The sequence below is a fragment of the Pleurodeles waltl genome, chromosome 10, assembly GCF_031143425.1.
Source record: "Pleurodeles waltl isolate 20211129_DDA chromosome 10, aPleWal1.hap1.20221129, whole genome shotgun sequence".
NCBI classification, from domain to species: domain Eukaryota; kingdom Metazoa; phylum Chordata; class Amphibia; order Caudata; family Salamandridae; genus Pleurodeles; species Pleurodeles waltl.
Genome location: NC_090449.1, coordinates 207,513,034 through 208,089,749, shown reverse-complemented (window position 1 = coordinate 208,089,749; position 576,716 = coordinate 207,513,034).

Here is a 576,716-nt window from a genome sequence, read left to right as displayed (position 1 = left end):
ATAGCAGCATCCCTTATGTGATGGAACAACTACAGAGACACCGTGTGTGGCTAATTGGCTCTGGAAGGAATTCCCTGGCACTGACAGTGCCTACCGCCATGGATCTCATGGCGGTTCCCAACCACCCGAGATCCATGGTGGTTTGCAAGGTCCTGATACCGTCTTCACCGCCACGGCAGTCGGAATGGTGAAGTGGCGGATGACCGCGGCGGTTCCAATTTTTTTTCCGCTGGCCTGTTTGTGGTCTCACCGCCGCTTTAACACTGACCGCCAGGGTCGTAATGAGGGCCATGGTGTGTATAAAATGCGGATATATTCTCCTGTCTGTCGTAAGTAGATGGGGGAGAAATGATGCACTGCACTACAGGGAAAGGAGTGGGCTATTTAGATTGTATTTGGCACGTTCGTCATAGAGTATTCCCTACGCCATACTTGAAATGAAATCGGGCACTTACTTGTCCCACTTTACTCACTGGTCTCACTCACCATCACAAATTCTTTCCAACAAATTGATTCGCTGGGCATCAAGGAAAGTAAAGAAACTTGACTTACTCTACTGCAGAGTAAGGCAGATGGATTAGGCAGGTGCGTAGAGCTTTCACTATAGAAGGATACAGGATCATCACAGATCTATCAACAAAATAAGAACTCCCTTCTTTATTCATCCAAGCAATTATTCAATCGTCCTTTCATTCTTCCCCTATATATATAGTATACACCCATAGCCACCATGATTTAAGCTTTACACTCTCTCATCCAGTCTACTATCATAATATCCACCCTTTCTTTCAATCATCCTTTCACTCATCCATCTATTTACCCAATATGAATACTCACCCACTCATCCTTTTTATCCACCCATGCATCCTTTACTTTCACTCTTTTCACCCATCCCTTTCTTTTAACCTTCTGTTCTTTCCTTTCGGTGCATTGCCCTTCTTCTTGCCCTTGGATGCTGATGTAAGATTAGAAAGAAGATGAACAAATACATTATTGGTACTGTTAATCTCTACTAAAGTATTATATAACAGGCAAATGCAATAACATTGTCTTAAATCAGATCGCCTGTGGTACTATACTAGTATGATAAACTATAGTTGAGTTGGCTATACTCCTAAAAATAAAATCCCTATTCCAAATTTCCTTAAGAAAATCTGCATGTAAAACTAATGCATTGCAATGAATGATCTTTTATTCTATTCTAATTTCTCAAGCCCCGTGATGGACCAACTCAGTGTCCCTTTTTGCAATGCTTGCATACTCGCATCCATGTAAAATTGTTTGGGACTGTACACGCTACATAAAGTCACAGAGAATGATAACTGACTGATATTACTAATTCACTATAAAGTTAGAAGGAGGACAGAGGAGTCTGCCTTGCAATGGCTTCTTAAATAATCAGCCAAAGTGAGTGCCTACCTACGAGTATAAAAATCAACGAAGTACCATCGAGCACCTGACTAGCTCTAAATGGATCACATAATAAATATTAATCTAACGTAAACAAACATAGCTTACCTCTAAATGGAAGCTGCATGCTATTCGGAAAGAAAATGTTAGCATTGTAGAACACAAACACAATAAAAATGTGATACTCACCAAACCCCGGGACCTGCACGCCTAGCAGGTCAAGAAGGTCCTGCTCACAGTCGATAATATCCGCCCAGCGTGGGTCAGCTGCTGGGTGGCACGCTAGAGTTGGATGGTGGCCTGGATCAACCAGCGCACCCTAGCCCAGCACTGTTGACGTTCCCAGAGGTTACCTGCTCCAGGCATGCAGCCTGTTGCCAGCATGGATGGGAGGCAGCACTACACATAAAAAGATGCTGTCACCTCCTCCTCGCTGAAGATAGAGTGCGGCTGCACCCCTTCATGGCGGCAGCACCTTCAGGGCAGGAGGATGCTGTTGCCCCCCCTGCTGCTCTGACATGGTGCTGGGTGAGTAGTGTAGGAGAAAATAAATGAAACAGGAGGAAAAGGAATGAAAAAGGGAAAAATAAACAAAAATACAAAAAGTCACAAAAAACACAAAAAAGTAAAACAATGTAAAAATAATGAAACACAAAAAGAAACTCTAATACAATAAATAAAAAAATAAGGAGAGATGAAATATGGGGTAGAGGACTGCAAAAATTGAGGGCAGTGAGAAGTAGAAGTCCCAGCACAATAAACAGAGTGAAAAACAAGATGGCCATGCCCTTGCGAACCGCATGGTGCCATTCACACGAGATTATGAATGCGAGTATGCACTTCGCATTGTGTGTGACATCAAGTGCACCGTGAGTGGGCGTAATGGAGAACCCCACCCGTGAGTGGAACTCCAAGTAGTGCAGCAGAGTTTTTTTGCCACTTCGTGGAGCTCTGCATTGTGCGACTCTGCACACTCCGCCCATCACAGAATTACTTCAACCATGTAATAAGAATGGTAACTATTGGTTGAACCTTGACCCTTTTTTTCTACTTTTTCCATACGATCTTGCAAGACTCTCATGGAATAGCAAATCTCCTTGTGACAGGACCACCAATTTTCTGTGCAGGTCTCGTGAGGTGTTTGTGGGATCATAAAACACATTTTGGCTAGCCCAGTAATTTTCCATGCAGGTCTTTCGAGCTTCTTGCATTATCAAACATACCCTGAAGCTTGCATAACTGCTTTTGCAGGATTGCAACACAATTCTAAGGAAATAGCAGTATATGGCAGCAACAAGCCTCTCTACTGAGAACCCTCTCTTGGATAATGGGTGTCCACACTAGGGTGTAAGAAGGGTATATGTCAGTGACTGCTCTCTCCTTTCAGACCTCTCTCTCAAATGATGAATGTGTGTAATAATATATGTGGAGTAACAGGCTTCTCATTTCAGTCCTCTCTCTCATCAGAGAGAAGTGCATGGTAGGATGTTTAGATGGACTGGCCTCTCCTTTGAGACCGCTCTCTGAGATGATGGGTGAGCGTAGTAGTGTGTGGGAGGGACAGCCCTCTCCTGTCAGACCTCTCTCTTAGATCATAGGTGTATATAGTAGTGTGTGAGGAATGACAGGCCTCTCCTTTCAGACCTTTTTCTTAGACGACTGGTATGCATAGCAGTGTGTGTGCATGGACTGGCCTCTACTTTCAGCCCTCTATGTCAGATGATGGGTGTGCATAGTAGGGTGTGTGGATGGACTGACCTCCCCGTTAGACCTCTCTCCCAGATGATGGGTGTGCTTAGTAGAGTGTGTGACTGAAGTTGCTTGTCATTTCCGACCTCTCAGGTGACAGGTGTGCATAGTGATATGTGTGGATGGACTGGCTTCTCTTTTGAGACCTTTCTCTCAGGTGATGGGTGGGAATATTAATGTATGGAGAGGGACTGCCCTATTCTTCCAGATCTCTCTTTCATATAACAAGTGTGCATAGTTGAGTGTCTCAAGGGACTGACCTTTTCTTTCAACTACTGCCTCAGGTGACAGGCTTGTGTAGTAGTGAGTGTGAAGGGACTGGTCACCCCTATCAGATCTCTCTCTGATGACAGGTGTGTGTAGTCGTTCGTGTGGAGTGACAGGCCTTCCCTTTTAGCCTCTCTCTCAGAGGACAGTTGTGCATAGTACATTGTGTGGATGAACTTGCTCTTCCTTTCAGACCTCTGTTTCAGATTGCAGATGTGCATTGTAGGGTGTGTGGATAGACTGGTCTCTCCTTTCAGACATGTCTCTCAGATGACAGGTGTGCATAGTAGGGTGAATGGATGGTCTGGCCTCTCCTTTAAAACCTCTCTCTCAGGTGACCGGTGTTCATCTTAGGGGGAGTGGATGGTCTGGCCTCTCTTTTGAGACCTCTCTTTCAGATGACAAGTGTGCACAGTAGTGAGTAGGGAGGCAATGGGCCTCTCCTTTGAGACCTCTTTCTCAGATGACGGGTGTGCATAGTAGGGCATATGCATGGACTAGCCTTTCCTTTTAGACATCTATCTCAGATGACTAATGTAGGTAACAGTGTATGGGGAAGGACCTTCCTCTCCTGTCAGACCTTTCTCTCAGATGAGGGGTGTGTGTAGTAGTTTGCTGGGAATGACAGTCCACTCAGGTGAAACATCTGTCTCAGATAACTGGTTGCATAGTACAGTGTATGAATGGGCTGGTCTTTCCTTTTAGACCTCTATCAGATGACAGTTGTGTGTTTCAGTGAGTGGGGAGGGACTGGCATTTCCTTATAGACCTCTCCCTCAGATAGCATGTGTGTATAGTAGAGTGTGGGGGGGTGACAGGCCTTTCCTTTCAGACCTTTTTCTCAGACAATATTCTACTCATCTCATCTCTTATCTCTTCCACACGTCCTCTTAATAACAAGAGGCATACTATGCATTCCTACTAAAAGATTGTCAACAATAGTCCTTGAACACACAAAATTATATAAAATTACTCAAAATCCTGAAATTTGGTTTATATCACATGTCCAATCTTTATTGCTTATCTGACAACATGTGTTTCGTCGCTCAGGCATCTTACCCCATGACATCCTCAAAAACAAGACCTTAATTTTCTATAAAACAATAAAAGCAAATACTGTTTCTAAGGAAACCATGAACTTGAGACACATTGACCAATTTCCTCATCAGATCTAGTCTGTAAGATTGTGGAAACCCCTGCACAAATTAATCAAATACATAATCAGTGTATAATTTCAGGGACTTAATTTCAAGTAAACAAATCATGTAAAATGTACATATACACCTCTATCACAAGTGCATCCAAATTAAACCAGTACCACAAGTGTACCAACATGTTGCATAATACTCCCACATCCGTACTCAATGAAAGTATAACAATCCACACTGTACTACCAATTCAAAAGTACACCAAGCATAAGTGGAGTATGTGTGCATCACAATCACCCGGAGAGATTACCTTGTGTAAACAGCATGCATAACTGGCACCATCTTGCCCCTTTACATAGTCAAGATAATTATAGAGGGGCAATAATCCTCTTTCGCCAATGGCCATCGTATTAGACCTATTTGTAAACATATCCCAGGTATGAGGTTTCCCACCTTAAAGTGCCTCAATATATAATAAATCTCATAATGTACAGGTGAGAAAACGGGGCTGATTGCAGAAGCACCCTAACTATTTGCCCCCATTTTATAGTTATACTGGTGTTTTTCTGACTCTGATGGTACCCTGGGCACTGCTAAACAGTCCCAGGGCTTGTGCTCTGAATAAAGTGGATATGCATATTAGGCTATTTATAATTAGCTGTATCAAACCTCCTATAAGTCCCTAGTATATAGTAGGGCATGTAGGTTTAGGGGTCCCAGCATAGGTAGTACACCCATAGGTGCGCTGCTGTGGTGCCCAGGGCCATTTTAAAGGCAGGCCTGCCTTGCGGACTGCTTTTCAGTTAAAGTTAACTCAAAAGTCGACTTTGGAATTAGAAGTACTTCCAAAGTCCTAATCTACCTTATATTTACATATAAATCACCCCTAAGATCTGCCCTAAGTGTCCACAAGGTTGGGTGCAGTGTAACTATAAGGCATGACCTTATAAAAGATGTTTTATAAGCCCTGGTGTGGGAAAAATAGCTACATTTGTTTTTCCTCATTGTACTGAATGGGCTCATTGGCTAACATGTAGAGTCTTTATTTTAAAATATTAAAGTCTTTTGTTCCATAGTAAGGAGCTAAAATGGCATGTTTAGTATCAAATACAAAGTTATAATAACTCCAACAACTTGGAATTGTTGAATTTAATATGAAATGTACCTAAAAAGAGTTTTAGAACTCTTCCTAAAAGCAACTACTGTGAGCTCTACATTGCCTTTCTCTGATTGGCCAGCCTCTGGCAGCCTGAGCCAAACTGTCTTGATGAGGTGTAAAGTACCCGGGGCTGAAACAAAGGAAGCAGCTGGTGGGAGGGGATTTGCCTCAGCAGATGGTAGAAAAGCATGGGGGAGAGCAGCAAACTGAATTTCAGAGGAGGTAAGGACATTTGGGACAGCAACTGTACCTCCCTCATTTCCTGCAGACCCAGACAACCAGATGACCCTGATTAGATTAAGGAAGGGCCATGTTAAGGGAAACTTAGCCACACCAGTGGGTTTGCCCAGCCAGATCTAAACTCTAGGATTTAATTTTTGCCATCTTGGATTTTGGAGGAATGTTGCTTCCCGGGATTGATCTTTGCCACACTTCACAGGAAGTGGTCACGTAAGATGGTGGTGGACTGCCCATGATTGGACATAGGTGACCCCACCCCACCTCACCTCAGATCACTACAGGTTAAAGACAAGAAGAAGAAGGACTGCCCTGCGGGACCCCTGGCCTGCGCCTGGACACTGCACTCAGAAGGACTGCTCCAGCTGCACACTTGTGTTTCACCAAGAAAAGGACTTTGCCTGTCTTCTACTGCTTCAAGCAGGGACTCTCTTTATGCTACTGGTAGAAAATAGCTGATCAAAGTCCCCTGCATAAAGCCCTGAAGAAATTGGCCAGCTTCCCAGTGAACAGTGGTCATTTTTGATTCGAACAAAGTTCATTCTGGGAGTCCTAATGCCGAGGGAGCAACTCAGAGTTTCAGGAACCTTTTGGTGAGTTGTGGACACCTAAAGAACCTTAAAAGAAATTCTGCAAGAAGATCAAGACGTTTGGAGACGTTTGGAGCAACTTTGGAAGAAAACTCCATAAGTGGACTGACCCGACTCCATGAGTCAAGCCAGCTTATGTCAACCACCACCCAACCTGACTTGCAGGTTCATCCCACTGAAAAGCTCCAGAGCCCCAGACATCCAGGATTTCACTGGGGGCTTGTGGAGAGGCAATCTGATGATGTTAAATCGAAATCAGCTTGCTGTGGAGAGTCGTCCAATGTCTCGAGAGAAAAAGCTCTGAAAAAGTTTTGAAGTCCGTACGTAAAAAGTTGACCGGCGATTTCCACATAGTAGATCTGAGGAGGGCTCCAGGGAGGTCGGCTTCAATTTCAACTTGGTCCTGGATGAAGATTGTTATCCCGAAAAATCGTCTAAGTCTGAACCTAGCATCTGTGACTGAGGCTTCCTGGGACTTGTATCCGAAGAGGGCTCCAGGGAGGTCGTCTTCAACTGATGATTTCGTCCCAGTCCAAAAAATCTTCAAGAAAAAGAATAAGTCAGAAGGTGAAACTTTAACCAAGGCCTCCCACTCACTGTAGCCTAGAAGGGCTCCATTGCGGTTGGCCTTGCATTTTGACTTTGCCCCAGTCAAGTGCAACCAGATTTCCAGATTGGCACTTTTGTTTTCAATGCGCTAGAAAATATTTGTTAAAAATTCATATCTCTGGTTCCCTTTATTGGTTTTTGTCAATTTAGTGTCATTTTAAAGATAAGAATATAACCTATTTTTATAAACTAGTGTTGGATTTGTATTGTGTTTTGTGTTTTACTTATTTCCTGTTCACTTAGGTTTTGGCTTTACATTGTTCCCCCATGCGTGGCACAAAGGCAATACAAAATCTTTATATATCTGGTCTATGTTTTTGTTATACAATCAGACATTTGTATGAGTAGGGATCAATGCTATGAGTTTTATCTGTGTGATTGCATAATGTGATTAAAGAGATTTGGGTCACCCTGCACTGACCTCCATCTTGTAAGACTGACATTTTGTAACAGGAAATTACATTGTAATGAAGGTATATTGAACATGTATCTAAATCAATGTTACATGTATGTACAGACTACCCCTTTTTCCTTCATGACAATGTAAGTTAAGTAAAGAAGAGATGTTCATACACAACTTTGCCTAATATGACATTTGTTTTCCCCCCTAGCTATTTTGTGTGCTGAAGTTGCTTTGAGAAGGGCAAAATATGGTCAGATCAAAAAATAGCCCATGAATTCTGTAAAATGGGGTGGTTTTACAAAAATGAAAGGGCAACAGGGACATGGGCTTCCTCTACAAGGTTCCAGGCAAAACCTACAACACCAGCACCTACCACTACTCAATAGATCAGTCAGGCACAGAGCAGCACACTGACCACCCCTGGACCATTAAGTACACAGCAGGACACACAAATGATGGGCAAGGAGAAAGAATATGCAGTTTATAACCTCATCCAGCCACTAGAGAAATCTATGGCTAGAATGGTTAGGTGACTGGCTTAATTGTCAAAAGAACACAAAAGCAAACAAAGATTTTGCTATAAGACCAGGAGGCATTGATGAACACTTCCATCCAAATATGGCCCTGTACTCTCTCTCAAGCCACCCCTTTCCCTGTATTTCCACCTGTTTGATTTGTTGTGGGTTCAGCTTTTAGCGAATAGGTTGAGCAACCATATTTTAGCCTTGAGACACATAGCCTGAACCTTTAAGGCACGCACAACATTTTATTTGCTTTTATGTATTTCATTATATTTTACCTCAGCTAGTTTTTCAGCTTGTTGCTTTTATTTTTTTGTCAGTTACAATTCTTATAAAGCACATATGGTTCATGTTCCACATTTAATTGCATTTTGTATCCATTTTGTTCTGTACTCTACTCAAGACTGTTCCATGATAGTGTACCTAGTATTGCTGTGACAAGAGTAAGAAGTCACGGACACCCTATCACATCAGACCTATTCTCAAACAAAATGTTTTGTTATAAAAACACCACACAGGCTAGAGGAGGTTAGAGAGGACATTCAAGCCAGAGAGACCATATTATGCTGTGTGCCACTTTCTTGCAGCTTTGCTTAACGTGGCCTTATCTTCCCAGTCAACCGGGAAGACTGTCAAGCCGAGCAACAGGTTAGACAGTGGCCTATCTTTCAGGTATGGGGTCGGGGCTCTTTCCATAAGACTAGGACTGGCAGAAAAGGCTAACACTGTTATGCTTTCATTTTAGAGAATAGAGTGTAGGAAGGAATTCTTAGATGCATGTTTATTTCAGGATGTTGGCATTGTTCCTCTGTTTTTCACTAATTCTTACAATCCTGAAAGTGCTATGTTTCATTTGTCTAATAATCAGAGCTCATGTCATTGTAGAATGCAATAATTTCAATAAATGCATTGAAACTTGTCCTGCATCTCTTTGTCTGCCTATGCATGTGTAAGACGTTGTGTAACTGAGAGATAAGGGTATGGTCTGTTGACCATAAGTTATCTGAGGACTGAGAGTGTCATGTGTTTAGGCTGCTACAAATCACCTTTACTTCTCAGGTTTTTGTGAGGTGCTGCTTGCTAGTTGGAAAGGTCAGGACAACAGCTCCAACCCGAGTGGGACTGACTCAGTCACCTACACATGGTGGTGTTGCAGTCTGAAATCATCAGTCTTACCTCCAAACGAAGAGTCCTATGACATGGCAACACCAACGATGGTCAGGCACTTCTTTAACAGATCTCCAGAGTAACTTTGTCTCTCACATGTTTTAAAGTACCCTAATTACTGTTAGACAGTGATGTCTGTGGTGTTAGGGAAATATCCTCTTCAGCTAAATAGGTAGCGCCTATCCTAGGCCGTAGGTTGTTAAAGCTTGAACCTTAGAAGGCTTTCCCCATTGTGTTCCCAACTCTGATCCCTATCTTTTGATATGGCAAGACCAGTAAAAATAATAGAAAACTGTAGACAACCAGTCACACAGTACCTCCTGGCTAATGATTTAACAGATGAGGGCGGGAATGCTAGGTTTGTGGTAGAGGCACACGATGCGTAAAGAACAGAAGTGTGCTACTCTTGGGTCACCTTTCCTACAAGAAACGTAGACTCACATATATTCGATACAGAGCATATCAATATTTAGAGATACCTCTAACTTATCACGAACACCAAAATTTGGTTTGAAGGCACCCTCCCACATGTAATACAACACATTAGACTGGGTCTGGTGGACGTACATAGTCATCATTGGCTACATACTCACCACATCCTAATGTATAAAATATGCAAGTAGCAGAAGTACTTACTTCATTCAACAATGTTGTTGAGATATATAGGCCCTCATTCTGACCTTGGCGGGCGGCGGAGGCCGCCCGCCAAAGTCCCGCCGTCAGGTTACCGTTCCGCGGTCGAAAGACCGCGGCGGTAATTCTGACTTTCCCGCTGGGCTGGCGGGCGGTCGCCTTCAGACCGCCAGCCAGCCCAGCGGGAAAGAGGCTTCCACGATGAAGCCGGCTCGGAATCGAGCCGGCGGAGTGGAAGCTGTGCGACGGGTGCAGTTGCACCCGTCGCGTATTTCACTGTCTGCGCAGCAGACAGTGAAATACATGTAGGGGCCCTCTTACGGGGGCCCCTGCAATGCCCATGCCAGTGGCATGGGCACTGCAGGGGCCCCCAGGGGCCCCGCGACCCCCCCTACCGCCATCCGGATCTCGGCGGTCCGACCGCCGGGATCTGGATGGCGGTAGGGGGGGTCGGAATCCCCGCGGCGGTGCAGCAAGCTGCGCCGCCGCGGAGGATTCAATGGGGCCGCGGTACACTGGCGGGACCCCGCCAGTGGTGCCGGTCCGACCGCGGCTTTACCGCCGCGGTCGGAATCCCCATTGGAGCACCGCCGGCCTGTCGGCGGTGCTCCCGCGGTCCTCCGCCCTGGCGGTCAAAGACCGCCAGGGTCAGAATGAGGGCCATAGATGCTTAATACAATTCATAATGCGGATATTAAACACTGAAACAGCAAGAGCTGCTCCAGATATAAGTAATTTGGCTGTAAAAGGGATACATTTGCAAACTGTCCATTCAATAGTGGGTAACATACACACTGAAATGGAGAAGATTCTGTTTTGGAGTGCCAAATAACAAACCAGCTGGGACCCCAAAATAAATAGAGACTTCTCACAATGTGCTTGCCTTTTAGCTGGTTCCCTCCTTAGAGGACTGCAACACTTAGGTCACTATACCACTAAGCATGGTACAATGACACCTGCAAATCTTCCAGAAGTGTTAAACAAATTCAAAATGAACACAGGGCAGCCCCTGCCCTGGACTTGGGGATGAAGTTGATGCACAACTTTTGAAGCAGTGTTTTCAATTATTTCAAGTAACATTAAAAGGGAAGCAGCAGCTTTGGCAATATACCAGCAGCTCTGGGATGTTACTCAACAGAACCAGGAATGCAAGCTGCAGAAATAGTGAAACTTTAAAAACTCTTGACAGATATCAGTATACTGTTGCTCACTCATCTCTTTTCTTCCAGGACTCACCCGACAAACAAAGTGAAAGAAGAGGGCGGTGAGAGCACTGAAACAAACGCATGAAACAGAGAAAGGAGTCATAACACTCATCAGAGTCTTCAGTGAAAAAAGGAAGAAAAACTTCCACAACCAAAACCCCTATTTTAAAAAAGAAAAAGTTTGCAGCAATTTTGGCTAAACTTTCACACATTTTGAAAACATTACTGAAGAATAGGATGTGGGCAGTGACTCTGCTAGACAGAGCAGCAGAGGTCTTGACAGTTCACCAGAATCTTTTAGATTTTCTGGATGTGACTGAAACTAGCAACTTCATTGATTTGAAACAGGAGACAGGTGCATCCCCTCACCCAACAGATTTTACAAACTAAAAACTCAGATTGAGGGAGACATTGAGCGTGCCCTTAAAGTAATCTTCAGGAGATTACTAACACTAAATTATGACAAACTGTTGGTAGAAAAAGATTGGCCACCTGATTTTGTCTGTACGTTCCCATATAGGAAGATGTCATTTTGCCTTGTTTCTCAGTCCTTGCTCCAGATACAGTAAAAGAAGCTTACACCACAGACTTGGGATTTTGACGCAGGGCCCAGCACTGTATCACAACCATGTAGGGTGGGGTAGGGATTCACCCTTCCACATTATTCCAATTGGATCCACGCCACACATATAATGTCAGTATCCTATTAAACATGAGTTCAAAGCACTGGTGAGGGAAATTCTCACACAACTTGAGTACCAGGGAGGAATTGAACACTGTGTCTTTGCAATGAATTACGCTTTGTTCCCCGTAGTGAAAGCAGATCATTCATATAAAATTTTCTTAGACTAAAGACACTTAAATAACCATACATGCACATTTGCAATACACAACTCACATAGCACAGCACTAATGAACAATATTGTGCACAACAAATGCAAAACAACCTTGGATATTTCAAATTTTTCCACCAAAACCTAGCACCTGAAAGCAAGGGACGTAAGCACCTTTATAGAGCTTGGATCTCAAGGAAAACTTTGGAGGCTTCTTCAAGTTCGATAAAAACACTCCAGGATTGTTCTCTGCCTGTGTGACCTCATTCCATGATATTGATTCTAAGGCATTGTCTATTGCTTTTCTTAGTGTCTTATTCCTAGGATATGAATTATCAGATGCTGGTAAGAACCCAACCCCACAATATCTAGAAAAATGCGGGCAACTATAACCTCCAAATACCATTAAAAAACTACAGTCACTGCTGTTTTTTTTCAATTTTGGCAGAACCTCCATTCCAGTATATGTGCAACGCATACAAACACTTTGGTGGTCATTACAACCCTGGTGGACGGTGTTAAAGGTGTGGCAATACCGCATACAGGCCGGCGGACAAAAATAGGGAATTATGACCGTGGCGGAAACCGCCAACAAAGACAGCCACTTTAACACACCGCCCGCCATGGCGGTACAGACAAGCAGCGTGGCGGTCACCGCCAACAGACAGGCGGAAGACAATGTACCGCCCACAGTATCAAAACAGGCCAATCTGCCACCTTTTCTGGGGCGGATTCACCGTGGATAAAAACACAGCGGAAACAGTTACTGCAATGGGAAAACGCTCAACCGTTACACATCCCACGAGGAACGAGGACTCCATGGAGACCGAATTACACATTCTACCGGCCCTTGTATCCCTACTCATCTACGAAGACCAACAGCGGCGCAGCTGGAGACAACGGTGAGTACTGCACCTACGACATGGGGGAGGCAAAAGTTAGGGGGACACCCACGAAACACCCCCACCCTCGCATATTACAACATACACACCAATGCATCCACAAAAATCACAGTAACAACCCACAATCCCCCCGGAAGAATGCAAAGACAAAGCGAAATCAGTTCAAACATTGTAATGTATCAATATACATGTCTGTCAAAAATATACAGATATATAAGAAAATCAGGCAGAAATATATACATTACGAGAAGTAGTGCAGATATGCACATATCAATGTCCGTGCACCACTAGTCCAAAAATACATGGGCGAGGCCCACAAAAGATACCTGCCCACAATCGGAGAGAACACTGCCGGGGCATCAGATAGAAATACTACAGGCACCTCAGGGGGAAGGGAAGGTGGGCATCTCAGCCGGATGACTGCAAAGCCAGATCCACGACGGGGCTCCATGCCCATTGATGTATCCTGGCGAGTGCAAAGCCACTGTCTCTCAAGTCTCTACAATGAGTGGCTTGCCCACTGTGCCATCCTGGGGAGTGCAAAGCCACAGTCTCTCAAGTCTCTACAGTGGGTGGCTTGCCCACTGTGCCATCCTGGGGAGTACAAAGCCACAGTCTCTCAAGTCTCTACAGTGGGTGGCTTGCCCACTGGACCATCCTGGGGAGTGCAAAGCCACAATTTCGCAAGTAGATAACATCCGCCAGTGGCTTTGGAGGGGGACTGGTGCCCAGACTGGATTAGTCTCCCTGTGAAAGTTCCTGTCCCATCACTGTCCCAGCTGCAAATAGGATAAGGATGCTTGATGTGGCGGTCTTTTCATTCTTACCCGGTGCATGCCCTGTTCAGCGGTGCTTTGCCATGGCAGTCTCTGGACAGATCAGCGGTGCTTTGCCATGGCGGTCTCTGGACTGTTCAGCGGTGCTTTGCCATGGCGGTCTCTTGACAGTTCAGCGGTGCTTTGCCATGGCGATTCTGGAATGTTCAGCGGTGCTTTGCCATGGCGGTCTCTGGACTGTTCGACAGTGCTTTGCCATGGCGGTGCTTGCCCTGTTCAGCGGTGCTTTGCCATGGCGGTTCCGGACTGTTCAGCGGTGCTTTGCCATGGCGGTCTCTGGACTTTTTAGCGGTGCTTTGCCATGGCGGTTCTGGACCGTTCAGCGGTGCTTTGCGATGGCGGTCTCTGGACTGTTCAGCGGTGCTTTGCCATGGCAGTCTCTGGACAGTTCAGCGGTGCTTTGCCATGGCGGTTCTGGACTGTTCAGAGGTGCTTTGCCATGGCGGTGCTTGCCCTGTTCAGCGGTGCTTTGCCATGACGGTTTCTGGACTGTTTAGCGGTGCTTTGCCATGGCGGTCTATGGACAGTTCAGCTGTGCTTTGCCATGGCGGTCTCTGGAGTGTTCAGCGGTGCTTTGCCATGGCGGTGCTTGCCCTGTTCAGCGGTGCTTTGCCATGGCAGTTCTGGACTGTTCAGCGGTGCTTTGCCATGGCGGTCTCTGGACTGTTCAGCTGTGATTTGCCATGGCGGTTCTGGACTGTTCAGCGGTGCTTTGTCAAGGCGGTCTCTGGACTGTTCAGCGGTGCTTTGCCATGGCGGTCTCTGGACAGGTCAGCGGTGCTTTGCCATGGCGGTTCTGGACTGTTCAGCGGTGCTTTGCCATGGCGGTCTCTGGACTGTTCAGCAGTGCTTTGCCATGGCGGTGCTTGCCCTGTTCAGCGGTTCTTTGCCATGGCGGTTCTGGACTGTTCAGCGGTGCTTTGTCATGGCGGTCTCTGGACTGTTAGCGGTGCTTTGCCATGGCGGTTCTGGACTGTTCAGCGGTGCTTTGCCATGGCGGTCTCTGGACTGTTCAGCGGTGGTTTGCCATGGCGGTCTCTGGATAGTTCACCAGTGCTTTGCCATGGCGGTTCTGGACTGTTCAGCGGTGCTTTGCCATGGCGGTCTCTGGACTGTTCAGCGGTGCTTTGCCATGGAGGTGCTTGCCCTGTTCAGCGGTGCTTTGCCCTGGCGGTTCTGGACTGTTCAGCGGTGCTTTGCCATGGCGGTCTCTGGACTGTTCAGCGGTACTTTGCCATGAGGGTTCTGGACTGTTCAGCGGTGCTTTGCCATGGCGGTCTCTGGACTGTTCAGCGGTGCTTTGCCATGGCGGTTCTAGAACGGGCATTGGTGTGTGGCATGACGTTCCCTGGACTGGGCATTGGTGTGTGGCATGACGTTCTCTGGACTGGGCATTGGTGTGTGGCATGACGATCCCTAGACTGGGCATTGGTGTGTGGCATGACGTTCCCTCATAGCCCACCGGGGCTGTGGCAGCCGGGGCCCTCCTGGGCACTGACTCCGGCGGTGGCTGTGGTCTCCTGAACAGTGACGATACTTGGGCCCTCCTGGGCTATGACTCCGGCGGTGGTCTCCTGACCAGTGACGATACTTGGGCCCTCCTGGGCACTGACTCCGGCGGTGGCATTGGTCTCCTGACCAGTGACGCTACTTGGGCCCTCCTGGGCACTGACTCCGGTGGTGGCGGTGGTCTCCTGACCAGTGACGATACTTGGGCCCTCCTGGGCACTGACTCCGGCGGTGGCGGTGGTCTCCTCACCAGTGACGATACTTGGGCCCTCCTGGGCACTGACTCCGGCGGTGGTCTCCTGACCAGTGACTATACTTGGGCCCTCCTGGGCACTGACTCCGGCGGTGGCGGTGGTCTCCTGACTAGTGACAATACTTGGGCCCTCCTGGGCACTGACTCCTGCGGTTGTTTCCTGACCAGTGACGATACTTGGGCCCTCCTGGGCTATGACTCTGGCGGTGGTCTCCTGACTAGTGACAATACTTGGGCCCTCCTGGGCACTGACTCCGGCGGTGGTCTCCTGACCAGTGACGATACTTGGGCCCTCCTGGGCTATGACTCTGGCAGTGGTCTCCGGACCAGTGACGACGATGCTGGCAGTGGCGTCTCGACCGCCGGGAATGATGCTGCCCTTCTCCGCCTTGATACTCACAACAGGCTGGGCAGACTTCCTCTGGCCCTTCCCCACCTTTGGTGGAGTCACAGCTGACTCTCCAATCCCCTTGGGACCCCTGTGAGTTGTTTTCCCACCAGGAGTCTTCACACGGTCCCGTCGTCCACTTTCCAATTTCAGAGCCTTTACAGGGGGGGGGCTGCCAGTGCCTTGGCTCCGGGTCATACTGCCTGCCCTGGTGGCCGGTGCACTCCACATACCTTAAACAGGCACCACTGGTATTGGAGCCTTTTTGGCTGAGGCGCTACGACGGTACTGATGAATTGGAGTGGGGGTGGGGGCAAAAAGGTCAACTTTACAGAGGGACAGTTTCTGACGAACACTGGGATGGGTAGTTGGATGGGGTCTGGGAGTGGAGGAAGAGGAGTTGGTTGTAGGAGGTGTCACTTTAGGTGTTTTGGGTGCAGGTACTGGAGGCTGTCGTGAGGTGGATGGATGTTGGGTGTGAGGTTGCTGGCGTTTGTGTACTTTGGCAGGGGGCGTCACAGACACACTGGGAGAGGACACAGGGGACGTGTAAATGGGAGTGGAGGTGGTGAGTGCAGGTGAGAGGCTTGTGGTGCTGGGTGTCCTGGTGCGATTCCTGGTGCCTGTAGATGTGGTGCATGCAGGTGTGTGTGTAGACGAGACTGGGAGGGAGGAGGGAGAAGAGGAGGAGGGGACACAGTGGAGGCAGTGGCTGTTGCTGTGTCTGTATGTGGGTGAGGCTTACGTGAGTGCCTGTGGGTTGTGTGGTGCCTATGTTTGCTTGAGCTACTTGTGTGTGCTGACTTGTGTGCATGCTGGTCTGTAGGTGTGCTTGGGGTGGGCTGGGGTACAGGGGATTGGGTCTGGGTGGAGGAGGTTGGAGGGGGGAGGCTTGACACAGGGACAATGGCTGCCATCAGTGCTGAGGCCAGAGATTGCAGGGTTCGCTGAAGGACAGCCTGACCAGAATGAATGCCCTCCAGGAATGCATTACAGTGTTGCAACTCTCGTTCTACACCCTGGATGGCATTCACAATGGTAGACTGCCCAACAGTGAGTGACCTAGGAGGTCAATGGCCTCCTCACTGAGGGCAGCAGAGGTGACTGGGGCAGGGCCTGAGGTTCCTGGGGCGAAGGTGATGCCCACCCTCCTGGGTGAGCGGGCACAGGGCGAATGCTGAGGGGCTGCTGGGAGGGCGGTGCTGGTAGGGGAGGTGGCGGCTGTACCTGTAGGAGTGGGGCGCACAGATGTTGCCGCCACCACAAGGGAGCCCCCATAGGTGAACGAGTCCGTGTCGCTGGTTGGTGATCCGGTGGCCGACGTGAAGCTCCCCTCGCCCTCCGTCCCACTGGTGCATTCAGAGTCCATGGTGTGGCCCTCCATGGCCATGTGGGATGCAGCTCCCTCGTGCTCCGGTGCCACTGTACCTCCGCCTGGTGATGCTGATGCACAAAAGAACAGGGAGAGCACAAAAAGGGGGGGGGGAGACAGAAGAAGAACAGGTTGAGTGCATGGCATACCGCTACCGTTGGCGGACAAGACAGACACAGCAGCCCCCTGCATTACGCCGTGCTCCTGGCCTCTGCATATGCAATTCCTGGGATCTGGCCTACATGACAATGGTGGACATCTGCACACATGGATGCCACAGGGGCAACTATACCTGTACTTGGCACTCTACTGAGGTGGGGTAGAGTGCCACATGGGCTGCATTACAGAGGGGCCTAGTCTACGTATTTCTGGCTGGCCTAGGTACACCCACAGGCCTCCTCCCGCAACCAGACCCCTCTACTTCGCGCAAAGTCCGCCGAATGAGGTTGTACTCACCACCTTGTGTCTGCTGTGATGCCCTCAAGCGCCCATCCAACTCCGGGTAGGCCACCGCCAGGATCCGGAACATCATGGGGGTCATGGTGCAACGGGCACCCCTCCCACATTGGGAGGCCATCCCCAGCTGAGCCTCCACCGTCTTCTTGCTGCAGCGGCGAATCTCCTCCCATCTTTTCCGGCAGTGGGTGCCCCGTGTCTGGTGGGCCCCCAGGGTCCGGACCTCCTTGGCGATGGCACGCCAAATGTCCCTCTTCTGGTGGGCGCTGACCTACATGACATGCACAAGGGAAGACGAAAAGTCATTACCAACTGCGCCGTCGATGTGAGTGGCCCCCTCCCTACTCTAGCCATGTGGCCTATTCATTCACATGCATTAATGTTCCCTGAACTCTGCACCCTTCCCTCTTCCAACCAGCCCTCTCCACCCAGGCCTAGCCCATACAACCTGCTCCCTGTGTACTAACCTGTTGGTCTGGAGGACGTAGAGTAGCGTGTACTGGGGGAGGACCCCGTCTACCAGTTTCTCCAACTCCTGAGCAGTGAAGGCAGGGGCCCTTTCCCCAGATGCAGCAGCCATAGTCGCTTCCAGACCGAGGTCACAGCAGCCATTGCAGTGTAGGTCCTCTCCTGTCGAAGGTCAGGTATCTAGTGATTGAACAGATAGAAAATGTCGGTGACATCCACGGCAGTGATGTCCGCGGCGGTGCGTATCATCACCGCCGGCGCACCTGTTCATTGGCTCCTGGGACCCATAGGGTCCTATGTTAACCCATGCAGCATTGTGCCGCGGTCTAGGACCGCCTACCGCGACGGTGTGCTACGCCAGCCCAGTTACCCCACAATCCCATTGTCCCAGTTTAGAGGTCAGGCAGCTGCCATTTCAGGGGCCGACATGGCTTCATTTACTTCTGCGTCACACATACCTAGGCCTACACTCAACACACATATAGGAAGGGTTTTGTGTTTGGTGTAGTCTTCTGTGTAACTGTGGGTACATACCTGGAGGAAAATTGACTTTATCGTCGCTGTTGTCCTTCGTAGGCGCCGTCAGCTGGGACATGTGAGAAGGTGGCGGAATCCTCCGGTGTACCGACCGCTGGTGGACCTGTTGACAATGGAAGAGCAACATGTAATTGTCACCTACAGATTTGACTGTGCCACAATCCAGGAACTATGTACCCAGTTGGAACCAGACCTGATGTCACCAATCCACCGTCCCACTGGAATCCCCCCTGACGTGCAGGTGCTGTCAGTGCTCCATTTCCTTGCAAGTGGCTCTTTTCAGACAACAGTGGCCATGGCATCAGGGATGTCCCAGCCTATGTTTTCCAATGTCTTGTCCAGAGTGTTGTCTGCCCTGCTGAAACACGTAAGGAGATACATCATTTTCCCTGAGGTGGAAGATTTGCCTACAGTTAAAGGTGACTTCTATGCCCTTGGAGATATCCCCAACGCACCTTCCCCCGTAGGTCGTTCCACCTTTTCCTGATGTCCTCCCTATTTCTTGGGTGCTGTCCCACAGCGTTGACCCTGTCCACTATTCTTCGCCATAGCTCCATCTTCCTGGCTATGGATGTGTGCTGTACCTGTGAGCCAAATAGCTGTGGCTCTACCCGGACAATTTCCTCAACCATGACCCGGAGCTCCTCCTCGGAAAAGCGGGGGTGTCTTTGGCGTGCCATGGGGTGGTGTGTGTGATGTGTGGGGCGGTGTGAGTGTTGATGTGTGTGGTGATGTGTAGTGGTGTGTGGTGTTTTGTGCGTGGATGTTGTGTGGGTGATGGTGTTTTGTGCCTCTGTATGGTGCGGTTGTCTTGGCTGTGCTGTCTCTCTGGCTTTCGTCTGTGAATTGTGGTCGTAGGGGTTTGTGGGTGATGTGGGTGTGTGTTTTATATTGTGTTGGGTGTGTGGGAGTGGTGTTTGTATGTGTATCAGGTGTGTGTATTCGGAATTGTTCAATGTGGCGGTGTTTTGGAGATGTGTGTGTATTTTGAGCGCAGCGGTGTGTACCGCCAATGGAATACCGCGGTTGAAAGACCGCCGCGTGGATTCGTGGGTCATAATAGCATGGGCGTGTTTCTGTTGGCGTGGAGGTGGAGGTTTTGTTTTCGCCAGTTTATCACTGACCTTTGGTGTGGCAGACTTGTGTGGGTGTCTGAATTTTGGTGGTGTCATAATAGCTGTGGTGGAATTCCGCCGCCGCCGTGGTGTATTGGTGGCTTCTGCACGGCGGTAAGCGCCTTTTACCGCCAATGTTGTAATGACCCCCTATATGACTTAATACGCCCTTATTCCTCAAGCAAACTTTGGACACGCAAACACACACATTCTTAGAGCACTACAGATTGAGATGCTTGAAGCAAAACGCTTACACACATGTGATAACAAAACAAACTTGGGAATCGGCGTAACTCATGTTGACATTAGGTTCACTTATGTCACACTTAATGAGGGTGACACAGTACCCATAGCATGGAAATCTCACTTGTACTCCAACGCAGAACAACATTTTGCACCAACAGAAAAAATATTGACTGCAGTTCAGATGGTAGTCTTCACTGAGAGGCCACTTGCCCAAGCGAAACACATTATTGTTGTAACCCCAAAACCAGCCCTAGAGGCTGTTACAAAAGCAAGTGTTCCTGATGCAAAAGCATGACATCCGCGTTGGAGCCAATGGGCAACCTTCCTGACTGCCACTGATGTTAATTATGTTTTTGATCCAAAACTTTAGACTAAAAAATTCATACAATTTGAACTAGAGTACCCCATGTCCATCTTGCCTGTTGATCAATACAGAATTGTCATTTACACTGATGGTTCAGCACAATTAGCTGGAGGTACTAAACACTAATACTCAGTAGCCTATGCAGCTGTCTGAAATGAGGTATGGTGAATTCCACCCTCAACCGACCTACACTCAGACCCTAGGGTCCTGTACTGAACAACTTGCTGAGCTTAAGGCTCTAATCTTGGCACTGTAACACATGGATCCTGAACTTTCAACTTTGATTGTGTGTCATTTGTATTATCGAGTCCAGTCTTTCAATGAAAACTTATACTACTTAATTTGTTCAGAGAATCCAAAGGAAAGACCATCCAACACAAATTCTTGTGGGGAAAGGTAGCTGAACTACAAGAGAAGCTGCCCCAGGCCCATGTAGTCCACACATTGGGTCACCAACGTGTAGAAATACATGTTGTAGGAAACACTTTGGCTGATGAAGTAACTAAATCTGCAATAGCTACAGCTTGTGTTGCTGAAATCACTTGTTTTCAGATGGGAATGGAAGATGAAATATTGGCTGCTTTTAAAGCTATGGCTGACAGCAAGCCTTTACCCAAAGCATACATTGCAAAATTTTCCTACCACTTAAGTGCCCAAAACATTGCATTTGCAACAATACCAGGGGTGGTGGATCACGTGATCCCCAATCAAGACCTGAAACTAGATCTCATCAAAGTAGCACATGAGGGTGTTGCTTCTGCCCATGCGGGTGTGGCAGTTACTATCTCACTGCTACAGAAATGCTATTGGTGGTCTGGTCTTTACAAACTTACCAAGCAGTATATCCTAAGTTGTGACATTTGCTAACAAATGAAAGGGTCCACCATCACACTTCCACCACAGACACCATTCTTGATTTCCAACAAACCACTACAGCATGTGTACCTTGACCACTGCGGTCCTGTACAACTAAATGGTGCATACAAATATATATTAGTTTCTATTGATTTATGCTCCAGATTTCTGTGGGTGTGGCCACAATGATCGGCCAGTCCTCCAATTGTTATTAAAGATTTGCAACTCTTCATCGGGACATTTGCAGTTGCAGCATTCCACTCGACCAGGGCCCTGCTACTGCCTCCAGGGCATTCAGGGGCACCATAGCAATGATGGGTGTTGGGGTCAGCCAGGTGGACGAAGGCTGAAATGCTGAAACGCGTTCCTGTTGTTTTTGTTGAATAAATTACATCAAACATTCGCCTTGGATTGCTGATCCTCTTTGCAAAGGAAAGGGGGGAAGTGGTAATATATAGCTAGATAGATAGATAGATAGATAGATAGATAGATAGATAGATAGATAGATAGATAGATAGATAGATAGATAGATAGAAAGATAGATAGATAGATCGATAGATAGATAGATAGATAGATAGATAGATAGATAGATAGATAGATAGATAGATAGATAGATAGATATTGGTGCCACCCCACTGCATTAACCTCTCCTCTCCTCAACATTCCAGAAAAGAGCATAGCACTCCAAAAGCAGGTACAGGTTCACAGTGAGTGCTGTGCTCTTTTCTGTAATGTTAGGAGAAGAGCGGCTTCATATATACATTTAAATTACTGAGTGGCAGTCACCCCTAGGTAGTTAAAGTTATGATGTAGTTTCTATAGAAACAGGACTTTTTGTTTGGCTAAAAACGTTTGCGCTGTTGGATGAATCTTCACAACATTTTCACCAAAAATGCGATGTTCACTTCAGCGTCTTTCTGGATAAGTTTCAGGATGATCCTTCAAGCGGGCACCAAGAAAAAGGGTGGTTCCAAAATGCTTTTGCCCCATGCATTTTTCCATGGGGATTTAGGGATAGTGCCCGAACAACTGGACGGCATTGCACCAAATTTGGCAGAAAAGCACCCTTTTTGTTATTTAATGTAGATCAATTCAGAAGTTTTTAAGAAATTAAAGAAAAAACAAATCTGTATATATAGGGATGCAAAGGTTATGCGAACCCTCCTGTTCTAGTGCTGAGATCTGATTGGCTACCAACACTACAACAAAGAGGTGTTGGCAGCCATGTTGGGACTGGACTTCAGATGAGTCCCAGAAAAAAAGATTAAACCTAAGGAAAGGTGCCAGGGGAGGGACTCCCTGACCCAATAGCTCTGGTGCTGGGATACCAGAGGGACCCCTCCATAGCTTTTATTTCATATGTCGGTGGGAGACACGTCTGATCTGCCAAAAAGTTTTTTTCAAAACCAAGTGCCGGCTCTCACGCTTGTTTAAATGCCGCCCCTGGGTGGGCCAGGTCCCGTGTGTATTGAAATTGTGAAGTTGGGGGGGCACCCAATGCCCCTGCGATTTCCACCTCCCTGTGGATAATCTTTCATCAAATGCAGGGGGCTTCCCAGCCCCCATGCAGTCCTGGGGATTGCCACTCCCCAGGGCCAAAGCATTCTGTGTGCTGGGGGCTGCCTGGCACCCCTGCAGCACTGGGGACCGCAACTCCCTGAGGCCATTGAAATTATGAGTGCGGGTAGCCACCCGGCCACCCCGCAGTGCCAGGGACCGCCACATCCCCAGGGCCACAATAACAAAAATGAAGGGGTGCGTTGTGGACCCCTGAGCCCCAGGGACCACCACCTCCCTGGAGCAAATAGAACATTAGAGCGGGCCGTGTTGTCCCTCCTGGTGGAACCATATATGGCCCTGGGGACCGTCCCCCACAGGGGCTAACTCCTGCTATGTCCCAGGGTGCCCATCCAAATTCAGCAGTTATAGTTATGTTATTTCAAGTAACTACAACTTGCGCTCTAAGGTAACTATACCTCACCCCCCGCCCCCGCCAAAAACAGTTTTCTCTTCAATAATTTTACTGCAAATGTTACAGTGATATCATTAATGATGTCATAGAAAATGTAATGAGTGATGTAATATCTGGGGTAATTAGCAGTGCATGGTGAGGGCGTGAGTTACAGTTACCTTAGGGCACAAGTTATAGTTAATTGAGATAACCATAACTATAACTGCTGAATTTCTCAGATTTTGTGTGAGTAAATTCAGAACCTAACTACAATATCCCTGTAACCTTAGGTTTTTAAGTGAATTTCCACGTTTTTCAAATTCTATATCCTGACTATCACATTCCTGTAACCTTTGGTTTTCCAGTGAATTTCTAGGGTTTTTTAACTTAATTTCAATTACTTCACATTAATCAAAATACTGTACGTGGAGGCTGGCCCTGCAGGCAACCCCCTATGACCACCTCGACTGTGCACAGCATGGAATGTCTGCAGGGCCTGGTCTGTGAATGAAGAAAGCATCTTCAAAATCTGTGATAAAGGCATTTGTAGGGGTCCTTTTAGTAGGCTTTCCATCATCCTGGCAAAATGGCGGGAAGATGTTGCATACAACTAATGTATGTGGTGTGGGGGCAAAAGAGTAGAGCTTCAAGGACAGTTTTCATACTTGTAGTTTTTAAAAGTGAGGACAGGATTTCTGGTCGCAGCAGCAGATGACAAGTAAGAATCCAGTTTTCATAGTCACTACATGCGATATTGTGCTAGAAAAAACAAGGATGCATGCACCTCCATCGAGGATAACAGATAACTTTTCATGGTGGAAATGGAGAGAAAACACACTTGCATTACCTTGACCATGAGCAAGAAATTAGGATGATTAGTACTTCTCAGAAGTGAAGCTTTAACCTAGGCACCTGCTTTGTTTAAATGTGTAAGTGCTCCCCATTGAGGTTTGATTTTTATGAAATAAGCATCATGCTAGAATGAAATCTGCCCTGCATATGTATCCTAGAACTGACTACCGTTTTGTGCAGTATGTCAACCGAACTGGAATACTTTCTACAGGCTAATTCATGATTGCTACCTCATTGGGAAATTGTATAGAAGATCTCTGACACTACAGCTGCCAAAGAATGCCATGGAAATGTCTCCAGTGACCTTGTGTCTGTAACATTGCTAATTTGAGTGTTCCTCAAACATCTTCGCTATTACCTTTTCGAGGTGTAAGCAAGTTTTCTCTCCAGTTGCACCTCAAAACGTTCTCTTTTCTTCCTTGTGGGAGACCGTGGGGGGAGCTTCAAGGCCACATGGTCCCAGCTGGCTCCCTGACTCCTGCGAGAGCTGGCACTGCTCCTGAGTTCATAAAGCTTCTGAAAATGCAGCTCCCTGCAGGTTGGAGCAATAGTTTCATCTCTGTCCCTGCCCGCGGGCAGGGAAAGAGGTGAAAAGTCCGCTTCCAGCAAGCAGGAGCATTTTCTCAGCTATTGTTTGCTGGAATTGGAGTGCTTGCTATTGTTTAGAGAGAGCTGTCACAGCACCTACCAAGCAAAAGTAAACAGCTATCTCCTGAAGGTGGGTACCTCAAGAGGCAGCAGATGCCGGCCATCGGGGGTGGTGGTCCCCAGGGCTATATATGGCTCCTGGAGGCCCCCTCCTTCTTTAAAAATATCTATTTGGCCCTAGGTAGGTGGGGGTCCCCAGGTCCGGGGATCTGTGCAGACCCCCTTGTTAAATGTTATCCTAGCCCTGGGGAGGTGGCGGTCCCCATTGCCCGGGGGAAAGTGGTAGTCCCTGGGGTCTGGGGGGTCCATGCAGTCCCCCCATACATCTATAAAAAATAGCCGTGGGAAGGTGGTGGTCCTCTGGGCTGGGGGGTCTTTGAGCCCCCCCTTTCATAGTTTTAAATGGTCCCTGGTGCCCCCTCCTTAATAATAAAAATAAGTAGGTTCCGGGACTTGGCCCACTTGGGGACAAAATTAAAAGCAGGTGCGGAAGACTGCACTTCCTTTTTGAAAAACAATTGTGGTGAAATTTACCAATATTCATGAATTTCACTGTTATTTTGTTTTGTAATTCTTTGTTGCCCTGAAGTGTTCCAGGGGGACCCCAGGACCAAGGCTAAGGGGTTAGGGTGTTCTCACCCTGCCCCCTTTTCATTTTGTTTTGTGTTTTTTTGTGAGACTTGGCTGAAGCCAAAAAAAGCTGCCAACACTTTCTGGTTGAAGTGTTGACAGCCAATCAGATCTCAGCAGGAGATTGGGACTATGTGTAAAGTATTTACACTTCTAGATGTACAAATCTGAATTCCCTTTAATATCTCAAAAATTACTGAACGGAGTCACGCCAAATACAAAATGTGTGATCCCTAGACCAAAAGCTATCTTTCTCCCAAATTTGTTATAATTCTGTCCAGCAGTTTGATCTGTAGTCGTGTTCAAAATCTATCTCTATTTGAATTAAAATGTGAAACACACTTTTTTCACATCCTCCTTTTTCTTAGCCCCTGCTTGACAGATAACCCCAAAACTTTCCATGCTCAACAAGACCCTTGGGCACACTTTTGGGAATATTTTGTGAAGATTCGTCAGACGGCACCAAAGATATAGCCAAGTCCAAAAAAAAATGTTCATGGAAAGTAGGTCCTAACTATATATATATATATATATATATATATATATATATATACACACACACACACACACACACACTAGGGGCTTTGAGTTAGCCCTCTTCATCCAATGGTCTTTTTAACTGTTATTCACATTTTTATAACACACACCAGCATACAGCATAGGGCAATGTGGTCACCCAACTTAAACATGTTTTTTTAAAATTGTGTGTGATGGCATTTTGCTTAATTACCTGTGCATAGCCACTCCAGTGTCAGGGCTAGTGAGCCAATAATTAACTTTGCCATTTTTTATTTTCCATTACCTTTTTCTTTTTTTGTGCTCATTCTTCTATGCTTAAACTATATACTCAGGTTACTGTGTCCAAGCAATCATAACCTCGAGACAAGGCCTGTGTAAATTACATTTTACTGCTGCAATTTACAGTTGTGGCAGATTTTGGGGTTATCTTGACAAATGGCAGTTTTGATGTGGTCCACCTCACAGGAAATTTATTTTATACCTTATAACTATGTGATGCTGAACATCAAGAGCAAGAGGGCCAGGCTCAATATTCAATACAAGCACTGTGACACAAAGAGTAGGGTTATGATGTTTAATGCATAGGGCAGCCAAGTATCATAGGCATAGGAGAGCCCCTCTTAACAACAATCCAGGCCCACTTAAGGGCAGCGACATTCATAACTGATGAGCGCTGGTCCCACGGCCTCCTGTGACCTAGCTGCACTCAGGCCACTTCGATCTGAGGAGGGCAGTTTCGGGGCTGTGTCACTTGCATGTAGACCGGCTGGTTGAGGGCACCTGAGTCAGCTGTGGGGCTCCAGGAGCTGTGTTGATGGCTCGCAAAATGTTCACCTAGCTGTAGAGACAATACCTCTGGTAACGTGTGTTGGCAGAGTACACAAGAGCTTTATTTGCTGCTTTTATTTGTTTTAGGTAATTTCCTTGTCATTAACATTTGACCTTTTCATATTAGCTATCAGTCAGCGTGTGGATTCGAGAGATTAAGAGCAGCCAGCGCTCCCTCCCTCAGAAGCTACTGTCCACTGAGCTCTCAAGCCATCACTTTTTAAACAGGAGTGAGCTATGCTGTAGACTTCACATTCCCGGCAAGTGAATGTAGGCAATGAATTGGGTGTGGGCTTTTCTCAATGCGCCTTGGTATAAGCGTTTCACACTCGATATAACAATGTGGGCAGAATTTTGCGGACTCTCATGGCATTTTTATGTTACTTCGCTAAATTCCATGGAGTACAACTGTGTAAGTTCCACCCACCCCTAGTGCACTCCTGCAGCTCTTTAGTTTATCTGTACATTCATATCCTAATCACCAGGGAGTATGTGGGTGTCATGATGTGCGACACCTGAGTGAAGTTAGATTGAATAAGATCAATCTCCTGCACCCTTTCAAGTTTCTCAGTTGAGAAATGAAAGCAGTGAGAACTCTTTTAGGAAAGTAATAAAAACTTGGCTATATCCACATTAACCAATAGTTATGCTCACCATTGTTTTTGGGTCCTAACCCATGCATATTCTTACCTAGCGTGGGGAATCCTTCGGGTAGCCAGGCACTTTATAAGCCACAATATGACGCAATACAATTTGTACAAAGCATTCTTGCAGATGGAAACAGCTTGATCTGGAAGTTTTCAATCACAAAAATGCTTTTCAATATGTACAAAACACAAATTGCAATTCTGTAACAGGTTACCAAATGTTTGTGATTTGGTATTTGGAAGGGAGGTGTTTAGGGTGTCCCTTCCGAATACCGATTCTGAATGGGATGTATGATTGTTTTGTGACAAAATTACACTTGAAAAACATTCATATTTTACTGACTCTTGAAGGAAGTGGTAACCCATTCCCAAATGGAAAGGGGTCCTCCAGGAACCCCTTCCCCTTTGAGAATGGGAAGCAAATGTTTATTAAGAGCAGGCAGTGGTCCCACCACTACATACTCACAAAAAATGAAACTTCACAGTTTCATTTTTTTCTTTTTGAATGCATCCCATTTTCCTTTAAGGAAAGCAGGCTTTGTTTAAAAAAAAAAAAAGATTGCTTTCTTTGAAAGCAATCACAAAGATGGTGGTCTTCTGACTCCAGCAGGCAGCCATCCCTGTGATGGCTGTGATTCCTAATGGGTCGCAAATTGCAACCTACCTCACTAATATTCATGAGGTAGGTCTATTTCCAACACACTAGGAATCGCAAATGAAACTCAAAAGAGTTTCATACATTTGAAATAGTGATTTCCTAATTGCGATTCACAGGAAATCACAATTAGAAAATAACTATTTCAAATCTTCATACATGTGGCCCCATATTTTCGGACCTGTATGATCTAGCCATTTTCTCTCATATCATCTCAAGTCCTATTGTCAGTTGTCAGTAGATTATGATTTGTCCTTGGTCACTGAGATTAAAGAGGTTCATACTCTGTGGATGCCTTTTAATTTCCTTCCTTTCCTCACAAAGTCTCAACAATTGCTGTATGTGTTTCCTCACGGCTGGGGTATTGTAACTGCATGTGCTTGGGCCTTTCCAAAGAATGCATAGAATTGTTTCTCAGTTCATCTGAGAAATGGGGACTCTAGTTGGCAATGGCTTGTACCACACCCAAGTAAGGACCCTCACTCTAGTCAGGGTAAGTGAACAACACAGCTAAGATAACCCCTGCTCACCCCCTTGGTAGGTTGGCGGGAGCAGTCAAGCTTATCTCAGAGGCAATGTGTAAAGTATTTGTTCACACACACAGTAACCCTGTGAAAACACCATGAATGTACCAGTTTAGAAAATAGCCAATATCTATCTGGGTAAAACAAGACCAAAAGAACAAATTACACAAGTAACAATATGAAGTTTTAAAGATTAAACCTCAGTAAAGCACTTAGAAACACAATAGCTCCAACTGGGGCTATCACAACATCTTGGCAGAGTTGTTCCCAACAGTCCAATACTACTCGCGAGGGAGAGCGAGCCAGTCATGGACCGAAGGTGCCGTACCTTTGGAAAATGAGGAAACAAAGACATTGCACTGAGTCAGGGAGGTGAAGCATTGCTGGAACCAGTGCAGTGTTGGTTACTTACTACTACCAGGGAGATGAGGTGTTGGTTACTTACTACTAGGCAGGGGAGGTGAGGTGTTGGTTCCTTATGGTTGCAGGGGAGGTGATGCGGTGTCAGTGGCAAGACGTTGGTTCCTTGTGATCCAGCAATGTCGATGAATCCAGCAGGTCAAGACATGTGGCATCGACTTTGCGGTGCCGTGATTACGCCACGGGAAGACAGGTGCTGCGACGAAGTCAGGGGCACCGCACTCAGGACTCCTGATTTGGCAGGACTTTGGAAGTGCTGTGGCGGCATCGGGTCTGTGACTTCCGTCATGGTTGTTGTGCTCAGCGGGGACCACGGCTCCATCTCAGTCAGCAACATGGAGTCGGGTAATGGCACCAGTTCCGAAGTGGCTCTGGAGTCAATGTACCTGGTTTCTACTTGGTTACACCAGAACTCACTCCCAAGGACCCAGGAACTGGATGATTCTAAAGTTGTGATCTCAGAGGTCCAGTACGTATACTCATTTCTGCCTTTGAAGTAGGCAAACTTCAAATGGACGTTTTTGTGGTGCACAAGACCCTGCCTTTCCTGCCCTAGCCCAGCCACACTCCGGGAAGTAGAAGACTACATTGTGTAAGGACAGGCACAGCCCTATTCAAGTGCAAGTTTCAGCTCCTCTCACCATTCTAGTCCAGGGAGATGCATCAGGATATGCAGGGCAGAACTCAGCTCCCTTTGTGTGACTGTCTAGGTTGAATTCACAAACAGCCCAACTGTCATCCTGACCGAGATGTGTATTCCACAGACCAGCAGAGGCACAGAATGTTTAAGCAAGAAAATGCCCACTTTCTAAAAGTGGCATTTTCAAACTTCACAATTTAAACACCAACTTCACCAAAAGATGTATATTGAAAATGTAAGTTGAGACCCCAAACTCCAGATCTCAATCTGCTCCCAAGGGGAAATTACACTTAAAAGATATTTCAAGGCAATCCCAATGTTAACCTATGGGAGAGATAGACCTTGCAATAGTGAACACCTAATTGAAACACACCAGTACATGTCATACCTTTCAAATACACTGCACCCTGTCCATGGTGCTGCCTTGGGCCTACAATAGGGGTGACTTAAATATAGTAAAAGGGAAGGTTGGGCCTGGAAAGTGGGTGTACTTGCCAGGTCGAACTGGCAGCTAAAACTTGGCATACAGACACTGAAGTGGCAGGTCTGAGACATGTATAGAGGGATTCTCTTGTGGGTAGCACAATCAGTGCTGCAGGCCCACTAGTAACATTTAATTTACAGGCCCTGCGCACCCAGAGTACATGCTACTAGGGACTTACTACTAAATCAAATATGCCAATCATGGATGAACCAATCACAAATACCATTTAGACAGAGAGCACTTTCACTTCAGCACTGGTCAGCCGTGGTAAAGTGCCCAGAGTCCTAAAGCCAGAAAAATGGAAATTCAGCACAGGATGAAAAAACAGGAGGTCAGAAACCAAAAAGACAGGGGAAACCCTCAGCAAGGGCCATTTCCAAGAGTCCATATGGTAATTTATTAAGTATGAGTTTTGCTGTTGACTGAAATGTTTCAACTATATCATCCTGGTTGCTCAACATGGCCTACGCTACTAGTAATTCATAGTACTAGGACTCTGAGTGGCAGAACAGCTTCTGGACTTCATTCGCCAATGATCTAAGAAAGCAGTACTCCCATAATAAATGCAGGACGGCATTGAATATCTGGTGGGACCTGAGTTAGCTGCTGGATCGTTAACATGCTTTTTCATATGTACAAAACACAAATTGCAATTCAGTAACATGTTACTGATTCACAATTTGTGTTTAGAGATTAGGTAATTGGAAGAGGCGTGTTTAGGGCATCCCTTTCAAATACCGAATTACAGTGCTATTTATTAATGTTTTGCAATCAAATTATGCTCACAAATGAGAACCAGCCCCATTGGACCAATTCCCCTTTGGGAAGGTAGAACAAATATTTGGGCCAAGAGACCACTGCCTACTCTTAAAAAATGAAACTTAAACATTTCATTTTATTGAAACACATCCCGTTTTCCTTCAAGGAAAACGGGCTGCATTAAGGAAAAAAATGCTGTTTTTTAAAGCAGTCACAGACATGGTGGATTTGCTGACTCCAGCTGGCCACCATCCCAGTGACTGCTGAGATTTCTAATAGGTCACAAATTGTGACTCACCTCATTAATATTTATGAGGTAGGTCTATATGCAACCCCAAATGCTATCTGAAACTTGTAAGTTTTCTTGCATTAGGAATTGTTTAAAGGTGGGGGTGTGTCCAAGATGGCAACGTGAGAGGACGCTCAGTAGAGAGCTCCGCTCACGGCCCAAAAATAATCCTGAAAATACCCGTTCCCTGGACACCCTGACTCAATTCACAGTGAGTCAGGAGCGGCACCATCGACGCGAACTGGTCTGGGCCTGAGCAGGCTGCGGGGTGGTGTCCGCGCCCGGGCCCCGCTGAAGGCCGGCGCATTCCGACTGCTGGACTCGGAGCTGATGGCAGTCGAGGACGGTGGGCACCCGAGGTGAGAGGACGATGAGGGTGTTGTACTGTCGGTGAGGGCTAACGTAGCCGCCGCCTGACATGGTGCCGAAACGGGCCATCGGACCTAGGGAGATCGTGGGGGTGCCGCAAGAGGGTGGAGGGCGAGGGCACTGGGACGGGACACAGCTCAACAGCGCTGAAATTAGCGGAAATATAGTGGAGGTCGGTTGGATTCGGTAGCGCCACAGACCCCCGAGCTATGTAGGTGTGACGGCGAGCACCCCCAGAAACAAACAGAACACAGAGCCAGGGTGCGGAAAACAATTACACTGGAGTCTGCTTGCTGCACGGACTGGTCCACGCGAGTTGGGAGATGCGGTGCGCCTTCCCACAATGCACTGGACAGAGGTACACACACCGCGGTGCGCGGACCCACGGGCGTGCACCCAGCCTGGGGGCCCTGAGGTGACCTTTTTGGATATCGTGTGGCAGAAGCCCGGGCAGAGTTCGCAGCCCGGACCGGGCTAACATCGCAATGCCGCTTGGGTGCTCTCCCCCCCATGACTGCCCGCTTCACAACACACAACTGATGATCCTGTGCGAGCCCCCCCCGGAGGACTCATCGTGGACACCCAGGCAAAGAAAAATACCCACATGATCCGGCGCACCCAGGGCTAATGCAAACTGAGACGCCTGTGTCACTCTGGACCGGTCACGCGACGATCCGTGACAAACTCACAGGGTGCACACAATACAAAGCAAGGCATATACTCAACTCCATAAGTAATGCACAACATGCCTAAAACGGACACAAAAATGGTGAAACCGAAACCCCCCCAGGGGCCAACTCGAAGTCAGACCCACAGTCCCATCACTAGAAACAGACACAGAACTCAACTCAAATGCACTACGCAAAGTGACAGAGACATTGGCCGCCCACTCCACACAAATTGAGAAAGTTCTGCAAGTGGTACTTGACACCAGAACTTCACTAGAGGGCAAAATAGACACACTGGTGGAAGAAGTCAACATCCTCCGTATGGAACATCGGAAACTAGCAGACAGGGTCACTACAGCTGAAACAACCCTTGAAAAGTCACAACCTGAAATCGAAGAAATGAAACTCGGTCTCCAACACCAGGAATCTGAAATACTAAGGCTGCACAAGCGTGCTGATGAATCAGAAGGACTTTCATGCCGCAATAATGTGAGATTCCTAGGGTTCCCTGAGAGGATTGAACTTCCAAACGCGGAGTCATTTCTAGAACGTTGGCTCAAAGAAACCATATTAACACCTCGCCATTCCTATCGGTGGAACGTGCACATCAAATACCGGGAGGCCCCCCCCCTCCCAGGAGCCCCCCCCCTCGCCCACTAATTGTGAGGTTCCTAAATTACCGGGACAGAGATCAGGTACTGAAGGGCTTCCGTACTTCTGGTCCAATAGACATTGAAAATGCAAAAATCACGGCTTATACAGACTATACAGCCGAAGAACAGCATAAACGTGCCACCTTCCACACAGCAAAACAAGTACTACTAGATAAAAACTATTCATACTCCCTAATGTACCCGGCCAGATCACGAATGGTGGATGGTGACAGATATCACATATTCCCAACATCGGAAGATGCAAGGACCTGGGTACACTTGAAGGGACTGGCAGACCCTACCACGGAAACTTTAGAACAAAAGGAATGGTTGACCCGACAGCACGCCGAAAGAAAAGATAAAAGCCCAGAACGGTGTCATGCCCAACTAAGTCACAAGAAGCGGACGAACAAGCTCAAGCCTTAAAAGTAGTTAACAGATTCTCGTGCATATGGCCACAACCCAATCAAGACACCAACAACTCGGACTCTGACTCAACGAGTAGTCAACATGGCCCATCCACATCACGACTAACCTCCGGCGCAACCTTCACCCCACAATCGGCAGATGAACTCTAAAATAACACGCGAATACTACAACCGTACAAATTCACGTGTCTACACAAATGCAAAAGCATAATAAGTGTTGCAGAAGACCAGTCTGCCCAAAGGATAATGGCGAATGAACAAACTCAATCACAGACCCCTAAGAAATACAAGCAGAGGACACATTAATATACAACCCACTACAATAAGAGAATAAAGACTCTAAAAGGCACAACATAGTGTCCAGATGGGAATTGGCCATATCCGTAGGGGCCGGAACGCAGGAGCTATCTTGGACTACACATCAACACTCCCCCTAATCCAGTTGGGTTACCGAATGGACCTCGATGAAACCAATGTACACAGTTGCACCAGTTGTGCCTGGCAGCTCACAGGTAGACTAATTAATGTAAGTTGTATCATATCTTCTTCTTTCCCCCTCTTCCCAACATGCTCTACATTCTTATACGCAGGAGAGGCGGGGGGCCCGGTGGGGGCGGCGGATGTCTGGGGCCCGACGAGATCACTCCTGGGGAGGGAAATACACTACACCACGAATCCCAAGCATAATGACGTCATATAACATAGTAACCTGGAACGTTAGGGGCTTTGCCAATACCACTAAAATGGGGCAGAATACACGCCTACCTTAAACGCCATAAGACACATATCGCTATTTTACAAGAGACACATCTAACCGCACAGGAATTGGGCAAAATTGGCAAAATCTGGTCTGGCATGGTATACGGTACTAAAACCTCATCATATGCGAAAGGGGTACTGATTTGGATCGCCCCTGGCGTTCCCTATGCAATCCAAGACGTTCACATAGATACTAACGGCAGGTATGTCTGCCTGGTCGGAGAACTATTTGGCAGACAACTAGTAATAATTGGGATATACGCGCTAAATACTGGACAAGTGGAGTTCTTTCGGGCCACAACCACACAAATACCGCATGATCCAACCATACCTACCATTTGGGGGGGAGATTTCAACAGTGTAGTAGAAGTGTCAATGGACAGATCCCATCCCCCATTGAAAGGCGCCCAGTGCAAGAACCTGTCTTGAATACTGGGTGCCTGGATACAAGTGAGGGAACTACAAGATGTTTGGAGATGCTTACACCCCATAGATAAAGAATACTCCTTCTATTCACCGGTACACCAGCTCCACAGGAGGATAGACCTACTGCTATGCTCAGCCAGGCTAACAGATATGATACACAACGCATCCTACATGGCAAAAACCCTATCGGACCATAGTCCCTTAATCGCAACACTAAAATGGGGCAAACAGCCAACACGTATACCCACGTGGCGCCTACAACCCACCCTAATACGAGATCCCCCCCTTCTGGAATAACCTAGCAGAAGAAATAAAGTCCTACTTCGCAATAAACACAAAGACGACTGCATCAGGCATGACGGAATGGGACAGACACAAAATAGTAATGAGGGGCATGTGTATGACAATGGCGGGGGGGTCCGATGGGTATTAATCACAGAGCTACACGATAACGAAGGGAAAATACGAAATAAGGAATGCGAACTGGCCTTGGGCAAAGTCAACAGCGACAAACTAAATAATCTCAAAAAACAATGGAGTGCAATTGATACCCGCCTGCGAAAATACGATTATCAACACTATACAGCACGCCTGCATGCTGAAGGCGACCGCTCCAGCAGAATGCTGGCATGGTTAGCAAAAGGGACACAACGGGTCACCCCCATAAACACGATTAAACAAGACACGGGAACGATAGTAAACACACAACTAGAGAATAATGAGGCCTTTAAACAATATTACAGCACGCTATACAAAGCTGAACCCCCCCCCCACACCCATCACAAATGACAGAGTTTTTTCAAAATGCCCTACTGATACGCCTACATGCAGAACAACTAGAGGACCTAGACAAGCCCATAGATAGAGTGGAGATGTTACAGGCATTAAAGCAGCTGGCCCACAATAAAACCCCAGGGACAGACGGACTATCCATTGAATATTACCAGACTTTCACATCACAGACAATTACGCCATTCCAAACAATGCTACAGGAGACATACGAAACAGGACAATTCACAGACTCACAACGCGAAGCGACAATCGTAGTCCTACATAAAAAAGGACGCGACCCTCTGGACGTCTGCTCCTACCGACCCTTATCGCTATTAAATTCAGACTACAAATTATTAGGGAAAGTACTAGCGAACCGCCTCCTACCATTGATGACCACCTTGATGGCATAATACTTTTGTCAATATCAGGAATTTACTACGCTTAATGGCTGAGAACCCTGAAGCAGATCATTCTCCTGTGGCGGTCTCACTAGACGTCGAGAAAGCCTTCGACACGTTGGGTTGGCCCTTCCTGATGGCAACCTTACAAAAAATGGGATTCTGCGCAGAGTTCATGCGCTGGATATCCATATTATACACTAGTCCCAAAGCATGGGTCAAAACTGGTGCCATCATCTCGGAGAAATTCGACATAGGTAGAGGCATGCACCAAGGTAGCCCACTGTCGCCAATATTGTTCGCATTAGCAATAGAACCCCTCACAGCAAGATTGCGTAATGAAGCAACAAGATGGAGTATTCCAGACGGAGAGGAATTCCGCATCGTCTCCTTATACGCAGACGATGCATTATTACACCTACGCAACAACACTGAATCCCTAACGAACATATTACATCTGCTTAATAATTATGGTGCCTTGTCTGGCTTATGTGTTAACTGGGCCAACTCATGTATATTCCCCAGGCAGCTACTCCCAGAACCATGCGACTATACTGCAGTCGATAATGACCTAAAATGGGAACACACAACTTTTAAATATCTAGGTGTCCACATTTACCACAGCGCCTCTGATTTAAAAGACGGTAACTTAGACAGAGCAATTAGATCAATAAAAGGATCCATACCCTTCTGGTGTTCTTTACCTCTTTCGCCCATGGGCAGAGTGGCCTTGACTAAAATGATAGTGCAGCAAAATAGTACAGTAATCGAGGGAGCACAACGACTTATACTGCCAAAAACCCTCTTCACACAATTAACTAATTTACTGACTGAACTGATATGGGCCAACGGACGCAGAAGAGTGGCCATGACCAAGATCTGTCTTCCAGTAGAGAAAGGGGGTATGGGTACACCACAATTAGAACTCTACTATGCAGCAGCACAACTACTCTGGATCATGGCCTGGCTACAGGATCCCTAAAGCTCAGAGGGTTGCAAAGTGAGATCGTACCTGGGGCGCTCAGACGTGCTAGGTTGGCTCATAGGATACGAGCCCCCCTCACCTCATAGCAATGTTCTGATAACAGTAGCTGACCGTATATGGAGCCGCTACGTATCAAGGAGTACCCACACGCTACTATATTCACCCAAGATTCCACTATTAGCTATACCAGGAATAGATAAACTACAAGGTAGACCGGGCCTTACTTCATGGACCACAAAAGGTATACAACTGGTCGCAGACGACCACTTAATCTCCTATGCAAAACTAGCAGATAGATACACCTTAGGACCGGGCAGGTTCATTATGCGCGGGGCGCTTAAGTGTCTAATATGCAAAACATGGGGCTGCGGCAACTCAGAACCACCAACATCATCCACTCTACACGAAATATTGACAGGCGCTGGTACACAAACAAGCATCTCCTGGATATACCACACACTACAGGCCTATCCAGAAGAACCTCAACCACAAGCCAAGACCAGATGGGATAGGTTTTTACAAACACCCCTCACAGCGCAAGAATGGTCCATGGCCCTCACAACTACATGAGAAATGTCGCGCAATGCCCGCTTTAGATACACCCAACTTAATTATCTACACCAGACATACTTAACTCCAATCCACATCAAACGCATGTTCCCACAAGCTACACCTGAATGCCCAAGGTGCGGAAATACAGAAGCAGTCTTTTACCACATGACCTGGAACTGCTCTCCGCTACACCGAGTGTGGCATGACGCCACACAACAGATCACCACGTGGTCCGGCTTGCCGCTGACTCCCACACCAGAATCCTGTGTATTAGGAATACGCCACAGGCGCAATAAAGATAAACAAAAACACAGATGCGCGGACTTAGCGTTTGTCACGCATAAGCAACTCATCGCAACACAATGGAAGTCACCCGGTGCCCCAGACATACACAGATGGACCAAAGACCTGACTCACTGGACTAACGCGGAGATACAAGTGCTATGAACACTCCGGGACATCGGGATTGAGGTCAAGAATGCAGACATATGGGACACTTTCCTAGACCAGCTACAGGAAAAAGACGATACATGTCCACCTTAGATCACCAACATAACATTTACACAAAAAAATAAGTGTACAAGATGCCACGTCCGAGAGACCCCTCCCTCCTCACCTGCCACCCACCTCCAAAGAGCAAAGACTAGATCATGCGACCCCTCCGCTGCGCCCCCGTGCCCCTGCACGTCCTCTTACTCCCCTGACCTCCAAAAGCGAGACTCCAAGAATTCCCACAGAGCATTCCCCCAGTTACATCAACCCCCCTTCTATTATCTTCTATTATCTCCTTATTCAACCTCCACCCTCATTCTCCCCCTCTCCGCTAAAATTTCCTTTCTCTCCTATACGGAATTATGATAAGTGATGTTAATTATGGTATACACAAAATGCATAAAATATTATACTGTAAAGCAAAAAGTAATGTAACTTTCAGGAGAAGTAACCTGTAACATAGACTGATAAAATATTGTGATCACTGTACAGAAATGGAAAACTTTAATAAACAGATTTTTTTTAAAAAAGGAATTGTTTAAAGGTAAAAACTCTGAATACTTAAAAATTACAATTAAGAAATAGCAATTCCTTTTTTGTACATGTGGCCTTTTGCCTGTTATTAGCTCAACAACACTAGAAGCATCTGGGCTTACATTTAACTATATGCAGACAATAAATATTCACCAATGATAAAAAACACATAAAACACTCAAGCTTTCTTTACCGTTCTATGTTGATACATAAGAAAAATTAGTTAATACATTAAAGGGATTCAGAGTTAAAAGTGCCATTTTTTTAAGACGATATGTACCTATTTTTCAGTTTGTTCATTACAGTCAGATACTTAAATGTCTCGCTCACTCTCACAGCTGTATATTAAATCTTTATAGGGTAGGAAAGTTCATTACTTTCCTAGTCCATGAATGTTTCATGTGTGTCAGAATCATTACTCATACTTCAAATCATGTTCGATTATCATTAAAACTGCTTTGTTAGAGCAGAGTAGAGCTGTGCCACCTATTTGTTGCTCGTGGCATCATAATCTATGTTCTAAGTAGACTTCAGCAGCAAGAAACCGAAAATGACCAGGAAGAGACTAGATGAATGACTTCAGAGAAATGCATCCCCAGTAGCATACTGAGCTGAGATGCCATAATGAACTCTATGGGGGTTATTACAACTTTGGAGGAGGTGTTAATCCATCCCAAAAGTGACGGTAAAGTGACGGATATACCACCAGCCGTATTACGAGTTCCATAGGATATAATGGACTCGTAATACGGCTGGTGGTATATCCGTCACTTTACCGTCACTTTTGGGACGGATTAACACCTCCTCCAAAGTTGTAATAACCCCCTATGTCTGCTTAGCTTCAGAATGATATTGACAGGAGAAATCAGTCATGTTTTCAATAGCATGATTATGACACCTTGCACGAAACAATGTTCACATGTTCTTTGGGGGGGGCATCCTATTCAATGTTTTACCTAGCTACAACCGAATTTACAAAGACCGGACAGCATCTGCGTTCCCCACCAGCTACAACTACCACAGTTTCTTTCATGCCTTTAAGTTCACTTCCCTGTTTGCCTTGTTGTGATGGGAGTGTTCACATCCTGATGTGAAGATTACCCGAGGGAACCTGAAACCTTCCTCTTCTCTCCCCATCATTTGGTGCCCTGAATTGTCTTCTCCTTGCCACCCTCCTAAGCTTGATGGGGTTTACCATTGGCGGTGCTACGTGCAATGAACCACATTTCAGCTGTAAGTTGGGGGCTCCCACCTCTCTGAAACGTGCTTTCCAGCCATTATATTTGACTGTCCCTATTTGGCACCTGGCATAATTGCAGTTGTTTCGATTTTTCCTGTTACCTAGTTTATCCTTGATACAGGGTCTTCCCGACGTGGCTTCTTGATACATTCTCTCTATCACCATTGTGAAACCTGGCGGCCTAGCCTCTGTCTCCCCCTTCAAACATATAGGCCCTCATTGCGAACTTGGCGGTTCGGCCCACCATGCTGGCAGCCAGCATGGCGGGCCAAACCGCCAAATAAACAACATGGTGATGGCCGGCAGCCGTCACCCACCGCCATGCTCCCGCCGCCACCCTGCGTATGTTTCCAATGCCACCAGCCATTTCCTGGTGGGATATCCCGCCAGGAAAAAACTGGTGGAGGGGGTGCCCCTGCACTGCCCATGCACTTTGCATGGGCAGTGCAGGGGCCCCGGTGCAGGGACCCATCGCGCATGTCACTGCCTGATTTATGGACAGTAACTTGTGTGAGAGGTGCTGCTGCACCCGCCGCACAACAACATTGGCGGCGGCTCCTCATGGAGCTGTCCTCAATGTTACGGCCGTGTTCCACACCAGGCCAGTGGACGGAGACACTCTCTCCGCCCGCCGGCCTGCCAGGGAGTTCATTCTACGGCTGGCGGGTTGCTGGTTCGGGTGCAGCACGCACTCTCTCTCTTTTTTCTATTCTCTCTAGCGGTATAAGGTTCTATATAGGATGGTAGGGTGTCCATCCTTTCGGATTCAATGTGTAATGAGATGCATCTCACCATCCAGAGAGAAAACCTAACTTCCAAGTTGCAGGTTATGCCACTACTCTTCAACATGGTACCAGTGCCCTGGTTTTTCTGGGGCAATTCAGCCACCGTTCACCCTTCATTCTTTGGTCCCACTTACAGCCAATCTCCAGGCAGCAACTGTGACCCTATTGAAGCAGTGCTTATTTCGATCCTCAAGGCTTGCCCTGTCGCTACGTCTTTGGGGCCCTAGTTTCACCAGAGACGATACACTACCCCAAACAGAGACCAACTTAGTTGGGTGTGACTCTGGGAGTCAGGGGCACCTTCCACGACTGTCATCAATGGACCTCTTTGCAGTGCCTTAACCAAGCCCTAACCTACTATTTCTTTCCCAACAAGTCATAGTATAATCCTTGTTCCTTCGGCTCCTCCCTTCAATCCTCCTACTCTTCTGCTAGAGAACCAGTTGTAACCAGCCTGGACATATCCATCTACTTTGACATTATTTGAACACAGGACTGAGTTTCTGTGCTAGTTGATCAGACCACTGAAAACCTAAAGCTTTGTGCACGCATTCTGCACACACACTCACAAAGAATTATTCCATTTTAAAAATTTTAATGTTAGGTACAGTCAAGCTATGATAAGAGACAAGTGTGTAACTTGTGGCTTGTCAAGGGAAAACATTGATGTTGAGACGTCCAGGAGTGGTACACAATATATTTGTTATGGATGGCTTCTATAGGACACCTCTATCGTTTACACCAGGTGCTAAATCTAACAACTAACTGCTATGATGTAGCAACAGTTGATAACAAAACTTCTTGCATACTGTTGCTAAATCATAACGGCCTTCCAGGCCTGGCTGACAGGGCTCTCTGAGAGCCTATTAGCGAAGCACTGCTTGTCTGCTTTGAATGAAAGATGAAAGAGCAGCTTCATGAGGGAGAAAGACAGCAAGAAAGGTGGCGGGTTGGTTAAGTATGCAGGTAAGGTATCATACTTCATATTTGTGTCATGGAAGAGAGGCCATGTTATGTATGGTGCCCCATTACTACTCTGTCTCTGCGTAGCAATTGAAAAAAGGGAAGGTGATTTTGTGGACCATACATAACACAAAAATACAGATGGGTGTTAGACCTGACAGCCTTAGAGTGGTCACCCCTAACTTTCTGCCTGCCTCTCTCCACTTTTTGACACTATTTTTGCTGGTTTTGGGACTCTGCGCACATTACCACTGCTAACCAGTGCTAAAGTGCATATGCTCCAACCCTTCAAACATGGTGCCTTTGGCTCATACCCAAATGGCTTATTTAATATGATTATACATCCCTAGTAAAGTGCATTACATGTGCCCGGGTCCTGTAGATTAAATGCTACTAGTGGGCCTGCAGCACCGACTGTGCCACCCACATAAGTAGCCCCTTAACCATGTCTCAGGCCTGTCATTGCAAGACCTGTGTGTGCAGTTTCACTGCCAATTCCACTTGGTATCTAAAAGTGCTTGCCAAGCCTTAAACCTCCCCTTTTTCTAAATTAGTCACCCCTAAGGTAGGCCCTAGGTAACCCATAGGGCAGGGTGCTATGTAAGTAAAAGTCAGGACATGAACATATGTATTCTATATGTCCTGGTAGTGTAAAACTCCTAAATTTGTTTTACACTGCTGTGGGGCCTGTTCCTTTCATAGGCTAACACTAAGGTTACCTGCATACATTGTTTGAGTGGTAGATTCTGATTAGAAATGGGTAATTAGGTTATATTTAGAATGGCCAGAATGGTAATACAAAATCCTAATGACTGGTGAAGTTGGATTTTATATTACCATTTTAGAAATGCCACTTTTATAAAGTGAGCATTTCTATGCACTCAAAACCTTCTGTGCCTTACAATCCACGTCTGGGCTGGGCTGGTTGACAGCTCCCCTGTGCATTTCACCCAGACAACCACAAAAACAGGATGCTCAGTCACACCTGCACACATCAGCATACTGAATGGGTTTTCCTGGGCTGGAAGGTTAAAGGGCCTGACACTTGCATTTCAAAGGGCAGTGGACTGCCCTCACACAATGGACTGCCAAATCCCCTACTGGGACCCTGGCAGACAAGATTGTACTGAAAGGGGACCCTGTGCACTTCTAAGTCACTCTTTGACGTCTCCCCCACGTCAAACCCTGCCAACTTAGACACTTCTTGACAAGATACCTCCTGGGAAAGAAACTCTGAACCAGAGCCTGCAACCTACCAAGAGAAGTTACCTGGCTGCCCAAATGACTCACCTGGACTGCTTTGCTGTAAAGGACTGCTGCCTTGCTGTTGCCCTGCTTCCTTGATGCCTTCTGGCTCTGCTGAGAAGGGCTCTCCAAGGGCTTCGATTGAGCTTGCCTCTTGTTTTCTGAAGTCTCAGGGCCAAAAAGACTTCATTTCTGCAAAGGACACGTGGTGCTGCAAAAATCGATGCACAGCCTGCCGGAATCAACGCACAGCCTGTCCTGGGAAAATCACTGCATCGCCGAACTGTAACGACGCAGTACGGCTCCTCGAGTGGAGAACAACGCAGCACCACCGTTGTGACCAGAACTTCGACGTGCGGCCCACCGGATCGACGCATCAACGAACAAGAATGACACAGCCTGACTTCCTGCAAGAGGAATCGACGCAGGACCTGCCGTGCAACAGAAATTTCCCTTCATCGCCCACCGGATCACGCAGCTCCTGTGACTTCATTCTGCACACCAAGGATTTCCCTGCATCCTCCCTGGGGCGTTGAAATACCCTGCAACCGGAAAAGGATCCAAGCCTGTGCGCCGGAAATCGACGCAAAGCCCTTGCTGCGTGGAAAAGCATTGACGCATCATCTGTGTGTGCCTGGCAAAACCGGCGCACACCTCCCTCTACGGTCCCGTGCGGATATCTTAGACGCAAACCAGATACTTTGTGCTTGCAAGAGACACTTATTGATTTTTTAGAACTAAAGACTCTATTTATCATTACAAAAGTGATATTTCAACTTGTATTTATCAAATCTTGATTGTTTTTTACCTCAGTCTACTCAGATAAATATTCTGTATTTTTCAAAACCTGTGTGGTATATTTTTGTGGTGTTATACTGTGTTATTGCATGATATATTACACAAATACCTTACACATTGCCTTCTAAGTTAAGCCTGACTGCTCAGTGCCAAGGTACTAGAGGGTGGGCAAAGGCTAATTTGGATTGTGTTTGACTTGCGCTGACTAGTGAGAGGGTCCTTGCTTGGATAGGGTGTAACCTGACTGCCAACCAAAGACCCCATTTCTAACAATGGGTAAAAAGTTAATTACAGGGACCTTTTTCTTCACACTTTGTCAGCTTTGGAGTTGTCAGGAGACTTAGGCCCATGTTTATACTTTTTGATGCAAAACAGCGCAAAAGCAGTTTTGCGTAAAAAAGTATAGCACCGGCTTGTGCCATTCTAGGACGCCAGCCGGGCGCAAAATTTATAGAATGACGCAATCCGGTGCAAATGGTGGGCTAATGTCATTGAAAATGGAAAATTTTGTTAGCCGGGTGGGGGTGGTGGTATGGCAGAAATGGGTTTTGCACCAAAAATGAAGATAGGCTGGTTAGAGAAAAACAATTACTTTAACCATCTTAGCATAATTTCTTGATGCAAAACCATCCACACCACATGACTCCTGTCTTATAAAAGTCAGGAGTCATGCCCACCACCCAATGGCCAGCACAGGGGACAAGGGTCCCCTGTGCATGGCCTTTGCACCCATGCCATATATGAGGGTCCATTCCAGGGCCCCCAATGGCACTTTAAAGATGGTGTTTGACCATGGAAATGGGTCCACAGGTCCCCTAACGCCTGCCCTGACCCAGGCGTTAAATAATGGTGCTGAGCAGGCTTTGCAACATTATTTAGACCCACCTCCCTCCCGTGCACAATTTATGCGTGGGAGGATAAATAAGGCGCTAGGGCCTTAGAGTCATTTTTTGGATGGGAACACCCACCCTGCATCTCATTGACGCAAGGTGGGTTTACGCATCCAAAAAACTTTAACTCCAATATTTTGACGTTAGACTAGTTTAGTGTAAAAATATAAATAAGGAGTTAAGTTTGCGCCGAGTTAGCGTAAAAAAAGGGTGATAATCCAGCACAGAGTATAAATCTGGGCCTATAAGCCTTCACTTCCACTTTCGTAAGGGTTGGTGCTCTGAACTGTACGTATGTATCCAGAGATGGTCAACCAGGGGGATTTACCATGCCTTTGACAGAGGATGGTGGGGGTTCTCTTACCGGCATTTGAAAGACTACCACTTCAGCTTTCCTGACCATCCCCACCAATCATTACAGGCTAGACTTTAAAAGCTGTGGGCCATTGCACTTTGGTAAGTCTGTGCTGCATTCTGTTCTTCATTACTGAGGCTCTTAATTTAGGTCTATACAAGATTCTTTAAAAATATGTGTTGGATAATTACCCATCCAAACTATGGTTATTTGATTGAGGCAATGGTATTGTTTGCGTGTTTCTATGAATGAAGCAATGACCAAGAAGAATAAGAAAAAAAGGGTAATGCCCACATCACTTACTGGTAACCATCATTACTCTGATTCTACTTTCCTCCATTGGTTACAACCAGCCATGCTTCTCCTCTGGTGCATGTCCAAAACAGTGGCTTTCATAAATATTTAGGAAGTGGGTTTAATGTATTCCTCCTACTTTTGGTCCCACCGGGATGAGGGATTTCCTGGTTAACGTTGTGTTTCTTTCCTTTAACAACAGTGGACGAACTAGTCTCAGAAGTTAACAAAAGAGTCACCTCCACATGTTTTAGGACTAGACAAAGGAAGGAAGGATAGGAGTAATGAGAAATATCAGAATTTAAACTAGGTCTTCCAAAGCACATGAGATATTGCAAGTGAATTCAGAAAGAAACTTAGAATCTGATTCCAAGTTCGACGAAATTCTGGGGGTCATTTACCTTAACCGCCAAATACTTATTCTTCGGATACAGCAAGTACCATGGATTATGAGGTTGACAGGAGAGAAGAATAAACTGTGTGCAAAAAGAGAAGCACCCACCTCTCCATTTTTGCAGTTGCTATGCACATTTTCCACTAGTACATTTCTGTAGCTTTGACATAGTGAAATTTGTCAGGGGAAAATTGTAGGGTTGCGCTGTTTCAACAAAACTCTGAATTCTAATCTCAAACAGAAGAGTGCACCAAATTCACCACCCCATTTGGATTCATAGCCTAAGGTCACACCTGCCCCAGAGGGATATTCCATATTTATTGGACTCGTAAAATCCAAATCCCTGGGGGTCAGAATGTATAGTGTGCAGTAAATTCTGATTTTATGGGTTTTGCCCTAAACATGCGGCACTACATGCAAACTTGTGCGTTCTACGCCAAAAGACATGTGTCCAAGTATTCATTAGGATTTTCCCCTGGTATATGTTAGCATTGTTGACCTGCTAAAATGGGTTTAGGGGGTGATTCTAACCCTGGCGGTCGGTGATAAAGCGGCGGCCAACCCGCCAACAGGCCGGCGGTCCAAAAAATGGAATTCTGACCCTGGCGGGAACCGCCAACACAGGCCGCCACATTAACACTCCGCCCGCCACGGCGGTACAAACAAACAGCGCGGCGGTCACCGCCAACAGACAGGCGGCAGACAATGTACCGCCCACACTATCACAACTCACCAATCCGCCACCTTTTCCGGGGCGGGAGCACCGCCGATAAAAACACGGCGGAAACAGACTACGAACGGGAAAACGCGCACCTCTACGCACTCCACGAGGAAGGAGGACAGCATGGAACCCGAATTAAATATCCTACCTGCTCTCGTCTACCTGCTCATCTACCACGAGTACGAACGCCGGCGCAGACGACAACGGTGAGTACTGCACCTACGACACAGGGGAGGGGGGAGGACGAAAGGTTACGGCACAAACATATGCGCCCCCCACCCCCCCCAAACTATGTACACACCAATGCAGAGCAACAAGTCACAGTGACACCCCCCAAAACCCCGTGAAAAAAGCAAGGACATAATTAAATTGTGAATCGAAATTTATGGAGAAAAAAAAAGCCACTGATAAGTCATGGTCAAATAGCAATAACAATGTAAAAAAATCAATTCAATATTTAGTGCATACGATAAACCGAGGCAATTAGTCCTGCACATCTAACGAATTTCCAAGTGTCCGTGGGCCAAAGTGTATCAACACAAGGGCAAAGCCCACACAGGAGACCTGAGTCCTTTGGAGAGAACACTGCAGGGGCATATGATGACAAAACTACAGGCACCTCAGGGGGAAGGGAAGGGGGGCGCACCACAGCCACATGAGTCCACGACGCCAGATCCACGAAGGGGCCACCATGCCCACTGTGCCATCCTGGGGAGTGCAAAGCCACAGTCTCTCAAGTCTCTACAGTGGGTGGCTTGCCCACTGTGCCATCCTGGGGAGTGCAAAGCCACAGTCTCTCAAGTCTCTACAGTGGGTGGCTTGCCCACTGTGCCATCCTGGGGAGTGCAAAGCCACAGTCTCTCAAGTCTCTACAGTGGGTGGCTTGCCCACTGTGCCATCCTGGGGAGTGCAAAGCCACAGTACATCAGGTGGATAACAGTCTCCACCGGTCAAGGAGGAGGCATGGTGGGCACAGTGAACCGTGAACAGTATCTCGAGACAGATCCGGCACTGTCATTGTGCCAGTGGTGCTTCAGACGGCGGGGCCCAGCGGAGCGGTGCTTGACAGGAAGGGCCCAGCGGAGCGGTGCTTGAGACGGCGGGCCCAGCGGAGCGGTGCTTGAGACGGCGGGGCACAGCGGAGCGGTGCTTGACAGGAAGGGCCCAGCGGAGCGGTGCTTGAGACGGCGGGGCCCAGCGGAGCGGTGCTTGAGACGGCGGGGCCCAGCGGAGCGGTGCTTGACAGGAAGGGCCCAGCGGAGCGGTGCTTGAGACGGCGGGGCCCAGCGGAGCGGTGCTTGACAGGAAGGGCCCAGCGGAGCGGTGCTTGAGACGGCGGGGCCCAGCGGAGCGGTGCTTGAGACGGTGGGGCCCCGCGGAGCAGTGCTTGAGACGGCGGGGCCCAGCGGAGCGGTGCTTGAGACGGCGGGGCCCAGCGGAGCGGTGCTTGACAGGAAGGGCCCAGCGGAGCGGTGCTTGAGAAGGCGGGGCCCAGCGGAGCGGTGATTGAGACGGCGGGGCCCAGCGGAGCGGTGCTTGACAGGAAGGGCCCAGCGGAGCGGTGCTTGAGACGGCGGGGCCCAGCGGAGCGGTGCTTGAGATGGCAGGGCCCAGCGGAGCGGTGCTTTAGACGGCGGGGCCCAGCGGAGCGGTGCTTGACAGGAAGGGCCCAGCGGAGCGGTGCTTGACAGGAAGGGCCCAGCGGAGCGGTGCTTGAGACAGCGGGCCCTGTTCAGCGGTGCTCTTCTGCACGGCGGGCCCTGTTCAGCGGTGCTCTTCTGCGCGGCGGGGCCCTGTTCAGCGGTGCTCCTCTGCGCGGCGGGGCCCTGTTCAGCGGTGCTCTTCTGCGCGGCGGGGCCCTGTTCAGCGGTGCTCTTCTGCGCGGCGGGGCCCTGTTCAGCGGTGCTCTTCTGCGCGGCGGGGCCCTGTTCAGCGGTACTTGTCCAGTAATTCAAGGGAGCCAGACCTGGCCTGGACTCCCTGCTCAGTCGCCCTCCGACCGTGCAGTCGCAGGACCCTTCGGTGACGGAGTCCTGGGCCCTTTGGTGTCCTTCCTTACAGCCGGGATGGGGCTTGTGGGGCCCTCCTGCTCCGCGCTCCTGCTGGCTGACTTCTCCGTCCTGCTGCCCTTTCGCTCCTTAGAAGAGGCCCTTGCCTCCCCTGGATGTTGTGGCATGTGAAGTGGCCGAACTCTGGTCCTTGGGGGCAGCCGTGTCAGTCCTCTCACGGCGGCCCTCGAGTTTCCGGGTCCTCTTGCCTGGGTGGGGGCTGGCTGTCCCCTTGCTGCTGATAGAAGTGTCACTGCTGCCAAAGGGTGGACTCCAGAACCCATGCACCACAGTGACACTCGATGCTGGGCTGGTGGTGGCTGAGGTGCTCTTGGGACTCTTAGCAGATGGAGGGGGTGGGTCAGGGGAGGGAAAGAGGTTAAGATTGGAGAGGTAAACTTTTTTAGGACCAAGGTAAAGGGTGGGAGTAGTGGTGATGGGAGTGGAGGAAGAGGATGTGGTTGTAGGAGAGTCAGGTGTGCTGTCTTTGGGTGCAGGTGTGTGACGTAGGCTGTCGTGAGGTGGATGGCTGTTGGGTGGGTGGCTGCCTGCGTTTGTGTGTCTTGGAAGAGGGGGTGACAGACACAGTGGGAGAGGACACAGGGGACGTGTAAATGGCAGTGGGGGTGGTGACTGCACGTGTGCGGACTGTACTGGAGGGTGTGCTGGTGATGGAAGCACTGGCTGATGGTGGTGTGCATGCAGGTGTGAGTGTAGACGTCAGAGGGAGGGAGGAGGGAGACGAGGAGGAGGGGGACACAGAGGTGGTAGTGACTGTTGGCATGTCTGCATCTGGATGTTGCTTGGGTGAGTGTTTGTGGGATCTGTGGTGCTTGTGTCTGGATGAGCTGACCTTGGGTGTTGAGGTGTGTGCAGGCTGGTCTGATGGTGTGGATGGGATAGGCAGAGGAACAGGAGACAGAGACAGGGTGGAGGCAGTTAGAAGAGGGAGGCTGGAAACAGGGACAATGGCTGCGTCAGTGCTGAGGCCAGAGCATTGAACGATCGTTGATGGGCAGCCTGACCCGAATGAATGCCCTCCAGGTAGGCATTGCTCCGATGCACCTCCCTTTCTACCCCCTGGATGGCATTCAAAAGGGTAGTCTGCCCAACAATGATGGTCTGAAGGAGGTCAATGACCTCCTCACTGAGGGCAGCAGGGGTGACAGGGGCAGGGCCTGAGGTGCCTGGGGCGAAGGAGATGCCCGCCTTCTTGGGCGAGCGGGCACGGAACGTAGGCTGAGGGGCTGCTGGGAGGGCGGGGCTGGTGCGCTGGGTGGCGGCTGTACCTGTAGAGGCGGGGGGCCCGGATGTTGCCGCCACCGCTAGGGAGCTCCCATCCGAGGACGTGTCGGTGTCGCTGGTGTCACCACCGGTCCCCGTTGTGGTGCTCCCCTCGCCCTCCGGATCACTGATGCCCTCGGTGTCTGTACCACGGCCCACCGGGGCCTTGTGACTTGCAGCTCCCTCGTGCTCCGATGCCAAATCTCCTCCGCCTGATGATGCTAATGCACACATGCACAAGATGATCAAGAAAAAGGGTGGGGGGAGAAATAATAAAACAGGTTGAGTGCATGCAATGTCAACACCGTTGGCGGAGAGGACAGACACAGGAGCCTCATGCACTACGCTGCGCAATCGGGGTATACTACTCAGTATTTGTGACCAGGCCTACAGGTCTATGCACAACAAATACACACATGGATGATGCAGGACCATGGATAGCTGTACTTGGCACCCTACAGAGGTGGGGGGCGGGGGCACAGGGCCATGCCTAAAGGAGAGGACTACACTACAGAAAACGCCCTGGCCTAATGTCACCCACAACTCTCCTCCCCCACCCAGACGCCTCCACTGCGCATTAAGATAGCAGAATGTGCTGATACTCACCCCCTTGTGTCTGCTGTGATGTCCTCAAGCGCCCATCCAAATCAGGGTAGGCCACCGCCAGGATCCGGGACATCAGGGGGGTCAGGGTACGACTGGCACCCCTCCTAGGTTGGGAGGCCATCCCCAGCAGTGACTCGGCGGTCTTCCTGGTCCCGCGGCGGATGTCCTCCCACCTCTTGCGGCAGTGGGTGCCCCGTCTGACGTGGACCCCCAGGGCCCGGACTTCCTTGGCGATGGCACGCCAAATGTCGACTTTCTCATGGGCGCTGACCTATTTGACATGTACAGGGTGGCAAAGGAAAATTCATCATTTATCTGCATGTTAGATGTGATTGCCCCCCCCCTCCCCAAATTTGCCATGTGGCACATGCTCTCATCTGTCGTGCGTTGCACTCCTCATTCGCTCCCCACCCCACCATCTTACATCCACCCCACTCAACACAGGCATAGCCCATTCCATGTGCACCCAGTGTACTTACCTGTTGGTCTGGAGGACCGTAGAGTAACGCATACTGGGGGAGGACCCCATCCACTAGTTTCTCCAACTCTTCAGACGTGAAGGCAGGGGCCCTTTCCCCAGTCGCAGCAGCCATTGTATCTTCCAGACCGAGGTCACAGCAGCACTTGCAGTATAGGTCCTCTCCTGTGGATGATCAGGTCTCGAGTGATTAAGCAGATAGAAAATGGCGGTCACGCCCGCGGCGGTGCGTACCGCGGCGGTGCGTACCGCGACCGCCGGCGCACCTCGTCATTGGCTCCAGAAACCCATAGGCTTCAATGTTAACCAATGCGGCTTCGTATAGCGGTCTTCGACCGCCTACCGCCACGGTGTGCCACGCCAGCGCATTGACCTCACATCCCATTGTCCCACTTCACAGGTCAGGCAGCCGCCATTTCAAGGGCCCACATAGCATAATTTGTACTGCGTCACACAGGCCTTGGCCTTGCATTGCCACACATACACGCCTTTCAATACATAGATAATCGTGTGCTATGCATGCTGTGGTGAACGTACCTGTGATTTGCTTGACTCTGTGCTCCATGTTATCCTTCCTAGGCACCGTCCGCTGGGACTTGCGAGGAGAAGGATGAATCCTCGCGTGTACCGACCGCTGGTGGACCTGTCGACAATGGAAGAACGCCATATCATACTACGATACCGCCTTGACCGAGCCACTATACATGAACTGTGTGCCCAGCTGGAGCCAGCCCTGATGTCCCCCATCCCCAACCCACAGGAATTCCCCCTCTAGTGCAGGTTCTGTCAGTCCTCCATTTTTTGGCAAGTGGCTCATTCCAGACAACAGTGGCCATGTCATCTGGAATGTCTCAGCCTATGTTTTCAAAAATTTTGTCTAGAGTGTTGTCTGCCCTGACGAAACACATGCGGAGCTACATTGTATTCCCTGAGGCGGTTGATTTGGCCACTGTGAAGGGTGATTTTTATGCCCTTGGACATATCCCCAACATCATTGGTGCCATTGATGGGACCCATGTGGCTTTAGTACCCCCAAAAGACGATGAGCAGGTGTACAGAAACAGGAAAAGTTACCATTCTATGAACGTCCAGGTGGTCTGTTTGGCTGACCAGTACATCTCCCATGTAAATGCCAAGTTCCCTGGGTCAGTGCATGACGCGTATGTGATGCGTAATAGCAGCATCCCTTATGTGATGGAACAGCTACAGAGACAATGTGTGTGGCTAATTGGTGACTCTGGTTACCCCAACCTGCCTTGGCTATTGACCCCACTGAGGAATCCCCGGACCAGGGCAGAGGAACGGTACAATGAGGCCCATGGGCGAACTAGGAGGATCATAGAAAGAACCTTTGGCCTCCTGAAGGCCAGGTTTAGGTGCCTGCATATGACAGGGGGATCCCTGATGTACTCACCAAAGAAGGTGTGCCAGATCATCGTGGCCTGCTGTATGCTTCACAATCTGGCATTGCGACGTCAGGTGCCTTTCCTGCAGGAGGATGGTCCAGATGGTGGTGTTGTGGCAGCTGTGGAGCCTGCGGAGAGTGAAGAGGAGGAAGACGAAGAGGACGACACAGACAACAGGGACAGAGTTATCCAACAGTATTTTCAGTAGCACACAGGAAAGAATCACCCACGCCATTTAACATTTACTGAAAGCCCCTTGCATCTTTACTTTGTGTATTTCCCCCCAGTTCTTTTAAACTGATGTTTGATTTTCCCTTCCCTTTTCAGTGCTGTGTGACCCACTGCGTGACTTCTGCTTGGTTAGCCCATGGACTAATGCTTATTGACATCGGTATGTTGTCATCACAAACTTAACTGAACATTATTGATCAGTAATGTGTTATACATTTGTAAATAATACAGGCTGACTCCTGAATGATTTCAGTGCAATGAGTGATTTATTTTTAGTGCTAGATATTGGTACATGATATTAAAACGGTGATGGGTGAGGGTGGAGTTATGTCCATGGCAGAGTCCAGTTCTCAGTCGCACAGGTGCATTGTCCATAAGCCTGTGGAAGGATGGAGCAGGGGCAGTTCAAGGTTGGACAGGGTGACAATGTGGGACAGTGGGATGACATCAGGGGGTATCTTATGCTTGGCATCCTACTCTGTCTTCCTGTGAGATCTCAGGTTCCTCTTGCGGGGTGGTTGTTCTTCAGCAGGAGGTGGGGTTCTGGTGGCCTGTCGTTGTGGTGGGGCCTCCTGTCCACTAGCGCCGGCGGAGGTGGTAGGCTGTTCCTGGTCCTGGCTAGTGACAGGGGCCCTTTGTGGTGCCACATGGTCCCGCAATGTGGTTTCTATCTGGTTGAGGGCCTGGACTATGGTCCCCATAGCGGTAGCGATGTTCCTGAGTTCATTGCTGAACCCCATGTAGCGTTCCTCCTGCTGTGCCTGGATCTCGGTGAACCTGGCCAGTACCGTCGCCATCGTCTCCTGGGAGTGATGGTATGCTCCCATGATGGTGGTGAGGGCCTCTTGGAGAGTCGGTTCCCTGGGCCTGTCCTCCCCCCCCTGTCGTACAGCAGCCCTCCCATTTGCCCTGTTTCCTCGGGCCTCTGTCCCCTGGACGGTGTGCCCACTACCACTGCCCCCAGGTCCCTGTTGTTGTTGGGGTGTTGGTTCAGCCTGGGTGCCCTGTAGTGACGGACACACCGCTGCTTGACGTGTCCTGGAGACAGAGGCATGGGCCCGCTGGGTGGGAGCTGTGCTGGTGTTCCCAGAGGGGGTTGGGTATGCTGTGGCCTGTGTCTGTGTGTGGGGAACCGACTGTCCAGAGGTCCCCGATGGTCCGGGCTGGTCATCAGGTTCGAGGTCGACAGAGCTGCTGTCCTCACTGGGGGCCTGTTCTGGGGGTGGGATGGACAAATCTGGACCCTCCGTGGCGGTGTGTTGGCGTTCGGGCCCTGCAGGGGTAAAAGAGTATGGTTATTGTTTCTGTGTGTGCCATGGCGTGCATTTTGAGTGCCCTTGTCCCCCAGTGCTGGCATTCCCTTGTGGGAGGTGTTGTGAGGGTGGTGGGGGGGGTGTATGGGTATGTGCAATGGTCATGCTTTGGTGGTGGCTGTCTATGGTTTGTGTTGGCATTCAGGGGTTGGTGTTGTTTAGGGTGGGTTGTGCTGGTGAGACATTGGCAGGGAGGTTGTGTGCTGGGGGGTTGAGATTGGGGGTGAGGGGGGGTGGGGGTTGGCATGCTGGTGGTTGGGGGGGGGTGAAGTAGTTGAGATTCGACTTACCAGAGTCCATTCCTCCGTGTACTCCAGCGAGGCCATCAGGATGCAGGCTGTTTACTACCTCTTGCTCCCATGCTGTGTATTGGGGTGGAGTGGGTGGGGGTCCGCCGCCAGTCTTCTGCACAGCGATGTTGTGTCGCGACACCATCGAGCGCACCTTCCCCCGTAGGTCGTTCCATCGCTTTCGGATATCTTCCCGATTTCTGGGATGCTGTCCCACAGCGTTGACCCTGTCTACGATCCTTTGCCATAGCTCAGCCTTCCTTGCTATTGTGGTGTGTTGCACCTGTGTGCCGAAGAGCTGGGGCTCAACCCTTATAATTTCCTCCACCATGACCCTGAGTTCTTGGTCCGAGAACCTGGGGTGACTTTGGGGTGCCATGGGGTGGTGTGGATGAGGTGTGGGGTGGTGTTTGTGGTGATGTGCGTGGTGATGTGTGGTGATGTGTGCGTAGATGTGGTGTGGGTGATGAAGTTGGGTTCCTGTGTGTGTTGGGGTTTTCGATTGCTGTGCTCGCTCTCTCTATCTCTATCTCTATCGCCTTCTCTCCGATTTCCAACTAGTGGGGGTTTGTGGGTGATGTGGGTGTGTGTTTTATAGTTGATTCGATGTGTGGGAGTGTTGTTGGTATGTGTGTCAGGTGTGTGTATTTCAAATTGTCGAATGTGGCTGTGTTTTGGAGCTGTGTGTGTATTTTGAGCGCGGCGGTGTGTACCGCCAATGGAATACCGCGGTTGAAAGACCGCCGCGTGGATTCGTGGGTCAGAATGGCATGGGCGTGTTTGTGTTGGCGTGACGGTGGAGGTTTGGTCATCTCCAGTTTTCCGCGGCCCGCTGATGAGGCGGCCTTCCTTGGATGTCGGGTTTTCGGCGGTTTCACAGTTGGTGGTCAGAATGACCGTGGCGGTTTACCGCGGCGGTAGAATGGCGGACTTCTGACCGGCGGTAAGGGCCTTTTACCGCCGAGGTCAGAATGACCCCCTTAGTGCGGTGTTTATTGCACCCAGTAGCTGCCAGGTGTGTTAAGCTCCAAGTTTCTTAGAATTCGAACTCGTAAGCAAACAACAGTTTGAAAAACGAACTAGTCGTAAGGAGCCTTTTACTGGGGTGAATAGTGAGAACGAGGGTCAGAAACTGTGATTGTTTCCCCGTCGTCCCACACAGCTCGCAAAATTCTTCAGTCGCTGAAAAGAGAAGCGTTCTCAATAAGCATTCTTAACCGGACATTCGCATTTCAGAATCTTACCTTGGAAGTTACAAAAGACCGTGCAGTGCCCTCATTACTATGTTTTTTGCTGTCTACTTAAAATGTTTTCACCAACACAGCGTTCTAAGGTCTCGAATAAAAATGTACTATGTGGGCAATATTCTCTAATGCGTGCTTCTTGTGTATAATAAACATCTGTCGGTGTATGAAAGTGACATTTATTGAAAAGATAACTGTAATCCTCTGTGATTCGATGCTGTTTATAGACTATACGCACGCCATTAAAACAGAAAAGGCATATTTTCCAGCCTTGTGTATGTTTCCCACAGGCCCTTTTACGGAAGTACAACTCAGTTAAGTTTTCATTTAGATGACAGCGTAGGTTATTAAAAACGAACAAAGTCAAACTGTTTGATGACGGTAGCAATGTTGTGATTATATGTGGCAAGTGTAATGTTCTGTTTAATGAGCGAGATACTAATATTGACCTTCCAAATAAAAATAACAACTATTGAGCGATTGATTATATATAAAAGGGATGTTATGCATAGGTTATAAAAGTTAATCTGAATTTTAAAAAACTCTCTGCATTCCGTGGTCCTATTCCGAATTTACTATCATGTTTGAAAAGCAGGTGTGTAAAAGAAGGCACAACCCAATGAGCTCACTAGATGTTGGCATAAAAGTAGAAAACTCCCTTTTCACCAAGTGTTAGCTGAAATATGAAATCTTCTGTAAAAAGCTTCCGTGTTTTCAGTGCTGTTTGAGCTGAGGGCTGAGTGCTTTTCATGGGTATTAGTAAGTGAGATGTTTGCAAATCTCTTTTAAGCTGTTTTGATAAAATAGGTTTGGGGGTCTGCTGAAGTGTGTGTACTTTTTCTGTCGGGCGAAGGTTTGAATTCTGTGAAGCTTTACATAGTATTTTGTCCTCCTGACAACAAGGCTTGGGGGAATGCAGTTTTATAATACTACGTCATGCACTTTTAGAGTAACCAATAGGCAGCCGCAGTACCCAGGAGACTTTCTTCCAGAGGAGTTATCTGCCAAAATAAGCATTGCAACCTCCAGGGGCAAGGCAGACACCCTCTTAACATTTGATAGAAAAGAAAAGAAAAGTATCATTCAAGATTCTAGGACACGATGGAATTTGCAACCATGTGGTATACTGAAAAAAAGCTTTTGGGAGACTTATGGCCATAGTAAAGGGATCTATTAGGTGACACTCAAATCAGACTTTCAGGAACCACACCCACACTTTTTAAGCAGAAGAAATATTGATTTAGGGCTACTCACAAAGGTAAACCACACTTTTGAGCAATATACACACGGAATGTATTTTTAAACATGCGATTTACAGTCATACCGACACTTTTGAGTAACTTTACTACTTTTCGTCATTCACAAATTCCAAATGTAAAGTTATTCAGAAATGTAGGCTTACATCTCTCCATCCCCGAAAAAGAGAGTGGAGCTAAATTAAATGTAAGTTACTAATAGAACAAACTGAAGTTAGCCTAGTACCATAGATTGAACTGTGACAGCTTCTCTCTTTCTGGGCAAATGATTCTCAAAGCCCTCACAAGGCACAGAAATTTTGCATAAAAATCTGCAATCTGCCCACATCAAGAATGTTAATGCATCAGGACTCAAAATGCCACTCCTTTTAAAATGTTGCAACCACTAGGATGAAGAGAGGGCATAGCTTAACTGGCCAAATGGCAGACACTCATCATTAGAGCTCTGTACCTTCGGCCTTCCGATCCACCACAATCCAACTACTGGGCCCAGTTACCAAAGTGGCCCGCTCTGCTACACCACCCTGGACAGTGGCACCTGGCTGCCATACAACTCTGGTACACTTCTGTAGGAGGTCCTGCATACCGATGGGGCTGGGCTTATGCCCTGCAGCCAGGACCAAACTGCTGGGCCCATGAGGCTGCCCAGGCCACAACACATTGAGGAGGGGGGAGGAGCCCCTCTGCAGGCCAAAGCTGCTGCACCTGGCAGTACTGGGTCAAAACTGCATCAGTGCTCAGATCGAAGTGTGGAAGCAGCTGCATAGAAGAGGCATTACAAATGGCTTCTGCAGGAGATGTGTGACAAAGCCCCCAGGAGCGGCATGATCCATAGTGGGAGCGGCTCAGTGCTGCTCATGAAGTGTGGAGGCCATCCACGGAAAAGCAAGGTGAGCTTCTGCCTGCCACTCCACCCAGGGCCCCACTTTCGTCCTTCTTCCTCCTGCCCTAGGAGTACACCCACAGTGGGCCCTGCTTCAGAGCTTCGTGATGAGGGACGGTGCATCGTGATGGGGACTTGTAGCACCCACCTGGAAAGAGCTGGATTGCAGCACTCAGAGGACGACCCTCTGGCCTGGAGGTGGATGCAATTTGGTCTGGGGAGGATGCAAAGGATCGCAAGGCCCATAAGCCTGCAGAGCACTGACGCTGCTGAGGGGGCTCATACTCCCCACATTCCCCCTGTTGTGACTATCCTCGACCCCCCTGTAGTGCACACATAGTAGCTCATGGAGGAAACACATGCAGCTGTCACACAGAGGCTGCATTGTACCAAGGTGGGGACCCAGCCTCACCCTGCCTGGCTCTTCCCCTCATCACTATTAGACAAGCCAACAATGCCTACCACCCTGTTCTTTGAGGGCCTATGGAGGTCAAAGGCTATTGCTGCCTCAGTCTAGCTGTGGTCACCAAACTATAAACTCTTGCGCCAGAGGCTGCCAAGGATCCTGCTCATATTTAGAGCCCCCCAGTACACAGCCATAGGAAGGTTGCGGTCAGCAGCACTGCCACAGCTACATACGGTGGACGAACCACTAACTGTGGTGCTCGAAAACCCAATGCCAGGGAATATGCAGCACATTTCTGTCCTTGCCACTGATAAACTGGACACAGTGCTAGTTGCTAGAGGGAGTTCCCGGATGTCTATGGAGACTAAACTTGGCTTCCTGGCATATGACTTGAGCTTCTTACATGAGGACCAACGAAAACTTGTAGATGGAATTCCTGATGGGAAAAACGTTAGCCTCACTCCATCAATCAGCCACAGACATTCAGCATGCTCTCTGGGACTCTCAGGGTTGTATGCGCCCCTTGAGGCGAGGGCGCAAGGTGCAGAAGGACACTCTCGCAGGAGCAACATACGAATCCTGGGTCAGCTGGAGAGAATCGAGGACTTGGGCCCACTGGCATTTTTGGAAACCTGATTCATTTCCTTTGTCCTAGCATCAGACTTCACCCCCTTCTTTTCTCTGGAGAGTGCCCACTGGGTGCTGGTGGTCTGCCCCCTCTCCCGTGGGCCTCTGCTACCCATGCTGGCAAAGCTCCTGAGCTTCAGGGACCGTGATGCCATCCTTAGAGCTGCCAGAATAGTTGGACCCTTAAAACCTGAGGACAAGACCATTATGCTGTTCCTTCATCACACTTAAGCAGTACAATGGCAATGCACCTCCTTTGTGGAGGTCAAAAGTCGCCTAAGGCAGATGGGAGTCCAATACTTTTTGCTGTTCCCAGCTCACCTCAAGATCCTTGTGGAAGACAAATAGCTCTTCTTCACTGACTCTAAAGAAGATGGGACTGGGACGACAAGCAACATGCTACCTCCCCTGCCACGCAAGTGGACCCTCTCAACCCTCCCAGATGAGGCAGAAATGACAGAACTGGCCATGACATGGAGCTTCTGCGAAGTCCCCACTATCACAGTTCCCACCCTGAAGCAAGTTCTTGAAGCTCGCCATTGAGCTCTGTGGGCAGCAGCAAACCTGGTGCCCTGAACTGGGATATCAGAGGGTGAAGATGGCCCTCACATCTTCTCCTCGGATGAAGACTCAACCTCATCAAATGACTCTGACAGGGGGTCCCAGACCCCACGACTAATGACCCCTCAAATGACAGACACAATGATTCAGTTTGGAGCCCCAATGTTAGAGCATAGGCAGACAGCACACCTGTTTCCATTTGCATACCATAGTTTTTACATCATCTGCCAGTTCCCCACTCAAAACTTGTGTAGCTACGACCTCATGGACCACCGGAGTGGAGACATTGCTGTCCTACTCCTCATTCTTTCACAGCTGGGCACGGTATGACACAGATGTCAACATACAGGGCAAAATCACTCTTGGATCTTGCCATTAACTGTTGGACCACTAACCCACATTGCTAAATGGTTGATCACTGCAATCAGTTTTGGCGTTCTGCATTTGCGTAGGCCCTGGGAGTAATTACATTTTTTTCTTGTTGACACCTCTCCCTACACGATTTAGCCAAATAGGCAGGCACCCTGCGTCACCAACAGGCAGACCGCTAGGACTACAACATGCAGGAGAGATACCCATAGGTTATACTCTCACTGGGAAAAGTTTCCACTACCTTACCCACAATGGCTCCGGCAAGATTCTTTACCCTGAATGTCAGTGGTATATGACCAGTGAGAAAATGCTATTCGGTATACTCCTATATATAGATACAACAGGCACACATAATATTCCGCCAGGAAACACATATTGCACCTGGGAAACTGCAACACTTTCCACAGTGGAGGGGGTCAATGTATGCCACAACCTACTCAGCATACGTGCAAGGGGCCATGGTCTGGATCTGGCCAGGGGTTATTTTACAGGTGCTTTAAACAGGCAGAGCAACACATGCTGATTGAGGGCAGACTCAACAGCTCGCCTATTCTCATAGGGAGTGTCTATGCCCCAAACTCTGACTAGGGAGCCTTCTGGACTGCACTCCCAGGAGCATTCCCCCACAGGACTCAAATACCATGGGTGTTGGGTGGGGACTATAATTGTGTACTCAACCTCCACCTAAATCACTCCTATCCACCACTCCCACATTCCCTGCCCACATACAATCAGATCGCTTTGTGGGATGGGTTTGACAATGGGCACTTGTAGATGAATGGAGGGCCATGCACCCCACCTCCTGACTCTACTCCTTTTACTCTCCACCTCTTAACCTATATGTGCACTTGGATCACATTCTATGCTCCCTTACCCAACTAGCCTTAGCTTAGAAATTCATCACACTGCACTTCTGGAGTGCCTCCTGTGCTTTAATCTCCGTTCATATGTGGCCAAATCACACAGACTGGGTGAAAAGTCGGATCGCCTCCTCACCTGGCTGATTCACAAGGGAATCCTTTTGAGTCCCATTCTGGAAATCACCTCACACACCAGTGCCACACTCTATGTGCAACACAATATTCTGCAGGCATTCCTTGGGTACTACTCTGCTATTTACAAAGCACCTCTCCCCCAGGGACAGCAGAAACAGGGGCAGCCTTCCTGTTGGACCTCGGCCAGATTTCTGTTGCTGACAGGGATAGCCTTGATGCAGTGATTTTGCCTGCATATCTCAAACAGGCATTTCGGAATCACACACAAAATAAAACCACAGCCCTTGACAGATTGCCAACAGAGTACTGTAGCACATTTGTCAACAGCCTGGCACCTTGATTAGCTGAGATGTTTAATGATGCCCTGAAATCTGGAGTACTACCTCCGTCACTCTGGGAGGTCCTCTTGGTGTCCATCCCAAAGCCTGACAGCAACCATGCCACCATGTTCTCTTACCAACCATTTGCCATTCTTGGAGCAGACAACACAACTCTGAGGAAAAATCCTGTCCAACAGATACACATGGGTTCTCCCCAAGCTTATCCATCCAGACAGTTTTGTCCCAGGGTGTCACACATCTCATAACATCAAGTGCCTATTTCATGTACAGGATCAAACAAAGATATGCTTCCCACACATCATCCTCCAGTCTAGCCTGAATCCAGTGGCCCAGTGAGCAAGAGACCCACGTTTGGGCATATCCTTGACACTTAGATTGCAAAAGGCAATATGACAAAACAAAATAAAATGATGGACGGAGTGTTGAACCTTTTCAAACACTCACCCAGCCACTGGATTCAAGCTAGCCTGGCTGATGAAGGGTGATACCCTGTAATCGGTCCCAGAATGCTTGTTACCAGTTCAGTGAGGACCTGGCCTGACAGTTCGGGCTGAACTGTTCCAATGGGGAAGAGGGTCAATACTGTTTTGCATATGGCTGGGTCCAAACTGAGGTGGCATGGTGAGCAAAAGAATGATGGATTAAACCCAGATCTGTGATGGGGGTAAGTGTTTGAAAAGTTTCAGCACTCCGACAATCATCTTTTTGTTGCTAAAGGTGTCTACTTTTAACACCTTCTCTGAGCAGGTGTAAACAGTGCTGAAAAAAAATGCAAAGAAATCTCTTAGATTTCTTTGCGCCATTTTTTTACCCCCTCTAAAGAGATAATCCCTTTGCATGCATTATGCCTGGCGCAGGCATAATGTAGCAAGAAGTGCATTCATTTTGCCACTTTGTAAATTTGCCACTGTGATTTTGGCCTTGTTGGGCCATATTAGCGTAAAAACAAATTACACTATTGTGGTGCAAGAAGCTGCTAAGGGCTTTGAAATCTGCCCCATAATCTTGTACACCAGTGAATGCTTTCCATTACAATGTATTGAAATGTCATTACTCACTTTCCAACCCATGTTATTGGGGAAACTACTGATGTACATACTTGCTTTGACAAGAACTAATAAACATAATTAAAAAATCAAGTTAAACAAAATGCTGAGATGGAGGCAAGAGGAGATGGCTGACCTCCACCCCTGCATTCACATCACACTCATAAGTCTCCTGCATTGTGACCACTGTCAAGCCACAACAATTTTCAAATTACAAATGTCACATCAGGAAATGTATGCAGAAGTCTGTGGGACCACTGTCCACACCTCAAAAAGTCTGCAGCAAGATCATAGTTTACTAAACAAATTAACAGATTTACAATGCCTAGAAATGGAATAAATACTCAATTATTGCATCAATAACTGAAGAGAATGTGCTAGATGTACCATTTGATTAAACCAAGAGGTTTACAAGGAGAATCTTCAGCTTCATATCAGTTATACTTTTAAAGATTATGCTGATGTGTTTCACTTACCTTGAGTTTTTTTAAGGCTATTAATAAAGAAGTAAAGTTGTGTAAAACCAAAACGCAATCTACTATTGTAGAAGTTTTGTGAATGCTGCAGTTGGGTTACACAGAAGTTGAACAAGGAAAAAAATATGCAAATTCATAAATCACTGGACAATCAAAATAGTGCTATTGTTGCAGTGTTGTGAGAACAAATCACACTTAGTCGTATATTGGCAATCGATCTACTTTTTACAAATTTCACTCTTCTTGGTAGTTTTTAGGTCAAGCCTAGACAGCCCCCATGCGCTGCCTACAAGACCTGTTGGAATGAGTAAAGGACTTTCCTCCCGCCTGCTGCTTACCAAAGGTTGAAGGCAATGTTTCTATTCTTTTCTGCCTCCTAACTGGTTTAGCAGATGATACGTCACTTCTTGTTCTTGGCTGAGGAGTACCGGCCAAGTACAGTTTAATTACGCCTAGATTGTTAAGCACAGCTTAATTATGGCTTGATTGTGTTAGACTGACTATTTTTTAAATTGTTTCCTGCCTCTTGTGTTTGTCAGTAAACACTCCTGTAACACACGCAATTTGTTTTCTGCGTTTGCCATTCACTTGTTCCTTACTTTACATAAACAATAAGTACATGTAGTTGTGTCTTGCGTGTGTGTGTTTAGTACATTGTTTTGTGGCTTTATATAGCATGAAATCGACCAAGGTATTGAATCCTCAACAGTGGCTCTCGCTGCAGAGCGGGAGAGCTGATACTGCAATATTCACCGCACTCGGGAAAACTTACCCCTTAATGCATTGCAGGCATTCCTTTTACATATTCACTGCACTCTGGGAAACTCACCCCATAAAGCTTTGCTGCCACTCCTTTTCCAGCACATTTATGCCCATAACTCAGCATGTGGTGTCCGTAGGACAATGGGAAGCACCACCAAAACATTCAGGTTCAAATTTAAGAGGGCCTACTATCTCCTTGCACCACATTAGCATCATTTTTATAACACTAATGTGGCTCAACAAGGCCAAATTTGCAGCACCAGATTTACAAAGTGGCACAATGCACGCATTGCTCCACTTTGTAACCACTTGCCAGGCCTAATGTACAGCAGAAATGGTGCAAGCTATGAGATTCCACTGTGCCAATTTTTTAAGCTATTTTTAACTCCTGCGCAGAGCAGGCGTTAAAAGTGGGCACACCATTATTCATAATTGGCCCATAAGTACCTTGTAGGATTAGCGTCAACATTTTTGGCGCTAATCCTGCAGTGTGCTACAATAGCATCAAACATTTTGACGCTATTGTCCCTAACCTGTGCCATGGTGCAACATATGTTTAGTACGGCGGACACATGGTGGCATCAGGAGGGTGCTGATGGGTGCAAGAACAGTGGTGCTGCATATCATGTAGTGCCACTTTTCTTAACTTTGGGCCTCAGAACAATGTACTCTTTCTGTCTAGGCCATATTCTGAGTCATACTGGGTTACAGGGGCCCCAAAATTATAACCTCTTCCGCCATTCAATGTATATTTAATCTTGCTTATGGCTGGAACTTTTATTTTTAGAGCTGAGAGGAGTTTGTGTTATAAGGGCCTTTGTTTGCAATAATATTTTGGCAGCCCTACTAGGCCTGCAAATGTGTAATGCACTATGCTCTCCAGGGACTGAAGAATGATAAGTGCCCAAAGGCACAACTAACTCATTCGAAAGCTAGCATGTGATGTCCTCAGAAGAGCTTCTAGGAGCATTCTGTGACACTGTGCTCCGAATGCTTTGGCCTCTACAGGGGCATCTAGCCATGACCAGTGGTACAGGGCCTTCTGCTGTTCACTCTACAGGGACATCTAGCCATGACCAGTGGTCCTGCACCTTCTTCTGTTGACTCTACAGGGACATCTGGCTACAACCAGTGGTATTGCACCATCTGCTGTTGACTTTACAGGGACATCTGGGGGCATATGTATACTCTGCTTGCGCCGGATTTGTGTCTTTTTTTTTAACGTAAATTCAGCGCAAACCTAACACCATATTTATTCTTTGACGCCTGACCCCCGTGAATGCCAAAATTCCGCCATGTGCGTCATTTTCTGGGTGCGTGAATCCACCTCGTATTAATGACATGCAAGGTAGGTGTTCCCGTCCAAAAAATTACTTAAACACCCATGCGCCATATTTATCCAACCGCACAAAAATGCCACATGGCTGGGAGGCAGAGTCGGAAAATGGCACACAGCCCGATTTGTGTAAAAAAATAATGCCTGGGTCAGGGCAGGCATTAAAACGAGGCAAGCACACCAGTACTTAAGGAAAACACCCAGAAGCAACATCAGAGCTCCAAAAGGAAGACATGGAGGTGCCATTCATCCAGCATGCACGAAGACGCAGAGCACAAGACCAACACCAGCAGCTTCCACTACACCAGCAGGGACCCCAAAGGCAACGCAGAAGGCAGGAGAGGATATTCAGGACCAGGACAACCCTTCTGGGCCTCAGGGAACATGACATCATCCAGAGGTACAGACTAAACTGGCAAGCCATACAGCAGCTGCTGAGCAACATTGAGCCACAGTTGCCACCCAGCTTGCAGACACCCTACACCATTCTACCGAAGACCAAGCTGCTAGCTGTCCTCCACATGTTGCCAAGTGGCTATTTTCAAACCACTGGTTCCCTGGTTGCCCGGATCTCATAGCCCTCATTCTCTGCCTTCCTACCCAAGGTACTGGATGCCATCATCTCCCTCACACCCCACCACATCAGCTTCCCCAACACAAAGCTGAAGCACCAGGAGACCAAACAGGGCTTATACCAAATTAACAGCTTCCCACATGTGCTTGGTGCCATTGACTGCACACATGTACGGATTGTGCCACCTGCTGCAACTGAGCATCTATACCGCAACAGGAAGCACACACCCTCCATCAATGTGCAGGCCATTGTGGATCACCGGGGCTTGATCACCAACATCGTGGCAAAGTATCCTGGGAGTGTACATGATTCATTCATCTTCCGCCACTGCACCATCAATCAACACTTACAGGATGGACGATATAGAAATGGCCTACTTGTTGGTAAGTACAGCAAGCTAGTTGTATACACACAGCATAGCAACCCTGTAGGACACAGAACACATACACCACTACATTGACACGTGGCCAGGAAGACACTGAGGTTCTGACACTGGTAGTCATGTTTGATATCCTGACCCAATGGGATACACACCTATGGACAAATGACAGGTGCAAATAACAACAGATACCACTCCAGAGACACACAGTGACAATGACATGGCCTTAACTGGCAGTACAACTTGGAAGATGAACCTTCCAACTTCACATCTATAACACTAAATCACACACCCTTCCAAGCAATACGTACTGTGCAAAGGGTGTGTAATGTGTTTCGCTGCAGGTCAAACACCATGAGATACAAACATGATGATGATGACTCTTATGAATGGGACCTTGAATCATTGAGGCTATACCAACATCTCGCATCACTCCTAGGCTGACATTGGCCGCTACCAATAAGGAAGTGGACTGTGCTAAGAACACATATTGATGTGACAATATTGCAAAGTGCACATTGCTACACACATGGATTAAGACAATTACACATACACACAACAGATGTACAGGCATATGGACCTTCTGACAATTAAACCTTCACCCCCAAAACCAAGTTAGCCACCTTACCTGGACCAGGTTCAGTAGTGAAGGTACATGTTTGAACATGAGCCAACTCAGTGAGGGCACAAAAATAGGTTTGCATAGAACTTGTCACACATGAGATATTTGTGCATTGTCAATTGTCAACACTTCAGTACTGCCAACTTATGGAGATGTGCTGTACATTGTCACCTAGCCAAATCAAAGGGCTCACTTTTGTTTTTCACATGCTATTACATATGTTGAAATGGATGGGATGTTCAGGCCATATAGTGCAACCGTGCTACCACCACTGTGGAATTGATTCTGTGTGTGGAAGTATCATGTGACCCCCAGAGAAGACACATGGACATCTCTTTCACATGAAATACTGCATGGGAGTACACAAAGTACTGCAAGTGTACAAAAATACTGCTGATATCCGGTCAATCAGCCAAACACCATTTTTGATAATGAAACAACCCAGTGCTGATGGTACATCCTAGAAGCCTAGGATTCCACACAATAACACAAACACAGATGAGTCGCAGACAACACAAGATAACAACTGCCATTCAAAGTGATAATCATGGTGCAAGTTCCATCATAACTTTTTCACTCATTTTTTCTTTCAGCTGACCAGGGGTATGGGATCCAGCCATGGATCATGAACCTATTTGCCAACCCAAGCACAGCATCAGAACGTGCCTATAATGAGGCACATCGGAGGACATGCACCACAGTAGAGAGGACTTTTGGTATCCTGAAGTCAAGATTCAGGTGCCTCGACATCGCTGGAGGCAGCCTCTTATATTCACCGGAAATGGTCTGCAAGATCATTTTCACCTGTGCCATCCTGACCAACATATGTGTAAGGAGGAACATTCCCCTCTATGAACCAGAGCCACAAATGCCTGAAGAGGAGGAAGAGGAGGATGTTGTCCATCAACATGAGGGGGACTCTCCAAACACTGCAGCAGGATTGCCTCGGAGACAACACATTGTACAAAACTTCTTTTAACTCTAGTAACCATCAACACTGTCTTACCATATGTCATTAAACACCTCATTTAATCACTAAATCATGGTCTGGTTAATTATTTATGCATCACATGATCCTTAGGAATCACAATCAGAGTTTACCCTCATGGAGCAGTACAGTAATACAGATTAGGATACTGAAAAAGCCACATCACATTTGATGGGTATGAATGTACACCCAACTTCATACACAGTGTAAATGACATATATCGTGGTAATTTCACATTTGAAGGGCAATATCAGAGTATCACAGCTATGACACACATCCATGTTGGCAACATGATTCATTGCAGCATATGGCACACAACTAAGACACCATCACTCATAAGTTAAAAAACTGCTTCATACATGAGGCAGTGGATGTGCTATTGCATTGGTAACAGGAATGTATGACCAGACCCTTGACAGCAGTAAGTGTGACATCAGCTATCTCTGCAAGGAGCATGTGTGACAAGAAGTCCATGTAAGCTACAAATGGATAGCACGAGTGTCCCAGGTATGACAAGCATTGCTGACAAGACATGCCCTGTGCATGCCATCCCAGGTTATAAGTCCTGCCACAGGCATGTATTCAGTCTCTCCCCACCCTTCTCTAGGTGGCCCTGTAACTGGACTATTTGTACCCTGATAATCCTTCAGCTACACACACCCGGACTCACATTCTGACTCCAGTGTGCTTCCCTCTTTAGTATGGCATGCCATAGTCCTAGTTCATCTGTCTGCATGGACTTTAGGTCCGAAAATGCAATGCCTGGTAGTCTGTAGGACATGTAATCACCTGTCCATTGCTTCCCATGTGGAAGGTACTGTTGGCCCTTTGAACTTGATTCTCACCTACAGGACGTGTGAGACTGAAGGTGCACACACCTGTGAGCACTTCCAACCAGACCAGCCATTGCTGCTGCCTTGAACTACTTAGAAGCTGTCATTTTATGTATATCCTTGTTGTGCATTGCCATATAAACCACTTGTGTAACACAGCCCTTTGGTTATTGTGTAACGTTGCAGCCCACAGCATAAATTCAGTTTTTATTTTCCACAGTATTGTTCCAGCTTTTCCCAGTCAGAGTCTGCTCACTGTGCATTTGCCTTGTTTATGTTAGTTCCTGACAGAGCGTGCATCCTGTTAGCCTGATTGGTTCCTATCTTTGTTTTACCATAGAGGTTCCCTGTGGCTGCATTTGTCTCATAGTTGCTTTCCATGCCCTCACTTTCCTACTGGGGTATTGTGTCTGGTAGGTCTACGATGAATCCACAAATACATTGTATAGTGTAATCAGTTTACTTATCATATCATGGTCTGGGACATGTATTCACATAACCTAATCCTGGCCCTATCCCTTGTCTGGGTTTCATGTATGCATGAGTGTCAAACAGTGACAGTGCACTATGGCTGTATGCATGGATTGGGTATGGTGCCTCCAGCACAACAAACAACATTTGTTAATGTGCATGAAAGGACAAAACATGTTTGTGCCCTGGTGGTCCACACACAGATTCACATTGGCTGCAACCCAATGATGGTGCTTGGGTGGTGACTAGCGGTAAGATTAATCAGCACAGAGGCACTGATGTTCCCTGTTGCAGTGGGAATTTTAGAGGCCACCCTGTGTACAAATGTTTGGATGAAACCTGCCGGATTCTATTTACTGATCCATTACTTTTTTGAGCACACCAAGGTTGCCCTGTTGTCAGCCTCACAAAACCTCTGCAGTGCCATAGCTGAACTATCCCCATGTGTGTTGTTGATTCCTCTTTAGCTTTCGGTCAATTCTGCTTTGAACGATACTCTATTAATTCAGGGAATGGCTCCTCAGACTCATGACTAGGCCTGCACATAACTGTGGCAACATGGAGGCCAATAATAACACAGGGTACACATGGCCACACACTTGAACTAGACACCTTTGTACAATTAACCACTGAAAATATGTGAACACATGCAGCTTGGTCTGCTGGTCCTCCACTGCCACACGAGAAACATAGGTCATATATATGACTCAAACTGTGGAGAGACATAACATTTTTGGATTGGTTTTGGGACTCTGTGTCACAAACACTGTACCTATAAAGCATTTTCAAATGCCTGACTCATGGGTGGTATACACACAAGTGACCAGGATGTGGTATCCAACATTCCTGTACATGTGATGGCTTACTCATTGCCATTATCAACCGTCCTCTATCTATCCTGTGCACAGTTTGTCATGGGAGATGTTTTGTCCCAAAAGTCAGGGAAGTTCACACAGCATTAGATGCTACGTGTATGACAAACACATATCCTGACTCATTTCCATACTGAATAGCATCTGATGGATATCCACATTTACAACACATGCATACAAGCACATTAATGAAAGCACTTCTTGTGACGTTCACATAGAGGCCCAACAACAATTGAAATTGTAAATTCACAGACATTAATGCACAGGCCATGAGTGAATGTATTAAGTTGCGAAGCCTTGCTATCATCTATTGACGCACAACCTGCTCAAACTGGGTAATACTAATTTTTATTCAAAATGCTGGGTAGCTGTTGCGTCAGGGAAGAGTGCTCATCTGGTACAACAACATGAGTATTATGGTCCACAGTAGTGTGGTCTGCCACATGTGCCCAAACACTGGAACACACAATGCAGGTGCAAACAGCCTATCTCTGTACAATTACAGCTTTCATGTACATTAAAAATGAGAGAAATTACATAAACACAGTAAAAGACAGATATTTTGACACAAAAGCATAAAAAAGACACATATGCATAAAAATTTGCCTCATATACATGGAAAAATGAAGCTCTCAGCCATTATACATCCATTGGGCCCGAGCGGTAATTCCTACACTGTACCCCATGAAATTGGTTATCAATTTATTTGGAACTATGAATGCGGGTGAATTTTGAAGCATTTGCATCAAAAAAATGTGACGCACAGCCCTTAAGCGTCATAAAATTTTCACGCATCATAAGAAAAACGCACAGCATTTGAGACAGGAAGTGATGTAATAGGATGTCCTGTTTACAGAAATGGTACAGTGGGTGTACTTTCACTTTGCAGTCTGTGATTTTTCTAGACTGTGTGGCTGTGCTGAGAGTTTTGCCTGTCCAAATTGTGTTTTTGTCTCCAGTGTGCCATCCTATTTGTCATCTGGTGTTTTAGTAATTGTCTCAGTTGTTCATTGTAAGTGTGTTTTTGCCATACTTGGTATCTAATTTTGTCTTTGTACTGTTGGGAGTGGGTAGTGGGTATTGTTAGTTTGGGGATTGTTGGGCAGTTTGTGGGTTACTTAACTTTCATTTTCCTCCCTCCTTTCCCTGTATTTTCCTCTGTACCCTTTCCTATAAATATTATTTTCATCATGTTGTGTAGGCCACGTCTGGGGAGAGTGGGTGAGGAGGAGCTGGGGGCATTCATTTGGCGGTGTGCCACTTTCTCCCCCAATGATTGAGGCTGGTGGAAGGGTGATGCAGGGGCATCACACCGAGGCGAGGAGGCTCAGGTGGTCCAAGGTGCAACGACCACCAACTCAAGCACTGCTGGGCTGACCTTGTTGCCAGAGAGCAAGACCTGCTGGAACACCTGGGTGTGGAGATTGGTGGCCCTGCTGGTGAGTACAATTCAAACTAATGTGCACATTTCAATGCTCTGTAGTGACAGTTTCAGATTTGTTGATATGCTGCATACATTGTTTTTGGACATGTGGAATGCAAGTTAAGTATACAGTGGCCCTGATTTGTATAATATTTGCTACACATTACCGTCATTTGTTCACGCAACAGCTGCATAAACTTACAAAACACAACTCGATCTTGTAAACTAGTGCTGCTTTGATGTCAATAGATGATGGGAATGTGGCTCAAACATATGTTTCATTCATGGTCTGTGAGTGTGCCAAGAAAGAGATGTATTTCACAAGTTAAAGCAAGGAATTAAGGTGATCCCCAATTATTTGGAATACATGTCTGAGCTGTATTCCTGGCCATATGTACAGAGTTCTTCCTAACCTCTGGTAATATCTTAGGCTGATACTTTGACTTGCTTTGTGACGCAATTAAATTAGAAATGGATGCCAAAGTAATGCACACGGGTTCATATCTACATGCTTGTTGCTACTTTCCATTGCTGTAGCATAAAACATGAAGCAAATGCTACAAATTGAGGAATTAAAAATATCTCTGGTCCTCTGTTCATTGTCCATGTGCATTTTAATTTGCCTTGGGCACCATAGCTGGAACAGAGCTGATGCATTTGCCATCTGTGTCACTTTATAGCCATGCAATTCTCATAAGTTATTGGGTCATCATGGGATACCTGAAGTTGGTGATTGCATGGTCACAACTTATTACTTGCATGATGTTGTGCAAGGGACCCGCTGACCGATTCTATCATACATATAAAGTGCCCAAATACTTTGCTACTTTACGTTTGGTACACCCCTGCTGATCTAGTGCAGCATATGTACAATAGCTAACTTCCCAGTATGAAGGCTATCACAGACATTGGTGTATGCTATGATCAGAATACCAGCATTCCCGTGACTGCTGCCATTTCCAAGATGCATACAAATTGAAACCTACATCATCAAGATTACCGCAGTAGGTCATTTGCTAAACCATGTTTCAATAATAAAACAGTGTCAGTTTGTTGTATACCTGCAGATCACACAACTTGGCTAATGTAAGATGATGAATGTTGCTAACTGTTAATTCCTCTACCCGATATGGGTACACAGGGCAATGAGTGACACATTTCAGGTGCAATGACTACACCTGTGCCCATGCATTCTGTCATAGATGACCAAAATAGACACTGTCAGCAAATATTTCTTTGTTGTATTAATTTAGATAAATTGACGATCCATGTTTAGCATCAGATTGTCATCAAGTAACACACAGGATCCCTGCCATTATGGCGTCATAGGGGGCATATCTGGCTCAGGGTACACTGTCAATGTAGCATATGTAACCTATAGACAACACAGGCCCACATGTAATGGACCATAGAAAGCATGATAATTCATGAGCTAAACTCAACCCAAATGAGCATCATGCAGTAACTGATTGTCCCTCGATGCACAAGGCACAATACCTGAGTGACTGGTATTGCAGTGCACCAGGAACTTGGCTTTGCATGTCTCTCATAACAACAGATGAATAAATGGAGTGCACTCTATAAATGAATCTGCAACCAATAGAGGAATCATGTTTGTCACCACGTGATTGCTAGGGCCACTGCATGTGTGCATATGTGTGTGTATCACTCACTGGAGTGACAGGGTCACCATGCTTGAGGGGCTGGACTATCAGATATAATATCACACACAGTAATGTTTTCTTCACAGTGCTGTACAGTGCACAGACATTGAGCACATTTCACCCTTCCATGTGTTACAGGTGGACCTGCCCCCAACACAATTGGAGAAGTGGCTTGATTTGCGGACCCAGACATATCCAGTAAGTGTTGATATTTCAGTTCTGTGTTGTGTTTGCAGCTATTGTGTGACTGACTCCTGTGTGTTGGACACATAGCAAGGTATGATGTGCTAGAACATGATCTGATATGTGAGTTGATTGGAGTTTGACTTTTTTTTGCCATATTTGAGTTGGACAATCATTGGCGTAGAGTCATCCTTTGGGATAGTACTGCAGCACTGTAGGAATTGCCATGTGAATAGGTTGACATTTGTCGTTACTTTTCTTGCAATGAAATATTTGGAGGTAGCCATTTTCATGCTTTAGTCAGCAAGTCATACCCTGAATCACACTGAGCAGGGATGCTGAAGTATTACCCACACACTTGAGCCTCCCTGTTAACTAATAAACATGTTAGACTGTATGTTTGACTTCCTCGCAGCATCTAGCTCCACATGTTGTGCTACGTTTATGTGGCACTTGAGTAGAATGTCATAACTGTGTATGGAGCCCAGATGGGTGCTTTCACCTATGTGCTTGTTGTAGGATAAGTATTGATGATATCAAATGGTGTTGACAATTGTCCGCAACTAGGAACATAAATATGGATATGATTGTACAATGTTTGTGTCTATCCTAGTTGGACACCCTCCTTACCTGTGGTGGACTGACTAAACCCATGGACAGCTGTCCAAAGCTTCCTGGCTGTCCTTGATGTTTGAAATTATGTGTTGCATGTCCATCCCCACCTGAGGCACAGGCTTAGGGTTATGAAATATGTATACCTAGGTGTGAGAATCCAAGTATAGTACACAGACATGTTATTTAGCAATTAATTTGTTCCAACCTAGGATACCCCCTCATGACTAGCAACTGCATACCATCCTGGCAATTCCATTTACAAATCACAGATCTTGTGGCCTTTGATTGTCATCCAGAAGATAGTCATTAGTTGGCCTGTCACATGTGGAGGTCTTGCAGCATTTGTTATGTGACTAATGGCAGAAAATTGATGCTTAGATCGTTTAAGTAGGTACACATCTTTTTGAGCATTGCTGTGCTGTTAGATAGGACATGTGTAAGCTGTGTTGGCATGTACTTCCTGAGGGACACTCTGTGATCTGTATTGTGATTTGGCCTGTTTAAGCTAATTTGGAGGAATTTTTTGAATATCACCAGTAGCTGTATCACACAATGATGTAACTAATGTTTGGCTTCATCTTTTTTAACAGCAGCCAATATGGATGCCAATCAGATCCGCGAATTCCAGAGGAGGGCGATGTGTTACTGCCACATTCTGGATGTTGAGTCTGGTTTCCGCCACATGTCACGGCGTTATCGCCATGAGAGAGCCACAGGGGTCTGGAGGGCATTTGCCCAAGGGTGCCCATTCCTGTCCACAACAGCCGCCACCACGAGCGCCACCACGAGCACCACCACTCCATCCCAAGTGGCACCAAGGATGACAGCCACCACTGCAGGTCCCTCTACATCCTCCGCTCCTGGACCACAGACAGCAGCCCCTGCATCTCCCTCTCCAAGCATGGCACCGGCAACAGCACAACCCTCCACAACTGACACACAGACCACCACTGCCACAGTCATTGACAATGTTGATTTTAGGAACATGCAACGTGACATGCAACTGATGTCGCGCAGAATGGACAGGCTGCAGCAGGAGGTGTCCCAGATTAACAGGAGAGTGCGTGGGATAAAAAAGATCCTGCGGAGGGCAAACTTGTGACTTTGAGACCCTCAGCCATGATTCCCTCCCCTCCCTCCTCTTTGCTGGTTCTTATATTTAGTGGGTTTAGGGGGCTTAGTGTTAGATTAGAATAGGTTTTAGTTTAGTTAGTTTAAGTGGGTTGGGGGATGGAGGGTATGATATTTTTACATGTTTTTTTTGTGGGTGGGTGGGTGGTGGATGATGTTGGTGTTTTTGTGTATTAAAAAATAAAACAATACAAAAAAATATATAATTGTTTACGATAAGATAGTATGTGTTTAGGTTGGTATATGTTGTCCTCCATGTGTCCCGTCATACAAGGGGGGTGGGGTAAGTTTAGCTTAGGGTAGTTAGGGCCAGTTGTGGGTAATGTGTAGTTAGGATGGGTTAGGTTAGTTAAGGTGTTATCCCTAGTTTTATTATCCTTTTTTACAGTTCAATAAATATTTAGGTACTCCTTTACAGTACGTGTCATATGCTTGGGGATCAGGGCCTCGGCATGGCTGAACAGTGTCAATTTGGTATTTGCATTTGTGTTCCATCCTGCATCCAAATCCCAATGAGCTGTCACATTGGCAGCTACACCAAAGAAACTTCTCTATGCATCTGCCATCCATTGCACCTACCACTCAAGGTTACTATGGTTCCCAATGTGTGTGGTTGAGTTTGGATGTATGTTTTCAATCTATCATACTCTGAGGCCAGATTTTGTCTCTGGGACACTGTGGTATGTCTGCCTGCAGCCTGATGTTCATGTGAACCCTAATAAGGTGAGTGATTGTAAAATCTTATGTAGTACAGTATACATAACTCACACCTATCATTGCTTACATTGTACTGCCAGGTTACTTATTTTTCTGTACACTCATACACATCCATTCCCACTGTATGGAGTGTATTGGATGAAATTTTAGAGTCAAATGTCACATTCCTAAATATTGTCTAGAAGACACATTTGAAGACATGGATCTTCTGCTTAGTCATCCCTTGAAGCAGACGTTTTCTGTCCAACACAGTATTATACTGTAAATTTTCTACATACTTCAGAAATAACCATCAGGAAGGGCAGATGATGGTACAATCCAGACCTCAGTGCATAGATATCAGCCCACAATCTTTCAAGGCAGTTGTATTGACATTCTATGGCCATGGACAAGAGGCAAACATCACTAATCTCCTACACGGTTGATGTGTCACATTACACAGAGACAAAGTGGTTGTGTAAGTGCTATTTATTTTAAAGTGCTGTAGTGCTATACTTACACAGTCCAGGATTGTGAGTCCATTAGTGTGACGCCTTCTATTGTGATACTACACAAGTGCAAAAGGTCATGTCATTGGACATGCTGGTTTGAAGTGTCATACAGTGCAGAGGAACATGAATTGCCAATGAGGTAGTAAGAGGCAGTCACTGAGCATAGTATTAAGGTAAACAGTTGGCTGGAGAACAGTGCATGTGAACTGCAGTTGCAAGACTGGCATGTTATGAAGCACAGGACCTAGGATATCAGTGCCCATGTGGCAAGGACTTGTGCTACCAGGTACTCTTACGGTGAAGGTGATCTGTTCCACGTCTTCATCTTCTGATGTGTGTGTTGTCTCCTCTGCCTTTGGTGGTGGTCGGTTTGAAGGGGCAACACACACTTCAGTGTTTGAAGACGTGGAGTCAGAAATCCCTTAGCTGCCAACTGTGGGGGTATAAAGGACATTACTGCAGCAAGGAGGAGCTGCTGGTTCTTAAGTATAGCAGCTACACCACTGTGGTAAGCAGCCAGGTCGGCCCTGTGGGGGTCAATATAGCATTCATGCATGCAGTGAAAGGTTTGGGGGGCGAGGTGTTGTGGAAACTCCCTTACTGCTGTGCTGATTTCCTTCACACTTTGTTGAAGTTCTTGCAAGATAGATGTTCGCCCTTGCATGGCTGCTGCCTGTTCTGGAGATGACATCATGCACGAACGCATCCCCTCAAGACTGGCTGCCATATTTTGCATCCCCACCCTCACCTCCTTGGTCAGCCCCAGCTGTACTACAACTACAGTCCTCTCAAAGCTGGGTTAGATCTGGCAGGTCGTACAATTGGCGTGGTGGGTGGGTGCTCTGTGATGGCTGCTGCTTCTGTGCTCCTTCTTGCAACTAAAGGTGGGGTCTGGAGGGTTCCAAGGACATCTTGGAGGGTCTGCTGGCTGATGATTGTGAGCTTGTCATCCATGTCATCAGGGAAGCCCAGGACAGGCATATCCCCAGGAGAGCCTTCGTCCTCTGCAATGAGATATTGTACAATTAGTGTGTCTGTGTTGTGGCATTTGTAATGTGAATTATTAGTTGCACATTGTGATCTTGGTTCCTGTTCATTGTTACTGTTATCAGTATTGGCATTCTCCCAGGCCTATGCCCCACCTGCATGTCACATGTAGTGTGGGCAGTTTGGGGAAATGTCTGCGTCACATCCTCTAGGTGTAGGTTCTGCCGAAATTGTGGGTGTTCTGATGGCACTTGCACCACACTTAACAGTCTGGAACTGACCCAGTCTCAGATATTTCACATCAAGCTATATGTTGCTGATACCTAGCATATACTATGTATAGCATTGGCATGGCACAATACGTGTGTCAGCATTGGTAGTCTGTACTGCTGATGTTGGGCAATGTGTGCTACAATGGATTGCACTGATGGTCTTAGCAGTGTTCCATTTCCTCTTATGACTGTGCGGGTGTGTTTCACTACCTAGAAACATATGTCCTCCCCCTTAATGCTGTTGTCTTAGCAGTATGACAGTTGGGATGTTGTATGGAGGAATTGCAGCTACTGTGACCCAGGCACAGGGTAGACCCTGACATGTGCAGCATGTATATGACATTACTGCTATACCTCATAATGTTTACGACAGTGCCTGATGTTTGTAGCGGCTATGGACATTAACATTTCTCAGGATTAGCACATTTGTATTAATTACAGGGGATTGATAACGTTGTCATCCTCTACCCTCCAATTTGAATGTGTTTGATCCATGGGCATGTAACTGCCATTAGCTACTTAACCTGCACACAGAGCAGAGGTGGCAGTGGCAACTGTTGTCAATGTTAAATTCCACTTGCGGATATGGCCTGAGACAAGAAATTGAAGCATAGTTCAAAAAAGCGAAAATACCAGCTGTCGTGTGACAGCACGCCAGTTTTACGTTGTACCCTACTCTCCTGGACTGGCTTTGCTTTTCCAACATCCTTTGCATGGCAGCATACCCCCATGCAAAGGTTGTTGGTGCAGTGTTGTGCTGTGCCCCAGGTTTGCCCAACACAGCCCATGCCGCCCTATGATGCCCCTTTGCCATTTCCACTACCTGATTATCATGGCTTACATGCATTGTGTAGTAGGTATGTCCCCACCCCCCTGGTTGCAGTTTACAATGAGGCATTTTAGTTCCCCATGCCACTTACCCTGCATCTGTGTTGTTTCCTGGTAGTCTTCGCTGTCCTTGAATCCCTCTGACGATCTCCTCAGGGATGACGGCTGAAGGCTGCCACCATCGCCTTCATGTGGTCCAGGTCCTCCTGCGGTGCTGGACTCCCACCCCCAGTCTGCAATGCCACCTTCCTGTTCCTTGCCATCTTTTCCTTGGTCCTGCGCTTGCAGTCATGCCACCGTTTCTTCCTCTCTCCTCCCAGTTGGCAATTTGGAGGTGACAAATAGTTGGTGCTGGTGTTCCGTCTAACCATTCACCAGTATTTCATGCTCCTCTGCACTGAACCGACACTTCCTTTTCTTATTTTCCCTCTCCTGGGTCTGTGTGGGTTCTCCTGGCTGGTTCCTGGTCGGTTGTCATCTTCCCGAGGTCTCTCATAGCTTCTGGAATCTATTTTGGGGCTCCTTTGCACATTTTGCAGTGTTTCCGGTTTGCGACGGGTCATTTTTCTTTATGACGTGGAGCATTGGTTTGAGTAAAAAAAAATGACACTCACCAGTGGTTTGCGCCGCTGTGCGTCAAAGTATAAATTTGATGCCCAGGTAGCGCAATGAAATGGCTATAGCCGACGTTAAAATTTTGGAGCACAACAGACGGCACAGTTTTGCTTCAAAAAGTATAAATATGGGCCCTAGTACCTAACTGCGGCACTGCACCATTGTGCCACTGACTCCACAATTAAATTATTTAAAAGGTCTGGTAGACCTGAAAATGTGTAATACACTATGCCCACAAGGGGCTGAATACAAGGTTCCACTGCAATATTCTTTGTCATTCTTTTTTCATGTGATTATGCCCTGTAGGTGATGTCTATATGGTTATATGGCCATCTTTCTTCCAAATGCTATTTTAATGCCATCCTCTGTAGGGGCTGTTCGGACCATTACAGTCTGATACGAAATGAATGAAGGAATGCACAAACACAGTTTATTAAGGATAAAGGTTTATTGTGCTGCATGACTAAATATTTCAGCCATTTCACTGAGGGCCTGGTACTTCTCCAGCCATTTCTGGGTTTGGGTGACATTCTAAGCTTCTGACTTCAGAAGAACTTCTGGCAGCATTCTGTGACACTGTAGTCTGAGTGTTTTTGGCTCCACAGGGACACCAAGCCACAACCAGTGGTGCTGCACCTTCTACTGTTGATTCTACAGGGACATCAAGCCGCGACCAGTTTTACGGCACCTTCTGCTGTTGACTCTGCAGGGACAACTTACAATGACCAGTGGTACTGCACCTTCTGCTGTTGACTCTACAGAGACATCTAGCCAAGACCATTGGTACTGAACCTTCTGCTGTCGACTCTACAGGGACATCTAGCCATGACCAATGGTACTGCACCTTCTGCTGTTGACTCTACAGTGACATCTAGTAACGACATGTGGCACTGCGTCGTCTGCTGTTGACTCTACAGGGACATTTAGCCACAACCAGTGGTACTGCACCTTCTGCTGTATACTCCACAGGAACATCTAGCCACGACCAGTGGTACTGCACCTTCTGCGGTTGACTGTACAGGGGCATCAAGTAATGACCTGCGGCACTGCACCCTTTCCCACTGACCCCACAGTTAAATGTTTTTTAAAAGGCCAGCTAGGCCTGAACATGTATAATACACTATGCCAACAAGCGGCTGATTATATGGCTCCCCTCCAGTGCTCTTTGTCATTCTTTTTTCATATGATTATGCCCTCTAGGGGCTGACTATATGGCTACATGACCATGTTTCTTCCAAAAGCTATTTTGAATGTGGTGCTTTGTAGGGGCTGTTCAGACCATCGCAACCCAATGTGAAGTGCATGAAGGAATGCACAAACACAGTTTATTTCTGATAAATGGTTAATGTAGTACATGGCTAAATACTTATAAGGTCCCAAAGGTGAGATTTTCATGATCATTTACAATGCCAACAGCTCTAACTCTAGCGAATGTGAGACCTAGTACATTGCAAATTCTTGTTTTTAATGTGATGGACACTCTTGTCCCCTAAGCTAATGAGGGTATCTTTCAATTACGTTGCCAACTTAAAGGACATTATTTGAGGTATGGATTGGGGAGGAAGATTGAAATAAATGTTATATTTTCAAATTTGACTTATTCCTGGTTGAAAAGTGTGGAAATCCCCTTATTAGGTCCATTTGTAGCCACAGTGCTGTGAATTGAACTTGCTATTCTCAGGTATGCCTCCTCTAGTTGTATGCACTTCATAGTAGTTTTGTTAGCCTGTATTGGTCCTAGCACCTGATAATAGAGACAGAAGCAAAAGAATAACAGAACTTAGGGCCAGATGTATCAAAAGATTTTACAATGTAAACGATGCAAATCACAATAAAAGGCTGTTTGCGAATGCAAAATCCCCTTCCACGACGTATGAAAGGCATTAGCAGGCCAATTTTAAGGAATTGCCCAAATAGTGATTCCCTAAAATTGCGACTCCATTTTGCGAAAAGCAAATTGCAATTTGCAAACAGGTAATCGCAAATCAATGTATTTCGCAAATTGTGAATGGTTGCAAAATGGGGACTTTGCATGTGCAATTTACTACTAACTCAAATCAGGCAGTAAACAGGTGCAACCTACATCAAAAGGCCCAGAGAGCATCACCTCTTTTCAACAATGGTTTCACTCTACATTATGCGGGGAGGATGAGGATCCTAGCAGGTTTGAGGGGATGGAGGAGGAGACAGGAGCACATTTTCAGAGTGCGCATAACATTGTTTGACCAAACAGAGGAGATTTAAGAGAAATATAAGTTGAATTCTGCCATGATACTAGACCCAATAGCAGATTTCCAACCACATTTGCACCGACACACACAGAACCAATGCAATACCCACTTATGTGCAGGTGTTATGTTCCCTTCACTTATTAGTCTAAGGAAGCTCTCAGGGGGTAATAGCAGCAGCTGGAGGTGTGCCCCAACGTGCACTCTCACACTTCTTTCATCTATTCCTGAATGCAATGTTGACTAAAATCAATGAGAACATCTAATTACCCAACACCCCCTCAGGACATGCAGCTCACAAAATTAAAATTCGATCAGGTAGCCCAATCCACACACGTCATTTACTGCATTGATGGGACACTTGCCACAATCTGTCCACCATCTGACAATGAAATAGGAAATGTAGCCATTCCATTAACATACAGGTAATCTGCAGTGCCTCACACATCATCACTGATTTAGTGGCCAGATTCCCTGGTAGCACACATGACTCCTATATATTCAGGCATAGTGGAATCTACACACAGCTACTTGGTGGGAAATTTGGAGAAGGATACCTACTTGGTCATTTAACACAAAACAATGTAGCATAGTGTACAGGTGAGGTTAGAGATGACAATGACTCAATATTCACTTCTGTCATTGCAGAGTGCATATGCAGTGTGGTCCTTCATCCTCACACCATATCTCAATCCAGCTACACCAAGTGAATGACTTTACAATGCTGCATGTAGGAGGACACGAAGTGTTATTGAGAGGACCTTAGGCCTGCTGAAGGGTCACTTTCAATGTCTGCACAAAAGTGTCAGGGCACTACAATACAGTCCTGAGTCCTGATGCAGGATTGTGGCTATATGTGCTATGTTGCACAACGCCGCAACATCAAGAGGCATACCCCTGCATCCCTAAGAGACGGAGTCTGATGAAGATGATGATCCATTACCACCACCTAAACGAGCAGATGAATCAAGAGCAGCAGAAGGCAGACAAAGACATGCAGACATTATGCAGAATTATTTTTAATGTAAGTAATGAAGAGGCCCCATATTGTTCCTCATTGCTAACAGTATCACATTTATTGCCTTAACTTCAGGTCAAATATGTGGGCATACGACATAGGCAGTCCAAAAGCACTATCTGTACTTCAATAAATGCTTCACCATAAACATCGGGTAAGTAGTGCAATGTCACAAAACAACAAGCCCCAGAATATGTACCCATTACTTTTTCCATCCACGCATTCCACTGGAACGGTCAGTGGGCTCACTAGCATCTCTTGTTGATGCTGAGAAAGCACTGTGTCTAGAACTTTGACTCCTATATTCCATCACAGGGGTAGTCACACTACTGAGGCTAGAGAGCTCCTCACTATCACCACCACCTAGGTCGCTGTTACCAGTGATCTGGGCTGTCTGCATGTTCTCCAGTGCATTGGTACCCTGCAAAAATCCCCATGCAGTGTCTCCACTGCACTGTGCCATCTCCACTTGCATGCCCACGGCACATCGTGATAGTAAAGCAGTTGCATTTGTGAGGTGATGGATAGATCTACCATCAACTGGTGATGGCACCTATGGTGGGTGACATGGTCCTGCTGTATTACTGTACAGAGTTCCTTTATGGCATTCTTCATCACCTTTAAATTGTCTGCTGTTGCTTTCTGTCCTTCCAACACTGTTGCATTCAGCTGGCAATTCTTGTGATTGAGAGACACCAGCTGCCTGAGCATTGTTTTCATGTGCTTACATTGTGGGTGCTTCACCTTCAACATTGAAGCCACAAGACCTCCAAATATAGATGGGCCTTCACCTTCCTCTGAGCTTTGCCTGACTTCTGCTCTACATCCCCTAAGGGGAGTGTATTGTACCTAGAAAAGGACCTGACATCTGTGGGTGCATCAATCGTCTGAAGGTGGTGTATAGACGTCTTCTGTAAAGTAATCAGACTCCAGATTACTCAGGGAGTGGTTACTGCGTCTGGGTTGTGAAGGTGTTATTGACACAACGTTTTCTACCACAGACCTTGGCTAGCTTTCCTCATTCCCTTCAGTTTCTGTTTGCATGTGGTGCAGGAGCATCTGCAACATCAATGAGCAGTATTTCAGTTACAAATTACTTTTGCATGTCATAGTTCTCAGTTCCATTTTGAAGTAAACAGTTTCCCTGACATAGGGCCTCATTCTGACCCTGGCGGTCTATGACCGCCATGGTGGAGGCCTGGGGTAGCACCGCCAACAGGCTGGCGGTGCTACATGGGCAATTCTGTCAGAAAAGGGCAACCGTCGGTTTCCCGCCGGTTTACCCCTGCCCAAAAGAATCCTCCATGGCGGCGCTGCAAGCAGCGCCGCCATGGGGATTCCGACCCCCTTCCCGCCAGCCTGGTTCTGGCGGTTTTAACCGCCAGAACCTGGCTGGCGGGAACGGGTGTCTTGGGGCCCCTGGGGGCCCCTGCAGTGCCCATGCCAATGGCATGGGCACTGCAGGGGCCCCCTAACAGGGCCCCACAAAGATTTTCAGTGTCTGCATAGCAGACACTGAAAATCGTGACGGGTGCAACTGCACCCGTCGCACCCCAGCAAATCCGCCGGCTCCATTCGGAGCCGGCTTCATCTTTGCTGGGGCTTTCCCGCTGGGCCGGCGGGCAATCTTTTGAAGATCGCCAGCTGGCCCAGCGGGAAAGTTAAAATGGTCCCCGCGGTCATTTGACCGCGGGGCGGTGTTTGGCCGGTTTCCGCCCGGCGGGCGGCGCCCGCCGCGGACGAAGTGACCCCCATAGTGTTTTTGTTTGTCATTTGTCTTGTCTATCTGTGTGGGGGATGCACAATGCTGCAATGTTTGATCTTGATTCACTGTTAGAGTATGGACTACCACTCCCGTAAGGCATTTGTTGGGTTGCATGGAATGTGCGAAAGGGATTATTTTATTCAGTGCCTGCTAACATTGAATTTCTTTAGGGGAAAATTTTGCCTACATCTATGGTAATTCAATTAAGTGTTTCCTTGTGCCTGGTGTGGCTGAGGTGTCTGTCAGTGACCCCTACGATGGCTTCAGGCTGCAGAGTTGCCTCCACCATATCCTCCAAGGGTGTGGATCGTGTCTGGGTGGATGATCCTCTGCCAATTCTCCTTGCCTTCTTAAGCCTGGTTGCTAACCCCTCCTTTGCACGTGTACGTAAATCGTACCAGTGCTTGCTTATTCCCTCAATGGAGCCCTGTGTCACATTCACCGTGGTGATCTTCACCTGGAAGTCACTCCCTAACTTGTGCATCTCACTCTCTGGGACATGGAGTGTGTTTTCCCAAAGAGCTTGTCATGGCTCTTTAACACCTCTTCAGTGAGCACCTCCAGTTATTGCTCACTGAACTTCAGCTTCCTCTTTCTGACTCCAGCATCCTTGACATTCCCTTCAGTGGACATGGTGTGTTTAGGTCCTGGCTGAAACTCCTAACTGCCTCCCTGGTGCTCAGCTCACTGAGTCCGACTCCTTCTTTGGCTCAGGCTTCTGGAAACAGCATGGACTGACCCACTTCCTGGTTGTGAGGTCATCAAGCTGCTCCAGAATGCAAAAATTGCAAATTGCGATTACCAAATTACGATTCGCTATTTTACCGAATCACTATGTGGTAATCACTATTTGCAATTGAAAATTTTAGGTAATTGCAAAATGTTTTGTGAACACATTGTTAAATTGCATTTTGCGAATTCCAAATAGCGATTCAGTGAAAATCACTATTTGGTAATCGTTAATGTGGTTACTTTATCCATATGGCCCTTAACTCTCATTCAAACAGAATACATGCAAATTACCACAAAAATAACATATGCTATTATTCTACTGTACTATTTAAGGGTTTTGTATAGAGAGTGGAGGGACACGAAATCCTAAACCTATTTGGAGGAAACTCTAAAATAGGAGTAGAATCCTCAGGTTGAATTTCTTCCACCAAAGGAATAGTTTTGTAATATTTAAACGTTTCCTCCAAAGTATAGAGGATTTTCAAATTCATCCAAACTCTACATGAGGACCTAAGTACTTTATTTTAGTTTTCCTATGAGTAAGTAATGATGTTTACAAGGAGACTCTGGAGGGTTAAATCTGTTTGACAGTTCTGTCTAGTGAAGAAAGCAGTGGGTTTATGAATATGTAGAGATTTAGCTGAGACCAGCCATGGCTCTTCTATTAGGGTTCAAGAGTGTCACCACCGTAATATAAATGCAGCAGAGTCAAAAAATAAAATGATAATAAAGTTAATTTAATACCATTTTATTATTTACGACTGCCAAGAATCAGGGCCGGGACTGGCCATTAATACAGAGTGACGGCAGCAAGGAGGACTGGTGGCCACTTAAGTTTAAAGTGTGCATGTCAGGTTGGCTGTCGCAAGTCAGCTGGCCAAAGTGAGATGCGCGCTTCAAACTAAGTTTAAAATGCAACCCGAGTTGTCTTAGACAGCTGGGTGGAGGAGGCACAGGCCCCCAGTGCCTGAGGGAGAGTGGAATCAGTACGGTCAAACCCATCCTGGTGCTTAACTCATGCTGCTTAACATTATAAGCAGCATGGAAACAGTATCTGGTGTGGTTAAGGGTGTGGACTCCAAAAGCACTTGGTCCCCGCAGGCCTGAGGAACACTGTGGAGAAGAGGACAGGGGGAGGTGAGCTAGTGAGTAAGTACTATTTTATTTTCAATGTTTTGACCAACTGTCAGGCACTTTGAGAAACTCTCACTGCTTTCAGCCTCAACTCCAGAGCTCTCAGTCATGGTCTGTTGTAAACAATGGGCCCTATTTATGGCCTGATTGATGTTGCTCTTGCAGCATGCAATGTGGTGCAAGAGCGACACAACCCTTAAGTGAGATTTATGAACCAATGCAAGGCCACCTTGTAAGGCCCTGCGTTGGTTCATAAATCTTGAGTAATGTAACACACTGCAAATTGCTGCATTACATTATTCTGCGCCAGGGAGGCATTTCTACTGGTGTTGTGTGAGTGTTCTCATGCAACATCCAAGTATTTTGATGCATTCCCAAATGTAAAAGAACTTGTAAACCTGGGAATGTGGCCAAAAAAGCTACGCCTCCCCATGAGAGCCACTTCAAGGAGACATATGTTAATTTCTCCTCTGTGTTTCTTCTTTCTATGTGTGCTGAATTCTGCAGCACACATAGAAAGAGGAAAAAGCCTCTCAGGATAGTATTTGTGCAGGAAGGTGTCCCTTCCTCTATAATACAATCCTACATTCAATGCAGGCACCTGTGGACAATGGTGCAAGGGTGCCTGCATTGGCACTACGCAGCCAAAAGGGTGCCAGCAAAGGGGGGAAGGGTAGGGATCTGCCATATTGTATAAAAACGGCACATTTGTGTGTTCCCTGTGACACAGGGCAGCACAGCAAAGAGACTCGCTGCGCTGCCCTGTGCCACAAAGCCCATAAATATGGGTCACTGTTTACAACGAGCCATGATTGAGAGCTTTTGCGTTGACGCTGAAGGCATTCACAATGTCCCCATGCCTGTCAGTGGGTCAAAACGAATGTTTTGTTTGCCCCACCTCCCATGCCTGCCACCAGACGGCACTGGTTGAGGCAAATTTTAAGCAGGGAACTTTCGACAGATTACACTTTGTAAATCCTTAACACTTGCCCTCGACAAACACAGACCATTGTAACGCATTGCAGCCAAAAACATTATGGCAAAGCACTCGTGTATTCACTTCTGAATCACAACTGGTGAAGGAATATCCCAGGGCCACTGCATTTCGACTGCGAGTCGCAATAGATCATGATGGTTCCAGGAGGATTTCTAATGTCTATTCCGAATAACATTGTGTATTCAGATTTTACATATGCAGAGTCCGTTGTGGCTCCCTACAGATCGATTGCTAAATGCTTCCTCTTTCTGCATCTTCCTAGGTTAGCAAGTGGGAGTGGTAAAGGTGAGTATGCTTTTCAAAAGTTAACATCACAATTTTCCTGAATATTAAATGTAGTATGCAAATTGCTCTTGGAAGTCGGCTGTATGAAAATTGTATATAAGGTATATCCTTCTTTACAAACGGCAGATGTGATACCTACTTAATGTATTCTCAATATAGTTTCTGAAATTACAAGATGAACATGGTTATTGTTAGAAGGGCATCTCATGCAGCTGTACCAGACACCCAGGCCCATATTTATACTTTTTTAGCTCCACATTTGCGTAATTGTTTTACACAAAAGTGGCACAAACGTACAAAATACAATAATGGGCAGGATTTATACTTTTTTAGCACCATATTTGCGTCATTGTTTTGGTGCAAAAGCGATGCAAACTTAAAAAATCCAATTTTATTTTGTATGTTTGCGCCGTTTTTGCATCAAAAAATGCCACAAATGCGGTGCTTAAAAAAGTATAAATCAGGCCCTATATTTTGTACGTTTGCACCGCTTTTTCATCAAAAAATCATGCAATTGCGGCGCAAAAAAAATACAAGTACGGGCTTTTGCATCAAAAAATAACGCAAATGCAGTGCTAAAAAAGTATAAATATGGGCCCCAGTTTCACAGGTACGAGCTAGAATTGTGCTGTTGGAATAAGTCCCCCATGAATTAAAATTATGTGTAAAGTGTATGAAAGTGAAAAACCTCAAATTAGGCAAATATATGAAGCTTAGAAATCAGAATGTACTCAAAATTATGCTCGCATAAAAAAAAAAATGGTGTCTGCTGGAAACAATTGGCAGGTATATTTACATATTTTGTGGTTTACATAATGCCTTGCAAACGTTAGAAGGAGAATGTGAACCTTAATCGAATCCCCCATATCAAGAGAGCCCAGGTAGACATATACTGAGCTCAAAGAACAACTGTGCTCTACAAAGATGAATTATTTTTACAGTGATAAGTAACCGAGTTGGAGGGATAGTCCCTTAGAAAGAAGATTGTGCAGTTCACCCAGATAGATTATACAGCAAAAGAGTTCATAGACAAATAACAAACGAATCAGACTCAAAGGGATTTTACTCCCTGTATGCCAGAGCCTTGTTTGTTTTCCAAGCCCATAACTACCTTGGCTCTCATTGCAGTCCCAGCAAGCAGATCCAGTGACAGTCACCCCACCCTGATTAGAGGAGGGCTACCACCACTATTGTGACCCTGCAGCACAGAAGTAGATGGACACCTGGTCAAGGGTTACTGATGGCAGAGACAGCTTAGGTTCCACTGATAGAAATTCTCGGGGCAAATCTGTTAGATTTCCTTTTGCCATTTTTTTGCCCCCCCCCTAATGTGATGATGCCCCCTTTGCATACATAATGCCTGGCACAGGCATAATGTAGCACAAAGGTTTACAAAGTGGTACAATGCATGCATTGCGCCACTTTGTAAATATAGCACGAGGATTTGGGCCTAGTTGGGCCACATTAGTGTAAACATAAATGATGCTAATGTAGCGCAAGCTGGTGCTAGGGGCCTATAAATATGCCCCTAAGAATTTGGCAGATTACGAGCTCAATCAATGTATAGTGGAGCTGCCACTTTGCAAAGCTCTGAGTCACTTGATGTAGTTAGATATTGTTTTCTCACGTGTGAAAATATGTGTTGATCTCTTCAGGTACAGTACCCCAACAAAACATCTATGAATAATTATGTCTATTAGTTGTCATAGAGCAAGCCTGGTCAGAGGTGATGAATGATACTGTTCTACAGCTAAATGACTCATTCTGTGACTTGGAGATGGATATGATATGTTAAATTGAAAAAGTTTTCTTGCAGGTGTTCACCCCTTTCCCATCACATTTCTGCATCAATGGAGTGACAGAATTTTAGACCAAACATTTGCATACTGTTTGTCTGTTTGTATATAGTACCTGCATAGTGAGGTTGAAGTCTGCTTTTCTCTTTGTACTGCAGATGTTTAGTGTGCAAAGTCTCTAACTGTATTGCATTTATAGACTGTTCTCTAAACTAATGAGAGTAACTTGACTTCCCATGTTAAGAAGAGTAGAGAGCACACCTCTTTCGTCTTTGCATATCATCCCTTGTAGAGGACATATCAGTGCTGGTCTTCCACTTATCTTAAATAAATAATCCTATTCCCAGAACTTTCCATACCCTTTGTATGTCCTCAGACTCACTCCTCTTGCTCCACGGCCAAGAGTTGTATGTCAGTAAATCGAAGTCTATCATATCAACCTACAATAATATTGTTTCTACTACAGTGATCTTCCACTATATTGTAAAGTTAGTATATATTTACTATTCTTAACTCCACCTATCCTTACCTTAGAAGAGAAATCACTTGTTGCAACAATAAATTCAAAGCATTCGGTGCTGCTAATTATATTCTACTTCTTGGGGTTTGAGAAGTCAATTCAGCTGTCTTGTATCTGTATGGTCTGTCCCAGAAACTCCACCATAGTGTGAGACTCTGGGAACCCATGTCACCTTCTGGCAGTATCAGACACTATGGAGTCTAGTCTCTAGGTTGCCAGGGACCCCTTATTAGTTCTGATCTCCACCGCCCCCCACCAGCAGTTCTAGCAAAGCTGTCTACTCTTTGGAAGGTGTTATCGGTCCACCAAACGACAGTCATTTTGTAACCATTTCTCAAATAAATCTAAGGGCCATATTTATACTTTTTGAAGCAAAACTGCACCGACGTAGTTTTGGGTCAAAAATATTACCGCCGGCTAACGCCATTTCTTTGCACCGTGTGGACGTCAAATTTATACTTTGACGCACGGCGGCACAAACCACAGGTGTAAGTCATTTTTTTTTACGCATACCGAGGCGTCAATTCGTAAAGGAAAACAACGTTAACGTGGCGGAAAAGACTGTGAGCCGATTTACGACACCCCAAACCGGATATGCAGCGTTTTTTGAAGCAATAGCGTCAAAATTCCCCGCAAACACAGCCATTTCAGCAGAGGAGAACCAAAATGGATTCCAGATGCCTGTATAGACCCCAGGAAGACGACAACGGACCAGGAACCAGCCAGGAGAACCCACACAAGAACCAGGACAGGGAGAAGAAGAAAAGAAAGTTTTGCTTCAGTGCAGAGGAGCAGGAAATTTTGGTTAAAGAGCTGATGGAACACCAGCACCAACTGTTTGTCACCTCAAAGTTGCTAATCAGTAGGAGAGAGGCAATATGGCAACAAATTGTTGACAAGATTAACAGTGTGGCAGAAGTACGCAGAACAGTCATCGAGTGCAAGAAACGCTGGCATGACTGCAAGCGCAGGACCAAGGAAAAGATGGCCAGGAACAGGAAGGCAGCACTGCAGACTGGAGGTGGGAGTCCAACACACCAGGAGCCCTTGGACCACATGGAGGAGATGGTTGCAGCCGTCATCCCTGAGGAGATCGTCACAGGGATACAAGGACAGGACAGCGCAGACTACCAGGAGACAACGCACATGCAGGGTAAGTCGCATCGGGAAATAAAATGCACTAATGTCAACTACAATCGGGAGGGATACCGACTACAAAATTCATGGAAGTCATCATATACATGGAGTGGCATGGTTAAAGGGGTACGGCATGGGGGCAAGGCCTGTACAGAGAAAAGCTGGGGAACACCATAACACAACACCAACACCAGTTCCATGGGGGTATGCTCCATGCCAACGATGTAGTAAAGGTAAAGCCACGCCAGGAGGGAAGAGCACAACGTCAAACTGACATCCTGTCACACGTCAGCCACTATACCCCCTACATTAACTAGGGCCCAATTAACAACCTCTAGCCATACCGACAACTGGAATGTAACAGTGACAACAATTGCCACTACCACCTCCGCTGTGTGTGCAGCTCAAGTAGCCAATGGCAGATAACATCCCCATGGATCATACAGACCTAAATTTGAGGGTTGAGGATGACAAAATTACCATCCCCTGAAACAAGACAAATGTCCCAGTCCTGTCAATTGTGAATGCCCATAGTTGCTGCACACATCTGCTCATGTCATCAACATTAGGCGCTACACAGCACTAAGGTCACACCCATCCTGCATATGTCACGGTCCATCCTGTGCCTGGGTCACAATACAACATCCCAAATGTCATACTGCTCGGACAACAGCATTGAGGGGGAGCACACATGTAACTGGTCACTGAAATACACCTGCACAGTCAGAGGAGGAAATAGGACACCGCTACGACTATCAGGGCAATCCAATGTACCACACATTCCCCAACATCAGCTGTACACATTACCAATGCTGACATCATATTGTGCTATCACAATGCTATGCATAGTATACGCTACATTTCAACAACATATAAGTGGATGTGAAAGATCAGAGACTGGGGCAGGTTCAGATTGTTAAGTGTGCTGCTAGTGCCATCAGAGCACCCACAGTCAGTGAAAGGTCTCACCATGAGAATGGATATAGATGGAGGGTTGAGAAGGACAAGAAGGTGACACTTCACAAATTGGCCTGAACCAACACCTAGAGGAGATGATACTGACAGGTCAAATAACTTATCACAATACATGTGACGTGCAGGTGGGGCATAGGCCTGGGAGAATGCCCATCTGAAATACTGGAGCAATGAGCATGAAACAAGATCACAATGTGAAAATCATCACAAGGCAGCCATGTCACATCACCAATGCCACAACACAGACACACTAATTGTACCCTATTTCATTGCCGAGGACGATGGATCTCCTGCGGATATGCCTGTCCAGGACTATCTTGATGGCATGGATGACGAGCTGACAAACATCAGCCACTAGACCCTCCAAGATGTCCTTGGAACCCTCCAGACCCCACCTTCAGTCACAAGGAGGAGCACAGAACAAGCAGCCATCACAGAGGACCCACCCACCACCCCAATTGTAAGACCTGCCACCTCCAAAACAGCTGAGGACTCAGATGACACAGGCACCAGCTTTGAGAGAACTGTAGTCGGAGTACAGCGGGAGCTGGCCAAGGAGGTGCGGGTGGGGATGCAAAATATGGCAGCCAGACTTGAGGGGATGCGTTCGTGCATGATGTCATCTGCAGATCAGGCAGCAGCCATGCAAGCGCTAACATCCATCCTGCAAGGACTACAACAAATTGTAATGAGTTCACCACTGCAGTAAGGGAGTTGCCACAACACCTTGCACCCCAAACCTTCCACTGCATGCAAGATTGCAATCATGACCCCCTCAGGGCCGACCTGGCTGCCTACCATCGTGATGTGGCTGCTATTCTGAAGAACCAGCAGATACTCCTTGCAACAGTACTGCCCTTAAGACCCTCACAGGTAGCAGCTACCGGGATGTCTGACGACACATCTTCAAACACTGAGGTGTGTGTTGCCACTTCACAACCACCACCACCTAGGACAGAGGAGGCAACACACACATCAGAAGAGGAAGACATGGAACAGATCACCTTCACACGTAAAAGTACCCGAAAGCACTAGTCCCTGCCACACGGCCACCTATTACCAAGGTCCTGCGCTTTGTAACATGCCAGTCTTGCAACGACTGTTCTGCAAACCACTGTATATCTTGTCAACCTGCCTTGTGATTGTCTCTCACTTACTCATTGGCAAATCCAGTCCCTCTGCACTGTCTGACACATCACACCAACATGTCAAATGCATTTTCCTTTAGCACTTTATGTACAATGGAAGATGTCCCTATAATGGACTCACGATCATGAACAATGTACATATAGCCCTACAGCACTTTTCAATAAATAGCACTTCCACAACCACTTTGTCTCTGTATAATGTGACACATCAACCGTGCACTACACCACTGAATTTTGCCTCCTGTCACATTACATAGCTTGTCAATACAACTGTCCTGAAATAATGTAGTCTGATAACTATAAACAGTGGCCGGATTCTACCATACTCTGCCCTTCCTGAGGGTAATATCTGATGAAAAGCGAAACTATACACCATAATGCTGTGTTGGACAGAATAATGCTTCCTCAAGGGATATCTAAGCCATTAATAGTGCCTGCAAAATGTTGCCTCCATGCAAAACTAAAAATATAACATTGCCCACAAATCTAAGCGAACAGTCACCAAACTGCATGAATGGAGGTGTCTGAGTTTACATCCAAATAAGTAATCATGCTGAACAGTGTAACAAATGATCTATGTGAGTAATGAACACAATACTACAAGAGTGCTTACTACCACTCACCTTATAAGGGTTTCCTTGAACATCAGACTGCAGTCAGACATAACACAGTGTCCCCAATACCAAATCTGGAAGCACTGAATGATTTTGAAAACATACTTATAGAAAAAAACACGTTGGGATCCATAGTAACTGTGATTAGTGGTTGCAATGAATGGTCTAATCTTTGCAAGCTTGCTTTGGGGTAGCTGCCAATGTTACAGCTAATTTGGGATTTGTTTGTAGGATAGGACACAAATTATAATACAAAATAAATCATGTACACTCATGTCAAGGCCCTGATCTACAAGCATGTCACACATACTGTAAAGGGTTTACTACATATTTATTAAACTGTAAAAACAGAAGAGAAAACTCGGGAAAAATCCTTACCTACACTAATCTACCCTAACTACTCATTACCCACAACTGTCCCTAACTAACCTAAGCTAAACTTACTTATCACATGTAACAAAACGTTCTAAACATCAATCCCCCACCCCCCCTTATGAGATGGGACACATAGAGGACAACAGATACTAACCTAAACACATAATATTCTTTACTAAACAAATATATATTTTTTGGCAATTTGTTTTTTTATATTTTTTTTATATTTTTTAAATATTCTTTTAATATTTTTTTAAACACACAAGAACCCCAACATTGCCCCCCACCCACCTACACACTCAAAAAGAAACAGTAGAAATAATCAGGACCCCCCACCCACTAACACTAACTAAACTAACAGCCTATACTAACCTAACACTAAGCCCCCTAAACCCACAAAGTATAAGAATAAAGAAAGAGGAGGGAGGGGAGGAATTCATGTCCATCAAAATGTCTATAGGTTGGCCCTCCTGAGGGTCCGCTTAATGGACTGCACCCGCCGGTTTATATGTTGCACATCCTGCCGCAGGTGACTCATTTTTCGCAGGACACGGTCCAATTTATGCTGCATATCAACAAAAGCAGCAGGGTCAATAGCTGCAGCGGGGGTGGTCCAGGTGCCAGTTGATGAAGTGTGGGGCAGTGTAGTGTCCATGTCTGTGGGCTACCCATCAGGTGGTGCTGTGCTAGGGCCTGGAGCACTTGCTGATGGGGTTGCCACAACGGTCCCAGCTGTTGGTGGTGCCACCTGGGTGGCAGTGGTGATGGTGGTGGCTGTGGTGGGCAAAGTGGGACCGCCCTGTGGGAATGCCCTGCAGGCTCCGGAGGCCCGTTCGTTCCGGTATCTGTGGGCCATTCTTCGGTACCCAGACTCTACCTGAAGTATATGCTTGGTACCTCATTGCCTGCCTTTGGAATACCCGCACCTGGATGGGAGACACATTTGCAGCTGTGAAGACAAATCAAAAAAATAACATTAGGAACTGCATTGTGTGAAATGGCACAAGAGGTCAATCAGACAATACATCTACTGTACTTGTAACAGCTCATATCATCATACAGATCATTAAATGTCCCTGAGGAAGTACATGGCAGGCCAGCCTACAAAGGTTCTATCACACATAGCACATCCAATCTCTACAAGATGGGTAACAACTGGCATGTTTTGGCATCAGAGTTCTGCCAGTTGTTAGCTAACAATCATGCAGCACATCCTCCGCCAGTGCCAGGGCTACAAATGTCATTGTACGGGATAGAAATCTAGGGCCACATGATCTGCAAGTTGTAAATGGACTTGCTAGTATAGTACTCATGTGGGAAACATTAATGTGTATACTAGGCTCAGACAAAAGATTCACTGATTTTCATGTCCGTGTACCAAACTTGTATCATCAGTCCTAGGTACACTATTCACAAACCCATGCCTGTGTTTTAGGGTGGGGGGTGGATTAACAGCTAACAATTTAAAAAAACATGGACACCCAGGAAGCTTATGAAAGCTGGACACACACCACAGGTAAGGTGTATCTACAAATAGGAGACCGCAAACCCTTGACCAATCCCAGCGCTACACATGTCTGGAAATGCAGACCTTTGTCCACATCATATACTTCCAGTAAGCCATGACTTACAACAAACACGGAGATGCAAGAACACCCCTGGCCATGATTTGCATGCACAACTAGGCCATTGCACTCAAGTGCCACATACTCATAGCACTACATGTGGAGCTACATGCTGCTAGGAGGTTCAACCTACAGTTTAATAAGTACATTAGTGAATTGGGAAGCCGAAGTATGTGGGTAAGCATTTAGCAGCCCCATTCTGGGAGAATGTGGGTCTGTCAGGCTGACTGAATCACAGATTAGGTCCAGTGCGGCTCTTGCTGATACAAGTGTTATCCACATGACTCATCCCCTTTCACATTTCGGGGCCTACAGGACTGACCTAGAATCCCTAAATAAGACAATAGGATAAGCATTGGCCAACTCTAAAATGGTGATAAAATGAAATCCCACTCATGAAACAAGACAAATGATGGGCCAGTTCATCACACCTTGCTATGTGTTCAACACACAGGAGTCCATCACACATCACCAGCAAACACAACACATAACAGACATATCAACACTTACTGGAGTTGTCTGAGTCCTCAAATGAAGCTACCTCGCCCACAGTGTAGGGTGCGGGTCCATCTATAAGGCATGGAAGGGAGAAATGTGCTCAAATTCTGTGCACTGTCCAACAATTCCAAAGACAAATATTATGTGTAAGATTACATAATTAGGTAAAGCCACTCAGACATGATGAAACTGCATCCGATATAGCACGGCTAACATGTACATACCATGGGTCTCCTGTGAATTTTAACCACATATCTGCACACATGCAGTGGCCCTAACTATCATGTGGTGGCAAACATGCTCCTTCATTAGTGAGCAGACATAATAATGGAGTGTATTCGCCTCATCATGTGTACCCAAGAGAGACATCCAAAGCCACTTTCCTTGAGGAGTGCATTAACAGTCAAACAGCCATTCTGCCCATGACAAATTTATGACACACTGGTACAATGTGCAGAGGGTCAGGGACAGTTGTAAGCACTCATGTTGTTACATTTTCTTCATTTGATGTGGCCCAGCTATGATGAGTTACACCAACCACAGAGATATGAACCCATGAGCCTACCTTTGGCCAGCCATCCGTAAACGAAAGGTGGAACAACAAACACAAACACCAGTCTAAGATGTTAGCTGAGGGCACCTTGAACTTTTTCCCTATGTCCCCAAATCCAGATCTGACATGTATACGAAAAGACGAAGGGCCACAATAATCCCTAAGAATTTTTGAATTTTCATGATCGCTTTCCTCACACACTCACCAGACACACATGAGACATATGTTTGGGCCACATTGCTATCATCAATTGACATGAAGCCTGCACTCATTTTCAGCCTTATGTAGTGTTTCAAAAGTCAGTCTAGCTGTTGCGTCAACAAATGTTGGTAATGATTTTGAAAATCTATACCTCACAGGCAAATGTGACCTATATCTATACATAATTGTCTCCTGATTTGTGTTGCTGTTTGACACAAAGGCGGCACCAACTTACATTAAGCAAAAGTATTCAGTAAGTTTGCAGAGCACTTACTTCCGAATAGCTAGCAATTGTGGTCCTTAATATAGTCCATGAATGACCCTGTATGTTTCCAAAGCATTCCACACACTCAACAACATTGCCGGCAGATATTGTACAAATCATCTGTTGTCACTACAGAGCATTTAATCGTGCACATTTACATGATTTGTACTCACCAACAGGGCCATCAATCACAATTCCCAGGTGGTCCAGCAGATCTTGCTCCCTGGAGATGAGGTCAGCCAACAGTGCTTCAGCTGGTTGTCATTCCTTGGGATCCGATAGACGCGTTGCAAGGGATGCAATACTTTTCCCCAGCGGAGCCTCCGTGCCTCGGTGTGATACCCCTGTATCACCCGCCCACCTGCCTCAATCATAAGGGGGAGAAAATGGCACACCAGCCATATGAAACCCCTAAGCTCCTCCTCACCCATCTTGCCAAGACGTGGCCTACCCAACATCTTAGCAAAAAAAAGGGTAATAGGGGATAAAGGAGAACAAAGGAGAATAGGGGGAAATTAGAATAAGAAAAACGTAAACTATCCCCAAACTATCACTACCCACAACAGACTCCCAAACACAACAAAGACAATACAATACTAGACAATTGTACACAATAAACACTCAGACAGGATACAACAACAATATTTTATTTACAAAATGACAAGTAATGGACCACACAGGAGACAAAAGCACAATCTGACCAGACAAAATTCTCAACACAGCCACACAGTCTAGAAGAATCACAGACTGCAAAGTGAAAGTGAAAGTACACCCACAGTACATAATCTGTAAACAGGATATCCTATTACATCACTTCCTGCCTAAAATGGTGGCTATTTTTATCGTTATGCGTCAAAATAAATTGATGCATACAATCTGGGCCTCATTTTTTTCGACGCACAGGAGTAAAAATGAGCCCACATCCATATATTTGGAAATAGTCTAACACTTAACCAATTTCCTGAGGTAGTGTGGGAGAGTCAATGGTGTTTTCAGGGCATTATGCGTGGTTTTTCGGGCATAAGCGTAATTTTTTGACGCGTGTGTGCCAAAATTTCAGGGCATTAACTGGGTTTGGGTCATTATACCATTTTAATGTTATGTAACATTAGTGACACAACTGAGATAGGCTGATTGCACCCTCTTTGGTCTTGACAGTTTATGTGCACATGTGAGACATCATACTGCTGCGGACCATGATCCGCTACTTCTTTAGCAGGATTTTCACTTTTGGCTGATGCACTAGATGGCCATGTGTGTGGCCTACATATATGTATTGCACAAATTGGGCATGTTTGCCATCAGGAGAGGATAGCAATGTGACACACATAAGTACAATACCTCAATACCTATGGCTCAATCTGTGTGCATTGGCTACTAATGTAGTTGTTGACCGAGTGTGTGTGCATCACAAGATGCATTATTGAAAATATGCTTGTATGAATGTGAAGTCAATGTGTCCAAACCTTAGATGCAAGTCAGTGTGGAAATGAGAGAGGACATGTGTTATTCATACATGTAGCAACATCTGTTGTGTGCACTTCCAAGATTTTGGGTAACGTAGACACCGCAAATGACAAAGCATGCACTGGAAGATGGCAGAAACTTGTTCATGTCAATGGTCCAAAAGTTGCCCATCACATGTCCTGGAAATTTGGAAACTGCTTCCTAGGCACCTGTTGGTGAACCTACCGTGAGTCAGGCACATGTCCAGACTAAGTGGGTACCATGTTATTGACACGGAAAGCCAAAGGTGACCCACAAAAGTAATATCACCCCACAGTTGTGGTCATATGACGGGGCAACAACTCTCCTGTGGCAGTGGTGGACCAGCAGACGAGGCAGCACCTGGCCACATATTTCCAGTGATCAATTGCACAGAGGTGTCTGGTTCATGTGTGTGGTCCAATGTTGATCCTGTATATTTTTAGGGGTCTATGTTGTCACAGTTACGTCCAGGTCTCATCATGAGTCAGTGGCGGCTATTCCTGTATTTACTGAGTATCCTTTGGAGATCAATGGAAGTAAAGTTGATGAGGACATGAGAACCTACATGGGAATGGTCCCACCCTGTCACTGCAGACATGTTAGGAGACTGTCAACAGGGCAACCTTGGTGTGCTTAGTGAAATAATATCTCAGGAGTCATGTTCCAGCAGGTGTCATTACAACATTTGTACACAGGTTGGCCTGTAAAGTTCCCACTGTATCTGGGAACTTCGTAGCCTCTGTGTTGATTAATCTTGCAGCTAATCAGCATGCACAGGCCTACAATATGTTGTGAGCAATCTGATTCAGCGTGTGAACTGTCAGGGTCCTAACATGTGTGGAATTTTCATGCACATTATCAGAGGTAGCTGGTTCTGCTGAAGGCATCATACCCAATCCCTCCATACGGCCCTGGTACACTGTTGCACTTTGTCGTTCATGCATACATGAGACCCAGACAAGGGATAGGCCATGATTTTGGTATTTGGAGACAAATTTACAATTATGGTACAATAAAAAAGCAGATGATGCTGTACAATGTATTTGAGTATGCATTGAAGAAGCACCTGACAAAATACCCCCTGAGGAATGTGAGGTTTGGGAAAGCAAGTGTGGTACATATGTAGACACAGGGAACCTTTAGGGTAACGCACAGACAGGTGCCAGTCAGGCTGACTGGATGCAGGGTCAATCAGGATCCTGCAATTTCACAATGTACATACTCAGTGGTCTGACTTACACTGGTCGGAGGACGAACAAGACAGTTGACATGGAAGACTGTGTTTGTCCTGTGTTTTTGAAGGTGACACATAAACCCAAGGGCTGTGATACACAGCTTATTTTTCTAGCAATTCATAAAAGTGTAATAGACTAAATGGCAGCTTCTAAGCTGTTCAAGGCATCAGTAAGGGCAGTGCATGTTCAAATGGTGGTCTGCATGGAGGTGCTCACACATGTGTACTGCATCAGTTTCTCCCAAGGCCTGTAGGTGAGATTCTAGTTCAAATGGCCAACAGTACATTTTCACATGGGAGGCAATCTACAGCTGATAACAGGGCTTAGAAACTACAAGCCAGTGTATTAATTAACCTGACGTCCATGCAGTCAGATGTACTATGACAATGGCATACCATACAAAAGGGTGAAGCACACTGGATTACTATTGTTAGTCTGTGTGTGTAGAGGAGGGAATATCCGGGTACATATATTACCATTCCAGGGACCTCTTCAGGCAGGTGGGGTGAGACCAGGTGTATGGGTGTGTCAGGAGTAAGAACATGGGCTGACATGTACATGGAATGTCATGTGCACAATGCTTGTCATAGGTGTGGCACTTGTGCTGTCTATGTTCTGCTTATATGGAACTCTAGTCACAGATAGTCCTTGCAAAGATAGGTGCTGTACGGCTTACTGCTGTCAAGGGTCTGGTCATACATTCCTGTTACCAATGCAATAGCACATCCACTGTTCATTGTGTGAAGAACTCTCTCTCGCTCTAAAGATACATCGTAAAGGCAAGGGCTGTGGAAAGGAGGAAGGAGGGGTAGTGTCAGGTCCACACAGAAAGAACAGGGCAGGCATTAGCAATTTAGGGACAGATTTATGGAAAGTGGCGCTGCACCGAGTGCAGCGCCACTTTCCCTGTGCCTTTTAGCACCCCCCTAATGCCACTATGTGTGGGCTGTATTTAAAATACGGTGCACCATGGCACAGGGTAGTGGGCAATAACGTCATTTCTCATGACGCTATTGATGTACTCTGCAGGAGTTGCGCCAGAACATTGGCACTACTCCCGCAGAGTACATAGGGCCCCATTCTAAAGAATGGATGCCCCCTTTTCACGCCTGCTCTTAAGCAGATGGTAAAAGTGCAGTAAAAAATGGCGCAAGGAAATCTCATAGATTTCCTTACGCCATTTTTCCAGCTCCCCTAATGGGGGAACACCCCCTTTGCATGTATTATGCCTGGTGCCACCATAATGTAGCACAAAGGGCACAGGGATTTCGGCCTCGTTGGGCCACATTAACATCAAAAATAATGATGTTAATGTGGGGCAAGGTGGCGCTAGGACATTATAAATATGCCCCTTACTGTCCTTTAGGAAGACACAAGACAGACAGATGATAGAAAGAGGAAGTTATACACTGTGGTAAAGAAACTCAATAAGTTGTCCTTTCTTTTTGTAAAAAAAAAAAAAAACAGTACATTCAAGAAGAATGGGTAGGGCTTCCAAACTCGAGTAAGAACATCATTTCCAAGTAAACTTTGTATCCCTTGGGTGTTGCATAGATTATGGTGAGTTAGCTATGGTATTCCCCAAATGATGTTTAATGCTGTGGTGTCAAGTAAGTGACAATGAGTGCCTTCACAATGATTTTCACTAAAAAACTACCTCATGACAAATATTTTTTTAAGTCAGTCAGTGCCATTCACATGTGCCTTTAACAACTAGAAAGTTCTCAACATGTCCCATAACTCCGAATGTTGACATTATGCTTAGTCAGTCCCAACTATGGGATGGTTGTCAGGATAGGTCCGGCCAAAAAAGTGTGTATGGTAATAGGTACTTTCTGGGAATTTTCTGGAATTGGTACACTGGGTTGAAATTTCAAGCAGGGTGATAACCATCTCACCCCCACAGATTTTTTATAACAAATTTCACCATCAAAGGCCTAGCAAAATTTAATAGTGGAAAATGCTTAGAAGAAAGGGTGAACATGAAAAATTATGTTATTAATACAAATTCCAGATTTTATGCCTCCTGCACATGTTACGCTCAAGTTCACGTTTATTTATGTTTACAGAACTCCAATTTTACAATTATAATACAATCATGAAATGAACAGATATTCATAAAACATAAAATGCAAAGATTAAATATGCAGAGCTCCATGCCACCTTAAAGGTAATAGACTAGTACTGCAAAGTTATCAGTATAAATTTAAAAAACACTTTAAAAAGTTAAAAATGCTATAACAAAACATTTCATTAGGGGACGTATAACGTCACTGTAGTGCTTCCGTAGCTGATCGTATAGATAATCACAGACATACAGGTCTCAACCATTTTTGTTGAAATAGTGAAAGCTATGGGCAAACAAAAAGAACATTATTTAGGTCCTGATGCCCCTTAAGTTGAGTACATTCAGGAGAGGTTCCATACCACTTGGCCAAAAGGGGGTTAACCTGGGGAAGGTTCCAGCAGATGTATGGTTGCACCCTCCTTACAGTAAAAGAGTTACTTATGGACAGGAAGTCCCTATTTTTAATGCACCTCTCTCTATCCAGGAGTTAGCCTAACACCAATGTAGCCTGTTTTAGAACGACTTTTAGTTGTGCCTTTGTTAGTGTTAAGTAAAAAATCTGGGTCTAAGAATATCTCGTCAAATGCCAGGAGGAAGTTTCTATATACAAATTACTTATCTTTTCTTCCTTCTAGTAATTATTTGTTTGTAAATGACCTTAAAGAATTTACTTTTCTCCTTGCTATACGGGCACCCCAACGTAGCTTTCCAGCCAGACCCTGGACATACACACTTCTCAAACCCATTTCCAACCTCAAGGCAGCAGATAATATCGCGAGTTTACCCGAGGTAATGTTTCTTAGCAGTTGTCTTTTCATTGTTTTTAAAAAGACCCATTTAGCCATCCTAATTGCCTCTAAGCTGTACAGTGGCGTAGATAGAATTTTAGCTCAATAGATTATGGGGAGATAACGGAAGAGTCTTCTGCCGGTAACCCTGTAAAGCGCACACAATCCTCTGGGCTGTGCATGGGCTTTATTCTTGTTGTTCTCAAAATGGGCCCCATCACTAAGGTTACTACACATTACCTTTCCAAAAAATATGTAAGAATTTATGATATCTAATTTTTGGCAGCCCACATACCGGGCAAAATTACTATATTTGTGTCTCTTCCTACCATGGAAACAATTGATTTTAGTATTCAAGCTATTAATCATCAGATGGTGGGAGCCTGCAAATTGCTGCAGTGCTTTCAAATTACTATTTAGATCTTTAGGGGTGAGGTCCAAAATTATAATGTTGTCTGTATATAAAAGCTGATTATCTCTTTACTGCCTACAGACAGAGTTATACCCTTAATCAGAGATAAGTGACCTGGAAGGTCTAAAACATACAGTGAACAGAAGATCGGGCTAGGAGACAACCTTGTTTTAAGCCATTTGGAGCTATTATTTTTTCAGAAAGGCCCCTGTCACCACCTAACAGCACTCTACGCGATGTAGAATCTGCTCCACGCCAGACTGGCACTACCATGTCAGACAGGTCCTGCGTGGGACCAAGAAGCCATTGAGTGTCTCTTTTCAACCCAGTACCGAAAATTTAGGTTACTGAGAAAACAGCTGGAGAGAAACAAAATTAAAATTGGCTCGGGTACCTCCTAAATATATGAAATTATTTAATAGACAAGTGAAGACCCGGTCAAGGTTAAAAACACAGTAAAAGTGACTGGGAAACAAAGATCCCACACTCTTAACAAAAAGTTAAAGCACAGTAACTTCAGCCTCAACAATAAGTCAACATGTTTCATGCCTAAAACTTGTCCAACAGGATCTCACAGCAATTCATCAGGACTAGAAAGGGAATACTTCTCCAGAGTGTCACATATATGAATACAATTCTGTTCATACAAGAAGAGAGAAGCAAAGGAAATCTTTACTCACTGCCGTTCTGTGTAAACTAGCACAAAACATGTAGTAATCTGTAAAAACAAAAACACAGAACATGTATGTGTACCAAGGAAATCATCAGTCACTTGGACAACAATAAAGCATGACGAAAATCTTGTTGGAAGTGCAATAGTACAGCAACGCTCAAGAGATTGTGAATAGTATTAGCTTACCCACCATAATCAGAAGAATTACCTCCAATGGGATTAATGGAAAAGTCAGTCAGGATATCTATAATAGTATAATGAAAAAAAAAAAAAATGAGACTTGCCAAATGAATCATGAAAACAAATAACTTAGAAAAGAGTGTAAAACTAGATTAACTCAGGTATCTGATTTATTGTAACTCAATGGTCAAACGTATTAACAACAGTAATTTATCCCATGGACATAATGCAGAAGATGGATGGACTACACCTCTTCTAATAAAACAAGTTTGTGTAGCCATAGGGAGCTAAAAAAGATTAAAAAAATCTCAGTCAGAAATGGCTTAAAGAAATATTAGCCTGAAAACTGGCATGTCGCCATCATCATATTAAAGGATCAATCAAAATATACCTAAATAAAAGAAATATAATCCATTACCTGTGTGCCGTCATATTCAACTGCTACACAGCGTCTCCCGCCTGCATTCTCAAACTGCGAGAAACAACCGTGGCAGGGACGCAGAAAAAGAAGGGAAGGCTGAATGACTCAGCAGCCAATAAGAGTGGTCGGTCAGGACTTCCTGGTTCCGCCCTCCAACATGTTGTCAAGAAAAAAAGAAAGAAAAAAAGAAAAAGGACACAAAACTTGGTATCCGGTGTTCCGGCTGAAAACGGAACACTAGACCGATCACTATGGATCCAAAACGAAGTACAGAGAAGTGTACTTTTATATAGAAAAAGAGGGAAAAAAAGGGAAACGAAGAACTTCTTTTATCTCAACAGAAAAAAATATTGGAAAGACAAAAGGGGGAAACAAACTTGTTGGAAAAGGAGGTTCCTAATACCAATGTAAATTAAAATAAAAAACGGGTTGTAACACGACGGTGTCGTGACAAAAGAGAAAAGGATAAAAAGGAAAAGTGGCAAATTGCCATAATATATGGTTTGCAAAAACAATATGAAATACTGTGTGTGTCACTAACGGATAAGGGTCAGTGTAGGGAGATACTACAACAAGAAAAACATGAAAAATGATCAGAAAGTAAACAGAACAAGTAAAAATAATAAAACGAAAAATCTAAAACGAAAAATGAAAAATAAAACGAGAATAGAGGAGAAAGAAAGGGGACTGTAGATAGACTCACTAATGGTCCCAAAAAGAAATGATCTCATACAAAAATGTCGAGCACAGATACACTGGTGTGTTTTACAAAAATTCAAAACACATTTTACGAAGAGTGGAAAAGGGGTGTTTAAAAAGTATTAATAGTTCAGATATCCTTCAGGTCAGGAAAGAGCGTGGAAATAGTTCAGTAAAATATCACTCCGATGTAAAAGAGAGGACTGATCCTTTGATATACTATGAAAAGACAAGCCATGGAGACACCTCTAGTGGGCTGAGATATTCATCCAGGGTATGTCGTCATTCAGTGCCTGGATATGCGTACCCAATTTGAAAACCCAACGCTGTTCTATTTCAAATAGTGACGTTGATGTACGACCCACCACATGTCATCTGGAGTGTGATGTGCCTGTTGGTAGTGAATGCTCAATTTAGTGGTGCTCCGTCCACATCTGATGTTACTCCGGTGCTCGTTAATTCTAACCTTTACTGCTCTCGATGACATACCTATATAACGTAGGCTGCACAGACAGTTAATCATGTATAAGCAGTTGCAAGAGTTACAATTGGTGTGGCTCAATAAGTGCCATAGACCAATAGGTTCAAGTGAAATCATGCTCAGACGTCTGGTGAGAGGGCATACGTTGCAATTGCCACAAGGAAAATGACCCTTTACTGGGGGAAGGCCCGATAGAGTATTCTGATCTGTAATGTTTGTAGACTTCAAAGATCGGGTATTAACAATCATATCTTTAATGTTAGAAGATCTTTTAAAAGCAAACAGAGGTTTGGGAATTACTGTGCCTCCACTTGTAAGAATGGACCATCGTTTATTCACAATTTTCTTAAGGGTGTTGGATACAGGAGTAAAGGTAGTCACTCAGGTAAGTCGGGGTGAAGATTCTTTAGATACAGTGCTCAATAAGAGTTCCCGATTGTTGTTGCTAGCTCATTTGTGAGCACAGTTGATAATCTTCAAAAGATAGTGTCTGTCACAAAGTTTGTTTGTTAAATCATTAGCTTGGATTTCGAAGGAGGAGACATCACTACAATTACGGCGCAATCGTAGAACCTGTCCGTATCGTAAGTTGTCTCGGAGTGCTTTCGGATGATGGCTCTCATAGAGTAAGAGACTATTGCAATCAGTCGTTTTATAATGAGTACAGGTGTGAGGTTTACTCTGATTGATGGTAATCACAAGGTCCAAAAAAGTGTCTCTTGTAGTGGAAACAGTTGAGGTAAACTTCAAGAAGGGATCCAGGGTATTGATCCAGCTCTGCCAAATGACAACTATGTCATCAGTATATCGTCGCCAAAGTTTGATGTTTTCAAAGAAGAGATTAGTCATGTTCAAAATGAAACATTTCTCAAAATGGTATACGTACAGATAAGCCAGACTGGGAGCGAAAGTGCTTCCCATTGAGGTACCTCGGATCTGATGATATAACTGATCTTCAAATTGAAAAAAATTATTAGGTAAAGCCAATGTGGCACATTGCATGATGAAGTGTACAGGAGTATCTGTGCACAGTGGATTGTTAAGTAAAGCTGTCTTGATAACCCTAAGTGTGGCTTCTTGAGGAATGTTAGTATAAAGCGATTAAACATCGAGGGTAATCAAGGCTTGTACTGTAACAGTATCATTGATTGACTGAACTAGACTAAGAACATCTTTTGTGTCTTTTAAGAAGGTGGAAGATTCCTTGAAGATAGGTTGCAGGAAGTGGTCACAGAAGGTGGAAAGAGTTTCCAACACTGATCCTATACCTGAAACTATAGGTTGTCCTGGTGGTGGTGTGGTGCCCTTATGAATTTTAGGAAGGCAATAGAAATAAGGAATGCGGGAACAAAAATTCTGCCTCTTTTTTAGATATCCAAGTGTTGGATATTGCCCCAAGAATTAGTGAACGGATATGTACTTGTCTGTTTGTAGGGTCCACTTGGATTGGCCTATTGTACGTTGAATCACTCAAGAGGTGAAAAAATTCAGCCCTGTACATTGCAGAGTCTAAAATATCAATGGCCCCTCCTTCATCAGCTGGTTTGATGACAATACTCTGGTCTTGTCTCAATGATCATAAAGCTAATCTTTCTTTTATAGTAATGTTAGTAAAGACATGCCTGGGACACAGGTGTTGAAGGTCTGTCATGACTGCCTTCTCAAATGCAAGTACTTCACTGGGCATTGATGTCGAAGGAGGTGTAAAAGATGATGGATTTCTCAATTGTGTGTCATTTGGTTGTAACTCACTCGGATTGTCTTTAAAGAAAAAGTGTAGTTGAATCTTTCTCAAGAAACGAGACAGTTCACAATTAACTCGAAACAAATCACCTCTTGGAGTAGGGACAAAGCCGAAGCCTTTGTTCAGAACCAAATTCTCATCTGCAGTAAGATGTCTGGATGAAAGATTGACAACTAGGTTCTCACTGGGGGTTCTTGCCTTGACTCCGAGTTACCATTTGTGGTTCTTCTTGTTCCCAATGCACACATCTTCTTCCTCTCCGCCTGCCTCTTCCTCTGGCACGGCTTCTGCCTAAAAAAGGTTTGTATAGTACCATGGGGCATGGCTGAAAGAAAGGGTAGGGCAGTTGCTAGGGTAATGGATGTTGTATCAGAAATTGTAGGACATTGTAATATGGATGAGTTATCCCCTCATCTGAACTTCAACCGTCTGAGGAGCAGCTGTTACTGTATTTTGGGTTTTCTTTTACAGATGACACCGATTCATCTGAAGATCTAGATGAATTGTCAGCTTCAAAATCTTCTCTAATATATGGATACACCTTTTCTTTACTAAACGTAGTGATATCCTTCTGTAGTTTAGAGATCTTCTGCTGGGTCAGGTATTCCTTAGACTCGTTGAGTTCATTGTTAATTTCAGTTAGACAACGCTTAAAAGATGCCAAAGAAAAGGTAGTTTTCAATGTGAATTCAACTACATTAATCTGAACAGTGAGTGACTCAGCTAGTCTTTGTGAAGTATTGATGATCAGGACCAACCAGTCTCTAGTACACTTCCAGGCTATTTGAGCCCAATCAGTCCTAAAGAGTAGATCTTGTAAGAAAATACGTGGAACATTGGTCGATATCAAGCCATTAGGGGCTGTGTTTGCCCTGAGGTACTAAGTCATGATGGTACCGTGGAGTATTGTCTTAATCAAATCTCGTTTGAGTGCAGATACCTTGTCCCAATCTTCCTTCTGGCTGCCAGAAGTACCTGATTCGTATGGGGCAAAGATAGATTGAGTTTGAAGTATTGTGGAAACCATGTCATCATCAAAACTTAAGCCTTGGAAATTATCCATCTTTGCTAATTATGAAGAATTGATCTGTAACAAAGTCCTGCAGCTGAACGGCTGCTCTAAATCATGGAGGAAAAAAGTGGGACTGGGAGATTAACTGGTCCATTGCATGTTCTCCCAATATATACTGTAAATATCAATAGATGCACTGTTCCAAACAAAGGCAGAAAATTCAACCCCTCTCTGAGGCACACATACTCAGAAGCAAAAGTCCTCATGCATCATCATCGGGCTCTTCTCCACGCCATACTGGCACTGCAATGTCTGACGGGGTCCTGCATGGGACCAACAAGCCATTGAGTGTCTCTTTTCAACCCAGTACCGAAAACTTAGGTTACTGAGAGCCTTACCAGCTTTCTCCACAACAAAGGATGATCTACTTTGTGGAAAGCTGTGGAATATTCTATGAAGGCTCCTCTAGCCCCTGCAAACTTCTCATTAATCAACTAAAGAGCCACTATTTTATCACTCGTTCATGATTTCTACTGAACCTGGTTTGTTCCATGGGGATTATGTTATTGTCTTCTGCCCACTCCTTTAATAAAGTCAGGAGACATTTTGTGAACACTTTACCCACTGAATCAAGTAAGGCTACCTGTCAATAGTACCCTGGCAATTTCCTATCTCCCTTTTTATATACCGGGACTAAGATACTTCCTGACCAGGAAGGGGAGACTTTCCTATTCTTGTAGCAGCTTTTAAAGACTGGGTACTGAATTTTACTACATAGGGAAGGTTATTGTTTTATAGCAGAGATAGGGACTTCATCAGGCCCCATCGCTGCCTATGTGTGCATCCCTCGTACAGCCAGAATCACTAACTGAAGGGGGGGGTGGAAGGAACATTTACCCCTTTCTGAATTGAGATATTTATCCTGTCCTCCATTTTCTGCATACAATTCAGTAATGAAATTGATTCAACTGGCTTCTCGGCTGCTAAGGTCCAAAAGGACCTCATATCTCCCTTAAGCTGTCTCTCTCAGATCTACCCATAATCGATCGAGATTCTCTTTTTTTAAAATGGACTTTAGCCTTTTCCTTCTTTTTAGTAGAGAAATCTTAGCCTCCATCTCCTGTCAGTGTGTCAGATGTTGTTTCCTAACTAAGTTGTTTATTTCTCTACTCAACAGGAGGCTAAGGAGTGGAATTGGATTAGAGCTATTCTTGGTTGATTTTTGATTTACACTCACTAGTAGCTGCTTCATGAAAACAGAGAAGCTTTCCAATTCAGCACCTTTCCAAGCATCTAAATTTAGAAGAGTGGCTTATATTTCTTCCTTTACTTCAGTGAACATCCCATGGTTCCACTGTGTTCTTCCTGTTTTTTTAATTGAATTTAGACAAATACACTTTAAATCTCCAGGAACAGGAAGGCATCATACTTAAGCCCAAAGTGAAGATCAACAGACAATGACCACAGACATGGGCATCTAATACCTGTAAGTCACCCAATAATTAAAATGAGTTCCTACCCATCACCACATTGTCTAAAATTGTGCCACCCTTTAGAGATGTGTGCGTATATTGTGCAGGTGTATCAGAGCATAATCTCCCATTTGAAATAGTGCAATCACTACATTTCATATGATTCAGTAGGAGAACTCCTCTTTTATTAGATTTTATTTTTGACAGAAAAGTTATGGTGGTGATTCGTAGAGCCTCCTCTTTTTCAATATCACATAGTTGATTCAAGGCATGATTGGAAAGTTTACAAATTACCAGGATGACATGAGCGGGTTGGTCCTTACCAAGTAACTTTTGATGAAAGTAAAGACTTGTCTACAAGAGCATCATATATGGCCCCAGGCAGGATATATGCGAGGGATGGAGCCCCCATCTCCCCACCAGGCTGGTACAATATTAATGTCAAAAATAAATCAGAGGGATCTCTATTACACTTGTACTTCCATGTATACCTGTTGGTTAAGAGGAATGCTACTCCCCCCTTAGGGTGCCCCTTTCTAGAGGGTCTTACTTTGCAAGCAATAAAGAAATAATCTTCCTTTCACACCATGTGCCCTGAAGACAGATCATATCCACTTTTAATGCACTTAAAAACTGTACCTTCTGCCTGCTATGCTTTACACCTGCTGCATTCCAGGAGGGAATTTGTAATTAATTGCTAGTTTTGAGACAATAGAGGCAGATTATTCATACAAGCACTATTTACAACATTGGGCAGCCAATTCCGTCTTTGTGTTTCCTCATATATATTTTTATCTCTTAATACTGAAGGATCCCTATAGGCCACCCCCTTCATTTTTTCCCAAGGCTTAGTTGCAGGCCCTGGGACTGATGTCCTTAGATTATTCCTGTTGTGCAAGGTGGAAGACAAACCCCTACCTCAAGCATTGTCCTGACAGAGATGCCTACTTGCCTCAAAACCCCCCCTCTTGTCTGGAACTGAGAAGACGTCAATACCTTTATTTTGCAGACTTTCTGCATTTTGTCAAATGGTCTTTACAACAATTTTAGAAAGAAAGGACATCCTAGATTTGGTTCCAGCTCCTGTGCATTGCAAATAAATCAAAATAATATCCTTACTTTGAATTAGCCTTAGAGTCTTGATGTCCATAAAGCAGGTCAACAGTGCATGCCAATTCAAAATTACGTCTGGGTTAAAGACCAGAATACAGTCCAATGAACAGGCTTTGACATTATACTGCATTTGCTCTTTAGCTGCAGACTTAACAAAAGCTTAAACAAGTGCCCTCTTCAAATTTGGATTCACAAAAGGAGTGAATGTTGGATTCAAAGAGGACACGATTGAAGAAGAATGGTCAGCTAGAGCTGTTGCTCCAAACCCCTCAGAACTCTTTAAAATCATAGAATTAACAGTTAGATGTGAGGGGCTCACCACCGTAGGCTCAGGTTGAAACATGTGCTGCAACTCTTCTGAGCTTGAGAGCTGCTCATTCCCCTCTGACCTTGGCAGCTGTTCAGACCTTTGAAGGAGATCTGCTCTTTTTCTAAATCAGAGCTTTCATCGTCATCTCTTTGTAAGTCTCCGATTGGTGTGGTTTTCCCTTTCTGTTTTTTTATTTTCCTTTTGGCTTTAGCTAAGCAGGGTCTGAATCGCCTCTAATCGAGTTCTGTTTATTGCAATATTTTAAGATTGGAAGCATTTCCTTTTCTGTGCACATGATTTCCTTTACCGCCCCTCTAATTGCAGAGGTTTCTGAATCCATATCAAAAATGTATTTCAAGAAGCAAGTTGGACTTTCTACTGCAGAATTTTCCTGGTGGCTTTGCAGTTTGGTTTTCCTGTTTGGTAGATAAAATCGGTCTTAGTCCGAACCATCCTATCGTCATCTTTTACAAATGTCAACGGACTATCCTCTGATAACACCATTGCTAGAGCACCACGTTCTCCAACTTTCTTTCTGTTAAATAATTCTTTAAGTATAGCTTTCACTACATCCATAGTGGGGTCCAACCTCCCTACAACTTTTTCCAGAAAGGTTAATATAGAGGATAGAAGTCTCTCTAAGCTAAGTATAGGGGCTGAAATCTTTACCTCACGTTCGGAGGGGTGGGGGGTTACATGGCTGATTGATAATTACTTCCAAATCGGGTGTCTCTGATAGTTGAGATAAAAGAGGATGTTGATTAGAAAGAGTACTAATAAATATGTGCGACCAGTAGGTAGAGTTGGCAACAAAGAGATTGGGGACTGAGATTTACAGACCTTATCTTGGCGCCCATATCTCCTGCAGAGGTCCAAACCTATAACAGGTAACATGAAATCTTTCCACAAGATGAGAGAGGCTGCTCTTTGGGGGGATCCCAACTATGGTAGAGGCTATGGTTTGCATGTTGGAGACACGGAGAAACGGAAGAGAGGAAAGTTTAAATGAGGGAGCAGACTCTAAGCATAATATACTGGATTCTTGTCCTTGGGATTGATCCCCAATATGCATTTTTTGTGATTTATTCTTCTCCTGAGATGTTGCTTTAGGGGTAATCACCCAGATATTAGAGTCATTTGTGCAATGAAGTTTGGGCGCTCCCATTGCGTCTACAGAACCTGCCTTAGCCTCCTGGGATATCATCTCACTTCCCAAAAAGCAAAGATTTGATTCTTGCCTTTTAAAGCAGAAAGTGTTTGCTCATGTCTTCCCCATTAACAGGTACCCAGATCTAAAATTTTTAGCTGTTATTGTCCTCGTGGATTTCCCAGCTATAGATGGCGAGATTATACCGTACCTCTACCTACAATAACTGACATACTGCGACCCTAAGAAGGATTAGGTCTTCTTTAAGTAATGGGCCAAGGTGCCCCCAGCATAAACTTCACCTAGTCTAGCTTTGTTTTAACACAGATGACCTCCAATTATTCTTCAAGCTTTTGTATCAGTAAGACAGTTATTGAGAAACTCCACGGGGGATGTGCCTTCTTCCAGTGGTGAAAACACCCCCATATAATTTTAGAATAAGCATAGCTTGAAGCGTAAATTGCAGGAGAGTATCAAAAGAAAACGGGTTCCCTGTTGGCAGGCGCCAAATGGCAAAGGGAGGATGGCTCCTTATTTACTGGCACCAGAGGGGACAAAGAGGGAGTGAAAAGGGGAGGGCACACCGCAACAAGCCGCACGTGACCTAGCATGGCCGCTTCCATTACTAACATGCTCTGCTGTTGGCGAGGCGGGCCCCCCGAATGGGGGACCTCAACCATGTTATTGATCCCCTTGCTCACTGCACTCTCATGGATCTTCTTCAATCCTTGAGACAAGGAGTGAAAAATGGCCCAAGTCAGTTCCAAACAGGTAACACAGGGCAGGCAGATGGAGCTGGATTCCCAGCTGGAAACTGAGGGGTAAGAAGGGCGCCTCACCCTGACGAAGCTAAATCCAGCTCAAGGACGCTCTTAAACTGAAGGAACACCATTCCAGGATGCCACAAACCTTTGTGTGATGTGGCTGATGATAATAGTCAAGCTTCCTTGGTCACTCCATGAGAGGGAGGCACTGTAGGCAGTAGAGAATCCCATGACACATCTGACTAGTGAGTACTGATGTCTAAAGACTGTGCTGCAGATGCAGCAGGAGCGACCAGAGACGAGTGTCATGTAACTGTGTTGCTGGTGTTGTTGTGATCAGACCTAGTAGGGACCTACTTGAGCTACTCTCATATATGTACATCAGCTAGACATTGGAAATCCAACAGTGAGGCAAAATAATTTGTGCAACTGAAGGCAATGAGCTGAATGGGCAGGATTGCTGTGGTTCTGGAGGGTATAATTCTCTTTGCTTGCTGCTACCGTCATATGCCTTCAAAGAGGGATGCAAGCAAAAATGAAGGGGTTAATTGCCACTTGTTTCGCTGATGGGGACCCTATTATGCTTGTGATACGTGCTTCTGAAGATACAGGAGATTCTTATGTAGCCACTGAATACTGATTACATGGAGGGATGATGTTTAAGGAAGGTGTGCACAACTTACAGGAGGAGTCTTCGTCTACCCTGAGGTATTGCTTAGGCATAATGTGTGGCAATCACATAGTTTGACTTGTGGCATAAGTTGCAGTGCTTCAGTGCCTCAGTGGCTGATGTAGCGGTTGTCAAAGTGAGTATCCATGGGCCGCGAAGTAGCAGGATGCAACATGCGGTATGCATATGTATTTCATATAAGAACTGCTGCTTCCAATGCAGCAACACAACTTGTGGGCAGCAGCACATGACTAGGTGAAAGCAATATATTTTGTGGTACTGACTTTTCCAGTAAGTACTAATTGTTTGTGCTATACAGTGCACACAATGAAAATACTGGGCTATTTTTGCTTCAACTATAGACATTAGGCATCACTGTTACTGTTGATCTCGGTTCCATATAGGACCCACTAGGATTTTCCTCATTGCGTGACTCACAAGCCTGTATTCATCACTTAGCGATGCGTGGAAGCACAAACTGAGACAGGTGTTGGATTCTGAAATAGAAATGTGCATGTGCAAAAAAAATTTTTAACATGTTTATTGTATTTACATTAACATTTCATGACCTCTGCAATCAAGATTGTTTTGTGATGCAGGCAAGGAGGGCAGCAAAGTTTTGTTCCGATTATTTCATTTGCCCACCGGTACATGTAGTTTATTTTCACTTGCGACATGCCAGACGTAGTATTGCACCACAGATGAGTCCCACCATGATGAGTGCCCGCAGGAGAGGGGGTTTCGAGTTTCCCCCGAGTGCGTGTTGTGGCATGATTTATCCTGACTCTCCACATCAGAAAGTTGATGAATTAGAGACTGGGGTATGGGCAAAGTTAAAAATAAAAGCCAGCATTCTACTACAGAGCGTGTCTGCATGCTCCTTGGCCCAACCCACCTGTGCAACACCACACTGGTGATGAGGGGGCTGCATGGACCCTCCTCGCACACTGGTGCATCCTTGGCTGGAGCAGCTTCCAGCACGGCCTCCTTCTGCAAGTGCCTGCAGTCCTCCACCTTGTTCTCCCTCATTGCCTGCTCCCAAAGCTTGCAGCCCAGCCCAGGTTAGCCCGTACTACATAGAAGAGCCCTCTTCATCCCTCATGCTTTGTGGATGCAGCAAACCATCAGCAGCGGCCCCACCCCTTTCACCTTGGCCTGGAAGGTTTGTTCTGCTGGCTGCCCTAGCTGAAGGCTGCACTGGAATTGCAGAGACCTATCCATCATCTGGTGTAATAAGCTCCTGAAAGCCAGGGGTGTGTCTGTTCTTAGCAGACCACACCCACTCCCGCCACCCATCACCAATTGATCTCTGCTGTTTAAGACTCGAGGGCCACTCTCAGTCCTTCTGACATCAACTACCTGTACCATCTTCTCTGTCTGTGAGTGCCTGTGGCCTCACCGAGTCACATGGTTCAGCCCACTCGCATGGGTCACCACCCTATGAACTGAGGGGAGCAGAAGAAGTGTGAGAGTGCTCTTTGCCTGGCTGTGTGTGCTATCAGCAGCCTTCTATGTCCCCCATTCCAGGTTTAGAAACTTTTAATGTCCCAGGCCACCTGGTGGAAGGTGTGGGTCCAGCACCTCGAGAATTACTCTGAGGCCATCGTGGACATTGCTGACAACTGAAAGAAACTTATGCTCCTCCATCTGGGTGGGGCTGATGTTCAAAATCTCCAAATCAGTAGCACAGGCTGACCCGCTACACACGTACACAACACTGAGTAACACCATCACAGCACATTTTGAGCCTTATGCAAATCCTGACTGTGAATGTTTGCTGCTCAAGCAAGCACAGCAATGAACAGATGAGTCCGTGGATATGTTTCATAGCTGCCTGAAAGAGGTAGTGAGCACCTGCTTGCTGCCCGATAAGGAGGAGGAAGTTAGAGGTCAGTTCATACAAGTATGTGCATCTCTGAAGCTCTGAGAATGCATCCTACAAGAACTCAATGTGTCCATGAGGGATATTCTACCATGTGGTGGTCCAAAGCCTGAGAAGCCCACATGGATGAAGCGCAACCGTTGCTCATCAAAGAAGAGCCTGGCAATGCCATCTGCAAGGACACCCTGAAATCCAAGCAAGAAACATCCAAGCCTAAATCACCAAGCCCACCTTGAAGGTGGAGTGGAGGCTCTTACCCCCACATGGGTGAGTGCCCAGCCAGTGGTAAGACATGTAGTACCTGAAGCAAATTGAACCATTTTGCAAAAGTCTGTCACTCCTCACAGAGACAATAAGCAACCTGGCTGAAGAAAAACATCAGGTTGTTGATTTACACCCTGTCACACTGGCAGAGAGTGAAATGGATGATGATGAACAGGAGGTGGTCCACCTAGTCCACACAGTTCAGCTTCATGGTGCCATACCACTGACCACCCCCATGTGTCTCCTCAGAGCCCACTGCCATCCAGTCTCTGCTCTAATCAACAACAGAGACTCCATCAACTTTATGGCCATGGACTTATATCAGAAAGTGTCAAACCCACCAGTTCTGAGTACCACCAGAGTCAAAGTGTACGCATTCAGCAATTACTCTTCTTTACAGCTGGGTAGGGTTTTCCACAAGAACATTTTTCCATGGCGTCACCTTAATGAGAGCCAAGATTTACGTATCTCAAGAAGGGGCTAGTTTCCTTGTAAGTTGCCGGAATATCCAAGCTCTGAAGCTGGGGCAGTTCACATTCAGTGTCCATGCCAATGACATTGGCAGGCTGATGCCCCACTTTTCAATGGAATAGGCTGTCTGAAGGGCAGATCTGTCCGCCTGCATATCGATGAGTCCATTGCACCATTTGCGCTCTGACACCGGTGAGTAGCTTTTCACTTACATAACAAGGTAGAGAAAGAGCTACACCTTCTCAAGTCATCATCGAGAAGATTACAGGCCCAACCCTATGTGTTCCCCCATCATGGAGCAAAGTAGCCCAGACAGCCCAATGCAGTTTGGATATGCATCAATATGAGAGCCTGGCTATCAAACAGGAACACCACTTGACACCAACCATCAATGATATTATCGGAGAGCTCTCAGGATCTAAATGGTTCTCCAACATGGACCTTGGATCTAGTTACAACCAGATACCATTCTACTTGGACTCCCACCCAATAAACACCTTTTCCATGCACATGGGCCTGTGGTGATACAACATTTGAATTTCAGCATCTCAAGTTCAGCCAAAGACTTTCAGGACATAATCAAAGAGGTACTGACCGACCTTCCTGGGGTATTAAATGTGAGTGCCAGCATCCTGGTAGACTCCCCAACCTTATATTGTCACTTCATCTGTCTCCAAGCAGTGTTTACTAGGTTAAAAGACCACAGCCTGACCCTCTACAGAGCGAAGTGCAAATTCCTGAGGAAAAGCATTAGTTTCCTTGGCTAGCAATTCTCTCACCAAGCTATAGGAACCCGACGCAGACAACGTGAAGGACGATCGCAATGCCCCAGCACCTACCACTGTGTTAGGAGTCTGCAGTTTCCTGGGAAAGGTATCTTATTGTAAACGGTTCATGAAGAATCTGTTGGACATCACCTGGCCTCTCTGCAAACTTACCAAGTCTACCAGCCCGTGGGGTGAGGAATAGGAATAAGCATTCTGCAGCACCAAGGAGTCTTTGTCCACTGACACCCCACTAGCGTACTTTGAACCCAAAAATGTATCCAAGTTAGTCTGGGATTCCAATCCCACAGAACTAGTTGCTGTGCTCTCTCAACATCAGGAATGTGGACAGTGTTCTCCAGTTGCCTATGAGAGCATGATGCTCACACCGACTGAACAGAGATACTCACAAATACAGAGTGAAGCCATTGCAGTTCATCAGAAGTGCCAACATTTCTATATCTACCTGTGTGAACATCCTTTCATCATCATTACAGACCACAAAACAATGATCTCTCTGTTCCAGGCATTTGCATACAAACCACCTCCTTGAATTGAAAAGTGAATCCTGCAGTTGTAACAGTTCAAGTTCATGGTCGAGTACTAGCCAGGCGTGCTCAACCCTGCGACAACCTATCACACCACACCTGGCTAATGACTACATCTGAAGCCCAGGAAGCACAGGAGACTAAAGGATAAGTTCACCTCATAGTCAAGCTCACTAAGCCAGTCCCCATGTCCTTCAAGGATGTCTTAGAACTCACCAAGCTAGATGACTGCCTGCAAATCACCATCTGAGCGGTACTCACTGGTGAACCCTTTGTGATCACACTGTTCACCATACTGAAGACTAGGCCTGAGCGGAGTTTGCTGAGTTCTGCTACATGGAACTCCGCGAAGTGCTGAAAAAAGTCCACCTCGCTAAGCGGAGTTCTGTGAGTGGCGGAGTTTGGGTAAGGCAACCTGTTCGCACTGATTTTCAGCAGGGGAATTTCTCCTACACTGTAAAATCAGTGTGAATGGCATCACATGGAGCGCCAGAGTACTCTAACTTCTTTTTAGCTGTTCGAGTAGATTTCCTGCTCGAGCTGCAGCTTCCTCAACGTGAGCGGCAACTTTCTCATTGCAAGCAGACGCAGCCTACTCCTCTTGTTCAAAAACCTCACTTGGGCTTGCAAACTTAGCGATTTCTCACGCTCACCAACTTAATGTTAGCGCAGGCATTGCCAGTATGCCTGATGGCACACCCATGCTTTTCCTAGTTTATGACTTTTTCTGGTATTCAGAGTTGGAAATCACCTCAACCCCTACAGCATCTGAGGTCATTCCAAAGATTTAAAAGATGATGACCACCCACGGACTGTTCAGAGAAATTCACACCAACGGCCCGCCCTTAAATGGCCATGAGTAGGCCGACTATCTCTGGTCATGGAACGCCAAACACCACCAGATCACACCCAGACGGCTCAGGCAAATGGAGAAGCAGAGAGGTTTGTACGAACACTGACAAAAGTCATTCAAATTTCTTCATCAGAGGCCAAGAATGTGGAAAGCTCCATTTGTGCTTTCGTACATTAATTTGCCCTGAGCAGGCTGTGTTTCGGTCCGACCCTGCCAGACACCGTTCCCCACTACGGTCTCTGTGCAGATCAGAAGCCTCCATCTAGGGGATTGAGTCCTAGGTACAGATTGTCACCTTGGAGGGAGGTTTTGCTTGCCTTTTGAAGTGGAACCTTGGCAGGCACCATAGTAACAGCCAAAAGGGTAACTAAGACGGTCACCCAGAACATCTCCCAGTACAAAAAAGCCCCCCAACCTGTTCAACACTTTGTCGGGCGTTGACACTGGGGACTGCCCATGAGGGAGCCACCCATCCAGTTCTAACGAGACCACTGACAGAACTACCAAAAACAACCTGAGCGGTGAGGGGATGCCCTAAGCTCAACCAGTCTTGGCACCACCAGTGCCATCTCCATGCAGCCTGATAGAAGAAGGTGCCCAGATGCCCACACAGAGGAATAGCAGTGGCTGGTATCACCTGCAGTCCCAATGGTCTGCAGACTTCCTCGCAGACTGAGAGAAGGAGTTGATGCAGCCACCTAGAACATTGAGTGAATGTATTATGTTTTGTTACACCTGTTTTGTAAGTTTGTGTGGCTGAGTGTCAGTGATGCTGTCTTGTTGCTCATGTATTTTTTTCTGTGTTAAGGGAGGGATGTAGTGTAGCATCATGAATGAGCCCCCACTATAACAAGCACCAATGGAACAGGGGTTTTTGAGTGTCGTCTGAGTGCATGTTATGTCATAGTTTATCAACTGGAGCCCAATGTACTGGCAGAGTTAAAAATAAAACTAAGCATTCTACCATATAGCTTGTTTGTGTGTTCCTTGGCCTGACCTGCCTGTTCTGTATCAGCATGGGTGGGGGTTGTGGATGAGTGCTTGCGGTGCAGGGCACAAGATGAGGGTAGATGCGGGTAGATAGCATATAGCCACTTTTTTCACAGGTGGGTGCTGTTTACCCAGCCATGACTTCGAGCCCCACAGAAATATTCTAAACTTGTCCCTGTGTAAATTTCAAACACCAGGACACATTCAGCAGCACCTGCACCTTGTTTGCTTTCGTTCCGAGCAGCAACATACAGGCAGCAAGGTGGTTTATCAGATTCCAGCTGGACCCATAACAGAGGCCAAAGTTCAAGGGCCATCAGGCCTTCTTTTGTTGGAGTGTCCTGACTTGGAACTATCAGTATCATCACACCTAAATGCAATGGAGGGGAAATAAAGGTTTATTACAGCTTATCTCTTCAAGGCTAATTAAGAAAGTCATTATTTTTTACTTTGTTCAGTCCCTGTCAATAAGACATATGCATTCAATGTAAGAATCCCAGATGTGTCAGTCTGTACCAGTATGTATACAAATAACAATTTATATAACACTATTTTGTTTAATTCTTTTATAGTGCTACAGCAGTACTTATCCAAATGCATGTTGTCTGTGCGCTTTACATCACACGTACGTATGTTACATTGACAGTGAATCATATGTGCGTCATTCAATGTACATGATGTGTTACATACAAGAGCAAGGGTTACAAGGTGCAGGAGCTGCAAGTGTTTTATAACTCACTGTGACTTACAATTTATGAACTTCAAGTAACAAAATTATCTTTGTGTAAAAAGCAGTAATCCACTTACCCATTTACATAAAATAAAAATATGTTGTATGCGTGTTACATTGTGTTCTTTCTAGGATACATATTAGTCCTCTATGCTACTTTGATTCAAAACTGTGGATAAACAAAACAGATCTCTCCAGCAAATATGCTCGCCTACAGAGTGTCTTAGCATTATTATTTTTCTCTAAGAATAGTTGGCACACAAAGATCTCTGCAACAGGTACCTTAACCCCATAAGAAATTTTAAAATGCTGACTTTGCAACCAAGTAAGAACAGATTTACTGCCATGTTTCTCCTTGTTCACAATTTCTTTTTGGCAGAGTTTAAAAAAAATCAGGTGCATATTTACAAGAAATGTTAGATTGTTGTGTTGCAGAACCAACACATCAAAATTATTTAAGATGCGCAGGAAACCATTACAACATCATGATTGTGCTGTATTTAAAATACAATGCACCATGACGCAATGACCCAAGGTGCATCTGAAATTCTGCTACATCTGTGGGAACATTGCCGTGATGAATCAGCCCTGAAAGTGATGCTTCACTGAAGTTGTCTTCACAACTGACACAACTTCAGCAATGTGTCAAAATATAGAGGTGCTGCATCAGTTTTAATTGACACAAGTAGTGTAATGTTTTAGGACCAATGTAAAGACTGTAAAATGATGGAATATCAACTTTTACATTGGTCCTGGATGTAAAAGGTTATGTAGGCAGTATGTCTGTGTCACTTTACAGTGAGCATAGTGTACTTATGTGTGTGTGTACTGACCTGAGTATGTGTAACATAATGAGTGAAAGTGTCATGTAAGTGAATACAAGTATATGATGGAATGTGAAGTGGCAATACATGTTTTACCTACCTTATCAGTGTACGTACTTGCTGTCCTCTGCAGTATTCAGGCCTGGATTTGGGGACGCCATCCTCCATGGAGAAGGGACAATCCTGGCCTGTCGCTTCCAAAAAGTACACAACGTCACATTGCATTTGTTGGCAGCATTGCATTCTGATTTGCTGAGGCTGGTCCCTAGGCAGGCAGAACTCACCACTCCCTCAAGGGTGGGTGAATACACTCACTGTATAACCTGCGCTCACCCTTGGGTAGCTTTGCAGAGAGTAGTCAGGCTTATCACAGGGGCAATGTGTATATCAATGGCACAGCATTACCACACAATTATGCTGAGCATCACAAAAGAGACTTCACACGAGGTGTATGTAAATAAGTTTTGTATTCAACACACACTTTAATTAACACAGGATTAATAACGTGTAACTCTGGGCAGGAATTACCATTTGAAACAACACTCATGGTGTTAGGCCAAACTGTGTTAAAACAACATTTGCAGTATGCACATGTGAGAAAAATAATACATTCCATCCCAGTACCCAAATAAGTTGCCAAACGTTGTCTGCACGGGACCCACTCTAGCGATTACCCTCACTTAATTATTCATATTCCTAGGGTGCACCCTGAATCACAACGATAGCAACAATATGTACATACAGAGCCATGCAGCACTTTAAATTAGCTCCACAGCCAGGACTGCACAGATGAACTCTAAGGTCAACCTTGTAAGTCCTCTGGCAAGAATTAACGTTCCTGGCAATCGCTCCCACACACTCACTCAGCACTGACAAGCGGTGCCATGGATATCAGGTGGCTCGTAACTTACGCACTCACATACACTCGCTTCCAGCACCCCAATGTGGTGCACTGATATTCTGCAGGTTAGCTATCATTGCACTTACAGACTCCCCCTTTGGCCCCAAACCCTTCCTCTATCCTCCAACTGGCCCTACTACCCCACCTCCTACTATCTGAAGATGCAAACAGCCTTTTCCCATGTGCCAGGCCGCACGCGGCCGGAGTCAATCATGTTCAGGCACACAATAGTCACGAATCCCACCCCTCCATGATAGGAGGCACAATATCTGGGCCGCAATGACTTGGGAAGACCCAGAAGTCCTAGTTGCGCAAGAAGAGATACCAATCTGCCCCTCCCTGGATTGAGGCACTACGTCGGGTGTGAGATGACTTGAGTCACACCGGACAATTCCAGTCACAAACAAAGAGTGGTAAATGCTGTACCTTCCTGAAATGAGGCACGTCTGGTGTGCGATGACTTGAGTCACACCAGACAGGTTCTGATTGCACACACAAAGTGCTCAATGTTGTACCTCCCTGGAATGAGGCACAACATCTGCTGAGCGATGACCTGAGCCAAACCCAACAATTCTTCTAAAAACAAAAAAGGATTCCACTCCTGTACCTCCCTGGAATGAGGCACAACGCCTGCTACATGATGACTTGGGTCACACCAGGCACTTCCAAATGCAAACACAGAGGCCCTCATTCTGACCTTGGCGGGCGGCGGAGGCCGCCCGCCAAAGTCCCGCCGTCAGATTACCGTTCCGCGGTCGAAAGACCGCGGCGGTAATTCTGACTTTCCCGCTGGGCTGGCGGGCGGTCGCCTTCAGACCGCCCGCCAGCCCAGCGGGAAAGAGGCTTCCACGATGAAGCCAGCTCGGAATCGAGCCGGCGGAGTGGAAGCTGTGCGACGGGTGCAGTTGCACCCGTCGCGTATTTCACTGTCTGCGCAGCAGACAGTGAAATACATGTAGGGGCCCTCTTACGGGGGCCCCTGCAATGCCCATGCCAGTGGCATGGGCACTGCAGGGGCCCCCAGGGGCCCCGCGACCCCCCCTTCCGCCATCCGGATCCCGGCGGTCGGACCGCCGGGATCTGGATGGCGGTAGGGGGGGTCGGAATCCCCGCGGCGGTGCAGCAAGCTGCGCCGCCGTGGAGGATTCAATGGGGCGGCGGTACACTGGCGGGAGCCCGCCAGTGGTGCCGGTCCGACCGCGGCTTTACCGCCGCGGTCGGAATCCCCATTGGAGCACCGCCGGCCTGTCGGCGGTGCTCCCGCGGTCCTCCGCCCTGGCGGTCAAAGACCGCCAGGGTCAGAATGACCACCAGAGTGTTCAATTGTGTGACTCCTTGGAATGAGGCACAACATCTGGTCCACAATGACTTCAGTCGCACTGGCCAATCCCGATCGCCAACTCAAAGTGCTCACTGTCGTACCTCCCTGGAATAAGGCACAAAGAGGGTCATTCTGACCCTGGCGGCCGGTGGCCGCTAGGGCCACCGACCACGGGAGCACCGCCAACAGGCTGGCGGTGCTCCAACGAGCATTCTGACCGCGGCGGTTCAGCCGCGGTCAGAAGAGGAAAGTCAGCGGTCTCCCGCTGACTTTCCGCTGCTCGTGTGAATCCTCCATGGCTGCGGAGCGCGCTCCGCAGCCATGAGGATTCCGACCCCCCCCTACCGCCATCCTGTTCATGGCGGGAAAGCCGCCATGAACAGGATGGCGGTAGGGGGGGTCGCGGGGCCCCTGGGGGCCCCTGCCGTGCCCATGCCAATGGCATGGGCACGGCAGGGGCCCCCGTAAGAGGGCACCGCAAAGTATTTCAGTGTCTGCCTTGCAGACACTGAAATACGCGACGGGTGCCACTGCACCCGTCGCACCTTCCCACTCCGCCGGCTCGATTACGAGCCGGCATCCTCGTGGGAAGGTCGTTTTCCCCTGGGCTGGCGGGCGGTTTTTCAGCAACCGCCCGCCAGCCCAGGGGAAAACTTGTAATACCCGCCGCGGTCTTTTGACCGCGGCGCGGTATTTTGGAGGGCGGAATCCTGGCGGGCGGCATCCTGGCGGGCGGCCTCCGCCGCCCGCCAGGGTCGTAATGAGGCCCAAAGTCTGGTGCACAATGACGTGAGTCACACCAGACAATCCTTGAGCACACACACAAAGCACTCCAATTCAGTGTCTCTCTGGAATAAGACACAACATCTGGTACACAATGACAATAGGCGCACACCTGCATTCACCTTTTTAAGGACTGTTCCATTTTCCCCTGGCCTGCACCCCCAGACTGCTATAACACTCTGAGGCCATGGGCTCACATCAGCAATCACCTTTCTAAGGATTATTCCATTTTTCCTTGGCCTGAACCCCCTGCCTGCCATAAGTGTCTTAGGACATAGGCTCATGCCAGCAATCATCTTTTTCAGGATTATTATTTTCCCTGCACCCACCTGCCTGCCGCAGGTGTCTCAGTAGAGGCAAATAAGCTAACTTTTAAATCAATATGTTGTTGTCATTATCCTAATTGAAATAACATGTCATGGTTTGGATTGGAAAGGTCAATGATACACAGTTGTTAATTATTTGGGATTACCTCACTAAATTAAATTGTCTGTATGAATAATTCAAAATGTAAAAAAGACACATTTCAAAAAATTACCTAAAAGAAAAGATGATGGACATAATGCTGAACAACCAAATATTCACCCCTTGTCAAAATCTGTGTTAAACCCTTCACTTTTTCCTTGCCGTACAATTCCAGTTTGAATCCAGCTATTTGCAAATCAGACTTGACCCTGCTCCTCATGGGAACAGCCCAGCCTAAACTGCCAGGTCCTGCCTGAACTGGAAACAAGCACCCCTCATCACCCAGGCTAGCTTGAATCCAGTGGCACAGAGAGCAAGTGGCCATGTGAGCAGAGTTGGATTCAACCCAGGTCTGTGACTGGGGTGAGTGTTTGAAAAGTTTCAGCACTCCGTCCATCATCTTTTTGTGTTGCTTCAGGTGCACAAGTGACAATACCCAGGCCAGCATAAAGTGACACCACACCATTCTATCTCAGTCCTCCTCTGCTTGCTTCCGATGTTCAGCTAAGTGCCTACTGACAGAGCTAGAAGATGCCCCCAAAGAAAGGTGTCCCTTTAAGAAAGTGGCCAGTGAGGAGGAAAGGTAGAAGCAGACTGACACCACTGGTGTACTGCTGCATCATCCTCTGGGCAGCAAGCTGGGAGCAGCACTCCTGCATCAATGTCATGCGCACCCCAAGCTATGCCCAAGCCCATGTTTCTCTGCAAGGCAGCCACTACAATCATGGTGGCAAGCAGTGAGTCTAAACTGTATTTGTCTGAGTGACAAGGTACACAATCATAGCAGGAAACTTAGCTAAGTGGACAACAGGAGCTGCAGCCAGCTACAGTTCTTCCTGAAGTAGGCACCGAACAGGAGATTGAGCTTCTTTCTGTGCAAGATGTAGCCCTCGATAAACCATTGGTGTCCCAATCTCCAGCAAGAAAAAAAAGGGTTCCCTACCATCTTTTGCAAGCCCCCCTTCCCCATTCTGAGGACTTAGACATGGACTGGACCCTGGCCATGTCCGAAATCTGCCATGAGAGACAAGGGAAAAGGAAAGTTCTTGAAAGCTTTAGAATTATGGAAAGGGACAGTGACGAGAGAGGGGAATCAGCTCTGATCAAGGTTTGACGTGATGGTGAGGAAAAAGAGGGTGACAGCTTTACACAAAGCAGCCCTGTCCCCAGCAGTGCACCAGATTCACCTGCATGAGCAACATCCAAAAGTCACAAGACTCAAATGAAGACACCACCTAATATATTGATTCCCCCAAAAAGCACAGTAAGTCTACCAGCTCTTGGTTCTTTCTGTCACCTGTGTCAGTGACACCACAATAGAAAACAATCCAAGCTACAAATATAGGCATTTTTAGGCAGGAGGAACCCTATGAACACGACCGCCTAATGACATGTTTGTATAACGGGACGCTAGCTAAATTGTTAGTGCTTGACCTTCTCCCTTTTTCTTTTTGGATGGAGTGGGATTTTAGAATTTGTGGAGGCCATCTTCCTGAAATGGAAGGTTCCAAGCCAGAACTAGTTTGCCAGATTTTGTTACAGCGCTCTAAAACAATGTGTTGCAATTGTTTGGACAAGCTTTGCAGCATAGTGCTGTTCAAACTATCCACCTGACGACTGACATGTGGATCAGTTGTCAAGCAACTGATTACATGTGTATCACTGCACACTGGATCTATTTTGTGGGGTTTATGCAACAGCTATCTGTAGGTCTCAGTGCTGAAGAATGTTTTTAGGATATTTGGCAGCATGCAACAGTAGCGGTGTTCACTTTGGAGAAATCCCATACAGCTCCAAACATCTTAGAATACGTTAACAGCGAGGTGTTTGAATGGCTGTGACCCAGATGTCCCCAAATTGGAATTGTTGCCAAGAACAATGGCAGTAATGTAGTCAAGGCCATGGCAGATGGTAGATTTTGCAGGGCCCTGTGTTTTGCACATTGCATCGAGCTAATTGTGCAGGACGTTCTCAAAAAAGAAGACATAGTCAGCAACATACTGGTCACCAGCAGAAAAATCTGCACTCATTTCAGTCATTCTTTGAAGGCCAAAAGAAGTTGTGATCATTCAGGGCAGCAGTTAAAGGCCTTATACAGGAGGTTCCAACACATTGGTAACTCGCCTACTACATGTTGCAACATCTGTTTGAGCGGTAGTCCTTCAAACAGGAGAGAATGTAAATGGGACAGCATGACAATGGAAATGGACAAACAGGGCCTAGTCAAACGCCTGACATAGATGCTACTTTCTTTTGAGATTTTCACATGGAAAGTCATCAAGGAGGACAGTATGATGAGACAAGCTATCCTCTTGTTGCCTCTGCTGAACTGCCAGTTAAAAAGGGTGTTGCAAAGGTTCTCCGGTGTAGATGAAGAACCGTTTGAGTTGGGGGAGATCTGAATCCTTTGCCTGGCTGTTAATCTAAGGCAGCAAAGAGAGATTGTGTCCAACAAAGAGTACATCTGTGTCGCAGTACTTGATCCACAGTACAAAAAAAATTGGACACTCTCATTCCTATTTCAGAGGAAGTGTTTCACAACAAAGAAGTGGATTGTTGAACAAGCGAGCGACCTAGAAGAAGAATTACTGGAAGTTTGAGGCCCAGGCAGAGGTTCTGGCATGCAGCCTTGAGTCCCCAGAGAGAAAAGTGCTGTTGTCTCACAGCATCCAACACCAGCAAGCGCAATACCAGCAACAACAACACCAGCAACAGAAGAATCACACCCAACCTCTGCAATGGCTTGGTTTCAAGTGGTAGGGTTTAAGTCAAGTTCAGAGGTAAAGACAGCAGAGGTTGATAAAGTGGCAGAACCAATGACGGTTCTGAGGATGGTACAAGGCTATCTGGATGTCCCAAAAGATGTCTATGTGGATCATAACTCATTTGTCTATTGGAATGAAAAGATGCAACAGTGGCCAGAGCGCAGCAGGCTGGCATGAAAGTATCTGACCTGTCCGGTAGCCAGTGTGTCTTGCTGAGTGTACAATTACTGCAGCTGGAGAAGTTGTCACATGGAGAGATTGACCATGATTAAAGTGAATCAACACTTCTTACCACAAAATTATACTGCCCCTGAAACAGCACAGGATGAGAATGAGGGCAACTGGTCAGAATCAAGTATGTTAGCTGACAAACATCTGGGGGAACTCCCTGAGTTTGAGGACAAACTCAACTTCCCTGACTGAGTAGGCCACAATAAAACTTTCACATTATCATCAAACTGCTTTGCAAAAAATTGATATAGTTAGAGGAACATTATATAATTGGTGTCTAACTTATGCAGCCCCTGCCACCTATGCACATGTATGGCCAGATTGTTGTTGGACCAGTGTGTACAGAAGAAGCCTATCCATTCACTTAAAAGACATGAAGACAATGCATGCCCCCAACCTATCCCTATCCATCTTTTTTCTTCCCCAGCTGGGCTGCCCCACTAAAGATCATTATTTTGCAAGACTGCCAATGTGTTGCCCTCTGCCCTGTGTACCTCACTGGAGAGAGGTGGGTTGATTTGGGAAATGCCGAGTAGTGTGCTGGTTTAATTGTCAAACTCTTCTAATGAAGTGGCTGTGGTTTGGGAGACTGTAACTATAGAAAGACTTGTCACATAATGAAAACTCATGGCTAAATGTTATGAAAGTTATGAGATTGATCAGCCAGGTACATGCAGCTACTTGTCTGGATTTGTTTGTAAAAATGTTCTCACTTCTCAGTTAATCACACATGAGTCATCATGTGATAGATTGCACTGCAGCAGCCCATGCTTTTGCTCTGCCTCTTGACCCATTCCTCATGGAGCTTACCTTCTCCTTGACTCTATAGTATTGACATTTAGGGCCTGATTACAACTTTGCAGGAGGTGTTAATCAGTCCCAAAAGTGACGGTAAAGTGACGGATATACCACCAGCCGTATTACGAGTCCATTATATCCTATGGAACTCGTAATATGGCTGGTGGTATATCCGTCACATTTGGGACGGATTAACACCTCCTCCAAAGTTGTAATCAGGCCCTTACTGTTTTCCAACCCACATGCCTTCTTGTCTTATGGACGAAAGCTCCAACTCTCCTGCTTGCCTTACCGGACTGATTCAGCCATGCACCCAAGATGGACATTCCAAGAAGAATGCTGATGCATCTCCCAATTTGGCATTTATATACAGTATCACTTAGAACAATTAGACAATAACTTGGGTCTCTGGGGCCAAAGAACTGTTTGCAGTGTATTGGCTTAACTGTGTTATTTCTTCATTTCCTTCCACAACAGATTGATGATGATGTGCTGCTCATCAACCTGATAAATATTCATGTTGCACAGTGTTTGTCTTTGTCACAGCTTTCCCCAACTCCCCTGACTCACCCATTCATCAAACCCCTATCCCTCTTCCCACAGGCTGTGTGATATGTATTGAGGTGTGACTTGCAAATGTACACCATAAATGGTTCATACACTTGGGGGAGGCGGATGTGGTGAAAGTGACACCAACTCACTGAGGGATCTTCTTAGTTCTTGAAGTTCTACAAGATCTTCAGGTGGTTCCCAGTCAATACCAGAAGGACCGTCATCACCAGCAGGCTGGAGTATGGGTACACACTCTATGTAGGTATCGCCGCACGCCTCTACAGACAATACAAAACTCAGCAGCCAGACTCGTTTTCGACCTCCCCAGGCGAACACACATAATGCCCCACCTCAAGAAGCTACATTGGCTCCTGATCCAAAAGAGATACCAGCTCAAGATTTTGACTCACGCATACAAAGCCCTACACAACAAAGGACCAACATACAACAACAAACGCATGACCTTCCACCAACCGACCAGACACCTATGATCCACTTCCCTATTCCTCGCGGGCAACCCCCAGTTCTGCAGAGACAACAGCAAAGGAAGCTTCTTCTCACTCCTGGCAGTCAAAGCTTGGAATGACCTTCCCCTGTACCTCAGGACAACCTCATCGCTCCAGCAATTCAGGAAAGGACTCAAGACCTGGCTGGTCGAATGAACAGATCACCATGAAGCAGATGCAGCTTAGTGTCCTTAGACCCTCATGGATGATTTGCCGTGCTTTACAAGTCCTTGATTAATTGAAAGTAACTTCTCATAAAGTTACTGATGGAAAAGTTACTAGTGGTAAACTTACACTGTAAGAGTTAGTAAAGTAAAACTGTACCTTCATGAATCAGGCCCTTCCTGTGTTAGTTACAGAATCTATGCAACTTGAAGTAACTAAATCTACTCCTTGTGAGTCCTGACTCCTAGATCCTTAGTCCCCACTCAAGGATTTTGTAAGTTTAGTTGTATTCTTTTTTATAAAGTACACCTCGGATTACTTAGAAGTTACTACTGCTAGTTTTTTTTTTGAGGGTTTTATCATGGTGGACGAGTCTCAGTCTTTGATAACCTTCTAATGCATTGTTTTCTTTCAGTCTAGTTGTCTGTGATGAATCTTTCTGATTAATTCAACAGTTGGAGTTCACCTCTGGAATAAGTGGGAATGGGCTACGCCTCATCTTCCCTGTTAGAACAAGATCACTAATAATACAACAATCATTAATAAGAAAACACTTTTGAGAAGCCCTGCAATGAAGCTTGGGAAGATTGTGAGAGGTACTATTGTTTCATCAATTCAGGTAAGAAATGAACTTGAAGAACTAGTTGATGACTTAGTCGTTAAGTGGTCCTTTGGAAGGAGAGATAATAAACAATACATTTTTGTGTATATTAGCAGATCCCTTACTGTTTAAGTAGTTACAGAGGGTAGGACAAGGGTAGTTACTACTACACTAACTACAATACAGTATACTTGATTGGGGGCTTGGTACGGCAAAACCTCATCAAGTGGAACTAATTAAATTAATCAGTAATCAGTTCCCAGGCAGTGTGACTCTGGTGGCAGGGTATATTAAATTACTGGGCAGCAGAAAGAGATAAGTAACCTACTGAAGAATACATCTATGGCAAGGGACTTCAGGTAAGTAACGTCTAGGATGAAAATTTGATGTATAAGATGTGACAGTTTCAAAGGACAGCTCTGTGTCTCACTCTTGTGTCAACAGTAAAACTCAACAATGCTACACTATTCTAACTAGCAAAGGAAAGACAGATAATGATGATGACTAAGAAAAAAAGAAAATCCCATTTATTTTAAGACCCACCCTCTCCACACACAAGCCCACCCTCTCCCCAAGCCAAAAATGCCCCAACAAGTTCAAAGTCCAATGTCTACCTGTTGGAAAATGGGTTATTGGTAGGGCAGGTAGGTACCTACGCCTAGCAACAAGCCACTAACCTCCACATAGGTACAGTTAGGTCTCAGTAAATTAATCCCAGCTCTACCCTTGGTAGCTTGGCATCGAGCGTCAAGGCTTAACTTAGGAGACAAAGTGTAAAGCATTCAAATATCACAAAACAGTAATCAAATAAAACACAGGAAACAGTTTAAAAATCCAAAACCAATTTATAAAAATAGTTTATATTTTTATCTTTAAAATGACACAAAAACGATTAAAATCGGTTCAGGGGAACCGGAGATATGAATTTTTAAAGAATTACTATTTTTCTAGCGCTTAGAAACAAAAAGCGCCAATCGGGTCATCTGGTTGCACCAGGACCGGGGCAAAGTCAAACTTTCAGGCCGACCGCGCTGGAGCCCTGCTCGGCTACAGGTCGCGGGAGGCCTCGGTTAAAAAGTTACCTTCTGACTTAGGGCCTGATTCTAACTTTGGAGGACGGTGTTAAACCGTCCCAAAAGTGGCGGATATACCACCTACCGTATTACGAGTTCCATAGGATATAATGGACTCGTAATACGGTCGGTGGTATATCCGCCACTTTTGGGACGGTTTAACACCGTCCTCCAAAGTTAGAATCAGGCCCTTAGTCTTTATTTTGAAGTTTTTCTTCACCGGGACGAACCTGCCAGTTGAATCCGACCTCCTGGAACCCTTGTCCGGATACGCGATGTGGGTTTCCTCGGTGGAGACTTTTACCTTCGGACTTAGTCGTTTTTTCGAGATGAAAATCCTTCGACCGGGGTAAACCTGGATCTTGATCCGACGTCCATGGAGCCCTTCTCGGATACGATGGCTGGGAGGTCCCGGTCAATTTTTTACGTTCGGACTTAGTCTCTTTTTTGGATGTTTTTCTTTACCGGGACGAACCACGAAGTCAGGCCGGGTCGCGGTTGAGGCAAGCCGGCTAGAATTTCCGCGGCAGGTCGGTCCCTCTCTGGAGCTTTTTTCCAAAAATTCTCAAATCTTTTCCAAACTTCTGGGGCTTCACCCAGATGTTCTTTTAAGGTTCTTTTGGGGTCCACAGCTCACCCCAAGGGTCCAGAAGTTCTGTGATGGTCCTTGGGGGGTGCGGACTTCAACTCCCAGAATGCACCTGGCGCAAACTCCTTTTTGGCCACTGGACAGTGGTCAGCTGGTCGCTTTCTTCAGGAGTTGGTGCAGGGGACTCTGGTTTAGCAATTTTTCACCTGTAGCAAACAGGGAGTCCCTCCTTGAACCAGTTGAAGCCAGGCAAAGTCCTTCTTGTGGTGAAGCCCAAGTGTGCAGCTGGTGCAGTCCTTCTGAGTGCAGGGTCCAGGTGCGGGCCAGGGGTCCAGCAGGGCAGTCCTTCTTCTTCTTTAGTTCCTTTCTTGTTGAATTCTGGAGGGGATCTGAGGCGTGGGTGCAGGTCTGCCAGTTTTATCCTTGCTCCTGGGTGAAAAGCAGGGGGGCCCTGGTTCTCCAATCAGGGACAGGGTCGTCCCCCTGTGATGACCACTTCCTGGGAAGTGTGGCAAAAATCCATCCCAGAAGGCAACAGTCTCTAAAAATCCAAAATGGATGAATCTGATTTTTGGAGGATAGATCTGGCTGAGCCCACCCACTGGTGTGGCTAAAAATCATAAACACACCCCTCTCCTGCCCTCTCCTAATCTAATTAAGGGGGCACCTAATTGTCTGGGGTTGCAGGATGTGGGGGTGTTGCTGGGTGCTCCAAATGTCCTTCTCTGCCTTTGAGGACCAGTTTGGCAGCCCTCCCCCTTCCTGCCTCACCATCTGCTGAGGGGAGATTCTCTCCCCCAAGCACATTCCTTTGTGTGAAGCCAGGCCACTTCACACCTCATTAAAGTAGCCTGGCAGAAGCTGCTGCAGGCTGGCCAATCAGAGCACAGCAGCAAAAACAATGCAGAGCTGAAATTGGCAACTTTTTAGGTAAAGTCTAAACTTTTTACCTGAACTAGTTATATAAAATCCAACAACTGGAAGTTGTGGGATTTATTATAACAATCAATTTGATACCAAAGTCTTGGTATGTAACATTTAAGGAGACTTTAAAATTTAAAATAAAGTCTGCCCATTCTAGCCTATGAAGGCCATTTACTTCAATGAGGGAAAAACGAATTTGGCTGTTTTTACCTCACCAGGGCTTATAAATCTATTTTTATAAAGTCCCTGCTTATAGTTACATGGCACCCAGCCCTAGGGGCACATAGGGCACACCTTAGGGGTGACTTATATGTAAAAATAAGGTAGTTTAAGACTTTGGAAGTACCTTTAATTCCAAAGTCGAATTTGCATATAACTTTAATTTAAAAGCAGCCAGCAAGGCAGGCTTGCTTTTAAAATGACACTGGGCACCTCAGCAGTGCACCTAGGTGTGCACCACCTATGCTGTGGTCCCTAAACCTACATGCCCTACCATATACTAGGGACTTATAGGTAGGTTAACTTAGCCAATTATAATTAGCTTAATTTGCATATCCATTTTACACAGAGCACTGGCCCTGGGACTGGTAAGCAGTACCGAGGGCACAGCCAAGAGTCAGTAACCACCAGTACCTATCCAGCAAGAGTGGGGGTGATCAGGCAAAAAAAAAGGACTTTCCTACACTACCCTTTCCTACATTTCTGTCCTTTCCACCCTCTCCACCCACCACATGCCCTCCCACCAAAGCAAAAATTCAATTAAAAAGGGACTTGAGCACATCGATTTTCCTGGCCAAGTTCTGCTGCCCATGCTGGATCAGTGCTGTGTAGTGACCGAGCTGGCCTCTCTCACATCCCAGGTATGCCAGCTCTTGCAGGAAAGTGTGAAGGAGGTGTGGTGTTGAAGAGTACAAGGAGGAGGGAAGGCTGGTGGTAGTACAGGTGGTAGTGGATCCCTGCTGCAGTTGGTGGTGGCATGACTAAAATGAAGGCAGGCCTGTCCAGCAGCCCATGGAACTTGAGACTTGTACCCTCAGGGTGATATTCTGCTGCCATTGCTTCTAACTGCTCCTTCACCAGCCCAGCAGCTATCTCCTGCCATGTTGGGGCCGGCACTGGTTGCTGAGTGTCACCAGTTCCAGCAGCAAGAGTCGCTATATCAAGAAAGTATGAAGAACAAAAATCAAAAACAAAAAATTGTGATGCTCAGCTCAAACACATGTTTACACAGTCTATAAAGGCAAAATAGAGTAGCAGAACGTTGCTGTTCCCGAAGGGCCACTGGCATTTAATTTGGAATTGGATTTGATGATGGATCTTATTGTTGTCACAGAGTCTGTGCCAAGTTTTTCCCACCCATGCATCACCTCATAGATAGGTAATCAATCATAGCATTGACTAAAGTCATATTTAAGCCAAAACACTAATATGATCAATTCAAAATGTAATTTTGGTTTGAAGTATTTCATAGTGAAAGTCAGCAGACACTTTGGCCCTGATTCTGACCTTGGCGGACGGCGGAGGCCGTCCGCCAAGGTACCGCCGCCAACTGACCGCACCGCGGTCAGAAGACCGCAGCGGCCATTCAGACATTTCCTCTGGGCCGGCGGGCGCTCTCCAAAAGAGCGCCCGCCGGCCCAGAGGAAATGCCCCTGCAACGAGGACGCCGGCTCAGAATTGAGCCGGCGTAGTTGCAGGGGTGCTACGGGTGCAGTTGCACCCGTCGCGTATTTCAGTGTCTGCAAGGCAGACACTGAAATACTTTGTGGGGCCCTCTTACTGGGGCCCCTGCAGTGCCCATGCCATTGGCATGGGCACTGCAGGGGCCCCCAGGGGCCCCGCGGCACCCCCTACCGCCATCCTGTTCATGGCGGGTTTCCCGCCATGAACAGGATGGCGGTAGGGGGTGTCTGAATCCCCATGGCGGCGGAGCGTGCTCCGCCGCCATGGAGGATTCCCCCGAGCAGCGGAAAAAGTCGGCGGGAGGCCGCCGACTTTCCGCTTCTGACCGCGGCTGAACCGCCGCGGTCAGAATGCTCGTGGGAGCACCGCCAGCCTGTTGGCGGTGCTCCCGTGGTCGGTGGCCCTGGCGGCCACCGGCCGCCAGGGTCAGAATGACCCCTTTTATGTGTGTTAAATGAATTACCTGCCATTAACAAGCAAGACATTTGTATAGAGATATGTATATATCTCATATGCTGCACAATTAATACTTGACTATGCAACATTAACGGAGCCATGCTGGTGGGCCTGCTTACTCTCCAGCATATTTTTGGGGCAGCCTAGCTGTAGCATGTTATGAATTTATACTTCCAATGGTCCTGCTCTTCTCCAGATCTCTGTCTCCATTCTTCAAACTTAGGTTATAGGTTTAGGCTGATTAAGCCTTCCAGATGGGACACACTTGGTAGAAAACTGATATCCCATCTGGCGTATTGCAGTAGACAGTGCATAGTAGAATATGATGAACTGTGTTAGAAATATGGTTTTTGGTTGGCAGTCAGGTTACCCACTGTCCAAGCAAGGGCCCTCACTGTAGTCAGGACAATGGAGATACATACTGAGATAACCCCTGCTCACCCCCTTGGTAGCTTGGCACAAGCAGTCAGGCTTATATAGGAAGAAATGTGAAAAGTATTTGTACCTACACACACACAGCAATACAGTGAAAACACTACAAAATGGACACACCAGTTTATAAAAATAGGTAATATTTATCTAAATCAAACAAGACCAAAACGACAAAAATCCAGCACACACAAGTCAAGATTTGAATTTTCAAAAGAATAAGAGTCTTACTCCATAGAAAACAATGGAAACATTGAGTTTACACAAAGTACCTGGTTAGCATCAAAAATAAAGCCCCACCTATGAGAGAGATAAGCCTTGCAACAGTGAAAACTGAATTTGGTAGTATTTCACTGTTAGGACATGTAAAACACATCAGTACATGTCCCACCTTTAACATACACTGCATGTATTAAAAAAGGGAAGGTTTTGTCGAGACGGGGCCACTCACCTGAAAAGCAGGATGTCTGCAGGGGCGATGCTATGCCCCTGACTTCCTGAAACACCTCTCGGCACTTCCTGGTGGACACAGAAACACTGGCAGGGGTTCCAAAAGGAAAGGGGGAGTGGAAGAGAAAGAGACAAAACACTGCCATGTCTTGCTGGTCCAGCCAGGCACCCTGTATCTTCAGGGGGCAGGTCGTTGTTGACAGAGTGATAGTAGAGTTAGTGCACTCAGGGGGTTATTACAACTTTGGAGGAGGTGTTAATCTGTCCCAAAAGTGACGGTAAAGTGACGGATATACCACCAGCCGTATTACGAGTTCCATAGGATATAATGGACTCGTAATACGGCTGGTGATATATCCGTCACTTTACCGTCACTTTTGGGACGGATTAACACCTCCTCCAAAGTTGTAATAACCCCCTCAATGTCCTTCAAACTGAATCTCTCTTTCTGGTATGGACATGGGAGGGGTAGAGGAACACCGGGATGCTCCAGCACTTTTCTTAGATAATAATAAGTGTTGGCACAATTACTAACACTGCATTACCAAAAACCCAAACTGAGTACCATAAAAATAAGCATTGCGACACTAGGGCTGGCTTCACAGAGATTCACTGTTGCACACTACAATTAGAACTGTGGTTGCACTTATCATGCACAAGAAAAACAAACAAGGGCATTAATTTTATCACATATAACTTTCCTGCATGCATAGGGTTAAACTAAAAGGAACAAAAACAATCCAAGAAACACAAATATCCACTCTGGGTTCAAACAATTAGGGTGGCACAGTTTGGTTTGATTTCACTCTGTGTGTGAAAAAATCTTCAAAAAGCAAATTCCTCAAACATGAAACACAGGCATGAATGACACAATTTAAATCCAAGAGTTATGCTATTAGAGAAAGAAAAGTCACGTAAATGCTCTTTTAAAATTGCACTGTCACTTTTGTAGTACTTGAGCTCAAGCAGATTTCCTGAAGCACATTTAGGTAAGTAACCACAATAATAATGTACAATGTTCAGAAATGCATTTGTCTCTTCGAGATAAGCACTCTGCCAAAATAAGAGGTCTGTAATACACCAGCTGTTCTAGTGAAGCACGGCGCTCAAAGAACAATACTAGTCACTTAGCTGCAGTCTTTTCTGGTGGGCTGGAGGAATGCCTGGTGTCAACTGGTGCAGGATCGAAGAGAAGAATTGCCTCAAAAGTCCTGAATACGAGGATGACAGCAGGGGCTGGACTGCCAAGTCAAATGCTGAGATCAGGAAGCAAAACAAAGCCAAGCAGGGAGGCATGCTTCACTCTGCTATTTATAGCCAATTTCCACATGTGGAAGAGTCACCACACCCAATTAGAAGCACATGTCTACACCTGCTCACATTAGCAAACAAGCATTGGTAAAACAAGCATTGATAAAACCAATTGTGTAACACAGCACATTATGTTTACTTAGAAACATGAAGGTTTAACCAAGAACAGAGATATGATTTAACCCTTATCCCTGGGGACGCTGACAGATAACGCAGGAGGCACCTTGGGGATTCCTGACAGGTTTAGTCAGTTTAAAAGTACAGACACTGCAGTGGCAGAGGTCTGAGCCATGTTTACAGGGCTACTAATGTGGGTGGCACAACTAGCGCTGCAGGCCCACTAGTAGCATTTGATTTACAGGCCCTGGGCACGTCTAGTTCACTTTACTAAGGATTTACTAGTAACTCAAATATGCCAATCATGGAAAAGTCAATTACACATGCACTTGCAACTAAGCACTGGTGAGCAGTGGTAAAGTGCCCAGTGTACCGAAAACAGCAAAAACAGAGTCCAGCACACAGCTAAAACATGGGAGGCAGAGGAGGCAGAGGCAAAAAAGACAGGGGAGAGCACGCCAAGGATGCAGTGTCTAACAAACTCTTTTGTAGCAACATGGGATATTTTATTTGTCACAGAGAATCCCGTCCACCAGACTATAAATCTGACCCTTAGTCCCACATTAGACCCAGACCTGTAACACAGATTATCCTCAATAAAATATTCCTACACTTCACAGGGGGTAAAATTAGTCCAGGGACTGGGCTAGATAGAGCTTTAGCTATTAGAAGATTGAATGTCAGACTGATAATGTACTTTGCACTATTGTATTGCTTTTTCATCCCTTTGATTGATGGGAGAAAAAATATTAGAACCGTCAATCTGTAATTGAAGATATGAAATATAACTTCACTTGGGCAGAGAAATCTGGCACAGACATCACATGCCGAGATAGCATTTACTTTATTAGGTGGGCTGAGTCATGAATGGTGAATTTACTTTATTAGGTGGGCTGGGACATCAAGAATGGAGTGAAGAACTAGTAGACAACAGAGTTGGTACTGTGAAACACATCTTGTCTTTGGTCTGTAGTTTGTGCATTGTATATTGGACTTTAGGTGATTGGTGGGATTATCTTCCTCACTCAACCAATACAGTATTCTCAATAAGAAGGCAAGGAGACTTGCTACTTGTCCCTGTCATCACTGGGACTCCCTCTCTCTGGGCTGCCTGCATTTCCACCAATGGCCATGCTGCGACAGCACTGCTGGTGGTCTGTGCACCTGTTAACAAACATAATGCAAAAAGAACAGATGGTAGATCGAATGCTGAACAATGCAAACATTCACCCCTAGTTACAGATCTGGATTAAGTCCATCTTTTTTTGTTCACCACGCCACCCCACTTTGGATCCAGCCATCTGCAAATTAGTCTTGACCCTTCTCTCCATGGAAACAGTCCAGCCAGAAAACATAATGAACCCATTTTAGATACTGGATAGCCACCTAAGTATTTATTGTGCCCGTTGCACAATAGCAATATCTCACCACAACTAGCTTAGCTATCTATCAGAATCTTCTTCTGAAAGTAATCACTTTGAGAGGTTTGTGTTATTGCTTGACAATATTTTGAAAAAACAGGTAGGCATTGATCCAGCCAAAAACTTTTTCTCCTAATAGAGGAATAGAAATGAATCTGTATTAGAAGGATTCAAGAATAAGGGGAGGACATAAGGTAAGGCTATGAGTGGATACGCAAAAGACATATGTTATTGATTGTGGTATCTCATTACTGCCATGCTGCACTGTTATGGAAACTGCTAGTATAAAACAACATTGGGGGCCCATGACCATGATGACCACTCTGTCTCTGCCCCTGTACTTTTTGACTACTTGATCAAGAAAACCACCAACATGTTTGGTGATTAGAGTACTACTTGGGCCTAGCTCTGCAATCCTCTTCCTGTTATCAAAAATATTTGCCCTCTTCGTACTGCACAACAAGATATATAAGAGGGGCAAGGGGCAACTTAAGAAAAAAAAAGAGCAGATGAAAGTCAGCAGCGGAAACAGGATATAGATAAAACACAGGGAAATGCAGGGATAGTAAACAATATTCAACATGAATAGACTAGTAAGTATACACAAGGTCATCCTTTTAGAAGTGGGGAATAAAAATTACTTACAGGGGGCAGCAAAACTATCGGTCACAGGACTGGTGCTGTTGGAACCAGTCACACCTTCTGTGGAGCTGGTGGCAGCTGGCCCATTGGGATGCTTAAAAAAGAAGATAAAAAACAATGATTGGTGATAATCTGTACAAAAACAAATTTTGGCAGGTACAGCATTGTATTTTATAAAGAAGATAACCTATTCCTTGTTTCATAATTGAAAGTAAGGACATGATGCGTTGATAATCATGTCTTATATCAGCACACTAAAACAGAATCATTCACTTGTCTTTCACTCCCCTCCTACGTTCTGAACTTCCTGCATCATCCCTGTCAGGCTGACACCAGGCACCATTACTGTACTCTAGCAAGGGTTTGTGTTGCCCTTGACTGTAAGGATTGTTTTGTGCAAGGAGGTTTCCCTCCCTTCACAATACAGTCCAGGGTGCTGGGAAAGATAACATGACACACTTGCACCCTCATGGCTCAAGGGTGCCTGCATAAACAAAATGTTATTTTGGGTTTTGGCTTTGCACCAGAAGGCACATGTGGCCACAATATTTGCTGCAAAGAAATATATATATATATATATATATATATATATATATATATATATGTGCCCTACTATGCACAGTTATCTCATCAATAGTTTTACTGCTAATGTTACATTGATATTATAATGATGTTATAAAAGATGTCATTTGTGGTGTAATATCTGGGATAATTAGCAGTGCATGGCGAGGGTGTGAGTTATAGTTACCTTAGGGCATGAGTTATAGTTTTTTGAGATAACTCTAATTATAACAGCGGAAATTCAATGGTTTTGTGCGTGTAAATTCTGAACCAAACTATTACGTCCCTGTAACCTTTGTTTTTTTCAAGTGAATTTCTGTTTTTTTCAATTCTATTTTTTAACTATAGCTTCCCTGTAACCTTTGGCTTGTTCAGTGAGGTTCTATGTTTTTTTCATGTTAAGTAACTTTAATTACTTTACGTTAATCCAACCACCGCCTCCAATGGCATTCGCTGTGTGCGGCAGATGTTGGCTGCAGTCAACCCTCTATAAGCAACAAACCCCCATACCATGAACAGCATTCAGCCGTGCGTGGTAGGGGATGGCAACAGGGCCTGGCCTGCTGTTAGGCCCTGCAGCCTACCTCTTATAACCACCAAACACTGCATCATGCGTTACCTTCATGGCTGGGGGTGATTACATGGCCTGGGCTACCCCCTGTGGCCAATCCCTACAAGCACCCAACCACACAAAGCCTTCGGCCATGTGTTGCGAGGGTTGACCACAAGGGCCAGGCAAAACCTCATTAACCAGTAACCCTTACACCATGCTCAGCCTTGGGAAACAAAGAACAGGGGTTACGGTGGAAATACCCTAGCCTTGGTGCTGGGGTCTTCCTAAAAATGTTTGCTGCAAAAACAAGTGCAGTCTCTGCGATTCTATGCAAGAAAAGACACTGGGTGGACCAGGTCCCGGAGGCATACACAAATATAATAAATAAAAGAAGGGGGGTGCACAGGTGCTCTTTTTTGCCTCGGGGACCACCACTTCTCTGTGGATTTATGAAAAAACATAGAGGGGGCAGCACTGACCCTCCCATCCAATGGGTTCAATGAGCCCCAGGGACCACCACCTCCCAGGGGCTTTATTTAATTAATGGAGGGGCCCACACAGACCCTACTCATAGGGCTTAAACATACCCCAGGGACCACCACCTTCCAGGAGAAAAATAAACACTAGTAGTGGGTGCCGCACAAACCCCTGGGGCCCCAGGGACCACCACCTTCTGAGGGCCAAACTCCTAAATTAAATTGGGAAGGGAGCCTCTTGAGCCCCCTCCCCAGGCCAATTTTGACCCCAGGACCCCATCCCATGGACCCCAGCCACATTTTTCTGGGTGCCCTGACCTCAGCCAGGGCATCCATGTTACCATGATGGGGTCCGCAAGGAAAGCGTCAAGGCAACTGTGGTCTCCGTGGTCCCAGCCGGCTTCCTGCCTCCTGCAGGAGCCGGCATTTTTTCCGCACACAGGAACCTGCTAAATATGCAGCTCCCCGCACGTGGGAGCAATATTTCACCTGTTTCACTGCCCAAGTGCCAGTAGGCAGGGAAACATATGAAAACTCTACTCCCAGCAAGCAGGAACAGTTTTCACACTCCTGCTTGCTGGGAACGGAGCTAGTGTTTGTTTTTGCATGGTGAGAGCTTTCACAGCCCCCCCCCCAAGCAAAAGCAAACAGCAACCTCCAGAGAGTGGGCACTTCGACATATAGTAGGAGCTGGCCATGGGGGGTGGCAGTCCCCAGGGCCATAAATCCTTTGTTGTGCACGGGCCGATTTGGGGGGAGGTGGTTGTTCCTGTGGCCATATTTGGCTGGTATGGGCGGCTGCATGGTCCTTTTCCCTCTTTAAGTGGCCCAGAGGAGGTAGTGATATCTAGAGCATGGGAGGATCTGTGTGGCCCTTGAGATAATTTTTGCTTAGCCCTAGGGAGGTGGTGGTCCCCGGGGCTTCCAACAGCCCAGGAGGTCCATGTGGCCGCCCTTCATTATTGAGATAAAGCCCCGAGAAGGTGGTGGTCCAGGAGCTCATTTGAGCCCATGGAAAAGGGTCTGCGTGGCCCCCCTCCAAAATAATTCTTAAGCCCTTGGGATGTGGTCGTCCCCGGTACTCTTCAGACCCCTAGAAAGGTGGCCATATGTGCCCAGCTCCTTTTATTGGTTATATTTGTAAATAACCCAAGGACCTGGCCCACTCTGGGCCTTCTTTGAAAACATGTGCAGAAGTCTGTGCTTGTTTTTTTTATTTGTTTGCAAATTTTTTACAGAATTGCTTTTTTGCCTTGGCAGTATCTCAGCGGGACCCCAAGACCAAGGCTAGGGTGCCAGGGTATTTATACCCTGACTTATTTTCTTTATTTTGTATGTACGTGCACATGTATATATTTGCCACTTCCTAACTGCTGAACGCTTTTCAGAACGGGTGTCTCATTATGTGAGATTAACCCCCCGAGGACCACCACCCACCCGGGTTTTTATTTTTAGTTTTAATTGAGGGGGACCACGGGGTCTTAACAGGTGGTCCCTGGGCTTTAACATGCCCCAAGGATCACCACCTCCCTGGGCAAAAGTTAATGACTTTCCAGGGGGGGCATGAGGATGCCCGGGCCCCTGGGCCTACCACCTCCCTGGGGACAGAAACATAGTATAAAGTGGGAGGAGGGGCCCTCCCAGGTCATTTACGGCCCTGGGGACCCCCACCTCCCCAGGGCCAGACCCATGCCCATCACATCATAGGCCATGTGCCTCCCTTCAGGAGCCAATAATGGCCCTGGGAACTACCACCACTCAGGGCTGGCACCTGCTATCTCCCGAGGTGCCCACCCTCGGGAGATGGCTGTTTGCTTTTGCTTGCCTGGCTCCACCCAAGCAAGAGCAAACACGAACTCCGCTCCCAGCAAGCAGGAGGTGTAAAACTGCTCCCACTTGTTGAGAGTGGAGTTTTGATCGGTTTTCCTACCTGCTGCCATGCAGGCAGGTAAACAGATGAATGATTGCTCATACACACAGAGATACATTCCATATTTAGGAATGTTGGCTCCCGCAGGAGGTGGTGAGCCAGCTAGGACCACAGGGACCTTCAGCCTCCCCCCGCAGTCCCCATCATTGCAAACTGGGTGCCCTGGTTGGGGCCAGGGCGCCCAGGCAGACATGACTGGGCCTCGGGGAAGGCCATCCCTGGGGTCAAAATCAGCCCTTGGAGGGGCCCCCTATCAGTTTTAATTTCTTTAGGTATCAGGAAGGTATTGGTCCCAGGGTCCCACTTTAATGCATTTAATTTAGTCCTAGGGAGGTGGTGGTCCCCCAGACTTCAAACAGCTCGTGGAAGGGGATCTGCGTGGCCACCACCAGTTTTTAGAAGAAAGCCCTGGGGAGGTGGTTGTCCCCAAGGCTCCAAAGGGGAAAATAGAGGGGGGCGGGTCTGTGAGGCCCCTTTCCAATATTTTCATAGAGCCCTGCAAAGTTGTTTGTCTCTGGGTCTCAAAACAGCCCTAGGAGGGGGGCCCCATGTGTCCCCTTGTTGTAATTTATCATAAGTAATGTTTTGTATAAAATGTACATTCTCTATTTCCCCCTTCCTTTCATTGTGTGCCCACCTGCCCATAGGGATCCAAGTGTAACATTCCATTCCTCCCCATTTTCCCCTTGTCTTCCCAGTTGGTTCCTACCAGCATTCTATAACTGTTGCTGCGACAGTTGACAGCTGTGAGGAGAAATGCTCGCTACCGGTTGTGGCTGGAGGCTGTTGTTAATTAATCTTGCCAATAAATTATTTCTTAAAGAACATCATCGGAGTTAAGGAGTATTTATAATACTGGCGACAAATTGCTGGTGGGGGACAGCAGTCTCAGCCTCCTCCCCTACAACTTATAGCCACCTGTGTCACAGACAGATGCTGGAAATAAACAACAGGAGATCGAGAATAATTCCCTGAGGTGAGCAGAACTTTCAGTCTGGAAATAATTTGAGAAAGTACTGTCTGTTTCTACATTTCACCTGCCATGCTGCTAACGCAGGTTATTATTATAAAATATACTCTCAGCATAAACACATAACGGCAAGTTTATGTTTAACTTCAGAATTTCCTCTGGATTTTTTTCAAATTCAACCTGTCAGAGCAGCAATTAAGAAAAATGTATAGCCCTTTGCTGGCAACAACCAGGAAACCTTATTAACCTTGCACTATCTTCAGATCTGACAGGCTCAGCTGATAAATGTGTCTTTCAAGGCTGAAATAAACTATTGACACACACTGCATTTCTCAACCGATTTTCAAGATTATAAACAGAATTCTATTCAGCTCAACTCTGGGAGCACAGACAAACAGAAACTACCGATTTGAATTGTTGCCTCTCAACATTTAATTAAAGGAGAAAGGCTCTTGTAAAACTTGTAAACCGATCCAAGAATCTTTCCATCTGCATGCTGACAGGCACAGCTTTAAAATAGCCTGTCAAAGTTATCACCAATTGCATTTCTAGAAAGAAATCCTTCTTTTACCTCACCTTCTGACTGGAATCCCTTCAGCAACCAAAGTCTTTTTCTTCATAAGTCTGATTGGAGGGATGGGACAAGGAAAGCCGGCCCCTCCTGCAGGAAACTAGAAAGTGAAGACTAGAGCGCACACCTTAAGGAAACACTAACAAAATATAGCGCCATCTTTGATTTACTACTATCGAGAGCCAGCACATAATCTTCACGCTGATGGGCACAGCTGTTAAACCTTCCTGAGCAAATCTGAATCTCATGTCATTCACTGGCAGACACAGTTTGTTTTTTTGCATATTTGCTCCATTGCACTGTGAGGCTAATGACACAGCCTCAATATCTTATATCTGAGCTGGCTTGATATTCTGTGTCTACACGCTGATTGGAAAAGCTCCTTCATTAGCATCTTTTACCAACTTTACAAGAAGCCTGTCACGCTGATGGGCACAGCTTATTTAACAAGTTATAGTAGTTATTAATTGCATTTGTTTATGCATAAGTTTATTATGTTTATTCCCTTCCATTTAAAAAGAGTATATGTCAGCTGAGGGCACAGATCAACAATTGACCCCTCCATTGTTATAGTAACATATTATAGATGATTTTATATGTCTTTCTATTGCTGAGGTAAACAGTGAACTTTAAACATTTACGAATATATGCCAGTGATACTAATTCTTTTCAGAGAGTATATTGAGTATATTGTTATCTGTTTACTTTATACATGGCGGTGACAAATATGTCTCAACCCCCACCCTTTTTGGATGAAGCAGAAGAACCAACCATACCCTGGAAGGAATGGGAGAAAATATTCATCTCATATCTGATTGCAATAGGAGGAGAAAAATTCTCTCCCTTAAGGAAACAACACATATTACTTCACAACTTAGGTATTCAAGGGAGAAAAGTTTATGAGAATCTGCCAGATCCTGAAAGTGAGGATGAAGATGCAGATAGCGAAGCAGATGTTTACTATAAAACTTTCAACAAATTAGAGAAATATTTTGGTCAAAGAATAAACATTGTATTAGAAAGGCACAAGTTCTTTTCTAGAATACAAGGAAAACCAGAGAAAATTTCTAGTTACATTGCTGTGTTAAGAGGTTTGGCTAGTATGTGTGACTTTGGCCCATTGTGTGATTCCTTAATTAGAGACCAGCTAGTTCGTTGCACGAACAACCACAAGATTCAAGAAAAACTATTAGCAGGAAATCCAGACTTAAAAGAAGCAATAGAAATAGCTAAAAGTATAGAACACACAGAAGAGTGCATTAGAGAAATGAAACAAAACAATTCAGACACTATCCACTTAGTGAAAGATCACCCAGGCAAAGAAGTACAAGACACAGGAGAAAGGAAGAAAATTCCAGACTCTCTCAATAAAAAGGCATTTGAAGAAGAGAGAAGAGACAAATTAAAATGTTTTCGATGTGGAAATTGTAACCATTTAGCCAACAATATCAATTGTCCTGCACGTTCCATAGTCTGTAGGAAATGCAATAAGAGAGGGCATTATGCTAGACTATGTAAAAACCTAAAAGATGAAAGAAAAAGTGTACATGTTGTGGGACATGTGGGGGAATGTACTAACAAATATGTTTTCCAAGTGGTAAGTGAAGTATCTACTACTGGGAGTAGTTATCCCACTTGTGACGTTTTGTTGGATGGAGTATTGTTCAAAATGTATGCTGACTCATGCTCTCCCTACACGTTGATCGATTACAACAATTTTCAAGAAAAATTTAAGGACAAAACGTATGTTATCTTACAACCTGATGTAGAACCTGGGGGGTACAACAAGGATCCCATACCATTAGTAGGAATGGTGAATATGATTATAACCTTTAAGGACTGTTCCACTGCGGGAAAGATCTATCTAACAAAAAAAGGATCTAATTTATTAGGTTGGGCTCACCAAAAAGCTTTAGGAATCAAACTTGATCCTAACAGCCAAGAACCTGTGTTATCAATTTTGGAAGGAAGAGAGAACTTAAGACGGTATGAGAAACTATGTGAAGAGTTCTCTGAAGTATTTAATGATGATTTAGGCCATCTTAAAAATTTCCAACATAAAATCAAACTAATAAACAACGCAGTACCAGTAATACATAAGGTAAGACCAATTCCTCATTTAATGCGTGACCCTTTACAAGAGGAATTGGACAAACTGGTCAAGCAGAAAATTATAGAACCTATAGAAAGTTCTTTATGGCTCGCTCCAATTGTAGTCACCCAAAAGTCTGGAGGGAGGGGTCTTCGTCTCTGTGTCGACTTAAGAGATCTCAATGCAAATATTTGGGTGGATAGATTTCCTCTGCCCAGAATAAATTAAATGATCAGCGTAATTGGAGAGGCAAACCATTTTAGCGTAATTGATCTCTCCTCAGCATACCACCAAATAGAATTACACGAAGATTCCAAATCCTTAACCTCATTTATAACTTCATTCGGAGCATACAGGTACTGCAGAATGCCATTCGGTCTTGCTTCAGCAGCTGCAGTGTTCCAGAGAGTCATGCAAAATTTTTGGGAGGGGATAAAGAATGTTTTATGCTTCCAAGATGACATACTTATATATGGCAATTCTACAACTAATCATGACAACTCATTAAGGGAAGTTCTGTCAGCACTCAAAAAAGCAGGTCTAACCATAAGAAAAGACAAATGCAAGTTGGGAGTCCAATCAGTTGATTACCTAGGACATACGATTTCCAAACATGGAATTAAACCTAAAATTGATTTAGTCAACGCTGTAAAAGATACTCCTCCTCCAACAAATAAGGAGGAATTAAAATCCTTTTTAGGGTTAGTTGAATACATGACTAAATTCATCAAGAATTTTGCAGATATTGCTGCACCATTATGAGCCCTCTTAAAAAAAGGTACTCATTTCAAATGGGACGGGGAAGGCCATGAAGCCTTTGAGTCTATCAAAAAAGCCATTGTTAGTGCCCCTTCCTTGGGAAATTTTGACACCAGACGTAAAACCATCCTAACTACTGACGCCAGTGGGAAAGGAATTGGAGCATCCCTAACTCAAATAGTGGAAGGCGAGGAAAAAATCATAGCGTTTGCTTCCAGAGCATTAAAAGATACAGACTGTAATTACTCCACTGTGGAGCGTGAAGCACTTGCATGTACTTGGGCTATTTCACACTTTAAATACTTCCTTTGGGGATTACCATTTACTGTACGCACTGACCATAAGCCTCTGATTTATATATTTTCAACAAAGGGGAGGGAGACCACCACTCCTCGAATAGCTAAATGGCTCATAGGTATGGAAGGTTACAATTTCAAAATCGAATATGTTCCTGGTATAAAAAACTCTGTAGCGGATTGTCTATCCAGGCTACCATGTGTACAGGAGGAAGAAAATGCTAATAAATCTGAAGAGCCTGTATTAATGATTGATATCCCTAGTATTACAAGGGAGGAATGGAACACTTGCATGGAAAACGACCATACTCTATTAAATGTGAAGGTAAGGATAGTCCAAGGATGGCCCCCAAAGTCTAATGGCCTAGATCAGGATTTAAAACATTTTTGGGCTGTGAGACAAGAATTAAGTATTGTTGACGACAAAGTCATGAGAGGGGAAAGGATAGTACCACCTAAGGGCTTGTGGGATAGGATTACGGATTTGGCCCATGAAGGTCACTTAGGTAGAAGCTTAACCAAGGCTAAAGTCAGGGCCACGTACTGGTTCCCGAGCATAGACCGCATTGTGGAAAATAAAGTCAGGGATTGTTTGACTTGTGCCATGAGCGACAAAAGCAAGAATACCAGGTGCGCACCACTATCCCCCGTGAGTGTGCCATCCAAACCTTGGGACAAACTGGGTCTCGACATTATTGGTCCATTAAAACTTTCCACGTGGGCTGGTAAATTTATGTTAGTACTGGTGGACTATCACTCTCATTGGATCACCATCAGAGTAGTTAGCAGCATCACAACCCAATCTCTAGTGAATTTCTTAACCGATACATTCATGACAGAAGGTGTGCCTAGCACTATAGTAACAGACAACGGGGTCCAATTCACTTCTGAGGAAATGCGTGAGTTTTTACAAAGGTTGTCTATCATACATCACAAAACAGCATTGTTGCCCTACAGCAAATGGTTTGGTGGAACGCGTTAACCGTATGATCAAAGAGTGTATGCAAACCGCACACATATCAAGGAGTCCTCCTGATAAAGCACTTCAAAAAATGATTTGGTCCTATCACCCTTCTTAGCGCTCAAAGGGAGGTTACCAGGCACCAAATTGACCCCCAACTGGCTGGGTGGAGGAGAGCCTAAATGGGTTCATAGAGATAAAATGAAGAATCAAGTCAAAACACATCAGGAAGGGTACAAGAAAAGATATGACCAAAAGCATGGTTCCAAGTTAGGAAGATGGAATGTTGGCGATCGGGTAATGGTTAAACTACCAGACAATCGCCAAGGGTGTGAATCTAAATTCTCCAAACCTATAAAAATAACAGAGGTGAAGAAAAATGTAGTAACATTAGAGGATGGCAGAACGTGGAGCATGGATAGATTAACACCCCATTGTCCATCTCAGAAGTATTCAGATATGGATGGAAAGCCAAAGGATGTATTGAAATATGATGGGAACAATCGCAGAGCTAGGGCTCGTGCAGTTCCTGTCTGGCACAAAGATTACATGCTCACTTGATTTCCCAACAGGATATTACTTTCAAACATTCTAGGAAAGTATTTTATGGGAAGAAAAAGTGTTGTAATTCATCATAAGTAATGTTTTGTATAAAATGTACATTCTCTATTTCCCCCTTCCTTTCATTGTGTGCCCACCTGCCCATAGGGATCCAAGTGTAACATTCCATTCCTCCACATTTTCCCCTTGTCTTCCCAGTTGGTTCCTACCAGCATTCTATAACTGTTGCTGTGACAGTTGACAGCTGTGAGGAGAAATGCTCGCTACCGGTTGTGGCTGGAGGCTGTTGTTAATTCATCTTGCCAATAAATTATTTCTTAACCCCTTCTGTGCCCAGGACGTAATGGTTACGTCCTGAGGCACAGTGCTGCTGTGCCCAGGACGTAACCATTACGTCCTGTGCACAGAGCCCAGAGGGAGCGCTTTCGCTCCCTCTGAGGGGTTCCCCCCCCACCCCCCCAAGTCAGGGATGGAAGGGGAAGCCCTTCCCCTCCCACCCCCGACCCCCCCCAACCCCCCCTGTGACGTCAGCGCGCGAGCGCGCGCTGATTAGTCACAGGGTCTCCCCCATCGCGCTGGAAGCAGAGCTTCCAGCGCGATTGAAAAAGAAATGCTTTTGCATTTCTTTTTCAATCCCATGGGGGAGGCCCCGAGAGGCTTCAAAGGGAAGGAAATGTATTTCCTTCCCTTTGAAGTCTCTCACAGGTTTCAAAAGCCGGATTGCCTTGCAATCCGGCTTTTGAAACCCCACTAGAAACCAGGGATTTTTTTTTTTTTCAGTGAAATTGGCAAAAGGGAGCGACCCCTTGGGCAAGGGTCGCTCCCGGGGGGGCATTTTTTTAGGAAGGCCTTTTCTGCCCCCCCTTTTGTGATGATTTCTTTTTTTTTTAGGTGGGAAGCGATCCCTTAGGCAAGGGTCGCTCCCCTACGGGGCAATATATATTTAGGCCATTTCTGCCCCCCTTGGGGGCAGATTGGCCTATTTTGATGAGGCCAATCTGCCCCCAAGGGGGGCAGAAACCATTAGACACCAGGGAGTTTGTTTTCGCGCGCGAATTTCACGCAACGGGAGCGACCCCTTTGGCAAGGGTCGCTGCCAGGGGGGGCATTTTTTTGGGAAGGCCTTTTCTGCCCCCCCTGGGGACAGATCGGCCTATTATTAGGCCGATCTGCCCCCAGGGGGGGCAGAAACCTCTAGGCACCAGGGATCTTTTTTTTTTTTTCTTTTTGTTATGTTTTCTTTTTTTTTTAGGTGGGGAGCGACCCCTTAGGCAAGGGTCGCTCCCCTAGGGGGCAAATTATATTTAGGCCATTTCTGCCCCCCTTGGGGGCAGATTGGCCTATTTTGATGAGGCCAATCTGCCCCCAAGGGGGGCAGAAACCATTAGACACCAGGGAGTTTTTTTTTGCGTGAATTTCACGCAAGGGGAGCGACCCCTTAGGCAAGGGTCGCTCCCTGGGGGGGGGGATTATTTTAGGCCATTTCTGCCCCCCTGGGGGGGGTAGATCAGCCTATTTTGATTCGGCTGATCTGCCCCCAAGGGAGGCAGAAACCACTAGGCACCAGGGATTTTTTTGTTTTTCTGTTTTACAGATGGGGAGCGACCCCCTTGGACAAGGGTCGCTCCCCTGGAGGGGCAAAATGTATTTAGGCCATTTCTGCCCCCTTGGGGTCAGATCGGCCGATTTTAGGTCAATCTGCCCCCAAGGGGGGCAGAAACCACTAGGCACCAGGGATCTTTTTTTTGCGCCGTCACACAAGGGGAGCGACCTTGTAGTCAAGGGTCGCTCCCCGGGGGGGTGGGAGGTGGGGGGGGGCAAATTATTTTAGGCCATCTCTGCCCCCCTGGGGCAGTTCGCCCTATTGGTATTAGGCCGATCTACCCCCAAGGGGGGGCAGAAACCTCTAGGCGCCAGGGCAAATTTTTTTTGGGTGTTTTTTTTTTTTTTTTTTTTTTTTTTGAGAGAGATGGGCAGCGACCCATCAGGCAAGGGTCGCTCCCCTGGGGGGCAAATTGTATTTAGACCATTTCTGCCCCCCTTGGGGCAGATTGGTCGATTTTAGGTCAATCTGCCCCAAGGGGGCAGAAACCACTAGGCACCGGGGATTTGTTTTTTGGCGCCATTGTCAGGCAAGGGGAGCGACCCCGTAGGCAAGGGTCGCTCCGGGGGGTGGGGGGGGTGGGTGTTCGGGGGCAAATTTATTTTAGGCCATTTCTGCCCCCCCTGGGGGCAGATCGGCCTATTATTAGGCCGATCTGCCCCCAGGGGGGGGCAGAAACCTCTTGTTGCCAGAGCAAATTTTTTTTTGTGTTTTTTTTTTGTTTGTTTTTTTTTTTTTAGAGATGGGGAGCGACCCATCAGGCAAGGGTCGCTCCCCTGGGGGGCAAATTGTGTTTAGACCATTTCTGCCCCCCTTGGGGGCAGATTGGTCGATTTTAGGTCAATCTGCCCCAAGGGGGCAGAAACCACTAGGCACCGGGGATTTGTTTTTTGGCGCCAATGTCACGCAGGGGGAGCGACCCCGTAGGCAAGGGTCGCTCCGGGGGGTGGGGAGGGAACGGGGGGGTGTTCGGGGGGCAAATTTATTTTAGGCCATTTCTGCCCCCCCTGGGGCAGATCGGCCTATTATTAGGCCGATCTGCCCCCAGGGGGGGCAGAAACCTCTTGTTGCCAGGGCAAATTTTTTTTTGTGTTTTTTTTTTTGTTTGTTTGTTTTTTTAGAGATGGGGAGCGACCATCAGACAAGGGTCGCTCCCCTGGGGGGCAAACTGTGTTTAGACCATTTCTGCCCCCCTTGGGGGCAGATTGGTCGATTTTAGGTCAATCTGCCCCAAGGGGGCAGAAACCACTAGGCATCGGGATTTGTTTTTTGGCGCCAATGTCACGCAGGGGGAGCGACCCCGTAGGCAATGGTCGCTCCGGGGGGGGGGGGTGGGGGTTCAGGGGGCAAATTTATTTTAGGCCATTTCTGCCCCCCCTGGGGGCAGATCGGCCTATTATTAGGCCGATCTGCCCCCAGGGCGGGCAGAAACCTCTTGTTGCCAGTGCAAATTATTTTTTCGTGTTTTTTTTTTGTTTGTTTGGTTTTTTTTAGAGTTGGGGAGCGACCCATCAGGCAAGGGTCGCTCCCCTGGGGGGCAAATTGTGTTTAGACCATTTCTGCCCCCCTTGGGGCAGATTGGTCGATTTTAGGTCAATCTGCCCCAAGGGGGCAGAAACCACTAGGCACTGGGGAATTGTTTTTTGGCGCCAATGTCACGCAGGGGGAGCGACCCCGTAGGCAAGGGTCGCTCCGGGGGGGGGGGACAGGGGTGGTGTTCGGGGGGCAAATTTATTTTAGGCCATTTCAGCCCCCCCTGGGGGCAGATCGGCCTATTATTAGGCCGATCTGCCCCCAGGGGGGGCAGAAACCTCTTGTTGCCAGGGCAAATTTTTTTTTTGTGTTTTTTTTTTGTTTGTTTGTTTTTTTTTAGAGATGGGGAGCGACCCATCAGGCAAGGGTCGCTCCCCTGGGGGGAAAATTGTGTTTAGACCATTTCTGCCCCCCTTGGGGGCAGATTGGTCGATTTTAGGTCAATCTGCCCCAAGGGGGCAGAAACCACTAGGCACCGGGGATTTGTTTTTTGGCGCCAATGTCACGCAGGGGGAGCGACCCCGTAGGCAAGGGTCGCTCCGGGGGGGGGGGGGGGACGGGGGGGTGTTCGGGGGGCAAATTTATTTTAGGCCATTTCTGCCCCCCCTGGGGGCAGATCGGCCTATTATTAGGCCGATCTTCCCCCAGGGGGGGCAGAAACCTCTTGTTGCCAGGGCAAAATTTTTTGTTTGTGTTTTTTTTTTGTTTGTTTGGTTTTTTTTTAGAGATGGGGAGCGACCCATCAGGCAAGGGTCGCTCCCCTGGGGGGAAAATTGTGTTTAGACCATTTCTGCCCCCCTTGGGGGCAGATTGGTCGATTTTAGGTCAATCTGCAACCACTAGGCACCGGGGATTCATTTTTTGGCGCCAATGTCACGCAGGGGGAGCGACCCAGTAGGCAAGGGTCGCTCCGAGGTGGTGGGGTGGGGGGGGTTTGGGGGCAAATTTATTTTAGGCCATTTCTGCCCCCACCGGGGGCAGATCGGCCTATTATTAGGCCGATCTGCCCCAGGGGGGGCAGAAACCTCTAGGCGCAAGGGCAAATGTTTTTTTGTTTTTTTTGTTTGTTTGTTTTTTAGAGATGGGGAGCGACCCATCAGACAAGGGTCGCTTCCCTGGGGGGCAAACTGTATTTAGAGCATTTGTGCCCCCTTTGGGGGCAGATTGGTCGATTTTAGGTCAATCTGCCCCCAAGGGGGCAGAAACCACTAGGCACCGGGAATTTGTTTTTTGGCGCCAATGTCACGCAGGGGTAGCGACCCCGTAGGCAAGGGTCGCACCTGGGCAGGGGGGTTTGGGGGGGTGGGGGGACAAATTTATTTTAGGGCATTTCCCCCCCCCTGGGGCCGGCTGAGCTAGAGGCCAAAATCCACATGTAGGCACTTTGCAAAAAACACCTCTGTTTTCTGTGAAAAAATATGTTGTGTCCACGTTGTGTTTTGGGCCATTTCCTTTTGTGGGTGCTAGGCCTACCCACACAAGTGAGGTACCATTTTTATGGAGAGACTTAGGGGAACGCTGGGTGGAAGGAAATTTGTGGCTCCTCTCAGATTCCAGAACTTTCTGTCACCGAAATGAGAGGAAAAAGTGTTTTTTGGCCAGATTTTGATGTTTGCAAAGGATTCTGGGTAACAGAACCTGGTCAGAGCCCCGCAAATCACCCCATCTTGGATTCCCCTAGGTCTCTAGTTTTCAAAAATGCGCTGGTTTGCTAGGTTTCCCCAGGTGCCGGCTGAGCTAGAGGCCAAAATCCACAGGTAGGCACTGTTTTCTATGAAAAAATGTGATGTGTCCACGTTGTGTTTTGGGCCTTTTCCTGTCGCGAGCGCTAGGCCTACCCACACAAGTGAGGTATCATTTTTATCGGGAGACGTGGGGGAACGCTGGTTGGAAGGAAATTTGTGGCTCCTCTCAGATTCCAGAACTTTCTGCCACAGAAATGTGAGAAACATGTGTTTTTTTAGCCAAATTTTGAGGTTTACAAAGGATTCTAGGTAACAGAACCTGGTCCGAGCCACACAAATCACCCCATCTTGGATTCCCCTAGGTCTCTAGTTTTCAGAAATGCACAGGTTTGGTAGGTTTCCCTAGGTGGCGGCTGAGCTAGAGGCCAAAATCTACAGGTAGGCACTTTGCTAAAAACAGGTCTATTTTCTGTGATTTGTCCACGTTGCGCTTTGGGGCGTTTCCTGTCGCGGGCGTTAGGCCTACCCACACAAGTGAGGTATCATTTTTATCGGGAGACATGGGGGAACGCTGGGTGGAAGGAAATTTGTGGCTCCTCTCAGATTGTAGAACTTTCTGCCACAGAAATGTGAGGAACATGTGTTTTTTTTAGCCAAATTTTGAGGTTTGCAAAGGATTCTGGGTAACAGAACCTGGTCCGAGCCACACAAGTCACCCCATCTTGGATTCCCCTAGGTCTCTAGTTTTCAGAAATGCACAGGTTTGGTAGGTTTCCCTAGGTGGCGGCTGAGCTACAGGCCAAAATCTACAGGTAGGCACTTTGCAAAAAACACCTCTGTTTTCCTTCAAAAATTTGGTTGTGTCCACGTTGCGCTTTGGGGCGTTTCCTGTCGTGGGCGCTAGGCCTACCCACACAAGTGAGGTATCATTTTTATCGGGAGACGTGGGGGAACGCTGGATGGAAGGAAATTTGTGGCTCCTCTCAGATTCCAGAACTTTCTGCCACAGAAATGTGAGGAACATGTGTTTTTTTAGCCAAATTTTGAGGTTTGCAAAGGATTCTGGGTAACAGAACCTGGTCCCAGCCACACAAGTCACCCCATCTTGGATTCCCCTAGGTCTCTAGTTTTCAGAAATGCACAGGTTTGGTAGGTTTCCCTAGGTGGCGGGTGAGCTACAGGCCAAAATCCACAGGTAGGCACTTTGCTAAAAACAGGTCTGTTTTCTGTGATGTGTCCACGTTGCGCTTTGGGGCGTTTCCTGTCGCGGGCGGTAGGCCTACCCACACAAGTGAGGTATTATTTTTATCGGGAGACGTGGGGGAATGCTGGGTGGAAGGAAATTTGTGGCTCCTCTCAGATTCCAGAACTTTCTGCCACAGAAATGTGAGGAACATGTGTTTTTTTAGCCACATTTTGAGGTTTGCAAAGGATTCTGGGTAACAGAACCTGGTCCCAGCCACACAAGTCACCCCATCCTGGATTCCCCTAGGTCTCTAGTTTTCAGAAATGCACAGGTTTGGTAGGTTTCCCTAGGTGGCGGCTGAGCTACAGGCCAAAATCTACAGGTAGGCACTTTGCAAAAAACACCTCTGTTTTCCTTCAAAAATTTGGTTGTGTCCACGTTGCGCTTTGGGGCGTTTCCTGTCGTGGGCGCTAGGCCTACCCACACAAGTGAGGTATCATTTTTATCGGGAGACGTGGGGGAACGCTTGGTGGAAGGAAATTTGTGGCTCCTCTCAGATTCCAGAACTTTCTGCCACAGAAATGTGAGGAACATGTGTTTTTTTAGCCAAATTTTGAGGTTTGCAAAGGATTCTGGGTAACAGAACCTGGTCCCAGCCACACAAGTCACACCATCTTGGATTCCCCTAGGTCTCTAGTTTTCAGAAATGCACAGGTTTGGTAGGTTTCCCTAGGTGGCGGCTGAGCTACAGGCCAAAATCCACAGGTAGGCACTTTCCTAAAAACAGGTCTGTTTTCTGTGATGTGTCCACGTTGCGCTTTGGGGCGTTTCCTGTCGCGGGCGCTAGGCCTACCCACACAAGTGAGGTATCATTTTTATCAGGAGACGTGGGGGAACGCTGGGTGGAAGGAAATTTGTGGCTCCTCTCAGATTCCAGAACTTTCTGCCACAGAAATGTGAGGAACATGTTTTTTTTTAGCCACATTTTGAGGTTTGCAAAGGATTCTGGGTAACAGAACCTGGTCCCAGCCACACAAGTCACCCCATCTTGGATTCCCCTAGGTCTCTAGTTTTCAGAAATGCACAGGTTTGGTTGGTTTCCCTAGGTGGCAGCTGAGCTACAGGCCAAAATCTACAGGTAGGCACTTTGCAAAAAACACCTCTGTTTTCCTTAAAAAATTTGGTTGTGTCCACGTTGCGCTTTGGGGCGTTTCGTTTCGTGGGCGCTAGGCCTACCCACACAAGTGAGGTAGCATTTTTATCGGGAGACGTGGGGGAACGCTGGGTGGAAGGAAATTTGTGGCTCCTCTCAGATTCCAGAACTTTCTGCCACAGAAATGTGAGGAACATGTGTTTTTTTAGCCACATTTTGAGGTTTGCAAAGGATTCTGGGTAACAGAACCTGGTCCCAGCCACACAAGTCACCCCATCTTGGATTCCCCTAGGTCTCTAGTTTTCAGAAATGCACAGGTTTGGTAGGTTTCCCTAGGTGGCGGGTGAGCTACAGGCCAAAATCCACAGGTAGGCACTTTGCTAAAAACAGGTCTATTTTCTGTCATATGTCCACGTTGCGCTTTGGGGCGTTTCCTGTTGCGGGCGCTAGGCCTACCCACACAAGTGAGGTATCATTTTTATCGGGAGACGTGGGGGAACGCTGGGTGGAAGGAAATTTGTGGCTCCTCTCAGATTCCAGAACTTTCTGCCACAGAAATGTGAGGAACATGTGTTTTTTTAGCCACATTTTGAGGTTTGCAAAGGATTCTGGGTAACAGAACCTGGTCCCAGACACACAAGTCACCCCATCTTGGATTCCCCCAGGTCTCTAGTTTTCAGAAATGCACAGGTTTGGTAGGTTTCCCTAGGTGGCGGCTGAGCTACAGGCCAAAACTACAGGTAGGCACTTTGCAAAAAACACCTCTGTTTTCCTTCAAAAATTTGGTTGTGTCCACGTTGCGCTTTGGGCCTTTCCTGTCGTGGGCGCTAGGCCTACCCACACAAGTGAGGTATCATTTTTATCGGGAGACGTGGGGGAACGCTGGGTGGAAGGAAATTTGTGGCTCCTCTCAGATTCCAGAACTTTCTGCCACAGAAATGTGAGGAACATGCGTTTTTTTTAGCCAAATTTTGAGGTTTGCAAAGGATTCTGGGTAACAGAACCTGGTCCCAGCCACACAAGTCACCCCATCTTGGATTCCCCTAGGTCTCTAGTTTTCAGAAATGCACAGGTTTGGTAGGTTTACCTAGGTGGCGGCTGAGCTACAGGCCAAAATCCACAGATAGGCACTTTGCTAAAAACAGGTCTGTTTTCTGTGATGTGTCCACGTTGCGCTTTGGGGCGTTTCCTGTCGCGGGCGCTAGGCCTACCCACACAAGTGAGGTATAATTTTTATCGGGAGACGTGGGGGAACGCTGGGTGGAAGGAAATTTGTGGCTCCTCTCAGATTCCAGAACTTTCTGCCACAGAAATGTGAGGAACATGTGTTTTTTTAGCCACATTTCGAGGTTTGCAAAGATTTCTGGGTAACAGAACCTGGTCCCAGACACACAAGTCACCGCATCTTGGATTCCCCCAGGTCTCTAGTTTTCAGAAATGCACAGGTTTGGTAGGTTTCCCTAGGTGGCGGCTGAGCTACAGGCCAAAATCTACAGGTAGGCACTTTGCAAAAAACACCTCTGTTTTCCTTCAAAAATGTGGTTGTGTCCACGTTGCGCTTTGGGGCGTTTCCTGTCGTGGGCGCTAGGCCTACCCACACAAGTGAGGTAGCATTTTTATCGGGAGACGTGGGGGAACGCTGGGTGGAAGGAAATTTGTGGCTCCTCTCAGATTCCAGAACTTTCTGCCACAGAAATGTGAGGAACATGTGTTTTTTTAGCCAAATTTTGAGGTTTGCAAAGGATTCTGGGTAACAGAACCTGGTCCCAGCCACACAAGTCACCCCATCTTGGATTCCCCTAGGTCTCTAGTTTTTAGAAATGCACAGGTTTGGTAGGTTTCCCTAGGTGGCGGGTGAGCTACAGGCCAAAATCCACAGGTAGGCACTTTGCTAAAAACAGGTCTATTTTCTGTCATATGTCCACGTTGCGCTTTGGGGCGTTTCCTGTTGCGGGCGCTAGGCCTACCCACACAAGTGAGGTATCATTTTTATCGGGAGACGTGGGGGAACGCTGGGTGGAAGGAAATTTGTGGCTCCTCTCAGATTCCAGAACTTTCTGCCACAGAAATGTGAGGAACATGTGTTTTTTTAGCCAAATTTTGAGGTTTGCAAAGGATTCTGGGTAACAGAACCTGGTCCCAGCCACACAAGTCACCCCATCTTGGATTCCCCTAGGTCTCTAGTTTTCAGAAATGCACAGGTTTGGTAGGTTTCCCTAGGTGGCGGCTGAGCTACAGGCCAAAATCTACAGGTAGGCACTTTGCAAAAAACACCTCTGTTTTCCTTCAAAAATTTGGTTGTGTCCACGTTGCGCTTTGGGGCGTTTCCTGTCGTGGGCGCTAGGCCTACCCACACAAGTGAGGTATCATTTTTATCGGGAGACGTGGGGGAACGCTGGGTGGAAGCAAATTTGTGGCTCCTCTCAGATTCCAGAACTTTCTGCCACAGAAATGTGAGGAACATGCGTTTTTTTAGCCAAATTTTGAGGTTTGCAAAGGATTCTGGGTAACAGAACCTGGTCCCAGCCACACAAGTCACCCCATCTTGGATTCCCCTAGGTCTCTAGATTTCAGAAATGCACAGGTTTGGTAGGTTTACCTAGGTGGCGGCTGAGCTACAGGCCAAAATCCACAGATAGGCACTTTGCTAAAAACAGGTCTGTTTTCTGTGATGTGTCCACGTTGCGCTTTGGGGCGTTTCCTGTCGCGGGCGCTAGGCCTACCCACACAAGTGAGTTATCATTTTTATCGGGAGACGTGGGGGAACGCTGGGTGGAAGGAAATTTGTGGCTCCTCTCAGATTCCAGAACTTTCTGCCACAGAAATGTGAGGAACATGTGTTTTTTTAGCCAAATTTTGAGGTTTGCAAAGGATTCTGGGTAACAGAACCTGGTCCCAGCCACACAAGTCACCCCATCTTGGATTCCCCTAGGTCTCTAGTTTTCAGAAATGCACAGGTTTGGTAGGTTTCCCTAGGTGGCGGGTGAGCTACAGGCCAAAATCCACAGGTAGGCACTTTGCTAAAAACAGGTCTATTTTCTGTCATATGTCCACGTTGCGCTTTGGGGCGTTTCCTGTTGCGGGCGCTAGGCCTACCCACACAAGTGAGGTATCATTTTTATCGGGAGACGTGGAGGAACGCTGGGTGGAAGGAAATTTGTGGCTCCTCTCAGATTCCAGAACTTTCTGCCACAGAAATGTGAGGAACATGTGTTTTTTTAGCCACATTTTGAGGTTTGCAAAGGATTCTGGGTAACAGAACCTGGTCCCAGACACACAAGTCACCCCATCTTGGATTCCCCCAGGTCTCTAGTTTTCAGAAATGCACAGGTTTGGTAGGTTTCCCTAGGTGGCGGCTGAGCTACAGGCCAAAATCTACAGGTAGGCACTTTGCAAAAAACACCTCTGTTTTCCTTCAAAAATTTGGTTGTGTCCACGTTGCGCTTTGGGGCGTTTCCTGTCGTGGGCGCTAGGCCTACCCACACAAGTGAGGTATCATTTTTATCGGGAGACGTGGGGGAACGCTGGGTGGAAGCAAATTTGTGGCTCCTCTCAGATTCCAGAACTTTCTGCCACAGAAATGTGAGGAACATGCGTTTTTTTAGCCAAATTTTGAGGTTTGCAAAGGATTCTGGGTAACAGAACCTGGTCCCAGCCACACAAGTCACCCCATCTTGGATTCCCCTAGGTCTCTAGTTTTCAGAAATGCACAGGTTTGGTAGGTTTACCTAGGTGGCGGCTGAGCTACAGGCCAAAATCCACAGATAGGCACTTTGCTAAAAACAGGTCTGTTTTCTGTGATGTGTCCACGTTGCGCTTTGGGGCGTTTCCTGTCGCGGGCGCTAGGCCTACCCACACAAGTGAGTTATCATTTTTATCGGGAGACGTGGGGGAACGCTGGGTGGAAGGAAATTTGTGGCTCCTCTCAGATTCCAGAACTTTCTGCCACAGAAATGTGAGGAACATGTGTTTTTTTAGCCACATTTCGAGGTTTGCAAAGATTTCTGGGTAACAGAACCTGGTCCCAGACACACAAGTCACCGCATCTTGGATTCCCCCAGGTCTCTAGTTTTCAGAAATGCACAGGTTTGGTAGGTTTCCCTAGGTGGCGGCTGAGCTACAGGCCAAAATCTACAGGTAGGCACTTTGCAAAAAACACCTCTGTTTTCCTTCAAAAATTTGGTTGTGTCCACGTTGCGCTTTGGGGCGTTTCCTGTCGTGGGCGCTAGGCCTACCCACACAAGTGAGGTATCATTTTTATCGGGAGACGTGGGGGAACGCTGGGTGGAAGGAAATTTGTGGCTCCTCTCAGATTCCGGAACTTTCTGCCACAGAAATGTGAGGAACATGTGTTTTTTTAGCCACATTTTGAGGTTTGCAAAGGATTCTGGGTAACAGAACCTGGTCCCAGCCACACAAGTCACCCCATCTTGGATTCCCCTAGGTCTCTAGTTTTCAGAAATGCACAGGTTTGGTAGGTTTCCCTAGGTGGCGGCTGAGCTACAGGCCAAAATCTACAGGTAGGCACTTTGCTAAAAACAGGTCTGTTTTCTGCGATGTGTCCACGTTGTGTTTTGGGGCGTATCCTGTCGCGGGCGCTAGGCCTACCCACACAAGTGAGGTATAATTTTTATCGGGAGACTTGGGGGAACATAGAATAGCAAAACAAGTGTTATTGCCCCTTGTCTTTCTCTACATTTTTCCCTTCCAAATGTAAGACAGTGTGTAAAAAAGACATCTATTTGAGAAATGCCCTGTAATTCACATGCTAGTATGGGCACCCTGGAATTCAGAGATGTGCAAATAACCACTGCTTCTCAACACCTTATCTTGTGCCCATTTTGGAAATACAAAGGTTTTCTTGATAGCTATTTTTTACTCTTTATATTTCAGCAAATGAATTGCTGTATACCCGGCATAGAATGAAAACCCACTGCAGGGTGCAGGTCATTTATTGGCTCTGGGTACCTAGAGTTCTTGATGAACCTACAAGCCCTATATATCCCCGCAACCAGAAGAGTCCAGCAGACGTAACGGTATATTGCTTTCGAAAATCTGACATTGCAGGAAAAAATTACAGAGTAAAACTTAGAGAAAAATGGATGTTTTTTTCACCTCAATTTCAATAATTTTCTTTTTCAGTTGTTATTTTCTGTAGGAAACCCTTGTAGGATCTACACAAATTACCCCTTGCTGAATTCAGAATTTTGTCTACTTTTCAGAAATGTTGCGGTTTCTGGGATCCAGCATTGGTTTCATGCCAATTTCTGTCACTGACTGGAAGGAGGCTAAAAGCACAAAAAATCGTAAAAATGGGGTATGTCCCAGTAAAATGCCAAAATTGTGTTGAAAAATTGGGTTTTCTGATTCAAGTCTGCCTGTTCCTGAAAGCTGGGAAGCTGGTGATTTTATCACCGCAAACCCTTTGTTGATGCCCTTTTTAGGGAAAAAACCACAAGCCTTCTTCTGCAGCCCATTTTTTCCAATTTTTTTTAAAAAAACGAAATTTTCACTGTTTTTTGGCTAATTTCTTGGCCTCCTTCTGGGGAACCCACAAAGTCTGGGTACCTCTAGAATCCCTAGGATGTTGGAAAAAAAGGTCGCAAATTTGGCGTGGGTAGCTTACGTGAACAAAAAGTTATGAGGGCCTAAGCGCGAACTGCTCCAAATAGCCAAAAAAAGGCTCGGCACAGGAGGGGGAAAAGGCCTGGCAGCGAAGGGGTTAAAGGAGTATTTATAATACCCCTCCTTTATTTTACTATGCCCCCTGGACCTGGCCCACCAAGGGCTATACTGAACAAGAGTGGGAGACCGCACTTGCTTTTTTTTAAAAAATTGCCGGATTCATGTATCCGCAACAAATTTCACTTGGGCACCACAGGTATTCCTGCCCTGCCCCTTTTTCTTTTCTTTCAGATGGCTGGGCATGGCACAGTTTGGTTGCTTAAAGAGGGTAGCTCGTCGGCCTGGCCTGTGACCAGGATCTGTGGCCAACTTCCACCACATATGGCCAAAGGCAATGTGTGGAGTGTGGTTGAGTGCTTATAGGTGCAAGACTGAAGGGGGGAGGGACCGGGAAATTAGTGGTCCAGTGTACAGTCTCCCAATACAATAATCACAAAAGCATGAAGGTACACTGTTCCAATAAATTAAAGAACCACAGGGGACTTGTTTCTTCAGGAGCAAGAGCCCTCACGCATCACAATGGACGTCTAGCTTCATTATTGGGAATGCTCCTCGTCAGGCCGGTGCTGCAACGCCTGACGGGCTCCCCGAAGAACTCTTATCCGTGCTACTCGTCTAGTAACTAATGTATTCAATTATACAAAAATGGACACCTTCTTATAGGCACCAAGGGAAACAGGAGAGAATTTTTTCTTTAAATTGGTTCTTCATCTCAAGACACATCATAAATGTAATCAGTTCGAATGAGACGAAGGCCAAGATTAAAACCAAGCCGAAAGTAAAATATGAGTGGTGATGCTCAATTACTCTCAGAAATCAAGAAACATAAGAGGCCTGAAAAAGTCATGAAACCTCTAGTCATAGGTCAACATGTTTCGCGTCTAGTGGTCCAGCTGATCCATTGACGCTTCATCAGGACCAATAGAAAAATAACACCTTCTCCAAATAACATAACAATTATGAACCGTAATGTAGGGGCTAAGACACAGTCACTTACGTTGAGTCAACTGGTTTAGTCAAAATAGGTTGCCCTGAAAGACAAATGATTATGTAAATCATAAATAACCACAGTATCAATAATACCCAGACTGTGGAAAAGAGTGTACACACATGATTAAAATGTTTAGTGATAATTCACATAGCAATTTGGGAAATCAGGCTTACCATCCCCAAGTTTGAGATGCAGCTCCTTGGGAAGACACATGCCAGAGAATAAAGCTGACGCTGTTTGTAGACAGTAATCATAAGGACAGATAAATATTGTAACAACAATACTTTTAAAAGCCAACTGTTAACCTTTCCTTGCTTAATGTTGTCTTATACAAACATAGAATCAGTCATAAGAACTGGTAACATCATGGGCAACATACATTTTTTTTGTTGCTGTACCCAACAAGAAGTAACTAAATACGTAAATAGTTGTAACTGTACAATAGATTCCCACTCAAGTCAAAATCATTTCATTAGTCCATGAAATACAAAAATAAAAAGGAGGGGTCCCCATCCGTCCAAATTGGAAATATCGACCGGCAAATGTAAAAGCAATTCTATAACGCCACCCGTTTGTAAAATAATCTTGGTCGGCAGTGCTTTAATATAAAAGGGGGAAGGTACTCACAATTTCATCAGCGGTCCTTCACGTCGGACCTACCATCCAGGCAGCGTTCCCAAATGGTGAAAATCGGACGCTGTCGGAGCCTAGATAAACGCAGCGAGACGCGGAAGTGCAGGTATCTTCTGGCTCGCACGCGTCATGAGGCATCGAAACTGAGGTTGGACAAAAAGTGTTCTGCTGGTCATCAAAAGGGAAAACAGACAATAATTGTAGATAATACATGTTGAATGGAATACTACTGAGATAAAGTAAGGACACCATACCATTCATGGAAATTAAAGCGGACGCCAAATAGAGGCTCGTGCAAATGGGGTTTTCTCACAGAAAAACAAGTTGTCTTGTTAAAGGAATTCCCCTCAAAAAAGAGAAAAGTAGTTTGATGCGACAATTAAAGGGTGGTGTTATAACCAAATGTATTGACAAAAAAGGATTATCATTCTTAACAAACTGATAGCACCCCTTAACAATAAAAAGGTAAAGTGAAATCATTCATACCCTTATTAACGAAGGGTTAGATAATAGTCATTACTAGGTGGGTCAAAGAGGATATAATGCACGTCTGTCATCTAAGGTGAGAGATTTGTCCAGGGTATCTCGTCATTCAAGCCTCGTGTGCTAGTCCCTAGTTTAAAAACCCACCTCTGTTCAATCCTAAAGAAGGAGCCTGAGTCGTTTGGTCCAATTCCCGGTGCTTCTAGAATCACCCACCATAGGTCATCAGGAGTATGTGGGGTGTACAAAAAATGAGCACAAAGTTTAGTGGTGATATGGCTGCATCTAATGTTGCTTCTGTGTTCATTAATACGCACTTTGACAGGTCTAGTTGTCATACCAATGTAGCGCAAACCACAGGGGCACATAAGCATGTAAATATGTTACAGATGGTATGTTTTTTGAGTCGCCAATTACCAATAGGATCTAAATCAAGTGTAGTTAGATGTCTAGTTAATGAACAAACACTACAATGGCCAAAAGGATGGTGTCCTTCAACTGGGGGGAGGTCCCACAACGTCCTTTGAATAGAGGTGTCGCGATTAAATCGTGGGCGAGTATGGACCACAATATCTTTGATATTAGCAGTACGTTTAAATGCCAATAGTATGGTTTTGAACCTCAATCCCCCACTCACTAATATTGACCATCGTTTATTGATCAATTTCTTATTGTTGTTTGACAAAGGGGTATAAGTAGAAACACAAGTCAAACAAGTCTGTGGGCCCCTTTCGGTAGTTGACAACAGGGCTTCCCTATTGTTATTTCTTGCTCTCTTGCGGGCTAAGCTAACAATCTTCGTAGGGTAATGGCGTTCATGGAGTTTCTCTTGAAGTACATTGGCCTGTCGTTCAAATTCTCGTGGTAAATTACAATTACGTATTAGCCGCAGAAATTGACCAACTGGTAAGTTGTCTCGCAAAGACTTAGGATGATGGCTCTCATACAGGAGTAGGCTGTTGCGATCTGTTGATTTATGATAAGTACTTGTGGACAGTTTACCATTGTTAATAGTGATCATGAGGTCCAAAAAAGGTAAGTGGGTAGATCACTGGCCTGTGGCCAGGTCCTGCAGCCAACCCTCTGCCACACACTGCTGATGGGTGTGTGTGGTGCAGATTAGGGTGCTTAGAGGGGTAGGCCATAGGCAGGGCCTGCGGCTACCCCACCGTGCACTGGGTTGGATGCTTATAGGGGGTAGGTTGCATGCATGACCACAAGCCATGCATGGCGCAGTGTGGGGAGCTTATAGGGGCTAGGAAGCAACAGCCAACCCCTGTCACACATGGCCAAAGGCTGTTCATGGCAGGGTTTGCATTAACGTAAAGTAATTAAAACTACTCAACATTAAAAATAACAAAGAAATTCACTGAAAAAAACAAAGGTTACAGGGACATCATAGTTAGGTTCGCATTTTACTCACACAAAACCATAGTAAAATACTTAGAAATTCATCAGTTTTAGTTATGGTTAAATCTATCTATCTATCTATCTATCTATCTATCTATCTATCTATCTATCTATCTATCTATCTATCTATCTATCTATCGATCTATCTATCTATACATATATATATTTACACACACACACTGGGGTAGATAGTTAGGACAGTGTTTCCATACTAGATGTATTTTTTGTGTTGCTAATAACTTTCACGCTGTTTGATGAATTTCCAGAAAGCTTTCCAAAAAGGAGCTCTTTTTTGCTTAGTTTTGGGGTGATCCATAAAGAAGGAGCCGAGAAAAAAAAGGGTGGGTTCGAAAATGCCTTTTATCCATTCATTTTTCCATAGGCATTTTAGGCACAGTTATAGCCAGAACTGCCGAACTAATTTACACCACATATGGCAGGAAGCTAGATTTAGGTCCAGAAGAAGTGTTTTTTGTGCTTTGGTGTTAATCCGTACAGTAGTTTTTGAGCAATTAATTTTCAAAAACTTTACATACCTACAGATGCGGCAGCTCCATGAATCCCGACAGATCTCAAACTGAGATCTAATTGGCTGCCACCACTCAACCAGAGCGTGGTAGCACCCATCTTAAAACTCGGGACTCAGTCTCAAGTCCTAAATAAAATGAAAAAAAAATCATCACAGGGCAGGGTAGGAATGCCCAGATCTCCTAGGCCTGGTAGTGAGGTCACTCCCCAAATGAAACCATTTTTTTTTTTACCACAAATTAGTGGCACATCTACAAATCCGTGGAAAAACAAAAAATAAAAAACAAGTGGGGTTTCCCGTGGTTATATCAAGCCCTCTGATTCGCCAGGTCTTCAGTGGAACCCATGTATATCCCCAGAAGTGCTGCAGGCCAATCTAACCAGCCTCATCCTGAAACTGAAAATATTCAGGCCTCTCAGATCAGCCCTGAGTTCCTCCTTTTAGTAATAGGCTATTCGGGGGTCATTACAACATTGGCGGTATAAGGCGCTTACCGCCGTGCAGAAGACCGCCAACATACCGCCGCGGTGGCGGGAGCCCGCCACAGCTATTATGAAACCCATCACGGAATCCGCTGAAATTCAGACACTCACACAATCCCGCCACACCAAAGGTCAGCGATAAACATGCAGAAACAAATCCTCCACCTCCACGCCAACAGAAACACGCCCATGCTATTACGACCCACGAATCCACACGGCGGTCTTTCAACCGCGGTATTCCATTGGCGGTACACACCGCTGTGCTCAAAATACACACACAGCTCCAAAACACCGCCACATTGGACAATTCAAAATACACACACCTGAAACATATACAAACAACACTCCCACACACCAAACACAATATAAAACACACACCCACATCACCCACAAACCCCTACGATCCAAAATTAGAGAGAAGGCCAGAGAGAGACAGCACAGAATAGAGAACCCCATCACACAGAGGCACACTAAACCATCACCCACACAACATCCACGCACAAAACACCACATACCACTACACTCACCACACTCATCACCACATACACCACCTCACACATCACACACACCACCCCATGGCATGCCAAAGACACCCCCGCTTTTCCGAAGAGGAGCTCAGGGTCATGGTGGAGGAAATCGTACGGGTAGAGCCACAGCTATTTGGCTCACAGGTACAGCACACATCAATAGCCAGGAAGATGGAGCTATGGCAAAGAATAGTCAACAGGGCAACGCTGTGGGACAGCATCCAAGAAATAAGGAGGACATCAGGAAGAGGTGGAATGACCTACGGGGGAAGGTGGGTTCCACGGTATCCAGGCACCACATCGCGGTACAGCGGACTGCCGGCGGACCCCCACCTCCTCCCCCACAACTAACAACATGGGAGGAGCAAGTCTTGTCCATCTTGCATCCTGAGGGCCTCGCAGGAGTCTTTGGAGGAACGGACATTGGTAAGTCAAATCTTAACTATCATATCCCCCACCTTACCTGCATGCTATCACACCCCCACCCTCCCCTATCACCCTAACTCCTCACTAATGTACCCTTAACACCAACCACCCATCCTAACACCAAGCCCTGCATGACACAACTAAGCATGGATACCCATCACTAAAGCATGCCCACTGCACATACCCAGAACACCCCCAAACCATCAGCACACAAGCCCCCACACAGGAATGCCTGCACTGGGGTACAAGCACACCCAACCATTGCACACCATGAAACACACACATGCAATAATCATGTACTTATACCCCCGCAGGAACCTGAAGGAACGTCACCACACCAGAGGGTCCAGACAACACCACTCCACGCCCAGAAGAGGCCCACAGTGACGACAGCAGCTCTGCCCCACTGGATCTTGATGACCAGCTCGGACCATCGTGGGCCTCAGGACAGTCGGTTCCCCTTGCCCAGCCACAGCCCAACACCGAACTTCCACCCTCTGGTAACACCAGCACAGCACCCACCCAGCGGGCCCATACCTCCCTACCCAGGACAGGTCAATCAGCGGTGTGTCCACCACTACAGGGCACCCAGGCTAACCCACCACCACAACAACAACAGGGACCTGGGGGCAGTGGTAGTGGGCACACAGTCCAGGGGACGGAGGCCCAGGAACACAGGGGAACTGGGAGGGATGCTGTGCGACAGAGGGAGGACAGGCCAAGGAAACCTACTCTCAACGAGGCCCTCTCCTCTATCATGGGAGCATACCACCACTCCCAGGAGACGATGGCAACGGTCCTGGACAAGTTGCAGGAGACCCTGCGTCTGCAGGAGGAGCAGTATTTGGGGTTCAGGGAGGAGCTCAGGACCATCAGCTCCGCCCTTGGCACCACCGTAGGGGTGCTGACGGACATTCAAAAGACCTTGAGGGACACCGTGGCACTCCAAGGGGCCCTGACACTAGCCACGATGATGAAATGCCCACCCCCTCCGCCGGCGGTAGTGGACAGGACGCCCCGCCACAGGACCAACACACCAGCACCCCACCCCCTGCAGACGGACAACCACCACGAAAGTGGTCCCTGAGATCCAGGAACTGACAGAGCAAGATGGCAAGACCCCCGCCAGGAAATAAGACCACCCTGATTGTCCTCCCACTGTACCACTTTGTTACCCTGTCCAAATCGGAACTGCCCCAGCTCCACTTCCAATGGCCAGATGTGCAATGTACCTGTGAGACTAATAGACTGGACTCTGCCATGGACATTCTTCCACCATAACACATCCCCATTTCACAACCCCCCTTCATTTTTATGCACTTAAATAAACACCCTTGAAACACTAATAAAACTGGAGTCTGTCAATGATTTTGAACTTTGTATTGTCAATTACAGTGTCAAAAATGGTTACCCATTGGAAGGCCAACATACCAATGTCACACATCACAAGCCTTTCAAGGGTGCAAGCTGTTGACACGTAGGCTAACACATTTGTGAAACTGAAATGGAAGGGGACAACTCAGTTAACAAATAGTGAGTTAAATGTAGGTACAGGATAGAGGTAGACGTGTGAAAGTTAATGTTATGTTAAACCTGAAAATGTACTCACTTGCGTCTCACTGGAAATATTGCTGTATGACTGACTCCCTGTTGTCGTTTTCTTCTTCATCAGCTTCATCCTCATCACTGTCCACAGGCTCCACAGGCTCCACCGCTGCTACAACACCATCATCTGGAACATCCTCCTGCAGAAAAGGCACCTGGCGTCGCAATGCCAAATTATGGAGCATGGAGCAGGCGATGATGATGTCGCACACCTTCTTCGGTGAGTAGAATAGGAACCCACCTGTCATATGGAGGCACCTGAACCTGGCCTTCAGGAGGCCGAAGGTGCGTTTGATCACCCTCCTAGTCCGCCCATGGGCCTCATTGTACCGTTCCTCTGCCCTGGTCCTGGGATTCCTCACTGGGGTCAATAGCCAGGACAGGTTGGGGTAACCAGAGTCCCCCAATATCCATACACGGTGCCTCTGGAGTTGACCCATCATATCAGGGATGCTGCTATTCCGCAGGATGTAGGCGTCATGCACTGAGCCAGGGAACATAGCATTTACCTGCGAGATGTACTGGTCTGCCAAACAGACCATCTGGACATTCATGGAATGATAACTCTTCCTGTTCCTGTACACCTGTTCACTCCTGCAGGGGGACCAGAGCTACATGGGTCCCATCAATGGCACCTATGACGTTCGGGATATGTCCAAGGGCATAGAAGTCACCTTTCACTGTAGGCAAATCCTCCACCTCAGGGAAAATTATGTTTCTCCTTACGTGTTTCAGCAGGACAGACAACACTCTGGACAACACGTTGGAAAACATAGGCTGGGACATCCCTGATGCCATGGCCACAGTAGTCTGAAATGACCCACTTGCAAGGAAATGGAGCACTGACAGCACCTGAACATCAGGGGGGATTCCAGTCGGATGGCGGATTGGTGACATCAGGTCTGGCTCCAACTGGGTACATAGTTCCTGGATTGTGGCACGGTCAAACCGGTAGGTCACAATCAAATGTCTCTCTTCCATTGTCAACAGGTCCACCAGCGGTCGGTACACCGTCGGATTCCACCATCTTCCAATATGTCCCAACTGACGGTGCCTAAGAAGGACAACAGCAAAGAAACTGTCACCATTCCTCCAGGTATGTACCCACAGTCACACACAAGACTACAACAGACAATTAACCCATCCGGGAAATGTTTTGAGTGTAGGCCTCGGTATGTGTGACGCAGTAGTAAATGAAGCCATGTGGGCCCCTGAAATGGCGGCTGCCTGACCTCTAAACTGGGACAATGGAATTGTGGGGTAACTACGCTGGCGTTGGACACCGTCGCGGTAGGCGGTCGTAGAGCGCGGCGCAATGCTGCATTGGTTAACATTGGACCCTATGGGTCCCAGGAGCCAATGAACAGGTGCGCTGGCGGTGATGATGAGCACCACCGCGGACGTCACCACCATTTTCTATCTCTTCAATCACTAGATACCTGACCTTCGACAGGAGAGGACCTACACTGCTAGTGCTGCTGTGACCTCGGTCTGGAAGCGACGATGGCTGCTGCGTCTAGGGAAAGGGCCCCTGCCTTCACTGCACAGGAATTGGAGAAACTTGTGGATGGGGTCCTCCCCCAGTACATGCTACTCTACGGTCCTCCAGACCAACAGGTTAGTACACAGGGAGCACATTGGATGGGCTAGGCCTGGGTGGACAGGGCTGGGTGGGAGAGGGAAGGGGGCAGAGTTCTTACAACAGAAATGCATGGGGATGAATGGGCCACATGGACAGAGTTGTGAGGGGGCCACTCACATTGACGGTGCAGTAGGTAATGACTATTCCTTTTTCCTTGTGCATGTCATGTAGGTCAGCGCCCACCAGAAGAGGGACATTTGGCGTGCCATCGCCAAGGAAGTCCTGACCCTGGGGGCCCACCAGAGATGGGGCACCCACTGCCGGAAGAGATGGGAGGACATTCGCCGCTGCAGCAAGAAGACAGCGGAGTCTCAGCTGAGGATGGCCTCCCAACGTGGGAGTGGTGCCCATCGCACCATGACCCCCCTGATGTTCCGGATCCTGGCGGTGGCCTACCCGGAGTTGGATGGGCGTTTGAGGACATCACAGCAGACACAAGGGGGTGAGTACAACCTCATTCTGTGGACTTTGCGTGCAGTGGAGGTGTCTGGGTGGGGGAGGTGGGCTGTGGGTGTCCCTAGGCCAGGGCGAGTTAGGTAGGCAAGGCCCCTCCGTAATGTAGGCCATGTGGGACTCTACCCCAGCTCAGAACAGTGGCAAGTTGATATATAGTTGCCCCTTTGCCATCCATGTGCGCAGATTTCTACCATTGCCATGTAGGCCATATCCCAGAAATTGCATGTGCAGAGGGCAGGAGCACGGCGTAATGCATGGGGCTGCTGCGTCTGTCTTGTCCGCCAACGGTAGCGGTATGCCATTCACAAAAACTCTCTTTCTTCTGTCTACCCCCTTTTCCTGCTCTCCCTGTCCTTTTGTACATCAGCATCATCAGGCGGAGGTACAGTGGCACCGGAGCACGAGGGAGCTGCATCCCACATGGCCATGGAGGGCCACACCACAGACTCTGAATGCACCAGTGGGACGGAGGGCGAGGGGAGCTTCACGTCGGCCACAGGATCACCAACCAGCGACACGGACTCGTCCGCCGATGGGAGCTCCCCTGTGGTGGCGGCACCATCTGTGCGCCCCACTTCTACAGGTACAACCGCCACCTCCCCTACCAGCACCGCCCTCCCAGCAGCCCCTCAGTGTTCGCCCTGTGCCCGCTCACCCAGGAAGGGGGGGCATCACTTTCGCTCATAGGCACCTCAGGCTCTGCCCCAGTCACCCCTGCTGCCCTCAGTGAGGAGGCCATTGACCTCCTTAGGTCACTCACTGTTGGGCAGTCTACCATTGTGAATGCCATCCAGGGTGTAGAACGAGAGTTGCAACACGGTAATGCATTCCTGGAAGGCATTCATTCTGGTCAGGCTGTCCTTCAGCGAACCCTGCAGTCTTTGGCCTCAGCACTAATGGCAGCCATTGTCCCTGTGTCCAGCCTCCCCCCTCCAACTTCCTCCACCCAGACCCAATCCCCTGTACCCCAGCACATCGCAAGCACACCTACAGACCAGCATGCACACAAGTCAACACCCAAAAGTAGCTCAAGCAAACATAGGCACCACACACACCACAGGCACTCACACAAGCATCACACCCATACAGACCCAGCAACATCCACTGTCTCCACTGTGTCCCCCTCCTCTTCTCCCTCCTCCCTCCCAGTGTCGTCTACACACACCCCTGCATGCACCACATCTACAAGCACTAGGACTCGCACCAGGACACCCAGCACCACAAGCCGCTCACCTGCACTCACCACCTCCACTGCCATTTACACGTCCCCTGTGTCCTCTCCCAGTGTGTTTGTGACGCCCCCTCCCAAAGTACCCAAACGCCGGCAATCACTCACCCAACATCCATCCACCTCACAACAGCCTCCAGTACCACCACCTGCACCCAAAACACCTAAAGTGACACCTCCTACAACCACCTCCTCTACCTCCACTCCCAGACCCCCTCCAGCTACCCATCCCAGTGTCCGTCAGAAACTGTCCCTATGTCAAATTGACCTGTTTGCCCCCACCCCCCTCCAGTCCCGTCGTAGCGCCTCAGGCAAAAAGCCTCCAGTGCCAGTAGTGCGTGTTCCAGGTTTTTGGAGTGCACCATCCACCAGGGCAGACAGTAGGACCCGGAGTCAAGGCACTGGCACCCCACCCCCTGTAAAGGCTCTGAAATTGGAGAGTGGACAACGGGACCGTGTCAAGACTCCTGGTGGGACAACAACTGAAATGGGATTGAAGGCGATTGGTGAGTCAGCTGTAACTCCAAAGAAGGTGGGGAAGGTCCCGAGGAAGTCTGCCCAGCCTGTTGTGAGTGTCACGGCGGAGAAGTGCACCAACATTTCCGCCGGTCGAGACACAACCGCCAGCACCATCGTTACTGGTCAGGAGACCACCGCCAGAGTCACAGCCCAGGAGGGCCCAAGGATCGTTACTGGTCAGGAAACCACCGCCAGAGTCACAGCCCAGGAGGGCCCAAGTATCGTTACTGGTCAGGAGACCACCGCCAGAGTCACAGCCCAGGAGGGCCCAAGTATTGTTACTAGTCAGGAGACCACCGCCAGAGTCACAGCCCAGGAGGGCCCAAGTATCGTTACTGGTCAGGAGACCACCGACGGAGACACCCCAGGAGGGACCAGGATCCCACAGCCCCGCTGGGCAATGATGGAACGTCAAGCCACACATCAATGTCCAGTGTGGAGATCGTCATGCCACACACCAATGTCCAGTGTGGAGATCGTCATGCCACACACCAATGTCCAGTGTGGAGATCGTCATGCCACACACCAATGTCAGTATCCGAACCACCATGTCAGAGCACCGCTGAACAGTCCATAAACCGGCATGGCTAAGCACCGCTGAACAGGGCAAAGACCGCCATGGTGAAGACCGCTGAACAGGGCAAAGACCGCCATGGCTAAACACCGCTGAACAGGGCAAAGACTGCCATGGCTAAGCACCGCTAAACAGGGCAAAGACTGCCATGGCTAAGCACCGCTGAACAGGGCAAAGACCGCCATGGTGAAGACCACTGAACAGGGCAAAGACCGCCATGGCTAAGCACCGCTGAACAGGGCAAAGACTGCCATGGCTGAGCACCGCTGAACAGGGCAAAGACCGCCGTGGCTAAGCACTGCTGAACAGGGCAAAGACCGCCATGGTAAAGACCGCTGAACAGGGCAAAGACCGCCATGGCTAAGCACCGCTGAACAGGGCAAAGACTGCCATGGCTAAGCACCGCTGAACAGGGCAAAGACCCCCATGGCTAAGCACCGCTGAACAGGCCAAAGACCGCCATGGTGAAGACCGCTGAACAGGGCAAAGACCGCCATGGTGAAGGCCGCTGAACAGGGCAAAGACTGCCATGGCTAAGCACCGCTGAACAGGGCAAAGACCGCCATAGTGAAGTCCGCTGAACAGGGCAAAGACCGCCATGGCTAAGCACCGCTGAACAGGGCAAAGACTGCCATGGGTAAGCACCGTTGAACAGGGCAAAGACCTCCATGGGGAAGACCGCTGAACAGGGCAAAGACCGCCATGGTGAAGACCGCTGAACAGGGCAAAGACTGCCATGGTGAAGACCGCTGAACAAGGCAAACACCGTGTGGGTATGAATAGGCCGCCACATCAGGCATCCTTATCCCATGTGCAGCTGGGACAGTGACAGGACATGAACTTTCACTGGGAGACTCATCCTGTCTGGGCACCAGTCCCACCCAGTACCAGTAGAGAACTGCATATACTTGCGAAAATGTGGCTTTGCATTCCCCAGGATGTAACAGTGGGTAACCCACCCACTGTAAAGACTTGTGAGACTGTGGCTTTGCACTCCCCAGGATGTAACAGTGGGCAAACCACCCACTGTAAAGACTTGTGAAACTGTGGCTTTGCACTCCCCAGAATGGCACAGTGGGCAAGCCACCCACTGTAGAGACTTGATAGACTGTGGCTTTGCACTCCCCAGGATACATAAATGGGCATAGAGCCCCGTCGTGGATGTGGCTTCGCATTCATGTGGCTGAGGTGCCCCCCTTTCCCTACCCCCTGAGGTGCCTGTAGTGTTTCTATCTGATGCCCCGGCAGTGTTCTCTCGGATTTTGGTCAGGTATCTATTGTGGGCCTCGCCCATGCATTTTTGGACTGTTGGTGCACGGACATTGTTGTGTACATATCTGCACTACTTCTTGTATTGTATATATAATTATGACAGATTTCGAGATATATGTCAGTATTTTTTGTATGACATGTATATTGGCACATTACAATGTTTGACCGAAATTCGCTTTGTCTTTGCATTCTTCCGGGGGGATTGTGGGTTGTTCATGTGATTTTTGTAAATGCATTGGTGTGTATGTTGTGATATGCGAGGGTGGGGGTGGGGGTGTTTGGTGGGTGTCCCCCTAACTTTTGCCTCCCCCCTCCCCCGTTTCGTAGATGCAGTACTCACCGGTATCTTCTGTGCCTACGTCGCTGTTGGTCGTAGAGGAGCAGAAAGACAAAGGCATGTAGGATTTGGAGTTCCAGCTCCATGGAGTCGTCGTTCTTCATGGAATGTGTTCAGGTGAGCATTTTCCCATAGCAAAAGCTGTTTCCGCCGTGTTTTTATCCACGGAGAATCCGCCCCGGAAAAGGTGGCGGATTGGCCTGTCATAAGAGTGTGGGCGGTACATTGGCTCCCAGTGTCTGCTGGCAGTGACCGCTGCGCTGTTTGTCTGTACTGCCGTGGTGGGCGATGTGTTAAAGTGGCTGTCTTTGTTGGCGGTTTCCGCCAGGCTTGTAATTCCCTTTTTTTATCCGCCGGCCTGTTTGCGGTATTTCCGCAGCTTTAACACCGTCCGCCAGGGTTGTAATGACCCCCTTTGTCTCTTATGCGCTCGTTCTCCATTACAGTCATTCCTTGTTGATACATTACATTTCTAATAAGACATGAGAGACTTAGAGTTTTAGGAAAAAAAACGAAAGAGGATTTTTAAATGGACAAGATCTCAACAGGCTGTTGACGTATGTACCTGGTGACAGCCTAGAGCAGTGGTTCCCAATCTGTTGTCTAGGGTCCCCTGGGGGTCCGCAAAGCCTTCTCCAGGGGTCCGGGACTGCTTAGAAAGTTAAATAATATTAACAGACTAGGTCCTCAGCTTTCAGTAATAACTCAGTGGGGGGTGTCCCCGGTTCCAGTATGGATAAAGTGGGGGGTCATAGAAGTCAAAAGGTTGGGAACCACTGCCCTAGAGGCGTTAGGGAGATGATGCACGATGTATATAAAATACAAAGTACAGGGACAGGCAACAAAGGAGAGGCTCAGACAGGCAGGGATATCTTAAGGATTTTGGACTCCCCTGGCCAAACATTTTTGGGGGCCACTATTCAGAATGGTTTTGAATTTATGGTCCAATTTCAGCTCTTTCAAGCCCTATTTGGACATGTTACTGACAGTGGACAGGCATGTCCTAATTCTAAATGTGATTTTACAGCTAAATGGTCATTTTACTATTTTAACACAGCAGCATCCAACTAATATTACTGCAAATAATCTCCGTGACTTCCTCCAGTTTCTCGTATGTGAGGTACCCTGATTTGATCTCAAAATAACTTTTTTATGGATGTTTCATGAAACAAATACTTTTTCAGCAAAATGTAATAGACTCACACATCACCCACATGAAAAATAAATTCAAGGAAAACTGTATTTTTAGCAGAGCTATTCAGGAATTATTCAAGTTCATAGAGTAAAACAAGGCTGGCTGTATCAGTGGGACCCCTGTAAGGCTGCCTTAAAATGTAGCTGTTTTCAAACATGGTTTGCAGTTGCCCAATCGCCGGCCAGTTATGTCACAATACTTTGTGAAGTATAAAATGTAGTTGAGCTGTGTTGGTGATAACTGGGCCTGCAGGAGGCATTGCCACAACTCAAGAAGCAATGAAGGAGGCCTAACCTGGAACACGTGTTTCTACTTTTTCCAAGCCCTCAGCTGCTGCGATGGACCCCTGTGATTAGACTCACAACTGCTCAAGCTCGTAAATTGTTTGCAGCTAGCTACTCTTTCAAAAAGCATAACTCGGCAACATGCACTTTGTAAAGGATTCGCAAATAACTAATTTTCCAATTAATGTTGCAGGCATCTGCCTAACTCTTTCTCCTTTTTTCCACTGACCTCGTTACAAAAAAGCTCAGTGGTTCAGTGGTTCTGTAAAGAGCTGCAGAACCATAATGGGAGCCAGATGTTTGTGGTTCGGGAAATGGTGAGAATGAATTGTGTAAGACCTAAGTGAAAGTAAAAAAATATGACTTTTTCGTTCAAGCTTTTGAAGGCTGTTTTGGTTGGGTATTATTACCAGGTCTGTTTTTACCTAACGCACCAGTCTACAGGGCATCCCCAAACTCAGCAGTTTCTCTTATAACTCCCTAACGGAGTTCGTGCAATGCAGTCAGAATGTTGTCCCCTGACATTAAAACCATGCTTGGAAGTACGGTGCTCCTGTCTATCTAACCTGGTTTTCCATATTTTTCAAAAAACACAGGAGGGGACAATAACCCTTTCAAGTTTCCTAGGGCCATGCATGATGTGTTGCTAAATCCAGGTATTTCCTTTGAATTCTGGGACTTGAAGTGTTCTTTACTCCATTATAAAGCATGAATACAAATCCCAGAATTCGATTAAACAAGTGTGAACTGGAGAAGCACATTACACATGGGCCTAGGAAACGTGGCAGGTAGGATGACAGTATGCCTTGCAAGGTGGAGCCTGGCCATGGCCCCCTGTAGGTTCATGCCTGCACTGCACCTCCAAGTAACAGTCACAGATGCTCGATGTCCGGGAATCCATCTGGGTTTCCTGTGCTGTTTGTGTGAATTTGTCAGTCTAGCCTATGTTCGTTTGGCCTGTATCAGTCTGCACTGATTTGTGTGTTTACTTTAGTAGGGTGGTATATGCAAAATGAAAATCTCTTGCACTTGTGCAAAGAGAGTTCGGTTCAAACTGTGTGAACAGAATGTTCAGAAACAGGATAATCTCTAAAATGATAAGCTTGACGATGGAAACTTAACAGATTTGCTAAAAAAGAATCCTGCAAAGTCAGAGGCGGCTCCTCTGCAATGGGGAAGGAGCATCACACAACTGGCTACGAGCTAGCAGCTGAAAACTAAAATAATGTTTTATTATCATTTTATTTTTCAGGGAGGGGTGGGGTTGGATCATGGGGAAGGGGAAGAGGAGTGAAGTGCACTTAAATGCACATGTCAGTTAGGCCAGCCGTCTTAGGCCGGCCACACTGACATGCACACTTAGGTTTCTCCAACCCAGCTGTGTTGCACACACTCCGACTCACTGGCTGAGCAGCAGACCAAGGGGGTCATTCCGACCCTGGCGGTCAAAGACCGCCAGGGCCGCGAATGACGGAAGCACCGCCAACAGGCTGGTGGTGCTTCTATGCCCTGAAAACAGGGGCCGGCGGTTTCCCGCCAGTTTACCCCCGGCTGGGCGAATCCGCCAGGGCAGCGCTGCTTGCAGCGCTGCCTTGGGGATTCTGACCCCCTTCCCGCCAGCCTGTTTCTGTCGGTTTTCACCGCTAGGAAGAGGCTGGCGGGAACGGGTGTCCTGGGGCCCCTGGGGGCCCCTGCACTGCCCATGCCACTGGCATGGGCAGTGCAGGGGCCCCCTAACAGGGCCCCAGCCTGCTTTTCACTGTCTGCCTAGCAGACAGTGAAAAGCGCGACGGGTGCAACTGCACCCGTCGCACACCTGCAACACCGCCGGCTCCATTCGGAGCCGGCTTCAGTGTTGCAGGCCCCATTCCCGCTGGGCCGGCGGGCGCTAACATTGTTAGCGCCCGCTGGCCCAGCGGGAAGGTCGGAATGCCGCCAGCGGTCTTTTGACCGCGGAGCGGCCAAATGGCGGTTCCAGCCAGGCGGGTGGCAACCGCCGCCCGCCGGGGTCAGAATGACCCCCCAAGTCACTTAGACCAATCCTGGGGCTGATCTCATGCTAGGTATAGAGCATGTGCTGGTGTCCCAGGGACTGCTGAAACAACATTCGGAGCAAGAAGAGGAACGAGGCGGCCAGCAACGTCAGGACTGGTATGTATTTTTTGTATTATTTACCACATTCATCTGCCCTCTTTGAGATTTGCAGCTGCCTCCACTGCAAAAAATTCCCACTTTCCACACCTGCACATTTGAAGCTTGCATGGGTAGACTAAAATCGCTTTACAGCATGGTGATAAATATGTTTTCACATTACCGCCTCATTCTGAACTCATTTTTGAAGGTACACCTTGCATTATTCTGTCTTCCAAAGGGAGATGTTTGAAATCTGCCATGGACTAGGACTCTCAGTGTGCACCAGCATTTTCCTTGGGGTTTGAAAATGTATCATTTTGGAGGGGGGAACGAAATTTGCATGAAACATGCTTAGCTCAGTGCCCCCATCTCTCATTTGCAGATTGTAGAGGAGTAGCAGCAATATAGACCCAGATGTAAACTCACCACGCAGGGGGTAGGGTGATCCTGTGAGACCTGTGAACTAGAAGCACCTGAAGGCTTCTGCAAGGTAAGTGCTCAGCCAGTCTCGAAGCGCACATAGACCTATTCATCACTCTATGGAGAGAGTTTACTCTGTATCAAACTGTTTTCAGACAATGAAACTCTCATGACCAATACACTAGAGAGTAATAAAAAGTATCTACTAAGAACGGTGTACACTCAATGCAACAATTGGCAGAAAAGAGACTATTTGCTTAGAATAAGCAATACCAGAAGGAGCTAAAGATCATACTATCTGCAGGCTTCATACTCTGCTGAAAACTTTACAGAGTCCATCTTCTGAGTAGATAACTTAATATGTGGTGGACACAATCTTCCGTGCTAATTAGAAACGGTCCTGCTGAGACAATTCTGTTTAATAACTGAAGACTGCTTACAATGCTTAGGAGCATATTTACAAGAAAGTGGCGTATCGGTCCTGATGTACAACTTTTCTTGCGTGGCTTCTGCCCCACCTATCAGCACCATGGATGCCCCATTTTTACAATACAGCACACCATGGGGGTCATTAGGACAATAGCGTCAACGTTTTTGACACTATTGTGACATTGTGCTGCACCAGCATCAAACATTTTGACACTAGTGCAGCAAAATCCAGGGAGGCCCATTGATTAAGAACTGATCGAAGGAAAGAAAGGGAAGGGTTAAGCGGAACAAAATGGTCTATATGGTGGGGTCAAGTAGCCACGGCGGAGGCAACCACAGCAACAAAGTTCGAGGGTGGTCACAATTGAGCTGCATACTCAAGGTGATTTCTGCTCCCAGGCAGGAAAGCCACAAGGTAAGATTACCTCCAAAGAAGCCATCACTGCCAAAAGCCCAACTTGCTCTATCAGATTCATTTCTGAATCTGACTCAGTAACCCTGAAGTCAGGGCACCCACAGAGAAAATTCTGCATACAGGACAGGAAGTGTTCCTCATATTCAAGCCTAATTCTAGGCAGGCAAAAAATGTTGTTGCTCTGCATTCTTCCCATATCAAGCCTAAAGAAGGGTAAAAAAACACAGAGAGGGAGGAAATCTAATCGCTGAATTATAAAAAGGGGACACAGAAAACTGTGATTTAGAGATGGGGCAGTCTCTCCTCAAAGGTTTGAAGAAATGATTCAAAACCCGCAAGTAGTTTCCAGGTGACGGGCCCCTCGTGTAACCTCTAGCTCGCCAAGTGTAAGGAATGCAGTGGAGCCAATGGGAAAGCTGCCCACTGTTCCGACATGTTCTACCTTTTCTAATCTAAATCCCAAAGCCGCTCTGTTCCTGGACTTTAGTAAGAAGAAGGGTTTCCCTGTACTAACTGATCCAGAAGATATTCATGATTTTGATGTTCATATATTAGATTATATTCCACTATTTGAGATCAAAACTTTGAATTTAATTAAAAGTAGAGATATTGCTTGGATCTTGTTATTTTCACGGTTAGATACTACATCAAGGGTTTCTTTTTACTCTAAAATTATTATTGTGATTACAATATTGCAAAATTGTGAAAGTCTGCAAAGTAGAGGTATTGATGTTTTTCCTGTGTGTGAATAAGGGGGTGGACATGAAGTAGACCCAGACTTAGGCAAAAGGGACAAGAGGGGTGGTTGGTGGAGCTCTTCCTTCTCTCTTAACGGAGATCTGTTGGTAGACCCCCAGGGGGTGAAAATCCACTTTGGGAAAAATGGTAGATGGGTGTAATTGAAGGAACCACAAAAAACTATGGTTGAATGTGTAAATGATGAAATTCAAATGTGGAACTGGCTACCTGGTATCCTAAACAGTGCATGTTCATCCAGTCGGCCATCAATGCTCCATAATTAGTATTGAGCTAAAGATTATCTCATGGAATGCAGCAGGAATAAAGGACAGTAGGGAGTAGGTGCAATTTTTAAGTATGCAAAAGGCGGGTGTGACCTGCCTCCTGGAGACCAGGTGTGATGGGAGTTGCAGTATGATGATCATTTTATTCTTGATTGTAAAGCATTGCCCTCTAGGAGGGGCCATGCTAAAGGGGGGATGCTTTTCATCTGTCTTAGACACTTAAATGGAATTATTTTTGTTATAGAGATCCATCCATTCTATTTATGGCAGTAGCATTGCTTAACCCCAATGGGGAGCCTAGTGCTCCATCCCTTCTTTTTTTAAATGCTTATATTATCCAGCTGCACTTTATGATGTTCGCTTAACTAAGTTCCTCTCTTTTATCAAAAACTCAGTTGACAATGATCTGGTTCCACACTTATAATTGGTAGGGGACTTAAATTTTTAAATATCTAACTATGCTCTGCTTTAATTGCGTGATCATGGAAAAGAGGAGGCCTTCCGTATAGTCCCAATTTTCCTTACAGTGAAAATAAATAAGAACTGATGAGAGAAGGAAGCTTGCATGTAACCACTCGAGAAGTAATGATTGTGAGATTCCATGCTGACTCATATGCCAAATATACACATAAATCCCCGAAGGGACGGGCTATCTTAGACTATGTGATAGTTGGTTGTAGCGCATTTCACTTGTTAGGCAACCTAAAGGAAATGGATACTCCCATTAGAGACTATCACTTGTTGTTCTTCTCCATGGGATTAAATGTGTCTCCTGTCTGCCCATGGAGTTTTGATGGGACCCCCTTTAAATATGATAAAAAAGAGTGAGATCCCAGTGGGATCATAGGATGATTAATGGCCTAAAATCTCAATTAGAACTTGCACTTAAAAATCTACACACTGGGGGGGGAGATATATTGGTTGGCTTTAGTTTGTTCATGAAGCAGATAGTAACAAGTGCTATTAGCAAGCAGTACAAGGGAAAATTAAGACTATTCCTCATACAATTCTTTTATTGAATGGAGAAATAAATGCCTTAGTTAGGCAACAATGTTTGAAGTATTCCCCTGAGAGGAATTCAAGTGCATCCCTGTTAAAGAGGCAAAGGTGCTGGTTAAAGGCCATCTAAAAAACGAGACAAGCGACCAGCTTTGGATAGAGTTAAGTGAGGCTGCTGTTAAGGGTCAGACGACGTCCTTTTGGGTTCTAGATGCAGAGGGCTGTAGTCAAGAGTTAGATCTCTTCCATTGTCCATCAAGGGAGCTAGTTGGATTGACTTTCTCTCCAAACTTTATGTGGCAAATGCAGAGGTGGAGGATTCTCCCAAGTTGGAAGAGGATATTCAATTGCATGACACACTATCAGTAAAGAAAATTGAGTCAGCTATCCGAGGAATGGTGCCTCTTCTGCGATGTGCCCTGAAGAAGTCCCAATTTCGGTATTTAAACAGAAAGTAACTCTCTGGAGTAACATACTGTTCCCAGTTTTTAAAACCTTTTACATGTACAGAAGAGTTCCCTTTCCTGGACTGGAGGTATCATAGTCCTGTTATTTAAGTAGCCCACAATGCGCCAGGGAATTATCATCAGATTGCCCTGTTATATGCAGTGGGCAAAGTCTTTTTAAAATGTCTATTGTCTCAGATACGTGAGTGGGCTGAAACAAATAAAATTATACCACTCAAACAAACAGGTTTCAAGAGACATCATGGTACTACCAATAATATAGCGACCCTACAGTTTATAGATGACAAGTATGTTGAAGGCAGAGGTGGAATGATTTATGCAGCCTTTATAGACTTCTCCACATCCTTTGACAAGGTAGATCGGTCACTGCTGTGGAGAAAGCTTGCTGGGTTGGGTATGCCGGGCACCCTTCTTTAGCTAGTGGTTGTACTTCATTCTTCTACTTGGTGCAAGGTACTGCTAGGTGGTGAGCGAGGCCTATCTAAGGAAATAGTATCACAAGATGATTAAACCAAGGGTGTCATCTAGGCACATTACTCTTCTCTTTGTATATTTTGGATCTCTCAGCTCTATTAATCCAAAGTAAGGGTATACCTCCAACAATTGTTGGGAGAGCAATAGCTTGTTTACTATACAAGGATGACATAATTTTGTACCCTACCCCTGATGGTCTGATTATTCGCCTGGTAGCATTGCAACAATTTGCCAATACACAACACTTAATGATAAACACCATGGCAAGAGACAACCCAAATACATTAGTTTCTCTTGGTTCCTGGGCTCCCAAAGGTTAGAAATGGTGAAATCCTGTATCTTTTTGGGGAAGATAACGTATGGAAACCTAAGTGATAATACCCATATTGAGAATAAAATGAGTAAAGCAGAGTCGCAGGCCAAACGATCAGGTGTCCTTTATAGGGCAACCGGTAGGAGACATTTTTGTCTCCTTCTGGAGGTTTACCAAGCAAAAATTCCTGCCTCACTGCTCTATGCATTGGAGCCGATTGATATAGATAAATGGGGATTGTTGAATGTAATGGAAGGGTGAGTTTGAAGAAATACGGCAGCAGCCCTAAGGCTAGAAATGGGCTTGAGAAGTGCCTTTGTTCAGGGCTTGTTGGGGGGTGGTTTGCTGGGTAGCTTGCTTAGAGAGGAGTGAAGAAGGTACAGTGAGGTCTCTCATGAGACAAGAAATTCTGGTAGACAAAAAAGAAAAATCATTAGTCTTCAGAAACTTCTCTCATGCTGCCAAGCAACCAATAGGAGACCCAATACTGGTTCTGACACTACCCATATTTCAACTAAAGGTCAGCCTAAAACAGGCGACTAGTTTTTACTGATTTTATTGTGCTTGTAACAACTCTTGCATTAAATGCTGTATTATTTTTTAAGTTATAGTTACCTCAACTCACTATAACTTGTGCCACCGTAATGCACTACTTGTGACCTCACATATTACATCACTCATGACATGATCAGTGACATCCTGATGACATCACTGATGACATCTCCAATGACACCACTGATGACATCATCCAGTGAGTGTAAGTGGTTGTATGGATGTGTGAGTGGGAGTGGCTGTACAGGTGATGGGGTGTACGTCTGCTTGTATGAGTGAGTGATGGAGTGTGTTTGTGGCTGTATCAGTGAGTGAGTGGGTAAGTCAGTGAGCGTATGGGTGAGTAAATGGATGTATCATTGGGTTTATGTATAAGTGTGTGGATGTGTCAGTGACTTTATGGGGAGTGAGTGGGTGTGTGAGTAGCTGTATTAGTTAGTCACTGGGTGTGTGAGTGCCTGCGTTGGTGAGTAAGTGTATGATTTGTTGCATGGGTGAGTGAGTGGGTGTGTGAGTGGTTGTATGGATGAATGAGTGGATATTTGTTGCATGGGTGAGTGAATGGGTGTGTGAGTGGTTGTATAGATGAGTGAGTGGGTATGTTAGTGACTGTATCAGTGAGTGAGTGGGTGACTAAGTGACTTTATGGGTGACTGAGTGGATGTATGACTGACTGTATTCATGAGTGACAGGCTATATCAGTGCTTGTATTGGAGAGTAAGGGAATGTGTGAGTAGCTGTATCAGTAAGTGAGCTGGTGTGTTAGTGCCTGCATAGGTGAGTGACTTGGTGTGAACGTGATTGTACGGATGAGTAAATGGGTGTGGTAGTTGTTGTACAGGTGAGTTACTTTGTGTATGTGTCAGTATCGGGGAGTGAGTGGCTTTGTCTGTGAATAGACAGCTGGGTGTGTGGGTGCGTGACTGCTTGTGTGGGTGAGTCTATTAGTGGCTGTGTGGGAATGTTGTTTGTTTTTGTGAGTGGTTGTACAGGTGTATGAGTTGGTGTCTGAGTGGCTGTGTGGTTTTGTGAGTAGCTGTGTAAGTGTATACAGAGCTGAGTATGGGTAAGTGTTTATGTTAGTGGCTGTGTAAGTGAGTGAGTGTGAGTGTCAGTAATCCTATGGGTCTATGAATGAGTTTGTGAGTAGTTGTGTGTGTAGATGTAGAATTGTTTGAATGGGGGTAAGAATAGGTGTATGACCTTTTTCTGTAGATGATGTCATCAGTCGTGTCATTTAAGATGTCATTAGTGATGTCGTCAGTGATATCACTGACCATGTCATAAGTTATGTAATATGTGAGGTCATAAGCAGTGCATTACTGGGCGCAAGTTATAGCTAGTTGAGGTAACTATAACTGCTGAATTTCAGTGGTTTTGTATGTATGAAATATGAGACTAACTATAACATCTCTGTAACCTTTGTTTTTTTCAGTGACTTTCTCTGTTTTTTAATTCTATTTCCTAACTATAATGTCCCTGTGACCTTTGGTTTTTCAGTGAATTTCTATTGTTTTTTTAACGTAAAGTAATTTTAATTAATATATGTTACTCCAACCACTACATCGCATGGCCAAAGGCTGTTCACAGCGGGGATCCGCTACAATGCCAGACCTGTGGCCAGGCCCTGCAGCCAACCCCCTATAAGAAGCCATCCCTGAGCCGCGTACGGTCTTTGGCCATGTGTGGAAGGGGTTGGCCGCAGGGCATGGCCCGCAGCCAGCCCCTGGATCCAACTCTCCTAACTACCCAATCCCACTCTGCACAAGGCCAAAGGCCACGCATGGCAGGAGTTGGCCACAGCCTGTCTCTCTGGGTGTGAGAATAGGTGTGACAAGGTGTATCTGGGTGTAAGAGTATCTGTCTGGGTCTGAGTGTGGGTGCATTAGTTTCTTAGTGAGTCTGTGAGTGGGTGCATCAGTGACTGTGTGGGTCTGTGAGTGGGTGTATGAGGGTTTCAGTGGGTCTGTGAGTGGGTGTGTGAGAGTGAGTGGATCTGTGAGTAGGTGCATGAGTGTCTGAGTGGATCTGTGAGTGACGGGTGTGAGGGTCTAATGGAGGCTGTGAGTGGGTGCACGAGGGTCAGAGGGGGTCTTGGAGTGGTTGCGTGAGTGTCTGAGTGGGTCTGTGAGTGGGTACGTCAGCATCTGAGTGGGTGTGTGAGTGGGAGAAAGAAATTGAGTGGGAGATAGATAGAGAGTTGTGTAGGCTTTGATGAATGATATACTTAGAATGAGATACTTCTGGGCAAAAAACCTTAAACTTTTGAAGTTTTAAAGACGTGAAAGAAGGAAAATTACCACAGACGCACCTGGAGTAGAACCCTCAGCTTCCAGTGTGAGGGTCTGTGACCTTAACCTTTAGGACATGGGTGACTCCATACTGTAATGCTTCCAGACATACCTATGACAGTAAACCCACACATGTGATTGGAAAGAAACATGAATGTTTCTTCACTATGAAGGTTTAACAGTCAAAACACTAGTAACAAATAAACACACTGCCAAGCAATAGTTGGATTTGAACCTTCAGCACTGAGTGACAGCACATCACCCTGACCATTAGGCCAGAAGTGATTGTGTCCAGCTCTGCATCCAAACGTAACTATAACATTCGTACCAAACATGTTGCTATTCTGACTCCAAGAAGTCATTGTGTGGAGAGACCACTGCAATAACAATCTCTCTTTCTCTTCCATCCCTTTCTGGGATGGAAGAGAGAGTGACAGGAGGGCGGGGGGAACCTCAAGGCCCCGCGGTCCTAGCCAGCTTCCTAGGTTGTGCAGGAGCCAGCATTGCTCCAATTGGCAGGGAGCTGCTTTAAATAGCAGTTCCATGCATGTGGGAGCAATGCTTTCATCAGTTTCCCTGCATGCATATTTGCATGCAGGGGAACAGATGAAAACTCTGTTTTCTGCCAGCGGAAGCTGTTTGACAGCTCAGGCTGTCAGAAAGTGGACTTTGTTTGCTTTTGCCCGGTGGGAGCTGTCAGCTCCCACCCTCCACCAAACAAAAGCAAACAGCTATGTCCAAGGGGAAAGCACCCCAGGACATAGCAGGACCCGACCTGGGGTGGAGGTCCCTAGAGCCATCATTGGCTCCTCAAGGGTGGCACCGTGGCCCCCCTACAATGTTGGATTTGCCCCGGGGAGATGGTGTTCCACAGGGGGCCAAAACAGACCCCCCTTCTTTTTATATTTTAGCCCCGGGTGGTCCCTGGGGCAGTCGGAGGGGGGTCACACAGCCCCCATATTACAATGCATTTTTCTCATGCCCCCGCTATGTACAGTTTTTGCATCATTAGTTTTACTGCAAATGTTACAGTGAAATTATCAATGATCTCATACAAGATGTCATTAGTGCTGTAATATCTGGGGTAATTAGCAGTGCATGGTTAGGGCTCAATTTATAGTTACTTTAGGGAGCAAGTTATAGTTACTTGAAGTAACTCTAACTATAACAGCTGAATTATTATGGTTTTGTGTGGTTTTAATCAGAGCCCAACTACAATGTCCCTCTAACTTTTTTTCTGTGTACTTAGATGTTTTTTAAATTCTATTTCGTAACTTTAGTTTTTTCTGTAAATGTCTATTTTTTTAACGTTAAGTAATATTTAATTACTTTACATTAATCCAACCACCACAGCGCATGGCCTTGTGGCCAAACCTCTTTCAGCACCCAACCCCACGCCACACTGTCTTTGGCTGTGCAGAGCAGGGGTTAACCACAGGACCTGGCCTTCAGACAAGCCATGTAGCAAGCCCTCCATAGGTCCTTACCAATTTGGGCTTCTAGCCCATTTTACATACTTGTAGTATTTATAAGGGAGACCAACATGCTCTGTTCTCAATAGCACATGGTAAGACAAAAAAATCACTCGGCACAGTCACTGCATAAGAAAGAGCAACAACACAATCACCTCCAGCAAGGATTTCAGATAACTTTTGAAGGTGGAACTTCAGAGAGAAAGCAAGTGCTTTCCCTTATCCAAGCAAAAGAAGTTTCAATGACTTGTACTTAGCAGAAGTGGAGTTTCAACTGGGGCACCTCCTTTATTCATATTTGTTAAGTGCTTCCGGTTGAGGTTTCATTTCTGTGACATGTGCTTCAGTGCCTGAATGCATTCTAACCTTCTTATTTATCTAAGAATAGGGCACAGATTAGCACAAAATATCTATCCAACTGGAGTACTCTGTACTGGTTAATTAGTAACTGCTACCTCGTTGGGTAAACACATAGTCCATATTCTACATTATAGCTGCACAAAGAATGCTGGGGTAATGTTACCAGTGACCTTGTTTGTCTGTAATTTAACCAATGTGATAGATTAATGGCTCGCCCTCTCACTTTTAATGTTATTACAGGGCCTGTGGAACCTGGGGTCCGTGTGGCCTCCTACAAATAATTAAATAAAGCTCTGGGGAGGTGATGGTCCCCAGGGCTCTAAAGAGCCACAGGAGGGGGTCCATGCAGCCTCCCTCCATAATAGAATTCAAGCCCCAGTGAGTGGTGGTCCCTGGGGCTCAAAAGATTCCATGGGGGGTACGCACAGCCACCGCTAATATGTTAAAAAAGCCCCAGGGAGGTGGTGGTCCCCAGGCCTCAAAAGAGCCTTGGGAGGGGGCCTCTATAATAATTTCCCTCTTCATATTTGCTGTGGTATTAGACCACACACTAACTCATAGTAAAAGTGGTGCTACCTTAGACGAGTGAGAGATATGCCTAAGACTGAGCTCCAAGTGTAAACAAAAATATGAGCTCTTAGGGGGGTAAATGCAAAATCCGTCAACAAATGCAGTTTTCTTCAGTCTGATTGGTATCAGGGTTGCAGAAATCTCAAACCCCCGTCCCATGGAGAGCTGCAGAAACACACTGAGCATTATCAATAGCCAGGGTAGCAGAAACTGTGCCCTTTACAGCACCCTGAGGTACATTAAATTTAGCACCAGCTTTCCCCTTCGCCATTAGCTTAGTCAAAGATTTCGTCCCTGGTCCCCATGCTATAATGTGTGAATTTCCATAGTTTGTGACCAGGTTCAGTTCGCTCCCAAAGGATGTGAAAGATTCCACCAACAATTGCAGGGCCCCTGGGGTTCGCACAATAAGTACTGCATCATCAGCATAAAGCAGTGCTGGTACAGACGCATTTTTAATCATCAGAAACGTCTCTGGTGGCTGTAGTCAGAGTAGAGCACAGGTTGTTAATGTAAACCACAAAGAGAAGTGGAGTCAAGATGCAGCCTTGGTACACCCCATGAGCGAGTGAAAATGAGTCAGACAATTCATCTGGCATGCCATATCAAACCCTTGCTACCAAATTCTCATGCAAGGAATGGAGAAAGTTCACTAATTCTATCTCTACCTCTAAATGCCACAAAATCAACCAGATTGTTCTGTTGACGCAATTTAAGGTGATTGACAAGTCCCTAAAAGCTAGGTACAGTGGACAGCCCTTAGCAATGGTGTATTTGCCAATAATCAGATTCAGATTTAAGAATTGATCCATTGTACCTAGACCCTGGCATATTCAAAGTTGACAGGGGCGCAAGAATTTATTAGAATTCATCCAGGATTTTAAACGATTAACTATCACCCTCCAATGATCTAAACCAAACTGTCTATAAGAGAGAGGGGGCAGTAGCATTTAGATGAGTTGCAATCCCCTTTCTTGAAGATCAGCCCTATAGTAGGATGACCAGGATTCAGGGATCTTCCTGCCTAATGTGATGTTAAAAGTATTCATTATTAGGGTCCCTGACAAGTTGATGTTACACTTAGTGAAGTGTATGGGTACCCCATCCGGTCCCGGGGCATTACTATTTGGGCTTTGTCTGATGGCCAGGGTTACTTAAAGTAAAGTAAAGGACAACAAAGTCAACTAAATTAAAAAAGGGTTATTTCAGGTAAGCAAAAAAAGTAGAGGTGGTTAATCAGTTAACTCATAGCTGCCCCTTTAGATGCTCGTGTTCCACTGGATGATAAATACTTTTCAAATGTGAGATCCATTTGGGGCCAGGAACGCTTCAGTTTCAGATAGGTTTGGTGTTGCTTTCCTTTGTTTGATCATGCTCACCATTTCCCAGAAGTTCTTACTATTTTTGGAAGAGGATGCAAGTTCCAACAGGTTCCAATCCCTACAGTTCAAATCTTTCTTCCTTGACCTGATGACTTGTTTATATGTCTTGTCAGCTTCCTGTATCACAATGGGATCCTTGGGGTTAGCAAGAGGGCCTTACATAACCTATGGTGGGCTACAGAGCGGCATCATTCAAACCAGGGAGGCGTCGCCTGTCTGCTCCTTACTGGCTGTAGCAATCACTGCCTGATACTCAGATTTAAATAATTAAAATGATAAAATGATAAATCATTGCAACACCTTGCACATCGGACAGACATAACATGAAGGTCACAAGGTGGGACTTCAACAATGAGGCTTATGTTGCCCCTGCGTCTTTCAGGTGCTAAACCAGCCTTAGGTCATCACTGATATGCTGATTATTGGGGGACTGATACTTCAGGAGAAGGCATTTTATACACAGGGAAGTATCCCACGAGATACAGGACATTATGATTGCTCCATTCCATATTAGGAATCCATCCCTGAGAAAACAATGAAGTGAGATTACGTGTTGAAAATATTTTATCTACAACTGAACTACGTCCATGCCCACTAAACAATGGCAGTGATGCACTATCTACAAAAAGCAGTTCTAAGGTTCACAAGGTTGTGTCCAACCTCCCCAGTTTCTACCCTCTATAATCACATTCCCTCTGCTGAGAAAGCAAAATGTCTCATCCCTAAATTCTTTTTAGTATAACCCAGTCTCAATAGTGTACAATATATATCACTTTTGTGTCAAACTGAATTGAGATAACAGAGAGTGAACAAACTTCTCCATCCTCCATTGCTCTGTCAGTTATACAAAATGCTATTTAGGAGGATGCATGGTGTTGCAAAGGTGTCATGATATATCCTTCCCTAGTCGCGGTGGATATCCCCAAATCAGTATTCACTTCGGTGTATACCCTCTCCTCCCACTACGTCGGCCGGAGCATGCACTTCCTGACGCTCCCCCTCCCTTTTCACATCATCTACCTCAACTGCGTTGGCATTGACACTCGTCTCAGTCAATTCGTGAACCATGGCTCCCCACATGAGAATGTCATCAGTCAATTTCTCATTGCACCTCACTCTTCTCATGTGAACCTCTTCCACACCTGCCCACTCAATCATGTCCCTCTGCCAGTCTGCCACCAAGGGGGGGGGGGGGGGGGTGGTCTCAGGCTCAACCATGAAATGGCTATGATCAGATTAGCCAAGGTCAATCCAAGCAATACAAATTTCCTGCTTAGTTTCCTATTTTCTCTTTCAGGCACCAGACCCAAGAGGCAGTGCTTCATTTCCCTGGGGATCAACCAGCCTGTGGCATTATGGAGATGTTCCACTACCCCTTTGCAATAGTCACAATCCATAGAAGAGCCCTGGAATTGATCCACTCCTTCCTCTCTGGGAGGACGCGGAGGGTCAGACTCCTGCCCTACACCTCCAGACCCACAGGAGTCAACTGTGGAGTCCCCCAAGGATCCTCACTGAGTCCCACACTGTTCAACATATACATGGCCCCTCTTGCTGCCATCATCAGAAGCCAGGGTTTGAACATCATGTCATATGCCGATGACACACAACTCATCATTTCCCTCACCAAAGACCCGGACAAGGCCAAAAGGAACTTTCACTCAGGAATGGAAGCCGTCGCCACCTGGATGAGAGAAAGCTGCCTAAAGCTCATCTCCGACAAGACAGAGCTCATCATCTTCGGAACTGCCACCTCAGCTTGGGATGACTTCTGGTGGCCCACATCCCTCAGCATCCCCCCTGCACTGATCGAGCACGCCCACAACTTAGGAATCATCCTCGACTCCTCCCTATCATGACCTGCCAGGTAAACTCTGTTGTCTCCTCCTGCTGGCACACACTGTGCAAACTTTGGAAGATCTGAAGCTGAATTCCAGCAGACTGTTGCAGGACATTCACCCACGCCTTAGTCAAGAGCAAGCTGAACTACGGCAACACCCTCTATGCCAGCACCTCATCTAGGAACATAAAAAAACTTCAATTCATCCAGAACGCTGCCTCCAGACTCATTCTGGACCTCCCTCACCGAGAACACATCTCCCAACACCTGAGGACCCTCCTCTGGCTAACGGTCAAAAAGCGAATCACCTTCAAGCTTCTTACCCACACGTACAAGGCCATACCCAACGCAGAAGCAGCCTATCTGAACCACTGCGTCTCCTTCCACACCCCCACCAGATCCTTCCACTTCGCCCAGAAGGTCCTGGCCACCATCCCTTGCATCTGCAAAAACACTGCCGGAGGACGATATTTCACCTACACTGCAGCAAAGATCTGGAACAACTTCCTCCTGCACCTCAGACAAAGCCCTTTGCTTACCATTTTCAGGAAGAACCTCAAGACATGGCTCTTCAGATGAGGCTCCTCCCCTCCCCCGAGGGCCTTGAGACCCTCACGGGTGAGGAGCCGTGCCTTACAAATATTGATTGATTGAATAGTGCACAACTTGAGAGCATCTCCACACCACACGGAAAAAATCAGCTTCTGTGCTTCCCCTGTGCATGCGACCCGGATCTCCAGATGGGTAAATAGTGTGCAACTGTTTGCGGGAGAGGTGAGAAGGTGGTGACAATGTTAAAATGAATGAGTTTAAACCTCACATTAACTGACACCTCTCGCACTCCCCTGGTAATCCTAGTTCACTCTCCTGTGATAGGGGCCTCACTGACCAACTGCCAAGTCTTCTCAATCTTCAAGGGCGACTTTGGTCTATCAGTCCTCAGGGCCTGGTACAAGTGCCGTATAAGCCTCCGACCTCCTGCCATGGCAATAGTGTGACCAACATCTGTGTAACTGCAAGGGCTCCAGGAAACATAGGCGTATTTCTCTTGCGCTGGAAGCTATTTTTTCATACTGAAGGAACTGTTCCTGCCCCATGCCAAATGTCTCAAAAGGGTCCTGCATTGTAATAAATAAAGCTTCCAGATATAGATCATTCAGTATAGTACACCCCTAGCGCACCACCGGTCTACAGCTATGGCCTGAGCTATCTGCAAAAATGGCCAGACCTTTCAGACATCCAGCTCCGGCGCATATGGCATCCTGCAGATCACTCCGCTCACTGCTCTCTCACAAAGTCTGCATAAGAGCTGGATCACATCTGGCAGAGTCCCAGATATTCTGTTGCCATGCAGCAGTACAGTAATAAGCTCATAATCACTGTATATGCCTGCCAGCTTGGACCTCTCCCAATTGCATTCCTTGTCAAACCAATGAACTGCATGTTTGAGCTGAGCTGCACAATAGTACAATTCGAGAACCGGCACCTTCATTCCCCCCTTTGTCCCATTCTAGCTTGAGCATGTTGAGTCCTACTCTGCATCTTTTCTCAGCCCACAGTCGCTCAACCAAGAGTCCGCCTAGTTCCTGGAAAATTTTCTTGAGGATCCCATTCATGGTGCCTTGTAATATATAAAGGAGGTGTGGCAGCATCACCATTTTGATCAGTGCTATTTTCCCCATCAGAGAAAGCTTTAAAGTATTCCAGAATTTGATAGGAGCATGGAGGATTACAACCACTGGTCCCAAGTTTAGCATATGACATTGCTGCACCCCATGTGTGACATGCATCCCAGGATATCGGGCACTGTCTGTTTCCAGGGCATTCCTGCCTCTGGTAGAAAAGCCACATATACTCCTTGCAGCTGTCTCACTGCGAAAAACACAGACTTTGACTGGTTCAGATGAACCCTCAAGAGCTCCATAAACTCCCTCATGACATTCAGAAGAATTCAAACCAAAGTGAGCGGTTGGCACAAGTAAATCATCATGGTGGTCATTACAACCCTGGCGGACGGTGTTAAAGTGGCGGTAAGAACGCCAACAAGCCAGCAGTAAAAATTTTGGAATTACGACACCGCCAACAAAGCCAGCCACTTTAACACTCCGACCATCACAGCGGTACAAACAAACAGCTCGGCGGTCACCGCCAACAGACAGGCGGAGGACAATGTACCGCCCATACTATTATGACAGGCCAATCCACCACCTTTTCCGGGGCGGATTCAGCGCGGATAGAACACGGCGGAAACAGGCATTTTGAAGGAAAAACGCTCACCTCTACACACTCCACGAGGAAGGAGGACACCATGGAGCCAGAACTTCATATTCTTCCTCCGCTAGTCTTCCTACTCCTGTACCAGGAGCACCAACGCCGGCGGCGAAGACCACGGTGAGTACTGCACCTACGACATAGGGGAGGGGGGAGGGAAAAAACAGGGACACTCACAGGCAACACCCCAACCCCCACCCCCACCCTCACCCACTACAACACACACACCAATGGATATCTATACATTACAGTAACACCCCCCAATCCTCCCGGAAGAATGCAAAGACAAAAGGAAATGAGTGTAACCATTGTAATATATCAAAATTCAGTAAGCAAAAAAATAAATATATATATATATACACTATTAACAAAATATACACCACGATTAGTAGTCCAGGTATTCCACCATTCATGGTCCGTGGACCACTGGGTCCAAAATGCATGGGCGAGGCCCACACAAGATACCCGAACATGATGGAGAGAACACTGCTGGGGCATCAGATAGAAATACAACAGACACCTCAGTGGGAAGGGAAGGGGGGGCACCTCAGCCGGATGAGTGCACGGCGCCAGATCCACGAGGGGGCTCCATGCCCATTGATGTATCCTGGGGAGTGCAAAGCCACAGTCTCTCAAGTCTCTACAGTGGGTGGATTGCCCACTGTTCCATCCTGGGGAGTGCAAAGCCACAGTCTCTGAAGTCCCTACAGTGGGTGGTTTGCCCACTGCTGCATCCTGGGGAGTGCAAAGCCACAGTCTCTCAAGTCTCTACAGTGGGTGGATTGCCCACTGTACCATCCTGGGGAGTGCAATCCCACAGTCTCACAAGTCTCTACAGTGGGTGGATTGCCCACTGTACCATCCTGGGGAGTGCAAAGCCACAGTCTCTCAAGTCCCTACAGTGGGTGGTTTGCCCACTGCTGCATCCTGGGGAGTCCAAAGCCACAGTCTCTCAAGTCTCAACAGTGGTTGGATTGACCACTGTTCCATCCTGGGGAGTGCAAAGCCACAGTCTCTGAAGTCCCTACAGTGGGTGGTTTGCCCACTGCTGCATCCTGGGGAGTGAAAAGCCACAGTCTCTCAAGTCTCTACAGTGGGTGGATAGCCCACTGTACCATCCTGGGTAGTGCAAAGCCACACTCTCACAAGTCTCTACAGTGGGTGGTTTGCCCACTGTACCATCCTGGGGAGTGCAAAGCCACGGTCTCTCAAGTCCCTACAGTGGGTGGTTTGCCCACTGCTGCATCCTGGGGAGTGCAAAGCCACAGTCTCACAAGTGGATGCATGTCTCCACTGGTTCTGGAGGGGGCTTGGTGCCCAGAGTGCTTCATCCTGTGCAGGACAGAGGTAGTGGATGCATGTCTCCACTGGTTCTGGAAGGGGACTGGTGCCCAGAGTGCTTCATCCTGTGCAGGAAAGACGGAGTGGATGCATGTCTCCACTGGTTCCGGAGGGGGACTGGTGCCCAGAGTGCTTCATCCTGTGCAGGACAGAGGTAGTGGATGCATGTCTCCACTGGTTGTGGAGAGGGACTGGTGCCCAGAGTGCATCACTCACCCCTTGACGGTCCCAGTTGCGTCACTGCCCCTGCCACTCATGGGCTAGCGGTGCTTGAGTTGGGGGTCCTTGCCCTGTTCGGCGGTGCTTGCCCTGTGCCCTGTTCAGCGGTGCTTGAGTTGGCGGTCCTTGCCCTGTTCAGTGGTGCTTGAGTTGGCGGTCCTTGTCCTGTTCAGCAGTGCTTGCCCTGTTCAGCGGTGCTTGCCTTGGCGGTCTTTGTCCTGTTCAGCGGTGCTTGCCCTATTCAGCGGTGCTTGAGTTGGCGGTCCTTGCCCTGTTCATCGGTGCTTGAGTTGACGGTCTTTGCCCTGTTCAGCGGTGCTTGAGTTGGCGGTCCTTGCCCTGTTCGGCGGTGCTTGAGTTGGCGGTCCTTGCCCTGTTCAGCAGTGCTTGAGTTGGTGGTCCTTGCCCTGTTCAGCGGTGCTTCAGTTGGCGGTCCTTGCCCTGTTCAGCGGTGCTTGCCCTGTTCAGCGGTGCTTGAGTTATCGGTCCTTGCCCTGTTCAGCGGTGCTTGCCTTGGTGGTCTTTGCCCTGTTCAGCGGTGCTTGCCCTGTTCAGCGGTGCTTGAGTTGGCGGTCCTTGCCCTGTTCAGCGGTGCTTGCCCTGTTCAGCGGTGCTTGATTTGGCGGTCTTTGCCCTGTTCAGCGGTGCTTGACTTGCCGGTCCTTCATTGCCCAGCTGGGCTGTGGCTGGCGGTCCTTCATTGGTCAGATGGGCTGTGGCTGGCGGTCCTTCATTGGTCAGATGGGCTGTGGCTGGCGGGGCCCTCCTGGGCAGCTGTGCTGTGGCTGGCGGGGCCCTCCTGGGCAGCTGGGCTGTGCCTGGCGGGGTCCTCCTGGACAGCGACGATGGGGCTGGCGGTGGCCTCCTGGCCAGCGGGGATGGGGCTGGCGGTGGTCTCCTGGCCAGCGGGGATGATGGCGGTCTTCTCCGCCATGCTGCTCCTCCCAGACTTTGCAGGTTTCTTCTGCCCCTTCCCCACCTTGGGAGGAGTCACAGCTGAGTCCACACTCCCCCCGGGACCCCTGTGAGCGACTTGGCTGGCTGGAGTCTTTCCCCTCTCCCGCTGGCATTGGCCAACTTCTGGTGCTTCACAGGGGAGGGACTGGCTGTGCTGTGGCTCCGTGACACACTGGCTGGCCTGGTGGCCGGTGCACTCCACATACCTGTGACAACAGGCACCACTGGTCCTGGAGATTTTGTGGCTGAGGTGCTAGTACGAGACCTATGAGTTGGACGGGGGTGGTGGGAAATAGGTTAAGGGTGAACAGGAAAAGTTGTTTGGAGACACTGGGACAGGTAGCTGGAGAGGGTTTGGGAGTGGAGGAAGAAGTGGTGGTTGTAGGAGGTGTAAGTTTTGTGGCTTTGGGTGCAGGTGCATGCGCTGGAGGCTGTTGTGAGGTGGATGTATGTTGGGTGGGTGTGTGCCTGCATTTGTGTATCTTCAGAGGGGGCGTCACAAACACACTGAGAGAGGACACAGGGGATGGGTGAATGGTAGTGGGTGTGGTGAGTGCACGTGAGCGGGGTGTGGTGGTGGGTGTGCTGATGCGGGACGTAGTGGCTGTAGTGGTAGCGCATGCAGGTGTGAGTGTAGATGAGACTGGGAGGGAGGAGGGAGACGAGGAGGAGGGGAACACAGTGGAGGCAGTGGATGTTGTTGTGTCTGTATTTGTGTGATGCTTGCGTGAGTGCATGTGGGATGTGTGGCGCTTATGTTTGCCTGAGCTTTCCTTGTGTGGTGAGGTGTGTGCAGGCAAGTCTGATGGTGTGCTTGGGATAGGAAGAGGTACAGGGGATTGGGTCTGGATGGAGGAAGTTGGAGGGGGGAGGCTAGACACAGGGACAATGGCTGCCATCAGTGCTGAGGCCAGAGTTTGAAAGGTTCGATGAAGGGCAGCCTGACCAGAATGAATGCCCTCCAGGAATGCATTGGTTTGTTGCAACTCCCTTTCTACACCCTGGATGGCATTCAAAATGGTAGACCGCCCAACAGTGAGTGACCTGAGGAGGTCAATGGCCTCCTCACTGAGGGCAGCAGAGGTGACAGGGGTAGGAGCTGAGGTGCCTGGGGCAAAGGTGATGCCCACCCTCCTGGGTGAGCGGGCACGGGGCGAAGGCTGAGGGGCTGCTGGGAGGGCGTTGCTGGTGGGGGGGTGGCGGCTGTAACTGTAGAAGTGGGGGGGCACAGATGTTGCCGCCACCCCAGGGAGCTCCCATCGGAGGACGAGTCCGTATCGCTGGTTTCAGCTCCTGTCACCGCTGTGGTGCTCCCCTCGCCCTCCGTCCCACTGGTATATTCAGAGTCCGTAGTGTGGCCCTCCATGGCCATGTGGGATGCAGCTACCTCGTGCTCCGGTGCCACTGCTCCTCCGCCTGATGATGCTAATTCACACAAGAGCAGGGAGACCGAAAAAAAAGGGAGGGGGGACAGAAGAAAGACAGGTTGAGTGCATGGCTTACCGCTACCGTTGGCAGACAAGTCAGACACAGCAGCCCCCTGCACTACGTCGCGCTGTTGGGCTCTACAGTGCAATTCCTGGGAAATGGCCTACAAGGCTATGGACGACATCTGCACACATAGATGACACAGGTGCATGAATAGCTGTACTTGGCACTCTACAGAGGTGGGGTGTGGGCCACAGGGCCATGCCTTACGAAGGGGCCTATCCTACGGAACTCGCCCTGGCCTAGAGAAACCCACAGCCCTCCTCCCCCACCCAGACCCCTCCACTGCGCACAAAGTCAGCTGAATGAGAGTGTACTCACCCCCTTGTGTCTGCTGTGATGCCCTCAAGTGCCCATCCAAGTCAGGGTAGGCCACCGCAAGGATCCGGAACATCAGGGGGGTCATGGTTCGACGGGCACCCCTCCCACGTTGGGAGGCCATCCCCAGCTGAGCCTCCGCCGTCTTCTTGCTCCAGCGGCGAATGTCATCCATCTCTTCCGGCAGTGGGTGCTCCGTCTGTGGTGGACCCACAGGGTCCGGTCGTCCTTGGTGATGGCACGCCAAATATCTTTCATCTGGTGGGCACTGACCTACATGAAATGTACAGGGGAAGAAGAGAAGTCATTACCAACTGCGCCGTCAAAGTGAGTGGCCCCCATCCCTACCCTTGCCATGTGGCTCATGCACCCACCGTCTTTCATGCACTCAGAACTCTGCCCCCTTCCTTCTTACAACCAGCCCTCTCCACACAGGCATAGCCCATACAACATGCTCCCTGTGTACTTACCGGTTGGTCTGGAGGACCGTAGAGTAGCGTGTCCTGGGGGAGGACCCCGTTGACGAGCTTCTCCAACTCCTCTGATGTGAAGGCAGGGGCCCTTTCCCCAGACGCACAAGCCATTGTCTCTTCCAGACCGAGGTCACAGCAGCACTTGCAGTGTAGGTCCTCTCCTATCGAAGATAAGGTATCGAGTGATTCAACAGCTAGAAAATGGCAGTCATGTCCGCGGCGTTCACGTCCGCGGCGGTGCGTACCATCACCGCCGGCGTACATCGTCATTGGCTCCTGGGACCCATAGGGTCCAATGTTAACCAATGTAGCATTGCGCAGCGGTCTTCAACCGCCTACAGCAACGGTGTACAACGCCAGCGCAGTTACCTCACATCCCATTGTCCCACTTTAGAGGTTAGGCAGCCGCCATTTCAGGGCCCACATGGCCTAATTACCAACTGTGTCACACATACCTAGGCCTACTCTCAACACACATACAGGCCAGATTTTGTGTATGAATCGTGTTCTGTGTAGACTGTGGGTACATACCTCTGAGTTGTTTGACTCTGTGCTCGCTGTTGTCCTTCATAGGCACCGTCCGCTGGGACATGTGAGGAGATGGCAGAATCCTCCGGTGTACCGACCGCTGGTGGACCTGTCGACAATGGAGGAAATAAATTTGATAATCACCTACAGGTTTGATTGTGCCACAATCCAGGAACTGTGTACCCAGTTGGAGCCAGACCTGATGTCAGCAATCGCCATCCCACAGGAATCCCCCCTCAAGTGCAGGTGCTATCAGTGCTCCATTTCCTTGCAAGTGGGTCTTTTCAAACAACTGTGGCCATGGCATCAGGGATGTCCCTGCCTATGTTTTCCAACGTATTGTCCAGAGTGTTGTCTGCCCTGCTGAAACACATGCGGAGCTACATCGCTTTCCCTCAGGTGGAGGACTTGCCTACAGTGAAAGGTGACTTCTATGCCCTTGGACATATCCCCAACATCATAGGTGCCATTGATGGGACCCATGTGGCTTTGGTCCCCCCCCCCCACAGGAGTGAACAGGTGTACAGGAACCGGAAGAGTTATAATTCCATGAATGTACAGATGGTATTTTGGGCCGACCAGTACATCTCCCATGTGAATGCATTATTCCCTGGCTCAGTGCATGACGCCTACATCATGCGGAATAGCAGCATCCCTTATGTGATGGGTCAACTCCAGACGCACCGTGTGTGGCTATTAGGTGACTCTGGTTACCCCAACCTGTCATGGCTACTGACCCCAGTGAGGAATCCCAGGACCAGGGCAGAGGAACGCTATAGTGAGGCCCATGGGCGTCCTAGGAGGGTGATCGAGCGGACCTTCGACCTCCTGAAGGCCAGGTTTAGGTGCCTCCATATGACAGGTGGATCCCTATTCTACTCAGCAAAGAAGGTGTGCCAGATCATCGTGGCCTACTGTATGATTCATAACTTGGCTTTGCGATGACAGGTGCCTTTTCTGCAGGAGGATGGTCCAGATGGCGGTGTTGTGGCAGATGTGGAGCCTGTGGACAGTGATGAGGAGGAAGCAGAGGAAGAAGACATTGACAACATGGACTCAGTCATCCAGCAATATTTCCAGTGAAACACAGGTGAGAATACATTCCTGCCTACTACAAGTAATTTTACACTTGTACCTCTATCCTGTCTGTCGATTTCACCCAGTGTATGGTCACTGAGTTGTCACTTTCCCTTACGGTTTCACAGGTGTGGGTCCCAACGTGTGTCATCTGCTTAGATTCCTCATGGACTAGAGCTGTGTGACATAGGTATGTTGACATTACTATTTCCTGAAAATTGTGTCACTGTAATTGCAAATACACCTTTTCGAAATCACAGACAGACTCCAGACCTTTTGGTGCTTTAGGTGTGTTTATTTACATACAAAATATTGGAGGGGGAAGTCAAATGGTGAGGGGTGATGGCGGAGGAGTGTCCATGGCAGAGTCTAGTCTATTTGTCTCACAGGTGCATTGCCCATATGGGCATAGGAAGTGGAGCTGGGGCAGTTTCAGTATGGACAGGGTGACAAAATGGGACAGTGGCTTGACAATCAGGGTGGTCTCATTTCTTGGCGGGGGTCTTGGCATTGTGCTCTGTCTTGTTCCTGGATCTCAGGGACCGTTTGCGGGGTGGTTCTCCGTCTGCAGGGGGTGGGGTGCTGGTGTGGTGGTCCTGTGGCAGTGCCTCCTGTCCACTAGCGCCGGTGGAGGTGGTGGGCAGTTCATCCCCCATGCTAGTGTCAGGGGCCCCTTGTAGTGCCACAGTGTCCCTCCTGGTGTTGAGTATTTCCTTCAGCACCCCTATGATGGTGCCCAGGGCGGAGCTGATGGTTCTGAGTTCCTCCCTGACCCCCAAATACTGTTCCTCCTGCATGCGCTGGGTCTCCTGAAACTTGGCCAGGACCGTTGCCATCGTCTCCTGGGAGTGGTGGTATGCTCCCATGATGGAGGAGAGGGCCTCGTGGAGAGTGGGTTCCCTTGGCCTGTCCGCCCCCTGTCGCACAGCAGCCCTCACAGTTCCCCTGTGTTCCTGGGCCTCCGTTCCGTGGACCGCGTGCCCACTACCACTGCCCCCAGGTCCCTGTTATTGTTGGGGTGGTGGGTTATCCTGGGTTCTCTGTTGTGGTGGACACACAGCTGATTGACGTGTTCTGGGGATGGGCCCGCTGGGTGGGTGCTGTGCTGGTGTTACCAGAGGGGGGAAGATCTGTGGTGGCCTGTGCCTGTGTGAGGGGAACCGACTGTCCCGAGGCCCACGATGGTCCGGGCTGGTCATCTAGATCCAGGTGGACAGAGGTGCTGTCATCACTGTGGGCCTCTTCTGTGGGTGGAGTGGAGAAGTCTGGACCCTCCTGTCTGGTGACGTTGGGTAGTGGTCCTGCAGGGGTGGAAAAGCATGATTATTGCATTTGTGTGTGTCATGGTCTGCATTGGGTGGGTGACCGTGTAACCCAGTGCTGGCATTCCTGTGTGGTGGCTTGTGTGATGATGGTTTAGTGGGGTGTATGGGTATGTGCAGTGGGCATGCTTTAGTGATGGGTGTCCATGCGTTGTTGTTGCATGCAGGGCTTGGTGTTGGGATGTGTGGTTTGTGATATTGGTACATTTGTGAGGAGTTGGAGTGATAGGGGTGGGGGCGAGGGTGGGGGTATGTGATAGCATGCAGGTAGGGTGGGGGATATGGTTGTTAAAGGTTTGACTTACCAGAGTCCATTCCTCCACCGACTCCTGCGAGGCCCTCAGGATGCAGAATCTCCAAGACCTGCTCCTCCCATGTTGTTAGTTATGGGTGAGGAGGCGGGGGTCCGCGGCCAGTCCGCTGAACAGCCTGGTGGTGTCTTGAGATCACGGAACACACCTTCCCCCGTAGGTCGTTCCACCTCTTCCTGATGTCGTCCCTATTTCTTGGGTGTTGTCCCTGTCGACTATTCTTCGCCATAGCTCCATCTTCCTTGCAATTGAGGTGTGCTGCACCTGTGCTCCAAATAGCTGTGGCTCTACCCGGACGATTTCCTCCACCATGACCCTGAGCTCCTCCTCTGAAAACCTGGGGTGTCTTTGCCGTGCCACGGGGTGGTGTAGGTGATGTGTGGGGTGGTGTGTGTGGTGATAAGTGTGGTGATATGTAGTGGTGTGTGGTGTTTTGTGCATGGAAGTTGTGTGGGTGATGGTGTTGTGTGCCTGTGGCTGCTAGTTTGTGGATGGTGGTGTCTCTTTCTGGCCTTCTCTCTGTAACAGTGGTGGTAGGGGTTTGTGGGTGATGTGGGTGTGTGTTTTATATTGCAATGGTTGTGTGGGAGTGGTGTGTGTATGTGTATCAGGTGTGTGTATCTTGAATTGTCCAATGTGGCGGTCTTTTGTAGCAGTGTGTGTATTTTGAGCACGGCGGTGTGTACCGCCAATGGAATACCACGGTTGAAAGACCGCTGCGTGGATTCATGTGTCGTGATAGTGTGGGTGTATTTCTGTTGGCGTGACGGTGGAGGTTTTGTTTTCGCCAGTTTATCACTGACCTTTGGTGTGGCGGACTTGTATGGGTGTCTGAATTTTGTCGGATTCCGAGATGTGGGTCATAATAGCTGTGGTGAAATTCCACGGCCGCGGCGGTGTGTTGGCAGTCTTCTGCACGGCAGTAAGCGGCTTTTACCGCCAATGTTGTAATGACCCCCCATGTCATCTGCATACAGTGACACTACATGGGTCATTCAATCCACCTGTATCCTCATCCATTCAACACCTGGTGCAGTTGACACACCACTGATTCCATCACCAGGGCGAACAGCAGGGGAGACAGTGGGCATCCTTGCTGTTGACCCCTTTGTAGAGGGAACTCTGCAGACACAAGGTTCTCTGGTCATACATGCACCATTGGTCTTTTATATAGCAAGTTTATCCAGGCTACAGTCCTAGGCCCTAACCCCACTTTAACCCCAACCCCATGCCTGGCCTCCCACTATCAGACAGGGCTCCGCTCACCCTTGCGCCGCAAGGCTCTGCTCGCCATTTTCCCTTGGGCTGTATTTCACCTGGGACCCTGGTTTCAGTATCACAGCATGGCTCTGCTGCTCCCCCAATCCCACGGCCACCATGCGGGAATCTTCAGGTGTGGTAATGTTGGCCCTGTTCCATCATCCTGAAAACCCTGCCGGCTAAGGAACAGCTCATTTTCTAGCTTGACTGACTGTCTATGGCTTTTGGGTGACTCTGTTACCCCTTGGACAAGCAATGCCAAGCAGGGTACACAGGATGATGAAGGATTTCAAGCACCACAGTGGGAGCAGCCGGTGTCGGGTCTAGGTGGTGGTCTTGGCAGGTCACACAACCGATCCCTGAATCTTATAATTAACCTTCAATTTTGCATCAAAATCCCCACACAAGGTAGTTAAGTTGTTTCAGTTTGCTTGGTCCTAAAGTTTTTAGATCAGCTAGAAAATCAAACAGATGTTTAAGAAAGCTACAACAGGTGTTAGGAAATCTATATTATAAAAATGAACCAACTAAAAATAAAAACTATTAAGTTCTTCTTTATTAAGTAAGGCCATAAAGGCTGGAGTTCCAATCTCCACTGCTGATACTTTCACCTTCAGATTAATATTAGGGCAAACAGAAAGACCGCCTTTGGATCTACCACTAAATGAGGGTTTAGCTTGGCAAGAGCAACATACATAACCAGGACATCTCAGTTTTTTCCCATGTTTACTGTATTACACCACAATCATAGCAAGCAATTACATATAAACCAGGCTGGATCATTAACTGTGTCTTAAAGTCCAGCAATGTGCAGCTCAGAAACTTGAAGAAACCCCCCAAGCCGCTGCCCTTGGAGCTCTTTAAGACTATAACATTCCTGTAACCTTTGTTCTTTTAACTGAATTTCTATGTTTTTTTAATTCTATTTCCTAACTATAAGGTCCCTCTAACCTTTGTTTCTTCTGTGAATTTTTATGTTTTTTTTTAACTGTGGCCAGGCCCAGAGGTCAACGCCCTATAAGCACCGAACCTTGAGTCGTGTATGGCTTATGGTCTTGTGCGCCAAAGGTTGCCTACAAGGCCTGGCCTGCGGCCAGACCCTGCAGCCAACTCCCCCCAAACACTCAACTCCACGCTGCACATGGCTCTTTGGCCATGCATGACAGGAGGTGACTGCAGCATGTCTCTCTTGATGTGAGAATAGGTTTGAGGCGGTTTATCTGAGGGAGGTAGTGGTTGTGAGATTGTCTGGGTGTGAGAGTGGGTCCATCAGTGTCTTAGTTGGTGTGTCAGTGTCTATGTGGGTCTGTGCGCTGGTGTGTGAGGGTTTCATTGGGTCTGTGAGTGGGTGTGTGAGAGTGAGTGGTTCTGTGAGTGGGTGCGTGAGTGTCTGAGTGGGTCTGTGAATGAGTGCCTGAGAGTCTGAGTTGGGCTGTGAGTGTGTGCACGAGGGTCTGAGTGGGTCTGTGAGTGAGTGCAAGTGTCTGAGTGGGTCTGTGAGGGTCTGCGAGGGTGCGTAAAGGTGTAAGTGGGTGTGTGAATCAGAAAAAGAGATTGAAAAGGAGAAATTTTGAGAGAGAGGGAGGGGGAGAGAGATAGAGAATGTTTTTGGCTTTCATGAATGATATATTTAGAATGGGATATTTCTGGACAAATTGAAAAGAAAAATGTATTTGTCAATTAAGAAGAGTGACATAATCTTTCAATATGAACATTAAACATTTGAAGTTTAAAAGAAAGAAAATGACCACGGACACACCTGAAGTAGAACCGTCAACTTTCAGTTCAATGGTCTGTGACCTTAACCTTCGGTCACAGGTGACTCCTTACTGTGATGCTCTCTCTCACTCTTTCTCTCTTCCATCTCATTATGGGATTGAAGAGAGGGAGAGAGAGAGAGAGAGTGACATGACCACAGAGGGATCCTCAAGCCCTTGTTCCTTGCCAGCTTCACGCGTACTGCAGGAGCCGGCATTGCTCCCACAAGCAGGGAGCTGCTTTAAAAAGCAGCTCCCTGCTTTTGGGAGCAATGTTTTCACCTGTTTCCCTGCAAGCATATTTGCATGCAGGGAAACAGTTGAAACTCCGCTTTCTGCCAGCGGAAGGAATTTGAAAGCGCCAGCTGTCAGAATGCGGATTTTTTTTGCTTTTGCTTAGTGGGGGCTGTCAGCTCCCACCAAGCAAAAGCAAACAGCTATGCCTCTGGGGTGAGCACCCCGGGACATAGCAGGAGCCAGCCCTGGGGCATGGCAGCACCCAGGCCGATTAAAGGCTACTCAAGGGGGGTCACGCAGTCTCCCTCCAATGAGCATTGCCTTGGGGAGGTGGTGGTCTCCGGGACTCCATAACAGACCCCTTTCTCTCTTTAATTGTATCCCTGGGGAGGCGGTGGTACCTGGTGGTGCCGGGAGCCATGCACCCCCCTACATCACATTACATTTAAGCCATGGGGAAGTGGCAGGCCCCAGGGCTGCAAGGATGGTGCCCGGCCCCTTATCATATTACTTTAAAACCCCAGGGCGGTGGTGGTCCCCAGGGCTGCTGGGGGCACATGGTCCTCCGCATCAAATTACGTTAAAGCCTTGGCAAGGTGGCGGTCCCCAGGGCTGCGAAGGGCCATGTGGCCACTGGCATCATATTACTTTACAGCTAAATTTTTTTTTTAACATATAATAATTTTAATTTCTATATGTTAATCAAACCACTGCAGGCTGTGAGTGGTTGTGGTGGCCACAGGGCCTGTCCTGCTGCCAGGCCCTGTGCCCAACCCACTATAACCATGCAACCCTGAGAGAGAGAGTGAGAGATTGAGAGAGACTGCAATTTAGGGTTTGATGAATGATATACCTAGAATGTGATATTTCTGGATAAATTGAAAACAAATGGTGGTCCCCGGGGCTGCAGGGTTGTTGATGGACCTCCTGCATTTGTTTAAAAATTGTGCCCCAGAGAAGTGGCAGTCCCTGGAACTACAGTGGGGCTGGGACCCCCTACACTTGTTTAAAAATTGTTCCCCGGGGAGGTGACGGTCCCCACGAGTGCAGGGGGGGCCAGGCGTCACCCACATTTTTAAAAAATTGTGCCCCAGGGAAGAGATGGTGGTCGCTGGGGATGCAGAGGGGTGTTTTTTTAAGTAAGTATATATATACATTCATATATATATAGATATCTCAAAACCATGACTTACATTTACCTTACCTTCTTCCGCCATTTCTCAGAGGTTTTTTGGGCGAAACTCTGCAAGTTTTGACAGTGCCTAGTTAGGGGGATAATAATAAGTTGGGGGCATAATGATAAAGTGATACAATATATAGTGAAACACCCCTGTATGTTGCCATGCTTGGTCCTGGGGCTCATTATTTTGACGATCACCCTGTAGCATCTTGCTTATGTGCCCCTGTTTCATCACAAATATGTGCGGTTAATAAGATCTTATGTGATGCACATTTATTAGCTATCATTTTCATTTTGGGCACTTTTTTGTTTTTGTTTTGCACCGATACGCATTCTGTGCAAAGTGGCAGGTCTATGGAAAATTTTGGCAACTTTTGAGAAGGTTAAGATGTTTCTGCTCTGAGATTTCAGCATGACAATCATGGCTTTTAGTACAATCTTTATTGAAATTATTGTAATTTACCGCAAACAAAAATCATTCCAGATACGCTATTCTTTTCTGGATGACGGCAATGTAAGCCAGAAGACTTTTCAAATATTTTAATGGGAGACAATAAAGGAATTTTCCAAATCTATCCAGGCAATATAAATGAACACGCTTAATATACAGCTGAATGCGTGAAATCACATTCAGCCCTTGCTATTTTACATTTTCTTAGAGAACGGGAAATTTCGATCATGCAAAAAGAGAAGAGCTAAAGATTGAAAAGGTGGAATCTAGGATGTAATTCATGCATGCATCGGGGACTCCATGTCACTCTTCTAGTCACTGGACATTCAACATTCATCCCATGGTAATGATTTTGTTGCCAAAGTGTGTGAATGCCTGGGTGTAACTATTATTCTTGCTGATATTAATCAAGTCTCACTCTAGCAACAATATATACAGAAGTGGATTGCCTGCCAAGCACAGGATTAATGTCAGCTGGATATGTAGGAGAATTGAAAACAGACTGTGATGAACCAATTCAAATGGTCTGAAAATTGTAGATAATGTTGACGTAGCAACTTGGTCAATGCCATTATTGTTGTTTCTCAATTCTAGCACTTAGATGAAGCGTCAACCGAAATGTGCTACTCAATTGTGGTCTCTGACAGTGCAGTAAAGCCGTCCCAGAAGTAAACAATCATTGAAAAAGCTACAGTCATGCAGTACCAAATATAATTTTAAAGAACATTCATTATTATGCCAATAAATATATCCATTCGTTAATTTTATCCAGCACTGATTTATTAAGGGGCGTCAAACAAATTGTGCACATGCGTTAATCCTTTCCCTTCTGGGGCTTTTTTTCACCTTTGGTCCAGAGCTTTTGTCAATAAAATCGATCTTAGGTTTTTCAAAACATGTATCTCTTTGATTCTGGAACCATCCAAACTGACTGATTTACTAAGCAGTTGTGTCACGTTTGTGTCATGTAAACCTCCGCAGTAGACAGATATGTATGTACAAGGTACTAAGGTTTTTTTGTGTCGATTTTTGACCCTTGAATGGAGTAAAAACGCCCTTGCTCCGTGCTGCACCAAAACACATTTTAATGTATGCGTGGTTCTTGTGTGAGGGCTGAACCATAGCAAAATCCACAAATAACACATGCACAGTGAGATACCCTTTTCATGCAAGGTCATGCAAATTAGCACCAGCTGTAAAATGTAAGCTAAGATCAACTGCAACATTTCCAATAATATTAGTGATAACAAAACTGTGTATGGGGAGGCACAAGTTATGGTTATCTTAGAGCACAAGTGATAGTTTCCTGAGATAAGTATAACTATAACTGTTGAATTTTAAACCAAACCATAACGTCCCTGTAACCTTTGGTCTTTTAAGGGAATTTCCACAATTGTTTTACTCTCTTTCTTAACTATAACGCGTCCCTGTAACCTTTGTTTATTTAAGTGAAAATATCTCTTTCAAAATTATGAGATTCCACTCATCATACAGCTAAACTACAATACAGTTCCATATCTGCCATCACATAAAAGAGCCGATGTGTATTCTTTGATATTCATATATTTAATTCCAGATAAAGTGCAAGTGCGGTGCTGCCCCTAAACAAAACTGGAATGTCAACGCGTTTTGGCTGACGCCTTCTAATGGACACTCCCCCCATGATCTCAACTCCCTCAAGTATCACATTAGTCCCTTATCTATTCTTACTACTACATGGTGCAAATTACTGGAGCGGCTATCTTGTAACAAATAGAGTGCCACATTGATAGTCATCATATAATATTCACTTATACTCCACAGCAGTCACATTATTATAAATATATCAAATAAACTGTATAAAAATTGGTCATGATGAAAAATAAATAAATACCCTATAATAATGTTATGACACACAATTGAGTTCTCATTGATCACTAATCCATTGATTTAAATATATGCATATATATAAAGTCACCCATCTTACCTAATATATGTGCATTGATACCACAACTCATTAAGTTAAAGTGACATATGCATAAATCTAATCCTAAAAATTGGAAATATACTGACCAGTCAATTTCATAACATATAGCATTATATTCTCAAACAGTATATCTGTCCCAATACTTTAAATATATACTATACATGTCAAAGTGATTTTGTGCCTTTCTTCAACAAAAGTGATCTCGTGCTTATATTGCAATATAGCTTATTATCACATATCATATTGCCTCCCTGATATAAATAAATCATGATTGACCACATCCAGTTATCTGCAGCTCAATATGCTACTAATAGCCTAATTTGTAGATTATACCTCTAAAAAAACACACCATAGAAAATAAAATACCCTGTGAAGAAACATTAAGATCAGGATCTAAAAAATATAATTAAAAATCATACCCAGTCTTAGTAATCATGATTTCTACTTTCAACATATAAAACAATTGGGTGCAATATTAATATAGATGACAATCCAAGTATAACCTAAGACATCAAGGATGGAGTGCCTAAATGACCAATGTAACCGGTCTGCATATAGAGAAAATGTATGTACAAACACATACCAGATTAGTTTTTTTCTCAGTATTCTATTGGAATCTAATATCTACATCCTCCTTCATAGATGCACATGTAGTTCAGCATCTAGATTGCGTCCCCAAGGATTTTCTGAGCCAAGCAATAAAATCATCTTCAATTCCATCCGTCTTAATTCTAGCGTCCTGTCACCCATTCTGGAACCTAATTTTATCGATCTATTCCCATAGTAGGATAGAGTTCTACAGTCTCCTCCATGGGCATCCCAAAAATGTTTGGCCAGTGCATAGGATCTGTCTTGGTTCTTAATTGCTGTAAGGTGTTGCAAAAACCTGATTTTTAGTTTGTGAACAGTGCTACCTACATATTTTTTCTGGCAGCCACATTCAATAACATAAATCACATATTCGGTTTCGCATGTAATTCTGGGCCTCATTCTGACCCTGGCGGACGGCGGAGGCCGTCCGCCAGGGTACCGCCGCTGAATGACCGCACCGCGGTCAAAAGACCGCGGTGGCCATTCAGACATTTCCTCTGGGCCGGCGGGCGCTCCAAAAGAGCGCCCGCCGGCCCAGAGGAAATGCCCCTGCAACGAGGACGCCGGCTCAGAATTGAGCCGGCGTAGTTGCAGGGGTGCGACGGGTGCAGTTGCACCCGTCGCGTATTTCAGTGTCTGCTTAGCAGACACTGAAATACTTTTCGGGGCCCTCTTACGGGGGCCCCTGCCGTGCCCATGCCATTGGCATGGGCACGGCAGGGGCCCCCAGGGGCCCCGCGGCACCCCCTACCGCCATCCTGTTCCTGGCGGGCGAACCGCCAGGAACAGGATGGCGGTAGGGGGTGTCAGAATCCCCCATGGCGGCGCAGCAAGCTGCGCCACCATGGGGGATTCTAAGGGCAGCGGTAAACCGGCGGGAGACCGCCGGTTTGCCTCTTCTGACCGAGGCCGAACCGCCGCGGTCAGAATGCCCTGCGGGGCACTGCCGGCCTGTCGGCGGTGCTCCCGCCGACCCTGGCCCCGGAGGTCTTAGACCGCCGGGGTCAGAATGACCCCCTCTGTCTCTAATCAAGCACCTTCTTCCTTCAAATGTTTGAAAACTCTGCGTGCTTACAGCATATTTAAAGGCTTTACAACGACCACAATTCCAAAGTCCCATGCTCTTTTTTTTCAAACAAGATATGTTCTCTTTTTTCTCATTCTTCACAAATAAACTCTTGGTGAAATGATCTCCTAATGAGCAAGTCTTCCAATATGTAATTTGTGGGTGTTGACCAATTTCCATGTTCATATGCTGATCTTGTTGCAAAACATGCCAATTACGTTTCAAGATGTTCTTGAGTGCTAGATGTTGATGATTGTATTCCAAAAAGAGTCTTGGAGGGGACCTACTTGTTGCTGTGTCCTCATTGACATACTGATTTTTTTTTTAAAGAGCAATTCTTCCCTTGTCTTACATTTAACTCTATTCTGTGCATCAATGAGAACTTTATATGGATATCCTCTCTCAAAGAATCTTTCTGACATAGCCATTATCTGCATTTCAAACATAATGTTATCAGAACAAAGCCCGCAGGAATTGACTATATGGTATACTCCATTTTAGCACTTTCGGGTGCCACTATTGCCATATAATATGAAGTTGCATGCAGTGGGTTTACGGAACACAGAGGTTTCTAAATACATTAACTGAACAAAAACATTATAGGGACGTTATAGTTAGGCTCACATTTTAAACATAGAAAAGCTTAGAAATTTGCCAATTATAGTTAGAGGTATATCCAGTAACTATAACTTAGGCCCTAAGGTAACTATAACTCTCAGCCCCGCAATGCACAGTTTTTTCATAAATGTTTTTACTGCGAATATTACATTGATACATAAATGCCATAATTTGTGAGTAATTACCAGTGCATGGGCAGGGTACGAGTTATAGTTACCTCAGGGCACGAGTTATAGTTAGTTGTGGCCAACCCACTATAACCACCTAACCTTACACAGTGCATGACCTTCACCCATGTGCATCAGAGGGTGCCAACAAGACCTGGCCTGCAACCAGATCCTGTGACCAATCTCCCTAACAACCCAACCCAATGCTGTGCATTGCCCTTTGGCCGCACGTAGCAGGAGTTGTCTGTGGCCTCTTTGGGTGTGAGAATAGATGTGAGAGGGCATATCTGGGGGTGAGAGTGGCTGTCAGATTGTCTGTCTAGGTGTGAGAGTGCATACATCAGTGTTTTAGTGGGTGTGTCAGTGTGTGAGTGGGGGCATGAAGGTGTCTGGGTCTGTGAGTGTGTGTGACAGTCTGAGTGGGTGTGTGAGTGGGTCTGTAGCTATCTCAGTGGGTCTGAGTGGGTGTGTGAGGGTCTGACTGGGGCTAGTGGGTCTGTGAGTGGGTGCGTGAGTGTCTGAGTGGGTCTGTGAATGGGTACATAAGTGTCTGAGTGGGTGTGTGAGTGGGAGAATTGATTGAAAGAGAGACAGAGAGGGAAAGTGAGAGGGACAGAGAGTATTTTAGGCTTTGATGTCTGATATACTTAAATGAGATATTTCTATCCAAATTAAAATAAAAAATGTGTATTTTTAAAAAAAATTAAAATGTTTTAATTTAAAAAAATGATAATGAGTCCAGCTGCACTTGATCCCCCAAAGCTCAGTGTAAAGGACTGTGACCTTCACACTGAACTACAGGGGTTTTGCTTTTTTGAATTTTTTTTTTTAGCCCTTTATGGCTTTCCCGGGACTGCGAGGGAGCTCTCAAGGGCTTTCCCACGGTCCCTACATATTTTTTAATAATTTCATATATAGCAGGACCTGGCCCTGGGGGTGGTGGTCCGCAGGCCATCAGTGGCTCCACGAGGCCCACCTCCAATGAGAATAGCCCTGGGGGTGGTGGTCCCTGAGGCTTTCGGGTCCCATAGCGACCTCCTTTCTTTTCTTAAACATTTGCCCCGGGGGTGGTAGGCCACAGGGCTGTGGGGCACACAGCCCCTCCAAAAATAAATTGCTTTTTGCCCCCGGAGGTGGTGGTCCCCAGGGCACGGCGGTGTCACAGATCCCCCATTAATTAAGTTGACAGCCCCGGGGAGATGGTGGTCCCTAGGGCTGTGGAGGAGGACATCAGGCCTCCATCTCTTACTAAAAAACATTTTTGCCCCAGGATGGTGGTCCCGGGGGCGTACGGGCCCACACCCCTCTGCTCTTATTTGGACATTCGCTCCAGGGAGGTGGTGGTCCCTGGGACTTATGAAAGACCAAGGAGTGGGGGCCCATGAGCTCCCCCCTCCTCTATGATACCCCGTGGAACAAATGAAAAAAAAAAGAATTCAGAAAAATCCACTAACGAATCCGCAGATTTTCCTGATTTTTAACAAAAATGCTTTTTAGCCCTGCTGGGGTTCCTCAAGGGACCCAACACCAGGGCTAAAGGATCAGGGTGACTTTACCCTGGCCACTTTATCTTTTTTTGTCTTTTTTTCTAGTAGTGGCGCCACTAGGTAATATATATATATAGATAAATATATATATATATTCACTGAAAACACTTAAATTTGCCAGTTATCCCTAGTAACTATAAATTGTGCCCAAAGGTAACTACACAACTCGCACCCCGCCATGCAGTCTTCTCATCAATGATGTAATTTCAAATGCTGCAATTATATTATCAATGATGTTATAGAAAGTTTCATGAGTGACAAAATATGTGGGGTATTAACTGTGCATGGCGAGGGCGCAGGTAATAGTTACCTTAGGTTATGAGTTATAGTACTAGGCATAACTATAACTGGTGCATTTCAGTACTTATTTTTAGTTTACAACAAAATGTTGTTATTGAAAGTTTCATCTACCTATAACATCACTTTATCCTTTGGTTTTTCAGTGAATTTCTATCTTTTTTAGCGTAAAGTAATATTTTATCACCACACGTAAAGCCAAACCAAAGGCCGTGCTCATCCAGGGCCTGTGTCCAAACCGCTGCGGGCGGCCTATTCCGTGAAACAAATGGCCTTAGGCTAGTTGTGGTGGAAGATTGGATTTAGGGACTGCGAACATCCAACCCTACACCATGCACATCCTGCTGCAACACCAACATATAAAAAGTGAGTCAATTGGCTTTATCAATAGTCCGCATAACTATACATATATGTATATATTAGTGCCCTGGTGACCCCATCCCTGGTGCCAATGGTCCACAGAACTTTTTTGAGGGGTCTGCAGAGGGAACCCATGTGTTCCTGCAGCCCCAGCTGGCTCCCCAGTCAGCACCATACCAGTGTAGGCAGGAACTGGCACCATTTCTTTGCTCCCATCTGGCAGGAGCAACTTTTTTAACCTACTCCTGTTGGGCAGGTAGGGTATTCCAGCACTGTCCTGGACAGGGACCACAGTGTCTGCGTGGGCTCCCTGGGATACTGCAGATTATCGTACCTCAGGGCATGCTGCCCCAAGGCCTATAACAGCTTGGCGATGGTGTGCGTGGCCCTCACTCCCTGTAGTTGTTTTTTGGCCCCAGGATGAAGACCCCAGGGCACACAGAAGCTCGGGGAGGGGAGCTGCTTGCAATCTTCTCTTCAAACTATACTGGGTTCTGGTGGTGGGGTACCTGTGGGTCTCTGTGGCTGTGGCAGGAGTCTGCGCTCACCCTGTCTACCTATAAATATAATACTTTTTTGAAAATGGTAGTGGGTATTTTTTAAATGTCATCATCCCAAGGAACTTATGTAGCACACCAACTGGATCACAACTTTGTTAAAAAAAAAAATTATTTTGGCCTGGGGGCATGGTATCCCTACCCAGTCCCCACTATTTTAAATTTTTTTAATGCAGGACCAGGTACAAAGGGCCTCATTATGAGGTTGGTGGGCCGACTGTTGGCCTGCCAGCCCTGTGGAAAGGAGGCCACCACAGAGTTGGCAGTTTCCTCCCAGGCTGATTCCAGAGTTTCCACCAGACAGATTGGCAGAAACCTAAAAAATCAGAGGTTTCCAACAGTCAATCCACTGGAAACTGCATGGCGGCATTGGCCTTGGCTTCATTAGATGGTGCTCCCAGCACCCTTGGAATACACCCCTGTGGCCCCCAGCACTGGGTTTCCACCAGCTTTTTCATGGTGGGGTCCCGCCCTGGAAAAATTGGTGGAAACTGGACTTGTGATCAGCACAGCGGCACTGAACCCAGCGTCGCTGTGGCTCACCATGACTCCGACTGCCAACACCCCACCAGGAACTTTGTTCCTGATGGTGGCGGTGGTCCCCTGGTGGTCCAACTGCCCGAGTCATACTTTTTGCTGTCAGACCGGCAAAAATGTAATGGTCCGACAACCACCGCAAGCCTGGCGGTCTAAAGACCACCAGATTCTAAATGAGGCCCTAAGCCCTTGAGTCCAGTAATAGCTTCCTAAAAGATTTTTCTTCATGTTGCATGCAGCCAATCAGAGTTCTCACTTCTGTGGAGCGTGTCTCCCATGGAAGTGAACTGGCCAGGGAGAAATAAAGACCCTTAGACCAATCTGAAAGCTCTATTTTTTTAAATTGGGTTTCATGGACCCTCAAAGGAGTCCCTCCAACCTTACTGATCAGAAACACAAATATGTTTGACCCCTAATTTCTTAAATACTACTGAATGGATTATACCATGTTTGTATAATTCTTTTCAGCAGTTTATGCATTAGCACTGCTTAAAAAGTCTATGGAAAATCCATGTTGAAATTTGGTTGGGGGGCCCACTTTTTTCTCAGCCCCCAACTTTCCAGGAGGTTGCTGAGCTAAACAAAATTGAATTTTTTTGGAAAGCTTTGTGAAGATTCATTAAGTGTCACTAAAGTTATTAGCAAATTAAAAAGCACTCTTCCTATGGAAAAGCAGACCAAACAATAACAATAGATTCATGGGTAATGTAGTCCCTGCTGTTTACTGATTCACATTGTTGCAATCTTGACATCAAGATGGTTAAATCTGGATGAATTACATTTTGCAGTGATGTGTTGATTTGAGTATCAGTATGCAATCAAAAAATGAACTGATTAGCTGGTGCCTTCTATTGTCTTTTTCTTCACGTGTGTACAACTTTGTTCTGTTTTCTATGTCTATGCAAAGGCATTATAACTGTTTCTATGGTTAATAGGCCACACAACTTCAGGAAGGCTTTTTACGAGTTGAAATGTATCATTGGCCACAACAATAATCAACACTTGCACTACAGCAGAGTACCTTATTTTTTTCTTTTTTTACTGAAAAAACAAAGATTATAGGGATGCTATATTTAGTTGAAAATGTCACTTAAAATAAACTGTTATAAACAAACAAAATCACTGAGATTCACCAGTTATAGTTATCTCAATTAATTATGTTATGTTCTACAGTAACTTAAACTTACACCCTTGCCATGCACTGCTAATTATCTCCCACATTGAATCATTGATGACATGTCATATGACCTCACTGATAACAACACTGCAACATCTGAAATGGCATAATTGATGACAACACTGTACATGGCAGGGATACAAACTATTTTCTTCTGGAACACCTTTTTGTCAGTATTGTTTATCATTGATGTAATATGTAACCCATTTGTATGACCATTTCATTTGTTGTGTTGTGTATTTATATTAATTCAGTAGGAAGAGTACCTTTCTGTGGACTCTCTGTATTCTTTAAATATTTCTTGTAAAAGTTAATTTTAACAAAATCAGTCAGTATTTATATTTGTCTTGATTGCCAAGATTCTGAGGAATACCAGGATACCCCAATTGCGATAACAATTTGTGCCCTGAATGGAGTCCTGAAGGATTGAACTTGCTCCCTTTTTTGGCTGCAGACAGAACAAGCTGCAAGAGACTTTTTTACACAAGTTGACCCACACCAAGTAGTCCTGACCCGACTTTGCTGGTGTTCTCTGTTGGAATAAGTCTTGACCCGCTGAGTGCTATCCTAGAGGCCCTAGGAGCCTTAGAAGTTACCCAGAGGAACTACTCTAGACACCATGAAAAGCTGGTACTTATAACATTTTTGGGCTTCCAAGACTTTTGGAGCCATCATAGGGACCTTGCATCAAAGATGTCCAATTTCAATCCACTATTCTCAGACAGCGATTCAGGTTTGGCCATATGGAGGATTTTGAGCTCCATAAAAAATATTAAGTGATAAGGTAAAGTTCACAACCAGGACAAATGTGATTAGTTTATCAGCCCTGCTCTATATCACAGTCAGCCTGAAATTGTGCATGTAAATCGGTCTACTGCTTTCACAGACTTTCATTAGGGCACAGCACTTTTTTGTCCTGTTTTTACTTAAAAAAATTAAAAATTCATGTCTCCATTTTCCCTAGTTGATTTTTGCTGTTTTGGTGTTGTTTTTTTTATTACATTTTAATCAATTTTTCTCATTCGATTTGGGATTTGTTTTATTGTTTGGTGTTTTGACTCTGGTTGGTACTGCATAAATAATTCATACCTCACACTAAGTTAAGTTTGTTGTCTGTATGCCACAGCTGTCAGGGGATTGAGCTCAGATTAATTTAGTGGCTTTAGGGTTCACCCCTTAAAATTACTGTCATTGTTCCTTGAAGTATGCAGCTGGCCTTTGCAAATAGTAATCAACTTTTTACAGTATAACCTTAATGTAACATTGCATTAGTTTAGTATGTCTATCACTATGTTCAAATGTCTAAAAGGTAACATATAAACCTGATATGCTATCAGTAAAAAAATGTATTATTGACAGCCTTTCATTCTCATGTTTTGGTCATGTAATTTAAAAAGAGTTTGACTGACTTCTTGGGTCGATGATGTCATTAGTCACTGCAAACTTCACAGTTTTTGGTCTCAGTTTTGATGCTTACCAAATTGTAAATTGGAAATAAGTATTTAGTGGTTGTGAGCTTAAAAATCTGAATTTTGAAAAGATGGTGCTTAGTAATTACTAAATTGAAAATTGTAATTTGTTATTTTTCACAATTTCTGAACGTAAGTTTTACTGGGCTTTACTTCAGCTTTAAGGCATCAGCAGAACTCCCGCAATTAACTTATGACCACATTTATATATATTTCAGCAGTTACTTTGGGCTGAAACTTCCCCAGCATATACTATGGGCCTTTTGACGTGTTTGGAGTTCCCCCGACAGCCATGGCTGCTGTGGAGGTCCGACCACCACGGCCTTGACTGTTGGATCACCATATTACAATACCATTACTTGCATAATGAGGTAGGCTGCGGCGGTCCGCCATCACCGCCAAAAAGACTAGACTGTGGATTTACGAACAATGCTGAAGCACCTGTCTGACGGCAGGCCACCAGGGTTTCTTGATGGACATATTACGTTGATGCCTTCCGCTGATGTGTCTGTGGCAGCCCAACTACCACATCTCAGCAGGCAGAAAAGGAAGGGATAAAGGCACAAACTCACCTATAGGCAACTTCACACAGCCTATGCCAACATGGAGCCATTACTTAACATCAAGCCACTGCTCCTGCTGTTGAATGCACTCCGAAATGGATGCCGTTGTGGACGCAACCAACGGTAGGACAAAAACTTACCTAGGACCACCAAATACAATGTAATAGACAGAACGCCATTGAAAAAATATGAAGGATGTGCCCTGTGGGGAAATTGCATTCAGTGTTCACCTGCATGAAGTCACATACAATGCAACACACATTCACAGTCACACAAGAGAACCCTGTGGCCACTCAACACACACACAACACCGCAACACATGATACATCTACATATGGGTACAGACCCCAGTAACAGAGATAGTGAGTACTACATACAAAACACAGTCACACGCTCAAATTGGGCACATGACGTGGACAGGTGTGACATCACATTTACACATACATTGATTTGTGTGTTTAAAAAAAAAAACATAAATCCATCAGTAGTCCCTGAAAAGGACATATATCACCCACATTGTAGGAGAATATCAGCCACTTGGGATGAAGAGTAATGTGTCTGACAAAGAACCAGTAGACATATTGTGAACAACCCCTTTGGAATACCCATGGGGCATCAGGGGAAACCCGGGTAGCCAGCTACACTGGGTCACATCTCACCTCACAGATGCATGAACAAATGATACCATCACAGGAAACATGGCCTCAGGAGTATCAGGGACAACCTGCAGTATATGAAAAACACTAGTCTAGGTGGTATATGTGTCAGTGCCAGACCACAAATTACAGACACCAGTAAAACCATAGGGCACTCATATAGCATAAGTAGGTGTATGGGACATACACCAAATGGGACACATGTCTACACAAATGGACACGTAGGTAGCATCATTGAATATCCCCCATATGTGGACAAACAAGCCCCAAGTTGGCATACAGGACTAAGGGCCAGATGTAGGAAACAATTTGCGACTCGCAAACGGCAAAAATTGCCGTTTGCGACTCGCAAATGTGAGTTTCCTATGCAGAAATGCATTTTGCGAGTCGGGACCGACTCGCAAAATGCATTTCCGACTCGCAAATAGGAAGGGGTGTTCCCTTCCTATTTGCGACTCGGAGTGGTATGCAATTCCATTTGCGACTGCGTATGCGGTCGCAAATGGAGTCGCAGTTACCATCCACTTGAAGTGGATGGTAACCCACTCGCAAATTGGAAGGGGTCCCCATGGGACCCCTTCCCCTTTGTGAATGGACCACAAAATATTTTTTCAGGGCAGGTAGTGGTCAAGGGACCACTACCTGCCCTGAAAAAATACAGAAACTAAAGGTTTCGGATTTTTTTTTAAGTGCAGCTCGTTTTCCTTTAAGGAAAACGGGCTACACTTAAAAAAAAAAAACTGCTTTATTTAAAAGCAGTCACGAACATGGAGGTCTGCTGACTACAGCAGGCCTCCATGTTAGCGAGTGCCCATAGTCGCTATGGGGCCGCAATTTGCGACCCACCTCATTAATATTAATGAGGTGGGTCTTTGCGACCCCATAGCGACTCGCAGACGGTGTCTGAGACACCGTTCTGCATACCAAATTGCGAGTTGCAATTTGCGAGTCGGAAGGACTCGGAAATTGCAACTCGCAATTTGTTTTTTTGCTACATCTGGCCCTAAATTGTCTAAATACCTTCAGTGGCAGAAGCATAACAAAATTGATGTGTACATTGGGCAAGGTAAGATGAAATATTTAACACATGAACCAAAGCCCAATTGAATGTTAAACACCAGAAGGTGAAGACACATATATACATGCCCATAACATTTTCCCTTTGTCCTGCATCAAACAGCACTGGTATCAAAGTCTGATCTTAACCGTAGGAAGCTGCAATCAGGGTGAAATAAACACAACTTAAGTCACACATCACATGTTACTCAGGTACAGCAGAATGCTACAAAAGGAAAGGAAGGACAAATGGTTAAACAGAAAATCTGGAACCACTTATTGCTCAAAGGTTGGATATAGTCCAAAGGCTCATGGCCAGTCCAAAGTTTGTATAGACCAAGCACAGTACTGTGCCAAGCAACTTGCTTCAAAACACACTGCTGCAGGTACCTCCACAGGGAGGGACATCTAGGGGCAAACCAGGCACCTCATGGGACAGCCCTACAGGCATTGGGTCAGGCATGTTTTACCTTTGTAAGGAGGGTGTTGGACTCTGGCTTGGGAGGGATGGTTTTAGGTTTAGGTGAGGGTCTTGGGCTCAGTTTTTGGAGATGGGGGTTGACTTGGGTAGAGGTGCAGATACGGTGGGTTTTGGAATGGGTAAGACTAGGTTCAAGGGTGGTTTGAACAGGAGAGGTATTGGTGGAAGGGAGGGACTTGGAAGGGGGTGGTGGCTTATTAGCTTTTGGAAGGGAGATAGGATCTTCACAGTTAAGAGCAGGGGCAAAGAGGACCTCCTCCTTAAGAAAATGGGTAGGGTGTTTGGGGGGGAGGTGTTTAGAGGTTGAGGAAGTAGATTGTAGGTGTGTGGATGTTGTGCCTGTTGTTGCCTGGGTCTCTGGTGTGCCTGTATGTTTGTCTGGTGAATGTTTGATGTCTGAGCAGGCATCTGCATTTTTTGGGTGGGACTGAATTCTCAGGATTGTCACGTTTGACTGTGGCAGTAGTGGTTGTGGATGTTGCTGTACTGTCTGCATGTGTGTTTTGTATGCTGCAAGTGTCTTTTGATATTGGGATGGATTCTGTGGGTGTGCGTGTACTTGCGGTTGTGTCTGTGGATGTTGTGGAGGCATTTATGGGTATGCTGTGTGTGGTGCTCTTGTCTTTGGGTGATGGGGTGGTAGATGGGTATATGAATGGTGTAGTGTCAGTCCCTGAGGGTTTTGCTGTGGTGACTGAAGGTGTGGTGTATGGGCTGGTGGATGGAACTGATGTGAGTGTCTGTTTCATGCATGCATGTTTGTACGCCTTTTGACTGTGTGTGGTACATGTGTCTGATGAGGTGTGTGAGTGCAAGGTTGTAAGTGTCCTTTGGATGAGTCTGGGGAAGATGTTTGGGAGTGGGAAGTGGAAAGTGTGGGATGCAGGATTGAGGGTGGTGGAAGGCTGCCATCAGGGAGGATGCCAGAGTCTGAAAAGATATCTGTAGCCCAGACATTGCACTATGAATGCCCTCCAGGTACGCAAGTATTTGTTGCAGTTGGCTGCTTGTACCTGGATGGCTTTCAGAATAGTGTTCTGGCCCACAGAGATACTCCTCAGGAGGTCAATAGCCTCCTCAATGAGGGCAGCAGGGGCAACTAGAGCAGGGGGTAAGGTGCCTGGGGCAAAGGAGATGGCTTCCCTCTTGGGGGAGCATGAATGGCCAGCTGGGTGGGGAGCACTTGGGAGGGTGGAGGTGGACCTGGGTGTGGTAGACACAGATGGAATAGATGCTGGTCCAGATGGGTCTGGCACCACTAGGGCGTGCCCACTGGAAGTAGATCCAGAAGATGATGTTGTAGAATCGGTATCCTCAGCAGCACTCCCCTCACCCTTCGGGCCACTGGGTCCCTCTGTGTCACATGTTTGGTAACCTGAGGTCCCCTGGCCAGCTGCTTCCCCTCTTTGCACCACCCTGTCTCTTCCGCAGGTCTGCAAGGATGCTGAAATGACAAAACCAAATGGGGTCAGCACATATACAACAGCTGTGAAACAAAAACAGTGCCCCTACGTTCTGCTGCCCCCAAACACAAGACCCTAGATAATTGCCTCAAAAAGTGGAACATTCCAAGCATGCTTTGTACATGGTTTGTGAACTGTAGCACACATGAGTGTAAGCATCATACAACATATACGCAACATGACTGGATTGGGCCATACACTAGACATATCAACCATGGTGGATAACTGGTCAAATCCAAGTGCCTTGTACATGTTTTCAGCAACATAGTAACATGTTGACAGCACAACCAATGGCATTGCCAAGAGCACCCTCACAGTTACACACAATGAGTTGCAATCAGCAAAGGCACCTATAAAATGCATCACATCTAGAAAACATGAAGGGCAAATTATCAAGCTATAATTCAGTATGCTGTACTGCAACTTGAAGATGGTCAAATAATAACCACCATGTCACACTGTGCCAACACACCACTGACAAATGCACATCATTCCCATGTTGTGGTACTCTCAAGTGGGTTGCAGTGACATAACATTGTCATATACCTCAACTCCACAGAAAGGTAACCTGGAGAGAATCTGCCAACATGTCTGGGATACATGTACACACCTGACCATTGCACAGGGAATATCATGTGCCTTTGGATATCAACTGTCTTGATTACAGCTGTTGTCTAATTCCTGCATAGAATGCTATACTAAAATGCTTCTGTCCTAGTGGCTCAGGAAATTTTAAGTACAGAAGAAGGGCACATACATTACTCACACTGGGAAAGCACAGCTTTGTATCATGTTGTAATGCAAGAACATATCCCAGTGAATTACAGAGTGTACGCACTCACGTGTGTTTTCAAGTTGCCCACATATCACTCCCTGATGGATTGGGTGCCACGTTGGGAGTTCCTGTCATGCTCCGCAGCTAACGATGCACCAATGGAGGCATCGGCGAAAAAGCACACCAGAGGATGCAGAATGGATGCCACCCACGCCGGCAATACAGCAGGAACGCCAGAGGTAAAATAGTAGCCTAATTGCTGCCAGGGGAACCCAGGGAGCCCAGGGAAGCCAAGAGGAGCTTGTGACACCTCAACCCCTCCTTCTCAGAGTTGGAAGCTTATTTTCCTCGAGTCCACTTGCGACTGGGAAACTGGGACTGGGGAGAACATTTTAAAGCCCGGGGCAGGCCAGGAGCAGCAGCACGCAATTGGGCATGATGATGCAGAGGGCAGGGGTGAGTGAAAACGAAAACTCTTTCTGATGACATTTTACTATTTTTTACTACTCTGCATACATCCAATTGCCCTCGCACATGTTTCCTGCCTTGTGCACGTGTTTACAATAGAGCAAATGAAAAGCAGTACAGCGGAGAGGGCAGAGGCATGGCTAATTTGTCCTCCCATTTACCCCTCCCCCGGGAAAGTAGCATGAGGCCCTCTTTCAGGGGTTGATCAGCTTGGCGTACTACGGAAGCGGCCCACATAGGCATCGGTGCAGCTTGTGGCAATCAAGCAAGGGGTGCTTATTTAAAAAGAAGGGGGGCCCAGCTATTTTTTGAGGAAACTGATACCCAACACAAAGAAAAGGATTGCCCAGGAAATCCAGCCTAAGGCACGTCCAACAGGCAAGAACATGAAGGTGGTGCGAAATTCCAAAACTAAAAGCCCCGCTTCATGGGAAAAAAGGTTTAGCCCAGATCCAATCTCCCCAGTGCCGCAATCTCCGTCTCAAACACCACGTTCTTCCTGCACCTCTCAAGCTACCTCCATAGTAAAAGGGGCAAATATGGAATCGGAGTCCAACAGACATATAAGTGGCAATCTGATAAAGGGACACTTACAGACCTCCTGCCAGAGCCTGCCATAAGAACAAGGCCAGGCTAGCATCCAGCAAAACAGTAATGGCCAGCCGCAGACATTTCAAATGTTTTCTATGATCGGATCTAAAGAGTCTAAGGATCTATCTAACCCGGCACCTTCAGCGGAACACTTAATGGGGGGTGCAGGCTAGATGTAACTCAGTACCTATTTGCCAGACTCCATCGCCCTATCCTTTATTGAATACCTAGTGACACTCAGACCCCTATATCTCTCCTGGCACAAAATATAATTTGCTGATGCCAGACTCAATACAGATAGAGACCACATCCGGGCATCAAGAAGTTGACAAAATGGTGGAAAAGAGGAGTTCTTCAGCATGCGCTGGCTCGGGTTCCTGTTATCCCGGGCAGGCTTCCCACAATCAGATAGGAGGAGTTTAAGCGAGGGAGGGATCCTCAGCTACAGAGACTCTGCTTCTTCAGATCCTTGGTGAATTTCAGGCTTTAAAACTATCGCAGGAGGAAGCAAATCATAGGACGAAAGCCCAGCTCATTCTTATCAACAACAATATGCAGTAGTTGCACACTTGAATTAAGGAAGTCAAACAGTGGGTTTCAGACCTAGAGGACAGTGGATCCCATATGGAAGCAGCCATTGGCAGATATCAAGCTGAACTGGCCAACTTGCAGATGCAGGTCGATGATGCTGAGACTCACTCCTGCCGTTGCAATTTAAGGTTCACAGGAATACCGGAAGGGAGAGAGACTGGTCAGATGGTTCCTAAGTTAACCTCAGACTTGATCAAACAGTACATTCTAACGGATTCAGTCGATATTAAGACAGGCCTTACCATTACACATGCTCATTGAGTCCCGCCAGTTCACCCTCCTGGTGCAACCTATCCATGCACGATAGTGGTCAATTTTTGAGACTATCGCATCAAAGAAAGAATTCTCTCACTGTCCGTTAAAGCAAGGACCTTTTCATCTCCGGGAGACTACTCATTTAAAATCTTCTCTGAAATGTCCGCACTTGCAGCGTGCAGACGCTGAGAGTTCAAAGAGCTGATTCCAGTTTTCAGTGTATAGGGGCACTGTCAAAGTCACCAGATCCTCGGGGGCTGTGCACGTTCCCAACACTTCCACCACTAGACAGCTACAATATTCTGATTAGATTTATCATAGAGTCTAAGAGAGCCCAAGCGGGGAAAAGGAGATTAGGAAGGGAACAGCTGGGAAGGAGACCTGTAGGAAGCATCTCATGAAATTAGTACCATGCTATAACTCTAAGCTTTGTCATTTCTGAAAACATGAAACAACCCTAGAATAATTCTAGAACTGACTAGGATTTTTGATGACCAAATACCTGGGAAGGAGACAAGAAAAGGTTACATATAACTTTCAGATTCAAGTACTTTCTTTAGCATGGGAAAAATAACTTGCGCACATTGCAGGTTTTTATATGTGTACTGAACACCATAAAGTATTGTGCACCATGAAATTACAAAATGTATATTCAAGGAAATAAATCCCACAACTTGTCAACTCAAAAATGCTACCAAGGAAATGTCTTAGAATGGTAGCGCACAGTAATTGACATCTTTTATACACAAGGAAAGAATCGCGCGACTTGCAGATTCGAATGCCACCATTAAAATGCCTCGGAAATTATAGCGTACAATGAATATCAAAATTCACACTCAAGGAAGGAATTGCGCATGTTGCCGATTCGAATGCCACCATGAAACTGCCAAGAAATGGTAGCGCACAATGAATAACATGAAAGGCACACAAGAAAAGAATTGCGCTTCTTGCCGATTCAAATGCCACCATTTAATGCCTCGGAAATAGTAGCGCACAATGAATAACATGAAAGGCACACAAGAAAAGAATTGCGCTTCTTGCAGATTCGAATGCCACCATTTAATGCCACGGAAATGGTAGCGCACAATGAATACCAAGAATTTCACACAAGAGTTGAATCTCACATGTTGCCGATTCGGATGTCACCATGGAACTGCCAAGAAAATGGTAGCGTACAGTGAATATCAAGAATTACACACCATGAGGGAATTGCGCGCGTTGCTGATTCGAATGCTACCATGAAACTGTCAAGGAATGGTAGCGCACAATGAATAACACAAATTAATCTCAAGAAAAGAATTGCTCATCTTGCCGATTCAAATGCGTGCATACAAATGCCATGAAAAGTTTTAAATGTACAGTTACACTTGCAGGAGCAAAATGTTATTAGCATCCAAAATTAGGCCCAAGAATTAGAGCGTCAACGAATACGGAGTTGGGGGCCCAGCCCAACCTCCGCCTTACTGCCCTGACTAGGAATCACCACTGAAGAATGAAGCACAGAGGCCTGGGAGGTCAAGGTAGGCCACCGGAACAGGAGCTCAGGAAGTTGCTGCTGCTCTGCACCGTGACCTCTGAATAGTGAGCACGTGGAGCTGTGCTGACTCCCTTTTATAGAGTTTTGGCCCAGCCCACAGCCACACCCAAGCATGCTGCAGGGAAAGCTTCTAGAAGGCCCTGGAAAGGGACCACACCCTGACTCACTCTGAAATCCTGCAGCAATACATTGCAAATGTACAGTATTTATAAGCAACTTAAAAATGAATCTTTTGGATTGAATTCTGCAATGCAAAAGGTTAAACAATAACATATCATTACAATGCAAAGATTACATTATCTTGAGAGTGTTTGGTTTTTGCATTCTAGACGCCCGTAGAGCGCGTACTGTCCTGGTGTTGACAGGCACCAGGCAGTCTGGTCCAGCAATCAAAACTGAAAATAATACATAAGGGACATGCTAATATATTCCAGAAGGTGGAGGAGGCGAAAACTTTTCTGAACTCAATATGGGGCGCAGATGTGAGGGGGATTGTAAAAAGGGAGGAAAGAAAGACGGGGAAGAAGAAGGGGGAAAAAAAGAAAAGAAAACATTGTACTAACCTTTAAAAGTTGATAGCTATCTGCTCGCTCATTTGATATGGTGAGAGGGAAGCAGAAGGGTGATAGACACACATGTTTTGTTTTTGTTTCTCATGAGTTGTAATGTATCGATGGAGGGGCACCAGTAGTTAAACAATACTTAGAGTCTGGTAGGGCCCGGGAAAAAGGGAAAAGACCATGATGCCTCCAGGATGCTTTGGCATTAACGGTGCTATGTCAAGGCACCACAGAAGGGGTAATGGGGTAGGGCAGGATCACTGGCTGGGATTAGGGGAGGGGAGGGAGCTCTTGGACTCCTTAGGTGGGAGAGCCTTGAGTTCAAATCACTCAGGGAGGAAGGAGAGGGATGGGAGTGGGTCCTGGGATGGAGTGAGGGGCTGCAAGTGGGGGGGACTAAAAGGTTGGGAAAATTCAGGTTTTCTCACAAAGTAGCAGACACTAGGTATGGCTGGGGGAAACGGGGTACTATCAAAATAATTAAAAGATATGGTGAAATTTAAGATTATTTCCTGCAATGCAAATGTTTTTTTTTTTTTTTAAATAGGCAGAAATAAAATGCAATGTTAAAACGGTTGATATCATTCAATCCCAAAGTTATTTATTTTCAGGAAACACATCTAAAAAGTAGTAGCCCCAAAATATATATTTCATAACAGTACTTAGGCTTTATTCGCTTCATCTGGGTTGGTAGTGAGAGGGGTGGCAATATACTTGAGTAACAGAGTTGATTGGACTATGATAGAGGTCATTAGAGATCCCAATGGGAGGTCAATCTGGCTCAAAGTTAGACAATCAGGAGCTCAAATAAATGTGGTCAATTACTATGGGCCAATCATGGATGAGGTAGAGCTACTAGTGCAACTCTATAATATAGCAATGTGTGCTATGGGTCCCTTTATTATTGGAGAGGATTTCAATTATGTTCAAGTTATTAGATTAGATACCTCTAATCGGACGAAAAGACAACTAGAACCTACAACTAAGAGAATCTTGAATATAATAAAAAGGGATTTTCAGGTAGTGGACCCTTGGCGAGAAGAATACCCAACAGGCACTCAATATACTTGCTTTTCACACCATTATAAAACTGCCTCACGGATAGACTTTTTTCTAATATCTCATATACTGAGGGGTGCTGATTTACATAGAAGGGCTAACACTTTTTCTGATCATTCAGTGGTCATGGCGACAATAGAACTAGATGCAGCTAGCAAAGAGAGACCCAGATTGAAATTCGATACATCTTTACTCAGTAATCAGCAGTGGGTCTTAGATATGAGAAAATTCATCCAGGAGTTCTTTCAGAGCAACCTGAATTCAGCATCTCTGTTCAATGTCTGCGAGGCATTTGAAGCTACAGCTAGGGGTCAAATTATCTCTTTTAAAGCATTGCAGACTCGAAAGCAAAAGATTGAAATTAAAAAACTTCAGATGGCAATAGACAAGGCAACAGACGATTGTATGAAAGCAGGGGCAGGAAGCAGCAAGGTGCGATCTTAATCAAACGAAAGCAAAGTTTAAAGATTTTTTTATTCTTGAGGAAGTAACTAGCTTGAGGGCGTACCAGCAGCAGGTTTATAAAGAAAGTCAGCAACTAATTAAATACTTGGCTTGGGCCACTCGTATAAAACACAAAAGGCAAACAGGATCCTGAGACAAGTACAATCGTTACTCATGAGAATGATATTGCTTGGGTATTTATGTCACATTACTCTAGAATTTATGAGTTCAATTATGCAGTTCCATGACCAGTATTATAAGCCAATTACACTACCAAAAATGCTGTTAAATGTTCAAAATGATATAGCACAGAAGATTACGCCTTCTGAGATTAAGGGAGCCATCCAGAAAAAGCAGAAGCAAAAGCTTGTAGCTGGGATGGATTCCCAATAAAATTCTAAAAAAACCTTTAGTGAAGAGCGAGTTCAGTTTCTAACGAAATTATACAATGCAATACTCGAGGGTGTAGAAATACCTCCAACTTTTAAAGAGTCAACGATAGTCAGTTTTCTGAAAAAAGATAAAAATCCACTGAAACCAGATGCATCCCGCCCAATCAGCCTGCTGAATGCAGATTATAAAATCTTAACAAAGGTCTGGGCCATCAGGATCCCACCAGTCTTGCAACAATTAATACATAAAGACCAAAACGGTTTTGTAGCTAGCAGACTGATGTCATCCAACACAACTTTCCTAATACAGGCAATCAAGCATTTTTTGGTCAATATAATTCCTGCGGTAATGATATTGCTAGACACAGAGAAAGCTTTTGATCTAGAAAACTGGGAAACCTCGTTGTATAGCCTGACCAAATTTGGTTTCCCTCCGCAATTTACATCAATGATAAGACGGCTGTATCAGGGTGCTTATTCCAGAATATTTATTAACTCCAGTGTCAAGGGCACAATTCAGATTAAACCAGGCTCCAGACAGGGGTGTCCTCGCTCTCCTATACTCTTTGCCTTTTTTATTGAACCTTTGGCCCATGTAATAAGTAGCTCAAATGAAATTATGTCGCCTTTAGCAGCTATGACAATAATTAAGCTATTCGCTGATGACATCATGTTATATTTAAAACCAGAGATCGACAACGTGCTAATAATACTCAATAGAATTAACAAGTTTAAGCAAGTAGGGGGATACAAGATTAATGGAAGCAAAACCGAGTTCTATTTAACGCAGGAATAGAGAATCTTCCTCTTGTCTTGCAACAGCAAGCTATCTCATCCGAACCGATCAGGAATTTGGGAATCTATGTCACAAAGCATTATGGGTATTTGTTTAACCTCAACTATGGTAGGATGCTTGCAAAAGTACAAACATTTTTGGTCGAATGGATGATTCTCCCGTTGACTATGATAGGAGAGTCTCCCTAATTAAGATGTCAGTTCTTCTGCTTTGTTCTTTTTTTATTTAATAATGTACCAATAAGAATAAATAACTATTATTTTCACGAACTGGAGTCCATGATACAAAGTTTTATTTGGAGCAAAAAAGCCCCAAGGGTGAGGCTGTCAGTCAAACAGCTCAATAATAACCAAGAGAGCCTGGCACTCCCTAATTTTCAAGTTGAATACCAGACTGCATTGCAGGACATTTTGGCAGGATATGTGGACAACAGAGAAACCCTGGAAATCTTTTTGGTCAATTGGATGATCGTAGAATCAGCAATAAGTCTCCCAGCATTCATCAAAACCACTAAAGTTCCAAAAAAATACCTGATACAAATATATTTGCGATCTTAGTATAAGAGCAGAGATTTTAAATAAAACATATCAAATACCATCAGGCTATATTTATCTACAATTACAGGAATGAAAATACTTTGGTCTATACCTTCCAGAAATGGTGATAACTCAATCGAATAGCAAAGGGTTTAAAGAGATGGGGGATTTTCTTCTAAGAGGTAGATATATCACTTGGGACGAGGTTGAAACTAGGCTGGAGAACATGGCAACCAGACTCTTTTGGAGTTTTTTTCAGATCTCCCACCTTCTTAGTGCTAATTTACCCAGGGCAAGTACCCAAGAACACCTGGTATGGAGGGCTTTAATCAGGAGTAAAGAACCAGGTACAGGGAACTGGTACAGATTTCTAGCTGATTAATCCACCTCTGAAATAATGATAGACTTTAGGGATAAAATCTTTAGGACAACACAATGTGAAATATCTAATGAAGATTGGAGAATTATTTTGGAAGTGGGGTACATATCATTGAGGGCAGCTAACTAAAGAAGAAAGTATTTTCTTTCCAGATAGATGGCTTACTACACTCCTGAGACGGTACACAAAATGTTCCCATCAATTCCTGATCAATGCTTTCGCTGCAATCAGGAATGGCAGGGAAACTGGCGCCATATTTTTCTAGACTGTCCCAAAATAACTATTTTTTGATTGGAAATAAAGAAGGTAATAAATCACAGATCTAACACAAGGATTGAGCGTTTTTTGTTTGGAGTATCTGAGAAAACACTTCAGCTAGCTAAATATCAACAATATTTTATAGTGATAGTTTTCACAGTAGCTCAATCATTAATACTCCAGTTTTGGCGGACCCAAATGATTCCTACAATGCAGAACTTGTGGAATAAAATGTTAAGAACCAAGAAATATGAGGAAGCATACTGAAAAGGCGTCTGGCGTATAAAAAGGTTTACAGCTATATGAAAGCTTTTAGTGGAATAGTAAGCCAAGTAAAAGGGAAGTCTGGAGGCATAGTAAAGAACTGTTTGTTAATAATATGTTAATATTATACAAAATGAATGAAACTCGGATTTGTTTAAATATCAGAAAGTGATTAAGTGATGTTTTTTTTTAACACTTTGATGATTCTATAATTCAAGGCGAACATCGCAAATATTATGGACAAATATAATCAATTCACCAATACGAAAGGTAGAGGAGGGCATTGTGATGTCACAAGCCGAAGGGGGAAAAATGATCATTATTGCTTAATCCTACTTGCGTAGAGTTTCTGTTTTATTTTTGTATATCGATACCTTAACTGAAAATAAAGAAAAAACATATATCACTCCCTGATGCATGTCAACAGGCAGGTGAGGTACCTTCAGCAATGTTCATGTCAAAGCACTGACAAGAAAAATAAAGTTCAATGGCATTGAAACACACATTGGGATGATATACCATAGGTCTTACAGTCATGTTCTACAGTGCATCTACAAATAAACATGACTCATAACATGTCCTGTTGTGTCTGGGATGGTTTGCCTCACACATCTCACCGCGTAGCCAAATTCCGCCAGTGGCGGGCATTGACAAATGTCCATTTAGTAGGTCAGGCATCCACCATTTTGACCCCGTGGCTATGAAGTCAAAATGTTAATGATATGATTGATCACCACATAGAAATGGGTGTATTTACACCCCTACATTGCATGGTCCTCATTTGACTGGGATAAAGTCCACAGAATTTGCATTGAAGTGTGTTCCTAACCATATATACCAGGTAACCGCCATACACAATCGTCCGCCAACGGCTGTAAAATCGGAGATCAAATACATCAGTACTTTCAGAAGTTGCAATTCTGAACATTAACTATTTGTGACAGATGCACATATTATGGACACATGTGTAGCATGACAGAGGGATATTCAGTTGTGCCTAGAGCAGTATTGTGTTGTGATGTGCAGTGGGTGTAGTGTGTCTCCTGACTAATGTGTTGAGATGCTGCCTTTGGTGACACACCTCAGGCATGTTAAAATAACTACTGTGTGGAAAGCTGTGTATGTTTTGTGTCCACATGTAGGTTCCCTGGGAGAGTGGGGTAATGAGATCCACCAGACTGCCATCCACTTCCAGACCTGGTGACCATGGTGGAACGTGATGTAATCAAAAGACTTAGGTTGGACCGTCAAACGATCTGTGACCTCTGCCATCATTTAGAGCCAGATCTCATGCCACAGAACAATAACCCATACTGTATACCACCTGTAAATAGACTCATGACAGTATTGCACTTCTTGGCCACAGAATCCTACCAGTTCACAGTGGCTATTGCAGGTGGTATGTCCCAACCCACAGTTAGTCTGGTATTAAGGGATGTGCTATCTGCCATGATAAGGCACATCAAAGACTACATTAGGTTCCCCAGATGTAAGGACTTGCCTGATGTGAAGCATGGTTTTTATGGATTTTCATGCCTCCCACATGTGGTTGGTGCCATTGATGGATCCCATGTTGCATTGGTACCACCGCATAACAGAGAGCAGGTGTATTGGAACAGGAACCACTTCCATTCGATCAATGTTCAGCTAGTCTGCTTGGCATATATTTACATTTCCCACGTGTGTGCCATGTTTCCAGGGTCAGACCATGATTCATTCCTCCTGTGTAACAGCACAGTTCCTTAAATGATGTCACAACTACTGTACAACCAGACAGAGTTGGGCTTCTTAGTAAATATCATCCATAACTATTCACAATATTTAATGTTTGGTGATATGATCGGGAAGTGTGTGACTCATTGTGTCCTTTCTGTCTCATACTATAAAGGCCTATCCCAATCGTCCTGGGTTGTTGACACCGCTGAGGAATCCAAGAATGCCAGGTGAAGTCTGTTTCAATGAGGCCCACGGCAGAACAAGGGGTAAGTGGAGCAGAATTTTGGACTCCTGAAGGCAAGGCTTCATTGTCTTGATAGGATTGGTGGAGCCTTGTGACATCACTGTGGCCTCCTGTATGATCCACAACATTGCCCTGATATGAAACATCCCTCACATTGCACAGGACAATGAGATTGGGGGAGTCCCCGAGTGTGAACCCTGACATGGCAGATGAGGATGATGGAGATAATGGTGAAGAGGAAGGAGTTGACCTGTGTTAAGGTCTCATCAACACCTACTTCTCGTGATTGTGAGTATCTCAAGGGATAACAACTCTTTGTTTTTCCAGTATACTCCTGGTGTGTGCAATTGTAGATGATGTTTCTTGGATATGTGTCAGTCCTGGGACAATGCCCTTTCATTTCTACAGATTGTGTTGTGACTTTGGTATTTTGCAGGATTTATAGTGGTCATTCAGATCATTTGGTTATCAGATATGGTTCAATTACTGTATTCTCCCTTTGTAGACTGTCAAATCCTATCCCATTTATGGTCTATTCACAATTTCTATTTCTGGTTTTTCTAGGTGCTTTTACCAGGGCATATTCACTTTGGCATGTCAGTGTGGTGACATTAGCACATGTGTGACACAGTTGATATAGTCATAGTGGACTTGGTTTGCCCCTGGGAAATTGTGTCAGAGACTTTGTACATTTCAACCTGGTCCAAGTTGGAATGCACAGTGTTAGGATGGAAGTTGCAAGGACTATATTTGACTTTGGTGTTTAGTTTCCTGCAAAGTTTGTGTTGGTCTCACATTACATTGCCAAAGCTGGAAATATGTGGCTGGCCAAAATGTGTTTTCCGAATCATCAAAGCTTGAGCTACTACACATTATACGGTTACAGTACAAATTAATAGCAAGAATAACTGTGCAAATGATATGACATACATTTAGATTCATAAAAAAAAGACATCAACTGTTATCACATGTAGCGAACTTCATAAGTGAGAACCCTAACTGAGAACAGTGGAAAATCACAATTTTATCCTCTAAGCATCCATTTTATAAAACACCTAAGAAATGCAGCATCACATGAGGCTGAGCAACTATGCCCAAGACCTCGCTAAGTTAAGACCTACAATTAATAATGCTAATACATAATACCTAACCCTTAATATGACATATTACTACATTAAACATAACCTCAACATTTCATATTAATAAGCTATTAATAAGTACACTTTGTGAAAATTGGCGGCCACTCTAGTGGGTGCACCTTCAAATGCGTGCATTATTTTTCTCTAAGTTAATGCATTTTCTACGCAAATCTAACACTCAAAATATATCAATATTCATCAAATAATTCAGCGGTAACAAGACTTGGATGCAATCTGGATGTCATAGATTGCATTCTAAGGAAGTTAATTAAGACAGACCCTGAAATATTTCTACGTTGTGCCTCTGGATTCATACACATGTAGCAGAGCTATGCTCATAATTCACATACTGCATTTTGGAGTACTTAAAGTACTACTACAGCAAAACTGCTTACTTATTACAAAATGTATTTCATAAACCTAGCTCTTCACAAACATTTACTACTTAGGGCCTCATTTCAAGGTGGCCAGTGCTGGCAATTGAGATACCAGAGGGCTGGCATTAACTTTACGGGTATCTCTGCTTCAAACAGCAGCCATTACAATTTTTCCCCCAAATTGTGAATAACTACTTGTACTCAGATTTACAGCGTACTTTTCTGAGCAGTCTTTCACCATTTTAATATAAATTGCTACCACTTCCCACCTGCTCTGCATAGGCAGAATATGTCAGCAGGACTGATCGTGGGTGCATTGGTGTTAAACATGGGGGAGTGCTGGGCACGCTTGAGCTTGTCGGATGGCAGTAATAACTGCTCTACCTAGACTGCTGCAGGTGGGGCTGTGGAATCCAGTACCTGCCTTTGTAGACCCGGTGTATTCTGTCCCAGAACTATTGAGTCAAGACATTTCAGCCATGATAATTCTAGGCCCTGAAACACTCATAATTGCTATTTGTATTATTTCATTACAGATACCACTCTAGGTGAAATAACACAATTTATAATGAGGGTCTTAGATGTAAACGGATCAGGCCGCTTGGGAAAATGGGCAAAAAGCTGCTAAATAGGAGATGCTTAGGAAAAAGTAAGGAAGGTTTTATGGAGGGGTAGGGTGGGGTCTAGGGCAGGACATTAAAATACACACATCCACTTAAAGGGGCAAGCCAATTGCTATTCATATACTACACTTCCAAAGTTACTATAGCGCAAAAGGCCACAAATAAGTCATAAATGTACTTCAGTCCAACCTTTGTCTACTACCACAATGATATATTTATATCAACTCCAAGCCGTACACGATCAGCAAAGAATGCAGTGATGGTGGCAGTTTTAAGTGCAGAAACATGAACAAGACAATCATATTGAAATGTGTTGGTTTGTTTCTTCTGCACAAAGAGCAATAAAGGATCTTTTCAGCTCGCAAAACCATGGCCAGGAGTGCATTCTTTGTTTAGAGTGTGCTACTTGAAGTTGATATTTCCAGGTTTGGAACCCACTGAACACACTTTGCCTTGTTAGGGCTAGAGGCAGACAGCACGACAAGTGATGTTTGCTGAGGTATATGTACCTCTACAAATCTCACAAATCTTATATATATATATATATATATATATAGAGAGAGAGAGAGAGAGAGAGAGAGAGAGAGAAAAAGGGGGGTCTGAAAACGGGGATCCATGTTCCAACAGCAATGCCCTGATTGGCTGGCTGCAACCTGATAGGAAAGTGGCAGCCACCATTTTTGGTATCTGGACTTGGTCTGGGGGGAAATAAAAGTTCAAAGTGATAAAAGGGGTCAGGGTACATTGGTGTTAAACATGGGGGAGTGCTGGGCACGCTTGAGCTTGTCGGATGGCAGTAATAACTGCTCTACCTAGACTGCTGCAGGTGGGGCTGTGGAATCCAGTACCTGCCTTTGTAGACCCGGTGTATTCTGTCCCAGAACTATTGAGTCAAGACATTTCAGCCATGATAATTCTAGGCCCTGAAACACTCATAATTGCTATTTGTATTATTTCATTACAGATACCACTCTAGGTGAAATAACACAATTTATAATGAGGGTCTTAGATGTAAACGGATCAGGCCGCTTGGGAAAATGGGCAAAAAGCTGCTAAATAGGAGATGCTTAGGAAAAAGTAAGGAAGGTTTTACGGAGGGGTAGGGTGGGGTCTAGGGCAGGACATTAAAATACACACATCCACTTAAAGGGGCAAGCCAATTGCTATTCATATACTACACTTCCAAAGTTACTATAGCGCAAAAGGCCACAAATAAGTCATAAATGTACTTCAGTCCAACCTTTGTCTACTACCACAATGATATATTTATATCAACTCCAAGCCGTACACGATCAGCAAAGAATGCAGTGATGGTGGCAGTTTTAAGTGCAGAAACATGAACAAGACAATCATATTGAAATGTGTTGGTTTGTTTCTTCTGCACAAAGAGCAATAAAGGATCTTTTCAGCTCGCAAAACCATGGCCAGGAGTGCATTCTTTGTTTAGAGTGTGCTACTTGAAGTTGATATTTCCAGGTTTGGAACCCACTGAACACACTTTGCCTTGTTAGGGCTAGAGGCAGACAGCACGACAAGTGATGTTTGCTGAGGTATATGTACCTCTACAAATCTCACAAATCTTATATATATATATATATATATATAGAGAGAGAGAGAGAGAGAGAGAGAGAGAGAGAGAGAGAGAGAGAGAGAGAGAGAGAGAGAGAAAAGGGGGGTCTGAAAACGGGGATCCATGTTCCAACAGCAATGCCCTGATTGGCTGGCTGCAACCTGATAGGAAAGTGGCAGCCACCATTTTTGGTATCTGGACTTGGTCTGGGGGGAAATAAAAGTTCAAAGTGATAAAAGGGGTCAGGGTACATTGGTGTTAAACATGGGGGAGTGCTGGGCACGCTTGAGCTTGTCGGATGGCAGTAATAACTACTCTACCTAGACTGCTGCAGGTGGGGCTGTGGAATCCAGTACCTGCCTTTGTAGACCCGGTGTATTCTGTCCCAGAACTATTGAGTCAAGACATTTCAGCCATGATAATTCTAGGCCCTGAAACACTCATAATTGCTATTTGTATTATTTCATTACAGATACCACTCTAGGTGAAATAACACAATTTGTAATGAGGGTCTTAGATGTAAACGGATCAGGCCGCTTGGGAAAATGGGCAAAAAGCTGCTAAATAGGAGATGCTTAGGAAAAAGTAAGGAAGGTTTTACGGAGAGGTAGGGTGGGGTCTAGGGCAGGACATTAAAATACACACATCCACTTAAAGGGGCAAGACAATTGCTATTCATATACTACACTTCCAAAGTTACTATAGCGCAAAAGGCCACAAATAAGTCATAAATGTACTTCAGTCCAACCTTTGTCTACTACCACAATGATATATTTATATCAACTCCAAGCCGTACACGATCAGCAAAGAATGCAGTGATGGTGGCAGTTTTAAGTGCAGAAACATGAACAAGACAATCATATTGAAATGTGTTGGTTTGTTTCTTCTGCACAAAGAGCAATAAAGGATCTTTTCAGCTCGCAAAACCATGCCCAGGAGTGCATTCTTTGTTTAGAGTGTGCTACTTGAAGTTGATATTTCCAGGTTTGGAACCCACTGAACACACTTTGCCTTGTTAGGGCTAGAGGCAGACAGCACGACAAGTGATGTTTGCTGAGGTATATGTACCTCTACAAATCTCACAAATCTTATATATATATATATATATATATATACATATATATATATATATATATATATAGAGAGAGAGAGAGAAAAAGGGGGGTCTGAAAACGGGGATCCATGTGCCAACAGCAATGCCTTGATTGGCTGGCTGCAACCTGATAGGAAAGTGGCAGCCACCATTTTTGGTATCTGGACTTGGTCTGGGGGGAAATAAAAGTTCAAAGTGATAAAAGGGGTCAGGGTACATATACCCTGGCCGCCTGGGACTGATGGTGGGCATCTGTGAGGAACCCCTTGTGGGCAAGAAATTGCCCAAAAATATTTTTTGGAGGGGCACGCCAGAATCCAGGGATCCTCTGCAGTGCTCAGACCAGCCCCCTATCCGAATCTGCAATTGATCCACAGATCCAGAGCCCAATGAAAAAAAATATGCTCACTCACAGACCCACTCACTCACCCACATGCATTCAGACACTCACACACTCACTCACAGACCCACAAAACCACTACCACACCTTGTCACAGACCCACACAGCCACTCACAAGCTCACTCACACACCCACTCCCACATCCATTTACACACCCATAAAACAACTTACATGCCCACTCACACATTCATACAGCTACTCACACACCCACTCATAAACCCACAAAACCACTTGCACACCTACTCACAGACAAACAGAGCCACACAGACACATTTACAGACCCAAAAAAACACTACCACACCCAGTCACAAACCCACACAGCCACTCACACACTCACGCACACACTCACACACCCACGTAGACACCCACACAACCACTCACAAACCCACTCATACAGCCAGTGTGTCACACACACCCACTCAGAGATTCACAAAAGCACTTATGCACTGATTCACAGACCCACACAACCAATCGTTCACCCGCTCAAACAATCACTCACCCACTTATACACCCACAAAACCACTCACACATCCACTCACAGACCCACACAACCACTCACACATGTACCCACATACCCATTCATTCACCCACGCACTCACTTACACAACCTCACAACCACACATCCCCAGACACATACCCATACTGCCAAAGTGTGGGGTTGGCAGCATGTGGGGGTTTGGCTGACTGGCCTGCATGGTGGTGGCTGAATTGATATATGGTAATTAAATATTACTTTACATTAAAAAGAACCCTAGAAATTTACTTTGAAAAGCAAAGGTTACAGGGACATCCTAGTTAGGAAGTAGAAATTTTTAAAAAACGTAATTATTCACAAAAAAATAAAAAGGAACAGGGACATTATAGCTAGGTTCAGATTTTACACACACAAAACCATAGAAATTCAACAGTTATAGTTATACTTATCTCAAGAAATTATAACATGTTCCTCTGATAGCTATAATTCGGGTCCTCGCCATGCACTGCTAATTACCCCACATATTGCATCAGTCATGACACTGCCATGTGTCCCACCATGAACAGTTTTCTCATCAATAATTTTATTGCAAATGTTGCAGTAATAATATTAATGATGCCATAGAAGGTGTCATCAATAATGTAATATGTGGAGTAATTAGCTGTGCATGGCAAAGTCACAAGTTATAGTTACCTTAGGGCGCAAGTTATAGTTACTCGAGTTAACCATAACTATAATTACAGAATTTCTTTGGTTTTGTGGAAGGAAATTCAGAACCTAACTATAACATCCCTGTAACCTTTGTTTTTTTCAGTGAATTTCTATTTTTTTTTGCACGCTCAGACAGAAATATAACCAGCGCCACACTTGGCCTTCGGCTGTACATGACGGGGTTGGGCGCAGGGCCTGGCCCATGTGCCGAAACCCAAGCCGTGTACAGCACGAGGTTAGATGCAGAGGGTAGGGTTTTTTCAATTTTTCTCTGGATCCGCGGATCCACCAATAGATTCACTGATCCATGGATCCGCCCGTGGACCAATGGATTGGACAAAAAAAATAATAATTGGGAAATCCTATGGGTCAGCATATCTGTATCCTGACCCTTTATATGTTTTTGCACTCTTCTTTTCCCATCCCTGAGTCGATGTGACAAACAAAATGGCGTGTCAGGTTGCAGCCAGCCAACCTGTAGGATACATATAGGAGTTCCTTAGGGACCTCTCATGGGCAAAAACATGCCCAAATTATTTTTAGCTGATCTGCAGACCCAGAGAAAAATAAAAAATAATAACCCACTGCATCCAACCTCATCCTGTGCACGTCCAAAGGCCGTGCGCTGCAGGGTTTGAGTGCATGCAGGATGGTTGGCTGCTGGGCCTAGCACACACAGCCGCAAGCCATATGCTGTGTTGGTTATATTTAAGTGTGGGTGTGCTGGAAAACCAATAGGAATTCATTGAGAAAACCAAAGATTACAGAGACTTTATACTTAGGTTCTGAATTTACTCGCACAAAACCATAGAAATTTAGTAGCTATAGTTATGGTTAGCTCACGTAACTATAACTTGAGCCCTAAGGTAACTATTGATGACACCTTCTATAACATCCATGATATTACTGCAACATTTGCAATAAAATTATTCATGAGGAAATTGTGCATGGCGGGGCACGAGTAATAGTTACCTTATGGCTCGATTTATGGTTACTTGAATTAACCATAGCTATAGTCACACATTCGTCAATGTGAAACAAACATGTTGATCCTACCTGTCCCCACTAAACCACTGACAGGCCAACAGGGGCATTTCTCCTTGACGAATGTGTGAATACAATAGACGCCCCCCTAGAACCAACCGTGGGTCCTCTATTCCTAGGTACTTTTACTTAGTAACCTAAAAGAAGAGAGGCAGGTTCCCTCTTCAAAATTTGGCATTCCTTCTATTGAATTAAGGTGAGGACCTTACACGATTGCTCTGATGAACCCCGAGACCTTTATAGACTGAGAGAAGGGCAGAAATCTGTCAGCACCATGGAGGTACACAAGGGTCATAATGCCCATTGACGGCCTCTGAGAAATACCTGTGCAGTATTTTTTTTAGTTATACCCAGGATACCACCTTAATTAAGGACATTTTGTGGTCTACCCTAAGGTATTTTTAGAGCACACAACTAGATCTGAGTTTATTATCCAAAAAAGAATAATATCTAAGAACTCCTTCAAGATAGCGCAACTTGAGTTTGAGTCCGCCCTGGTAGTATCATCTCACCAGGGTAGGACAAGGTGGCCTTTGATGAAACATGTCACATTATGTGAGTAAGCCCACCTTGTCCAAATCTTTGGGATTGTCAATCTCTTAAATAGGAAGTATAGCAGTAGGGTTACAGGAAATCCAGAGTAGCAACTGTCCGCAAACAGGTTACCATGCTAATTTTTGTGTTTTGAGTGTAAAGTGGAGGCAGGCATGGCATCATTTTCAGCCGTTTTTCTTCTCCCCTCATGTAGGTGAGTCCCCTACAGCACTAACTATAATTTCTATGTTAGAATGAACACCATCATTTTGCTCCTTTCTAAATTAAATGTTGTAAGTTTTACCAGTTTGATTCAATCAAGATGGCTTCAGGCGTGCCACACTTTTGTCACAAGTAAGACTGTTAGTGCTGTAGTTATTCTTTAGAACAGTCTGGCATTCTGCAGGGGAATCAACTGACAGGCTGCTCCTGTTGAAGAACATTAGGAAGATATTTGAGAACTCACTTAAAACACGTCTTAATTTCTCTTTCTACAACACTAATCATAATTTCTATGACAAAATATACCTCCTCATTTTCTTCCTTTCTAAATTAACTGCTTTAAAGTTTACCAGTTTGATTCAATCAAGATGGCTTCAGGTGTGCCATACTTTTGTCATAAGTACAACTTAGCACTCTAGTTATTTTTTAAAAGACTCTGTCAGGCTACAGCAGAACACAAAGGAATCATCTGACAGGCTGCTCATGAGCATGTACATGGTTTACTGAGAATGTCTGACTTCATTCTCATATGGCTGAGAAGGATAGTGTGAATTTACAGAAACTATACTCTCATTTTAGCTTCAGGAACACCTTCCATCACCTCTATGGGAAAATCATGAGAAAACAGTTTTCTCTTAAACATGATTCGTGAAATCCAAGCAGGATAAAATCACTTTAGAAGACACCATAATTCCTAAAATGAGTATGGTACCATCAACAAATGATTGATATTGTGACTAAAATGTGTTATTACCTTTTATACTTTTTCCTTTTTGTGACCCTCAAAACCTGCCATTCACTACAATGCACTTTAATGGGGTGCTATCATGTATATTGGTTCCAAGATGTCTGCCAGCACTTCCTGGTTAACGTACTGACAGCCAATCAGATCTCACCATGAGATCTGCGCTTAGGCTCTGCCCAGATATACACATTTGGATTTCCTTAAATGTCTTATCAAGTGCTGAACAGATTTACTCCAAATAACAAAAAGCGTAACCTGAGTACCGAAAGCTACCTTTCTGCCAAATTTGGCGTATTTTCGTTCAGCGGTTCGGGCTGTAGTCATGTTCAAAACTCCCTTGGGAATTAACATTGGAAATGCATGTTTTTTGACCCCCCTTTGTTTCTCAGCACCCACTTGACAAATCACCCCAAAACTTTCTGTGTACAACAAGAATCACCTGCACACTTTTTTGTTTGAAAATTTCCTGAAGATTTATCAAACAGTGATGAAGATATAGGCCTAACTATACCTACCTACTGGCGAGCGCCAGTAGGTAGTAAGTGTGGGTGTGTGTATATATATATATATATATATATATATATATATATATATATATATATATATATATAAATATATATAAATATCTCAAACAAAGGGTCTGAAGCAAGTCTCGGCAGCGCACTCTTATTGCCTCCTTTCTTGAGAATCTTCCACACGTCCAGGAGTGTTCAGATGAATGGTTCTATAGTTCCTATTTTTATACCTGTGCTAGCCTTTGTGTGAAGGAATTCCTTGGCATACCCTTAAAACTGGTTCTGGTTAGTTCATCTCCTTCCTTTTGCACTGGCTCCAAATTGTCTTGAAAAATTGAGATAAAAGGCAGGGTAGTCCAGGTGTGACATTCCTTTGTTTGCAAGAGCCTGGAACATGTAAGAACAAAAGGGTATAGCTCCTCTCTAGCTATCATGCCCTGTCTTAGTTACACCCAGGTATTATTGTTCATTGTCTGGGCCAAATACACAATCTCTGATGGGGAAACCATTAACAGACCAAGAGTGCTGGAAAATCCTAAAAATGCTGCAGAAACTTCAGGCAGGAGAATTCCAACTTTCTAAACGTGAAATGTTCAGAATTATATTCTAAAATTCAACTTTACTATTAGAGAGGATTTTAAACCAATCATTTGAGGGTAAACATAATTTCTCTATGTGTTCCTAATCTGAAGTTAGCACATATTAACTGAAATAAGGTAACCTACTGTCAGCCCATGAGAGAGATAGGCCTTACAATAGTGAAGAAAGACGTTAGGAGTTTTTCACAGACAGAACATGTAAACCTCAAACACACATGCCCTACCTTTTAAATGAAATATACCCAGCCCCATGAGCATCAGGGCCCACCTTAGGGGTGACCTATAAGTGTTAAATAAGGAAGGTTTAGGCCTGGCAAATGGTTTATTTTGCCAGTTTGAAATGGCAGTTTAAAACAGTGCTAGAGGCTGCACTGGCAACCAGAGAAATATTTTGTTATCAAAGTTTCTTTATTGATATTGCATTAAACACAACGGTGACAGTTTTATCATCATCAGATACCATTACTATACATCTGGGTAGTTTGACTGGGTAACAGTTTCTGCTAAGAGAAGGTGTTTGCGAGCAAAACAGCATAATTTATCATTACCTTACTGTTGATCAGCCCACCCAGTTTCACACCCATTTTACCCATTAACTTCGCCCCACCCCACCAACAAAAAAACCCTTAAACAGAGGATAATGTAGTCGATAACACAGTAATGTAGTCAGTAACTGATAGTACAGCAAGAGGATAGGGAGACAGGAGAAGGGCTTGAATGTTCGACATGGGGTTCAGTGTCTCCAGTGTTCCAGGAAAGGATGACCATACTAAATTTGAAAAAGGTGGCATGCCCTTATGTGAGTAGGGCAGGCACACAATTCGAGACCTCTTTGTCACGTTGTAGATGCTCCTCAGACTCGGTGTGATGCAAATAAAGGTCCACCTCCTGACACCACCAAGTCACCTATATAAACCACGGTGCATTGGAGTAATCAGGTGAGGGAAGGAAGGGGAAGGAACAGCAGGGACGGGATATCTGTAAAGAGAGGAATACACAGTGTTAATATCACATTGCCTGTCTACTCTCGCAATGTCTCGCTAAAGTACCAACGACCGTACCTGCCCATAACTCATGAGGGCAGAACTAGTCCAACGCCTATCTGTGCTCCATCTGAATCATAGACGGACGCCACAAGCCAACAATTAACACCGATGATCTCTAATGGGTTGCTCAACACCCACTTTTATACAAGATAGTCACGAAATCATGAGGAAACAGAAACGAAAAGAAAGGGAATAAAATTAACGACGATAAGAACCTATCTCGTAGTCCTTTCTATGACTCAGTTAATCCACTAAGCCCCCTGTCATAGTCACGCAATTTGTAGGAATAACCCTGTGTTATTTCCTTACGTATTGAAAAGAAAAATCGTCCCGGCAGTTCAATTCCCGCAAAAATAAACATTAACCTTCTGTCGTAGCCAAACATATAATGTTCTCTGGCCCCAAAAATAATCGTTCGTGCTTTATTGGTAACTCAAACAAAAGACCGCCGTGCTTCAGAAGTTACCAGTGTCCTTGTCGAACTGTAATAATGGGAAAAAGAAAGGCGAGGGATTCCGGCACCAAATCGTCTCACCGCTTACCACCTCTCCTTCGTGTCAGGTTCCCCAGGGAAAATAACTCGACACTCCCGCTGATATCGGGAAGGTCCCAGGCTTCAAGGAAAACCGGAGGAGGAATTATACCTCCTAAGCAAACTACTCAACCTCGGAAACGCCGTCAACAAGAGCCCTCGTTGTCCATCCGACTGGGTTCTAGGAAACGAATAACGCACATTACTTCCTGTATGTGCTTGATTTTTAAGCGACCTCTTCCCCTCTAGGCGTCATGGGATATGTAGTCCAAAAGGACTACATTATCCCGATCGGCAATGTAGGCGCCGCGGCTAACACCTGACAGTACGCCCGCCTCCAAAGCGCCTCCTAGGACCAGGTTTAGAGGGATGACGGGCATGAAACAGCCGAACCGCCCTAGGGGCATGGATATTGCTTTCCGGCTCCCATGAATCATCCTCAGCATTGTACCCCTTCCATGAAACCAAGTACCACAGCTTACCCCCCCGTCGTTTGGAATCCAACACTCTGCGCACCTCGTACTCCAGCTGCCCATCTCTGACCACCGGAGGCACCGCCTGCCGGGTCGCTGAAAGAGCCGGTTTCAAAAGGCTGCAATGAAATACCGGATGGATCCTTAAGGAAGCAGGTAAGTTGAGACGGTAAGCCACAGGGTTTATCTGGCGTAACACCTCATAGGGACCAATGTAACGAGGATGAAAGACGCTACGCATCTTGAAGCGTATATACTTGGTGGAAAGCCACACTCTATCGCCTGGCTGATATGCCGGCCCCTCACGCCGATGTTCATCACCCCACTTTTTATACTGTTCTTTGGCCTTCTCCAGATTGAGTCGTATCTTCTTTTGCACGGATTGGAGATTCTTAATCATGGCATGAACCGTAGGTTGATCCGTGACTTCCCTAGGTATGTTTATGGGCAACATTTCCGCGTGGAACCCCGTGTTAGCACGAAAAGGAGATTCCCGTATCGAGCTATGCCAAGCATTGTTGTATGATAGTTCTGCCAGCCATAGCAACGAAACCCAGGATTCTTGAGCGTCCTTTGCATAGCACCTCAGATATTTTTTCAGGGTTTGATTGAGGCGCTCCGTCTGGCCATCTGTTTGTGGGTGGAAACTGGTGGACAGTGCGGATTCAATGCGCAGCACCTTGCACCACATACGCCAAAACCTAGCAACAAACTGGGGGCCTCTGTCCGAAATAATGGTTCTCGGTAGACCATGTAACCGCACCACTTGAGACAAAATTAGATGGGCGGTTTGACTGGCTGTAGGCAGATTTCTACAAGGGAGAAAATGACCCATCTTGGTAAGGCTGTCGATTACCACCATGATAGCGTTGTACCCCTGATCCATTGGTAATCCTACCACAAAGTCCACGCTAATGGTTTGCCATGGTTTATCCGGAGTGGGCAAAGGTATCAGTCTGCCCTGGCTCTTCGCGTTTTCTCCCTTGGCCCGTGCACATATCTCACACCGAGCCACCCAGGCCGCAACGTCTTTAGCCCAACCTTCCCACCTGAAATGTCGTTGAACTATTTGCGCCGTTTTGGTGTAACCAGGATGACCAGCCGTTACCGCATCATGACACCAATTAAAGGCTTGCACTCGGAGTTCACGTGTTGGCAAATACAAACGATTACCTTGCAACGGTATTCCATGCTTAAGGGTACGGTCCTGACTTAACTCTGCCCATTTCTTCCATTGAGCAGCAGACTTATGCTTAGAAACCTTTTCTAAGAAATGGGAGATATGAAGGGCACAAAGCACTCTTTCAGGTTTGATGATTGCTTCCTCAGGTCTTGAAGCGATGGTTCTCACGTCCTCTTGTCGAGACAGTGAATCTGCCTTGCGATTGTCAACCCCAGGACGGAAGGTCACCACAAACTCGTATTCTGAAAAAAACAGCATCCACCTCATTTGCCGCTGGGTAAGTTGTCTTGCCTCCTTCATATACTGCAGATTTCGGTGATCAGTATATACCGTGACCGGGTGTTGAGCTCCCCATAGGTAGTGTCGCCATTCCTGGAATGCCTTTTTGATGGCTAACAATTCCTTTTCTGCCACCGTATAGTTAAGTTCCGCAGCCGATAGTTTCCTAGATAAAAACGCAACAGGATGAAGCTGTCCGGTGGTTTTGTTTCTTTGTGATAACACGGCCCCAATCGCTATATCCGAGGCATCCGCTTCGACGATAAAAGGGGCATCCGGCTGTGGATGTTGAAGTATAGGAGCGGAGCAGAAGGCCTGTTTCAAAAAGCAAAAGGCCTCCTCTGCTTCCTCTGACCAAACAAAAGACACCCCCTTTCTTAGTAACCTTGTTATAGGTGACACAATGTGAGAAAAATGAAAGATGAATCTTCTATAGTAATTGGAAAACCCAAGGAAGCATTGCACGTCTCTCACACTAGTGGGTACTGGCCACTCCTGAACAGCCTGTATTTTTCTTGTCGACATGCAAAACCCTTCAGGGCTTAAATCCACCCCCAAGAACTCAACCTTCCGGACATGGAACTCGCATTTGCTCAGTTTGCAAAAAAGACTATGCTGTCGCAATGCTAGGAGTACTAAGGAAACATGGTCAAGGTGGCGCTCCAGGGATGTGGAATACACCAGAATGTCATCTATATAAACGATCACGAAACGGTCTACGTATTCCTTGAGAACATCGTTCAGAAAATACTGGAATGCCGCCGGGGCGTTACACAACCCGAACGGCATTACCAAGTACTCAAACAGACCATAACGGGTTTTGAACGCCGTTTTCCACTCGACCCCTTCGCGGATTCTGACCAGATGGTAAGCTCCCTTCAGGTCCAACCTTGTATAGATTACCGCCTCTTTCACCTGTTCCAATAACACAGGAATGAGAGGAAGAGGGTATCTATTCCTCACTGTATTCTTGTTCAGCATTCGATAATCGATGCAGGTTCTCAACTCTTTATTAGCTTTAGCTATGAAAAAGAGTGGAGAGGCTGCCAGAGAACAAGATGGTCTAATGAACCCGATCTCCAGGAAGTGATCCAAGTATTTTCTCAAATGCTTGGTTTCTGGGTCTGATAGAGCATATACCCTACAGGAAGGAAGGAGAGCTCCAGGAATCAGATCTATCTTGCAATCATATATACGATGGGGTGGCAATGTCTCAGCCTGACCTTCGTCGAACACATCCTTGAACTCGGCATAAACAGAGGGCAATATCACTGTTTTCTCCATCACTGTGGCCAACTGTAACCCTTGAGCCAATGCTAACATGGGGGATTCGTCATACAAGAAGCAGCTATTCTCACACCTCGAGGACTGAAAACTAACCGTCTTGGTTTGCCAATCTATAACAGGATTGTGTTTTCTTAACCAGGGCATTTCTTAAATAATTTCATACTGAGGAGCCTCTATTATATCCAGTCTAATTCTTTCTTTATGTTCCGGAGATACCCCATTGAAGATCAACCCAACGTCCTCAGTATGTTCTGTAAGGGGCCCAGATTTCAGCGGTGTACCATCAACCGCCAACACTATTTCGGGGTCCTTTCTCGGAATGCTAGGAAGTCCCAATCTCCTAACCACCCCTGCATCTATGAAATTTCCCGTGGCTCCGGAGTCTATCATCGCCCATACTGGAAACTTTTGTTCTTTGGACACCAGCTCCACTGCTAACAAAAGGTGGGACGCCTTTTCCTCCTGTGGAAAAAGGGCTAAGGAAGTTAACCGTAACACCGGTTGGGGTTCTATAACGGGCAAATCCTCTTTCTCCGATGTTTTTCCTGCCGTAACCGCTGCCTTTTGAGTGGGGGAGTAGGAGAATCTCTTACGTGGTTTTTGGGGACACTCTCTTACATAATGACCCTTCCTGCCGCAATACATGCACAACCCCTGTACCCTCCTACTCTCCTTCTCGGACTTCGACAAGGGTGCCCTAACGGCTCCCACGTCCATAGGCTCCCCACCTATATCATTGGGAGTAGAAACAGATCGCACTTCCCTTTCTGGAATGCCTGGTCGCCTATCCCCCGCTCTACGCTCTCCCCTTCTTTCTGCTAATCTGTGGTTCAGTCTCAGGGTAAGGTTCACAAGATCTGTACAAGTGGAAGGCTGCGGGTCTATTTGAGCGAGTATATCCTTCATGTCGTCTCGTAAACCTTGATAATAGAGAGACATTCTCTTCTCCTCTGGCCACCCTGATTCTGCCACCAATCTATTAAAGGTCGTGAGATAAGAGACCAGATCAGACCTCCCCTGTCTCAACTCCAGTAATTCCCTGTCAGCACTAAAAGTGGTTGTTCTATGATCAAACACCCTCTCGAAAGCCATCCGAAAGGCATTCCAGTCTGATAACAAGGGGTCATCGTTCCTGACTAATGGTACGGCCCAATTGGCTGCGTCTCCCGAGAGATAAGAAATAGCGAACATTACCCTGGAAAGGTTAGAGGGAAAAGACCTGGGTCTACAAGAGAATTGTAGAGACAACTGAGTTAGAAAAGCCTGAACTTTCCTGGGGTCCCCTGAATACCGTTCCGGGCTGGCCAAAGGGATAGGAGGGGAGACATTCACGGTTACCTGTGGGGTGGATGCTGAAGCATCGAAGGGATTCCTAGTAAGCCTTTCTACCTTTTCCTTTAACGCTGCTGCCTCCACCCTAGAATTAGCCAACTCTTGTTGCACTACTACTAACGCCTGTAATACATCATCCATAGACGCCATCTTTACATCACACCGAGCGGGAGGAGCGTTATTCGTGGGTGCGTTATTCTGTCACGTTGTAGATGCTCCTCAGACTCGGTGTGATGCAAATAAAGGTCCACCTCCTGACACCACCAAGTCACCTATATAAACCACGGTGCATTGGAGTAATCAGGTGAGGGAAGGAAGGGGAAGGAACAGCAGGGACGGGATATCTGTAAAGAGAGGAATACACAGTGTTAATATCACATTGCCTGTCTACTCTCGCAATGTCTCGCTAAAGTACCAACGACCGTACCTGCCCATAACTCATGAGGGCAGAACTAGTCCAACGCCTATCTGTGCTCCATCTGAATCATAGACGGACTCCACAAGCCAACAATTAACACCGATGATCTCTAATGGGTTGCTCAACACCCACTTTTATACAAGATAGTCACGAAATCATGAGGAAACAGAAACGAAAAGAAAGGGAATAAAATTAACGACGATAAGAACCTATCTCGTAGTCCTTTCTATGACTCAGTTAATCCACTAAGCCCCCTGTCATAGTCACACAATTTGTAGGAATAACCCTGTGTTATTTCCTTACGTATTGAAAAGAAAAATCGTCCCGGCAGTTCAATTCCCGCAAAAATAAACATTAACCTTCTGTCGTAGCCAAACATATAATGTTCTCTGGCCCCAAAAATAATCGTTCGTGCTTTATTGGTAACTCAAACAAAAGACCGCCGTGCTTCAGAAGTTACCAGTGTCCTTGTCGAGCTGTAATAATGGGAAAAAGAAAGGCGAGGGATTCCGGCACCAAATCGTCTCACCGCTTACCACCTCTCCTTCGTGTCAGGTTCCCCAGGGAAAATAACTCGACACTCCCGCTGATATCGGGAAGGTCCCAGGCTTCAAGGAAAACCGGAGGAGGAATTATACCTCCTAAGCAAACTACTCAACCTCGGAAACGCCGTCAACAAGAGCCCTCGTTGTCCATCCGACTGGGTTCTAGGAAACGAATAACGCACATTACTTCCTGTATGTGCTTGATTTTTAAGCGACCTCTTCCCCTCTAGGCGTCATGGGATATGTAGTCCAAAAGGACTACATTATCCCGATCGGCAATGTAGGCGCCGCGGCTAACACCTGACACTCTTGAAATATATTTTACTAAGGGGCCCCACGTGTATTCAGCATTTTTATATTAGTCTAAGAGAATGTCAGCCATTCTCTCCATAGTAACTACCTGTTAGATTTGTGCATGCCATTGAATAACAATGACTCCTCCCTAGTCTTCCATTCAGACACCAGAGCAAGCTTTGCAGCTCCAAGGGACAAACACAGTCTTGCTCATTTATCATATTTTTGACGCTTGAGGGAGTCATCTCGCAAACCCAGTAGAGAAAACCCAGGGTAGTCTGGGACTGAGTAGAGCAAACCCAGCGGAGTCTCTGTAAACCCAGGATGTCCTTGATTTGGGTCAAGATGTCAGTCCAAAAAGGGCAGATGATTGAGAAGTTCCATAACATGTGACAGATATCTCCTAACAGTCCACGTCCCCCTCAGCAGAGAGCAGATGTGTCCGGGAATTTTTTATTTAGGCATGGTGAAGTAAAGATAGCAGTCAAAGAGTAATTTGTAGTGTGCTTTCCTCCTACCTATAGAATGGTTCAATCTGGGAATGTCCCTCCTGAGTTTGTGCCATTTCGCTTCAAGAGTTTGCTTCCAAAAAGCGATGTGACTGGGTTGTAGGGAGATAATACTGGAGAGTAGTAAGGACTGAGCAGCCCCCTCCCTCCATAGGTCAAAGTGGCCCTGGTTGGAGTGTGGGTATAAATACAGCATTATAGTGAATCTGAGTTAATGGAGAGGGAAAGGCGGTCCACTTGGATGAAATTACCTTATCCCACACCATTATGGTCGTTACAGTAGGGTACTAAGGTTAACATTAGGAGGGCGATTTACCTTCAGCTTCCATAGTAGATCCCAAATATACATGTCTGTAACCATTCTATCCTTGTGTACTCAATGTTATCGGACTATCGTGGTGACCACTTGGTAATCACCCTCAACTGAGCTGCTCTGTAGTATAGTTGAAAGGTCAGTAGGGCTAGACTTCCTGAGTCTTGCGGTAGTCTCAATACTTTGTATGGCAAACGTACTCTGTGATCCTGACAGATGAAGCTGATTATTTAGGAGCTGTGTGAAGGCAAAAAGTCACAGTCCAGCCCCATGGGGTGGCCCTGAAAGAGATACAGTAGTTTCAACAAGACAATCATTTTTATTGCATGAATGCCCCCAAGCCACGAAATATACATGTGTGCCCATCTCTTGAAGTCAGCCTTTAGTTGCTGTAAGAGTGAGGGTTAGTTTGAGGGATAGTTTTCCTGGTAGAGATCTAATATTTTAGGAGTGATTTTAATACCCAGGTAAGTGATGTCTTTTTTTAGCCCATTGGAAAGGAGTGGAGTTCACTAGGAGCTCCATGTCATCAGCAGACAGCGTCAGGTTAAGCACAAACAATTTATGCAAGTTGATGAAAAATCCTGCCATTCCCTCATACAGCCTGAGCTCAGTTTGTAAAGCAACCAGTGAGGTTCGAGGGGAAGTGAGTGACAACAACACATCATCTGCGAATATTGAGATTTTATGTTCTGTGAATCCAAAGAAAAGGCCTCAATTGGAGGGAGTTGTGCAGACTGTGGCTACCAGGGGTTTGATACTGAGGGCGAACAAGAGTGGGGGGAGGAGCCATCCCTGCCTCGTCCCCACCCCAAGAAGAGGAGTGCAAAGCCCACTCCATTAACTAGCAACTGTGATTGTGGCTTAGTTTAGTTGGCATTCATCATGCCTATGAATAGATCACAGAAGGAAAAATGTCTTGTTGCATAGGGTTTTGCTCCAGCTAACTAGCAGTGCTTCATTTCCACCCAAGAGCAGGGATGAATGGGCAGCCACGCGCATGACACAATTGATTCCTCAGGGAAATCATGGTCACTCAGATCGCATCCGTTTCTCTCAGTTACATTAGTCTCACATATACAAGGACAATCTGAGGCAGAATATGTCTTAATAAGGTTTTATTGAAGCAACTGCATCTTAGTAATAAAGCATGTACTGCAATAAATAGGACGATAAAGCATGACAGGATTCAAATTGTGACAAGGAGAGTGAAGCATAAAAATAACGCTACCATATTGTCACTAGAATTGTTAAAAAAAGCTCCTACCTAGGCTATGTTAGAGCACAGCATGTAAGCTGTAATTCGGCCCTTCAGGTTCCCCTGAGAATACATCATTCCTTATACCTGAGCAAGAGGCCTGTAGTCTACATAAGCAGCTGTAGCGAAGCATTCAGCAACCAGCATACAGTCGTGGTCATCTGGCTAGAATCTCCCACTAAAGTACAAGGGTCAAAGTAGTGTTTTTATAATAAAACAGCTGATGTTCCAAGAAAGGATCCCTACGTGAGAGTGTGTATGTTTCTATGAACACTAGAGACAAAGCGTTTCGAGGTTTGCCGGCAACCTATTTTGCTGCAGCCTTGAGAAAAGTGAAAGAAATGTCTTGTTTAAGAAAGCAGTGCTGGCCTAGGCAAAGGACAGCTAGATAGAGATAATAAAACAAGACCACAAATGTGGCTATTGTTAAAATAATAAACAAAGCTGAATAAAATATATCTAGGTTAAAGTGCACAGCGGCAGGCCTAGTTCGCTAAAATAACATGTATGAAGCTACAACTAAAATGGCTACACAACAGTCTTAAAGTATGGAAGAGGAAGGACCAATCCACCTGGTCAAAAGTCTTCTTGGTGTCAAGGGCCAGTAGGACTGTTGGTAAGTTTTTCTTGGTGGCTTTTTTGACCAGGAGGATCACCCTCCATAAATTATCAAGCGCTTGCCTGCACTTGATAAAGCCAGAGCATAGTTTTGGGTCATTGGGTAAAGGGTCTTCTAGGCATCTATTAACAAGTGGATGGCCTGCTTCAAGGTTTTAGGAAAGCTTCCAGTAAGGGATCTATGGGGGTGAGTGCTGTCCATCCCTGAGTCCCAGATTAAAGTCTCCAGTCAGGAAGCTTTGACCTTCAGCAAAGCTTCCTATTAGGGATACAGGTGTGTGTAAAAATAGTACAGATTAGTGCTGGGTACACGTTCGGCCAGCCAAGCGTCTCTTCACTATTATAACTCTGCCTTTATTATCAGGTTTGTATCCATCAGGTTCGAATTTCAAGGATGATTGGAAAAAAGGGCCACTCCTTTATTCTTGGTATTTGCGTAGGATTTGAACATTACAGGTTATGCTATCACATCATGCCATTGGTCAAGCAAATATTTCCAGAGCTTGTAACGTTTGGCTGGCCAGTTAGGCCCTTCGGTGTTCCATGTGACTGTGGTGATTACCATGATAAACTAATAATAATGCACTGTAAATGCATTTTCTAGGTGCCCCCGTTTGATTCCCCACACCCATTTTACATCCCAGAAACAGTTGTAAAGCAATTGCTCTCTTCTACCCTGTCCCTCCCACTCCATAAAAGCATTGACTCCCTCATGTACATTAAACACAAACTACCTAAATCACATAACAGTTGTAAACAGGACAATAAGTCTGCAATCTAGCAATTTGCAAAATACACCTAGTCAGGCGTGAAGGTAAAAAATCACTAGTGCATTACAAGACAAGCATATTGTTCCCAAAGCATATTGACATTGCATAGTGATAGGGCCAGTACAGGACTGCCTACCATCCAGCAGTCTGCAGTTTCTTACCAAGTCTGCTGACACTACCTTGATGGAAATATAGGGACTCCCATGCGTTCTGCCCACAAGTTCTTAGCTGGTTGCAGTATGTTGTGGCACTCAAGTCACAAGTAAGAGTTTACTTGCTGAAGAATGAAGTTGCTGTTGCTAGGTTAATGTTTTCTCTGGTTCCTTGGATGTTTTTCTGTGAGCCATTGTCCCTTCTCTGTGTTGCCAGTGGAGCTCTTGGTTGGGCCCTCCAAGGTTCCTTTGAGTCGCTGGGGTTTCTGGGTTGATACTCCTACTAGGGTCGCCACGTCCGCTAGTTCTGTGAAGTGGTGTGTTTTGTTTTGAAAGTCAAAAGCTAGGCCAAAAGGATAGGTCCATCATTATTAGATGCATTTTTGACTTGGTTTATCCATGAGTGGGCGAAACTGTAGGCAAGGGGCCAATGTTGCTGGAGCAATGTCTTGAAAAGTGAGGACGTGGCACCATGAAATTAGATTTCTGCAGTATTCAGTGCTGTCTGTAGGACAGGGTCCCTTACTTTGAAGGAGTGGAGTTTCACCAGCACATCCCTGGGATGTTTTCTATTCGCAGGTTGCCCTGCGTGAGGTGTGCCTTCTATCAAACAATGTTCATGGTGTGCTGTGCATTATTTTTCAGTGTTTACGAGGGTTTCAAAATCAATGTTGCAGCATCAAGTTCAACTGAACAGACAGGCCCCACTGCTCACCCTGTGTAACTGGGCACTCTTCCCCATAGGCCAGGGCATTAGATCTCCTACTGAACAGGCTCATCAAATCTGCAGGGCCCCAAACAAGGGGGGAAATCAAGCCTTCTCAGCAGGGACAGCAGCTCTTTTTCTCTGGGTCTCCTTTTAGGTCAATGATCTGGGCGAGGAATAGCACTCCTCTGTGGTCATCGCTGCAAAGTGGAGTAGCCAAAATGGGGTCCACCTGTCACCTCTTGACATGCTTCAGTAAGCAATGGGAATATTCCAATGGGAGAGCCAAGAGTAGGAGTACCTCTCCACACATAGCTGTCTCTCCTATACATGCCTCATAATTGGGGGTTGTTGTGTAGGCTGTCACTTTCCACCACATGGTGAGGATGCCATGTTGAGGTCAGGCATGGAGGCTCAAGTGCTGCTGTCCCCCCCCCGGACCGCACAGTCTATGGCCTGTTGTGTGGCTCTTCCCACAGGCCCCTCTTAGCTCAAGGGCACTTTCCTCAAATAACACCCAGTGTGTCGGGGGCAAGCAGAGTCAATCTTGCTGTTCTTACTCCCCTCAAGTATGGCTCAAACCTGCTGTAAGTGTCTAAGGCACCCTGGCTCCATGACACCATGCCATCCTGGGTTAAGGTGCTCCCAAAAGCCTCCTCACATTACCTCATGGCCCCCACAGGTCCAGATGTAGCTTAGTGCATGGAGGCACAGGTTGATGGCCGCCGCTCTGCCCTCTGGACCAACTGCCTCCAGGTGTGACCGTGTTGCTGCTGATGCACTCTCACCTGGCAGTGCTTCTCCCTACACTTGTCTGTCAAATTAGCTATCAATAAGTGGTCTCCCAGGCACCCTTGTTCTCCAGAGGCTCCGCATCGCCAAGAGGTGGAGTTATTGCTATGGGGGTCAGTTCCCTTGATATTCCTTCAGTGATGCAGCAGACCCCATGTAGTTCACGTCCACTTGGCCATCTTCGTTGGGCACGCCACCCTGAGAAATGTTTTAAAAGGAAACTTTAGTGAGTGGCACAATGAGTGCTGCAGTCGACTGGTAGCATTCATTTTGCAGGCTCTGGGTACATATTGCACCATTAACTAGGGACCCGTGAGTAAATTAAATGTGTCAATTAGGTGCAGGCCAATTTTACCATGTTTTAGCACGTTATCACTTTTTAGCATGGAAAAACTGCATAGAGTCCTAAAAGCCAACAAGAACGAGTTCAGCAAAGGAAGCAGAGCAAGGCTATATCTGAGGTGAGCCTGTAGAAAGGGCCAAGTCCAACAGCAGGTATCTATAGTTAAGTATAGATCTACTTACCTTAACTCACACCACATACCTCGGAGACATTTAAATCATCAAGGTACATATATGTAGGGTAAATCATACTTCATTTATATTTACTTATAAACATTTCACAATAATGCACTAGTCCTTTTCTAAGATTGGACAATAATATGGAAAATCTATGTTTTTAAAAATGTATTGTGGTATCCTGTACTGTAGTTTAATAGGGATCATGTGACAATATCTTTATACATTTTCCAATATGTGAGTGCAGTAGCGATGTCAACATCAATTTTAGCAGACAGAAAGTGGAGAAGAGTTTCTGCATTTCAAAGATATTAGAAAGCTACACAATTTAAAAAAGAGTCAATGTTTTCGCTTCTCTTTTCAGGGGCCATTTCATCAGCTAATGAAAGCTTACTTCAGCCAGAAAATCAGGCTCTATATTTTACATGTATTCATGTTCTAATTGTAGGATTTGTTCCATGGACTGATGTATCGCTTGGTGAATTGGGACAAAACATTTACTGGACTGTTAAGGGAAAGCAAATCCTTAACGATAGCATATATACTGTCCAGTTGCTGGAAAGAAATTCCTTCATCTTATATTGCCCACAAATGTATTTTGCCCATTGCAGTCATTTTCTAGGTAAATTGACACTTACCTTTATTCCCCAGGCTTAGTTTCAACAGCAAACAGTTTCACTGTCCTTATTATGTTTGCCAGGCAGCTAACAAATGGATAAATGATAAAACTCAAATGCATGCCACTTACGAAAGCATTATCTATCTATCTATCTATCTATCTATCTATCTATCTATCTATCTATCTATCTATCTATCTATCTATCTATCTATCTATCTATCTATCTATCTATCTTTCCATCTATCTAATCACCTAACTACCTAGTACAACCTATGAACTCACCTCAAAGGTCCCAGACTGTAAGCTGAGTACGCTAGTGCCAGAATAGTTGTGGACCAATGTTCGGTCTTCCCATGCTGTCAGTGAACTCGGTAGAAAGTCGGAGGACTACTCTAGCCATTTGGTGCGTAGTGAGTCTTTAAGATTTATTTAAAGTTTGTGAATTTTAGACACATTTGAATGCCATTTAAAAATGATAAATGCATTACATCCTTAATAACATTTTCGTTTAGGAGTGGGCTAGGGTAAGATTGTGCATCATGGAGGTATGTTCCTATTAAACTCAAACTTTTAAAAAAATATGCTGAGTCTGCGGAATCCAACCTAGAATCTGTAGATTCGGCAGGCTTAGCATCAAAGGCCAGATTTGCTCTAAAGTCAGTGTATAGAAGAGCATTCGGAGAACTGGTTGGAACTTCATATTTTCTTTCACCGCATTAAAATGTGTCTGTTTCATAACAACAGGATGCACATTTCTGTTTTGTTGAAGACACCTTAGTTTTGTTGAAAGTCACAAATGCATTTCAAAGATGCACAAAAGATGGTTCCAGGACCGTCCTTCACCTCTCAAGAAGAATAAATAACACAAGGAATGGGCCAGTTCTGGGAACTGGAATGCCACACCAATGATTCCTTTGTTCTGGAGTTTTTCCTTCACAATACAGGAGAATAAAATGTTACTTCATTTATAAGTTCTTTGACCAGAAATTAATCAGGGACAGATAGATCTGTGTTCCTTTGGAATTTCAACCATGACATGGCATCTCAATTTGAAGCATGAAAAGGAGTATTTGACGTTCCAGCAGGAACACCTGAAAGAGAGGATGTAGAAACATCACAAATAGTCTGGCACATGTACATTTGGAGTGCAGAAGAATCCCAACTTAAAATGATCACCTTATTTTGCTTAGAGGGAAATATAATATGTGGTGGAGAGAAGAGCCCAGGACTGGGTGAGGACAAATGGAGGTTCACCAACCAAAACATTACAATTTCTAACTGGCTGTTTGTCACCACAATTTCATCAAAATTCAGTAAATACAGACATAGCAACAAAAAAAATTAAAGCCAGTATAGACCAACAACAAAATTAAAGCTCTAATTTTGAAAAATACTCTCAAAACTCAATACAACAGCCTGTTTCTACTAATTTTTAGAACCCACAAGGTTATGCATGAAGGTTGGGAGTAGGGCCTGGCCAGTAGCCACACCCAGCCACCAACCCCATTGCACATTGCAATGCACAGCAGGTGTTGGCTGCCCACAGGCATTCATCACAGGGCCTGGTCAAAGGTCTGGTGTATATCCAATTCTTGCTGCTCATCCCCAAATGCTTTGTACAATAAAGGTTGGCAGCACATCATAATTTGAGTGCAGGGTTTCGGTGGAGGGTGACCAGCAGCAAGGATTTAGAGCTGGATGAAGTATATCATAAAAAAATGGAAACTCACTAAAAACCTTAGTTAAAATAAAGCTATGATTGGGATTGATTACAAGGTCTTAACATATAATTTAAAAATGCACACCAGTTAAAGTACAGTTACAAACTAAAATCGTAAAACACTGAAATTCACAAGTTATGGTTAGCTCTCCAAATGCAGCTGAGTCACCAAAAAAGGTAAAAAAGAGAAACGGTGGCAGGGTAGGAATACCCTGACCCCCTAGGCCTGGTGGTGGAATCCCCACGGACTAAGTCCGGCCAAAAAGTATTTTTATAAAGCAATTTGTACCAAAACCACAGAGGATCCGTGGTGCAGGGAAAATATTTTAAAACAATAGGTAAAGTTTCCCAAGCTTGTTTAAAATTGAACCTCCAGGAGGGCCAGGTCCCAGGGGCATATTATAATAAATTATTGGGGGAGGTGGTGCACATGGCCCCTCCCCATGGCGGGTCTATGCTCATAGGCCCCCCTCTAGGGTTATTTTCAGCTCCGGAGAGAACTGCCTCCCCAAGACTGGCCATAAAACAAAAAGAAGGGGGATGTGCAGCCTCTCTTCTGGAGCCATTATAGGTCGTAGGGACTGCCACTCCCCAGGGCTGATTCCCTTTGTCCCGAGGTGCCCACCCTAGAGCAAACTGTAAGCCCTCTCAGCAGCCCAGAGCAGGGAACCTGCTCCTGCCCTCCGGGAGTAGACTTTACAACTGTTTTCCTGAAAACAAATTAAACAATTGCTCCTACATACAGGGATCCGCATTTCTTGCTACTCCCTGTATGTGGCAGCAGGGAGGCCAGCAGTCTGTTCCGTAAGCGTGTTCCTACTTGCTTTGATAGTCACATTGCCAAAATTCCATCAGACATGGTCACTGGAGGCATTACTTCATTGTCATTGACACAGTGATAGAATAGAATGTGCAATATACATTTAGCCAACAAGGTAGCACTTACTAATTAGCCAGTAGAAAGTACTCCACTGTGAAGACATTTTGCTCAAAACTGGAGACTTGCATAAATAGGTAGGTGAGGATTCTGGCACTGATGCTCAATTCACAGAAATGAACCCTCAATGGGAAGCTCTCACAAATATAAACATAGCAGTAGCCCCAGTTGAATCTCCGCTTCTGTAAAGGACAAATTATCCAACTTATCCAAGGCAAAGCAATGGAATTTTCTCTGCAATTCCAAGTTCAAAAAGTCAATTCCTGCCATGCGCAGACATAGGCCAGCCATAGCCCAAGGTTGGTTCCAGAGCGGTTGGCTGCAGAATAGCTGCAGGACCTTTCCACAGGCCAGGCCCTACAGTCAACCCCCACTACACATGGCTGAAGTCCAGGCAAGGACTGGGGTTGGGTGGCTGCTGCGGCCAGCCCTTGCAGTCAATCCTGCCATGCTGAGCCAGGGGCCATGCATGGCATGGCATTGGCTGCCTGCATGGAGTTGCCTGTAGGTCACGGCCACCACACATGGCCGAAGGCAGTGCATGGCCCAGGGTTTTTGGCTGCAGGACCTGGCCACAGGCCAGGCTCTGCGGCCAAACCCTGTTGTGCCCTGTACGGGGTTGGATGCCTATTGGGGGTGAGCTGCAGAGTAGGATTAACATAAGGTAATTTAACATTAAATAACATTGAAATACCTTATAAATTCATTGAAACAAAGGTTATAGGGACTTTATAGTTAGGAAATAGAATTTTAAAAAACTTAGAAATTCACAAAAAAACAAAGGATAGATGGCTAGTTATATTGTATATGCACAAAACCATATAAATTCAACAGTTGTAGTTATACTCATCTCAAGACACTAAACCCCGTGCTCTAAAGCAACTATAACTATAACTTGAACCCTCATATATGAGTCATAAAGTCAATATACCATACATCAATTGCACAATTTCAAACATTCTATTACTTATCTAAAGTGCAAGTGCTACATATCCTAGATAATGTTTCGCTAGTGCTGATGTATACGAGATGGTTATCTACCAATCATAATTAGAATACATCAAATCACATCATCACTTGTTGAATGTACAGAAGGTGCTAGTTTGTGGTTAGTGTGAGAAAACAGGGCTGATTGCAGAGGCCCCCTAACTTTTTGCCCCCATTTTCCACTTTTTGCTGGTGTTTTCCTGACTCTGATGGTGCCCTGGGTACTGCTAACCAGTCCCAGGGCCTGTGCTCTGTGTTAAATCAATATGCAAATTAGGCTAATTATGATTGGCTCAGTCAACCTACTTATAAGTCCCCAGTATATGGTAGGGCATGCAGGTTTAGGGACCACAGCATAGGTAGTGCACCCATAGGTGCACTGGTGAGGTGCCCAGTGTCATTTTCAAGGCAGGCCTGCCTTGCTGGCTGCTTTTAATTTAAAGTTCTATACAAATTCGACTTTGGAATTAAAAGTAGTTCCAAAGTCTTAAACTACCTTATTTTTACATATAGATTCACCCTTAAGGTGTGCCCTATGTGCCCCTAGGGCTGGGTGCCATGTAACTATAAGCAGGGACCTTATAAAAATAGTTTTATTATCCCTGGTGAGGTAAAAACAGCCAAATTAGTTTTCCCTCATTGTAGTGAATGGCCTCCATAGGCTAGAATGGGGAGACTTTATTTTAATTTTAAAAGTCACTTAAGTAATGGATACCAAGAGTTTGGTATCAAATTAATTGTTATAATAAATCCCACAACTTCCAGTTGTTGGACTTAATATAACTTGTTCAGGTAAAGGGTTTTAAACTTTACCTGAAAAGTTGCCAATTTCAGCTGTGCATTGTTTTTGCTGCTGTGCTCTGACTGACCAGGCTGCCTTGATGAGGTGTTAAGTGGCCTGACTTCACACAAAGAGATGTGCCTGTGGGAGGGAATTTCCCCTCAGCAGATGGTGAGGCAGGAAGGGGGAGGGCTGCCAAACTGGTCTTCAAAGGCAGAGAAGGACATTTGGAGCAACCCAGCAACACCCCCACATCCTGCAACCCCAGACAACTAGGTGCCCCCTTGATTAGATAGGAGAGGGCAGGAGAGGGGTGTGTTTATGGTTTTTAGCCACACCAGTGGGTGGGCTCAGCCAGATGTAACCTCCAAAAATCTGATTCAGCCATGATGGATTCTTGAATAATGCTGCCTCCTGGGATTGATTTTTGCCACACTTCCCAGGAAGTGGTCATCACAGGGGGAAGGACCCTGCACCTGATTGGAGAATCAGGACCCCCTTGTTTTTCACCCCGGAGCAAGGATAAAACTGGCAGACCTGCACCCGCACCTCAGTTCCCTACCAGATCCCCACCAGGAAGAACCAAAGTAAAAGAAGGACTGCCCTGCTGGACCCCTGGCCTGCACCTGGAACCTGCACTCAGAAGGACTGCACCAGCTGCACACTTGTTTGCTACAGGTGAAAAATTGCAAACCAGAGTCCTCTGCACCAACTCCTGAAGAAATCAACCAGCTGGCCACAACCCAGTGGCCAAAAAGGAGTTTGTGCCAGGTGCATTCTGGGAGTTGTAGTCTGCACCCCAAGGATCATCTCAGAGCTTCTGGACACTTGGGGGTGAGATGTGGACCCCAAAAGAACCTTAAAAGAACATTTGGGAGAAGCCCCAGAAGTTTGGAGAACTTTTGAAAAAAAGCTCCATAGAGGGACTGACCCACCACCGCAACTCTAGCCGGCTTGCCTCAACTGCATCCCGGCCTGATTTGCAGGTTTATCCCACTGAAGAAAATCTCCAAAAAAGAGTCTAAGTCTGAAGGTAAAAAGTTGACCGGGACCTCCCAGCCAGCGTATCCGAGGAGGGCTCCAGGGATGTCGGATCAAGATCCAGGTTTGCCCCAGTGGAAGGATTTTCACCTCCAAAAAACGACAAGTGCGAAGGTAAAAATCTCCACCGAGGGCTCCCGCGACGCGTATCGGGAGAAGAGTTCCAGAAGGTTGGATTGGACTGGCATGTTCGTCTTGCTGAAGAAAATGTTCAGAAAAGAGACTAAGGGGGTCATTCTGACCCCGGCGGGCGGCGGGAGCCGCCCGCCTGGAGGGAACCGCCAGAATACCGCTGCGCGGTCAAAAGACCGCCGCGGGTATTCTGGGTTTCCCACTGGGCTGGCGGGCGACCGCCAACAGGCCGCCCGACAGCCCAGTGGGAAACACCCCTCCATGAGGATGCCGGCTCCGAATGGAGCCGACGGAGTAGAGGATGTGCGACGGGTGCAGTAGCACCCGTCGCGAATTTCAGTGTCTGCTAAGCAGACACTGAAATTCAGGGTGGGGCCCTCTTACTGGGGCCCCTGCAGTGCCCATGCCATTGGCATGGGCACTGCAGGGGCCCCCAGGGGACCCACGACACCCCATACCGCCATCCTGTACAGGATGGCGGTATGGGGGTCAGAATCCCCATGGCGGCGCAGCAAGCTGCGCCGCCATGGAGGATTCAACAGGGCAGGGATAAACCGGCGGGAGACTGCCGGTTTTCCCTTTCTGGCCGCGGCTGAACCGCCGCGGTCAGAATACCCTGTGGAGCACCGCCAGCAGAAGGTAAACTTTTGACCGAGGCCTCCCGCGAGCTGTAGCCGAGCAGGGCTCCATTGCGGTCGGCCTTAAATTTTGACTTTGCCCCTGTCGAGGTGCAACCAGATGACCCGATTGGCGCTTTTTGTTTCTAGACGCTAAAAAACAACAATTCTTTAAAAATTCATATCGCCAGTTCCCCTTATCCAATTTTATTCATTTCTGTGTCATTTTAAAGACAGAAATATAATCTATTTTTATAAATTGGTTTTGGATTTTTAAACTGTTTCCTGTGTTTTATTTAATAACTGTTTTGTGATATTTGAATGCTTTACACTCTGTCTCCTAAGTTAAGCCTTGTCGCTCGTTGCCAAGCTACCAAGGGTTGAGCTGGGTTTAATTTACTGAGACCTAACTGGACCTAAGTGGAGGTTAGTGGCCTATTGCTAGGTGTAGGTACTTACCTGCCCTTACCAATAACCCATTTTTCAACATTTATGCTAAATAGTTTTAAGGTACACATACTCTTATTCACAAATTGTGGGTATATATCATTAATTTAAAGTTCATATGATGATGCTTAGGGGACAAAAATCCCCCAGTCCTAAATACATTACATTCACAAACCCATTAACTATAATTCATCCGTCTGGGATTCTAATCTACCTACTAACATATGTCTCTTCCTATTGATTTTGAGGTCCACATGCTTCTAAAATGATTCTTCATATAGGTGGTCATTACAACCCTGTCGGTCGGTGTTAAAGTGGCAGTAAGACGGCCAACAGGCCGGCGGTAAAAAAATAGCAATTACGACCATGGCGGAAACCGCCAACAAAGACAGCCACTTTAACACTCCGACCGCCACGGCAGTACAAACAAACAGCTTGGCGGTCACCGCCAACAGACAGGTGGAGGACAATGTACCGCCCACAGTATCACAAACAGTATCACAACCTACCAATCCGCCACCTTTTCCGGGGTGGATTCATGGCGAACAAAAACATGGCGGAAACAGGACTTCGAAGGGAAAATGCTCACCTCTACACACGTCACGAGGAATCCGGATGCCATGGAACCCGAGCTCCAGATCCTGCCAGCCCTCATCTTCTTTCTCCTCTACCAGGAGCACGAACGCCGGCGGCGAAGACTGAGTACTGCACCTACGACACAGGGAAGGGGGGGAGGAAAAAACACGGTCACACACACGCAACAACCCCACCCACACCCTCACCCTCTACAACACACACACTAATACAGCATGATACATTACAGTTACAACCCCCAAACCCCCCGGAAGAATGCAAAGACAAAAGCAAATGAGTGTAACCATTGTAAGATATTAAAATCCAGGACAAAAAAAAATATATACACTATAAACATATATATACACCAAGAATGGTAGTCCAGGTAGTGCTCCATTGAAGTCCGTGGAACACTGGGCCCACACGGCATGGGCGAGGCCCACACTCAATACCCGAACATGACGGAGAGAACACTGCAGGGGCATCAGACAGCAAGAAAACAGGCAACTCAGGGGGAAGGGAAAGGGGGGGCACCTCAGCTGGTTGAGTGCACGACGCCAAATCCACAAGGGGGCCACATGCCCACTGTTCAATCCTGGGAAGTGCAAAGTCACAGTCTCTCAAGTCTCTCCGGTGGGTGGGTTGCCCACTGCTTTATCCCGGGGAGTGCAAACAACAGTCTCTTAAGTCTCTCCAGTGGGTGGGTTGCCCACTGCTTTATCCTGGGGATTGCAAAGCCACATTCTCTCAAGTCTCTCCAGTGGGGGGGTTTCCCACTGCTTTATCCTGGGGAGTGCAAAGCCACAGTCTCTCAAGTCTCTCAAGAGGGTGGGTTTCCCACTGCTTTATCCTGGGGAGTGCAAAGCCACAGTCTCTCAAGTCTCTCCAGTGGGTGGGTTGCCCGTGCTTTATCCTGGGGAGTCTCTCAAGTCTCTACAGGGGGTGGGTTGCCCACTGCATTATCCTGGGGAGTGCAAACCCACAGTCTCACAGGTGGATGCCTTTCTCCACTGGTTCTGGAGGGGGCCTTCTGCCCAGAGTCCTTCTTCCTGTCAAAGACAGAGGTAGTGGATGTATCTCTCCACTGGTTCTGGAGGGGGCCTTGTGCCAAGAGTGCTTCTTCCTGCCAAGGACAGAGGTAGTGGATGTATCTCTCCACTGGTTCTGGAGGTGGCCTTGTGCCCAGAGTGCTTCATCGTGCTTGTGACGGACTCAGTAGCCCTTGGCTCTCATGGGCCAGCGGTGCTTGTTGCGGCGGTGTCCTTCGCAGCGGTGCTTGTGGTGGCGGTGTCCTTGGTAGTGGTGCTTGTGGCGGCGGTGTCCTTGGCAGCGGTGATTGTGGCGACAGTGTCCTGTTCAGCGGTGCTTGTGGCGGCGGTGTCCTGTTCAGCGGTGCTTGTGGCGGCGGGGTCCTTGGCAGTGACTCAGCTGCTAGTGGTCCTGTCTGGCCCAGCAGGTCTGGTGCTGGCGGTCCTGTCTGGCCCAGCGGGGCAGGTGCTGGTGGTCCTGTCCTGGGCAGCTGGGCTGGTGCTGGCGGTGGCCTCCTGGGCAGCAGGGCTGGTGCTGGCATCCTGGGCAGCTGGGCTAGTGCTAGCGGTGGCATCCTGGGCAGCTGGGCTGGTGCTGGCGGTGGCCTCCTGGGCAGCAGGGCTGGTGCTGGCGGTCTCCTCCTGGGCAGCAGGGCTGGTGCTGGCAGTGGCCTCTTGGGCAGCAGGGCTGGTGCTGGCGGCCTTCTCTGCTGTGCTGCTCTTCCCAGACTTGCTGACTTTCTTGTGGCCCTTCCCCACCTTGGAAGGTGTTGCAGCTGACTCCCCACTCCCACCTGTAGCCTTGGGAGCGGCTTTGGTGGCTGGAGTCTTCCCCCTCTCCCGCCGGGCACTGGCCAACTTTTGATGCTTCACAGGTGGGGGACTGTCCGTGCTGTGGCTCCGTGCCACACTGGCTGCCCTGCTGGCCGGTGCACTCCAGATTCCGGAGACTACAGACACCACTGGTCCCGGAGATGTTGTGGCTGAGGTGCTAGGTTGGGACCTGGAGACTCAGGCCCTAGGAGACTGACGGGGTGGTGGAGGTGAGGGAAAGAGGTCAAGGTTGGACAAGAAAAGTTTCTTGGGAACACTGGGACAGGTAGCTGGAGGGGGTTTGGGAGTGGAGGAAGAGGTTGTGGTTGTAGGAGGTGTTTGTTTGGTGACTTTGGGTGAAGGTGTATGCGCTGGAGGCTGTCGTGAGGTGGATGGCTTTTGGGTGGGTGTGTGTCTGCGTTTGTGTATCTTGGGAGGTGGCGTCACAGACACATTGAGAAAGGACACAGGGGACGTGTGAATGGCAGTGGGGATGGTGACTGCACGTGAGCGGGGTGTGGTGGTGTGTGTGCTGGTGATGGAAGTAGTGGCTGTAGATGTAGTGCATGCAGGTGTGAGTGTAGACGAGACTGGGAGGGAGGAGGGAGATGGGGGGGAGGGGGACACAGTGGAGGCAGTGGATGTTGGTATGTCTGCATGTGTGTGATGCTTGTGTGAGTGCCTGTGGGATGTGTGGTGCTTATGTTTGCCAGAGCTTCCCTTGTGTGTTGACATGTGTGCATGCTGGTCTGAAGGTGTGCTTGGGATAGGCTGAGGTAGAGGGGATTGGGTCTGGGTGGAGGAAGTTGGAGGGGGGAGGCTAGAGACAGGGACAATAGCTGCCATCAGTGCTGAGGCCAGAGTCTGAAAAGCTCGCTGAATGGCCGCCTGACCAGAATGAATGCCCTCCAGGAATGCATTTGTTTGTTGCAACTGCCTTTCTACACCATGGAAGGCATTCAAAATGGTAGACTGCCCAACAGTGAGGGACCTGAGGAGGTCGATGGCCTCCTCACTGAGGGCAGCAAGGCTGACTGGGGCAGGGGCTGAGGTGCCTGGGGCGAAGGTAATGCCCACCCTCGTGGGTGAGCGGGCACGGGCAAAGGCTGAGGGGCTGCTGGAAAGGCGGTGCTGGTAGGGGGGGTGGCGGCTGTACCTGTAGATGAGGGGGGCAAAGATGTGGCCGCCACCACAAGGGAGCTCCCATCAGTCCGTATCTTTGTTCTCAGCTCCTGTCGCCGCCTTGGAGCTCCCCTCGCCCTCCGTCATCGTCCAGGCTAGTGTCAGGGGCCCCTTGTTGTGCCACAGTGTCCCTCCTGGTGTTGTGGACTTCCTTCAGCACCCCTACGATGGTGCCCACGGTGGAATTGATGGATCTGAGCTCCTCCCTGAAGCCCAAATACTGTTCCTCCTGCAGGCGCTGGGTCTCCTGAAACTTGGCCAGTACCGTTACCATAGTCTCCTGGGAATGGTGTTAGGGTCCCATGATGTTGGAGAGGGCCTCGTGGATAGTGGGTTCCCTTGGCCTGTTCTCCCCCTGTCCCACAGCAGCCCTCCCAGTTCCCCTGTGTTCCTGGGCCTCTGTCCCCGGGACTGTGTGCCCACTTCCACTGCCCCCAGGTCCCTGTTGTTGTTGGGGTGGTGAGTTAGCCTGCGTTCCCTGTAGTGGTGGACACACTGCTGATTGACGTGTCCTGGGGACAGAGATATGGGCCCGCTGGGTGGGTGCTGTGCTGGTGTTTCCAGCAAGGGGGAGCTCTGTGGTGGCCTGTGACTGTGTCAGGGGAACCGACTGTCCAGAGGTCCCCGATGGGCCGGGCTGCTCATCTAGATCCAGTTGGACAGAGCTGCTGTCATCACTGTGGGCCTCTTCTGTTGGTGGTGTGGACTTGTGTGGACCCTCCTGTCCGGTGACATTGGGTAGGGGTCCTGCAGGGGTATAAAAGGATGTTTATTACATCTGTGTGTGGCATGGTGTGCAATGGGTGGGTGACCGTGTACCCCAGTGTTTGCATACCAGTGTGGGTCCTTGTGTGATGGTGGTTTAGGGGGGTGTATGGGTATGTGCAGTGGCCATGCTTTGGTGATGGGTGTCCATGCTTTGTTGTTGCATGCAGGGTTTGGTGTTAGGATGTGTGGTTTGTGATGTTGGGACATTTGTGAGGAGTTTGAGTGATGGGGTGAGGGTGGGGGTATGTGATAGCATGCAAGTAGGGTGGGGGATGTAATAGTTAAAATTTGACTTACCAGAGTCCATTCCTCCATCTACTCCTGCGAGGCCCTCAGGATGCAGAATCGCCAAGACCTGCTGCTCTCATGTTAGTTGTGGGGGAGGAGGTGGGGGTCCGCCGCCAGTCCACTGAACCTCAAGGTGGTGTCTTGAGACCACGGAACGCACCTTCCCCCGTAGGTCGTTCCACCGCTTCCTGATGTCATCCCTATTCCTTGGGTGCTGTCCCACTGCGTTGACCCTGTCCACTATTCTTGGCCATAGCTCCATCTTCATAGCTATGGAGGTGTGCTGCACCTGTGATCCGAATAGCTGTAGCTCTACCCGGACGATTTCCTCCACCATGACCCTGAGCTCCTCCTCAGAGAACCTGGGGTGTATTTGCAGTGCCATGGGGTGGTGTGGGTGATGTGTGGGGTGGTGTGTGTAGTGATGTGTGGGGTGATATTTAGTGGTGTGTTGTGTGAGGTGCGTGGAAGTTGTGTGGGTGATGGTATTGTGTGCCTGTGGATGCTTGGTAGTTGTTTCTAGTGTCTCTCTCTGGCCTTCTCGCAGTAATTTTGTCATAGGGGTTTGTGGGTGTGTGTTTTTTTATTGTAATGGGTGTGTGGGAGTGGTGTGTGTATGTGTATCAGGTGTGTGTATTTTGAATTGTCCAATGTGGTGTGTATTTTGAGCGCTGCAGTGTGTACCGCCAATGGAATACCGCGGTTGAAAGACGGCTGCGTGGATTCATGTGTCATGATAGTGTGGGCGTATTTCTGTTGCCGTGACAGTGGAGGTTTTGTTTTCGCCAGTTTATCACTGACCTTTGGTGTGGCGTACTTCTGTGGGTGTCTGAATTTTGGCGGATTCTAAGCAGTGGGTCATAATGACCGTGGTGGAATTTCGCTGCTGCAGCGGTGTGTTGGCACTCTTCTGCATGGCGGTAAGCGGCTTTTACCGCCAATGTTGTAATGACCCCCATAATGTTTTAGAGCAATGTGTAAGTGCAATAGATAGAATGCAGAGTATTATAAAATATAATATCTAAGTTTCTAAGTTTCCTTAGATCCTTTTTTAAACATTCTCATAGCACTATACCACTATTTGAGAACAATGCACATTGTTTAAATATGATTGATATCATGTGCCAAAGAGTGTGCATGCATTTCAAGTGAACCAACTGTTCTGCAACACATTGTTTTACTGTATCATCATAGCTTCCTCATGTATATTACACTGTAAACACTTGATATAATGAACTCTGTGCTCATTCTTTTGTGTCCATCTTCCGGAAGCGCACATGCAGCTCCACATCAATATTGTGGTCCCAAGGTATTCTGTTCCCAATACCAAAATGAGTCTCGATTCATGTTTTGTCAATTCCTGCTCCCCTTCACTGTCTGTGTTGCAGAATCCTCACTCTTAATTTTTTTATTGCACTGCCAATGTACAATATTCCACAGTCACATTCCAGGACATATACCACAAATTCTGTGTTGCATGTTTTTTAGTACCTGATGGTGATATTTTATCCTTCAAAGTTTCTGTATTCCTCTTGATTTGGGCCATATCTATAGACCTTGCATATTGCACATTTAAAAAAACAATTGTTCCTTAGCTAATCTAACAATTTCCTATTTGGATTATAAAACCTAGCTGATAAAAGCTCCACCAAAGAGGCAGTTCTTTTGCAGGTGATATTTCGATTAGGGCCACAAGTTTCCTACAAATGTTCATCCTGCCCAAAATGTGCCCATTCACTCTAAAGATATTATGAATCTGAGGTTGTGCCTGATTGTATTCCTTAAACATCCTGAATTCCTTTTTCTCTTGAGTTTGTCTGGCAGCCATTTGTGTCATGTTTTTGTTTTCCCATCCAGAACACTTATGGGATGTTCAAAAAGACTAAACCTTTTGGCTGCTTCTAATTCAAAACCATCCATAGAGGTGAATGCTCCATTTAATTGCCTTTAGATGTCCACTGTTGCCATGTATTACAGAATTTGTAGCAGTGTCTTCCTGTGGATTTTTGTTAGTAACTTGTTTTATTTTATGACTAAATTGATATCTGAAGTTTTAATATGTACCATACTATATTGCTTTGTGAACTGAATGGTAAATTAATTAAGCTTCAAAATTAATTCCTCCAACACAGAATCCTCGTCCTCCGATAGAATAAACAAATTGTCAATAAAACAAGTCCAAAGTGCAACGTGATTCATAAAGGCGACTTCCTTCTCTAACCACAACCATGAGCAAATTTGCATAGGTGGGAGCCAAGGAGGTCTCCATGGAGGTCCCTTATTGTTACAGGTATGTTATGACATCAAATATGAAGATGTTGTGGGTGAGACAGTATTCCAACATCTTGAGTATCATTTATGTGTGTTGTAACCATTCTATTGGCCAATCCCTTAAGAAGTAGTGGCAGTCACCTATTGCATGAACTAATTTATTGATTTGTATAACGACACTACATCTAATGTTACCATTATATAAATTGATTTCTATTGTATATTATCTACTTTCCATAGGAAATCAGTAAAGTCCTTTAAGTATGATGGCAAAGTTGTTACTTATGGGTGAAAGAATGAATGCAGGAATCTCAAGGTGTTTTCCAATAGAGATCCTATTGATCTTTCAATGGGCCTGTCAGGTGGTCTTAAGGCTTACGGGTCTTTGGAAGAAGTAAATGGTCGATGTTTTTGCATTTCTGTCCTTTAAACACAGATATTGTTCCAGTTCTAAAAAGTCATCTCCCAACCATTTGTCCAACAATGTGTGATATTCTCCTTCCGGATTCTTTTGGGGGGTCCTCTCTTACAACTTGATAGTGATGTACATTCCTAAGTTATCCATGGGCCTCATTATAAAGCTGGTGGTCCAAGGACCACCAGACTTATAGTGACAGTTGGACTTCCCCAACTGTGACAGTCCAACCATATTGTAACTCTGGCAGGCGGACCCACCAGGGAATCGCCGTCCCCACCAGGAACATCGTTCCTGACGGGGTGATATTGATCAAAGTTCTGCTCCTTTATCCAATGCCTTTATTATTATTGACTCATCTTTCTTAGTGCTTTGATGTCGTTCCAACCCCTATATGCCAGACTGCCCTTTTGTTTCCATTGATATCTTCTCTACAGGTTATTATCCTCTAGCACCATCTTGGAAAAGAGATCAATTCTGTTACCTGCAGGTGATTATGGGCAGAATGTCCTCTTTGTTTTTTATTTATTGGGTATTGTTGGGCTAATACTGAATCCTAGACTGTCTAGCACAGATGCATTGTTTTGTTGAGCTCCTGGAGTGATGATTTCCATTTCAGAGATCTCCTGTTCCAGTTCATTAATGTCTACCAGATCAGAAATATCACCAGCGGTGAAGGTTACTTTTTTAGCAATCTTCCTCAAATGCTGTTCTCCTTGATTTTATTTGGAAGTATCTGTGTAATTAAAATGTTCTACTAAATTTATTTACTTATATTCTCAAACTGGTAACATTGGGGGCAGTACAGGGGCGGCATTGCATAATTCAATATTCTCTATTGATTTGGAGTCATTTGATTTAATATGATGTTAACCACCAGAGGTTTTCCCTAGTATCCTTCTTGTCTCCGTTGCCTAACACTAATATTTTCTCCTCTTGAACTTGCCCCTTTCTCTTCCTCTTGCTCCTCTGTGTCCTGCATTGCCTTTTTTGCAGTCTATCGGTTTGCCTCAGCCATCCTGTTGTGTTGTCATTTGAAGGAGGTGCATTTCCTTAATAAAATCAAACCTTATAGATGGCCCTTCATTCATGCTTAATGCGGCTTCTGAGCAAGTTCAGTTTCTTTCTCCATCGTTAACTAATAAAAAATAACCATAAACAAACTTAACCAAGAAAATAACACAAACAATATAAAAGACCCACATATTTTTAACAACTTACTACTTAAAAAAACACTAAAGATACAAAAAGAGGAGACTCTACTGTAGTATCTAACTAGAACCTGAAAACAGAAGAGGAAATATATATATATATATATATCTACAGCTACCTTGCATAGTAAATAAAATATAGCTTTAAGCTAAACAAACAATTAATTAAAGTTAAAAATTTCAATTTTTTTTTTACAAACACTCTACTACTCCTATTTCTTTACATTTAGTTACTATTAAGAAGGTACTACAACATCTAGAAACTGCTAATATACAGAAAAACAAAACCAGCCACATACCTGGAAAGGACACATACCAAAAGTAAGTAATTTAGAATTATTACTAAACAGGAACTCTTCCTAAAACAATTAGAAATAAAAGCCAAGTAACTCAGCCCCCACTACCCAGTATCAACAAACATATAAAATGAAAGTAATGCACCTTTTTAAACCAACAGAAAAGAGATCACATGCTCCACATTACAACACCCTCAACAGAAAACCTGCAAAGAAAGTGTTCAACATCTTTTCAAGAATGTACATATAAGTATAATAATATAAGTATAAAACATAAAAAGTGACGCATAATTGTATTAAATACCAAACATATCAAACATCTTAAAACTGTAAAAATGTATACAGTTACACTATTTTAGACATAGGACCCGATTTTGAGTTTGGCGCATGGAAAAACTCAGTCCATCAAACTCCCAACAGGGTGGCCGCCTCCTACGCTGCAACCTCCCCACTGGAGTTATTAAGAGTTTCCCGCTAGGACAGTGAGCGGAAACCTGAGTTTCCGCCCACTGATCTAGCGGGAAACAGACTACAGCATTGCAATGCTGTAGCCTGCAGGGTGCAGAAGCACCCTCACAATGTTCACTGTTTGCAAAGCAAAGGTGCTAGCCGGAGCATGGGCAGTGTAGGGCCCCCCAGGGGCTCCCTGCACCCTTTCTCCACCAGCCTTTTCATGGCAGTACTACTGGTGGAGAACAAGGTCATAATACCCAGGGCTGTGCTGGTTGCAGCCCTGCCCTGGCAGATTAGGACCCCCACCTACCACCAGACCGGCGTGCTCTCTGATCCTGGCAGAGCTGGTGGCCAGGCCACCAGGGTTGTAATGTAGCGGTCGGACCACCACATTGGTGGCGATCTGACCGCCACCACGAGTCTGGAAATCTAGTGACCGTCAGACTGGGAATGAGGCCCATAGTGACAGAAAGAGCAAGATATATCACATCAAAGTAACTAAAGCAATTATTATATGGCATGGGCTACACCTATAACCAAGAAATTATAACAATACTAATTTACTCTAATGCCTGTTATGGGGGCACCACTACAAACAATGATGTTGTAATTGATGTTAGGGAAAACAACCACATCCCTAATGTGACAGAAATAGAATAAGACATGCATTGCAAGATATAAGAGAAGCAAGAGCCCAAAACTACAATTCTAAAAGATATAGGGCCTAATTATGAGTACTGTACTTGAGGTGGCAGTTGGACCGCTGATGTCGGCCCCACTGTGCTGATCACAATTTGCCTTTTCGCCAGCCTTTTCATGGCAGAGTCACCACCATAAAAAGCTTGCGGAAAGGCAGGAACAGGGCTATGGGGGCCCCTGCTCTGCCCATGACCATGTTGTGGGCTGAGCAGGACCCCTTCCTGTCAGGACACTTAGAATGTGCATTGTCTGAATTTCCCTAAAGTTCCCGAACACATCAGAGGCCAACTGCAAAGCTATGTTCACCTTAAAATGAATCATAAAAATGAATTACAACACCGAAAATATATTTTAACAAATATCAATTGTATATAACTGTCATAATTCATTAAATATACAATGTTACATTCAGGAACAATTACTTAAATGGTATATACCATTCTGTAACTGCAAATTCTTCTTTGTTTCCATGTACTCAAAAAGTATAATCCACCAAAAATGGAAGAAGAAACACGAAGAAGCCCAAAAAACAATAATTTTAAAGTTGTCAAATCGAGATCCATCAAAGCACTCCAAAGTCTTCATGAACCATAAAAAAACCTGAAAAAGTGTTTAAAAAAAGAAAATCTCTTGGAAAACCAAAAAAGAAAGGAAATCAAAGTAAGAATTATTGGTTCACTATAAAAGAAAATTGGTTTACTTAAAAAAACACTAACTCCAAATGTTTCTAAATGACATTGGCAATTGAAAACCTGCAAATTAAAAAACAAAAACCACACATAAAAACAGTAACTCAAAATATTTCATGTATATCACACTTAATCATCAAAACAAAACATATAACGTAGCATAACATATCATACCATAACCATATATCACTAACAAACACTATCTACACCTAGATCTACACACAAAGGTACAAATAATCCCAAAACACCACTAAAGCTGAAGTTTACGTCTCCACCTTATATCCCCCTACCCTCAAAACTATAAAAACCTTTTAAGAAGGTCTTACCTCTTCTGAGGACAAGTAGCACCTTCCTGCAACCTCCTTTAAAAAAAATAGACAAAAAATATGATAAGAAAATCGAAGGTAATGGTAAAAAAGGCATCTAAATGAAACCAAAAAGACTGTGGGCGTGATTACAAGTTTGGTGGAAAGGATTCAGCTGTCGAAGCGGCATTGGATTCCCTGGCTGCCAACATAGGGGTCTGCCTGCTACTGTTGGCGGTTTGCTGAACGGGAGACCGCCGGAGTCCCGCCAACTCTGCCAGCCATTCATGACCATCTCAACAGCAGCATGGGGGAAAGCAGCTGTCAGAGTGAGGTATAGACCAGGTTTTGGCCGTCCGGATTACGAAGTGCCTTTCTGTCGAGCTGACTGTAGTGGCAAGACAGCCTGCTTCGAGATGGTGGAATCAAAAGAAAATAGAGTGCAAACTCATCCATTTCCTTCTTTTCCCTTCACTCTCCGACATAGTCCACTTTGTCAAGGGTCTCCCCTCACAGCAGCAACTTGACCCTGAAGAAAACAGCCCCGTTAAGACCAAAATCCAGGTAATTACATTTCACACTTTTCTCCCATTGATTGGACTGGGTGCATATGGTCCGGACTTCAGCACCGGAAAAGTAATTGTACCAGATATGCTGTCACATGTATCATGCATATGTGTACATTTTACACTTACTTAGTCAAAATGAACACAACTGCACATATGAAATATATTTCTTGAATTGCCGACATCGTTTTGTGCCAGTCCCCACTGTCAGAAACACTGCTGCTAGCCCAGGAGTGACATTTAAATGGGCGAAAGACCATCAGGTCCACAGTGTTCTTGGGACCGCTGCCATGGCAGAATGGCGGTGAGATCGCCAAACTCATAACTATGGCTTATGTCCTCATAAGGGATATATGAAAAAAAATAAAAAATGTTTAAGAAAATTGTAAACATGTAAAACATTTTGTAGAAGTATGTGAAAAAATGTGCAGCTTGAAATAAATAATAGTATGTAAAATGTATCATTATTTAATATATACTAAAAAATTATGCAAACATTACTTAGTACTTAAAATACCTGTATTAAAGTGTAAACAACTGTAAATCAATGGGAAGAATTACAGAAAAATGTGAAAATTGCAAAACTATTTAAATATAATTTTAATGTTTTTTTAATGCAAACATTGTATACAAGTATTGTGTATATATCAATATAATTTTTTTTTTTTATATAATTACAATTCTATATGTGAAATAAAATGTAAATATATCCCTTATATATTTTTTTAGAAAACAACACAAATTACAAACTGTGTTATGTACCTTTATTATGAAAAACAATTTAAATATAAATATGGCATATTACAAGTGCACAACCAACTCCTATGTGAATTATTTTTCTGAAAATGTGTGACACTAATTACATTACATCACCTACTCCTACTATATGCCAAATTATTTTAACAAAAGTATTGGATGCTAAAACACTTGCATTTATTATTCCTACTCCAATCAAAACCATTTTGGGGAAGGTGTTGGGGTTACATTACCTATTCCCAATCCAATGTAAGATTATTTTGGGCAAGATGTTGGACACTAAAAGCATAACATTTACTATTCTCACGCCTAGCTCAACCATTTTTGGGAAGGTGTTGGGCACTAAAGCAGTCACATTTACTATTAATAGTCTAATCTTAACCATTTTGTGGAAAGTGTTGGGCACTAATGGAATCATATTTAATATTCCCACTCCAAATTATACCATTTTGGGGAAGGTGTTGGACGCTAAAGGGGTCATGTTCACTATTCCCACACCAATCTAAACCATTCTGGGGAAGGTGTTGGACCCTAGTGGGGTCCCATTTACTATTCCCACCACAAACTAAACCATTTTGGAGAAGGTTTTGGACACTAAAGAATTAAAATGTCCCACTCCCACTCTAATCAAAGCTAAATAGGAGAATGTAGACACTAAGGACCTGATTACAAACTTGACAATTAGACCAGCTGATCACCAATGCTGCGGGGAAGACGCCACTGTCCCGTTCAGCGGTGTTTAGCCATGGCGGTCTTTGCCCTGTTCAGCGGTGCTTTGCCATGGCGGTCTTTGCCCTGTTCAGCAGTGTTTAGCCATGGCGGTTCTGGACTGTTCATCAGTGCTTTGACATGGCGGTCTTTGCCCTGTTCAGCGGTGTTTAGCCATGGCGGTTCTGGACTGTTCAGCGGTGTTTAGTCATGGCAGTCTTTGCCTTGTTCAGTGGTGCTTTGCAATGGCGGTCTTTGCCCTGTTCAGCGGTGTTTAGCCATGGCGGTTCTGGACTGTTCAGCGGTGCTTTGACATGGCGGTCTTTGCCCTGTTCAGCGGTGTTTAGCCATGGCGGTATGGACTGTTCAGCGGTGCTTTGCCATGGCGGTCTTTGCCCTGTTCAGCGGTGTTTAGCCATGGCGGTTCTGGACTGTTCAGCTGTACTTTGCCATGGCGGTCTTTGCCCTGTTCAGCGGTGTTTAGCCATGGCGGTTCTGGACTGTTCAGTGGTGCTTTGCCATGGCGGTCTTTGCCCTGTTCAGCGGTTCTTTGACATGGCGGTTCTGGACTGTTCAGCGGTGCTTTGACATGGCGGTCTTTGCCCTGTTCAGCGGTGTTTAGCCATGGCGGTTCTGTACTGTTCAGAGGTGCTTTGCCATTGCGGTCTTTGCCCTGTTCAGCGGTGCTTTGACATGGCGGTTCTGGACTGTTCAGCGGTGCTTTGCCATGGCGGTCTTTGCCCTGTTCAGTGGTGTTTAGCCATGGAGGTCTTTGCCCTGTTCAGCGGTGCTTTGACACAGCGGTATTTGCCCTGTCCAGTGGTGTTTAGCCATGGTGGTTCTGGACTGTTCAGCTGTGCTTTGCCATGGCGGTCTTTGCCCTGTTCAGCGGTGCTTTGACATGGCGGTTCTGGACAGTTCAGTGGTGCTTTGCCATGGCGGTCTTTGCCCTGTTCAGCGGTGTTTAACCATGGCGGTTCTGGACTGTTCAGCGGTGCTTTGCCATGGCGGTCTTTGCCCTGTTCAGTGGTGTTTAGCCATGGCGGTTCTGGACTGTTCAGCGGTGCTTTGACATGGCGGTTCTAGGATACGGACATTGATGTGTGGCATGACGTTCCCTACACTGGGCATTGGTGTGTGGCATGACGTTCTCTACACTGGGCATTGGTGTGTGGCATGACGTTCCATCATTTCCCAGCGGGGCTGTGGCAGCTGGGGCACCCCAGTGCACTGACTCCGGCGGTGGCGGTGGTCTCCTGACCAGTGACGATACTTGGGCCCTCCTGGGCTGTGACTCTGGCAGTGGTCTCTTGACCAGTGACGATACTTGGGCCCTCCTGGGCTGTGACTCCGGCTGTGGTCTCCTGACCAGTGACGATACTTGGGCCCTCCTGGGCTGTGACTCCGGCGGTGGTCTCCTGACCAGTGACGATACTTTGGCCCTCCTGGGCTGTGACTCCCGGCGGTGGTCTCCTGACCAGTGACGATACTTGGGCCCTCCTGGGCAATGACTCAGGCGGTGGTCTCCTGACCAGTGACGATACTCGGCCCTCCTGGGCTGTGACTCTGGCGGTGGTCTCCTGACCAGTGACGATACTTGGGCCCTCCTGGGCACTGACTCCGGCGGTGGTCTCCTGACCAGTGACGATACTCGGGCCCTCCTGGGCTGTGACTCTGGTGGTGGTCTCCCGACCAGTGACAATAGTGGGGCCCCCCTGGGCTGTGACTCCGGCGGTGGTCTCCTGACCAGTGACGATACTTGGGCCCTCCTGGGCTGTGACTCCAGGTGGTGGTCTCCTCCAGGAATGCATTACCGTGTTGCAACTCTCGTTCTACACCCTGGATGGCATTCACAATGGTAGACTGCCCAACAGTGAGTGACCTGAGGAGGTCAATGGCCTCCTCACTGAGGGCAACAGGGGTGACTGGGGCAGGGCCTGAGGTGCTTGGGGCGAAGGTGGTGCCCACCCTCCTGGGTGAGCGGGCACTGGGCGAAGGCTGAGGGGCTGCTGGGAGGGCGGGGCTGGTAGGGGAGGTGGCGGCTGTACCTGGTGAAGTGTGGGGCACAGACGGTGCCGCCACCACAAGGGAGCTCCCATCGGCGGACAAGTCTGTGTCGCTGGTTGGTGATCCGGTGGCCGACGTGAAGCTCCCCTCGCCCTCCGTCCCACTGGTGCATTCAGAGTCCGTGGTGTGGCCCTCCATGGCCATGTGGGATGCAGCTCCCTCGTGCTCCGGTGCCACTGTACCTCCGCCTGATGATGCTGATGTACAAAAGGACAGGGGGAGCACAAAAAGTGGGGGGAGACAGAAGAAAGAAAGTTTTAGTGCATGGCATACCGCTCCCGTTGGCAGACAAGACAGACACAGCAGCCCCCTGCATTACGCCGTGCTCCTGCCCTCTGCACATGCAATTTCTGGGATATGACCTACATGGCAATGGTGGACATCTACGCACATGGATGCCACAGGGGTAACTATACCTCAACTTGCCACTCTGCTGAGGTGGGGTAGAGTGCCACATGGCCTACATTACAGAGGGGCCTTGCCTACCGAACTCGCCCTGGCCTAGGGACACCCACAGCCCACCTCCCCCACCCAGACACCTCCACTGCACGCAAAGTCCGCAGAATGAGAGTGTACTCACCCCCTTGTGTCTGCTGTGATGCCCTCAAGCGCCCATCCAACTCCGGGTAGGCCACCGGCAGGATCCGGAACATCAGGGGGGTCATGGTGCGACGGGCACCCCTCCCACGTTGGGAGGCCATCCCCAGCAGAGCCTCCGCCGTCTTCTTGCTGCTGCGGCGAATGTCCTCCCATCTCTTACGGCAGTGGGTGCCCCGTCTCTGGTGGGCCCCCAGGGTCCGGACCTCCTTGGCGATGGCACGCCAAATGTCCCTCTTCTGGTGGGCGTTGACCTACATGACATGCACAAGGAAAGAGGAACAGTCATTACCAACTGCACCGTCATTGTGAGTGGCCCCCTCCCTACTCTGGCCATGTGGCCGATTCATTACCATGCATTAATGTTCTATGAACTCTGCACCCTTCCCTCTTCCAACTAGCCCTCTCCACCCAGGCATAGCCCATACAACGTGCTCCCTTGGTACTAACCTGTTGGTCTGGAGGACCGTAGAGTATCGTGTACTGGGGGAGGACCCCGTCTACCAGTTTCTCCAACTCCTGTGCAGTGAAGGCAGGGGCCCTTTTCCCAGACGCAGCAGCCATCGTCGCTTCAGACCGAGGTCACAGCAGCACTTGCAGTGTAGGTCCTCTCCTGTCGAAGGTCAGGTATCTAGTGATTGAACAGATAGAGAATGGTGGTGACGTCCGCGGCGGGCGCATCATCACCGCCGGCGCACCTGTTCATTGGCTCCTGGGACCCATAGGGTCCAATGTTAACCAATGCAGCATTGCGCCGCGGTCTACAACCACCTACCGCGACGGTGTACAACGCCAGCGCAGTTACCCCACAATCCCATTGTCCCAGTTTAGAGGTCAGGCAGCCGCCATTTCAGGGGCCCACATGGCAAAATTTACCTCTGCGTCACACATAGCTAGGCCTACACTCAACACACATACAGGAAGGGTTTTGTGAGTGGTGTAGTCTTCTGTGTAACTGTGGGTACATACCTGGAGGCATAATGACTGACTCTTCGCTGTTGTCCTTCGTAGGCACCATCAGCTGGGACATGTGAGAAGATGGTGGAATCCTCCGGTGTACCGACCGCTGGTGGACCTCTTGACAATGGAAGAGAGACATGTCATCGTCACCTACCGGTTTGACCGTGCCACTATCCAGGAACTATGTACCCAGTTGGAGCCAGACCTGATGTCACCAATCCGCCATCCGACTGGAATCCCCCCTGACGTGCAGGTGCTATCAGTGCTCCATTTCCTTGCAAGTGGGTCTTTTCAGACATCAGTGGCCATGGCATCAGGGATGTCCCAGCCTATGTTTTCCAACGCCTTGTCCAGAGTGTTGGCTGCCCTGCTGAAACGCGTAAGGAGATACATCATTTTCCCTGAGGTGGAAGATTTGCCTACAGTGAAAGGTGACTTCTATGCCCTTGGACATATCCCCAACATCATAGGTGCCATTGATGGGACCCATGTAGCTCTGCCCCCCCCCACAGGAGTGAACAGGTGCACAGTAACAGGAAGAGTTATCATTCCATGAATGTACAGATGGTCTGTTTGGCAGACCAGTACATCTCGTAGGTAAATGCTATGTTCCCTGGCTCAGTGCATGGCGCCTACATCCTGCGGAATAGCAGCATCCCTGATATGATGGCTCAACTCCAGAGGCACCGTGTATGGCTATTAGGGGACTCTGGTTACCACAACCTTTCCTGGCTATTGACCCCAGTGAGGAATCCCAGGACCAGGGCAGAGGAACGCTACAATGAGGCCCATGGGCAGACTAGGAGGGTGATCGAACACACCTTCGGCCTCCTGAAGGCCAGGTTCAGGTGCCTCCATATGACAGGTGGATCCCTATTCTACTCACCGAAGAAGGTGTGCGAGATCATCATCGCCTGCTCCATGCTCCATAATTTGGCTTTGCGACACCAGTTGCCTTTTCTGCAGGAGGATGATCCAGATGACGGTGTTGTAGCAGCTGTGGAGTCTGTGGAGCCTGTGGACAGTGATGAGGAGGAAGCTGAGGAAGAAGACAATGACAATAGGGAGTCAGTCATACAGCAATATTTCCAGTGACACACACGTGAGAACATTTTCATGTTTAACATTACATTAACTTTCACACGTCTACCTGTATCCTGTTTCTCGAATTCAATCACTATTTGGTAACTGAGTTGTACCCTTCCATTACGGTTTCACAGGTGTGGTTACCAACGTGTCATCTGCTTGCATCCTTCAAGGACTTGTGATGTGTGACATAGGTATGTTACCCTTACAATGGGAAACCCATTATGACACTGTCATTGATAATACATATTTACTAAATCACAGACTGACTCCAGATTGTTTTGTGTTTCAAGGGTGTTTATTGAAGTGCTCAGAAATGTGAGGGGTTTGTTAAATGAGGATGGGTGATGGTGGAGGAATGTCCATGGCAGAGTCCAGTCTATTAGTCTCACAGGTGCACTGCCCATCTGGGCATAGGAAGTGGAGCTGGGCCAGTTTAAGTATGGACAGGGGAACAAGGTGGTACAGTGGGAGGACAAACAGGGTGGTCTCATTTCCTGGCGGGGGTCTTGCCATCTTGCTCTGTCCTGTTCCTGGATCTCAGGGACCGCTTGTGTGGTGGTTGTCCGTCTGCAGGGGGTGGGGTGCTGGTGTGGTGGTTCTGTGGCGGGGCGTCCTGTCCACTAGCGCCGGCGGAGGTGGTGGGCAGTTCATCGTCCATGCTAGTGTCAGGGGCCCCTTGGAGTGCCTCGGTGTCCCTCATGGTGTGCTGTATGTCCTTCAGCACCCCTACGATGGTGCCCAGGGCGGAGCTGATGGTCCTGAGCTCCTCCCTGAACCCCAAATACTGTTCCTCCTGCAGGCGCAGGGTCTCCTGCAACTTGTCCAGGACCGTCGCCATCGTCTCCTGGGAGTGGTGGTATGCTCCCATGATGGAGGATAGGGCCTCGTGGAGAGTGGGTTCCCTTAGCCTGTCTGTCCCCTGTCGCACAGCAGCCCTCCCAGTTCCCCTGTGTTCCTGTGCCTCCGTCCCCTGGACCGTGTGCCCACTACCACTGCCCCCAGGTCCCTGTTGTTGTTGGGGTGGTGGGTTACCCTGGGTTCCCTGTAGTGGTGGACACACCGCTGATTGATGTGTCCTGGGTACGGAGGTTTGGGCCCGCTGGGTGGGTGCTGTACTGGTGTTACCAGAGGGTGGAAGGTCAGTGTTGGGCTGTGCCTGTGCAAGGGGAACTGACTGTCCCGAGGCCCACAATGGTCCGGGCTGGTCATCAGGATCCAGTAGGGCAGAGCTGCTCTCGTCATTGTGGGCCTCTTCTGGGGGTGGAGTGGTGTTGTCTGGACCCTCTGGTGTGGTGACGGTCCTTCGGGTTCCTGCAGGGGCATAAGAGCATGATTATTGCATGTGTGTGTGTAATGGTGTGCAATGGGTGGGTGAGCGTGTACCCCAATGCAAGCATTCCTGTGTGTGGGTTTGTGTGATGATGGTTGGGGGGTGTTCTGGGTATGTGCAGTGGGCATGCTTTAGTGAGGGGTGACCCTGCTTATTTGTGTCATGCAGGGCTTGGTGTTGGTATGGGTGGTTTGTGTTATGGGTACATTAGTGAGGATTTTGAGTGATAGGGGAGGGTGTGAGGGTGGGGGTGTGTGATAGCATGCAGGTAGGGTGGGGGATATGATAGTTAAGATTTGACTTGCCAGTGTCCCATCCTCCACCGACTCCTCCGAGGCCTCAGGATGCATGATGGTCAAGACTTGCTCCTCCCATGTTGTTAGTTGTGGGGGAGGAGGTGGGGGTCCGCCTCCAGTCCGCTGCACCGCGATGTTGTGCCTGGAGACCGTTGAACACACCTTCTCCCGTAGGTCGTTCCACCTCTTCCTGATGTCCTCTCGATTTCTTGGGTGCTGTCCCACGGTGTTCACCCTGTCCACTATTCTGCGCCATAACTCCATCTTCCTGGCTATTGATGTGTGCTGTACCTGTGAGCCAAATAGCTGTGGTTCTACCCGGATTATTTCCTCCACCATGACCCTGAGCTCCTCTTCGGAGAAGCGGGGGTGTCTTTGGCGTGACATGGGGTGGTGTGTGTGATGTGTGGGGTGGTGTATGTGGTGATGAGTGTGGTGAGTGCAGTTGTGTGTGGTGTTTTGTGCGTGGATGTTGTGTGGGTGATGGTGTTGTGTGCCTCTGTGTGATGGGGTTATTTATTCTGTGCTGTCTCTCTGGCCTTCATTCGTGATTTTTTGGTCATAGGGGTTTGTGGGTGATGTGGGTGTGTGTTTTATATAGTATTGGGTGTGTGGGAGTGGTGTGTGAACGTGTATCAGGTGTGTGTATTTGGAAATTGTCCAATGAGGCGGTGTTTTGGATATGTGTGTGTATTTCCGCCTGTTTATCACTGACCTTTGGTGTGGCGGAGTTGTGTGGGTGTCTGAATTTCGGCGGATTCCGAGATGTGTGTCATAATAGCTGTGGCGGAATTCCGCGGCCGCGTCGGTGTATTGGCGGTCTTCTGCACGGCGGTAAGTGCCTTTTACCGCCAATGTTGTAATGACCCCCATAATGTACAAGTTCTAATTAATTCAGGGGCAACAGGACATTTTGTGGACCAACAAACTGCACTAGACTTGCATATACCCAGTGTCAAGTAAAAGGTTCCTGAAGTTGTTTATGCAGTTGATGGTAGTGAATTGGAAGGAGGCCCCGTTACTAAACAAACCTCACGAATACAAATGATTTGCAAAGATGATGGGAATCTAAACCACTGTGAGATAATTTGCTTCGATATAATTCAAGCACCCCAATATGGTTTTATCTTAGGAATGCCGTGAATAATGTTACACAATCCATGCATAGACTGGCGCAACCAGGATTTGCATTTTTCTTCTTCCTCTTGTTCAAAAAAATGCCTTCAACCAAGATGAGACAAAGAAGGAAATCGTCAACACTCTATTGCTACTGCAGTCGAGAAGGAAATTGATCTGCCATCACAGTATTCAGAATATACTGACGTTTTCTGTGAAAAGAAAGCGAGCTCCTTACCACCTCACAGGCCGTACGACTGTCAGATCGACCTTGTACCCAGCGCCTTTATACCAAATTGTAGAATCTTTATTTTATTAGAGAAAGAAAATCAAGTCCTACAAGAATACTTTGATCAATGCTTAGCCAATGAGCTAATTCGGCCATCACGATCTCCAGCGGCTTCTCCACTGTTTTTCATAACCAAAGCTAATGGCGAGTTGAGACCTTGTACTGACTTTAGAGCGATAAACAAGATCACTGTGAAAAATAAATATTCACTACCTCTCATACCAGTCTTGTTAGAGCAGGTAAAATCCGCTGTTATTTACACCAAACTTTACTTACGAGGTGCTTATCACCTAGTTCAAATTCGAGAGGGAGAGGAGTGGAAAATGGGTTTTAAGATTCGTTATGGTCTCTTTGGGTATCTAGTGATGCCGTTTGGTCTTTGTAATGCCCCAGCAGCTTTCCAATATTTCCTAAACGATGTTCTGAGAGAATACCTAGACATCTTTGTCATTGTTTATATTGACGATATATTGATCTATTCAAACTCTGAAGAAATACATGAAGAACATGTAAAAAAGGTATTACAAACTCTACGAAACCATAATTTGTTTTGCAAATTAAGTAAATGTGAATTCCATACCAAAGAGGTTGAATTTTTGGGAGTCATTTTAACACCTGACGGCATGCAAATGACTGAAAGAAAAATTCAAGCGGTATCAGAATGGCCCACACCAAAATCAATACGTGACATCCAATGTTTTTTGGGTTTTGCTAATTTTTATCGACGCTTCATCCATCACTTCTCCCAGAAGGTAGCACCAATTGCCAAATTGCTAAGGAAAAATGTTGTCTTCAACTAGTCCCAAGAGACAGAGGAAGCATTTCAAGACTTAAAAAATGCCTTTACTTCAGTTCCCATTCTAGCTCATCCCATTGTGGAGGAACCATTCATTGTGGAAGCAGATGCATCCGATCTCGCTGTTGGGGCCATCCTAACCCAACGTCAACGAGAAACTGGACAATTGCACCCCATAGCATACGTGTCAAGAAAACTGAATGAAGCAGAACAGAATTGCGCCATAGCATAAAAAGAATTATTAACAATTTGCAATGCTTTCAAAGAATGGAGACATTATCTAATGGGAACAAACACACCATAACTGTATACTCTGACCATAGAAGCTTACAATTTATGAGCTGTGACAGACTACTAACTCCCAGGCAATTGAGATGGATGCTATTCTGTGCAGAATTTGATTTCATAGTGACTTTTAGATGAGGAGTAGATAATCGTAAGGCCGACGCATTGTCTAGGCAAGATTCTTCGATCACACATACTGAACAAAAACTCATGCCTATTATAACGCCTTCAAAAGTGTTGTGTCTAATAGCAGCCGAGACATTCTTTGATCTTATTCGTAATCATTTTCACATCACCAAGTGGTAAGAGTGGTTACAACAAGACACCAAAAGGTCCATTCAAAAAGGCCTACCCCTACACGAATCTCGAGTATTCCTGCCTACTGAAGAAGAAAGAGAGACAGCTTTTCATTGGTTGCATAGTCATCCTCTGGCAGGTCATCCAGGTCCTCAAAAAACACTAGAACTCAGGAAAAAGTATTTTTGGTGGCCTACATTTGTTCATGACTTTAAACAAATGCTACACTCCTGTGAAATATGAGCAAGATGCAAAAGCGAACATAGCAAGCGGAAAGGTCTATTGATACCTCTTCCCGTTCCCAATCATCCATGGGAGCATATCTCTATGGATTTTATTACTGGTCTTCCTCAAGTAAAGTAATTTACAACCATTTTAGTGGTGGTGGATAGTTTTACCAAATATGCTCATTTCATTGCATGTAAAGGTCTCCCAACCTCCGACACCTTAGCAACTATCATCTTACCAAACATTGTTCACCTTCATGGACTTCCAAGAGTCATCCTCTCTGATAGAGGTACACAATTTTCTGCACGTTTTTGGCAACAATAGTGCAAGGCTTTACAAATTGATTCGACTTTTCCACTAGTTATCATCCACAAACGGATGGTCAAACAGAGAGACTAAACCAAACTCTAAAACAATACTTACGATGTTATGCAACAAAGTCTCCTAAAACCTGGCTGATTCTCTTGTGGCTTGCAGAACTGGCTTATAACAACTCTCACCACTCTTCAATAAACTCAACTCCTTTCTATGGTTTATATGGGCGTCATCCGCACATTTTTCCAGATACGCTACCTGCTTCTACTCACACCACTCCAGCAGTCATGGACATGTTAAGACACATGAAAAAGGTACATTCACAATTGCAAACAAATCTACACCAAGCAAAGACAAAATATAAAATGCAATATGACAAAAAACGCCAGCCTGGTCCTCAGTATATAGACAAAGATAGAGTTTGGTGATCGACAAAAAACTTTGTATTAAAAAATAAAAATATGTCTCATCCAAAATTCATGGGGCCCTATGAAGTTTTGCGACAAGTGAACCCTGTAACATATTAACTAAAATTGCCATCGTCCTTGAAAATTCATCTGGTGTTTCACACTTCACGTCTTAAACCTGCTTCGCCCTCAAGTGTCACACAACCTACTCCTCCATTAGTTCAAGGTCATTGGGAGTATGAGGTGCGATCTATCTAAGACTACAGATATCGTGGATCTTCCCTTTGGTACTTAGGCCCTCACCGCCCGCCAAGATCGGACAGCCGGGCGGCCGCCAATGCGGCCGCACTTCCGCCACGGCCATTTGGAGATCCCCACCGGCCCAGCGGGGATCTCGGCCGCAACACAGGAGCCGGCTCCAAATGGAGCCAGCGGTGTTGCAGCTGTGCGACGGGTGCACCCGTCGCGCTTTTCGCTGTCTGCTATGCAGATAGTGGAAAGCTGCACGGGGCCCTGTCAGGGGGCCCCTGCACTGCCCATGCCAGTGGCACGGGCAGTGCAGGGGCCCCCAAGGGCCCAGCAACTCCCCGTACCACCAGCCTTTTCCTGGCGGTTCAAACTGCCAGGAAAAGGCTGGCAGTAGGGGGACTCGTAATCCCCTGCGCAGCGCTGCTAGCAGCGCTGCCCTGGCTGATTACTACTGCCGGGGCCATTGTGGCGGGAAACCGCGGACCTGGCGGTGCGACCGTGGTGCTTCCACCGCGGTCGTAATGACCTGGGAAGCACCGCCAGCCTGTTGGCGGTGCTTCCGTCATAACAGCCCTGGCGGTCTTGTACCGCCAGGGTTGTAATGACCCCCTTAGTGTCCTGGAAAGGATACGGACCGGAAAACGACTCACTGGAACCTGCAAGAAATGTCCATGCACTACGTTTGGTGCAACGCTTTCATCTCCTCCATCCTGATAAGCCGGGCCCTGGACCGCGCTTGGGAGAGGGGTGTAATGTCAGGAATAAGGCTGTGTGCGGTCCAGGTCCCGCCCAAAACTCCACTGCGCGTATTTGCGGCACTTCATACGCACCACTTTTCCTCCCCTCTTATTCTAGAAGTGGTCATCAGCGTCACCTGCCCTGTGGTAAACCTCTTGTAGCTGCAGGATCAGGACATTGGTGGACAAGATGCACTTATCAGTGCTATTTTATGTAGGGACTACAATTCCCAGGTTTCTAGAGGCAGCGGCCATCTTGGGGCGTGGCAGGTCTATAAAGCCGAGCCACACCCAAGCACATTGCTCACTATTTTTAAGACTTTGATGCAGTCAGACCTCGTCGGGGTTCCTCTGAAGAAGGGCAAATTTCTTGCATGGCAGATTGACAGCAGATCAGAACATCCTTGTTTCCATGGTGAATTCAGATACGGGTACGTAGTACTCATAGCGGTAAGGTCTTGACGAGCCCAATCTTGAAAGGAGTTGTTACTTCCAAAAGCAAAGCGCCCCTTAGCACAACGAGCAAAGCGTTTTCAGTTCAAAGAGTAAAGCACTTCTGGCACGACGATAAAAGCGCTTCAGGCCAAATGAGTAAAGTGGCCTTGGCGCGACGATCAAAGCGCTTTGGACCACATAAGTAAAGCACCCTTTAGCACAACAAGCAAATCGCTTCAGGCCACACTTGTAAAGCGCCCTTAGCACGATAATCAAAGTGCTTCAGTCCACACGAGTTAAGGGCCCTTGACAAGATCATCAAAGCGCTTCAATCCACACGAGTTAAGCGCCCTTGGCAAGATAATCAAAGCGCTACAGTCCACATGAGTAAAGCTACCTTGGCACGACAGTCAAAGCGCTTCATGCCACATGAGTAAAGCGCTCCTTAGCACAACGAGCAAAGCGCTTCAGGTCACAAGAGTATAGAGCCCTTGGCACGACAATCAAAACATTTTCAGGCCACATGAGTAAAGCAGTTTTGGCACAAGGTTCAAAACGCTTCAGGCCACGTGAGTAAAGCGCCCCTTAGCACAACAAGCGTAGCGCTTCAGACAAAGCAAGTAAAAGCGCTCTCTCGCATAATAAACAAAGCGCTTCATGTATGATGATCAAAGCGCTTCATGAACAATAAACAAGGTGCTTCTGCCCAACGAACAAAGCGATTCAAGTTCAATGAGTAAAACTTTTAGGCATTGGTAGTAAACGTGAAAACGTTTAGGAGATAAGCAAATTATAGTTTCATTGTTTTTTGGGAAGCATAATTTGTGAGATACATATTTAAGTCTTTGAGAATTTCTAGGCTGAGTTCAAACGTTTATGTTATGAATGCATAATTGTAACATGATTGATATTCAGAGAGTGACCATAGGCCAAAGCTCCTGCCATCTCTAGGTTCAGAGGTTGCAGTTTGTTCTTGTTCCATGATTCAAAGAAGGGGCTGCATCCAATCGCAAAGGGTCTCAATCTGATACCACAGAGACTCCTTTATTCAAGAGTCTATTGGTGAGTTTATACTGTTATGAATGAGTATGTGCATATTTGTCCTAACCATTTCTTTTCAGATCTCTCTCCCTGCAGTTCCATACCCTAATTCCCTCCCCCTGCCTGGCTTCATCATAACTCTGTGCTCTGATAGCTTTCTGAGTTGGTGACGCCGGGAGGTGCGCCTTTTGTTCAGCAGTGTGCAGATCCCGAGGAAAGGACACTGTGACAAGTGGAGTCACCCATACAACATGCATGATCAGCACTAGGCATTGACTAGACACATATGACCAGGCCACGTGATTGTCCATTACATGGTATGTCAATATTAACATTTCTCACACCATTAGTTTTGGACATGCTATAATCTATATTAAGTATAGAGGACGTTAGATTACACACTGTCTACCATGTATCACTACTGTATGTCTGCATGTGCACATCTACACATGCCCATACACCCACACATGAGTGCTCAATCCTTCACTACTGCACATTCATATACACCCCACCTTTCACACATTGGCATACCATTGTACTCACCTGCTCCTCTGGTGTACCATATAGCTGTTCATACAGGGGTAGGACCGCATCCACAAGCTTGGTCAGCTGTTATGGAGTGAATGCTAGATCCCTATCTCCTGCAGGACGTAGCATGATAGCTCTTAGAGGCAGTACACAGCAACTCAGGTAGTGGAAGTCTTGCTGGCAGCAGTGTCAGGAGTCAAGCGAGGGATTCTGCAGAAGTTGGCGGTCACGTCCACCACACACATGACTGTTACCACCGGCAGACGTTGTAATTGGCCCAAGTCCGCCAAAGGCAGCAATGTATTCCAATGACAATGTCCACTGCGTTTGTAACCACCTACCGCCATGATGGCATCCTCCAGAGGAGTTAGGTCACTTCCTCATGTCCAGTACAGTAGGTCAGGCAGCGGCCATTTTAAGGCTGTTATATGTATGGGAAAGTTATGGAAGGTGCGGCATCTACTATATAGTGCGAACTTGTTTTAAGTGTTGCTTTCATGTTTAGTAGTCTCAATGTGCATGTGAGTAGTAAAAGCTGTGTAAAAGGGGTATGTCTGTTAATGGAAATGAATATCTATTCTCAGCAACCTTTTAGCGATATCAATGCAGTATAGGTGCAACAAAGATATTTCACATGTAAACTAGATTGGACTACCAAACACTGCCAGCCACATATATATGCATGTAAAGTACATTTGTGGCTTAGGGAATCTGCATCAAAGGGACCTGACATAGAATGCATACCAGTATGCTGTATATCAAATGTCATCTGTTTCATCTAACATTATATGGAGTATGTGACTTGTATATGAACATAATCAAGATGTGTGCATTTTAGAATACACCGAAAATCTGTTTCTGTCACACATAGTTACCCTGGCATGATGAGAGAAAGACAACCTCCAGTGTATCGGCCACTAGTACACCTGCAGACCATGGAGGAGTGACACATTATACAAACATATCGTCTGAATAGGCATACAATCATGGATCTATGTAATCAGTTGGAGCCAGATCTGATAACTGTCATTCGCAATCCAAACATCATGCCTCCCATTGTTCAAGTTATGTCAGTGCTACAGTTCCTGGCCACTGGGTCCTTTCAGAATACCGTGGCCCTAACTGCAGGGATGTCTCAGCCCAGGTTCAGTCTGGTTTTGAAGGCTGTGCTGTCTGCATTTTTGAAACACCTGGACAGCTACAGCAGATTTCCCCAACGTGCTGAATAGGCCTTTGTGAAGGCAGAGTATTATGCTTTGGGACACACTACACATGTGGTTGGAGCCACTGATGGCACCCATGTAGCCTTGGTTCCCCCCAGTGCCAATAAACAGGTGCACAGGAACAGGAAAAACTACCACTCCATCAACTTCCAAGTGGTGTGTTTGGCAGACCAGTACATTTCACAAGTATGTGCAAAGTATCCAGGATCAGTCCATGATTCCTTCATTGTGCAGAACAGCAATATCCTACTGTAGATGACACAACTCTACATAGAGAGGGCCTGGCTGGTTGGTAAGTCACATATGACATGTGAGTCTGCAAAGTTTTTCTCCTGCTATCACAAATGTGCATGTCCAAGATATATGTTTGTGTTGTTATACCTATTTCATAAAAGTGACTCTGGCTATCCAAACTATTCTTCTTTATTCACACCATTAAGGTACCCAACCACGCCAGGGGAAGTCCACTTCAATGAGGCCCACGGAAGGACAAGCCGTGTTGTGGAGCAAACGTTTGGGCTCCTGAAGGCAAGATTTTGCAGCCTGGACAAATCTGGAGGAGCCTTCCTCCACTCACCCAACAAGGTGTGTTAAATCATTGTTGCCTGCTGCATGCTCCACAACCTTGCCCTGAGGCACTGTATACCATTCATACTAGATGAGGGTGAGCCAGCAGAACCTGTGGGTGGAAAGGCAGATTTGCAAAGTGAGGATGATCCTGATGAAGATGAAGCTGGAGACATCAGGGCAGGCCTCATCAATCAGTACTTTAACTGACTAAAGGTATGTGATGTGTTCTTAAAAGTGATATTCTATTTAGTTGTCTATAATTGATGCCTGGCATCACACCTCCTGTTTACCATCATTTGTGATGTCTTATGTTGCTCCAATACCAATGACTCAAGTATGCATGCAGATTGTTAGTTGGTATTGTATACTGAACAGTGTGGTATACGTTGCCATGATTTGTTATTGCACAAGAAAAGTGCCACTTGTACAACTGACTTGATGTATGTTTACAATTATATCCTTTTCCTTATGTTTGACGATCACAGAATTGCTAAGTTTCTGTTTGGCTCGCCCTCAACGGCAAATCACAGACAGAGGCAGATTGGATTTGCAGGCAGACATGAGAAGTGGACATGGATGAAACCAGGTACTGAATAGCAAGAGTATGTGGAGTGTCACTTATGTGGCCAGAATGTCAGAACACTGGGATGGAAGTGTGTTTATCCTACAAGAATACAGGTATGGTACTGGAGGTGGTCAAATGGTCCCATGTGTGTGTCCTTATGTGTCTGACACATGTGACAATGTTGAACCAGAGCCTCTACCATCATAATGGTTTCTGTTTTATGTGACCAACCTTGTACATATCTGTCAGTGTGTTAATACTCTGCAGATCAATATGCATGTCTCTGAGGACTGACATAGGTGAGTGGCAAGCCTACAGGTACCTGACCATGGTAAGTGAAAGGTTCCTGGACTGGGGACATTAGTACTGATCTCTGTCTGTATCATGGGGTATGATTATTAGAAAGTTAGGATGTGTGTATGTGATAAGGTTTTACAGGGTGATACAAAGGAACAATCTGTTTGCTTCCTGGCTTGTAGAAAAACTGACATGTCCCTAACTTCTGTATCCTGTGGGTTTTTAGTCTATTACACCTAGGCGGACATTCTGAAGTCACTAGCAGTACTACTCTATCTACTGATTGCAAATCTCTAATAAATGTGTGAGATGTACAACACAGCTGATTTGGGTCATGTCTATGTTCGAATCCCAATGTAATGAGTCTCCTGGTTATATAGTACACATATGATATCCATAGCAAAGGTTGTACAAAATAGAGGGTCATATTGGGACAAGAGATGTCATACATGACAGTTGTTCATGGTTGATACATTACACTTATACAGAACCTGGGTTGAAGTTGTATTTATTGGGGAGTGCAGACAATATGTGTGTATTGAAACAGACATGAAATGAAGTAAACAGTGAATGGTTCAGTCATGCTGTGTGAAATCATCAGGGTAGCTGCTACACCTTCAGGAAACACAAGTCCAGTGTCCTTGCACCATAGTAAAATGAAGTTAGGTTTCCGAACAACCAACAGGGTGTATCTGTGCCACACAAGGGGCAACAATCAGGAGAGGTTTCCTTCCTAGCAGTGGGTTTGGTCTTGGCATCTGCTCCTCCTGGATGTCAGGGTGGGTGTCCACATTTGCGGGGGTACTCTTCTACAAAGGGGGGGTGTAGGAGGCATGTCCTTCCCCTGGAAAGGCCTATATTCCTCTAGCAGCCACAGATGTTGAAGGGGCTGATGACTCATTACTAGTGACAGCGGTATGATGTTGTGTGACAGACCGACTCAGGGTAGTGTTGATGTCCCTCAGCACCCCAGCAATGGAAGTCAGGATGGCATACTGTGCCTGCCACTGCTGCATGGCTTCCTGGTGGTTGTTCCTCTGCAGCTGTTGGAATTCCCCCATCATGGTGAGTACCTGGCCCATCATGCCTTGGGAATTTTGTTAGGCACTCAGGACTCGGGAGATGGTTTCCTGGTCAGTATTGTTACTTTGAGTCCCCATCCTCTGGCCCACACCATCTCTCCCACGCACCCTACCCCCAAGTACCTGTGCCACTGGCACAGTGTGCACAATCCCAGTGGTGGCAGGTCATCATTGTCAAGGGTGACAAAAGGAGACTCATGTACATGTATTGGGGGGCACACAATGGTAGAAACAGTCCTTGGGACACAGGTTTGGTGGTGACTGGTTGCCTGTGATATAGTTGCATCAGGGCTGGGAGGAGTCAATGTGGGCAGGGTGAGGCTGACAGTTGTCAACTGACCAGGTTTCCCTGATAGGCCAGCTTTGTCATCAGTGTCTAAACGTCCAGGGATGTTGTCCTCACTGGGGCCTTCATCCAGAGATGTTGTGGTATCCTCTCCATGGAGAACACACAGATGCTGTAAGTGATACAACACATTATGGATACGTTTGAATAGTAGTGATGTTGTGTGGGATGCACACACTGCCTTAACCCCTTCGCTGCCATGCCTTTTCCCCTCCTGTGACGAGCCTTTTTTGGATTCTTGGGGCAGTTCGTGCTTAGGGGCTCATAACTTTTTGTCCACATAAGCTACCCATGCCAAATTTGCGTCTTTTTTTCCCAACATCCTAGGGATTCTAGAGGTACCCTGACTATGTGGGATCCCTTGAAGGAGACCAAGAAATTAGCCAAAATAGAGGGAAAATGTTTTTTTTTTAAATGGGAAAAAAGTGCTACAGAAGAAGGCTTGTGGTTTTTGTCCCTGAAGACTTGAATTAGAAAACCCAATTTTTCAACACAATTTTGACATTTTACTGGGACATACCCCATTTGTACCATTTTTGTGCTTTCAGCCTCCTTCCAGTTAGTGACAGAAATGGGTGAGAAACCAATGGTGGATCCCAGAAAGCTAAACATTGCTGAACAGTAGACAAGATTCTGAATTCAGCAAGGGTTCATTTGTGTAGATCCTACAAGTGTTTCCTACAGAAACTAACAGCTGAAATAAAAGAATATTGAAATTGAGGTGAACAAAACAGCCATTTTTCTCCATGTTTTACTCTGTAACTTTTTCCTGCGATGTCAGATTTTTGAAAGCAGTATACTGTTACGTCTGCTGTACTTTTTTGGTTGCGGAATATATAGGGCTTGTAGATTCATCAAGAATCCTAGGTACCCAGAGCCAATAAATGAGCTGCACCTTGCAATGGGTTTTAATTCTATACTGGGTATACAGCAATTAATTTGCTGAAATATAAAAAGTGAAAAATAGGTATCAAGAAAACCTTTGTATTTCCAAATTGGCCACAAGATAAGGTGTTGAGAAGCAGTGGTTATTTGCACATTTCTGAATTCCGGGGTGCCCATACTAGCATGTGAATCACAGGGCATTTCTCGGATAGATTTCTTTTTTATACACTGTCTTGCATTTGGAAGGAACAAATGTAGAGAAAGACAAGGGGCAATAACACTTGTTTTGCTATTCTGTGTTCCCCCAAGTCTCCCGATAAAAATGGTACCTCACTTGCGTGGGTAGGCCTAGCGCCCGCCACAGGAAATGCCCCAAAACGCAAAGTGGACACATCACATTTTCACAAAGAAAACAGAGCTGTTCTTTGCAAAGTGCTTAGCTGTGGCTTTTGGCCTCTAGCTCAGCCCGCACCCAGGGAAACCTAGCCACCCTGGGCAGTTTGAGAACTAGACACCTAGGGGAATCCAAGATGGGGTGACTTGTGGGGCTCTGACCAGGTTCTGTTACCCGGAATCCTTTGCAAACCTCCATATTTGGCCCCCCAAAAAAGTTTTCCTCTCATTTCGGTGACAGAAAGTTCTGGAATCTGAGAGGAGCACAAATTTCCTTCCACCCAGCGTTCCTCCAAGTCTCCCAATAAAAATGGTACCTCACTTGCAGGGGTAGGTCTAGCGCCCGCAACAGGAAATGCCCCAAAACACAACGTGGACACATCACATTTTCACAAAGGAAACAGCTGTTTTTTGCAATGTCCCTAGCTGTGGATTTTGGCCTCTCGCTCAGCTGGCACCTAGGGAAACCTAGCAAACCTGCGCAGTTTTGAAAACTAGACACCTAGGGGAATCGAGGATGGGGTGACTTGTGGGGCTCTGACCAGGTTCTGTTACCTAGAATCACTTGCAAACCTCAAAATTTGGCCCAAAGAAAACATTTTCCTCTCATTTCGGTGACAGAAAGTTCTGGAATCTGAGAGGAGCCACAAATTTCCTTCCACCCAGCATTTCCCCAAGTCTCCTGATAATAATGGTACCTCACTTGTGGGGGTAGGCCTAGCGCTGGCGACAGGAAATGCCCCAAAACACAACGTGGACACATCACATTTTCACAAAGGAAACAGAGCTGTTTTTTTGCAAAGTGCCTAGCTGTGGATTTTGGCCTCTAGCTCATCCGGCACCTAGGGAAACCTAGGCAGAGGAGCCACAAATTTCCTTCCACCCAGCGTTCCCCCAAGTCTCCCAATAAAAATGGTGCCTCACTTTTGTGGGTAGGCCTACTGCCCGCAACAGGAAATGCACCTAAAACACTATCTGGTCACATCAAAATTATCAAACACAAAACTACCTGTTTTGTGGGGGCACCTGCGTTTTTGGTCCTGGGCTCAGCAGCCATCTAGGGAAACCTACCAAACCCAGACATTTCTGAAAACTAGACACCCGAGGGAGTCCAGGGAGGTGTGACTTGTGTGGCTCCCCCAATGTTTTCTTACCCTGAATCGTCAGCAAACCTCAAATGTAGCTAAAAAATCACATTTTCCGTCATTTCTGTGTGGGATCACTGCACTGGGACAAATTTCATACCACCCAACGTTCCCCTCAGTCTCCCGGTAAAAATGATACCTCGATTGTGTAGGTAGGCCAAGTGCTTGTGACAAGTAAGAGCCAAAAACATGTCAAAAGCGGGACCAAAAGGGCAGTTTGAAAAAAATCATTTTTAGGCTGACAAGTGCAGCAGAATTTTTATCGGTAAAGATGAGACAATGCTGGGTGGTAGGAATTTTGTGGATTCTTGCAGATTCCGGAAGGGTCCATCACAAAAATGTGGGAAAAATGTGTGATTTCCAGCAAAATTGGAGGTTTGCAGGGCATTGTGGAAAAGAAAATGGTGTGGGTGCATGTTCAACACACCAACCTGGAATCACCCAGATGTTTAGTTTTCAGATGTGTCTAGGTCTTGTGGATTTTTGTACATGGCAGCATCCCAATGTCCGTAAAGTGAAGCCCTCACCATTCCAAGTGGGACGATTTTGAGAGTTAGCCAAGCTCTCATGGCCCAAATGTAAAACCAAAACCCAAAATAATCAAATGTCTACTTGCTTTCTGTGGGATAAGATGTTTTAGTGTGCAGGGGAGAGCTGAAAGACTGTTACCCCCTTCAGTGGGAGCGGGGGCATGACCAGGCCCATACTGGTTGGTAGCCACCACCCTACTATTTTGTTTTTTATTCCCCGGCATCTAGTAGACTTTCTGCCCCCCCAGGGTGTGGATCAGGGGTAATTGCCCCATCTGCCCACTGGTGGGCAGAACAACTTTGGCCCCATTTATTGGGGGTGGGGGTATGGCCATACCCCCACCCTCTTATTTTGGGGGGAAAAATCCCTGGTCTCTGGTGGGCGTTCTGTCCCCCTTGGGGACAGATAGGCCTTCCACAAATAAGCCAATCTGCCCCCAAGGGGGGTAGATAAGGCCACCAGTAATGTGCCCCCATGGGGAGCGCACCTTTCCCAAGGGGCTGCCCCCCTAAAGAAATCACACACACATACACACACACAAATCCCTGGTGCCTAAGTGGTTTCTGCCCCCCCGGGGGAAGATCGGCCTAATAGAAATACACCGATCTGCCCCCAAGGGGAGCAGAAATGGCCACCAAAAATACATTTGCTCCCCCAGGGAAGCGACCCTTGCCTTGCCTAAGGGGTTGCTCCCGCTCTGTGAAATTGGCATAAACAAAAATCCCTGGTGCCTAGTGGTTTCTGCCCCCCTTGGGGGTAGATCGGCCTAAAAGAAATACGCTGATCTGCCCCCAACGGGAGCAGAAATGGCCTAAAATAAATTTGCCCCCCCAGGGGAGTGACCCTTGCCTAAGGGGGTCTCTCCCCTTGCATGAAATTGGCGGGAAAAAAAATCCCCGGCGCCCAGTGGAGGCAGATTGGCCTAACAAAAATCGGTCTAAATACAATTTGCCCCCAGGGGAGTGACCCTTGCCTAAGGGGTCACTCCCCACTTCTAAAAAACAAAAACAAAAATGACCCCTGGGCCTAGAGGTTTCTGCCCCCCCTTTGGGCAGATCGACCTAATACCAATAGGCCGATCTGCCCCAAGGGGGCAGAAATGGGCTAAAATAAATTTGCGACCCCTGCCTAAGGGGTCGCACCTGTTCCGTGAATTTGCCATTAAAAAAAACCTCACTGGTGTCTCATGGTTTCTGCCCCCCCTTGGGGGCAGATTGGCCTCATAAAAATAGGCCGATCTGCCCAAAAGGGGAGCAACCCTTGCCTAAGGGGTCGCTCCCCTTATGCCAATTTCATTTTTACAAAAAATCCCTGGTGTCTAGTGGGCATTTCAGAAGCCGGATCGCTTCACGATCCGGCTTCTGAAATGCTCTGAGAGACTTCAAAGAGAAGGAAATTCCTTTCCTTCCCTTTGAAGCCTCTCAGGCTTTGCATTTCTCTTCCGATCGCGCTGGAAGCTGAGCTTCCAGCTCGATGGGGAAGTGGCCTCTGATGAGGTCAGCGCGCAAATGCGCACTGACATCATCAGACGTCACTGGGGGGTGAGGGGGGTTGGGGTGGAAGGGGAAAGTCTTCCCCTTCCATCCCTGCTTTGGGGGGGTGGGAGGGAAGCCCACGGAGGGAACGCTCCGAGCTCCAGGCCGAGGACTTAATGGTTACGTCCTCGGCACAGGAGCACTGTGCCGGTGGATGTAACCATTACGTCCCAGGCACAGAATGGGTTAATATGATCCCTAGAAGTGACAATGACAGCTGCTAACAATTCTCAGTTAATACTAAATGAGACTCAGGTATTTCAATACCATACACCATGCTCAAAGCTGTTAAACTAGGTTGGTAGTTATATGACTGCTGATACCCTCTTATGTTATCTGACTAACAACATGGGTGATAACCTCTTTTGCCTAGTGAAGTGTATGGCATGATAAATGACACCAAAAGCTGAACAATGTACAGTAGTGTCATATTAGGGACACTTTGTAGGAGTATGCAATTGACATTGACCTGTGTCTGGATGGACTCCATGTGCATCCAGTTTGACATCTCGATTGCCACCCCAGGTGAGTAAATTTCAGTCATTGGAATCTTCTTTTTAAGGGCAGTTTGACTGGGCACTCAGCTGTAGCTGTGTCTTGCTTGTAATGGTAGTGGGAGTGGGCCACTGCATTGCTGTCAGTGTCATAAACGGTTTCACAGTGGAACTTTCATGATGGGTTATATTGGTTGTTTGTTTCACATGCAAGACATCTCAAATTTGGTGCACTGTTCTGCTTTTCTTTATGGTGGAACATTGTCTTCTGGGAGTTGTAGTGCTATCAGTTCCCAGGACTTAACATGCCATTAACAAGGGCTGTGGACCCAGGTGAGTTTAGTGGACATGTGGCATGCCAGGAAGGGGTATTTGTACATTTGGCACAAAGGGGCGGTGGGTGGTTTGGTAATTGAAGTGGGTAAAAGTGGTGACAGAGCACGCAAGACAAACCATTTAGGTGACATTAATGTTCTAGTGACTTACCTGACTCCACTCCCCAGGTATTCGTGTCAGAACCTCAGGATGCAGGATGTCCAAGGCCTTCTCTTCCCAAGATGTGAAAGTAGTGGGGAGGTGGGGGTCCACCGCTGGTTTTGAGTACCACCAGCTGGTGCCTGGATGCCATGGAACGTACCTTCCCCCTGAGGTCATTCCACCTCTTCCTGATGTCGTCCTGTGCGTGTATAGCTACCTGCAGAACTGACCCTGTTGACTATTCTTTGCCACAACTCCATTTTCTTGGATATTGATGTTTGCCGAACCTGTGCTCTGAAAAGGTGTGGTTCTACGCTGACAATTTCGTCCACCATCACCCTCAAATCACCATCTGTGAAACATGTGTGTTTTTGTGGGGACATGGTAGTGGTGGTAAAGACAGTGAGGTAATGTAAAAATAAAATGTGGAAGGAACTGTTAGTGATGAGAAGATGTAAGTGCTGTGATGGGAGTGGGTGACGGTTGTTGTGTATTGTGTGTGATGGTAACTTGTGTGTTGTGTATGTTGTGCAGGTGTAGGATGTATGCGTTGTGAAAAGTGTATAGGTACCAAAAGTTTTTTTTTTGCTAAATCTGGGATGATTATTCCTTCTCTGTGGCTGTGAGTGGTGTTCTGTTTGCAAAGGCTAGTTGGGTGGTGTAGGGGTGTGTTATATAGTGCAGTGTGTAGGTTTGTCGAGTGTGTGGTTGTGTGTCAGGTGTGGGGTATTAAAACTATCCATTGTGGTGTGGTGTGGTGTTCTGTGTGATGTTAGTTGAGACCACTGTGGTTTACTCCGCCAATGGTTTTCCTCTATGAAAGAACCACTGTTGTGATTTGTGGATCGTAATCTGATGGGAGGATTTTTTATGGGCTGGCAGTGTTGGTGGTGAGACAGCCTCTTTTTGGATTTTGGGCTGTTCTTTGGCAGACTTCACAGTGTGTCTCTTAATACGGGAGTCGGGTTACTGCCAAAATGGTGGTCTTTTGGCGACCTTATATATTTAATTGGATAAGGATTAGAGGTTCAGCTGTACTTCTACAACTTGGTTTCTGTCTTGAATTCTATAAATGTGGTTGATATGCCCTTTGTAATGAGTGTGAGCTACCCATCTAGACATACTTTTCTGCAAAAAAGGCTTGGTTGTAATTTTAAATATACTGACAGCAGAAGGACCTGTGCTGTTAGTATGTCTGCCGCTGCACCATACAGCTTGTCCCATGAAGAGGTCCTGAAAGCCCTAACAAGGGAGTATGCAGTGTTTTACAGCACCTTACTTGTTTGTGCTGTTAAGAATCCTCTCATGTGTGGGCAACTGCCAGCATGGAATGAAAAAGTGGTGGGTGAACTGCCATTTCGGTCCTTATTATGAGTCAACTGTCAATCCCCACTTCGCAGGTAATAGGAGTTACCACTAACTCAGGATTACAAGTACTATGGGAAAATCGCAATTGGAGAAGTTCTTAATTCACAGAAATATGAATTTGGAAAGGTGTGAGTTATTTGAAAACAAAGCTGTGGAAATTGTATTTGAAACAACTATGAGGTTTCCTGGTTTCAAATAAAGAAATTTGCAATTAGAAGATAGTTGTGAAACCAGGAATTACAGTTTCCAAATGCATCAGCAAATCCCTTGTGCAGGAATTCCAGCCCAATTGCTTGGTAACTGATAACAAGGACTGGCAACCCCTCCCCTCAAGCTTTGACTATGCTTGTTGTTTGCAGCTGTTGGCTGTGTCTATGCTTCTTAAATTGCACGTACATTGACAAAGAGAATTGCGGCGGCAGACAATCTTAGAGTGGAATTTTCCATAATTCCAGGATGGTTTCATGTTCGTGTTGACACCACCTGGCACCCATCTACGAAGTACACAAAATAACATTCAGCCATTTTGAAAGGTTATTGTTTATAGTTCGAATATGGCTGATATGTTGCATCTACACTCACTAGCACCAATATATTTTGTAAGTTTGCGCCGCTTTTGCATCAAAAAATGCCGCAAATGCAGCGCTACAAAAGTATAAATATGGGCCTATTTTTCACACATCCAAGATGGCCTCGATTTGCATCTACTCTAAATATGATAGCCACCTGGCAAATTTAGAAAATCCTGTGGCGTGTGGTGGGAAAAAGGAAGGGAACAGAAGATGTTGGAAGTGAAAGAGAGAAAGACAAGGATACTGAAGAAAAGAGGAAAACAGCACAAGAGTGCAAGAGAGAGGACCAGAAAGAAACAGAACATGAGCTCCAATGGAATGCTAAGTCACAATTGATAAAAAAAAAAAAAAAAAAATCCTGATATCAGCAGTGAATAGATTTCATGGACCAATCAAAAATAAGGGTGAAGCCGAAATTAAACACGGGAACAAGAAGCAAACCCATCCAGCCAATAACAACAAAGTGAAACAGATGAAGCAGCTATCCAGTCATGAGCAAACATGAAGCAAAGTATGAATTACTGAATATAATGGTGTCTGAGAGAAACATCTAATACTGTTGGTAGCTAGAATGAAAAAGGGCCTCTGTGTTTATATGCAGTGCACACATTAACGTGCAGACAGCAGATGTATTTTCTTAATGTGACACACCAACTTGATCGTTATGGGCGGCCTCAAATGAGGGAGCGCAGCTAGTCAATCAGGGTGAAAATACCATTTGCTAATATAGCCTTGAATCTAGTTCTCTCCAAACTGTTAAGTAAATACTTAAAAATTACACAGTTGTACTCTTTGTTGTCGAAATAATATAAGAATGATCCCACAACCTACCTCCATCTTTGCCACACATCTTAATAGTTAACTGTATGATCTCGTTGCAGTTCAACTTATATACCTGGACAAAAGTAATTTAAAATGCTTTTCATGACAGCAAAAACATTTTTTGGAAAAGCCCTGACATCAAAACATCCATTTCTAACTAATTGGCAGGATCGCAATATATTTTGACTGTGCAATTTCGTGTCATTGGTGCTAAGTAAGGTAGTACTTGATGCAAAATGCATTTTGGCCCCATTGTGTTGTTTGCACTGTTCTGCTTTTGTGAACTTGTTCTGTATTATTCCATTGTGATGATGTTTTGTGCTTTAGTTGTAGGGAAGTGTTAATTGTCTAACTGTTTTATAGTATCCTGTTTATTGTAAACGAATTGTTGTGTTGCTTTGTGTGTTATGTTGGATATTATAAAGACGTCAACAAATTCCACTCTTATAGCCGCCAAATGCAGCACAGACTTTTAAAGATCCAGTGAGAAGTACCAATGTATCACTGTTAAAGACGGGAAAATGGCTCGTCTCCAGCTAAACAAATGTTCACGACTTAAGTCAGCTCAAAACTGTGACAGAGACTGTTGGCCGGATCACAAAACATTTTCACTGCTACTAATTCATGTCTGTAGTGATAAGTAAGTCAGTGCTTGGTGCAAACGCCTTGTACCACATGAATATGAAAGCTGATTTGTGGACATAGAAACATGTGACTAGAATTTATGTGCACATTTGACGTGTTGATGCATTCTGTTGTGGCGGTGTTACACTTTGTTGCTTTTTGTGTAGTTGTATTTTTGTGGTGTTGTTGCATTGTGTTGTTGTGCTTTAATGTGGTTGTCATGATACATTCAGTTTTTATGCTTTATTGAATTGCACTTTGTTATATTTTTGTTATTTTTATATTTTGAGCCGTGTCCTTTAATATCATTGAGCTGTCCTGGGGTTTACATCAGAGTTTTAGAAATATGTTGCTACATTTCCAGTGAAAAGCAGCTCCTTCTTTTAAAGTTTTGAAAGGTAGACAACCACTTACTGCTCTATAAGGTGGTAAAATATAGATGTTTAAGTTCTTCAACTGTTTAAGACAAGGGTCAGCCCAAAACTTTAGCAAAGACCCGTCTTAAGTTAGTACTTTAAATGCTCACTTTATGTGAAAATTTGCGTAAAAAATAAATGATGCACATGCGGGGCAAACAAAGTATAAACATGCTCCAAAGTGAGCACTGGAAGCGCTAAGTTAAGACACTGTGGACAGATCACAAAGCATGTTTGACTGGACCTTTATCATGTCCTTGATGGTAAGTTAAGGCAGTGCTTCTTCCAAATACCTTATAATACCATGTTCTGAAAATAGGATTCTGGGGATGTTACTGTGTGACAAGAACATTGGTAAATATTTGTTGTATGTGATTATGTAGTGGTGGTAAGGTGTTCTGTTATTTAGTTTATACTGCAGTGTTTTTGTGGTGTACAAGACATAGAAACGCCACATGTCAGCGCTTTTGTGTAATAATGCTCTGTGGGAAGCTTTATTCCATGAAGAACATAGAGCATATGCACGCAGCTTCTTATATACAGTCATTCAAAGAAATCCTCACAAGCACTTTCTGTCAGGGACAGTGATCATTAGGAACATGCGGGGCAGCGCAAACACGAACAAAACAAAAAAATGCACTGCAAGCAACGGAGAAGAGAAAAAAACATTTAAATCGCCCATTCCTTTTTTCTCTAATTATTGTAATCATTTTTTGAAAAAGGAAAAGACATTAAGAAGGTAAAAAGTACGATGCCGGTGGCGTCACCAAAACCCCAGTTATCTTCTGAGCATCTGACATCAGTAAACCATCCTTGCCATTTACTCTGAAATAACAGTTTTCAACACGAAAAGAGACTACTAAAATAAATCCATCTTTTGTGAGGACTACAATCCACAATGGTGGATGGCCAGTCCATATGGAAAGACAAACCATGCCTATTGCACCAGGTCTTTTTCAAGGAAATCAAGCTATAATCATGTTTTTTTTAAGATAAAGAGTTAACAACATTATGTGCCCATTGGAACATCTGCTCACACTATCGTGCAGGGTAAAACTATTTTCACATTTCTGCATGCAACAGACTGCTTTTAGACCTTCCTTCCACTAACTGCCATTGAATTGCTAAGACTGAATCACGTCACACGGAAACTCTTCTCAACCCCTGTTGTGAGTTCAATGCATTCCTTAATTTTAAGAAAGTATTGTAGACGTATCCTTCAAAAGTCAATGTCAAACATTCTCTCTTTATCAAATGTATTTATTTAGTTATTTATCTGGAAGTTTTTCAAATCGCTACCTGGAGCCATTAAGTTACCTTACAGTTTTGAAAAAACAAAGGTTAAAGTGACATTATTGTTGGGTGAAAATGTCAGTGTATATGTAACATTTTGAACAAAAAAAAAACTGGCAAGGGTTCCCCTTTTTTAATATTTTTGGCCCCAAGAGATGGCGTCCCCAGGCCGAAGAAGGCTCAGGGAGGGAGCCACTTCCTCACTTCCCCTGTTTAATTATATTTTTCCCCCGGGGGTAGGGTACCGGGAGCTCAAAGACCAACCCTTTGTCATGTGGCAAAGGCTCAACCTTCCACCACGCATGGCCAAAGGCCCTGTGCAGAGTGGCATTGGCTGCTTTCGGGGGGGGGGGGGCTGAGTTGGACACAGGGCCAGGCCACAGGCCACACCCCCAGCTGTGCATGGCCAAAGATCATGAGCAGCATGGGCATGGCTGCATGAGGAGCATTGGTCTTAAGCCAGGCCCTGTTGCCCACCCCCGCCATGCACGATGAAAGACCATTTGCACATAGGGTTGGCTGCCTTTGTGGCCAACCCCGACCGTGCATGGCAGAAGGCTGTGCATGGCGGGGTTGGATTTATGCATGGTAATAAAAGATTACTTTACATTAAAAGAAACTGTAGAAATTCATTGAAAAAACTAAGCTTAAAATAATGTTATAGGTAGGTGAAATTTTCAGTACCAATATAACATTTGAAACTTTTAAAAACCACAGAAATCCACCAGTTATAGTTATCTCAAGTAACTGCAAAGTGTGCTCTGAGGTAACTATAACTCGCGCCCCCTTGCCATGCACTGCCAACCCAACTACCCCAAACATTACATCACTCATGACATTTTCCATGACATCATTGTAGCATCACTGTGTGAGAAAACAGGGCTGATTGCAGAGGCCCCCTAACTTTTTGCCCCCATTTTCCACTTTTTGCTGGTGTTTTCCTGACTCTGATGGTGCCCTGGGTACTGCTTACCAGTCCCAGGGCCATTGCTCTGTGTAAAATGGATATGCAAATTAGGCTAATTATAATTGGCTAAGTTAACCTACCTATAAGTCCCTAGTATATGGTAGGGCATGTAGGTTTAGGGACCACAGCATAGGTGGTGCACACCTAGGTGCACTGCTGAGGTGCCCAGTGTCATTTTAAAGGCAGGCCTGCCTTGCTGGCTGCTTTTAAATTAAAGTTATATGCAAATTCGACTTTGGAATTAAAAGTAGTTCCAAAGTCTTAAACTACCTTATTTTCACATATAAGTCACCCCTAAGGTGTGCCCTATGTGCCCCTAGGGCTGGATGCCATGTAACTATAAGCAGGGACTTTATAAAAATAGTTTTATAAGCCCTGGTGAGGTAAAAACAGCCAAATTTGTTTTTCCCTCATTGTAGTAAATGGCCTTCATAGGCTAGAATGGGGAGACTTTGTTTTAAATTTTAAAGTCTCCTTAAAAGATGCATACCAAGAATTTGGTATCAAATTAATTGTTGAAATAAATCCCACAACTTCCAGTTGTTGGATTTAATATAACTTGTTCAGGTAAAGAGTTTTAGACTTTACCTAAAAAGTTGGCAATTTCAGCCCTGCATTGTTTTTGCTGCTGTGCTCTGATTGGCCAGCCTGCAGCAGCTTAGCCAAGCTGCCTTGATGAGGTGTGAAGTGGCCTGACTTCACACAAAGGAATGTGCCTGTGGGAGAGAATCTCCCCTCAGCAGATGGTGAGGCAGGAAGGGGGAGGGCTGCCAAACTGGTCTTCAAAGGCAGAGAAGGACATTTGGAGCAACCAGCAACACCCCCACATCCTGCAACCCCAGACAACTAGGTGCCCCCTTGATTAGATTAGGAGAGGGCAGGAGAGGGGTGTGTTTATGATTTTTAGCCACACCAGTGGGTGGGCTCAGCCAGATGTAACCTCCAAAAATCAGATTCAGCCATGTTGGATTTTGAGAGAATGTTGCCTTCTGGGATGGATTTTTGCCACACTTCCCAGGAAGTGGTCATCACAGGGGGACGACCCTGTACGTGATTGGAGAACCAGGACCCCCCTGCTTTTCACCCAGGAGCAAGGATAAAACTGGCAGACCTGCACCCACACCTCAGATCCCCATCAGATTCCAACAAGGAAGAACTAAAGGAGAAGAAGGACTGCCCTGCTGGACCCCTGGCCTGCACCTGGAACCTGCACTCAGAAGGACTGCACCAGCTGCACACTTGGGCTTCACCACAAGAAGGACTTTGCCTGGCTTCAACTGGTTCAAGGAGGGACTCCCTGATTGCTACAGGTGAAAAATTGCTATCCAGAGTCCCCTGCACCAACTCCTGAAGAAAGTGACCAGCTGACCACTGTCCAGTGGCCAAAAAGGAGTTTGCGCCAGGTGCATTCTGGGAGTTGTAGTCCGCACCCCCCAGGGACCATCTCAGAACTTCTGGACCCTTGGGGTGAGCTGTGGACCCCAAAAGAACCTTAAAAGAACATCTGGGTGAAGCCCCAGAAGTTTGGAGAAGATTTGAGAATTTTTGTAAAAAAGCTCCATAGAGGGACCGACCCGCCGCGGAAATTCTAGCCGGCTTGCCTCAACCGCGACCCGGCCTGATTTGGTGGTTCGTCCCGGTAAAGAAAAATCTCCGAAAAAAAGACTAAGTCCGAAGGTGAAAAGTTGACCGGGACCTCCCAGCCATCGTATCCGAGAAGGGCTCCATGGACGTCGGATCAAGATCCAGGTTTACCCCGGTCAAAGGATTTTCACCTCGAAAAAACGACTAAGTCCGAAGGTAAAAATCTCCACCGAGGAATCCAGCATCGTGTATCCGGAGAAGGGCTCCAGGAGGTCGGATTGGACTGGCAGGTTCGTCCCGCGGAAGAAAATCTTCAAAATAAAGACTAAGTCAGAAGGTAACTTTTTAACCGAGGCCTCCCGCGACCTGTAGCCGAGCAGGGCTCCATCGCGGTCAGCCTGAAACTTTTACTTTGCCCCGGTCGAGGTGCAACCAGATGACCCAATTGGCGCTTTTTGTTTCTAAGCGCTAGAAAAATAATAATTCTTTAAAAATTCATATCTCCGGTTCCCTTTATCCGATTTTATTTGTTTTTGTGTCATTTTAAAGATAAAAATATAAACTATTTTTATAAATTGGTTTTGGATTTTTAAACTGTTTCCTGTGTTTTATTTAATTACTGTTTGGTGATATTTGAATGCTTTACACTCTGTCTCCTAAGTTAAGCCTTGACGCTCGTTGCCAAGCTACCAAGGGTTGAGCTGGGGTTAATTTACTGAGACCTAACTGGACCTAAGTGGAGGTTAGTGGCTTGTTGCTAGGTGTAGGTACCTACCTGCCCTTACCAATAACCCATTTTCCAACACACTGCAACCTTTGTAATAAAAAAAAAAGATGAGGAAACTGTGGGTCTGAGTTATAGTTACTTTAGGGTATAAGTTATAGTTAATTGTGATAACAATTTCTATAACTGGTAAACTTCTGTGGTATTTAGAGCTTAAAACGTTACGTTGTTACTGAACATTACGCCTAACTATAACGTTACTTTAATCTTTGCTTTTTTGAGAGATAAGTATATATATATATATATATATATATATATATATATACATATATATATATATATATATATATGTGTGTTATATTGGTTTGTATAGCGCAGAAGGTATCCTGGTGCTTGGGCAGGTGCCTGGTTTTGTGGCCCCAAGGTGCTTACAAGAAGAGCCAAGACTTCAGCTTCTTGTGGAACTCAAGAAGTGAGAAAGAGGCTCTGGTGTGTAGAGGGAGGTTGTTCCATGTTTTGGGTGCGATATAGGAGGATGAGCGACCTCCAATTTTGATTTAGCAGATGCAGCGAATGTGTGCGGGTAAGATTGAGGCAGAGTGTAGGAACTTTAAATGAGGCTCATGCATTGCACATGAGAGAATCAATACAGTGGCTGGCATAGCCCTCAATTCAATGCTTCTTAAGTATATTTCCAAACGTCCTCAGGACAGCCAACCTTGATATAACTCCCATGTTTTGTGTCTGTTTTATTCTATGGAGACCCTACTCCAGTTATGCAGCTGTCCACCAACATGTGATCTTCAACCCAGCAAATATCACAAATCAACATGGAAACCTTAATGCTGTAATGGTGGGATGCAGATTCAGACCGAGAAATCAAATGCACCCTGGTAACTATGTTCAAACCGGCCCGCTCCCTTCCTCTCCTCACTCAGTCCCTCTATTTGCATCCATCCTCTCTCTCCTTTCCTTCTCTCTCTGATCACTTGCTTTCTCTCCATTCCTCTCTGTGTCTTGGAGCTTCTGGTGCAGTGCTTAATTTGTAAATAAAAACATGCTGGTGCCCAAAGCCCTCCTCTTAAACATGCAGCTGCTGCAATTAAATGTGCGAGCCCAGAATACTGAGGCAGCATAATCCTGAAGTCATCTCCAGACTCGTCAATCCATTTACAGCCACTCTTTGCCCTTTCAGTTTACGCTTGCAGCTTTCTGCATTCTCCCATTTTCACGCTTTTCAGTTTTTCTCTTCCTTCTTCTTTCCCATATGTGTCTTTTGCTCGCAATAAACGTTTGAGTCAGAAAAATAAGTGCCTGCCCTCAAAAATAAGGGCCGATGCTCTGCACCGGAAACAACAAGCACAAATTATGCACTGTCCTGGTGTCTGCTGCAGTTAATCTCGGAAAGCTAAGGGAAGTAAGAAAGGCACTAGCAGTGGTCATGACCTTTAAAAACCAGACCCAATGGCTACAGCCGTGTGGGAAACGCCTGGCATAGGATCGATGGAATAAAAGGCAAGTACTGTCCTAGTGGAAAGATTCCAACACAGGCAGAAAGGCACGTATTCATATGGTGAAGCCCTTCCATATCGAAAACTGTTTTGTGCTGTGAGTCAGACTGTTTCTGCTTCCCCCCTTTTGTTTTAAAACGAGGTTGTTTAATTATTAAGCTTTCTGTTTCATTTATCTCGGAGCATTTAACCTTGGAAAATACTGTAATGTCCTGCTTTGTTAAGCCCAAAGTATCCGAGCAAAATCTAAATAAATCCGCTGTAGTTGGAAAAACATTTCCTGCAGACTATAATCAAGCATGAAACCTACCGACGTTTTTTGGTTTGTTTGTTTTTTCTCTAAGGCAATTAGTGGAATTCAAAGGAAATGAAAGGTCTGGGCAAGGGGGATGGCTTTTTAATAACTCAAGGTTTCTGGCCAGGCTTCTAAAAGGAAGAATGGAAAATCGATACAATGCAGAAAAGAGCGAAGGAAAGGGCTGCAGGGCTCAAAGTGCTGTTTTATCAGAAACGGTGTGGCACTACAAATATTTGTGAGGAAAACATGATAAATGCACTCATCGATTATCTGTTCGGAGTGGCAGAGATAAGCAAACCTGCAGAGGCCTGTATCTTCACAGATAATCAGTTTCTAATTCCCATTTCTAGCTTTCTGCGCGATGTCTGTTTAGGAGGGTGGATGGTTGTGTACCACAGCAGGAATACACTATATCAAGGGTAAAATCGGAATCACAGATGCAGATCTGCAAGTATTAAAGAGGCGGTTTGATTGTAACATACCCAACTTGTAGGCTCTCTTAAATTTAAGAAAACCACGCCCCCGTCGCCTTTTCTCCAGCAGTGTGTTACATTCATGGTTCTGCCATTACTAATGCTATCTTGCCTAATCCACTATAATAATTTAACGGCCAGGTGTATGTAAAAACTGGTTTGGAATTACCTAATAGCGAATCTTTGCGATTCACTGTTTGGAAATCGCAAATTGGGATGTAGCACAGTCAGGGGCAACTAGACCTGAACTTTGGGGAGTGGGGGTTTGAGAGGTCAGCCATTGGAGGCGGGGATTACACTTCAACCAATGGGACGTGGTCATCCTTGAACAGAACACAAGAAGATAGAGTGGTAAATTGTGCATTTTAAACATACAGAGCAAGACTGACAGGATAGAAAAAAGCACGTTTTCGTGAATGTGACAATGTTTATATGTAACTAACAAAGATCTTTACAGAGGACAATAAGTTATTTGACAACTAAAAATCAGCTCCTACAGATTTCAGTATAAAGCACTGAAGAACTCGTTTTTGCCAAGTTATTATAGGACAATGGCCCTATTTGCCAATTCTCCAGAAATGTCTTCAGTGAAATGACAATGTGATCATGAAATATGTTTAATTTCATCTTCAGAAAAGCCCTCCTGTCTGACTGTTGACCTAAGGTACACTTAGAGTCTGCTCACTGGGACATTAAAACATATGCTTATTTGAGGCTACTCGCATGTACACGTTTCAGAATATTGAGTTTAGTGGGTTAAGGTATCTGATTTTGGTATTTGTGACTGGCAAGTCTCAAGTCTGATTCCTAGTGCATCTTACATTGCTCCATAGATTGACTAAGTCAGTGCCAATCAGATGGCAATATTAATACCTGTTAGTTGTCCCACATGAACCCCAAACTGAGAAGGTATAATATATTATCAACCAGGCTGAAAGCAAATGCAAAAAAGGTAGTTGCCTTGAAAACACTTTGCAACAAATGGTGTTCTACCATGCAAAGGATGCAAGTATCTTTCAAAGTCCAGAAAACAAAGCATATGTCGCTGATAGGCATTGTCCTCAAAGAGGTCGCGTCAATACAAATTAAGCCTCTTAATAGTATATGTTATAATACATCTATAATTTAAAATCTGTTTTGTAACCTGCAGCACATACAGTGTCAAATCACTTAAGAATCAATGTTGTTACTTCATGCTTAATGTGGGAAAGATGGTGCGGTGTGCTGGCACAGGCTGTTGAGTTCTGGAAGACACTCCTGCTATCCATGATGGGGTGGATCACAGTAGCGAAGATGGTTTTCCTGGCGCAATGCCTCTACGTGTTGCAGAATGTGATGCAGCCCGCCCTTCCACATTTGCACAGTTGAATAAACTGCTGAGAAATGTGGTCTAGACTGGCAGGAGGCGTTGTGTCAAACTTGGCACGCGCAAGCTCTCTTAGAGGATGCATCGGCCTTCCTGATCTATTTTTGTACTATGCGACACCACAACTCCAGCCCTTGGTGTAATGGCTAGATAATGACCCAAACAGGGAGAATGCACTCCTGCCAAGAATGTGTGACTTACACATGCTTCTGGAGATTCTCAAATTGGGGACAAAAGAGCCTGACTGCCTATCATATTTATGCAACACATAGGTGGTGTTTGGTGCTGGGTGTTGATAGCGGACCTACTCAGGGCGACATATGAAGAATATCTTCCTCTCTGGGCACTTCTAAACTTATCAGCCCTGTGTTTAGTGCTTGAGGGCGCCCACTAAATGTATCGAAAACCAATTCATACAAGATATAGGATGATTTCTTACTGTTAAAGTGTCCTAAGTCTGAACTAAACAAACATCGGAAAAGATATGAAGATAATCAATAGAATAGATGCATTTTAAGATCCTTTCTAAACATAGAATCATTCTGTATTTTGTACAGCCTAAGATGAGCGCAACATAGAGGAAGCAAGAAGAGAAGGAACATCCCTCTACACACCATCACCAAGTCTTTCTAAATCAGGAGGCTTATAGCAGGACGGAAAATCTTAAATGAAGGGATCACTTAGAATTGGAAACAATCACATAAGCAGAGTGGGTCTTTCTTCATAACAGGTTCTGTGGGCGAAGTGGAGTGCCTTATAATGGATCTTTCTAGAAACTTGCAGCCAGTGCAGCTTAGGAAGAGTCTCAGAAACCCTGTGGAATTTTGTGAAATTACTGACAAGTCAAGATCACATATTTTAAACTCCCTGAAATTTGTACATAACTGTCTCAAGAAACCAATACAGCAAGCATTGGCATAGTTCAATCCAGAAATGATGACAGCATTAACAGCACAACTTTTCAGGTGGCACAGGATAAGTTGATAGATTTTGAAGGGAAGTGATAACTAGGCCTTTCATCCCTGTTGATCCATCCACAGACACTTTAATCGGGCCACCATGGCCCCAATTACAAGTTGCAAGTTGCACAATACTGGCGGGGTGCAAATTAAACACCAGTAATTACCAGTACTGTGTGGTGGCAACCTACCATTTCAAGTTAAATCCCAAGAACTGGGAATTACTGTGCAGACCGAGATTTACCAGGGGTCTTCTGCATCATATTCCCTTTTCTGTAGGTTTAACATGCACATTTAAAACCTGCTGTCAGCAGGTGGTAAAATTGTTCAAGGGGCTGTCGTCAAAGTGTGTTGTAAGGTGAGTTTGGAAGGAAGCAGTAAGGAGGGTGAAGTAAAGTGTGGAGAATGTACGCTGGCAGGCAGGAGCATGTAATGCTCATCCTCTGCCTTGTTTGAGGTTTGGCCAGGGCTTATAAACGGAGTCCGGTGAGCAAAGCAAGCTTTTCGCAGAGTGATTTTACCTGCTGTTTTTTAAGCTGGTAAAATCTGGTTCACTGCTTCCAAACCTAGTAAATCCATGTGCAGGTACACTGGACCTCTTATAACTGTGCTGAATAGAATTCCACCCAGGGATTCTGCTCCTCACATTTCCCAATAAGGGCCCATTTCTCTTAAGGCACCTTGCAGGTTGGCTGATTAGGCAGAGAGAGCACTCAACTATGAGGCATGAGAACCGATGAAAAAATAAAGACTACTCTACCTGTAAATGTTTTTGGAAGCAGTTGCCTATCTCATACTGTGTGTAATATAGAGGGCAAGCCAACAAATTAACAAGGAGAGCTGAGTCATAGCCAGATCAAGCCGAGCAGGGAGTCTGGCTTTGCTTTAGGAGCAGGTACACAAGCTGATCTCTGAAAATGTTTAGCATGTAAATTGTGCAGCTAACATCATGTAAAATTATGATAAAGTCTCTAGAAAATTGTGGCAACATGCTGAACCTTTTCATCTTAGTACATAAGAGCACCTCACTGTCTTGAGGTGCATGCATTAAAAGTGATAGTTCTTTATTAAAAGAAATCAAGAAAAAATGTATGACCACCCCCCACCCCAGTCTGATGACTTTGCCATTAGTGAACTAATGACTTTGCCATTACTGAACTAAGGGCCTAATTTAGTGTTTGGTTGATGGATGGGGTTACTCCATCACAAATGTGATGCATATCCCTTCGCCAGATTATGATTCCATTATGTCCTATGGGCATCATAATACGGTTGACGGGATATACATCACGATTGTGATGGAGTAACCTGTCCGCCAAACTCTAAATCAGGTCCTAAGATGAAAGTCAGTTGACTTGCACCCTAAATGTGTCCTACACTTATTAAATATGGATCAATATTTTGAGTATTAAATAGAAGTCAAGAGATTTTTACAACATACATCCTGAGTTCATGTATTTCAAAGTTCTCTCATATGCAAATATGAATAAAAAGGAGGCACAGTGAGATCAAATATATACAAATTGATCAAGTGATGTAGCCATGACCAGGTTTTCTGGTTTCACAGACTAGAATTCAGCAACTAGATGAGTATTTATTCTCTCTCAACATCGAAGGTTAATGCTTTGTCTTTAATTTTTGGCGCATGAGGTTTGAGTACACATGCAAGCTCAACTTATTTAGGGCTCGAGGGTCTCAGAGGACCTCAAGCTGAGCGCTTGGCAGAGCTTTCTGTGACTCACCCACCTGTAGTTTAATATAATTTGAAAGTAAAGAATTGTGTGTTCATAGTGCCGGGACCTCGCAGCACTATAAATTCACATACACTATTCTCCCATGCACTTACCAGGATGAGGTTTGTGACTGTCTGTTTACAAACACAGACATCTGCAGCAATCACAATAACCATTTGAGCTGTTACATAGCATAAAAAAATGCATTCACCATCAATTACTTCAACTCGCATTTATTTTGCATTTAAAGTGAGTACATTATACATAAATATTCATTTAACTGAAGGTGAAAGGCCCACAAAATGTTTGCAAAATAGGTATGGTACATGACCAGAAGCCTTTTACCGGTTGCAGAGGGCTCGATGGGCCGTATGCGACCGGCTTCATTGATCTGGCACTAAATGTGATATTTTGCAACTCGTTATCAATGGAATTCAAGTCATTGTTTAGGAACAAATAGAAAGGAGCAACTAGGGCTTGAAGCTGCTGCAGTGGCCTTCCTTCTGCACCTTTATTCTGAAATTAAAGTGTACTCCTTTTAGAAGTGTTTCCGAGTTAGCAACAGGCTAATCTCTGATAAAGCTCTAAAGCCTCCCAAGTTCCAGGAGGTCTCTGCAGCACTGTGTATCGTGATCACCAAAAACTGACAAAGCCTTTGGATAAGTGAAAATATTACTCAATTGATTAAACAGTTTGCATGTGTTACATCGGTAAAAGTGAGAACGAATCGATCGATGGATGAAGGTATAAATAGAAGAATAGATAAATCTGTGAATGCCTAGATGGGCAAATGGTTAAGTTAGTGAGTGGATAAATAAGTAGATGGGTAAGTTCGTGGGTGGATGAAGGATTCAAAAATTAGCGAGAAGCTGGCTCGATCAACAGATGAGTAGATCAATGAGTAAGTAAGTAAGTACATGAACGGATGAATAGACTAAGTAAAAAAGTATGTTCTTGTATTTTCCTATGCCCATGCAGTTCTCAGTGAGCTTTACACCATCACTCTGTGGCCATGCTCCCTCTGCCCTTACGCATTAGAGCTGCTTTCATTTCACCTTCACCAGAAAACTACCTGCCCACAAGTGAGAGTATGCCATGAAACAAACATCCATAAAAAACAAGGGGCATGATTTATATATTTTTTGAGCTGCATTTGCATAATTTTTTTACGCAAAAGTGGCACAAACTTACAAAATTCAATTGTATGTTGTAAGTTTGCACTGCTTTTGCATCAAAAAGTGACACAAAAGCTGAGCTAAAAAAGTATAAATCAGGCCCAAGGTCTTCATTTTTATGGAAAGCCCTCTGCAGGCGAATGTTTGAAGTCACATGAGGTTATGGTTCTGAAAGTCTTGTGAAACACTCACTCGAGAATATAGCAATTGGCCATCTGAAGAGCAGCCAGAGAGAGAACATCGCCACATGTGGGCCACTTTTTTATCTATCTGATACTCCAATTAGGCCACTTTCATTTTCTTGACCGAGCTTATTTTCTGTCCCTGTTTCACCCTGGCAGAAAATGACAAAATTACTCATGAAAATAACATCAAGGTAAGGGTGATTCACCAAGTGTCTTCCTCTTTCACTAATTTTCTAAGTCTGATGAATCTTTTTAGGAGTTCTGGAGGGTAAAGAGAGACACATTAATACATTTTAACCAATTTACAGTGTAATTCATTTGGGCACATATAACATCTCAGAGGCAGATTTAAAGTTCAAAAGATTTATTACAAATTCAAAGCCAGACTTATGTAAATGAGTCTCAGAAACATATTATATAAGTACAGAATCCCCAAAGGTGAGTTACAGTGTTGAATCAGATTAAATCGTAAAGCATGATAAAATCTCTATAGAGGCAATACAAAAGACAAGAAAAAGTACTTCATTATCACTGTCAAGATTTCTGTCCTCCTGTCTAATAATTTAAATCTAAATAAGTGAACTATTCTAATAAGCAAAGGGAAAAACTAAAGATTCTTAAATGTTACCTTCACATAAACCTCAGTAAAGGTTCTGCAGAAGAGAGATGTGTGTAGCATAAAGCTACATCAGCCGAAGCAAAGGAAAAGAGGTCTGTACCTCAGGCCAGATGTATGTCCATTTCATTATGAGAGTCTCTAATTGTGACTTTTTGCGAGTTGCAATTAGGGACTCACAAAATGAAATGTACAAATGTGTCTGAGACACATTTAGTGATTCCCAATGGGGTCGCAAAGACCTACCTCATTAATAGTCATGAGGTAGGTCGCAATTTGCAACCCTATTGGAATGGCAGCACTCACAGGGATGGTGACCTGCTGGGACAGCAGATAACCATGTCTGTGACTGCTTTTAAATGAAGCAGTTTTTTTAAATACAGCCCATTTTCCTTAAAGGAAAATAGGATGCATTTAAAAAAAAAAAATTAAAGTCTTCTTTTCATTTTTTCAGAGTAGTCAGTGATCGGTAGGACCACTACCTTCTTGGAAAAAATAATTAGGTTCCATTCACTAAGGGGAAAGCGTCCCTGGAGACCCCTTCCCATTTGCAAATGGGTTACCACCAACTTGAAGTTGGTGGTAACTGCGAATGTCTTGCGACCTCCTTCACAGTCACAAAACATTCCTACATGCCAGTGCAATATGGTATTAGGAACGGAAGTCCTAAACACGCCTCTTCCTAATCCCTAATCGCAAAAGTAAAATGTGATTCAATAAATAAGTTACTGAGTTGCATTTTGCCTTGGTACATAGAAAAAAACATTTTTCCAGTTGCAAACAGACCATGGGGCAGTTTGCAACTAGAAAAATGCTTTGTACATCTGGCCCTATGTCTCTAAGGGTCCACTCTAGTCAAGGGTAAAATGGAATCTGCCTTTCTAACTAGCTAAGCACCACTTTAATCTCTGCAGAACTTTCAGTAGCTGATGTCACCAGAAGTAAACTTCCACTCTCCAGGCACAGTTTGAGATTCACAACTCTCATTAGCCTTTCATCTCTCAGTCCAAGCTTCAGGATGACCTTGGATCCCTTCACTCTCCAGAAATCCAAAGGGGAGTTCTTCTTCACAGCGCCTCATTAACACTCCTTATCCTTGGCAATCAATCTTTCCATATCTCTTTGTCTACATCTAACAATAAGATCCTCATTAACTGGAAACATGTGCAGACACACCAGCAAATAAAGAAATATGCGACAAGAACAAAACTCCACATTGGAGGTTAAACTCAGAAAAATATTTCAGGCCTTAACTTCAGCCAACTTAACTTAGAACTCAATGCACACTTGAATACTTGACTATGCATGAGCATAAACACAATAAATTATGAATAACTATGAAATTACATCATTTAACTAAGATATCATAGTGCCAATATATCTGAGTAATATTGCATACATGTGACTTACATATAACTTTTCTACATTTCTACTTATATGTGCACTTCGATTATATGGTTTCCATTGCACCACTTTTACATGAATACATTGAACACACGTTATATATTGTCCTGATTATAATTTCGTTGTCATTTCTAAAACGCATAATGGTACAGTCAAGTTATGCTGTCTCAACCCACCTTTGATGATGTATTATGTCATCTCAAACGTACTCCTTTCTCAAATGAGACTCTCTAGAACCTTGTTGCTTTCATTAGCTTTCGTCTATACTCCTCCAGATTTTTCATATCATCATAATATATACACTGACTATCTTCCAACTCAAGATCAGCTCTCTTCCTTTTCTTTGGCTTTTCAACTTTCATTCTCTGGAAAACATTATATCCCACTATCCAAACTATTGCACATGTGGCACTGACCAACAACAGCCTCAAAATAAAACCTACAATTCCAATTCCCAAATTTCCAAGCCATCTGTCTGTAGCAGAACACATATTTCCAATTGTTCCCATGCACCTGTCGCTTCCAACTCCTTCAAATCCTTTGTCAACCCAGAAATGTTCTGAGTATAATACCTTGCTCTTGTCTGGGATGTAAGCACAACACTTCTGAACTTTCACCATCTGGCAGACTCCTCCCTCTTTGGGAGCAACAGGTTTAATGCAAGTCCATTCTGCACAATCATAGATCTTATAGCTCACAACCAATAAGGAATGTAGGGCCAGATGTAAGTAGGTAAAAATTAGTGACTCGCAAATTGCGAGTATTTGCGACTCGCAATTTCCGACTCGCTAACTGCAATGCAGGTAGAAAGTGCGAGGACAATTTGCGACTCGCACACGGAGTCGCACCGCAGACAGCAAGTCCGCTATTTGCAAGGTTGCTTTTTGCGACCGCGCAAAAAACGGACTCGCAATTTGCGAGTGGGTGTCGCAAATAGCGACTGTGCTGAAAATTGAATGCAGGTGCTGCAGAACACTCTGGAAAACACTTCAGAACACTCAGGAAAACACTTCCTGGCACATGATGATGACATCACAGCCAGGAAGTTCACAAATACACCTGGGAGGAGGGAGGACCACACCCATTTCAACTTCAGCACAGCTAACAAACAGAGCTCCTGCAACCATGCCTGACAATCCTAGGAAAAGGAAGCTAAAGTTTGCTGAAAAGGAGTTGGAGGTGCTGACTGATGAGTGCTGTCAGCACCATGACAAGCTGTTTGGCAGGGCAGCCCTCACCGTGCCAGACACAGAGAAGAAAATAATTTGGCAGGGGATCCAGGACATGGTCAACTCCCTGGGGTTCAGCCACCGGAGTGTGGAAGAACTGAAGAAAAGGTGGTATGACCTGCGCTCCCAGACCAAGGAGAGGGTGGCAGAGCAGCTCCGGGAGATGAGAGGCACAGGAGGGGGACCATCGACGGTACCACCACCCACACCCCTGGAGGAAAGGGTAGAAGAGACCCTAGAGCCTGAGGCTGTAAGCGGGAGGGGAGATCTGGACACCTCTGAGCCAGGACCATCAACCGGTGAGTATCATGTGACATGCATGTACCCTCATTAATGCCATACCCCCACCCACCTTGTCTTGTACACAGGGGCATGCACAACCAAGATAGCTCCATTTCAGAGTAGCAAACACCAGAATGATGTATTATGGGCAATGTAGTCAAGTAGGCAGTTCATAGGCAATAGTTTATTAGGAAGTTGATAACAGATAGTAGACACTGACAGTGTGTTCCCTATGTCCCACAGGTCTCCCACAAGACACCCCCACCAGCCCAAGCAGCCAGGGGCCAATGGTCAGCCAGCACACACAGGAGACCACAGGACCAGCCACCACTGCTACCTGCACCACCAACACCATGCCCTCTCAGGAAACACCTGTTGCAACAGTGGTGTGCGAGCCTGCACCAGGTACGAGCCACAGTGCCATGGCAGACAATACAGGGCCTCTACCGCTTTGCAGGCGACGTAGAATATCAGCAGCAGAGCAGCAGGCAGAGTCAGGGCATGCCTCCACATCACCAACCGAGGCCCAACTGGTACGGGGTCAGCGCCTGCAAAACCAACAATTAAGGAGGATTAGTGGGGTATTGCAGCGCTTTGAAAGAAATCATGCCATCAGTATGCAGCAGGTACATTCGGAGTTGCAGGTGATCGGTACCAACACGGGTGACCTTGCACTGTCTATGCGCCCACTAGTGGCAGGACTGCTAACGCAGAGTGACAGTGCATGGCGCAGGGACCGCCAGCTGCTACAACGTCTGGACAGGATGGCCTCCTCTATAGTTAGGCTGGCTGTCAACACAACAGGGCTGTCTAGGCGCACAGTCAACCTCCGGGTGGACATGGACCACTTTGCTGGTGATGTGGCACGGGGACTAGGCCGTCTCAGCCATGCAATGGACCTCATGGAGGCACGGCAGGTGGCCAGGGGCACAGGTGACACGCCACAGGACAGTGAAGAGGGCTCCACTGTCAGCAGTGTCTTTGCCAGTGACACCAGGGTGCTACGTAGTGGAAGCACAAGGCACTGCTGACCCCCCCTAGTACCAGCCAGGCTGGCCGAGCCCACCGTAGGGAGTGAGCTCCACACTGTCCTTGGGTTTGGGGCACATGATGTCAATGTGTCCCATGCCAGGTGGACTATTGAAGCCCCTGAACTGTTCATATTGTACATAGTTTGGCTATTTGCACTTATTAAATCACTCGTTCTTTCCACTTAACACATGGACTCTTTGTTTGTTACATTGGTGAGTATGGTAAAAGTTGGCACGTACCTTCCAAAGTATTGGTTTGCAATGTGTTCCCGTCTCAGTCTGCCTTGATTTGCGATGCTCCTATCCCCATGATGGCGATGTGGTTGCTCTTGCTCTTCATCCTCAGAATCTGGGTCTTCAGGAGTGAGCGGTAGCCAACTTCGGGTGGCAATGTTGTGCAGTATAGCGCATGCAACAACTATTTTGAAAGCTGTTATTGGGGTATACTGGAGGGCACCTCCACTTCGGTGGAGGCATCAGAAGCTTGCTTTCAGCAGTCCAAAGGTACGTTCTATCATGTTCCTGGTCCTCTTATGTGCACTGTTGTATCGCCTCTCGCAATCATTGCTGGGTGTTAAGTACAGAGTTAGTATCCATGGACATAGTGCATATGCACTGTCACCTGTTTGGCACAAAACGTACAATGTTAGCATGGCATGGGTGGGTTGCACATTGACCTGTGTGCATGTCTTCAAGGTGTATTCAGCTCTACCTAGGAGGTATCCGTCTCCAAACTCCCCACGTTCCAGGCGTTGATGTATCCCACTGTGCCTAAAAATGTAGGAGTCATGAGTACTGCCTGGAAATTTGGCAACCATGTCAGTGATGATATAATGGGCGTCACATACCACCTGAATATTGAGTGAGTGGGTGCACTTCCTATTGCGGAACAGATATTCCAGATTTGCAGGAGGGCATATTTGTATATGTGTCCCGTCTACACACCCTATGACATGGGGGAAGTTGGCAATCCTGTAAAATTCCAACTTGGTGCTGTTGATTTCTGCCTCATTCATGGGTAGGTATATGTATCGGGACATGTGTGTGAGTAAGGCGTCTAGGAATGCCCTAAAGAACCGTGAAAGTGCACTTTGGGATACCCCACCTGCCACAGCAATGACCCCCTGATAGCTACCCGAGGCCAAGAGGTGCAGTGAACATAGCACTTGCACATGCGTAGGGATGGCGCAGCCGCGCACAGTCTGGCGTTCTAGCTGTGGTTTGAGTAATTCTATTAAATCTAGTATAGCTGCACTGCTAAGTCTATACTGTATTTATCATATATTTCCTCCTCAGTTTGCTGGAAGAGTGTCTGCCTTGTTCTGTATATCTTCTCCTGTCTCTGGCTCCTCCTCCTCCTCTGCTGGGCGTTGTGGGCTCTCCTCCTCACTGCTATCAGGTATATCTCCGCCATCTTGAGTAACCCAGATGCCTTCTGGGTCTCCTTTTATACTTTGGTAATGGTTACCACCTGCTCTGAGTTAGTGGTAAATTGGAAGTGCAAAATGGGCTTTTTGCAACTAGTCGCAATTTGCGAGTTGCTATTGCATATGGTTTGCAACTCGCAAATTGCGACTTCCTATTTGCGGGTCGTAAAATGGGGTCGCAAATGTTGCGAGTCGGTAATGGCTCGCATCGCATTTTGCGAGTCGGAAATGGGATTTTTGCATCCCATTTCCGATTTTGCGGGGTCGCAAATTGCGAATCGGGCCATTTGCGACTCGCAAAAGTTTGCTACATCTGGCCCATACTGTGCTAGTAGCCAACTTATCCACTGTTTCAGACAACTTTCTAACCTTCAGGTCTTTCAGAATCATACCTGCAGATGGAATTAATACATCAAAGATGTCTCCCAGTACTTCTGCAGCACTACACCTCTTCTAGTTCTAGGTTTTGTATTCCACACAGGATATCAAAATGCTCCACGTTATAGACCTTGGGAAGCACTATTCCAAGATAACACATGCTATGCCATCCCTTAGACAGCTTGAAATAAGCATACTGCCTACAAATAAAAAATGCTCCAGGAATCACATGATCTTTTCCATCTGAGAGAATTCACTCTTCCCCTGACATCAAAACCATGCTCACAATCACTCTTCCCTATGAACAGTGGGTCTATGTAACCCTGATCAATGTGTAGGTACAACTTCCTTTTGTGTTGCCAATCTAAAGTTAAAGCTGGTAAATTTCCCTTCACTTGATGTTTAATCCCCTCTTTATCCCACCTGTGCTGTGCTTTGAGATCTTTGGCAGTCATTATGAACCAGGCAGGAAAGACCGAGCTGCCGGTGGTGGCGGTAACTACCGCCAACAGGCCGGCGGTGCAGACCGCCAAATAAAGAAGCATAGAAGAAACAATCAGCGGCTCATAAGCTCACCACCATTTTGGTAGCACTGCCGACGATGGCGGAGGCCACCTTCAGCCCGGCGGAAAGGCCCAACCTGACCACCATGTAATGAAACACCACACCGCCATCAGTTCCAGGACTAGAACAACCGCCATGTAAAGCCTGTCAGTAGCGACCCATATAGAGGGAAACACTCACTGGAGGCACACAGAACACACCAACGCCGACATGGAGAGAGAGATCGAAATAATCCCAGTGCTCCTCCTTGCTATCTTTCACCAGGACCGTGACCCTCATTACAACCCTGGTGGTCGGTGTTAAAGCGGCGGTAACAAGGCCAACAGGCCAGCGGTAAAAAAAATGGGATTACAACCACGGCGGAAACCGCCAGCACAGACAGCCACTTTAACACTCCGACCACCAGGGCTGTAGCAACAAACACCTCATCGGTCACCGCAAACAGACAGGCGGAAGACAATGTACCGCCCACCCTATTATGAGAGGCCAATCCACCATCTTTTCAGAGGCGGTACCAATGACATCAAAAGCACATTGGAAACAGTATACTGAAGGGGAACCACTCACCTTCTGACACACCACGAAGAACCAGGACGCCATGGAGCTCGAATTGCAGGCCCTCCCCATGTTGGTGTATCTACTAATACACCAGGAAATAGAAAGAAGGCGGCGGCGGCGACAATGGTGAGTACTGCACCTCGCACACAGGGGTAGGGGAAGGTAAAAGTGAGTTACACACACACGTGGCACGCAACACCCCCACCCTCACCCACAACACCATACACACTAACACACCCAACAACATGACAGATACACCCCGTCACCCCCTGGAAGAACACAAGGACAAAAGGAAATGAGTTTAACCAGTGATATTTTTGAACATTCAGAAATAGCAATCGATTAAAAATAATTCATTATATACAAATATTTACATTATGTACAGAAGTCTGTACACTGTCCCTTGTAAATGTCCGTGAACCAGTGGTCCCAAAAATCATGGGCGAAGCCCACACATGACACCTGCCTCAAAACGGAGAGAACACTGCAGGGGCATCAGGTCAAAACAACACAGGCACCTCAGGGGGATCGGGAAAGTGGGCACCTGAGCTGGAAGATGGTACTACGCCACTGCTCCTTGAGGGGGCACCATGTCCACTGCTTGGTCCTGGGGAGTAGAAAGCCAGAGTATCTCTAGTGGGTGGTTTGACCAGTGCTTGCTCCAGGGGAGTGAAAGCACAGTCTCTCTAGTGGTTGCCATGCCCACTGCTTGCTCCTGGGGAGTGCCAAGCCACAGTCTCTCAAGTGGATGCTTTGCCCACTGCTTGGTCCTCGGGAGTGCAAAGCCACAGTCTCTCTAGTGGGAGGCTTCTTCCACTGGTTCTGGAGGGGGCCTTGTGCCCAGTGTGCTTCATCCTGCTAAGGAAGTGGTGAGTGGATGCAACCTCCACTGGTTCTGGAGGGGGCCTTGTGCCCAGTGTGCTTCATCTGCCAAGGAAGGGGTGAGTGGATGCATCTCTCCACTGGTTCTGGAGGGGGCCTTGTGCCCAGTCTGCTTCATCCTGCCAAGGAAGGGTGAGTGGATGCATCTCTCCACTGGTTCTGGAGGAGGCCAGGTGCCCAGTGATGCTGCACCTGGGGTGTGGCAGTTCTCACACCCTCACCTGGGTGTCTCAGCTACGAAATGTGCAGGTAACAGGTGGCATGATACTCCATGGAGGCATAGCCACAATCCATCCTGCAGCAACTTAGGCTGCAAACTGCTGGTAGTGCCATTGCTGGTGGTTGTGCCTCATGTGGTGTGTGCAGGGTCCAGGACGTCTCCTGCAGCCTCGGACGGCTGTTCACTGGGGATGCTGCTGATGTCCGATGTTGTGGCACCGGCTGGTCACGTGGCGGTGCAGATGGCGGTGCAGGTGGTGATGGCTGCGGCGGGGGCTGTGACGGTGGCTGCAGTGGAGGTGCTGCCGGTGCTGCCTGTGGTGCAGGTGTCTGTTGTAGTGGAGGGTGACACCAGACCATCTCCGGCAGCCTCGGATGGCTGATCACTGTGGAGGATGCTGGTGATTGACATTGCAGCAGCGGCGGTGCAGGGGGTTGTGCAGATGGTGGGGCAGGTGGCGGTCGGTGCGGCGGTGCTGACCGTGGTACAGGTTGCTGGCCTGTCTGGGTAAATGGTGGTCACCAGCCCATCACCAGGAGGCTTTGTGCCCTGGGGTGACTTGCCCTTGCTTTTGTGGCCCTTCCCCACCTTGGTAGTCGCTGCTGGGACCTTGGCACTGTCCTCTTTGTGTTTGGATGAGGCCTTGCTGGGTGAGTGGTGCGACTTTTCCCTGCTGCATGCCGGCCCCTTCCTAACCTTGGCAGGTGGTGGAATCGGGTGGTCCTTACCATCTCTAGGTGCCACACTGGCAGCCCTGACAAGTGCCTCCTTCGTACCTCCCGGACTTGCAGGGACCACAGCGGATGCCAATTTGGTGGCTGAGGTGCTGGCCTGGGATCCAGACATCCTGGCCTTGGGGGAAGGAAGGGGGGTGGGGAAGAGGTCAACATTAGCTATCAATCAATCAATCAATTGCATTTATAAAGCGCGCTACTCACCCGTGGGGGTCTCAAGGCGCTGGGGGGGGGATCAGTGCTCGAAGAGCCAGGTCTTGAGCTGCTTTCTGAAGGAGAGGTGGTCCTGTATGGCGCGAAGGTGGCTGGGAAGAGAGTTCCAGGTCTTTGCTGCCAGGTAGGAGAAGGACCTGCCTCCGGCGGTGGCTTTGCGGATGCGAGGCACGGCTGCCAGGGCCTGTCCGGTCGAGCGTAGGGTGCGAAGAGGAGTGTAGAAGGAGACGCGGTGGTTGATGAGTTTTGGTCCGAGGTTGTGCAGGGCTTTGTGTGCATGGGTGAGGAGTCTGAAGGTGATCCTCTTGTTGACTGGAAGCCAGTGAAGAGTCTTCAGGTGTCCGGAGATGTGGTGGTGGCGAGGTATGTTCAGGACGAGTCGTGCGGCCGCGTTCTGGATTCGTTGAAGTTTCCTCTGTAGCTTGGTGGTGATGCCGGCGTACAGAGTGTTCCCATAGTCCAAGTGACTGATGACGAGGGCGTGGGTGACGGTCTTCCTGGTATCGGTGGGGATCCAGCGGAAGATCTTGCGGAGCATGCGGAGGGTGTTGAAGCATGCCGAGGTCACCGAGTTGACCTGTCTGGTCAAGGAGAGGGATGAGTCCAGGATGAAGCAGAGGTTGCATGCGTGGTCGGTGGGTTGGGGAGTGCTGCCTAGGGCGGGGGGCCACCAGGAGTCGTCCCATGCGGTGGGTGTAGGGCCGAGGATGAGGACCTCCGTCTTCTCTGTGTTCAGTTTAAGCCGGCTGTCAGTCATCCAGTTCGCTACTTCCTTCATGCCTTCGTGTAGTCTGGTTCTTGCTGAGGTGGGGTTGTTGGTGAGGGATAGGATGAGCTGGGTGTCGTCGGCGTAGGATATGAGGTTGAGTCTGTGTTTTCGTGCGATGTTTGCCAGGGGGGTCATGTAGATGTTGAAGAGGGTGGGGCTGAGGGAGGAACCTTGGGAGACGCCGCAGATGACCTCCGTAGCTGTGGATCTGAAGGGGGGGAGGCGGACTCTCTGAGTTCTTCCGGAGAGGAAGGAGATGATCCATTCCAAGGCCTTGCCTCTGATGCCGGCGTTGCTGAGGCGACGTATCAGGGTACGGTGGCAGACCGTGTCGAAGGCTGCAGAGAGGTCCAGGAGTATGAGGGCCACAGTCTCTCCTTTGTCGGTCAGAGATCTGATGTCGTCCGTGGCTGCGATGAGGGCGGTCTCGGTGCTGTGGTTAGCTCTGAAGCCGAACTGTGAGGGGTCGAGTGAGTTGTTGGTTTCCAGGGCGATGGTGAGTTGAGCGTTGACGATTTTCTCAATCACTTTGGCGGGGAACGGTAAGAGTGAGATGGGCCGGAAGTTTTTGAGTTCGGTGGGGTCTGCTGTTGGTTTCTTCAGGAGGGCGTTGAGTTTGGCGTGTTTCCAGTTCTCCGGGAAGGTGGCGGTGGTGAATGATGCGTTGATGACGTCTCGGAGGTGGGGTGCGATGATGTTGTCGGCTTTGTTGAAGATGTGGTGCGGGCAGGGGTCGGATGGTGATCCTGAGTGGATGGAGTTCATGATGCGGATGGTTTCCTCGGTGGTGGTTGGGGTCCAGGTGTGGATGGTGGTGTTGTCGGTGGTGGGTTCCGGTGGTGGGTTCGTGTTGGTTGTGGTGAAGCTGTTGTAGATATCGGTGATCTTGTGGTGGAAGAAAGATGCGAGGGAGTTGCAGAGGTCCTGTGAGGGAGGGATGGAATTGTTTTCGGCGTCGGGGTTGGAGAGCTCTTTGACGATGCCAAATAGTTCCTTGCTGTTGTGGGCGTTGTTGTCTAGTCTGTTCTGGAAGGCTGATTTTCGTGCGGCGCGGAGGAGTTGGTGGTGTTTGCGGGTGGCGTTCATGAGAGCAGACATGTTTTCGTCGGTTTGGTTGAGGCGCCAGGTCTTCTCGAGGGTGCAGCATTCTTTTTTGGAGTCCTTGAGGGTGGGGGTGAACCAGGAGATTTTCTTGTGGCTGTTTTTGTTTGCTTGGGTCTTCCGGGGGGCCAGGAGGTTGGCGCAGTCTGAGATCCAGCTCGTGAGGTTGTTGGCGGCTTCGTTGGGGTCCGCAGTGCTGCTGGGAGGGTTCTGAGAGAGGGTTGATGTGAGTTGTTCAGTGGTGATTCAGTTCCACTGTCTTCTTGGTGGTTGCTGGGCGTGGTGGTGTACGTTGGTCCTCTTGAAACTGAAGAGGACACAGCTGTGATCCGTCCAGGCGAGTTCGGTGGTGTGGTTGAAGGAGATGTGTTTGCTGGAGGAGAAGATGGGGTCGAGCGTGTGTCCAGCGTAGTGGGTGGGGGTGCTGACTAGTTGTTTCAGTCCAAGGTTGGCGAGGTTGTCCAGTATGGTGGTGGTGTTGTTGTCGGTGCGGTTCTCCAGGTGGAAGTTGAGGTCCCCTAGGAGGATGTAGTCGGTGGATGGGAGTGCGTGTGGGCTGACGAAGTCTGCGATGTCTTCGCTGAACTTTGTGCGTGGTCCTGGTGGTCTGTATATGAGGGTGCCTCTGAGGGTGGTATTGGGGTCGCTGTGGATTGAGAAGTGGAGGTGTTCGGTGTCGGGAAGTGAGTCGTCGGCGTAGGTCGAGATGCGGATGGAGCTCTTGTGGGCGATGGCGATGCCTCCTCCTGTGCGGTTGGTGCGGTATTTCCTGATGATTTTGTAGCCGTCGGGGATGGCTATGGCGATGTCGGGTGCCGAGGAGGGGTTCATCCAGGTCTCAGTGAGGAAGGCGATGTCCGGGTTTGTAGCGTTGATGAGGTTCCATAGTTCGATGGCGTGCCTGTGGACGGATCGGGTGTTGATCAGGATGCAGTCGAGGTTGTTTCCGGGGGAGTCGTTCTTGTTGGGCGCGATGTGAGTTCGTAGGAAAGTGAAACGGCAGTTGCGGCAGGAGAAGGGTCCGTGGGTTCGCTTTGGGGTGGCGTGGTTGCAGCCCGGCGTGCGGCCAGGGTTGAGAGAGGTGAGGGTGGCGGTGTCGTAGGACAGGCGGGGGGGTGGGGGTCGCGGGGGCCAGGGTTCGGGCGCTGGGTGCGGTCCAGGCGCGGACGGGCACAGACAGGCTTGCCTTAGGCGTGCCTTCGGCGCGCCAGCGGTGCGCCCGCTGCGCGCGGCCGCCATTTAAGGGGTAGCCGGGGAGGAGGGGTCAGCTGGGAGGCGGGAGGCGGGCGGGTAGGCGGGGGAGAAAAAGGCGGGAAGAGCGTCGAGGGCCTGAAAAGTGGCGAGGAGGCCGAAAAAAACTAAGACAAGGCGCAGAATAGGGCGGAAAAGTCAGCGGGGGTTGAAAAACGGCGAGGATGCACGGGGGGCACAGAACAGGTTACACGGACCGGGCACTCAGGGGGAAAAACACACGCACAGGGTACACGGAGTAAAAGAGGAGCACAATCGACCTACAGCACTCAGGGGGAGAACACACGCACAGGGTACACGGAGTAGAGAGGAGCACAATCAAACAGACCTACAGCATTCACGACCAGGAGGGCAGTCAGGATCTGGTGGCGCTGCGTGGGCAGGGGAGCGACCTACCCTAGGGTCAGGGGTCGCTACCTCTGCCTCGCAGCGGCCGCCATTTAAGGGGTAGCCGGGGAGGAGGGGTCAGCTGGGAGGCGGGAGGCGGGCGGGTAGGCGGGCGAGAGAAAAAGGCAGGAAGAGCGTCGAGGGCCTGAAAAGTGGCGAGGAGGCCGAAAAAAACGAAGACAAGGCGCAGAATAGGGCGGAAAAGTCGTCGGGGTTGAAAAACGGTGAGGATGCACGGGGGGCACAGATCAGGTTACACGGACCGGGCACTCAGGGGGAAAAACACACGCACAGGGTACACGGAGTAAAAGAGGAGCACAATCGACCTACAGCACTCAGGGGGAGAACACACGCACAGGGTACACGGAGTAGAGAGGAGCACAATCAAACAGACCTACAGCATTCACAACCAGGAGGGCAGTCAGGATCTGGTGGCGCCGCGTGGGCAGGGGAGCGACCTACCCTAGGGTCAGGGGTCGCTACCTCTGCCTCGCAGCGGCCGCCATTTAAGGGGTAGCCGGGGAGGAGGGGTCAGCTGGGAGGCGGGCGGGTAGGCGGGGGAGAAAAAGGCGGGAAGAGCGTCGAGGGCCTGAAAAGTGGCGAGGAGGCCGAAAAAAACGAAGACAAGGCGCAGAATAGGGCGGAAAAGTCGGCGGGGTTGAAAAACGGCGAGGATGCACGGGGGGGCACAGAACAGGTTACACGGACCGGGCACTCAGGGGGAAAAACACACTCACAGGGTACACGGAGTAAAAGAGGAGCACAATCGACCTACAGCACTCAGGGGGAAGAACACACGCACAGGGTACACAGAGTAAAGAGGAGCACAATCGACCTACAGCACTCAGGGGGAGAACACACGCACAGGGTACACGGAGTAAAAGAGGAGCACAATCGACCTACAGCACTCAGGGGGAGAACACACGCACAGGGTACACGGAGTAGAGAGGAGCACAATTAAACAGACCTACAGCATTCACGACCAGGAGGGCAGTCAGGATCTGGTGGCGCCGCGTGGGCAGGGGAGCGACCTACCCTAGGAAAAGTTTCTTTGACACACTGGGACGGGAAGATGGAGGGGGTGTGGGAGTGGAGGAAGAGGTAGTGGTTGTAGGAGGTGTACATCTGCTAAGTTTGGGTGTAGGTGCATGGGCTGGAGGCTGTTGTGAGGTGGATGGCTGTTGAGTGGGTGTGTGCCTGATTTTGTGTACTTTGGGAGGAGGGCTCAAAGACACTAGGAGAGGACACAGGGGACGTGTGAATGGTTGTGGGGTGGTGACTGCTCGTGAGGGGTATGTTGTGATGGACGTGCTGGTGATGGAGGCAGTGGCTGCTGATGTAGTGCATACAGGTGTGAGTGGAGACAATACTGGGATGTGGGTGGAGGAAGAGGAGGAGGGGGACACAGTGGAGGCAGTGGATGTTGGTATGTGTGCATGGGTATGGTGCTGTCAGAGTCACCAGATCCCCGGGTTCTGCGCACATTCCCAACATGTCCACCACAAGACAGCTCCAATACTCTGATTAGGATGTCACAGAGTCTAAGAAAGTCCAAGTGGGTAAAAAGGGATTAGGTAGGGAACAGCTGGGAAGACGACCTGTAGGAAGCAAAAGGTTAAACAACACAACATCAGAATAAAATAACATTGACTGTCACTAGATTATGGGGGTCATTCCAACTTTGGCGGGCGGCGGAGGCCGCCCGCCAAAGTTCCCCCGTCGAAAGACTGCTCCGCGGTCAAAAGACCGCGGGGGTCATTTCGACTTTCCACCTGGGCCGGCGGGCGACCGCCAAAAGGGCGCCCGCCGGCCCAGCGGGAAAGACCCTGCAACAAGGAAGCCGGCTCCGAATGGAGCCGCCGGAGTTGCAGGGGTGCGACGGGTGCAGTGGCACCCGTCGCGATTTTCACTGTCTGCAAAGCAGACAGTGAAAATCTTTATGGGGCCCTGTTAGGGGGCCCCTGCACTGCCCATGCCAGTGGCATGGCCACGACACCCGTTCCCGCCATCCAGTTTCTGGCGGTGAAAACCGCCAGAAACAGGCTGGCGGGAAGGGGGTCGGAATCCCCATGGCGGCGCTGCAAGCAGCGCCGCCATGGAGGATTCCTCGGGCCAGGGGAAAACCGGCGGGAAACCGCCAGTTCCCCTTTTCTGACCGCGGCTTTACCGCCACGGTCAGAATGGCCCTGGAAGCCCCGCCAGCCATTCCGTGGTCCCCGGCCCTGGCGGTCATGGACCGCCAGGGTCGGAATGACCCCCTATATTTCTTAGTATTGTCTTACTATTACTTTGGATACTCTAACGAGTGATTTTAACTAGGCCTCAAGAACTCTGGATACCTGAAATAAAATCAAGGATGATTAATGCAATGTTTCATAAAAGCTTTTCATAACATGTCACTTAATGTATAGAAATACAAGACCCTTCTAGAATATAGCTTTAGAACAAACACTGCCTTATTTAACATGAGGACTAAAGGCTGTCTGAAAACCACCACTGGAAAACAATTAGAGTTATGCTAGGAACTTAATATGCACAAGAACGTCACATTTAGGATTTGTCATCTTCACAAAAAAAATGTGTGCACATTAAATAACATTATACTTCAGGTTTTTTAGTATGGCCATGAAATGATTGCACACACTGGTTCCGATCTGGGAATCAAGTTTTACATGAGGGAAATGAATTGTGCACTCTGCTGATTCCAACAAGAATATGTAAATGTCTTCAAATGATCGCGCAAGCCTTTGCAAATCTGAACACCAAGTCTAACATGTGGGAAATGAATCACGCACACTATCAATTCCAACAGGAATTTGTAAATGCCATGAAATGATCGCGCAAACCTTTGCCGATCTGAACACCAAGTTTGTTATGCAGGAAATGAATCGCGCACACTGCCGATTCCAACAGGAATATGTAAATGCCATGAAATGATTGCGCATGCCTTTGCCGTTCCGAACACCAAGGTTGTCATGCAAGAAATGAATCGCGTGCACAGCCGATTCTAACAAAGTATGCAGATGCCATGAAACGATCGCGCAAACCTTTGCCGATCCGAACACCAGGGTTGTCATGCAAGAAATGAATCGCATGCACAGCCGATTCTAACAAAGTATGCAAATGCCATGAAACAATCACGCAAACCTTTGCCAATCTGAACACCAAGATTAACTTCAAAGCAATGCTTTGCGTGCTCTGAAACAGGCCCAAAAATTCAAGAGTCTCTTTAGGGCGGGGTCGGGGCCCAGCCCGACCACCGTCTTCCCACCCTGCTCTAGGATCACCAAGATGATGCAGTTCAGACCTGGAACTTCAAGGTAGGCCTCCGGAACAGGAGCTCAGGAAATTGCTGCTGCTCTTCACCGGGACCTCTGAATAGTGAGCACGTGGAGCTGGGCTGGCTCTCTTATATGGAGTCTGGCCCAACCCACAGACCACACCCAGTCATACTGCAGAGAAAACTTCTAGAAGGTCCTAGAAATGGACCACACCTAAACACACTCAATAAGTCTGCAGCAATACCTTGCAACTGAACATTTATTGCAAACATCATTAATAGTGTTTTTCAAGGTTAAAGTCTGCAATGCAAAAGGTTAGCAAACTGCATATAAACACAATGCATGTATTATGCTCTTGCATAAAGGCTGAGTTTTTGCATTTTTGTTGCCCGTAGAGCGCACACTGTCCTGATGTTGACAGTACTCCCCTCTCCCAGACACGCTCTAGGGCCTGGTTTGCCTGGGTTAAGACGATGGAAGTGTCTCACTAGTTGTGGAGGATGGACATTAGATGCAGAGACCCATGAGTTACTTTCAGGCCCGTAATCTTTCCAAGAGATCAGATACCACAGGTTACGACCTCGAAGCTTAGAGTCCAACACCTGTTTAACCTTGTATTCCATTTCCCCCTGTACTAGAACTGGAGCTGGTTGGGAGCGTATCTTCTGGATTGCTTTTTTCAGGAGGGAAGTATGGAACACTGGATGAATATGCAGTGACCGGGGCAACTGCAGTTTGTAGGTCACTGGATTCATTTGCTGGAGGACAGTGTAAGGACCGATGAATTTTGGATTAAACATGTGCTTTTTTTATTAAGTCTATATGTCTTGTAGAGAGCAATACTTTATCCCCTGGTTGATACTGAGGTCCTTCACAATGTTTCTTGTTGTAGTGCTTTTTGTACTTTTGTTTAGCTTTTTCTAAATGCTGTTGAATCAGGTTTTGCATTTGGTGGAGGTGTTGAATCATTTCTGACACAGCTGGTGTAAGAGAACTTTCTTGAGGAATCGTTATGGGCAGAGTGTCAGGATGATAGCCAAACAGGTCAAAAAAGGGAGTGACACCAGTGGAGGTGTGAAACAAGTTATTGTAGGCTAACTCAGCCAACCAGAGCATTGATGTCCAGGAATGAAGTGCTTTCTCAGCGTAAGCACGCAGATATTGCTTTAATGTCTGAATCAGTCTCTCAGTTTGACCATCTGTTTGAGGATGATGGCTAGTAGATAGCGTGGATGTGACTTGAAGAGTTTTGCAACACGTTATTCCAGAAGTTAGAGGCAAATTGCGATCCCCGATCGGAGTAAACATTTTCGGCAGCCCGTGATAATGGACCACTCTGTTCAGTAGGATGGTTGCCAGTTCACTGGAGGTGGGCAATTTCTTACAGGCAATGAAATGTCCATATTTCTTGAGACTATCTACTACCACAAGGATTAATGAGTGCTGTTAAACCACTGGTAGTCCTGTAATGAAGTCTAAAGAAATGTGTTCCCAAGGTCGGCGTGGAGTTGGGAGCGGATGCAACAAACCGTTCGGTTTTGAATGACTTGTCTTGATGCGAGCACAGACTTCGCAGTGATTTACCATTGTTTTGACATATTTTGTCAGAGTAGGCCACCAAAAGTAACATTGGATTAATTCAAGAGTTTTTAGAGTACCTGGATGACCTGCAGTAAGTATAACATGTAACCAATGAAATGCTAACTTGCGAAGCTTGGTGGTGGGCACGAACAAATGAGCATCATGGAAAGGTAGTCCTTATTTGATGGATCTTTTGGGATCTGCTCTATCCATGCCTGCCATTTCTCAATGGTGAAATAATTACGAATGTCTGCAAAGAAGTCTTCGGTTTTTATTATACATAGGACTTTGTCTGGAGCAATGATAGCTCTGGAAGGTTGGATGGTAGGCAACGTGGTAGACTCTTGGCGGGACAAGGTGTCTGCTTTGCAGTTGTCTTTACCAGGACGAAGAGTTACCACAAAATCGAATTCGGCAAAAAACAGCATCCAGCGCAATTGCTGAGGAATCAAAAGTCTAGCTGAACTCATGAAGTGGAGATTGCGATGATCAGTATATACTGTGATTGTTTACTTGGCACCCATCAAATGATGTCTCCACTCTTTAAAGGCATCAGGGATCGCCAGAAACTCTTTTTCAGCAATGACATAGTTCTGTTCGGCTTCGTTCAGCTTTCAAGACATTTAGGCTACAGGATGGAGTTGACCAGTGTCTTTACTTCGTTGTGACAAGACTGCACCAATAGCCACATCAGAGGAATCTGCTTCAACTATAAATGGACGATCCACATCAGGATGAGTCAAGACTGGGGCAGTGGAAAAAGCTACTTTCAAAGTTGAAAAGGCTTGGTCAGCTTCTGGAGACCATACACATTTTTTTTTCTTTCTCAATAACTTGGTGATTGGCACCACTGTTTGAGAGAAAGGATTTATAAACCTGCGATAAAAGTTAGCAAACACCAGGAAACATTGTACATCTCGAACAGTCTTTGGAGTGGGCCAATCGGATACAGTTTGTATTTTCTTTTCTGCCATGACCATACCTTGAGGGGTAAGGATAACCCCTAAAAAATCGACTGTGGTTACATAAAACTCACACTTGCTTAATTTACAATATAAATGGTGCTTTCAGAGCGCTGTGAGAATTTTCTTGACATGTTGTACATGTTCAGTTTCATTGTTGGAGTAAATCAAAATGTCACCGAGATAGACTATTGCAAATATGTCGAGATACTAAGAATTTCATTCAGGAAAAAGTGGAATACTGCTGTAGCATTGCACCGGCCAAAAGGCATGACTGTGTACTCAAAAAGACCATGTGTTGTCTTGAACGCAGTTTTCCATTTGTCGCCCTCTCTCATCCTTACTAGATGGTAAGCACCTCGTAAATCGAGCTTAGTGTAAATTTTTGCTTTTTTCACTTGATCCAACAAGACAGGAATCAGGGGCAAGGGGTATTTATTCTTGAGTGTGACTTTTTCAAACCCCTATAGTCAATACAGGTTTGAAGATCCCCATTAGCCTTAAGGACAAAAAACAAAGGAGAGGCTGCAGGAGACTTGGAAGGGTGGATGAAACCATTCTCTAAGAATTGATCTAGATACTTTCATAATTGTTGTTTTTCATGTTCTGACAAGGCGTATACACAACAGCTAGGGAGTATAGCACCTGGAGTTAAATCGATTTGACAGTCATAAGGCCTATGAGGGGGCAAGGTTTCAGCTTCTTTTTCATCGAATACGTCTTCATAGGACAAATACTCCCTAGGCAACTTTATTTTTTTCTCCGCTGCCGTGGCTTTGTAAGACTTGCAACTTTTGTCAACTTGTGACGTCTGGAGGCATTCCTTTTTACAGAGAGCGGAAGAGAACACAACTTTCTGTTCTCCCCAGTTAATCTCAGGATTGTGATGGGATAACCATGTAAGCCAAGGATAATTTCATACTGGGGAGCATGGATCACGTCAAAGATGAGCTTCTCTTCATGTTTGGTTCTTTGATTTCACCCATCACAGATCACTTATAAGGAGACCGTCTGCAGAGTTACTGGGCCTCCAGTCAAGAGCTTTCCATCTACTGCTTGTATTATCTCTGGAGTCTTCTTCTCGGTGCATGGGATCACCCATGTGCGAACCAATTGGGCATCAACAAAACTTCCGGTAGCCCCAGAGTATACGAAAGCCTTCTTGAAATAGATCTTTTTCTTTACTTGAACTTTTATGCCCAACTTGAGATGTCTCGACTGTGAAGGGTCCACGGTGACACCCAAGAGCAACCCTTCTTTACATACTGGGTGAGTTAGTTTTCCGACTCGACTTGTGCATTGGCTGCAAGTTTCTGGATAGGACCTCTTTTGCTCTTTGGTTTGATTGGACAATCTTTGGCAAAATGACCCTTGTATCCACAATAAAGACATTGTCCGTTCTTTCTACGTAGGTCCTTTTCGTCTTTGGTCAAAGGTTTCCTGATTGTTCCGATTTTCATAGGTTCTAGAGTTCTCTCTTTCTGGATTATGGATTCTCTATGATCGTGAACACGCCAGGAATATTTTTCAGTCTTTTTACGTGTTCCCTTTCGTTCGGCTAGACGATGATCCAGTCTCAAAACTAGGTTTATTAGAGCTCGACAATCAGTAGGTTGTGGGTCTATCTGGGCAAGAATGTCCTTTAGCTCGTCCTTGAGTCCTTTGTAAAACAGAGCCGCTTGCTTTTCTTCTGGCCAGGATGTCTCGGCTACCAGCCGATTAAAGTTAGCTAAGGAGGACACTAGATCCTGGTTACCTTGTTGCAAGTCTAGTAGTTCACGATCTGCTGACAATGTCACAGTTCTTCGATCAAACACTTGTTCAAACTCACAAACAAAATTTCTCCAATTATAAAGCAGGGGACTGTCTTTACACACAAGAGGGATTGCCCAGGTGGCTGCGTCCCCAGTTAGATAAGATAACAAGAAAGCCACTCTGGACTGGGCATCAGGGAAAGTGTTTGGACGACATGTAAAATGTAATTCCCCCTGAACCAGGAAGGATTGTGCTTTCAATGGATCGCCTGAAAAACGTTCTGGAGGAGCTAGAGGAATAGCTGAAGGGAGGGAAATGTTCATAGGAGGATTACCTTCAGAAGCTTGTGAAGAAGGACCAGGCCAAGACACACCCAACAGACTTTGTTCCTTCTTTTCTACCCTTTCCTGTAACTGACTCACTCGCTCATCTAAACTGGCTGCTATATCTTTTGATGACACTACCTCTGCTTGGAGCTGCGTAATAACCTTGACTAGCTCATCCAGTGTAGCCATGCTGAGAACACCGCAAACCAGGAGGATAATAATTTGTGGGCTGACTATTCTGTCAGAGTCACCAGATCCTCGGGGTCTGCGCATGTTCCCAACATGTCCACCACAAGACAGCTCCAATACTCTGATTAGAATGGCACAGAGTCTAAGAGAGTCCAAGTGGGGAAAAGGGGATCAGGTAGGGAACAGCTGGGAAGGAGACCTGTAGGAAGCAAAAGGTTAAACAACACAACATCAGAATAAAATTACATTGACTGTCACTAGATTATGATTCTTAGTATTGTCTTACTGTTACCATGGATACTCTAAGGAGTGATTTTAACTAGGCCTCAAGAACTCTGGATACCTAGAATAAAATCAAGGATGATTAATGCAATGTTTCATAAAAGCTTTTCATAATATGTCACGTAATGTCTAGAAATACAAAAACCTTCCAGAATATAGCTTCAGAGCAAACACTGCCTTATTTAACATGAGGACTAAATGCTGTCTGAAAACCATCCCTGGAAAACAATTAGAATTATGCTAGGAACTTAATATGCACAAGAACGTCACATTTAGGATTTGTCCTCTTCACAAAAGAAATGTGTGCACATTAAATAACATTACACTTCAGAGTTTTTTAACGGCCATGAAATGATTGCACACAATGTTTCCGATCTGGGAATCAAGTTTTACATGAGGGAAATGAATCATGCACTCTGCCAATTCCAACAGGAATATGTAAATGTCTTGAAATGATCGCGCAAGCCTTTGCTGATCTGAACACCAAGTTTGTCATGCAGGAAATGAATTGCGCACACCGCCAATTCCAAAAGGAATATGTAAATGCCATGAAATGATTGCGCAATCCTTTGCCGATCCGAACACCAAGTTTGTCATGCAAGAAATTAATCGCACACACAGCCGATTCTCACCAGAATATATAAATGTCATGAAATGATCGCGCAAGCCTTTGCTGATCCGAACACCAAGGTTGTCGTGCAAGAATTCAATCGCGCACACAGCCGATTCTAACCAGAATATGTAAATGCCATTAAATGATCGCGCAAGCCTTTGTCGATCCGAACACCAAGGTTGTCATGCAAGAAATGAATCGCGCGCACAGCTGATTCTAACCAGAATATGTAAATGTCATGAAATGATCGCGCAAGCCTTTGCTGATCTGAACACCAGAGTTGTCAGGCAAGAAATGAACCGCGCACACAGCCGATTCTAACAAAAGTATGCAAATGCCATGAAACAATCGGGCAAACCTTTGCTGATCCGAACACCAGGGTTGTCATGCAAGAAATTAATTGCGTGCACAGCCGATTCTAACAAAGTATGCAAATGCCATGAAACAATCGTGCAAACCTTTGCCAATCTGAACACCAAGATTAACATCAAAGCAATGCTTCGCGTTCTCTGAAAGTTTTCAAGAATAGGCCCAAAAATACAAGAGTCTTTTTAGGGTGGGGTCGGGGCCCAGCCCGACCACCGTCTTACCACTGTGCTCTAGGATCACCAAGATATTGTTGTGCAGGCCTGGAACTTCAAGGTAGGCCTCCAGAACAGGAGCTCAGGAAATTGCAGCTGCTCTTCACCAGGACCTCTGAATAGTGAGCACGTGGAGCTGGGCTGGCTCCCTTATATAGAGTCTGGCCCAGCCCACAGACCACACCCAGTCATACTGCAGAGAAGACTTCTAGAAGGTCCTAGAAAGGGACCACACCATAACACACTCCATTTTTCTGCAGCAATATCTTGCAACTGAACAGTTATTGCAAATAGTGTTTTTCAAGGTTAAAGTCTGCAAAGCAAAAGGTTAACAAACTGCATATAAACACAATGCATGAATTATGCTCTTGCATAAAGGCTGAGTTTTTGCATTTTCGTCGCCCGTTGTGCGCGCCCTGTCCTGATGTTGACAGGTGCTTGCATGAGTGCCTGTGTGGTGTGGTGCTTATGTTTTCCTGAGCCACTTTTGTGTGTTGATGTGTATGCATGCTGGTCTGAAGGTGTGCTTGGGATAGGCCGAGGTAGAGGGGATCTGGTCTGGTTAGAGGAAGTTGGGGGGGGGAGGCTGGACACATGGACAATGGCTGTCATCAGTGCTGAGGCCAGAGCCTGAAATGCTCTCTTTTGGGCCGCCATGCCAGAATGAATGCCCTCCAGGTATGCATTTGTTTGTTGCAACTGCCTCTCGACACCCTGGATGGCATTCAGAATGGTTGACTGCCCAACAGTGAGGGATCTCAGGAGGTCGATAGCCTCCTCACTGAGGGCAGCAGGGCTGACTGGGGCACGGCCTGAGGTGCCTGGGACAAAGGAGATGCCAACCCTCCTGGGTGGGCGGGCGCGAGAAACATGCTGAGGGGCTGCTGGGAGGGCGGTGCTGGTAGGGGGGGTGGTGGCTGTACCTGTTGTTAGGGTGGGCACAGACGTGTCCACCACCGCCAGGGAGCTTCCATCAGAGGAGGAGTCAATGTCACTGGTCTCTCCTCCTGTCCCCATCGTGGAGCTCCCCTCGCTTTCCGTCCCATTGGTGCCTTCACTGTCCGTGGATTCACCCGGCTGGGCCATGTGGGATGCAGCTCCCTCCGTCGCCAGTGCCTCTGCTTCTCTGCCAGATGATGCTAATGCACACAAGGACAGGGTGACAAAACAAGAAGGGGGGATAGACAGAGAACACACATGGTCAATGCCAGCAACACCACTACAGTTGGTGTACCCAACATACACTGAGCTGCCCTATGCACTAGGCCATGCCCAACCACTCACTAAGGTAGTCACCAACCCATGGGGAACAATGCCTAACGCCAGCACCTGCACACCTGACACCCACAGGACCCTGCACACTAGTAGTTGGCCACTTGTACCATTGGGGTAGGGGTGCTTCAGAGCCTGCAAACAAGGGACCTACCCTGGCATGATCGCCCTGGCCTAGGGGCACCCACTGCCCACATCCCCCAGCCATCTAGTTCCTAAAGCACGCAAAGTCTACTGTCTGAAATGGTACTCACCTCCTTGTGGCTGCTGTGATGCCCTCAAGCTCCCATCCAACTCCACATAGGCCACCGCCAGGATGTGGAACATCAGGGGGGTCATGGTCCAACGGGCACCACTTCCACGTTGGGAGGCCAGCCCCAGCTGGGTCTCTGCCGTCTTCTTGCTCCAGCAGCGCAGGTCCTCCTATCTTTTGCAGCAGTGGGTGCTCCGTCTGTGATAGACCCCCAGGGTCTGCACTTCCTTGGAGATGGCACGCCAAATACCCTTCTTCTGGTGGGCACTGACCTAGAGGGTAAAGACAGCGGAAAATGTAATTACTCACCTGTCCAGAGCGTCATACTCATTGCCCACCAGTTCCCACCCATGTCCTGACACACATACAGTGACCACCTCTCAAGCAGCAGTCAGGCCAGGATGCCTTAGCACCCCTCAACATGTGGCTTCCATGCACACCACTCCAAACAGCAGGCATTGCCCACGCATCATGCTCACAGTGTACTCACCTGTTTGTCTGGAGGACAGTAGAGTAGCGTGTACTGGGGGAGGACACCATCCACCAGTTTCTCCAACTCCTCCGCAGTGAAGGCAGGGGCCCTTTCCCCAGACACATGAGCCATTTTCGCTTCCAGACTCAGGTCACAGCAGCACTTGCAGTGTAGGTCCTCCCATGTTGATGGTCAGATATCAAGTGAGTGAATGGGTAGAAAATGGTGGTGACGTCCGTGGCGGTGCGTACCGTCACTGCCAGCATACATCGCCATTGGCTCCTGGAATCCATAGTGCCCAATGATAACCAATGCAGGGTTGCGCGGCGGTCTTTGACTGCCTACCGCGTGTAGGAAAGTACCATCTTGCCTGGCATGTTACCCCCATTTTTCACTGTATATATGTTGTTTTAGTTGTATGTGTCACTGGGACCCTGGTAACCCAGGGCCCCAGTGCTCATAAGTGTGCCTGAATGTGTTACCTGTGTAGTGACTAACTGTCTCACTGAGGCTCTGCTAACCAGAACCTCAGTGGTTATGCTCTCTCATTTCTTTCCAAATTGTCACTGACAGGCTAGTGACCATTTTTACCAATTTACATTGGCTTACTGGAACACCCTTATAATTCCCTAGTATATGGTACTGAGGTACCCAGGGTATTGGCGTTCGAGGAGATCCCTATGGGCTGCAGCATTTCTTTTGCCACCCATAGGGAGCTCTGACAATTCTTACACAGGCCTGCCACTGCAGCCTTAGTGAAATAACGTCCACGTTATTTCACAGCCATTTTACACTGCACTTAAGTAACTTATAAGTCACCTATATGTCTAACCTTTACCTGGTAAAGGTTAGGTGCAAAGTTACTTAGTGTGAGGGCACCCTGGCACTAGCCAAGGTGCCCCCACATTGTTCAGAGCCAATTCCCTGAACTTTGTGAGTGCGGGGACACCATTACACGCGTGCACTACATATAGGTCACTACCTATATGTAGCTTCACAATGGTAACTCCGAATATGGCCATGTAACATGTCTATGATCATGGAATTGCCCCCTCTATGCCATCCTGGCATAGTTGGCACAATCCCATGATCCCAGTGGTCTGTAGCACAGACCCTGGTACTGCCAAACTGCCCTTCCTGGGGTTTCACTGCAGCTGCTGCTGCTGCCAACCCCTCAGACAGGCAGCTGCCCTCCTGGGGTCCAGCCAGGCCTGGCCCAGGATGGCAGAACAAAGAACTTCCTCTGAGAGAGGGTGTGACACCCTCTCCCTTTGGAAAATGGTGTGAAGGCAAGGGAGGAGTAGCCTCCCCCAGCCTCTGGAAATGCTTTCTTGGGCATAGATGTGCCCAATTCTGCATAAGCCAGTCTACACCGGTTCAGGGACCCCTTAGCCCCTGCTCTGGCGCGAAACTGGACAAAGGAAAGGGGAGTGACCACTCCCCTGACCTGCACCTCCCCTGGGAGGTGTCCAGAGCTCCTCCAGTGTGCTCCAGACCTCTGCCATCTTGGAAACAGAGGTGCTGCCGGCACACTGGACTGCTCTGAGTGGCCAGTGCCACCAGGTGACGTCAGAGACTCCTTGTGATAGGCTCCTTCAGGTGTTGCTAGCCTATCCTCTCTCCTAGGTAGCCAAACCCTCTTTTCTGGCTATTTAGGGTCTCTGTCTCTGGGGAAACTTCAGATAACGAATGCAAGAGCTCATCCGAGTTCCTCTGCATCTCTCTCTTCACCTTCTGATAAGGAATCGACTGCTGACCGCGCTGGAAGCCTGCAAACCTGCAACATAGTAGCAAAGACGACTACTGCAACTCTGTAACGCTGATCCTGCCGCCTTCTCGACTGTTTTCCTGCTTGTGCATGCTGTGGGGGTAGCCTGCCTCCTCTCTGCACCAGAAGCTCCGAAGAAATCTCCCGTGGGTCGACGGAATCTTCCCCCTGCAACCGCAGGCACCAAAAAGCTGCATTACCGGTCCCTTGGGTCTCCTCTCAGCATGACGAGCGAGGTCCCTTGAATCCAGCGACTCTGTCCAAGTGACCCCCACAGTCCAGTGACTCTTCAGCCCAAGTTTGGTGGAGGTAAGTCCTTGCCTCACCTCGCTGGGCTGCATTGCTGGGAACCGCGACTTTGCAGCCACTCCGGCCCCTGTGCACTTCCGGCAGAAATCCTTTGTGCACAGCCAAGCCTGGGTCCACGGCACTCTAACCTGCATTGCACGACTTTCTAAGTTGGTCTCCGGCGACGTGGGACTCCTTTGTGCAACTTCGGTGAGCACCGTTTCATGCATCCTCGTAGTGCCTGTTTCTGGCACTTCTCCGGGTGCTACCTGCTTCAGTGAGGGCTCTTTGTCTTGCTCGACGTCCCCTCTGTCTTCAGGTCCAATTTGCGACCTCCTGATCCCTCCTGGGCTCCAGCAGCGTCCAAAAACGCCAAACACACAATTTGCGACTAGCAAGGCTTGTTGGCGTCCTTCCGGCGGGAAAACACTTTTGCACGACTTGCCAAGGCGAGAGGGATCCGTCCACCAAAGGGGAAGTCTCTAGCCCTTTTCGTTCCTGCAGAAACCTCAGCTTTTTCTGTCCAGTAGAACCTTCTTTGCACCCGCAGCTGGCATTTCCTGGGCATCTGCCCATCTCCGACTTGCTTGTGACTTTTGGACTTGGTCCCCTTGTTCCACAGGTACCCTAGATTGGAAATCCACAGTTGTTGCATTGCTGGTTTGTGTCTTTCCTGCATTATTCCTCTAACACGACTATTTTGTCCTTAGGGGAACTTTAGTGCACTTTGCACTCACTTTTCAGGGTCTTGGGGAGGGTTATTTTTCTAACTCTCACTATTTTCTAATAGTCCCAGCGACCCTCTACAAGGTCACATAGGTTTGGGGTCCATTCGTGGTTCGCATTCCACTTTTGGAGTATATGGTTTGTGTTGCCCCTATCCCTATGTTTCCCCATTGCATCCTATTGTAACTATACATTGTTTTGCACTGTTTTCTAAGACTATACTGCATATTTTTGCTATTGTGTATATATATCTTGTGTATATTTCCTATCCTCTCACTGAGGGTACACTCTAAGATACTTTGGCATATTGTCATAAAAATAAAGTACCTTTATTTTTAGTATAACTGTGTATTGTGTTTTCTTATGATATTGTGCATATGACACTAGGTGGTACTGTAGTAGCTTCACACGTCTCCTAGTTCAGCCTAAGCTGCTCTGCTAAGCTACTATTATCTATCAGCCTAAGCAACTAGACACCATATACACTAATAAGGGATAACTGGGCCTGGTGCAAGGTGCAAGTACCCCTTGGTACTCACTACAAGCCAGTCCAGCCTCCTACACCGCGACGCTGCACAACGCCAGCGCAGTTACCTCATTTCCCCTTGTCCCTCCTCATAGGTCAGGCAGACGCCATTTCAGGGGGGCACATGCCATGGCACCTAACTGCGTCACAACACATATTGGCACACATACTGACTCTCGATGTCACACCCTGCTTCTTTAACATCGATTCAGACACAGTTGTGCTATATATGTGGTGAATTACCTTCTGCTCACCGTTTTCTTCCATAGGCTACAACCGCTGATGCAGATGATGAGATGGCAGAATCCTCCGGTGTACAGACCCCTGGTGGACCTGTCGACAATGGAGGACAGACACATTATAATCGCATACAGACTTGATCGTGCCACAATCCAAGAACTGTGTGCCCAATTGGAGCCAGACCTGATGTCAGCTATCTGCCACCCTACAGGAATCCCCCCTTTAGTGCAGGTCCTGTCAGTGCTCCATTTCCTGGCAAGTGACTCCTTCCAAATTACAGTGGCCATGGCATCAGGGATGTCTCAGCCAATGTTCTCAAACGTGTTGAGCAGGGTGTTGTCTGCCTTGCTGAAACATATGTGCAGCTACATTGTGTTTCCCCAGGTGGAGTATTTGGCCACAGTGAAAGCTGACTTCTTTGCCCTGGGACACATCCCCAACATCATTGGTGCCACTGATGGTACACATGTGGCATTTGTCGTCCCCCCTGCAGAACTGAACAGGTGTACAGGAATAGAAAAAGCTATCATTCGATAAATGTGCAAATGGTATGTCTGGCGGACCAGTACATCTCTCATGTGAATGCCAAATATCCTGGCTCTGGCATGACGCCTATATCTTGCAAAATAGCAGCATCCCTTATGTGATGGGCCAACTCCAGAGGCACCGGGTTTGGCTAATAGGTGAGCCCAAGGTCCCCACACAGTATGAGTAGGTGTCTGGGTATGGGGTTGTCCCTAAGGGTTAGTGTGTGTCTCACAATTGTCCCTCGATATTTGCAGGTGACTCTGGTCACCCCAACCTCTCATGGCTATTGACCCCAGTGAGGAATCCCAGGACAAGGGCAGAGGAACATTACAATGAGGCACATGGGCGAACTAGGAGGATTATTGAGAAGACCTTCGGCATCCTGAAAGCCAGATTCCGGTGCCTCCTTCTAATAGGTGGCTTCCTGTACTGCTCACCAAAGAAGGTGTGCCAGATCATTGTAGAATGATATACGTTGCACAACCTGGCCTTGAGACACCAGGTGCCTTTTCTGCTGGAGGATGAGCCTGGTGATGGCCTTGTGGCAGCGGTGGAGCCTGTGGACAGTGAGGAAGAGGAGGCAGAGGAAGAAGATGTTGACAACAGAACAAACATTATCCTGCAGTACTTCCAGTGACACACAGGTAAGAGACTGTTACTCTTCTTTACATTTCTGTCAACACCAGAGCAGTACGCGCTCTATTGGCGACAAAAATGCAAAAACCCAGCACTTTCAAAACAACGTAATTTATGCATTGTGCTGATATGTTGTGGTTTAACCTTTTGCATTGCAGAGTTCATTTAATATGCTTAAAAATACTGTTCCTTTGTAATGTATTGCTGCAGGTTTTCAGAGTGTGTTAGGATGTGGCCCCTTTCCAGGGCCTTCCAGAGACTTTCCCTGCAACATGCCTGGGCGTGGTTCTGGGCTGGGCCAAGACTCTTTAAAAGAGAGCCAGCCCAACTCCCAGTGCTCACTATTCAGAGGTCCCGGTGCAGAGCAGCAGCTTCTTCCTGAGCTCCTCTCCCAGCGGCCTATTTGGATCTTCCAGTCTTCTGCCCATCATCCTTCATTGGTGATCATAGTTCCAGGCGGTAAGACGGTGGTTGGACTGTTCCGACACCGTTATTGAGAATTTTCATATTCTTGGTTTAATTCTTAAATGAGTAACAGATTACTTGTGCGCTACCATTTCTTGACATTTATATGGTATTTTACAAATAGGCAAGACGCGCAATTTGTTTCTTAAAGGTTTGACTTTGTTATTCATTGCGTGCTACCATTTCTTGACATTGGCATGATGGCTTAAGAATAGGCAAGATGCGCGATTCGTTTTACGGTGTTTAAACATTCTTGTCCATTGCGCACAACTATTTCTTGACATTTACATGATGTTTTACGAATTGGCAAAACGCGCAACTCGTTTCATGAGGATTTAACTTTGTTGTTCATTGCGCTCTACCATTTCTTGACATTTACATGGCGGCTTAAGAATTGGCAAAAGAAGCGCAAAAGAAGCGCGATTCGTTTTATTGTACTTTGATCTTGTTATTTATTGTGAGCTGTTATTTCTTGACATTTACGTCGTGTTTTACGAATCGGCAAGACGCACGATTCGATTAATGATGATTTGACTTTGATATTCATTGGGCGCTACCATTTCTTGGTATTTTACATGGTGACACTCGAATCGGCAAGACGCACGATTCTCTCCTCGAGTTTATTTCATGTTGTTTATTGTATGCCACTATTCTGAGATGTTTATTATGTAATTTTCGAGTTGACAAGTTATGTGATTTGTTTCCTGAATCCATATTGTTTTATTCATGGTGCACAATCCTTTTATGGTGTTTACTATATATATATATATATATACATATATATATATATATATCTGCAATATGTGCAATTTGTGTTGAAACATTTTAAGAGTACACAGAAGGCCAGAGTTTCTAGATGCAATATTGTATGGTCCTAGTATACATTCTCAAAACAGGATTTATATGACTGGTTTAAAATTTAGTCAGAATGTTTTTTCTGATTCTCATGTAAAGGAAAGTACTTGAATAAGAAAGTTTTCATTTAATTCATCTTGATTCCCCTACAGGTATCCGGCCATCTTGAAACTTAGTCATTTTAAACTTAACTTTTAGATTGTTCATGTTTTCAGAGTGACTAGGCTTAGAATCGTAGTTTAGTATTGATTTCAGGAGATATAATTTTCATATCGTGTGTTCTAACCTTTTTCTTACTACAAGTCTCCTTCCCAGCTGTTCCCTTCCTAACCCCTCTTCCCCTCTTGAACTCTCTCAGTCTCTGTGATTTATCTATCAGAGTCTTGGAGCTGTTCAGTGGTGGACGTGTTGGGAACGTGCACAGACCCCGAGGATCTGGTTACTCGACAATTTCAGTATACTTTAGGACATTGTACACTCTGTCTATGGACACTGACTGTTCCCTTTGGGTTTCCTTTTTTCAGATCTGTGTACCCGATTCTGGCTTATGCTAAGTGTAGTGCTGCCCAACAACTGTCATACATTGGTATGTGTAAATGAACAGAAACCTTGCAATGCTTTGCTAATGTTGTAGTAATACATTTGTGAATCATCAGACTGACTCCAGATTGGTCTTTGTTTCAAGGGAGTTTATTGAAGGTGCTAATAAGTATAGGGGTATGTGCAAGGAGCTAGGGTGATGGTGGAGGAAGGTCCATCATAGAGTCCAGTCTCATGGTGTTGAGGTCCAGGCCTACAGGGACACAGGTGCCAGTGTCACAATGGTGATTGAGAAACTGGTGCACCCTGAACAACACATACTTGGACACCAGTACCAAGTAACCGATGCTCACAACATAACACACAGCCACCCCATGGCTGTTGTAAATCTCAACTGGGGGGGGGTAACTGGTCCAAAGAAAGTTGTGGTAGATTCAGATTTACCTGTAGACTGTCTATTAGGGAATGATTTGGAGACATCAGCTTGGTCAGATGTGGAGTTGGAGGCCCATGCAGCAATGCTGGGCATCCCAGGGCATATTTTTGCTTTGACAAGGGCTCAGGCCAAAAAGCAAAAAGGACAGGGAAGCTTGGATCCTGGAACAATGGACCAAGTGCTCCCTAAAGCTAGGGCTAGTAGAAGCAAACCACTTCCTACTATCCCTCCCTCTACAGTGGATTCTACTTCTGAGGAAGAAGAATTCCCTCCCTGTGCAGAACCTACACCAGAGGAGCTGGAAGCAGACACTGCTGAGCTTTTGGGTGAAGGGGGGCCTGCCAGAGAGGAGCTGAGTGTGGCACAGCAAACCTGTCCCACATTAGAGGGTCTCAGACAGCAAGCTGTCAAACAGGCTAATGGGGATGTCAGTGACTCTCACAGAGTTTACTGGGAAGACAACCTCTTGTACACTGAGCATAGGGATCCTAAACCTGGAGCTGCCAGGAGATTAGTGATTCCTCAGGAGTACAGAAAGTTCCTCCTAACACTGGCACATGACATTCCCTTAGCTGGGCATCTAGGACAAATGAAAACTTGGGACAGGCTTGTTCCCCTGTTTCATTGGCCTAGGATGTCTGAGGACACAAAAGAATTTTGCAAGTCCTGTGAAACCTGTCAAGCCAGTGGCAAGACAGGTGGCACCCCAAAGGCACCCCTTATCCCACTGCCTGTGGTTGGGGTTCCCTTTGAAAGGGTAGGGGTTGACATAGTTGGCCCCCTTGACCCTCCTACTGCTTCAGGCAATAGGTTTATCTTAGTGGTAGTGGACCATGCCACAAGATATCCTGAAGCTATTCCTTTAAGGACCACTACAGCACCTGCAGTGGCAAAGGCCCTCCTGGGAATATTTTCCAGGGTGGGCTTCCCAAAGGAAGTAGTATCAGACAGAGGAAGCAATTTCATGTCTGCATACTTAAAGGCCATGTGGAAGGAGTGTGGTGTAACGTACAAGTTCACAACACCCTATCATCCACAAACAAATGGACTGGTGGAGAGATTTAATAAAACTCTCAAAGGCATGATTATGGGTCTCCCTGAAAAACTCCGCAGGAGATGGGATATCCTTCTACCATGCCTCCTTTTTGCCTACAGGGAGGTACCCCAGAAAGGAGTGGGCTTCAGCCCCTTTGAACTTCTTTTTGGACACCCTGTTAGGGGTCCACTCACACTTGTAAAGGAGGGTTGGGAACAACCTTTAAAAGTTCCTAAGCAGGATATTGTGGATTATGTACTTGGCCTCAGATCAAGGATGGCTGAGTACATGAAAAAGGCCAGTAAAAACCTTCAGGCCAGCCAAGAGCTCCAGAAGCAATGGCATGATCAGAAGGCTGTTTTGGTTCAGTACCAACCAGGGCAGAAAGTGTGGGTCTTGGAGCCTGTGGCCCCAAGAGCACTCCAAGATAAATGGAGTGGTCCCCACACAATTGTTGAAAAGAAGGGAGAAGTCACCTATTTAGTTGACTTAGGCACTGCCAGGAGTCCCCTTAGGGTGCTCCATGTCAACCGCCTGAAACCCTACTATGACAGGGCTGATCTCACCCTGCTCATGGCAACTGATGAGGGACAGGAAGAAGACAGTGATCCTCTACCTGATCTCTTCTCTTCCACAGAACAAGATGCTCTTGTGGAAGGTGTAGTTTTGGCTGATTGTCTTACTGCTGAGCAGAAAGATAATTGCATAAATCTCCTAGGACAATTTTCAGAACTCTTCTCTACTGTGCCAGGCACCACTTCTTGGTGTGAGCACACTATAGATACTGGAGACAGTTTACCTGTCAAAAGTAAGATCTATAGGCAGCCTGACCATGTCAGGGACTGCATAAAGCAAGAAGTTCAGAAAATGTTGGAACTAGGAGTGGTTGAGCACTCTGACAGTCCATGGGCTTCTCCTGTGGTACTGGTACCAAAACCCAATTCTAAAGATGGAAAGAAGGAAATGCGGTTTTGTGTAGACTATAGAGGTCTCAACTTGGTAACCAAAACTGATGCTCACCCTATACCCAGGGCAGATGAGCTCATAGATACACTGGCATCTGCCAAGTATCTAAGCACTTTTGATTTGACTGCAGGGTATTGGCAGATCAAATTGTCAGAAGATGCTAAACCTAAGACTGCATTTTCTACCATTGGAGGACATTACCAGTTTACTGTAATGCCTTTTGGTTTGAAAAATGCACCTGCCACTTTTCAGAGGTTGGTGAACACAGTCCTGCAAGGGCTGGAAGCTTTCAGTGCAGCATATTTGGACGATATAGCTGTCTTTAGCTCCAGCTGGGATGATCACCTGGTCCACCTATGGAAAGTTTTGGAGGCCCTGCAAAAGGCAGGCCTCACTATCAAGGCTTCAAAGTGCCAGATAGGGCAGGGTAAGGTGGTTTATCTGGGACACCTTGTTGGTGGGGAACAGATTGCACCACTTCAGGGGAAAATCCAAACTATTATTGATTGGGTTCCCCCTACCACTCAGACTCAGGTGAGAGCCTTCCTAGGCCTCACTGGGTATTACAGGAGGTTCATTAAGAACTATGGCTCCATTGCAGCCCCTCTTAATGACCTCACATCCAAGAAAATGCCTAAAAAGGTATTATGGACAGCAAACTGTCAGAAAGCTTTTGAGGAGCTGAAGCAGGCCATGTGCTCTGCACCTGTCCTGAAAAGCCCTTGTTACTCTAAAAAATTCTATGTCCAAACTGATGCATCTGAATTAGGAGTAGGGGCAGTCCTATCACAACTTAATTCTGAGGGCCAGGATCAACCTGTTGCTTTTATTAGTAGAAGGTTGACCCCTAGAGAAAAGCGTTGGTCTGCCATTGAGAGGGAGGCCTTTGCTGTGGTCTGGGCTCTGAAGAAGTTGAGGCCATACCTGTTTGGCACTCACTTCATTGTTCAGACAGACCACAAACCTCTACTTTGGCTAAAACAAATGAAAGGTGAAAATCCTAAATTGTTGAGGTGGTCCATATCCCTACAGGGAATGGACTATACAGTGGAACATAGACCTGGGAGTAGCCACTCCAATGCAGATGGACTCTCCAGATATTTCCACTTAGACAATGAAGGCTCATCAGGTCATGGCTAGTCTTATTGTCCTTCGTTTGGGGGGGGGGGTTGTGTAGGGAAGTACCATCTTGCCTGCCATGTTACCCCCATTTTTCACTGTATATATGTTGTTTTAGTTGTATGTGTCACTGGGACCCTGGTAACCCAGGGCCCCAGTGCTCATAAGTGTGCCTGAATGTGTTACCTGTGTAGTGACTAACTGTCTCACTGAGGCTCTGCTAACCAGAACCTCAGTGGTTATGCTCTCTCATTTCTTTCCAAATTGTCACTGACAGGCTAGTGACCATTTTTACCAATTTACATTGGCTTACTGGAACACCCTTATAATTCCCTAGTATATGGTACTGAGGTACCCAGGGTATTGGGGTTCCAGGAGATCCCTATGGGCTGCAGCATTTCTTTTGCCACCCATAGGGAGCTCTGACAATTCTTACACAGGCCTGCCACTGCAGCCTGAGTGAAATAACGTCCACGTTATTTCACAGCCATTTTACACTGCACTTAAGTAACTTATAAGTCACCTATATGTCTAACCTTTACCTGGTAAAGGTTAGGTGCAAAGTTACTTAGTGTGAGGGCACCCTGGCACTAGCCAAGGTGCCCCCACATTGTTCAGAGCCAATTCCCTGAACTTTGTGAGTGCGGGGACACCATTACACGCGTGCACTACATATAGGTCACTACCTATATGTAGCTTCACAATGGTAACTCCGAATATGGCCATGTAACATGTCTATGATCATGGAATTGCCCCCTCTATGCCATCCTGGCATAGTTGGCACAATCCCATGATCCCAGTGGTCTGTAGCACAGACCCTGGTACTGCCAAACTGCCCTTCCTGGGGTTTCACTGCAGCTGCTGCTGCTGCCAACCCCTCAGACAGGCAGCTGCCCTCCTGGGGTCCAGCCAGGCCTGGCCCAGGATGGCAGAACAAAGAACTTCCTCTGAGAGAGGGTGTGACACCGTCTCCCTTTGGAAAATGGTGTGAAGGCAGGGGAGGAGTAGCCTCCCCCAGCCTCTGGAAATGCTTTCTTGGGCACAGATGTGCCCAATTCTGCATAAGCCAGTCTACACCGGTTCAGGGACCCCTTAGCCCCTGCTCTGGCACAAAACTGGACAAAGGAAAGGGGAGTGACCACTCCCCTGACCTGCACCTCCCCTGGGAGGTGTCCAGAGCTCCTCCAGTGTGCTCCAGACCTCTGCCATCTTGGAAACAGAGGTGCTGCCGGCACACTGGACTGCTCTGAGTGGCCAGTGCCACCAGGTGACGTCAGAGACTCCTTGTGATAGGCTCCTTCAGGTGTTGCTAGCCTATCCTCTCTCCTAGGTAGCCAAACCCTCTTTTCTGGCTATTTAGGGTCTCTGTCTCTGGGGAAACTTCAGATAACGAATGCAAGAGCTCATCCGAGTTCCTCTGCATCTCTCTCTTCACCTTCTGATAAGGAATCGACTGCTGACCGCGCTGGAAGCCTGCAAACCTGCAACATAGTAGCAAAGACGACTACTGCAACTCTGTAACGCTGATCCTGCCGCCTTCTCGACTGTTTTCCTGCTTGTGCATGCTGTGGGGGTAGCCTGCCTCCTCTCTGCACCAGAAGCTCCGAAGAAATCTCCCGTGGGTCGACGGAATCTTCCCCCTGCAACCGCAGGCACCAAAAAGCTGCATTAACGGTCCCTTGGGTCTCCTCTCAGCACGACGAGCGAGGTCCCTCGAATCCAGCGACTCTGTCCAAGTGACCCCCACAGTCCAGTGACTCTTCAGCCCAAGTTTGGTGGAGGTAAGTCCTTGCCTCACCTCGCTGGGCTGCATTGCTGGGAACCGCGACTTTGCAGCCACTCCGGCCCCTGTGCACTTCCGGCGGAAATCCTTTGTGCACAGCCAAGCCTGGGTCCACGGCACTCTAACCTGCATTGCACGACTTTCTAAGTTGGTCTCCGGCGACGTGGGACTCCTTTGTGCAACTTCGGCAAGCACCGTTTCACGCTTCCTCGTAGTGCCTGTTTCTGGCACTTCTCCGGGTGCTACCTGCTTCAGTGAGGGCTCTTTGTCTTGCTCGACGTCCCCTCTCTCTTCAGGTCCAATTTGCGACCTTCTGATCCCTCCTGGGCCCCAGCAGCGTCCAAAAACGCCAAATGCACGATTTGCGACTAGCAAGGCTTTTTGGCGTCCTTCCGGCGGGAAAACACTTCTGCACGACTCTGCAGGGCGAGAGGGATTCGTCCACCAAAGGGGAAGTCTCTAGCCCTTTTCGTTCCTGTAGAAACCTCAGCTTCTTCTGTCCAGTAGAAGCTTCTTTGCACCCGCAGCTGGCATTTCCTGGGCATCTGCCCATCTCCGACTTGCTTGTGACTTTTGGACTTGGTCCCCTTGTTCCATAGGTACCCTAGATTGGAAATCCACAGTTGTTGCATTGCTGGTTTGTGTCTTTCCTGCATTATTCCTCTAACACGACTATTTTGTCCTTAGGGGAACTTTAGTGCACTTTGCACTCACTTTTCAGGGTCTTGGGGAGGGTTATTTTTCTAACTCTCACTATTTTCTAATAGTCCCAGCGACCCTCTACAAGGTCACATAGGTTTGGGGTCCATTCGTGGTTCGCATTCCACTTTTGGAGTATATGGTTTGTGTTGCCCCTATCCCTATGTTTCCCCATTGCATCCTATTGTAACTATACATTGTTTTGCACTGTTTTCTAAGACTATACTGCATATTTTTGCTATTGTGTATATATATCTTGTGTATATTTCCTATCCTCTCACTGAGGGTACACTCTAAGATACTTTGGCATATTGTCATAAAAATAAAGTACCTTTATTTTTAGTATAACTGTGTATTGTGTTTTCTTATGATATTGTGCATATGACACTAGGTGGTACTGTAGTAGCTTCACACGTCTCCTAGTTCAGCCTAAGCTGCTCTGCTAAGCTACCATTATCTATCAGCCTAAGCTGCTAGACACCCTATACACTAATAAGGGATAACTGGGCCTGGTGCAAGGTACAAGTACCCCTTGGTACTCACTACAAGCCAGTCCAGCCTCCTACACCGCGACGCTGCACAACGCCAACGCAGTTACCTCATTTCCCCTTGTCCCTCCTCATAGGTCAGGCAGACGCCATTTCAGGGGGGCACATGCCATGGCACCTAACTGCGTCACAACACATATTGGCACACATACTGACTCTCGATGTCACACCCTGCTTCTTTAACATCGATTCAGACACAGTTGTGCTATATATGTGGTGAATTACCTTCTGCTCACCGTTTTCTTCCATAGGCTACAACCGCTGATGCAGATGATGAGATGGCAGAATCCTCCGGTGTACAGACCCCTGGTGGACCTGTCGACAATGGAGGACAGACACATTATAATCACATACAGACTTGATCGTGCCACAATCCAAGAACTGTGTGCCCAATTGGAGCCAGACCTGATGTCAGCTATCTGCCACCCTACAGGAATCCCCCCTTTAGTGCAGGTCCTGTCAGTGCTCCATTTCCTGGCAAGTGACTCCTTCCAAATTACAGTGGCCGTGGCATCAGGGATGTCTCAGCCAATGTTCTCAAACGTGTTGAGCAGGGTGTTGTCTGCCTTGCTGAAACATATGTGCAGCTACATTGTGTTTCCCCAGGTGGAGTATTTGGCCACAGTGAAAGCTGACTTCTTTGCCCTGGGACACATCCCCAACATCATTAGTGCCACTGATGGTACACATGTGGCATTTGTCGTCCCCCCTGCAGAACTGAACAGGTGTACAGGAATAGAAAAAGCTATCATTCGATAAATGTGCAAATGGTATGTCTGGCGGACCAGTACATCTCTCATGTGAATGCCAAATATCCTGGCTCTGGCATGACGCCTATATCTTGCAAAATAGCAGCATCCCTTATGTGATGGGCCAACTCCAGAGGCACCGGGTTTGGCTAATAGGTGAGCCCAAGGTCCCCACACAGTATGAGTAGGTGTCTGGGTATGGGGTTGTCCCTAAGGGTTAGTGTGTGTCTCACAATTGTCCCTCGATATTTGCAGGTGACTCTGGTCACCCCAACCTCTCATGGCTATTGACCCCAGTGAGGTATCCCAGGACAAGGGCAGAGGAACATTACAATGAGGCACATGGGCGAACTAGGAGGATTATTGAGAAGACCTTCGGCATCCTGAAAGCCAGATTCCGGTGCCTCCTTCTAATAGGTGGCTTCCTGTACTGCTCACCAAAGAAGGTGTGCCAGATCATTGTAGAATGATATACGTTGCACAACCTGGCCTTGAGACACCAGGTGCCTTTTCTGCTGGAGGATGAGCCTGGTGATGGCCTTGTGGCAGCGGTGGAGCCTGTGGACAGTGAGGAAGAGGAGGCAGAGGAAGAAGATGTTGACAACAGAACAAACATTATCCTGCAGTACTTCCAGTGACACACAGGTAAGAGACTGTTACTCTTCTTTACATTTCTGTCAATACCAGAGCAGTACGCACTCTATTGGCGACAAAAATGCAAAAACCCAGCACTTTCAAAACAACGTAATTTATGCATTGTGCTGATATGTTGTGGTTTAACCTTTTGCATTGCAGAGTTCATTTAATATGCTTAAAAATACTGTTCCTTTGTAATGTATTGCTGCAGGTTTTCAGAGTGTGTTAGGATGTGGCCCCTTTCCAGGGCCTTCCAGAGACTTTCCCTGCAACATGCCTGGGCGTGGTTCTGGGCTGGGCCAAGACTCTTTAAAAGAGAGCCAGCCCAACTCCCAGTGCTCACTATTCAGAGGTCCCGGTGCAGAGCAGCAGCTTCTTCCTGAGCTCCTCTCCCAGCGGCCTATTTGGATCTTCCAGTCTTCTGCCCATCATCCTTCATTGGTGATCATAGTTCCAGGCGGTAAGACGGTGGTTGGACTGTTCCGACACCGTTATTGAGAATTTTCATATTCTTGGTTTAATTCTTAAATGAGTAACAGATTACTTGTGCGCTACCATTTCTTGACATTTATATGGTATTTTACAAATAGGCAAGACGCGCAATTTGTTTCATAAAGGTTTGACTTTGTTATTCATTGCGTGCTACCATTTCTTGACATTGGCATGGTGGCTTAAGAATAGGCAAGATGCCCGATTTGTTTTACGGTGTTTAAACATTCTTGTCCATTGCGCACAACTATTTCTTGACATTTACATGATGTTTTACGAATTGGCAAAACGCGCAACTCGTTTCATGAGGATTTAATTTGTTGTTCATTGCGCTCTACCATTTCTTGACATTTACATGGCGGCTTAAGAATTGGCAAAAGAAGAGCGATTCGGTTTATTGTACTTTGATCTTGTTATTTATTGTGAGCTGTTATTTCTTGACATTTACATCGTGTTTTACGAATCGGCAAGACGCACGATTCAATTAATGATGATTTGACTTTGATATTCATTGGGCGCTACCATTTCTTGGTATTTTACATGGTGACACTCGAATCGGCAAGACGCACGATTCTCTCCTCGAGTTTATTTCATGTTGTTTATTGTATGCCACTATTCTAAGATGTTTATTATGTAATTTTCGAGTTGACAAGTTATGTGATTTGTTTCCTGAATCCATATTGTTTTATTCATGGTGCACAATCCTTTTATGGTGTTTACTATATATATATATATATATATACATATATATATATATATATATATCTGCAATATGTGCAATTTGTGTTGAAACATTTTAAGAGTACACAGAAGGCCAGAGTTTCTAGATGCAATATTGTATGGTGCTAGTATACATTCTCAAAACAGGATTTATATGACTGGTTTAAAATTTAGTCAGAATGTTTTTTCTGATTCTCATGTAAAGGAAAGTACTTGAATAAGAAAGTTTTCATTTAATTCATCTTGATTCCCCTACAGGTATCCGGCCATCTTGAAACTTAGTCATTTTAAACTTAACTTTTAGATTGTTCATGTTTTCAGAGTGACTAGGCTTAGAATCATAGTCTAGTATTGATTTCAGGAGATATAATTTTCATATCGTGTGTTCTAACCTTTTTCTTACTACAAGTCTCCTTCCCAGCTGTTCCCTTCCTAACCCCTCTTCCCCTCTTGAACTCTCTCAGTCTCTGTGATTTATCTATCAGAGTCTTGGAGCTGTTCAGTGGTGGACGTGTTGGGAACGTGCACAGACCCCGAGGATCTGGTGACTCTGACAATTTCAGTATACTTTAGGACATTGTACACTCTGTCTATGGACACTGACTGTTCCCTTTGGGTTTCCTTTTTTCAGATCTGTGTACCCGATTCTGGCTTATGCTAAGTGTAGTGCTGCCCAACAACTGTCATACATTGGTATGTGTAAATGAACAGAAACCTTGCAATGCTTTGCTAATGTTGTAGTAATACATTTGTGAATCATCAGACTGACTCCAGATTGGTCTTTGTTTCAAGGGAGTTTATTGAAGGTGCTAATAAGTATAGGGGTATGTGCAAGGAGCTAGGGTGATGGTGCAGGAAGGTCCATCATAGAGTCCAGTCTCATGGCATCACAGGTGCATTGTCCAAGGGGGCACAGGAAGGGGAGCAATGGCAGTTCAAGGTGGACAGGGTAACAGAGTGAGACAGAGGGGTGGCAATCAGGAGGGTCCTATTTCCTGGCAGGGGTCTTGGCAATGTTCTCTGTCTTCTGCCTGAATTGCAGGGACCGTTTGCAGGGGTGGTTCTCCTTCTGCAGGGGGTGGGGTGCTGGTGGCCTGTTGGTCCTGTGGCGGGGGCTACTGTCCACTAGCGCTGGCGGAGGTGGAAGGCTGTTCATCGGTTTGGCTAGTGTCAGGGGCCCTTTGTTGTGCCACTACCTCGATCATGGTCTTGCCCATATCAGCCAGCACCCCTGCAATGGTGACCAGGATGCTGTAGATTTTTGTGAGGTCATCCCTGATCCCCATGTACTGTCCCTCCTGCAGCCGCTGGGTCTCCTGAAACTTGGCCAGTACTGTGCCCAAGGTCTCCTGGGAATGGTGGTATGCTCCCATGATATTTGAGAGTGCCTTGTGGAGGGTCGGTTCCCTGGGCATGTCCTCCCCCTGTCTCACAGCAGTCCTCCCAGCTTCCCTGTTGTCCTGTACCTCTGTCCCCTGAACCATGTGCCCACTGCCACTGACCCCCAGGTCCCTGATCGTCCTGGGTTTGTGGGGTTGCCTTGAGTCCCTGTAGTGGTGGACACACTGCTGACTGATGTGTCCTGGGGACAGTGGCATGGGCCCACTGGGTAGTTGCTTTGGTGGTGTTTCCTGACGGGGGAGGCTCTGTGGTGGGTTGGGACTGTGGCAGGGGAACCAACTGTCCAGAGGTCCCAGATGGGCCAGGTTGGTCATCAAGATCCAGGCTTGCAGAGCTGCTGTCATCACTGTGGGCCTCTTCTGTGGGGGAACTGGATGTAGCTGGCACCTCCTGTCTGGTCATGTTGGGTAGGGGTCCTGTCGGGATGTGAATGCATTGTTATTGTATCTGTGTGTGTCATCTTGTGCAATGGGTGTGTTTCCCTTCTAGATTTGTGCTTTCTCTGTCGCCTTGGCCTTGTGTGATTGCTGGTTGTGGGGGCTTGGTGGGTCTCTCTACTCGGCACGTTGAGGTGATGGGTGTCCATGCAGGTCTGTGATGGGTGTCCATGCATTGTTGTTGCATGCAGGGCTTGGTATTGGGATGTGCGGGTTGTGATTGTGGGGTGGATGTGAGGTGATGGAGTGATAGGAGTGAGGGTACGGGTGGGGGTATGTGATAACATGCAGGTAGGGTGGGGGGATAAAGTAGTAAAGATTTGCCTTACCAGAGCCCAGTCCTCCTGCTACTCCTGCGAGGCCCTCAGGATGCATAATCGCTAAGACTTGCTCCTCCCATGTTGTTAGTTGTGGGGGAGGAGGTGGGGGTCCACGGCCAGTCCTCGTTACTGCTATCTGGTGTCTTGATACCACGGAACGCACCTTCCCCCGTCAATCGTTCCACCTCTTCCTGATGTCATCCCTTGTTCTTGGAAGCTGTATCACGGCATTGACCCTGTCCACGACTCTCTGCCATAGCTCCATCTTCCTTGCAATTGATGTCTGCTGCACCCGTGATCCGAATAGCTGTGGCTCTACCCGGATGATTTCCTCCACCATGACCCTTAGCTCCTCCTCAGAAAACCTGGGGCTCCATTCCCTCTCCCTTTCGTCGAGCACTGGTATGATCAGTGATCCTCCTCATAGAATCATGGTGGGAAGTGTGCCGACACTGTGATGCAATGAAACATACACACCTCACCAGACTTTACCCTGACAAGGTTACCATGTTCTCTGCGTCTGTGGGAGGGACAATAGTATTGCATGCACAAAATGAATGGTGAAACAATGTAATTGAAGTGTTTGTCGCAACTCAGTGTATCTCTCTTTCACCCCCACAGGTAAAGACCCATGTGGCGAGGGAGGGCCCCATCTGTTTACAGACCCCTGGTTGATCTGGCCACCACGGAGGAATGTCACATCATCATCACTTTCCGTCTGAATCGAGCCACAATCCCGGAACTCTGTGCACAAATGGAACCTGTTCTGATGCCAGCTAATAGGAATCCCCATGCCATACCTACAACTATGCAGGTACTATCTGTGCTACATTTTCTGGCCACAGGCTCATTCCAAGTAACAGTGGGCATGGAAGCTGGGGTATCTCAGCCAATGTTCAGCAACATCTTGTCAAATGTTTTCGATTCCTTTGTACAACACCTGCAAAGTTATGTCCAGTTTCCCCAACGGGCTGATCTCACCTCCATCAAATCTGGATTCTATGCTTTTGCAAATATCCACCATGTGATAGGTGCCATTGATGGTACCCACATAGCCCTCATACCCCCAAGAGTGAATGAACAGGTGTTCAGAAATCGTAAAAGCTTTTACTCCATGAATGCCCAATTGGTGTGTACTGCTGATCAGCCCATTACTCATGCCAATGCAAGGTTCCCAGGATCAGTCCATGACTCCTTTGTCCTGAGAAGCAGCAGTGTGCCACACATGATGGGACAACTACAGGGTGGCAGAGCTTCACTTTTAGGTGAGTGTGTATGACACTGGATCAGTTAGATAGCTGACAGGCAAGCTGTATGCAAGTAGATAGTGTGTGTTTCAACCCTCTTTTGCCCACTTTTCCAGGGGATTCTGGCTAACCAAACATACAATGGCTCCTGACACCTGTGAAGAATCCTAGGACAGATGCAGGAATCCATTATTATGAGGCACATGGTCACACTAGATGGGTCATTGAGCGGACCATAGGACTCCTGAAGGCAATATTGTGTTGCCTCCATCTCTGTGGAGGATCCCTGTGCTATGTCCCTGACAAGGTGTGTCAGATAGTGGTGGCCTGCTGCATGCTGCACAACTTTGCTTTGAGGAAAGCTATCCCACTAGTGGATGAGGAGGATGCTGCCCAACTACCCCTGCCACATCAGAGGATGGATGAGAGTGATGGGGAATAGAAAGGGCAAGACATCAACTACAGGGCCCAGCTAATCTGGCTATGCTTCCAGTAATTTTCAGGTCTGTTCCATGATGCCAATGGGTCTACTGCATTGTTTCAGGGTGAATCATGTGCAAAGTGCTGTGGTGTCCCTTACCAGTGATGTGTAAACTTCATGAATGAGGGGGGAGATGTGTGTTACAGCAATGGAATGTAGTGTGAGATACTTCAAACACTGCAGTCTGTTAGACCCCCTAATGCAATCAAAACTGCATTATGATGGTAACTGGCTAATATATTCACATTTCTATTTGAGTGGTCATATTAATGAAGGACAGATATTTTGAGTGCACAAGTGTATTTATTCTCAGACAAAACATTCATGAGAGATGGGACAGAAAAAGGGAGTGAGCACCTGGTGAACAATATCCCAGGTTCATTTCCACAGCTGGTGGTAGCACAGGGGCATAGTCCATGGGGCCATTGGAAGATGACGATGTGGCAGTGGCATGTCAACAAGGTAGCTCAGTGGCACACAAGGGAGACAGTTCAGGGCAAAGTCACTTCATGGCGATGGGCTTGTTCTTGGCTGGTTTTTCACAGGGATGTCTGAGTCTGAGGCCACGTTTGCAAGGGGGAAGCTGGTCAAGCACCTGTGCATCAGAGTGTCCTGCTGTCTGGTCTGCTATAGGGCAAGCATTTGAAGACTAGCGATTCCCTCACCCTGGACTATTAGGCAGCACATTCTCTCCCCTGTGACTGGCTAAGCGCTTGACGATTAGCACATCCTGTGTCACATGCTCATGTGCCTCACTTGTACACTGGGAGCTGAAGTACCCCAGATGGACATCTTCCCCACTTGGCCCTGGACCCCCTCACTGGTCATCCTGACAACCATGATGAGCCGGCTGCACCACCTTCCAAGAACAAGGTGGGCCGGACTAAAGCAGGCCCCACCCCCATCTCAGAGGGACCTGAAGTTTGACTCACCGCACAGTAACCTTTCTTGTCCACAAAGGTACTGTAGGCCCCTGTGTCCCAGGAGGTCTCTCTCTCTCTAGTCCACACAATATCGTGGGCAGCTCGGCAGGCAAATTACCCACATTTCAGTCTCTTTGAGATCTAGTGGAGACGTCTTGGGGTCTCGCCCCTGACAAAGCTCTCAGACCATATTTTACTAAGGAGATTACCATACCAGGTTGTTAGATCTGGCATCCTTGGTGTGGTTTCCCCTGCCTTTTTTGGCCTCTGTGTCCTGCATTTTTGACTGTGTGCTGGACATTGTTTTTGCTGATTTTGGAAATCTGGGCACTTTACCACTGCTGACAAGTGCTAAATTGCAAGATCTATCTGTATAAATTGTAATTATAACTGGTTGTTCCTGATTGGCATATCAGATTTCCTAGTAAGTCCCTAGTAAAGTGCAGTATAGGTGCCCAGGGCCTGTTAATCAAATGCTATTAGTGGCCTGCAGCGCTGATTGTGCCACACACATGAGTAGCCCTGTAAACATGTCCCAGACCTACCACTGCAGTGTCTGTGTGTGTAGTTTTGCACAGCCCATTCGACCTGGCAAGTGTACCTACCTGCCAGGTTCAAACCTTCCCTTTTGCTACCTGTAAGACACCCCTAAGGAAGGCCCAGGTAGCCCAGTGGGCAGGGTGCAGTGTATTTTAGAGGAAGGCCTAGTACTGTGTGTTTTACATATCCTGATAGTGAAATACTACCAAATTCAGTACGATTGCACGACCTATCCCTCTCATAGGTTAACATGGGGACTGCCTTTAAAAAACATCTTTCAGGTGTAGTTTGCCATGGGGGGCAGATAGAGATGTGGAGTTTGGGGTCTTTGAACGCACAATTTAAAAATACAGATTTTGGTAAAGCTGGTTTTGAAATGCCACTTTTAGAAAGTGGGCATTTTCTTGCTTAACCGTTCTTAACCTCTGCCTGCCTGTGGAATCCAAAACTAGGTCAGACTGATAGATGGCCTGTTTGTGAATTCCCTCTAGATAGAGACATAAAGAGAGCTGAAGTGTGTCCTGCATATCTGAATGAATTTTCTTGGCCTAAAGTGGGGATGAAAAAGCTGACACCTGCACCTAAAATGCAGTCTTGAGCCCCCTGGAGTGTGTCTGAAGTCAGGCCTGGGCAAGGCAGGATCTTGTGACTGTCCTTTGAAGTTTGCCTACTTCAAAGGCAGAAATGAGTATAAGTTGTGGACCCAAAACCTCATACCTTTAGAACACTTCTGGATCAAGAGGAACCTCTCCCAATGAGAAGAGCTAGAGGAGGAGTCCTGCCCCTTTGCTGTTTGTGCTTTGTTGGGTTGGCATGCAGTTTCGGATTCTGCCTTAAAGAGGTCAAAGACTGAACTTTGCAGTGCATCCTGCTTGCCAAGATTCTCCGAGGGCTTGGAAGAAGCTTGCCTCCTGTTAAGACAGGGACATCAAAGACTTCATCTGCCAGTGGCTGGGCTCTCCGGCTGAAGCCCCCTGACTTGCCAAGTGGTGCCCCTGGAAGGAGAAGCTGGCAGAACCAGAGAGAAAATCCACGCACCGGAGCTGAGCGGCAGAAAAATCGATGCAGCGCCTGCACCGCAGCTGAAAAATTGACACAGGGCCGGTGAAATCGACGCATTGCCAGCTCAGCGTGGATTCATCGCTGCCGTACGTCCAGAGTTTTCACACATCATCCCAGAGCAACAAAATCTTCAGCATCACCGCACGGACCTGAGGCTGCTGGTCCGGAAACCAATGTATCGCTTCCCTGGCGGAGAAAGAAAGACCGCAGGGCCTCACTCACGAGTAAGGAATTGTCACATTGCTTGCTTTTCTGATGCACGCTTGCCCGTGCAGCTTAATTTTTCGCGCATACCAGGTACTTTATGCTAAAATAACGCATTCATTGATGCCTATGAATTAAGACTCTTTTTACTTTAAAAATTCATATCTCTGTGAGTTGTTTTTTGTCATTTGTTCTAGTTCGATTTAGATAGATATTAGCTATTTTTCTAAACTGGTATGGAGTCCTTTTGTGGTATTTTCACTGAGTTACGATGTGTGTTAGTACAAATACTTTATTCATTGACTCTGAGATAAGCCTGACTTCGTGTGCCAAGCTACCAAGGGGGGTGAGCAGGGGTTATGTATGCCGTGTATCTCCCTTACCCTGACAAGAGTGAGGGTCCCTACTTGGACTGGATGTAAACTGTCTGCCAACTAGAGACCTCAATTCTAACACATGTCTAATAGGAGCTTGTGCTTTGGGTCGCATTAGGAGCTCCCCATTCATCGTATAATGCTTAGAAAGCATGCAGGTGCTCCTGTGCCCCATGTGGAAGGTCTGATAACTATATAAAATATAGTAGGCATAGAGGTGTTTCCGTGCCCCATGTTCATGCCTGAATACAATAATTTCAACAGGGATCATAGAAAATTACAGTATAAAGTGTAATAGAAGCACAGGTGAGCTCTACCCTAGGTTTCCATTGTAATTTATGTGGTTTAGTTTAACAAATTTGCATTACCTGCAATGTATTTATCATTTAGTGATGATGGATTGTAATTCATGTGTTTTTTCACAATCTGACTTGCTTCAGTCAGTCAACGCCAACAACACTCAGCTCATCCTCTCGCTCACCAAAGACACCTCTAACTCCAAAATCAACTTCCGTAACACCATGACAGACATAGCCGACTGGATGAGAGATAGCTGCCTCAAATTGATCTCCGACAAAACTGATCTTCAGAAAGAACACCTTCACTTTGGGCCACAGCTGGTGGCCGGAAGAACTCGGACCCACTCCCACACCAACTGACGACGCTCACAACCTCACCATAATGCTGGATAGCCAACTGACTATGAAACAACAAGTCAATGCAGTTGCCTCTTCCTGCTTCCACATCCTCTGCGTGCTCCACAAGATCTTCCGATGGAGCCCCGTTGCTACCAGAAAGACAGTCACTTAGGCCCTCATCTCCATCTGTCTCAACTACGACAACGCACTCTATGCTAGAACCACGAAGCAGCTTCTGAACTGCCTCTAGACCATCCAGAACGCAGCACCAAGACTCATCATTGACCTCCGCAGAAGAACCAGCATTTCTCCCCACCACAGGGTCCTCCACTAGCTCCATGTCCAGCAAAGGTACCACTTCAAGCTCCTCATGCATGACTACAAGGCCCTCCACAATGCCAGACCTGCCTATATCAACAAAAGCATCACATTCCACGACCCAACAGCGAGCACCACTCAGCAAACCTCACCCTGGCCCACTCCCCCCACGTATGTCGCGAATGCCTCAGTGGCCACTTCTTCTCCCTCCTCGCCGCCAAGTCCTGGACGACCTCCGCCTCTACCTGTGCACCTCCCATTCTCTGGAAGACTTCAAAAGACAACTCAAGACATGGCTTTTCGGCCACCAGTACCATCCATCCAAGGCTTGCAGACCTCCTCTGTGCCTGGAGACCCCCCCCCCCCCGGGTTGAAAAGTTCGCACTCTACAAATCTTCATGATTGACTGTTTGAGACATCGTGAGCAACCGCACCAGCATAATTATTTCCTAAGGACACATGATCTTCCTCAGTACAATAAGTGGGACACTTCACTACTGCGACTTGTTCAGGTAACTGTAATGCATCAAGACATATTCTAACTTGTTTGCCATCCTGTATTGGTGATCCAAAAGATGTCATAAACTCCCTCAGGGACCATAGTCCTACTGACTATTTGTAAAAATTGGCACTTTCAGATGGTCTGAAACACAGCATACCCTAGTAAGAGCAGCCAATTTGGCCACTTGAGCAAAGAATATTCCTGGAAGCCAGGAAGCTTCAATACTTCAATAGTGCAGACAGCATAAGCTACTCTCAGACTTCCTCCACTATTTCATAAACATGAGCCATAAACATAGAGCACAAAATCAGATATGAATAGTGGCTACTCTAGTATGTCTAGTGTCGGCTTGGTGCATGGTTCAGTAGCATCGAGACAATTGTGGTCTATTTTACCTTCATCATCAGGACAGGTACTGACAACAATGCTAAGGCCAGGAGGCCCTGCTACTCTCACTGTACTCAGCCACAACTCTGTCCTCTGCCATTATGACACTTCTCCCTTAACTCAACCGTTAAACTGTATTCACCTGAGAGGATGGCATCTGTACAATCTGTGTGTAGGACAGGCACTGGCAGTAATGCTAAGGCCAGGAGGCCCTGCCACTCTCACTCTACTCAGCCACAACACTGTCCTTTGCCACTATGATCCTTCCCCCTTTATTCAACCATTAAACTGTACTCACCTGCGTTGATGACCATGTATATTGGGTGTATATCCTGAAGTAGCATGACTGTAAATGCAAGGAGGGCCAGTCCCTGTAACTCCAAGAACCAGGCCAGTGTCCATATCACAATGTGCATCTGCCTGTGAACTCACAGATGAAGTTTACCAACATGGTAGGGACCAAGATACAGATCGTGGTATACTCTGTGATGTGGCTAACCACCTAGATCCAATATCACATTTACAACAAGGTTCTGGATCTGCCTGTATGATATTCAACTAGGTCTTAAGATGACCTAAACCACATCCTGCCCAGCCACTGTTTTCACTGCACTTCTGGCAAGATATAAGTCTATAACGATCCCTACATCTGCCAATAAAATCTCAGGCAACCATTCAACCCCAAATCTGTGTCCCAATGACAGTGACATCAATCTTGTGCCCTCCAGTCCAGGATCATGAGTCACAGCAAGACACCTCTGACAATGACGGTCCTGAAACCAGTAGCAGGGTACAAGATGCACCCAAGGCTGCAGGCATGTGGGGGTAGGGTGCATGGGAAGGATGGTGTGGGCCAGCGGCATGTGGCTGCTGAGGAAGGTGATTGCCCGGACTCCGTCACCCAACAATCCAAAGTTGTAATGGGCCATGTACTTGCTGAACTCAGGAAGATCAAGGAGTTACAGAGGGGCTTCCATTGGGAAATTTGTGAACAGTGGGAGGCCCACAATAACAACATGCCCTCCCTAACAGGGGTGCTGCGAGACATCAACACCACCATGAACAGGGATTGTCAACAACGACAGACCCCTTCCATTGCCCAGTCAATTCCAGCCCCTTCTACATTGGTGGCAACCACTGGAAGGGAGTCCTTGCCAGGAGAAGGACCTGCCTCAGAGACACTGGCTTCTGTAGCTGAATAACCTTCCCCCCCCAAGCATCCAGGAGGTGTGGATGTCAAGACACAAACGATTGTCAGCAAGTGAGCCCAACCTGATGAAACTCCTTTGTGTGCCACTAATTCACTCTGTTGACTGTTCTCCAACCACTTTCCATTTTCCATGCTAGTAGGACACTGGACTTTGAACTGGTAATGTTATGACATCTATTCTAGTGATTTCATTCATCATGACTGATTACTTCACCGCTAATTTATTTTTTGGGGTTCAACCTTAATTTCCTGTGTACATGTAAATAAAGGTACCTAACACTAAACCAATGCCTACTAGCAATTTGTCATCATTATGAGATGCTGAATGTGAAATCCATGTGATGCAGATAATGAATACATTACATGGTAATGGATGGGGGGAAATGTCACAGGTAGTGGCATGCACATGATTACTGCCAACACAATGACACAAGTGACTAGTCACACCAAAAATTGTATTACACTGTAAAGCACATAGGCTGCCAAAATGTCTGGACTGTCATAGCCAAGAATGGCAGAACAGTGTTGCATCAGGCTAGATATCTCAAGGTACCATCCCCCAGACTATAGAAGAAAGGGCTATGTCAGACATTATCCGTATAGAATAGGCTAACAGATTTGTGGATGTTGTCACCAGTTTGAGCCACATCACATACCAAAGCCAAGTCTACCAACTTTACATATGTCATGACACAGACAGTGGGCAGTATAACAGTTTCTAATCATAGGTTCATCATATTACAATTAAAAAGCATCTGGTGGTATGATACCAATCTATGTCAGTGTTGTGGCACAGGCACTGTAGCCTGCAATGAGGAAACACATTGACAGCTACATACAGGTCATATAGGACCATTGTCAACATAATATGAATATGCATGGATTGCACTGGATGACAACATGTATCAAGGCCATACACACCTGAGACAATTGGATCAACACACCACATCAAACAAGTGTATTGTGCCCTTCAGAATTACTCCCACCCGCTGTCCTTGCTGTTTTTGGCAAAGGATGTATACACCCCAAATCTGTGACCAACATTACCTGGATCAATCCATGTCTACTTCACCTATCAGGACAGCAACAGTTACATGACAATGTCATAACTCTGAAATACCCACATGAGGATGGCATGGTGAAGAGCCCTACATAAAACACAATGCAAGAAGGTCGGACAGGCAAAACCCATACATATAACCATAACTTACATCAGAGTTCAATAGATCCATACACATTTCCATGAGATTTACACAGACAAAGAAGATAATGATGGTATTAGGTTTTTTTCTGTCTGAATTTGCATTCACACCTTGACTGTACACTGCATGGCATGAGAACCCATGCCCTTTGTAAACAACATGCCCCCCCTCAATACATCCAGCCAACTACAGTTTCACATCCAATCACAGGAATAAAAAATTATCACATACTTACACTCAAGTAAAGTATTGATTGATGAGATCTGCCCGCAAGACTTCACCTCCCCCTCATCACTGTCAACCTCACTTGGCATTTCAGGATTCTCACCCAGTGGCACTGCTAGCTCCGCCGCATCTGATATATATGGGATGTTCCTCCTCAAGGCAATGTTGTGGAGCATGCAGCAGGCCACAATGATCATACATACTTTTTAGGTGCGTAGAGGAGGGCTCCACTAGTCTTGTCTATGCTCCTAAATCTGTTTTTCAGAAGCCCAAAAGCCCGCTCCACGACACGCCGTGTTATACCATGGGCATCGTTGAGGCGGACTTCCCCTGGTGTAGGTAGGTTCCTCACCGATGTCAACAACCATGGACAGTTTGGGTATGCAGAATCCCCTGAAATGGAATGGGACATATCTGAAATAATTAGTCCCTCTCATTGTTTCTTCTGCAGCACACATTTGATACAAACACACATGACGTGTGACTTACCAACCAGCCAGGCCCTCTCTGGGTACAGCTGTGACATCATCTGTGGAATTGAGTTGTTCTGCATGATAAAGGTATCCTGGACTGAACACGGATAACGGGAACAGACTAGTGAAATGTTTAACGCAACTATTACACATCTTGGCACAAACACAGAAGGCTTATCATGGCCACCTTTCTTCAAATGTTGTGAATTTATCCAGTATGAGACAGTCAATCTGTTATAGAATAATTTCTGATACAACATTTTTTAGACTATGTTTGAATCCATCCACAACAAAATACGTCTTGAAAAAGTCTACATGACGAAACACGTGTCGGACGTTTTCTTTGGGTATATCGTGACTTGGAAAGAATAAACCCACAACATTTACAGGACGTGCCTAAGACTCTTATTTACATGCTGCATGGTTTATTTGGGCTTAGATGGACTGCTTTAGTGTGCCCCTGCAACTCATAACAATTAGTATGTTTGATTGGTCCCCAGTCGACACAACTTACACCCTTGGTGATTGGGTGTAAACTACCAGTGTGAGACCCTTGGAACAATTCTCATCGCAATCAAGACATCTTTATCCTGGGATATTGTATGGATACATCAGATGTGCGAACATGATAGCTTAACCACCTTTCTGTATATGGTTCAGACCTGTGAAATGTACAGGTCCGCCAAACAAAACAACTTGGACATTGGTGGAATGGAAGTTCTTCCTGTTCCAATAGACTTCTTCTTGCCATGAAGTAGAACCAATTATTGGAAGTATACGGGATTACCCACTTAACCCTACAAGACATGGGTAATGAACAACAATATCTAAAAATGAAGTGGTCAAATAGTAGGAAAAAATACACGCATAAATTCGGTCAATGATTCAATAAATCAGTCATTGGGTATGCAATTTAATTGCTTTTTAATTGAAACATCTTACCCCTCCCACCAACTAAGACAATTATTTAAATTGTTATATACATCAACGAAAATACACCTTTCAAGACTTTCTAGTGAAAGTCTCTTCATTATATATATATATATACATCAACGAGAATACACCTTTCAAGACTTTCTAGCGAGAGACTCTCATACAGAGACCAATTAACATCTAAAACACTGAACGATCAACATAAGACAACAATGATTAATCAGATAGTCCTCTCCTTATTCAAGGAGCCATGTGGTGTCCATAAAAGTTATATTGAATATCCATATGTAAGAGATGGTTGCAGAATAAATCCCAGATGTACAACCTTCTTGTAGAAAGAAAGGGATTTGGAGGGCCATACCCAAGAAGGTATGGACCTTGAGTGTCTACAGCTGTCAGATCTCCCCCTGCTGCAAGAGGTGGGAAGACCTGAGACGGGTCTGTCCTCCCAAAGTGGACGGGATGCCCGTCGGACAATGACCCCCCTTAGGGGCCAGCATTCTGCCAGTGGCCTACTCGGAGCTGGATGGGCGTTTGAGGCCACAAACGGGTGAGTTCACAGATAATTCCTGCTTGTCCCATTGCCAGGTGGTTGTGTGGGGTGCTGACTGCCCCCCCTCACAATTAGGGATGAGCAATGTGTCACTCAGTGCTTGGGAGATTGTTTGTATTGACATGTAAAGTGTATCTAACTGGTGTGCCTTGCCTTCTGAACCTCGGACCTAGTACAAACCTTGGGGGATTCAAAACACTTTTTCTGCAGGGTCCAAAAATGTCTGTCTCCCTCCTCATTTATGTTCTATTTGTTGAGGTAGTAGATGTTACTTGTGAGTCAATAATCACTTCCCTTGAATGTCACAGACAAAAGGTAATTGTATTACGGATCACTGTCCTCTGCCATGTGTTTGGACATGTGTGTATGTAGACATCTGATGCCCAAAAGCAAGATATCCTCAGTATATGATGGATACTGGTGCATCACTGCAGTGTGTGCTGTGCTGTGCTGTTGCCCATCACATACATGACATGGCTTTCCTAGATAATTGTTTGCAGATGTATTAAACTATTTTCCCTTTGTAAGTGGATAATGTCTATTTACATGAATAATGTCCCATGAATGTTGCCAACATTCATTGCGCCTACACGTCAACATGGGTCCTTTTCCATTTAGGAAACGTTCATTATCTGAAATTTCAGGCATGTCCTAGCCATGTTGATGGCACGATATCTGTATCCCATCACATGCATGTGCTCGGAAAACTGTTAGTGGAATTTACAATGGTGGTGTATTCCATGTTGTGTCACAGACAGGAGTGTGTTGGCATTGTGTATTGTCTGACAGATAATTTCATGTGTCATGGTATGTCATTTTGCATGTACAACTGCTGTAACAATGAGGGATATGGCAGGTGGACCAAGATTGTTGGACCAATCTGTGTTTATCTATGCCCTTTATGTGGCATCATGTTAAATAGTTTACTGCACATGTGTGTTCAAAGAGGATTGTTCCTTGAAAGTTGTCATGCATCATGGAGTGTCTTGCTTTACTGCTGACATCACATGTGCTTAGGTTCATGCATTCATCCACAAATAGCTACCATGTTTGGCATGTCCAAGATATGGGTAGTGATGTTGCTTCTCATTGGCCAACAGGTTGGAGTTGTTCTATTTGTGACTGTGAGTTCTGTATCTCTACAATATTCAAGGGACATATGTGTACTACAGACATGCTCAGATGTTGTTATTGTCATGGGTGTCAGACATTAGTGGTGACTATCCTGGAGCTTACGGATTCTTTGTTGTGCATATCCTTTGCACATTAGTCCCTGACATATTGACCCTGATATCAATGGTGTTCTTTTCATTGACAGATGTAAGGCCCCTCTGTGTGACACTGGTAGTACCTCCTTGACTCAGTTGTGACAGGTGTCACTTGTAGATCTGTACATTGTTGACATGTGTCCATTATGACATGGGTATATCCATTTCAAATACTCTAGGATATTGCACTTTTGTATCAGAGTCAGCTGGGTGTCATTGGCTTCTTTCCAAAATGTATGTGCATCTTAAAAGTACAAAATGGATGTGTGCACAGACTTGTGTGTGAAAAATGGGTGTGTACTTTACAATAGGATACTTTTGTTGGCTACAGGTTAACTGGAATCTGCTGCATGTGGCCCAGCATTGGGGATGGAGAGGTCACCTAGTTGTAGTATGGTTTTGGGGTTTGGCAGAATTCATCCATGCAATAGTAGTAGTCAGACATACTGAATTTCTTCTGGTAACTTTTGAAAATCCAGATGGCATGCAAGCATATGTCATGGCACATGTATGTACTACTTAGATGTAAGATTTTGCTGAGGTCTACTTGACATGATGGTCTTTGTCACTAAGTGTTGTGGTTGAAAAGGTATCAGGTATATGTTGTGACCCTATTTCTCTTTATTTATGCAGCATCTGCACCTGCAAGCAAAGGAGGCAGGGACAGCGGCGAGTGGGGAAACATCTGGCCACAGGACCTCGGGTCAAGATACCACCAACACAGATGGACCCAGTGGCCTGGAGGGTGAGAGGAGTGCCATGGGGAAGACTGAACATTCTTCATCATCATCAGATTCCTCCTCTAGTGGGCACTCCCTAGTGGTGGCGGACCCATCGGGGATCCCCCAGTACCATACTTGTCCACCATCCCGGTTCTATCACCACCCTCCCTGTTGCTCCCCAATCAGTTGGCTGTGCCTGCTCACCCAAGAGGGTGGGCCTCTCCTTTGCCGCAGACATCTCTGCCCCAGCCCCTGTTAACCCTGTGCTCTCAGTGAGGAGGTTATTGACCTCCTGAGAAGTATCTCTGTGGGTCAGTCCATCGTGAATGCCATCTAGGGACTGGAAGGGCAACTCCAACAGACCAATGCATTCCTGGAAGGCATTCATGGGACAATGGCTGCCCTACATAAGTCTTTTCAGGCCCTGGCCTCCGCAATGACGGAAGCCAGTCAACCCCCACCTTCTGTCCACCCTTACCTCTTTCTTTCTAGTCCAAATCCCCCTTTCCCCAACCTAAAGTATCCTATTGTAAAGTACACACCCAAAGCACACAAACAGATCCTCAGGCATCCACCTCAACAAAGGTAGCACACACAAACACAAGCACCACGGGCATGCACACAAACAACATCCACGTGCAGACACAGCAACAGTCACTACTTTCTCTGACACCCCCAACATCACACCAATGACATCATGCCTACCCATAGACATGTCCACAACAGTCACAGACACCACACCCATCCTGCCCGCAGATACCACCCTAGCAGACCTGCAGACATCCACCCCAAATACCACAACAAAAGACAGCACAGCTACTGACAACCTACATCTAGCACATCCACCATAAATGCAATCACCATCCCAACAGACACTCACCCACCCACCACATCATCCCCACCACCTCCATCTTCTCTAAGCCTAAGACACAGAAACACCCTCACTCACCGACCACACACAAGCATACCTCCCATAAGCATGCACCCAAGACATCCACAGCTAGACATCAAACAACTATTACCCCATCCTCCAAATCCCGACCCTCTTCTGATGACCGCCCCATGTGTCCAAAAAACGTTTCCTTTGTGAACTAGACCTTACCCTGTTCTCTTCCCATACCACACCCAAAAGGTCCACTTCCATCCCAAAGGCCATCCCTTGCACCTCCAAAGCCTCCCTGCTCCCCCCGGCCCCCGTAAATACCCATACCCCTCTCCCTTCAAGAAGAAGCAGCACACCCCTCCCAAAAAGGAACCCCCTCAAGCCCAAACCAAACCCCCCTCCAAAATCCGATGCCCCCACTCCCGGATAATCCTTGATGTGTCTCCCTGCTCCCTTGAAGTTGCTTACTGTGGAGGTTACATGGCAGTCACGAGTCAAGTAGGGGCACAACAAGGGCCATGATTGGACATTTATAGGACTGGACAACGGCCTTTGTACGTTGTTTATGCCATATTAGATGTTGCCATTAAAGCCAAGGAGTTGATTTTGTTGGCTATACCTTTGTCCTGCAATTTGTTTCCTAAGTAGATGTTTTTCCTGAGTGACTTTTGTTGTGTGTGTCCAGTTGTGTGTGTTTGTGCCTGCTTGCTGCTCCATGTGCTGTTGTCTGTAGTATGTGGGTATGTGCAGTATGTGAGTTTGTGTGCAGTGTTGTTGTCCCCCAAGGTAAGGGTATATGTTGTGTGTTGGATATGTGTGTATATGCAATGTTGGTTTCATGGCATTGTGCACTGCTTGGTATGGTATTTCTTTTTGTGTTGTCCAATGTGTGCATGTATCATGTTGGACTTGTTCCCTGGCTACTGTATACATTTGATGTGTGTATCCTTGAGTTTTGTCTGTGCAGACATGGAGTGTTTTCAGGCGTGTCAGGTTGCTTAGCATTTGGGTGTGCGTGTGTCCATTTAGGTGAGTGTCCCTTGCAGCTAGTTTGTGTAGAAGGATGTCCCATGGTGTTGGAGTTGTATGTGCCTTATTGACTTGCCCTTCCCCATTGTGTAGCTGTGCATGACAATTGGTTTTAGTATTGTTTGTCCCAGAGACCCATGTGCAGCCATTTCCTATGTGCATATTGTTTGAGGGGCCTGCTCAAAGTGACATGTGTCCCAGTGCAGCCTCCTTCCATGTACGCTCCTGATGCTCCCATCCCAACTGTACAGGTATTGTTGATATGATGCACTTTGTCTATTTTATCTATTTGTCTCTCTGCCTATTGTGCATGTCATTGTGCTTCCATTGTGGTGCGATATATGGGATGTGTGTGTCCATTGCAGGGTTGTTTTATGGTTGTGTTGTTTGTCTTGCATGCCACATCGATAGGTAAGCGTGCTATATGTGTGGACAGTCCCCGGCCAGTGTTGAATGTGATTGTGTGATCTATAATTGTATATGTACTGCAGGTGTGTTGTTGTGTGCGACAATGTTGTGTAGCCTTCAGTGTCTCTGTGCCTGAGCTGTGTGACCATGTGTATTTGTGTGGTGTGCCAATGCAGTGTAAGTGTGCTGGCCACAGTGTGCATATTTTGTGTGTGTGTGTGTGTCCGTGTTGCTGTGTGTCAGTGAATGTGTGTATTGATTAAAACGTGTACCTGCTGCCCGTGGCGTCCCTCTATGATGTCTTTGCTGGTGCTACGTGCAGTTTTTAAGGGTTAATGATACAGGTAGGTGTGTGTATTTACAGTTGCTGTAATGCATGGAGTCGCTGATTTTGCTGTCTGTGGGAGACCAAGAGCAGCATTACTTTTTCAAAGGGCTCCATGGTGGCTCCGGACATGTGTAGCTGCCTCTAGGTGAGTGTCTCCCTTTAAACTGTCTGTTTCTGCCTTCTGATACGTGGTGGGTGGATAGCCACAGTCACATTGGTGGTGTGCAACCTCGTAATGGGTCCGGCGGAAACACAGGCTCCGCCAGCCTGTTTATGCTTCCTCTGCACTGTGGCGGTCTGTGTTGCCTAGTGGTGGTGGCGGACCGCTGGCGTTCGTCTGTAGGTACGACTGCCAAATGGTCCCTCTGCCAGACCATTGGCAGTTGGACCACCACCGTCAATATGGAGGTGACGGAACTGCCAAACTCGTGATGAGGCCCTAAATCGTACAAGCATAAGGCATTCTAAAATGTCTGTAAGGCAATACAAAAGACAGGAAAAAGTACTTAATACTCAGTGTCCAGATTTCTATCCTCCTGCCTAATCAATTAAATCTAAAAAATCTAACTATTCCAGTAAGTTAAGGAAAAACCTAAAGATTCTCCAATTTATGCATATAAGGAATGAATCAATGTGTCACCATCAAAGAAACCTCAGTAGAAAGTCTGCAGAAGAAAGATGCGCATAGCCTAAAGTTACATCAGCCAAAGCAATGGGAATAGACCTATACCTCTCTAAGGGCCTCATTACGAGGCTGGCGGTCTTGAGACTACCAGCCTTGTGGTGGTGAGCAGTCTGACCGCCGCATTACGACTCTGCCGGTCAGTTTATTAGGGGATCTCCGTCCACGCCAGGAACATGGCTCCAGGCAGCATGGCGGCTGTCTGAGTCATAGTTGGCCATGGCAGCTTTAAGTTCAGCACCGCCAAGCTGATCACAAGTCCTGTTTCCAACAGCCTTTCCATGGCTGGAACCTGGCCATGGAAAGGCTGGCGGAAACACAGTGCAAGAGGCCACAGGGATGCCCCTGTGCTGACCCTGACCATGTTGTGGGTAGTGCTGGGGCCCCCCTGCCCAGCACCCTTAGAATGCACAATGTCTGCCATGCAGACAGTGTGCATTCAGAGAGTGCGGGAGGCCCCCTCTGTGCAATGGCATATATGGAGTTGAGGCCAATGTTGCCGCACTGTTTCCACTGGTCTGACTGGCGGAAAACACCAAATATGGAGGTTTCTGCTGGTCAGCCCAGTGGAAACATCACAATGGGGCTGGGGGGGGGGGGTACTGCCAGCACCGCAGCAGTCTCCTCCCCGTGGGTTTTAGAGGTCGACTTGTCTGACCGACAAACTCATAATGTCTCTATGGGTCCACCCTAGTTGAAGAGTAAAAGGGAATCTGCCTTTCTAAGTAGCTAAACACCACTTTAATCTCTGCAGAACTTTCAGTATCTGACGTCATCAGCAGTAACTTTCCACTGTCCATGCACGGTTTGAAATTTGCAGCTCTCATTAGCATTTCATCTCTCGGACCAAGCATCAGGATGACCTTGGATCCCTCCCATGTCCTGGAATCCGTAGGGGAGTTATTCATGGCTCCCCACTAACACTCCTCATTCTTGACAACCCATCTTCCCATGCCCCTTAATCAACAACCCATCTCCCATACCCCTTTATCTACAGTTCTTCTTTAACTGGAAACTTGTGCAGATGACCTGCAAATAAAGAATTATAAAATCAGAACAACGCTCCACATTGAAGGTTAAACACAGAAAAATATTTCAGGCCTTCACTCCAGCCAACTTAACATAGAACTCAATGCACACTTGAATACATGATTATACATCAATTTCTCATAAGCACAATAAATGTTGAATAACTATGAAAATACACCATTTAACTAAGATATCATAGTGCCAATGCATTTGAGTAATATTGCGTAATACAACTTTTTTCTACATTTCTTTTTATAAGTGCACATCGATTATATGGTTTCCAGTGCACCACCTTTACATTATAATTTCATTGTCATTTCTGGAATGCATAATGGCACAATCAAGTTATGCTCTCTCAATACCAAAATCTGACAAACAGTAGCCTTAGAGGTGAGTCTGAACTCATGTTACCCGTGCAAGCCTTCAAACTGCAGGTTAATGGTTGCATGTTTTCTTGACACTCAGTAGCTATTAACAGATGTTAGAATTGTGCACCATGACTCGCAAATTTTGAATCCAAGCCCTGATTTGCTTTAGCACTATTGCTTAGTTATACCCGGGTTCATCCTAGCATTTAGTAATCCTTACTGCATGTTGAGATTTGCACTAATACTTATTAATCTTACATGCCTTTTTATAGTTTTACAATCCCTCAGAAACTGTGACTGCAATTTCAGGTTTTCACCTTCAGTCAATAACACTTATTGTATATGCAGATCTACCCTTTCACTCACTAATAAATAACCAATGGCAAATCAACCCAGAGAAAATCAAGCAGTATTTTCTTTCAACCTACTGAAGTATTTAACAGAGAGCAAAGTTTGAGCTAACAAATAGTTCAGCATTCAGTAATTGTATAAAACATTGTTGTTTGGTCTGATGAATATTCCACAGTCTCCAATTATTTAGCCATTTGACTTATGTGCATTTTCAAAATAAATGTTCACATGGCTCCTGCTTACCAGAGTATTACAAGCTTCCCACATCAGGAGTAATAATTTCCATGACCCAGAAGGTGGGCAGAAAGTCAAACAGTAAAACAGCTTTACAACCAACTATGCTGTGCTCTGCTAACTCCAGATATTACATTACCTTCCACAATTGCCACCTACAGCTTGATAAAACCAAAACACATAACAGCTGCAAAACATCCACAAAGTGCAAAACTATTTATATAAAAAAGAGCCTCTGGCATGCAATGACCATGCACCATCTGCAGTATCAACATCTAGAATGGATTCGCCCTACTTCTACATTTAATGACATTTAACATGCTTCACCTTTTCATTTACAAGGATCACCACATTTTACTAAACCCAGACAGTGTTCCTGAAGTTTATTTGAGAAATTTGGTGTGGCATGCAGCGTTAAATGCCTTATATTGGTAGCTGGGCACTGGAGTAGAAGCGGGATTTACATAGCCTCTCGCACAGAGAAATAGGAACCCGATATCTCTTCTGTTGAGGAAGGACGGGAAGGAAGTAGAAACTGCACATGATGTCACTTGAATAATGGAGGAACAAAGGAAGACACCATATCTGGGTCTAAGCCAAAGGGCAGATAGATGCCCAGCAACATATACATGTTAGGGTGTTCAACTGCGAGACAGAGTAGCAGGAGTTGGCCCTATCAATGTTCTAGTGCAACAGAGGTACACAGGGAGCTGTAGAAAATGCTGTGGACAGGTCTCTTTTGAGGGCATATAAATGCAAATCCGGCATTTCCTATGTGGTCTTGCTGGTGGGTGAAACCTTTGTGCAACATGTAGTACATTTGCAGCTTCATTTAAATCCTCTAATAAAAATCTAATGGCATCCTTTATAGTATGTCGAATAACTTGCCGAACCATTAGATGAGCAGAGAATTTGCCTCAGCGCCCGAGCAGAGGAATGCCACTTACAGATCCGCGTCAGGTAGACTGAGAACTCTTACCTTCAGTTAAAATTTCCAATGCAATGGATCTGTTGAAGGTACTGGAGGTTTGTCAAACTGCCATGTCTGATGTGCCAAAATGCCAAATTTAGATTTTCTCAAAATAATAAAAGATAGCGCACAGGGTTTTTTCTTCATTTGATTGGAGGCTGTTGTGAATCTTCCTACCCAAGATGAGCATGTATTGACAAGAAGAGTACAGAGAATGAATGATAGTCCCCATGCCCTAAATTGGTTTGGTTATCCATCAATATAACCATTCTATCTTGTCACTGATGGGCACTCAAGTCAGAGGTTAGGTTTCCAACAACTGAGACGTCTGAGGAAAATAAGCACCTCCCCCAATGCTATACAGAGCAGGACAACTCTGAGTTTGCAATGCAGAAGCACCACCAATTTATATCTGTGTTCCCATTCCATCAAACGCTAAATGACCTTTGGTTAGATTGTATGGCAGCAAGTACACTTACACACAGTGATGGCATCCATGAGTGGCTTCTTTCTTTCTCTGAGAGGAAAAGGCTGGCTCATACCTCATCATCAGAGCAGCAACCAAAGGGGCTAGTCACAAAGGTAACTTACATTTGCAAATGATTTCCATGTGTAATTTACTCTTACACCTTTGAGTAACTTTACTACTGTTGGTTACTCACAAACTCTGAGTGTAAAGATATTCAAAAGTGTCTCTACCCCTGAAAAGGATGTGGAGTTAAACATACAGATGTAAGTTACTAATAACAAAAAAGAAACTGTAGGGAGTCCAGCACCACACATGGCCAACCACTGATACTGCAACACCCTTCCATATAAGGTAATACAGACAGGCCTTAAATAAAACCCCAAAGGAAATAACATGAAATTATTTTAAATAGGTATAAGGATAAATACATATAATTGAATGTGAAACTATATTTAAAAGTAAATAATATTTATTATCTCGTACTTTAACAACATTTTTTAATATAAAATGTAATGTTAAATTACATTTTATTTAAATATAATTAAATTACTTTTCATTAATTTTATGCACCACTTGTAATAATTATCACTGTACAACATATTTTACTCTACGTGGGAATCTACCTTTAATTTCAACCTCAAAAAAATCATTTTAGTTTGAATTAATATTTATGTAATTGGAAATTAAAAATAGTGAGCTCTCTTCCACAACTATGAACTGGTAAGGTATAGGGAAAAGTAAAACATTTGTTTAACTAAAAAACAGTTGGTAAAATGTATTTATGTTAAATATGATTGCAGATTTGTTTCCTACTTCTATTTGAAATTTAGAACAAAAGGAAAAAATGACATTGCACTATGAACTTACTGTTGAATTAAATCTTTAAATAATATAAATATTTTACATTATCTTCTGAAGTTTAAATTAAATAATACATTTACACCTAAAATAACCAGTTTTTATAGTGCCTTAATAAACAGTAAAAGTGATTTATAAAATGAATCAAAAGTAAATTAATTATATTTCATTAAGCAATAGTTTCATATTGATTTATAAATTCAAGAAAGGTTGTTAAATATGGTACAATTAAATGATGTTCTATTTAAGTTTTTTAATGTGATAATCTTTCATTAATGTTTTAATTCAATAAGGTTTTTGAATTTATTTAACATTGCTTATAACTAAATAATTAATGTTTTTTTTTTATACATCTTTACATCAAATTATATGGACTTATATTTAACTATTTAAAATAAAGTAATTTAATTTAGCATTGTTTTCTATAAGGTTTTATTTTAAACCCCTACTCCATTAGTTTTGATGGGAGGGTGTGGTGGTATGAGTGGTTGGCCATGCATGGTACTGGACTTACTTCAGCTCAACTACTGTTCTGGGTCCCTTTCTGCCTGTAACTTTAGAAGTGCAGTTTTTGAATAGCAATGGGCTTACTCCTTTGTGTGTCCCTCCCTAAACACAGCCCCAATCGCTTGCTAACTCCTTTTAACTTTGTTCTACTCCACTACCCTCTAATCGTAACCAGTCCCCGTTTTCAAGTACCTACCATATTTACTACTTAAACATATATTTAGATGTGATGACTCAGAAATCAGGTCCAGGAGCCCTGCAGGGAAAACAATAGGGGAGGCAGAACCACTGTGCCCATGTTTTGTAATATGTTTATGAATAGGCCCCAAGTTCTTGTCTCTATGTCAAGAGTCAATAATGATTTCACACAAAGTAGCAGAAATCGGCAAATCAAAAAATAATATAACAAATTCTGAGAGATTGATTTGATGAATATGAAAATAAAGATGATCTGACTGCAAGGTCTTGTATGGGTTTTCAAAATTGTATCTCTCTATTGCTCATTATTGCAGTTTGCCTTTTTTTCAAGAAAGTGGAACTGAATTGAGGCTGCTCATTATTGATGTTCTTTATCTTTACAAGGTAACGGGTAAGTAAACCTTTTTTATAGGTTGCATGAAAGCAGATGTGCGTCGTTATTGTTTTAGGTGTCAAATTTGCACCACAGAAGAAACTGTAAAGCATAGGTTTCTAGATAAAATTGATAGTTACTATTTGTAAATGGTAATGAGTCAAAATCACATATAAAGCTAATTCAAAGTACTGAAGTATGCTGCCATATCTAAGGTCCACTGGAGAGACCTTTGGAGAAGCCACAAGTATTTGGTGCCTGGAGGGCGCAGAAACATTAACCTGCCCTCCTCTCCTTGTTGGGGAGGTGGAGGTTGCTGCACAGTCGGGTGTAATGTAGAGAAATAGTGAGCCACAGAAGATGTCTTTTGTGGGTCTAGCCAAAAGGCATAGAGACTTCAGTGCAGCATTTCCACCTTGTTAAGGGTAGTGAGAGTGGATGTGCACAGTACGGGCTAAGGCATATGCAAAACAATAGTGCAATGTAGAAACAAAGTTAGCCTCAGGAGATGCTTGGTTGTTGTTTTTTTTGTAAGTCCTCATTTTCAAGCCCATAGCTTTACCCTCTATCCGGAGGGAGAAAGCTCTGTATCATTCCAAGTTCAACTAAGCTTATACCAACTCCTGAAACTTGTTTGCTCAATACCTATATCTCTTCTCAGCAAAGTGGTGGGATAATCATTGGACAATTATTGCTCTATTGTTCAAAAGTATAAAAGGAAGCCATCTCCTCTCAGTGATTCTCTTATCACAGGCTACATCTCGCTTACAATAGAGGCTAGCTGCCCATACCCAATCTCGGTGGGTTGGGAAATATTGCAACAACAAGTTCTTACTGATTTCTCTTCTGGCTGGCAGTACTAGGAGAAACCAAAGCTCCTTTTGCCATCTGTTAAGGCCTTTTGGTTCAGTTTCCATCCAAATAGTATTAAGGTGTGGCATACCTTTATTTCCGCACCCAGAATTTCTATTAGTGACTAACTGACCTCATTCCAGAATCTGACCAACACTTAACAATCCACAAACATATATTTTTCATCTGCATCCTCCACATCAGACTTCTTGCACTTTGATGATCCTCGTGTAAGTTTGGCCATTTTTACTGGAGTCCAACAGGCTTTGTAAATTGTAAACATATGATTTTGTTTTACTGAGGTCAATTTCACTGTTTTAAAAAAGTAACTAAAAGGATATTTGCCACAGATCCTATGAATCTAATCCAGGAAGATATTTTGTCCAGATCTGTTGTGGTTCCATACATTTAGAGTCTTCTGTAGTGATCAAATCCCAGTACCACAGTGGTACTTCCTTATTTATGCCATAGGACTCCCCTAACAGGGCTTCATGCCCCCATTTATTCTCCCTAGTTAGACCCTGCTGGACCACCATGAGGTCAACTGTAAATATTTGAACCTTGCCACCTGCCCATCTGTCCTCTCCAATAAATCTTGCTGCATGACCAGGGCTTCCCCAATGCTAAAATCACCCCATTTCTTAAAATGTGCTTTCTGCAATGGTCTGCTAAGGCTGTCTTTCAACCAATCTGGGGTTCCAGGAGAGTTCCAAATGGGAGCCAGGTCTGAATAATATTGCACTCCCATCATTTTCCTTATAGTATCCCAAACACACAGGGCGGACTGAAGAACTTTTAGCTCAATCCGTTTGAAGTATTTAGGCTCACCAAACTTATACAAAAAATATTCGCGGCTGGAAGCATTGCTGTGTACAGCAAACCCAGAGAGCTAGTATCTGGGTTTACTGTTGAGAAACTTTTAATCTGGAAAGCATAACAATATTTTGGAAAATCAGACAAAGCCCCCCACTTATTTTAGCTGCTTCCTTAGCTTCTTCTGAGTGATCCTTGCCCCCTTTGATGCCCATATTAAGCTAGTGATCTTGCCTTGCAGTTTCCCTACATGCTTTTTCCAGAGATTGCAGTCACATGGTGTTAAACAGAAACATCACCTTCGGAATAATCATCATTTTAATGAGGTTTACCATGCCACATATACCTAATGGCAGGTTTTCTCACGTTCTCAATAGTTTAACAATTTCCTTAGAACTGTAAGATAAATTATACCCCAGCAACTCATCTAATCTGTGTAATTTGGACCCCCAGGTATCTAATCTGATTTTTCAATAAAACACTCACTCCAACCCATGCTGCCACCTCTGTCTTATCTGTATTAATCAAAATACCCAGATGGCTCCACAAATCTCTATGTGTGCTGCACCAGTCTTGGTACTGAGCTGTCTGGATTAGCTGTTTATGAGATTAAGTCATCAGTATACAAGACAACCTTGATCAAAAACTTCTGGTGTCTGAACGGAAGTATAGACCTGTCCTGTCTGATAGCCTGAGATCCATATATAGATTAAGTATTAGTGGTGACAACGGACACCCCTGTCTAGTCCCCCTCATTTACGGAAAAGGAGACGTACGTTCTCCATTGACCAACACTCTAGTTATAGGAGCCTTAAATAGCAACTGACTGGTCTTGACCACATTTGGGGTTAGCCCAAAAAGCCCCATGACCTCCCATAAATACACCCAGTTACACGATCAAACTCTTTAGCCGCATCTACTGTAACTAAAGCCAGCAGGGAATTGAAGGTTGTAGTTAAAGGTTATTGCCAAATCAATAGCCCCAGTTTGCAGATGTGTTACCTCATGATGGTGTCTTCCTGGCATGAAACTCTTTTGATCAGTGTTCACCACTGTTGGACCTTGCCCTTTTACAGGGTCATTCCCCAAACTTTTTGCATTTTTCCTCCTTATTTTTCTGAACGTTGTTGGCTGACTTTATCACTCTGAGTACTTTTTTACTGCTAATCAGTGCTAAAGTGCATGTGCTCTCCCTTGTAAACTTGGTATGATTGGTTTATACCTAACTGGCATATTTAATGTATCTATAAGTCCCTTGTAGAGTAGTTTCCCTATACCCAGGGCCTGTAAATTAAATGCTACTAGTGGGCCTGCAGCCAGCTTGCGCCACCCACTGAAGTAGCCTTTCAAACCTATCTCAGGCCTGCTAGCGCAGGGCCTGTGTGCACAGTTTTCTGCCACAGGGACCTAGCATCTAACTGTACTTGCCAGGCCCAGAACTCCCCTTTTACTACATGTAAGTCACCCCTAATGTACGCCCTAGTTAGCCCTATGGGCAGGGTGCCATGTTTGTAGAAGGCAGGACATGTGCCTAGTAATGTAATGGATAATCAACAGCTTGGATGCTACGCTTCCGCTAACAATTAGGACAGTTGATAAGCAGAAATAAGGGCACCCTTGGTTTTCTCCCCAGCTTCAAGCCTCGAAAAGAGAATGTAGATGCCTTGAAAGAAAGTGGAGGAAATTATATAATAACTCTACCAAAAGGAATACGGGGCCGCTATCAGACAATTTCATGCAGAAATCAAAGCTGCATAGAGCAGTTACTATGCAACAAAGATAGATCAATCAGCCAACTCTTCTAAATAAATCTTCCGTATTCTGAAAGAAATAGTAGATACTCAGACTCAAACGGAAGATATAGAAGCCTCTGTTGAACATAGTGATGAGCTGAGCTCTTTTTTAAAAAAAAAACAGATTGCTGACATATATTCAGTCTTCCCCAAACAGTCCTACAGCCAACAGGAGGGGAACGGTCCAGGTGCCATGGACACAGTTAGTCTAGCCAGGATTCCAGCGTTATCCACAGAAACAATGTTGAATCTGTTAACTTCTCTCAAATCTGGATCCCCCCTAGACCCTGCTCCTCCTTCTATATTAGTTCAGGGAGCATCTACCATTGTTCCCATCCTGACAGCTTTACTAAATCTATCACTAACTTGTAGCTCCTTGCCATCGCAGTGGAAGCATGCAATTGTAAAGCCGCTGCTTAAAAAGCCCAATCTGGATTCAGCGGTATTAAACAACTATAGGCCGATATCCATGCTACCTACTTTTGCAAAAATTTTGGAAAAGCACATGAATACCCATCTTTCTAAATTTCTGGAAGATAACCAGTTTCTACACCCCTCTCAGATGGGTTTTAGGCCCTCCCCTAGTACGGAGTCAGCTCTATTGGGAATGACAGAAGAAGTTAGGAAACAAATGGATCAGGGTAAGGCCTCTGCGGTGGTGCTGCTCGACTTGAGCGCTGCCTTTGATACTGTTGACTACAGTATTCTACTTCATAGATTGAAGGGAATTGGAATCACCAGAAATGCCCTAAAATGGTTTACAGATTTTCTGGATGGAAGAACCTTTTAGGTTCTTGGCTGCTTGTTGTTTTCAGACAACTTTAAGACCCTTTGAGGAGTCCCGCAGGGCTCATCATTAAGCCCCACACTTTCTAATGTGTATATGAGTCCATTGACAAGAATAGTGGAACCCTTTGGTCTCTCGTTGATGTCTTATGCCGACGATACCCAGCTAGTAGTCTCCTTTTCGTCCTCTCACAAGTCCTTTGAATCACAGCTAGCCCCATGCCTACGGGCGGTTTCAAATTGGATGGCTGAGTGCAAGCTCAAACTTAATGGAGATGAAACAGAGGTCCTGATTATGGGACATCATTCACTACCGTCTCAAATAACACCAGGTGACTTACCAACCCCTAAGGATCAGATTAAGAGCCTGGGTGTATGGTTAGGCCCTTGGCTCACAATGGACTATCAGGCTAAGAAAATATCTTCCACCTATATCGGGATACTCAGACTTCTCAGAAAAGTCTTTAAAGTCCTCCCATTTATTGCCAAGAGGATTATTGTACAAGCATTTATTACCTCACGGTTGGACTCTGGTAATGCCCTATTCTTGGGCACACCAGTCTATGTCAAAAAGAAGCTGCAGGTGGTTCAGAACACGGCAGCGCACCTCCTTTTTAATTTGCCCAGACATCAGTTGGCCAAACCAACCCTCATGGCTCTTCATTGGCTTCCCATGGAGCAAAGACTAAAGTTTAAGACTCTATGCTATTTCCACAGAGCTCTGTATGCTAGGGGTCCCCCACTTTTACACTCCTTAGCTACGTTTTATGAGCCCACTAGATGTCTGAGGTCTTCCTCAGCAGCACTAGCGGTGATACCGCCGATAAAAAAAGTTAGATGGGGCGGAAGATCCATGTCTTTTCTTGGTGCCAGACTCTGGAACTCACTACCTCCCTCCCTGCGGCAGACGAGTCATGAACTATCATTTCATCGTCTTTTAAAAACTTGGCTGCTTTAATACTTGTTCTTTTTGCCTCTCTGAAGGAGTTTCACTTCAAAGCACTGGGAAGCCTGAGGGCAGCTATGCGCTATATAAATCACACATAACAATGTGGCCTGTCCTGGTAGTGACAACCAGCCTATTTGGTTTCTCACTGCTGTGAGTGCTGCCTTCACATAGGATAGCATTGGAAATGCTGTGCCTTATGTGTAAGGGGTATTGTCTAATTTATGAGGGGTAGTGTAGGCATGTTTGGTATGATTGTAATCGTGGTAAGAAATTCTGCTTACTGTTGTAGGTGTCTTTTTTATCACTATTACAGAAATGCCCCTTCTAGAAAGTGAGCATTTCTCTGTGCTTCTGACTGGTGTTTTGCAGCTTGACTCTAATCCACGTCTGGGCAGAGGACAGTTGGGCTTTGTGCATACTTTTCAGACAGCCTGTACACAGGGAGGGTGGAGGTGTCACAGAGGTGCATCTACATATTATATGGTCTTCCTGGGCTGAGAGAAGGGAGAGGCGAGGCACACCTGCATTTGTAAAGGCTGTGCCCTGGCCTCACACAATAGGCTTGTTTACCCCAAACTAATGTTTGGAGCCTGTGCTGCAGGAGAGAGAGGGGGAACTCCCAGGACCAGTTGTAACTGGCTGGAACCTCCACTCCCCTCCTGTTGAAAAACACACAGTAAATTGAGTATAAGTACAGGGGAATTTTTCCCATAATTTAGAAATTCTTGAGGCTTGAAGAGACTTACCTGAAACTGGACACAGGACGCTGATGAATGGACTCACCAGACCCACCTTGGTCTGCTGCTGCTGTGCTGACCTGTGACGTGCCTGGCCACTAGGAGGAACTGCCACCATCTTCATCCCTTGTGCTGGCCTGTAGCTGGGCACGTTGTTTTTGACCCTTAAAACAATCACAGCCGCGACCCGGGCTGCCATCGGCAAAGCATGAGAGTCACGCTCTCTTCAGTGCCCCTGGGACACCACCAGGAGAAAGGAAAGGCGTGAGTGCGCTCCTATCGTGCCCCCGTAGCAAAACGCACTCGACTCGGAGGGGGCCCCCCCAGGGCACAACCAGGCACCTTCCTTGGTGCCTGCACATCGCAGCAGCCCGGGAAGGGCAGAAGAGCGGCTTCCGCATCGTGTCAGGTGCGGCCACTTCAGAGCAGGAGGGAAGTCTCTTTGGAGGCCCCTGCTCCCCCAGGCCCCATTACCTGTAGGATCGCAGCGAGTGGGAGAGGTGTCAGCCTCTCCCTCTTTACCCAGGCAGCCTCACAGAGGACGAGGGCTGTTGCCTCCAACATTGCAGGGCACAGGGGCGGAAAGGGAGAACTTTGGGCATTTTTGTTTAGTGCCCCCCCCCCCCAACAGGAGGGTGAGTCGCAACTCGTGGGGATCCTACAGAACATGTCGACGTCCGGTTCAGGCACAGGCCCAGGAGGGACCCAACATCTGATATCTGAGGGGGTGCGTACCGCCCCCCTCCCCTTCAGGATCAACATGTGGCCCCCATCTTGCACACAGGAGCACCGGGTGCCCCCTCTATGATCCCCGTGGCACTGAGTTGCCTCTCATCATGAAACAGGTACTCTATGAGAGACGTATATATGTCTGATGGTCATGGGATGGACCTTATTGGTATATATCTACCAGCCTATTTTTATGATGTTTTCATATATGGTTGCTAGTGTTCCTTTTATGGGCATAATCTGCTAATATGTGATTTTTATGATTTGCCATATGTTCCCTAATGTTCCTTTTATGTATATATATTATGTGTTTATGACAAGTACATATGTTTCTTTACTGTGATTCCTGACTACTGCTTATGTTGCAGAATCCTGAGTACTTACGTTTTCTAATGTGACAACTGCTTATTGTTGCAGAGTATTAGTAACCTATGTAACATTCTGACAACTGCTAAGGTAACAGGGTATTACTGACATGTAATGTTTGTTTTGTGCAATACAGTTTATTTTTACACAGCGCAGTGTTGTGTTTACTTTGTGGTGTACATATTGTGTCACATGTGTTGTGTGTGTTGTGCAAACGCTTTGCACTTTGCCTCTGGGTTAGGCCTGACTGCTCGTGCCGAGCTACCAAGGGGGGGAGCAGGGGTTATCTTGGACATGCAACTCCCTTGCCCTGACTAGAGTAGGTGGGTTCTGTCTGGCTTAGGTGCATACCCTAGCCAACCATAAACCCCATTTCTAACAACCACTGTATGTATAACCCTGGACAGTCTATAAATGACAATTCCAGCATAAATCTTGTAGTCACAATTCAGCATTGAAATAGGTCCATACGATTCAGCTCTTTTAGCTGGCTTCTGAATTAAGACCACTGTTGCCTTATGCCAGGAAGAGGGGAACATCCTTATTCTCTAGAAAAATCTGATTGAATGGTGATTTCCAGGATGAAATTATACATTCACTGCAGTTCTCATATAATTCTATAGGGATCTCACTGGGGCCTGCTGCTTTACCCTTCTTCATCCTTGCCACTTGTCATCTAATTTCAGCCTTGCTTATCTCTGCTTGCGAGTATTCTCTATAATACTGGGCAAGCCTAGGAAATTCCATGCTTGCCAGCAAAGCCTTAACGGCCCCGGAGGGTGGATCTAGATCTTCACTATAGACAGCACACAAGGTTCTCAACAGTTCAGCTCTAAGGTCTTGCTCAGCCCTCAATTCTCTTCCTGTCCCTTATTCAATCAACACATCTATCTGATTTCTAACCAGTTCTATCCTCATTTTCCATGCCAACAGCCTGTTGGTATTCCACCTATCTTGCATCCTTTGCTCCAGAATTAAAATCATCTTGTAACTTCTCCAGCTCATCTCTGAGCTTTGTACTATGTGCAGCAAGCGACTGAGCTGACTCCTGAATTAATTTTTTCTTATGGCAGATTTTTTCCTTCACCTCCTCCAATTGCCTTATCCACCCCAGCCGTTTTGCATGGGGGACCTTAAATATGCAGCCCCTCAGGAATGCTTTACAGATATCCCATACTATCCGGTCGTTGGATGTCCCACTATTATTCTGAAAGAAAAGGCTACAATCCCGAGCTAACCCTGTTATTACATAATCATTTTGTAGTAATGTTATGTCCAGGGTCCATTTGTTAATGGAAGCACGACTTCTAAGTGTATTTCAGCATGATCAGAGATTGTAGCCAGAATGTGCATTAATGACACAATATGCCAGGCTTGAGCTCTATCCAGAATTAAATAGTCTATCCGGGAATGGTGTCCATATTTTTTTATTAAAAACTATAGACTCCTGACTTACCTGCCCATTCCTGCTATATATCCTTCCGGCCCAAGCTGTGCATCAAATCCTTAAGTCTAACGTCCACCCTATGCATGCTCACATATTTGGCCTTAGATGTTCTATCCTGCTCTCTGTCTAAAACCACATAACTCACCTCCTATAACACATGGGGAAGGAGATTGTACCAGGTGGTGTTCTAGTATGTTCAGACAACTAGGGTTGTCGCAAATAGGTCAATAGTACCCAGCATATGACCATATATATCCTTCTGCTTCTAAGGAGGCCAATACCCATCTACCAAAGCTGTCTGACATACTGTATAACTTTGATTCCGCTGTTCCTCTCAACCAAAATGGACATCCCCTTAGTGTTACAAGACTGATCTGAAGGGAGCACCTCCTGTAACCATGAGCATCTTGTAAAAGCTTGCTGGCTTTCTGATTTACTTACACCAGGCTCCTGAAGTATGATTACCTGGGCCTTAGCATCTTTCAGTATCTGCTGCTCCACTCCCAATTTATTCCTACTTCTTCAGCCATTTATGTTTCAAATGATTAATTGTACCTTATATCCATGCATCTGGCCTATTTGGACAATTTCCTCCATCTGCTCACCACCAATAACCCAAGGAATGCATCCTTATTCTTCTCTGAAGTACTGAGGACCATTTTTCCCACCATGCTCCTCACCCAGGTGCACCCACCTTAAGGAACCCTCCCAACTATTTCTGGCTCTATGTTCATTCCTATAGGGCCCCCCCATGAAGTCCCTCATGGGTCCGCTACTTTCCTCCTACTCAGATGGAAAAATAAGAGGAAAAACCTTCCACCTTGTTATAGCCAGAAAAAAAGCAAAAGAAAGACAAAATTAAGCACCACTCTTTATTTATTAGCTTCTATCCCTCAACCCCTTCCCTACCCCACGAGGAATTCAAGAATAATCAATCATGAAATCCATCCTGCCCCTCCCAATCTTCTCCCTCAACCAGTGATGATCACTACAAGTTTGAGGACCCCTTAATCGTCTTGATCAAGACTTCTGCCTCCTCTATGTCCCTCACATTGTACATCTCCTCCTCCACATCATTTTTAGTGCTGCCAAAAACCTAAATTGAACTGTAGCCCACAAGTCCCTCAACTCCTTCATCTTCCCCGCAGCTCCTACTGCCTCTGTGCTGTAAACCTCCCCACGCCTGATCTAGTCAAGTATGTATATGAATTATATGGCAATGATTTTTGCTTCAGAGCAACTGATAGTATTGTTTCCTTTGAAGCATAGGTTCGGAGGTTTACCAAAATCTTTCTGGAGGATTTACGGCCACTATTCTGTCTAAATGAGTCCCTGTGGTCTCTGTAGATATCTGCCACAAGATCTACATCTGGTCTGTCTTTTATGAAGTCCTCCTTCAGCAAATTTATCACAAATGTTTTTATGTTAGACTGCTTTGCCTCCTCAGAAATATTTAATATATGCAGGTTGTTCCTCCTAGAATGTATCTCTAATTGTTCCACGTCCTGCCTCAGCTCCTTAATCTGGAACTGTAAGGCCCCAATGTCTCTTGTCTTCTTCATTAGTGTTTCTTTGATCTTGCCCACTGCTTCTTCAAGGAGGTCAGTTCGATGTGCCAACCCATCCAACTTGTCACCCAAGGCCTGACAGACTTCTCACATGTATTTTTTATTTTGTTCTGAGGTCTCAAATTTCTGAGTTATGTCTGCTTTTAGGGACAGTAGCAATTCTGCAAATGGTTGACACTTGGGCTGCTTAGGACGTTCCTGCAGTCTACCTGCAGCCTTTAGATGACAGCTACCTGAGTCGCCTTCTTTCTCTGTTTCTTCTGCTTCCATTGTAGTTGAGTCCATTAGAACCTGGAACCCATTTGCAAGCAAGATAGCTGCAGCCATCCAAGTTTGAAATTGCATGTCTCTATAATTTCTGTGCTCTGAGTGGGACATTGATACTACTCTTGCTAGAGGGGCTTCTACACTTTTGGACCCCCTGTCCAGTGGGCACCTGTTGCCCATCCCGAAAACTCACCTCAGAGTTTTTATCTGACTTATCCAAGATCTTAAAGTAGGAGTTCTACGAAGGAGAAATTCTGACCTGCGAGCACCGAGGGGCAGACCCAGGGACTTCTTACCCCCTTGTTTTGGACATCTAGGCAGGATGGGCACTTTTCTGGCAATTCCTAGCCCTTTGTCCCTCACAGCCTTATCTAAAGCTGAGTTTGATACTCCTTTCTTTCTCACAGACCGAAGGGTGTACTTGTTCTTCTCCTGCTCAGATTCTATACCTGTCTTAATGATGGCTTTCTGACCCGCGAACATGGGGACTACGGGGTAAACCTGGAGACCTGCTTACTGAAATCTTTGCGTTAGTGTGCACCTCCCCCACCCTTTACAATTCCAAAAAGCTCGTCCTCCTTTTATAGCCCCCAGTCATTTTGCACCCCTTCCTGGACCGTCGCGTGGGGATCAATAGCTCCAGCTTCTCTACAATCAGCATTCTCTGCCTCCTTCAGCAGCAATGGCGCCCTCACACTCATGCACTGCTCCAAGCGGGACAACTCTGCCTGATGCTGGTGCCACCGCTCATGACCCAGAAGCCATGATGAGCTGCAGCCATGCTTCCCTGAGTCAGCCAGAGCGAAGAGTGAAAAAAGGAACAGAGCCGAGCGGGCTCCACCATCCAGCTGAGGAGCGACTGAGTGCCCCAGATGCCCCAGACGCCCGAAGCACGATCAGAGGCACAGAGATAATTGAGGGGAAGAGAGGCAGGGAGGGAGAACCTTTGAGAAAGGCAGGGAGAAGGCGAGGTCAGGCTACCTCTACCGCCTCCTCAGCATACCAACTTTCTCGCAGTGAGAGGCAAGAGGAGCCTCCTGGGAACACCAGGAGTATTCCTGCGGCCAGTGTCAGCCTGTCACCATGTTCCTCTCCTCAAAAATCATGGTGAGAGGCATTGGTAGTTGTGACTAGCAGGTAGAGAAACATGGAATTGGCATCTCCTCTCAGTCAGGAGGGCTGTGGTAGGCGCTCAGGCTATGGGAGCTGGGCACATGCAAAGTGGTGGCATAGGGAGCACCAGAAATGCTTTTGGATAGATCTCACTAGAGGCAGAGAAACACAAACCAGACATCTCCTGTGTTGTGGTGGGGGTGAGGATGTGGTATTGCAGAATGATGTCTGGGTCATGTTTGTGACCCTACACATTACTGCTATTGCCACACTGCCAGTGGCTGATTCTGCCACCATGGCTGCCTATTCACCATTGGTGTTATACCCATAGCTGCCCTATCATCACTGCCACCCAAAAGGTATTCACCACTGCTGCAATACTCCATGTATGCTTCCCAGCACCCTGTAATCGGGTCCCTGCCCAACAGTGTGGTATCTAGGCTGACTATGGGTCCACCTCACTTTAAAGGCCTCCTTTAAAGGCCTCCTTTAAAGGTTCTACGCAATTTTATCAACTCTCATGGCATCTGACAACTCTTGCAAGAATCGCTGTAATCTTGTGCACAGCTTCACTATATAAACCACTCTCATTTAGAATTCATGCTTGTTCTTACGTGTGTTCAATTCTGCAGCATGGGTGCAGTTTGTAGGGCACTTCCCTTTTTCCTCTGAAATTCTGTATTCAGTAGCAGTCAGATATTGTCGGCTGCTCCATGGCACAGTTGTTTCCAGTGACTTCACTTGATGCTGTCTGCAGCTTTAAATTGACAGTTCAAAAACCTGTGGAGAGGTCAGCGACATTAAACAATTATTGTTGATCCCGTGTACGACGTAATACAAAGATTAGGAAACATTTTAGACAGACTTGCTGCTTCTCAAAAGCATCAACGAGAAGTATGAACCAGTGTATGAATGAATACATGAAGGCACTATGAGAAGTATTGCACAATAACCTAAAACCTCTTTAAAGAAATGAGTAGAATCAAAGAAAGCAGTTGAAACATTCGCTCAGAGTTCATGAAAGTGACTGGCCGATCTTCTGGGTTGGAAGCAAAATACAACATTAAACACAGAGATGTGAATAGACTAGAGAATTTGCTGCTATCTCTGTTTTAAATATATATGAATGAATACTGTAAAACTGCTCATGGGCCTTCGCTACCTCCCATCCTGCATTCCTGTAATGCATCCCACAATCGATTCCTGAAGGAATCCAGCATCCCCAAATCTCAAAGGTCCTACCTAGTAAAGCGACCATACCTTACGGGCTGTCCAGAATACACAGCATTGGGCAAAACAATCCCACAGTATATTAGGCTGGAATCTCGATCATGAGTGGGTCTTCAAAAAAGTACTGCCTTGAAGTACCACAACGATTTGGTCCCAACTAACCATATCTACCTTTGGTGGGGAGAGTGTAGGGGCGGTCTGCCCTCCTAAGTGAAATGCCCACCTTGATAAAGGTCTTATCAAGATGTATTATAGCACTCCCTATCTTAACTGAACCTTTTTTTAAATGTTACTAATGTTTGGAGGTACAAGAATAAAAACTGAAGAAAAATGGGGGGCCTTTTCCATTGATGATAGGGCTGTTAGCAGTTACTCGATTGCATCAGTGTCAGATACTGTTAATTTCCATTTGTGTGAAAGGGACCAAGGTAACTTTTTATTTCTATTGGACAATTAAGTTACGCTCTTGGCATGTTTGACTCTCCAAGGGTGGCCATAGTGAGCAGTTCTGGATAACTCAAGGAGGTGATCAAGTACTTCCAACTGAGATTCTATATGACACAGCAATCACACTTGACAAACTGAAGTGTATGCTATTTAAAATGTATGTTTCTAGGTCTGGCATAATAACGCACCTGTCTGGGTTACCTAATGTTATCAATTCTTTAAAACACACATAGAGTTGCATTGGAGGGCATGAGAGAATACTTTATATCTGCTAAGTACAGTCAATCACCAACCGACAAGTTCACTTATTTATCTCCTACATGCAGTTTACGCAGAAAGCGATAATTACTTTACTATTTCCCCCTTATATTGGCAAAGTATGACTGGCTTTAATGTGCCATAGAGCGTTTGTGCATACAAAGCATGCAAGCATCATGTGTGCATACATGTACTTAAGTGTGCTAGAACATCCGACTCATACACATTGGCTTTGACAATTCTTGTTTCCCAAACCAATCTATTCAGCAGGGACCTAGCTACCAATGTTCCAAAATGTGCACTGGCACAGGGGCCCATGGGTCACAGTGAACCCTGTATTTTGATGTTGTACCTCTAGAGGGGGGGGCACAGTGTGTGTCAGCTTTGCTGCACTGTCCAGTTTGCGCCAGCGTGCACAGATGACTCAGACACTAGAGATTAGGGTTTCACTCCTGCGGCAAAAAACACTAGGGTCTCCGTTCATCCATCCTCCTCCTCTACTTCTTCCTCCGAGCGTGATGTGAAAATTAATCTGCCGGATTGTTGACCCCTGGTCGGTAGATGACTTGAAACCGATAAGGCTAGAGGAGTACGGCCCACCTTTCAATCCTTGGAGGGGCAAGCCTGGCGGTGCCCGCGAAGAGGGACACCAACGGCTTGAGATCAGTGACCATCCTGAATTTGTTTCTGCACAGATACAAGTGGAAATGCTGACAAGCCCACCTAATGGCCAGCGCCTCCCTCTCAATTTGTACGTAACTGGCCTCAGTTGCTGAGAGGGCTTAGCTGTTCGCAGGCCACAGGCATCCACTGCTGGTGACTTTGCTTTTGTAGTAGCACAGCTTCTAGCCCAACGGGGCTGGCGTCCATCATTACTTCGGTTCTTTTGCATGGGTGGAAATAAGCCATGATTGCTGTGTCCAACAGGGTGGTTTTCACAGCCCGGAATGCTTTATCCTCCTCTGCGCCCCACTCCCATGGAGTATTGACTTTTGTGAGCCACCTGAGTGGATTGGTGAGTGTGGCTAGATTATGGATGAACCTCCCACAACACTAAGCCATCACGAGGAAGCTCCTAACCTCAGTGGCATTGCGATGTACCAACGCCCCCTTAATGGCCTACCCTCAAAACAAATTAGCAAAACAAATCGATAGAGTTGCGATAGAAATCGCATTTCTTTCGGTTTAATGTTAGTCCAGCCTCGGATAGTCGCTGCAGGGTGGTTTGCAGGTGTTTGTGATGTCCTTCCAAGGTGGCGGAAAAAATCAAAATATCATCACTTAGATTGATGACACCAGCCAATCTCGATAGCATTTCTCATATAGTGTTCTGGAAGATCTCTGCTGCCGAGGAGACCCCCAAAGCTTAGTCGTTTGTAGCGGCTCAGTCCCCCATGTGTCGAGAACGTGGTGACGTTGCGGCTCTCTGGGGTTAGCTCCAGTTGGTGGTACCCCGAGTTCAAGTCCAACTTGGAGAACCATTGAGCCCGTTCAGGGCTGCGATAATATTGTCCATAGTGGATGTGATGTGGCGCTCCCGCCTTATGGCACTGTTGGGGAGGTGTATATCCACACAGAGACAGATGGCTCAGGGCTGTTTGGGTTTTGGGGCGATGATGAGATGCGAGACCCAGGGTGTCGGCCCGGTCACTTTCTCTATGACCCCTGCTCCTCAAGAGTCTGTAGTTCTTCCTCTGCCTGGGGCCTCAGGTGGAACGGCACCCTCCGGTGTCTTAAAGCAGTAGGATGAACCGCAGGGTCGACGTGCACTGCTCCATCAGACTCTCATGTGGCTCGACAGTAGTGTCTCAGCCTGCTGAGCCAATGGCGCAATTGAGGCGCAGCTGTGGCGGGATCCACCAATTGGCTGAACAGGGGTATTACGGTGACAGCTGAATGTGACCCTTGATGGTGCGCTGGGCGTTGGTGAGCGGTGTCTGGCGGAGAGCACATTGTCCTGTTTGAGAATTGACTTTCCTCCCCTCTGTAGCTTTGGCACAGAAGTTTTCTTTATTGCTGATCATTATGTCTTCAGTTTACTGAGTGTTTGTCGGTCAAACCGGCCGCTCCCCCCCCCACTGCTGGGAGAGTTGTGCGTGCTAGATGTTTTTTATTTAGGAGAATTTTTTTATTTGTCTTTTAATATTTTCTTTTCAATGAATGTTGCTAGGCTATGAGCTGCAAAGGGGATGTCAGCTTTTGTACCTGTAGTCCTGGCAGTAGACCTGTGGCGAGGGGCTGGTGCACAATGAGGAACTCAAGGCCTTCCTCTGGGTTGCTGGCCCAATCGGGACGCTCCTTTGGCTCACCGGGACGTTGTGCTGTTGTCCTAGTGTTAACGCATCCCTTTATGACTAATTTACTCACTTTGGGACTCGTTTTAGGCCAATGAATCTTTTGACCCTGATTGAAGACACCTTAGGATGAGATAACTAATCAGCATGTCAATCAATATGTCAATGACGTCATCAAGGTTCACAGTAATACGACAATACAAATTAGTCAAAGACATTTAATAAAGCTCAGAAACCACCATGACCTTGCAGTCATGAATAACCACACCAGTTTAGTACTATTATATGAAGTTTATTCCCTATTGATTACAATTCTACTAGCAAGTTTGTTAGTCTCAAAACCAAGAAACACAATAGCATAGTCACAATATGGCAACTCTGGTAAGATTTCATCAAAGCAAGAATCACGAATATTAGAACATAACACGGCGTCAGCATAGGTTATCCTTAGCAGAGTATCATCTTCACGTTATTCAACAAAGCATAAATTTGGTCATTTGTCTATTTGCATCAATTTAGTGAACCCCTCATCTAACCTCAAATCAGCATTGGCATGTTGGGCTTCATGCAAAACAATTTAGTAACACCAATTTGGAAAACCATCTAACTATGGGCTCTGTCAAAAAGAAGCAGTTGGTACCTGGAAATGAAAAGCAAACAGACAATTACAATTTCATTGTCATATAGTTACCCTCCGTATTGGGTCAGCACTCAGGTTCGGTCTTCGTCCTGAGGACATCATGAGGACATCAGTTGATTCGCCATCAGGAATTCAGAAATCGGGTAAAAGGGGGCACTTCCCTCATGAGGAGGTATAGTGTAAACTGGCAATATAAAGCAAGGATGGTTTTAAGAACCAAACAGCAAAGTCTCTATGCAGAGTGACAAAGTGTCTGGGTCATAGCAAATCGCACCAGCATCTCCCTAAATCTCTCCTAGACTCTAGTCTCTCCTGTTCTGATTTACTTCCTCATGTCAAGGGTTTTTATCTCTTTTCCGTTGTACAATCCCCTAAAATTTGATTGGTTTGGGGTCAGTACCCCACTATCTCTCTCTAATGGAGTTTAAATTAGCTCATCGGATTTGTCACCCCATAACTGTTCTCAATTAGTTTATTGGTCCTTATGTTTGACATCTTCAGTGGGTAGAATGTCCGGTATAATTTCATACTCTCGTGGTCTTCTTTGCATCTTTGCAGCTGGGCCTCGACTCATTCTAACTAAGGCCTAATGATTTATTAGCAGAACTTTTACATATAACCTTTTATTATTAGTGCAAAATCATATCCTAATATAACATTTCAGCATTATTAGTCAGTTTCATTAGTCACTGAATATGTTGACGGCCACTCCCTGTGGGCACATTTTAAGCGCACGTTTTAGCAAAATACATTAATACGTTTTCTGTGCAGCATTATTACACGTTAGTTCATAAACATTTCATAGTAATATAAGCTACGCTCTCCCAGTCCCTCCTCTGACGACACTTGTCATCACACAAAACCTTTCCCTTCACATCCTTTCATTTACTTTAAATTCCGCATCTCAATTTCTTCCTTTCCATGGGATCTTTCCCAAATTTCTTTGAACATTTCTTCTTTTTCTTCTTTTCTTTTATTACGTTTTGCCAAATCTCTTTTAATTCTTTTGTTTATTTTGCATGACAACCATAGTCCTAATAGACAAATCAGGACAATCAATAGACCCCCTAATATTTTTGCAAGAATCCCGTTCCAAATACTACTAAACCAGTTCCCTACTTTGGTAATTCCTTTCCCAACCTTTTCCCAAACTCCAGGTTCCTTCAACTCTTTCATATCTGCACTATCTCTTGTTAGGTTAGTAAGCATACCTCTAACCTTTTTACTGTTATCTGGAATGAATGCACAGCAATGGTGCTCATTAAGCATTTTACATACTCCGACACTCTTTGCTAAAAGAATGTCTAAAGCAAGCCGGTTTTGAAGAGTCACAGCTCTTTCTGCAGCAAGTTCAGTATCCATCAGGAGTATAGCCCCTGTGAAGTTTGTCAGCATGTTATCCACAATAGTGGACAACTTTCGAATCTTTATGGAGTTTAAGATAACCCCTACTGAAGGAATTATTGCTCCAAATATCTCACCAACAACAGAAGCCACTGTCTCTCGCTTTTGTCTAGTATGTTGTAATTCAGACATTTTAGGAATTTGCTTTAAGTCATCAATCTGATAGATCTTTGTGAAAACTATTCCCAAATAACATGTCCCATATCATCCCTTTGGAAGACGGTAATAAGCATTAAGCCCTCATATATAATAGATCCCAGGGATTGCTGGATCCTATCCATTTAACATGAATGCCCATTTACTCTTAAACAAAAACACATGCCTGCACTCACTCGTTCCCACAAATAAAGTGTCATGCTCAGATTTCGGCCTATATATACAAAGCCTTCCTACGTGTAATGCATCTATGGCTAACTTTCCCTGTGTCTTTATAGCAGTGTAAGCATAATCATTTGCAAGCGTGTGTTTTTCTAATCCCTTTTCTAGCCTTTCCTTTAATGCTTTTCGTCTATCATCAGTGTGATCTAAGAAGCTCTTTTCTACAGGTGTTAGTAAGCAGGTTAGATTATTGTGGTGTGCATAAGCTGCCCCAAATGTCAGTGTTGGCTCAAAGAAACCCCGAACTAATTTTATGCTGTGTTTTTTAGCTAATTTGTTTAGAAACTCAATCACAGGCACAAAGGAAAACACTACATCTAAGTTAGAATAGAAGTGTTGAACATGTTCTTGATCATAGAATCTTGTTAACAGCAAACTACAGCTTATCCCGTAGGTTAATGGCAGACTATGATAAGTAACCCCTTCTTGTACTGATGAAGGAATCTTCGTGCACACATAGCAATTTTTCGCATCCATTGTGTCAACATACTCATTCAGCAAGCAATAGAAGACATTAGTAGATAGTTCCCCTTTAGGATTAGTTCCCTCATGTAAGTATTTTGCATCCTGCTCAAACTTCTCCCATGGTGTTAGTGTAGCAGTTTCAGAATTAGAGGCATTGTTAGTCACTTTCTTATCCACCAATGGCATTCCCACAATCACACCTATAATTAATATTGCGCAAGCAATACCCAGAATAGCACGCAACCAACCACACATTCCACCCTTATTACTAGTATCTCTATTATAATTCATGATCTGTAAAGAATCAGGTAGCAGAATACAAAGCAAACAATCAACTTGAGGACGATATAAAAGCTTTTTTTTTTCTTGTTCAAAGTCTCTCTCTCTCTCTGCGAGTATTTACAGCGTTTCACTCACTCCAAGACCCCTTTGTCAAATCAGGTTAACAGCTTGTCATTATCGGTTTTTCAGAGTCAATTCAGGTTAACGGTGTCACATCCGGTAATTTATCAATCTCTTTTCTCAGCTTCTCAGCTTTCAGTTTCAATTTCAATTTAACACAGTCTCTTTCTAAGGTTTAATTCAGGTGCCGTAGTATTGACCTGGAACCTCTCGATCAAAACAGAACGCCAAGAATTCATGTTGCCATTCAGCTGACTTTGCGTATACCCATTCCGGACCTGCGTACCTTCTGTTTGCAACCCTTTTTCTTTTCAGTTTGCGTTCACCCTGCAACTCCCCTTCACTGAGATCTTCTTTCCTGGTTGTATCAACTTCTTCCTCTATGGTTTCATTAGGGGTTACTTTCTCTCTTGCAGCTTGTGGCTCCGGCCAATTATCTCCTTAAAGTGTTTTCTTTCTGTCTGGCATTTCAGGACGTTGAACAGCACCTTCCTCTTGTGCTATGGTGTTTTCTCTTGATGGACCTGCAAGTGGCTCAGGAGGAGTTAGAACACCTCGACTTCCTTCTGCCTCACTCCTTTCGTCTTCAGGGTCTGTTATGGGCTCAACTTCAAACCTGTATCTGTCTGCTTCTGGGAGAACCTCTCTTTGTGTCGGTTCCCCTGATGCCACAGCTGAGATAGGTTCACTGTCACCCTTCTGGATCTTATTTTAAGTGATTAAGCCATCCTCAGCAGGCTCTCCTTCAGTCTCAGTTCCCCTTCGAATACTCTCCGGCCCTGAGACTTCCTTCTCTGCAGCTGTTGTTTTGGACACTTCTAGTTACTCATCAGTCAGACATGTCACCTTCTTTGTGTGACTGGCATGTATCCAATTCGGAAGACCTGCACATTTCACAGCAGTAGTGATTGTCAGTATCACTTGATACGGCCCTTTCCAACGTGGCTCCAGGCACGATTTCCTCACATGTTTCTTGACAACCACCCAGTCACCGGCTCTCAGGGTGTGACATGGATAACTTATCGGTGGCAATGTGGTAGCCTCCACCTGGTGAGAAAAAGAGCGGACCACGTCAGCCAGACCCTTGCAGTAGTCCAACACCATATTATCTGTGATATTCACAAGAGCACTTGCAGGTACTGCGGGCAATCGCATAGCTCGGCCCATTAGAATTTCGTGGGGAGACAGTCCTGTTTTCTTGTCAGGTGGATTTCTCATTGACATTGGTACTAAGGGCAATGCATCTGGCCACTTCAAATTGGTAGCTGCGCACATTTTTGCCATTCTCGACTTCAAGGTACCATTCATCTGTTCCACTAGTCCTGATGCTTCAGGGCAACAACTACAATGCTGCTTCTGCTCAATGTTTAATTCGGCACACAAAAGCTTAATCACCTCATTGTCGAAGTGCCTGCCCCTATCTGATTCTAAAGAGATGGGGAATCCGAAACGTGGTATTAACTCCCTAAGCAGCAGCTTTGCTATTGTGAGACTGTCATTCCTACGTGTAGGGTAAGCTTCAATCCAGTGGCTGAAAATGCACACAATCACCAACACGTACCTCAATCCTCCACACACAGGCATTTCAATAAAGTCCATCTGCATCCTGCTAAACAGACCTCCAGCTCTCCCAACACGACTCATATTCACCACAGTCCCTTTCCCTGCATTCATCTGCTGACAGATGATGCACCTGTGACAGATAACCTCTGCAGCTTGTCTGAATTTTGGATTGAACCAATCGATTTTGAACAACCTGATCATTGTGTCTCTCCCAACATGGGCTTGGCCATGGTAAAACCTTGCAAATTGTGACAAAAGACTGTTTGGCAAAACCATTTTTCCCTCCTCTGAGACCCATAAGTCATCAGATCTCTATACGCATTGCATTCTCTGCCAGGAGCGTTTCTCCTCTTTCTGGCACGTCCCTGCAGTGATTGTAGCTCATCTAATGTGTCAACCACCCTTAATGCAAAGTTTAAGCATGTTTCATTTTCAGTTTCAGGTAACAATTCCCACTGATCTAGAAACAATATACAGTTCAATGCACAAAACCTTGCGACTTGATCCGCATATCCATTTCCCATTGACACAAAGTCTTGTGACTTAACATGAGCATTGCATTTACCAACAGCAATTTCAAGAGGTAACTGAATCGCGTGCAACAAATCCTTAATCTTTTCGTCATTTTTCACTGGAGAACCAGAAGAGGTCATGAAACCCCTCTGCAACCATAACTGGCCAAAATCATGTACAATTCCAAGTCCGTATCTGCTGTCAGTATAGATATTGACTTTCAGGTTTTCAGCTGTGTGGCATGCCCTAGTAAGAGCAATTCATTCAGCCACTTGAGCTGAGTACACTCTTTCGAGCCAGGAAGCTTCTAGGATACCAGAGATTGTACACACGGCATATCCAGCTCTCAGTACTCCTACTGAGTCTCTCAAGCATGAACCATCAACAAAGATAATGTAATCATTTTCTTCAAGTGGGTATCTTTAATATCAGGCCGTGGTTGGGTGCACAGATCTGTTATCTCAAGACAATCATGTTCTACTTCCTCAGCATCTTCAATGTCTGCATTATTAATAGGAAGTAAAGTTGCCTGGGTCAATACAGTACATCTCTTAAGGGACACATTCGGAGACCCTAGTATAATGGTCTCATATTTTGTAAGGCGTGCATTTGTCATGTGCTGCGTCTTGGTTCGGGTCAACAAGATTTCAACTGAATGTGGGACCATTACTGTTAAAGGATGTCCCATCACTATTCCTTCACACTGTGCGAGGCTTTGACCAACTGCTGCAACTGCATGCAAACAACCCGGTAAGGCTGCTGCGATTGGGTCCAAAGTAGCTGAAAAATATGCTACTGGGTGTTTTGCACCTCTATGGACCTGTGTCAGGACAGACAAAGAACAAGCATCACGTTCATGACAAAACAGTACAAAAGGCTTAGTGTAATCAGGCATACCTAAAACTGGTGCCCTGCACATGCTTTCCCTCAATTCCATGAATGCTTTAATCTCTTTCTCGGACATGGTTATAGCACCCGGGCCATCCTGAACTTCCTTGACTGTCAGTCTTATCAAGGGCTTAGAGATAATCGAGAAGTTGGGAATCCACTGACGACAGTAGCCCACCATTCCCAAAAACATCCTAGCATCTCTTTTTGTTGTCGGGGGATTCATCTGCAGTATGGCTGTCACTCTCTCTTTGGATATTTTTCTAAACCCTTTCTCAAGCAGGTGACCTAAGTACTTCACCTCCCTCTGACAGTATTGCAGCTTCTTTGGGGACACTTTATGTCAGTTCTTTCCCAAATGGTTCAGAAAGGCAATTGTGTCATACCTGCAGTCATCTTTTGCCCTGGACGCAATTAACAAATCATCAATGTCCTGCACTAGAGTTGAACTGATAGGCAGTTCTAATGACTCCAAGGCCCATATTTATACTTTTTGACGCTAAACTGCGCTAACGCAGTTTAGCGTCAAAAAATTTTGCGCCGTCTAACGTGTGCGTGGAAAAAAACCACGTAGACCAGGCAGCTCCGGCGTTGGGAAAAAATGACGTTAGGGCGTCTTAAAATGGCGCAAGTCAGGTTGACGCTAAAAAATCGTCGTAACCCGACTTGCGCCATTTTTTTTCGACGCCCATCCCCCATCAACATGACTCCTATCATTGTAAAGATAGGAGTCATGCCCCCTTGCCCAATGGCCATGCCCAGGGGACTTCTGTCCCCTGGGCATGGTCATTGGGCATAGTGGCATGTAGGGGGGCACAAATCAGGCCCCCCTATGCCACAAAAAATAAAAAATAAAATACTTACCTGAACTTACCTTAATGTCCATGGGATGGGTCCCTCCGTCCTTGGGTGTCCTCCTGGGGTGGGCAAGGGTGGCAGGGGGGGTCCCTGGGGGCAGGGGAGGGCACTCCGGGCTAATTTTGAGCCCACTTGTCCCTTAACGCCATCCCTGACCCAGGCGTTAAAAAGCGGCGCAAATGCGCCGTTTTTGGCCACGCCCACTCCCGGGCGTCTCTTTTGCCCGGGAGTATAAATACCACGTAAAGGCCTGGGAGTCATTTTTTAAGACGGGAACGCCTCCCTTGCATATCATTAACGCAAGGAAGGGGTTCACGCTAAAAAATGACGTACACTCCGGGCACTTTGGCGCCCGAAGCGTCTAACGCCAGAGTATAAATATGGCGTTAGTTGGCGTTAGTTCTGCGTCGAATTTGCGTCGAAAAAAACGACGCAAATTCGGCGCAACCAGAGTATAAATATGGCCCCAAGTCTTTCTTCAGTATCTGATTGAAGATGGAAGGTGACTCAGAAAACCCTTGAGGAATTCTACACCAACTGTACACCTTATCCAGGAATTTGAAACTGAAGAGAAATTGGATATCCTCATGAAGAGGCACCGAAAAGAATGCTTGAGACAGGTCCACAACTGTGAACCACTGTGCATCACACAGAACCTGAAACATGATTTCAGCTGGATTTGGCACCATTGGGCAACACTTTACCACAATATAATTTATTTTCCTCAAGTCTTGCACGATTCGAACTTTCCCAGTTTCAGGCCCATTATTGGTGAATTACACGAGCTACTCAGCACTTCTTTCATAACCCCTTGCTTCACAAAGTCTGCAATTATTTGCGCTACTTGGATGAGGACATCTTGTGCCATGTGGTACTGCGGTACCTGGGGAAACACAGCATTCGGCTTTACCTCTACTTTAACTGGTTCCACTCCTTTTATTAGTCCCACTTCCTTTCCTGTCAGGTTTCACACTTTCTCTGTCACTGTTCCCTGCAACTCAGGTGGTAAGTCATTCACTGTAAGCATTGGGAATAGGGTTATCAAAGGGTATTCCTCATTTGCGGTCTCCGTCTCTAACTCTAGAAACTGACCATCGTCCCCTTCATCATCACTGTTTGTCTGCACCTCAATCCCTTCATTGGAACAGGTAATCAAACACTTTGTTTTGCACAGTAAGTCTCTTCCCAGTAGGGATACTGGCCTCGAGTCACAGACTAAAAATTTGTGTAGTCCCTGGAAGTTGCCAATCTCAACTTGGACAGGATCTGTAATTGGTTTTGTCAAGAACTGATTTGCTACTCCTACCACCCTTATGGTACGCCCCGAAAGTGGTAATTTCGGAACCTCTGCACTTCTGACTGTAGAGTGTGTAGCTCCTGTATCAACTAGGAATGAAACTTTATGACCCATCACCTTCCCCTCTACCTAGGGTCCCCTCTGATCTACTTCTAGGGACGCTGCAAGCCTGCACTCCTCACTGTCTGAACAATCATCCGACCATTCATAATTTATTCCATTCTCACCACGCAATGGGAACTGTTGTACTGTGTTATTTTGACTTATTGTTTGACCTGTGACCTGTTGAGGAAGCATCACCTGTTGCTGTCCCATTGGAGCTAATGGTATCTGCATTTGCTGTCTAGGCACCATGGGAATCTACTGTTGTGCCTGTTGCATCTGTGCTGGTTGAACACGCGGCATTTGCATCCGCTGCATGGGCTGTAACCCTTGCATCTGTACCATGTTATTCTGGAAGTTCTGATTCTGCCCTCTCATTTTTGGACCTCTCACATTTTGAAAGGTACTGACATCATTGTTTTGTTGAACAACACCATCCTGCACCACCATTGGGCATTCCTGCTTCCAATGCCCCACGCCCCTGCACGCGTGACATGGGGACACCTTTTTCAACCCCCGCACTTCGTTGTGAACCACAACAGTATTCAAGTCTGGACCTCTTGGCTGTGCCTGGAACACTCCATTCCCCTGCGGTTGGTGCTGTATCACCTGCTGTACTCCATTTCCTTGCATCCCTGCTTGCGCGCCCTTAATCTGCATCACCATCACCTTCTCTTTCAACTTTCTCTGCTTCAACTCAATCTCGTCACTACAGTATTTCGCATACTGCAACACCTCATCAATCGGCTTTGCTTGCCAACAGATCAAATGATTCTTAATCATCTGACTAATCTCTGGCCTCAACCCTTCAACAAATCTGAACACAAGATGATTCATGTCTTTCGGCTCAATGACCTCAGTGCCACTGTAATGTTTCTCATAGTAAGCATGAATCGACTCCTTTGCCTCCTGTGATGTTCGATCAATTTTCTGCCAATCAGTCACTTTCGGCGACACCTTTTGCTTCAAAAACTCAATCACTTTATGATAATATTTCATCACTTCTTCAGACAGTGCTCCAGTAACCTTATCCCTTGCCAGCTCCTCTGTTGGCCAGTCTACGCCCCTCTTGCACTCAAGCCATAAGTCAGGTGGAACTATAATCTCAAAAAGGGTATTTAAGTCCTCCCAGAGACATTTTGCAAGTTTCACAAACCTGTCCGTCTGCTGATACCATTCTATTGGCTTCTCCCTCAACCTGGGGTAGTCATTTGTGAACGACAGGATGTCACCTCTAGACCACAGTACATGGACTATCACTCCCCCGGCTGTCTCGTTCATTGGTAACATTTTTATTGTCCCCGTGACCGGTGCAGCTTTAGCCTGCTTTGGTTCCAGACCATCACCTTTCTCTTTATCTCTTTTCTTTGACCATCTGCTTCCCCTTTTCTCTAATGCACCCCAAATTTGAACACTCTGCAGTATTTCTTTAAGGTGTGTTTTCATTCCGATAGACCTCATGTGCTCGAAATCTTTTGTCTCGAAGTCTAATCTGTAGCTTCTTTTCAAAAGTTTAGTACTCTCAATGTCTATGTTGTATTTATCTGCCAGATTTGCCAACCTCTGATGCACCTTTCTCACTTCTCTAGTTATTTTGGGGCACAGATACCTCAATTCTGCTTCCGTGTATGACTCTAGTCTGTTTACCCGCATTGTTCCTTCCACTAGTTCCATGGCTTCTACACCTAGTCTCACAAAATTCAGGTATTCTTTCCTTTCTGACCTCTCTGTGGTCACTGTAGTAGTCCGTGGAGTGTTGAGTTTGTCTACCCACTCGTTCAATTGTTGCACTGTTAAGCCCTGCAACAAAATGTTTCCAGAATGCACCATTGGTGTCTGTGTCGTATTTGTACTCATTACCTGTGGGGTTCGCATCCCCAACCCTGCTTATCTCATTTTCTCCAAAGTAGCCACAGTTTGACTAAAGTCTAACAAAGACCTAGTCCTTTTGACTGTCTGTTCTCCCTGCAAATATCCTGTGGACCCTCCTCTTATTGCCTCTTGGGTCATTACTCCCTGATCACACACGCCAGGCTTACCTTGCGCATACAGCGGTACTAGTGAACCAACATTAATTGGCAATGATATAGCAGCTGGTGTCTGTCCTGGTCCCAAACCCTGTGGAGCATTAACTCCCATAGCTTGATTCATCATTGGTGCTGCAGCTATTGACTGCGGTCCTGCAACTGAAGTGTAACTCGGAACCAGCTGTTGCTGCGGCTGGGGCAGCAATTGCGGAGTTGGCTCAATCTGCACTAACTTTGATCTTGTATATATCGGATCAGGTGACACCATCAGACTCGTAGTTGTTTCCAATACTGAAACATCAGGATAAATCCTTTGAATCTGTGGTGGCTGCAACTGTATCTGTGTGTCTGGCGCAGTGGGTACACTGACACCATTCTGTATCAAAACTGTATCACTTGTCTGCTCTGCACTTGTGATGCCCTTATTTTGTGCTGGGTCTTCAGAACTCCCACTTGTGCTCTGTACGTTATCGTTTATGGCATATGGTGGCAGGCGATCATGTAACAACTGATTAAGAAACTCTTCATTGTCTGAATCATCTGCGTCTGCCCAAGACCTCTGAGTCTCCTTTGGATTATCAGAACCCTTGTCTGTTTTACAAGTAGCCTTCTTTCCCTGGGTCTCGTCTTCTTGTGTTATGGCCGGAAACATTTTAAGTCCGTCAGCTATTCCCCTTCTCCACATTTTGGTCTCATTATCCCATCTAGCCTTGGCTAAAGTCTTTTCTGCTTTCCTTATTCTCCTCTCAAATTTCTGCTGTCTCTGTCGTATGGCCATCAATTCCCAGATTGCTAATGCCTCATACTAAGCTGGTCTCGGAGGCGGTTTTTGTACACTTAACATCTTTCGCAAGTTCTCTAAAATTCTGGTATTAAACGTTCCGTACTCCAGAAACGCTAAACATCCCTCCTTTTCTGTCAATTTGCACCATTGCTTCATCCAAAGACATGGCGCGACTCCCTTCTCTTCCATTACAATATAAGCTGGAGTACCCTCAGGTGGTGTAGGCTCCCCCACACTCACTCTAATATATACATCTCCCTTCAAAGCACTCTTTAGAGCCTTGAAAAACTTCATTTTTGCGTATTTTATTTTGTTTAGAATCTAATCAGGAAGTGACTTTAATTCCTACAACACTCTTCACCCACCTTGTTCAACCTAATGCCTCTCACGGACGTCTGCCAATCCGTGCGCGACCACTCTCAGCAATTGGCCTATCCCAGCGCGGCTCAAATGATGTCACACTCACACACACTGCAGCTGACAAAGTCTTGCGGCTTGTCCTCCTCACACAAAACTAATGCAAAATATTGCGAGCACCTTTAACAACAAAACCCAAATCTGCTGGTTTACTACAGGAAGGGTAACACATTCGCTTCAGAGCTTTACAGAGATTTCACTTGAAGCCTCGGCCGCTACTCTCTCCTTCTCAGCTCCCGCACTCGCAAGCAGAATTCGACCCACAAATCCTACTCTCGACTTGTCAATGGTTTATTCTAGTGCACTTTAGAACTTGCCAAATCTCCATCAAAGGTTTCAATCACACAATTTGACTCAAACTTGACTTGTCAACCATGCTCAATTGACCTATTTAAGCACACAAATTACAACATAAACTCAAGTGTCTCCTACACTTGTCAATGTACTCCGGAGTCTTAGACCACAACGGGTCCGTACATCACCAACAACCACGTGGATAATTTTTTAGCACAAACCGCCACACTCACATGAAGTTCGCCGACTTCCCTACTCTAATACTGAGGAGTATGCCCACTCCTACTAAAACAACATTACCTAACCTAGATTCACACAAACTTCACAAAACACCTGCAATATGCATAAGCTGAGCAAGCGCGAATTCTACACCACACATGCTAAAATGCCGAGAACATACCCAACTCACTTAGGCGAGCTCCGAGATTCCGGGAAAGTCATGGGGAATTTAGAAACACATCTTACCTCCAATTTTCATTATCTCGAAAAATACTTTTAAACAATGGTTCCTTGTCCTAGGGCCCCAAAGGGCCTGAACCGTCGCTCTGCTACCAGAACTGTTAACGCGTCCCTTTATAACTAATTTACTCACTTTGGGACTCGTTTTAGGCCAATGAATCTTTTGACCCTGATTGAAGACACCTTAGGACGAGATAACTAATCAGCATGTCAATCAATATGTCAATGACGTCATCAAGGTTCACAGTTAACATTTCATATTAATATAAGCTACGCTCTCCCACTAGCATGGCAGCTGAGCGTCTCCACAGGCAGTGGAGGGGCATCCCCGGGCGCCCTCGTGCTCCTGGCGTGCAACTGCCCTGTACACAGGACTGTCTTGGGTACGCTGACTCAGCAACAGGCCAGGCGGCGGAACAAAGTGCCTTTCCGTCCCCGCGTGCGCGCCTGGGCCGGGAGGCAATGCTGTGTGTGAAGGGCATCGGATGCGCCCTCCGATGGGAGGCCCACAGGAGACAAAAATGGCCGTTCTGCTTCGTCGAGGAGCAGCTGCGGGCGTGCCTCTCAGGTAGGGAGGTGCAGTCGTCGCGTGGTGGGCAGCGCGTGGACACCACCCACGTAGACAAATGTAGAGGGGACCACAGTGGGAGACAGCTTTGCTGTCCAGTTCGCGTGAGCGCACACAGATGACTCGGACACTAGAGATGAAGGTTTCACTCTTGCGGCAAAGGCCACAAGGGTCCAGCCCTGCTTTATTAATTAGCCCTCACTCAGGACACCGTACTACGTCACGGAACAGGCAACAAAGTATAGGAGAGCCAGAGTGGCTCTCTACAGTACCGCCGATGTAGCATCAGAGAGACCATGCTTACACGTTCCTGCAGAAGATATTAAACCAGCTGAAAAAGTTTGCCAAGGTATTCGTAGCTCACGGTGGGCCCTTCAAAGGCATGAGAAAGTTGGTTCTAGTTAAAATGGCACCTACCGGGACATTGAAAGCCATTCAGTTTGTGTGACCGATTTTGAATCCCTTATAACAATAGAGTCTGTATCAGAACCTTCTCAAATGTTGCTGTTATTTCCCTTTTTTCTCATCACAGTTCATGTTCTCAACAACAGAGTAGGTAGTGAGTTTTACCACTGCATCGGATTCCTTACATTCTGTTGAAACCATTATTAGCCACGGTTAGATTAGGTGCTTCTGTGTTCCTCGACTCTGACTTTCTGACGCACTGTGACCTTCTGACGCATTGTGCGCGTTGCTGCTTAATGGCATACATAACCTTTGGTCATTCAATAATTTTCCACTGCGCATTTTCTCCCTTTCCATCTTTCATTCATTTCCATCCGGCACTTCTCGCCTTTTTTCAACCAATGCTCTCTGGAGAGGTTCGCTGTTCTTATTTCCCAAAATGTTCCTAATTGCTTCTGCCTTCTCCGAGGTCGGGCAGTGAGTCTAAAGAAGAAAAGCAATACCACAAATACATTTGAGAATAATAGAACCTGGGGGCATTCACTTCAACTTCAAAGATGAAGGATAATAATAAAAGGCAGAAAATAGACCTTCACATACACACGCTGGCAGAATCCTGCTGCTCCTCGCGGACGCTGGCTCTCTGACCTTCTTTAGATTTTTCTATGAACCTCGTAGTACATTAAGAAACTTCAAGTTTTTTTTTTTTTTGTAAAACGGAGATAGACGGATGGATGGATTAGGTAAAACACTCTAATACCTTTAATAATACATATGATGGTTATTCACCGCCTATAATTCCAGATAAAATATTAAAACATGTGAAACTGCAGGAGTAATTTCTAACATTAAATCCTCCGAATCTGCGAAATTGAATCCCCCATCTTTAATATCATAAGCGAATCTTCTTAAAGGTGAAAGCAGTTAAAAATCACTCTTTTTAGGGAGGCTTTGGTTGGTACGAGTCTGACCCTACATAAAAGCTTACCACTGGCTCACTGTAATGCAACTGCACATCAGTGGCCATGTAAACAAACGTGTGCAAGGCCCCTGTGTTGGCATTACCCCCCCCACCCACTGAGGACCACAATGACAGACCAGGCCATTATTAAAATATGCGCTTGCTGAAAAGTAGAACAGCGATGCACCGTGGGCTCCATTTTTCCATGCAGGTAAAGCAGTGCTTAATTTGTAAAATTATAAGTGCTGGTGCCCAGTGGGCTGCTCAGACACCCGCAGCCGGGGCTATTAAATGTAAGTGTGCCCAGTACCAAGACTACATAGTCATCAATCCACTCCAGATCTCTTAATACCACTACCAGACACTCCCTGCACCTTTATCTTAGTCTTCCCTGTCTCTCTTCTTCCCTCTTCCCTCTTTACCCTTTATTCGTTTTTTCTTTTCTTGCTCATAGGAAATGTCTAATGAGGAAAAATAAGTGCTGTTCATAAAAAATGAGTGCTGGTGGCCGCCACTGGCTACCACCGACTCAACTTAAACACTAGGTAGTGTTAACGCGTCCGTCTATGTCAATTTATACACATCAGGACTCGTTTTAGGTCGATGAACCTTTGGACCCAGTGGTGAGTCTCCGTAAAACGAGATTACCAAACATCAAAATATATTTCACAATAACCATTAATGAATCTTCTGCGCATTCATTGGTTCTCGGACTCAAATAACCACACCTTGAAGGAAGATTTGTGAATTTATTCCCTATTGATTACAATCTAATAATAAACGTATTAATCTCAAACCAAGAAGCATTAGAGCATAATCACAAAGTGACAATTACGATGAACTTTCAACAATGCGATGATCAGAATCATAGGATAGATACGTTAGCAGAGAATAGACCATAGTGCATGATAAACCATAGAGGATCAGTTCAGCATAGCTACATGTCAGTCATGTCAGTTCCGTCCGTCAAATGAATACCTCATCTAACCTCAAATTAGCATTAGCATGTTGGGCTTCATGCAAAACAATTTAGAACATAAATTTGGAAAACATCTAACTAAGATACCTAATTAAACATACAGCAGTTGGTACCTAGAAAGAAAGGCATATAGATTCCGTTAGCATTAATAATTACCCTCCTCGAGATAGGTCAGCATACAGGATCAGTCTTCGTCTTCAGGACATCAGACAGTTCACCGTCAATCTATCTAAATTAGTAACAAGGGACACTCTCCTCATAAGGAGGAAAGTGTAATAGGGCAGTCTATGGGCTAGGATAATTTTGTCTAAGTCTCAAATCACCAAATAGAGTGACAGAGTTTCTGGATGCAATCGGTATCATTCCCTACCTAAATGCGCCTCGTCTCTTGTGTCATTAGTTTGTATCCCCTTTTCGTAATACATTCCCCCAAAATTCTATTGGTTAGTAACTACACCCCATTATTGGTAACCAATCAAATTATACATTAAGTAATGCATTTGTCATTTCTTGATATTAACTTGTCTTCCAATTGGTCTTCATAATCAGCATTTTCGTAGGTGGTACGTCCGGGGTTACTTCACCATCTTGGCACACGTCTCAGGTCAAAAGTTCTCTTCCCCTCGTCTCATTGTCCTTGGAAGTGTCCATTAATGTTTCGAAGCACATAGCTTTATACTAAAAGCTGCTAGCATGCGGATGAGAAAATTCCTTCATGTTCCGAACTAGTACAGAAAGAACAATAGCTGGGTCATGGTCATTTGCAAGTCCGCATACTGGAGAAACAGAAAAATACGCTTTAAATGAGAGTTACACAGCTAGTTCGCGACTCATGCTAACTTAAGACATACGAGTTCTAATGAATACAGTTTTGATCGTAATAATACATATAATTGAAAGTTTATTGTTGATTCAGCATTAGTGTTCATAAATTAGTAAATCTTTACGTTTATTAATACTTTAAATTATTAATTATTAATGTTGCTTTGTCAATGTAAGCATTTCACGTCTATAAAAATATGATATTTAAACTACGCTCTCTCAGTCCCTCCTCTGATGACGAACGTCATCACACAATTCTTGATCTTTAATTTTTCACCTTGCGCATAATGCGCACTTCAACATCTTGCCCTTTATGTGAACTTTCCCATATTTCATTGAACATTTTCTCTCTTTCACTTTCTTCCTTCCGTCTGGCTCTTTTTGACAAGTTTCTTTTAATTTTGTCATTAATTTTGCATGCTCCCCATAATCCTAATAGACAAATCAAAACAATTAGTAGGCTCAGCATAATTTTAGCAAGAACTCCATTCCAAATGTTAGTAAACCAGTTTCCTACCCGGGCAATTCCTTTTCCAAATTTTTCCCACACTCCAGCTTCTTTTAGATCCTTCAAATCTATACTATCTCTAGTCAGGTTAGTAAGCATGTTTCTAATTTTCCTACTGTTATCAGGTATATATGAGCAGCAGTGACGTTCATTAAGCATTTTGCACACACCCCCATTCTTTGCTAAAAGAATGTCTAAAGCAAGCCGATTTTGAAGAGTCATAGCTCTTTCTGCAGCAAGTTCAGTATCCATTAATAATATTGCTCCTGTCAAATTTGTCAGCATGTTATCCACAATAGTAGACAACTTTTGAATTTTCATAGAATTTAATATAACCCCCACTGATGGGATTATTGCTCCAAATATGTCACCAATGACAGCAGCCACTGATTCTCGTTTTTGTCTAGAATGTTGTATTTCAGAAGATTTAGGTATTTGTTTTAAGTCATCAATCTGGTATATCTTTGGGAAAACTATTCCCAAATAACATGTCCCATACCATCCCTTTGGGAGACGGTAATATGCATTTAACCCACAGATGTAATAGATTCCAGGAATCGCTGGGTCTTGTCCATTTAATATGAAGGTCCATTTACTCTGAAACAAAAACACATGCCTACATTCACTCGTACCCACAAACAAATTGTCTTGATCGGATTTTGGACTGTATATACATAGCCTACCTATGTGTAATGCATCTATAGCTAATTTGCCTTGTGTTTTAATCGCTGTGTAAGCATAATCATTTGCATAAGTGCGATTTTCTAAGCCTTTTTCTAACTTCTCTTTTAATGCTTTTCGTCTATCATCTGTGTGATCTAAAAAGCTTTTCTCCACAGGAGACAGTAAGCATGTTAAATTGTTGCGGTGTGCATAAGCAGTTCCAAATGTTAGTGTTGGCTCAAAGAATCCTCTAACTAATTTTATATCATGCTCTTTAGCTAGCTTATTTAAGAATTCAATTACAGGCACAAAAGAAAACACAACATCCAGATTTGAATAAAAGTATTGTACATGCTCTTGATTATAAAATCTTGTTAGTAGCAAACTGCAGCTAAACCCATAAGTAAGAGGGAGGCTATGATAAGTAACCCCCTCCTGCACAGATGAAGGAATTTTAGTACACACATAACAATCTTTCGTATCCATAGTTTCCACATACTCATTTAATAAGCGACAGAAGACATTAGTAGAAAGTTCCCCTTTTGTATTAGTTCCCTCATGTAGATGTCTAGCATCCTGCTCAAATTTCTCCCATGGTGATAGTTTATTAGTTGTAGTGGTAGTCTCAGGTTTTAAAGTTGCATTAATAGTTTCACTCTCTCTCCACGGCATTCCTACAATCACTCCCACAATCATTAATGCGCATACAACACCTATCATAAGTCCTAACCAACCACACACCTTACTTCCTTTGTTGCTATAAGCCATGTTTGTATAGAATCAGAATAGTAGATCAACAATCAACTTAAGATGGCAAACTCTTTCTGCGTATTTACAGCGTCTTCTCCTACTCCAGGACCCCCTTTTTGTCAATTCAGGTTAGCAGCTTGTCGTAATTGTGTTTCTTGATGTCAAATCCAGGTTTAATTGTCTCTTTCCGGTAGGTTTATAAAGTTTCTTTCCTTTTAATATATTTTTCCAAGGTTTCCTGTTGTTGTTTTTCTTCAGGTACCGTAGTATTGGCCTGGCACTTCTCGATCAAAACAGAATGCTAAGAATTCTTGTTGCCATTCAGAGGTTGTAGCATATGCCCATTCAGGACCTGTGTACCTTCGGTTTGCTATTCTCTTTCTTTTTAATCTTCGTTCGCCTTGCTGTTCCCCTTCACTCAGATCATCTGCTTGTGAGGTATCGCTTTCTTCTATTATTGTCTCGTTTGTTAATTCTCTTATTCTAAAAGGCGACTTTTCTGGACATGTATCACCTCTATGTGTCTTGTTTCGGTGTTTTCCTTCAGGACGCTGGACAGCACCCTCCTCTTGTGATATGGTGTTTTCTCTTGATAGGCTTGGAACTCGATCAGAAGACTCTGATTCGTTCTGATTTAAATTTACCACTTCTCCGTCTCTCTCTTCTTCCTGTTCGATACTGTATTCAGGTTCTGAATTGTATTCGTCTGCTTCTGGGAGAACCTCTCCTTGTCTTTGTTCTCCTGCTGCCTCCACTGAGATTGGCACTCCGTCACCTCTCTCAAACTCTCTGATAGTGTGAGGGACGCAGCTGTTCTCAGCGGGCTCTCCTGTAGTCTCAGATCTTTCTTGACTGATCTCTGACTCTGAGACTTCTCCTCTCGAAGTTGCTGTACCGGAATTTTAAAGTTCCTCTTCAACAGGACACGTTACCTTTTTTGTATGGCTGGCATGTATCCAGTTGGGAACCCCGGCACACTTCACAGCAGTAGTGGTCGTCAATATCACTTGATATGGCCCTTTCCAACGCGGCTCAAGACATGATTTTCTTACGTGCTACTTGACAACCACCCAATCTCCAGCTTGCAGAGAGTGTCCTGGTTCGCCGATTGGTGGTAACGTGTTAGCTTCCACCTGGTGAGAGAAAGAGCGTATCACGTCAGCTAAACTTTTGCAGTAATCCAACACCATATCATCTGTAATATTCACTAGTGCATTTGCAGGTACCGCTGGTAACCTCATTGCTCTACTAGAAATGGGGTTTTTGGTTGGCAGTCAGGTTGCCCTCTGTCCAAGCAAGAACCCTCACTCTAGTCAGGGTAAGTCACACACAATCCAAAATCAGCCTGTGCTCACCCTCCGGTAGCTTGGCACGAGCAGTCAGGCTTAACTTAGAAGGCAATGTGTAAAGCATTTGTGCAATAAATCATACAACACCATAGCATAACACCACAAAAATACACCACACAGTGTTTAGAAAAATATAGAATATTTATCTGGGTAATTGTAGGTCAAAACGATCAAAGTTGCAATACGAATTTGTAAAGATATCACTAAAAAGTGATATTAAGTGTCTTTAAGTCTTTAAAAAGCAATAAAGTGTCTTTCAAGCACAGAGTACCTGGTTTCTGGTGGGAAATCTCCTCAGAGGGCCACAGGAGAAGAGATGCGTGGAAAAAGGGGTGTGTGCGTCGATTTCCTCTCAGCACACACAGACTTGCGTCGTTCTTTTCCACGCGGGGAAGTCGGGCGTCGTTTTCCGGCGCGCAGACAGTCTCTTTTTGTGGATCGCGGGGATTACCAGATGTCCCGGGTCTGTGCGTTGATTCTCCTGCTTATTTTCCGGCTGTGCATCGTTCTGCGGGGCTGTGTGTCGAAGCTTCGATCTCACGGTAGGTGTCGCGTCGATTTCTCCTTGGAAGTCGGGCGGCGATGTCCTTGCGAGGCCGTGCGTCTAAATTTTGGTCTCACGGAAGGCGTCGCGTCGATTTCTCCTTGGAAGTCGGGCGGCGTTGTCCTTGCGAGGCCGTGCGTCAAAGTTTCGCACTCACGGTAGGCGTCGCGTCGATTTCTCCTGGAAAGTCGGGCGGCCTTGTCCTTGCGAGGTTGTGCGTCGAAGTCTCGATCGTCCCGAGGGCGTTGCGTCGATCAGCGTCGGTGTGCGGCGTTTTTCTCGCCGCGAAACAAGCTGTGCGTCGAAATTTTCGGCGCACAGAGCGTCCAAGTGAAAGGAAGAAGTCTTTTTGGTCCTGAGACTTCAAGGAACAGGAGGCAAGCTCTATCCAAGCCCTTGGAGAGCACTTTCACAGCCAGACAAGAGTTCAGCAAGGCAGCAGGGCAACAGCAAGACAGCAGTCCTTTGTAGAAAGCAGACAGGTGAGTCCTTTGAGCAGCCAGGTAGTTCTTCTTGGCAGGATGTAGTTTCTGGTTCAGGTTTCTTCTCCAGCAAGTGTCTGAGTGAATGCACAAGGAGCTGTCAACTAAACCTAGCCAGACGTGGATTGAAGGGCACAACAAGATTTTAGTGCAAAGAAATGCTCACTTTCTAAAAGTGGCATTTCTAGAATAGTAATATTAAATCCGACTTCACCAGTCAGCAGGATTTTGTATTACCATTCTGGCCATACTAAATATGACCTTCCTGCTCCTTTCAGATCAGCAGCTGCCACTTCAACAGTGTATGAGGGCAGCCCCAATGTTAGCCTATGAAAGGAGCAGGCCTCACAGTAGTGTAAAAACGAATTTAGGAGTTTCACACTACCAGGACATATAACTACACAGGTACATGTCCTGCCTTTTACCTACACCGCACCCTGCTCTAGGGGTTACCTAGGGCACACATTAGGGATGACTTATATGTAGTAAAAGGGGAGTTCTAGGCTTGGCAAGTACTTTTAAATGCCAAGTCGAAGTGGCAGTGAAACTGCACACACAGGCCTTGCAATGGCAGGCCTGAGACAGGGTTAAGGGGCTACTGAGGTGGGTGGCACAACCAGTGCTGCAGGCCCACTAGTAGCATTTAATCTACCTGCCCTAGGCACATGTAGTGCACTCTACCAGGGACTTACAAGTAAATTAAATAGTCAATCATGGATAAACCAATCAGTAGTACAATTTACCCAGAGAGCATATCCACTTTAGCACTGGTTAGCAGTGGTAAAGTGCCCAGAGGTCAAAAGCCAACACAACAGGTCAGAAAAAATAGGAGGAAGGAGGCAAAAAGTTTGGGGATGTCCCCGTCAAAAAGCCAGGTCCAACATGACCCCCTACCAGCCTAAAGCCAGGGGAGAACAATCACTATCCTGATGTACTTCCCTGTTTGAGGCGACAGAACAAGGACCCAGGCCCACAACAGCAGGGGCATGCTCCAGTTCTTCGCCTTCCTGACTCCAATTGGATCACTCTGTCCATACTCTCAGGGCCCACTAAGCCAACCCATGGGGAACCTTTCTCCTTACCTGCGGATCCCATCTGTGCAGCACCTAATCTTACTTTGCTCACAGATGTATCCCAGGAGCAGGATAGTACCACCATGACCAACACAGTGGTGTTGCCCACTCTACCCCTGGGGTGTGACACTTGTCCCCTCCCCAGGGATAACTCTGTCCACCCGGACAGCAAGCCACAGTGATTACTGACAGCTGCCAGGGATGAGAGCCAGGCCCCAGGCCTCTCAAAGCTCTCCAACCACTGTGGCTGTGGAGAGTGGGGGGCGGTAGCCCCAGGTGCTGGGCACCCTTTAACCACTCTCCCTTCCACCAGGTCAGGGATGACAGCCTGAACCTGGTCCTCCCCTCTGGGGCTTTGTACCCTCCCTCCTGGAGCGGTACCCCCAGAGTCCAACATGGTCAGGGTGCTTACAGAAGTCACCCTGTACCATTCCTCCACCAGTGCAGGGCTGTTAACCTGCAACTGGCCCTCCAACCTGGGGCCTGTACCTTCAGGTTGGACTAGGGCCCGGGGTGAGGCTTCCCTCCCCCTGCCCTCCCTTCTGGGGTCCAGCACCCTCCAACTAGGAGTGGCCTCCTCAGAAGACAACATGGTAGGGGCACTGTTATCAGTAGCCCCTCCCTCCAGGTCCGGGGGGACACCCTGAACCTGGTCTTCCAGCCCAGGGTCTGTACCCTCAGACTGGATCACTGCCTGGCAAACCAGGACTTCCTGGGAGGCACACCTACCCCCCACCAGGTCAGAGTTTAACCTCTGCACCTGCCCATTCAACTCAGAGTCACCACCCTGAAGTTGAACAATTGCCTGGCACGCCAGGACTTCCTGGAGGGCACACTGACCCTCCACCAGGTCAGAGTTTAACCTCTGCACCTGACCATTCAACTCAGAGTCACCACCCTGAAGTTGAACAATTGCCTGGCACGCCAGGACCTCCTGGAGGGCACACTGACCCTCCACCAGGTCAGAGTTTAACCTCTGAACTTGGCCATTCAACTCAGAGTCATCACCCTGAAGTTGAACAATTGCCTGGCACACCAGGACTTCCTGGAGGGCACACTGACCCTCCACCAGGTCAGAGTTTAACCTCTGAACTGGGCCATTCAACTCAGAGTCACCACCCTGAAGTTGAACAATTGCCTGGCGCACCAGGACTTTCTGGGAGGCACACCTACCTCCCACCAGGTCAGAGTTTAACCTCTGAGCCTGGTTCCCCAACCCAGGGTCACCACCCTGAGGTTGGGCAATTGCCTGGCACGCCAGGACTTTCTGGGGGGCACACCTACCCCCCACCAGGTCAGAGTTTAACCTCTGAACCTGGTCATCCAACCCAGAGTCAACACCCTGAGGTTGGACAATTGCCTGGCACAGCAGGGCTTCTTGGGAGGCACACCTATCTCCCACCAGGTCAGAGTTTAACCTCTGAACCTGGGTATCCAACCCAGAGTCACCACCCTGAGGTTGAACAATTGCCTGGCACGCCAGGACTTTCTGGGGGGCACACCTACACCCCACCAGGTCAGAGTTTAACCTCTGAACCCGGTTATCCAACCCAGAGTCAGCACTCTGAGGTTGAACAATTGCCTGGCACGCCAGGACTTTCTGGGGGGCACACCTACCCCCCACCAGGTCAGAGTTTAACCTCTGAACCCGGTTATCCAACCCAGAGTCAGCACTCTGAGGTTGGACCACTGCCTGGTACACCAGGACTTTCTGGGGGGCACGCCTACCCCCCAACAGGTCAGAGCTTATCCCCTGAACCTGGTTAGCCAACCCAGAGTCACCACCCTGAGGTTGAACCATTGCCTGGCAGGCCAGGACTTCCAGGGAGGCACACCTACCTCCCACCAGGTCAGAGTTTAACCTCTGAGCCTGGTTCCCCAACCCAGGGTCACCACCCTGAGGTTGGGCAATTGCCTGGCACGCCAGGACTTTCTGGGGGGCACACCTACCCCCCACCAGGTCAGAGTTTAACCTCTGAACCTGGTCATCCAATCCAGAGTCAACACCCTGAGGTTGGACAATTGCCTGGCACAGCAGGACTTCTTGGGAGGCACATCTACCTCCCACCAGGTCAGAGTTTAACCTCTGAACCTGGGTATCCAACCCAGAGTCACCACCCTGAGGTTGAATCTTTGCCTGGCATGCCAGGACTTCCTGGGGGGCACTCTCACCCCCCACAAGGGACACACCGTCCCCAAGGGCCACACAAGAGTCTGGTTGGCGCAGGTCTCCCGACCTCTGCCCATCCGGCAGAGTCTGGGTTTCCCCCAAACCAGAAACGGTTTCACCTGGGTCATTCCTGGGGGGCTCTGCTCTCAGAGCTGTCCCCTGACTCTCAAGGTCCTCCACTGGGGTCTGCAACCCCCTCTCAACCCTATGTCTGGACTTCTGCACCCCCTCACTAGGAGGGGTACTGCCAGACACCAGAACTGTTGGGATGCTGGCTACAGTCACCCCCCCAAGTTCTTCTGACACTGCGGGGCTTCCCTCAAAAGGTGGCCCTACGGTACAGGCTAGGCTTCCCTCCTGGTGTTCCCTCATGGAACCCTCTAGGACCTGGGACCTACCTGGGACACTACAATCCTCTCCCACCACACTCGGTTGGGAACCACCTAGACCACTCCCTTCAGGAGCACCCCCAAATGCCTCTTCAGACTCTCTGGTACTCACCCAGAAGTCTGCCTCCATTGTAAGTTCCCTGGGGTCAGAGAACTCACACTCCACCTGGTGTTGGCGTAGCTCTGGAAAATAAGGACCAGACATATGCTCTCCAGCAATTACATCACTCTGCCCTTCACATGTATTAACCACAGTACCCTTCACCCAACCACCCAGTAACTCAACCTTGGAAAAGCACTCTACTTCACCCTCCTGAGACTGGTGAGACAGTATCTGTCTGTCCCTGACACTCAACCCAAACTCTTCTGGGATGTCTCTACACTCTATATCCAGGACGTCCACCAGGGGGGAACCCTTGTCTCTGTCACTCTCTGCTAGAGTCAGTAAAGTGTCCCTCCCCCCAGTAGGAATATGACTCCCTGTGCCAGTTCCCCAATCCTTCTCAGGGACCCTGTGCATAACGGGAACTACCTCATACCCTTGAACTGCCTGGGGTGTGTCAACTCCCTTCTTCAAGTTGGGCACCACATCTCTGGGCTTGTGCCCTTCTTCAGCAGTACTAGATGCAAGATTTTTGCTGCCACCATCTGAACTGGACTCAGCCCTTCCGGCCTCCAGTTTCAGCTCTTTACAGCTCAGCTCTTGAGCTGCAATCTTTTCTTCTTCCAGGGCTAAGAGTCTTTTTGCCTCAACCTCTGCAAGATACTCCTCTAATTGTTGCTCCTGTCGCCTTTGACTTCGCAGCCATTCATCTATTTCTGGGTCACTGTCCAACTCTGAGTAGTCTTCCTCCTCATCTGAGTAGTCTTCCTCCTCATGTGCGTAGTCCTCCTCCTCATCTGAGGGGTACTTAGTCATTTGGTTTCTTGCTGCCTCTCTCTCTGCCCATCTTTCCTCCCCCCAGACTATGTAGTGATGGAGCATCTCCGCTTTAGTAGATCTCCTTGCTACAGGAAGGCCCCATTGTCTGCAAAGCTTCCTTAGGTCAGCCTTAGTGAGGTGGTCAGTACGAACAAAGAATGAGTAGGTACACAATCCCATTTTGATAAGATCTTATCAGCAAAAACCAAAATCCAAAGTCCAAAATATCAATAGTATATCCAGGAGGACATCAGAGAACCAAGAGCCAAAAAAGATGAAAAATCAAGTTGACCTTCAACTGTGGGTAGGTAGTGAAATACTTAGCTACTGTATGTCACTGCACAAACACAAGTCCTATCCTCACCGCTGATCACCAATGTTAGAAATGGGGTTTTTGGTTGGCAGTCAGGTTGCCCTCTGTCCAAGCAAGAAGCCTCATTCTAGTGAGGGTAAGTCACACACAATCCAAAATCAGCCTGTGCTCACCCTCCGGTAGCTTGGCACGAGCAGTCAGGCTTAACTTAGAAGGCAATGTGTAAAGCATTTGTGCAATAAATCATACAACACCATAGCATAACACCACAAAAATACACCACACAGTGTTTAGAAAAATATAGAATATTTATCTGGGTAATTGTAGGTCAAAACGATCAAAGTTGCAATACGAATTTGTAAAGATATCACTAAAAAGTGATATTAAGTGTCTTTAAGTCTTTAAAAAGCAATAAAGTGTCTTTCAAGCACAGAGTACCTGGTTTCTGGTGGGAAATCTCCTCAGAGGGCCACAGGAGAAGAGATGCGTGGAAAAAGGGGTGTGTGCGTCGATTTCCTCTCAGCACACACAGACTTGCGTCGTTCTTTTCCACGCGGGGAAGTCGGGCGTCGTTTTCCGGCGCGCAGACAGTCTCTTTTTGTGGATCGCGGGGATTACCAGATGTCCCGGGTCTGTGCGTGGATTCTCCTGCTTATTTTCCGGCTGTGCGTCGTTCTGCGGGGCTGTGCGTCGAAGCTTCGATCTCACGGTAGGTGTCGCGTCGATTTCTCCTTGGAAGTCGGGCGGCGTTGTCCTTGCGAGGCCGTGCGTCTAAATTTTGGTCTCACGGAAGGCGTTGCGTCGATTTCTCCTTGGAAGTCGGGCGGCGTTGTCCTTGCGAGGCCGTGCGTCAAAGTTTCGCACTCACGGTAGGCGTCGCGTCGATTTCTCCTGGAAAGTCGGGCGGCCTTGTCCTTGCGAGGTTGTGCGTCGAAGTCTCGATCGTCCCGAGGGCGTTGCGTCGATCAGCGTCGGTGTGCGGCGTTTTTCTCACCGCGAAACAAGCTGTGCGTCTAAATTTTCGGCGCACGGAGCGTCCAAGTGAAAGGAAGAAGTCTTTTTGGTCCTGAGACTTCAAGGAACAGGAGGCAAGCTCTATCCAAGCCCTTGGAGAGCACTTTCACAGCCAGACAAGAGTTCAGCAAGGCAGCAGGGCAACAGCAAGACAGCAGTCCTTTGTAGAAAGCAGACAGGTGAGTCCTTTGAGCAGCCAGGCAGTTCTTCTTGGCAGGATGTAGTTTCTGGTTCAGGTTTCTTCTCCAGCAAGTGTCTGAGTGAATGCACAAGGAGCTGTCAACTAAACCTAGCCAGACGTGGATTGAAGGGCACAACAAGATTTTAGTGCAAAGAAATGCTCACTTTCTAAAAGTGGCATTTCTAGAATAGTAATATTAAATCCGACTTCACCAGTCAGCAGGATTTTGTATTACCATTCTGGCCATACTAAATATGACCTTCCTGCTCCTTTCAGATCAGCAGCTGCCACTTCAACAGTGTATGAGGGCAGCCCCAATGTTAGCCTATGAAAGGAGCAGGCCTCACAGTAGTGTAAAAACGAATTTAGGAGTTTCACACTACCAGGACATATAACTACACAGGTACATGTCCTGCCTTTTACCTACACCGCACCCTGCTCTAGGGGTTACCTAGGGCACACATTAGGGATGACTTATATGTAGTAAAAGGGGAGTTCTAGGCTTGGCAAGTACTTTTAAATGCCAAGTCGAAGTGGCAGTGAAACTGCACACACAGGCCTTGCAATGGCAGGCCTGAGACAGGGTTAAGGGGCTACTGAGGTGGGTGGCACAACCAGTGCTGCAGGCCCACTAGTAGCATTTAATCTACCTGCCCTAGGCACATGTAGTGCACTCTACCAGGGACTTACAAGTAAATTAAATAGTCAATCATGGATAAACCAATCAGTAGTACAATTTACCCAGAGAGCATATGCACTTTAGCACTGGTTAGCAGTGGTAAAGTGCCCAGAGGTCAAAAGCCAACACAACAGGTCAGAAAAAATAGGAGGAAGGAGGCAAAAAGTTTGGGGATGTCCCCGTCAAAAAGCCAGGTCCAACATCTACCCATGAGGATTTCATGGGGGGACAATCCTGTTTTCTTATCTGGTGTGTTTCTCATGGACATCAATACTAGTGGTAATGCATCTGGCCACTTCATGTTTGTTGCTGCACACATTTTCGCTATTCTTGATTTTAAGGTACCATTCATCTGTTCAACTAGTCCTGATGCTTCAGGGCGATAGCTACAGTGTAACTTCTGCTCGATGTTGAGTGCTGCACACAGAAGCTTGATCACCTCATTGTCGAAGTGTCTTCCCCTATCTGATTCTATAGAAACCGGGAACCCGAATCGTGGTATTAATTCCCTCAGTAATAGTTTTGCAACTGTGAGACTGTCATTTCTACGTGTAGGGTATGCCTCAATCCAATGACTGAAAACACACACAATCACCAACACGTACTTCAATCCTCCACAAACAGGCATTTCAATGAAATCCATTTGTATTCTATTAAATGGACCTCCAGCTCTTCCAATGTGGCTCAAATTTACCACTGTTCCTTTTCCAGCATTCATCTGTTGACAGATAATGCACCTGTGACAAGTAATTTCTGCGGCATGTCTGAATTTTGGATTAAACCAATCAACTTTAAAAGATCTGATCATGGCATCTCTTCCTAAATGTACTTGCCCATGATATAATCGGGCAAATTGTGACAGAAGACTATTAGGTAAGACCAATTTTCCATCATCTGAGACCCATATATCATCTGCTCTTTGTGTACATTGCATTTTCTGCCAGGAACGTTTTTCTTCTTTATTAGCACGGTTTTGTAGTGTCTTTAACTCATCTAAGGTATCAACCACTTGTAATGCTAGATTCAGAGTTGTGTCATTTTCAGGCTGAGGTAGCAATTCCCACTGCTTTTTGAATGATATACAATTTAATGCACAAAATCTTGCTACCTGATCTGCATAATCATTCCCCATTGACACAAAGTCTTGTGATGTGGTGTGAGCACTGCACTTTACCACGGCGATTTCAAGAGGTAACTGAATTGCATGTAACAAATCTCTTATTTGTTCTCCATTTTTCACAGGTGATCCGGAGGAGGTCATAAAAACCCTTTGTGACCAGATCTGACCAAAATCATGTACAATTCCAAATCCGTACCTGCTGTCAGTATAGATTGTAACTTTCAAATTCACAGCAGCATGGCAGGCCTTTGTAAGAGCTATTAATTCTGCCACTTGTGCTGAAAATACCTTTTCAAGCCAAGAGGCCTCAACTATGCCAGACATTGTACATACTGCATAGCCAGCTCTCAATGTCCCTGTTGAATCTCTTAAACAGGACCCATCCACGAACATAATGCAATCGTTTTCTTTTAATTGGGTGTCCTGTATGTCTGGGCGAGGTTTGGTACAGAGGTCAGTCACCTCGAGACAATCATGCTCAAATTCTTCCCCCTCTTTGATTTCTATATTTTCATTGGGAAGCAGAGTTGCCGGGTTCAGTACTGTGCATCTTTTCAGTGTAACATTTGGTGATCCCAAAATAATCGTCTCATATTTGGTAAGTCGTGCATTTGTCATGTGTTGTGTTTTCGTTCTTGTCAACAAGATTTCAACAGAATGTGGAACCAAAACTGTCAAAGGGTATCCCATGACTATGCCCTCACATTGGGATAGGCTTTGACCAACTGCTGCAACTGCTCGCAAACAACCCGGTAGGGCTGCTGCGACAGGGTCCAAAGTAGCTGAAAAATATGCTACAGGGCGATTTGCATCTCCGTGGACCTGTGTTAAAACAGACAAAGAACAAGCATCACGTTCATGACAAAACAACAGAAAAGGTTTCTCATAATCAGGCATTCCTAATGCTCGGGCCCTGCACATGCATTCCTTCAGCTCTAAGAATGACTCAAGTTCTTCTTTTGTCAAAGTGATTGTATACGGTTCATCTTTGACATCCTTCCCTGTCAATGATTGAGAAATTGGGTATCCATTGGCGGCAATAACCCACCATTCCCAAAAACATCCTGACATCTCTTTTTGTTGTTGGGGGATTCATTTGTATGACAGCTGTTATTCTCTCCTTTGATATCCTTCGGGATCCTTTCTCAATTAGATGCCCCAAGTATTTTACTTCTTTCTGACAGTATTGCAGTTTCTTAGGTGACACCTTATGCCCGTTCCTTCCCAAATGATTCAACAATGCAATAGTATCATATTTACAACTGTCTCTGGTTTTGGATGCAATCAACAAGTCATCAATGTACTGCACAAGAGTAGAATTAAAAGGCAGCACAAGGGGTTCCAAATCCTTCTTTAATATCTGATTAAAGATGGATGGTGACTCAGAAAATCCTTGAGGTATTCTGCACCAACTGTACACCTTATCCAGGAATTTGAAACTGAACAAAAATTGGCTATCCTCATGCAGCGGTATTGAGAAAAATGCCTGTGATAGGTCTACTACGGTAAACCATTCAGCATCGCAAGGAACTTGGAACATTATTACCGCTGGGTTAGGAACCACAGGGCAGCATTTTATCACAATTTCGTTTATTTTTCTCAAGTCTTGCACAATTCGAACTTTCCCACAGGGCTTTCTCAAACCCATAATAGGAGAGTTACACGGACTGCTCAAAACCTCTTTCAAGACTCCCTGCCTGAGAAAATCTGCAACTATCTGTGTCACTTCAATGAGTACGTCTTGAGTCATGTGATATTGTGGTACTTGTGGGAACACTGCATTTGGTCTTATCTGCACCTTGACTGGTTTGACTCCTTTAATTAATCCAACCTCTTTTCCTGTCAAGTCCCACACTCTCTCTGTTACGGACCCTTGTAGGTCAGCAGGTAAGTCGATTAGAGTGAACACTGGGAATAAAGTAATTAGAGGGTAATCTTCGCTCGTCTCCCCTCCTTCTATGAGCTGGCCCTCATCTCCTTCATCATCACTGTTTGTCTGAACTTCTATTCCATCGTTGGAACAGGTAATTGAACATTTAGTTTTACATAGTAAGTCCCTTCCCAGTAGGGATACTGGACTTGAGTCGCATACGACAAACCTATGCAGGCCTTGGAAATTTCCAATTTCAATCTGTACTGGGTCAGTAATTGGATTTGTCAAATACTGATTAGCCACACCAACCACTCGTATAGTGCGTCCCGATAAGGGTAACCTTGGTACTTCCACACTGCGGACTGTAGAGCGTGTAGCTCCAGTGTCAACCAAAAATGAGACTTTATAGCCCATTACTTTTCCCTCTACATATGGGCCTCTCTGATCTACTTCTAATGAGGCTGCAAGCCTGCACTCTTCACTGTCTGAACTGTCATCTGACCATTCTTCATTCATCTCATTTTCACCTCGTAATGGGAATTGTTGTACAGTATTGTTTTGACTCGTCACCTGACCTGTGACCTGCTGAGGAAGCATCATCTGTTGCTGACCCATCGGGGCTAGGGGTAATTGCATTTGCTGTCTAGGCACCATAGGAATCTGCTGTTGCATTGGTTGTACTGGCACAGTTGGGAAACGTGGCATTTGCATTTGCTGCATGGGTTGCACCCCTGGCATTTGTATCAAATTATTCTGTAAGTTCGGGTTCTGTTGTCTCATTCTTGGACCTCGTGGATTCTGCTGTGCACCGACACTCATGCTCTGCTGAACTGTACCATCATGCACCATACTTGGACAATCCCGCTTCCAATGTCCCATGCCCCCGCATGCGTGACATCGTGACATCCTCTTCACTACTTGCCCATCATTTTGAAAGACAACATTATTCATGTCCAAACTACGATTCACAAAGCCTCGGCCTCTACCTCTCGGCTGTACCTGAAACCCACCGTTCATTTGCGGTTGCTGGTGCATCATCTGCTGAACACCATTTCCCTGAATTCCAGCTTGTGCAGCTCTTATTTGCATCACCATCACTTTCTCTTTCAGCTTTTTCTGTTTTAACTCAATATCATCACTACAGTATTTCGCATACTGCAACACCTCATCAATCGGTTTAGCTTGCCAACAAATCAAATGGTTCTTAATCATCTGACCAACCTCTGGTCTCAGCCCTTCAACAAATCTGAACACAAGATGATTCATGTCTTTCGGCTCGATTGTCTCAGTACCACTGTAATGTTTAAATGCTTTTAACAATCTCTCATAATAGGCATGTATTGATTCCTTAACCTCTTGCGAAGTCCGGTCGATTTTCTGCCAATCGGTCACCTTCGGTGACACCTTTTGTTTAAAAAATTCAATGACTTTATGATAATATTTCATCACCTCTACAGAAGGTGCTCCCGTCGCCTTATCCCTTGCCGGTTCCTTTGTGGGCCAATCTACCCCTCTTTTTCACTCAAGCCACAAATCCGGTGGAACAATAATCTCAAACAAAGTATTTAAGTCCTCCCAAAGACATTTTGCAAGCTTCACAAATCTATCTGTCTGTTGGTACCACTCGATCGGTTTTTCTCTCAGCCTTGGGTAATCATTTGTAAAGGACAAAATATCTCCCCTGGACCATGGCACATGGACTAAAACACCACCAGCTGTTTCTCTCATGGGCAGGATTTTTACTGAATCCACATTGGGTGTGATCGCTGTTTCAATAGACCCTGGGCTGTCCCTCTTCCCTTTGTCTTTTTTCTTTGCCCATCGGCTTTCCCATTTTTCTAATGCTCCCCAGATTTGCGCACTCTGCAGCAATTCTTTCAGGTGTGTCTTCATGCCTGCAGATCTCATGTGTTCAAAATCTTTAGTGTCGAAGTCTAATCTGTAGCTTCGTTTCAAATGCTTCGTGTTACCAATATCAATATTGTATCTGTCTGCCAAGTTTGTTAATCTCTGGTGTATTTTCCCTACTTCTTTGGTAATCTTAGGGCATAAGTATCTCAGTTCTGCCTCAGTGTAGGATTCCAACCTGTTCACCCCCATTTTTCCTTCCACTAACTCAGCAGCTTCTGCTCCTAGCCGTACAAGATTCAGATATTCATCTTGTTTTTCCTTTTCAGGATTGTCTTCGGTTACTGTAGTCGCTGTAGTCTTTTGTGATGTGCAAGTTTTCTCTAACCACTCATTTAACTGTTGTACTGTAAAACCCTGCAGTGAAATGTTCCCTGCATGTATCATTGGAGTATATGAGGTATTCGTACTCATAGTTTGGGGAGTCAGGACTCCCAACCCTGCTTGTCGCATTGCCTCAAGAGGTGCCCCTATTGGACTGAGGTCCATTAAGTGTCTTGATTGTTCGGAAACCTGTCCTCCCTGGGCCATTATTTGTGGAGTTCTAATAAGCCCTCCTCTTATCATTTCACTAGTCATAACTCCCTGTTCACATGTCCTTGTTCTCTCTTGGGCATATAACGGTACTGGAGGACCAACAGTGATAGGTAGTGATATTGCGGCAGGTGTCTGACCTGATCCCAGGCTTCCAGGAGCTGCAACACCATAGGTCTGCTCTAATAATCCTGGTGCAGGTTCTTTCAAAGGACCCGCTACTGGGTTATACCCCGGTATCAGTTGTGGCGGTTGTGACACTAACTGTGGGGTTGACTCAATCTGAACCAATCTTGGTTTTGTATATATCGGGTCTGGCGGCACCACCAAGTTCGTAGAAGTCTCAAGCACTGGAACATCGGGGTAAATTCTTTTTATCTGCGGTGGAGGCTGTAACTGTATCGGTACGTCTGGTGCAGTAGGTACACTGTCACCATTCTGTGTCAAAGCTGTATCGCTAGTCTGTACCATATCAGTAACTCCCTTCTCCTGCGTCTGGTTCCCAGGATCCAAGCTGGTGCTCGGAACATCGTCACTCACCTCGTAAGGTGGTGGTCGATCATGCAGCAATCTATCCATAAACTCCTCATCCTCTGAATCATCCTCTTCTTCCCAGGACCTTTTTTGTTCTTTAACTTTGCCTGAGTCTTTGTTAGTTTTGCAAGAAGCTTTCTTTCCCTGTGTCTCTTCTCCCTGTGTTATCGCTGGAAACAGCTTTAACCCATCTACTATTCCCCGTCTCCACATCTTATTCTCGTTGTCCCATCTTGCTTCTGCATAAGATTTTTCTGCCCTTGTCAACCTCCTGTGAAACCTTTCCTGCCTATGTTTAAGAGCCATCAGATCCCAGATCGCTAGAGCCTCATATTGTGCCGGTCTCGGAGGTGGTTTCTGTGTACTTAACATCCACCTCAAGTTTTCTAATACCTTTTGATTGAACGTCCCATGTTCCGGAAACGCTAGACACCCTTCTTTTTCTGTCAACTTGCGCCATTGTTTTATCCATAAACAAGGTGCAACACCCTTTTCCTCCATAACTGTATAAGCTGGAGTACCCTCGGGTGGTGTAGGTTCCCCGTCGGTTGCAACAATGTACACATCTCCCCTCAATGCACTTTTGAATGCCTTAACAAAATTCATTTTATTTATATTTAATCAAGAAACGGCTTAGTTCCCAGGACACTCTTCACCTGCCCTTTGCTCACCCTATCGTCTCTCACGAACGGCAGCCAATCCGTGCGCGACCCCTCTTAACATCTGACCTATCCCAGCGCGGCACCACTGACGTCACACTCACACACTCTGCAGCTGACAAAGTCTTGCGGCTTGTCCACGCCTCACTAACTCATACAATTCATACAAACTAATGCGATTTATTGCAGACACTTTAATATGACAATACAAATCTGCCGGTTTACTACAGGAAGGGTAACACATTCGCTTCAGAACTTTACGGAGATTTCACTTGAAGCCTCGGCCGCTACTCTCTCCTTCTCAGATCCCACATGCGCAAGCAGAATTCGACCCGCAAATCCTACTCTCGACTTGTCAATGACTCCCTCTAGTGCACTTTAGAGCTTGTCAAATCTCCATCGAAGGTTTCATACATACGTTGTGACTCAAACTTGACTTGTCAACCACGCCCGATTCACCTATTAAACCGCACAGATTACAACATAAACCATAATTTTCATCCTACTCCGGAGTCTTAGACTTCAACAAGTCCGTACCTTAACCAACCCTGTGGATAATTTTGAACAATAAGCGCTGCATTCACATGAAGTACGCCGACTTCCCTACTCTCATACTGTGGAGTACGCCCACTCCTGCTAAACAACACTTAATTTGGCCTAAATTCACACAAATCTTCACAATCTCCTGCAAGATGCATAAGCTTTGAGCAAGCGCAAAGACCCTAACCACACATACTATGGCGCCGAGAACATTCCCAACTCATCTAGGCAGGCTCTGAGATCCCGGGAAAGCCCATGGTGAACCTAGCCACTCATCGTTTTGCCAAATTTCATTATCACAGAAAACAAAATTAACAATGAAAACTCCGTCCTAGGGCCCCCAAGGACCAAACCATCGCTCTGCTACCAGAACTGTTAACGCGTCCGTCTATGTCAATTTATACACATCAGGACTCGTTTTAGGTCGATGAACCTTTGGACCCAGTGGTGAGTCTCCGTAAGACGAGATTACCAAACATCAAAATATATTTCACAATAACCATTAATGAATCTTCGGCGCGTTCATTGGTTCTCGGACTCAAATAACCACACCTTGAAGGAAGATTTGTGAATGTATTCCCTATTGATTACAATCTAATAATAAACGTATTAATCTCAAACCAAGAAGCATTAGAGCATAATCACAAAGTGGCAATTACGATGAACTTTCAACAATGCGATGATCAGAATCATAGGATAGATACGTTAGCAGAGAATAGACCATAGTGCATGATAAACCATAGAGGATCAGTTCAGCATAGCTACATGTCAGTCATGTCAGTTCCGTCCGTCAAATGAATACCTCATCTAACCTCAAATTAGCATTAGCATGTTGGGCTTCATGCAAAACAATTTAGAACATCAATTTGGAAAACATCTAACTAAGATACCTAATTAAACATACAGCAGTTGGTACCTAGAAAGAAAGGCATATAGATTCCGTTAGCATTAATAATTACCCTCCTCGAGATAGGTCAGCATACAGGATCAGTCTTCGTCTTCAGGACATCAGACAGTTCACCGTCAATCTATCTAAATTAGTAACAAGGGACACTCTCCTCATAAGGAGGAAAGTGTAATAGGGCAGTCTATGGGCTAGGATAATTTTGTCTAAGTCTCAAATCACCAAATAGAGTGACAGAGTTTCTGGATGCAATCGGTATCATTCCCTACCTAAATGCGCCTCGTTTCTTGTGTCATGAGTTTTTATCCCCTTTTCGTAATACATTCCCCCAAAACTCTATTGGTTAGTAACTACACCCCATTATTGGTAACCAATCAAATTATACATTAAGTAATGCATTTGTCATTTCTTGATATTGACTTGTCTTCCAATTGGTCTTCATAATCAGCATTTTCGTAGGTGGTACGTCCGGGGTTACTTCACCATCTTGGCACACGTCTCAGGTCAAAAGTTCTCTTCCCCTCGTCTCATTGTCCTTGGAAGTGTCCATTAATGTTTCGAAGCACATAGCTTTATACTAAAAGCTGCTAGCATACGGATGAGAAAATTCCTTCATGTTTCGAACTAGTACAGAAAGAACAATAGCTGGGTCATGGTCATCTGCAAGTCCGCATACTGGAGAAACAGAAAAATACGCTTTAAATGAGAGTTACACAGCTAGTTCGCGACTCATGCTAACTTAAGACATACGAGTTCTAATGAATACAGTTTTGATCGTAATAATACATATAATTGAAAGTTTATTGTTGATTCAGAATTAGTGTTCATAAATGAGTAAATCTTTACGTTTATTAATACTTTTAATTATTCATTATTAATGTTGCTTTGTCAATGTAAGCAGTTCACGTCTACAAAAAAATGATATTTAAACTACGCTCTCTCAGTAGCACTATATAACCACAAGGACGGGCACAGTGAGACACTACTCTCACTATTGTAGGAGTGTTCAGGGCCCTCCTTAGTTGCCAGTGTGAAGAATGGCAATCTAGAGAAACAACGGCATGGCTCTGGATCATAGTGGGGATGTGCACGGTGTCACCCCTGCCTTCCAATGGAGAGTGGGAGTGTGACTGTTATCCACTCTCCTGGCTGTGGAGAGGTTAACTTTGATGGCATATGGGTGATAGTGACCAGTACCCCTTTGAGAGGTGTCTAATAAACCTCATGAAAAATCTGTTGAATTCCCCATATCTTGAGTCCTGCAGCTTCCTGTGTTATTGTGTGATATTTGGTTGGGATTTCATATGTCATTGATAGAGAGCTTATGTTGTATGCTTTGCTTCTTCTTAAAGAGTACATTCAGGCCCAATATAAGTATGTAGCAGTGGAGGACTAAGGGCCAGAACTACTATTTACTGCTTGCAAAATTCTGGTCACATATTTCAACTAGTATTTTAGAGACCAGTAAAGAGTTTTAAGAAGCAACCAATGTACTAATAAGTTGGTTCTCAAAATTCTGAACCATAGTGGGTAGCAATCTGACCTACCTCCTGAATATCAATGAGGCAGGCCACAAAATGTGACTCTCTACAAATGAACATCATCAGAAAGATGGTGGCCTGCTGGATCAGCAGAAAATCACATATGTGATTGCTTTTGAACACACCAAACCTTTTTTAATGCATCCTGTTTTCATTAAAGGAGACAGGCTGTGTTTAGAAAATGTAGGTTTTTCAAAACGTTTGTTGAATAGAAGCCGTTGGTCCCTTGGACTAATGCCTACTCTTGGTTTTTGCAAACGTTTGTTGAAGAGAAGCTGTTGGTGTTTTGGACCACTAACTACACTTCATCAAAGTTTTTTTACATCCACTAAGGGGAAGGGTCCACAAGAAGTCATTTTCATTTTTTGAACACATTTATGTCTTCTTTCAGGGGTTGGTAAATTTGTAATATGTTGCACTGGGTTTCAGTTGCAAAACATTGATGCATGAAATACTGATTTGGTATTTGGAAGGAGCGCCTACAACACACCCCTTTCAGGAACTAATTGATTCAGAATCACATTTTAGGAGTTAGAAAAACTTCTCTGACTCCTAAAGTCGGATTAGAGCAAAGGAAAAACATGATTCAAGAAGTTAAAAATCCAAATTAATGGTCAAGTTGGAGTATTAATTACTATTTTGAAAATGCAGTTTGTGCCTTTCTTCCAGTGTCCAGGGTCATCTGACTGTTATTGGCTCTCTTGTGATGTGTATTCCTCCTGGTCCGTGTAGAAGGGACCTGAGTGTTGAGAGGTGAGGGTATTCCTTGACAGGATGGCTGGGTAGATGTGCCCCTGCCCTGACTGCACTTCAAAATGTAGCCTGGGTATGTACCTAGCTCTTCCTGACTTCTGAAGATGCCTACTCTGTCACTGGCAGATGCAGCTCACACCTGGGCCTGCTTGCCCATCGTTTCCACTGGGCAGGCAGGCCCAGGCTGGAGTCAAACCGAGGGTAAGGGAGGATATGATCAAACCCAATTTTAAAGTTAAACAAAGAAGTGTCCCCAACCATAGGTTAGCACTGCATATATACGTGGCATCACCACAACCTGAAATTAAAACTTTCCTAAACCTGTGCAGGCTCAAAGGTTGGAGTGCCCTGCTGTCTGAAGCCTGAAGGAAGATTGGACCTGCTTGCCATGAACCCAGGACCCCAGAAGTGACTTAAAATGTCAGTTGGCAGAACACCTGTGTGAATTGCAGGTATACAACCATTTACAGAGGCTTTTCCTTCTTCTAGTCTGACCAGACGCAGCTGGACCTGACCTGGTCCCCTATGCTGGCCACTTCGGGAGTAGGTCCTCACCCCCAAGTGCTGACCTCAATGTTGTGAACCTTTCACTAGAGTCAGAGTGTACTTCTCCCAGCTTAACAGAAAGTACACCAACACAGAGCACCTCAAAGCTGCATAACTGCTACCGAAAGGACTCATTGGAACCAACACAGAGTGTCCCAGAGCCCCACAGAGGCCCTCAGTGCCAGACTGGAAACCTCACCTGATCCATCGCTGAGTGACGCAGAGCTTCGTTTATCTGCACTACATAGCTCCCTTATCGAAGGCTCCACAGGATCCAGTGGCAAGCAACACAGAGCCCTGCAGAGCTGCACACCTCTCATATGAACGCCCCACTGGATCCAATGCCGAGCATCGCAGAGCCTTGCAAAGTCTGTACCACACAGTCATCACATGGAAGTCTGCAGGTAAAACTTCTAGCAGGCTGAGCTATGTCCTGTATCCAGCCTGCACTCACTGTAATCTGAAATTTGTTACTCCGTCCCAGTTTGGCACACCAAAATATTCATAGTTGGCACTTAACTTCTTGTGGAGCTATTTTTTTGCCTAAAACCTAAAATACTCATAACTGGTTCTACTGATTGGATTTTTGTTATTTTGCTGTAATTTTATTTATGAGTCTTTCCTCAAATTGTCTCAATAGGTTTAGGAATTTTCTTTTTTTGTGTTTTTAATTTATTACTGTTTGTGTGCTGCATCAATACTTTGTACATTGACTCTAAATTAAGCCTGGCTACTTTTGTGCCAAAATACCAAAAGGTTAAGCATGGGTTTATTTTCTGACTTTTGTGACAAGGATAGTGATTATTACTAGAAGAAGGTTCTCAGCATCTTCAACCAATAATCCAATTTCTTACATTTTCAGTTTCTTACAGCACCTTCTTTACAATGGATCATGTAATGTCTGTTTCTTGTTAATCACCACCAGCAAACGTCTGGTGGTTGGGGTGAAAAAAACAATAATAATCCCCACCACCATGGTACATAACTCAAAGAGTTTTGTCAATTTTGGGAGCTTGTATCTGAAAAAAAAAAATAGCACAAGTTTAATGAATACCCGTCAAAACTGGCAGCCGCCATCCACCAAAATGTTTGTACATTGAAAGAAACCACCATTACAGTGGTTTCTTTCAATGCACACAGACGAACACTGAACCGGCGGTAATTTATAAATTTGACAGACAGTAATCCATTAGGATGTTGGATATAATGTTCCCCACCACATGACAGAGTGTCATCAGTCAATCATTAAATCAGTCACTTGAGCATCTTTCAAAAGTAGGTATCAATCCCTCCAAAGTATTTTTTCAGGTAAGCATAACACAGGCATAAATGAAGTCCCGGTCAAGGGCCTCATCCACACATGCCCCTTCAATACATTACAAACAAAACTGGTGAGTATTTTTTGGAAAATACTGTTGGATGACGGTATCACGCATTACATGGAGTAATAGCCAACAATTTATCTTTTTTGTCAGTATGGATTACTGCAATCCCCCGAACATCACGGTCATCTGCGTTCCTTACAATTAGCATTAGTTTTAAAGAAAATTACTTTATATTCGTTGTTCACATAGTTTAAAGGTTTGATAAAATACTTCTTTTTGTGACTCAGAAAATATGTAATTTATTATTAAGCATTTTGTCTGCTAAACTTTGAAGGGTCACTTTAAGCTCAGTGTTTGGTGGGTCTGTGAATGTTTGAACTTTGCAGTATAACGACAGTGCGAGGCTGTGAGGTTAGCATTCTCTCATCTGACACTGGAAAAATCTAGTTAAATTCTATGTTCTTCAGCCTCGCCCATCCCTATGAAAGCAAATTGAGTCTGGGTGGGAGTTCAGCATAGTGAAGTATTGTCTAGTGGCAGTATTAGCTCATCATAAAGTAGTCCAAAGGGTAAATATGCCAGCTGCAAAAAACGTATACAAGGAAGATCAGAGAAATGTGTTTATGTGGATAGCTCAGTGCATGACTGCTTTTGTCACAGAGTTTCTTTGGTTACTTGCAGTTCATAAGGTACAATTCTAATATGGCATAGTGACCTATAAACTGTCATCAAAGAACTACATGAAAACTACATGGCAAAAGTTAAAACATTATGGCACGGATTACAACCTTGGCGGATGGGTTACTCCATCGCAAACATAACGGTTATCCTGTACACCATATTACAAGTTCCATTATATCCTATGGAACTTGTAAAACAGCGGGCGGGATATCTGTCACTTTTGTGACAGAATGTCCCATCGCCCAAGGTAGTAATCACACCCTGAGTGTTTTCCCCAGTGTTTTAATATTCTAATCTTGCTTAAAAGGGTTGGTTAGGATAGAAATAAGCTCATATTAGTAAAGCCAACCACCAACCACTGTGACATGTTTAAAACTTGGGTTTGTGCTTCTTCAGACCAAACACTCCTAACATATACTGCCTACTTGCATGGATGATGTGATTTCTACACCTTATAATCCTAGTTGTTTTATGTAACATTTCCCATATCCTGATGAGTCATTGTTGCTGCATATTGTGGGGCAGATGTAAAATGCTCTGACACCCCACACTGGTGTGTATAATGTTATAAATCAAATGAAATACATTTTCAAGAGGGGTTGTAGAGAAATGAGGGACACTGTTGGATGTTGGTAGTGAGGGAATCTGTGGAGAAGGAGGTAATTGTGGGTGGGGGGCAGAGGAGCATCGAAAAATATTTTTGCGCTAGGCACCACCAGCACTAATGCCAGTCCTGAATATGGAGAAGTTGGCATATCCTGTGGACTTTCTGTATTAAATATGCCTGTCATCTTACCTTTAACATCAATTTATTTCCATGCCTACCATTGTTAATTCTTAATCAAGTAAACCACCCACTGTTGACCACCATGTGCTCAGTCAGTTATTTGTGCATAGTTAATCATTTGTTTAAATCACGTGTACACTGTTTTGCATTGTGTCATCAATTATTTGCTGCACCACCTAGACCATTAATGCGAGGTGGCTCTTTCCGATGGTACGTGCCTAATAGACAAGCCCATACAGGTAATAATGGATATTTCCAGTGCCTAAATAGGTATATATCCTTTTCTTATCTTCACACCTTCTACTGTAAACAAGATATATATAGGTAGATAGATAGATAGATAGATAGATAGATAGATAGATAGATAGATAGATAGATAGATAGATCAGTAGATAGATAGATAGATAGATAGATAGATAGATAGATAGATAGATAGATAGATAGATAGATAGATAGATAGATAGATAGATAGATAGATAGATAGATAGATTGATGTTTAAACTGAAATATGCTGTTGCTTTGGAATTCCGGAACCCACGTGGTACTCCTCAAAAAAACAACAAAAAGATTTCTGCACAATGTGATTGGCTGGTACAACATAAAGAAAAATGTTGCAGTTGGCATTGCTGGTCTCGAGGATTTAGTCCCAAAGTCCTGAAATGTGATAAAAAAATGACAAGGGGTCAGGTTAGGGATACCCTAAGTCCTTGTGGCAGATCTCAGAGGGACCCTAGGACCCAAAAACAAAAAAAACAATATATATATATATATATATATATATATATATATGTTTGGGTTTGTCGCAGTCCTGCATGATACCCGCAGGAGCCAGTGTGGTCCCCCAAACATTTTGCCTGCTTGACTCCAGTTTTAATGAATTTATTTTTGTTAGCCTTTGGGCTCTGTGCTTTGTACAACTGCTAACTTGTGCTTAAGTGCTTGTGAGCTCCCCTAAACATGGTTCTGATTGGTATATACCTAATTGGCATATTTAATTTACTTCTAGGTCAAATTCTTGTTTTTCCCCTGGGAGGTGGTAGTCTCTATGATAGTCTCTAGGGCACAGGGGTCCCCCGCATATTTGTCTCTGATCGCCCTGGGGAGGTGACAATCCTCTGGGCTAATACAAACCCTATGAGGGGCCTTAGCCTACGGCACCCTCATCTTTAAAGCCCCAATGCACACGGGACCTGACCCATCCAGGGGCAAAATACAAGAAAAGGGTAGGAGATCACCCTTTTTTTAAAAAGAAATGTTTGAAAAATCTGCAGATCCATCAAAAATGATTTATAGCCCTGGCAGGGTCTGTGGGGGACCCCTAGACGAAGGCTAGGGGCTCAGGGTGACTCTACCCTGGCTCCTTTTCCTTTATTTTCTTTTTTTTGGGGACCCGGCTGAAACTGAGTTCCAAAATGGCTGCCAACACTTCCTTGTTGAAGTGTTGGCAGACAATAAGATATCAGTCCATAGACAGTTTGATGTACGGAGGATCCGCGTCCCTAGATATCTATATTTGTGACCTTTAATATCTATAAAAACTGCTGAATGGATTTACACCAAATGACAAAAAACACAATCTGAGTAACAAGACCTAGCTTCCTACCAAATTTGGTGTGATTCTGTTCAGCTGTTTGGGCTGTAGGCATGTTTAAAAACCCTATGGAAAAATTAATGGGGAAAACGCATTTTGGGACTTCCTTTTTCTCAGCCCCCGCTAGAGAGATTACACCAAAAGTTTCAAGACAGCAGCTGAACTGACTGAAGTATAAGCTTTAAAAATTTTGTGAAGATTTGTAAAGCCACACTAAAGTTAGTGGCAAAACAAAAAACACTGTTCCTATGAAAGTCAGGTCCTAACTATAACTACCGACAATCATGTGAATGATATATATATAAATATATATATATATATATATATATATATATATATATATATATATATACACATATATTTATATATATATTCACTTTAAAAAAAAAACGTTACAGGGTCGTTATACTTAGGCTCACATTGCAAAAATACAAAACTATAGAAATTCATCTGCTATAGTTATCTCAAGTAACTATAAATTGTGCCCTAAGGTAACTATAACCTGCATTCTCACTGTGCACTTCTAATTACTCCCAAACTGTGCATGGCAGGGGCACAAATTATAGTTACCTTAGGACACGAGTTACAGTTACATGAGATAACTCTAGCTATAGCAGGTGAATTTCTATAGTTGGTAGGCTTAAAATGTGAGCCTAACTATAACATCCATGCAACCTTTGTTTTTTTAAGTGAATTTCTATGTTTTGTTAAATTCTATGTCCTAAGTATAACGTCCCTGTAACCTTTGGTTTTTTAAGTGTATAGGTAAATGAAAATGGAATGTGAAGAAACAAAGTTTGTGGTAAATAATTGTATAGAAAGGGAAGATATTCAAAAACAATATTGCCCACTGGAGGGCTGTAAAATGGATACTGGGGACCACAAGCCCCAGAATATATTGTATCAGCAACCCACTAAGGGGGACTCATTAGAGAGTCAAAATCTTGAGATGGTGCAAATGGCTAAAGTGATTCTTAACTGTTAAATTAACATTATATTCCTCTAGTATATGAAAAGCATTGATATTACATATGGCAAGGACTGTTTATGACTGTTGGCAGACTATCATTGTGATTGCCATATTACTTAGGGGGTCCGAGACCCCCACGGTCCTAGACGGCTCCCCATGTCCGGCGATAGCCGGCATTGCTCCCCCAAGCAGTAGAAGCTCCCTGCTTGCGGGAGCAATGTTTTCATCTGTCTTCCCTGCATGCATATTTATGTGCAGGAAAGACAGATGAGAACTCTGCTTTCTGCAAGTGCAAGCTGTTTGACAGTTCTCTCTTGCAGAAACCAGACTTAATGTACTTTTGCTTGGTGGGAGCTGTCAGCTCCCACCAAGCATAAGCAAACAGCTATGTCCTGTGGGTGGGCATCCCAGGACATAGCAGGATCCGGCCCTGGGGGAATGATGGTCTCCAGGGCCATCAGTGCTCCTCGATGGGGGGCCACCCTGCCTCCCACCAACAAGCATAGCTCTGGGAAGGTGGTGGTCCCCTGGGCTGTGAAGGTCCGAAATTTCCCCCATTTACTCTTTTATTATAGCCCTGGGGAGTTGGTGGTTCCTGCGGCGGGGAGTGAGCGGCCACCCCACATTAAATTTCATGAAAACCCCGGGAAGGACGGTGGTCACTGGGGCAGCGGTTGGGCCTCACAGCCGCTGCATCATATTACTTAAAAGCCCCAAGAAGGTGGCAGTCACCGGGGCTCCCTGAGCAGTGGTGGACCAGGTGGCCCCCGCATTAAAATAACAATGCCCAAAGGACTTTGTCCTCCTGGGGGATTGTTAAAAAACAAGCGGGGTAGCCCACGCTTGTTTTTTTTTATTACATTTTTGCTGGATCCAAAGATCTGCCGTGAATTAGCTAATGGGTCAGGGAGTCTCTACCCTATCCTCTTTTGTTTTTTTACATCTTTTTTTCTGGGACTCAGCTGAAGCTGAGTTTCAACATGTCTGCCAACACTTCCTTGTTGAAGTGTTGGCAGCCAATCAGATCTCAGCACAAGATCAGGAGGGTCCGTGGAGCCTTTGCTTCCCTATATAAACAAATTTGCATTTTCTTTCATTCCTCTGAAACGACTGAATGGATTTACACCACATCACTAAGAGATAGTTTCTGGACTAGATCCTAGCTTTCTGCCAAATTTGGTGCAATTCTGTCAGGTGGTTTCTGCGGTATCTCTGTTCACAATCCCTATGGAAAAATGAAGGGGAAAAAACATTTAGAGACCCCACCTTTTTCTCGGCACCCGAAACTTTCTAAACAGGAGCTCATGTGAGTTTTGAATGTTTTCAAAAAGAATTTCATTAAGATTCATCAACCAGCGCCATATAGAGAATTGGTCCTAACTATAACAACCTAGTAGGTAATATGTATTTATGTGTATCTCTCTCTCTATATATATATATATATATATATATATATATATATATATATATATATATATATATATATATATATAAATGTGTATATATATATATATATATATATAGAGAGAGAGAGAGAGAGTTAGAATTTGGGTCTCTGCTTTGCAGCCAGTTTACACTCTGTCCAAGTAGGGACCCCCACGCTAGTCAAGGGAAGGGAGTTACACTCCTAAGTCAACCCCTGCTCACCCCCTTGGTAGCTTGGCACAAGCAGTCAGGCTTATCTCAAAGGCAAAGTGTAAAGTAATTGTACCAAAACACACAGTAATACAGTGAAAACAGTTCAAAATGAACACAACACAGGTTTAGAAAAATAGCAAATATTTCTCTTAATCAACCAAGACCAAAATGAGAAAAATCCAACATACACAAGTAGAGGTATGACTTTTTAAAGTAAAAAGAGTCTTACTCCATAGAAAGCAATGGATACCTTGATGTTACACAAAGTACCTGGTTTGCACAAAAAATAAAGCCACACAGGTGAGCGAGCGTCGGAAATGTCAGCGATGCGTTGATTCCTTACTCACAAGTGAGGCCGTGTGTCATTTCTTCTCCAGTCAGGTGGGTGATGCATCGTTTTTCTCTCCCCCAAGAGAGCAATGCTTCAATTTTTAGACAGGCACCTCGGGTCCAGGCAGGTTCATGTCGATTATGAAGCCCAGCGACAATGAGTGTGAAATCCGTCCGCACAGTGATGAGGAACCATGCTTCATGGGGCTTGCATCAATTTCAGCAGCCTCAAGCCGGTGTGATGTCGTTTCTCCGGCCGTGATGCAGGTAATGCATTATTTTCTCAGCCGCGATGCAGGTGGTGTGGCAATTTCTCAGCTGCAATGCGGGTGGTGTGTAATGTTTACAGTTGCGCTGCAGGTAGTGCTTCAAATCTTTCCCCGCACGGCTCATGTGTATGTATTTCCACCTTGGTTCCACCAGCTTCACCTTTAAAGGGCCCAGGGGGTGGATAGGGTACCACTTGGCAGGGTAGAAGTCTCAGCAGAAAGTCCAGGTGCTGGCAGATGAAGTCTTTGATGGCCCTGAGACTTCAAAACAGGAGGCAATCTCAGTCCAAGCCCTTGGAGACACTTCACAAGTAGGAATATACCACAAAGTCAGTCCAGTCTTTGTCCTCTCTCAGGCAGAAGCAGCAACTGCAGGCGAACCCAGAAAACCACAGTCACAGGCAAAGGGGCAGTACTCCTCCTCCAGCTCTCCAGCTCTTCTCCTTGGCAGAGGTTCCTCTTGTGTCCAGAAGTAATCTGAAAATCTAGAATTTTGGGTCCACTACTTATACCTCTATCTGCCTTTGATGTAGGCAAACTTCAAAGGAAAGACTCTGTTGTTCTCAAGATCCTGTCTTGCTCAGGCCTGGCTTCAGACACACACCAGGGGGTTGGAGACTGCATTGTGTGAGTGCAGGCACAGTCCATTCAGGTGTAAGTGTCAGCTCCTCCCTCCACTCTAGCACAGATGACCCATCAGGATATGTAGGCTACAACCCAGCTGCCTTTGTGTCACTGTCTATGATGAGATTCACAAACATCCCAACTGTCAGTCTGACCCAGACAGACAATACACAAGCAGGAAGAGTCACATAATGGTGCAAGCAAGAAATCGCCCACTTTCTAAAAGTAGCATTTTCAAAATGACAATTTAAAAAAAAACTTTAACAAAAGATTTATTTTTAAAGTGTGAGTTGAGAGACCCCAAGTTCCCTATCTCTGTCTGCTCCCAAAGGGAAACTGCACTTAAAAGATATTAAAAGGAAGCCCCCATGTTAACCCATGAGGGAGATATGCCTTGCAACATTGAAAAACAATTTTGGCAGTATTTCACTGCCAGGACATGTAAAACAATCAGTACATGTCCTACTTATAACATACACTTTACCCTGCCCAAGGGGCTACACTGGGGTTACCTTAGGGGTGTGTGGCAGGGTACAAGAACGACAGCAGATGTTTGGGTTCCCCAGGAGTACTTCGACGAGAACATCGGACGAATGCACGGAGGAGCGTGCATACATTATCCATAAAGCTCTGTCGCTGGAGGGAGCGAGGGGAGGAGGAAGAACAACCGGACCAGAGGAGGAAGACAGAAGCGGAAGTTAAGCCCGAGCGGAAGAAGAAGGTGCCGAAGAGGAGAAACCAGCGTGGACAGAGGCATGAAAGAACATCACCAACCCGGTCCTGTACCATCACTAAAGAGCTGAGGAGCCACAGAGACGAGACGTAAAAGCGGGAAAGCCAGCCACGTCCCTGGAGTGATGTGGCTACACCAAATATGTGACCGCTTGCGCGGACATTTTACGAGGCTGGTAGGGAAGGTTGGGAGGAATTGGGGAGGAACAAAAGGTGGGCGCAAACCTACAAATAACTCTGGGCACTAAACTTAAAACAGCACTAAGCAGGGGCACTAAACTTTAAATGCCACTAATCAGGGGCACTCAACTTTAAACCACACTACGCGTGGGAACAATAATTAAAAGAAAAAAAGAGAGAAAAGAAAAAGACAACAATATACAGAAGAAAAGCGTAGAGAAACTAAAACCACAACTTACCCCATCAAACCACAGTTTTTATCACCTTATTACTTGTTGTTTTTCTGTTTTTCACGGGTGTAGCACTCACTTGGGTAAATGCTCTATTCCTAAACCCACAGAAAGAATCCCCTCACTACCCCACCCCTAAGTTCATGCAAACAACAACAAGGAAAACACTTACCTGACAACGGCTTGTTCTTTTGTTCTCCCCTTCTCTCGCTGGCCACCTGAGGGATGGACAATGAAGAAAACTGTAGACCTAAGGAGACAAATTAATAAAAGAAACTCTCAGGCCAAGGAGAAGAGAAAAATTAGGCTTACAGAGATATACCACAGACTATATGGACTGAACAGAGAAAAATCAAATAAAGGCCCTTTCGATCATCCTCCCTAGTTTGAGAAACCTTGGTGACCTCCCTGGAGAAGCCATATCACATTGGTGTCAGAGGTGGGATCAGCAAAAACATCGATTCCACATATGGAAGGGACAATGGATGGAAAACCAACTCTTGCAGACATGATTACTCAATTAGCAGAAGGACAAGGTCATTTACAGCTTATGTGGGAGGAACAAGTTAAGGAAAATTATTCAGATAGAGAAACATTGCAGAGTGCATTACAAAATCAAGCAACCATCATCGCAAATAATCAGTTGTTACATTAAACTGGCATTCAGAAGCTTACAGAAACTATTTATACCATTAGAGTGCATCCGATGGTACCTCATTCTGTCCTGCATCGAGAAGACCCTAATGCATTTTTTACTAATTACGAGAGGGTTGCCAGTGCCACCTGCTGGCCACCGGAACGCTGGGGTCAATATATAGCCCCTCTTCCTACTGGGATTCTACTGTCGGCATACCAAGCCCGTCAACCCAGGGGGGGTAACACCCTATGGGAACATTAAGAAAGATATATTAGAGAGAATAATGCTGGATACGGAAAGTTACCGACTCCGGTTCCGTAGAAATAAGAGGACACCCTCTGAGAATCCCCGGGCTCTTTTTTTCCATGTACAAGATGAGGGTTATAAATGGTTGAAACCCACAGAGAGCACAAAAAAGGAAATCCTGCAGGCCATATTACTGGAACAATATTTAGATGCCCTACCAGTAAACACCCGGAACTGGATCCTGGTATTACACTTCCTTCAGCCATTGAATTAGCCTGCGCATTTCACAGAGCACCAGACTTCTGTGTGACACCAGGAAAAGGAATAACCCAGGGTCAAAAGCCTTTACATCCTCCTACAACCCCGAAGACTGTTACAGGGTTTCCCATAGAAAAAACACTACCCTGATGTTACCCGGTTGAGGAACCCCTTCAGTCTCCTCAAAATTACAATTGTGCTGAGTGGGGACACATAGCTCAGAATTGTCCCCATAAACATCCAACCCCTGAACCCATGGAAATAAGCTTGACCAGGGATACAGTATTGTGGGCTGAGGGACAAACTCCTCGATATAATACAACGTTGACTGTAAATCAGATAACTCGACTAGCGCTAATTGACTCCGGGTGTAGTCAGAATGTTGTTAATGACAAATTGATTACCCAAGAACAATGGATCAGAGAAGAGACAGTGGTTATCGGTTGCGTACATGGGGACAGCAAGGTTTATCTCGTAGCAGTGGTAACAATAAATTACAGGGGTTGGGAGGAAAAGATCCGTGCTGGAGGGAATCCCAATCTATTAGAAGACATAATCATAGAGAATGATTATCCTGGTTTCCAATCCATGTTAGAAACTACAATTGCACAAAATTCCATGAAGTTGTGGTTGCATGATGCTCCTTTTTCCGAGGGAGAGATAGAACGACCTAAAGAAAAGGAACAACTAATCAAAAGTCGAAAAAGGACACTGAAGGCAGAATATTGGCTGAACAATACAGTAGGAGAACCAGAGCATCCCCAGAAGAAAAAAGAGTGCTGTCTACTTCAGGAGAGTACAGAGTGTGCCAGAGGGATGGGCCCACCCTTTAGCATGCTTGGTCATTGGCTGTATTTACCCCTACAGTACAGGTGGGTCCCTATTATTTGGTTAAAAATGGGTTATTATATTGAGTGTTAAACAGCAATGGTCCCTGAAAATGCAGTTGGTTGTGCCTTAAAGGTATCAGGAACAGGTATTACATTTTTGGCACATGGTCAGGTGGGAGGGGTTTATTTTGGGAGAGATAAGACCGGGGAATATTTGCTCTGCTGGTTTTATTGGCCAGATGTGTTCGGAGACACTGTTCTGAATGCCCTAAATGTCAGCTGGTGAATCCCAGTAATGAGCCACAGGCCCAACTGTTCCCTTTACTCATTATCAACACCTCTTTGCAGAGTAGGGATGGACCTAGTAGGTCCACTGGTGGCTTTGTCTAAAGGCTATCAGTATATATGTGTCCTGGTGGATTATGCCACTAGATACCCTGAAGCTATACCACTCACCAGTATGACTACCAAAAGCATAGTACAGGCCATGATTGGGTTCTTTTCTAGGATAGGGTTTCCTAGGGCAATACTTATGGAGCAAGGGACCCCGTCCATGTCACGCTTAATGGCTGAAGTATGTCAGTTGCTAGGAGTAAAGCAAATATGTACCTCTGTCTATCATCCACAATCCGGCGGGCTGGTAGAGAGGTATAATAAAATCATCAAAGCCCTGCTAAGAAAGACCACAACAGAAACAGGGAGAGACTGGGACAAAAAGTTACTTCTCGTACTATATGCAATTCGGACACATGTCCAGGCCTCCACTGAACATAGTCCGTTTGACCTACTTTTTGGGAGACAACCAAGGACACTGTTAAATATGGCCGCTGAGCAGTGGGAAGAGACGGAAAAAGAGTCCTGTGACATACTAAACTTTACTAGAGAGTTAAAACAAAACCACCATACTATATGGGAGGATTGAGGTCCCATCTTGAAGAGACTCAAGAAAGACAAAAGAAACAGTATGAAGTTGGAAAGAAAACTAAGAGACAAACCCGTTGATAGCAGAGTCTTGATCCTATTACCTACGACTGATAACAAGCTTCTAGCCAAATGGCAGGGCCCACATAGGGTGATGGAAAAAGTAACCCCAGTCACCTATGGGATAGAAATCCCTGAGAACTCTAGGAAAAGCCAAATATATCATATTAATTTGCCAAAGACTTGGGAAGAGGATGATAACCCTAACTCTAGGACTAAGACAACACTCCTCATTACAAAAACAAATCCCTTGGAAATCCCTTTACTCCCATTACCAGAAGAAGACAAAGAAACAGATCCTTCTTGTAGCTCAGAGTTAACCGAAGAACAAAGAAATCAGATCAAGATGGGAATTTCAAGGAATAAGAAACTATTCTCAAAAAGACCTGGTAGAACTAATCTAATACAACACATAATTAGAACGGAAGAAGGGAAAATTGCTAGACAGAAACCCTATCGTCCTTCCAAAGCCTGTCAACAGTTAGTAGAAAAAGAAGTAAGGGACATGTTAGAGGCAGGTATTATAGAGCCATCCAACAGTCCGTAGTGTTCTCCAGTGGTTCTGGTTCCAAAACCAAATGGGAGTATCAGATTTTGCATTGATTTTCACCTACTCAATTCCGTTCTCATTTCAACACCAATCCTATGCCCAGGGTAGATGAATTAATCAAATTATTAGGCCAGGCCAGGTATCTGACTACCTTAGATCTAACTAAAGGATACTGGGCAGCAGGATTTCTGACGGGCTGCCGGCAAGAGCTAATGGAGGGACTTGACTCACTGGTGGGGACGGCATCCGCCGACTCCCCACAACTACTCGTACCTCGCCGCCAAGACCTGGAACACCCTCCCGGCTGACCTAAGACAGACCCAGGACCTGCTCTCCTTCAGAAGACTCCTCAAGACCTGGCTCTTCGAGCAGTAGCAGCACCTCCCCCCCCCCCCCACAGCACCATGAAACCCTCACGGGTACGTAGTGCGCTTTACAAATAATTGATTGATTGATTGATTGGCTGATATCTCTGAATCCCTCAGATAAAGAGAAAAAGGCTTTCGCTACTCCATCCGGACTATATCAATTCACAGTGTTGCCTTTCAGACCTCATGGGGCACCTCCTACCTTTTAACAGTTAATGGACATCATTTTGAGACCCCACCGGGAATACGGGGTGTCCTATCTGGATGATATTAGTATATGTAGCTGCACCTGGGACCAACACTTGGAATAAATATCCAAGGTCCTACAAGCCTTACAATAAGCAGGCTTGACCACAAATGTGGAAAAATGCAACATAGCCAGGACATCCATCAACTATCTTGGATATGTCATCGAGAGAGGGCTAATTAAACCCTAATTGGATAAAGTAGATGCGATTAGACATATACCTGTCCCATAAAGGACTTTTTATGGATGGTGGGTTATTATAGGCAGTTCATACACCACTATTCCACACAGGCCGCTCCCTTAACAGAACTTTTAGAGAAGGCCCAACCGAACAAAATAACCCAGTTAACTGAAAAACAGTATCATAGCTATCAGACACTAAAGGAGCTCTTGACCCCTAAACCTGTGTTACAGTGCCCTGATTTTAACACAACTTTTTCCCTACAGACAGATGCCTCTGACCAAGGACTAGGGGCTGTCCTTTCACAGGACGATGAGGAAGGACCCCCTCACCATATAGTATACATTAGCAGGAAATTATTGCCAAGGGAGAAGAATTACCCTACCATGGAAAAAGAATGTTTAGCTATCAAATGGGCTGTTGAGGCCCTACAATACTACCTGCTAGGTAGACCTTTTTTGCTTCTCACAGATCATCCCCCTTTTACCTGGATGGCTTGACATAAAGATATAAATGCAAAGGTTTTTAGGTGGTTCTTATCCCTCCAACCCGTTTCATGTACGTGTGGGATCCTTATTGACCAATGCTGAGTATTTATCATGCCATCCTGCTGACTCATGCCTAAAACAGCCACTCTCTGGGGTGAGTGAGTGTGGCAGGGCGCAAGAACGAGATGAGCCAGGCCCGATATTTGGGTCCCCCAAGGGGACTTCGGCGAGAACACCGGACTCATGCACGGAGGAATGTGCATGCGTCATCCGTAAAGATCCGTTGCCGGAGTGAGGGAGGGGAGGAGGAAGAACAGCCAGACCAGAGGAGGAAAACGGGAGTGGAAGGAAAGCCGGAGCGGAAGAACGAGGCGACCAAAGAGGAGAAACCAGCGTGGATGGAGGTGTGAAGGGACATCGCCAACCCGGTCCCAGACCAACACAGAAGAGCCGAGGAGCCGTGGAGAAGAGCAGAGAAAGCGGGGAAGCCAGCCACGTCACTGGAGGGACTTGGCTACACCAGGTATGTGACCGCTTGCCCAGCCAGCTTACAAAACTGGTAGGAGAGGTTGGGAGGAAGCAGGGAGGAACGAAAGGCAGGTGGAAACCTACAAATAACCCTGGGCACTAAACTTAAAACAGCACTAAGCAGCGGCACTAAACTTTAGAACAGCACTAATCACGGGCACTCAACTTTAAACCTTACTGCACAGGGGAATAATAATTAAAAGAAAAAAAGAAGGAAAAGAAAAAGACAACAATATACCAAAGAAAAGAGAAGAAAAACTACAACCACACCTTACCCCCATCAAACCATAGTTTTTACCACCTTACTACTTGCTTTTTTTTAAAAAAATTCACATGTGTCGCATTCACTTAAGTGAATGCGTTATTCCTAACCCCACAGAAGGAATCCCCTCACTACCCCACACCTAAGTGCTTGCAAACAACAACAAGGGAAACACTTACCTGACAACGGCTTGTTCTTTTGTTCTCCCCTTCTCTTGCTGGCTACCCGAGGGCTGGACAATGAAGAAACCTGACGACCCAAGGAGACAAAGGAATAAAAGAAACTCTCAGGCCAAGGAGAAGAGAAAAATTAGGCTTTCAGAGATATACCACAGACTATATGGAATGAACAGAGAAAAATCAAATAAAAGCTGTTTTGATCATCCTCCCTAGTTACTCAGGGTAAAGGAGAAACCTTATCACACGGTGCCTTACATATATAAAAAGGGATGGTTTAGGCCTGGCAGGAGGGTACACTTGCTAATTCGAATTGGCAGTTTAAAACTGCACACACAGACACTGCAGTGGCGGGTCTGAGCCATGTTTACAGGGCTACTCATGTGGGTGGCACAATCAGTGCTGCAGGCCCACTAGTAGCATTTAATTTACAGGCCCTGGGCACCTCTAGTACACTTTACTAGGGGCTTACTAGTAAATCAAATGTGCCAGCCATGAAAAAGTCAACTACACATACATTTTACAAAGGGAGCACTTGCACTTAAGCACTGGTCAGCAGTGGTAAAGTGGCCAAAGTACAAAAACCAGCAAAAACAAAGTCCAGCACATAGTCAAAACATAGGAAACAGAAGTGAAAGGGACAGGTCTGAACCCGTAAGTTAGTCAAAGCAAGCAGGTTCTTAGCTTCTTCAGTGTCCAGACCACAGCAAAAGCTTCTTGCTCAATTTCACTCTGCCTACGTTCCCGGGCAAGTAACCTCCTACTAATGAAGGCTACAGGTTGGTCTAGGATCTCTTCATTTAGCTGTGCAAGTACTGCTTCCACAAAATGCTCTGAAGCATCAGTCTGCATGAGGAACTCCTTGGAGAAGTCAGACATCTTCAGCACGGGTGCCATACACACATGGCTGCCTTCAGTGCATCAAAAGCTCTCTGACATGCCTCAGTACAGATCACCTTTTTGGGTTACTTTTTGAAGGTTAACTCACTCAAGGGAGCAACAATAGTGCCATACATCTTGACAAACCTCCTATAGTATCCTGTGATACCTAAAAAGGCTTTCACCTCATTCTGGGTCTTGGGAGGCTCCCAAGCCATAATAGTGACATTTTTGGGCTATGGGGTGCCACCTGGCCACTCCCCACTTGGTGTCCCAAGTACACCACAGAGACCTGTAATATTTGGCACTTAATAGTGAGGCCTGCCTTCTGCAGAGCCTTCAACACTTTTCAGAGGTGCTTCAGGTGTTCCTCCCAGCTGTAATTGAACACTGCAATGTCATCCAAGTAAGCTGCACTGAAGTACTCCAACCCAGCCAAAACCTGGTTAACTATCCTCTGAAAGGTGTCAGGGGCATTTTTCATCCCAAAGGGCATCACCCTGAACTGATGCTGCCCATCTGGGGTAGACATTGCAGACCTCTCCTTGGCCCAATCAGTTAGAGAAAACTGCCAATATCCAGACATTAAATCAAATGTGCGGAGAAAATTCTCAGCTCTCAACTGATCAGTGAGCTCATCAGCTTGGGTGATGGGGTGTGCATCGGTCTTCACAACAGCGTTGACTCCACAGTAGTCCACACAGAACCTGAGTTCTGGAGTGGCACCGGGGGTAGCATCCATTAGGACCAAGACCACCGGACTGGCCCAAGGGCTACTGGAGAACTCAATAACCCATAGTGCTAACATTTTTGACACCTCATCCTTAATGCTAGCCCTGGCCTTGTCAGTCACCCTGTAAATCTTGTGTTTTACGGGTGGACTGTCTCCAGTGTATACATCATGTGTATACAAATGAGGAAAACAATGAGGTAAACTGTCCCAACACTGGTGACAGTCCCTCTGCTACTCTGGGGTGAGTGAGGGGTAGAGGTTCACACCCTCCACAGACCCATCTTTCTCCTGAGCAGACAGGAGTTCAGGAAGAGGGTCACTATCCTCCTCCACACCAGCATCTGTTGACAGGGGCATTGTCAATTCAGCCTCTCAAAGTGCGGTTTGAGGTTGTTCACATACAGGACTCTTAAAGGGTTCCTTGGAGTCCTCAAGTTTACCAGAGAGGTGACCTCACTCTTATGCTCCACCACCTCAAATGGCCCAGTCCAATTGTCTTGGAGAGCACGTGTTCCACTGGGGCCATGATCCACACTTTCTGGTCAGGCTGAAACTCATCCAGAGTGGCATTCTGGTCATACCACTGTTTCATGTCCTCCTGGCTTACTTCCAGGTTCTCTTGAGCGAGCTTCCTGAAACAGGCAGTGTGATCCAGACTACTTGCTGGATGCCTGGTCTCAAGCCTGTTGCTGCAAATCCTCTAGAGAAGGGCATGTTTTTGTGCCTCACAAAATGCTTCTCTGGTGGTACCCCCTTCCTGCTGCCACTCAGTCAGTTCGGGAACCTCCCCCAGTACAGCCACCTGTTCCCCTGTAGGCTCCGGGACAGCCCCCTCATGTTCAGCCTCCTCCCGGACCGGGAGAACTGCTGGGGCCGGTTTCCCATGCCCCTAGCTCTTCCTCCTTCTGACAGGCCCCTGGGCCACTCTTTCAGGCTCCAAGGCCTCATGAATACCCTGATGGGCTGACATTGACAGGGTGGACACACACCCATCCAGGTAGACCCAACAACACGAAGTGAGACCTGTGTTCCACCTCCTTCCACTGGGAATCTTCCAGGTTATTGCCAAGCAGACAACCAACAGGCATGGTTGGACTCACAGCTACCCTCAAGGAACCTAAGACCCCCATTCAAAGGGAACCTGCGCCACTTTGCACAGATGCTCAGAGTTGTCTACTGCAACTACTTGGTGAAGTCCATGGGTAACTACTTTTTCTTCAGACACCAGGTGGCTTCACACAGTAATCACATTGGCTCCTGTGTCTCTCAGAGCCTCCACCCTCTGTCCATTGATGTCCACCCTCTGCCTGTATTTCTAAGTGTTCTCAGGCATGAGGGTCCTCTGGACCAGCTCACTTTCCATTAGTGAGACAAGGATCATCTCAGGTTAGGTCCCACCTACCTGGAACCAACTCCTCCCCAAGAGCTACACTGGCCAAACCCTGTGACTGAGCACCAGTCAGTGCCTGTGTCCCCTTGGGACATTTGGTGGTCCCCCCTCAATTGACCCTCCAGATCACATGCATAGTGCTTGCGCCGAACCCTCTCTGCAGGTTTCCCTGTAGAGAAACATGGTTTATTTTCAACTCGGGCTGGGAATCCTTACCCTGGGTACTAGGTTGGGACCCTTTACAGAACTCCCCCTGTTTAGTCTAAACTCCCCATTTCTTCTGATGCCCCCCCCCCACCCATGGGGGAGTCTCCCCATACCTCTTTTGGACCCTGGTGCTTTCCCACTGGTCCACTTTCTGAGCACGCTTCCTGGGGTAAGTCAGCTTGTTGTCAATTAGATGCTGGCACAGCTCTGGAAAACAAAGGCTATACAAGTGCTCCCAAGCAATCAAATTGTTCAACCCCCATAAGTTGTCACTTTACTGCCCTTCACCCAGCCATCCAGTGACCTACAAAAAGAGTCAACACATTCTAACCAGGTTTAGAATTCCTTCCATTTGTATGACCTAAACTTGTTCTTGTACTGCTCAGGAGAGAGACCATATCTTGTGAGTAGGGCGTCCTTCATTGAAGAGTAAGTGAGTCCCCAAGGATGTCAGCATGTCCCTCCCCTCTATCTCGAAGTGCTTACATAGACCCAACCCCCCAGAGTGCATCAGAGAGCATGTTCATGTGGAGAGCAGACTCATACCCCTTGAACCACAGATAGATGTCATCCTCCCTCTTGTAATCCTACACCAGGTATTTAGGAATGTGCACCCTCCACGCAGGCTGCACTGAGGTACTGCTGCCACCATCTCTGCTAGATTAGCTCCGCTGATTCAGCTGTCTCAAACTGAGCTCATGAGCCAAGAGCATCTTTTTCTCTTCAATGGCCAGCCTCCTCTCTTCCATCTCCATCTTAAGCTTCTCTTGTTCAAACTGGTTCACTCTCTCTGCCTGTCTGTCCTGCAACTCCTTAGGAGTCAGATCCTTGGATGACCCACTGCTACCTGCCCTGGAGACCCTCCGCGTGAGCATAATAAGGACATCCAACCCACCACCTGGATTGCTTTGCACATTCTCACCCTCATTCTCCTCCTCTGTGTGCCCCTTAGGCTGCTTGGCTGCCAGTCAGGCCCTTAATGCCTTTTGCAGCTCCTCCTTCCTGGAGGAGCTCTTGATAGAGCAGACAAGATTCTTGCAAAACTGTTTCAGTTGAGCCACTGTATACTCCTCCAGTATCTACAACTCAAAAACCACATCTGGTGCATCCCCAGATTCAGACATGTTGGTGAGTGCTCAAAAACGTTCCAAAAGTAGTTCAGAGAGTTCCCAAGACAAATTCAAAAATCGCAAAAGATGGAAGCAGGTAAAGTCCATAAACTGAAAAAGCCAAAACAAGTGGTATGTGGTCATGTAATGAGCTGCACTGAAAACAGTAGTGTACACTTAATCACTGTATGTCAAGTACAGATTCAAGTTCTATCCTTGCTGCTGTTCACCAATGTTAGAAATGGGGTCTCTGTTTTGGCAGTCAGTTTGTACTCTGTCCAAGCAGGGACCCTCACTGTAGTCAGGGTAAGGGAGTTACACTCCTAAGACAACCCCTGTTCACTCCCTTGCTAGCTTGGCACAAGTAGTCAGGATTATCTCAAAGGCAATGTGTAAAGTAATTGTACGAAAACACACAGTAATACAGTGAAAACACCACAAAATGGACACAACTCAGGTTTAGAAAAATAGACAATATTCATCTAAATCAAACAAGACCAAAACAACAAACATCCAACATACACAAGTAGAGTTGTGAATTTTTAAAGTAAAAAGAGTCTTACTCCATTGAAAACAATGGATGCATTGATGGTACACAGATTACCAGGTTTGCGTAAAAAATAAAGCTGCACAGGCGAGCGTGCGTAGGATAAGTCAGCGATGCTACAATTCCTTACTCGCAACAGAGGCCGTGCATCATTTCTTCTCCGGTCGGGTAGGCAATGAGTTGTTTTTCCCTCCCGCAAGAGATCGATTTGTTGATTTCCAGATAGGCACCTCGGGTCCGGGCAGGTTCACATCGATTTTGACGATCAGCAATGATGCATGTGAAATCCGGGCGCATGGTGATGAGGAACCAAGCTGCATGGGGCTTGCATCGATTTCTGCAGCTGCAGGGGGTGTTACATTGTTTCTCCAGCTGCAATGCTGGTGATGCGTCGATTTCCCAGCAGCAATGTAGGTGGTGCGGCTATTTCTCAGCCGTGATGCAGGTGTTGCGTCACTTTTACCACTGCGATGCAGGTGGTGCGTTCTTTTTACTACTGCATTGCAGGTGGTACGTCAACTTTTCACTGCACAGCTTCTGTGCATGGATTTTCACATTGGTTCCACCAGCTTCACCTTTCAAGGGTTCAGAGACGGGATAGGGCACCACTTGGCAGGGTAGGAGTCTCAGCAGAGGGTCCAGGTGCTGGCAGAGGAAGTCTTTGATAGCCCTGCAACTTCAAAACAGGAGGCAAGCTCAGTCCAAGCCCTTGGAGACACTTCACAAGTAAGAATATACCACAAAGTCCAATCTTTGTCCTCTTTCAGGCAGAAGCAGCAACTGCAGGCCAACCCAGCAAAGCACAGTCAAATGCAAAGGGGTAGTACCCCTCCTCCAGCACTCCACCTCTGCTCGTTTGCAGAGGTTCCTCTTGAATCTAGAAGTAATCTGAAAATCAGGGGGTTTGGGTCCACTACTTATACCTGTTCTGTCTTTGATATAGGCAAACTTCAAAGGAAAGTCTCTGTTGTTCACAAGATCCTGCCTTGCCCAGGCCTGGCTCCAGACTCACACCAGGGGGTTGGACACTGAATTGTATGTGTCAGGAATCACCAAGGTGCCTCCTGCATTATCTGTCAGCATCCCCAGGGATTAGGGTTAAATCATATCTCTGTTCTTGGTTAAACCTTCATGTTTCGAAGTAAACATAATGTGCTGTGTTACACAATTGGTTTTATCAATGCTTGTTTTACCAATGCTTATTTGCTACTGTGAGCAAGTGCTGACATGTGCTTCTAATTGGGTGTGGTGTGGACATGTGCTTCTAATTGGGTGTCCACATGTGGAAACTCAACTGCTTTCCTGATTAGCTATGATTAGCAGATTGTAGCATGCCAACCTGCTTGGCTTTGTTTTGCTTTCTGGTCTCAGCATCTGATTTGCAGTCTAGTCCCTGCTGTCATTCTCGTATTCAGGACTTTTGGGGCATTCCTTTCTTCGTTCCTGTACCAGCTGACACCAGGCATTCCTCCAACTCTCTGAAAAAGACTACAGCTAAGTGACTAGTATTCTTCAGGGAGTTTGTTCTTTGAGTGCCGCGCTTTCCTAGAATAGCTGGTGTATTTCAGACCTCGTATTTTGGCAGAGTACTTATCTTGAAGAGACAAATGCATTTCTGAACATTCTACATTATTATTGTAGTTATTTGCCTTAATGTGCTTCAGGAAATCTGCTTGAGCTTAAGTACTACAAAAAGTGACAGTGCAATTTTAAAAGAGCATTTACGTGACTTTTCTTTCCCCAATACCATAACTTTTGGATTTAAATTGTGTCATTAATGCTGGTGTTTCAGGTTTGAGGAATTTGCTTTTGAAGGGTTTTTCACACACACAGTGAAACCAAACCAAACTGTGCCATCCAACTGTTTAAACCCAGAGTGGACATTTGTATTTCTTGGATTGTTTTTGTTCCTTTTAGTTTAACCCTATCCATGCAGGAAAGTTATACATGATATAATTAATGCCCTTGTTTGTCTTTCTTGTGCATGATAAGTGCAACCACAGTTCTAATTGTAGTGTGCAACAGTGAATCTCTGTGAAGCCAGCCTAGTGTCGCAGTACTTGTTTTGATGGTACTCAGTTTGGATCAGAAAGAGAGATTCAGTTTCAAGTAAGTTGAGTGCACTAACTCTACTATCACTCTGTCAACAACGACCTGCCCCCGAAGATACAGGGTGCCTGGCTGGACCGGCAAATGTGGCAGTGTTTTGTCTCTTTCCCTTCCACTCCCCCTTTCCTTTTGGGATACCTGCCGGGGTTTCTGTGTCCACCAGGAAGTGCCGAAAGGTGTTCCAGGAGGTCGGGGTGCATAACAACGCCCCTGCAGACATCCTGCTTTTCAGGTGAGTGGCCCGTCTCGACAGTATGAGGGCAGGCACAGCCCATTCAGGAGTAAGAGTGAGCTTCTCCCTCCACTCTAGCCCAGATGACCCATCAGGATATGCAGGCTACACACCAGCTCCCTTTTTGTTGCTGTCTAGTGGAAATACAAACAGCCCAACTATCAGTCTGATCCAGACAAGTAATACACAAGCAGGCAGAATCACAGAATGGTTTAAGCAAGAAAATATCCACTTTCTAAAAGTGGCATTTTCAAACTGACAATTTAAAAAACAACTTTACCAAAAAATGTATTTTAAAGTATGAGTTCAGAGACAAACTCCATTTCTATATCTGCTCCCAAAGGGAAACTGCACTTAAAAGATATTTAAAGGCAGCCCCCGTGTTAACCTATGAGAAAGAGATAGGCCTTGCTACAATGAAAACTGAATTTGGCAGTATTTCACTGTCAGGACATGTAAAACACATCAGTACATGTCCTACCTTTACCATACACTGCACCCTGCAGTGTATGGTCTACCTAGGCTCTACCTTTCGGGTGCCTTACATGTTCAAAAAGGGAAGATTTACCCACTTGCCAGGGCAAATTGGAAGTTTAAAACTGCACACACAGTGCAGTGGCAGGTTTGAGCCATGTTTACAGGGCTACACATGTGGGTGGCACAAACAGTGCTGCAGGTCCACTAGTAAATCTGATATACAGGCCCTGGGCACCTCTAGTGCACTTTACTAGGGGCTTACTAGTAAATCAAATGTTCCAACCATGGAGAAGCCAATTACACATACATTTTACACAGGGTGCACTGGCACTTTAGCACTAATCAGCAGTGATAAAGTGCCCAGAGTACAAAACCAGCAAAAACAAAGTCCAGTACACAGTCAAAACAGAGGAAGCAGAGGCAAAAAGGACATGGGGGACTACGCCAAGGATGCCAAGTTTAACATATACACACATGTATATATATATATATATATGTTACATCATACATATATCTACCAGTAGGTAGTTATGGTTAGGATGTTGTTTCCAGAGAAAAAGTGTTTTTTCACTTGTCTATATCTTTGGCACTGTTTGACAAATGTTCAGGACATTTTCCCAAAAAAGTGCCCTGGTGATTCTTGTTCTGCACAGAGACTTTTGGGGTGATCTGTCAAGTGGGGGCTGAGAAAAAGGACTTGAGTTATAGCTACCTTTGGACGTGAGTTTTAGTTACTTGAAATACCTCTAACTACAACTCCTGAATTTTTATGGTTTTGTATAAGTAAATTCAGAACCTAACTATAACGTCCCTGTAACCTTTGGTTTATAGTTAGATTCTGGCTTTACTCACACAAAACTGTAGAAATTCAACAGTTGTAGTTATGGTTAGCGTAAGTAACTATAACTTGTGCCCTAAAGTAACTATAACTTGTGCCCCGCCATGCACTGTTTTCTAACCTTATAATTTCAGTGCAGATTTTAGTGATATTATGAATGATGATATCAAAGATGTGATGTGTGATGTAGTGATGCTGTGCATGGTGAGTGTGCGAGTTATGGTTACCCTAGGGCATGAGTTATACTCTCTTGAGATAAGTATATCTATAACTGCTGAATTTTTCTGCTTTTGTGTGTGTAAAATCTGAGCATAACCATAAGGTCCCCGTAACCTTTGTTTTTTTCAGATCATTTCTATGGTCTTTTAATGGTATTTCCTTACTATGATGTTCCTGTAACCTTTTTTTCAGTGAATTTCGAGGGTTTTTTCAGTATAAAGTAATATTTATTTACCATACATTAATCCAACATATGGTGAGCCATATTGTGCAGCGTATGGTGCCCTTTGGCTGTGTGCGGCATGGGGTTAGCCGCAGGACCTGGCTTGTCGTAAGGCCCTGCAGCCAACTTCCAGCATGCAGCAAACCCCATGCCAAAGGCCGTGCACTGTAGGGGGTGGGCCACAGGGCCTATGGCCTGGACCTGTCACCAACCCTTAAAAGTCAGCCAAAACACGGTCTGCCACATTTCTAAGGAAAGGGGGCAAGTGGCCTTTTTGACCCTGGGTGCCCCATACCCCTGTGCCAACTGCTGGACTTAAGGGGAAGGGGGCATCCAGCCCCCCCTTCCGGGGCTGATTTCAGCCCCAGGAACCCCTTCCCTGGGACTCAGCCATATTGTAAATGGGGTGGAGGGCACATAGTAGGTGTCAGGAAAACTATTGCAACCATTGTTAAGTTCTTTCCTCAGCAAAAACAATTCCCCTTTTCCTTGTACCCACGTTGGTTGCAGCGGTGTCCTCACTCCCGGTGGCTCTTGCGGAGGCTGCCGCAAATCCTTTTGGGGTCAGCGCTCTAGTGTTTCTACCTTAGTCTTGTGCTGAAGCTTCCCTCCAGCTGTTTCTCTCTGGGAGCCCTGCACTTCAACTGTCATCCTGAGGAGAATGAGCAGTGTTCCTGAGGCGCTTCGTTTCATAGACAATTCTTCCAGTTTTGAGTAATTAATCCTTATTCTTGTTATGGTGTGACACCAGCTACTTTTTCCCTTTTGAAGAAGCTGAATTTTTTCCTTCTTCCAACAACTGGCTCTTGGCTTTCTGAGGAGAATTTGTTTTGGCTTAACAGAACTTCAAGCAACTGCAGTAAGGAATCCTTTTGTATGACTTCCAGACTTGCCAATATATATATGTACATATATATTCAAGAACTCTTTGCTTTGCAGACTTGTCAGTCTTAGAGACAAACCTCAGTGCTCTGACTAATTCCTAGAGACTGTGATTGAGAAAACTGCTGGAGAAAAGAAGATATTAAGTTAACATTGTTCTCTTAGCGAGAGGCTAGTCTCTCAAAAGATCCAAGAAAATGTTTAAAAAAAACATTTTGGGCCTGACGGGGTCCCTCTGGAACCCCACCACCAGGCCTAGGGGGTTACTACCCTTCCCCTTATTTATTTTTCTGCCGTTTATTCTTTAGATTCGGCCAAGTCTAATGGTACCATCACTTCCTGGTTGAAGTAGTGGCAGCCAATCACATCTTGTGTTGAGCTATGTCAGATTTGCTGACCCTCCCCGCATCTAGATATACACAAATCTTTGTTCTTTAATATTTACAAACCTTCTGGACGAACTTACACCAAATTACAAATGCACTCTGGACCAAGATCTAGCTTCTTTCTAAACATAGCTACAGCCCGAACCGCTGAAAGACATTACATCAAATTTGGTAGAAAGCTAGATCTTGGTCGACAAAGAGTGCTTTTTGTGGTTTGGTGTAAAACCATTCAGTAGTTCTTGATCAATTAATGCTCAAAAGCTTTGTGTATCTAGAGACGCAGAGCCTTCGTGGATCCCAACAGATCTGGAGGACTCAATCCTAAAAAAAAAGTAAAAATGAAAAAAAGACACAAGGGGGCAGGGTGGGAATACTCTGACTCACTAGGCCTGGGGGTGGGGGTGGGGCCCCAGATGGACCACGCCATGGCCAAAAAATTTTTTTTTTTAAATGTTGCCCCAAATTCATGGAGGATCTGCAAATCTGCAGCAAAATGTAATAAAAAAATGCACCTTCTCCTGTGCTTGTTTTACAAAACCTCCGGGGAAGGCCAGGTCCCAGGTGTGAACCGTTTATTTTAAGGGGAGAGAGCATACATGGCTGTCCTCCCAAGGCCAATTTCGGCCCCTGGGACCCCGTCCCCAGGGTCCAGTGCATTTTTGAGGGAGAAGGGGCACGTGGTCCCCCTTCCAGGGCCAATTTCAGCCACAGGAACCCTGGAGCACAATGCATTTTAAAGGGGGGGGGGCAAATATACCCTGCCCTGGGCTCTTTTCAGCCATGGGGACCCTATCTCTCAGGGCCTTGCAAGTTTTGGAGAGGAAAGGGGACTAGAAGCCCCCTTTTCTGGGTCACTTATGGTCCTGGGACACCATCTTCTGGGGCCCTGGTGTATTTATTAACAGGAGGGTAGGCATGTGCCCCCCCTCCTCAAGCCTCTAAAGACCCCAAGGAGCCCACCCCTGGGGCTACAAAACGAAATTGAAAAGATGAGGGCCACGTGCCCCCTTCCCTAAGCCATTAATGGCCCTGAGAACCATATGCCTCGGACCAGCTCAGATGCTATGCTCTGGGGAGCCCACCTCCAGGACATAGCAGTTTCCCTGCCCACAGAAGTTTGGGCAGGGAAACCTATGTTTGCTATCGCTTGGCAAGAGCATTTTCAAAATCCCCACCAGGAGCAAACACAACGTCTGCTCCCAGTGGGCGGGAGCTTCAAAAACGCTCCAGTCCACTGGGAGCAGAGTTTTGATCTCTTTCCCTGCCCGCACTGAAGCGGGCTGGGAAAGAGGTCAAAAGATTGCTCCCATCACAGAGAGCAGCATTATTAACTGCTCTCTCCGACGGGAGTAATGTTGGCTACCGCTGCATGCAGGGAGCCGGCTGAGGCCTAGGGGGCCTTGGAGCTTCCCCCACAGTCCACAACAAGTCTATGGTGGGGGCCCTAGGTGGTAGGTAGGGCATCCACCTTTTACAGCTGTGGGCACTTGTGGATGGAATCACCAGGGCCAAAATCAGCCTGGGGTGGGGTGGGGTCACTTGTCCCAATTGCCCTAAAACTAACACCAGGCCCTAGGCAAGGGAATTCCTAGGGCAGAAATCAGCAGGCACAAGTTATAGTTCCCTCATGGTACGAGTTATAGTTACTTGAGATGACTATGACTTTAACTAGTGAATTTCAGTGTTTTTTAGAGCTTAAAATTTTACATTGTAACTGAACATTTGACCTAACTATAATGTTAATAATTTAACTTTTGTTTACATATATTAATAAAAGAAAGCAAGAAAGCAAGTCATTGCAACTGTATTTGTTTGTGCAATAAGGTTTGAAAGGTTGTGTCAATACAATTGAATCTATGCCCACTCAGTCTGTACATCTGCCTTGTAAAACGTAAAGTTTGTGACAACTTCCATTTGTAACAAGTGCTCAGTACTTACTTTGGCCAGGGGTCTGTGTATGCCATTAATCACCCAACAAATTCACTGAAATAAACTTTATTAAGAGAAAAGCAGTTTTTTCCACAAAAATCCATGCAGAATTGCTCACAAAGTAATTGAAACGGTATTATAGTGAGCAAAACAACCATGACTTCCAAACACCACTGCGTATGACCTACAGATGACGTTACAGATTACAGTAATAATGGCATCAAAGGAGATATATAACATATCACACCACCATTTTCATCATTAATGGCATCACTGAAAGGGCTCAATATGCCTTTTTTCTAGAATCCCCTGGGAGTTAAGGTTTGGTCATGCCCACTAATTTGGGGGGACAGAAACTGATGTTATTGTGGGATTGAGTGTCTGTTGCTGACCCTGGAAGCAATAGACCAGTGATCTCTGGTACAGTAAATTACCTTTGGGGAGTCATCATTATGTTCTCATCAGGGGACAAATCAGTAACTGTATATTTTAACTTTCGATACCTTAAATACAAAAAGTAGGTACTTTTCTCTGCAATGACGTAGCACAGCTCTTGATACAGCCCTACACCTGGCAATTTCGGTGGCTTTAACATTTTGCTTCAGTACCATAACATTTCTTCAAATAATGGTTTCTGGATTAATCTCAATGTCATTTACAGCAATTTGTTTTTGTTCTGAGTAAATTCCTTCCAATTAAAAAAAATACATATATATATACAGTTTGCGCCATGCAAAGCGGTCATCGCGATGCACATTCCCATTTTGCGAGTCGGTACCAACTAGCAAAATGGGAATGCGACTCGCAAATAGGAAGGGGTGTTCCCTTAGTATTTGCGGCTCGCATCGTGTTGCAGAATTGCTTTGTGACCGTGAAAGCGGTCGCAAAGCAATATGCAGTTATCACCCACTTGAAGTGGGTGCTAACTCATTCACAAAAGGAAAGGGCTCCCCATGGGACCCTTTCCCCTTTTTGAATGTCGCACAAAATGTTTTTTCAGAGCAGGCAGTGGTCCAATGGACCACTGCCTACTCTGAAAAAACGAAACCAAATGGTTTAATTTTTTATTTTGTATTGCAACTCGTTTTCCTTTAAGGAAAATGGGCTGCAATACAAAAAAAAAAACTGCTTTATTGAAAAAACAGTCACAGACATGGAGGTCTGCTGTCTCCAGCAGGCCACCATCCCTGTGAGTGCAGGGAATCGCAAGGGGGTCGCAAATTGCGACCCCCTTGTGATTCGCAGAAGGTGTCTGAGACACCATTCTGCATATGATTTTGTGACTCGGAAATTGCGAGTTGCACCGACTCACAATTTCTGATTCGCAAATTCAAAACTACCTACATCTGGCCCCTAATCCAAAAAGTAATGCAAGGCAGTGCATAGTGCTGCCTTGCGTTACATTCAGTCGAGGACGTAAATTTGACATAAATAAATATTTATTAAAGTCAGTAAACATGGGTTTGCACCAAAATGGTTTGCCTACCTAAGGCTGACGTAACGGGGAGAAATAGCTGTATATCCTTGTCACTTCTTCTTTGCATGTGTGCTGTATTCTGCAACACTCATACAAAGAGGAATAAGCCTCTAGAATAGTTTTTTTTGCAGGAATGTGTTTCTTTCTGTATAAAAACTATTCTGACCACACCACAGACAGCCTTGCATGGTGGCACAAGGCTGCCTACTTTGGCAGTATGCAGTCAGAAGTGGGGCAGCGGCACAAGAAGCAACACAGTTTCCATTGCAGCTTTGCTTTGTGTCCAAGTTTAGTAAATCTGTCTCTCACTTTTTTCTGTTAGTCAATTTAGAATATGTTACTTGACTGATATCCTTTACCTTCAGCTTTATAGTACTCCTGGACAGCTGAATAATTAGTTAAATACTTAAGGTTCTCCCTGGTTTCATTAGAATGAATTATAACTAGAACGAAGTCCCTCAATTAGATTGTGAGAATTAGGCAATGTCATACTATATCAACTATGATGTTTTAATCGCATTTTCATCCAGCAAAGTCTGAAAAGCTAATCTCTGAAGGGTATGTGTCTAGCACTGTTAGGCTATCAGAAGACAATTAGTTTAGACATGCAGCATAAAACATAGTGCAATAATATTTCTCAGTAGAAAAACAATGTACACTCTTGTACAACCCTTCCCCTGAAAAGGATTTTAATTTCCTAAATGAGTAATAGTATTAAGACAGAGAGCTTTTCAGGTTACTGTAGAGACCATAAAACTAATATATATGCATATTGTATTGTATTGTAGTATTTATAGAGCGCATTCCGGCCGTAGCATATTGATTACTTTATTTGATATTACATGTTTATTTTCTGTAATCAACATGGCAACAATGCTTTCGTTTAATAAAAAGGAAGACTTTATTTAAACAGTAAGTGAAGTATTGGACTATGTTGAAAATAAGAGAAAAGTAATATCTGAGCTATATCTAAGCATTCCAATTTCAATTAGTGCGTATTGATAGCTCTGCCTTGATTGCAAAACAACCTCTGAGCAAATCACTCTGTATAGTTAATTCATCAAACTATTTAATAAAGCTGAACATTCTAATTGCAATTAGTACCATTGTCTGCTGCACCTTAAAGAGAATAGGTGTACCATTCTGCCAGTAGCTTCAACAATGACGTATGTAAAATATATTTTTTAAGAATGAATAGTATTTTATCTGAAATGTTGTGTTCGTAACTACATTATTACTTACACTACGTGTTTTTTTTTAGCAGGGTACATAGTGGTACCAAATAATACCAACAGACCTGCAGTCACTGAAAGCCCACCCAAAAAAGGCTAAGCCTCATCCTTTGCATAATTATATTGTTTTCTATTGTAGGACCCCATAGAGAGTGCTACAGTTTTGGGGGGAATTTGTGGCGCAAAGAAGTTCTTATCTTAAACTGAATTACCTTATTTTTTTAAACATTTCTGATTCCTATTACTTAAACATCATAACAAGAAATTTCTACAACAATTTATTAACAATATATTCAGGGAAAAATATTCTACAATCCGATATGGCTATATCAGTGCAAAAAACAAAAATGACAACACAAGTACTAAGAACCTATTTGATGCAATCCATTAAAATCAATTGCCTAATCCATTGATTGGCGTCCTAATCTTCCTTGTTAATCGGCAACAGACAAACGGATGAGGCAAACGTGTTTTTCTGTATCACAGCATGACAAACCGCTTCTTCAGGGCAGGAGAATCAATAACTGGATGTGTTCTCATTCTAGGTACCCAGATCCTCAAAGTTAGGAAACGCTTGCACTAACATTAACAATACAGCAGTACTCCGAAGGAGTTTTCAAGCAGTAATCTAGGACCAGATTTTTTTTTTTAATCCATCACCATAATAATGGCACATTCATGATGCTTCTTTTTATCCAATTGATGATCACTTATGAGGATTGCGTTTTAACCGCCCTGTATGACTTCACACTATTGCACAGTCATATCAAAAATGTTGTAGTACTTTAGCAGAGACTGTTTTGGGATGAAATATATCAAGAAACTATTACTGGGCTTCAACCATAGGCACTGACGTCATTTGCCTCTCATGTCCCAGTGTCAGTCCAACTATGACTCTGCAAACTAGGCACTTGCTTCTCAATCGAAGTGATAGTGGCCAGTCACAGCCTTCTCAAGTGAATTATGTTGTTATACATATACATACTGTATATGTCTAAAATTTCAATAGTAGCATGAATAAAGCCTCAGATGCAGTCTAACCCCTCAAGTATGCTCAATGCTCTAAGTATCATATAATCCGTAAGGCTGCCAGAGTGCCTGGCTCCAAGATGGCCACAATTTGTGAGGCTCTTTGGGCCAGCACTTTCATCTGACATATTCAGGGTTGCATCCTTAAAAAGCTGAGGCATCACGGACCCCCTGCATCACCACTGGCACTATTATATCGGATTTGGCTTCCTGCGGCCTGAGAACAGCAAAACTATGCCCTGCAGAAAGGCACTCAAGCGGGCCCGGCTGAATTTAACACTGGGTCACCTGCGATTCTTATTGCCCAACCGTGGCCACCGGCTGGGACCTTGTCCACAAATCCAGCGCAAATCAGGCTTGGCCTCTGGTGGCCTGCAGGACTGCACTGGGGTGGGGAAGCACTCAAGTGGGCAGCTGGGTGCAGCATGTCAGCACTTGGTCTGCTGGCTGCCCCACAGCTGGGACTCTGCCCGCACATCTGATTCAAGCCCCACACACAATGGACACCAAAGGGATGCTCTGTGAGTGGGCTGACTCTGCACTGGTGAAATAGCACTGGAGCATCCGACCCTGGAACTACCTGGTATGCAGCTGTGAAGCCTGCGTAGGGCTTACTTGTGCATTTCAGAGCCAGGGACCAGCCTAGAGATGGGGGCCCGCCACCACAGCTCCCTGTCTGTGGGTCCTGAAAAATGGCCCAACTAAGAGTAGGAAACCCTTCCGCAGCACAAGACATCAGACATTTGCCTCAAGGATCCTGGATGCTACGGGGGCCTCCTTGCTGCAGTGTCGGCTATGATAACTGGCTCTTAATGCTACCCTGAATGAAAGTGTGACAAATGCCACTGGACACTGATCATCGTGGCCACCCCTGGCTATAATTGATGTGCCCAAGGAAGGTGGTAACCTGCCAGAAGTCACTGTGAGTGTGGCTAGAGTGGAAAACCCAGGAGGTCCCCCAACATATACCACACCAACAGGGTCTGTCCAGCAGTCACTGGCCTCTCCTATGATTTCCACTTATTTGACCCTTTGTGGGCACCCAGACCTGCTGACTCCTGAAGCTGCAGGTGTTGGAGTACTTGATTGAGAGACACTCTCCCAGATCGGCAGGTCAACCATCTAGTGCAAATCCCCTACTGCCTGTTTACTGTTTTGGGGCTACCCTTCCAACTGTTTGTGGCCCATTTGATATCTACACCACGTAACAATAGCATTGTTCACAATAGGTAAATCTGAAGCATGGCAAGTCAAACTGCACTTTGAGGCTATGAAAGCAAGCACAGCACAATCCACTGATAGAACATCCATCTCACCAGGCTCATCTACCAGATGAAGTAGACATGTGCACGCTGATGCTTCATATATAAAAAAGCCTCACCTCAATAGACTCTAAGACAAATACAATCACTACTAGAGTGGACTAGCTGACAAAATGACCTCGATCAAAAAGAAAAGTGCATTAAAACAGCGGAACGCTGTATTTCTCAAATAGAGGATGACACATCCAGCTACAAGGAAAGGCAACTGGACATGAGTAAGGTACTCAATGTCATAAGAGCAAAAAAATTAGAACTTGGAAGCTAGGTTGCGATGCATCAACTTACACGTAGTAGGCCTCCTTGAGTCAACACATACTGCCAACATGACCCACTATGTAGAATTTCTCCTAAAAATCTGCTGGATGCCAATTAGCTAGACTTTTCCTCTAGAGACATGTATGGCCCTAGGGTTTCCCGAGAAAAAAGTGAGCTGATGCCAGAGGGGGTCAGCGATTTCTAACTTTCAAGATTTCACCCTGGTGTTGCAGGCAGCTTGCTGCAAATACTTAGGCCCTCATTTATACTTATTTTGCATCGCATTACCATCATTTATTGACGTAAAAGCGGCGCAAACTTACAAAATACATTTGCATTTTGTAAGTTTGTGCTGCTTTTGCGTAAAAAAATGACTGTAATGCAGCGCAAAAAAAGAATAAATCAGGGCCTTACCTGTGAAACGGAAGCTGCAACAAATTAGGGTGCAATATGTGATGATATACCCAGCATGCATGAAGATCAGGTACAGAGAGAAGGTACACCTCAGAAAGCTGAATCATTCATGAAATGACTCACCAAAGATTCCAATGGGCCAATGTGCAACAAATCGTAGACATCAGAGAAGGGGGCGAGAGACATAAAATAACAAAATCATGTCTGCTGCGTCTGATGTCTGGAGGCCATGTAAAGTTAACATCCGGATCAACACTAGTCCATTAAACATCTGAACTCCAGAGACCTGATGCTGAGGGACAGGCACTCCTACCATTTGGATGATACCCATTCTTTCTACTTCCTACACACAAACCAGCAGGTAACCCTACAATGACGGTGTTGATAGGCCAGCCCCTTGGGCTCCCCAAAGGGTGATCCTGAACTAGAGTACAGTAAGACTGGTCATGCTGAATGTTATACATGGGGCACAAAGCAGATGTTTAAATGTTTTGATTTGGGTATTTTCATCGGCAGGTTGGGATGGCTGGTGGGGGAAGGGGAGTTTTATACAACTACCGCCGTGCTGACGGATTACTGCACTCTTGCATGGCTCACACAAGCTCTAATGGAAGCGCAATACCATACTGATTCAGTGAGCACAAAGACTGGAGGCCCACTGGGTTAAGTCTACTGTCATCACACAGCCTAGCTGAACGACCCGCCTTAGCATTACTCTCTCCATCTGCTTATGTGGAATGTAAGAGGCCTTAATAACCCTTGTAAGACATAACAGATATTGGGGTATCTCAATCATCACGAAATAGACATCGCTCTCACACAAGAGACGCACATTCCAACACATTCACAATGTCATCTAATATCGAAATGAACAGCCATTTTTCTTTTTCCAACTATTCATCATACATTTGTCAGACAGACATCCTTGTGTGTAGAATACTGTCCTGCTGCTCAAAGTGGTCATACTATCCAATTTACATTACTTGCTCAATAGCATCCCCTTAATGTTAACTTAACACTTCTTCAGGATTCTCAAATCACATTTGATAGCACTAGCCTGGGCGGACCCACAAAAATGAATACAATGGGAAACACTGACACTTCCACATGAAAGTGGTTGCTTGCAGCCCCTGACTTTGAGCTCCTCTAGCTATGCGCAGTGGCACACTGCATATTTCTACTACAATTCTTCTCTGTACATGGTGCACATAGTGATAGAACTTGATAGCACATATCCCACCACACTAGAGGTACTCTTGACCATACACAATGTGTAAATGAACAAAAATAGACACAGTAATCAACCTACAACTAGCTTGGATAAAGATCCAGAAATAACTATGTTCCCTGGTTCTTTAGTCACCTAAACAATCACTAATCCAATTCCCTGTAATATCACTCACATGCTACAAAACACTTTACCAGCAGGTGCAAAAGTGATGAATAGTGGCCTCTGGGTGACCTGTCCCCTGGAAATCAATTTATTAACTGCCCAACTGAAGGAAATGGCACCACCTCCGTTCCCACTGGACATTTTTTTATTTTATTGAATATGTGGCATGTAGGTAAAGCCAGTATCTACTACACTACTGATATTCCTGGCCACCCCAATGCATCTGGTGACTAATCTATACTATTCCATTCTACAGTAATCCTACCACCCATACCAAGAGTAAGGGCATAATGGGACCCCAATGTGGAAGCTCCAATATTTCAGGCGTGTCTTAGCCAGGTGATTGCCACCTGATATAATTGATATAAGTCAATAAGGACACTCAATGAATGACCACACACCAATAATGCACACAGATTATGGTTAATAGAATGACCAGTGAAATATATATATATATATATATGTATATATTTTTGGCACACCAACAGAGTAGAATGAAAATAGCAATAACAATATCTATTTTTATGTATGCAAAGAGTTTACCAATATAGTAATCCAAATACAGAGTAATCCAAATATAGCTTTACTATACGAAACTACATCAATCGGCTGCCTATGAAATGTATATTCAGCTACTGCATCACATTCACATTGAGACATTTAAGGAAATAAGATATAAATGAGCAGAATACAATAGATTACAGACATAGGGGGTGATTCTGATTCTGGCGGGCGGCGGAGGGCGCCCGCCAGAATTCCGTCCCCATTATACCGCTCCGCGGTCAGAAGACCGCGGAGGGTATTATGAGTTTTTCCCTGGGCTGGCGGGCGGTCTCCAAAAGACCGCCCGCCAGCCCAGGGAAAAACTCCCTTCCCACGAGGATGCCGGCTCGTAATCGAGCCGGCGGAGTGGGAAGGTGCGACGGGTGCAGTGGCACCCGTCGCGTATTTCAGTGTCTGCAAGGCAGACACTGAAATACTTTGCGGGGCCCTCTTACGGGGGCCCCTGCCGTGCCCATTGACATGGGCACGGCAGGGGCCCCGCGACCCCCCCTACCGCCATCCTGTTCATGGCGGCTTTCCCGCCATGAACAGGATGGCGGTAGGGGGGGTCAGAATCCTCATGGCGGCGGAGCGCGCTCCGCCGCCATGAAGGATTCCCCCGAGCAGCGGTAAGTCGGCGGGAGCCCGCCGACTTGCCGCTTCTGAGCGCGGCTGAACCGCCGCGGTCAGAATGCTCGTGGGAGCACCGCCAGCCTATTGGCGGTGCTCCCGTGGTCGGTGGCCCTGGCGGCCACCGGCCGCCAGGGTCAGAATGACCCCCATAGTGCTAGTATGTTGATCAATCAGAATAAAGCAGAGAAACAAAGGCCTTTCATCCTTGGGTGGAACTTAACTTTATCCACAATGCTGGGAAGCCCTCTCCTGCTCACTCGAACCTCCCTCCCCCTCGAGCGTCGCAGTGTAAGAACAGCACAGCCAGGGAGGCAGCGATGTGGGCGATGGCAGATTGCACAACTCCATCTGCGAGCTTCAATTCCCCCACCCGTGCTTCGGTGCTTAAATAACCTGAAGCTTGGACTCTGTTCTTTTCTCGCACTTTCTTGCTATGTTATCAGTACACGCCCCTTGGCTGCCCTGTTCACTAGTAATTATTTTCTGGCCTTTTCTTTAACTCTCTTTCTCAGGGTTAGAGCAACTTTCGCTTGCCTCTCTCTCACACTTCCTGCTTCTTGCACATGCAGACTGCAGATAATTTTATCTATGGAATGTTGGAAAACAAGATTGAAAGCGACATCGTGAACTTTCCACGTACGGTTCAGGTCTCTGCATGTAGAACGCTCATCTACACTGCTCAGACTAATTAACCCTTTACGTCACAATGTCTTCCGCACTTTTCCCTACACTGATCAAGGCGGAATGGGCGTACTACTGTGGATAAATAGGGGAACTCTATCCAGAAGGCAGACCACACTAGATCCAAATCAGATACCTCCATAGGACTTACCATCCCACCCCAAAAAACTATTGTCACTCAAACTGAGAGATCACTTCCGCCGTGTCCAATGCGGTGTGGCAAAAGCAAACTTTCTACACCTTGCATGGGGCTGCCAGAGGGTAGTCCAATACTGGAATGAAGTGGCCAGGGAAATATCAGATATGATTGCAGGAGACATTGAGCTGACACTAAAGATTTCACCACTGGGATGCACAAAAGGGCTGCCACATGTTGTTAGATGCTTCACGTCAATGGCATTCCTGCTGGCCAAAAGTTGAGTGTCCTGCGTGGTGGGGCACCCATGCACCAAGAATGCAGAACTGCCTGCATGACCTGTCATATTGTAATGACACATTGCCACAAGAACATTGTGGGCCCCTATGCAGGCAAAGCTGCTAAGTCATGATATTGAGCAGGACTAGAAAGTCACAATGGTCAACAGGGGTAGGAACTAATATACAATATGACTGGCGGTTCTGTAACCTGGGCCTATAAGGGATATGATGCTGATGGAGAACATGACTGTGAGCCCAGAGAACGTGATCAGCCTTGTGTGCCACTGATCTTCTTGTGATTGGGAGAGATAACCCCACTCTTGGACAAGCTGAGAAAACACCATTTATTAGGGGTAGTTGCTTGTACTTATCCATGTTAAGGGGACAAGCAACCAAGGTGGCTAAATCAATAGCCCCCTCAGAGACTAACACAGCCTCTGTGGTCTCCCTAATCAGACCAACCCCAACTAAGTTACCAAAAGTGAGCCCAGCTACTCCCTTGGATTGGCTATTAGTAGGTTTGCTCCCACCACCACTTCTATTAGTAGGGACACTAGGTGTAGCAGTAGGGGTTGTAGTGGTAGGAGGCTTGGTGCTTTTCTTTGGACAACTGGGATCTGTTGTCCAATGGCCTTTTATTTTACATAAATAGCACCATGGTTTCTTTTCTTTGTTTTGATTAGAAGAGGATTTGGGCCCACCACCCCCACCAGAGTGTTTTTGTGGGCCTGATGAAGACTCATTTTTAGATTTGTCCCCACCCTTGTCAGAAGACTTACCATCCTTCTTCTTGTTGCCATCTTTGTCACCCCCTGTATGATGTATGAACTTTTCTGTTCACCCTTGTTCTGACCCATTTGTCTGCCTTCTTTCCCAATTCTTGGGGAGAGGTCAGATCAGAGTCCACCAAGTACTGGTGCAACAAATCAGACACACAATTATTAAGAATATGCTCTCTCAGGATCAAGTTATACAGGCTGTCATAATCAGTAACTTTACTGCCATGTAACCACCCCTCCAAATACTTACTGTGCGCTAAATGTATCATTATGCTATGCTGTGGTGTTATGATTGTTTTGATTGTTTTAGCTTGTTTAAGCTGTTTGATTGCAAAATGCCAATAACGAAAAAATATTATATCCCAATTCAAAAGTAGTCTCTGGTTTGTCGCCCTAGTGTGTGTCCAAGAAGCCTACTGCTTAAGCCAGCAGCCAGCTGGCAGTCTTTCTATCATTTGTGGAAAAGAGCACACATTTACGGTCAGCCGCGGACTTCTCCTGCTGCACCTAGGTTGCCCTAGAGGGCAGGAAAAGGAGCTGACATTAGACATCATCGAAGTAGAAGTGCTAGGTTACCTAGAGTAGAGGTGGCCCCACTGGGTAAACCTCATTACAGCCACACTCCTACGCATCTAGGCTTTCACTCAGACTCCACTTCAGGGTGCTAAGTCACACTGTAGTGGTGAAAGGGAGCCATGCTAGACTCCAGACCACAGCCAGCATAGGATGAGTTGGGATTGCAATTCACTGGGTCACAGTTGCAAAGGAAGATCTGTGGTCACATTTCATTGGGTCACAGTGGCACAGGATGAGCTGTATTGACACTTATTTAGGTCAAGGTTCAGCTGTGGTTGCAGTTCTTGACATAGCAGCACTGAGCCGCTGTATTTCACTGGTTCCTGCCTGGAACACTTACCAGGAGAGCTTGATGTCTACTGACATCTGAGGCATGCAGATCATTCTCCCCTAACCTCCTTTCTCTGGCAGATCCCACCAGCACTTGGGCCTCTATGATTCTGGTTCTTCCAGGACAGTCATATCTCCTCCATAATAGGCTAGCTGCTTCTGTCTCACCACTGACAGACTTTCTTATAGGCATCTCAGGTTAGATGAACAGCTTATACTAGCTAGACAGGACTACAGGTGAAGTCACCACACTTATGGGAAGTTAGTTGTTAAGTAGGCATCAGCTCAGGTTGCACACCAATACTCTAAGTACTACAGAGGCCATCCCCTCCCTTGCTAATAGAGAACTTGGGACTGGAACAACAAGTGATTCAGATTGCTACACTTTTATATCATAGAGAAGATAAGAGATGACAAACCACTGTCTGCACTTTCAGAACCATTTTGAGGAAATTCTCCTTTCAAGTGTCCTCTTCAGGCTGCTTTTCAGACACTCTCCTTAGGTAGGGTGATCCTCCTTATAGCAGAGCAGTTTCTAGACTGGATTACCAACAAGAAAGTTACAAAAACTATGGCTGTCATTAGCCACACTGAAACGTGATCAGGGGACAGTCAAGAGGCTGGCATCAACTAAGGGGTCCCTTTCACCATGAACAACAGAGACTGCAGTTTGACTATTCATCCCCAAATGACAGTACTACAGCAAGACTAAGCAGCAGTTCCTCTCAGCAAAATACATCACCGAATTTCTAAAATAGTAATGTCTGCTGTCACTCCACTTCAGTCTATAGGCCTCTCCTTACAGCTTCTGGAATGTCACCAATCCACTTTCACTGTCTGTAAAAGCAATGTCTCCTCCATTTTGTGCACAAGGTCAGGCCAAAGCATTCCAACGTGGATCTCAAAAGCCTCCACTACCCTGATTCACTCAAACACACAACACATTTATCATGCATGCCACACATTCACTCACAACATACGCCTGTGATGTTAATATTATCATTGCCTTTAGGGCATATAATTAGAAATTTACACAAGTGGGCCAGTAGTCCTCCTCCACTCAACTGACACAGATAAAAAGGTCTAGTCACAACTATGGATACACAGAACATGGTGTGATGTCACCAAAGCTTTATATGTAAGTCGATCACAGGGAGAGTAGTTCGCTGTCAATTAAAAGAGGGCACTCCTGTATTTTCGATCCAGGTCCAGTCTGGGTCCTGGATCCCACTCATGTCAATGGACAGGCCTAAGCTTCTGATAAACACTGGATACGAGGGCCAAATCAAACGCTAGGCTAACTTATACACACCATTGGGCACTCATTGTGGGGGAGCACAATTGTACACCATGCATGGTACATTCCCTTCATAACACTCGTCCATCTTGTGATTGCCAGTACTCAGATTTTGTGCTCTGCAGCACACAAGTTTTGTATTCCATACAATACACCACAAAGAGACAAAGGTGGGTATAAACAAGTGGACATGAATTATATTTCTCATAGCCCCTATCCAGGAATATTTTCCAGTGTTTTTCTGTTGTGACAGACTGGTGATCTTGATATACTCTTTCTAGTGCTTCGAATTCTAATGTCTTGTGATCAGTATGGTTCCAAAGGAGTATAGACAGTCCTTTGCTCAAATAAGGGTCACAATGTTTGCAGGTAACGATCTTTGCATTTAATGTGTTAGCTCAGGTAGGATGCATGAAAAGTTCATGAGCTATGGAGTCCTTAATGTCTTTTTCTCCTTCAATAGTCCCTCCAGTACAAATCACTTCCCCCTTATTCTGTAGCAGAGACCAAGGATTCCTATAGGAGTTAAAATTAGAAATCATAATTTTTTCCACTCCTCCCCTTTTTACCGTCCTTAACATAGATTTGCATGAAGTCTGACATGCCAAAACAAATTCAGTTTTGCTATTGGACGGGAAAGGTTTGTGAAGATTTATCATAAGGAGCTAACGTTAGAAGCAAAGCAGAAATCGTCCTTTCATTCAAACGTCAGGCAATATTTATGTGTATATATTTTTGTCTCTCACACATACACAAACAAACACACACACAAACAAAAACATATATATAATATGGTCTACTCCCACATGACAAACATAGGACTATTTTACACATGTTCTCCATAATGCATATTTTATATTGCAAGCTTATTTTTGGGTAGTTAACTTGAAGAAGCTGCGTTTTTTTAAAATGCAGCTAACATGGGCAGTGATTGGATTTAGAAAGTTTAGATTTTGTTTACGTTTCATGAATAATTTTTGATAAACCAATAATGAGGACCAGTGGACTTAGGCAATTTTGTGCCTGCATAATTATGAATTGCCACATAACTTTCCAGCTCAAATGGATGAAAATAATACTGCCAAGAAATGCTTAATCCTCATAGCTCTGGCAATGGTAAAGCACTACAGAGGAGTTTTGGGGCAGTCATTACGCTTCCGAAACCCATATTTCATAGAAGGTTGTGAAATATTTTTCACATTTACCAATTCCCTGTAAAATGTGGGTTTTCTTACCACTGCATTTTTTGTAATAAAACACTCAAAAATATTATGGCCCTCATTACAACCCTGCCGGTAAATCCCGCTTACCTGCGTGACGACGGCCACCAACATACCGTGACCGCGGCAGTATTCCGCCTCGGGTATTATGACCCACACAGAGAATACCGCAACAATACAGACACCAAAACAAGTCCGCCACACCAAAGGTCAGTGATAAACTGGCGATAGCAAAACCCACACCGTCACGCCAACAGGAATACGCCCACAGTATCATGACCCACGAATAAACATGGCGGTCTTTCAACCGCGGTAAACCATTGACGGTACACACCGCTGCGCTCAAAATACAAACACACTTACAAAACCACACTACATTGAACAATTCAAAATACACACACCTGACACACATACACACACCACACCCACACACTCACAACACTATAAAACACCCACCCACACTACCCACTAGCCCATACAATGAAAAAAATAGACCAAGCACAGACAAGCAAAGAGCACACACCCAATCAGAGGCACATAACACCATCAGCCATACACCATCCACACACATCACAGTATACACCCCAATACATCACCCCACACATCACCTCACACATATCTCTCACACCACATCCATGGCACCCCAAAGACACCCCAGGTTTTCTGAGGAGGAGCTAAGGGTCATGGTGGAGGAAATCATCCGGGTAGAGCCACAGCTATTCGGATCACAGGTGCCACAGACATCCATTGCTAGGAAGATGGAGCTATGGTGGAGAATCGTGGACAGGGTCAACGCCGTGGGACAGCATCCAAGAACCGGGGATGACATCAGGAAGAGGTGGAACAACCTACGGGGAAGGTGCATTCTGTGGTTTCAAGACACCAGATTGCTGTACAGAGGACTGGCAGTGGACCCCCACCTCCTCCCCCACAACTAACAACATGGGAGGAGCAAGTCTTGGTGATCATGCATCCTGAGGGCCTCGCAGGAGTAGCAGGAGGACTGGACTCTGGTAAGTCGAAACTTTACCATTATATCCCCCACCCCACCTGCATGCCATCACATACCCCCACCCTCACTCCCATCACTCCATCACCTCACATACACCCCACCATCACAACCCACCCCAATACCAAGCCCAGCATGCAACAACAATGCATGGACACCCATCACAGCCCTGCATGGACATCCATCACCACAGCTTGCCCAGTAGAGAGCTTCGCCCAGCCCACACAATCAGCACTTACACAAGTCCAAGGCGACAAGAAAAGCACAATTATACAGGGAAACACACCCATTGCACAAGATGGCACACATAGATACACTAACAATGCTTTTGCATCCCAACAGGACCCCTACACAACGTCACCAGAGAGGAGGTGCCACCAACAACCAGCTCCCCCAGAAGAGGCACACAGTGATGACAGCAGCTCTGCACGCCTGGATCACAATGACCAACCTGGTCCATCAGGGACCTCTGGACAGTCGGTTCCCCTGCCAAAGTCCAAACCCACCACAGAGCCTCCCCCCTCAGGAAACACCAGCACAGCACCCACCCAGCAGGCCCATACCTCAGTCCCCAGGACACGTCAATCAGCAGTGTGTCCACCACTAAGGGACCCCAGGCAACCTCACAAACACAGGACGATCAGGGACCTGGGGTCAGTGGCAGTGGGCACACGGTTCAGGGGACAGAGGCACAGGACAACAGTGAAGCTGGGAGGACTGCTGTGCGACAGGGGGAGGACAGGCCCAGGGAACCGACCCTCCACAAGGCACTCTGAAACATCATGGGAACATACCACCATTCCCAGGAGACCATGGGCATGGTACTGGCCAAGTTACAGGAGACCCAGCGGCTGCAGGAAGGACAGTACCTGGAGATCAGGGAGGACCTCACAAAAATCTACGCCATCCTGGTCACCATTGCAGGGGTACTGGCTGACATGGGCAAGACCATGAGCGAGGCAGTGGCACAACAAAGGACCCCTGACACTAGCCAAACAGAGGAACAGCCTTCCACCTCTGCCGGCGCTAGTGGACAGGAGGCCCTGCCACAGGACCAACAGACCACCAGCACCCCACCCCCTGCAGAAGGAGAACCACCCCGCAAACGGTCCCTGCGATCCAGGCAGAAGACAGAGAACATTGCCAAGACCCCTGCCAGGAAATAGGACTCTCCTGATTGTCACCCTTCTGTCCCACTCTGTCACCCTGTCCGCCTTGAACTGCCATTACTCCCCTTCCTATGCCCCATTGGACAATGCACCTGTGATACCAAGAGACTGGATTCTACCCTGGACCTTCCTCCACCATCACCCCAGCCTCTTGCACTTACCCCATACTATTTGGCACAAAAAATAAACACCATTGAAATATAAACCATTCTGGAGTCAGTGTAATGATTGGAAAGATGTATTCTTACAACATTCTCAAAGCATTGCAACGTCTATGTTAATTGAATTATACCAATGTATGACAGTTGGTGGGCAGCAGTACATACAGCAGGAGTCAGAATGGGGCACACAGATATGAAAAAAAGGGAATCCAAAGGGAACAGTCAGTGGCCATAAACAGAGGGTAAGAGGCTGCCATGTACAATGTCCAAAAGATTACTGAAAAGTAAAGTTGAGTTACAGTCTCTTACCTGTGTGTCACTGGAAGTACTGCTGTATAATCTTTGTTCTGTTGTTCACATCTTCTTCATCTGCCTCCTCTTCCTCACTGTCCACAGGCTCCACCGCTGCCACAAGACCATCACCAGGCTCATCCTCCAGCAGAAAAGGCACCTGGCATCTCAAGGCCAGGTTGTGCAACATACAGCATGCCACGATAACCTGGCACACCTTCTTCGGTTAGTAGTACAGGGATCCACCTGTCAGATGGAGGCACTGGAACCTGGCCTTCAGGAGGCCAAAGGTCCTCTCAATAATCCTCCTTGTTCCCCCATGTGCCTCATTGTAATGTTCTAGTGCCCTTGGGATTCCTCACTGGGGTCAGTAGCCATGAGAGGTTGGGGTAACCAGAGTCACCTGTAAATATCGAGGGACAACTGTTAGACACACACTAACCCTTAGGGACAACCCAATACTCAAACCCCAATTTATACTGTGTGGGGACCTTGGCCTCACCTAATAGCCACACCCGGTGCCTCTGGGGTTGCCCCATCACATAAGGGATGCTGCTATTCCTCAAGACATAAGCGTCATGCACAAAGCCAGGATATTTGGCATTCACATGGGAGATGTACTGGTCTGCCAAACACACCATTTGCACATTCATCGAATGATAGCCTTTTCTATTCCTGTTGACCTGTTCATTTCTGCGGGGGGGACAAATGCCACATGTGTACCATACATGGCACCAATCATGTTGGGGATATGTCCCAGGGCATAGAAGTCAGCTTTCACTGTGGCCAAATCCTCCACCTAGGGGAAGACGATGTAGCTGCGCATGTGTTTCAGCAGGGCATACAACACTGGTCAATACGTTGGAGAACATTGGCTGAGACATCCCTGATGCCATGGCCACTGTTGTTTGAAAATAACCACTTGCCAGGATATGACAGGACCTGCACTAGAGGGGGGATTTCTGTGTGCTGGCAGAGAGCTGACATCAGGTCTGGCTCCAGGTCCACCAGGGGTCTGTATACCGGAGGATGCCGCCATCTCATCATCTGCCTCAGAGGTTGTAGCCTACGGAGGAGAATGGTGAGCAGAAGGTCATTTACCACATAGATAGCACAACTGTTTCAGAATTTATGTCACAGAAGCAGTGTGTGAATTTGAGTGAGTATATGTGCCATTATGTGCTGTGACGCTGTTAGGTTCCATGCCATGTGCCCCCCTGAAATGGCGGCTGCCTGACCTGTGAGGAGGGACAAGGGGAAATGAGGTAACTGTGCTGGCATTGTGCTGCGTCGTGGTAGGCGGTCGATGATCGCCGCGCAACTCCGCATTGGTTATCATTGGGCCCTATGGGTCCCAGGAGCCAATGGCGATGTATGCCGGTGGTGACGGTATCCACCACCGCGGACATCACAGCCATTTTCTAGCTATTCCCTCACTTGCTACCTGACCATCAACAGGAGATGACCACACACTGCAAGTGCTGCTGTGAACTGAGTCTGGAGGCGACAATGGCTAGAGTGTCTGGGGAAAGAGCCCCTTCCTTCACTGCGGAGGAGTTGGAGAAACTGGTGGATGGGGTTCTCCCCCAGTACACGTTACTCTACGGTCCTCCAGACAAACAGGTGAGTACACTGTGAGCATGATGTGTTGGCAATGCCTGTTTTGCGTAGTGTGGATGTAAGGCACATGTTGAGGGGTGCTTAGGTGTCCTGGCCTGAATGCTGCATGAGAGGTGGTCAGTATATGTGCATAAGGGCATGGGTGGGAACTGGAGGGCAATGAGTGTGACGGTCCGGACGGGTTAGTACTTACATTTCCCGCTGGCTTTTCCCTCTAGGTCAGCGCCCACCAGAAAAAGGGTTATTGGCGTGCCATCGCCAAGGAGGTGCAGATCCTGGAGGTCCATCACAGGCGGAGAACCCATTGTCGCAACAGATGGGAGGACCTGTACTGCTGGACCAAGAAGACGGTGGAGGCCCAGCTGGGGCTGGCCTCCCAACGTGGAAGGGGTGCCCGTGGCACCATGACCACCCCCTGATGTTCCGCATCCTGGCGGTGGCCTATCCGAAGTTTGATGGGTGCTTGAGGGCATCACAGCAGCCAGAAGGGGGTGAGTACAGATTCAGAAAGCTGACTTTGCACGCTTTAGGAACTAGCTAGGTGGGGGATGTGGGCTGTGGGTGCCCCTAGGGCAGGGCGATCATGGCAGGGTAGGTTCCTTGTTTGCAGGCTCTGAAGCACCCCTACCCCCAATAGTACAAGTGGCCAAGTACTACTGGGCAGGGTCCTGTGGGTGTCAGGTGTGCAGATGCTGACGTTAGGCATTGTACCCCATGGGCTGGTGACTACCTTAGTGACCGGTTGGGCATAGCCTAGTTCATAGGGAAGTTCAGTGTGTTGTGTGTACGCCAATGGTAGTGGTGTTGCTGGCATTGACCAAGTGTATCTTCTGTCTCTCCCCCCCTTTTTGTTTTGTCAACCTGTCCTTGTGTACATTAGCATCATCTGGCGGAGGAGCAGAGGCACCGGTGACGCAGGGAGCTACATCCCATATGACCCATGTGGGCGAATCCACTGAGGGTGAAGGCACCAGTGGGACGGAGGGCGAGAGGAGCTCCATGATGGGACAGGAGGGGATACCAGTGACAGCAATTCCTCCTCCAATGGAAGCTCCCTGGCAATGGCGGACACCTCTGGGCCCACCCCAACAACAGGTACAGCCACAACCCCCCTACCAGCACCACCCTCCCAGCAGCCCCTCAGCGTATATCCTGTGCCCCCTCACCCAGGAGGGTGGACATCTCCTTCGCCCCAGGCACCTCAAGCCCTGCCCAAGTCAGCCCTGCTGCCCTCAGTGAGGAGGCTATTGACCTCCTGAGATCCCTCACTGTTGGGCAGTCAACCATTCTGAATGCCATCCAGGGTGTTGAGAGGCATTTGCAACAAACAAATGCATATCTGGAGGGCATTCATTCTGGCGTGGCAGCCCAACAGGGAGCGTATCAGGCTCTGGCCTCAGCACTGGTGGGAGCCATTGTCCCTGTTTCCAGCCTCCCCATTCCAACTTCCAGTACCCCCACCCAATCCCCTCTACCTCACCCTATCCCAAGCACACCTTCAGACCAGCATGCACACACATCAACACACAAAAGTGTCTCAGCAAAACATAAGCACCACACATCATCACACGGGCACTCACACAAGCACCATACCCATGCACACATACCAACATCCACTTCCTCCACTGTGTCCCCGTCCTCCTCTTTGGCCACCTCCCTCCCAGTACCGTCTCCACTCACACCTGCATGCACTACATCATCAGCCACTGCCTCCATCATCAGCACGCCCATCACAACACACCCCTCACGAGCAATCACACCCCCACAACCATGCACACGTCCCCTGTGTCATCTCCCAGTGTGTCTGTGAGCCCTCCTCCCAAAGTACACAAACGCAGGCACACATACACTCAACAGCCATCCACCTCACAACAGCCTCCAGCCCATGCACCTTCACCCAAACTCAGCAGACGTACACCTCCTACAACCACTACCTCTTCTTCCACTCCCACACCCCCTCCATCTTCCCATCCGAATGTGTCAAAAAAACATTTCCTGGCTAACGTTGACCTCTTCCCTACGCCTCCCCCCTCCGTCTGTCCCCTAGGGCCAGGATGTCCAGATCCCAGGCCAGCACCTCAGCTACCAAGTCAGCCTTCGCTGTGGTCCCTGCAAGTCTGAGAGGATCGAAGGGGGCACCCGTCAGGGCTGGCAGTGTGCCACCTACCAATGCAAGAGACCACCCAATTCCGCCACCTGCCAAGGTTAAGAAGGGGCCGGCATGCAGCATGGACAAGACGCACCACCCACCCAGCAAGGCCTCATCCATAACAAAAGAGGACAGTGCCAAGGGCCCAGCAGTGACTACCAAGGTGGGGAAGAGACAAAAAAGCAGAGGCAAGGCACTTCAGGGCTTGGAGCCTCCAGGTGAGGGACTGGTGACCACCATTTGTCCTGACAGGTCAGCAACCTGTACCACGGTAAGTACCGCCGCAACAACCGCCACCTGCACACCATCTGCACCGCCCCCCTGCTCCGCCTCTGCCACAATGACAGTCACCAGCATCATCCCCAGGGGGCAGCCTTCCGAGGCTGCTGGAGACAGACTGGTGTCTCCCTCCACCACTACAAGCACCTGTACCATGGGCAGCACAGGCAGCATCTCCGCCGCAGACACCACCGCAGGCACCGCCACCGGCACCGCCACATGCCCAGCCTGTGCCACTACATCGGACATCAGCAGCATCCCAAGCGGGCAGCCGCCCAAGGTGCAGGAAACGTCCTGGACCCTGCACCCAGCACGTGAGGTACCACCACCAGCACTGGCACTACCAGCAGTTTGCAGCCTAAGTCGCCACAGGATGGAGTCTGTCTCTGCCTCCATGGAGTATCATGCTACCTGTTCCCTGCAAATCTCGTGCCTCAGACACCCAGGTGAGGGAATGTGAACTGCCACACCCCAGGTGCAGCAACACTGGGCACAAGGTCCCCTCCAGAACCAGTGGAGAAATGCATCCACTCACCCAATCCTTGACAGGATGAAGCAGACTGGGCACAAGGCCCCCTCCAGAACCAATGGAGAAATGCATCCACTCACCCAATCCTTGGCAGGATGAAGCAGACTGGGCACAAGGCCCCCTTCAGAACCAGTGGAACATGTCACCCACGTGAGAGACTGTGGCCTTGCACTCCCCAGGACCAAGCAGTGGGCAACCCACCCCCTTGAGAGACTTGAGAGACTGTGGCTTTGCACTCGGCAGGACCAAGCAGTGGGCAACCCACCCACTTGAGAGACTTGAGAGACTGTGGCTTTGCACTCCCCAGGACCAAGCAGTGGGCAAACCACCCAGGAGTCAAGTGTGGGCTTTGCCCATGATTTTTTGGCCCACTGGTCCACGGACATTTGAAATGGACAGTGTACAGCCCTCTGTACATATTGTACATATTTGTATATACAGCTGTTTGCAATCGTTAACTTTATATGCATTTTCTAAATATCACTATTTGCACTCAATTACTTTTGTCCTTGCGTTCTTCCAGGAGGTTACGGGGTGTATCTGTGATGTTGTTGGATCTGTTAGTGTGCATGGTGTTGTGGGTGGGGGTGATGCATGTTGCGTGTGTGTGTCACTCTCTTTTTCCTCCCCACTCCCCTGTGTGTTAGGTGCAGTACTTACCGTGGTCGTCACCACCGCCTTCTTTCAAATTCCTGGTGTATTAGCAGATTCATAAGCATGGAGAGGACCTGCAGTTCAGGCTCCATGGCATCCTGGTTCTTCGTTGAGTGTCGAAAGGTGAGTGGTTCCCCTTCAGTGTACTGTTTCCACCATGTTTTTGATGTTGTTGGTACCACCCTGGAAAAGCTGGTGGATTGGCGCCTTGTAATACGGTGGGCGGTACATTGTCTTCGCCTGTCTGTTGGCGGTGACAGCCGTGGTGTTTGCTGCTTACGCCATGGCGGTCGGTGTGTTAAAGTGGCTGTCTATGTTGGCGGTTTCCACCGTGGTCGTGATCCCATTTGTTTGTCCGCCTGCCTGTTGGCGGCATTACCGCCGCTTTATCACCGACCGCCAGGGTTGTAATGAGGGCCAATGTTATGAAATGATGCAATTAAAAATGTTGTAAATCATTTTAGAGACACAATTACATATCACATTATCATTACTACTTTGACAGAGACAACTATGAATGTAGTATCATTAATTGGTTTGATGTTGTGCTGTTTATTACATTTCAATTCTTGATGTTGTCATTTATTGTAATATATATTGTAAGATCATAAGCATTGCATTTGATATGCGAGGTGCAGTTTGCATGGCTGTTGCACGAGTTATGGATTCTACTCTTAACCATAACTTGTGAGTTTCAGTCGGTTTTTGGTTTTAGAAAGTCATAACTGCATGCTAAATGTTTTTTTCGTTTGAAATTCCAGGTTTTATTTAAACATACAATGAAGTGTTATAATTAACACTAGCCCCAACTTCACTTTCAATTTGTTTTGTTCAATTAACTTTTGGGGTGTTTTTAACATGTAAACCATTTAAGTGTTTCCTCCACCCAACCCTCAGAGGGCGACACTCCTCAGTTACTTTTCTCTTCGGCCAGGCCCTGTGACATCCCTGTATGGTGCAAGTTGTAGTCCTCCAGCTCTTTGAAGGATTCTATCATAGAATTGTGAAGTAACTAACCCTTGGCTGATGGAAAAGCGATGTCTGGCTTTTGACTAAACGATTAAGAAACACATTATTCTTAGATTTAGATGTCATACAGACACACTGAAGAAATTGGTGGACGAACCTCTGGCTATAACTGAGAGTTTTTAAGCATTTCCAGTGAAATAATATAAGGAATGCCATAATAGGAGGTTGATATTTGCCATAAACAATTTGGTTTTGTTGGAAAGTGAATTATTGGTAAGGGCAGGTAAGTACCTACACTTAGCAATAGGCCATTAACCCCTACTAGGTTCTGGTAGGTCTCAATAAATTAACCCCAGCTGAACCTTTGGTAGATTGCCAATGAGTGACAAAGCTTAACTTAGGAAACAAAGGTGATCCTGGCAGTCTTCTGACCATTAACGTGGCGCTATCACCGCTAACAGGCTGGGGTAAATGACCGCCAAATTATGACCATGGCGGTGAGCTTTCCCATGGACAGCCAATGTACCAAACCAACCGCCAGCGCGGTACGAACAAGAAACACGGCAGTAGCCACCTATAGGCAGGTGGAAGACAGGGATCCGCCGACCATATTACGACATAGCACACCGCCATTATTTACGGGGAGGTAGCAATGAAACCAAAAGCCTGGCGGAAACACATCATTTAAAAGGAGACACTGAGCTCCAGGAACACACAGGAGTCCAGGGCCGCCATGGAACCCGAACTGCAAGTCTTCCCGATGCTGTACCACGCCATGGCCGTCCTGGAGCCCCAACGCCGACAATATCACACGGTGAGTACAGCCGTCTAGCACACAAGGGAGGGACGGGGGGTAGAGTGACACATACATGCACAACACACACCATACACACACCACACACTCAGCACCAGATGCACAGGAAAATAACAGCAACAGAACCCTGGAATAAAGAAATCCAGGACACAGACACAGTTCCAATCACTGTATTTCTGTTGTATGAATATGTAAAATGCAAAAACATACACAACTGCAGAAAGAAATACATGCAGGCCCAAGGGCCAGTCCAAAGTCACCAATGCCCACAGGGCATGGTCCAAGCCCCAACCTGACACTTGACAACAACGGGACTCCACTGTTCTGGGGCATCATGTTAGAAATGGGCAAGCACCTCTGGGGGCGGGTGGTAGAGGGAGGTGGCACCCACTGGGAGGGGGCTTCCTGCCGATCGGTTCTGGAGGGGGCTGCCTGCCCACCGTTTCTGGAGGGGGCTTCCTGCCCACTGGTTCTGGAGGGGGCTGCCTGCCCACTGGTTCTGGAGGGGGCTGCCTGCCCACTAGTTATTGATGTTACTCCTTGGCCTCTGGTTCTGGATGCTGCTCCCTGGCCTCTGTTTCGGGATGCTGCTCCATGGCCTCTGGATCCGGATGGGGCTCTTTGGACAAAGTTTTGAGTGGGGCCTCCTTGGCCTTGGATTTTGTTGGGGCCTCCTTGGGCTTGGTTTTTGTTAGGGCCTCCTTGGTCTTAGATTTTTGTGGGGCCTCCTTGGAGTTGGATTTTTGTGGGGCCTTCTTGGCCAGGTATTTGGGTGTGGCCTCCTTGGATTTTGTTGGGGCCTCCTTGGCCCTGCATTTTGTTGGGGCCTCCTTTTCCTGGGATTTGAGTGGGGCCTCCTTGGTCCTAAGGTTTGGAGGTGGTCCTATGGTCTTGCCAGTCTGTTTGAGAGCGGGCGGCACTTTAGCCCTCTGTTTTTGGGGGGGGGAGTGTCCTTGGTGCGGTCCTTGGTGCGGGGGGGGCGGTGTCGTACTCATGTGCCCCTTAGTGGCAGCTGGGGACTTTGGGGGTGGAGCTGTGTCAGACTGGGTGGTTGAGGTACTGGCCTGGGGTGGTGGCATCTTCCTTTTATGGGCAGGACAGGAGGAGAGCAGGAGGGAAGAGGTCAAGGCGGGCAAGGAAAAGCTTCTTAGCGGCAATGGGGTGGGATGTGGGAGGAGGGATGTGACTGGAATTAGAGGGAGTGGTTGTAGGAGGAGGAGGCGTGCTGGACTGGGGGTCTGAGCGTGTGTGTGTCTCTGGTGGGGGGCAGACAGGGTGAGGGAGGACAAACAGGATGTGTGGATGGATGTTGTGGTGGTGTCTGCAAGTGAGGTGGATGTGCTACATGAGGTGGTGGTGCTGGTGGTGGTGGTGACTGCGCATGTGGTGTGTGGGGTGCATGTCTGCGGGTCTGCTGTTGTGGTGACCATAGAAAAGGCTGTGTAGGTTCTGGGAGTGTTGATGCAGTGCATGCAGGTGTGAGTGAGGATGTGATTGTGAAGGAGGAGAAGGAGAGGGAGACATTGGAGGCCGTGGATGATGTTGTGTGTGCATCTCTGTGTTGGCTGTGTGAGTGCTTGTGGACTGAACTGTTCTGCCTGTGTTTGTCTGCACAAGTCTTGTGTGTTGTTTTGAGTGCATGCTTGTCAGAATGTGTGCATGGGATGAGTTGGGGTGAGGACTCTGGGACTGGGTAGTGGTACTTGGAGGGGGGATGGATGAAACAGGGACACTGGCTGCCGTCAATGAAGAGGGCCAGAGCTTGAAGATCTCTATAGGGCCGCCAACCCACTGTGGATGCCCTCCAGGAAGGCATTGCATTTCTGCATCTGGGGTGCCAGCCCATGGATGGCATTCATTATGGTTAACTGCCCTACAGAGATGGATCTCAGGAGGTCAATAGCTTCCTCACTGAGGGCAGCAGGGCTGACTGGGGTAGGTCCTGAGGTGCCTGGGGCAAAGAAGGTGCCCACCTTCCTGGGTGAGTGGGGACGGACAACTCGGTGGGGGGCTACTGGGAGGGCGGTGCTGGTACGGGGTGGTGGTAGAACCTGTAGCTGGGGTGGTCCCAGAGAGGTCTGCCACCACCAGGGAGCCCCCATCGGAGGATGAATCAGAGTCAGTGGTATCACCTCCTGTCCCGGGCGTCTTCTCTGGGACTCTCACAACTGCAGTGGTTGCAGAAACGACAGTGGCCATGGACTGAGTGGCTGAGGTTTTAACCTGGGTCCTGGCCACCCTGGCCCGAAGTGAAGGACAGTGCTCCCCTCACCCTCTGTCCCAATGGTCCCCTCGACGTTGGTTGACTCTGCCTCCTGGGTCCTGTGGGCTGCAGCTCCCTCATTTGCCAGTGCCCGCTCCTTCACCAGATGATGCTAATGCACACATGGACAGAATGACAAAAGGGGAGAGAGAAAGTGATCACAGGTCAATCTCAGCACCAACAGCACAGATGGCAGACACATCACGGTCACACACTGAGACTGGGCAGTATGGACCACACTGGCATACCATTGGTTCAGTACTACAGCAGGCAGGAGCCGAACACCGCCAGCTACACCATCTGGGACCAGCTAAGCCCTGTCCAAGATGGGAAGCCACCTACCTAGATATCTAACACATGCTTACCACCCTATTAACCTGAGCTGGACCACGCAGCAATGTCTGAACTGGCATATTGGGGCATCCACTGACTAGTACCCTGCACCCAAATCCCATGCTAGACAACAGAGATGGTTTACAAAACACTGTACACTGCTGTGATGCCCTCAAGCGCCCATCCAGCTCTGGGTAGGCAACCGCCAGTATGTGGGCCTTCACAGGGGTCAGGTTCCGATGGGCACCCCTCCATCGTTGGGAGCCATCCCCAGCTTGGCCTCTGCAGTCTTCCAGGCCCAACTGGCCCTTTCCAAGTGACAATGGGCTTGGGTGCAGGGATGTCACACCCAATGTTCTCTATTGTGCTTGTAAGGGTTTTGTCTGCCTTACTCAAACACATATTCAGCTACATCGCATTCCCCCAGGTGGAAAATCTACCCACTATGAAGGCTTGATTCTATGCAATGGGACATGTACCACATGTTATTGGGGTCATCGACAGGACCCATATTGCCTTAGTCCCCCCCAGGGCAAATGAACAAGTGTACAGGTATCGGAAGAGTTTCCACTCACTCAATGTTCAGATGGTGTGCCTGTCTGACCAGTACATCTACCACGTCACTGCCAAGTATCCTGGGTCGGTGCATTATGCCTTTGTTCTTAGGAATAGCAGTGTCCCACAGCTGATGGCACAACTACAGAGGCACAGAGTGTGGCTAATAGGTGAGCCTGAGTCCCCACCCAATGTATGTGAGTGTATGCCTTCAGGAGTCATAGCTCATGCCATTGTGCAGGGCTAATGTGTGTCCCTTACTTCTTGCAGGTGATTCAGACTACCCAAACCTGTCATGGCTCATGACCTCTGTTAGGAATCTGAGAACAGGGGTTGAAAAAAGGTACAATGATGCACATGGGCATACTAGGAGGATTGTGGAAAGGACCTTCGGGCTCCTGAATGCTAGGTTCAGGTGCCTCCATCTGACAGGTGGATCCCTATGCTACTCCCCTGAGAAGTTCTGAAGAATAGTTGTTGTGTGCTGCATGTTGAACAATTTGGCCCTCAGAAGGCATGAATCCTATCTGCAGGAAGAGGGGGGTGACAATGAAACTGTGGCAGCAGTGGACACTGAGGACAGTGAGGATGAGGAGGATGTGGACAACAGGTCACATTTGATCCAGCAATACTTCCAATGACACTCAGGTAAGACTGTTGAACTAAACATTTCTACATTTTAGTGTTGTACTGTGTGACTGCAGCATGCTAGTCATTCTATTTGCATTGCACCTGACTGTCACCTATGCCTTCCCTTATTGCAGATATTGGTGTGGTTTCAACCGTGTACTGCTGTGATGGTTACAGACTGCTAAGACACATTTGTTGGATGGAACAACATGTTACTGGACATTTACACAGGATCATTAAGTTCGTTACAGTTCATTACATTGTACATTAGCTGTAGATAAAGCACTTTTACTCAAGTTGTGTCCAAGGGTGTTTATTGAAAATTTGTATACAATGGGGAGTGCAATAGAGTGGGGTGATAGTTGGGAATAGTCCAGTGTAGTGGGCAAGTCTGTTTGTTGCAGAGGTCCAGTGTCCAAGGGGCAGTAGGAAGGAGATCAATGGCAATTCAAAGTGGACAAGGTGACACAGTGGAACACAAGGGAGACATTCAGGAAGGCCTCATTTCCTGGTGGTGGTCTTAGTCTTGGCAAGGGTCTCTGGTGTCTGTCTGGGTCGCAGGGACTGTTTGTGGGGTGGTTCACCTTCAGCAGGGAGAGGGTAGGTGCCGGTGGCCTGTGGGTCCTGTGTCAGGGCCTCCTGTCCAATAGCTGCAGCAGATGTGGAGGACTGTTCAGTAGACTGGTTAGTGGAAGGGGCCCACTGGTGTCATGTGTAGTCCCTCATGATGTTGGCCATATCACCCAGCACCCATGCAATGGAGACCATGGTGGTGTTCAGGGCCTGCAATTCTCTCTTGATCTCCTGGTGGAGTTCTTTCTGGAGCCCCTGGTTCTCCTGCATGATGTCTGTCACCTGACCCATCTTGTCCTGGGAATGTCGGTAAGCCCCCAGGACATTAATGAGTTCCTCCCTGGCAGGCGGTTCCCTGGGCCTGTCCTCTACTGGCGCACAGCTGTCCTCTGACTGTCCCTGGCCCCCTGTGCCTGTGTTCCCCTGAACAGTGTGCCCACTGCCACTGCCCCCAGAATCCTCATTGTCTTGCCTGTGATGTGTAGACTGGGGTCTCTGTACAGGCAGGCACACTGTTGATTGACGTGTCCTGGGGACAGAGGTCTGGGGACATTGGGTGGCTGCTGTGGTGGGAGGGTCTGTGGTGCACTGGGTGTGGGGTGAGGTAGCCGACTGACCAGTGGCCCCTTAAAGGCCAGGGAGTGCATCCTGATCAAGAGCTCCAGAGTTGCTGTCATCATTGGGGGCATCTTCTGGTGAGGGACTGGGTAGCCGTGGCACCTCCTCCCTGCTCAGCTTTGCTGGGGCACCTGTGGGGATGTAAGAAGTGTATTATGCTACATGTCTGTGACATATTCTGCATCCCTAGCTTCACCTATTTTATTGCTGTTGCCCTGCCATCTTTGTTTCTGTATGGTGATGTATTGTGGGATTGTTAGTTCCCCATGCTGTGCATGCATTGGTGGTGGGTGTACATGCAGGGCTAGAAGGGATGTGCATGCAGTGGGTATGGCATGCAGGACTTGGCATTTAGGTTTGTTAATTGTGGTGGTGCAAGGTGTGTGATGGAGTGGGGTGCTGGGTGTCAAGTTGAGGGGTGGTGGTGGCATGCAGGTATGGGGGGTGATAGCTAGTAAATGTTGACTCACAAGTGTCTAGTCCACTGGGTACTCCAGTGAGTCCCTCAGGATGCAGTATTGCCAAGACTTGCTTCTCCAATGCTGTCAACCGTGGAGGAGGAGTTGGGGGTCCACCGGCAGTCCCCTGGATGGCGAGCTGGTGCCTTGCTGCTATGGAACTCACCTTCCCCATAGGTCGTTCCACCTCTTCCTGATGTCGTCACTTGTTTGCGGATGCTGTCCCACGGTGTTCACCCTTTCCAAGATCCTCCACCATAGCTCCATCTTCCTGGCAATGGATATCTGCTGGATCTGTGCTCCAAACAGCTGTGGATCTACCCTAACTAATTCCTCAACCACGACCCACAACTCCTCATCAGTGAAACGGTGGTGCCTTTGTGGAGACATGGGTGTTGTGTGGCTTGTGTGTGTTATGACGAAGGGTGTTGACTAATGTGGTGGGGTGTGTGTTGCGTGACTGATGAATGGGTGGTTGTGGTGTGTGTGAAGTTTCCTCTGTGATTTGCGTGGCTAGCTGTTTCAGTCTTTTCATGTTTGCAAAGGATTGTGGGTGTGTATTTTATAGTGCTGTTGTTGGGTGTCTGGGGTGTGTGTATTTATGTGAGGTCTGGGTTTTTTGTTCTGGCCAATATTGTCTTGCTTTGTCTTTGTGTGGCCATATCCGCCGTGGTGGTGTTCACCACCAATGGCATACTGTTGTTGAATGTCCGCTGTTGTGATTGGTGGGTCATTATTTTGAGGGCGTAGTATTGGTGACGGAATAGTATGGGTGGTAGTACCGACAGTTTGTCACCTTCAGAGGGTATGGTGGATTTATGGTTGTGGATGTTTTCTGTCGATTTTGTATGTATGTGTCATAATGTGGTGGACAGATGTCTGCCTGCGTGGCGGTATGCTGGCGGCAGTCAGCGCAGCACTATTTTGCATTTATTGCCAAGGTCATAATGAGGGCCAAAGTGGGAAAAGCATTCAAATATCACAAAACAGTAATCAAATAAAATACAGGAAACAGTTTGAAAATCCAAATTGATAAAAATATGAATTATTTAAATCTTTAATTTGACACCAAAACAAATGAAATCAGATAGGAGGAACCGGAGATAGGAATTTTTAAAGAATTAATGTTTTTAGCGCTTAGAAATGAATAGCGCCAATCTGGTCATCTGGTCGAACCTCGACAGGGGCAAAGTCAAAGTTTAAGGTTGACTGTGATGGAGCTCGGCATGGCTACAGCAAGCAGGAGGCCTCGGTCAAAAGTTTACCTTCGGACTTAGTCATTTTCTTGAAGATTTTCTTCAGCGGGACGAAGTCGCCAGTACGATCCGACCTCCCTGGAGCCCTTCTTCAGATACGCATTGCAGGAGACCTCAGTGAAGATTTCTAAGTTCAGACTTAGATGATTTTTCAAGATGAAAAACCTTCAACTGGTCCAAACCTGAATCTTGATCCAATGTCCCTGGAGCCGTCTTCGGATACACTGCATGGGAGGTCCCAGTCAACTTTCTACATTCAGACTTAGTTTTTTTCTGAGATTTTCTTCAGCGGGACGAACCTGCAGGTCAGGCCGGGTCACGATTGAGGCAAGTCAGCTAGAATCACTGTGGCGTGTTTGTCCCTCTAAGGAGCTTTTTCCAAAAAGTTCTCCAATCTTATCCAAACTTCTGGATATTCTTCCAGAAAGTCTTTTAAGGTCCTTTAGGAGTCCACAGCTCAGCCCAAGGTTACAGAAGCTCTGAGTTGCTCCTTGAGAGTGCAGACTCTATGTCCCAGAATGCACCTGGCTCAAACTCCAAAATAGCCACTGGACAGAGGTCAGCTGGTCAGTTTCCTCAGGATTAGATGCAGGGGACTCTGGTTAGCTTTTTTTCACCTGTAGCAAACAGGGAGTCCTTCCTTGAACCATTCGAAGCCAGGCAAAGTCCTTCTTGTGGTGAAGCCCAAGTGTGCAGCTGGTGCAGTCCTTCAGAGTGCATTGTCCAGGTGCAGGTTATGGGTCCAGCAGGGCAGTCCTTCTTCTTCTGATGTTCTTCCTTGTAGGGATCTGACGTGTGGGTGCAGCTCTGCCATATTTATCCTTGCTCCTGGGTGAAAAACAGGAGGGTCCTGGGTATTAAGTCGGAGGCAGGCTCCTTCCTCCTTTGATGACCACTTTGTGGGAATTGTAGCAAAAATCGATCCCAGGGAGCAGCATTCCTCAAAAATCCAACATGGCTGAAAGTGATTTTTGGAGGATAGATCTGGCTGATCCCACCCACTGGTGTGGCTAAAAATCCTAAACTCACCCCTCTCCTGCCCTCTCCTAACCTAATCAAGATGGCACCTAATTGTCTGGGATTGCAGGATGTGAGCGAGGTGCTGGGTTGCTCTAAATGTCCTTCCCTGCCCTTGAAGGCCATTTTGGCAGCCCTCCCCTCTTCTCGCTTCTCCATCTGCTAAGGCAGATCTCCTCCCCCAGGCACATCCTTTGTGTTCGGCCCAGGCCATTTCACACCTCATCCATGCAGCCTGGCCAGGCTGCCAGAAGCTGGCCAATCAGAGATGGGCACTACAGAGCTGAAGTTGGCAACTTTCAGGCAGAGTTTTAAAACTCTTTACCTGAACTAGTTACATTAAATCCAACAATTGTAAGTTGTGTAATTTATTATAACAATGAATTTGATAACAAGCGTGTGGTATCTGACATTTAAGGGGACTTTGTTAATCAAAATAAAGTCTCTGCATTTTAGCCTATGGAGGCCATTCACTACAGTGATGGAAAAACGAATTTGGCTATTTTACCTCACCAGGGCTTATGAAACAATTTTTATAAAGTTCCTGCTTATAGTAACATGGCACCCAACCCTAGGGGCACATAGGGCACACTTTAAGGGTGACCTATATGTAAAATTAAGGGGGTTTAAGACTTTGGAAGTACTTTCAATTCCAAAGTCGAATTTGCACATAACTTTAGTTTAAAAGCAGCCGGCAAGGCAGTCCTGTCTTTAAAATGACACTGGGCACCTCAGCAGTGCACCTATGGGTGCACTACTTATGCTGAGGTCCCTAAACCTACATCCCCCGCCATATACTAGGGACTTATAGGTAGGTTAATATTGCCAATTATAATTAGCCTAATTTGCATATCCTCTTTAAACAGAGAACTGGCCAAGAGAATTCTAAGCAGAACCCAGGGAATAGCCAAGAGTCAGTAACCACCAGCATCTGTCCAAAATGTTTGGGGGTGATCTGGGCAAAAAGGAAGACTTTCCAACAGACTTATTGGTGCTGCCTAAAAAAATACTCTGTCCTAATGATAGCCCATTATTGATTGAATTCTATTGGTTGGGTCGGAATGTCCACATATTTTGATGTGGACTGCTTTTAAAAAAAAATGATTACTGGCTATTGGACACCTGGGTTGAAGGGGTCATTTGAAGACCACTTGTTCTTTTAGGAACACGTTTGTACATATTGTAGATGACACTGGTGCACTTTACTATTCACTTTAATCACTTTCATTGCATCATCACGTTAGGAGCACCTAAATGTACTGAATCTTGATTTCGAACCATTAGTGAACTATAAATTTAATAAAACATATATATTACATAACAATCTTATTGAGATGAAAGATTTCTAGATTTTTTTTAAACCACTGCCCTGGAAATCAGGGTATACACTTCCCCCTTGGGGACCAATTGTTTATTGCTAAACATCTATGTACTTAAGTCCTGGGGTTACTGGGTTTGCCTCATTTTTCTAATTACTGTATGGGTGGCCAGCACCCACAGAACACAGAACACGCCAGATGACTGCATGCTGCAGGATTGCCCATAGGGTTTGACCTCCAGCCAGGCTTTGCATCCAAAAATCTAAAAGCTGTGAGCAGCAGGAATGGCCTCAGAGCCTGGCCTTCAAGCGATGTGCTCACAGCCTTTGGTGGCATGTAAAAGAATTAATCAAACGGCATGGCCTCCAGCCACCCACTACACCCATTTCTTCACTTGGGGCCAAGACCTGCAGCACAAGCCCTTTGTATTTCACTGAGGTGTTGCTGCAGGGTCTGCACCCAACCCTCAATGGGCCACTGCAGATGCTGCAAATGGCCTTCCATCATCGTCTGTGGCCAGGCCCTGCTCACACCTCATGTGCCCAACACTTGCCTGAGCCCATTGATCAAACACAGCAATAGTGCTCTAAATACTTCATCATCTTTACCATTTTGCAAGATTGGCAGATCCTATGCTGTATTTGTGCATCCTGAGGCCCAGGAGGTCCTGAGATCTGTAAGTTGTTCATGGGATCCAAACATTGTGCTCGAAAAATATTTTTTGGATTTTTATTTTAATACCAGGAGTCCCCTTGGAGCTCCCCAACATGGGACTGGGGATCAGGGAAGGTTCTCTCTGCCCTCCCATGCCTTTTTGCTTAGTATTTTTCACAAGTCAGTTCTAACTACACTGTGTTGAGTAATGGAGATTTCAACACAAATGTTTCTGTGACAGCCACCGACTCAGAACGGATTGACTTTGTAAAACCACAATACACAAAGGAAGAAAAGGCCCCATAATCCAATGGGGTGCTTTTATCTTTTTTAAAGTACTCCTGAATCCTTCATTGACTCGCAGACTTGTTTTTAAGTAACATTCATCTTTGAACACGCTTTTAACAGTCCTTTCATTGTTTCCTCCTAAACAAAGTTGTATAGTTAATCTGTTAAAGCTTACACAGTGCAAACATTTCACAAGAGTCTTTCTTTAAAAACAGTCATAACATTTTTCAAAGCTCTACGCAACACTCGTAATCAAACCAGGTGTTCCAAAATGTTCTACTCCTATTCAGACCGGCTTTGGTTAAGAAATTCCAGACAGTAAACATCAAACTTTAAAACAATTATATGTCATTATGTATATTATGACCAGAGCATCACAAAATTGTTATTTCTTGCTCCCAATGTCCAACAAATTTACGTGAGAGTATTGAATTACCCTACTTCACATGACAATGTTCCGATTGCTCTCCCTTTCATTATCAAAATAATTAAATGGTCACCTCCCACCCATGATAGTACTGAGGATAATTAGACATGTTGATGGATAATGCCCATCAATCAGCATATACGTAACCTACCAGATAGGACAAGTGCCCCTTTAAATAAGTATACCTAGTTGGTTTGTTTTATGGAAATTAGCCATTCATCATGTCAACCTTCGGTGAAGTTAAGAGGTGCCGTGTAAAGGTTCTCCTAGTGTACTTTCTTGTTGTTTGAAATACTGGAATACCAATCTCGCCTCTGAATTTACTGATGTGTGTCTCTAATAAGTTCATATGTACCTTAAAGTCACATTTGATAAAAACTAGAGCTTCAGCTCGTATGCACCTTATATTTTCCACCTTCCTCTCCATTAAAGACAGTTAGTTGCTCAGCGCTAAAATCAGATGAGGGAAGATTAACATTTACAATTGCTATGACATCAACATTAATCCCAACTTCAAATCTTGTTGAAAAGAATATTAAGTAGCTAACGTTGTTAGAATAATATTTCAGGAGCATAGCAATTTAAGGCTAGATCTACCTTTCTTCTCTGGGGCAGCTGGTCTTTAAAATGTAAGGAAAAGATTCAGTGTTGGAGGAGTCAATAACCATGTCTTGTGAACTAAAATTATAGAACAATCGTGTTCTTTACAGCTTCAGTTACCCAATGTTTAAATCTTTCAATATTCCAAGACACAACTACTAGGTTAATACTTTTCTTTATACTTCAGGCCTGATGCCTATATTCCAGATATTTATTCCCAGTTTCCAAAAATGATTAGACATACTAATACTTTGATTAAAATAAAGTAAGTTTACAATATTTTTATCACCATAAGCCAATAGGAATTAATATTATATATGACCCAGAAATGAGCGTTCAATAGTCTAGCAAATGCCATGTATCAGGAGGCGCTTAGTGTTGTAAACCCTTTGGGGCATATTTATCAAATATCCACACAACGCAGCAAACCACCTTGCTGTGCTGTACCGTGCTGCATGAAAGGGAGATGGCAAATATAAAATATGCATGTATTAAGAATATGTATGTAAAGTATGGAGGACATGGCATACATATTATGCAGGTACAATCAGCTAGGGGGCTGTTCCCTCATTCGCATTTGGATGATGTGTGTTTTCATGCAAACTAGGAGCACGTTGCCATTGCTCCTGTGTGACAATTCAGATGTAGCCGCATGGTAGGAGAATTCTTGGAATGTACACTGATGTGCACCACTTGGTAATGACCAGATGAAAGTCTAATAAATTTTAATATGCAAAGTCACAGAATGTTAAGACAGCTCCCCTTTGTGAGAAAGTAGATTATTAGTTGGTATGGATGGTATTTCACCACATGTAATACTGGCACTATATCAGTTGGGTCCAAGAAAGGTTTGAGGAATTTAAACCTAAGGGTCGCTCCAGAGGAGACAGAGTTAATTTAAGAAAATGTGTAAAGCATTTAGATGTACCTAAAAAGCTAAAAAGTCAAAAACACAACACCAAAAAACCCACTCCAATTTATAAAAATAGAGAATATTTTAATGAACAAAAAGAGACCAAAGCAACAAAAAAATGGTGTCAAAAAGCACAATGCACCAACAGCTGGGAAATGATTGTGCTTGACTGGGGCAAAGTCAAAGTTAAGGCTCACTGCAATCTATCGCCAGTCAGATACAAGGACTAAGTTTGTCTGGGTCAGTTATTATCTTTCTTAGAAACAGTTCTGGATATCAACAGGCTGCCAATGGGTTAGTCGGCATCGACAAGCTCAACAGTGATGAGTTGCAGTAGAACCGAGTCCCGATGTGGCAGACAATCAGCTTGAGTTTTTGCACATTGGCGGTCTTCGGCATTGATTAAATCCTTGTTGAGGGAGCTGTAGGGTGGCAGTAATGCAGCTTAATTGCTGATGGATCTCGGAATCAAGTAGAGATGGTAGCAGTTACCGCAGCGAAATCAGACCAATTGGCGAGGGGCCCTTGGAAGATTGGCTTATGATTTGGTCCCGGTCCCCCAATGGTTCTGCAGACAGAATTTCAGCAAGAAGTTTCTAAGTCCAACTTTTAGGACTAGATAGGAAGAGTACACTCTGAAACCTGCCATCTGTAAGCATCACCAGCTCATCCGGACCACCAAAAGATCTTTCTACAAAGAACGAATTGACAACAACGCACGTGACAGCAAGGAGCTCTTCATCATCATCATCAAAGAACTCACCAACCCCAAGTCCTGCACCGCCGACCCCCCCCGCTCGCAAGACCTCTGTGACTCCCTTGCCACCTTTTTTTACCGCAAGGTCACGGACAGCCACAGCAGTTTCGCCTCCCCGATCCCCACCCACCCACACCAACCTCCTGAGTGCCTAGATCCACACCAACGACGAGGACACCACCAAGACCATGAGCACCATCCACTCCGGATCACCCGCCGACCCCTGCCCTTACCACATCTTCAATAATGCCAGCCAAATCATCGCTCTCAAGCTCTGTACCATCATCAACAGCTCCTTCGAGACCGCCACCTTCCCGGAGAGCTGGAAACATGCCGAAGTCAACGCCCTGCTCCAAAAATCCAAGGCAGAACCCAAAGACCTCAAGAACTACCGGCCCATCTCCCTACTCCCTTTCCCAGTGAAAGTCATCGAGAAGATAGTCAACAGCCAACTATCATGCTTCTTGGAGGACATCCGCCTGCTTGACATCTCCCAATCCATCTTCCACAAGAACCACAGCACCAAGACCGCTCCCATCGCCGCTACAGACGACATCAGGATCCTTCTTGACAAAGGTGAAACCGTGACCCTCATCCTCCTTAACCTCTCAGCAGCCTTCAACACCATCCATCATCACAGACTTCGCACACGCTTCCATGATGCTGGAATCCGCCACAAGGCCCTGGACTGGTTCACATCCTTCCTCTCTGGCAGAACTCAGATGGTCCACCTCCCTCTGTTCCTGTCGAAAGCCACCAAGACCATCTGCGGAGTACCCCAAGGATCCTCTCTCAGCCCCACCCTTTACAACATATGCAAGGCGCTGCTCGCCAACATCGTCCGATCCCACGCTCAAACATCGTCTCCTATGCGGATGACACACAACTGATCCTCTCACTCACGAAGGACCGCACCAACGCCAAGACCAACCTCTACAACGAATTTCACGCCATCGCCAACTGGATGGAGGTAAGCCGCCTCAAACTGAACTCGGATAAGACCGAAATCGTCATCCTCGACTCCAACTAATCAGCATGGGATGACTCCTGGTGGCCTGCCACTCTTGGAGCTGCTCCAACCCCCACCACCCAAGCACGCAACCTCGGCTTCATACTGGGCTCATTGCTCACTATGACCCAGCAAGTCAGCGCCATCTCATTGTCATGTTTCAACACCCTCCGCATGCTTCCCAAGACCTTCAGATGGATCCCCATTGAAACCAGAAGAACGGTCACCCATGCCCTCGTTAGCAGTAGACTGGACTATGGCAACGAACACTATGTGAGAACAATGGCCAGGCTCAGAGGAAACTTCAGCGCATTCAGAACGCCTCAGCACGCCTCATCCTTAACCTCCCTCGCAACGAACACATCTCAGCCCACCTCAGAGACCTTCAACTGGCTCCTCGTCAACAAAAGGATCATCTGCAAATTCCTGATCCACGCCCACAAGGTTCTTCACAATGCCGACCCTGCCTACCTCAACGAGTGTCTCAACTTCCACGTCCCCACCTGCCAGCTTCGCTCAGCCAACCTCGCCCTGGCCTCCCTCCCCTGCATCCACAGTACCACTACCGGCGGCAGATCCTTCTCCCACCTCGCCGCCAAAACCTGGAACTCTCTCCCCCCCCAACTTACATCTGATCCAGGACCTCCTGACCTTCAGGAAGCATCTCAAGACCTGGCTATTCGAGCAGTAGCACCCCCCCCCCCAGCGCCTTGAGACCCTATGGGGTGAGTAGCATGCTTAACAAATGATTGATTGATTGAAACCAGCCAAGGGTTCCAGGACCATAGGAACAGTACTTTGGGGTCAGTAATCACTCCAGTAGAAGCCACCAACAGGGTCTAGGGCAGGTCCAGTTGGAACAGCTGGTCAGCTGGGCTTTTCAGTAAAGTGGGCTTCTTGCAGCTTTTGTGTCCCTGAAGATTAACATGAGGTCAGCCAACTGACACTTGTAGTCCACTTCTTGGTCCTGGGTACAAGTGGGAGAAGGGCAAGCCCTTAGGGTTCACCTCACAAGTCACAAAAGAAGGTGCAGTGCTTCTTCTGTCTTCCACAGTTGCAGTAGTGCTCTGACCAGGGCACTGGGAATGCAACATTTATGGCCACTGACAGCTTGTGGGTGGTGAAGCTTTCTGGCCACTGCCTAACCAATAGGTTAAAAAATGCCAGCAGTGACCTTTCCCACTTTTGCAGCACTTACTGTGTGTTTTACTGTAAACTATCCTGTGATGCCCCTCTCTATCTAAAATGAAATGACAAAATCTTTCTACCCCTGTGCAGACCTTCCTGTGTCCACTCATAGTTTTGGCTATGATAATGGGCAAGCCCTCTCTTGTGATCCCCCAAAACGGTTCCTGGAGGCAACCCCTCTCCCACAGAGATTGGTGCCTGGCTTGCTAGCAGGCCAGTAAAGAAGCCGGTCCAATTGTCCACTACATCTGCCTGTGACAGGGTAGGCAACATTTTAAGTTACTTCAGTTACTGGGAACTTCCCAGGTGGCCATCAACAGTTAGGTGACATCTGTTAGTGCGGAATTTTTACTAAGGAATATCCATGTATTCTGAGTGTTGAACCTGCCTAGAAAATTAGATAACATAGCAAAATAATAAACGCATTTGAAATTGTGCCTACTTGAGTGACCACCAGTAACCACAAAGTGTACTTATTAACAGCTTATTAATGTAAAATGTTGAGCTCATGTTTGGATTAACATAGTAGTATGCCATGTTAAGGGTCATGTATTATGTATTTCCTTTATCAATCATAGGCCTTAATTTAGCAAGGTGTTGGGCCTAGTTGCACGACCTCATATCAAGATGCATTGCTTAGGCAAACTATAAAATGCCTGCCTAAGAGAATTAAATTGTGATTTTCCATTGTATGGCCCGAATGTTAATAGCTAGAATTCTTTCTCATGAGAACTGCTTGCTAGAATATGCTGTACTAGCTAAGGATACATTGTATAACAGTGTGCGTTGAAACGACCTTCCCAGGAGCAGACAATGGATGCACTGACTGGAGTACAAGCTGATATAAATTTGTTACCTGACAAGCCCAACAACGGGAACAGGAGAAGAGGAGTCAATCATGGACATGTGAACAGTGGATTAGTAAAATCTTAGATTTGGGCTTATGCTTTCATTGAACTAAAAGTAAACGTACAATTCTTTGACAAAGAACAACGTGGGAAGTAGTTTTACGAAATCTAACTTAGCCAGATTGAACAGATAGGAGATATGCCATTCTCCCTTTCCTTACCTAACCGCCCGAGACTCTATTAGCTATTATTATTTTTGTACTGCATGAAGAGACTTTGGTTTCCTGAACTTTAATGCTGAATTCAGTTGCCTTGCTGACCGAACTGATGTCCAATTGACTAAGACTGTCACAGCTTACTGAACCATACTGAGGCAAGGTATAAGATGATGTTATTCATTATTATGTACATTTGCTTTTGTCCCGAGGTACCAACCGCTGATTTTTCCAAATTTGTGTTAACTAAATTGTTTTGCATGAAGCCCAAACATGCTATTCTAATCTGAAGGTTAGTTAGGGTATGCACTGATGATGCTTGCTACAGGAAATAACAGTTGATATCTTTTTTTATTGCTGAATCAAAATGTATGCCATTTCTTTTGTGCAGTTATTCTTGTTATTGATTTATACTGTAACCATAGAATGTGTACTGGTCCAAGCCTTGATTAAATAGCAATTCCTTAAGAGACTTGGGCAGCCAGTATGGTTTTTGTGTATTTATCATTTGATTTTAAGACTAAGTTAAATGATATTAGCATTGTAAATATAGGGAAATAAACATTCTAACTTTTACATAAAGGTGTGGTTATTCATGGACGAGAGGTCATGGCGTGTGGAAAATACTGACTCCTATGATTGTTGAGGCTATTGATTGTCATTGCTATTGATTTGTATTGGTACGGAGTCTCACGGTGGGAACTACTCTAAGCACAGTCAAAAGGTCCATCGACCTATAAACGTATCCCCTTATAAATTAATGTCAATTAACCAAATAAGGTCAGACGTGCTAACACAGATGGTAGAAGAGTATGATGGTGAGTCTCCTTAGGAGCTCATCATAGATGCCCCGTACATGAGTGGCCCCTAAAAGGAGAAAATCTGCAGGAAGTTCTGATTTTTCAGATTCGATGATACAAAGTGGAGAGAAAATGTGCCTCTAAGTACTTAGAAAGACTTTCCCAGAACCTTGGAGCTTGCCAATGATTGAGGATGTTCCCGGCATTCTAGTGACAGTGTGAATGAAATAGGTTTTGCTCTTGCACAGCTTATGCAAATCGCAGGTGAATTGTGATGTTTGCAAGGGTTTAGGGAGTTTGTGTACTCCAAATGAAGTTGTAGAAGGAATGTGTGTACTTCGAAGTATGAGAGTAGGGAAGTCGTCGAACTTCACATGTGTGTGGCGCTTTGTGCTCAAAATTTGTCCACGTGGTTGTTGGTATACGGACCCTTTGTGGTCTAAGACTCCAGAGTATATTGAAAAGTGTGTGAGACACTTGGGTTTTGTTTTAATTTGTCTGGTTTAATAGGTCGAACTGGCGTGGTCGACAAGTCAGAGTGTGAGTCAAAGGGAGCGAAATAATCTTTAGACTGAGATCTGGCGAGTCCTATCCACCAGGACAGATCCACTGATCAGTTGAGAGTGAAATTTAGGGTCGAATTTTGCTTGCGAATCAAGGAAACTGAGAAAGAAGGAGAGGCTCCTACAGCGAAACGCTATCAGTGAAAAATCTGTAAGGTTTCTGAAGCGATTGTGTTACCCTACCTGTAGTAAATGGACAAATTGGGTGTTGATATTGTTTAGTGCTCACAATAATTTTGCATTAGTCTAGTGTGAATCTGAGGTTAGGAGGGCAAGCTGCAAGACTTTGTCAGCCGCAGTACGTGTAAGTGTGATGTCATTGGAGCCGCGCTGGGATAGGTTGGTTAGTGAGAAGGGTCGCTCAAGGATTGGTGGACAACCGTGAAGCGCAATTGGTTGAGAAGGCTGGTGAAGAGGATTCCGGGATTAAAAGTCACTTCCTGATTTAATTTAGAATAAGATGAAAGTTGCAGAAATGACATTTTTCAAAACTTTAAAGAGTGCCTTAATTGGAGCTACATATATTATGAGTATAGGGGATTTTGGACCACCAGAAGGTACACTAGCTTACATTGTGATTGAAGAAAAGGGTGCAGCGCCATGTCTTTGGCTGAAACAATGGTGTAAAGAGACTGAGAAAGATGGAAGCTTAGCGTTTCCTGCCCACAGAACATTTAATATGAGGAGCTTAGAGAATCTGAGGAGGGTGCTGTACAACTTTAAACCTCCTCCGAGACCAGCACAGTTTGAGGCATTAGCAATGTGGGAATTAGTATCCAGACAGCAACAGCAACAGAAATTTGAGAGGAGAATGAGAAAGGCCGCAAAGACACTAGCGGAGGCTAGATGGGACAGCGACCAGAGATTTTTAAGAACAAAGAATTTACAGGGGATTAAATTGTTTCCTCCAATTACTCAGGACAGTGAGCGAGAAGGAAAGAAAGTCACCAGAAAGACAAACAGAACCAATTCTGAGAGTAGGGAGAGGCGATCAAAAGAGTCTAGAAGAGCCCTAACATTTGAGGAAGAGTCAGATGATGATGAATTTATTTTACAATTATTGAGAAATTGTCCCCCACCATATGTAGCACAAGAGAGCAGTCCGAACACTGGTGTAAACCCTTCAGCACCAACACCGGTTAACGAGTCCTGTACAGATTAATCCTAGCATGAAACAGAGCCCAATGCAGAGCAGTCTGAATCTGCCTACTACACCAGTAGCACAAAATCAGATGCCACAGCCAAATGTCCAGAAGATTTATCCTGATATACCTATCGTGAAAACTGCCACAAACCTAATAATGCCAACAGGACAGGTTTTCCCGAAACTAACATTGGTTAAGACAGAGCAAACACCATCCTTACTGCCTCAAGTACAGCCACAAGTAATGCCAAAGTACACTCCTATAACAGGGACACAGTCAGACATGTCTGTACTGATGAGTCAGAGCACGGGAATTATGCACCTACAGAACCTGAATGTCAGAACAAGCCCAGATGCTGTATCTGTACCTGCCACCATTGGCCAGTCATACCTCTGTCTGCACAGGAGAATAACAGTACAAGTGGATAGGGAGTTCTGAGTCCTAATTCAATGAGGGGAGGATTCAGTGAGAATACTCGAATAGTCTCTCCGGTGGGATAGCCCTTTGATGGAACCAGATCATTGCTAGACCTTAGTCCATTTGGAGTTCCTCTGGATACTGTAACAGGGTCGAACGGCAGTCATAGGCGGTTATTACAACAATGGCGGTAAAAGCCGGTTACCGTCGTGCAGAAAACTGCCAATACACCGCCGCGCCCGTGGAAATTGGCCACAGCCATTATGACCCACAGCACGGAATCCGCCAATATTCAGACACCCACACAAGTCCACCACAACAAAGGTCAGTGATAAACAGGCGAAAACAAAACCTCCACCGTCACGCCAACAGAAATACGCCCACACTATCACGACACACGAATCCACGTGACGGTCTTTCAACCCGGTATTGCATTAGCGGTACACACCGCCGCGCTCAAAATACACATACACACACAAAACACAACCACATTGGACAATTCGAAATACACACACCTGATACACATACATACACCCCTCCCACACACCCAATACAATATAAAACACACACCCACATCACCCACAAACCCCTACGACCACAATTGAGAAATAAGCACAGAGAGAAGCACCACCTTCAACAATACTAGCATCCACAGGCACACAACACCATCACCCACACAACTTCCGCACACCTCACACAACACCCCACTACATATCAGCACATTTATCACCACACACACCACCCCACACATCACCCACACCACCCCATGGCACGGCAAAGACACCCCAGGTTCTCGGAGGATGAGCTCATGGTCGTGGTGGAGGAAATCGTCCGGGTAGAGGCAAGGCTATTCGGATCACAGGTGCAGCAGACCTCCATTGCAAGGAAGATGGAGCTATGGCGAAGAATAGTGGACAGGGTAAATGCAGTGGGAAAGCACCCAAGAAATCGGGATGACATCAGGAAGAGGTGGAACGACCTACGGGGAAAGGTTCGTTCCGTGGTCTCAAGACACCACCTTGCGGGTTCAGCGGACTGGCGGCGGACCCCCACCTCATCCACCACAACTAACAACATGGGAGGAGCAGGTCTTGGCGATTCTGCATTCTCAGGGTCTCACAGGACTAGATGGAGGAAAGGACTCTGGTAAGTCAAATCTTAACTATTACATCCCCCACCCTACCTGCATGCCATCACATACCCCACCCTCACCCTCACCCCATCACTCCAACTCCTCACAAATGTTCCAACATCACATACTACCCATCCCAACACCAAGCCCTGCATGCAACAACAAAGCATGGACACCCATCACCAAAGCATGCGCACTCCACAAACCCATACACCGCCTTAAACCATCATCACACAAGGTCCCACACAGGAATGCAAGCACTGGGGTACACGGTCACCCACCCATTGCACACCATGGCACACACAGATGTAATAAACATCCTTTTATACCCCTGCAGGACCCCTACCCAACGTCACCGGACAGGAGGGTCCACACATGTCCACACCACCAACAGAAGAGGCCCACAGAGATGACAGCACCTCTGTCCAAATGGATCTAGATGACCAGCCCGGCCCATCGGGGACCTCGGGACAGTCGGTTCCCATCACACAGTCACAGGCCACTACAGAGCTTCCCCCCTCTGGAAACACCAGCACAGCACCCACCCAGCGGGCCCATACCTCTGTCCCCAGGACACGTCAATCAGCAGTGTGTCCACCACTACAGGGAACCCAGGATAACCCACCACACCAACAACAACAGGGACCTGGGGGCAGTGGCAGTGGGCAAACGGTCCAGGGGATGGAGGCCCAGGAACACAGGGGAACTGGGAGGGCTGCTGTGCGACAGGGGGAGGACAGGCCAAGGGAACCCACTCTCCATGTGGCCCTCCCCAACATCATGGGAGCCTACCACCACTCCCAGGAGACAATGGTAACGGTACTGGCCAAGTTTCAGGAGATCCAGCGCCTGCAGGAGGAACAGTATTTGGGCTTCAGGGAGGAACTCAGAGCCATCAATTCCACCCTGGGCACCATCGTAGGGGTTCTGAAGGAAGTACTCAACACCAGGAGGGACACTGTGGTACAACAAGGGGCCCCTGACACTAGCCTGGACAATGAACTGCCCACCACCTCCGCCGGCGCTAGTGGACAGGAGGCATTGGCACAGGACCACCACACCAGCACCCCACCCCCTGCACAGGGAGAATCACCCCGCAAACGGTCCCTGAGATCCAGGACAAAGACAGAGAACGATGCCATGACCCCCGCCAAGAAATGAGACCACCCTGAATGTCATCCTTCTGTCCCACTTTGTCACCCTGTCCATCCTTAAGCTGCCCCAGATCCACTTCCTATGCACATTTGGGCAATGCACCTGTGAGACTAATAGACTGGACTCTGCCATGGACATTCCTCCACCATCACCCCTCACCATTTTGCAACCCCCTCCAATATTGAGCACTAAAATAAACATCCTTGAAGCACAAAACAATCTGGAGTCAGGCTGTGATTTCGGACTAGTGTATTAGCAATTACTGTGGCAAAAAGCTCTTTCAATTGTAATGTCAACATACCTATGTCACACAGCTCTAGTCCATGAGGAATCAAAGCAGATGTCCACATCTGTGAAATCGTAAGGGAAAGTGACAACTCAGTGACCATACACTGGGTGAAAACGACAGACAGGATAGAGAGGTAGTAGTGCTAAAGTACATGAGGTAGGCAGGTTTTGTATTCTTACCTGTGTCTCACTGGAAATATTGCATGATCACTGAGTCCCTGTTGTCCATGTCTTCTTCTGCTTCCTCGTCTTCACTGTCCACAGGCTCCACAGCTGCAACAACACCGCCATCTGGACCATCCTCCTGCAGAAAAGGCACCTGTCGTTGCAAAGCTTAGTTGTGAAGCATACAGCAGGCCACGATGATCTGGCACACCTTCTTTGGTGAGTAGAATAGGGATCCACCTGTCATATGGAGGCACCTGAACCTGGCCTTCAGGAGGCCGAAGGTCCACTCGATTATCCGCCATGTTCGCCCGTGGGCCTCATTGTAGTGTTCCTCTGCACTTATCCTGGGATTCCTCACTGGGGTCAGTAGCCATGACAGGTTGGGGTAACCAGAGTCACCTGCAAATGGCGAGGGACAACAGTTAGACACGCACTAACCTGTAGGGATTACCCCAGACCCAGACAACCATTCCCACTGTCTTGCTTCCAGGTGCTCACCTAATAGCCACACACGGTGCATTTGGAGTTGACCCATCACATAAGGGAGGCTGCTATTCCGCAGGATGTAGGCGTCATGCACTGAGCCAGGGAACTTGGCATTAACATGGGAGATGTACTGGTCTGCCAAACATACCATCTGTACATTCATCGAATGATAACTCTTTCGGTTTCTGTACACCTGTTCACTCCTGCGGGGGGCAAAGCCACATGGGTCCCATTAATGGCACCTATGATGTTGGGGATATGTCCCAGGGCACAGAAATCACCTTTCACTGAAGGCAAATCCTCAACCTGAGGGAAAACGATGTAGCTCCGCATGTGTTTCCGCAGGGCAGACAACACTCTGGACAACACGTTGGAAAACACAGGCTGGGACATCCTTTATGCAATGGCCACAGTTGTTTGAAATGACCCACTTGCAAGGAAATGGAGCACTGACAGCACCTGCACTTGAGGGGGGATTCCTGTGGGATGGCGGATAGCTGACATCAGGTCTGGCTCCAGCTGGGTGCACAGTACCTGGATTGTGGCACGATCAAGCCTGTATGTGATGATCACATGTCTTTCCTACATTGTCGACAAGTCCACCAATGGTCGGTACACCGGAGGATGCCGCACTCTCCTCACATGACCCTGCGGACGGTGCCTATGAAGGACAACGACGAGCACAGAGTCAAACAACTCAGAAGTATGTACCCACAGCTTACACAGAACAAGAATCATAATCCAAAAAGAGGCCTGTCTGTGTGTTGAGTCTAGGCCTAGGTATGTGTGACGCAGTTAAAAATGAAGCCATGTGGGCCCCTGAAATGGCAGCTGCCTGACCTCTAAAGTGAGACAATGGGATGTGAGGTAACTGCGCTGGCGTTGTACACCATCTCGGTAGGCGGTCGAAGACCGCAGCGCAATGCTGCATTGGTTAACATTGGACCCTATGGGTCCCATGAGCCAATGACGATGGACGCCGGCGGTGGCGCTACGCACCGCCGTGGACGTGACCACCATTTTCTATCTCTTCAATCACTCGATACCTGATCTTCGACAGGAGAGGACCTACACTGCAAGTGCTGCTGTGACCTTGGTCTGGAAGAGACAATGGCTTGAGTGTCTGGGGAAAGGGCCCCTGCCTTCACATCGGAGGAGTTGGAGAAACTTGTGGACGGGGTCCTCCCCCAGTACACACTACTCTACAGTCCTCCAGACAAACAGGTAAGTACACTGGGAGCATGCTGTATGGGCTATGTGGAGTGGGGTGGATGTAAGAAGGGGGGGAGATTGCAGCGTGCATGAAACGACGGTGAGTGCATGTGCCACATGGCAAGGTTAGGGATGGGGGCCAATGACTGTGACGGTGCAGTTGGTAATAAGATTCTCTTCCCCCTGTACAATTCATGTAGGTCAGCGCCCACCAGAAAAAAGATATTTGGCGTGCCATCGCCAAGGACGTCCGGACCCTGGGGGTCTACCACAGACGGCGCACCCACTGCCGGAAAAGATGGGAGGACATTCGCCGCTGGAGCAAAAGACGGCAGAGGCTCAGCTGGGGATGGCCTCCCAACGTGGGAGGGGTGCCCGTCACACCATGACCACCCAGATGTTCAGGATCCTGGCGGTGGCGTACCCGAAGTTGGATGGGTGCTTGAGGGCATCACAGCAGCCACAAGGGGGTGAGTAAACTCTCATCCTGCTGATTTTGCGCGCAGTGGAGGGGTCTGGGTGGGGGAGGAGGGCTGTGGGTTTCCCTGGACCAGGGAGAGTTTAGTAGGCAAGGTCCCTCCGTAAGGCAGGCCATGTGGCACCCCACCCCACCTCTGTAGAGTGCCAAGTACACCTAGTCATGCCCCTGTGTCATCCATGTGTGCAGATGTCGTGCATAGCCTAGTAGGCTATTTCCCAGGGATTGAACAGTGGAGCCCAAGAGTGCGGCGTAGTGCAGGGGACTTCTGTGTCTGTCGTGTCCGCCAACGGTAGCGGTAATGCATGCACTTAACATGTCTTTCTTCTGTCGCCCCCCCCCCCCCTTTTTGTGGTCTCCCTGTTCTTGTGTGCATTAGCATCATCAGGCGGAGGAGCAGTGGCACCAGAGCATGAGGGGGCTGCATCCCACATGGCCATGGAGGGCCACACTATGGACTCGGACTTCACCAGTGGGACGTAGGGCGAGGGGAGCTCCATGGTGGGGACAGGAGCCGACACCAGCGACACGGACTCGTCCTCTGATGGGAGCTCCCTTGTGGTGGCGGCAACATCTGTGCCCCCCATCTACAGGTACAGCCGCCACCCCACCTACCAGCACTGTCCTCCCAGCAGCCCCTTAGCCTTTGCCCTGTGCCCGCTCACCCAGGAGGGTGGGCATCAACTTCGCCCCAGGCACCTCAGCCCCTGCCATAGTCACCCCTGCGGCCCTCAGTGAGGAGACCATTGACCTCCTCAGGTCCCATTACTGTTGGACAGTCTACCATTTTGAAAGCCATCCAGGGTGTAGAAACGCAGTTGCAACAAACAAATGCATTCCTGGAGGGCATTTATTCTGGTCAGACGGCCCTTCAACAAGCTTTTCAGACTCTGGCCTCAGCACTGATGGCAGCCATTGTCCCGGTCCCTAGCCTCCCCCCTCCAACTTCCTCCACCCAGACCCAATCCCCTGTACCCCAGCCTATCACAAGCACACCTTCAGACCAGCATGCACACACGTCAACACACAAGGGAAGCTCAGGCAAATATAAGCACCACACATCCCACAGGCACTCACGCAAGCATCACACACATGCCGACACACCAGCACTGCCTCCACTGTGTCCCCCTCCTCCTCGTCTCTCTCCTCCCTCCCAGTCTCGTCTACACTCACACCTGCATGCACTACATCTACAGCCACTACTGCCATCACCAGCGCACCCACCACCACACCCCGGACACGTGCAGTCACCACCCCCACTACCATTCACACGTCCCCTGTGTCCTCTCCCAGTGTGTCTGTGACGTCACCTCCCAAGATACACAAACGCAGGCACACACCCACCCAACAGCCATCCACCTCACGACAGCCTCCAGCCCATGCACCTGCACCCAAAGTCAGCAAACGAACACCTCCTACAACCACAATCTCTTCCTCCACTCCCAAACCCCCTCCAGCTCCCCGTCCCAGTGTCTACAAAAAACTTTTCCAGTCCAACCTTGACCTCTTTCCCACACCTCCCCCACCCCGTCCGTCTCCTAGGTCCCGAACTAGCACTTCAGCCACAACATCTCCGGGACCAGTGGCACCGGCCACCAGGGCAGCCAGTGTGACACGGAGCCACAGCACGGACAGTCCCCCACCTGTCAAGCATCAAAAGTTGGCCAGTGCCCGGCGGGAGAGGGGGAAGACTCCAGCCACCAAAGCCGCTCCCAGGGGTCCCAGTGGGAGTGTGGAGTCAGCTGCGACACCTTCCAAGGTGGGTAAGGGCCACAAGAAACTAGGAAAGTCTGGGAAGAGAAGAGCAGCACGGCGGAGGAGACCGCCATCATCCCCACTGCCCAGGAGGCCACAGACATCATCCCCGCTGCCCAGGAGGCCACCGCCATCATCCCCGCTGGCCAGGAGGCCACTGCCATCATCCCCGCTGGGACAGAGAGGACCACCAGCACAAGCCCCACTGGGACAGAGAGGACCTCCAGCACAAGCCCCGCTGGGACAGAGAGGACCGCCAGAACAAGACCCGCTGGGAAGGAGAGGACCGCCAGCAGCTGAGTCACTGCAAAGGAGCCTGCCGCCGCAAGCACCGCTGAACAGGGCACCGCTGCCTCCCACCTCAAGCACCGCTGAACAGGGCACCGCCGATCCAAGCACCGCTGAACAGGGCACCGCCGCTCCAAGCACCGCTGAACAGGGCACTGCCGCTCCAAGCACCGCTGAACAGGGCACCGCCGCTCCAAGCACCGCTGGCCCATGAGCGCCAAGGGCACTAACGCTACTGAATCCGTCACGAGCAGGATGAAGCACTCTGGGCACAGAGCCCCCTCCAGAACCAGTGGAGAGATACATCCACTACCTCTGTCCTTAGCAGGATGAAGCACTCTGCGCACAAGTCCCCCTCCAGAACCAGTGGAGAGATACATCCACTACCTCTGTCCTTAGCAGGATGAAGCACTCTGGGCACAAGGCCCCCTCCAGAACCAGTGGAGAGATACATCCACTTGAGAGACTGTGGCTTTGCACTCCCCAGGATATGGCAGTGTGCAACCCACCCACTGTAGAGACTTGAGAGACTGTGGCTTTGCACTCCCCAGGATATAGCAGTGGGCAACCCACCCACTGTAGAGACTTGAGAGACTGTGGCTTTGCACTCCCCAGGATATGACAGTGGGCAACCCACCCACTGTAGAGACTTGAGAGACTGTGCCTTAGCACTCCCCAGGATTGAACAGTGGGCATGTGGCCCTCTCGTGGATTTGGCATTGTGCACTCAACCGGCTGAGGTGCCCCCCCTTTCCCTCCCCCTGAGGTGCCTGTTTTCTTGCTCTCTGATGCCCCTGCAGTGTTCTCTCCGTCATGGTCGGGGATCTTGTGTCGGCCTCGCCCATACAGTGTGTGCCCAGTGTTCCACGGACTTCATTGGAGCACTACCTGGACTACTAAGCCTGGTGTATATTTTGTTTATGGTGTATATATATATTTTTGCGTACTTGATTTTGATATATTACAATGGTTACACTAATTTCCTTTTGTCTTTGCATTCTTCCGGGGGGTTGGGGGGGTGTAATTATAATGTATAAATATGCATTAGTGTGTGTGTTGTAGTGGGTGAGGATGAGGGTGGGGGTGGGGGTGGGGGTGTTGCATGTGTGTGCCCCTGTTTTTTCCCTCCCCCCTCCCCTGTGTCCTAGGTGCAGTACTCACCGTGGTCTTCGCCGCCGGCGTTCGTGCTCCTGGTAGAGGAGCAAGAAGATGAGAGTTGGCAGGATGTGCATGTGCCATGGCGTCCGGATTCCTCGTGGGGTGTGTAGAGGTGACCGTTTTCCCTTTGAAGTCCTGTTTCCGCTGTGTTTTTATCCACAGTGAATCCGCCCCGGAAAAGGTGGTGGATTGGTGGGTTGTGATACTGTGGGCGGTACTTTGTCTTCCAACTGTCTGTTGGCGGTGACTGCCAAGCTGTTTGTCTGTACCGCCGTGGCGGTCGGAGTGTTAAAGTGGCTGTCTTTGTTGGCGGTTTCTGCCACGGTCGTAATTCCAAATTTTTTACCGTCGGCCTGTTGGCGGTCTTACCGCCGCTTTAACACCGACCGCCAGGATTGTAATGACCACCATAGTCTGAAATGACGGACCCTGCAGTTGTGGTGCCTTTGCCTAATACTCAGCCCAACAACATTTTGTTGCAAGGTTTGACTGCCCAACAATTGACTGAATGGTTAGATAAGTTGAATACCCTGCAGAGTGCCCCTAAGGGAGAGGAATACCTGAACTATACTAGATTGGGGATGGAAGCGGAACATTGAAGGAAATATGGGCGTGAACAAACTCAAATCTTACACAGAAGCAGAACTGAGATACATGTGCCTGAAAATTACAAGAAAATACTACTACAAAGTGATCGAATTTTTTAAAATGAGAATTTTGCCCACAAACATTGACTGGCAGAGAATAGATAGGACAGCTCAGGAAGCAAAAGTGTCAATACATGCGTATGATGAGAGATTGTTGCAGGCATTTAAGCATTACAGTGGTACAGAAACAATTGAGCCAAAAAACATGATTCATTTTGTGTTTAGATTTGTGGAAGGACTGAGACCTGAAATTAGCCAGATGATTAAGAGCCATTTGATTTGCTGGTAGGCAAAGCCGATTGATGAGTTATTGCAGTTTGCAGTATGCAAAGTACTGTATCGACGAGATTGAGTTGAAGCAGAGGAAGCTGAAAGAAAAGACAATGGTGATGCAGATTACAGCAGCACAAACAGGGATGCAGGGAAATTTTCCACAGCAGCAGCAACATAATGGAAATGTGGTATTTCAAAATCAATCAAGAGGTAGAGGTCGCAGAGGAATGGGAAATGGAAACTGTAGCCCCAATGTTGGTACTGTAGTGGTTCAGAATGATGTACAAGGAATGAAGAGATTGTTGCCATGTCACGCTTGTGGAGCAGATGGACATTGGAAGCAGGAGTGTCCAATGATGATAGAGGAAGGTTTTGCAAAAAAATGACATCAATTTGTTCCGAAATATGAGAGGACCAAGAATAAGAGGTCATAATCCAAATTTCCATAACAATGTGAATCAGATGCACAATTTTCAAACCATGCAGCAGGTGCAGAAGCCCTGTGTGCAGATGACACACTTGCAGCCAGTGCAAAAGCAGGTTCAAATGGTACCTAGATAGCAAATCCAAATACCTCAAGCCCCAATGGAGCAGCAGCAGGCAATGCTTCCTCAACAGGTCACAGGTCAGAGGTTTAACCAGAGTAATAACACAGTACACCAATTCCTGTTACAAAGTGAGAATGGAATAAATGATGATTGGGTTAGCAAGAGTTCTTATGAAGAGGAATATGTGCTTGCAGTTTCCTTGGAAGTAGATCAGAAAGGTCCATATGTAAAGGGAAAAGTAATGGGTCATAAAGTTTTCTTGTTGGTTGACACAGAAGCTACACACTCTACAGTGAGAACTGCAGAAGTTCCAAACCTACCCCTTTCAGGAAAACGGTCCAGATTGTAGGAGTAGGGAATCAGTATTTGACTAATCCAATCACAGAACCAGTTCAGTTTAAAATTGGCAACTTTAGAGGATTGCACAAATTTGTAGTCTATGATTAAAGTCAAGCATCCCTATTGGGAAGAGACTTTCTGTGTAAAACAAAATGCTCAATTACTTGCTCAAACGATGGAATCGAGATACAGACAAACGGTGATGATGAGGATGACCCAGCTCCAGAGACAGAGTGTGAAATAATAAATGAGGAATAGCCCCTGATTAGTTTCTTTCCAATTTTTACAGTAAAGGATCTTCCTTCCGACTTACAGGGAATAGTTAAAGAGAGAGTGTGGGATTTGAAAGTGAAAGAGATTGGCCTGATAAAGGGAGTTGATCCAGTTAAAGTTTTGGTAAAGCCAAATGCTAATTTTCCTCAGATTCCCCAGTACCACATGCCACAGGACATCATTCAGAAGGTTACCCAGTACCACATGCCACAGGGCATCATTCAGAAGGTTGCTCCCATAATTGCAGAATTTGTAAACCAAGGGGTCTTGAAAGAAGTGTTTAGCAGTCCTTGTAAATTACTGATAATGGGATTGCGAAAGCCCTGTGGGAAAGCTCGGATTTTTCAAGATCTGAGAAAAGTAAATGACATTGTGATAAAATGTTGCCCCATAGTACCAAATCCAGATGTGATTTTGTTTCAGATTCCATGTGATGCTGAATGGTTCACCGACATAGACTTGTCACAAGCCTTCTTTTCTGTGCATCTTCATGAGGGAAGTCAATTTCTCTTTTGCTTCAAAAATTTACATTGAGTTTACTGTTGGTGTAGAATTCCTCAAGGGTTTTCAAAATCACCTTCCATATTCAACCAGATCTTGAAAAAGAATCTGGAGTCATTAAAAATGCCTTTCCAATCAACATTGGTACAGTGCATCGATCATTTGTTGATTGCATCCAAAATGAAGAAAGAGTGCAAGTATAACACGATTGCCTTATTACACCATTTGGGAAAGAATGATCATAAAGGGCCATATTTATACTTTTGGACGCAAAACTGCGCTAACGCAGTTTTGCGCCAAAAAAATTAGCGCCGGCTAACGCCATTCTGAAGCGCCATGCGGGCACCGTATTTATTGAATGGCGTTAGCCGGCGTTAGCCAACCGGCGCTGCCTGGTGTGCGTGAAAAAAAACCACGTACACCAGGCAGCGCCGGCGTAGGGAAAAATGGCGTTTGGGCGTCCAAAAATGGGGCAAGTCAGGCTGAGGCAAATAAAACGTCTTAACCCGATTTGCGCCATTTTTTTGGGGCGCCCAGATGCCATTAACATGACTCCTGTCTTAGCAAAGACAGGAGTCATGCCCCCTTGCCCAATGGCCATGCCCAGGGGACTTCTGTCCCCTGGGCATGGTCATTGGGCATAGTGGCATGTAGGGGGGCACAAATCAGGCCCCCCTACGCCACAATAAAAAATTACAAAAAATACTTACCACAACTTACCTTTTCTTCCCTGGGATGGGTCCCTCCATCCTTGGGTGTCCTCCTGGGGTGGGCAAGGGTGGCAGGGGGTGTCCCTGGGGGCTTGGGAGGGCACCTCTGGGCTCATTCTGAGCCCACAGGTCCCTTAACGCCTGCCCTGACCCAGGCGCTAAAATCCGGCACAAATGCGGGTTTTTTAGTCCCGCCCACTCCCGGGCGTCATTTTTGCCCGGGAGTATAAATACGATGCATATGCATCGCAGTCATTTTTTAAGACGGGAACGCCTACCTTGCATATCATTAACGCAAGGAAGGTGTTCACGCAAAAAAATGACGCTAACTCCATGAACTTTGGCGCTAGACGCGTCTAACGCCAAAGTATAAATATGGAGTTAGTTTTGCGTCGAATTTGCGTCGAAAAAAACGACGCAAATTCGGCGCAAACGGAGTATAAATATGCCCCAAAGTATCTCCACACTACATTACAATACTGTCAAAAAGATGTGAAATACCTGGGTCACCAGATTGAGAAAGGAATAAGGAAAATATCCAGAGAAAGGGTCACAGCCAAATTGCAGATGAGTTCCCCCAGCCACACAGAGAGATGTCAGGATGTTCTTGCGAATTTTAGGCTACTATTACCAGTGAATTCCCAACTTTTCAGCCATTTCCAAGCCATTGCAGAAGCTGACCCACAAGGAAGTCACTGATCCCTTAGCGTTAGAGCAGGCTTGTATGAAAGCATTTTCTGAATTGAGAGAGTATTTGTGCAAAGCTCCCGCCTTGGAAATGCCTGACTATACAAAGCCCTTCATGTTGTTTTGTCATGAGCGTGATGCATGTTCTTTTTCTGTCTTGACTCAAGTTCTTGGAGGTATAAACTGCCCAGTAGCATATTTTTTAGCTGCTTTGGAGCCAGTTATGGCAGCTTTACCAGAGTGTTTGTGTGCAGTTGCAGAGGTTGGACAGAGCCTTGCACAGTGTGAAGGCATTGTGATGGGACATACCCTGATTAATATGGTTCACCAGTAAGAAATGGTGAGAGAATTCAAGAGTTGTTGCAAGCCATCCAAATACCAGAAAAGACTGCCATGGTGAAATGCAGTGCACATCTGAAATCACAAGATTTTGTGTCAATGGGAAATGGATACGCGGATCAAGTCGCAAGGTTTTGTGCATTGAACTGTATATCTTTCAAGGATAAGTGGGAATTGTTACCTGAAGAAGATGAGACATGTCCAAGCTATGCATTACATGTTATAGATACATTGGAAGAACTGAGAACATTTCAAAATAACGTTGACAGGGAGGAAAAACGGTCATGGGACAGAATGAAATGTGCACTGCGACAGGATAAATTGTGGGTTTCAGGAGAGAGTCAGTTGGTTTTACCGAATAGTTTGTTGACCCAAATGGCTAGATATTATCATGGTCAAGCACATGGTGGGAGGGATGCCATGATCCTTCTGTTCAAACAGAATTGGTTCAATCCAAAATTTAGACAAGTTGCTGAAGCAGTTTGCCATCATTGTTTCATTTGTCAACAAATGAATGCAGGAAAAGGGACAGTGGTCAATTTGAGCCACATTGGATGAGCAGAAGGTCCATTCAGTACAATGCAGATTAATTTTATTGAGATGCCTGTGTGTGGAGGATTCAGATATGTGTTGGTGATTGTCTGCATCTTTAGTCACTGGATAGTAGCTTACCCTACACAGAGGAATGACAGACTCACAGTAGCGAAATTACTGATGCGGAACTGATTCCATATTTTGGGTGTCCAGCCTCTTTAGAATCAGATAGAAGAAGTCACTTCAACAATGAAGTAATTAAGTTACTATGTGCAGCCTTAAACGTTGAGCAGAAGTTGCATTGTAGTTACCGTCCTGAAGCCTCAGGACTTGTGGAACAGATGAATGGTATCTTGAAATAAAAAATGGTGAAAATGTGTGCGTCCATGAATCTGAAATGGCGAGGCGCACTACTGTTAGTTCTGATGACAATGAGAAACACACCCAACAAAAAGACATGATTGTCGCCTCATGAGATCCTCATGGGCAGAGCGATGAGGTTGCCAGCTGTTCTTGCAAATGCTATTGTGAACATAACAGATTATATGGTGTTGGACTATTGCAGGGGTGTGGCTGATGTGGTTCGCTCTTTCTCTCATCAGGTGGGAGCCACCACACTGCAACTGTATCAAGATCAAGGACACAACCTGAGAGCTGATGACTGGGTTGTGGTCAGAAAACACGTGAAGAAGACATGTTTGATTCTCGCCGGAAAGGCCCTTTCCAGGTAGTTGTGATCACTACCACAGCTGTGAAGTTTGCTGGAGTTCGAAACTGGATCCACGCATGCCATACTAGAAAAGTGGCATGGCCTCTGGACAATGAAGATGAGTTGTTGAGAGTACCAACAACGACCAGACCAACCTCAGAACAGGAAAGAGAAGAATGAGGAACTGAGACCGGATCAGAGCAAATTGAGAACGGTTCAGTCACTCCTGATAGAGACGAAAGAGAAGACCTACAGGAGAATGACAGTGAGACAATCTCAATTGAGGCAACAGGAGAGTCTAGTCAGGGGAGAGCTCTCCCAGAAGTAGATGATTTTGAGAGACAAACAAAACAAATGCCAGACCCCGATGGGGAAGGAGTTGAGGCGGATCGAAGCCAATGTGGTTTGACTCCTCCCGAAACAGTCACAGGTCCGTCAAGAGAAAATCCAGCACAGGAAGAAGAAGTTTTAAGTTCAACACTGAAAAGAACATTAACTAAGGGTCCACTGAAAGGATATAAGTGGCCAGAGTCACAATCGAAGAGGAAGGAAGCAGTCGCAGTGACAACAACTGAGGAAGAAGTAGATATGACAAGGCGAGAAGATCTAAGTGAAGGAAAGTTGAACAGAAATCGAAAGTTGAAAAGAAAGAGAATAGAAAGTCGAAGGTACACAGGTCCTGAATGGGCATATACAACAACAAGTTAATGGCAAAGATAATTTTTGTCTTTTTGTTTTGATGGAGACATTCCAGGTCAATATTTTGGCACTTGAAGGAAATCAATGAACTGAATTGTTGAAACTACAGATGGAGAAAAGTACAAAGAAGAAAAAGAGACTGTTGAAAGTAACTGGAAAAGATGTTAATAGATTGATTTGACAAGATATCCTGATTTGACAAGCTGCTAAACCGATTTTTGACAATCTTACAGATTTTGAGAAAAAGATCCTGGAAGTGAGACTGAAAGCTGTAAATAATTGCTGAAAAAAGATTGATTTATTTTTATTTTTGTGTATAGTTACTATTTTTTCTCTTCTACTTTCTGATTCTTTACAGATCATGAGTAACCTTAACGAGCAGGGTAGGAAGAATAAGTGCTGTAAATACATGAGTATTGGTTTGGCAATTGTGTGCGCGGTATTGTGCCTGATTGTGGGAATGACTGTTCTTGACAAGAATAAAGCCAACCATACCTCAGCTTTAGAGACAACTACTGCGTTAACTGAAATAGAGAAGTTCAGGTTAGATGAGATGTATCTGCACATAGAAAATGCACAAGGAGAACCTTCTTCTAATGTCTTCTATCGTTTATTGAGTGAGTATGTTGAGGCGATGGATGCAAGAGATTATTATGTATGCACGAAGAAGGAGTTACCTATCTTAGTTTTCCCCTCACATATGGGATAACTTGTAGTCTGTTCTTAACAAGATTCTATAACCAGGAGTACATTCTGTATTTCTATTCTAACCACGGCGCTATGCTTTCGTCCATCCCCGTAATTAAGTACCTCACTAGAGTACCTAAGCAGAACAATACAGAAATAGTGAAAGGATTCTTTGAGCCTACATTAACTTTTGGCACAGCATAGGCCCACAAGAATAACAACATGCTTGCTTACACCATTAGAAAAGAGCTTCTTAGATCAGACAGACGACAGGAGAAAGGCATTAAAGGAGAAGTTAGAAAAGGGTTTAGAGAAAAGGACTTTTATAAATGATTACACATTTAGTGAAATAAAAACACAAGGGAGGTTAGCTTTAGATGAGTAACACATAGGAAAGCTTTGTATATATAGGCCTATATCTAGTACTGACACTTTGTTTGTGGGAACAATTGAATGTAGATATGTGTTTTTGTTTCAGAGTAAATGGACATTTATGTTGAATGGACAGGATCCAGCAATTCCTGGTTTATATTACATCTGTGGGCCAAATGCTTATTACCGTCTTCCAAGAGGATGGTATGGAACATGTTATTTGGGAATAGTTTTCGCAAATATATTCCAACTTGGGACTTGAAAAGATTACGGAAAACTTACATCACATTAAACAAAAGAGAGTCTCCTTCTAGTATAGTGGGAGACATGTTTGGAGCTAAAATTCTTCCAGTAGGTGTCTACTATTGTGGATAACATGTTGACAATTTTTTCAGGAGCCATGATCCTAATGGATACAGAAATGGCTGCTGTAAGAGCTATGACTCTTCAGAACCGCCTTGTGTTAGACATTCTTTTAGTAAAATATGGCGGAGTTTGCAAAATGTTTCAATCACAGCATTGCTGCTCATATATTCCTGATAATAGCAAAGACATTTGAAGCTTACTTACTAATCTGACTAATGAGAGTGCTGATTTAAAAGAATTGAAAGAACCAGGTGTTTGGGAGAAAGTTGGCAAAGGATTTGCTTCATGGGAAGTTGGCTCAGCAACATTGGGAAAGGGATAATATTGAAAATAATCCAAGGGGTACTGATAATTATGATTTGCATAGTTGGAGCATGGGGAATAAGTAAATTGTGTCGCTTGATTAAATTAAGGGAAATGAAAAATGATCAGAGGAGGGAAGAAAAGAAGAGGGAACATTTGTTTAGGGAAAATTCAAAAAAGGACAGAGATGACAAGTTTTAGCTGAAACAGAAGATTTGTGTGGGAAGATGGACCGAATGTTAGCAGCCAGAATTCTTTCCCATGAAAACTGCTTGCTAGAATATGCTTTACTAGCTAGGGATACGTTTGTATAACTTAGTGTGTGTAAAGACGAACTTCGCAGGAGCAGACAATGGATGCACTGACTGGAGTATAAGCTGATACAAATTTGTTACCTGATAAGCCCAACGACGGGAACAGGAGAAGAGGAGCCAATAATCGACATGTGAACAGTAGACTAGTAAACTCTTGGATGTGGGGTTCTGCTTTCATTGGACTAAACGTAAACGTACGATTCCTTGACCAATAGTAACGTGGGAAGTAGTTTTAGGAAATCTAACTTTGCCAGATTGCACCGAGAGGAGATATGCCGTTCACCCTTTTCTTTCCTAACCGCCCGAGATGCTATTAGCTATTATGCTTTCTGTACTGCATGAAGAGATTTTGCTTTCCAGGACTTTAATGCTGAATTCCGATGCCTTGCTGACAGAACTGATGTCCAACTGACGAAGACTGTCACAGCTTGCTGAACCATACTGAGGCAAGGTATAAGAATGTTGTTGATTACATTTGCTTTTGTCCCTAGGTACCAACCACTATTGTGATAGAGCCATGGTTAGAAGTTTTTCCAAATTTGTGTTGACTAAATTGTTTTGCATGAAGACCAAACATGCTATTCTAATCTGAAGGTTAGTTAGGGTACGCACTGATCATGCTCGCTATATGAAATAACAGTTGATGTCTTTTCTTTGCTGAATCTAAATGTATGCCACTTCCTTTGCACAGTTATTCTTGTTATTGATTTGTACTGTAACCTTAGACTGTGTAGTGGTCCAAGCCTTGATTAAATTGCGATTCTTTAGGAGATGGGCAGCCAGTGTTGTTTCTGTATGTTTATCATTTGATTTTGAGACTAAGTTACGTGATATTAGCATTGTTAATACAGAGAAATAAACATTCTAACTTTTACATAAAGGTGTGGTTATTCATGGCCGAGAGGTCATGGAATGTGGAAATTACAGACTGTTGATGCTATTGATTCTCATTGCTATTGATTCCAGTCTCATGGTGGGAACTACTCTAAGAACAGTCAAAAGGTCCATTGACCTACAAACACGCCCCCTTATAAATTGTCAATTAACCAAATAAGGTCAGACTCACTAATACATCTATGTATCTACTAAACGTATACCCTAAATCGAATTAAAACTTGCCAAATGTTGCCAAAATGTGTAAGGTTAATAGAAGATATGGTTAATGAATGAAAAATACTTATCTAAACCAAGATTAGAGACACTTGTGAGTAAACATCGATCGAATTTTTGCGACTTGAACTATTTTACATTACAAAAATTGTTGTCTTCAAGTAGAGGATTAAATAGCACAATCGCATCCCAGTCTATTCTCTACGCAGGCAACGCAGGCAAGTCTGAACAAGCGTATGTGAATACGTTTTCCATGTGACCCGTAGTTCAATCAAAAGCTCTTTCACACATCTGGATCCTCTGGCTGATTTTCAGCAGTGGCGTTAATAATTGTCAGATCTTTCTGAAGTGTTGCATGTCTCATATAGAGTGTGTATTCCCACAACATACAATGGGCCTTATTTATACTTTTTGGTGCAAAACTGCACTAAAGCAGTTTTGCCCCAAAAAGTTTTGCACCGGCTTGCACCATTTTTTAGCACCAGCTGGGCACCATATTTATGGAATGGTGCAAGCCGGTGCAAAGGGTAGGCTAGCTTAAAAAAAAATGACGTTAGGTAGTTTTGAGTCAAAATAAATGATTCTGACCAGATTAGCATCATTTTTTGACGCTAAGGGGCATATTTATACTCTGTTTGCACTGAATTAGCGTCATTTTTTTTTACTCTAATTCAGTGCAAAACTAACTCCATATTTATATTTTGGTGCTAGACCCGTCTAGCACCAAATTTATGGAGTTAAAGTCATTTTTTGGAAGTGGAAACCTACCTTGCCTTAATGAGATGCAAGGTAGGCATTCCGTGCAAAAAAATGACTCTATGGCCTTAACACCATATTTATACTCCCATGTAAAAATGGTGCAAGGGAGGGAGGAGGGGTCAAAAAATGGGGCAAAGCTTGCTTAGCCCCATTTTTTAAGACCTGGGTCAGGGCAGGCGTAAGGGGACCTGTGGCCCTATTTCCATGGTGGAACACCATGGAATAAGCCCAGAGGCGCCCTCCCTAGGCCCTAGGGGCACCCCACCCACACTAGAGGGACTGCGAGGATGGGGGACCCCATCCCAGGTAAGTACAGGTAAGTGCATTTTATTTTTGAAAGTGCCATAACAGGCCCTGAAATGGGCCCCCATACATGGCACAGGGTGCAATGGCCATGCCCAGGGGACCCCTGTCCTCTGTGCTGGCCACTGGGGTGGTGGGCATGACTCCTGCCTTTTCTAAGGCAGAAGTCATGTGGCATGGTAGGTTTAGCACCATAAAATGACGCTAATCTGGTTAGAGTCATTTTTTTTTACTCTAACCTGCCTAAAGCCATTTTTTGGTGCTAAACCCTCTTCTTCTATACTGCCAGCCCCACCCGACTAAAGTCATTTTTTTAAACTCTAGCCTACCCTTTGCACCGGGTTGCACCATTCCATAAATATGGTGCCCGGCTGGTGCACAGAAATGGTGCAAGCCGGTGCTAAACTTTTTGGTGCAAAACTGAGTTAGTGCAGTTTTGCAGCAAAAAGTATAAATAAGGGCCAATATTTAGTAAGTTTGTGCCACTTTTGTGTCATAAAATGATGTTAATGCGGTGCAAAAAAAGTTTAAATCAGGGCCTTGGTGCTAGATGGGTCTAGCACCAAAGTATAAATAAGGAGTTTGTTTTGCACCGAATTAGAGCAAAAAAATGACACTAATTCGGTGCAAACAGAGTATAAATATGCCGCAGAGTATAAATATGCCCCTAAATATGGCGTTAAGGCCATAGAGTCATTTTTTGCACAGGAACGCCTACCTTGCATCTCATTAAGGCAAAGTAGGTCTCCACTTTCAAAAAATGACTTTAACTCCATAAATTTGGTGCTAGAGGGGTCTAGCACCAAAGTATAAATATGGAGTTAGTTTTGCACCGAATTAGAGTAAAAAAAAATGACACTAATTCGGTGCAAACAGAGTATAAATATGCCCCAATGTTCATGTAACATAAACAAGGCCGCCATCTGCTCTGACTGTGTTTTCTGGTTTCCATTTTGAACTGTAATAATTGCCTTGCTGTCACTTTGCAGGGAGAAGCTGACAGCTCAGTCATTAAAAACAGCAATCTTTTGTAGACAATGAAAGCATTCAAACGCGAGACACGACGTTTGGCAAAAACGAGTGCCATGTTTCTCCTTTATCTTGTTTTACACATTCTGCTAAAGTTGAGAATTTGTACATCTTTTTTCCATGTTGAAACCACACATCATTCCTTGATTGGGTGACAATGCCGTGATTTTGAAGCTTATTCGTTTCTCCAAATTAAAAATGTCTTATTTAGTTTTATCTTTGTGAGTAATGCAGGGTAAAATCAATAAAACATCGAATAGCTCTGCTTTGTAGAGAGGAAAGGGTTATTTTACCGCTCACAATACATTCTTCCTGATACTTAGACCAGCTCTAATTGCTCACATGGAACTAACATGTTTCATCCTTCTCCTTCCTGCAGTCAGTCAGTCCAACTGGCTTTTGTATGACGGAGCCACGCATGAGTTTAGCATGGTCGATGAACATATACTGAACATTTTAATAGTAATGTAAAACTGAAATATGGTTTCCGTCATGCATTTTATTGGATAAGTGGCTGGCTAATGCAGGGAAGTGAGTCACACTACAAACACAATGATACAGTTTGACAGGATAGCTGCCCTGTACCAACAGATATTTACATCTGAAGTCTGCACCAGATACAACCTTTTTAGGGCCGAGCACAAAGTGCTCCGTCCCTGGTGTAATATCTCTGTGAGCTTGTAGCCACGCCCATGTCAAGCCCATCAGTTTGGTTGGTTCGTGGGCAGTGCTTTATTTGTGCTTGCTGTTTCCGGTGGAGAGCACCGGCACTTATTTTTGAGGGCCGGCAGTTATTCTTCTGTCTCAAGTATTTACTGTGAGGAAAAGAGACATATAGGAAAGACGGAGGAAGAGAAAAATGAAAAAGCGTCACAATGGGAAAAAGCAGAAAGCTGCAGGACTGAGCTGAAAGGGCAGGGAGTGGCTGTAAATGGATTCAAGAGGCCTGAGATGGCTTAGGGGTTATGCTACCTCAGTAGTCTGGGCTCAAAACTTTTATTGCAGAACCTGCATGTTACAGAGGAGACTTAGGGCACCAGCACTTTTTCATGTACAAATTAAGCACTGTTTGTGGGCTTGCCTTTTCAAATTAGCTTTATTTAATTAGTGAAAGGCATGAATATGTCATGCCTTTTCTAGTGCTTAGCCACCTCAAGCACACCAGCCAACTATTGAAAACATACGAGGCTCCATGTTTTCCATATGGTTTCTGCACTATTTTTTCTCTTTATTTCATAGGCAGCGTGATCTCGCTGGGTAGTAGTAGAGCGCTTTGCATGACATCGACCCTGTTACATGGATAGTTGCACTTTTGCCGGTTACATGAATAATTGTACTTTTGTCAATAGGTTTCACTGTTGCAAACTTCTGTTTCTTTTTGGGTGGTTGCTTTGCGCTCATGCGGCTGTCGGCTCGCTTATGTGAAACTGTTTTACTTTTCAGTTTATGTGGCAAGAAAAGTCTGGTTAGATGTTTTCAACGGTAATAGCTTTAACTCGAGTAAACGCGAGACCCATTGCATCGCAACTTATTGTTTCTATTTATTGTCAGTACTGCTTGTTATGATATGTTGAATAATTGATTGAGAGTTACAGGAGAGACAGTTACCTTTAGAGTGATTCAAGTGCCACCTAATTGCGACGCTTGTATTTTAAAACAAATGATATCGCGCACTGACTTCAACAAAGCCCAGGCACAAAAGATCGTGAAAAAGTTGTCTATTTGTGGAAACAAAACATTTCATATATGCACGTGTAGTTGAAGATACAGACTCCAGGGTTGTTCGTTTGTGCTGAGAAGCAGTTCCAGGTCTATTTGATTAAACCATCGCCGATTCCCTTGATAAATGAATTGACTACCATACCCAGGGACAATTGTGTATTAAATGATTGCCACGCCCAGGAAACACAGGGCTGTACGTTGATGAGTCTTGTTCCTTCCTTGCCCTACCCACCTCTAGCATCCTAAAACAGTCACCATAAAGGTAACAAAAATTGAGCATACATGTGAGAGCACTTCTAAACCCCAAGCCTACCACATCAAATGCTGCAGGAATTTAGAGCAGGGCCGGCTTTAGAGTTGGTGGCAACCGGTGTGACAATCTTTTTTGCCTCCCCCTCCCCTTGACCTTCTCTCCTGAGTCCCTTACTACCACCTGGCTATAGTGCCCAGCATCTCTCCATAGCCCCTCTTTCACATACATTTTATTTGTTTTAAAGTTCTTGGAAAAAGTGGCTTTACTATTCAATTCAGCTATCCACATAAAATTCAGATCTGTCCTCTACAGCAGGTATACTCATCCTCTGTATTACTTTATGGGGAGTCAAAACTGCCAGTGGACACAACTCCAATATCTCTCTCTAGCGGGAACATTCATTACAGGACATTTTTATTGCTGCCTAAAAGCTGGACGCACAAGGAACTCTGCAGCAGGTGCTTTTTTAAATGGTGAGGTATTGCTAAACACAGCGCCCCTCTCCAGTTCAGCATCCATTGCGAACGCTCTGCCCTAAAGCCGGCCCTGATATAGAGGATTAATTTTAGAGAGGTCACCAACACATGGAAGCTTTAAAACTAGCCTCACAGCACTGACAATATAAATTGCACAAAAATCAACCATAAAAACTTAGAGCAACCTTGCTTTACGGAGACTTTCCAGTTTTATGGCACTTACATCAAAAACTACACAAAATTGAGAGCACAATTACAAACAGCCCCCATCCTCCCAAACGCTCACTTGTAGTGGCACTCATTTAAAACAATACATACAAATTGAGGATACAATTTGAGAGTGGCAGCCCCAACAAAGAGCCTCATGTCACCCAGCACAGCCTTATGACACTGCCATATTTTTTTTTTTAAATGCCACCAGCCTCATTGTAGTGACGTTAGGGACTGGGGTATGATACTGAAATAAATAATCCTAGGGCATGTTAGGGCCTATACAGCCCCAGCAAGTGCCCAACTCAGCATCAACATTGAGAAGACCATGATAGCCCAAACAGGTACCAGACGAGCATATGCACTGTAAGCATTGTATTTTTTAATGGGTAATGACTTGCAATGTAGGACGAGCAAGGCACACCAGTCAAACACAAACCGTTATGTACTCCCTAACCATCAAAAGGGCTTTCACTCAAGAAGCACTGAATTGACCCTTATAGCGACTTGTAGATGGAATTTATGCACTACTATTGATGAATCTTGCCATCTCCTATAAACAGTGCACCATTAGGCCATATTACTGAGCTGAGAGGAACCTCACATTTGAGGAACAATCGTAAAGAGGATCTCCTCCTTCTTCTAAAGCAGGTCTGATATTATCTTACCGCCCCTATTCAAGATACTACCTTTTACCACCAACTCTGACATACTTCAATGCTTGATCGTCTCATGCATCCTACTGAATCTCCATCTTGATATTGACCTTCAACATGTACTTCAAATTAATTTGCTATACATTACACCATATGTGCACATAACCTCATAATGGAAAATCTGACAGCTCTCTACTTCTTAGAACCTGCCTTTCTCTGAGCTGCCAATGAATGGATGCTGGGTCACCACCTTAAAACTTCGTAAACGGAGTCCCATATAAATGGGCTTAATGGCGCAGGCCAATGCAGCAAGTCACTTTGCTTCACTGCCCTTCATCACAGGGAAAAGGGAGGAATGCGCATTATTCAAAAGAATACCATACATTCCTGTCCTTTCTGCTGCTATGGTGCCTTTTAGGAGGCCTAGCTCCAATGCAGGCATCCTTGCACAATAGTGCAAGGGTGCCTGTGTAGCTAGCAGAATTGTTTTTGGGCAGGAAGGGGCACATTCCATCACAAAAAAAATCCTGAGAAATGTTTCCCTCGTTATATGTGTGCTGCAAAATGCAACACACATTGAAAGAGGAAAAAACAAGGAGAAATAAAGATAATTTTCCTTGTTACACCCCTCCTGGGAAAGCGTATCTTTTAGGCACACTCCCAGGTTTACACGTTCTTGTAAATCTGGGACTATGTCAAGAACCATGGATGTTGCATGGGAACACCCACACAACACCCATGCAAACGCCTCCCTGATGCAGAGAAATGTAATGCAGCAATTTGCGTTGCATTACGTTACTTGAAATTTATGAAGCCATGCGTGGCACACAAGGTGGCCTTGGGTGGCTTCATAAACCTTACTTAAGGTTTGCATTGCCTTTGCACCAAGTTGAGTGGTGCAAGAGTGAAGCAAGCAGGGTCACAAATATGGCTTTGACATCATAACCTCTGGAGAATGAAAGAACTACCACCCTACAGCTATCTGGATCCATGAAATTGACCCACTTCCAGGGATATCAACAGAAGTAAGAATCTGGGCATGATCTTGGATACTAGACATTGAATGGTCTCCAGAGAACCACATCACAAGAATCACTTTATACATGATGCAAACTCTTTGATGCATAACTCATCATCTAGGTTTATCTTAGAAGTTGTGGACCATTCATAACAGTGGATGATTTCTACTAGGAGTTTGTAGGGTATGTAAAGACTGGAGAGGCTGCTTTAGCACTGTTGAGGCTGTCCCTCCAGCCCTGAAAAGAACTCCAAATGAGGGAATTTTCACTCAACCTAATCCACTAGTCCACAGCCATCAACGTCCTGGAGGACAGAATTTCAAGACAGGGAAATGAGTCCTTCCAATAGCTAAAGCTCTGGTGCTCTGAAAGTAATTGGGAAGAGGGATAGGAACATATGCAGATGTATCTTTATATATCATTCTGCTACACTTGTCTCATCACTTCAATAGGGATATAGTTTAGAGAGTGAAGCTTGGGGGTGTAAATCTCAAATGTCACATCTAAAAAAGCAGTTGGCAGCAGGGTGAATTGGTGAGATAACTAAGATTTGGTTGGACTGTTCCCATGAGGAGCAGCATCAGAACTGATTTGCATTAGGTGAGCCTCTGGGGCTCATTTAGAGTTTGGCAGGCAGGGTACTCCATCTCAATGGCGATGGAGTACCCTGCTTGCCAAACTCAAAGCCCACCACCATGATTTTGAGTTCCACAGACGACAAGTTTTACACCCCTCCTGGGAAAAATACAAAATAGCAAAATACAATCCAAAAGTCCTTCCTATTTAGAGAGGATGGTCAGACAGCTTTTTTAAATGTTTGCTCCTCCCACATATGTCCTGGAGGTGAGGGACAGTAAACAAACCCCCACACCATGGCAGAAAACTCATGCGATGTATGAGTCATTTGTTTTTTATTTTCCAAAACAAACTAAAAAAAATAAATAAAAACCTTTGGAAAACTTTGAGGCTGGCCATTGGAGCAGCGTAACTTTTGCTTCACCTCTACATGTTACAGCAGCAATGCAAATGTGTAACCGGCAACATATACTCTGTATGCCATAACATTATTGATGTAAAGTGAAGCATCAAAACATATTACTGGAGATGTATTCATTGTAAAAACTAGAGATTTATGTATGCTTGTGTCCTAATGTTTAACTTTACCATGAAGGTTTGTAGCCCTCATTCATATTTACACTTGTATTTCAATATATTGCTTTTACTGAAAGCACATTGCATATGTAATCATGAATTCATTTATTTGTGTTATGCATTTATCCTGACAATAGGTGTGTCAACCCTTTTTATATATATTATTTATTTGTGTAATAAAAGTGCACATTGACAATACTTAACTATCATTAGCTTGACAAGGCCTTTATTTTAACACAAGATGTATTTTTCCGTGCTCTGCGTGCTTTTGGAGGTGCACATTTGTGATTTCTTAGTTAGAGAAGGGAATTCTGTGTATTAGAGATACAGAGGCCTGGGAAGAGAACTCTTGGCAACAAAAGGACGATTTAATGAGCAGAAGAAGCTTCCTATTCTTGGCGTATCAAGAAAGGAAGGAGCTCAAGGTTAACTTGGTCATTGGAGTACTGTGGGATAGGAAATTCAACTAATGTTGCAGATATATTGATGACATGTTTGGAGATATGGATGCTCCTGGAACTTTCCACTTTAAGTTACTGTTCACCTGTTAGAATTGCGGCAGATTCCTTTGGACTTGGAGAGGTGCAGGCCTCTCCAAATTCACTTGCCCATAGAGTGTTTAGCTTCCTACTAACATTGATTCCCCTTTTTTAGAATACTTTTAATGGAGTCTCCATAATGCTGACACCTACTTTGGTACATTCCCCAATCCTTTGAGACTTTTATTCTGTACTTACCCACTTTAGCTTAGAACCTGAATTAGAAGATATTAGATTTGTTCATGTTTAGGAGGAATAATGTGTATTCCTTTAGGGAAAGTTAATTTCTGTTTCTTAGTATATGTATTGCTGTAACTGTAATTTCTGTATGCCTTATGCTATTGAGATTTAAGTTATTCCGTCATTTCAGCTTGTCAGTTCTGGTTCTCTACCTTTATAATTTGATTTTGATAAACACCCATATTGGATTGATCACTAATTTGTAATAAACCTACTATGAGTTCCATACTGATTCCTGGTCCTCATTGTTTGGCCAAATAGGCTTCGCAAAATTTAAATTGTAAATTTGTTCTTAACTCTCTTACTTCTCAGTCAACTACAAGGTCTATCAGATTGCGACTACCTTCTGCATTCGTGTGCACTCTTACAGATGGTACCAGAGTATGGTTAGTTACTGGAGCAGGGAGTTAGTTACTGAGTTAGAGTGTCCCATTCTAGACTTGCTGAAACACAGACCAAGGCCCTAAAGCCCATGTGCCAACTTGAAGGATTGATGGAGTTTCATCAGTTCAACAGATAGGTGTAAAGCAGAGGAGTGAGTATTGATAGGGTTGAATGTTGCAATTGCTTGTAGTGTTTTGTGGAGACTGTGTGGTGTGATGCAATAATGTGTGAGTGTGACTCTTCATGCAGAGAAGTTGAAGTTGTTATCGTACTCGACATAGCCTAAGATCCCAGGACAGTGATAAACTATTGGTATGGAAAAAAATGTGTTGTAATTTTCTGCTAAGATTTGGGGTGCTTGTCTTGAGACATCGTCATTGACACAACTGAGATAGGGACATTTATCTTTGAGAGTAAGGTACGGTTGGTGTGGTAAATCCCTAGTGCACAAGGAGGAGCGGCACCAATCCAGGTGATTGTACACTGGTCGAGGTTTCATTGAAGTGTGAGTCAGAGTGAATTAGATAGTGTCACTCCAAACAGTTTCTTGTATACGGAAGTATTTTAACTTCTTTAGAAGAGAGGACAAGGTTATTTGTTGAATTTGCTTTGTGTGTTGTTCTGCGTGCTTAGTATTGAGTGTGTTTGTGAAAAGCTGGAAAGGAGAGTGAGTCACTGCAAGGAGTGAAGCTGACATCACTATGTGCAGCACTGGGATTGGTTGGGTGGCATTGAAGCCGCGCTGTTATTGGAGGCCTATGTCATAGTGTCAAGCTGCTATTAGCTGTTATTGTCAAATGAGAACTGTGAGTAAAGAGTTGTTTCCTGAGTCAAAATGGATTTCTGATTGCGATTGATGAAAATATTGTCAAAAAATTAAGGGCCCGATGTACGACCTTTTGTTTTGCCGCTCGCAATTTGCAATCCGATGGGAATCGCACATTATGAGTAGCAAAATAAAATGTACAACAGTGTTAGGTACTCAATGGGGTCGTAAATGACTTACCTCATCATGATTCATGTGGTAGGTCATAATTTGAGACCACATTGGGAATGGCTGCACTCACAGGGATGGTGACGTCTGGGGACAGCAGACCACCATGTCTGTGACTGTTTTTTAAATAAAGGAGAGTTCTTTTTTTTAATTGCGGCCCATTTTCCTTAAAGCAAAATGAGATGCATAAAAAAAAAAAATTAAACGTTTTCTTTTCATTTTTTCAGAGTTGGCAGTGGACGAGGGACCACTACCAGATCTGAAAAAATATTTTTGTTTTCATTCACGAAGGGAAGGGGTCCCTTGGTGACCCTTTCCCATTGGCGAATGGGTTAGCACCAATTTGAAATTGGTGTTAACTGTGATTGTTTTGCAACCGCACTCACGGTCACAAAACAATCATACATACCACTGCGATTGCTCAGTTAAGAAGCGTCAACCATGGAACGCCTCTTCCTAATTGTGATCTGCAAGCGCTTTTTGCAATTTGCTAAATAGTTTACAGAATCGCCAAATTGGGTTTGTACATTGCAAATAGGGCCATTTACACAAGAAAAAAGCTTTGTATATCTGGCCCAAAATGTCTTAAGGCTACACAAGATCTAGTAAGGGGAGATGTGAAAGTGCCTGTTCAGAAGAAGGACAAGGCACCACCTGAATTTACACCAGGTCATTATAGGGCTGTAAATGTAGGTTTATACACATGTACTTGGCTGAATCAATGGCATAAAATTACAGAAAAGGAAGGTGCGTTTAGGCTTCCAGAGTATGGCACATTTAATTTGAGAATCATTGAAAATTGGAGGAGAGAATTGTATAAGATGAAATCAAAACCTAGACCTGCAAAGTATGAAGCACTTAGTGGCACATTTAAGAGCCCATAGAGCCATTCCAATGCCACAATAGTGTCATTTTTTAATGCTAAGGTGGTGTTAGAAGGACAAAAATGCTGCACCATATTTACAAAGTTGCCTATTGCTTGCATTGCACCACTTTGTTATCCTTTGCTCTACATTATGCCTGAGCGAGGCATAATGTATGCAAAGGGAGTGTTTAACCATTAGGAGGGCTGAAAATGTGGCGCAAAGAAATCTAGATTTCTTTGTGTCATTTTTTTCAGCACTTTTAATGCCTACTCAGGGCTGGCGTTAAAAGTAGGCTTCCATTATTTACAATGGGCTTCTGGGTGCTTTTCAGGATTAGCGTCTACATTTTTCACGCTAATCCTGCAAAGAGCCAGACTGGTGTCAAAAGTTCTGATGCTAGTCCCCTAACTACTGCCATGGTGCGCCATATTTTAAATACGGCACACCCATGGTGGCATTAGGGGGGCACTAAGGGACACAAGAAAAGCGGCGCTCCACTGTGTACAGTGCCATTTTTCTTAAATATGCCCCTTAATGCTTGGGAGCGTGCAGCCCATGCTAGGCAGAAGGAAAGATATCAGGGAAGAGTCCAAAAGGTAATACGTACTTGTACAGATTCTAGATCAATCAAGCAATCAATAAGAAAATGTGTAAAGTGCGCTACATACCCATGAGGGTTTCAAGGCGCTGGGGGGCGGGGGTGGTGCTGCTACTGCTCGAAGAGCCATGTCTTGAGGAGTTTTCTGAAGGAAAGAAGGTCCTGGGGCGGGTCTGTCGTAGATCTGACGGGAGGGTGTTCCAGGTCTTGGCGGCGAGGTACGAGAAAGATCTGCTGCCGGAAGATTTGCGCCAGATGCGGGGGATGGAGGCGAGGGCGAGGTTTGTGAAGCGGAGATGCCGGGTGGGGGTGTAGAAGCTGAGTCTGTTGTTCAGGTATGTTGGTCCGGTGTTGTGGAGTGCCTTGTGTGCGTGGGTGAGGAGCTTGAAGGTGATCCTCTTGTTGACGGGGAGCCAGTGAAGGACTCTTAGGTGGGGGGTGATGTGGCAGTGACGAGGGATGTTGAGGATGAGACGGGGGGAGGCGTTTTGGATTCGTTGGAGGCATTGTAGGAGTTTGGATGGGATACCGGTGTAAAGGGCGTTGCCGTAGTCGAGTCTGCTGCTGACGAGGGCCTGGGTTACTGTTTTTCTTGTTTCTGTTGGGATCCATTTGTAAACTCTGCGAAGCATGTGGAGGGTGTTGTAGCAGGAGGAGGAGATGGCGCTGACCTGCTTTGACATGGAGAGTGAGGAGTTGAGGGTGAAGCCGAGGTTTCGTGCGCTGTCGGTGGGTGTCGGTGGGGGATCCAGCGTGATGGCCACCATGAGTTGTCCCAGGCGGAGGGGGTGCGCCCAAGGATGAGTTCAGTTTTAGCCAGCTGTCTCTCATCCAGTCGGCGATGGCTTTTAGTCCCTCGTGGAGGTTGGTTTTGGCGGTGTGCGGGTCCTTGGTGAGCGAGAGGATGAGTTGGGTGTCGTCGGCGTAGGAGATGATGTTGAGGTTGCGCTGACGGGCTACTTGTGCGAGGGGGGCCATGTAGATGTTGAACAGCGTCGGGCTGAGGGATGAGCCCTGGGGTACGCCGCAGATGATGTTGAAGGCTTTGGATTGGTGCGGGGGAGGCAGACTCTTTGGGTTCTGCCGGCGAGGAAGGATGCGGTCCATTCGAGGGCCTGTTCCTGGATTCCTGCTGCGTGGAGGCGGGATTTTAGGGTGTGGTGATAGACGGCGTCAAAGAGGCGTCTAGGAGGATGAGGGCTGATGTTTCTCCATTGTTGAGGTGGCTTCTGATGTCGTCTGTGGCGGCGAGGAGGGCGGTTTGGGTGCTGTGTTTGCGTCTGAAGCCGGACTGGGAGAGGTCGATGATGTTGTTGTCTTCGAGGCACCGAGTGAGCTGAGTGTTGACGATTTTCTCAATGACCTTTGCCGGGAAAGGGAGCAGAGAGATGGGTCGGAAGTTTTTCAGCTCCTTGGGGTCCGCCTTTGGTTTCTTGAGAAGGGCGTTGATTTCAGCTTGTTTCCAGCTTTCCGGGCATCTTGCAGTTTCAAAGGAGATGTTGATGGCTTTCCGTTGGTTTGGTGCGACGGCTGTGTCTGCTTTGTTAAAGATGTGGTGTGGGCATGGGTCTGATGGTGATCCGGAGTGGATGAAGTTCATGGTCTTGCGGGTTTCGTCGTTGCTAATGCTGGTCCAGGAGGTCAGTCAACTGGAGTGGGTGGAGTTCGTGGTGGGTAGGGTAGGAGCGTCCGGAGTGTGAGGGGAGTTGAAGCTGTTGTGGATGTCCGTGATTTTTCGGTGGAAGGCGGTTGCTAGGGCGTCACATAGTTCTTGGGCGGGGCTGATGTCATTAACGGTGGTGTTTGGGTTGGAGAGTTCCTTTACGATGCTGAAAAGTTATTTGCAGTCATGGGCGTTGTTTTCTAGGCGGGTTTTGAAGAAGGATCTTTTTGCTAGCCTGATGAGTTGGTGGTGTTTGCGTGTAGCATCCTGGAGTGCTGTGTTGTTGTCTGGAGTGCGTTCGAGTAGCCATATTTGCTTGAGTTTTCGGCGGTGGCGTTTGGAGGCTTGGAGGTCGTCGGTGAAACAGGTGGCTTTTTTGTTGATGTGGTTGTTGGAGGGTTTTCTGAGTGGAGCAAGGTGGTCGGCGCAGTCGTTGATCCATAGCTTGAGGTTGTGTGCGGCGATGTCAGGGTCGGTGGGGTTGACGGGCAGTGTCTGGGCTAGGGCGTTGGTTAGATGAAGTTCGGTGACTTTGCCCCATCGTCGGCGGGGTGGTTGTTCGGTGAGGTGGTGTTCTGTCTGTTTCTTGAAGGTGAAGTGGATGCAGTGGTGGTCGGTCCAGTAGAGTTCACTGGTATGGTTGAAGGTGACGTGGTTGCTTGTGGTGAAGATGGGGTCAAGGGTGTGACCGGCAGTGTGGGTGGATGTGTTGACGAGCTGTGTGAAGCCGAGGTTGGCGAGGTTTTCGGTCAGGGTGGTGGAGTTGGTGTCATTGTTTTTTTCGAGGTGAAAGTTCAGGTCCCCGAGGAGGATGTAATCCATGGAGGTGAGTGCGTGGGTGCTGGCCACGTCGGCGATGGCACTGCTGAAAGGTGCCTTGGGGGTCTATAGATGAGTGTTCCTCTGAGCGCGGTGTTGGGGTCGGTGCGGACTTGGAAGTTCGGCGGTGATTAAGGAATCGTCCAGGGTGGTTTTAACTTCGAGGGTGGCTTTGTGGACGATGGCTCTGCCTCCTCCGGTTCTGTTGGTGCGGTCTCGGCAAGCAACTTTGTATCCGTTCGGGATGGCTATGGCGATGTCGGGTGCTGAGAAGTCGTTCCACCAAGTTTCGGTTAGAAAGGCCACGTCCGGGGAGGTGGAGTCGAGCAGGTCCCAGACTTCGATGGCATGCTTGCGTGCTGAGTGGGTGTTGAGGAGTATGCAACGGAGGTGGTTGGTCTTGATCCTAGGAGGTTTGTGGGCTCTGTTGCAGGTGAAGCTGCAGTTGTGGCAGGAGAAGGGTCTGTGCGTGCTCTTTGGAGAGGCCTGGAAGCAGGTGGTGTCTCGGCTGGTGTTGAGTGCGTGGAGGGTGTTGGCGTTATAGCGAATGCTGACGGGGTGGCTGTTGCCGGGGCCAGGGGTTCTGGCGCTGGGCGCGTTCCAGGCGCAGACTGGATGTGGAACAAAAAAGGTGGAGGGCTGATATGATAGAGGGAACAGGTTGATAAAGAGAAAGAGAAGGGGAAGATAAGGAAAAAGAAGGGGGAAAGACAAAAGACAGAGAATATAGTGGTAGATAGTGATATCGACTCTAGCCATGATATTTCGGAAGTGTTGCTATCAGCACATCCTCTCCCATACAATGAAATCTAGCTTGAAGGAATGAGTGGTGCAGTTCCCAATGGAAATTCAAAAGTACCCTCTGTACCGGTAAATACAGGAGTAAATAGGAGTCAAACCAGGATGAGAGAGAGTTCAGGGATCCATACCCCTGTCAACCATGCGGTTCACAGTGCCCTGGATGCAATTGCTGTTCCAATCACTTGGTCCAGAAGTTCCTTCATATAGACCTGAATCATCAGGAGCTGTGACACATGCTTTCACAGTTCCTACTGGGGTAAATTTGCCAACTGCTGTTCCTGCCATCCCTGGATGGGGAGGAACAGGAAATACTAAGTCGGTCCAGACTAAGGTGACTACGGCCCATGCTTCTACTGTGTCTTCAGTAGCAAATCAAGCAGGAATTTCCCCTATGGGAGAACCAGCCCAAAGATCACAACCTTTTGACATATCCCTTTGGGATTCACCGCTCAATGTTAACCATAGTTCCCCAAGAGGAGAGATAGTGCCTAATGCTCCTGGTACACCCAATGGTTTTAGTGCTAAAGAATATGATGACTGGCTTGAAAATTTTGTCAAGACCTCAAGAGAAGGTCCAAACTCAGGATTAACCAGAGAAACATCTCAGCCCACAATGAGAGAAAATGCAGTGGATGTGATCAAATTAAAGTTAGAACTAGATGAAATGACGTAAGGAAATCTTGATATTTCCTAATTAGATACCGACCAAGAAAATTAACTTGTTTTTATGTGCAAGGATGCCACATAGCATGCAGGACAAGCACATTATAAATTACCTGACTTGGCTCAAAAATATGATTTAGACCTAAGTAGAACCAAGTCATTGGAGAGAAGCTCCTGTGTGTGTTTTGATGAAAATGACTCTTGCAGCATGAGAATCCCAGGAATTAAAATGCAGGTTAAGGAGTTGATTCATAGCATTCAAATTGTAGAGAATTATATTATTGGGAAAGCAGGAGGGAGAAGTACAGAGATAATAAGAAGACAAAGGGAGAGCCACCTCCATCCACAGTCGAGGGAGAGAGCATGTCTACTTTTCCATTGAAGGAAGTGCCTGGTGGAGGATAGGTCTATGTGACTTGGAGCAGGAATGATCTTGCATCATTCACTAATGATTCCCCAAATTGAGTGAAAAGCCAGAAGAGTAGTACTTGCAGGTTGAGCGGTTTGTAAAAACCTTGCAGGTTCTGTGGGTGGATTTTTCACATTATGATACCAAGTGATTTGTGGGCAGAATGTAAATTGGCTATAGAGTGGCCAGAGAAGGAGCCACTGAGAAATCCAGTGGCAAATGCTTTGTCACCAATCATGATGAAGTTTTCCAAGAGATGATACTAGCTAAAGAAATTGAGTGGATTGAAACTGACAGGAACAAAGGCCCACAAGGAGCCAGTGCATGCCTATTATGAGAGATTGTAACAAATGTGTAGGCACTCACAGTGAAATGGAGACTCTAGAGGCGAAGGATATGGGAAATATTGGGATGTATTTATGCTTTTTAGTTCAAAACTGCGCTAATGCAGTTTTGCATCAAAATCCTTAGCGCCATTTCATAGCGGCAGCCGGGCGCCATATCTATGGAATGGCGCACGGAGGTGCTAAGGAATGGCTAGCGTATAAGAAAAAGACGTTGGCCAGGGTGGGTGATGACGGTAGGGAAAAAGGCGCTTGAGGAACAGTAATGGTGCTAGGCTGGTTAGCAGCAATAAATATTTTGCTAACCAGCCTAGTGTAATTTCCTGAAGCACTAGCACCCAAATATGACTTCTGTCTTAATAAAGACAGGAGTCATGCCCACCACCCCAATGGCCAGCACAGGGGAAAAGTGTCCACTGTGCAAGGCCATAAGAACCAGTGCCTGGCAGTGAGCACCGTGTAAGGGCCCCCCAATCGCTCTTTAAAAAATGTATGAAATAATAATACTTATCTCTATTGAACCAGGATGGGGCCCCCATCCCGTGGTGTCCCTCTGGTGTGGGTGGGGGAGTTGCTGGAGCCTGAGGTGAGCATCTATAGGCCCATTCCATGGTGTTTGGCCATGGAAATGGGACCACAGGTACTGTAGAATGCTGCAAACTCCAATATTTTGACACAAGCCAGGACTAGAGTAAAAAATATAAATATGGAGTTACGTTTGCGCCATCTTAGTGTCATAATAAATGCCATTAATGTGGTGCAAACCAACCATAAATATGGGCTTTTATGTCTCGATTTGTAACAGGACGGAGATCTGAGATTAGCATGATGATTCAGCAGCATTTGGATTGTTGGTAGAATGAGTCGATTGATGACATTTTGAGAATTGTGAAATAAGACAGTGATAAATTGGAAATGAAGCAGATGAGACTCAATAAGAAACTGATGGTGGCACAAATGAAAGACTCTCAGAGAGGAGGAGGACAGAGTCAGTCTTTTGTAGGAAATGTTGATCCTATGGAAGGAGTATATCAGCAGGGAATGCTGGTGATGCAAGGTGGAAATGGGTTCCCAAAGCAAGATAGAGGATGTGCTGTTCTGATTGATCCTAGTACTGGAATTGAAGTGGCAACTTTGAAAAAAGACAAATTCTTGTCATTATTACAATAGGTTGAGGCACTGGAAGCGGGAATGTTGTGTTAGTTCTCAAAGTTCTGGATTTACAGAACTCCAGGGTAATAACCCCATACAGTCATGAAATCTACAGAGACCAAGAATGCAAAATTTGAATGTGCTCCAAGCTCCAATGATGCAGGTTCCACATGCATGATGTCACAGCATAAGGCAAATGGCCACAGATTAAAAGCAAATCAAGTCCCAAATTTTAATCAAAATTCCTTCCAAAATAAGGGTGTGTTTCAACAGTTTGTTCTGTTTTAATCATTTGAGGCATATGGCTCTGACAGCGTCTTTCTGATGGTGCCGGCGGGGGAGGAAGACTGCATTCTTGCTTCAGTCTTAGTGGTAGACCAGAATGGTCCATTTGTAGATGGTGAGGTGAATGGTCATCTCGTATCGTTCCTGATCAATAATGATGCTACCAGCTCAAATGTTAGCACACTGGAGTTTCCAGACGTAACCCTCTCACAAAAATTAATCCAAGTTGTAGGAGTCACAAATAAGCAAAGAACAACCCTTCTAATATAAGAAGCAACTGTCAAAATTGGGTCGTTTGAAGAGAATCACCAATATGTGTTATGTGATTCTAGTCCATTGCATCGTTTGGGAAGGGATCTCTCTACAAACTAATGACGAGGATATTACCTTTAAATTGGCATGAGGTGGCCTTTATGTTGCACTGTTCCCCATGATGATGATTGAAGAGTTACTACCACATCTTAGAGATATGGTGAAGCCTGAAGTATGGGACTTTTCAAGAAAGGGCATAGGGCTCATCAAGGGTGTTGACCCTGTCAGCATTAAAGTGAAACCAAATGCTGAGTACCCAAGAACACCACAGTATAATCTGACCCCCACAACAATTGCAGGGATCACTCCAGTGATTGGCTCCATGATACAGCAGTTGCCCCTAAAGCAGCTCAGCCACCTGTAAGTGGAGAGCTTAGGGTGTGGTTCTGGTTACTGACAGCTGTCAGTAGCCTCTGCTGGGTGCTAGCCTTCCTGGCAGCACTGCCCTTGGCCTCGGAGGCAGACCTCAGGGCCAAAAGCAAGCTAGGCCCCCTGACCCTGTTGGTCATGGCGGGGTTGTTCAAGTGTTGGGTGACCTCTTTGGGTAAGCTAGGTATTGCCCTAGCAAAGTTAGGGGTAGGGGAGGTGGGCACCTCACTACCCAAGTTGGCAGAGAGAGAGAAGGAAGACCCCTCTAGGGGGAAGTTTCAGTTTGAGATGGGTCCTTTCACTGTTGGGATGGACTCACTACCCAGAGGGAGTGACCATGGTAGGAGGATGTAAGGCAGAGTAGGCCCTGCAAAGGGACAGCCTGTTCTCTTAACTGTCTTCCTCGCCTAACAAGCCAGGAAGACTCTCCCCGGGTTGGGCTGAGTCTCATGGGCGTGTGGGCTGGGGGGGCTTGTGTGAGAGAATAGGGCTGATTGCAGAGGCCCCCTAACGTTTTGCCCCCATTTTCCACTTTTTGCTGGTGTTTTCCTGACTCTGATGGTGCTCTGGGTACTGCTAACCAGTTCCAGGGCCTGTGCTCTGTGTAAAATCACTATGCAAATTAGGCTAATTATAATTGGCTAAGTCAACCTACCTATAAGTCCCTAGTTTATGGTAGGGCATGTAGGTTTAGGGACCCCAGCATAGGTAGTGCACCCATAGGTGCATTGCTGAGGTGCCCAGTGTCATTTTAAAGGCAGGCCTGTCGTGCTGGCTGCTTTTAAATTAAAGTTATATGCAAATTCGACTTTGGAATTAAAAGTAGTTCCAAAGTCTTAAACTACTTTATTCTCACATATAAGTCACCCCTAAGGTGTGCCCTTTGTGCCCCTAGGACTGGGTGCCATGTAGTTATAAGCAGGTACCTTATAAAAATAGTTTTATAAGCCCTGGTGAAGTAAAAACAGCCAAATTTGTTTTTCCCTCATTGTAGTGGATGGATGGCCTCCATAGGCTAGAATGGGAGACTTTATTTTAATTTTAAAAGCCCCCTTAAGTAACAGATACCAGAAGTTTAGTATCAAATTAATTGTTATAATAAATCCCACAGCGTCCAGTTGTTGGATTCAATATAACTTGTTCAGGTAAAGAGTTTTAAACTTTACCTGAAAAGTTGCCAACTTCAGCCCTGCAGTGTTTTTGCTGCTGTGCCCTGATTGGCCAGCCTCTGGCAGCCTGGCCAGGCTGCCTTGATGAGGTGTGAAGTGGCCTGGCTTCACACAAAGACATGTGCCTGTGGGAGGAGATCTCCCCTCAGCAGATGGTGAGGCAGGAAGGGGGAGGGCTGCCAAACTGGTCTTCAAAGGCAGAGAAGGACATTTGGAGCAACCCAGCAACACCCCCACATCCTGCAAACCCAGACAATTAGGTGCCCCCTTGATTAGATTAGGAGAGGGCAGGAGATGGGTGTGCTTAGGATTTTTAGCCACACCAGTGGGTGGGCTCAGCCAGATGTAACCTCCAAAAATCAGTTTCAGCCATTATGGATTTTTGAGGAATGTTGCTCCCTGGGATTGGTTCTTGCCACACTTCCCAGGAAGTGGTCATCACAGGGGGAAGGACCCTGCTCCTCATTGGAGAATCAGGACCCCCCTGTTGTTCACCCAGGAGCAGGGATAAAACTGGCAGACCGGCACCCACACCTCAGATCCCTATCAGATTCCAACAAGGAAGAACTACAGGAGAAGAAGGACTGCCCTGATGGACCTCTGAACTGCACCTGGACACTGCACTCTGGAGGACTGCACCAGCTGCACACTTGGGCTTCACCACTAAAAGGACTTTACCTGACTTCTATTGCTTCAAGAAGGGACTCCCTGTTTGCTACAGGTACAAAGGAGCTGTCCAGAGTCCCCTGCATCAAGTCCTGCGAGAAGAGCCCAGCTGACCGGCATCTAGTGGCCATTTGAGGATTCTGACCAGGTGCATTCTGGGAATTGTAGACCCAACTCCCAAGGAGCAACTCAGAGCTTCTGGAACCTTGGATAAAGTTGTGGACACTTCAAGGACACAAAAAGGACCTCTGGAAGAAGATCCAGAAGTTTGGAGACGTTAGGGAGCAACTCCATAAGTTGAAGAGGTGCACTGTGGGAGTTGTAGTCCCAGACCCCAAGAGGCACACCAGAGCCTCTGAACCCTTGGCTGGTGCTGTGGACGACTTTCCTGAATCAAACACTTCTGAAAGTAAGTGTGACAGTGTTACCTCGTGGGTGGCCTGAACCCTGGACTTTGTTCCTTTCCAGTGTGACCTGTTTTAACCCTTTGAGTGCTAGTTGCTTCTATTCGCTAGAAAGCATTAATTCTTAAAAAATTCATATCTCCGGTTCCCCTTATCCGATTTCATTCGTTTTTGTAACATTTTAAAAATAAAAATATTATCTATTTTTATAAACTGGTTTTGGATTTTTAAACTGTTTCCTGTGTTTTATTTCATTACTGTTGTATGATATTTGAATGCTTTACACTCTGGCCCTCATTCTGACCCTGGCGGATTGAATCCGCCAGGGCCGAGGGCAGCGAATGCACCGCCAACAGGCTGGCGGTGCATTCATGGGCATTCTGACCGCGGCGGTAACGCCGCGGTCAGAAACGGGAAACCAGCGGTCTCCCGCCGGTTTCCCGCTGCCCATGGGAATCCTCCATGGCGGCGCAGCAAGCTGCGCCGCCATGGGGATTCCGACCCCCTTCCCGCCAGCCTGGTTCTGGCGGTTTACACCGCCAGAACCTGGCTGGCGGGAATGGGTGTCGTGGGGCCCCTGGGGGCCCCTGCAGTGCCCATGCCAATGGCATGGGCACTGCAGGGGCCCCCTAACAGGGCCCCACATTGCTTTTCAGTGTCTGCTTAGCAGACACTGAAAAGCGCGACGGGTGCCACACCACCCGTCGCACACCTTCCACTCCGCCGGCTCCATTCGGAGCCGGCATCCTCGTGGAAGGCGCTTTCCCGCTGGGCCGGCGGGCGATCTTTTGCAGATCGCCCGCCGGCCCAGCGGGAAAGTTGAAATGCCTCCCGCGGTCTTCTGACCGCGGGGCGGTGTTTGGGCGGTTTCCGCCCGGCGGGCGGCGTCCGCCGCCCGTCCGGGTCGGAATGAGGCCCTCTGTCTCCTAAGTTAAGCCTTGTCGCTCGTTGTCAAGCTACCAAGGGCTGAGTTGATTTAATTTACTGAGACCTAACTGGACCTAAGTGGAGGTTAGTGGACTATTGCTAAGTGTAGGTACTTACCTGCCCTTACCATTAACCCATTTTCCAACAGGTGTCCTACCTTGAATCCTGCTACACTTTTACCCATTCCTGAGGCTGAGGGAGAGGAGAGAGGAAAAGGGCATGACTGTCTGGATGTCACTGAACTATGCACTAAGCCAAGACCAGGCATTTCAGATGAGCCACTACCTGAGTCTGATTTCATACTGTTTTTTGATGGGTCTTGTTTGAAAGACCATGAAGGAAATCTAAGAGCTGTTTATGCAGTTTGTAGTCTTAGCTGTAGTTGAAGCCTCATAGCTATGTGGAGTGCTCTCTGCACAAGTGTCTGAATTGATTGTCATTACCAGAGCATGCTGTGTTTCTGAGCAGCTAAAAGTGGCAATTGTTACTGATAGTCAGCATGGCTTTGGTGTGGCCCATGACTTTGGACAGTTATGTCACAGAGAGATTTGATGACCTCGTCAGGCTCCCCAATAAGGAATGCGGAATCTGTGAAAAAGTTGCATGAGGTTTTGCAGTTGCCTACCAAGATTGCGGTTCTGCACACCGTAGTGGAGATGACTATGTGACAGTGGGTAATAAATATGCAGATGAAGTTGCAAGATACTGTGTACATAGATCTTATACATTCAATGGTGAGTATTTATATTAAACTGCAGATGAGACCAATTACAACCTTTTGTTAACTACAGTTGATACATGGGAATACGTTAAGAGGATGCAAGTGCCAGAGGTAGAACAGCAAGGTTGGATCAAAAGAGGTTGTGTCAAAATGGATGACAACATTTGTGTTGTAAGATAGTCTGTTGTCCCCTATGGCTAGGCATTTCCACAGTCCTGCCCATGTAGGAAGGGATATCATGGTTGGTTCGCTTCTGCAGACTTAAATTAACCTCAGATTCAGTTTGATGGCTGAAGGATTGTGTCACAAGTGTTTTGTGTCTCAACAAATGAATATGGGGAAAAGACCAGCAGTTAACACTAAGCCACATAGGAAGATCAAGTGGTCCTTTAAACAGGATGCAGTTGTACTTTATCGAAATGCCTGCATGCAACAGGTTGAGATATGTCCTGGTGGTTGTGTGAATCCTGCATTGGGTTGAAGCTTACCCAACCAGAAAGTATGACAACCTCACAGTAGCTAAATTGTTATTGATGAATCTGATCCCCAAGTTCCATTTTTCCAACTTCTCAGGAGTCAGACTAAGGGACTCATTTCAACAATGAGATCCTGAAACTGTTGTGCACAGCATTGCAAGCAGGGCAGCGATTACGTTGCAGCTATCCACCTTAGGCTTCAGGATAGTGAACAGGTGAATTGCATACTGAAATTCAGACTATTGATAGAGCTTGAAATTTAGTGATGTCCCTCATTTCACAAAAGTTATCTGATTGTGACAAAATATGGCTTATCTGATTCAAAGCACTAATAGTTTGAATGTGGAAAGTTGCACTGACATGTTTATGAATGTGCCTTATTATAATGCAAAGTTTGACTTAGGTGGTATTTGAATAAACTAAATAATGTTAGAATACAAGTGGTATTAAAATGTGATTTAGTCTTTAGACTAGAAGAATATATTAAAACAATATTGAAATTCTAATGATTAAAGAGTTTGAAATGATTGCAAAAATTAGAAAAATGCACTTCTCTGCTATACCTAATGAAATGTGTTGACAAAGTTTTTTTGTTTAAATTGCAATGTATTACTCACATTGTTAAAGCATTATTGATGTTAGATTTATAAGATTGCATTTTACAAATGTTTTATTAAAACATACTAATTGAATATAATGTCATGATTTTGTTTTAGCATAAGTGAGGCCTGTAGAGTTTGCATTTTGTGATTGGGTTAGAAATGCAGGTTCCTTGTTTAACATGAACTTTTCTTATAGGTTATGTTCCCATGAGATGCTTAGATGTTTGGTAATAGATCCCATTGTGTAAACATAGTAAAGTTGTTTTAAATTGACCTTGAAGCCGCGACAGTGTGGAACGTGGACTGACATTGTATCCAATTTGTTCAAACTTACGTGGTCTCACGGATGGAAGATGTTCTCATGGAGAGCCTGGGAAAGGAAAAGCATACTACAATTTGGAGTTGAGTGATTGATTATTATTGGATGATGCCCCTTCAACATGACATAGACTGATACCTTTGGTGAATCAAAATACATTGAGATTTTTGATATGGCAGTGACCTGTTGGACGCCAGGCAATTCTCAGAGTTCCCCAGATGCTGTCCTGATGCTTGCAGATGCTTTGCTGATGAAATGTCCCTGAATGCTGAGTCCCTTGGAGAGGAATCTCCCTCTCAGGTTTTCCCCTTTGGGATGTCCCTTTGAGTTTTAGAAATCTTTTCCCCCTTCCAGAAACTCCTGATCGAGCTTCTGATATGCTGACGCTATCCCTTTTTACCTATATCTTGCCTATTAAAATAGTAACCTACAGTTGGAGACTATTTTTTTCTAAATTATTTTTGCCCTTTTTGTATTTTGCCCGCATGTGCTCTGCACCACACAAGAATTTTCCTGATTTGGCTATTTGTATAGTTTTCCGCTGCCCAGACTAAATTGATTACTTTGTTACATTCAACTTAATGTTGATTTCTAACCATGAGCAATATTGGATTTCTGTATTTCAAGTGTTCTTTTCATTGTTGTATATTGTTCTTCTTCAATGTCTAGTTTTGTTAATGTTAGTTCGACTAAACTTCTTTCGTCTCCTTGGGCAAACCCTGGTGATAATGTATGTTTATAATTTTGTATTGAGAATAATTTACTTGACATTGATTAAGAGCTTATAAAAAATATTTTAGCCTTAATTTTGGATTGGAGTTTTCCTTTTATGACCAAATGGGTCATACTGTTTAAAGTTATTGCATGGCAATTCAGCTTTGTTCAATGGTTCTTCCACACATTAATGCTGATTCAAAAGGTCGGTCGACCTCCACGAGCATTGATTCCTGCAAAGGATGAAAATGCTCCATCACTAGCCAAAGTATGTGCTTCAACATCTTTGAAGAGGCCTGATGGTTAGCCTCTTGTGTTGATGAGTCTTCACAGTAATCCTGATCAGAGGACAGGACTGTCCCCTATGAGATAATCATGAGCAGAGCAATGAGACTGCCAGCTGTACCTGAAAGTGCACTTGTGAACATTACAGATGATATGATTCTTGATTTAAGGCAAAGTATTGACTAGTTTGGTGCATTCTGTGTCTCATCAGATGGAAACAGCCACAGCTTCACTACATCACGAGCAGTGCCATGACCTTAGTCCCGGCTACTGGGTCCTTGTGAAGAAGCATGTGAGGAAAACATGCTTAGAACCTTGTTGGCTTGAGCCTTACCAAGATATTCTGGTGAAAACTACTGCTGTCAAATGCGGAGATCTCCCCAACTGAATTCATGCCCCCATACTCGCAGAGTTGAGTGTCCCCTTGACAATGCAAAAGCATCTCTCCCAGACATGCCAGTTGTGACAGAGAGACAGCAAAAGCAGTTTAGACAGGCTGTTGGAGACTGAGAAGAGCATGAAACAGCACATGTTCAGTCTGAGGTGGGTCTGGACGAGTCAACAGCTGAAGCTGAAACAAACAATTCTCATCCTGTGGTGATTAATGAGTCAGATTCAGACCCTGGCAAAGGACCTAATGCTATTAGAATGTGAGTGGATGCTTGAGACCACTGGCCAAGAAGGCAGCAGAGAGAAAGACTTATTCTGCCTTAAACTATTCCTGAGGATACTGAGGATGCTGTCCTGAGTGACAGTGAGGACGAGGTGTCTGCACTAAGGAGGTTGAAAAGAGCAAGTGTACCTTATTGAAGATACTCTTCAACTGAATGGACATACTTTACTGCTAACGCTAGAGACAATTTAGGGGTTTTGAGAATAACAGTGCTCATCCAACTCAACCTCCCTAAACTGAACTGGACCGTGTTTTCAAATTACCTTGCCACTAACTGGAAAGACTCAATTTGTTTTTAGTGTGCTTTCCAAATTGTGTGCATATTAAAGACATTTGAACAGACTTAGGGATTTAAGGAGATTTCTGCGGCCCGAGGCAGCTGAAGGAGCGTAAGTTTGTCATTTGGAAAACCACCGAGTAGGGCTAAGGAAGTCTCATAAAGTTTTTATAGGAAACAACACTATGGACCTCATTATGACATTGGCGGGTGGCGGAGGCCGTCTGCCAGTGCCATACCGCCATCATGCCGCCTGTGCGGCCTGAACCTCGCCGGCCCTATTATGGTTTCCCTGCTGGGCTGGTGTGCAGAAACAGTGTTTCTTCCAGGCGGCCCAGCGTGGAACAATGTCTTAACATTGCAGTTGGCTCCTAATTGAGCCAGCTGCAATGTGGTGGTGCAGCAGGTGCAGCAGCACCCGTTGTGCATTCCACTGCCCGTAATTCGGGCAGTGGAATGCATGATGAGGCTGTGCATGTGAACCCCTGCACTGCCCTTGCCAAGTGAATGGGCAGTGCAGGGGCCCACAGGAACCCCCTGAGGACCCTTTCCGCCAGCCTTTTCATTACGGTGTTTACCACCATGGACAGACTGGAGGATGGGGACCCGTAATCCCCAGGGCAGGACTGCTTGCAGTGCTGCACTGGTGGATTACAACCGCCAGAACTGCGAGGCTGCAGGCTGGCTGCAGCCTGGCAGCAGGCTGGTAGTGTCGCCGGTTGGACTGTGGCGGCTCCACCACCATGATCCTGGTGGTCTAGTGACCGCCAGGGTAATAATGACTGCCTATATTTGTTTAACTTCATTTTGCCATTGCACAGGTGGAAAGTGTCAGAGAAGGCTCTGCTGCTATTTTCCACACTACAGTCTGATTTTAAAGAAGTTATGGGAACTAATAACTTTAGTAGATGTAGGTATATAGTAGCAGGGTTGTTATTAATTGCAGTTGTAGTATTGATTGTTTTATTAGTAGGAGTGTATCCCTGTAAGACGGTGGTTCTGACCATCTAATCCACCCGTATTTTTGGCTTTTTCATCACCTTTTTTTTCAACCTTTTACGGTGTGGGAGCCTTTTAACCTGGGACTCACACACAATAAACTCCTGGTAAAATGGACTGCGTGTGGTGACCACCAGGGTCCGCCTTTAAAGACAAGGCTACTGTGACAGAACAAGAACTGCCAACAGGTAGCCTGGCACAGAAGGGACTATACAGAGTGGGTAGTGACCTGGAATAGGCCTTACAATGTGGGTGTAGATAGAAAAGGGAGAGTCAGTGTGCTTTACTGTCTTGTATGGAATAGCACCCCATTATATTCCTATGGGAAGGGCTGCCTAGGCTACAACTCCCGTTCCCTAGGGGCTATAGACTCCTGAGCCTCATCAATGCACACTGTAACTTGTATGAAAAGAATATTACTGCGTACTGGGTCATCCAGGAATGGCACATGTCTCTGACTCAGCTCTGGACCAGAGCCCAGGACTTTTGTGACCCTGCTGGGCTGGGCTAGTTACTTTCCTCACCAGTGACAGAAACAAAGGACTCACACTTCAAAGTGAGCGATTAACAGTGCTTAAGTCAGCTCTGAAGGAGGAAGAACCTGGTTTGAGGTGGCTCTGTATCAATCAGCCAGCTGTCATCCTGTGCCAGGAAACAGGCCTGCCCAGGCCACTCAACAAAGGGGGAGTCTAGGCTTCTGGATCCAAGCCAAAGGGGGGGCTCCTTTGAAGACTTTCTGGGGGAAGGCCCTGGCAGTGATTTCAGCAAGGGGAGGAGCTGAGTCTTACCAAGCCCATGTGGCCAGTGTCTCCTGAGTGACACCATTTTGAGCTATCCCAGAAGACTGTGCAGAGAGGTTGGGACAGGGCGGAGAGGTGATGTGGCACATCTGGATAGGCCAGAGGCACAGCCCTGCTGGTCACTCCCGGCCCCACTTAAAAGGTTCTACTTAAAACGTCCTGCTCAGGGGAGTTAGCTCTCTTGGAATAATCTTTCGCTGAGGGAACCACAGAACTGGAGTCTGACACCATAGACTGCTGGAAGGAAGAGCCCCCTTACTGTCCCCAGGACCAACGATTCTGACTTTGATTGATCCTAGGACCAGTAGGGAGAGACTGGGCTCTGCGTCTGGAGTTTAGAGCCCAGATGTAGAGCAAAATGGAATCTGGTGCAGGGAGCCTGTGAAACCAGCTCCCTGACAAATTTTTCTCATTTTCAGGCCAGGAAGCCTCATGAAAGTGCTCTTCGTGGCTAGGGCTCTACACCATGAGCAAAATGAGCCACAAATTGTCAAAATTGACCCAACGGGTCCCAAGATATCTTCAGGGCATAGCCATGGTGCACATCTGCCTGCAGAAGTGGGCAGACTGCAATGTAACTGCAGGCTCCCACAGCAGCATGTGGGATGCCTGCTCGCTTGGGGAGCTGGTGATGGCAGCCAGGGGTGGGCTCGCCAAGCTGCCCTCCAAGGAGGCAGTAACACGTGGGGTGTCTAGGTGGGACCGGACATCCCCTGAGAAACAAGGACGCAGCATGAGGCCACATGTTTAATAAGAACAAACAGCAAGAAAAGGAGAAAAATAAAAAGAAAGGAAAGCAAAGTGACTCTCCCCGGGAGAGTCGCTAATTAAATATGCATGCTCCTAGAGGACGCTCCATAATGCTTGCGAGGCACAACAAGTGTTCCAGAGGAAAGGTGCATGGGTGACCCTAGGAGCGTGGGGTTATCCAAGGAGCACTGAGCTCACAACTTAAAAATACATCTTTTAGTAAAGTTGATTTTAAGATTGTGTGTTTGAAAATGACACTTTTGGAAGGTGAGCATTTTCTTGTTAGTACCATTTCTGTGACTCTGCCTGTTTGTGGATTCCCTGTCTGGGTCAGATTGACAGTTGGGCTGGTTGCACCTCACACTAGACAATGACACAAAGGGAGCTGGGTTGTAATCTGCATTTCCTGATGAGCCATCTGTGCTAGGAGGGGGGGAGGAGTTGTCACTCAGACCTGAAAGGGCTGTGCCTGTCCTCACACAATGCAGTCTCCAACCCCCTGGTGAGTGTCTGGGGCCTGGCCTGGGCAAGGCAGGATTTCACATTCAAGAGAGACTTTGCTTTGAAGTAGGCCTACTTCAAAGGAAAAAATGGGTATAAGAAGGGCACCCAAAACCACAGACTTTATAACACTTCTGGAAACCAAGATGAACCTCTGCCTGGAGAAGAGCTGAATAGCTGAGGAAGAAGAGCTGCCTGCCTGTGACTGTGCTTTGTGGAGCTATCCTGCAGTTGCTGCTTCTGCCAGAGTAAGAGGGCAAAGACTGGACTTTGAGTACCTTCCTTCTTGTGAAGAAATCTCCAAGGGCTTGATTTAGAGCTTGCCTCCTGTTGTTTGAAGTCGCAGGGACAGCAAAGACTTCTCTCTGCCAGCACCTGGAGTCTCTGGAGAGACTCCTACTCTGCCCTATGGTGCCCATCCAGTTCCTGGGACCCTGAAAGGAGAAGCTGGCAGCCTAAGAGGAGGAAATCCATGCACTGAGCGCTGTGCGTGGAAAAGATCGACGCAACTCCGATCTGTGGCTGAAGAAACGACGCGCCGCCGGCTCCGGGGCTGAAAATCGACACTCACCTGAAATGCAACGGAAGAATTGACGCACGGAGCTGGAGAAATGACAGGCAGCATCGCTGATGGAGGCTGGGAGATCGCAACCTGCGCTGCCTGATTCTCAGATCCTCATGCGGCTGGATTTCTGAAGCAAGTACCGCTGGGTGTGTAAAAACAACGCAAGGCCTGCCCGGACCCGAGAGTGCTGACCGGATCGACGCATCGCTCTTTTGCGGAGAGAATAAACGACGCGCCCGACCCGACGAAAGGAGAAACGACACAAGGTCTCGCTCATGAGTGAAATCGACGCATCGAAAGCCCTTTTTGACACACACTCGCCCGTGCAGGTTCATTTTTGATGCACCCAGGGTACATTTTCACGCTAATAGTGTTAGTGTGTGTTTCAAACTAATTAAAGACTCTTTTTGATTTTTAATTGATAACTTGACTTGTATATTGTGGATTTTTGTCATTTTGGTCTTGTTTTGTTTAGATAAATATTTCCTATTGTTCTAAGCCTGTGTTGTGTCATTTTGTAGTGTTTTCATTAAGTTACTTTGTGTGTTGGTACAAATACTTTAACCTAGCACTCTGAAGTTAAGCCTACTGCGCTGCCAAGCTACCAAGCGGTAAGCAGGGGTTAGCTGAGGGTGATTCTCTTTTACCCTGACTAGAGTGAGGGTCCTTGCTTCAACAGAGGGTAACCTGACTGTCAACCAAAGACCCCATTTCTAACATAGCTTGACTAGGCCTTTATTTTAACACAAGATGCATTTTTCCATGCTCTGCTTGTTCTTCTGTTTCAGGTGCACATTCGTGATTTCTTAGTTAGAGAAAGGAATATTATGTCTTAGAGATATAGATGCCTGAGAAGGATATTCTCAGCAACAACAGGACGATTAATGAACAGAAGAAGCCTCCTATTCATTGCATATCAAGAAACAAAGGTGTTCAAGGTTAACTTGGTCCTTCGAGTCCTATGGGATAAGACTTTCAACAAATGTTGCAGATGCATCCTGTGAGAAAGATAAATAATTGGGTTTTTGGTGATGCGTTAAGAGATACTGATGCTCCTTAAACTTTCCACTTTAAATTAGCGTTCCCTTTGTTACAATTGTGGCAGATTCATTTTGGACTTGGAGATGTGCAGACCTCTCTGCATTCCTTTGCTCTTATAGGGCATAGCCTCATGCTAACACTGATTCCCCTTTTTAGAAAACTTTTACTGTAGCCTTCATATCACTGACACCTGCCTTGCTTCTTTCTGGAATCCTTTGAGAATTTTAATATGTACTTACACACTTTAGCGTAGAACTTTAATTAGATCACCTTAGATGTGTTCACGTTTAAGAGCAGTAATCCGAAATCCTTTAAGGAATGCCAATTCTCATTTCTTGGTATCTGTAATGCTGTGACTATAATTTCTGTATGCTTTATGCTATTTTGATTGAATTATTTCTGGTGTTTCAGCTTTCCAGTTCTGATTCAGTACCTTTATAATTTGATTTTGATATGTGCCTATATTGAATTGATTACTACTTTGTAATAAGCCTCCTAAACTTTCCATATTGATTACTGATCCTCAATGTGTTGATAAATGGTCTTCACAAAATTGAAATTATGTAAATCTGTTACTAACTCTCTTGCTTCCCTGTCAATGACAAGGTCCCTAAGATTAAGACTACCTTCTGCACCATCATGTTTTACAAAGCCGGCCATCAAACGTTTCCTACATTGACAGGAACTGTCTTGTGATGATGGTTCCTGACAATATATAGAGATATCTGCGGGCCTGCAGACATCTTATGGGCAGAATGAAGTTCACCACCAGTCTACCTTTACCCCTTCCGTCAAACATGAAATCAGTCCCTCTATTTAGAGTGGGCAAAAAACTGTGTTTTGGAATGCTACCCTGAGCACTTGCCAGCAGTTAGACTATTTGAAAGCATTTGTCCCATCATCTTTTGGGTATTTGATTTCCAGTAGTTGCCTGGAAACCTGAGACCGACACAGCTTCCCAAGCCTACGACTGCCAATGATTGTGAATTGCAAAATGCATTACATTTGCATCCAGTCAAGGAATACCTTTATCGGTGCAGATTTACTACATTTTTCATAAAAGGCTCACTATATGTATATAAGTTCCCGAAGCAAAAAAATGAAACTGTGAAAACTCATTAGTCAAATCAGGATGATGAGAAAAGTAAACACAGGCATAGCAGATCCAACACATGGCCCCCAGACCCAATTGCATTTATTTGGGGGTGTCATGCCCCAAACACCAACACTGAAGCTTCAACCCTGCACTTTAACTGTGGAAAGGTATCAAAGAGGTAGAAAGAAAGGAAGACAAAAAAGTAGAAAGGGCAGAATGATGACGAGGGGACAGAGAAAAAACGTGACAAAAAAGGGGAGAAGAGTAAGAGAAAGTAACAGCAAAAATAGTAAAGGATAAGAAAGAAGAACTGAGAGCCTCGTTTGGAGTTTGGCAGAGAGGTCACTCCAGCACAGCAGTTAACAAATACCCCATCCTCCAAAATATAGGATATAGGATAAAACTGGATTTATATTTTGGCGGACAGGATAGCCATCACAATTGTGACAGAGTAACTCCTTTGCCAAGCTCAAAAAATCAGGCCCTGAGTTGTAAAATGTGGAAAGAAAAGGAGAAAAGGTGAAATAACAGAAAGAGAAAGAAACAGCAGAAAATGTACACATTTAAGAGATGAGAAAGGTTTGAGAATACAGAACATCTGGGACAGAAGAGAGAAGTGGAGCAAAAAGAATGGTGCAAACGGGAAGGTGTGAAAGTATATCAATTACTAAAAGAAAATAAATGATAAGTGAACTGAAAGAAGGGTCAGAGAAAAAATGAGGAAAAAATGAAAATATAATGAGATTACAAGAAATGTGGGCATGTCAGTATGCTGTAGACTAAAATGTAAGTGGGATATCAGATGATTGTAGTGTGCCTATTCCAGAGTCTCATGTGTAACCTGCATGTCAAGGATCTTATCTTTGTGATTATATTGAATTATTATGCCAACTACAGGTATCTGTCTGACCACGGGTTCTAATCCCAGTTAAAAATGATGTGTGTACCTGCACCTATTGTAGAGCTATATTCAAGCCAGGTAAGTCACGGACAGTCATCTCATTGGGAAAGACAGTGGCTAATGTATCTACCGCCTTAATTTGTGAGTAAACATACATGGTAGAGGTTTGAATTGAGGCAGAATTGATCAGTAAGTTAATTGCCTAAGGTAGGGATTTTCATGTAACCAATGCATCACTGAACCCCCGTCATAGTTAAATAGTTCCTTCCCAGAAGTGCATGCACAGAGAAGATCTTAATCAGGAAAGTACATTTATTAAAAAGCTGAATTATAAAAAATGAAGAATAATTATAGATGTAGGCCTAACAATCATCAATGCAGAACCACGTGTCACCTGAAACTCTGACGACCCTGAGTCCATCCCATCCAAGCCTGGAACCGTCTGTGGATCTTGCCTAACCTGTTTTTTTGCTTTTTATTCTGTCAGTGGATAGAAAGGAGCATAGACTCACATGAAGATTTGTGACATTGTGCTCCTTTCCATATCATGTAAGTGTGGCACTTTGACCATGTTGTCCAAAATAACCTAAAAGTAATCCCAAGTACGTCAAAGTCAGAGACCATAGGACAGTATTGGTTGGGGATGCTTGCCGATACTGACTTGAGTACCAAGCTTTACATGCTGGTGTACTGTTGACACTGACTTGGGTGGTTGGGAGAGGAATTTGTCCCTGAAAGAATGTCAAATACTGAAGAGGCCCAGTCTTCTATACTTCCACTGTTGAACCGCACCATAGTTGCACTTTATGAGGCTAGTGACTTTTTGAGATAGCTGCATTGTGAGGACTTTTTACGGCATGGGTATCACCAGCCTTGTAGCAACCCATTGATTGAGCCCGTATGCAATTATAGTGAATCATGGCCCAACATTGAATTGTCCTTTAGTATTGTTGTGTCCCTCTGCTGCTGTTCCGGGTCTAGCTTGGATCCCATTGGATTATCAATGAAGTGTTGCCACCCCACTCCTCTTTTACTGCATCCCGAAAGGTGGTGCTGGTGTTTAGTTCAGGTAAGGGGTCTGCACGGTGGTCTGTTGACAGATGAAAACCTGGCTTTTAACTCAATAACCTTCATCAGCACTTTTCTTTGTTCAGCAGTCTACCTCTGTTTGAGATTTATCATCTAGACAACCCCGGGTATTAGAGCACTTTATACATTTTATTTTCATTTCATTATTTTCATTTCAAATTAAAATGGTCTCTGAGTGTCCCCATGTTGGCCAACTCACTTGGACATCCCAGTTTGTTGCACCTGAGATAAAGGCTTTGGTGATCTGTGGTCTAGAAACAAAAATAGTTACTCATGCAGGCAAAAGTATCCCCCTCTATTCCCTGCTGCCACACTAGTGCTGAATCATTATTCAGGCCCCTACTGAATGTTGTTTGACTCCTGTGGATCATTTGCACCTATTTGTTTTTGAGTTTTGCTGCCTCAGATGACCTAGGACATCATAGTGGAGAAAGAAATAGGAAACAAAACAAGCACGATGGACAAATGTGTGATGGGTATTGTCAAAAAGGTTGTTAGACCCGGGTATGCCAATGTGGTGGCCTGCAGTGCTACAGTGCTAGATCTGGAAATTTCCCTATGAGAGGTATCAGTGTGAAGTAAGCTCAATAAGAACTGAAAAACAAGATCAACTATGTCAATATTAAGATCAATGTGCAGACAATGGACCTGCATAATAATATTGAGAGAGTGGTTAAAAAAAGAGAATATTGCAATCTGTCAGAAGAGGTAAAAATGTTCCCCACTCCATGATAGGCAGACACTAATCCCAGAACTGCTTTAGAGTGATCACAGAGGAGGGGATGCTCATTTTCATGGCCACACTTCTGGGCTGGGCTCAGGAGCTCTGCACAAGGAAAGAAGGATTTCTGTATCTTAGTTTTAGTTAGAGAGGGGACACTGTGAGATTGTTGAAGTAGAGCACATAGGAAACACTGCAAAAGAAGGTAAGGGTACCCCAGGGAATTTGTATCCCAATGGTTGAGAGATTTCCCCAATCACAGGAGGGTTCCAGGCATAAATGTGGCACCCACAGTACCCTTCACAGAAAACATTCTGGGTCTGTGGAGGAAAAAAGAATATTGGACCTGGTGTCTGTGATCTGAGAAAAGCCTACAAGACTGGACTTCCTCTTCCTCTTGTACCCAGAACAAGGAAGTGGACTTCAAATGTTATAATGTTGACCTCCTGTTCAAGCTGCAGGAATACAAGCTAGAGGTGGCCTTTCCTGCAATTTCCCAGCTGGCCAGTTTCAATTGGACCTGCCCTAGACCCGGCTATTGGGCTCTATTAGAGGAGTCTTGACCCCCCCAAAGTGCTGACCACAGGATCCTGAACTCTCGGGGAACCATGACCAACCTGCCAAGCGGATTGTCACCTCTGGGCCAAAGATTCAGGTTTCTCCTACTCAGAGCTGTTCCTCAGCAGTAAATCTGACTTAGTGGGACCTCCATCATGGCCTCTGTCATTTCCTGTCCCAATATACAAGAAAGGCATCAACACTGACCCATCAAATTACAGACTTATTGCGTTTTCAGATGTTGAAGCAAAAGTAAACACTATGATCCTATTAAAAAAGCTTGAAGCCGGGGCAGATGGGGAAAATGTAATCTCATTCTCTAAGATGGCCTTTAGACAGGAATCTTCAACAAAAGATAACTTCATAGTAATATCTTGCATGGTGTACCGCTTGTCTCTATTTAATGAAATAGTTGCACTTTAGTTGATTACCATGGTTCACATTAAGCTGGGAAAAAGTGACAAAATAATTCAACCAATACTTATGAACAGAGGTTTAAAACAGGGGTGTGTCCTGGCATCCTTATTGTATAGCTCACAAAAACAGGCGAGTACTTTTTTCCCTCAAAGCTTGGTCTCATCAGCTGCAGATCTTTCATTATGCGGATGATCTGGTCATCTCAGACCAGACAAAAATAGGCGTGCAACATGTGTTGGATGAACTGAACAAGTACAACACAGCAAACAAGCTATTGTGCTATCATTTAATGTTAGTAAAACTAAAGTCGTGGTGCTCTGAGTTAACAAAAACTAAGCATAGGCACTCTTGCTGGGGTAGTTAAAGATCTCCTATGCTGAAATGTACAACTATCTTTGAGCCTTCTTACCAGCTTCTGGCAGTTCCAGCAGGCACATAAACCACATCCGGAATAAAACTAGAACATTCTCTCTTTGAAATTAAACACATATCTACATACAGATACACACAGGGTATATCTGCTAAGGCAATAATCCAAGTCATCCAGCAAAATTGATAGGAACAATTTCTCATGGGCATCAGGCTTTCCTTGTTAAGCCTTAAGAGGGTTTGGATACCTTGCATTGCATCCCATATTGATGGGTAGTCCACCATCCTAAGTGCAAACAAGGTGATCTGATTCGCTTAGAGTTTGACTTTCATATACAGGAGTTAAAATGCATGTCAGCAACCATTAAATATTATTATCATTATATTATTATCAAATGACAAAAGCATACCATTTCAGAGTCGACATGAGGCCCAATATTCTGCAAGGAATATTTCTGGTTCTTCCTATCGATAAATACAGAACTTTTTGGAGGAAAAGACTAACCCTCACTCTGTATTGCAGAATTTGTGACTATTGATGAGAATCTTTTCTACACCTTCTTTGCTGTTGCCCCAAAATTTTACAGGCATGTCACACTTTGTTAAAACTTTTTTCTGTTTAAAAAAATAAAGCTTCTACCTGCAGGGAATACCCACTTTAAACATCATTTATAACATAATGAACTTTAAAAAAAAAGCAGGCTGATTTTTCTACAGACTAAATTTTCATGGTGTTTACATGCTCATACCTCTGCATTGATTTATTTATTTTATTTATAATGCTTTTAATTGTAAGAAGTTGAATTAGCTAAATCATTAATCATTTTCTACCAGTGAGACCTCGCAGAGAAGGTGTCTGGTCCTCTTGGAGCCCTCTTCAGCTATAGCCTCCAGCCTTGGCCATTCGGAAGAATCCAAGGTTAAAAAGAGGCTCAGGGCCTGATTTAGAACTTGACGAATGGGTTACTCAGTCACAACGGTGACGGATGTCCCGTCCGCTGAAATCTAAATTCCATGGTATATAATGGGATTTAGATTTTGGCAGATGGGACATCTGTAGCCATTGTGATGGAGGCAAGTGTCCTCCCAGTTCTAAATCAGGCCCTAAGTCCAAAGGCAAAAATCTTCTGTGGACAAAGACGCAAAATGTGTTTGCTTGTCAAAGGACCTTCTTTGGGCACAACATTTGAATTTCTCCCACTCCGAGCTTTTCCTCCAAACGTCTACAGCTTCCACAAGTTCTCATCCAGCTGTTTTTCAATGATGTGAAGGCCCTTTCAACCAAAGCCTGCTCCATTGCCTTCCCGAGGATTTTTGATGTTCATTTCAGAGGCTAATGGCCGGATTACGAGTTTGGTGGTCTGTGGAGGGCCATGGCCGCGGCGCAGTCTGACCGCTTTTGGGTTGGCGGTCGGATCACAGTATCACGATGCATTGAGTTCCAAAGACCTCCACATTCCCGCTGGCACCCCCAGGCAGCATAGACCGCCGCAGTGGTGAGATAGACTAATGAGGCCGTCAGAGCCAGTGTTTCTGCTAGACAGATTATGATTTTGCCATGCGCCAACGTGACTGTGGCGGTCCAAACACCACGTCCCAGCTGGTGAAAACAGAGGCATAAAAGGCGGGGACTCACCTGCAGGCAGCGTCACACATTCTGTGCTGCCATGGAGCCAATCAAACACGTCTTGCTGCTGCTCATAGATGAAGGCCAAAATACTTGCCGCCGTGGACGCAACTGACAGTAAGATTATAAACCTACCCATCTTCACAAAATTCACAACAGATTATCACAGTTCCATATACCTGGTATGTGGGTTACGCTATGTGGACCAAGTAGACATTTTGGGCCTGATTCTGACCCTGGCGGTCTATGACCGCCAGGGTGGAGGCCGGGGGTAGCACCGCCAACAGGCTGGCGGTGCTACATGGGCAATTCTGACCGCGGCGGGAAAGCCGCGGTCAGAAAAGGCCAACCGGCGGTTTCCCGCCGGTTTTCCCCTGCCCAAAAGAATCCTCCATGGCGGCGCTGCAAGCAGCGCCGCCATGGGGATTCCGACCCCCTTCCCGCCAGCCTGGTTCTGGCGGTTTTAACCGCCAGAACCTGGCTGATGGGAACGGGTGTCTTGGGGCCCCTGGGGGCCCCTGCAGTGCCCATGCAAATGGCATGGGCACTGCAGGGGCCCCCTAACAGGGCCCCACAAAGATTTTCAGTGTCTGCATAGCAGACACTGAAAATCGCGACGGGTGCAACTGCACCCGTCGCACCCCAGCAAATCGGCCGGCTCCATTCGGAGCCGGCTTCATCTTTGCTGGGGCTTTCCCGCTGGGCCGGCGGGCGATCTTTTGAAGATCGCCCGCCGGCCCAGCGGGAAAGTTAAAATGGTCCCCGCGGTCATTTGACCGCGGGGCGGTGTTTGGGCGGTTTCCGCCCGGCGGGCGGTGCCCGCCACCCGCCGGGGACGGAATGACCCCCTTTGTGTGTCCCGGGTCAGAACTGACAACAACGGATGGCCTATACACAGCCACAGGACACCCCCTTTGGGCAAGTGACTGACACAGCACCGCCATACTCCACGAATCCACACGTCTGCTCATCCCAGTTTCAGGGACAACGTAGTGTACAGAAATTATTGTCACACAATAGCAGCACCACATAAACATCACATAATAAAACTGCTACCCTCATATTGCTCACATTCCATGGACTGTCATGATATCATACACACATATGTATGGATGTGTAATTTCACCCAAACCCACCATCCATGAAACATCCCTGTGATGAACCTACACATATCACCCACATTGCAACAAAATGGAAGGTCCTTGGAATGCACAACATTTTGTGAGACACATATCCAAAGCTCACAATGTAAACAATACCTGCACAACAGGGATGGGGGCATCTGGTGCACTCCAGGAAGGATGCTGCCCTGGGACTTGTTTCACTTTGCACATGCCCCTACAACACCATTTGCACAGAAGCTGGCCCTTCATGTATCTCAGGGACAGCCAATAGTAGAGCCAGGTGACATGCAAACCTTTCAAATGTATAACTGCAAGTCGAGTAAGCAAATACAACAGAAACAGAATAGGTCACACATTTAGATGAAGTAGCTGCAAGGGACACACATCAAAATGGACACATGGTCAGTCAAATGAAAAGAAATGTAGCACAATTGATCACCCTCCATGTATGGACGAACAAAACTCCAGCTTGCACACATGAGACGAATGTCCAATCTACATCATGGGGATAAATTTCAACACAATACATACTGGCATTGGCCAACCCAAGATGAAATAGTTACATATCAAACAAAACACAATGCAATGACACCCCAATTGGATTATCACCCACATATCCATATAGTGAACACCTACCCTTGTCCTGATTGATACCAGCACTGCCGCCAAAGTCAGATCTTCCCAACCACAGCAAATGGATCAGCAATCAAGATGAAACACAAACAAATGTTGGCACAGAACACCAATTACTCAGGAACAACAAAAAGGTATAAAACAAATGGCAGGACAAATGTGTACCTAAAAAACAACTACTGGGGTTTATTGACTGGAAATATTGAAGAGCAAAGGCCATTGTCAGTCCCTGCACAATACTGTGCTCCAACTTGACTCCAATCAGTGCCAGAGAAGCTCCACAGGAAGGGGCATCAAGTGGGCATGCAGGCACCTCAGGGATCATTCTTGGGTGCGGTATGGTCGGATTTGGGATGTATGGGTTGGGTTCAGGAGAGGTGGGCTTTTTCTTAGGAGGGTTGGGCTTCTCCTTTAGAGGGGTAGGCATCTTCTTCAGGGCGGTAGTGGTATGTGAGCTTTTAGGGGTGGCAGGTGTGATGGGGGAATTGGATGTGGAAGGGATAGGTTGGGATGTGAATGGGGTCCTCTTGTGTTTGGGAGAGGGGTAGGGGTCACAGGGGAAAACTTTCCTTGGGAAAATGGGTTGGGTCTTCAGAAGGGATTGGGGTTTGGGAGGTTCAGGGTGTGGTGGTCCTGCCTGTGGGAGTTGATGTTGCTGGTGAGTGCATGTCTGAGACATGCTTGGGTCTGGGTAGTGTCTGTTACATGTCTGAGTGTGGGTGGTTGCATTTATTGGGGGGGGCTGTGAGGTGGAGATGCCAGGCAATGTGGGCATGGTTGCTGTGTTTGTGGGTGCTGAGGTGGTATCTGGTAGTATGGTGGATGTGGTGTCTGTTTTTGTGGGTACTGGGGTGGTGTCTGGGGGTATGGTTGATGTGGTGGCTGTGTCTGAGTGTTGCGATGGTGTCTGGGGTAGTTGTCTGGAGTGTTTGGGTCTGTGGGGTAATGCGGTGGTGTCTGAGGGTAAGGTGGATGTGGTTGATGTGTCTCTAAGTGTTGTAGTAGTGTCTGTGGGTATGGTGGTTGTGGTGTGTGGGTTGGGTGGGGGTGGTGACGTTGACTGTGGGAATGGTGGTTGTTGTGGTCTGTGAGAGTGACTGTTGAGTGCTTGTATGTCAGTGTATCTTGTGGTGCTTGTGTGTGTTGAGGAGGGTGTGTGTGAATGTGCCTGTGTGCTTGGGACAGGAGGGTGAATATGTTTTTTGGATTGGGAATAGGTAGGTGGTGGGAGGATTGTGTGGGGTGGATGGCTGCCATCAGTGAGGAGGCCAGAGCCTGAAAAGATCTCTGTAATTCAAACATGGCACTATGAATGCCTTCCAGGTATGCAACCATCTGCTATAGCTGGCTACCCTGCTCCAGGATACCATTCTTACTTAGGGCAGCAGGGGTAACAGGCGCAGGGGGTGAGGTGCCTGGGTCAAAGGAGATGCCCACCCTTTGGGTGAACATGGCCAACTGGTTGGGAAGAACAGGGAGGGTGGATATGGAACTGGGGGTGGCAGAAAAGGATGGAACAAGAGCAGGTCCTGATGGGGTCTACCACCACTAAGGAGTGGCCACTGGAGGAAAAACCAGATTATGATGAGGTTGAACCTGTGTCCTCAGTGGCACTTCCCTCACCCTCAGGGCTACTGGGTCCCTCTGAGTCGGTTGTCTCATGACTGGAAGTACCATAGCTAACTGCTTCCCCACTTGGTTCTGCCCTCTACTTGCCTGGGATGACGCTAAAAATACAAAGTCAAATAGGGTCACTACATGTTCCTGATTACACTTGAGCAACAGTTGTGATTAGCAAACAGTACAATGACATGCTGTAGCCCCCAGTCACAACCTACAGCAAATTGGTTCCAACATTTGCCACATCATATGCATGCATGCTACATGAACTTTCAACAGTTGGCCACAGTAAATTCCGAATCACAGACAACTCTAACTGCATGGGTGAAGTTGTGCAATCACACTACCCATTGAACAAGTAGACGACCTCATCACCTTCAATGGTTTGCTTCATGTAGTATCCCTTAGTTAGCTGTTGTCGTAAAATAGTAGGGCACTGCCAAGGTCATTTACACAGATCCCACACAAAGTCATGCATCCATCTAATCTTCATATACCCAATGCCACATCATTAAGAAATGGTGGCTCAAACAAGTTCAGCCATGTTGCTGACAGAAGTACAGTAGCCTGAAGAAGGTGACATGGAAACACCCATGTCACACGGGAAACAAATCAACAATCACTATGTGTACATTGGCTAAATGGACTCATGGAGGTTGTACTAATGTTGCTCAGATAAATAACAGATCTTGTAAGGAAATTTGCACTTGCGACAAGTTTGGCAGAATGTCAGGGAGAAATATCTACAAATTCCACACCACAATGAATCAGCTAGTCCTGTGCATAACACCTCTCTTGATTGGCACTCCTAACAATACCATACTCTGATTGCATCAGTAAAAGCTAATAGTCCTTTGAATGTTGTAGAGGCCCAGGGATTCTCACGTACTTGTAGAAGGCACCTAACATGTTGCCCAATGGGAGGCCATGTCACTCTCTCTTTTTGTCATGCAAATACAGATTCCCTTTGATGAATGGTTGTACATAACCACATATGATTCCTACATAACGGCAAGTCAATCCATGATGCATGTCAACACTTAGCTAACGAGACATGGACCTGACTGGACAGACTCATTTACTCTCTGCAACATTGACTTACTGCATACAGCCTCTATAGGCAACTACCACAGTACAGACTTTATCCTAAGATTTGAGTGACATTGAAAGGTCTGCCATGGTGGGCATGAAAAGTCTCTTCCTTGTGCATGTGTGGACAAGTGGCCTACCCAATGTAGACTCATGCCACTTCAGGGTGGGTTTGTGTGGTATGTACTTGTACCACAGAATACACTTTTGACCATATGTGGTAAACCTATAGAGATAGCATCCAACATGCAAAGGTATGTTTGGTCTAATTTTTTTCATGTAACCAAGCTGCCGAGTCACATGTCATGGCCTCCCTATAATTTACAAACAATTTGCTCTGTGGGTTTGTCACTTGTGCAATATGCCTGTACTGGACAAATATGACTAATGTAAAGGTGACAAGAGAGCTGAGGGAGTAAGGGACCTGTCGTAAGTCAATGACACACATTGGAAATGATGCAAAATGCACATATGTACTAGTTCTGGGATTTACCTAAGTACCCATTCCTAATCTAGTCAATGGACTAAGGCATTCAGGCCAAGCCTTGCCATTAGAGCCTCATTTTGGCCACATGTAAGGATCTGCAGGTCTATAGAGTATATGCACAGTGCCACAGTTGCATAATCCCAGTAACTCTATCCCAGCCTGTACTAGAACCAATACTGGGAAACACATTTGACAGGCCCTGGTTTCAACAGGCTGAGCATACAGAAACTACATGACACTCACATTTACATCGATTCCATGCATGAGAGTATATCATGTGGCTATCATCAACATGGCTTGTGGTTTGTGTGGCACTCATAAGGGCACAGTGAGTCAAGATATGTCTCTCATACAACAGTTTGGCAAGGCCAGATGTGGGCTGAATGATCTGTGGCAGAATGCACATTGCTTACAAGATCCTCAAATGACTCAAACAAAATGCATACACAGTTCATGCGTTCATCCACATACATGTTGTTTGACATTTACAACCATCATATCCATTGATGTGTCATTGTATGGCTGTAAAGTCTCCTTGTCTAGATATGTGAATGCAACACTAGGAGGATCTAGGCCTCAAAACACATCACACAACACAATGTGAATGTACAATACATATAGGCCCTCATTCTGACCTTGGCGGGCGGCGGAGGCCGCCCGCCAAAGTCCCGCCGTCAGGTTACCGTTCCGCGGTCGAAAGACCGCGGCGGTAATTCTGACTTTCCCGCTGGGCTGGCGGGCGGTCGCCTTCAGACCGCCACCCAGCCCAGCGGGAAAGAGGCTTCCACGATGAAGCCGGCTCGGAATCGAGCCGGCGGAGTGGAAGCTGTGCGACGGGTGCAGTTGCACCCGTCGCGTATTTCACTGTCTGCGCAGCAGACAGTGAAATACATGTAGGGGCCCTCTTACGGGGGCCCCTGCAATGCCCATGCCAGTGGCATGGGCACTGCAGGGGCCCCCAGGGGCCCCGCGACCCCCCCTACCGCCATCCGGATCCCGGCGGTCCGACCGCCGGGATCTGGATGGCGGTAGGGGGGGTCGGAATCCCCGCGCCGGTGCAGCAAGCTGCGCCGCCGCGGAGGATTCAATGGGGCGGCGGTACACTGGTGGGACCCCGCCAGTGGTGCCGGTCCGACCGCGGCTTTACCGCCGCGGTCGGAATCCCCATTGGAGCACCGCCGGCCTGTCGGCGGTGCTCCCGCGGTCCTCCGCCCTGGCGGTCAAAGACCGCCAGGGTCAGAATGACCACCATAGTTCTTTTCTCCAATACCTGCACCATGTACATCCCATTTATGCCACACAAACTGTGACAAGAGGCACACAAGAAGTCTAACTGGCACACAGGGGCACATTGTAGCATGTGAGGAGGGAATGGATGGTATTGAACAGAGTCAATTGTGCCTATGATGTTTTTACCTGGTCGTCTGGTGAGCCATAGAGCTGACCATACAGGGGAAGAACCCCCTCCACAAGCTTCTCCAGCTCCTCTGGAGAGAAGGCAGGGGCCCTTTCACATGCTGGCCATGGCATCATTGCTCCCAGAGGCAGCACACAGCAGCTGAAGTTATGGAGGTGTTGATGTCAGCAGTGTCAGGAGTCAAGTGAGTTATTTTGTAAAGCGTGGCATACACGTATTCCATGTATGCGGTCATCACTGCCGACAGACACAATCATGGGCCGTCAACCACCACAGGCAACAACTGTAGCCTACATCTGTGTCCACCATAAATGAAACCGCCCACCACACGGACAACTTAAACCAGTGGCTGCGGGTGGTTCCTTATGTCCAGTGAAGTAGGTTAGGCATCCACCATTATGGTGGTTGGAAATACAGTAATGGGCCCTGTTAAATGAGTCACAACACCAATATATGTGTTGGATCATCACAAACATCCTAAAGCAGTCTAGTTGTGTAGTTTGTACTACACAGTCACCAGTGTTATGTCAGTCAAAGATCTTTATTCAGCATTTGCCATAAAAGTACAAATTAAAATCACATATCCAAGTAAACAAACAAACAAAAAGGATTAAAACACAGCTCAACAATTCATATCTTACATATATACGAAAGAGAGGGCAAACTAATCTAATCCAAGTTCCTCTTTAGCAAATATTCCAGTATTCTTATGAGAACATTAACTAATGTCATACAATATATAACCAGAAGCTTTTTGGCTACCTTAAAATATAGTAAAAACCTTTCTCCCAGTGGGAGGATCTATTCTATACCAAATATAAAATCTAAAGTTTTTTAAAAACAGAAATAAGTTTTAAAAATCAGCATAAATAAATTAATAAATTACAAAAATTATTAGTATCGATTCCTAATAGCAATAGATGATCTAATAAAATTTAATATCTGAAAACAAATTTTGACATTTGATAATTTCTGAAGGTATATCAAAGCTTCCTTATAATGGATCGGTCTTAATGTACGTAAAATAGGTAAGATAAAAGCATTCCTCGGGGTAGCATAAAGAGAAAAAAAAAGAAAAAAGTGTGAAGTACTTTGCTTTGAACTAGCATCACAGGGACATGGTGATAAGTCTTTTTGACGAATGCACTGATTCGGAAAGGCCACCTTAAAATGAATCAAGTTCAGTCTAAAAAAGGTTAACAGAGAGTATATTTTTGGACATGAAAACCAGGTCAAATAGGGTTATATATGTAAGGCCGTGACAATCTGGGTATAAGAATCTAAAGATTTCAGTTTCAAACAGCTATGAAGTCTTATGTCTAAGGTATGCTCAGAATAACGTGATTTCAGCAGGTACCTAGCGGTAGTGGTTAGCAGTTGTGGTTCATCAAACATATACTTAAGCCCCAACTTATCAAAAGATGATCGCAGATACGAGAGTCAGGGGATCCTGTTCGAGTTGGCCAGCAGAATGCATTCAGTAATACATTCCTGAAAAAGACTAGCCGCTGGATTCGTCCAACATCTAATCCACAACAAAAGAGGGGTGATAGAGACTGTGCCCTCTAAAAAACATTGACCCACCTCCTCAAAGTCATAGAGCCCATTTATATATACTAAAAAAAGAAAATGAGTCAAAATACTTCCCTGTCTTACTCCCCTAGAAGAGGGAATGGGAGCAGTTCTCTGTCCCGAAGGGCCAAACTGAACTGAAACCTTTAAATCCATATGAGGGTGCTTTATAAGTTCCAATAGAGTCGTGTCACACCCCAAAGTTTCCATGATTTGCCACAACTTCTCCCTGTTTACCAGGTCAAATGCACTGGATAAGTCAATAAAAGCCATATGAATTGAGCCCCTTTTGGCAGTTATGTATTTACTGAGAATAAGATTCAAGTTTAATACTTGCTCAACTGTGCCCAAACCAGGTCTAAAACCAAATTGAATTGGAAATAAAATCTGTGTCTGTAACACCCAGTCCTCCAGGTGAGATAAAATCACACAACCCAGAATCTTGGCCGTAGAATCAATCAAAGATATTGGTCTATAACAGGAAGGATCTTGTCTGTTGCCCTTTTTAAAAATAGGAATGATAATTGCCAGTTTCCAGGTGGAAGGTATGCTTCCTTTAACAACACTTCTTAGGACATTTGTAACTAAGGGGCCCCAAAGATTAGGCATAGATTTAAAAATATTGATGGGAGCACCATCAGGGCCAGGAGCCTTCCCTTGTTTTGAGCGATTAATGGCTCCAAGGATCTCATATAGATCAAAAGAAATATCAAGGGCATTTCCTATTGCGGTCTGTGCTTATCCATTTAATATTTTCCTCCCTAGTCAGAAAGTCGTTATCTGGATCGAAAACTTTCCTAAAGTGGTTCAGCCAAACTTCTTCTGCGATAAGACAATCGTCAACCTTAGTGTTACTGTCCGAAAAATAAGGATGATTAACCACCTTCCAAAATTTTGAGGTGTCCTTCAAATCGGACGCAACCTGTAGCTCTTCCCACGCCATAGACCTTATCTCTGATTTCTTTTTTCCAAGGTGGCATTATACTCAGCCCTAGCTGATTTAATTAAATAACAGGAAGTAGGAACTGATTTAAGGGCATCTTTTAGTTTTTTGTGAGCACTTGAACACGCAGAATCAAATCATCTGTGTGCAGGCAGACCCATAATAGGCATGTCCACCACGAGGGCATGCAAAATAGCATTGCTTAATAGTTCAAACTCATGAACTATATGATCATAGTCAGACTGCTGAGATAAGCAAATGTTAATGGAGTCAGACGTAGATCTTATAATTTCTTGATTGAAAGTCGTTGGATTTACTTTATCCCACTTCAAACGTAGACCGGAGTTTATATGAAAGGTGGTATTTCTTCTCAATCCCTTATCCCTAGATACCTGACCTATAATTAAGTCTAGGTTAATACACAAGGGATTGTGGTCACTGGCACAGTGGGGAATTATCTTAAAATCACAGATTAAATTATAATCTGGGGAGCCAAAAAGAATGAAATCAATAGTACGGCCCTTCGCATTCCCTTTGAAAGTTGGAACATTTAAACAGTCTGATGCGCTTTCTCCCTAACATGGACCAAGTCAAAATTACATAAAAAGGAGTTCAAAGCCTCTCCTTCAGGTGAATGAGTAAAGTGGATTAAAGACTCTCTGCCTTCATTAGGAATAGCACACAATTCTACATTTTCCTGACAACATAGGGGAGTATTGAAATAACCGACCCATAAGATTACTAAATCTTCATCCTGTAATTTGGTGGAAGAATCAATAAAATCCACAGCATCCTCTAACATTCCTTTAAGGAGACCACGTGGGGCATTATTATAGAAGTTTAAAATCAAAATACCTTTACACCCCCTAATGGATAGAAGAACAATCATAAAATAAGGTGAAGACCAAATTAAGGAAGCCTTTAATGATGGTAGTTTTAAGGATAAAAGCACTAAAAGCCCTCCTCACGCCGGAGAACGTTCCAAGGATGAGTTGATACTTTGAACAGGGGGTTTAGGATTGAATTTGTGAGGACGTATTACAATGAGTAGTATTGATGAACGGGGCCAGTGAAGGTGACCCCTCTTTAAATTAGTAATTATATGAACAATAGGTTCCAATGGGGGCTTCTGAACAGTTTTTTGAACAGCCCAAATCCTTTCTTCAACTTTCTCCAATTTGGATTCAATAACCCCCATTACAGAGGATAGATAACTGGTGATAGAAGACTGGGCTAAAAGACCAGCCCCACCTTCCCCTTTTTGGAGACTGATCTTCCTTTTTACCATTTTAAATAATAATCACACGCACCTCCTTCAGTGGTTCCCAAAATTATTTACCTCCAGATAAAAATAAAAATGATAGAGGGGGGGCTCAGCCTCTTCCTGTCGATGATGGGCGAAGGACGGGCCCGCCCTTGGCCCGGGCTTCGCCCGGGCACTGCCCGTGCGTCTAAAGGGGCTTAGAGCCCGCCCCTTCCTCCAGGCACCAGGTGTCAGTGGCAGAACAGCGGTCCCAGTGCGTCCCGCGAGGCGGGAGCACAAATAAAGATTTAAAGGGGCTTAGAGCCCGCCCCTTCCTCCAGGCACCAGGTGTCAGCGGCAGAACAGCGGTCCCAGCGCGTCCCAGTGTTATGTGTTGCTACACTGTCCACTGCCACTGACTGTATTTTTGGCGGTCAGAACAGACTGTTACATTTTGAAAGGCAATTGAGGAGCAGATAGTTGGATGCTGCCCAAATCCATGTTGTTGACAACCACAGGAGTCACATTTGACCATTGTGTAGTTGACAGCTGTAATGTGTACTAGGTGTAATGTATTTTCAGTCAGAACTGCTTTGTCACATGATTTTGTTGGTATACATCATGTATGTTTGTGTGGACACAGTGCCTAATACTCCAACTCATGTATTTTCACCCATAGGTTCCCTGGGAGACAAAGGAGGTAACACCTTTCGGTGTACTGTACATTGCCAGACCTTCAAACCATGGAGGAACACCAAATCATAAAACTCTTCCATCTGAATAGGCAAGCAATAGTGGGTTTATGCCGTCAGCTGGAGCCAGTTCTGATGCCTGCAAACAGCAATCCAACCTGCATACCACCCATTGTTCAACTCATGGGAGTATTGCTCTTCCTGGCCCCAGGGTCCTTCCAATATACAGTGGTCATAACTGGTGCTATGTCCCAACCGATGTTCAGACTTGTGTTGAGAGATATCCTATCAGCAATGATGAACACATTGACAGCTATATCAAGTTCCCCTGACATGAGGATTTCACCAATGTGAAGGCTGACTTCTATGGTTTTGCTCACATCCCACATGTGGTGGGAGCCATTAATGGCTCACGTGTTGCCTTGGTACCACTGCAGGCCAGTAAACATGTCTATTGCAACAGGACAAACTTCAATTCTATCAATGTGCATGTTGTCTGCTTGTTGGATCTCTACATCTCAGCAACCCTTGACCCTGCTTCCAGCAAACAGGTCGCTCCTCGCGTCGCCGCCCGCGCCACCTCCACTTTGCTGGTTGCATCTTTTTCTTTTCTAAAACCCCCTGCCACTGCGATCCCCGTGGCCCTCCCCCACCTCCTCTCCGTCCGTTTTCTTTTTTAAAACCCCTGCCGCTGCGTCCCCGCGGCACCTCCCCCCACCTCCTCTCTGTCCGTTTTCTTTTTTAAAACCCCTGCCGCTGCATCCCAGCAGCCCCTCCCCCACCTCCTCTCTGTCCGTTTCTTTTTAAAACCCCTGCCGCTGCGTCCCTGCGGCCCCTCCCCCTACCTCCTCTCCGTTCGTTTTTCCCGCTGCTGCTAATCCCTGCGGCCCCACACCCCCAGCCTTCCTATTCGCCCAGCCCTCCCTCCTCCCAGCTGCCACTCCCTCACCTCCTCCCCATTTATGGCAGCCGCGGCACAGCCGCGCGCAGCGGGCGCGACGCTGGTGCGCCGAAGGCACGCCAAAAGCAAGTCCGTCTGAGCCCGTCCATGCAAAGACCGTGCCCAGAGCCATTCCCCCTGGCCCCCTCAGACAAATCTACTCCCCCCTCACCCTCCACTCACTCAACCCAGGCCCTCGCCCCACCTGCACCATTTCTAGCCCCACACACACTCATCGCCCCTTCACCTGCTACACCTGTCATTTCTCCTGCTCCTCATCCCTCACACCACACACCAACCATAGCGACCCACCCAACAACAAACCCAACACCCCATCGCAATACTCACTTGCTCTGTCCCCACCCCCACCAACCAGCCCCGCTGCACACCACTCCACAACCAGAACACACCCTGCAACAACACCCTCATGCACCACACCAACACCACCCACCACAACCACCTCAACTGCCTGCTCCTCAACATTCTGTCCCTTCACAAACATGCTAGAGAACTCTGGGACCTCATCACATCACACTCACCAGACATCGCCTTCCTCACGGAAACCTGGACCACCCCCTCCTCAGACCCCAACATAGCCATCGCCACCTCCAAGGGATACAAACTCCAACGCAAAGACCATCTCAACAGGCCAGGTGGTGGCATTGGCATCCTACATAGGGACACCATCACAGTCACCACCAGCTCCCAAGACACTATCGACAACACAGAACACATGCACTTCCTAATCCACATTAACAACAACTCCACCCTCAGAGGTACACTAATCTACAGACCACCACGACCATGCCCTGCCTTCTGGGACACCATCGCCGACACCATCAGCTCGCACGCCCTCACCTCCACCGGTGATTTCAACTTTCACTTGGAGAGCCTTCAAGACCACAACTCAACCTCACTTATAGACAGCCTCACCAACCTCGGACTCAAACAACTGGTGACCGCACCCCTCCACTCAGCAGGACACACACTCAACGCAATTTTCACCTCAAGCAAACACATAGCCTACACCCACACCACAGAATTCCACTAGACTGATCACCACTGCGTCCACTTCTCCTTCACCAAACTCCCCACACACCACCATCAACACACCACACCCTACCGCATGTGGGACAAGATCCCCACAGAACACCTGAACGCTCAACTGGCTCACAACCTTCCCCCCACACCAAAGACCCCAACGCAGGAGCACACAACCTCTCTAAATGGATCACTACCCGCGCAGACACATTAGCCCCCCCTCAGAAAACACATCGCCACCTGCAACATCAAGAAAGCCCCATGGTTCACCCCCGACCTCCAAGACTCCAAGCACAAATGCAGCCAAGCGTCGAAAATATGGCAACAAGAACCCTCTACAACCAACTACTCCACCCTCAAAACTACCATTCACACCCATCACCAACTCATACGCACCACCAAAAGAGATCACTACAAGACACGCCTTGACAACAACTCCCAAAACAGCAAAGAACTCTTCACCATCATTAAAGAGCTAGCCAAACCCAAAGCCAGCAACATAGACCCCACACACACACAGCCCCTATGTGACGCCCTCTCCAACCACTTCCACCACAAAATCCTGGACATCCACAACAGCTTCATACCACACACACCCCTTACTCACTCAACTCAACCCCCACTCATGACCCCCCACCACACTCACCACCTGGGCCCCCATCACACACGAAGAAACAGAAAAAACCATGAACTCCATCCACTCCGGATCCCCCTCCGACCCCTGTCCTCATCGCATCTACAACAAAGCCAGCCCAACCATCGCCCCCGTACTCCGTGACATAATCAACTCCTCTTTCAACTCCGCCACCTACCCAGACCCCTGGAAGCACGCACAAATCACTGCTCTCCTAAAAAAAACAAAGCCGACCCGGAGGTCCTCTCCAACTATCGCCCCATCTCCCTGGTTGCCGAGAAACTAGTCAATGCCCGCCTATCCCACTTTCTCAAACAAAACAACATTCTTGACCCCTCACAATCCGGGTTCTACAAGAACCAGAGCACGGAAATTGCCCTCATCGCATGCACTGACGACATCAGGACCAAAGTCGACAAAGGCGAGACCGTCGCACTCATCCTCCTAGACCTCTCCGCAGCCTTTGACACTGTCTGCCACCACACACTCCGCACACGCATCCACAACACAGGAACTTGCCACAAAGCCTTAGACTGTCTTACCTCCTTCCTCACCGACCGGACCCAAAGAGTCCGCCTTCCACCTTTCCACTCCACTGCTACCAAGATCATCTGCGGAGTCCCCCAAAGGTCCTCCCTCAGCCCCACACTCTTCAACATTTACAAGATCCCCCAGCCAACATCCTCCGACCACACGAATCACTATCCTCTCCTATGCAGACGACACCCAACTCATCCTCTCCCTCACCCGCAACCCCACCACCACCAAAAACAACCTACACGCTGCTCTCCTCAACACCTCCAACTGGATGACAACTAACCACCTCAAGCTTAACTCCAACAAAAACAAGATCATCATCTTCGGCCCCAACAAAACCATATGGGACGACTCCCTAGGCCCGCACCCACCCCCGCAAACCACGCACGCAACCTCAGCATCATCCTGGGCCCCTCACTTTCCATGACACAGAAACTCAATGCACTAACCTCCTCCTGCTTCCACACACTCCGCACTCTAAAAAAAATCCTTCAAATGAATTCCCCAGAGACCAGGAAGTCAGTCACCCATGCACTCATCAGCAGCAGACTAGACTACGGTAACGCACTCTACGCCAGCACCACACTCAAACTCAAACGCAAAGTCCAGAGAATCCAGAACACAGCCGCACGCCTCGCCCTTGGCCTTCCCCACCACGAACGAATCTCACCACACCCCAAATCCCTTCACTGGCTCCCCATAGACAAGAGAATCACTTTCAAGACCCTCATCCACGCACACAAATCCCTCCACAACACCGGCCCGACCTACCTCAACGAAAGAGTGAACTTCCACAATCCCACCCGCAACCTCCGATCAGCCGACCTCGCACTAGCTACAGTCCCCCACATCCAACGAACCACCACAGGAGGCAGGGCCTTTTCTCACCTCACCCCCACAACCTGGAACTCCCTCTCCACCAACCTCTGCAAAACCAAAGAAAAAACCTCAAGACATGGCTGTTCGAACAGTAACCCCCCTCACACCCCCACAAGCACTTTGAGACCCTCACGGGTGAGTAGCACGCTCTATACATTTTTTTGATTGATTGATTGTTTGATTGACATCTCAAACATCTACGCCCAGTTCTCTGGATCAGCCCATAATTCTTTTTTAATGAGGAACCGCCTCATACCCCACTGATGTCGCAACTGCAACGAGAGAGGCCCTTGCTGGTTGGTTAGTCACATCTGTCCTGTTCTTGTGTGAGCAATGTCTGGTGCTACAATCATAATGTGAGTGACTCATTGTTGCACTTATGTCTTATTCCTAAACAGGAGACTCAACACATAAAAACCATCCTTGGTTATTGACGCCACTGAGGAATCCAACTATAACAGGGGAAGTCCACTTCAATAAGGCTCATGGAAGAACATGGTGGACAGTGGTTCTTGAAGGCCATATTTTGTTGTCTGGACAGGACTGGTGGAGTCCTCCTCTACTCACCTGGGAAAGTGTATCAGATCATTGTGGCATGCTGCATGCTCCACAACATCGCCCTGTGGAGAACTACCCCTTACATCCCAGAGGAGGGGGAGCCTGCAGTACCACCAGGTGAGAATCCTGAAATGGCATATGAAGAAGAAAGTGGTGAAAACGAAGAAGCTGGCATGACATGATCTCATTAACAGCTTCTCATGAGTGTGAGTATGTCATGTGATGTCATTACTTGGACTGTACAATGAACTGCAGTTGTGATAATGTGTGTAGTAATTTTTTGGAAATAGGGAACTGATGCTCAGGCAATTACAATTGTGATATCTAGAATACAGTTGGGCATAATATCACTGGTAAGGATATTGTCATTTTATGCTATATAAACATTTAATATTATTTTATTTAATATTGTTGCATTGATTTTTTGTTAATATTTCATTTGTGTGAGTGTTACAGATTATTATTATTATTATTTTACAGTTATTTAATTGTTTTTAGTATAGTTTATTGTTTTGCATTTATTTGTAGGAGACTATGATTGTAACTGTATTACTGTATATATAATATTATAGTTATTATAAGGTTAATTATTTTTTATACTTTAAATGTTTACCTTTATTATTAATTATATAAAATAATTAATGTTGAGGTGTAAATAGGTGCGTATTTATTTTTAATCTATTGTATATTTTGTAATAATTAGTATTTTTAATGTACTTTCTGTGTGTTTTTATGCAACATAAATTAATTTCTTCTTTTTGTTTCTTTCTTAGAGAGGTGTTCTGTTTTTAAGGGAGTAGAGCAAGAAATGTTTTAAATTAGTATTTTAAATTTTTTTATTGATTAACTTATTTTTATGTGAATAATTGACATATTAAATAAATGGATTATTAAAATTATGTTGTGACATTCTATTGTTAGTTGATTGTTTTAAAAAAATGTAATATTTTTTGTTTTTTTTTGTTTTAAAGGATCATTTTAATTATGTTGTGTTTGTGTTTATTAGGTTTGAAATATTGTAATAAATGTTATTATTTAATTTAATTTTAGTATTTTGGTTTTATATGGGTGTAGGGTTGCTAGAATAAATATTTTTGTATTAATTTTAAATATATATTTGATAATTAATAATTAACAATTTGTAAACCATACATTAATTGTAGAAATTATTTGTTTCAAAGTTTAATACTGAGTTGACATATTTTTGGTTTCAGTTTTTAATTTCATTTAAAGTTATTCTTCACTTCAATGATTATTTGTATAGTTTTTATCATTATATATTTATTTATTTTTTGTGATGTTTTTAATTTATTATTTTTTATGTTGTAAATTAAAATTTTAATTGTGTTTGATATGATTTTAGAGGAAATATCTGTCTCTATTTTATGTTTAGTTTGTTGAACTTTTTGTACATGTAATGTTTTTGTGTTACTTAGGACAGTGATTAGTAAATGTGCTTTTTCTGAACTTCGAATTTTTCTCTACTGCTGCTCAGGTTTAATTGGGAATAGTAACACTCATCCCTCCAAAGTTCAACACTTTTCTTACGGTTACTGAGAGCCTCATTACGAGTGTGGCGGTCCGAGCACTGCTATAACCTCTTTTATTTAAGGCTCCCTAATTAATTATTTTATCTATTAATCCCTGCATGAGACTTGATTTCAGTCATATTTGTATTGTCGGTCACTAGAAGGAGAATGTGCTTTATTCATAAAAAAGTACATATGAGAATAAACATTAACATGCATTTCAAAAGAAGTACTTTTCACTTGATAGACGTTTCAGTGGTTAGTTCCATAGGGGCCACAGGTGCCAACCATTTGGTTAGTTCCATATGGGCCACAGGTGCCAACCATTATAGGGTCCTATTCTCTTATAGATATACCTGTAACAAACTGGTTTCTTCAGGATACTCTTAAGTAAATGTAAGTCAGTTTATAAGAGTTTCTTCCTCTTAGCCCTGAACACATTTATTTAATAAAGATTTTGTCCCCTTATGGGGACAATCTTCCAGTGATGCAGGAGTTATGGGGAGGCTTGTGCTGGCATCGGATACCTACTGAGCACTACCCAATGAGACATCCATGTGCTTACTTCCAGGTTGCCTCTTCAACATGTGAGTAACATAATAAGTAATGGAACTGTAGGGATCACTTTAACGCTGCAGGAGGCTAGGAGGGAGGGAGGTGGGATAAAAGCATGCCTGCCACTTCAAACCCTCCGTCACACCATTTCTTCCACTCCAGCAAGAGATGAACAGACCCACAAAGTAGGCACTGGAAGGAGAGAGGCTTGGATTTTTTTCTTTGCCTAAAAAAAAAAAATAAGCAGACACACAGCTCCTGCCTCTCATGCTATGACTCGGCACAGGTGCTCACACCCATTTCCATCCATTTCTGGTAGTGGGCATTATTGATCACCCCTTTCACCCTTTGAACAGGTCATCGGAACTGAAGATGGCATCTGCGCTGGTGTGACCATAGTCATGCCTCAATGGATTGTGGCTGCCACATGCGTGCTGCCCAGTTGTTACCCTCCTATCACTTGCACAGTAAATTCTGTCCCCATGTAGGCACTCCCCAAAGTCATGATTGTATGACATACCTGAGTCACAGGTTCCACCACAGAATTCACAAATCGTGAGATGTAAGGATCTCAGAATTGTAGGATCTACTGCAGGATTTGAAGATGCCACAGGTAGTTATAGTTAGGACCTAGTTTCTATAGAAAAAGCAGTTTTATGCATGGCAAATCTTTGGTGCCACTTTATGAATCGTCATGAAATTTTCCCCAAAAAAGGTAACAGTAACATCAGCTACTGTCTGGAAAGTTTTGGGTGATCCATCAAGTAGGGGCTGAGAAAAAGGGGGGGGTCAGAAAAGGAGCGTTTCCAATGTTAATTTCCATAGGGATTTTGAACAGCAATGCCGCAGAAACCACTGGACGGAATTACACCAAATTTGGCAGAAAGGTAGCTCTTGGTCCAGAAAGAGCCCTTTTTGTTATTTGGTGTAAATCATTTCAGTAGTTTTTTTGAGATATTAAAGATAATCCAAATTTGTATATCATGGGACTGGAAGGATTTGCGACTCCTCCCGATCTTGTGCAGAGATCTTATTGGATGGCTACATTTCAACAAGGAAGTGCTGTCATCCATGTTGGGACTAGGCTTTAGCCAAATCCCCCCCAAAAAATGTAAAAAATAAGGAAAGGGGCCAGGGTACAGACACCCTGACCCCTTAGCTCTGATGGTAGGGTCCCAGAGGGATCCCCCAGGACACAAAAGCATTTTTAGTTTTCATTTCCAGCAGACGTTGTGGCGGATCGGTGGATCCTCTGAAATTGTTTTTAAAAACAAGCGCCGCCTCCCATGCTTGTTTTTAATACACCTCCTTGTGGTCCTGGTGGCATTGTTCTTTTAAAGTGGGGGCCACCCGACCACTCAGCTGCCCTGGGGACCACCACCGCCCTGTGGCATTAACAAATATAGTGCCGGGCCACGCGGCCCCGCTCTGCCCCAAAGACCACCACCTCCGTTGGGTTTTCACTAAATTTAATACAGAGACCACATGTCCCCTCTGCTGCCCAGCCACAACCCCCACCCCGGGGCTTTCATTAAATTTAATGCCGGTGGGTCACAAGGCCCCCCACTGCCCAGAGGCCCACCACTCCCCCAAGGCTATTCTATGTTGTACTCCTCCCCATGGAGCCACTGATGGCCCTGGGGAATGCCACCCCGCAGGGCCAGCTGCTGTTATGCCCCAGGGTGACCACCAGGATATAGCTGTTTCCTGTGACTTGGTGGCAGCTTTGACAACTCTCGTCAAGTCATAGCGAACACTCTGCTCCAATAAAGGAAGGATTGTCAAACTGTCATCCATACTTACTGGTAATAAGTCTAAATATAACAGCTGAATATATATATACATATAAAACAGCCACATGCAAATCAACCTTGGTTCAGCTCCAGTAGAAGCAGTGCTGATATACACAGAGTGTCAACGTACGCCATGATATGTGCCAGCATAACACCGAACTCGCTTTGCTACTCTCGATTCCACCTGACATGGCCTCCCCGTCAATCCCAAGTCAGAAGTACATGGTCAAGAAGGTCTGGGTCAGTCCAGGCTTGATACAACTGATTGACAGATTACAGGTGGAGTGACATGTAGCCCATAGACAAATGCGCCAAACAGGAAAGACCCACATCGATTCCCCAGATAGGCAGCAACACCACAAAGGTCCTAGGAAATTGAGCACCAATAAATCCAATTTTGGTTGGAGGACTCCACGTTCCCAAAACATTATAAAGTTAGATGCTACATGAGGTTAGAAACACACAGCCAATCAGAACACAACACACACACCACACTCAGGGATCACATGCTTCCCATGCCAGAAACTTCCAAGCCAGGTCATTCAATCAGTGCAAAACAGGTCTTGGGTTCCTTGTGTTCCAATTCAGGGAGAACCTGCCTGGCAGTGCTGGCTGAACTATTCCTATTGGAGCAGACTCAAGACTGAGTTGCATATGGCTGGATCCAAAATTAAGTGGCATGATGAATGTAAATTGATAAACTGGGATGCTGCCTCCAGGGATTGTCAGCAGCTGAGATTAATTTAAGTTTATCATCCATTTCCGTGAGGTTATTGCAGTTAATGCCCTATGTTCTACAGGTATGTCCAGCCTCTGTTCTCATGTTCTGTGTGCCACTAGAACCAGCCTGCACGAGAATGAAGAGGCCCAACCAGGCCGAAAACTGTCTTGGGTTGCTTAAGTTCTGTTCACAAAGAACCTTGCTTGGCAGTTTGGACTGGACTGTTCTTATTGGAGCAAGACTAAGGTTGATTGGAAAATGGCTTGGCCTAATCTTCAGAACTGTGTTAACCGCTAGAGTTATCTTACAGCTATATTATTATTATTATTATTATTATTATTATTATTTATATTGTTATTGTTATTATTATTATCATGATTGCTATTATTATTAGATCCTCAACATTGGTTGGCAAACAAAGATCTCTGCAGTGACATCAGGTGTCTTAATACTGCATTTACATTTTAAAATACAGCCTCTTTGTCACCAATTATGTAAGCTAGAACAGATTTCCTTCTTGCCAACTTGTAGCAGATTTTTTAAATAAAATATACTGTCAGAATCTTCTTGTCAAGCTCTGACCCCTATGATGCCACCCCAATTCCACTGCCACACCTTGAACCTTAATTCTTGGGCCCCTGGAGTAATTTTATTGCAATACCAAAACTGAGTCAGCCTGTAACTGTGGTTGTCACCAGTTCTCACTTTATGTGACGCAGTCCCAGCTCTCATAGGGCGATTGGTACAAATGCCTGCTTAAGTATGGTGGAAAATTGCAAGACACCAGTGCAAAATTGCCCAGCATTATCTTAAACTTACCGTGCACCAGTACAATTTATGTGATCTGGCCTTAGAAGTCACATCGTGAGCATTGAGGAAGAGGAGATGCAGTACCGACCACTGACACCAGGTTTGTGTACAAAAGACTGCTTTTCTGAAACAGGTGCACATCACATAAAATATGGGCCTTTTGCCTTTCAAAACTTACTATACAAAAAAATCATGTTTGTTAAGTATCCCCACCCCTAAAAGTCCCTCCCACTGCAATACATTAATACAGCAATACTCTATTTCCTCCAGTGCTGATTTCTGCAACTGCTACGTTTATAACCACCTCCAATTTTAGTGCAACTATTAACCTCTAACTAACTTAGCTTCCTAAGGAACCTTTACCTTCCTGGCTCGTCCAGCCATGATCTTGTCTACCCGGTCCCTTTCAGCCTGGATTGCCACTGTCATTAACCAAAAATTTCTGTAAACTATGCCAACTTCACAGGCCACCACTCGTGCACCTGCCTTAAAGTGAAAGCCATGCATACATAACTAGCCACTGTACACCTGTCAATAGCATGCAAAGCTTGCCCTGCTATCTAAAACTGCACAGTCAAAAATAACCCCAAACCCGCTAGCAAAAACAATACTGCACCTAACATCAGCCACCGAGTCACCCAGACAAAAATGTGTCTGGTTCTCCAAAATGCCCGGTTTAGACATGTGGGCTATGAAATAGCCTAACACAGCCCAAACCCAAAGCAGTCATCGGACTGTTCCACTTCCCCAATCATCGGGAGGAGGGTGGATCAGTGGGGTTGCTGGAGTTTTGGGAGACCTCCCTGTGATTGTCTGCCCTCCAAGACACCAATCTAAAGGACACCAATTCAAATACAGGTCAGTTTGCCAAAATCTTTTTTATTACCTGACAAATACATTGACAATAAGATTGGTGCTTCTATGCTAATAAAATGCAGGTGCTGCTCCTCCGCTAAAGCAGAGGAGCATTGTCACCCCCAGCAAGCAGCAGCAGCTGCAAAACGTTTACAAAAAAACGATAAACTGTTTGTTATCATTTTCTTGTAAAAGGAGCGCAGCCACGGGCGATTACAGGGACATAGTGGGAGTGCCCGGCTCACCACCTCAGTGCGCATGTATGTTTGGCCGGTGTCTCAGGCTGGCTAAACACATGAGCACTAGGCTCTCTCCAGCCTGGCACTCTTTTGCAGGGCTCGAGAGAGTAGGTAGAGACTCCCACTCTGCCTTGGAGCGCCCTGGGTTTGGTGTTCAGATTAGCCGCAGGGCAGGCTGGGAGGCTGTGCCAGGGGCTGCCGTGATGGCACGGTGGCAACGATGATTAAAGTATGCGTTTTTTTAATTAAATACATTTTTCTCCCCCTGCCATGTGCTGTCTCTCCCCCTAAACGCGCAACAAGCCGCTCCTGATAAGATATGGAACTTGTCCATAAAACACTTTGAAAACCCAGCTACAAATTAAGCATTATCCATGCTTGCTCAACAACGTATTATATACCTTGTAAACTTTAGAATGTAAAAGTTATTGTGTCACCTAAAGTCAGTATGATGATACTTGAAACTAAGGCTTC